Source organism: Hyla sarda, chromosome 1 (genome assembly GCF_029499605.1).
Source record: "Hyla sarda isolate aHylSar1 chromosome 1, aHylSar1.hap1, whole genome shotgun sequence".
NCBI classification, from domain to species: domain Eukaryota; kingdom Metazoa; phylum Chordata; class Amphibia; order Anura; family Hylidae; genus Hyla; species Hyla sarda.
In genome coordinates this window covers 575,788,354-576,365,069 of record NC_079189.1, presented here as the reverse complement: position 1 = coordinate 576,365,069, position 576,716 = coordinate 575,788,354, and the positions used below count along the sequence as shown (strand labels likewise).

Below are 576,716 nucleotides of genomic sequence, written 5' to 3'. Positions count from 1 at the left end.
TCAGTGAATGGGAACATTGTTTACCTCCATAGGCTGATCATCCAGCCTACTCCGTGTGCATGTAATGCAGGGTTTTCTCATACACTTTAAGAGTATGTTCACACATGCATCATTCAAACCCAAAAAACTACCTACTTATATTTTTTTCCGAAAATGCAGTTTTTGTGGTGTCCGTTCCCCCCCCCCCCCCCCCCAAAAAAAAAAGGTGTGCGAAATAATAATAAAAAAATGTATTGCAAGTCATGTGATTCTTTCATCACGTCACTCAAGGATTTTGATTGAGGAATTGGGGGGAAGAAACACCAGAAAAATGCCAATATCTGTACACCATTTTTTTTTCCTCCCATAGAAATTTATGGGAGGTAAAAATGCCAAGATTACTTGAAAAAAATTTAAAAACTCCACTAGAGGGTGAAAAAATTTGAAGAATAAACCGCACCATATAAGTTTGGCGTATTATATTTAGGCACTGCGTTCTCTGTTGGGGCTATATAAATAAATATTATTAGATTTTCTTATTCAATCCCAGCTTACATCTAGCCACAGCGTTTTTTGGTCCCAAAAATGGCATGCAGCGGATATGGACTTTTTGGGGCATATGTTTTTTCTACAAAAAAAAGTCCTGACTTGCCTTTTGTTGACAAATTGTTAAAAACTAGGTCTGTGTCTGGGAAAGCTGGGTCCCACAATTTTAAATTGAGACAGTAAGATTGGTGCTATGGTTGTATCAATACATGATTAGGTAGATTTACCTTCCAGAAAATTTAGGATATAATACAAGAAGGAAAAAAAAATCCAAGTGTTTGTCTAATACTCGAAATTGTATTGCGGTGAGTCAGAGCAGCACATGACACGTTTCAAGCGCCCGCTCAGCTGTCAAGTGTCCCTGGAAGTGATTTTTCTTGTAAATATTGGCACCTGTGTTGGCGCCCTGGGCCTCTTCTCCGGAAGCTCGGTGATGGGAACAACCAGTGCAGGGAAAGGTTTCTGTTTGTACCACGTTCCGAGCTGCGTTCTAAATTGAGCAAGCGTATCATTACACGGAGGAGCGGGGAATGTGCTGCAGATGTAATGAGTCAGGACAGTATGTGCTGTTAACCATTGTGTCTGGAAATCTTCAGGAAGTCGACTTCTTGTCACTGGCAGATTTGTCCGTCTGCAAGAGATGACAGTCTGTATTTCTGCGAAACTGTGTGTGTCACTGACTGCTCACCACATGATATAGGTGTGTAATCCAGGATATCTACAGACTGGCACCAATCACCGCCATTGGGAATTATTGAGTACTTCCATGTCAGATTCTAGGCCATTTAGTTTTGCTGCAAAGGTTGGTCTTTTTTTGTTGGGTGACAAAAGGCTGGTCCTTTTAGCACGAGTATGGAAACCAGGCTTCTTAGCACCTCTGTCGAAGCCGGGAACTGTAGCAATTCTGCCAAGGCCAAGCCCTGTAGCGTTGCCACTCTTTAGGATTGCTGCAGAGCCCAGGCCTATTAGAATTTGGGCCGGGCCCTTTAGTGCTGCTGAGGGAAGGACCTGTAGAAATTCCGTCGAGGCCTAGCCCTGTAGCGTTGATGCCAAGGCCGGGCACTTCACTTTTATTAAGAGACAAGGAACGTGCTCTCTATCACCCTAAGTGCAAGAAAAAGTGCAAACGTGTCACCCAAAAATACGTGCACAAAGGATGAGGTCTATCGCTAAGCACTTCTGCAACAGGAGAGAGGCCCCCAACAAACCTACCCTTCACCTCTGGGCCAAAAAGCACCTGCAAGGATCCAGGTTCGATTCCCCTTTTCGCCGAAGCTACTAAGGGGCCCTCAAATGCACCTGGCTTCAACCTAGGCGTTAACCAAGGTATCAGCCGAGGAGCCGTAGACTGATGGTATCTTGACTGAAGCCAAGATGCCCAGGGGTTGCAGGAAGGTGAGGAACCGCATGGCCACACACACACCTCCCCTAGACCGCCAGGAGGGGCACCCAGAAGGGCTACCGCATCCTGACATCCTGACATCCTGTGTACAAACAAAACACGTAAAGTGGCACAGTGACGTACAAAAATAATAACTAAGTGGATGAGTGCAGTAATACTGCCCGGTCATCCGGCCGGATCTATAAACATTTCCCTGATCCTAGCCAGAAGGCCGGGATACCAAGGGTAAGTGCCAAAGGTGAAGAGTATATGGTGCAGTGCGTTCATTCAGTGAGCTTTAACACCCAGTGAGTTTCGGCACCTCAGGATCACCACTCCCCAAGGCACAAAAGTACCTTGACTCTACACCCCCCAACCTCATGGCGAGGCCCGGAGGAAGCAGGTCACATCAGGGCAGCCGTTGAGCTGGTTACGTGGCACCAGCCCCGGAACGCCCCGGTACACCTGCTCCTCCATGCAGCATCCATTCTACATCAATGGCAGAGACTGGATCCACTGATAAGAACAGATTATTATTTTTTTTTGTCTAAGAGACGAGGAACGTGCTCTCGAATCACCCAAAGTGTAAGAAAAAGTGCAAACGTGTTACACTAAAAAAAACTTGCACAAAGGAAGCAGTCTATCGCAAGCCCTTCTCTGATAGGAGATAGGCCCCCCAACAAATCTTACCCTTCACCTCCGGACCAAAAGGTACCCGCGAGGTTCCAGGTTCGATGTCCCTTTTCGCCAAAGCTGCTAAGGGACCACAAATGCTCCCAACATCACCCTTGGCGTTAGCCAAGGTATCTGCCCGCAGAGCCGATAATGGTCGGTACCCTGCCCATGCAGGAGTACCCGGGCTTTTTGCAGGGAGTTGAGGAACCTAATGACCACACACCTCCCCTAGACCGCTAGGAGGGACACCCAGAAGGGCTACCGCATCCAAACAATCCTGTTAACACACAACATGTAAAAAGTGACACAGTGACAAAAAATAAATTAAATAAGTGAATGTGTGCAGATATACTGCCCGGACATCCGTCCGGATCTATAAAAATTTCTCTGATCCTAGCCCGAAGACCGGGAATCAAGAGGTGAGTGCTACAAGGTGTAGCGATATGGTGCCAGTGCTCCCAGTGAGTTTCGGCACCTCTGGGTCACCACACTAAAGTACCTCGGCTCTAGACCCTCTCAGCCTCATTGCGAGACCTGGAGAAAACAGGTGACATCGGGGCAGCCGTCATGCTGATTCCTCAGAATCAGCCCCGGAACGCCCTGGTACACCTTCCTCCTACCATGCAGCACCCATCTCTACCAGCTCCACACTGGCATCACCTGCCACTGGCATGAAACTGATAAAAACAGATACTACACTTGATCTTAGCCAAAAGGCCGAGCACTTTAGTATTGCGGCTGAGGCTGGGCCATTTAACATTGCCTCCATGGCTGAGCCCACTAACGTTGCTGCCTAGGTCTGGCTTATGTTTAGGCACATTGTGGTGTAACCATGCTTGTTTGTAGTTTTACATAGGACTGCTGACTGTCCTCTCTAATCGCACATTTGCAACCACCTCCTATCTGGCAAACTGACGAAGCTGTAGGTGCAACAGTAGGTCATCAATTCCCATCCCCACATATATAAAGGAAGCAGAATCTTTCCTAGAAGATGGGTGTTCCTTTACCTCTTATTATAATGTACCCAGGACCTGGAAATTAGATAGTCGGCCCTGACATAGTCCTACCATGCTCATAGGGTTGCCACCTTTCTTGCCAAAAAATACCGGCCATGCTAATCTGCATAATTAATTATAGATGCGTGACATCACAGGATACACATGCTGGGGCGGATTTACAGAGCGTATTTCACTGCAGATCCGCCACTGAAGGACCTTTGTATGCTGCCTTTACATGTGCCTGCTCGGAGCGGCAATACGCCGCTACGTGCAGATACACTGAAGCGATGTGCGAGTCGCCGCTTGCGCGGCGACTCGCACATCGCTTCAGTGTATCTGCACGTAGCGGCGTATTGCCGCTCCGAGCAGGCACATGTAAAGGCAGCATACAGAGGTCCTTCAGTGGCGGATCTGCAGCGAAATACGCGCTGTAAATCCGCTCGTCTGAACGTACCCTAACTAGGGAACCTTGAGCTTTGTATTAGCTGTAATTTTAGGAACTATTGTTTTTGTCCAGAGGGGTAGCTTGTAGCTTTTGGGCCCCGATGCAAAATCTGCAACAGGGCAATGAGCAACATGAGCCAATTATATTACTGCTCTCTTATAGGGGCAGATGTGCTTTGGGGCCCCCTTAGGTGCGAGGGCCACAGTGTGAATGCTACCTCTATAGCTACGCTCCTGGTTATGACTGTTGGTCTTTTTGGGGGAGATTTATCAAAACCTGTCTAGAGGAAAAGTTGCTGAGTTTCCCATAGCAACCAATCAGCTCGCTTCTTTCATTTTTGAAAAGGCCACTGAAAAATGAAAGAAGTGATCTGATTGGTTGCTATGGGCAACTCAGCAACTTTTCCTCTGAACAGGTTTTGATAAATCTCCCCCTTTATGTTTATATTCAATCTATTGCTCTCTATTATTAGCCATTTCACTTTCCCTTAATAGGCGAGTGTGTTTCAGTGTATCACAATTTTCAAGTTCTCTGCTTGCAGTCAGTGTATGGGAACATTCTTGCGTTTATTTGGCGACTGAAACCCTGCTGATTCCGAATGCTTGTTACAGCTGAGCATTTGTTACAATTACACCCATTCTATACTATTTTCTGAAAACTAAATGGGGTGTCCCAGTACCGTATTGCATAACGTACCTAGTGTAGAGGTCCCCAAAGTCAGAGTAACTACATTCAGTTAGGGTTTCTCAGGGGGGATAGCCCCTAGTCGCCTCTCCTCAAGTCTATCTCTAATAAAAATATATGTATATATTTAATAATTATATATATTATATAGGAATGTATAGTACTTACCTTGTTCATCGTCGCAGGACCTTCGGTCCTTAGGAGGTCCTTGGGTCACGTGTTACCCAGGAATCTCTGTAATGGTGATTGACATCAGTATTGGACCAATTAGCACTAGTCCAGCCCCTGCCCATATAAGGGAGCTGCGTCCAATTATCGCTCTCTTTGGTTGCTGCTCTCGTGGATGCCGGACTAACAGGACGGTTCTGCGCAACTTTCAAAGACACGCTAGGCCTCAAAAACCTGCCGGCCTCAGCTGAACCAAAACCGTGAGTTCAAACCTAAATCCCCGCTAATTCTAGCGTGACTACTGGACTGCAACTAAATCCCCTAAATCCAGTGGAACAACGCACAGTACTAAAAGACTCTAAATGCTAAAGTCCCAACCTTTGTCAATCTCAAAGGAAAGCCGTTGTGATGCTTAAAGACTGTTATGTTATTGAAGCTTGCAGAAAACCTTCAGTAAAAGTGAATACTGTTTCAGAAAACGCTCTGGTTGTGGACAATCTATTCTTCTCTACCTCCCTATCGCTCTTGGGAAGGGTGGCGGTAGGACAAGCGTTACTGAGGAGCCCTCACCCTGGTGTCACGAATAGCAAGGGTTAACAAGCACCCTTTAATTACTGCACAGCTACAACCTCATACCCTACATCCCCCAGGCTATCACATAAATATCAAGCTGTGCCCGTTTGTATCTATTGAGTAACGCTCTTCTCTGAGGGCGGCACACATGGCATTAAGAGGTCTAGAGGATGTCTATTTCTTTTGACTGAATATCTGTACACGATACATGTAAAACATCCTGTATCTTGTATATTGCTTTTAGTACTTCCAGTACTTATCAGCTGTATGTTCCAGGGGAAGTTATGTAGTCTTTGCAGTCTGACATGGTGCTCTCTGCTGCCACCTCAGTCTATGTTACAAACTGTCTGGAGCATGAGATGTTTGCTATGGGGATTTGCTTCTGCTCTGGACAGTTCCTACAACGGACAGAGGTGGCAACAGAGAGCACAATGTCTGACTAAAGAACTACACAACTTCCTCCAGGGCATACAGCAGCTAAGTACTGGAAGGCTTGACATTTTTAAATAGAATAATTTACAAATTTGTATTACTTTCTAGTCCCAGTGGATTCAAAAGCATTTTTTTTTTAATTAAGTTCCCCTTTAAGTATAATTCCCACACTGTACTGCTCTCCAGAAGCCTAAAACCTGTAGAATTGTGAATGTGGATGAAGAAAACCCCCTAGAACCATATAAATCGTCCCGGCTTAACTTGCATTGAGCGGCGGCTTGTAAGCGATTAACAGAGATTTCCTCACAGTTGTACTCTGCTTAAGAGGGTTCTCAGAAATGCGCCTTAACAATAACTTCTCCACCTTGTTTTTTTTAGAAGGCCGGGTGACACCGAGAGGTGTGCGGAGAAGTGTCAGAATTTTCCAACTCTTCACTCTGGGAAACCCTGGGTGATAGGACCTGGGATCGCTCCCGGGAATATATTTTAATATATTCTGCAGATATCTTTATACTGTGATGCCAGAGGGAAGAGGGATAAAACCAGGTCCTGTCACCAGGAGGCCTAATGTTCGGAGCCGTCCTGGCAGAACAGACCAATGGGCGCTTCGGCCGGAGAATCTGTAATTAATCCAACTACGTGTTAAGTGAGGAACATAATAAGTTTTCATTCCAGAGTTACTGAAGCGCAGCATAAGTTTATTTATAAGCCTCCCTGGCTGGGCCGAAGACCTAGGTTTAATGGGGGGCAAAAGGGCTAATTATAAATATACTGCCTGGGTGGGCACCATCATGGGCAAGTAAACGCTAATTTAGGCTATGTTCACATTGCGGAATTTTCGCATGGATTTCCACATTAATTTGGCATCTTAATTCTGCATAGATTGTTAGCCAATACACTTCAATTGGATTCCGCAGTCCCATTCACACTGCAGAATTTTGGACTTTCCGCAGCTAAAATTCTGCATTCTGAACTCTACAAAAAAAAGGTTGTGTCTTTTATTTAATGTGGATTTCGGCTGTGGAATCCCAATGAAGTCAGTGGGGCTTGTATTTCTACTCAAAGAGCAGAATGTAACTTTTGCTTTAAATAAAGCCAACCTTTTAACTATACTGTGGAAACTATGGGGAATTCTGCACAAAGTCCACATAAATTCCGCAAATGCTGGACCAATGCAGAATTCAAGCCAAATGAATGCAGATGTGGAATTCAGGCAAACATGCGGAAATTCTGCCATGTGAACATAGCCTAAGAGGAATTCTATGGGAATATTCCATTTGGAAATGCTCCAGCAGAGTCCCATTGATTTCAATAGGATTCTGCTGCACTGTGCACCTGGTGGAATTTGACGAGGCACATGTTTCTGTCACCGAAATACAGATTCTAGGGTTCACAGAAAGAATATGTGATAGCCTGAGGGAGTAGGGTATATGGGGTGTAGCTGTGCAGTGACTAAAGGTTGTCTGATTAACCCTTGCTATTCGTGACGCCAGGGTGAGGGCTCTTCTGTAATGCTTGTCCTACCGCCATCCTTCCCAAGAGCGATAGGGAGGTATAGAATAATGGAATGTCCACAACCGGAGAGTTTGCTGACAACAGTTGGAACTTTTACTGAAGATTTATGCAACTTCACAACAGGAAAAGTCTCTACAAGTGCAAATTCTCTTGGAGATTGGGACCTTAAGCAATTTTAAGTCTTTAAACTGATATGCGCTGTTCCACTAGATTTAGGGGATTTAGTTGCGGTCCAGTAGTCACGCTAGATTTAGCGGGGATTAGTTTAGAACTCACAGGCCTAGCTTGTCTTTGAAAGTTGCGTAGATCCGTCCTGCTAGTCCGGCATCCACGAGAGCAGCAACCCAAGAGAGCGATAATTGGCTACAGCTCCCTTATATGGGCAGGGGCTAGACTAGAGCTGATTGGTCCAATACTGCTGTCAATCACCTTTACACAGAATTATGGGTAACATGTGACCCAAGGACCTCCAAAGGTCCTCTAACATACCATAGTGGATTTAACATAGTCACATGAACGAAGGTCCTGCGACGCTAGCAAGGTAAGCATACTATATATTATATGAGAGATACATTATTATTAAATATATACATATATTAACATTACAAAATTAGCATAGAGGAGAGGCGACTAGGGGCTGTCCCACCTGGGGTACCCTACCTGAGCGTAGTTACTCTGACTTTGGGGACCACCACACAAGGTACGGTATGCAATATGGTACCTGCACACCACAAAAAGACTTGTCTATTGTTTCAGCTGAATCTGCTCGAAAAAGCATTGCCGTCTGAGATGGCACATTTCCGAGCAGTCCTAGAGCCTGCCGGATCATTCTAATGTGAGGAATGTCCACCCATATTTTCCGGGCATACATTCCGCGCTGAATCAGCCGTGTGAACATAGCCTTAGGGTTTCCTCTTCCACATCCTAGCCTTATTACACTATTCCAGTGTTTCCCAACCAGTGTGACTGGCTTTCCAGGCATGCTGGTAGTTGTAGTGATGCAACAGCTGGAGCTACACTGGTTGGGAAACAGCTGCCACATGTAGTATTGTTTTGGCACAGTTAATGCCACATTTATATAGGCATTATATGGTAATATTATGGGGGCACCATGATTGTTAATATTTGTCTTGGCAATTACAATTGCATTACCGGTGTGGGCACTATGTTCGACGTACTTTTACTTGGCACTGAATGATAGCTATATTTAGGGACAGTTATTATGACAGCTCTACTTTTATTTATTTTCTAGGTTGGTACTATTATAGTGGGGGCACTGACATAGTTATTTCAGCTATGCCTACATGAGCCAGCAGAGTGCTGACAGGTAGAGAAGATGGCATGTTTCCTCGGCTCCATCATGCCAGTACCAGCTCTTTCAGTGTCATCACCGCCCGTAATTACTGTTTATGGCCGACAATTCGTGACTATAATCGATGTCTCCTCCTCTGTCCATGACGTTCGCGGTACGTGCAGCTTTTGAAGATTATGTACACATTGTGAGCTGGCACGATAGGTACATTGTGTGACATGCCAGCTAATACATGATCCATGCTGATTCTATGCCAGCTTTCGTTGTTTATCCCCCCCCCCCCCCCTCCTGTTAATATGAAGCCCCCTGGTGGTGAGATGAGGTAGTCAGCAGCAGAATTTTTCCACAGCGCTGTATATGTATAGAGTTAATTCGGGGGTCACTGACTACTATAAGCTCCTGTGATGATGGTGTTGATGGTGTTTCTTATATACCGTTTCTTACTGTTGTGACTTTAGCGTAGCATTCGGTTTTCTGTATAACACTTGACCTTTGGAAATGATTATGACCCTCAAATCAGAATAACGCAGCGTGGAACATATGCAAACCGTCCATTACTGCAGCTCAGAGTTAGTCCTAAGCGTCCATTGTGGTTCATAGATACTTCCACTAACTGTACTAGAAGCCCAGTGGGTGATTTTATTATATAAGGTGCATTCACACGTACAGTATCCTGCGCATATTTTGTGCACAGGATTTTATGCGCAAGATGTAAATTAAACGACTGAATTTAGCTTCAAATCCTGCACATAAAATCCTGCGCATTAAATATACGCAGGATACTGTACGTGTGAATACACCCTTAGGCATCATGTACAATTGTAGAGCACTCTTACATCCTAGCTTGCCAGAAAAGCATGCGCACATCATACCTAGCCAGAAGACCACCCTAACGTCATACCTAGCCAGAAGAGCATGCTCACATCATAGCTAGTCAGAAGAGCATGCTTACATTATAGCTTGCCAGAAGCGAGTGCTCACTTAATACCTAGCCAAAAGAACATGCTCACATCATACCTCGTCAAAAAAGCATGCTCACGTCATACCTAACCAGAAGAGCATGCTCACATCATACCTAGCCAGAAGAGCATGCTCACAGAGAAGAGCATGCTCACGTCATACCTAGCCAGAAGAGCATGCTCATGTCATACCTAGAGAGAAGAGCATGCTCACGTCATATGTAGCCAGAAGAGCATGCTCACGTCATACCTAGCCAGAAGAGCATGCTCATGTCATACCTAGAGAGAAGAGCATGCTCACGTCATATGTAGCCAGAAGAGCATGCTCACGTCATACCTAACCAGAAGAGCATGCTCACATCATACCTAGCCAGAAGAGCATGCTCACAGAGAAGAGCATGCTCACGTCATACCTAGCCAGAAGAGCATGCTCATGTCATACCTAGAGAGAAGAGCATGCTCACGTCATATGTAGCCAGAAGAGCATGCTCACGTCATACCTAGCCAGAAGAGCATGCTCACGTCATACCTAGCCAGAAGAGCATGCTCACGTCATACCTAGCCAGAAGAGCATGCTCACGTCCTACCTAGCCAGAAGAGCATGCTCCCGTCATACCTAGCCAGAAGAGCATGCTCACGTCATACCTAGCCAGAAGAACATGCTCACGTCATACCTAGCCAGAAGAGCATGCTCATGTCATACCTAGCCAGAAGAGCATGCCCACGTCATACCTAGCCAGAAGAGCATGCTCACGTCATACCTATCCAGAAGAGCATGCTCACGTCATACCTATCCAGAAGAGCATGCTCATGTCATACCTATCCAGAAGAGCATGCTCATGTCATACCTAGCCAGAAGAGCATGCTCACGTCATACCTAGCCAGAAGAGCATGCTCATATCATACCTAGCCAGCAGAGCATGCTCATGTCATACCTATCCAGAAGAGCATGCCCACGTTATACCTAGCCAGAAGAGCATGCTCACGTCATACCTAGCAAAAAAAAGAACCCTAATGTCATACCTAGCCAGAAAAGCCCTCTTGCATCATAGCCAGCCAGAAGAGCATGCTCACATCATAATGGCCAGAAGAGCATGCTAACGTCATACTGTAGCTAGCCAAAAGAGCATTCTGACTCTGCATTCTGAGCTAAAAAAAAAAGCATGTTGTATGAGGTTTTATAGCATTTTTGGAGAACCTGTGTATTAAGTTTTGTGGCTATGAAGTTAGTTAGGCTTTACGATCAGGGAGAGCCCACGATTTGCTTCTTGCCCATCTTCCATGTCAGCTGGCACAATAAGCAGGAGGCATCTGGCCAGGAATAACTTTGACTTGGGCTGACATCACGGACCAGCTGCACATCCTATAGCCTGTCTCTGGGAAATAAACAGGTCATCTCACATCCCCTGTGTGAGAGCAACACATCTCTCCTGTTAACTTTGGAGGTGAGGGGACAGCCCCCTTTAACCTTTCATCTTACAGTTCTTCCAGAACAAGTTACCTCTAAGTCTATATTTAGGGTGAGGGTACACACGAGTGCTCTATATCTATCATTACAATAGCTTAAGTGTAGCTTGTTGGAATTCTCGCCTGTAGATGCAGAATTTCCTTGCTTGAGTATCCAAGGTCTTTCTATGATAGGATCAAAGAAAAAACTCCCAATCTATGCAACACAAAAGGGGTACATTTCTCTGTTCCATTCTTCCTCATGGTGCCCTTCAGAATTTAGCTTAAAGGATTCTTCGAGTCTCAGCAGATAAATTTGGACATGGACATCACATCACATGACCAGGACTGATGTAACGAGCCGTGCACCTGTGTGTTCATCACATGACCAGGACTGATGTAATGAGCTGTACACCTGTGTCCATCACATGACCAGGACTGATGTAACGAGCCGTACACCTGTGTCCATCACATGACCAGGACTGATGTAACGAGCCGTACACCTGTGTTCATCACATGACCAGGACTTATGTAACAAGCCGTACACCTGTGTGTCCATCACATGACCAGGACTGATATAACGAGCCGTGCACCTGTGTGTCCATCACATGACCAGGACTAATGTAACGAGCCGTGCACCTGTGTTCATCACATGACCAGGACTGATGTAATGAGCAGTGCACCTGTGTGTTCATCACATGACCAGGACTGATGTAATGAGCCGTGCATCTGTGTATCCATCATATGACAGGACTGATATAACGAGCCATGCACCTGTGTCCATCACATGACCAGGACTGATGTAACGAGCCGTGCACCTGTGTGTCCATCACATGACCAGGACTGATGTAACGAGCCGTGCACCTGTGTGTCCATCACATGACCAGGACTGATGTAACGAGCCGTACATCTATGTCCATCACATGACCAGGACTGATATAACGACCCGTGCACCTGTGTGTCCATCACATGACCAGGACTGATGTAACGAGCCGTACATCTGTGTCCATCACATGACCAGGACTGATGTAACGAGCCGTGCACCTGAATACATCACCAGGACTGATGTAACGAGCCGTACACCTTTGTGTCCATCACATGACCAGGACTGATATAAAGAGCCGTACACCTGTGTCCATCACATGACCAGGACTGATATAAAGAGCCGTACACCTGTGTCCATCACATGACCAGGACTGATGTAACGAGCCGTACACCTGTGTCCATCACATGACCAGGACTGATATAAAGAGCCGTACACCTGTGTCCATCACATGACCAGGACTGATATAACGAGCCGTGCACCTGCAGTGGTGGTCCATATGAACCCTTTTATTTTCAAAGAGGACACAGAAATAAACGTTCAGCTCTATAAAGCGTGTAAAACTTATGAAACAAGGTATATACAGTTAAAGCAGCGAAGATATTAACTATTAGTGTAAGTGCTGGTTAGATGACTCATTGGCTTCAGCATGTGGCCTGCATACAGTCTTCATTGTTCTAAGGTCCAGAATATCATTGTAGACCTGTCAACCCTGCTGGCACTGCTGCATCCATACTGTGAGTAATACCATTGTGTCTTAAGTAGAGTCTATCCATTACGGCCTGCCGCGCTCCGCCGCTGTATGGAGCCTTCATTCGAGGATATTCTCTTCTACATCGCCTGTATTATGGTGGCTAAGGCTTTTATTTATTCACAGGGCTGTGTGATCTGTCAAGGATTAGAAGTGAGAGAATATATTCGTAATGCAAGGATGCAGGAGGAGGGGCTTATGGCAACATGTACCACCCCTGCTCAGCTGACAGCTATCTCAATAGGCTTAAAGGGGTTGTGCATATGTCCTCGGGGACTGCCCATGCTTGGAAGCCCCAAAGTTGAAAGATTCTATCAACTAGTTGTGGCTGCAGATAGCCAGCAGATTACTCTATAACTCTATGTGTATTCAAGGGAATCCAGAGGCGATTAGTGGCATTAATATATATCTATATATTTAATATGTGGTGTCCCAGTACCGGAATTCGTCCTGTCAGATAAACAAGTGCTTTCCCTAGGCCCTGCTGCTCATGTGATGCTTTAATATTTGTTATGGTCTTTTCCTTGTTTTGCATTGTACCTTTAAGAAATGTACAGTGTATTTGTGAAGAGGAAGGATACAGAGTACCCATGTGACCCTAATTGCCCAATGGGGGCCCCACCTAGCTAGGCCATATATAGTGTAGAGGGGAGGAGTAATTCAATCTAGCTCTAGGCTTCAGACTAGTGCCAAACTCAGTGCGAGCTGCAGTGTGGAGAAGAGACAGCAGGAGTGTGAGGTGATTCAAGGGAAGCCTAAAGTAAATCTTCAAGCAAGTGATCGCACCATTCTGCAAGTGTTCCTTGCCCAGGAAGAGCCGGGGAGTCTATGAGCCATACACTTATAGTTCATACCCTGGTGGTGTAGCAATAATTGGACACTATTAGAACCCTAGTCAGCGTGGGAGGCCTCAGCATTAACTCTGAAGTCCCAAGTAAAATACTACAAGTCACTGCAAGTCTACAGGGGTCACAAACATCGGTGTATTTATTATTACTTTTGTTTTAAATGTTTTTTTTTTTATGTATTTTGCGTGTCTAGCGGTGAGAGTGGACACACTTGTTTGTGATGTCCCCTGACCCCGGGACAGTCTGTTTCCCTGCTTTTCTTGTTTGTATTTAGAGCAGTGATATACATGTTATATGTGAGGTCCTGATGAAGAGGGGTTCTGCCCCCTTGAAACGCGTTGTCACTTGCGCTGTGGTGTTAAACTATTTTATTATTTTGGTGTCTGTTACTTCAGGTAATTGTAATTCCCATATCCATGGGTTGATGCTGTCAAAGCATCTTTTCCCTCCAGTGGACCTACTCTCCTTCTCAAAAAGGTTAGATTGTTCAGGGTCTCAGGGCTGAGATTCCCTATGATTGTAAGATATTGCTGGGTGAAGCACACAGCAGCACGCTTCACTCCCTGGCTCTGCGCTCAGTCTGTCTGATTACAGCTGACGGCTCCATTAGAAGTCTATAGAGACCGACTTCTGAGTGCTTAGCCGGGGAGCGAAGTGTGCTGCTGTGCGCTTCGCCTAGCTATATGTAACAATCACAGGGGGTCTCAGCGCTAAAACCCTGACCGATCTAATCTTTTGACACGTCAAAAGCTTATTTAATTGTTTCCCAATTAGGGTGCAGCTGTTGCAAAACTCCAGCTGTTGCAAAACTCCAACTCCCAACATGCCCAGACAGCCGTTGGCTGTCCGGGCATGCTGGGAGTTGTAGTTTTGCAACAACTAAAGGCACACAGGTTTAAAAACACTGGTTTATTTAAATAACATAACCCTTTGAGACATCAAAGACAACTCCAAAAAAATGTTGGTGTCGTTTGTTTCGCAACTCATTGGCCGTGAGCTTGGGGGGATTTTAGCAGCTCTGCTTTCTTGTAAATAGATATGTCGGACTGTGTAAGCAAATCGATTCTGCATTCTTTTTTTTACCCGAATAAAACTTGTTTCAGCTGTCCGCACCTATTATATGTAATGTATGTGTTGTAGGTTTATTGTCGCATTTTGTACTATATATTATTCATCATGTGCTTTAGTGTTACCCAACCTGCGGCTGTTGATAAACTACAATTGGGCCTGCTGGGAGTCGTAGTTCTGCAACATCTTGAGAGCTGTTGGTTTGGGATCTCTGATGTACAGTATGAAGGTCCAAGTGAACGTGGTAACACTGCAGTACCTTCAGCGCTGGTGAAGATTGGACATAATTTGGATGCTTCATGCACATTTTACTTTATGGTGCGCGAAACACATCCATAAAACCTCCCAAAAAAATAGTCTCCTCAGAAGTTTTCTGCAGCTGATTTTCTACCCATTGGAGTTGATAGGTAGCAAAATCAGCAGCAGAAAATATGCAGCAGATCCTGTAGGTGTGAACGTACACCAAAACAAAAATTTGCATAAAAGTAAAGCAATGAATAACCCTTAAAGTGTACCTGTCATATCCCACAAAAACCCTAACCCTCTATCACCTATATTTATTATAAAAAGAAATACCTCTTTTCATTAGCTCACAGTGTTAAAAACTCTCTCAGGAGAAGGGGGCGTGTCCCTCCATTGTGGTGGGAGGTGATTGGTGAGTGGTTGGAGGGGGCGTGTCCATCCCTTGTGGTGGTAGGTGATTGGTGTGTGATGGGAGGGGGTGTGTCCCTCCCTTGTGGTGGTGAGAGGTGATTGATGTATCTGCTCATGCAGCCTTGCCCATTTGTCCATGAGTCATCTCGTATCCATGACTCATGGACAAGCCTGATGCTGCCACAGGACTGGGTAGTTTCCCAGGAGGTATAGTGACCCCTAGTGGTGGGATTTTTCAGGAGCTGTTTTCTTTCTTAAATATTCAAACCATTTTTAAACAACCAGAAAACAAAAGCTCGTTCATTTTCATCAGTAACGACATATAAAATGTTTTTGGATCTAACAGTGTCCATTTAACAAATTTGAGGTTACATTTTGCTTGTAAAGATAACCACATTTTTTAACTTCAAAATACCTTGTGTGAACATAGGCTTATACTAAAATGATCATCTGTGACATGAGTGAAGTGGATCTTTGTAGAACAGGGTTTCCCATCCAGGTGGCCTCCAACTGTTGCAAAACTACAGCTCCCAGCATGCCCAGACAGCCAAATTGGAGATCAGTGGCTATCAGAGGTCACAGACCAATGTGATCTCTCAGGTGCCAGACATATAAGATCATTTTGTCCCTTTTAAAGCATTATGTTTTTCTGTGCTACTGTCATATCACAGAAAAACATAACGCTTCTATATATTGCTCACTAGGTCATGCAGATACTTTACATGTCTCTTTTTATGTTTCTAGCCTTTTATTTGGCTCAAAAATACCTCTTTTCTGCTGCTTTTTCTGCTACTCACTCATTCTGATATCCACTGCTCAGGAAGGGGTGTCTCTGAGGCAAGCACTGAGCCCGCCCTCACCATGCATTCACTTCCTCCCTGAGTCTGCTGTTCTGTACTGGATCTCTTTATCCAATCACTGCAGGCTGCTCTGTAACCCCTCCTCTCTGTTTTCATGCTGCAGTCTAATTGGCCAGGAGTGAGCACAGAGTAGCGCTAGTCCTGCCCTCACTTCCTGGACTTTGCCCCAGCTTGTGCTTTAGCTTGGACAAAGATGATGCTGCAGCCGGACAGAATGATGTTTTGGATGGCATGGGGACACTCTCTAAAAAAATAACATTTTCTGAGGAAAAATTAAAAAGGTTATTGCTTTGCCAAGATCTACAACATATAAAAAGTTTTTGATTCTGACAGTGTTCATTTAAAGTTTCCCTTCCTCTGACTTTTGCCGCAGCTAAGCCTTGTCTTATTTGTCTTTGCAGACGAGAGATGACTTCTTGGGTCAAGTTGACGTGCCTCTAAACCACTTACCGGTAAGAATAAGATGTCCAGCCTCTTTCACACCATCCTCCTCTAGACAGTCGGTGTATATGGGACTTTTACGACCACTTGTGTCTACTGCTTCATTTGCAGTAAACAGATCGTCATAGGCCTGCAAGCTTATGATTAGACCATCTTTGTTTGTAAAGAGAGCAGTTACAATAATACGTGTATGATAAAGGGTTGTCTAGTTTGGACAGTCCTTTTTTACTCAACAAGCCCATTCAAAGATACGCTAATAGTCGAGTGGTGTCCCAAAGGGTAATGTGAAGCTTTTGGGCTTAGACACACATTTCCCACATACTACTTATGGCTTCCTAAATCTGCCTACATTTCCTCTGGCTGAGGGTGTGGTGTATGATCATTGCACTTGGTCATCTGATTGATCTAAATAGGCTAAGGTCAGTTCTTATTTGCAGTTTTGATGCATTTTCTTAGAGAGTGCATTTTAATTATTTTTTTCAAATTTTGATTTGAGACGAAAGTGATTTGACTTATAATCACAATTGAAGTGTTTTATGCAGATTTGAAGTCTTTAGGGGTACTCTGTCCCTAGACCTCTTTTTCCCTATCCAAAAAATAGGGGATAAGATATATGATCGCGGGGGTCCCGCCGCTGGAGACCCTCACGATCTCCCTGCTACACCCAGTGTTTGTTTAGAGCGTCAACTGCAGCGCTGGACGCTTGTGACGTGACGGCCACATCCCGCTTGGGACATCACGGCCATGCCCCCTCAATGCAAGTCTATGAGAGGGGGCGTGGCGACTGCCACGCTCCCTCCCATAGACTTGCATTGAGGGGGCGTGGTCATGCCATCACAGCAGGGCATGACCGTGATGTTATGAGCCTCCGCCCCGCATCGCCAGTCATCCAGTACAGAACAAAGTTCACTCTGAGCTCCGGATGTCTGGGGTGCTGCAGATCAGACATCTTATCCCCAATCAGCTGACTCAGGATTAACCATTTCTTTTGACACTTTAAGTACAGTGATTTTCTGTGGGTCAGACTGGTGACCACATGACCCAGTTACAGTAATGAACCGTATAGTTGCAACTGTGCTTCCACCTTTTGACCAAGGCACAAAAGTGTCTAAAACACATAATAAATGTTGCACAGGTCATGTAAGCTAGCTTTTGTTTTGTTCTTTGCTTTTTGGGCAAATTGCACCAGAATTCTGGTCATAATGAGGGTGACGTGTGAGTAAACCCTTAGTGTGGATTGTTATCATTTGTAATAGAGCAGGGACCACCCATCTTTATTCACAGGTGTAACTAGAGTTAGGTGTAGGGGATTGAATCCCCCGGAATAGGCTGTCGAAAAAGTATGTGAACCCCGACCTCAGAGACATTTAGACGTGCGCTTATTATGCAGTTTATATTAGCTTTTGGCACATTTGGAAAATGACCAGAAATGTCTCAATTGTTCATGTAAAATTGAACTGTATCAAAAGGGTAATGACTTGCAACAATTTAACACTGATAATTGTGACTTTTCTGAGCACCTGCTAAATTTGGAAATCGATGCCGAAATCCATTGATGTGAGCATGATGTAATTATGAAGTGCACAGGAAGTCAGGAGACAAAGGACATATCACTTCTAGTGACAGAATTAACAAACCACCAGTCTGACACTGGTTGTCAGGCTGGTGGTCACATGACCAAGCTGCAGTAAAGAGCTGTATAGATGCAGCAGAGCTGGAATGAAACGGATGCACTACAGGTATACTGGAGTTTAGTGTGCATAATATGGCCCCAGAGTGCTTCTTTAATAAATGTGGGCCCTGATGTTTTATTCCACTATTAGTAAATTAATTAAATCTTTAATGCATTATATTTTATTATTGACTTCTCTGTATTGTCAAACAATTCCTGGTGTCCAGATTTATAGCAATACCATAGAAGTCATTCAATCCTTTTCAATAAATAATGTTTCGATGTTGTACAAAGTGAAATCCCCCCGGGCAAAAGTTAAAAATTAACCTTCTTGTTATCAGACAGAGGATCCCACAATGGAGAGGCCATATACATTCAAAGACTTTTTACTCAGACCAAGAAGGTGAGTGTTTCCCTAATGGACTTAGTGGGAATTATCAGCCGACCCTTCAGACTTGTTTGTTTACTCCTTTTTATTGAATTTTACAGCCACAAGTCTCGGGTGAAAGGTTTCCTGAGATTAAAGATGGCATATTTGCCAAAGAATGGAGCCCAAGAGGAGGAAACCAGTGAGCAAAGGGAAGAAGCCGAGGTAAAATAAGACTAATACATAGTGGGATCTTTTCATTCATGTCCAGTTCTCTAATAAGAGAGTCAATTCTATGCACAGTGTTGTCTACCTCTTATAAAATTCTAACTTTCTCATTGTTGGGGGTCCGATCATGAGGACTACTGTTAAGTGCTGTAAAAAAGGGGACGTGGCTCCTAATGGAATGGTCTCTCTAGGTTGGATCATTTACTCTATGCCCTCTACTGACAGTCTTTGTCTACATTGATACAGGCCAATGGCAGTAGAAGGGGAACAGTGCTCTTCTAGCCATAGATGAGTGATAGAATAGGGACCACCAATATCAAAGCCACAATGATGTGCTAGACACTGATAACACCCAATAGACCCCATTGACTTATTATAGGATCTGTTAGGTTCTGCTAAGGAGTCCATCTGCAGCGCCATTTTATCTGTTGAATCTGACAATCTGCATCAGATCTGATCAGGTACAGATGTGAACTGAGCCTTATATATTTGCAGCTAGTGGTTGACATATAATAGGCCATCAGTGTCAGATTGGTGGGGGTCTGATTCTCAGCACCCCCACTGATCAGTTGTTTTAAAAGGCCACACCTACTTTACTTGAATGGGACAAGGCTGCAATGCACTGGACAACCCCCTACTGATCTGATATTGGCGGCCTATCCTAAGGAAAGGTCAATAATACGGTTGTCTCAGAAAACATTAGGTAAAGGTCCCTCATTTGGGGCTTAATCAACTATCCAGAGCGGAGATCTCCAGAGTACCTTCTATGTCTACATCTTACGTAGACAGTCCACTGATGTCAATAGTTAACTGTAATACTTCATTTCTCCTGTAGTGGCACTGTAGGTGAATTGAACACTTGCAGATTACAGACGATCACTGGCGATCCAAGCAGTGGAATAACCTGTGATCATCTTATTTTTTGAGGCCTATCTAACATAGTGATTTTTCCATTCTTTCATACCAAGCTGTCGTATCAAGGTGCTGCTAGGCCCTGCAGATGATATTGGCTGCCATACAGTTTACGCAGAATAAATGTATAATTCCTAATGAGCCATTCAGTTTCCTGAACAGGTTGATCATTGGCTCTGAGTCAAACCACTTGATGACAATGGGCAATTGTTTATGGGTGTTTACTATTTCAGTAATGGCATTGGGACCTCCTAAAGGGGCAAGAACATATATGACAGGTTAGATTGGAGAGGTGAATGGGTCATTACCTGTAAAATTGACTTAGTTTTGGCTGGAATTTTCCCTTTTTAAATGAACTTTATCTTGTTCTTATTCTTTAGCATGCCTGGGATGTTGTAGACTCAAATGACAATACCTCTCCACACCAACAAGAAATGCCCGCTCCCCCAATGCCACCAGGATGGGAAGAGAAAGTGGATAATCTTGGGCGCACATATTATGTCAACCATAATAACAGGACCACACAATGGCATCGGCCAAGCCTAATGTACGTATCCCTTTTTCCCCCTAAAATTGTATGAAGTTCTTTTGAAAATATGCTTGGGTAGTGACCCAATGAATTAAATCCCTAGAAAATTATGTTAATCTCTGTATGATAAATGCTGAATTCCCCCATAACTCCATTCTACTTCAGAAACAACCAATATCATAGAATATTTTCTAGGATTTCTAGAAAAATCCACTGATGCTTCCTCTAGTTGAACTAAAGGAAGCCTCTGTAACAGGGAGAGTCAGTCTCTTGTTAGATAGAACATTTTGTGACCTCTGCAGTAGAGATGAGTGAAGTTAGTGATTCGATTCGTCACAAACCTCGCGGCTCGGCGGTTGCTGACTTTATCTTGCATAAATTAGTTCAGCTTTCAGGTGCTCCGGTGGGCTGGAGACTCTCTCCCAGGAGTGTATCGACCTTTTCCAGCCCACCGGAGCACCTGAAAGCTGAACTAATTTCTGCAGGCTAAAGTCAGCAACCGCCGAGCCGCGAGGTTCATGCACAATCAAATCACAGTAACTTCGCTCATCTCTACTCTGCCGTACTGAAATCTTGGATGTCTATCGCTGGCATCATTGGTGATCAGGTTTTAAGAGAATGGTTGTGACTTCCTTTCATTCAATAGAGCTCTCACAAACCCAGGCAGAAAATCACTTCCCTCTATCCAAGTTAGCTCTATAACATTTTAGTAATTACCCATAATGCCGCTCATTTTAAGCATCATCTAGGTTTTGTATTAACCATCTTTTCTTGCTCCTTACCAGAGATGTTACCTCTGAATCCGATAGTAACATCAGACACATACAGCAAGAGGCCCACAGAGTGTTCCGATCCAGGAGACATATCAGTGAAGACCTGGAGCCAGAACATGTAGACGGAACAGATGCACCTGAGGTAGGTTAAGGTTTGTCCTGGTTGGTTTCGTGTGGATCTTGGTTCCTAGCATGGAACCATCTGGCTTTAAATGTCATTTGGGAGGTCCAGCTGTGTAGGTAGCCCTGCTAGCAATGTTCCATGGGAAAAATGTGCAAATTCAGGTTCTTCCTGAAGAAAGAAAGCTAACCGCTATAGGTGGCTTCCATTTAAGTCAATGTCTGATCCATTTAAAGGAGATATGCGGTGGAAAAAAGTGTCTGATCGGAGAGGGTCTGACCGCTGGGACCCTTAGGATTTCGCATACAGGACACTGTGTCTCTGCTTCTCCCATATAGATAAATGGAGGGGTATGACACGCACATTAGAGGAGCAGAGCCTGAAAATAGGGGATAAGATTTTCTCTGCCGCATGCCTCCCTTAAGAACTTTCAAAAATGATTACAAATATTTCCCTAGAGTTTTCTTGCATTCTTCTTTTTTTGGTGGACAGTCCTGTAAATAAAAGCGAAAAAAAGGTTCAAGATTTATGCAAATTTCTAATAAAACTGTTAGCGTTTCTGCCATAGGACCAATGCCAATGTGTTCTCTGTACAGTGCTATAGAAAGCAAAAATGAAATGGAGCCCAAAATGGGTTTGCTGTCTCTGGTGATTACCCTGATCACCCTATCCCTGGTCCATCCCTTGTCCATCCCTTCAGGGAAGGGTTAAAAAACCAACCTAGAATCTTCTGTCTGAGATCACGGGTTAGAGAAGTGACCCTGCACCGAAATACTCCTCATCCAAACTCCGGTTTTGAGACTTGATGGTAGGGAGGTTGTCTGGTTAGGGCCCCATTGTAGTGGTTTACCCAGCCTGGCTATAGTGTCACTCCAATGGGGTCATTTTAAGCAGCTAAGTCTTTGGTCATGAAAGGTTGTTGGTTTTTTCGGTATATGAAAGGGTGTTTTCTTTTCCCAGTTGTTCTCTTATTTGTTCTGGCTCTAGACAGAAGGCCTGTTCTAAAACTGCTTGACACTGACACCTTGATGGATCTGTCAGTGGTCCTGTCATTCACCGTGGAGACTTTTTCTGTTTTGATCTGTACACTGGTGTATCAGGTACCAAGCTGGCACGTAGAAAATCCATTTAAAGAGTCCCACTCCTGGCTGATTCCTTGTTTACAGCTTGCAATATCACTTGGAGGTTATTGCAAAGCGGGGCTAAAGTCGCTGGCGCGCAGCTTGTTCATCTGCCCTGTCTCCTGAATACAAAACATCTCGCCCATCTGATAGACCGGGCTTATTACTTGCAACATACAAAGCGATAACAGCAATGACAATTAACAGCTGGCCTTGTTTTATGTCGTGCTGCGAAGTCCTATAAACAAATCATCAGAAGGACAGAATATCACTGTCCAAGGAATACCAAACATAGACTGGTATATATAAGATGGTTTAGGATCACATGGCCTCTTGGAGACCATGTGATCCTAAAGAAATAAAACTCTTGAGTAACTTTGGAAATACTTCACTTATCCCAAACAAAGTAATGTTTTCATGTCCATACACATATTTGGGTGGTACTTACTCTCATTAAAAAGATCCATGATTTATATTTCAAGCAATGCCTCATGGGACAAAATCCTCTGTGCAAATCCTCTGTTGCTAATATACAAATCTGGTCCTTTGCTCAATGGAGGTGGGAGTCGGCTCTCCGAGCTTTCCTGCCTCCGTCCCCTCTGCTGCCATATGTCTGCCCGTCTCTGGATATGCATATCCTCTCAGAGCGGTCAAGTTGGCATAGGCTTCCCCATCATTAGGACATTGGTGCTCTAAAGAGGATATGCATATTCAGAGATGGGCAGGCATATGGCAGTAGAGAGGATGGAGGCAAGGAAGCTCAGAGAGCCAAGAGCTCCTGCCTCCATTGCACAAAGGAGCATATTTACATATTAGCAATGGAGGCTCTAAGTCTACAATGGGACCATGGATCAGAGTGAGTAATACATAATTTCACTTAGGTTCACCTGCACTATAACCCTGTATAGTGTCTTTAGTGCAGGTAAACCAGCTGTCAGTTTCCCTTTTTAACTTGTGCCCCCCCAAAAATTAAATAAAAAAAAAATTCAAAAGGTACAAAAGATTAAAAATGTCCAATCACACACAAACTTCTGATGTACTGCATTAAATTACTATAAAACACTCACTAGAATGTACGCATTAGAATGTACAATATACCAAAAATAAAATAATTATCTTCACCAATTTTAGTTCTTTTCCGGCCCTGTCCACTTCTGTGCTAAAAAAAAAAATCTTTTGTACCTTATGTTGATCACCCATGTACAAAGACTGAGTCAAAAATTAAGGGAGGGCGATACATTTCTGTCTAAAATTGTGCCTAAGTGATAAAAGAGCAGAGCGAGTAATACATAGTACAGTGAAACCTCTCCCCTTATGCAGAACAGATTTCAGTCTACCATACATCATTCATAGTGATTCAGAATGTTGGAGGACCCCTTTTCAGTAATTACGGGTGGTCTTCACTGTATTTGTTTAGTTATCCAACATTTGCTGAGGATTATTGCTTTCGATCTCTGATTTGACTCCTTTCTAGATTTGGGTCATTGACACATGTCCCACCAATGGAAGGTGGTAAGACATTTATAGTAGGGCCACCTACTGGATGAAGTAATGGTGTCAGCTACATAAACAAATATCGCAGACTTTACTGTCATGAATTGTAAGGTCACAGACTAAATAGGAATGACAAGGAGACGTGCTCCAGACCTCTGCCTTAAATTCCAGTGTCATCTCTCTGTAACCTTGGAAAGATTAGTCAAGTAACTATGTCCCAGGCGCCTGAAATAGACTGTACGTTTTATTCTACAGGGACATTGTCCTTAGCTATCCTCTATAAGCTCCGAAAGATCTAGTAATGCTTCTGACTATCCATCATTGAAAGGCACAAACTCTAGATCATGATCTCCCAACCTGTGGCTTTCCAGTTTAAAATCTATTCTCTATCTATGGGATAACGGATAACTAGCTTATCTGTGGGGTCTGATTGCTGAGAACCCCCACCGATTACAATGACGCCACTAGTGAAAGGAGTGGCAGTGCACTTGCTTGGCCACTCCTCCAACATAGCCAACCTCTCTGCATTGTTTTTGTAGAGAATGAATGGAATATGCACGCGGCCGCTCCATTCACTCGAGGGGTCAACTGATCTCTGTTTTCATGATCTGGGCACCACCCCCCCCCCCCCCCCCCGATCAGCGCTAGTTATCCCCTATGCTTTGGTTATGCTCGTGATTGCCCTTTTAGCTAGTTGCTGGGAACAGCAATTTTCTTGTTTATGTGAAGTCAGGGAAGGGGGCATGTTATTTTCAGATTGGGGTTCCATGGAGATGATTCTGTAGCCTAGCCTTCATCTATACAGTGCATACAAAATCACATAGGATTAACCTCCTACAAAAAAGACCGAGTGGCAAGTGACTGGCTTTAAAGTCACCTCCAATTGGTGTGGTTTTCTACTGGACCTGTTGGGCCTATAAGGCTAGATTCACAGTGGAATCTCCAGCCTTAAAAATTACGGTCGGAGATTCAGAATCAGTAGGTGCTAGGAGCGTGCAGACTTTGCCGTCCCCATAGACTGTAATGTCTCAAGCATAGATTCTTCCTGAAGAATGACCGAGACCATTCTTTTGGTGGTGGAATATCCGCCACTATAATTCTGTAGTGTGGACTTTACAGCTGAATCCAATCGTCAGCAATAGGATTCTGCTGCACGGGAATTTCTGAGTGTAATTTCTAAGCGGAATTACACTGGTAAATTCCATAGTGTGAACCTACCCTTATTGTGTTATAGCCTTTATTTACATAAAGATTCTTTGGTCTCCTGTTGATGGTCCGGCACATTGATGGCTGTCATTGGAACCACTGGTGCTGCTTTTATTGACCATCAGAGATGCTTGAATGTTCAGGAAATCTCCTTCCAGTCCTCAAAAACGTGCATTAACTAGTCAGCCCTACACAATGGAAGTGCCCGTTTAGATTAAACCTATTTATTATACGGACTTGAGAGAAGCCGAGTTTATTTTAGGACAAGAGCTGCACTGTGGACTGTATTGTCATCTTTGTCCTTTTGTGGAGTAAATCACTATAATTTGCCTTGCAGAACTCTGATCAATATTTCCACTCTGTTATCCATAGAACTATTTCAGATGATTTCTGCACAAAATAAAAGCATCTCACCAACTATTGTGAGCCATTGACTCACATCTATTTTTACTTAGCAAATATTGAAAATGAAGCAAGTGGCTAATGTCCGTGTCTGATATTAAAGCTGGTTTGTTCCTTCTGCAGCCATGGGAGACCATTTCTGAAGAAATGAGCCTGAGCAGTGACACTCTGAACGCATCGCTGCCGCCACCTGCCTCTCCAGTCTCCCGGGCCAGCGCTTTGGAACTTTCTGAGGAGCTTAACCGGAGGCTACAGATTAATTCGGAGTCCAATGGGGAACAGTTCAGTTCACTTATTGTAAGTAGTAAGATTGCAGTTGGCACACATCTGCTGCGCCACCATGACATGCCCAGCCTGCAATTACAACTGTGTCAACAAATTACAAGTAATTAGGATTCTGAAACTTACAATCTACTGAGATCTTCACATCATCCCAGCAGAGCTTTAGCTTCTCCTGCTCCTCAGTCATCTGACCCTTTCCTATCTGTGATGTTTTGGCCTTTAAAAGGGTTGAAAAGATTAGAAAAACATCATTGCAGCGCCATACAACCTGTCCACTGAATTGGAGCAGTAGGGAGAAGCGCGCTTCAGTCCCTGGCTTGCAGCCATCTCCAGCCCCGGAGTCTATGGCCCATTCAGAGAAGGTGGACAGATATCGCCATAAGCCTGGGAAACAAGTGAAAAATTTTGATCGGTCAGGGCCTCGGTACTGAGGAGTAGGGAGAAGCACATTTAACTTCCTGGCTCGTAGCGATCTGCAGCCCCAGAGTCTATGGGGCCATCCAGAGAAGTTGGACAGATATCGACGCAAGCCTTGGAGACAAGTCAAAAATGTTGATCCGTCAGGGTCTTAGTACTGATCCGCAGAAGGAGTAGGGAGAAGCGCGCTTCACTCCCTTGCTTGTAGCCATCTGCAGCTCCATGGAGCCATCCAGGGAAGCTGGAGAGAGATCACCATAAGCCTGGGAGTGAAGTGCCCTACCGTACACTTCTCCTTGTCCGTTCTCCTGATTGGTGGATCAGCACTGAGACCCCCACTGATTAAAACTTTTGAAATGTCTCTGCACCTATTTTGTGCCAAAATCATGCCAAATCATGATCTCTGCGGCATAGATTTGCAGAAAGAAATGAGTATAAGTGATGTCACTTATTGGTAAACTTCTGCACGGAAACCATGTCAAATAGCCAGGATGCAAATTGGCCCTATTATGTCTTAAAGCAAACCAAATCCACACTACCCTAAAACCCATAGGGGGCCTCATATTTGTGATGTGGATGCTGAACTTTCAGCTTCTTTATCTACCACAGTGTTTCCCAGCCAAGGTGACATCAGCTCTTGCCAAACTACAACTCCCAGCATGCTGGGAGTCGTAGTTTTGCAACAACAGAAGGCACCCTGGTTGGGAAACACTGATCTGCCATGCGAACATGCCCTAAAACTATTATGTAAACCCAATCTTATGATCTCATTTTTGCTTAGTGCATTGTAGGAAAATCTGCTTTTACATGGAAACCATCAAAATGTAGGTTGGCTGCTGTTGGAGCTTTTAAAAAAATGAAAATTGTGAAATGTATTAATTAAATACATTTAACAAAAATTAAAATAATAATAAAAATGTTTTTATATATGTGTTTGTGTATATGTATGTGTATATATATGTGTGTGTATATATATATATATATATATATATATATGTATAAAAATACTGGGAAAGCAGCACAACACAAAAGCAAAATTGCAGAAAAATAAGAGGGTGCAAGCGACTAGTTGGGTCCGGTGTAAGACCCCAATCCAGGTACAGCAATACAAGATAGTTGCAGCACTCCAAGTGTAGAAAAATAAAAAGTGACTTTATCCACAAATACAGGTGCAACGTTTCATCTGCCCATGCAGAATGTTTGAATAAGGCTGCATGGGCAGCTGAAACGTTGCACCTGTATTTGTGAATAAAGCCACTTTTTTTTTTCTACACTTGGAGTGCTGCAACTATCTTGTATTGCTGTATATATAATTTTATTTTATTTTAGAAGGAAATTTTTTATTACTTTTTAGATTAAAAACCTTGTGGTAAAATTGAAGATTTTATTTTTTATTTACTTTTTTTTTCTCCAATGAGCTGTGCCAGAATTTAGTCCCAGGGATTATAAATACTAATCATAGACACCAAATTTTTTCTCTGCTTCAGCAAACAGCTTGGGAGAGACAAAAGGTAACATTTATTCGCAATACAACCTGGTGATCTTTCTTGAAAACACATTCTTCCTTAATTCAATAAGGAATAGTAGATAGGGCATTCATTGTGTCTGTTTTGGATGTTCTCATTAATTTTGACCATTTTCTAAACATTGAGAGAATTTCTGTAATCTGTTTTTCAGCAGAGGGAACCGTCCTCGAGACTGAGGTCTTGCAGTGTGACAGATGGCGTTGCGGAGCAGGCTCATTTAGCAATGGTAAATCGGAGTTCGCATCACTTATTTTCTGTTATTTTTTTTTCTTTCTTCTTCGTACTCTGATGAGCTTTTTCCTGTGTAAAGAAAGCAGATTTCTGAAAATTATTTGGCTTTGACATGGTGTTAAATTTTCAGTTTCCTCCTTGATGGTAGTTACGGTGATATCCTTGGTGGTTTGGAGTCTTTGTTTCTTCCATATCAATTTAATTACTGTACTTGATTTATCCAATCATATCAATTTTATTGCAGGGAATTTATAGTTCTGCCATTGAAAAGACCAAAAAACTGAACCAAAACTTAACCATTCCCGTAGTCTAGTTGATGTTTTTTTATAGGGTGCTGTATAGTCAATGGGGGGAGATGTCTCAAAACCTGTCTAGAGGCAAAGTTACCGAGTTGCTCATAGCAACCAATCAGATTGTTTCTTTCATTTTTGAAAGGGCCTTTAAAAAATGAAAGAAACGATCTGATTGGTTGCTATGGGCAACTGGTCAACATTTCCTCTGGACAGATTTTGATGAATTTCCCCCAATGTGTATACCTCGTACACTTAGTGGAATCTGTTTAGCTCATTTTATAAAGGGGTTAACTCAAGATGGGATTATTACCTTTTTACTGGATAGAGGATAAGGGCTCGTTTACACTGCTGTTGTGCTCTGCTAAAGGGAGCTCTGTCATGGTCAGTCCATCAGAAGGATGGGAGTTGAGTGGAGAAAAAAATACTGCATTTTTTTTCTCCACTCATCTCCTGTAAAATATTGGACACACGCCGGACCTCATTCATGTCAATGAGGTCCATCAGGACCCTGCAGTGTCAGTTGGGCTTCAACCAGTCATGGGTCGGAGCCCAATGGCCATCTGAGCTTAGCTTAAAGGGGTACTCCCCTGCTCAGCGTTTTGAACAAACTTTTCCGAACGCTGTAGTCAACGCCGGGAGCTCGTGACTTCATAACCCCGCCCCTAATTATTTCATGCCCCCCCCCCTCAATGCAAGTCTATGGGAGGGGGCGTGACGGCTGTCACGCCCCCTCCCATAGACTTGCATTGAGGGGGCACGGCTATGACATCATGAGCTCCCAGCTCCAGCATTCGGAACAGTTTGTTCCAAACGCTGAGCAGCGGAGTACCCCTTTAACTAGCTTATCAGTGATGGTCTGATCTCTGGATTCGTTATAACTTTCAATCTTGGGATAACGCCTTTCATAAATGATTTTTAGAGCTTAAATTGATTGTCCACATTAGGAAAAATTAAACAGTGTTAGTCTTCTGTGTACTGTATGTGCAAAGAAGACTTAAAGATCCTAACCTCCAGAACCCAACTTAGCCGCCTACAGGGACTGGTCACTCTTTATGGGTGGTTATATAAGTCCAACACCATGACAGATTCTCATCAAGGTTTTTATGGAAACAACATAATAATGTTTTGTTCTGTCGTTCCCTCTACTTGTTTCCCTTCTGTTGGTACGTTACACGTTTTACTCTAATAACATATAGGACTTATATAAGGATTATGGGGGGAATTTATTAAAACCTTTGCAGAGGAAAAATGTTGACCAGTTGTCCATAGCAACCAATCAGATCGCTTCTTTTGTTTTTGAAATGGCCTCTGAAAAATGAAAGAAGCAATCTGATTGGTTGCTATGGGTAACTGGTTAACGTTTCCTCTGCACAGGTTTTGCTCTCCCCCATTGTGTGAGCTAGGTGCGGCAAACTAGTTTGTAATTGAAGACTTATCTAATTGTCTTCTTAAAGATCAATATGTCTTACAACCGCAAAACTGGAAGATAAAAAATAATAATAAAAATAATAATTTGAAGTTGAAGAGTGAATTAAAGAGCGAATTACTCAATGGTTTAAAGCCCTTTGGATGATAGTCTTATAGATGAAGTGGACCTGAAGTGGGTATCTCCTCTTCTTTTATACCCTACTTTAAAACGGACACAGATAGCCCTGTAGCCAATGGGAAAAAATGACAGAAGCAGCAAGAGGAGAATATGTTGAACTCGTGAGAAGCGGTGACGAGTCGACTACATTATTAATAGCCTAACTGGAGATTGGACTTTCATGATGAAAGAAGGAAACAAAGAAAGTTGGGAGGTCACAGAAAAAACAACTCAGAATCAGAAATTTCCTAACCTGAGCATTGTTTAGCTTTATTCTTCTGTAAAACTCATTTCAAAGTGATGATCAACTTTTTGAAATGTGCCACGATTAACCCATTTGTGCTTTTGGCACACCAAAGACAAGACTCTTTTAAATGGCCTTTAATTTCCATGTCTGCTTTATTAGTTGCATTAGTTTTTTCCCTTTTTAATATTTAAAAGAGTTTGGGGTTGGAGGAAATAGAAAAAAACATACTCGCCCCCTATAACACCACATGGCCAAGCCCTGCTGCCAAGTGCTTCCTTTTCTAATTTCAATACATAGGAAATGCCCAATCACTGGCTGTAGCAATATGTTGAGAGGAGAGCAATGGTAATTTTATAAGTTGTTAAGGTAAATGTTTTGGAAAATTAGTTAAAATTTTTATCGAGATGGATGAAATTCATTCAGGGCTTGGGTTGGGAAGTTGACATGTTGACATCTGACCGATGCCTCATCATAACACTTGTATTTGAGAGCCAGTGTTGGGCAATTATGCTGTCACTAGTTGGTCATTAGTAATTCCTATCACTCACGTATCACTCTCTCAGATTTCCGCTCATCATACTTACAGTCTCCTACTCTTTCCAGGAACTCTCCCAGAAAAAAATAAAAATAAATTTGGCCCACGCTGGACACATGGCCCTTGTTGGTTGACGATTACATTAAGCATTAGAGACAATCTTGAAAATTTTACGTCTGTTAAGAAATCAACCCGATCAATGACAATCTTAAATTATTTACCTAATTATTTGTGTCAATCTAACCCCTCCTCCTTAACAATTCACCTTCTCGGCTAACTCTAACTCATTCCTCACATTGACCCTGGAGTTTTATTTAATGGTCACGTTATCATTCAACAGCCCAGCACCCCAACGGGAAGAATGCGGTCTTCAACTGTGACTGGTGGAGAGGAATCCACGGTAATGAATCTATGCTCTGTAGGGTTGGTGAAGAACAATGGTGACCAATGGCCAGATCATCAGTTGTAGGCTTGTTAGACCAAATGGGCTGAAATTCCATTATGCATATAATATTTCAGAACTAGCCATCACATTGATTTGTTGTTTACTTCTTGTCATTTTATTCAAGTGTACGTCTCTATTTTTGGTTTATATTTACCCGATGACAATGTTAAGTTGTTGACCTTAAAATGTATTCACAAGTCACTACTATTAGTTAATGCCAACAGTGTAAACTACCTTTTAACTTTGCTTTACCAAGGCATAACTATGTTCAGTTTGCAGTTTGTAGACCACCTATGTAGCCCACGTGTAAGGCACTACCATCAGAGACTCCGATTGAAGCCTCAAATGGCAGTTCTTTAAAACTGATGCAAAGAACAGGCTCTATGCCGTGCTATTTATCCCATGAAATGTTAGACATTGTGACGGAACACCTATAGACTCAATCGGTCAGTCATGTAACAGATTGTGCACTGACTTCATGCTTTCCATTGTAATGGAGTCCATGACAGCAGTGTAACATCTTTCCAATACGTTATCCTATTTTCACCGCCTATGTTTAGTTTTCTTAGTGAGATGGTAGATTCCAACTTGTATCTAACTTTTAAAAACAGATAAGATTGTACAGGTTCATAGAGCTGTTGTTCTTCTACTTGGGGCCCAAATTAATCCGGGTCCGACTTTTTTTTTTTTTTTTTTTGGGGTGGTGGTGGTGGTGGTGGGGGGGGGGGTGTCTGACAGCTGGAACCCAAACTACTTTGAGGGTCAATGGATGTGTATGTAGAAGTGCGATGTATGCACAGTCACCTGGATATTAGTGGATGTGATGGGAACATTTACAGGAAGAGCCCTCGTTTTGGTTCCTTATTGATTATACGGGGACCTTGTCTTTTGTATCTGGGGGTCAGAACTTTTAGAAATAGATTTAAAAGACTATTATTTGTTTTAGAGACGCCCCTATTAAATTTAGAATTCATGAAGCAAGCACTACTCTTATCTACAGGCTGCCTTCAAGCTCAGTGCCATGATACATGTCAATGGAACTGATGTGCAATACAATACAGACACAACCCGCGGACGGGTGTGGTGCTATTTTTTTGGTGATAGCATGTGTGTATTTCTAATTCTGGAGAACCTTAAACTTTCGCCCATCATGGCTGACATTTAAGTTCACCTTTTGAAAACCAAAGAAAATAAAAAAAAATGTTTATAAACTTGTTTTTGGTATTAGAGAGCAATTCCTGTCACTTCTGAGATTACCATCAACGATACAGTAATACAGTTTTATTCACTTGTTTTTATTCTAAGCCTCACTCCCATCATGTTTCAGTATGCAAAACAGATTTCATACTCTTTCTCCTGGGTGCAGGGAGAAATAAGATTGTGGCAATGCATTACTCCTGCACTGTGTCCCCTCTATTCTCAGGATCAATGACAGTCCCACCAAAATGTAGACTACCCTAATGATACTGCATCACTTCACAACAGTGTTTCCCAACCAGTGTGTCTCCAACTGTTGCAAAACCGCAAATCCCACCATCCCCAGACAGCCTTTGCTTGTCCAGGTATGCTGGGAGTTGTAGTTTTGCAATCGCAGGAGGCACACCAGTTGGGCAACACTGCTTTTACAAAAGGGGAAACCTCTTTAATTACTGTAATACTGCCCCCTAGTGAAGAGAATGTTAACCTAAACTACTACGGAATAATATCTATATCTGACTGGTTTTGCTCTTTAAGATTCAAATTGACAGGATTTAGGGAGAACAGGAATATTTTCTATAAATTGTTGTTGCGTTTTCCTAATGATCACAGTATGGTAATAATTTCTTGCATACAAACAGCCATCGGTGGCCTATGTACATACCACTCCGGGTTTACCGTCAGGCTGGGAAGAAAGGAAAGATGGTAAAGGACGCACATATTATGTCAATCATAACAATCGCACCACAACATGGACCCGTCCAATTGTGCAGGTATGAAGATCCATCCCAGGCAGATACATTAGCACTTTTCCCATCTGTGTTACCTTTAGTCCTGGTCTTATCAGGGATCAATGATATTGGGGATCGAAGGGATTTGGGATTTTGTTTGCTCTGCTTTGTGTGGTCCAATAAACTATCAACATCAGTGTCCATATTCTAATAGACCTTAAAGGGGTACTCCACCGAAAAACATTTTATCCCCTATCCAAAGGATAATCTCCGGGCCGGCAGCGGTGGCGTCTGGAACTCGGAGGACCCCCCCCCCCCCCTCCATTGATGTCTCTGGGAGGGGGCGTGGCGGCTAGTACGTAGCGGTTACGCCTCCTCCCATAGACAGAGTTCACTCCGTGCACGGATTACTGGGCTGCCGTGCCGGAGATCGTTATGCTGGGGGATAAGATGTTTTTCGGTGGAGTGCCCCTTTAAAAGACTATAATTGAATGAGGAAGGTTTGTCATAGGGCTACAGACAGAGATGTACTACACAAACAACATCAGCTATAGCTTAGGTCCCTAACTGGGACAGAAGGAGTTCCATTATACAATCTATATATTAAAATAATCCTAAATCTTGCAATTCCCATTTTGGCCACTAGGCCTAAAACTAAGCGGAAACTTCCTGTTCTGTACAGATAATTTCCCAGAAGTCTCCTCCTTATCAGCACAGAAAGCATTACAGTGAAAGGTGACACCAATATACTGAGGTACACACAATGGCAGTTGCTCGCACATCAGCCTACCCCTCCCTGTAGTTTGAAAGAGTCACAGAACATGCCCAGACACCTTTGCCATTCATGTCAATGGGATAGCTTTAGTCTAAGGTGGCCTATGACTGCTGTAAAGCATATTTCTAAATGCTGTTTAAAACTGTTCAGGCAAGATGGCTGCCCCCATAATAGTGTTCAAAAAATAAAATAAAAATCAGAAATTTTTTGCAACAGCTAGAGGCACACTGGTTAGGAAATAGTAAAATAGAGGGTTTTGACAGTTGGAGAAACCTTTATAAGTAGTGTTTCCTAAGATGGTGTTCTCAAAGTCCCCAAGGGGGTCTACACTAGGATGGACTTGGTGTTGGTTTGGATTATTCTTCCAGTCGAAGCTCATTCTTCTTTTATTGATGGTATTTAGGATTGCTGGACATTGCTAACTATGTTTTGCCTCTAAACTAGCACGCTGAAGACGGTGCGGTGGGATCCACCTCAAACAGTAGCAACCATCTGAGTGAACCTCAGATCAGGCGGCCTCGTAGTCTCAGTTCCCCCACAGTTACTTTATCTGCTCCACTAGAGGTGAGATTGTGCCTCATCTAATCTGGACCTTCTCCTCTTCTTCTTCGCTTATCAAGCCACCGCAGTCTTATTTTCATTGTCTAACTTCGGCAGCGGCTGACGGCCTCTCGGGCCTCTCTTCTTCTCGCTCTTCATGCTTTATAACGACAAATCTCTTCTCATCTGGTTTCTTTGGTTTCATTCATATGCACTGCGTAACTTTCCTTAAACTACTTCTTAATGCGTATTTTGTTTAAACATTTTGTGCTCTCATGTTTGTACCCTTATCTGTACACTTTTCTATGTACTGTATGTTGTGTTTGTTGGTTGGATTCTTGTATATGTGAATTGTCCTGTGTTGGGTTAAAGGAAAACTATTGTGCAGAAAAATGTATCCCCAATTCAAAGGATTAGGGATAAGTTTTAGATCGTGGCGGGTCCGACCGCTAGGACCCATCGAGTTCTCCTGCACCGCACCCCGGCAGTCCCCAGGAACAGCATGTGTGGACCCCCCCCCCCCGCACAAAGCTCACATGCACCCTCCATTTATCTCTATGGGAGAGCTGGAGATACACCGTTCGGGTATCTCCAGCTTTCGCATAGAGCTACATAAAGGGGGCGAGTTAGCCGTCGCTTTTCACGGGAGTCAACACGCCCTGATCATGGAGGAAGCAGGGGTGCTGTGCAGGGGATTGCGTGGGGTCCCTGCGTTCGGACCACTGCGATCCAAAGGATAGGGGATACATTTTTCTGCAATATAGTTCTCCTTTTAATATTACATTTTTACATTTCAATGTTAAGATTTGCAATGTTCTTTTAATTTATTGTTAAATTTATGTTTGTATATTGGTCTTCATTAATGGTATTTCTTAAGGACATACTACCAAATTCATGGGAATACACAGAGAAAAGTTACCTCCAAATAGTCACCTTCAAATTATGGCTTCCATCAGGAGTCAAGTCCTGGGAAAGAAGTGTGGGAACTCACCCAAGATTTCTCCCAACTCATGGGCTGGTCCTGCAGGAGTCCTGCTAAAGGGAACAGTGTTCCTACTTTGGAAAAAGAATAGGAACTCTGTTCCCATGCTTTCCTGCACAAAAAAAGATCTAGTTGGTACTCACCCAGTTGTGGTTAAAATCTTTGACTCTATTCAGTCCATCTTAAAAATGTCCCCGTAGAGAGTCTGTGGTCAGCACAAAGCTGAACCTTTTAGCCTCTCTGCCAGTTCATTCAGCGTTGTGCTAACTACCAGGAACATTGTAAAGATGGACTGAATAAAGATTTTAACCACAACTGGATGAGTGCCACCTTTTATCTTTTTCTACTGTATTGCGATTTTTGCATATTGTTTTGCTAAAAGGTGTGCACCTCCCTTTTGGTTTTCGTTGTACCTCTCTGCACCTGAGGGTTTACTAGATGGCTTTTGCAATAGTGTCTGCCCATACCTTTCTCTTAGCCTTACTGATGATGGTTGTTTCCACCATAACCCACCCTGGGATAGTGACACCTGGTACTTGGGTGCCTTAAAGTGGCCATACACATTTGCCGCACCCACTGATTTTGGTGGAACCAGAGGCCAATTTTATGTATAGTAAGTGTTTTCGGGTCAAAAAGGGATCAGACATGATGAATTTCTTCTCAAGGGAGATAAAGGGAAATAAGGTGTTACCAGCAGCTTATGAACACCCCCTCAAGGCCCCCAATCACATTGGTGGAAATTCGTGCAAACCCCCAACTTCTTTAGGACTTACCAACTGTGTAATGTGTACAGTGGCTTCCCAACACTCCCCCAACAGATGATATCAGGGGCGAGAAGGATCGGGGGTGAGCGTCATCCGACAGCTTTTTGAATGTGTATGGCCACCATTACAGAATTATATTGGGAAATCTTTTTATCTGTTGGCAACGTAGTGCTGATAGGAACAAGTATGGGGTCTACAGAAGCCCCTGAGACAGATAAGGTGTGAGGCCCATAGAAGCTTAAAATACAGCCTAAAAACCATTTGGTTGGATTCGTACGATCTGGGAGAGAATAGGTAAGTTCTTGAATCCCTGGTCCTTTCACTACATGTGATGGAAAAATGAGCCCTGTGCCAACAAAAATCGGATCACATAAAGGGCATAAGAAATGTGAAATCCATTAAAGGGGTACTCCGGTGAAAACCTTTTTTCTTTTAAATCAACTGGTGGCAGAAAGTTAAACATATTTGTAAATTACTTCTATAATTTTTTTTTAAATCCTTCCAGTACTTATTAAAGGAAATTCCTTTCTTTTTGAAACACTGATGACATCACGAGCACAGTGCTCTCTGCTAACATCTCTGTCCATTTTAGCAATCATGCATAGCAGATGTATGCTAAGGGCAGCATGGTGGCTCAGTGGTTAGCACTGCTGCCTTGCAGTGCTGGGGACTTGGGTTCAAATCCCACTAAGGACAACAATAAATAAAGTGTTATTATTATTATAATAACGTCAGCAGAGAGAACTGTGCTTGTGATGTCATCAGAGAGCATTCCAAAAAGAAAAGAATTTCCTCTGTAGTATTCAGCAGCTAATAAGTACAGGAAGGATTAAGATTTTTTAATAGAAGTAATTTTCAAATATGTTTAACTTTCTGCCACTATTTGATTTAAAAGAAAAAAGGTTTTCACCGGAGGACCCCTTTAACGACTTGTGTTGCAATATGCAGCAGCTTTAAGGTATCTCAAGTCTACCAAAGAATACTAAGAATATGCTTCTTAATCTTTGCTTGTCTGTGATTGACCCTACCATGTGTAATCCCCATGACAAGTCAGATGATGTCATTGGAGTCTGGTGGGGGGGGGTGCCCATTTAAACCCCCATCCTTCTGGGTGCAGTAGGTGTTGTTGGAGTCAGGATCTCTCACTCAAAACAATGGGATTACCTGCATGTTACAGTCACATTGCATTGAATGGAAGGTTCCTAGTCTGACTCCGTCCAATGACATCATCTGAGTGTGAACCTTTAACACGTATTATTGTATGTGGATATAATATGGAGGTACTGTTGAATATTGTAGCGTAATATTGTAGTTACTGATCTCGTACTGATTCTAAGTCAGAGAATCTGTTTCATGCTGTTCTCATGCAGTGCTGCATTCACAGTTGACTTTTTTCCCAGCAGCCCCTGCCTTTTAAGTGTCTATGGAGAGCATATGGCGCTCCCATAATGCTCTGCAGCAAACAGTATTCCCATTTTAGTAGGACCAGCTGATTATTTATTATAGAGTTTCACATCCGGTGTGCCTCCAGTTCTTGCAGAACTACAACTCCCAGCCAGAGGCTGTCCTGCCATGCTGGGAGTTGTAAGTTTTGCAACAGCTGGAGGCACACCACAACTTAAGAAAAAAGTGGTTCAAAAGCACATCTCCAGGTAAAAAAAAAAAAAAAAAAGTTTATTTTCTACTTTATTTAATTCAGCCATAAAATAGTAAATAAAATCCACACAACATAAAAACACTACACATCAGGCCTGACGTGTTTCGGTGTTACCACCTTATTCATTAAAAAATATTAAAACTGGTTGGGAACACTGATCTGTTGTGCCCAAAGAATTAGATTTCGGAGGGGGAAAAAAGGATCAGGCATGTTGGGAGTTGAATGTGCTCAGTCCTTTGTTCCCAGGAGTGTTATGGGGGTTATCCCCTGTGCACAGTATAAGACTAAACCAGCTAATTGTTGACAGGTCTGACCGCTGGGACCCTCATTGATCAAAAGAATTAAGGTCAAATGTCATCTCAATGAATCAAGGTCTTAGTTAATTTCTATCCATTGTTTGGAATTACCATAGAGAGTGAATGGAGCGGAGGCTTGGCATGCATTCTGTCATTCCATTCATTTAGGTGACCTTCGGACTTGTGATGGGTTTGGGGTCCCAGTGGTCGGACCCCCAACTCACACACCTATGATCACCTGGTTATGCTCTATTCTGTGGATAAGGGATAACTTTTAATCCTGAGACAACCCCTATATGCTACTAGAGGTATCCGGCAGAAGCATTTTCCCTTCTATCCCCTATAAAGACATGTAACATAACCCACGCTGAGCATGTGTTTATATGGGAGGGTTAAAGGGGTGCTCCGGGGGAAATCTTTTTTTTTTTTAAATGAACTGGTGCCAGAAAGTTAAACAAATTTGTTAATTACTTCTATTAAAAAATCTTAATCCTTTCAGTACTTTTTAGCAGCTGTTTGCTACAGAGGAAATTTTTTTTGGCTTGTCCACAGTGCTCTCTGCTGACACCTGATGCACTTATCAGGAACTGTTCAGAGCAGGAGAAAGTCATCCCCATAGCAAACCTATGCTACCCTGAACAGTTCCTGACACGGACAGAGGTGTCAGCAGAGAGCACTGTGCACAACACAAAAAAGAAATTCAAAAAGTAAAGAATTTTCTCTGTAGTATTCAGCAGCTAATAAGTACTGAAAGGATTAAGATTTTTTAATAGAAGTAACTTTCTGGCACCAGTTCATTTAAAAAAAAAAAAAAAAAAAAAAAAAAAGATTTCCACCGGAGTACCCCTTTAAACAAATAGATATTGAGCTATCTGAAGTGTACGTGTAACTTTCTAAGAAACATCAACGCAGTATTCTTTAAATTCGGCAGAATTGTGAATGCAGCTCTGCAGTATGATGCAAGTAGTGGCTCAAAATCAGTACACGATAAGTAATGTATTACGTTAGTTTAAGCATGAAGGTAGATTTAAATATAGAGCTGTGCTGTTTTACAAAGGTGACTGTATATACTGTGACTGTACAAATTGATGATAATAATAGCACTATCATTCGTAATAACACAGATTAAAAGCCGGCATGAGTAACACTTGGTTTGCAGCTAATAAATGTGTGGGAAATGTTACTGGTGCCGATTGCTGTAGGGTTTTTGTTAATTAATATATTGAAGTTTTTATGTTTTTTTTTTTTTTTTTTTTTGCATGGATGTCTTACGTTACTAATTGTCATTAATCCACGTTACGTCTGCATTGTGTTTGACCGTACAGGGTGCAAAAGACTTCCCAGTGCGCCGCGCAGTGAAGGATACACTATCCAACCCACAGTCTCCACAACCATCCCCTTATAATTCTCCTAAACCACAGCACAAAGGGGCGCAGAGCTTCTTACCGCCAGGTTGGGAGATGAGAATAGCACCAAATGGCAGGCCATTCTTTATTGACCATAATACCAAAACTACCACCTGGGTAAGCAACACTCTACTTTTATGTCAACTCTCCTGGGGAAAATTCTATGGTGATATGTGTTATAGTCATGGAGACTCTTTATATTGTGGCACATGCTCAGTGCAGTGGCCCGGAATATGTGGCAAAACTACAACTCCCAGTCGGGGGCATGCGGGGAGTTGTAATTTTGCAACATCTACAGGGCCACAGTTGAACTTTTAAGGAGCCAAGCTGCAATACCAGACACCACCTGTCGAAATATGTGGTGATGTTTCTGGAAGAAATCAGACCTGTTTTTTCTCATCTTGAACAACCTCTTTTGATGTGTATTCTACCACTGGGTACAAATCCACTTCATATACATGTGCTAGAAGATACAGCAATGGAATAAATTGTGCAACTGATTTAAAGGGATACTCCATCCCTGGACATCTTATCCCCCCGGCGATCTCCTGCCCGGCACTCCAGCGTTCTGAACATTTATGTAATCTACATTTTATAAAAAGCTTTTCCAAATGACATTGTCCATTTAAGGGTTATGGTCACAGTATGTAATTCCCACGGAATTCCGTGAGCGGAATGCCGCGAACGGAATTAGGCTCTGTGAACATAAACATCAGTGTGAATGGGTCTTCCACAAGACCCGTTCACACTGCGGAATTTCAGCGGCGGACAATTATTCCGCGCAAAGAAAGAACATTCTTTGCGCGGAAGTCCGCGAACACTGCATAGCCGTCAATGGTGACGGCGCAGTGCCGGGCGGTCCTACTGCCGAAGTATTACAACGGCGGCCGCCAGAATGGAATCTCCGCTCGCGGAATTCTACGAGCGAAGATTCCGTTCATTATACGTAGTGTCAACATACCCTAAGTGAATGGGACTGAACTGTATTACAACAAACAACCAGTGGCCTGGTGTGACGCTGTTTAAAGAAGCAGCCATGTCTTTTTTTTTTTTTCTTTAAAGGGGTTCTGCGGTGCTTAGACATCTTATCCCCTATCCAAAGGATAGGGGATAAGATGCCTGATCACGGGAGTCCCGCCGCTGGGGACCCCCGTGATCTTGCATGCGGCACCCCGTTTGTAATCAGTCCCCGGAGCGTGTTCGCTCCGGGACTGATTACCGGCGACCACAGGGCCGGCGGCGTATGACGTCACGCCTCTGCCCACGTGTGACGTCACGCTCCGCCCCTCAATGCAAGCCTATGGGAGGGGGCGTGACAGCTATCACGCCCCCTCCCATAGACTTGCATTGAGGGGGCGGGGTGTGACATGAGGAGGTGTGGCTATGACGTCACGAGCTCCCGGCGCCAGCTTTCGGAACAGTTTGTTCCAAACTCTGAGCAGCGGAGTACCCCTTTAAGTCTTGCCCAATCTCTAGCTATAGCAATAACTGTACAGATTCAACCTTCATGGTGGCATTATTACCACCCAACTTTTTTCCAGAGAGCGATAACCAACAAAGTTTTTAGAAGCCAGATAGAAAATGTTACTTTCTTATTTCTGCTTCTTTAGCTATTAGTTTATTCATTTATTTATTTATTTTGAAAAAATAATATTTGAAGTAAGAGCCTAATCTTCTGCGCAAGGAAATAAATGGCTTGTTCTGCATGGAGCGATGACCGTTCCGGTCTTTTTGTGAAATGGTTAATCCTTAAAGTAGAAATGCGCTTTGGCCATTGGAAGGATATGCTGCATAAGGAGTGAGATGGATTGAGCAGGAACATTAGTGCAGAATGTGGAGTAAATGGCTTCTCAATGACCGTAATCTACTGACCGGCCGCAGCATGACCATTACCCTCCTTCCCATCTAACCATAGTAATAGCTGTACAGGGCCTGACTCACCTGCTGAAGGGCCGTGTGCGTTTTTCAAGCATTTTGCAAAGTTTGAAATCCTTTTTGATACCTACATTACAATAAAGTGTGACACATGCCAGGTACTTCTTATTTTCAGCACATTTTGCAACAGAATTCTGCCGATTTTTGTTATCTCCTCCATTACGTTCTGATATAAATTGTGTTCCCCTATACCACATTTTTTATGAGTGAGTGACTCTACTTATCCTGTACTTGACTAAGGCCATGTTCACACGGCAGAAACATCTGCACCAACATCTGCTGCGGAAATCCTGATTCCGGCGTCCACAAAAACATTAAACTTGTTCCTAGCACCGACATGTTCTGCTGGCTGTGGAATGTCCCCACATAAATTTTCTGTGCTGACATTCCACCGTGGAAACAGACATCCCTACAGGTTTATATTAAATTATTTCCCAGAAAGAAAATTACCAGGGTGAACTGTGTGTATCCGGAGGTGGGGAGGTGGTTCAGAAATAAACAGCAAGTAAATAGAGCTCTGGAGTATAATACAGGGTATAACTCAGGATCAGTACAGGATAAGTAATGTAATGTATATACACAGTGATCTCACCAGCAGAATAGTGAGTACAGCTCTGGAGTATAATACAGGATATAACTCAGGATCAGTACAGGATAAGTAATGTAATGTATGTACACAGTGACCTCACCAGCAGAATAGTGAGTACAGCTCTGGAGTATAATACAGGATATAACTCAGGATCAGTACAGGATAAGTAATGTAATGTATGTACACAGTGACCATCCCAGCAGAATAGTGAGTACAGCTCTGGAGTATAATACTGGATATAACTCAGGATCAGTACAGGATAAGTAATGTATGTACACAGTGACCTCACCAGCAGAATAGTGAGTACAGCTCTGAAGTATAATTCAGGATATAACTCAGGATCAGTACAGGATAAGTAATGTAATGTATGTACACAGTGACCTCACCAGCAGAATAGTGAGTACAGCTCTGAAGTATAATTCAGGATATAACTCAGGATCAGTACAGGATAAGTAATGTAATGTATGTACACAGTGACCTCACCAGCAGAATAGTGAGTACAGCTCTGAAGTATAATTCAGGATATAACTCAGGATCAGTACAGGATAAGTAATGTAATGTATGTACACAGTGACCTCACCAGCAGAATAGTGAGTGCAGCTCTGGAGTATAATACAGGATATAACTCAGGATCAGTACAGGATAAGTAATGTAATGTATGTACACAGTGACCTCACCAGCAGAATAGTGAGTACAGCCCTGGAGTATAATACAGGATATAACTCAGGATCAGTACAGGATAAGTAATGTAATGTATGTACACAGTGACCTCACCAGCAGAATAGTGAGTACAGCTCTGGAGTATAATACAGGATATAACTCAGGATCAGTACAGGATAAGTAATGTAATATATGTACACAGTGACCTCACCAGCAGAATAGTGAGTACAGCTCTGGAGTATAATACAGGATATAACTCAGGATCAGTACAGGATAAGTAATGTAATGTGTGTACACAGTGACCCCACCAGCAGAATAGTGAGTACAGCTCTGGAGTATAATACAGGATATAACGCAGGATCAGTACAGGATAAGTAATGTAATGTATGTACACAATGACCTCACCAGCAGAATAGTGAGTACAGCTCTGGAGTATAATACAGGATATAACGCAGGATCAGTACAGGATAAGTAATGTAATGTATATACACAGTGACCTCACCAGCAGAATAGTGAGTACAGCTCTGGAGTATAATACAGGATATAACTCAGGATCAGTACAGGATAAGTAATGTAATGTATGTACACAGTGACCTCACCAGCAGAATAGTGAGTACAGCTCTGGAGTATAATACAGGATATAACTCAGGATCAGTACAGGATAAGTAATGTAATGTATGTACACAGTGACCTCACCAGCAGAATAGTGAGTGCAGCTCTGGAGTATAATACAGGATATAACTCAGGATCAGTACAGGATAAGTAATGTAATGTATGTACACAGTGACCTCGCCAGCAGAATAGTGAGTACAGCCCTGGAGTATAATACAGGATATAACTCAGGATCAGTACAGGATAAGTAATGTAATGTATGTACACAGTGACCTCACCAGCAGAATAGTGAGTACAGCTCTGGAGTATAATACAGGATATAACTCAGGATCAGTACAGGATAAGTAATGTAATATATGTACACAGTGACCTCACCAGCAGAATAGTGAGTACAGCTCTGGAGTATAATACAGGATATAACTCAGGATCAGTACAGGATAAGTAATGTAATGTGTGTACACAGTGACCTCACCAGCAGAATAGTGAGTACAGCTCTGGAGTATAATACAGGATATAACTCAGGATCAGTACAGGATAAGTAATGTAATGTGTGTACACAGTGACCTCACCAGCAGAATGGTGAGTACAGCTCTGGGGTATAATACAGGATATAACTCAGGATCAGTACAGGATAAGTAATGTAATGTATGTACACAGTGACCCCACCAGCAGAATAGTGAGTACAGCTCTGGAGTATAATACAGAATGTAACTCAGGATCAGTACAGGATAAGAAATGTAATGTATGTACACAGTGACCTCACCAGCAGAATAGTGAGTGCAGCTCTGGAGTATAATACAGGATATAACTCAGGATCAGTACAGGATAAGTAATGTAATGTATGTACACAGTGACCCCACCAGCAGAATAGTGAGTACAGCTCTGGAGTATAATACAGGATATAACTCAGGATCAGTACAGGATAAGAAATGTAATGTATGTACACAGTGACCTCACCAGCAGAATAGCGAGTGCAGCTCTGGAGTATAATACAGGATATAACTCAGGATCAGTACAGGATAAGTAATGTAATGTATGTACACAGTGACCCCACCAGCAGAATAGTGAGTGCAGCTCTGGAGTATAATACAGGATATAACTCTGGATCAGTACAGGATAAGTAATGTAATGTATGTACACAGTGACCTCACCAGCAGAATAGTGAGTACAGCTCTGGAGTATAATACAGAATGTAACTCAGGATCAGTACAGGATAAGTAATATATTTACACAGTTACCTCACCAGCAGAATATATCAAAGGGGTACTCCCGTGGAAAACTTCTTTGTTTCAAATCAACTCGTGCCAGAAAGTTAAACAGATGTGTAAATTAGTTCTACTAAAAAATCTTAATCCTTCCAGTACTTTTTAGGGGCTGTATACTACAGAGGAAATGCTTTTCTTTTTGGATTTCTCTTATGTCACGACCACGGTGCTCTCTGGTGACCTCTGATGTCCATTTTAGGAACTGTCCAAAGCAGTTTGCTATGGGGATTTTCTCCTGCTCTGGACAGTTCTTAAAATGGACAGCAGAGGTCAGCAGAGAGCACTGTGGTCGTGACAGAAGAGAAATCCAAACAGAAAAGCATTTCCTCTGTAGTATACAGCCCCTGAAAAGTACTGGAAGGATTAAGATTTTTTTAATAAAAGTCATTTACAAACCTGTAACTTTCTGGCACCAGTTGTTTAAAAAAAAAAAAAGTTTTCCACGGGAGTACCCCTTTAAGTAGTGAATATACATTGTAATGAATCTTTTGTGTTCAATGGTCATAACCTCTTGTTATGCAAATTCTATATAATATAAATTCTTAGTAGTTATTTATCATTGTGACAACTAAACCATTCCAGTGTGTCTATCTGTACAATAATATTAATTCCATTTATGTATCTGACAGGAGGATCCACGCTTGAAATTTCCTGTACATATGAGAACAAAAGCCTCTTTAAATCCCAATGACCTAGGACCTCTACCAGTGAGTATCTCATGGGCTAAAGACATCAGCAAATATCTCTGCTAGTTTACTAGAGTCCAGGCTGTTTAGCTCACAGAGCATTGTCTAGACTGGATGCAATTGTCTCCACTTCTCGGCTGAGAGCAGGACTAGCTATGTACAATGTATCAGTCTGGAGTCCAGGATGTTTAGCTCACAGAGCATTGTCTAGACAATTGTCTCCACTTCTCAACTGAGGACAGGACTAGCTATGTACAATGTATCAGCCTGGAGTCCAGGCTGTTTAGCTCACAGAGCATTGTCTAGACAATTGTCTCCACTTCTTAGCTGAGAGCAGTAATAGCTATGAACAATGTATCAGTCTGGAGTCCAGGATGTTTAGCTCACAGAGCATTGTCTAGACTGGATACAATTGTCTCCACCTCTCAGCTGAGAGCAGGACTAGCTATGGACAATGTATCAGTCCGGAGTCCAGGATGTTTAGCTCACAGAGCATTGTCTAGACTGGATACAATTGTAACCACTTCTCAGCTGAGAGCAGGACTAGCTATGTACAATGTATCAGTCTGGAGTCCAGGATGTTTAGCTCACAGAGCATTGTCCGGACTAGCTATGTACAGGTTTACTGCCTCTGAATTTAAACAAGAGTCTACAAACAATTCTCTAAGTATTTTAAGGCCTCCACAGGCATTATCACCCAACTTTCCGAGAGAACTGTGTGGCAAACGCTAACTAGTTATTATGATGTATTCATGCTTTATGGAAGTGATCTCCAATCCAGTTCTTTTGATCTCACTAATTCATTGCATTGTAATAACTCTTCTTTCTCTTTATTTTTCAGCCTGGCTGGGAGGAAAGGATACACTTAGATGGCAGAACGTTCTACATAGATCACAGTAAGTCATGTACTGGAATTGGTCTTGTATCAGGGCAATTTAAAGGAAACATAATATAAATATAGGAAAATATAGGAAACATAGTAAAATGGGAACTACCACATGTCATTACTGGGCACTGTTCTATCCTAAAAACAATATTTCCCTATTTATGGATGTAGCAGAGCTGAGTATCCTATAGACCAGTGGTCTTCAACCTGTGGACCTCCAGATGTTGCAAAACTACAACTCCCAGCATGCCCGGACAGCCGTTGGCTGTCCGGGCATGCTGGGAGTTGTAGTTTTGCAACATCTGGAGGTCCGCAGGTTGGAAACCACTGCTAAAGACCTTGGGGCCCCTTTTCTTTCTACAGTCACCATTATGATTTAAGATGTCGTAATAGGCTTACTTGCAGTTTTGTGTGGCACAAACTGAGCTCTGCTATGTCAAACGAACTGAATTGTGGAGCATCAGTCAAATAATTGAGCTCTGCTGCAATTGACAAACTTGGCTCTGCTGCATATAACTGAGAGAGCCACCTATAAGAAGTGGAGGTTTGCAGCATCTGACAAACTCATCCTTACCTTATATTAATCTAACAAGAGAGGTAAAGGCGCTCCATAGGGTAAATGACACTTGAAATAGGGTACGGTAAAAAGGCATGAAAGCCGCTCACCCTGGGTGGTTGTGTACTGTCATACACCACAATGATTGGCACATGATAATGGGTCGGGATCACCATCTGCAGCCCTCCCGCTTGGATATAACTTGTGTAGGATAGGCTTCTATGAAAACAGCAGGTTCAATGCGGCGCTGATGGGACCCAAGTACACACGGTAGGAACAGGTAAAAACAACTTTAAAGGGGTATTCCATGGGGAATGGGGAGAGCACTCAAGGGGCTATATCACCTTATACTGCAGGCAGCAGAGTCCTCGGTGACCTTTCGTCAAAGTCTCCTGCGGGGTGTACGTACACAAGTGTAAAGCATCAAATCTGGAACAACCAAAGAACACATAGGTGCACTCACCGCAAAGCAGAGACTGACTGGTCTGGAAGTCAGATAACGGGATACCGGATCACGGCGTGGGCGCTGGTGATGTGTGGCGCTCGGAGGCTATGCCAGCAGTTTCGCACGTAAGTGCGTGCTTCTTCCGGCCTCTGAGGCGGGAAGAAGCACGCACTTATGTGCGAAACTGCCGGCGCCCATGCCGTGAGCTGGTGTCCTTTTATCTGACTTCCAGACCTGTCAGCCTCTGCTTTGCGGTGAGTGCACCTATGTGTTCTTTGGTTGTTCCAGATTTGAAAATTAATTTTATATAAAAAATTGTAATCTTTCCAGTACTTATCAGCTTCTGAAGTTGAGTTGTTCTTTTCTGTCTGACAACAGTGCTTTCTGCTGACACCTCTGTCTGTCACAGGAACTGTCCAGAGTAGCAGGAAATCCCCATAGCAAACCTCTCATGCTCTGGACAGTTCCTGAGACAAACAGACAGGTGTCTGCAGAGAGCACTGTTGTCAGACAGGAAAGAATGACTCAACTTCAGCAGCTGATAGGTACTGGAAGGATTAAGATTTTTTTTTTTTTTTATAAAAGTAATTTACAAATCTGTATAAATTTCTGGAGCCAGTTCCACTGGAATACCCCTGAAGGGTAGTTCACGCGTGCCATATTTTGCTGAGTAAGTGCTGCTGCATATTTTCTTTCCCATTGAACTTCAATGGCAAAGAAAATGCGCAGCTAAATACGGCACGTGGGAACGTGCCCTTAAAGTTATTTTTACCTGTTCCTGCCGTGTGTACTTGGGTCCCGTCAGCGCCGCGTTGAACCTGCGGTTTTCATTGAAGCCTATCTTACTTCCAAGTTACCTTTATATTTGGCTGGGTTCATCTTCATCATTGGAGCAGAACAGCTCTGTGACCTCTATAATAACAGTAGGGTTTATAATGGCATTTACCGCACTTTTAAAGTATAGGCTGGAAATAAGGTCATTACACCGCCATCTGGTGACCATGAGCAGTACTGCAGTTTCCTGTAGTTTTGTCTTTTTTTTTTTATTCCTACCGCCAGCAATCTCCCTGTACAAATGTCAGGATATGAAAGCTATGTGATCTTACTCTTTATTCAGGAAGTCAAGTGTTGAGGTGTGGAGACAATGGTAACGCACATTTAGTGCCCTCTTACGGTACTGTACTTTCCTACATACCATGCTATGCTTGCATATGACCTTCCCTGAAATTTTTCAGTTTGAGTTTGCAGAGGATTAACAACTTTTGTGATTTTTTTTTTTTTACATTTTATTTACAGATTTATATTGACTTATTTTGTCTGTTTGCTTTGACCCACACCAGAGATATGGGAAAATGAGTCAACCAGTGAGTTATTATCACAAGGCCAATGCTTATGATGAATCGGGCGCGCAGGGTCGACACATAACGAAGGGGTGCCGGTCATGTTTTTCCCAAAATTGGATGGGAAAAGCATAAGAATACTTCTTATCATCTGTAAAAAAGACTATACATACATACATACTATACAGTGGGATTCTTAACAGGTCACCAGTGAATAATGCCTTTTTCTTTACTGTACATCCTGGGGGTGAACATTTGCTTCTCATGTTCTTTTGCACATGTATGGGAATTTTAAGTATCAGAAGACTCTCTTCTAGGGAGCCATGCCAGCCATTTGGGCATGATTGGGACAGACTTGTAGCATATGGATAGAAGCCAAAATGGTCCTTTTCAGTGACCGCAATTAAATATCTTGAAAACAGCGATAAAATGAACCTTCTTTTCAAATACAGATATAAAGTTCTCTGAGTTAAAGGGGTACCCTGGAAAAAAAAAATTCCAAATCAACTGGTGACAGAAGTTATACAGATTTTGCAAATATTTTCCATCTAATATTCTCAAGCCTTCATGTATGTATCGGCTGCTGTATGCCCTGGTGGAAGTCATGTAGTTTTTTCCAGTCAGACATGGTGCTCTCTGCTGCCACCTCTGTCCATGTCAGTAACTGTCCGGAGCAGGAGAGGTTTGCTGAGGGGATTTGCTCCTACTCTGGACAGTTCCTGACATGGAAAGAGGTGGCAGCAGAGAGCTCATTGTTGGACTGGAAAGACTACATGCCTTCCTCCAGGGCATACAGCAGCTGATAAGTACTGGAAGGATTAAGATTTTTTAATTCAAGTAATTTACATATCTGTAGGACTTTCTGTTACCAATTAATTTTTCTCTGGAGTATGCATTTAATAATGGGTTGTACCTTGTATGGGACCTCCTTTAAATAGCCAGAGTCGATAGCTGATGTTAACAAAATCTCCCTAACTTTCTCCCCACATGTCCATACATTACTAAGACAGGCCATTGACATAAATATGAATGATGTAATACTTCATTCCACCTGTGGGGGCACTGCAGAGGAATTAAACACTTACATTAATGTTGTTCATAATTGGAGGTACCCTCTAGAGCAGTCATTTAGCTTAGAGACATTAAACTCTGTTTGAAATAATACCTTATTCCCCTCTAAAAAATGCCTCATCTCCTACTCTGTATTAAGCTTTAATTTTTGGCAGGTATAATATTGCTGCATGGCCGGTGTGATAAAACCAGTGTCCTGACTTTATTTTCGGATTGTGGCATGATTGATTTATCTCTACACATTAATACACTTTTTAGGTGGTTTTCCTTATCCACTTTGGTCTGATGGTCTCCGTGTATGCACTGTTTTAACAAATGTAATTGTCTGTTAATTTGTTTGAAGGTATAGTTCGCCCCCTTGTGGGCGGTACTGATAATGCAGACCAGAAGCGTATTTTATGGCTCTTCTGATGAACTGCAGAATCTGTACCAGGGTTTCCCAACCATTATATGCCATGTGACCATATTGCTACCAGGGACGTGCCACATCATTGGGAGCCAAATATTATTATGTTGTTATTAGTTCCCTTTGACTTGTAAATATACATTCATCACTGCTTTTTTTTAATTCAATTTCCCGATATGATGTCCATTGATTGTTCTCCCTCAGACTTAGAACAAGGCAGTAAGGAACTTCAGCCTTGTTCTCTCTAAGCTAGGTGATCCACAACAGTATCAAATAAACATCGCTGTATAGCACCCAAATCATACATTATAAAGTAGCCAGGTACATAGTGTAACATTGCACCCAGATATTATACAAAGGCCAGATCATTTTTCTATATATAAATTCCTGGTGAGTGAGTAAAGGCATCTGTCACCTCAAATGATACTGTGGCACTTAAACCGCTTGGCCCTGCCTCCTGGACACTTGTGCATCTCGGAAATGGGTAGATTTTACAAGTCATCATTTCATCCGATACTGCGCACCAGTATTCTGGCAGGATCCCTGGAGGTCTGGATAGGCAGTGGGTGTATAGTAACTTCTCTGGACTCTAGAACAGAGAATAGGTTAGTCAGCATTCCTGATGGTCTAGGGCAGTAAAGAGGCTACTGCCAGGTTCACTGGTGGTCTAGGTAAGTCATGCAGTGTATAGTAACATTCCTAGAGTCTAGAGTAGGCAATGATGGTCTAAGGTAGGTAATGTGTCAAGTAACATCCTTTGACTCTAGAACATAGGAACAAGTTTAAAGTCAACGTCTCTGGTGGTATACGGACAAGAAAGTGTTGTCAGCATTCCTGGTGGTCTAGGTTAGGCAATGTGTCGAGTAAGATCCCTGGGCCCAAGAGCAAGAAATAATTTACCTGGTGCCCTAGTGCAGTAAAGAGGTTACTGGCAGGATCCCTGGTGGTCTAGTGTAGGCAAAGGGTGTATAGTAACTGCACTGGACTTTAGAGCAGAGATTGGGTTAATGTCGGGATCCCTGATGGTCTGGCTATGAAGGGGTCAGTGCCATCATCCCTGTTGGTTTAGGGAAGTTAAGAGGTTACTGCCATGTCCCCTGGTGGTCTAAGGTAGTCATGTGGTGTATAGTAACATCCCTAGAGTCTAGAGCAGAGAAGGAGTAAGTGTTGACATTCCTGTTTGACTAGGGAAGTAAAGACATTACTGCAATAGTCCCTGATGGTGTATGTAAGTGAAGAGGATACTGGCAGTATCCCTGGTGGTCTAGGCTAGTAATGCAGTCTGTAGTGAAATCCTTAGAATCTAGATCAGAGAATGAATTGATGTCGGCATTCTTGGTGGTCTAGGGCAGTGAAGAGGTTACATTAAGGATTTCTGATGGTCTAGGACAGTGGTTCTCAACCTGGGGTACAAGTACCCCCAGGGGTACTTAGCAGTTCTCCAGGGAGAAAAAATCAGTAATGGCAGCCACAGCCACTGGTTACTGGTGGGCAGTAACTACCATCAGCTTTGTTGCTCCACTGCCCCTGCAGACAGGGGACCTACTGCTATGAGCCATAACAATAGGTCCCCAGACCAGAGGAGCAGTGGAGCAACAAAGTGGGACAGTATGGTGGCCAACAACTATATTTGGGGGCAGTTTGGGGGCCTACAGCTATATTTGGGGGCACAGAGGGTGCCTAACAACTTTATGGGGACACTAAGTGGGTGAAATTACTGTGTGTGACAATAAACATGGGGGGTTTGTAAATAGGTGGGTATTTTACTTCAGAAAATGTTTGTTTGGCTGGTTCTGTGGAGAAGGCTTGTATGGGAGAAATCTTAATGGCGGTCTAGGCCAGATAGAGAAGAAAAGAAAAGTAAACAACTCCGGTTAGAGACAACGTCACCTGTTAATCGGGGAACTGGGGAGATAGGGAGAGGAACAGGGGGCCTGTTATAGAGGAAAGTAAAGCATATGAATTATACTATAATCTTTACAACATGTCTCTAATATGGGGGTACAATTTTTTGGGAATTGGTTGTCAAGGAGTACTCAGGCAAAAAAGGTTGAGAACCTCTGGTCTAGGGTAGGCAATGGGCGTATAGTACCCTGGACTTTAGAGCAAAGACTGGGTAAATGTCAGCATACCTGAGGGTTTGTGGCTATGAAGGGGTTAGTGTCAGTATTCCTGGTGGTCTAGGGCAAAGAAGAGGTAACTTCCAGAATTCCTAGTAGTCTACAGCAGAGAATGGGCCTACCTGAGTGTCCAGTGGGCTAAACGCTTCTCCAGGCTTCAGCTCTACCTCCATAACGGGAAGCTGAACACTTATTTTGCTTCCTGTTTCCTACCTGCAGCGATCACTGAGGTCAGTGCTGGGCAGAGATAGGACTGTGCAGCTATAACTAAACTTTAGGGTTAAATATATTTCAATACACAAAATAGGGGGACGGTACATGTGATTATTATATTATGAAATTGTAGAGGTTAATATGCTTATGATCCAGCTGTGTCACATGGTTGTTGATGTAGCAAAGTTGGGTGACATCGTTGATTTTTACCTAATTTTTGGTTTGCTCAGATTTGTACTAAAAAAAATTGTTCTAAAGGAAATGGCATGATGTGATGTCTCTGCAAAGGTTCTAATAGAAACTCTGTGCATTCCTTTTCAGATAACAAAATAACACAGTGGGAAGACCCCCGGCTACAGAATCCGGCAATCACTGGGCCGGTGAGTTATAAAGAAGGAAAGAATGACTTTTTAGAGAAGTGGTCTCCAAACTGTGGTCCTCCAGCTGTTGCAAAACTAAAACTCCCAGCATGCCCGGAGAGCCAATGGCTGTTCGGGCATGCTGGAAGTTGTAGTTTTGCAACAGCTGTGGGGCCACAATTTGGAGACCACTGGCTTAAACAATAGTTTAATCAATCAACAGAAACAGCAATACTAATGTTTTCCATGTATACAATGAAAATATATGCTACACAGGAAAGTGAAAACAATCTAAAATAATAATACTAATACATTAAGTAAGAAAGATATAATACAAATATATCATCAGAATTGTGAGTACAGCTCTGGAGTATAATACAGGATATAACTCAGGATCTGTAATGTAATGTATTGTGATGACTCGCTCTTGCAGACAGGTGCGGTTGCAGTATAGAGGCACGGAAACAGGATTTTCAAATCAAAGTTCAGTGTTTTATTCACACTTGGCACACAGCAAACAGTCTTAAAGGGGTATTCCGGGTAAAAACATTGTATCCCCTATCCAAAGGCCCCAGTCCCGGAAACCGGAAGGTTTCCGAAACTGGAGATTTGGCACACGCATTGAATGCGGGTGCTGCAGGGAGATCACAGGGGTCTCAGCAGCGGGCACCCCGCGATCAGACATCTTATCCCCTATCCTTTGGACAGGGGATAAAATGTTTTTGCCCGGAATACCCCTTTAAATACCGAACAAAGGAAAAAGTAACATAAAGTCCACCTGCGTTCCTTAGGTGTTTGTCCACACCTGAGTTCATGCCATGCGGCATCAAGCAAGTCTTTTCCAGGCCTGCAGGCAGTCTGCTCACCAGCTTCCAAACTCTCATGAAAGAACTCCACAAACAGCTCTCTCTGGCAGTGTGAACTGCAACTAGCAAATCCCCCTCAGCTTGTGAGGCAACCTAGCTTTAAGGCCAGAAAAAGACGGCCTGGATTGTGGGGAATGGCCCCCACCCTACACTTGACCATTCCCAGTAAAAGCCATCCCAAATTGGCCTTCCAGCCATACTACGGCCAGTGTCAGACTGCATCGCAGCACAGACACTGAATAAATACCGGCTCTTACTTCTCCAAGGCCAGGAGCCTTGGTGACACATATCGCCCATCAACCACCATGCCTTTCACCTTCTCACAGTATGTACACAGTGACCCAACCAGCAGAATAGTGAGTACAGCTCTGGGGTATAATACAGGATATAACTCAGGATCAGTACAGGATAAGTAATGTAATGTATGTACACAGTGACCCAACCAGCAGAATAGTGAGTACAGCTCTGTAGTATAATACAGGATATAACTCAGGATCAGTACAGGATAAGTAATGTAATGTATGTACACAGTGACCCAACCAGCAGAATAGTGAGTACAGCTCTGGAGTATAATACAGGATATAACTCAGGATCACTACAGGATAAGTAATGTATGTATATGAAGAAAGAAAGGTACACTGGCACCAGAGCCTCTGGGGTTGAGCAAGTCTTAGGACATGAGTGCATAGGAAAATCGCACACCTGGTTGTATCCTGGCTGAATGGCTAGTGTGTCAATTTGACTGGGGGGTGCTCACAAAAAGGTGCAACAGTTCATAGAATAATCTTCTGAAAGATATGGAAAAAATTGGAGCACTCACCCCGAATGCCGTCTTGCAAAATTCTTTAATTCCATCACAGGGGAATCGTGACACAATGAAGAGCAGGGTAGACTGGTGCGGACAGGAGACTAGGGAGCACCAACAGGTGTGGGAGCAACAAATGTTTCACGCTCTAAAGCGCTTCCTCTGGCTCCAACCTCGTCTAGCCTCCTGTCCGCACCCGTCTACCTTGCTCTTCATTGTGTCATGATTCCCGTGTGGTGGAATAAAGAATTTTGCAAGATGACAATCGGGGTGAGTGCTCCAATTTTTTCCATGTCTTTCAGAAGATTAATGTAATGTATGTACACAGTGACCTCACCAGCAGAATAGTGAGTACAGCTCTGGTGTATAATACAGGATATAACTCAGGATCAGTACAGGATAAGTAATGTAATGTATGTACACAGTGACCTCACCAGCAGAATAGTGAGTACAGCTCTGGTGTATAATACAGGATATAACTCAGGATCAGTACAGGATAAGTAATGTAATGTATGTACACAGTGACCCCACCAGCAGAATAGTGAGTGCAGCTCTGGTGTATAATACAGGATATAACTCAGGATCAGTACAGGATAAGTAATATATGTACACAGTGACCTCACCAGCAGAATAGTGAGTGCAGCTCTGGAATATAATACAGGATATAATCAGGATCAGTACAGGATAAGTAATGTAATGTATGTACACAGTGACCTCACCAGCAGAATAGTGAGTACAGCTCTGGGGTATAATACAGGATATAACTCCGGATCAGTACAGGATAAGTAATGTAATGTATGTACACAGCGACCCCACCAGCAGAATAGTGAGTGCAGCTCTGGAATATAATACAGGATATAATCAGGATCAGTACAGGATAAGTAATGTAATGTATGTACACAGTGACCCCACCAGCAGAATAGTGAGTACAGCTCTGGGGTATAATACAGGATATAACTCAGGATCAGTACAGGATAAGTAATGTAATGTATGTACACAGCGACCCCACCAGCAGAATAGTGAGTACAGCTTTGGTGTATAATACGGATGTCAGGGTCAGGACAAGATAAGTAATGTAATGTATTTTGGGCTAAGTAGTCAATTGTGCCATCCTACTCAGTGATTGACAGCTCTCTATATAAACAGAAAGCTGTCAATCACTGAGTAGGACCGCCCGATGGCCCGGCTTAATGAGTGCTGTAGTTGTGTATCCGTGGCACTGTAATAGAGATGCATGAAGGGCACATGCTGACCCTCGCTCCATGCACTAGGGGCACCGTGGAGGGTCCCATTGGTCGGACCCCCATGATCAGAAACTTATTCCCTATCCTTTGGATAGGGAATACATCTTCCTAAACCAGTGTACCCTTTAAGAAAGAGCTCTGATAATATGTGATACACAGACATTCACAGTCAGTATGTCATTGGCACTATTGCATTAGATGCCAAAAAGCCCATGATTATTATTATTATTATTCCTGTTGGATTAGTACTTGTAGCTATAATCCTGTGACTGGCAGCCCGGGTCTATTCGTGTTCTGTAATAGGGAATGGAGAGATCCGGCTGGTCAGTCCAGTGTTACCTGGGAAACTGAGAAGTCTTCAGCACGTCTCCAGGCTTGCAGTTGCTAGGTATATAATATATACGCATTAAGGTTACTATGTGGGGGCAGCAGTATGATCTGGTATTTCCTTCTGTATGATCCACAAGCTTGTTTTTTTTATTATATATAATTTTGTTGAATCTCTAGGCATTAAATATGCCTGCATTACATATAATGTATCTAATTATTTATTATAAAGCACATATAGATATGATGACATTTACATATACAATTATTCTACATAGTAAGTTAAGTCACCATGAACATATATTTATATGCTTTATTTATCCTGTACTGATCCATAGTTACATCCGGCATTATACTCCAGAGCTGTACTCACTATTCTGCTGGTGAGGTCATTGTGTACATACATTACATTACTTATCCTGTACTGATCCATAGTTACATCCGGCATTATACTCCAGAGCTGTACTCACTATTCTGCTGGTGAGGTCATTGTGTACATACATTACATTACTTATCCTGTACTGATCCATAGTTACATCCGGCATTATACTCCAGAGCTGTACTCACTATTCTGCTGGTGAGGTCACTGTGTACATACATTACATTACTTATCCTGTACTGATCCTGAGTTATATCCTGTATTATACTCCAGAGCTGCACTCACTATTCTGCTGGTGAGGTCACTGTGTACATACATTACATTACTTATCCTGTACTGATTCTGAGTTATATTCTGTATTATACTCCAGAGCTGTAATCACTATTCTGCTGGTGAGGTCACTGGGTACATACATTACATTACTGATCCTGTACTGATCCTGAGTTATATTCTGTATTATACACCAGAGCTGTACTCACTATTCTGCTGGTGAGGTCACTGTGTACATACATTACATTACTTATCCTGTACTGATCCTGGGTTATATCCTGTATTATACTCCAGAGCTGTACTCACTATTCTGCTGGTGAGGTCACTGGGTACATACATTACATTACTTATCCTGTACTGATCCTGAGTTATATCCTGTATTATACTCCAGAGCTGTACTCACTATTCTGCTGGTGGGGTCACTGTGTACATACATTACATTACTTATCCTGTACTGCTCATGAATTACATCCTGTATTATACTCCAGGGCTGTACTCACTATTCTGCTGGTGAGGTCACTGTGTACATACATTACATTACTTATCCTGTACTGATCCTGAGTTATATCCTGTTTTATACTCCAGAGCTGTACTCACTATTCTGTTGGTGAGGTCACTGTGTACATACATTACATTACTTATCCTGTACTGATCCTAAGTTATATCCTGTATTATACTCCAGAGCTGCACTCACTATTCTGCTGGTGAGGTGACTGTGTACATACATTGCATTACTTATCCTGTACTGATCCTGAGTTATATCTTGTATTATATTCCAGAACTGTACTCACTATTCTGCTGGTGTGATCACTGGGGGAGATTTATCAAAACCTGTGTAGAGGAAGAGTAGTGCAGTTGTCCATAGCAACCAATCAGATTGCTTCTTTCATTTTTAAAGAGGACTGTGAAAAAAGAAAGAAGTAATCTGATTGGTTGCTATGGGCAACTGCACCACTCTTCCTCTACACAGGTTTTGATCAATCTCCCCCACTGTGTACATACATTATATTACTGATCCTGAGTTATATCCTGTATTATACTCCAGAGCTGTACTCATTATTCTGCTGGTGGGGTCACTGTGTACATGCATTACATTACCTATCATTTAATGATCCTGAGTTATATTCTGTATTATACTCCAGAGCTGTACTCACTATTCTGCTGGTGGGGTCACTGTGTACATACATTACATTACCTATCATTTAATGATCCTGAGTTATATTCTGTATTATACTCCAGAGCTGTACTCACTATTCTGCTGGTGGGGTCACTGTGTACATACATTACTTATCCTGTACTGATCCTGAGTTATATCCTGTATTATACTTCAGTGCTGTACTCACTATTCTGCTGGTGAGGTCACTGTGTACATACATTACATTACTTATCCTGTACTGATCCTGAGTTATATCCTGTATTATACTCCCGAGCTGTACTCACTATTCTGCTGGTGAGGTCACTGTGTACATACATTACATTACTTATCCTGTACTGATCCTGAGTTATATCCTGTATTGTACTCCAGAGCTGTACTCACTATTCTGCTGGTGAGGTCACTGTGTACATACATTACATTACTTATCCTGTACTGATCCTGAGTTATATCCTGTATTATACTCCAGAGCTGCACTCACTATTCTGCTGGTGAGGTCACTGTGTACATACATTACATTACTTATCCTGTACTGACCATGAGTTACATCCTGCATTATTCTCCAGAGCTGCGCTCAATCTCATAACCATTATGCAAGGTGATGAGACAATCTGGTCTTCCCAATAACAGGTGTATTTGTTGCTTCTGTCACTTCATTTTAGTTTAGTCATATGTCTGAAAACATACTTGCTGACTTCTAGTGACAACATGAAGAATCCTTAATGCGGCTCTGGGCTACAATTTCTGATGTATCTCAAAATCAAAAAATCTCTGGACAACCACTATGGAAGACGATTCAGATCTTATATTAGAAACATATGAATTCATTTTACTGTTATTTACTTTGTCATCGATTCCTGTTTTTGGAAAACCATGAAAAACCTTGACCTGTTTTGTGTCTGTTCTATTGTCTTCCAGGCCGTCCCCTACTCCAGAGAATTTAAGCAGAAATACGACTACTTCAGGAAGAAATTGAAGAAACCTGTAAGTGTCTCAGCAGCTTTATATTGTCTGTGTGCTAAATAATTCCTGCCGCAGATCACCCTGTAGGCCATTTATCAATGCCATGGGGATAACATCATGTGAGAGGCTAGTATAGTAAATATGGCTAGTATAATAGAGCACCATAGCCAGAATGATGGAGCACCATGGCTAATATGATGGGGCACCCTGCTCAGTATTATTTGGCCAGAATAATGGGGCAACAGCAAGTGCTCAATGTACCTGCAACGCCACCCCAGGGGAAATGAAGAATCAATGGCCTGTACATATAGTGTGTGGGTGTTTTGGGTACTTAAAGGGGTACTCTAGTGAAAAATTTTTTTTTAAATCAACTGGTGTCAGAACATTAAACAGATTTGTAAGTTACTTCTATTTAAGGGGTACTCCGATGAAAGTTAAAGCGATTTATAAATTACTTTTATGTAAAAATCTTAATCCTTCCGGTACTTATCAGGTGCTATATGCTCCACAGGAAGTTCTTTTCTTTTTGAATTTATTTTCGGTCTGACCACAGTGCTCTCTGCTGACACCTCTGTCTCTCACAGGAACTGTCAAGAGCAGGAGCAAATCCCCATAGCAAACCTATCCTGCTCTTGTCAGTTCCTGAGACAGACAGAGGTGTCAGCAGAGAGAAAATAAATTTAAAAAGAAAAGAGCTTCCTGTGGAGCATATAGCACCTGATAAGTACCGGAAGGATTAAGATTTTTACATAAAAGTAATTTACAAATCACTTTAACTTTCATCAGAGTACCCCTTTAAGTGATAGCCTCATTTGCTATACATTATAGATAAAAGGCCTGAATAATAAAAAATAAATAAAACAATGGGTTTTGCTAAAAGACAACTGATTGAAATTAAACCAGTCTTATGTAAAACATCCATTACTAGTCTGTGTGTCCTATACCTGTAGTTTCCAGTTGAAGTTGTAATTTTAATACCATTTGAAAGTCCCAGACACAGCCCAATACCATTATATCCTATATCAACATTTTTGTACCTACTACCTTTGACATGCTGCATGTAGTAGCTTTGCAACAACTGTAGAGCCACAGCCCTGCTAGGAAAGCATTAGTGATAGAGATAAATTGTTTTTCATCTGGAAAGCCATTTGTTCGCTATATCTACAGAGCCAAGGAGCTTTTATTTATTTCTGATAATTATGGAGCGCTGATAGGCAACGTTGATTGTTGTCTCCACAAAACAATTACTGTAATAGTTTTGACAATTTGCAATTATGAATAAAGTAAAAAATTATCATGATAACGATTTACTTCTCTTTCCTGGATATTGTCTGCAGAATAGTGGCGACATTGCAAATTATTAAGAAAAAAAAAAAAAAACAGTTTTCAATCCTTTTTTTAAATTTATTTAGTGATGCAGCGTATTCGATTCATAGCATAATCAATAGGCAGAGCTTCCAGATAATTGTAACATTATAGAGAAGGTTAGATTTTCTGGGTTTTTAAAGGGGTAGTCCACAATTTTGACATACTATTTATTAAATTTTTTGGCCACAGAAAGATTTGCCCACTTTCCTCTAGGGGGCACTTTTGGGGTGGGGCTATTATTTTCCAGCATTAACTTACCTAATAAAATTGAAGAGAAAAATGCACATCGTATCCTCCAGATATAAGTAGTAAGACAATGTTCTCACATCTCCATAGACACTGGGTTGTTGATAATTATTACTAATACTAATTTATAATTATTATTTTTAATTTATTTTTATTTTTTTAGATTTTTTATTTTTTTGACAGGCCCTAGCCATTTATATTTGTAGCTGTGGGGGGATATAAATAGACAGGTGTCAAATAACTCAGTTGTGATTGTGTCTTAGTGCAAATAGAGCAGTGGGGGGAGGCTCCTGCTGCAGCCAGCTGTCTTTTACAGCCAGATTCAAAGAGAGTAAGGAGAAGGGGGGCATGGCTGATCTCCTGGGACATAAACAGAAGATTTCCTTTTAAAGATTTCTCTTTTGTATTAGCAATACACAACAGGGATTTGGGGATGTCCACCTATATGCCTGTATCCCATACCTTTGTTACCCCTTTGCACTCAGTAGGCCAATCCTGAGCCTCTGCTATCTGGTGGCTTGGGTACATATCTGCAGCAGTGCACCCACCCAACGGAGCACCCGGGTTATTAATGTAGGGTATTCTGTCATTTAATAAGACTGGCACAAAGCTGAGACTTGCTTTGTATGGCATAAAGGGAAAACAACCGTGCATAACATAACAAAACAGTTAAAGGGGTTATCCAGGAAAAAAACTTTTCATATATCAACTGGCTCCAGAAAGTTAAACAGATTTGTAAGTTACTTCTATTAAAAAATATTAATCCTTTCAGTACTTATGAGCTGCTGAACTTGAGTTGTTCTTTTCTGTCTAAGTGCTCTCTGATGACACGTGTCTCGGGAAACACCCAGTTTAGAAGCAAATCCCCATAGCAAACCTCTTCTACTCTGTGCAGTTCCCAAGACAAGCAGAGATGTCAGCAGAGAGCACTATTGCCACACAGAAAACAAAAACTTAACTTCAGCAGCTGATAATTATTGAAAGGATTAAGATTTTTTAATAGAAGTAATTTACAAATCTGTTTAACTTTCTGGAGCCAGTTGAGATATAAATATAATATATATATATATATAAGAAGTTTTTTCCTGGAATACACCTTTAAGTATAGTATAGAATAAAATCAGACAGATTCAATGTGTATATAGGTCTCACCTACTCACCGTAATTTATGCCCTAATGACTGTTGGGTACCTTCAGTTTGTGCACATTGAATAGACGGGGCCTATACACAGTGTTATTTGGAGTAGGCAGAAACTCTCAAAATGTCCGCAAACCTATCTCAATGTCTTTTTATTGGTACTGTTACTTTAAGGCAGTGTTTCCCAATCAGAGTGCCTCCAGCTGTTGCAAAACTACAACTCCCAACATGCCCGGACAGCCTTTGGCTGTCCGGGCATTCTGGGAGTTGTAGCTTTGCAACAGCTGGAGGCACACTGGTTGGGAAACAATGCTTTTAAGATTTTGCTTGCTAACCATGAATGGAGCACCTCCTCTGGATTGCATGTGGGATTGTCTTTAAGTAAATATACTTGATGAGCATCGCTTAACATTACTGTCCCATTTCAGGCGGATATACCCAACAGGTTTGAGATGAAGCTTCATAGAAACAACATTTTTGAAGAATCCTACAGAAGAATAATGTCTGTGAAGAGGCCTGATGTCCTGAAGGCGAGACTATGGATAGAGTTTGAATCTGAGAAAGGCCTGGATTATGGCGGGGTGGCCCGAGAGTGGTTTTTCCTGTTATCCAAAGAAATGTTTAATCCGTATTATGGGCTTTTTGAATACTCTGCTACGTAAGTCACTTGTATAACATGTTCGGGATTGGGGTATGCACATTGGCTATCCATTCTTTACATAATACACCCGTAAATTTCCTATTGGGTCCATAGTTGACACCTAACTCAGAAGAATCATCCCCATTCCTTACAATTATTAGAGGTTCCTGTGTATGCCTTGTGCATACTTGTTATAGCTGATGTGGCAGGCACAAGTTTGGCTCCATACTGGTTTTCGATTTCTTCTGATATACTAACTAATGCTGCGTACATTGCCTCTGGCATTGCAAAAAGAGGGAGTAAAAAAGCGCATCATGAAATGCAATGTGAGAACACATCCTTAAGAGAGATGTAGATCTTCTATACAGTGGGGCAAAAAAGTATTTAGTCAGCCACCAATTGTGAAAGTTCTCACAACTTTAAAAGATGAGAGAGGCCTGAAATTTTCATCATAGATATACCTCAACTATGAGAGACATAATGAGAACAAAAAATCCATAAAATCACATTGTCTTATTAATTTATTTGCAAATTATGGTGAAAAATAAGTATTTGGTCTCCTACAAACAAGCAAGATTTCTGGCTCTCACAGACCTGTAACTTCTTCTTTAACAGTCTTCTCTGTCATACATCTTACCTGTATTAATGGCACCTGTTTGAACTTGTTATCAGTATTAAAGACACCTATACACAACCTCAAACACTCACACTCCAAACTCCACTATGGCCCAGACCAAAGAGCTGTCAAAGGACACCAGAAACAAAATTGTAGACCTGCACCAGGCTGGGAAGACTGAATCTGCAATAGGAAAGCAGCTTGGTGTGAAGAAATCAACTGTGGGAGCAATTATTAGAAAATGGAAGACACACAAGACCACTGATAATCTCCCTCAAAATGATCACAAGAACGGTGAGCAAAAATCCCAAAACCACACGGGGGGACCTAGTGAATGACCTGCAGAGAGCTGGGACCAAAGTAACAAAGGCTACCATCAGTAACACACTACGCCACCAGGGACTCAAATCATGCAGTGCCAGACGTGTCCCCTGCTTAAGCCAGTACATGTCCGGGCCCGTCTGAAGTTTGCTGGAGAGCATTTTGATGATCCAGAAGAGTATTGGGAGAATGTCATATGGTCAGATGAAACCAAAGTAGAACTTTTTGGTAGAAAACTCAACTTGTTGGGGTTTGGAGGAGAAAAAATGCAGAGTTGCATCCAATGAACACCATACCTACTGTGAAGCATGGGGGTGGAAACATCATGCTTTGGGGCTGTTTTTCTGCTAGGGACCAGGACGACTGATCTGTGTAAAAGAAAGAATGAATGGGTGGCCTAGCCAGTCTCCAGATCTCAACCCCATAGAAAACCTTTGGAGGGAGTTGAAAGTCTGTGTTGCCCAGTGACAGCCCCAAAACATCACTGCTCTAGAGGAGATCTGCATGGAGGAATGGGCCAAAATACCAGCAACAGTGTGTGAAAACCTTGTGAAGACTTACAGAAAACGTATTACCTCTTTCATTGCCAACAAAGGGTATATAACAAATATTGAGATGAACTTTTGTTATCGACCAAATACATTAATTTCCACCATAATTTGCAAATAAATTTTAAAAAAATCAGACTGGATTTTTTTTCTCATTATGTCTCTCATAGTTGAGGTATATCTATGATGAAAATTACAGGCCTCTCTCATCTTTTTAAGTAGGAGAACTAGCACAATTGGTGGCTGACTAAATACTTTTTTGCCCCACTGTATCCTGATCCCATAGAGATAGCAGCAGCAGTATAAAGAAAGAGCTGGTTGAGGAGAGAAGGGGTCTGTGAGCTACCAAGAGGGATCTGATAGGTGATGATGTCAACCTGTAGTTCGCTTAGAAATCAGCTGACCCAGGACTGAGAACTTCCTCTGACACATTGTCATTTATTGTGGGTCAGACTGGCGATCACATGACCCAGTTACAGTAGTGAAACGCATAAATGCAGCTGTGCTTAAATGAAATGAGTGGTGCTGTAAGACTGGTGATGGTGAGTGTTCTTTATATGGGCCTAAAACAACCACCCAGAGTACTACTTTAAATGGGCATATTATGGTCACTATTGTGTTACTTCACTGAACTGGCACTGCTGTGTCTGTCTTATGAGCTGGTGCCCAAAGCTGTTCACAGTGTTCCTTGTGGGGTCTAACAAGTGATTGTAAGGTGGGAGAATGATGTTCTCTTTTACGTCTTTAATGCATTCAGTGACTTTATTTGCCTTTGCCGCAGCTGCCTGACGCTGGTAGCAATAGTTCGGTTTACTATAGACCATCATTTTCCAACCTGTAACTGAAGGCTGCAGGGCATGATGGGAGTTGTAGTTTTGCAATAGCTGGAGACCGCTGATTAGGAGGAGAACACTGCTGTACACTAATATGCGTTTTTCCAAATTTAACTCAGTGTTTTCCAATTTGGTATTTTCCCTTCTTCAGTGCAGAACCTTACATTTATTGGCGTTAAATCTAATCTCTCTGCCCACGCCTCCAGCTTGTTCTGATACATCAGCGATGTGGATGCGCGCGGTTACTCATTGTTTGTACGTCTCTCTACAGGGACAATTACACCCTTCAGATAAACCCCAACTCCGGTCTCTGTAATGAAGATCATCTATCGTATTTCACATTTATCGGGCGGATTGCCGGCCTTGCAGTGTTCCATGGAAAACTATTAGATGGTGAGTGATGTGCGGTATAATTACATTGCGCCTTTCTGCACGATAGCGTTTTATCTTTAAAACATCCTGGTAACTGTCCAGACGGCAGGTGCAGAACATAGTTATTGTGGGGGGGCAGGATATGAGGTTGGCCCATGAGGACGGCATATGAGGTCAGGTTATGTGGACAACAGCGTCATTGTTTTGTTGCTTTTCCTATCCCACAAGGTTCTGGTAGAAGGAGTGGGCACCACTGGGTACTCCGTATTAACAAATACATACAGTGCGTATATATATATATATATATATATATATATATATATATATATATACATATATACAGTGGTCCCTCAAGTTACAATATTAATTGGTTCTTGGACGACCATTATAAGTTGAAACCATTGTATGTTGAGACCAGAACTCTATGGAAACCTGGTAATTGGTTCTAAAGGCACCAAAATGTCATCCAAAATAGGAAAAAGTGAGGATTATACAAAAATAAGTAGATAACTAATATAGATAATTAAGTCCTTATATATAAAAGTAATAAAGATCTGCTGGGAGATGTAAATCACTGTCTATGTCAGTGTTTCCCAAGCAGGGAGCCTCCAGCTGTTGCAAAACTACAACTCCCAGCATGCCCGGACAGCCAAAGGCTGTCCGGGCATGCTGGGAGTTGTAGTTTTGCAAAAGCTGGGGCCACCCTGCTTGGGAAACACTGGTCTATGTAGAAGACAGGAGCGTCTTCAGGGTCCTGTACAGTACACACAGTGTCCCAAAAAAGTCGCCCTCACCTGGTGTCCAAAAGAGCAGCTATCCCTGATACAGGTAAAGTGTACAGAACATGTAATACCAGACACCAGTCAGTGCATACACTTCAGTAATACAGGTGTTTTACCAGTGAATGCCCATTTTGATTGGTCGGTTCTTCAAGCCATTGACACGTTTCACAGATCTGGACTGTCCGTACATTGTATGTTGAGTTTGGTTTCAACTTACGATGGTCCAGAAAAGACCATTGTTTGTTGAAACTATTGTATGTTGAGGCCATTGTAAGTTGAGGGATCAATGTATATTCATTTATTTAATTTAATTTTTTAATTTTTGTTAAAGGGGTACTCCACTGGCCAGCATTCGGAACTTAATGTTCTGAGTGCGGTTTTACACGCTGCGGGGGTTGGCCATGCCCCCTCATCACCTCAGTCACACACCCTCAATGCAAGTCTATGGGAAGGGGCGTGACGGTTGCCCCTTCCCATGGACTTGCATAGAGGTGTCGTGACCGTGATGTCACAAGGGGGCGTGGCCTCCCCCCGCAGCCGTCCTCATGGTCCGACCTCATATCCTGCCCCCTGCAATAACTCTTTTCTGCACCTGACGCCTGGACAGTTATCAGGATATTTTAAAGTCCCGGGCAATCTCTGCAGCCCGAAAGTAATGCGATCAGGAGATGTACCAGAAGTCCCATAGATTTGAATTGGACTTCAGAGAAAACCCCATCACCCATATATAGATATACATACATACACATGTTAAGTTTTATATATATATAGAGAGAGATTTATACCGTATATTAATAAATTGTATTCTTATATCCTGTATCATAACTATTGATTTTTGCTTACCCTCAGGTTTCTTTATTCGACCATTCTACAAGATGATGTTGGGAAAACAGATAACATTAAAAGATATGGAATCTGTGGTATGTTACAAAAGGCCTTCATTTTTACAGGATGCTTTTTTATATGGAATCCCTAAAAAATACATTGTGGCATGTTCTAATGGATGCCATATATTGTTATACTCTTCTAGTGGTTTTGCTCTTATCAGTGTTTCCCAACCAGTGTGACTCCAGCTGTTGCAAAACTACAACTCCCAGCATGCTGAGAGTTGTAGTTTTGCAACAGCTGGAGACACGGTCTTTTAGAGTAGACTACGATACCACATAGAGACACTACTTAGAGGCTACCATTATATCTGTAGGAGCCTTCCTTGCCCTACATACAGGGTGGCCCCTTTAATAGTCCATTAATGTTTGACTGATCGGGGTGTAACTTCTGAGACCCCTGATGCTCATCAGTATGAAGGCCTATTGGAGTCCTACAAGGACCATGTCCTCTTCATTGTTTAGGCCAGGTTTCCATCTGAGTTGGAGGCTCCATCACAGATTTTGGCATTTTTTCTGGGGAAAAATTGTGCACATTTTCATAGTTCAGACAATTCCACATACACAGCAATGCCAGCTATGTTTGTTTTGTTTTTTGTTTTTTTTTATTGAAAAATGGGTGGTTTCAATTATTTTAAAGGGGTACTCTGGTGGAAAACCATTTATTTATTATTATTTTTTATTTTTATTTTTTATTATTATATCAACTGGCTCCAGAAACTTTAACAGATTTGTAAATTACTTCTATTAAAAAATCCTAATCCTTAAAGTGCTTATCAACTGTTGTATGCTGCAGAGGAAGTTGTGTAGTTCTTTTCAGTTTGACCACAGTGCTTTCTGCTGACACCCCTATCCATGTCAGGAACTGTCCAGAGCAGGATAGGTTTGCTATGGGGATTTACTCCTACTCTGGACAGTTCCTGACATGGACAGAGGTGTCAGCAGAGAGCACTGTGGTCAGACTGGAAAGAACTACACAACTTCCCCTGTAGTATACAGCAGCTGATAAGTACTGGAAGGATTAAGATTTTTTTATAGAAGTAATTTACAAATCTGTTTAACTTTCTGGAGCCAGTTGATATATATATATATCTATATATATATCTATATATATATATATATAATATAAAAAGTTTTTTTCCTGGAATACCCCTTTAATTAGTCCCCTGATAAGGGACTAAAATAAGTAATCATTAGATTGCTTATACTGAACAATTCTATGCAATTGCATTCCATTGCTCAGTGTGATCATTGCTCTGCTAATAGTTTGCCTGAGGCAGACTCTATTAGATGATCACACTGGAGCCAGCACAAAAGTATTTGGCTGGGGGACTGTCTGGCATAGAAACCGATCAGACCCCCCCACATGGAAGTTGGAAAGCTATTGTTCACAGCACTTAAAGTAGTCGTCCAGTGGTGACCCAGTGGTGAACAACTTATCCCCTATCCTAAGGATAGGGGATAAGTTTGAGATGGGGGGGTCCGACCGCTGGGGCCCCTGCGATCTCTCTGTACGGGGGCCAGGTTCTCCGGCCAGATAGCGGGTGCCGACCTCCACACAAAGCGGCGGCCGACACGCCCCCTCAATACATCTCTATGGCAGAGCTGAAGCGCTGCCTTCGGCAATCTCCGGCTCTGCCATAGATATGTACTGAGGGGGCGTGTCGGCCGCTGCTTCGTGCGGAGGTCGACACCCGCTATCTGGCCGGAGAGCCTGGCCCCCGTACAGAGAGATCGCAGGGGGCCCCAGCGGTCGGACCCCCCCATCTCAAACTTATCCCCTATCCTTAGGATAGGGGATAAGTTTTTCACCACTGGACTACCCCTTTAAGGGGTTAATAGCAGGCATCGGTGTGATCCGCCATTGACTATGAAAGAGGAGGTTGAGAACAGCATCCCAAGGAATAAGAAATACTGGGAGGGGAGAACTATAACATGTATATTTAATAATGTCCCATTAACATCTATTAATGTTAACTATAGAATATATCATCTAAAAAGAATTTACACATCAAAGCAATTAAATAGGATGGGAATAAGATCTAACGCCCATTGGCTTAGGTGCAGAGAAGAGGATATGCTGATAAATGAAGATGACCTTCACTACAAACGTATTGGATAGAGCAGTGATTCCGGACCAGTGTACCTCCAGCTGTTGCAAATCTACAACTCCCAGCATGGAAGGCTGTCTGGGCATGCTGGGAGTTGTAGTTTTGCAACAGCTGGAGGCAAACTGTTTGGGAAACACAGGAATAGAGGTATTTAACCCCTATAGGACGTAACTGTACGCATTGGCCACCGGGTACTTGGCACACTAGGGTGTACATTGAGCTGCACAAGGTATATCAGCGGTCACCCTAATACCTGCCATTAACCCTTTAGATGCCTCGATCAATTTTGATCGCAGTCACGGATCATGTAGTTGTGGGGTTTCGTTGCGCTCATTGGACCACCCGCAGCATGATTGTGGGGGTCTGATGAGTGAAAATGACAGCCAGAGGTGGTCTTAGCTCTTTCATGCCGCTCTTCTGGAATCCTCTTGTATGGAGCTGTACAAGAGGATCGCCGAACAGTAATGCATTGAACAGTAACAGCAATCAAGTTATTTCTATTAATAGTCCCCTTTGGAGAGATAAAAAAATGTAGGATGGATCATTTTAAAAATGTGGTGTTTTCATATTTTTTTAATTTTTATTTTTTTATTTAAATAAATGAACAAACATATTTGGTATGGCCACATGTAGAAATGTGTTACCTATTAAAATATAATGTAAAATGATCCCGAACAGAGAACAGTTTAAACATATCACAATATCAAAGTCACACATCACATCCTAGAGGAAAAAAAAAAAAAATGGTCAAAAGGGCATATATATACTCAAAAGTGTTACCAATATAACCTACGGTGCAAAACGTGACCCCTCATACAGCCGGAATGATGTGTTGAGGTCGGATTTAGTGAAATATGTTTTTTTCTTTTGTAGGATAGTGAATATTACAATTCTCTAAAATGGATCTTAGAAAATGACCCCACTGAGCTGGATCTCAGGTTCTGTATAGATGAAGAAAACTTTGGTCAGGTACGTAAATGTGTACGGGGAGAAGAGAGAGCGAGATAGATATGAGATAGATATAAGATAGATAGATAGATATGAGAGAGATAGATAGATAGATATGAGATAGATATAAGATAGATAGATAGATATGAGAGAGATAGATAGATAGATATGAGATAGATATAAGATAGATAGATAGATATGAGAGAGATAGATAGATAGATATGAGATAGATAGATATGAGATAGATAGATATGAGATAGATAGATATGAGATAGATAGATAGATAGATATGAGATAGATAGATAGATATGAGATAGATAGATATGAGAGAGATAGATAGATATGAGAGAGATAGATAGATAGATATGAGATAGATAGATAGATATGAGAGAGATAGATAGATAGATATGAGATAGATAGATAGATATGAGATAGATAGATAGATAGATAGATATGAGATAGATAGATAGATAGATATGAGATAGATAGATAGATATGAGATAGATAGATAGATATGAGATAGATATGAGATAGATAGATAGATATGAGATAGATATGAGATAGATAGATAGATATGAGATAGATAGATAGATATGAGATAGATAGATAGATAGATAGATAGATATGAGATAGATATGAGATAGATAGATAGATATGAGATAGATAGATATGAGATAGATAGATAGATAGATATGAGATAGATAGATATGAGATAGATATGAGAAAGATATAAGATAGATAGATAGATATGAGATAAATATGAGATAGATCGATATGAGATAGATATGAGATAGATATGAGATAAATATAAGATAGATAGATTGATATGAGATAGATAGATATGAGATAGATATGAGATATGAGATATATAGATATGAGATAAATAGATATAAGATAGATAGATATGAGATAGATATGAGATAGATAAATTAATAGATAAGAGATAAATATTGCATAAATAGATACATGATAGATAAATAGCTAGAGGAAGATGAGATCTATTGATGGATGACTAGATTGGACCAGAATATGTAGAATATTGTATAGTTTTCTGGCCTGCCGTCTCTGTGTTACAATGCTGACTGCATATCGCACAATTTCTTATAGTTTATTGAGCTCGCACCATATGCCAACACTTTCTGTTTTGTCCATTTGTTATCCCTGCTGTGCAGACTGATGCGATCACAAGTGTCGTCCCATTATTATTAGGGAATGAAGCTGTTCTACTGCTGGAGACAAGATAGACAGGCTTATAGAAAGGAGCAGAGAGATAGTGTGTTTTATAGTAGGTGCTACAGTATATGGGGTACAGAGGAGGCAGCCAGTCTGGGCCCTGTTGTCAGAGGAGGGGCCCGAAGGGTCTTCTGCCTCATAAGAAGAGACCATTATTATAAATGAAACATACATGACATGGACAGTAGGAACAATCTATAAAGTTGTACCCCACGCATATAGCTTATAGGGCATCATTTATTTGTAGTGTGGAGCCGCTTTAAATAGCTAGAACATGGGTACAATAATAAACAAATCCTGCCAGACAAGTCCCATAAAGTGGTCAGGATTGGTGTATAAACAGAGGGATCCTCTCTGCTGACATTCAGGCACTAATCTATTATTATTATTTTATTGCTGTGCACCTTTCTTATATATGTAAATGTAGGGAGATGGAATGATCGGCATCATATACTATAGTAATATTTTTGTCTTTTTTACTTTATTTTTAGACTTATCAGGTTGACTTAAAGCCAAACGGGTCAGAGATGGTTTTGACAAATGACAACAAGAGGGAGTATATTGAGTAAGTGATGTAACCTCCAATAACTTAACACAACACTAGATACACACCATATAGATATGTATCATATATACTGTGCATACAGCAAGTCTCTTATCACAGACTGTGTAGATGCAGAAGATCGTCCCAGAGCTCAATAGAAACTATTACAGTAGCAAAACATCTGTATTAAAATGTCACATTTATTGGACATACCTATTACTTATCCTCTATCCACAGTATAGAGGATAAGTAGCCGATTGCGGGGAGTCCGACCTCTGGGGCACCCGCGATCACCAGGACGGTACCCGGCGCTCAGTAAGAGCTGCAGCCGGTACATGCTCCATTCATTTCTACTGAAGATATGAATGGACCCGAGTCTTCTCGGCACTCCTATAGAAATGAACAGAGAGCGGGCCTTCTACTGGTAGATGATACGCGCTCGTCTGAGAGTGATGGCTTCCCTGCCCTGTGATCACGCTTTGGGGTCAGTTATCGGTCAGCTACTTATCCTTTATCCTGTGGATAAAGAATAAGTACATTTTCGGTGGAGTACTCATTTAAGAATAAGAAATAATTCTCCAAAACACTTGTCCTAATAGCACATGAAGAAAATAAAAGAAAATTCAAACAGGTATATATAAAATAAATAATGTATGATAAACTAAGAGTGTAAGGCTGAGAAAATATGGCTGATACCCCCCTAGCAACTGCCCAAGTGTAATTCCAAGCAATTCCTGCTGTGAAACCATTAAATATATGTCCCAAATGCCCTGACACATTTCCCCCTTGTTCGATTAGCACTATTATCTGGTTTCATCGGGGGACCAGTGTAACAGGATTATGCTGGTATTTTAGCCCATTCCTCCATGCAGATCTCCTCTAGAGCAGTGATGTTTAGGGGCTGTCGCTGGGCATCATGGACTTTCAACTCCCTTCAAAGGTTTTCTATGGGATTGAGATCTGGAGACTGGCTAGGCCACTTCAGTACCTTGAAATGCTTCTTACTAAGCCAATCCTTTGTTGCCCGGGCAGTATGTTTGAGATCATTGTCATGCTGAAAGACAAAGCCACGTTTTATCTTCAATGCCCTTGCTGATGGAAGGAGGTTTTCACTTAAAATCTAACGATACATTGCCCCATTTATTCTTTCCTTTACATGGATCAGTTGTCCTGGTCCCTTGGCATAAAAACAGCCCCAAAGCATGAAGTTTCCACCCCCATGCTTCATAGTAGGTATGGTGTTCTTTGGATGTAACTCAGCATTCTTTCTTCTACAAACACGACGAGTTGGGCTTTTACCAAAAAGTCCTACTTTGGTTTCATCTGACCATATAACATTCTCCCAGTACTCTTCTGGATCATCCAAGTGCTCTCTAGCAAACTTCAGACGGGCCCTGACATGTACTGGCTTAAGCAGTGGGAAACGTCTGGCACTGCATGATTTGAGTCCCTGGTGGAGTAGTGTGTTACTGATTATAGCCTTTGATACTTTGGTCCCAGCTCTCTGCAGGTCATTCACTAGGTCCCCCCGTGTGGTTCTGGGATTTTTGCTCACCGTTCTTGTGATCATTTTGACACCACAGGGTGAGATCTTGCGTGGAGCCCCAGCTCGAGGGAGATTATCAGTGGTCTTGTATGTCTTCCATTTCCTAATAATTGCTCCCACCGTTGATTTCTTCACACCAAGCTGCTTGCCAATTGCAGATGCAGTCTTCCCAGCCTGGTGCAGGTCTACAATTTTGTTTCTGGTGTCTGTCGACAGTTCTTGTGTGTGTGTGTGTGTGTGTGTATTTTTTTTCTTCATTTGCTTTTGCCTGTAGCATATGTAAAGGAGGATTCTTTTCTATCCCTAGAGTACATATAGTATCACATCATGTATATTTTCATCATATACTGTAACTGTTCATATAGTATTCACACATTATATACTGTTTATAAATATACCATCATATACATGTACTGTACAGAGCATAAACCCCGTATACATGTCATGCAGAGAACATTCACATCATATACAGAACATGCACGTAATACAACTTTTGGTGAAGGTAGCAGCCAGGTATCTTATATGCAAGTCTTTCTTTTTCATGTTATAGCAATTTTTTCGAAAGAGCGTATGGTAGGCGGCCAGCACTGTATCCTCCAATCCGGTTTGGACTGGACCACCGGAGTTATTACCACAGACTCATGACTTAGATCTCTAAGCAGTAAAAAAATAAATAAACTAAAGCAGAGTTCCCCTTTTAAGTGATATTTTAATCCATATGAAATGTACGTCAAGTTTTCATGGACCACGTAGGTGGAGTTTACGGTAGTAGCTAAGAATGTTACCATTATGTATTCACGCGCTGTAGGTGTCTTTTTCAGCCATTTTAAGCTGATTGCTCCTCGGCTGTGACATTTTCTGAGCTGAATCATCCGCATATAAAAATAAAATACACTCGATTCATCTCCATTTCCAATCTAAGGACAGATGGTGTAGTAATTGGTTATAGACCTGGTTAATGTGTCGCAGATGTCGTAGGCGCATATGTAGCAGCGATGGACAAAATCTATATAGAAAAGTGAATATTATTTTTGTATTGATGATTTTACGTTTTTGTTTTTTTCTTTCCAGCCTTGTAATCCAGTGGAGATTTGTGAATAGGGTACAGAAACAGATGAACGCCTTTTTAGAAGTAGGTTCCCATTGTCTTTTCTATGTCATGTATATTTCTCTGTGTATTTTTATGAACTATATAGTAAATCTCCACTTTTTATTCTTATGTTGTTTTTTGTGCTGTTTAACTTCTTACAGAGCTGCAAATCTCCTGCATAGGTATAAACTAAAAAGAAAACATTCTGGCCAATATGGTCTACCTACTATAAAGCAGGGGTTCTCAATCGGTGGTACGCGTACCCCTAGGGGGTTCGCCACCGGTTGCGCAGGGGTACGCCGATGCGCTGACAAATACCGTCCATGCATTGGCTAGTATTTTTCAGCGCAGAGCAGGGAATGGCCGCGGCAGCTCTCTGTAAAGTACCGCGTCCGCAGCTCCATCCGCGGCTACTTTACGGGAGCTGCATGGTTGTGACGTCCCCTGACATTGGGCGGAGGTGCCGCACAGCGCAGGAGGACGTCACCCATCAGTGCGGCCTGCCGAACGGGACGCGATGTTTACCCGTACAGGCCAGGTAATGTAAAAAAAGAAGTAAGAACTGAGAGTATGGGACGGAGTGATGTTATTGTATGTATTTTATGTATGTGTATATTAACATGGGGGGGGGGGGTAGAATTATGGCACAAGGGCATTAAGATGGAGGGGGAGGGATAATGGCAAAAGGGGATCAAAGGGAGGAGGGAATAAAGGCACAAGGGCATTAAGATGAAGGGGGGGGGGTGATGATTAACCCCCCCCCCCCTCCATTTTAATCACCTTGTGCCGTTATTCCCCCCTCCCTCTGATCCCCTTTTGCCACTATCAGATAATGGCAAAATGGGATCAGAGGGACGGGGGAATAACTGCACAAGGGGATTGAGTATCGTATTGGTATGAAGGTAAGCACACGCCATTATGAAAATAAGTAATTTTATGACTTATTTTGTCCGCGGGTACTCCTTGCGCATAAGTTCCGGACGAATTTACGCGCGAGGGGTACCCGCGGACATACTTTCACCCTTTGGGGGTACAGTTGCGAAAAAGGTTGAGAACCACTGCTATAAAGGCAGGGGACCCAGCACTAAACGGCTTATTTTGCTTGCGGTGACCTAGGGGAGGTCATTGTGATAGATACCACCCCTACTGAGTTTTACACTGGCTGTAAACTCCATGTGCAGAGAGCTCCCCCTAGTGGTGTCAGTGGGCAACTAGAATTACATACATTAAAAAAGAAAGAAAAAAAAAACAGATCTCCCATATGTACATCTTTCATGAAATGCCATATCTAAGAATTTTATACTTAAAGGGGTACTCTGCCCCAGCATTCAGAACATTTTTTTCCAAACACTTGGAGCAGGCGGCGGGGTCGAGACATCATGGCCACGCCCCCTCGTGATGTCCCGCCATGTCCCCTTTAAATGCAAGCCTATGGGAGGGAGTGTGGTGGTCACCATGACCCCTACCGTAAACTTTCATTGATATACAGATCGTGGTGTGACGGCGTGATTAGGAAAGTAGGGATCAGGCTCAGGAGCCGAGTCTGCTCCATAAATGGTGGGTGCCGACTGTTATCTGCAGCTGACACCCAGCGTGAGTGGCCCTGATCAGAGATAAATATGCTGCCCATTTAGCTCCTTAGATGCCACAGTCAATTGCAACCACTGCATCTAGGTGCATAGTCAGAGAAGGGGGAGAGGGAGACCTCCATCACCCAGCTAGGTCTTTTATGATCACAGGCTGCTCTTGTGTTGATCTAGTTGCCAGTTGCCAAGCAAAGTACTCTTGTAATAGAAGTTGGTAAAGTGATGGTACTCTGCAATGCATTAGTATTGCAGTGTACTGCAAGAAATCACAAAGTCAAGTCCTCTAGGGGAATTAAAAGTATAAGTAGGGAAAAAAAATATATAGAGAGAGAGATATATACCTAAGAAATATATAAAAAATTAATAAAACAAATAAAAAATAACAGCAATAGCGCCCATTCATGTTTGAAAACCCTAAATTTCCTTTTAAGTTATGTTATAATTATTCTTTGTGCTTCCAGGGATTTACTGAACTCATTCCTATTGATTTGATAAAGATTTTTGATGAAAATGAACTCGAGGTATGTATATATTTTGCTGCTCTCTGATGCTCTCAACATTACTGGTTCTTAGACTTCTCAGTTACTCATTCTTTAAAGCCATGGTCTCCAAACTGTGAACCTCCAGCTGTTGCAAAACTACAACTCCCAGCATGCCCGGACAGCCAACGGCGGTCCGGGCATGCTGGGCGTTGTAGTTTTGCAGCGGCTGGAGGTTCACAGTTTGGAGACCACCACTTTAAAGAATACCTATGATTTTTGTTGGGTGTCAAGGTGCTGAGACCAACCCCAACTGAAGCTCATGCCCCAGCACCCAGACTCAGGGACGTAGTTATAGGGGGTGCAGAGGTAGCAGTTGTACAAGGGCCCCAAAGCACATCTGCCCCATAAGAGAAGAGTATTATAATTGGCACATGGGGCCCTGTTGCAGATTGTGCATAGGGGCCCAGAAGCTTCAAGTTACTCCACTGCCCAGACCCTCACACCGATCTAAACTTCTGACATGCGACTACATTTTTAGATGTCCTTTAATGAAATTCTAACTAGCTGCCTCCTAATCTGTTTCATAAGGTTTTTGTTTGTTTTTTCCCCCTTCTTCTGGATCAACACAGTAGAATTATATTTTGAACTTGATGGACTCTAGACTTTTTTTTCCAACCATATCAACTATGTATCTAGGAGCTAAAGGCGTCTATACACATTGGGGGAGATTTATCAAAACCTGTCCAGAGAAAAAGGTTACTCAGTTGCCCATAGCAACCAATCAGATTGTTTCTTTCATTTTTTAGAGGCCTTGTTAAAAATGAAAGAAGTGATCTGATTGGTTGCTATGGGCAACTGGGCAACTTTTCCTCTGGACAGGTTTTGATAAATCTCCCCCATTAAGTTAACCAGAGGGTTATGGGACCACCCTTCATGTAACCATTGTGGGTCCCAGCGGCTAGACTCCCACCCGTCAGACACTTATCTATCCTGTAGTGTCCTTCTGTGTATGGGAGGTTTAAGGGGCACATCGGCCCATCCAAGTGTTAGGTGCCACACACGTGATACAACTTTTTGTAGGACGCTGTAATATTCAAGATATGGCATTGATGTGCTTTATGTGTTGTAGCTCCTGATGTGCGGCTTGGGAGATGTGGATGTAAATGACTGGAGACAGCACACACTGTACAAAAATGGCTATTGCCCGAACCACCCGGTAATCCAGTGGTATTGGAAGGTAAGGTCCCCTCTATAGTTGATGGTAAATTTGGTAGACAAGGCAAATACTGTATATTCCTGGTAGATTATATCCGTACTAGAAAGAGATTTAGTGGAATATTCCCATCCAAGATATTTGGGGCAAATCCTTAAAATGTGTCATCCATTCCTGATAGTTTTGAGTGCCAGAACTGCCCCCCCCCCCAGTGCCATCCGGCCCAGTAAGGTGAATGGAGATAACACATTTGTCTGTTGTAATTATTATTTATTTTTTCAGTAATTTACTTTAAAGTGGTTGTCCAGCCATAAATAACTTGTCTCTTATCCAAAGGATAGGGTATAAGTGTCGGGCCCTCCGCGTTCTCCAGAACTGGGCCCCAACTCTCTTAAATGTATGGATTGGTAGACGGTAGAGCACAGGAGATACCCAAGTACAGCATTCAGGTATCTCCGGTGTTTACATAAACAGCGCATGGAGCGGTGGGTGGCGTGTCTACCATTCTATACAATCGACAGAGTTGGGACACCATAATGGAGATCGCAGGGGGTCCCAGTGGTCAGTCCCCCCATGGTTCAGGCAACCCCTTTAAACAATATGTTCCCCTCTAAACACGGAGGATTGTTACTGGAAACAGTCAACAAGCTTGTCATTGTTGCTCCCCCTAACAACTTAGCTGAGCTCCTATAATGTAGAGAAAGAGTTAATTGTTTCTACATAAGATTGTTGGCTTAAAGGAGTAGTGCAATGAAATATAACTTATTCCTTATCCAAAGGTTTGTTGATAAGTTATAGATCGGGGGTGGTCCAACTGCTGGGCCCCCCTGCGATCTCCTAAATGGTGCACCGACAGTCTGCCAGAAGCGGCCGTTCCGACCCCCATCTCTATGGGATACATGGAGGTTGTGTGTCTGCCTCCGCTCCATGTGGGGGTCGGCACGCCCCCTCCCAGCAGACTGCCGGTGCCCCACTCAGGAGATTGCGGTGGGTCCCAGTGTACGGACCCCCTGCGATCTATAACTTATCCCTTATCCTTTAGATAGGGGATAAATTATATTTCACTACAGAACTCCTTTTAATAGTGCACTGAAAAAGCAGGGAATCCTGGAAGATTTCAGCTCTGAAACCTTTAGAATTGTTAAAGGGGTCATCCAGGAAAAAACTTTTTTTTCTATATATCAACTGGCTCCAGAAAGGTAAACAGATTTGTAAATTACTTCTATTAAAAAATCTTAATCCTTTCAGTACTTCTGAGCTGCTGAAGTTGAGTTGTCCTTTCTGTCTAAGTGCTCTCTGATGACACATGTCTCGGGAACTGTCCAGTTTAGAAGCAAATCCCCACAGCAAACCTTTTCTACTCTGTGCAGTTCCCGAGACAAGCAGAGATGTCAGCAGAGAGCACTGTTACCAGACAGAAAACAACAACTCAACTTGAATTATTGAAAGGATTAAGATTTTTTAATAGAAGTAATTTACAAATCTAAGGCAAAAGGACAAAGCAACTCGGCACTGCTGTGGCTGTACTACGGACTGTGCGGTGGGGGAGGGATCACAGGTAAACTGCAAAATGAACTCGAGTGGTGCTCAGACTGAGAAGACAGTTCAACGAAACTTGATAGAAGAATAAATGAATAGTCGGCAGAATTTACAAATCTGTTTCACTTTCTGGAGCCAGTTGATATATAAAAAATATATAATTTAGCTTTGCAGTATTCATTTAGTTTATGCAAATACGGTACATTACATCACTTAGGCACCACCCCTGCACTAGGTATAACAAAGACTGCTATGGCTTCCTTCCTATGGAGTTTGCTTATTCTCTTGTATCATTGTCTACTCTCTCTTCTTCAGGCCGTGCTGCTGATGGACGCCGAGAAACGTATTCGACTGTTGCAGTTCGTGACTGGGACTTCTCGAGTGCCTATGAATGGATTTGCTGAACTCTATGGTTAGTGCATATAAAACACAAATCCTGAGACTGTGTTCACAAGCAAAATGAGACTTACATTTTCTTTCTTTCTCTTTTGCTTTTTGGAGCATTATTATGCACCTTTTTTATTGCTTTTTGGAGCATTATTATGCACCTTTTTTTATTGCTTTTTGGAGCATTATTATGCACCTTTTTTATTGCTTTTTGGAGCATTATTATGCACCTTTTTTATTGCTTTTTGGAGCATTATGTACATTCTTTGTTGAATTTTTTCAAGCATTATTCACGTTTTTGTTTATCCGTTTTTGACAGCGTTTCTTTGGCTTTTTTTTTTTGCGTGTTATGCAAATCAGGTCTTTGCACTTTTCTAGTATTTTTATGCATTTAAAGGAGTACTCCGGTGAAGTAAAACTTCGATCTCCCACAATCTCCTGCATGGCACCCGACAGTCCCCAGGAAGAGGGTGTGTCGACCCCCACGCGAAGCGGAGGCTGACCCGCCCCCCACTCGAAGCGGAGGCTGACCCGCCCCCTCCATGTATCTCTATGGGAGAGCCAGAGATACCTGAATGCTGTATGCACCCCCTTCTTAAGCACTGGCAGGGGGGGGGGGGGGGCGTGCAGGAGATCGCGGGGGGTCCCAGCGGTCGGACCACCCGCCATCTAAAATATATCCCCTATGCTTTGGAAAGAGGATAAGTTTTACTGCACTGGATTACACCTTTTAGTACAAAAACAAGCCACTACTGGTAAAGAAATACATAAATACATTACTCCCTCTCTAGTTGACTTAACAAGACCATGTACAGCAGTGGTCACTTAATTGTGAACATCCAGCTGTTGCAAAACTACAACTCCCAGCACGCCCGGACAGCCGTTGGCTGTCCGGGCATGCTAGGAGTTGTAGTTTTGCAACAGCTGGAGGTCCACAGTTTGGAGACCACTGATGTAAGCAATACCACACTTCACCTGCAGTGGTCACTGATAATTGATTTTGGCTTTATTGATGACATTCTATTAGCGCTTTATTACGACCGTCTCACGCTGGATTTCATTTTAGCGTTTTTTGTGTGACAAACGTGTCGCTGGACTGAAATGACATCTGATGTACGTTATCGTGTTGTAGATGACGATCGGCCTAACGCTTGTATTGTGCTCTTACTTTACTATAGGTTCAAATGGTCCTCAGCTGTTTACAATAGAGCAGTGGGGAAGCCCAGATAAACTGCCCAGAGCTCACACATGGTAAGTTATATGCATGGACGTCATATATGGGAAGATAGGACCCTCTACTGTAAATGATACGATTATGACAAGTCACCGAGGGGTTCTGTGACCATGTAAAGGTACGGGACCCTAAGGATGAGTCCAAAATACGGGACCCTAAGGATGAGTCCAAAATACGGGACCCTATGGATGAGTCCAAAATACGGGACCCTATGGATGAGTCCAAAATACGGGACCCTAAGGATGAGTCCAAAATACGGGACCCTAGGGATGAGTCCAAAATACGGGACCCTAGGGATGAGTCCAAAATACGGGACCCTAGGGATGAGTCCAAAATACGGGACCCTAGGATGAGTCCAAAATGTTCAATGGGACTAAATCCATAGCTTAGAGATGGAAAATCTGCAGCAAAAATTTACATTTAATTTTATTGTGGTAGAATCCGCAGTGTCAACATGTTTTTAGGATTACAGATGTGCCCACAAAAAGATTTTCTTCAAGTTATAGGAGTACTGTGGCCAAAATCTACTTATAACTTAAGGTAGCTGATCACGGAGGTTCTGACTGCTGGGGGCCCCAGCGACCTCCTAAAGGGGACCCGGTGCCCGCTCAGTCAGGAGCGCATCATCTACCTCTAGACGGCACACGCTCCATTGAAATGAATGCGTGTGTTCCGTTTAGAGGTAGAGGACACTGGCTCCTGACTGAGCGGGACGGGGTCCCTTTCAGGAGATGCGGGGGGCCCCGATGGTCGGACCCCCCTTGATCAGCTACTTATCTATCCCCTATCCTGTGGATAGGGGAGAAGTTAATTTTGGCCACAGTACTCCTTTAATTAAAGGGCTACTCTCGAGTAAAAAAAATAAAATAAAATAAAATAAATAAAAAAAGGTTATAAATCAACTGTTGGCAGAAAGTTATACAGATTTGTAAATTACTTCTATCTAAAATTCTCAAGCCTTCTAGTACAACAGCTGCTGTATGCTCCACAGGAAGTCCTGTTTTCTTTAGTCAGACACAGTGCTCTCTGCTGACACCTCAGTCCATATCAGGAACTGTCCAGAGCAGGAGAGGTTTTCTCTGAGTATTTGCTCTTGCTCTGGACAGTTCCTGACACGGACAAAGGTGTCAGCAGAGAGCACTGTGGTCAGACTAGAAAGAACTACACCACTTCCTCTGGAGCATACAGCAGCTGATAAGTACTGGAAGGATTAAGATTTTTATATAGAATTAATTTACAAATCTGTATAACTTTCTGGCACCAGTGGATTTAGAATTTTTTTTTTTATTCCTCTGGAGAATACTTTAAGGATTACAATTTCCAAGTATACAGATTCAATACTTTATCACAACATTCTAGCAAAACCCTCAACAATATGCGTTGTGCATCACAACCACTGGGTGGCCACCTACATGCACGTATAGCATAAACAGCTCCCAACAGAGTATCACAAAATCATGTTTTTTGATAATCGAGTCATTTTGTGATGTGCATTTGTGCTATAAGGAAAGGTAAGGAATCTCAGAAGCTGAAAACATGTCCAGTAGTCTGAAGTGCGGGACTGGTTAATAGATCGGGCTGTAATATACTGTAACAAGCCCTGCAGCTGTGCCTGAAAGACATGGTCAGGGCAGGTTTTCATTCATCTGGGTGTAAACAGAGAAGAGATCTTTAAAAAATTGTGTGGAGTGTTAAAGGAGTTCTGTAGTGAAATATAACGTATCCCCTATCCAAAGGATAGAGAGGCTACGTTATAGATCGCAGGGGGTCTGACCGCTGGGGCCCCAGCAGTCTGCTGGAAGGAGGCATCCCATAGAGATACATGAAGGGGGCGTGTCAGCTGCGGCTTCCTGCGGGGGGGGGGTTTCAAAACAGCCGCTTCCGGCATACTGCCGGGGCCCCGTTCAGGAGATCGTGGGGGGTCCCAGCAGTTGGACACCCCCCCAATCTATAACTTATTTCCTATCCTTTGGATAAGAGATAAGTTATATTTCACTGCACTACTCCTTTAAGGAAGCTTTACGTAAACAAGAAACTCACAGCACCACCTACAGGTTGTGAATGCAAATAACACCCCATAAAGGAAACTGCAATTGTAATTCTTTCTGATACATTAAAGGGGTTATCCAGGGATAGAAAAACAGAGATAATTTCAGAGCTTATTTTAAAAAACCTCTCCCTGTCTGTCTCCAGGTTGGGTGCGGTTCTGCAGCTCAGTTCCAATGAAGTTAATGGAACCAAGTTGTAAACCCACACACAACCTGGGGACAGACGTGGAGCTGTTTTTTTAAAATAAATTAGCTGTGTCGAATCTCTGATATGGGATAAATTACTAGATTTTATAAGGAAAGGAAATTGTAGTTTTGCTCATGAAATGTTATTTGTATTTACAACCCATAGGTGGTGCTGTGGGGTTGTAGGGAAGATTGCACCAAGAACCCCTCATCAGTGACCTCTACAGGTCACAAGTAATAACTTCACCATGTGATCAAATAAGAAGAGACGACGTTCAGCTTGAGAACCCAATTCTATTAGAAATGGGAAACGCTGAACTAACTAGATTAAAAAATAAATAAAAAATGGTTGTTTCCTTTATGGTGTGTCATTTACATTTGCAACCTGTAGGTGGGGCTGTAGGGAAGATAAAACTCTACATGAGTGACCTCTACAGGTCACAAGTAATTGGAAGAGACCCAATTTCTATTTTGCACAAGTAATGGGCTCCTCTTTCAATACCTCACAGCTGCCTAGATTTAACCGTCCAGGCTTGCTAAATTACAACTCCCAGTGTTGTCGTTTTGCAACAGCTGGAGACACACTGGTTGGAAAACAATGATCTAACTAGCCAAAAAAAAAAATATTGTTTCCTTTACGGGGTGTTATTTGCATCTACAACCTGTAGGTGCTGCTGTGGGGTTGTAGGGAAGATTACAGCAGAAACCCTACATGAGTGACACCTACAGGTCACAAGTAATCACTACACCACCTCATCAAGAAGTAGATGCGTCCAGCTTGTGTATCCAATTTCACACCGAGCTGCCCCTAAATTATCACGGCGTAGTCATTCTTGACGTTGTCTTCCATTAAACCCAACTAATCGACTTCTTTTTTGCAATGTTTTACAGCTTTAACCGTCTCGACTTACCTCCATACGACACCTTTGAAGATTTACGGGAAAAGCTACTCTTGGCGGTGGAGAACGCTCAGGGATTCGAAGGGGTCGACTAGCAAGGGGATTTCCTTGCCCTTTTTTTTTCTTCTTCTTCTTCTTCTTCCTCGCCCGATCGAATTGCATCTTTCGCTTGGAAAACAGATGAAATGGACAATTGGCGGTGATGAACCAGAGACACTTGCAGAGAAAATGTAAGAAAAAAAAAAATCTCTTATAGAAGATACAGAAAGAGAAGGACAAAAGGCGGCGCCGGTTTGTGCCATTGATACGTTGTGTCAGTTTACGTAGCGACGTTTCGCTGTTGCTACAATTTCTACTGTTGCCTGCAGTTGTCAATGGGAAATAGCAATGTTTTTTTTTTTTTTTGCTGGTAAGATGGTACAATTTTAACACGGACGTGGGGTTTCCGGGGCGTCACTGTGCCAATTGTGAACAGATTTTCTGGTCTTTGAAAAAAACAAAACAGGAAAAGAATAAACCCGAGGCTCCTGACGCTGGTTCTGCAGTGCAGCTTCCTCAGTGCAGGCGTCTTGTCCTCACTCACCATAGACTGCGGATGGTACTTCTCCGATCTCTACGGCAAATCACGCACTGTTCGTTGTATACTTAAAAATTACATTTCAGGAGGACTTTCTCTTATTTATGTGGTGCCAGCCCTTTAAAAAAAAAAAATTGGTATTTTACAAAAAAAAAAAAAACTTTCTAATGACAATGAATGGAACGAATCACTTTGGAAGGTATAGTATTACTACCGTGTTTACTTTTTAAAAATGATTGAGACCTATTTTCAAATTTTACTTCACTCTGATTAAAGCTGTATACTCCAAAAAAAAAAAAAAAAAAACTCTTCCCAGAATGCTTCAGTTCTCTTTCCTATGGGATGCTTTTGTTTCCTTTTTTTTTTTTTTACTCCTGCCCCCCAATGAGTTGACTTTGTTGTATTTTGACACCATTGTTGATAGAAACATCTTATATCTGTGTTTCCCAACCAGTTTGTGACTCCAGCTGTTGCTAAACTACAACTCCCAGCATGCCCGGACAGCCAACGGCCAGGCATGCTGGGAATTGTAGTTTTGCAGCTGGAGGCACACTGGTTGGGAAACACGGTCTTATAATATAATCCAGAAATTCAGCGGGGGGAAACATCTGGCGCGGAAATTCAAATATCGGACACCGCCGAATGAATGAACATGTTAATTCTTTTCTGCAGAATCCACTCGGAAATGCATTTGTGCATTTCCGAGCCATTCTAGCCAGCGGAACATTCCGTCCAGAAATGTTATTACAATTTCACCCTGTGATTGGGGCCTAAGGGTTGCTAGTATAATCAGTCTCAACTCCTTTTTTTCACCAGTTGCGGACAAAAATATGTGAAATATATATATATATATATATATATATATATATATATATATAAAATAACATACACATCAGGAATTTTACCTTTTACACTGTGTGTACTTAAAGGGGTACTCCAGTGGAAAACATTTTTTTTTTTTAATCAACTGGTGCCAGAAAGTTAAACAGATTTGTAAATGACTTCTATTAAAAAATCTTTACCCTTCCAGTACTTTTTAGCAGCTGTATGCTACAGAGGAAATTCTTTTCTTTTTGAATTTCATGTTTTGTCTTGTCCACAGTGCTCTCTGCTGACACCTGATGCCCGTATCAGGAACTGTCCAGAGCAGGAGAAAATCCCCATAGCAAACCTATGCTGCTCTGGACAGTTCCTGGCACGGACAGAGGTGTCAGCAGAGACAAAAAAAAGAAATTCCTCTAGCATACAGCTGCTAAAAAGTACTGGAAGGGTAAAGATTTTTTAATAGAAGTCATTTACAAATCTGTTTAACTTTCTGGCACCAGTTGATATAAAAAAAAAATGTTTATCACCGGAGTACCCCTTTAAATAAGGGAAAAATTATTGCAACCTTTTTTTTATTAATTTTTTTTAAGTCTCAAAAAATAACAACAAAAAAAACAACAAAACTATGCCATTTATAATACTGTATCCTCCTATATGGCTTTTGGGCCCCACTGGGTTCTGTGAGACCTCCGAAACCCGCAGGATTTTGTAATGCAGCCGTGTTTGGGTTATAATTTAAGGTCAGTGCCAGTATACATGATGCAGTGTATTGCGGATGAACCACAAAGTAAAGTCCAATGGTTGACCATGGAGTATTACTTTGTCAGTGTTTCCCAACCAGCGTGCCTTCAGCTGTTGCAAAACTACAACTCCCAGCATGCCCGGACAGCCGTTGGCTGTCCGGGCATGCTGGGAGTTGTAGTTTTGCAACAGCTGAAGGCATACTGGTTGGGAAACACTGCTTTAAGGGATCATCCATCCTTAAACACGATATTGTACTAACATTCTGTACGGATTATCTTTTGATTATATCTCTTATAGAGGTCTGAGCTCCATTTTTCTGATACGAAGCTCCAGATCCCCTGCCCAGACTTACAATTTAAATATCACATCTATTCACAGCCACCACTAGGGGGAGCTCTACTGCATAACTTGTCATAGAGTTCTAATCTATGAACTGTTATGCAGTCAGCTTCCTCTAGAGGTGCTCTTCTAACTTGGAGCTAAAATGGAGCTGTGACCGAAAGATACGAGGGGCGGTCGAAAAGTTTCCGCCATTTTTTTTTTTTAAACTCTATTTAAAAAACAAATTCTATATCACACCTAAATATCTGCGGAGGAGGGTACCTGAACGGAGCTATATAGGTATAGCCGTACATAGCCCTATAGGGGCCAATACCCAGAGCCATCCTGGTGTGATGACACTGAAAATGTGAATGTTTAGAATTTTAATTTTTTTTTATACTTTTTGGGCTGGTGGATATCAGTGTCTTATAACTGAGGCGTATGAGCCCCTCCCTCAATAAAAGGGGCATTCTAGTAGGAACCGCACCTGATCATTGCCAAGCTTTTTACACTGGAAGACACTTTACATGCATTTCATTTTTTAATTTCTTCTCTCGCTCGATCCTTAAAAGGGTACTCCGATGGAAATATTTTTTTTTTTTAATCAACAGATGCCAGCAAGTTAAAAAGATTTGCATATTACAGAGCAGGAGAAAATCCCCATAGCAAACCTATGCTGCTCTGGACAGTTCCTGACACGGACAGAGGTGTCAGCAGAGAGCACTGTGGACAAGACAAAAAAGAAATTCAAAAAGAAAAGAATTTCCTCTTTAGCATACAGCTGCTAAAAAGTACTGGAAGGGTAAAAAATGTTTAATAGAAGTAATTTACAAATCTGTTTAAGTTTCTGACATCAGTTCATTTAAAAAAAAAAAATTTAGTTTCCCACCGGAGTACCCCTTTAAAGGTTCTTGCTAAATAACCCCCCAAAAAATTGATTCATTCCCATATGGGCTTGTCCACTGTTCAACCTCATTGCCATTGCTGTTTTAGTATCATTCATGTGAGAGCCAGGGCCTACTAGAAGACCCTCTAGTCCAGCGTTTCCCAACCAGCGTGCCTCCAGCTGTTGCAAAACTACAACTCCCAGCATGCCCGGACAGCCAAAGGCTGTCCGGGCATGCTGGGAGTTGTAGTTTTGCAACAGCTGGAGGTACGCTGGTTGGGAAACACTGCTCTAGTCGTGTAGTTGGCAAGTCCAATACTGCCTGCAATGGAAGTTTTTTGTGGCCGCCTTGGCAACTTGCACCAGATCATGTGCCCAAACACTACAAAGCAAATATTGGCAAAACTGAATGTTGCCCCACAATTCTTACATCAGTGGTGTCAGTAAAGTCCACTCCAGAAGTCGGATGGTTGACCCTAATCTTAAAGGGGTATTCCAGGAAAAAACTTTTATTTATATATATATATATATATATATATATATATATATATATATATATATCAACTGGCTTCAGAAAGTTAAACAGATTTGTAAATTACTTCTATTAAAAATATTAATCCTTTCAGTACTTATGAGCTGTTGAAGTTGAGTTGTTCTTTTCTGTCTAAGTGCTCTCTGAGGACACGTGTCTCGGGAACTGTCCAGAGTAGAAGCAAATCCCCATAGCAAACCTCTTCTACTCTGTGCAGTTCCCGAGACAAGCAGAGATGTCAGCAGAGACCACTGTTGCCAGACAGAAAAGAACAACTCAACTTCAGGAGCTGATAATTATTGGAAGGATTAAGATTTTTTAATAGAAGTAATTTACAAATCTGTTTAACTTTCTGGAGCCAGTTGATATGTAAAAAAAAAGTTTTTCCCTGGAATACACCTTTAAGACAACCTCCAGTTTGTGTGTGTTAGGGGCACTATGGGACGACTGACTGACATCCCCTGTAGGAGCTGGTATAGTGGCCATAAAGATTGTCACCCAGTATTTGTGTCATTCTAACATCCATACATGATTCTCAGCCTCTGAAAGTAATGAAGTTCTCATTTAAGAATGGAAGCAGATATCCTAAGGGTAGGGTCACACGAAGCGCATCTGCAGGGTATTTAATGCTGCGGATGTGCTGATGGCAATCATGAGCTTCCTGCTGAGGCCGTATGACCCTACCCTTAGGATATCTCGTAGTGGCGGATTTTCCGCTATAGAGACAGTGCCTGCTCATAGCAGATGCAAAGTGTGAAATCCGCTGCTACGAGCCGACACACAGGGCTACCGGGCCGCAGCAGGGAGCTCCCTCTTGTGACTGCAGTTGGCGCATCCACAGCGTGAAACACATGGCAGATGCAATCCCTAAAGAAGCATTTCATACGGCGGGTCTATTCACACTGCGGAATTTCCGAATGCGGAATTCTGCCTCAAACTAAAGCCCATAGACTTCTATGGGATTCCGCACTCCCATTCAACCGTTGGGATTTCAGATGGTTTAATGGGAGTGCGGAATCCCATAGAAGTCTATGGGCTTTAGTTGGAGGCAGAATTCCGCAAGCGGAAATTCCGCAATGTGAATAGACTTTTCAATCTGCACCCTTGGTTATCATTCAGATTTTCCACCTGCTCAAAATGCAAATGACATTGGGAAAAATGATCACATGACCTGTACATACAAAGATAATAATAAAGTATATAATTGATTTCTTCTTGACGTGTTTCACCGGCATTTTTCATTCGTCGTAGTTATTTTGCACTATTTTTGCCGCAATATCACAAAAACTGTAATAAAAAAAAAAATGTTAGTTACTTTTCTGCCAGATGCAAAAAAAACATTACATTTGGTTGGTTGGGCCGGTTTGCTGTAGATTTCTATATCTGAGCTCCATTAATATACAGAGTAAGGATATGTTCACACAGGGGTAGATAGAAAATCTGTAGCATATTCACCCTGTGTGAACATACCCTAAGTTGGGAGTCACACAAGCGATTGTCCAGCGAGTGCCTGACTGCAGGTCTTCAGGGCCTGCGGGGGTGGAGCTTGACAAAATTATGCCTGCCGTAGGTAAAACATAGTAGGAGTTTTAGGCTGGTTTCACACTAGGATAATACAAATGTCAAGGCCTGACCAGGTCTGTTGACAGCCAAGACTTACAGGCGTAACATGGATGCAAAAATGCATCTGTGTTACTCGAATGTAAAACCAGCCTAATCTGGAGTTCTCCTTAAATGAAATCTGTCAGCTCTATATCATGCTCAGAGCTAAAGTGTCAAAGAAATCGTGCTAAGCTGCCGCATGCATGCCTCCTCTCTCCACCACCCCTTTCTGCTTTGCATGGTTGACGTTCAGAGCTCAGTGCTGGAAGACAAGCAGAGAGGGATGGGGGAAGAGAGAAGGCATACATGCTGCACCTCAGCGACGCCTTCTTGACACTTGATCTCTGAGCATGATATAGAGCTGACAGATTCTAGCTCCCACAGTTAGGACATATGCCAATCCACAGTGTATGTAGCGCTGTACTCAGCTATAGAGGATAAATGTACTGACAGTGCTCATGTGTGACCACTTGCTCTATATTAATGGGAGATTTGTGTCCCTGTTTTCCAGATCACAGGGAGTCCCAGCAGTCGGACCCCCTGCAATTATACACTTATCCCCTAGACTTCTTTCACAGCATATGAGATGTTCTTAATCATGGGGTGACCCCTTTAAAATTAAGTTCCATACATGATGCTTACCTCCCCAAGTAGTCCCCTAAAAGCTGTTCACACCTTTTTGGTGAATTATTTAGGTATAATTTGGTGAACCGTCAAGAGAACCACCTTTTCCATTCACACTATGGAGGCAGCCATCTTTGTGGCCTAATGTCATATTAATAATCGTATAGTACAAATGAATATAAATAAAATGTAGGCTTCATTGTTATACATATGGACTTTTAGCTCAAGTTCAGTGTTGTCCAAGACTAAAAAAACATGGCTGCTTTCTTACACAAACAGCGCCACACCTGCCCTATAGGTTGTTTCTGGTATTGCTGCGCTACATCTGTCGATTGATTGTAACCTCTGTTTGAAGGAAATGGGACTGAGCTGCAGTACCACACACAACCTCGGGACAGGTGTGGTGCTGTTTTTATAGGAAAGCAGCCATGTCTTTCTAATCCTGGACACTGTAATGACTTTACCAATACTATGTATCTTGGTGTCAAAGAATCGGGGCAAAAATGTGTGCAATCTACATCTAAACACTGAATACGATATCTCTTATATGTACGGTTTTACATTTTAATGAGAAAAGTCTGTGCAATTTATATATATATATATAGTTTTACGAATATCATGAATTCTATGGGTTACCATTGGGTAACACTATCTCCACCTCCCTTGTGGTATTTTTGTATCTTTTTGTACATTATAAACCCTAAACATATATAATTGCTTATCAAATGTATCCATAAGGGGATTGTTTTATACATAATAAAAAGGGCGATGATGAATACAAAGTGGCAGGAGGGCGTCTTTCTACAGTAATATCTATGGTCACTAGAGATGAGTGAACTTACAGTAAATTTGATTTGTCGCGAACTTCTCGGCTCGGCAGTTGATGACTTTTCCTGCATAAATTAGTTCAGCCTTCAGGTGCTCCGGTGGGCTGAAAAAGGTGGATACAGTCCTAGGAAAGAGTCTCCTAGGACTGTATCCACCTTTTCCAGCCCAGAGGAGCACCGGAAAGCTGAACTAATTTATGCAGGAAAAGACATCAACTGCCGAGCCGAGAAATTCGCGACGAATCGAATTTACTATAAGTTTGCTCATCTCTAATGGTCACCTTCATCCATTGGGTTTGCTTCATGTGAATCGTTCTGCTCTCTTTTTCTATTCTGAATCTCGTCCTTACATCTTGTATTTTCTCTAAACCTTATAAAGGGAATGTATTTGCCAAAAAAAAATATAATATTTTTTAGTAAGTCTCAGCCTTCTCCTTCCAAATGTATAGGATATAAAACATTCCAAATACTGTACAAGACGATGCCTTTAATAGATCTGAGACGTCTCTCCAATTCTCTACTGTTTCGTATGTATTTATTATAAGAAGGGGGTTAAAAAATAAAATTAAAAAAATCTCCTGGCGGGCGCGACTTATGTATCCGACGGCCGCTCTATACCTTATGGACTGTATAGCATATATAATGTATGGCTTATGTATACTGCTTGTTTAACAGCTATAATAGCTTTATATATGGATTTGAGTAACTGAGGATGATGACTCGCCGCTTCCCTCATGGAAGGCGAAATACGTTGGAAAAAAAATAAAAATAAAAAATGAAGATGTTGTAATGAAATCATGCCAATTGCTGAATATTTAATAAAATAATTCTGATATAAGATTCCCGGTGTATGTGTGTGTATAAATATGGAGCCACTTTACCTATTAGTTTTTGGATTGTGGTTAGACCGGCGTTCTGACCATTGAGTTCAGAACATTGGGTTCGGGCTGCCGTGGTCGTGATATCATGTGACGTCCCCTCCATTCATGTCTATGGGAGGAGGTGTGACCCATAGACATGAATGGAGGGGGTGTGGTGTGACGTCACGACCACGGCCGCCCGAACCCAATTTTCATAACACCGGGGTGCCGGCATGGAGATATAGGTGGGCCCCAGCAGCTGGACCCTCACGATCAGACATCTTATCCTTTGGATAGGGGATAAGATGTTTAGGGGAAGAGAATTTTAGCATTTTACACACAGTTATTCAGTAAAATTCTGTTGGCGTTACGCGCGGGACATTTACTAAGAGGGGCTGCTCATTGAAATCTACACCGGAACAGAGCTAGCATAGATTTCACCTACAATTTACCTTAGTCCACTTCAATAAATTTTGCATATCACAAGGCCACGCCCCCTGGACGCTTATCCCTGTCCACTTGCTTAAAAGTGGCGAGAGCAACGTAAATCATCAAAAAGTCTAACATTTTCCATTCCACCCCCCCCCCCCCCCCAATGTCTTTTGTTGCATTCCAGTAAGAATTGCTGATTTTTGGTCACTTCATTAACCAGAAAAAAAAGAGTAAAAAGTGATTTAAAAAGTCCCATCAAACCCAAAATAATCCCGATAAAAACTACAGATCACAGCCCCACAATGAGCCTATACAGCCCTATATATGGGGGGAAAAAATTGCTGCCAGAATAGAACAATTTTAAGCATACTTATTTTTTTTATCAAAATTTTTTTTTAATGTAAAATAAAAGAAAAACGATATAATCTCGATATCATTGTAATCTAGTTCAGTGTTTTCCAACCAGTGTGCCTCCAGCTGTTGCAAAACTACAACTCCCAGCATTCCCGGACAGCCGTTGGCTGTCCGGGCATGCTGGGAATTGTAGTTTTGCAACAGCTGGAGGCACACTGGTTGGAAAACACTGATCTAGTTGACCCACATAAAAAAGACTTCATGTCAGGTTTACTGTTCAGTGCCTTACGTGAAGCGAAACCCCACAAAAGTCGTAAAATTTAGGTTTTCTTTTAATTTCTCCACGTTTTCTCAGCGTTTTATTGAAACTGGTGATGTCATAACAAAGTTAAATTTGGTGTTCAAAAAACAAACCTCATATGGGTCTGTGGATGGAAAAATACACGTTGTGTCTCTAAAAAGGTGAAACATTTAAATTGGTCTGGTCATTAAAGGGGTTGTTCAGTATTAGAAAAATGCTTTATTTTTTTTTTTTTTTAAACAGCACCACTCCTGCCCACAGGTTGTGTCTGGTATTGCAGCCCAGCCTAAGCTGCAATACCAGACACAACCTGTGGACAGAAGTGGTGCTGTTTTTGCAAAAAATAAAATAAAATTTAAAAATAAGTGTTTTTCTAATACTGAACAACCCATTTAAGGTCAAAACAGGCTGCGGCATTAGGGGCTTAATTAATATGTAGAACAAAAAGTTATGTCCAAAAATGAACAACCCCTTTAAAGAGATCTGAGATCTGAAAACCTGCAGCCTTATCTTGTCGTCCCATTTACAGGCATGAATGTCATGGCAGAGGACCCTGACCCACCTGGTCTGCCCTTTCATTGTTTCAACTTCAGACTGTATTAAGCAATACCGGGTCCGGAGTCTGACCATTTTATGTGGAAATCCAGAAAGCCTGACTAATGGATCCTGATAGCGATGGGGGTGGGGGTCGGGGGCACAGAATGATTTCCATGTCGTTCTTTCATGAAGAAGCTTCTAACCTGTGATGGTCACAAAACCTGTCCAGAGGAAAAGTTGCTGAGTTGCCCATAGAAACCAATCAGATCGCTTCTTTCATTTTGCAGAGGCCTTGTTAAAAATAAAAGCAGCGATCTGATTGGTTGCTATGGACAACGTTTCCTCTACACGTTTCCTCTCCCCCAGAGAGAACAAAGATTGGGGTCAGGTATCATGCATTTTCCTTCCAATATATAGGAACAATAATGAAAATGGAGCAGATTGGAGTGATAATGGTCATTTTGAGTAAAGTTAAAGGGGTACTCCAGTGGAAAACTTTTTTTTTTTTTAAAGTCAACTGTTGCCAGAAAGTTAAACAGATTTGTAAATTACTTCTATTAAAAAATCTTAATCCTTCCAGTACTTATTAGCTGCTGAATACTACAGAGGAAATTATTTTCTTTTTGGAACAGAGCTCTCTGCTTAATCACGAGCACAGTGCTCTCTGCTGACATTTCTGTCCATTTTAAGAACTGTCCAGAGTTGGAGAAAATCCCCTTAGAAAACATATGCTGTTCTGGACAGTTCCTAAAATGGACAGAGATGTCAGCAGAGAGCACTGTGCTCGTGATTAAAGGAGTAGTCTCAGTGACTCAGTGGTTTACAACTTATCCCCTATCTTAAGGGGTACGGAGCCCCGACAGCCCGCGGGAAGGGGGCGTGTCGACCTCCGCACAAAGCCGAGATAGCAGGTGTCGACCCCCGCACGAGGCGGCGGCCGACACGCCCCCTCAATACAACTCTATGGCAGAGTCGAAGCACTGCCTTCGGCAATCTCCGGCTCTGCCATTGAGATGTATTGAGGGGGCGTGTCGGCCGCCGCCTCGTGCGGGGGTCGACACCTGCTATCTCGGCGGAGAGCCGGGGCCCCGTACAGAGAGGTCGCGGGGGGCCCCAGCGGTCGAACCCCCCGCGATCTCAAACTTATCCCCTATCCTTAGGATAGGGGATAAGTTTTTCACCACTGGACTACCCCTTTAATCAGAGAGCTCTGTGTTCCAAAAAGAAGAAAATTTCCTCTGTAGTATTCAGCAGCTAATAAGTACGCGAAGGATTAAGATTTTTTTATAGAAGTAATTTACAAACCTGTTTAACTTTCTGGCAACAGTTGATTAAAAAAAAAAAGTTTACTACCGGATTACTCCTTTAACAGAGGGTGTTTGCTCTTCTCTCTGGCCCTGAGTATTTAAAGTAGTACTCCGCCCCTAGACATCTTATCTACTATCCAAAGGACAGGGGATAAGATGTCTGATCGCGGGGGTTCCCGCAGCTGGGATCCTCGCGATCTCTGTGCAGCACGCTGTTCGTGTAGAATGCTGGGTGCGGGCGGCGGGGGTCATGATGTCACGGCCACGCCCCCTCAATGCAAGTCTATGGGACGGGGCGTGGCTTGCATTCAGGGGGTGTGGCCGTGACGTCACAACGCCCGCTCCAAGTGTTCGGAACAAAATGTTCTTAACACTCCAAGTGTTCGGAATAAAATGTTCCAAACACTGGGGCAGCGGAGTACTCCTTTAAAGTTTTGTCAGATCTTTTAAGGTGTTTTTGTATTATTTGGGTGTTCTTGTCTGATTGGGTGCATTTCCCATTGGGGCAGCGACACACGGCTGGACCGCCAAAGAAACAGATCTAGAGCACTCGTAATACCTGTTACTAAAAGATAAGATTTTTATTCTAACAAAAGGCCATTGTTGTTACCTTCCCCTAAATTCCATCGGGACTCCGTTTCTCGCAGTAGGGCTATGGGCACATAAACCTTTTTTGGGCTGAATTTAATAACAAAACACATCTGAAACTTAAAAATGTATTCCAACTAACCCGCCACCATACGGCTGGAATCGGCACGTAACAACCCAAAATGAATTATTAATATGAGTGTGTCCAAAGAGCCTTTTACCAGTATAATAGAGTTCAATAGTAAAAATAAAAAATAAAAATGCAGTGTTCAGGAATATAAAATAGATTTTCTGGGCTCTTTTATGTCCCCAAAACAGCCGGAATCATTGGGTGCACCCAAAGCCTTAGGCTATGTTCACACAGTGTAAACTTTAGTGGCGTGTTTTATTTTACACATGCCTTTTTGTAAAAAAAAAAAATTACTAAAAAAATTGCCACTAAATGTTACTTAGCCTCAAAATTAAATAAAAGATCAAATCTAGTCAAATATTGCCACTCATCTCAGCTATGGCCTGCCAAGAGAACAGGTAAGGAAGGACACATCGGAATATGGGGAAAACTAAATGGTCACTTTAATTTAGTTATTTTCCTAGACTTAATCAGTGTATTTTGTGTTTTTTTTTTAGTTTTATTTTTTAGTTTTTTTTTTACTATTCCTAAACATTATATGGTCTTTGATCAGGGAAGGCTCCATTCACACTGCGGTTGGAGCGTACGGCTGCCGGATCCGGCTGGGGGAGAAAAAAGCCTTGCGCTCCCGTACCCCAGACGGACCGGCACCAAACTCCATTGACTTTAATGAGCCAACCGGAGTCAAACAGTGACTCCGGTCGGCTCATTTTTTCCCCCGTATCCGGTATTGTGACCAGACCTAAAACCATAGTTTACTGCGGTTTTAGGTCCGGTCACAAAACCAGATACAGGCCAGAAATGAGCCGACTGGAGTCACTGTTTGACTCCGGTTGGCTCATTAAAGTCAACAGAGTTTGGCGCCAGTCCGGCTGGGGTACGGGAGCACAAGGCTTTCCTCTCCCCCAGCCGGATCTGGCAGCCGTACGCTCCAACCGCAGTGTGAATGCAGCCTTACTTGACTCTGCTCTGATTATCTGTGTACTTGCCTTGGCCTGACCCCAACCCTGCCTCTTACATTAACCCATACCTGGACCTGATGCCAACTGCCTGTAACCAACTTGGATGCCTTGTATTCTCTCTGACCTGGTACCTGCAACTCAACCATCTATTGGTGACTCTACAACCTGGATATTCAATTATTAAAGACAACATTCCCACCTCAGGTTAGTCAGTGTTTTTGGGAATTGCTTATTTCTTGTTGCCAGGATTTTTCTGCATTAGGGGACAACTCTACCTCCGTTAAGATTTGACCAACCATTCGTAAGTCTTTTTTGTTCAACTCTGGAGATGTCATTTAAATACAGACCGTCTTCTGGTTGCAAACCGCTCTCCCGGTATGCTGTTGGGCAAGGCTGAAGGGCAGTGACAGGGTTTATTTTGGCTTCCCAGATTTTCTATGGCGGAAAACCTTAATGAAAAAGAAAACAAGAGACCAGAAGGCAGCACCTCGTGTATTACCTTTGGTAATGCGAGGACCCTGGCGGGAGTCAAAAGATGCAGAGTCAGCAGTCAAGAGTCAAGATGGCCTCTCACCTGGTAAAGGTAAAGTATGCGCCTATCACCCCTGTGCAGGGGTACAAAATATCATGGAGAAAGCTGCTTAGTACTGGAGGTCACAGGAAAGGGGTCGTCCATCCTGGGAGAATCAGTGAAGATAGGAAGAAAACAACCTCTTGTTCAGGCGCTGCTTAATCCGGTAAAGAAAATCCCAAATACTTGGATATTTTTCAAGCGTTTATTAAAATAATAAAATTACAGTTTAAAATGACAGATCTGGACAGTTCTGAATACTTTGCAAGATCTGTAGGTCTGAATATACCCCTGGGGGTCTTAGGGCCTAGTTTCGAGAGCTAAGCCCAGGCTCCTCCTATAGACAAACAGGATTTGCTCTCTGAGAGGAAATGGAACTGAGCAAAGGTCCACATGGCGGAATGTCTGCCTAGAAAATTCTGCAGGCGTCGGCACAACAAGCCAGCGCTCGTTAACGTGCTTTCTCCACAGACCGCAATGCATTTCCAAGCGGATTCCACAGAAAGGATTGGCATGTCAATTCTTTCTGTGGAGGCCAGAATCAAAATTTTTGTGGCAGATGTTTCCGCCGCGTGCAGGGTGCAGCAGAATCCCCTTGAAAACAATGGGACTCTGCTACAACGGAATTTCTGAGCGGACTTTTTCATTCCACTTTTCATTATGCTCTTATGCCTATGTGCTGGTGTATGAGAATAGCACACTTGCTCGTGGTCAAAAAGTCATACATTAAAGGGGTCCTCCGGTGGAATTTTTTTTTTTTATATCAACTGGTTGCTTGGTACTCTTTAACAGTGCAGGTATGTGACCAAAAACGCTAAAAAATTGGTGTACCACACCCGAGAACCAGTAGACAACAGAAATATGACGCAGGACGACAATGAAGGCTGATTGTAAAGTTGAGAGCAGGGAGGGGACAGAGAGGCCTGTGCAGCTGTAACTTGTCCGCCTCACAGTACAGTTCATGAGCAATCTTCCTAATCTCAGAGATTCTGCCCATAGTACGCAAGGGAAGCTCCACTACAAGGATTTGTTATGGCTCTGTTACTCCTTCTATTGGTATTCAGCAGACGTGGCCACAGTGCTTGCATCATGAAATGATTGGAATCTGCCGGAAACCTCAAGTGTTTTATATCGATCTTATAAAAGCTGTTTCCATCCTGAACGAGAGCTCATCAATCAGACCCCTATGGAGGAAGCTCGGTGACCATCGGATCACCATAAATATAAGTCCACAGAATCGAATGGAGATAAAACACAATCTATCTTATTCCAGATCTGGTCAACTTTCTCCATGATAAGGCACTTACCTAGGGATGACTTGTGAGAATGGAATAATCGAACCTGGTGGATGTATCAACTCTTAAAGGGGTACTCCGGTGAAAACCTTTTTTCTTTTAAGTCAACTGGTGGCAGAAAGTTAAACATATTTGTAAATTACTTCTATTAAAAAATCTTAATCCTTCCTGTACTTATTAGCTGCTGAATACTAGAGGAAATTATTTTCTTTTTGGAATTCTCTCTGATGACATCACGTGCACAGTGCTCTTTGCTGACGTCATTATAATAATAATAATAATAACTCTTTATTTATTGTTGTCCTTAGTGGGATTTGAACCCAAGGCCCCAGCACTGCAAGGCAGCAGTGCTAACCACTGAACCACCATGCTGCCCTTAGCATACATCTGCTATGCACCTGCTATGCACCTGCTATGCACCTGCTATGCACCTGCTATGCATGGTTGCTAAAATGGACAGAGATGTCAGCAGAGAGCACTGTGCTCGTGATGTCATCAGTGTTCCAAAAAGAAAGGAATTTCCTCTGTTGCTTTCAGCAGCTAATAAGTACTGGACGGATTAAGATTTTTTAATAGAAGTCATTTACAAATATGTTTAACTTTCTGGCACCAGTTGATTTAAAAGAAAAAAGGTTTTCACCGGAGTACCCCTTTAAAGATGATAGGTGCTATACTGTCCATACACAGTAGATGTCCTGCATTGCCATGAAGTGGTCAGAATCACTGCCAATCTATTCTATATGCAGCCTCTAGGGGGCCGACTCCTGTATAATCCCAAGGGTTAAATGGGTACTCATTTTTTTTTTAGGTCTTTTTAAGTCAACTGGCTACAGAAAGTTAAACAGATTTGTAAATGACTTCTATTAAGAAATTTGTATCCTTTCAGTACTTATTACCAGCTGTATACTACAGAGGAAATTCCTTTATTTTTGGATTGACCACAGTGCTCTCTGCTGACACCTCTGTCCGTGTCAGGAACTGTCCAGAGCAGCATAGGTTTGCTATCGTGATTTTCTCCTGTTCTTGACAGTTCCTGACACGGACAGAGGTGTCAGCAGAGAGCACAGTGGTCAGACAGAAAAGAAATTGAAAAAGAAAAGAATTTCCACTGTAGCATACAGCTGCTAATAAGTACTGGAAGGATTAAGATGTTTTAATAGAAGTAATTTACAAATCTGTTTAACTTTCTGACACCAGTTGATTTAAAAAAAAATTAGTTTCCCACCGGAGTACCCCTTTAAGACCAGTCCTGATATGATTCACTAGAATGCTATTTGCAGTATTTTTTTTGGTTCCAGCTATTTATTACAAGATATTCATTACAACAGGGCAGTTTGCATTTGGTATCTGTCCCGTTCGCTATCGCGGTTAGATTATCAGGAGGACATGGCCTAAAAGGGAAAACTGTCTCTAAACAGAAGATAGAACTTTACTCTGTGTACAATGTTAATCAGTAGCCGGCAGACAGATCAATACAGTGCTCCCTCAAGTTACAATATGAATTGATTCTGGGACGACCATTGTATGTTGAAATCATTGTATGTTGAGACCCTAACTCTATGGAAACCTGGTAATTGGTTCTGAAGCCACCAAAATGTCATCCAAAAATAGGAAAAAGTGCGGATTAAACAAAAAACAGTAAATAACTAACACAGATAAAGCAAATCCTTATGTATAAAAGTAAGAAAGATCTGCTGGGAGCTGTAATCACGGTCTATTTCAGTGTTTCCCAAAGAGGGTGTCTCCAGCTGTTGCAAAACTACAACTCCCAGCATGCCCGGACAGCCTTCGGCTGTCCGGGCATGCTGGGAGTTGTAGTTTTGCAACCGCTGGAGGCACCCTCTATGGGAAACACTGGTCTATGTAGAGGACAGAAGCTTCTTCAAGGTCCTGTACAGTACATGCAATGTCCTGAAAAAAAGTAAAATGGAGCCGCCCTTACCTGGTGTCCAAAGGAGCAGGAACCCTGGCACAGGTAAAGAGTACAGAACATGTAATACCTCCCTGTACTGTAGAGGGCGCTACCAGACACCAGTCAGTGCATGTACTTCAATAATACAGGTAAAGAGTACAGAACATGTAATACCTTCCTGTACTGTAGGGGGCACTACCAGACACCAGTCAGTGCATGTACTTCAATAATACAGGTAAAGAGTACAGAACATGTAATACCTCCCTGTACTGTAGGGGGCGCTACCAGACACCAGTCAGTGCATGTACTTCAATAATACAGGTAAAGAGTACAGAACATGTAATACCTCCCTGTAATGTAGGGGGCGCTACCAGACACCAGTCAGTGCATGTACTTCAATAATACAGGTAAAGAGTACAGAACATGTAATACCTCCCTGTACTGTAGGGGGCGCTACCATGTACTTCAATAATACAGGTAAAGAGTACAGAACATGTAATACCTCCCTGTACTGTAGGGGGCGCTACCAGACACCAGTCAGTGCATGTACTTCAATAATACAGGTAAAGAGTACAGAACATGTAATACCTCCCTGTACTGTAGGGGGCACTACCAGACATCAGTCAGTGCATGTACTTCAATAATACAGGTAAAGAGTACAGAACATGTAATACCTCCCTGTACTGTAGGGGGCGCTACCAGACATCTGTCAGTGCATGCACTTCAATAATACAGGTAAAGAGTACAGAACATGTAATACCTCCCTGTACTGTAGGGGGCACTACCAGAGACAAGTCAGTGCATGTACTTCAATAATACAGGTAAAGAGTACAGAACCTGTAATACCTCCCTGTACTGTAGGGGGCGCTACCAGACACCAGTCAGTGCATACACTTTAGGAATACAGGGGTTTTACCAGTGAAATGTACATTCTGATTGGTCGGTTCTTCCAGCCCTTTCGCAGATTCCATAGCATTGTTTGTTGAGTCTGGTTTCAAGTTACAATGGTCCAGAAAAGACCATTGTATGTTGAAACTATTGTAAGTTGAGGGATCACTGTACCTGGACAAGATCAGGAGCCTCTGCTTAACTACTGCTACCCCCAGTCTATAGGAAGACCACGTGTCTGGGTATAAAGAGGATTTCCTTCTAAAAGCAAAGAAAAAATCCAAGGGGGAATTTAGACTTATTTTTTTTGCTATGATTTGGCACAAAAAAGTTGCATTTGCATTGTGTGCCATTTATTTTTATTTTTTTGCGCCTTTTTGCCGCACAGCAGATTACTGAGAAATCACTGTAGACAGTCAAATCGGTCTGTGCAGATGTAGTGGTCAGGAATTCATCATTGCAACTTCTCCAAAACACCCCAAATCTACACCAGACCAGACCTGGCCTACAAAACTGCCTTAAAATACCATGTTTCAAAAAGTCACACATTTTACAGCAACGGTAAGAAACTTACACAGGCATGTACTGAAGTAAAAAAAATGACAGTGAGGACTAGAGATGAGCGAACTTACAGTAAATTCTATTCGTCACGAACTTCTCGGCTCGGCAGTTGATGACTTATCCTGCATAAATTAGTTCAGCTTTCAGGTGCTCCGGTGGGCTGGAAAAGGTGGATACAGTCCTAGGAAAGAGTCTCCTAGGACTGTATCCACCTTTTCCAGCCCATCATATCACCGGAAAGCTGAACTAATTTATGCAGGAAAAGACATCAACTGCCGAGCTAAGAAGTTCGTGACAAATCGAATTTACTGTAAATTCGCTCATCTCTAGTGAGGACATGCTGGGAGTTGTAGTTTGCAAACACCTGGGGGAGATTTATCAAAACCTGTGCAGAGGAAAACTTGCTCAGTTGCCCATAGCAACCAATCAGATCGCTTCTTTCATTTTTCACAGGCCTTCATAAAAATGAAAGCAGCAAGCTGATTGGTTGCTATGGGCAACTGGGCAAGTTTTCCTCTGCACAGGTTTTGATAAATCTCCCCCCTGGAGAATCATAGGTTGGAGATCGCTGCCCTAACATGTCTCTCTATATGGTACGTAACTACAACTCCCAGCACGCCCAGAGTTTTAATAAATGTGAATAAGCCCCTCGCCCCAAAAATAAGTTACAATATTTTTCACCGTATAAGATGCACTTTTTGTTCCCCAAAACTGGGGGGGAAGTTGGTGCGTCTTATACGGCGAATATACACCTGTCGCGGCGGTCCCTGCGGCCATCAACGGCCAGGACCCGCGGCTAATACAGGACCTCACCGATCGCGGCGATCAAAGCTGACCGCCGCGTCTGAAGCGAAAGTGCGGTGAACGGCGTAAAAAAAAAAATACTTATATCCCAAATTGTAGATTTTTGGCCACATCACAATATGGAGCATAAACACATTGACAAAAGTGCATCAGAAGCAAAAAATAAAAGAACAAAACAGGTGAGTATAAAGCCATATACAATACTGACCACAGGGGCACACAACCTCAACGTACGTTTCACTTATGCCTAGCTTCATCAGGGTGCTTTGTCAGGATGTACATTATGGGCTGTCAAATTTTACATGCAATACAAGCGTAAGTACCACATAAGGGGTTCAAAGGAAATCTGTTTCCAAGCTCTCCTAGTACTGTTATATACTGTTATATATATAACATTTTCTTCTTAGACTTATATGTTCCAGCACAACTTCTGAACAGCAGAAGATACTTGGATTTAAAGGGGTACTTTGATGGAAAACATTTTTTTTAAATCAACTGGTGCCAGAAAGTTAAACAGATTTGTAAATGACTTCTATTAAAAAATCTTAATCCTTCCAATTCTTTTTAGCAGCTGTATTCTACAGAGGAAATTCTTTTCTTTTTGAATTTCTTTTTTTTGTCTTGTCCACAGGGCTCTCTGCTGACACCTGATGCCCATCTCAGGAACTGTCCAGAGCAGGAGAAAATCTTCATAGCAAACCTATGCTACTCTGGACAGTTCCTGACACGGACAGTGTCAGCAGAGAGCACTGTGGACAAGACAAAAAAGAAATTCAAAAAGCAAAGAATTTCCTCTGTACCATACAGCTGCTAATAAGTACTGGAAGGATAAAGATTTTTTAATAGAAGTAATTTACAAATCTGTTTAACTTTCTGGCACCAGTTCATTTAAAAAAAAAAAAAAAGTTTGCCACCGGAGTACCCCTTTAACTTTGTACACATGTTACTTTCATGTTAACTAAAAATACAGCACAGTTTAGGGATAGCCCGATACCGACACTCGTCATGAGAATAAAACAGCAAGCCAATGCAAATCTATGGGACTTCTGCTACATCTCCTAATCACACTACTCTTTATATGTAAATATTTCCAGGGAGTTTCAAACATCAAACGTCATGGTAAAGTATCATTTAACTGTCCATGCAGGTGAAGAATGGTTGGTGCAGGTCACAAAGACAGGACGGGACAGCCTTTTTTTTTTAATGTTATATATGTATATATATATATTTATATTTATATATATCTCCCGCCGTTCAGAAGTTGTGCTGGAACATATTAAAAAAAAGAAATGTATATATATATATATATATATGTATATTTATTTTATATATATATATATATATATATATATATATATATATATATATGTATATATATATAAATAAAATTTATATATATATATATAAATAAAATAAATGTATTTATTTATATGTATATATATATATATATATATATATATATATCATTCTTTTTATTTTATATGTTCCAGCATAACTTCAAAACTTCTTAAAGACGGGAGTTATTTGGATTAAATTTGGTAAACATTACTTTTATGTCAACTAAAAATACAACACAGTTTAGGGATATCCCGATACCGACACCCTTCGCGAAAGTAAAACCGTAAGCCAATGCAAATCTATGGGACTTTGATTGAGTTTTAAACATCCTGCCGTCAGACAAACGTCATGGTAAAGTATCATTCAACTGTCCGGCAGACAGGTGAAGAATAGCTAGTGTAGAGGCTGAGAGAAGAGTAAGGGAAAAGAAAGGACATCAGTGCGGGAGCATGGAGAGGGCATGGTAGTATTGAAGTGCAGGTAGGACAAGCAGTCTGTCACTGCTGGGGCTTCAGGAGATTTGGAAAGCAGGGTGGCAGGCAGTATGTGTTGGAAACATAGTTGTTTGAACATATCTGGGAAGAATGGATAGAATTTTTTATTTATTTTTTAATTGCCAAAAAACTGATATTTTTCTTTAATGCTACCATAGAAGGAGCTTTAAAAGTTGGTAACTTATCAGGAGGATCATGGCTGAAACCATCATCCTTCTCATAACCTAGAACCAGATCTCACTGCTCTCGGTCTTCCTCTACCACAGGGGTCTTTAAAATTGCCGACCTCCAGATGTTGCAAAACTACAACTCCCAGCATGCCCGGACAGCCGTTGGCTGTCCGGGCATGCTGGGAGTTGTAGTTTTACAACATCTGGAGGATGACAGTTTGGAGACCACTGCTCTACAAGAAACTTTTTGAAGATACTGACAAACTAAGCTCTGCTACATCTGGCAAAGCTCTCTGCATCTTTCCAAATGAATGCATTTTGTTTTAGCTTTTTTTTGGGAAAGTTTTGCACAACCTGTTATCTGGGCCGGGGTAAGGTGCACCCCACAGGGCTATGATGTCCCGTTATCTGTTCTCTTTGCTACATTTGTTTATTTAAGAAAGCACGGCTAAAGAACATTAGGTTATAGTTTGCTGAACTCGCGGCCATTATCCCGACTCAAAGCATTCGGGATGCAGCTTTGACCTTCGCTTCATTATGGAGGTCCAAGAATAAAACAAATGGCGCAAGACTTTCTTTTTTTATCAGTTAAAATAAAGTATCAGCAGGATTGCACAGGGCACGTGGTCATGACACGTCTCCTTATCCCCGGGCCAATGATTCTACCTCTGATATCGGGACAGGGATTTTTAAATGGTCCTTTAATTAATTAATTAATAAATAAAATAAATAAATTAAATAATTAATTAAGTAAATAATTAAATAAATAATTAATTAATTAGATTATATGGTAAAATTAAGGGTCCTTGTCTAAAGCTCACCCTATGACCTCACTCACGCGATGCACTTTCCGAGTGAAATGCGGCGGAAAAATTTGTTTGCAGCACAGTCCCATTGTTTTCAATAGGAGTCTGCTGCACCGTGCAGATGTTTCCGCCGCAGAAATTCCGATTCCTAGAAAGTCCCCTGAAAGAATGAACATGAACAGCGGAATATAGTGCCGTCTATGGTGACAGTGCATTTCCGTACGGTCCTAGCGGTGGCGGAACATACAAACTGGGGGAATGTCCATCCGCGTTTTCTGGGCGGAAATTACGCTATTGCCTATGCCTTTAAGAAATCCCCTTAAAAACACGCGATTATTCAGCCAACAGACTTTTCTCTTATCCTCGCCATAATACACATGCATGCTCGGTTCAGCTGAGCATGCGTGTGATCTAATAAGGGAGTACGAGGTCCATTTTAGGACATCGGCAGTCGTCAACCGTAATTCCGTCAGGTGAAACAGCATCCTGCCTCCTCCGTCAGTCGTCAGCCGCAACTCCGTCCCACATCAGGCGAAACAGCATCCCGCCTCCTCCCTGGGACCAATCTCTGTCAGTCTACCTCCGACCAATCGCTGTCAGTCGCCAGTCGCAACTCCGTCAGGCGAAACAGCATCCCGCCTCCCTCGGGCCAATCCTCCGTCAGTCGTCAGCCATAACTCCCTCCTCCCTTATCCGAAACTCCCTCGTCCAAAACGCCGTCATCCCTCAGACGCAACTTCCTGCCGCATAGCAGAGTCGATGCTGCACAGCAAGTATAGCAGAGTCGAAACTGTGAAACGTCCACGTATACTACAGACACTACATGTGCTACAGAGTCTGTATAGCAGAGCCGACACTGAATAACATGTACGGCAGAACCCATATAGCAGAGAGCCGACACTGAATAGCGTGTTCAGCAGAACCGTATAGCAGAGAGACGACACTGACTCGGCTCTGCTACACGGCAGGAAGGTTTTTTTGTCCGAGGGATGACAGAGTTTCGGATGAGGGAGTTTTGGATGATGGAGGAGGGAGGAGGTAGTTGCGGCTGACCCCTGACGGAGATTGGTCTGAGGGAGGAGGAGGGACGCTGTTTTGCCTGGCGCGGGACGGAGTTACGGCTGACGACTGACGATGTCCTAAAATGGACACGGTAAGGGAGAGAGGACTAAAGAATCAGCACAACCCCATACACATTAGATCAGTGTTTCCCAACCATGGTGTCTTTAGCTGTTGTAAAACTACAATTCCCAGCATGCCGGGGCAGCCAAAGGCTGTCTGGGCATGCTGGGAGTTGTAGTTTTGCGACAGCTGGAGGCACCCTGGTTGGGAAACACTTCTCTCCTATGAGCATTTTTAGTTTGATTTAGTAAAACCACTTAGGGAATCCAGGTTTTAAACTGCCACCAGGAGTGTTTGGCAGGGATTTACTCCTCTAACCCCTTTAAAAACACATGCACACTCATCTCAGCTGGGTGTGCAAGTATAAGGGCAGGGGGTTGTTTCGGGAAGCATCAGCTGTTGGCCGAATGAGTATTGTGTATGGCCATCTTATGTTTGCCTATAAAGCTTATGACAGAATTTGTCTTTGGTCCGATTCAGATGAATCTTGTATTCAATTCAAAAAGTTTCCCAACTGCCCTAAAAAGTTGTACATGACACTCTGAGGTCTCCTAGGACTGTATCCAACTGTATCCAAGCTTTTATACACCAAGACTTATGAAAATCTGTGTAGAGGAAGAGTGGTGCAGTTGCCCATAGCAACCAATCGGATTGCTTCTTTCATTTTCAAAGAGACCTGTGAAAAATGAAAGAAGCAATCGGATTGGTTGCTTAGGGCAACTGCACCACTCTTCCTCTACACAGGTTTTCATAAATCTCGCCCAGAGTCCCTCACCCTAACCTAACCCTTCTATTGAGTGATTTGCCCGGATTCCCAAAAGTTTCAGATACAAAGAATCTTTTGGAAAAGTTCTGAATTTCATTGGATTTATTGTAAACTGGCTGAGTATCTGGCTTTGCCTGTTCTTACGTTAAAAGTGTGAGGGGGTGGAAAAGCCTGGCATACAGCATGCCACCAAACTTTCCCATTCTCCTGAAGCCCCAGCAGTGATAGGCCATGTTCTTACGGCTGATAATGTGTGGAATGTGAATTTTGTGACATTTGAATGTTCCGGCGGGCGCTAGGACTGCTTGGAAATGCGCAGTCTCACAGGCAGCAAATAATTTCTGAGTGGAATCCATAGTAAGAATAGATTTTTGTGGCAGAAATATCTGCTGCGGACACTCCGCCATGTGCACAGTGCAGCAGAATCCAATTGAATTCGATGGGACTCTGCTGCAGCGGAATTTCCCGCAGAATTCTGCTTGAAAATTCCACCATGTGAACATAGTCCTCCCTGCACTCCTCACTGCAGCAGTGCTGCCGTTCACTCTTCCTTCCCCTGTACTGATATCTTAGCCTGGAAGAAATCTTCTCTCCCCCCGAATGCCTCGTCTCCTCTTCCTGCCCCCACACCAACTATTCTCTGCACCTGTCTGCCGGACAGTTAAATCATACTTTACCATGACGTGAGTCAGGATGTTTAAAACTCCCTGGCAATCTCGCTAGCCCGAGAGTAACATGATCAGGAGATGTACCTGAATTCCTAAAGACTTGCATGGGACTTCCTGTACATCTCCTCATCAGGTGACTCTCAGGCTGTGGAGATTGCCCAGGAGTTTTAAACATCTTGCCGCCAGACCAATGTAATGGTAAAGTATGATTTCACTGTCCAGGCTTTGCAGTTTTACGTTTGGACTGTGGAGATTGTCGGTATCTAAACATCACTAATCTCTATACTATACTTTTATGTGACATATAAGGATGTAAAAGGGTTATGTGGTGTTTAACTTTTAAAAATAAATTTTGTCCAGTTGTCGGCAATTAAACAAAAAACATTGATACATGTGGATGAGGGGGTGCAGCTTTTTTTCAGGGAAGTCAGGGGACATTCACATTTAGTTTATCCCGACAGCTTAATACATATCAGGGGACAACGTGCAGGATATCTTGTGGTCCCTGAGCCATCAGGACCCCCAGGACTGGATGTTCAGCCTGCACAGCACTTCATGTTCTCTCCCTGCATAGTTCCTTTCCTGGGAATTGCGTGTAATATCTGTGATCGTACGGCGCCCCCATGGAGTAATCACCATTAATACTTCCTTAAACAAATTAATTAATAGATGAGATTAAATTAGAGTCATGATTTAATTTAATTAATTAGAAATAAAATCTTATCAAAAGAAATATTGGAAACTAAAAATAGACTTAGGAAAACATATATAGGTCACTAGGCGACCCACTTTGTAATGGCCTTGGACCTGTCACTAACACACTGTGATATGTAGCAGAGCTGTGGCTGTCATTGGTTCCAGGTCATAGTAATATAAGAATGTGTCATCTGTGGCTTTACATAGAACTTACAGGTAAAACTATCGAGTTGTTTTCAGAGATTTAACGTGATGCACAAACAATATGGACCCACAGAGTTACACAACTAATTCCACTCTGCTACATCTGTATATTTAATCAGTCAGGATATATTTAATCAGGGTTTTTAGCTGGGTTTTGTCTCAAATGTAGTGTACCATATATTAATAGTATTAGGTTGGACCCCCTTTTGCCTTCATTCTTCATACTTTCTACAAGTAGAAAATGTTGCTCCATACAGACATGATGACATCACACAGTTCCTCCATATGGACATGATGACATCACACAGTTCCTCCATATGGACATGATGACACCACACAGTTCCTCCATATGGACATAATGACATCACACAGTTCCTCCATATGGACATGATGACATCACACAGTTCCTCCATATGGACATAATGACATCACACAGTTCCTCCATATGGACATGATGATATCACACAGTTCCTCCATATGGGCATGATGACATCACACAGTTCCTCCATATGGACATGATGATATCACACAGTTCCTCCATATGGACATGATGACATCACACAGTTCCTCCATCTTGATATGATGACATCACGCAGTTCCTCCATATGGACATGATGACATTGCACAGTTCCTCCATATGGACATGATGACATCACACAGTTCCTCCATATGGACATGATGACATCACACAGTTCCTCCATATGGACATGATGACATCACACAGTTCCTCCATATGGACATGATGACATCCCACAGTTCCTGCATATGGACATGATGACATCCCACAGTTCCTCCATATGGACATGATGACATCACACAGTTCCTCCATATGGACATGATGACATCACACAGTTCCTCCATATAGACATGATGACATCACACAGTTCCTCCATATGGACATTATGACATCACACAGTTCCTCCATATGGACATGATGACATCACACAGTTCCTTCATATGGACATGATGACATCACACAGTTCCTCCATATAGACATGATGACATCACACAGTTCCTCCATATGGACATTATGACATCACACAGTTCCTCCATATGGACATGATGACATCACACAGTTCCTCCATATGGACATGATGACATTACACAGTTCCCCCATATGGACATGATGACATCACACAGTTCCTCCATATGGACATGATGACATCACACAGTTCCTCCATATGGACATGATGACATCACACAGTTCCCCCATATGGACATGATGACATCACACAGTTCCTCCATATAGACATGATGACATCACACAGTTCCTCCATATAGACATGATGACATCACACAGTTCCTCCATATAGACATGATGACATCACACAGTTCCTCCATATGGACATGATGACATCACACAGTTCCCCCATATGGGCATGATGACATCACACAGTTCCTCCATATGGACATGATGACATCACACAGTTCCCCCATATGGACATGATGACATCACACAGTTCCTCCATATGGACATGATGACACCACACAGTTCCTCCATATGGACATGATGACATCAAACAGTTCCTCCATATGGACATGATGACATCACACAGTTCCTCCATATGGACATGATGACATCACACAGTTCCTCCATATGGACATGATGACATCACACAGTTCCTCCATATAGTCATGATGACATCACACAGTTGCTGCAGATTTGTCGGCTGCACATCAATGATGAGAATCTCCGGTTCCACCACATCCCAGCGGTGATCTATTGGATGAGATCTGGTGACTGTGGAGGCCATTGGAGGTGTCAGGCTATTCAAAACCAGTGCAGTTTAGGCCTGACAGATACTCCAGGAATCCAAAGAAATTAGGTAAAATTAGGTGCATAATTCATTAAACTAGGTAAAAAGAGTATAAGGCCATGTTCCCACAGCAGAAATTCCTCACTAAATTTCCTCTAATTCTCTATGCAAAACCCATTGCACACAAATAATTTGAAGCAGATTCCAAGCAGAATTTCCCCACCAAAAATAAATTTAAAAAATAAACTTATGCCATTAAGAAAAAAAAATGGGCTAATGATAACTAACTAACAACTCAAATAAAAAAAGCCAGGCTTTCGGAGTGCCATGTAACAATAAAAAAAGATGGCTCAAAGCAGGCCATATCCTTACAGTGTCATCTCAGGACACATTTTACATGGCAAAGATATATGTGAAAAGTTTTCATCTTTGGGGCTCTGGGTGCCAAAACCACATCCGAGCATTAGAACAAGCAGGGACACCCCCACCTATTATTAGAACCAGTGTAGAGACCCCCACCTATTGTTAGAAACAGTGCGGAGACCACCACCGATTATTAGAACCAGTGCGGAGACCACCACCGATTATTAGAACCAGTGCGGAGACCACCACCGATTATTAGAACCAGTACGGAGACCACCACTGATTATTAGAACCAGTGCGGAGTCCACCACCTATTGTAAGAACCAGTGTGGAGACCACCACCGATTATTAGAACCAGTGCAGAGACCACCACCGATTATTAGAACCAGTGCGGAGACCACCACCTATTGTTAGAACCAGTGTGGAGACCACCACCAATTATTAGAACCAGTGCGGAGACCACCACTGATTATTAAAACCAGTGTGGAGACCCCCACCTATTTTTAGAACCAGTGCGGAGACCACCACCGATTATTAGAACCAGTGTGGAGACCCCCACCTATTATTAGAACCAGTGCAGAGACCCCCACCGATTATTAGAACCAGTGCAGAGACCCCCACCGATTATTAGAACCAGTGCGGAGACCACCACCTATTGTAAGAACCAGTGTGGAGTCCACCACCTATTATTAGAACCAGTGCAGAGACCCCCACCGATTATTAGAACCAGTGCGGAGACCACCACCTATTGTAAGAACCAGTGTGGAGTCCACCACCTATTATTAGAACCAGTGCGGAGACCACCACCGATTATTAGAACCAATGCGGAGACCACCACCATTTATTAGAACCAGTGTGGAAACTACCACCGATTATTAGAACCAGTGCGGAGACCACCACCGATTATTAGAACCAGTGCAGAGACCCCACGTATTGTTAGAACCAGTGCGGAGACCACCACCGATTATTAGAACCAGTGCGGAGACCACCACCTATTGTTAGAACCAGTGTGGAGACCACCACCAATTATTAGAACCAGTGCGGAGACCACCACTGATTATTAAAACCAGTGTGGAGACCCCCACCTATTTTTAGAACCAGTGCGGAGACCACCACCGATTATTAGAACCAGTGCGGAGACCCCCACCTATTATTAGAACCAGTGCAGAGACCACCACCGATTATTAGAACAAGTGCGGAGACCCCCACCTATTATTAGAACCAGTGCGGAGACCCCCACCTATTGTTAGAACCAGTGCGGAGACCACCACGGAAACATGTGGCTTCTCCCTGCTGTTGTGCGCTCACTGAAGCCAGACTCCACAGACTTTCTATGTCATAACTGCTGCAGAATCTGTTGTCACTATACAAATAAATATTATAAATATTATAAATATATAAATACATATTTTTATAATTATTATGTCATAGAGATGTGTCAAAAGTTTTCTGAAATAGAAGCTTTACTTTGAGACATTAAAATAATCGGCTATAAACGTACATACAGAAGTAATGTCGCAAGAAATATAGCTATAAAATAAGAATAGAAATAAAATACAATAATTGGTACAAAAATAGCCACAACCGCACTGCAGATTTAGGAAAAAAAAAAAGGAAAGAAAAAACCACCCAAGAGAATTAAGGCTAAAAAAAAAAAGATAAAATAAAAAACTCTTATTTGAGCAGTGGTTGCTCAGTCCAGGAGAATCCAGGTCTGTTAATCAATGTTGTGATGTGACTTATCACAAGGATCAGGATTGTTTACTTTGAGTTCAGCTTTGCATAAAGGGAGACTGAGCATTTCCTGTACTACGACAATTGTAGCCAGAGGGGCGACATTAGCAGCAGGGGCACCGCGCGACATCTACATCATATGGAGCAAGGTAAGAGAGATCCCTCCAACCAGTAAATTACAAATAAGCTCAATAGAAAATAATGTCATTTAATTATAATTTTTCCGTTTTTTTTAAAATATTTTTCTATCTCACAATTAAATCGCACACCAACAAAAAAGAGACAAAGTGTAAAAGTAGACAAACCTATATGAGATGGGAACAGATTATAAATAGAAAAGAGACATTTTTTTACATTTTATTTAGAGTGTATATAACATTTAAATAAAAATAAAAAATGTTTTAGTTGATTAACCGCTTATTGAGCCACCATTTTTTTGCCATTTAGCCATTTCGCATTTTTTTTTTGTGATTTAATTATTTTTATTATTATAATTTTTTTCTATTTAATTAATATTTTTTTTATTATTAGTATTATTTAATAAATGTATTATTTTTATTTTATTCATTTTATTTAATTATTTTATTTATTCCTTGCCTTCCATGAGTCACAACATTTTTATTCTATCATCGATATAACTGTACGGGTGCTTTTTTTTTTTAAATATAATTTATTATTTACCCTTAATGCCGCAGTTTCTAGTATTTTTGGGGTTTCATTTGTACAGTATTCACTTTGCAGCATACGGTAAATGACATGTTTTCTTTATTCTGATGGGTGGATGGGATCACAACAATGCCACATTTACATCGTTTTTATGTTTTACTACTTTAGAACGCTATTTTTTTTTTTTTTTTTATGCAGAACATTTCTTTTAGACTTTCTTTGCATGAGGTCTTTTGCAAAATGAGTAGATGTTTTTATTGGTACAATTTCTGGGTAGAGTACAACCTTATACATTTTTGCCATTTTTTTGGGAGGGGCGATGACCAAAAATACAACAGTTCTGGCATTTTCTTTTTCCAGTGTTAAAGTGTGGGATTAATAAGGATAATTTATAGTTCGGGTCGGTGTGAATGTAATAACAAATAAATCGTACACCAATATAAAAGAGACGAAATGTAAGAGTAGACAAACCTATATGTGAGACAGACATGCTGGGCCAGATAGGAACAGACCGTAAATAGAAAAGAGATTTTTATTTTATTTTATTTAGAGTTTATATAACATTTAAATTAAACATTTTTATTTTAGCAACCGCTTATTGATCCACCATTTTTTTTTAATGAATGTATTATTTTATTTAATTCATTTCATTTATTTCATTTTCATTAGGTTATATAAATATTGTTACAATATAAAAAGGGCTTGATAAAGCAAAGGGTACTACAATGGCAGATCTAGGGACCATTGCTAGGCCACTGGTTGCTATAGCAACTAAACAACACCCCATGGGGGGGGCATGAAATATTGGAGGGAGCCCGCCTTCCTCTGTCTAACCAGCTAGATTGGTGGTCTCCAAACTGCTCCAGATGTTACAAAACTACAACTCTCAGCATGTCCAGACAGCTGTTGCTGAATGGGGCCCTGTTGTTTCATTTAGTGTTCCGGCTGTCAGGAACCGGCTGAGGCCTGCATCTATCATGTCTCTTAGGGTGCGTTCACATTACTATTGTGGCTTCTAAGTCACAGATGCCAACATATCCGTGCACAGACAGGCACAGAACCCATTTACTCCAATGGCCAGAACTTAGTCAATAGCTGACTATGTTTGGGCCATCATAGTAAATGTGGCCAGGGACGTAGCTTTAGGGGGTGCAGAGGTAGCAGTTGCACTGAGGCCCTGGTGCCTAGGGGGCCCAAAAAGCACATCTGCCCCATAAGAGCCCAATATTATAAATGGCACATGGGGCCCTGTTGCAGATTTTGCATCGGGGCCCAGAAGCTACAAGTTACTCCTTGCACTGGGACCCTTTATTTTCTTATACATACAGTTTTAACTTGAACCCTTAAAGTGTACCTGTCGTTAAGAAAAACTTTTAATGCAGAAAATACCATTATATGTATATTTGTAATATACATTGGTTAAAACATTTGCATATTTTTGTCCCTGCAGCTATTGCCTGTGTCTCTGTGAGGAGACCAAATACAGGAAGTGAGGGCGGGACAAGCAGGGCTCTGTACACTGAGGACAAGCAGGGCTTTGTACACTGAGGACAAGCGGGGCTCTGTACACTGAGGACAAGCAGGGCTCTGTACACTGAGGACAAACAGGGCTCTGTACACTGAGGACAAGCAGGGCTCTGTACACAGAGGACAAGCAGGGCTCTGTACACTGAGGACAAGCGGGGCTCTGTACACTGAGGACAAGCGGGGCTCTGTACACTGAGGACAAGCGGGGCTCTGTACACTGAGGACAAGTGGGGTTCTGTACACTGAGGACAAGCGGGGCTCTGTACACTGAGGACAAGCGGGGCTCTGTACACTGAGGACAAGTGGGGCTCTGTACACTGAGGACAAGTGGGGCTCTGTACACTGAACACAAGCGGGGCTCTGTACACTGAGGACAAGCAGGGCTCTGTACACTGAGGACAAGCATGGCTCTGTGCACTGAGGACAAGCAGGGCTCTGTACACTGAGGACAAGCGGGGCTCTGTACACTGAGGACAAGCGGGGCTCTGTACACTGAGGACAAGCGGGGCTCTGTACACTGAGGACAAGTGGGGCTCTGTACACTGAGGACAAGCAGGGCTCTGTACACTGAGGACAAGCAGGGCTCTGTTTACTGAGGACAGGCAGGGCTCTGTGCAGCGAGGCTCTGTGACATGCTCCTGGCTCACACATCAGGATGATTGACAAGCCAGGAGCCTACACAGAGCCCTGCTTGTCCCACCCTCACTTCCTGTATTTGGACTCCTCATAGTGACACAGGCAATAGTGGCAGGAACAGCATTTTTTCGCCCAAAAAAATACACATTTTTTAATCAGTATATATTATAAACATACATATTATAGTATTATCTACAATATTTTTAAAGATTTTGTTAAAGGAAAACTGTCAGCCTGTTCACTAACACTAAACGCAGTACACTGGGTTATAGTGTGGGTGAACAGGAGTCCAACAAGGGGAGTGAGAAGTTTAGGTGATTGAGAAGTATAGGTGATTGAGAAGTTTAGGTGATTGAGAAGTATAGGTGATTGAGAAGTTTAGGTGATTGAGAAGTATAGGTGATTGAGAAGTTTAGGTGATTGAGAAGTATAGGTGATTGAGAAGTTTAGGTGATTGAGAAGTATAGGTGATTGAGAAGTATAGGTGATTGAGAAGTTTAGGTGATTGAGAAGTTAAGGTGATTGAGAAGTTTAGGTCATTAAGAAGTATAGGTGATTGAGAAGTTAAGGTGATTGAGAAGTATAGGTGATTGAGAAGTTAAGGTGATTGAGAAGTATAGGTGATTGAGAAGTTTAGGTGATTGAGAAGTATAGGTGATTGAGAAGTATAGGTGATTGAGAAGTTTAGGTGATTGAGAAGTTAAGGTGATTGAGAAGTATAGGTCATTAAGAAGTATAGGTGATTGAGAAGTATAGGTGATTGAGAAGTATAGGTGATTGAGAAGTTTAGGTGATTGAGAAGTTAAGGTGATTGAGAAGTATAGGTCATTAAGAAGTATAGGTGATTGAGAAGTATAGGTGATTGAGAAGTTTAGGTGATTGAGAAGTTTAGGTGATTGAGAAGTTTAGGTGATTGAGAAGTATAGGTGATTGAGAAGTTTAGGTGATTGAGAAGTTTAGGTGATTGAGAAGTTTAGGTCATTAAGAAATATAGGTGATTGAGAAGTATAGGTCATTAAGAAATATAGGTGATTGAGAAGTATAGGTCATTAAGAAGTATAGGTGATTGAGAAGTTTAGGTGATTGAGAAGTTTAGGTGATTGAGAAGTATAGGTGATTGAGAAGTTTAGGTGATTGAGAAGTATAGGTGATTGAGAAGTATAGGTGATTGAGAAGTTTAGGTGATTGAGAAGTATAGGTGATTGAGAAGTATAGGTTATTGAGAAGTTTAGGTGATTGAGAAGTTAAGGTGATTGAGAAGTATAGGTCATTAAGAAGTATAGGTGATTGAGAAGTTTAGGTGATTGAGAAGTTTAGGTGATTGAGAAGTTTAGGTGATTGAGAAGTTTAGGTGATTGAGAAGTTTAGGTGATTGAGAAGTTTAGGTGATTGAGAAGTATAGGTGATTGAGAAGTTTAGGTGATTGAGAAGTTAAGGTGATTGAGAAGTATAGGTCATTAAGAAGTATAGGTGATTGAGAAGTTTAGGTGATTGAGAAGTTTAGGTGATTGAGAAGTATAGGTTATTGAGAAGTTTAGGTGATTGAGAAGTTAAGGTGATTGAGAAGTATAGGTCATTAAGAAGTATAGGTGATTGAGAAGTTTAGGTGATTGAGAAGTTTAGGTGATTGAGAAGTTTAGGTGATTGAGAAGTTTAGGTGATTGAGAAGTATAGGTGATTGAGAAGTTTAGGTGATTGAGAAGTTTAGGTGATTGAGAAGTTTAGGTGATTGAGAAGTATAGGTGATTGAGAAGTTTAGGTGATTGAGAAGTTTAGGTGATTGAGAAGTTTAGGTGATTGAGAAGTATAGGTGATTGAGAAGTTTAGGTGATTGAGAAGTTTAGGTGATTGAGAAGTTTAGGTCATTAAGAAATATAGGTGATTGAGAAGTTTAGGTGATTGAGAAGTTTAGGTGATTGAGAAGTTTAGGTGATTGAGAAAACAAATACTCACTTCAGTCAAGGGTAAAGATGTAATCTGCACCGGGGTGGGACGTAGTGCACCTGAGTCTCCACAGCTTCTCTGTATAACACAGTCCAATAAGAATTGCACTCGTACAACAGAATTCGTGTTCTTAATAAATCACTTTTACTTCATCCTTACGTCTTCATACAAAAACGTAAAATACGGGAACAGTGTAAAAGAAGACATCATATTCACCCCAGTGCTCGTCGCTGATAAGGTCTGCGGCATAAGATCAGGTTCTTTCGTTACTGCCGGAGCTCCATGCTGATGCTTCCATATTAGCCGTTCCCCTTGCTTTCTTTACGGACAGCGAATGGAAGCTCACCCACAGGTGAGTGTGATAGGTGACGTTTCAGGATCTCTCCCTTTCTCAAGCCTAACGTGAGTGAACCCACCACCACTACTTATGGACCATAGTCTCGCGAGATTTCATATCTATGAATTAAAATCACATATAAAACAATCAAATATGATGGTAGATGGCATTACCAAACATTCATACATCAGAACAGCATACATCATAGAAATACATTAACATTGCAATTTTCATTAATGCCATTCGGGGACATTGCGTTCAGTTTAGTAATCCAGTAAACCTCCCTCCTTAATAATTTCATCTTTATTTCTTCACTCCTTGATCCACATACCTCCTCCAGCACCATCCATTTCAGATCACATATTTGGTGGTGGTTTTCTACAAAATGTCTTGCAACACTCAGTGTTGTGAAGAAATAAAGATGAAATTATTAAGGAGGGAGGTTTACTGGATTACTAAACTGAACGCAATGTCCCCGAATGGCATTAATGAAAATTGCAATGTTAATGTATTTCTATGATGTATGCTGTTCTGATGTATGAATGTTTGGTAATGCCATCTACCATCATATTTGATTGTTTTATATGTGATTTTAATTCAAAGATATGAAATCTCGCGAGACTATAATCCATAAGTAGTGGTGGTGGGTTCACTCACGTTAGGCTTGAGAAAGGGAGAGATCCTGAAACGTCACCTATCACACTCACCTGTGGGTGAGCTTCCATTCGCTGTCCGTAAAGAAAGCAAGGGGAACGGCTAATATGGAAGCATCAGCATGGAGCTCCGGCAGTAACGAAAGAACCTGATCTTATGCCGCAGACCTTATCAGCGACGAGCACTGGGGTGAATATGATGTCTTCTTTTACACTGTTCCCGTATTTTACGTTTTTGTATGAAGACGTACGGATGAAGTAAAAGTGATTTATAAAGAACACGAATTCTGTTGTATGAGTGCAATTCTTATTGGACTAGGTGATTGAGAAGTATAGGTGATTGAGAAGTTTAGATGATTGAGAAGTTTAGGTGATTGAGAAGTTTAGGTGATTGAGAAGTTTAGATGATTGAGAAGTTTAGGTGATTGAGAAGTTTAGGTGATTGAGAAGTTTAGGTGATTGAGAAGTTTAGGTGATTGAGACAACTCTACAGGTCTGCCCCACATAACTCATAACATACCCCACCTACACTTCCCCCTACAAGTCAATGAATACATTTCGCAGTGTATATATCATGTGCATTCTGATATCAATGTGGAAGTGCTAACATGCGACTGGAGCCTCAGCCATGCAAAACATGAAGACAACAATAATAATATACAAGTTAGAAAATAATCTTCATAAACATTGAATCAGTTTGTATATACTGCAAATAACAATACTTACCTTCTATTACTCCAGAGTTGTACTCACTATTCTGCTGGTGGGGTCACTGTGTACATACATTACATTACTTATCCTGTACTGATCCTGAGTTATATCCTGTATTATACTCCAGAGCTGTACTCACTATTCTGCTGGTGAGGTCACTGTGTACATACATTACATTACTTATCCTGTACTGATCCTGAGTTATATCCTGTATTATACTCCAGAGCTGTACTCACTATTCTGCTGGTGAGGTCACTGTGTACATACATTACATTACTTATCCTGTACTGATCCTGAGTTATATCCTGTATTATACTCTAGAGCTGCACTCATAGTGTTGCTGGTGAGGTCACTGTGTACATACATTACATTACTTATCCTGTACTGATCCTGAGTTATATCCTGTATTATACCCCAGAGCTGTACTCACTATTCTGCTGGTGGAGTCACTGTGTACATACATTACATTACTTATCCTGTACTGATCCTGAGTTATATCCTGTATTATACTCCAGAGCTGTACTCACTATTCTGCTGGTGAGGTCACTGTGTACATACATTACATTACTTATCCTGTACTGATCCTGAGTTATATCCTGTATTATACACCAAAGCTGTACTCACTATTCTGTTGGTGAGATCACTGTGTACATACATTACATTACTTATCCTGTACTGATCCTGAGTTATATCCTGTATTATACACCAGAGCTGTACTCACTATTCTGTTGGTGAGATCACTGTGTACATACATTACATTACTTATCCTGTACTGATCCTGAGTTATATCCTGTATTATACTTCAGAGCTGCACTCATAGTGTTGCTGGTATGCTGATATAAATAGTATTAGATCTGAATGTAATCTGTTTCTGGGATGGGTGGGTGACAACCAATATAGATGCAGATTCCCCATAAATACTGTAGATATAACAGTAAAACATGAAATAGATTAGGATGATTTAGACAATCCCATAATGTATTTAGTCCAGGTGCTATAAGATCTTTTATGCAATTTTTTTTTCAACACAATATTAGCAAATAAACAAAACATTTCTTATCAATCTATAAGCGGAGAACAGAGGTTTACGATGAGAATAGTGCGGACTGCGGCGCCTGCAATCGTCTCGGCTTGTGGGTCATGTTTTGCTCAGCGAAGGATTTTTTATTTTGCTAAAGCTAAACTTAATGAAAGCAATAAAACAGAGTATCGCTCCCGCACGGCATCAACTTCCTAGGGAGACGTTGCACACTGAGAAGTTAATGATACAATTAAAGGGGTACTCCGATGGAAAACAAATATTTTCAAATCAACTGGTGCCAGAAAGTTCTGCAAATTTGTAAATTACTTCTATATTAAAATATTAATCCTTCTAGTACTTAGCAGCTGCTGTATGCTCCACAGGAAGTTGAGTAGTTATTTCCAGTCTGACCTCAGTGACCTCTGCTGACATCTCTGTCCCTGTCAAGAACTGTCTGGAGCAGGAGAGGTTCGTTATGGAAATTGGCTTCTACTCTGGACAGTTCTTGACTCGGACAGAGGTGTCAGCAGAGAGCACTGTGGTCAGACTGGAAAGATCTACACAACTTTCTTTGGAGCATACAGCAGCTGATAAGTGCTGGAAGGATTAGGATTTTTATATAGAAGTAATTAACAAATCTGTATAAGTGGCACCAGTTGATTTGACAACTTTTATTTTTTTCACTGGAGTACCCTTTAAATATACCTCAGTTTTACTGGGCAACATACAGTGTTCATTGCTGTAAGTAATATTATCCATTTAATTTTGGAATTAGCCTATCACTGATGAAACCAAATATAGAAAATGTGTAGTTGTCTGAAGTGCAGGGGTAGATCCATGGAGCAGTGTTCCCCAACCAGTGTGCCCCCAGCTGTTTCAAAACTACAACTCCCAACATGCCCAGACAGCCAAAGGATAGTCCGCACATCCTGTGAGTTGTAGTTCTGCAACAGCTGGAGCCTCACTGGTTGAGAAACAGTGCCATAAAGTGATCTGCACATCTGGTGTTTGACTTCCCCTGATGAAGCTGGTCAACAGCGATACTTACGTCGGGGCTCTTAAATTGGCATTGTACCTGACATTTACCAGATGCTGGTTTGCATAGTTGCCTAATTTTTCTTGTTTGTAAATTTTGGTGGTGACACATGGGCAATCCGGCCTTGCATCAGGGATTAAGATTATAGTGAGATGTATGATTAACGTCATCCCCTCTTCCTTCTTGCAGGATGTGACAGTGAGTCGGAGGAGATTGCTGTGCGCCCACCTGATACCTACGCTCTGATCTGCACCTGGAGCTGTGGAGTGTGACAATGGTGTTTGTGTCAAAGCTATCAAACGCCATTATCACACTAATTAGCTACTGTGACGACACCTCAGCGACGTCCTGCAGAACCTCCCTGAACCATTGGCCTGCGATACCAACCAAAAAGGGGGGGGGGGGGCGTAAAATTCCAAGGAACAGATGAGAAAGAAGTGATAATGTCAAGGGCTCCCCAATGCATGGAGTCTGTAAGTCAAGTTAGGCCATTTAGCACTCCGCGGGCTTCTGGGTAAAAAAACATGCAAATTAGCTCACCACACCACCTTCACAGGTAGTGTGTCCTGCAAAACAGCTCAGTTAAGAAGTCTCAGAACTGATTGGGAATTATGCCAAGCCAGAACTCTCTCCAGAAGGAAAGAGAACCCATCTGCAGACAGCTGTTTAGGGGTGTTTGCCCCTCATCAGAACAGTGCAGGGTGATCTGGCTTGGCTGTGGTAATAGGCCTGTGGCCTTAAACGGGGTCAGTACTTTCCTCAGGGAGAGGACACCTCTTCAGGTGTAATGGCCATTTAGCACTCCGCGGGCTTCTGGGTAAAAAAACATATATATATGGCTTTATGTCTCACACTATGGTTATACATGTGAAAGTAAGTTCAATGAGACAGGCGTACACCGGCAACTCCACCACTAGTAATCCCCGCGATATCGCTGGATAGATAATCAACAGACTCCTGGCACCTCCCCTGGTTCCGGTTGTGCACAGTGCTCCAAAAGTAAGAATACGATAAATGCACGAAAAGAAGAGACAGTAGCCAGCACTCACCATCCGGGGGTCCTTTATTGCTTGAAGCGGTGCTTATACATGCAGACAGCGGGCAGGTATGGGGAGGACGGGGGTATCAGGACAGCACTGTTTCGCGCTTCCTTGCGCTTCCCCGAGCTGATACTCTGGCGTGGACGCACGCACTGAACTTAAGGGCGTGGAACACGTCATCAAAGTTGTCATGGGAACATGTAAACAAAGGATCGTAACATAAAACATAAGGATCAAAGGCATACAATAAGGTAATATAGACATTATAAACCGTGTCATAGGTAGTCGGTTCAGTTAAATCACTATAATTAGATGTTATGTCAAAAACAGAAGCAATTCATTGACATCGTTCAGACCGAGACTGCCAGTTGTGTCTAGGTGAACAATACATTTTGCTTCTTTCTGTAGAAGCCGGTTGCTTCGATCACCTCCGTATCTTGGTGGGTCTATTCTTTCTCAAGCAGCAAATTTTAAACATGATGGATCATTATTATGTACGTTTTGTATATGAGCGATTAATTTAGGGACACCATGGCCCGTTTTTATTGACCGAAAGTGTTCGCGTATCCGAACAAACAGTGGTCTAATGGTATGCCACTGTAGGCCACTGGATATGCGAAATTGCTACATGATGATGTGTTTCCCTCTTTATGCACTGAAGCTGGCACGTTCCCTGAGTATTTCCAGTATTTCCAGCAAGATGGTGACCACCACATTATGGGTGTCAGGTCCGAGCATTCCTAGATGAACAGTTTCCTGGAAAGTGGATTGGTCATCGTGGGCCAGTTGAATGGCCCCCAAGGTCTCCTGATCTGACCCCCTTAGACTTTTACCTTTGGGGTCATCTGAAGGCAATTGTCTATGCTATGAAGATACGAGATGGGCAGCACCTGAAACTACGGATACTGGAAGCCTGTGCTAGCATTTCTCCTGCGGTGTATATAGTAGTATATAGCAGTGTATACGGATACTGGAAGCCTGTGCTAGCATTTCTCCTGCGGTGTTGCTATCAGTGTGTGAAGAGTGGGAGAAGAGAGTTGCATTGACAATCCAACGCAATGGGCAGCACATTGAACCCATTTTATAAGTGGTCATAAACTTGTAAATAACTCTTAAAAGAATAAAGTTATGTTAAAACCAAGCACATCATTGTTTTTCTTGTGAAATTCCCAATAAGTTTGATGTGTCACATGACCCTCTTCCTATTGGAAAAACAAAAGTTGGATTCAAAATGGCCGACTTCAAAATGGCCGCCATGGTCACCACCCATCTTGAAAAGTTTCCCCCCTCACATATACTAATGTGCCACAAACAGGAAGTTAATATCACCAACCATTCCCATTTTATTAAGGTGTATACATATAAATGGCCAACCCTGTAGTTTTGGGGGACCTGCAGAGCCATAGTCTGGTTCAAGGAATGCTGGGAGTTGCAGTTACTAACTACAACACCCAGCATACCCTGATACATTCTTTGGCTCTGCAGCTGCCCCAACTATCCTGCATGTTAAATGTTCATTTTATGTTTTTACATTTGGTGAAGCAAATGGCATGACTTTCACCCACTTACCATGCAGAGTGCAGGCCTAGATGAAGAGCACCAGAGCGGCACGATCTCAGCCGCACTCCTCTTCATGATTTCATGATGTATCAGCGTGGACCGGGCGCGTGGCCGGGGGTGTGCAGGCAGCAGAGGCAGGCAACCCCCTGAGACTCGAGCCCTCGGGCTCTGCCCGAGTTCCCGACGTATCAGTCCTCGTCTGGATTGGATGGATTGAAAAGTCAATCGGAAAGATCAGATCCCTTCTTTCACTTTGCAGAGGCCTTGTTAAAAATGAAAGAAGCGATCTAATTGGTTGCTATGGGCAACTCAGCATCTTTTCCTCTGCACGGGTTTTGATAAATCTTCCTCTATGTCTCCTCTCAGGAAATGTTTCCTCCTTGTAGCAAACCTAATTGTCGAGACATTTTACAGTAGAAACTCTTCAGTGCAGCGAGGATCCGCACCCTGACAGCAAAAACAACAAATATTCCCCCAGAACATGACCTTAATACCCCGCAGGTGACGGCTGTGCAGATCAGGGGGCGCAGAGCTGACACCAACCATATCTACACATTACTAATATATATATACTCGCTGGCATTAGATCGGGCCCATGTGACAGCCGGGGCAGGGGGTCAATTCATAAATTCTGCATTTGACTTTTGAAAGGCTTCTGAGATCTGAGAAAATTGGACATATACTTATTGGTTGCCAGGGGTACTGAATACCGAAAAGGTTTTCTTTGTTATATAACAAGAATTCAGTACAATTGACCCCCCCTCTCCGTGCACTCTTTCATTTTGATGGCTCACATACCTGACTTATATATATATTGCATTGGATCCCCATTGCATTGTTTGTATTATGGATTCATGAGATGGTACTAACCGTGTGTCGTTTGAAGATATACATGCCAGTTTTTTTTACAACTAACAGGGATTTTTACAAATACCTTCAGATTCGCCACGCATTACAATCCCTTAATCAGCCTTTAAAGCGTTCCCGTCAGAACCAACAAAAATTGTTTTTTTTAACATATCACTCAGCACCTAATCCTGACCATGTGCATCTAATTTTTATGTGTCTAGCACCTTAATTTATTTTCTTATTACACTTTTAATTTAGCTCACTAGTCTGAATTCCTCTCAAAGGGAGGGGGCGTGGCCTCACTGTGCAGGTCTCCGCCCCCTCCCTCAGTATGCTGTCTGCTCACATCTCCCCTAGCATTAGCAAAACTACAACTCCCAGCTTGTCCTCACTGACAGTAGCGGGACACAAGCTGACAATTGAAGGATTTTCACTCCAGCTGTGAGCCCTGTGCTCACAGCTGTCAATCAAGGAAGTGTGTCCATGACATAGGTGATGACGCATGGACACAGCAGGACTAGTATGTGTCCAAGCAGGCAGGGGGGCAGTGTTTTGACTGGCTTTTTCAGTATGAAATACTGAAAATGTTCTAATAAAAGCAATTGCAAAACATTGGTTTTGCATACTTTATAACATATCAAAAGTTTTTGTATCTGACAGTGCCCATTTAAATCAAACTAACTCTGAACTAATCAACTTGTTATCCCAATCAACACAAATGAAAAAAGGTATAACCTGGCGTTACGTCTTTCTTATTGATTCTAGAGCTCAAGTCCCTGATTTTCATAAAAATAAATGGGAGCTCGACCTCATTTTACGGACTACCAATGGAAAATGGCTCATTCTATCTTGCCCAAATTATTGAGATGTATTAATCATTTGGAAACTTCCAAAAAGCTATTGTATCACTGGTACCTTACCCAAGTCTGTCTAGCCCAATTTACCCAATTATCCGAAAATTGCTGGAGATGTACAAATCCAGGTTCTTTTTTACATATATATGGTGGGAATGCCCTCTGATTCTCTATTTTGGAGAAAATTTGGTAAATTCCTCTCCCAATTATGTGAGTTCCCAATCATACTTGACCCATCAGCCCTTTTAAATATCAACATAGATCGACACTCATACTTTCACAAAACTATTATAATACACGCACTCATTGTAGCCAGGTATAGCATCGGGAAAAAATGGTGTTCAACCTTAATACCCTCTATTAAAGACATAAAACAAGGCATTAATTCCAATTGCTGGTACGAATTTAAAATATTTTCGACATTGAATACTGTAACAGAATTTCTTTCCAGATGGGACATGTGATTTAAGGGATACTCCACTGGCCAGCGTTCGGAACATTTAGTTCCGAACGCTGTGTGCGCGCTGCAGGGGTCGACCACGCCCCCCCAGTGACATCATGCAACACCCCCTCAATGCAAGTCTATAGGAGGAGGCGTGGCAGCCGCCACACCCCCTCCTATAGACTTGTATTGAGGAGGGCGTGGTGTGACATCACTAGGGGGCATGGTCAACCCCGAAGCCCGCACACAGCATTCGGAACTAAATGTTCCGAACGCTGGCCAGTGGAGTATCCCTTTTAATTGTCCCCATAATACTGTCCAACTTTAATTCTTCTTATGACTTCACGTTCCCCCTTTAATTGTCCAATTGTCCTTTCTATATGTCACATTTCTGTTTGAACGCCCCTGCTTCTTCACTTTTTTTAATGAAACTTTAGAGCGAGTGCCGATATTTGCTGTTTGCTTGTTTATTTGTTTTAAATTTTACAAGTAATATTTTTGATTTACCAATATTGTGGGCAATTTTGATGTATACTTTTCTACAACTTGCTTTATGTAAGCTTTTAATCTAGTGTATCTACTGCCCTTTGAAACATTGTAAAGTGTTTACCTTTTTTGAAAAATTTATAAAAACTTTATGTTAAAAAAAATTCAGTACAGAGCTGTCAGGAAGTTTCTAACATCAAGGGCCCAAGCCCATTTGGTTCTGTGCCTAGTGTTTTCTATATGGTTAGGATTGCTTCCAGTTCTGGCCCATTTTCTATGAAGAACCTGACGACCATGGTGGCAACTAATTTGGGGGTTTTCTACCTTCAACATGGATCATCATTTTATTCTTTTATTTATTTATATGATCCATAATTAAGGACTGTTTAATGTTTTCATATATCTTTATAAGGGTTAGAGCTTATTTTTTTTTCTGGCACAAAGCACCAAGAGTATTCCCATTAAGACATATTGTATCCCCGGAATTCACTTACAGTAGGAGTTCACTCTATACCGAGTTATTACTGATTTCAGTACTTAATAGTAAATTTAATATTGGTTATAATTGCTTACTATTATCCGAAAATTGCAAAATTGCTATTCTAGTAACCCAGAGGGGCCACAACCTGTTATGCACTCACAAGCGGATCCCTCCAAGGAACAGCAAAGGAATCAAACCGGCGCTCACAAACTTCAGATGCAAAATGTTCTTTATTTCCAGGCATAACCAGTTTCGCTGGATAACCAGCTTCATCAGGCATCTCCATCAGGATGCCTGATGAAGCTGGTTATCCAGCGAAACGCGTTGCATGCCGGGAAATAAAGAACATTTTGCATCTGAAGTTTGTGAGCGCCGGTTTCATTCCTGTGCTGTTCCTTGGAGGGATCCGCTTGTGAGTGATTTATCTGTGTTGCCAGGAACGGCTGCCTAACTTCACCCGTCGAGGGTTGACTTCAAGCCTACACCATAGTTGTACTTGGTCGTAGTACAACTCACTTCGGTGAGCAGTTTTGCTTCTTTACATAATATTGCTTTTTAACGTTATCACACTAGGAGCGCTTTCCTTCTTGTCTATTGTTGCTGTTTAAACAACCTGTTATGGTCAGATTAGAACAAGGGCAACCACAGGGCTTTGCAACACTGACTCAAGGGGGCCACACAACTAATCGTGCAAATCCCCCCTTCCCACTTTGCAGCGTCTCTTAGGTTAGATAGTGGTGTACCACTGTTGTAAGGGCCAAACAAGAGTCCAGTGGAAGTAGAAGAGCACTTGTATTGCTTCCTATTGCTTATGACGTGCATACTGTACACTGAGGTATAAAGCTGTGCAATTGTTAATTTTCTCTGTGTTTTAACCTCTGGTGAATCCTAAGTAATGTGTATAAGAAGCAGGTCACATGATCTACACTTCCTCCACAGGCTTCTATATTCTTTTGGAGAGGTGCAGGCCATTTAGTTAATTGGGTGAAGTGGCTGCGACAATGTCCCAAGGCCTGTCCCAAAGCCCTGAAAAGTGCTAGATGTGCTACAGGGCTCCTTTAAATCTTGTCCCCAAAGTCTCTTGTGTTCATATTTGTGATAGCGTGGGGGAGTAGGGTATGGGGAGTGTAGCTGTGTCCTGCAAGGCACATTTCTTAAACGTTTCAGAAAGTCAGTGAAGACAAAAAAACTTTAAGACAAGATAAGTGTCACAGTTCAGACAAAACTCTTGCGATGTCGTCCTGCACCTCGCCTAGAGCCTCTACTCCTCTCAGGATCACGAGCAGGCAAAGAGTTAATGTGGCTCTCCCACACCACATTAGTAAGGGTAGAGTGTGACACTGTAGGATTGAGCTTAACAGTTGGTGCTGGTTGATTCGGCCCCACCTCCTCGTCAGGAGTGGGCCGCAGCACTTTTGTTGGTACCTGGTGGGCAGGTCAAACCTCCGCGTTGCGAGTAAGCCTAGGTACATTGGGTGGTACCCACTGGGTAGGCCAAACCTCCTTAATAGGAGTAGGCCTGGGTACTTTGCTGAAGGTAGAAGGAAGTGGCTGCTGCTGTAGGCTGGCTCAGGGCTGGTGGACCACATCTACCACAGTAGTGCACCTAAATTTCTGTATTGCATTATTCTAATTGTTACACATCCACACCGTTTATCTGGTGTAGGATTCTATTGTGGCACTTGTAGTCCACTGCAGGCAACCTCCATTGTATGCATTTTTATGATGGGGATCGCCCCTAGCAACGGACTACAAGGGCAGGATCTGCTCCCCCAGTATAAATGCACAACTGCATTTGGGGTTGAGCACCTCCAGCCATTTGAGACCACGTTTTTTGTTGTTGTTTAAAAATGTATACTTGGAGGTGTGTAAACTCCATATATTAATGCGCCTTGAACATTTTCCAGGCAGCATTAAGGTTGCACCTGTGAGGCCATGCACCTATATCAGCCAACTTGGGTGGGGCTTGTAGCCTGTCTCTCCCTCCTCCCATTGTATGTGTGCTCAGTCACGCTGGAGGGAACTGGGAGCAGGCTGCATGTCGGCCTAATGCTGCTGTAATTGCCCACTGGCCCCTGGTTTTTGCTTATTACGCACAGGTAGGTTTAGTGTTAGGTCCCGTGCCATCTGAGAAACCTTGGCGTTGGTGTGCGGGCTCTGGTGTGTCCTTCATATAAGGATATACTGGGGAATGTCTCAATTTTAACATCAGTGTTGAGGGATAGCCAATGTCATTGTTTACATCTACCACAGTAGTGCACCTAAATTTCTTTATTGCATCAGGGCTGGTGGAGGAAGAAAAGGCAGCCTCTGATGGTGTACTTACAGAGGATTCCTCCGTCGGGATCTCAGCCCACGAACCCCATGTCCGGTGGTGAGGAGACAATCCCACCGGTGAAGGAGCTCCAGAGGTCCCAGCGACTTCCCCTGGGGGGGTATCCAGCCAGTCGTCATCATTGGGCAGTGGGGGAAGATTGCAGGCTCCCTCTTCATCCAATGACAACTGCTGCAGACGATCAGCAAGATCGTGGAACAGTTGGGCTGCGACCGCCGCAACTTTCCTTTGTTCTGGTGCCATCTTGGTGCGCACGCTACGTGGAACGCTGCTCTCCGCCATGTCTGTACTTTCCGTCCCTCTCTTGTGCAGACTGAAGAGGTCGCTGTGCAGGGCTCTTTTTATATTGGGCTTCTCCAAAATTGCTGCCCCGGCCGGAAGGACGTCAGCCCCGGGGAGTAGGGTATGGGGAGTGTAGCTGTGTGGTGATTAAAGGGTGCTTGTTAAACCCTTGCTATTCGTGACACCAGGGTGAGGGCTCCTCAGTAATGCTTGTCCTACCACCACCCTTCCCAAGAGCGATAGGGAGGTAGATAATAATGGAATATTCACAACCGGAAAGTTTTCTGAAACAGGTGTAACTTTTACTGAAGATTTAATGCGAGCTTCATAACGGAACAGTTTCTATACATGCAAGCTTTCTTTGGAGTTTGACAAAGGTTGGGACTTTAGTAATTTAGAGTCTTTAAGGTAGTATGCGCTGTTCCACTGGATTTACGGGATTTAGTTGTGGTCCAGTAGTCATGCTAGCTTTAGCAGGGATCAGTTCAGAACTCACGGTTTTAGTTCCGCTGAGGCCGGTAGGTTTTTAGGCCTAGCGTGTCTTTGCAGGTTGCGCAGATCCGTCCTGCTAATCCGGCATCCACGAGAGCAGCAACCCAAGAGAGCGATAATTTGCTACAACTCCCTTATATGGGCAGGGGCTGGACTAGTGCTAATTGGTCCAATACTTCTGTCAATCACCATTACAAAGGATTATGGGTAACACGTGATCCAAGGACCTCCAAAGATCCTCCAACATACCAGAGAGGATTTAACATGGTCACATGACTGAAGGTCCCGCGGCGCCAAACAAGGTAAGTACTACATTATATTAAATATACATTATTACTGAATATAGACATATATAAACATTGTAGAATTAGAGTAGAGAAGAGGTGACTAGGGGCTGTCCCACCTGGGGGACCCTACCTGAGCGTAGTTACTCTGACTCCGGCGACCACCACACTAGGTACGGTATGCAATACGGTACCGGGACACCACATATTCATATCTCTTCGCTTCAGGATGGAGGATGCTTTCTTGGGAGGAGTTACTGTACTCCAAGTGGTCTTGGACACTCAATTCTATCTAATAGAAGGTTGGAGATTAGGTGCTCCTCACCATTCCTTACTCCAAACTAGACCCCTCTAGACTAAACAGGATTTCCACTCTCTGGGCAGAGGGAGAGGCTGAGCTAGAGTAGGCACTGCCCACTAACTGGAATGTTCCTCAACGAAGTGCAATGTATTAATGTAAGTGAATGGGCCCCCTCAGTAGGTTGGTCGAATTTCCATCTAGAGTGTCCACAGGAACAGGAAGTCCATTACACCAGCCAGGAAGTTGGGGTAATAAAGACAACAGATCAGACAGTTTGCATTAAAACAGAAGGAAAGCATGAAAGACCCCAGAAAGGTAGTAAAATACCTTTATTTACCAATAAATGATCATTTATTAGACAGCTAAAAATAGGTTTTATCGTTGGACAACCCCTTTAACAGTTTTATTGTTGGTTATTTGATGTTATAACCATAGTGCCAATACCTTTTAGTTTACCCTTTTATTGTTTATATATCACTACAAGACAGATATACAGTACATGGTCTGCACTGCATCCACAATGTCCCAAGCATGGACCCAAACAGGTGTTCAATTTGGATTCACTGATGCTAGGCTTTATCGAAAGTATTCAGGAGTTGGGGGTGATCAGCCGTATAAAGCACAAAGCGCTGCATACCAATGTAAAAAGAAACGAATGAATAGTTACACTCACCACAATTTCTGGTGCAAAACCATCTTCTTTATTAGAAGTCTTAAAAATAAGAGATGATACACAGTGAGCATGCATCTCGGATGAAAACCCAGCTTTCTGACACTGGGCTGTACAGTGCGACCCAAAATCCATTGGTAATCCTCAGATTTCATGATGCCTTGCACACATTCAAGGCACTCAGTGCCAGAGGCAGCAAATCAACCCCAAAATATAATTGAACCTCCACCATATTTCACTGTAGGTACTGTGTTCTTTTCTTTGTAGGCCTCATTCCATTTTCGGTAAACAGTAGAATGATGTGCTTCACCAAAAAGCTCTATCTTGGTCTCATCTGTCCACAAGACGTTTTCCCAGAAGGATTTCGGCTTGCTCAAGTTCATTTTGTCAAAATGTAGTCTTGCTTTTTCATGTCTCTGTGTCAGCAGTGGGGTCCTCCTGGGCCTGGGTCTCCTGCCATAGCATTTCATTTAATTTAAATGTTGACGGATAGTTCGCGCTGACATTGGTGCTCCCTGAGGCTGCAGGACAGCTTGAATATCTTTGGAACTGTCACGATGCCGGCTGGCAGGTAGTGGATCCTCTGTGCCAGAGAGGGATTGGCGTGGACCGTGCTAGTGGATCGGTTCTAAGTCACTACTGGTTTTCACCAGAGCCCGCCGCAAAGCGGGATGGTCTTGCTGCGGCGGTAGTGACCAGGTCGTATCCACTAGCAACGGCTCAACCTCTCTGGCTGCTGAAGATAGGCGCGGTACAAGGGAGTAGACAGAAGCAAGGTCGGACGTAGCAGAAGGTCGGGGCAGGCAGCAAGGATCGTAGTCAGGGGCAACGGCAGGAGGTCTGGAACACAGGCTAGGAACACACAAGGAAACGCTTTCACTGGCACGATGGCAACAAGATCCGGCGAGGGAGTGCAGGGGAAGTGAGGTGATATAGGGAAGTGCACAGGTGATAACACTAATTGGAACCACTGCGCCAATCAGCGGCGCAGTGGCCCTTTAAATCGCAAAGACCCGGCGCGCGCGCGCCCTAGGGAGCGGGGCCGCGCGCGCCGGGACAGGACTGACGGAGAGCGAGTCAGGTACGGGAGCCGGGGTGCGCATCGCGAGCGGGCGCTACCCGCATCGCGAATCGCATCCCGGCTGGAGGCGGTATCGCAGCGCCCCGGGTCAGTGGATCTGACCGGAGCGCTGCAGTGAGGAGAGTGTAGCGAGCGCTCCGGGGAGGAGCGGGGACCCGGAGCGCTCGGCGTAACAGTACCCCCCCCCTTGGGTCTCCCCCTCTTCTTAGAGCCTGAGAACCTGAGGAGCAGACTTTTGTCTAGGATATTGTCCTCAGGTTCCCAGGACCTCTCTTCAGGACCACAACCCTCCCAATCCACTAAAAAAAAGGTTTTCCCTCTGACCTTTTTTGATGCCAAAATCTCTTTGACGGAGAAGATGTCCGAGGAGCCGAAAACAGGAGTGGGAGGAACAGATTTGGGAGAGAAACGGTTAATGATAAGTGGTTTAAGAAGAGAAACGTGAAAGGCATTAGGAATACGAAGAGAAGGAGGAAGAAGAAGTTTGTAAGAGACAGGATTAATCTGGCACAAAATTTTGAAAGGACCAAGATAGCGTGGTCCCAACTTATAGCTAGGGACACGGAAGCGGACATATTTAGCGGAGAGCCATACCTTGTCTCCAGGGGAAAAAATGGGAGGAGCTCTTCTTTTCTTATCCGCGAATTTCTTCATGCGTGAAGAAGCCTGTAAGAGAGAATTTTGGGTCTCTCTCCATATGATGGAAAGATCACGAGAAATTTCATCCACAGCGGGCAGACCAGAGGGCAAGGGGGTAGGGAGGGGGGGAAGAGGGTGACGGCCGTACACCACGAAAAATGGGGATTTGGAGGAAGATTCAGAGACTCTGAAATTATACGAGAATTCGGCCCAAGGTAGAAGATCTGCCCAGTCATCCTGGCGGGAGGAAACAAAATGTCGTAAATAATCACCCAAGACCTGGTTAATTCTTTCTACTTGTCCATTGGATTGAGGATGATATGCAGAAGAAAAATTCAATTTAATCTTGAGTTGTTTACAGAGAGCCCTCCAGAATTTAGACACGAATTGGACGCCTCTATCCGAGACGATCTGCGTAGGCAACCCGTGAAGACGAAAAATGTGTACAAAAAATTGTTTAGCCAACTGAGGCGCTGAAGGAAGACCAGGAAGAGGGATGAAATGTGCCATTTTGGAGAATCGATCAACGACCACCCAAATAACAGTGTTGCCACGGGATGGGGGTAAGTCAGTAATAAAATCCATACCAATCAGAGACCAAGGCTGTTCGGGGACAGGCAGAGGATGAAGAAAACCAGCGGGCTTCTGGCGAGGAGTCTTATCCCGGGCACAGATAGTGCAGGCTCGCACAAAGTCCACAACATCTGTCTCTAGAGTCGGCCACCAATAGAAGCGAGAGATGAGTTGCACCGATTTCTTGATGCCCGCATGGCCTGCGAGATGGGAGGAGTGACCCCATTTGAGGATTCCGAGGCGTTGGCGTGGAGAAACAAAAGTCTTTCCTGGAGGAGTTTGCCTGATGGAGGCTGGAGAAGTGGAAATCAGGCAGTCAGGAGGAATGATGTGTTGAGGAGAGAGTTCAACTTCAGAAGCATCTGAGGAACGAGAGAGAGCATCGGCCCTAATGTTCTTATCGGCAGGCCGAAAGTGAATTTCAAAATTAAATCGGGCAAAGAACAGAGACCACCTGGCCTGGCGAGGATTCAGCCGTTGGGCAGACTGGAGGTAGGAGAGGTTCTTGTGATCGGTGTAAATAATAACTGGAAATCTTGATCCCTCCAGCAGATGCCTCCATTCCTCAAGTGCTAATTTAATGGCTAGAAGCTCTCGATCCCCGATGGAGTAGTTCCTCTCCGCCGGAGAGAAGGTCCTAGAAAAAAAACCACAAGTAACAGCATGCCCGGAAGAATTTTTTTGTAGAAGGACAGCTCCAGCTCCCACTGAGGAGGCATCAACCTCCAATAGGAAGGGTTTAGATGGGTCAGGTCTGGAGAGCACGGGAGCCGAAGAAAAGGCAGACTTGAGCCGTTTAAAGGCGTCTTCCGCTTGAGGAGGCCAAGACTTGGGATCGGCATTTTTTTTGGTTAAAGCCACAATAGGAGCCACAACGGTAGAAAAATGTGGAATAAATTGCCTGTAATAATTGGCGAACCCCAAAAAACGTTGGATGGCACGGAGTCCGGAGGGGCGTGGCCAATCTAAGACGGCAGAGAGTTTGTCTGGATCCATTTGTAGTCCCTGGCCAGAGACCAAGTATCCTAGGAAAGGAAGAGATTGGCATTCAAACAGACATTTCTCTATTTTGGCATAGAGTTGATTGTCACGAAGTCTCTGAAGAACCATACGGACATGCTGGCGGTGTTCTTCTAGATTGGCAGAAAAAATCAGGATATCGTCCAGATATACAACAACACAGGAGTATAGGAGATCACGAAAAATTTCATTAACAAAGTCTTGGAAGACGGCAGGGGCGTTGCACAGGCCAAAGGGCATGACCAGATACTCAAAGTGTCCATCTCTGGTGTTAAATGCCGTTTTCCATTCATCCCCCTCTCTGATGCGGATGAGATTATAAGCACCTCTTAAGTCCAGTTTGGTAAAAATGTGGGCACCTTGGAGGCGATCAAAGAGTTCAGAGATGAGGGGTAGGGGGTAGCGGTTCTTAACCGTGATTTTATTAAGACCGCGGTAGTCAATGCAAGGACGTAGAGAGCCATCTTTTTTGGACACAAAGAAAAATCCGGCTCCGGCAGGAGAGGAGGATTTACGGATAAAGCCCTTTTTTAAATTTTCCTGGACGTATTCAGACATGGCAAGAGTCTCTGGGACGGACAGAGGATAGATTCTGCCCCGGGGTGGAGTAGTGCCCGGGAGGAGGTCAATAGGACAATCATAAGGCCTGTGAGGAGGTAGAGTCTCAGCTTGTTTTTTGCAAAAAACATCCGCAAAGTCTATATAGGCCTTAGGGAGACCGGTTACAGGAGGAACCACAGAGTCACGGCAAGGGTTACTGGGAACCGGTTTTAGGCAGTCCTTGGAACAAGAGGGCCCCCAACTCTTGATCTCCCCAGTGGACCAATCCAGGGTTGGGGAATGAAGTTGAAGCCAGGGAAGTCCAAGGAGAATTTCAGAAGTGCAATTGGGGAGGACCAAAAGTTCAATCCTCTCGTGATGAGATCCGATGCACATTAGAAGGGGCTCCGTACGGAAACGTATGGTACAGTCCAATCTTTCATTGTTTACACAATTGATGTAGAGGGGTCTGGCGAGACTGGTCACCGGGATGTTGAACTTGTTGACGAGAGAGGCCAAAATAAAATTTCCTGCAGATCCGGAGTCCAAGAAGGCCACAGTAGAGAAGGAGAAGGCAGAGGCAGATATCCGCACAGGCACAGTAAGACGTGGAGAAGCAGAGTAGACATCAAGGACTGTCTCACCTTTGTGCGGAGTCAGCGTACGTCTTTCCAGGCGGGGAGGACGGATAGGACAATCCTTCAGGAAGTGTTCGGTACTAGCACAGTACAGGCAGAGATTCTCCATGCGGCGTCGTGTCCTCTCTTGAGGTGTCAGGCGAGACCGGTCGACCTGCATAGCCTCCACGGCGGAAGGCACAGGAACAGATTGCAGGGGACCAGAGGAGAGAGGAGCCGGGGAGAAGAAACGCCTCGTGCGAACAGAGTCCATATCCTGGCGGAGCTCCTGACGCCTTTCGGAAAAACGCATGTCAATGCGAGTGGCTAGGTGAATGAGTTCATGTAGATTAGCAGGGATTTCTCGTGCGGCCAGAACATCTTTAATGTTGCTGGATAGGCCTTTTTTAAAGGTCGCGCAGAGTGCCTCATTATTCCAGGATAATTCTGAAGCAAGAGTACGGAATTGTACGGCATACTCGCCAACGGAAGAATTACCCTGGACCAGGTTCAACAGGGCAGTCTCAGCAGAAGAGGCTCGGGCAGGTTCCTCAAAGACACTTCGAATTTCCGAGAAGAAGGAGTGTACAGAGGCAGTGACGGGGTCATTGCGGTCCCAGAGCGGTGTGGCCCAAGACAGGGCTTTTCCAGACAGAAGGCTGACTACGAAAGCCACCTTAGACCTTTCAGTGGGAAACTGGTCCGACATCATCTCCAAGTGCAATGAACATTGGGAAAGAAAGCCACGGCAAAACTTAGAGTCCCCATCAAACTTATCCGGCAAGGATAGTCGTAGTCCAGAAGCGGCCACTTGCTGCGGAGGAGGTGCAGGAGCTGGCGGAGGAGATGATTGCTGAAGCTGTGGTAGTAACTGCTGTAGCATAACGGTCAGTTGAGACAGCTGTTGGCCTTGTTGCGCTATCTGTTGTGACTGCTGGGCGACCACCGTGGTGAGGTCAGCGACAACTGGCAGAGGAACTTCAGCGGGATCCATGGCCGGATCTACTGTCACGATGCCGGCTGGCAGGTAGTGGATCCTCTGTGCCAGAGAGGGATTGGCGTGGACCGTGCTAGTGGATCGGTTCTAAGTCACTACTGGTTTTCACCAGAGCCCGCCGCAAAGCGGGATGGTCTTGCTGCGGCGGTAGTGACCAGGTCGTATCCACTAGCAACGGCTCAACCTCTCTGGCTGCTGAAGATAGGCGCGGTACAAGGGAGTAGACAGAAGCAAGGTCGGACGTAGCAGAAGGTCGGGGCAGGCAGCAAGGATCGTAGTCAGGGGCAACGGCAGGAGGTCTGGAACACAGGCTAGGAACACACAAGGAAACGCTTTCACTGGCACGATGGCAACAAGATCCGGCGAGGGAGTGCAGGGGAAGTGAGGTGATATAGGGAAGTGCACAGGTGATAACACTAATTGGAACCACTGCGCCAATCAGCGGCGCAGTGGCCCTTTAAATCGCAAAGACCCGGCGCGCGCGCGCCCTAGGGAGCGGGGCCGCGCGCGCCGGGACAGGACTGACGGAGAGCGAGTCAGGTACGGGAGCCGGGGTGCGCATCGCGAGCGGGCGCTACCCGCATCGCGAATCGCATCCCGGCTGGAGGCGGTATCGCAGCGCCCCGGGTCAGTGGATCTGACCGGAGCGCTGCAGTGAGGAGAGTGTAGCGAGCGCTCCGGGGAGGAGCGGGGACCCGGAGCGCTCGGCGTAACAGGAACTTGTTTGGGGCTGCTTATCCACAATCCGGACTATCCTGCATTGACACCTTTCATACGTTTTTCTCTTCCGTCCATGCCCAAGGATATTAGCTACAGTGCCATGGGTTGCAAACTTCTTGATAATGTTGTGCACTGTGGACAAAGGCAAATCTAGATCTCTGGAGATGGACTTGTAACCTTGAGCTTTTTGATAATTTTTCACAATTTTGGTTTTCAAGTCCTCAGACAGTTCTCTTCTCCTCTTTCTGTTGTCAATGCTTAGTGTAGCACACACAGACACACAATGCAAAGACTAAGTGATCTTCTCTCCTTTTTATCTACTTTCAGGTGGGATTTTTATATTGCCCACACCTGTAACTTGCCCCAGGTGAGATTAAAGGAGCATCACATGCTTGAAACAATCTTATTTTTCCACAATTTTGAAAGGGTGCCAATAATTTTGTCCAGCCCATTTTTGGAGTTTGGTGTGACATTATGTCCAATTTGCCTTTTTTCCTCCCTTTTTTGGGTTAGTTCCAATACTCACAAAGGGAATAAACGTGTATAACAAAACATGTGTTACTGCAATCCTTTTCTGTGAGAAATACGCCCATAACTATATATATTCCTGAAAACGGGTGTGCAAAGGGCGAGTGGTACTTCCCACATAGAAATGCCCACAGTCGCTAATCAACCCATACATTACGAAATTTGTGCAGCAACATATAAAATCTTTGGTATTAATTTCTACACCTCCTGTGAATATATTTTCCCTATATACATTTGAGGACACCATTTACAGTTTCAACATCTATGTTTGCCTTTTGGGGCTATACTACTTAAAGTGGTACTCAGCCCCTAGATATCCAAAGGATAGGGGATAAGATTCCTGTTGGGGGGGGGGCCGTCGTTGGGGACCCCCGCAATCTCGGCTGCCACACCCCAGACATCCGGTGCAGGGAGTAAACTTCCTTACAGTAAAAATCTAAATAAGGTTGAGCTGTAATAACTCGCACAACCTGTAGACAGCAGTGGTGCTGTGCAGCCGTACTTTTCTTATCATTGACCGTATCATTTATTTCATTACATTGTTTAATGTTTTTGTAAAGATCATTGTGTTTTTTTTTTCCAGATAAATTACATCTTTTTAAAATGATTTGAATGTGAAGGTATTGAGGCTGGGGGGACCAGGTAATGAGATCCGCCTAGCGGCTCCTACAGCTGAATAGCTATTCATACCTTAGCTGAAGATATTAACAAAATGGACTCTGGAGCAACAATACCCTGCGTGGAATGGATTTCTGTACAATGAGAAATTGCTTAAAATATCAGTATTAATGGATTTCAGTCACATTCAGCTGAAATGGTCTTTTATATTCACAGAGAAATTATTTTATTCGTAAACCTTCAGTTATGAATTGAGCGCGGCAATTGTGTATATAAAAGTCTTCAGTATAAGCGACCTATTGTATTTATATGGGTTGTTGCCTCTCTTAATCCCATGAGATAAACATACACAGGGCTTTCCTTCATGATTGGTCTCAGGGATCTAACAAGTAACTGGTAGCTCCTTCCTTTATTTCTCCCTTCTTTCTTCTGTGGTGACACGAGGATGCAAGGAATTCTTATCACTTAGTGTCGCCAGGGCACCGTTAGCCTATACATGGTCCGAGGTGGAGACAGCTTCTCCTGGGCCATACACGCGGGGGGGGGGGGGGGGGGGGTAAGAAACACACTGACATTGGGTTACGGATAACTGTCTTTACTGAGCAGGTGCAGATAGTACAACAGTACACAGTACAAAGCAGAGTAGAAGGGATGCAGTGTAACCCTTGGGAGTCCTGTTGCCTTGTTGGGACTTATGGTGCTTATCGCCCACTTGAAATATATAGACTTGAGACATGAGACTTGAAGATTTCTCACGCTGACTAAAGTTATGACAAGGTCCATATAAAAACACCGCCAGGGATTGACTCACCACTGTATGGGGAACACTTGCAGAATGGCGGGGCTGACTTGAGAAGATAGGTTCTTTAAGCTTCCCTGAGGATTCTCCACACACGTCTTCCACCTCCTTTCCACACTGTACTCAGCACTGAACAAGAGCTAGGCTCTCCTCCGCACCACACGGGTGAACAAACCCGGAGACCTGCCACTGCAGGTCCGGTAGGAATGACACAGCGATCCTGGTGACACGTCCACCCTCCCACATACTGAGCACTGGTGAGCGCCCCCATATATGTTGAAGTCGCTTCAGAGTTGTGCTGACAGCAGTATGGAATGGGGAGGTTTTTTGCTAATTACATGCATATATCTATAATTGTGGTGTCCCGGTACCTTGTTGCATACCGTACCTAGTGTAGGGTTCCTCAGGTGGGACAGCCCTTAGTCGCCTCTCCTCAAGTCTAATTCTCTATTGTTAATACATGTATATATATGTAATAATACTATATATTTTATAATAACGCATAGTAATTACCTTGGTTAGCGTCGCAGGACCTTTGGTCATGTGACCATGTTAATAACCTCTATGGTATGTTGGAGGACCTTTGGAGGTCCCTGGGTCACATGTTACCCACAAGCCTTTGTAATGGTGATTGACATCAGCCCCTGCCCATATAAGGGAGCTGTTGCCAATTATCGCTCTCTTGGGTTGCTGCTCTCGTGGATGCCGGACTAGCAGGACGGATCTGCGCAACTTTCAAAGACACGCTAGGCCTGAAAACCTACCAGCCTCAGCAGAACCAAAACCGTGAGTTCTAATCTAAACCCCGCTAATGCTAGCATGACTACTGGACCTCAACTAAATCCCCTAAATCCAGTGGAACAGTGCACAATTCCTAAAGACTCTAAATGCTAAAGTCCCAACCTTTGTCAATCTCCAAAAGAAGCAGTTGTATGCATAGAGACTGTTCTGTTATTGAAGCTTGCAGAAAATTTTCAGTAAAAGTTAATACTGTTTCAGGAAACTTTCCGGTTGTGGACAATCTATTATTATCTACCTCCCTATCGCTCTTGGAAAGGGTGGCGGTAGGACAAGCATTACTGAGGAGCCCTCACCCTGGCATCACGAATAGCAAGGGTTAACAAGTACCCTTTAGTTACCGCACAGCTATACTCCCCATACCCTACATCCCCCAGGCTATCACATAATTTTCTCTGAATGCGGCAAAATATATATATATATGCCTCTTTTTCAGATAAGCTATACTTTAGTATATAGCACATTTGCACATATCCTTGTTGCATATTCCCCTTGTGTTGGTTGTACATTACAGTGATCCCCTGAGGACATCCCCTGTGGCTATAATAGCATAGGAGGACAGAAACGTACGTTGGGACTAAAATAATTATTTCTTTGGGTGAACATCACCTTGCTTCATAGGGTATATATGGAATATGATTTGTGTAGCACAAGACATACATGTGCAGTGTCATGTGATTATATGAGATTACTCTGCATGATTGAGATTTGTCATAGCATCTGGCCATAAGTGTACATGATGCAACAGGAAATGATATACAGATTCGCATGATTCTATGCAAAATTTTTATTGTGCACCTACTATCCTTTTCTGGGACACAATTCCAATTTGGGTGTTGTTTTAATGTATAAAAATACGAATTTTGTTTTAGGCACTTCCCCCTTTCCTTTTTGATTCTCCTCCAACTGGGGCAGCTCCTCCCCCTCCCCCCTACACTATGTACATGAGAATTTAGAGGTTCCCATTGGGAAGACAAGGTCGTTTGGTTACCACTGCAACTCCTGCTTAACCTCTTAAGGACGCAGGGCGTCCCGGCATATCGCCCAGGGGGGTCATTAAGCCGTTCAGCAGGCATCCCGGCATATCGCCCAGGGGGGTCATTAAGCCCCCCCATGTCGGCGATCGCCGCAGATCGCTGGACAATTCAGTCCAGCGATCTGCGGCGATTCCGGGTCAATCGGGTCTCCAGTGACCCGGAATTACTGGCTGTTCGGGGCCGTCTCTGACGGCCCCGAACAGCCAGAGCCTGCAGGGGTGAGGTGGCACTGGTGCCACCTCACGATAGCCCTGATTCGTCGGCCGACCAATCAGGGCGCCTGCTGCGGGTGTCACTCCCGCACCCGCTCCGCCCCTCTTCCGGAGGGCGTAAGCGGGTGCGGGAAGACGACCCCGGGTGCTGGGGACCCCGATCCCCGGCGTCCATGTTGGGATCGGGGCCCCAGGAGCGACGGCGGCGAGGGACAGTCCTGCGATGGAGCAGCAGCAGGAGGTGAGTTACAGCCTCCTGCTGTTGCTTAGCAACAGCTCCCAGCATGCAAAAAGGGCATGCTGGGAGCTGTAGTTATGCAACTGCAGGAAGCAGACCACCACAACTCCCAGCATTCCCTTATGGGCATGCTGGGACTTATGGTTTTGCAACAGCTGGAGGCACATTTTTTCTATGGAAAAGTGTACCTTCAGCTGTTGTATAACTACAACTCCCAGCTTGCACAAACAGCTAAAGTGCATGCTGGGAGTTGTAGTGGTGCATCTGCTGGTTGCATAACTACAACTCCCAGCATGCCCGTTGGCTGTCGGTGACTGCTGAGAGTTGTAGTTTTGCAACAGCTGAAGGCACACTGGTTGTGAAACCCATTGCCTCCAGCTGTTGCAAACTACAACTCCCAACAGTCACCTTACACCATGCACCGTACATGTTGGGAGTTGTAGTTTTGAAACAGCTAGAGGCACACTGGTTTTGAAACACTGAGTAAGGTCACAAACTCAGTGATACATAACCAGTGTGCCTACAGCTGTTGCAAAACTAAAACTCTCAGCATGTACAGTCTGTCAGCGCATGCTGGGAGTTGTAGTTTTGCAACAGCTGGATGTCCCCCCCAATGTGAATGTACAGGGTACACTCACATGGGCGGAGGTTTACAGTAAGTATCAGGCTGCAAGTTTGAGCTGCGGCAAATTTTCTGCAACAGCTCAAACTTCCAGCGAGAAACTACTGTGAACCCCCGCCCGTGTGACTGTACCCTAAAAACACTACACTACACTACCAAAAAATAAAATAAAAAGTAAAAAACACTACATATACACACACCCCTACACAGCCCCCCTCCCCTCCCCAATAAAAATGAAAAACGTCTGGTACGCCACGGTTTCCAAAACGGAGCCTCCAGCTGTTGCAAAACAACAACTCCCAGTATTGTCGGACAGCCGTTGACTGTCCAGGCATGCTGGGAGTTTTACAACAGCTGGAGGCACCCTGTTTGGGAATCACTGGTGTAGAATTCCCCTATGTCCACCCCTATGCAATCCCTAATTTAGGCCTCAAATGCGCATGGCGCTCTCACTTTGGAGCCCTGTCGTATTTCAAGGCAACAGTTTATTGTCACATATGGGGTATTTCCGTACTCGGGAGAAATTGTGTTACAAATTTTGGGGGGTATTTTCTGCTTTTACCCTTTTTAAAAATGTAAAATTTTTGGGAAAAGAAGCATTTTAGGTAAAAAAAATTTATTTTTTTATTTTAAATATGCAATAGTCGTGAAACGCCTGTGGGGTATTAAGGTTCACTTAACCCCTTGTTACATTCCCCGAGGGGTCTAGTTTCCAAAATGGTATGCCATGTGTTTTTTTTTTGCTGTCCTGGCACAATAGGGGCTTCCTAAATGCGGCATGCCCCCAGAGCAAAATTTACTTCAAAAAAGCCAAATGTGACTCCTTCTCTTCTGAGACCTGTAGTGCTCCAGCAGAGCACTTTTCACCCCCAAATTGGGTGTTTTCTGAATCGGGAGAAATTGGGCTTCAAATTTTGGGGGGTATTTTCTGCTATTACGCTTTACAAAAATGTAAAATTTTAGGGAAACCAAGCATTTTAGGTAAAAATTTTTTTTTTTTTACATATGCAAAAGTCTTGAATCATCTGTGGGGTATTAAGGTTCACATTACCCCTTGTTACGTTCCCCGAGGGGTCTAGTTTCCAAAATGGTATGCCATGTGTTTTTTTTTTGCTGATCTGGCACCATAGGGGCTTCCTAAAGGTGACATGCCCCCAAAAACCATTTGACGCTCCTTCCCTTCTGAGCCCTCTACTGCGCCCGCCGAACAATTAACATAGACATATGAGGTATGTCCTTACTCGAGAGAAATTGGGTTTCAAATACAAGTAAAAATTTTCTCCTTTTTACCCCTTGCAAAAATTCAAAAATTGGGTCTACAAGAACATGCGAGTGTAAAAAATGAAGATTGTGAATTTTCTCCTTCACTTTGCTGCTATTCCTGTGAAACTCCTAAAGGGTTAAAACGCTTACTGAATGTCATTTTGAATACTTTGGGGGGTGCAGTTTTTATAATGGGGTCATTTATGGGGTATTTCTAATATGAGGACCCTTCAAATCCACTTCAAACCTGAACTGGTCCCTGAAAAAAAGCGAGTTTCAAAATTTTGTGAAAAATTGAAAAATTGCTGCGGAACTTTGAAGCCCTCTGGTGTCTTCCAAAAGTAAAAACTCATCAATTTTATGATGCAAACATAAAGTAGACATATTGTATATGTGAATAAAAAAAATTATTTGGAATATCCATTTTCCTTACAAGCAGAGAGCTTCAAAGTTAGAAAAATGCAAAATTTTCAAATTTTTCATCAAATTTTGGGATTTTTCACCAAGAAAGGATGCAAGTTACCAAAATTTTTTACCACTAAGTTAAAGTAGAATATGTCACGAAAAAACAATCTCGGAATCAGAATGATAACTAAAAGCATTCCAGAGTTATTAATGTTTAAAGTGACAGTGGTCAGATTTGCAAAAAATGGCCGAGTCCTTAAGGTGAAAAAGGGCTCAGTCCTTAAGGGGTTAAAGGCACAGTACATAAATAACATAAAGAACACAACAAATACAGTGAGTATAATAAAGTGCATGAAAATGTTAAACAATGCAACAGTTGGCCCAACACAGGAGCAGAAGGTCGGCCAAGGAGATCCGCAGCCCACAGGACAGCTGGGAAACCACACTTCCTCTATTCGGCCTCTATCCATCCTCCCTCCTTTTATCCCTTTCTTCCCTCCCTCCCTCCTTCCTCTTTACTCCCTTTCTTCCTCAATCCCTCCCTTCTTTCATTCATTCCTTCCTTTGTCTTGTCTCCCTTGTTCCTTCCTTTCTCCCTCTATCCCTCCTTTTATTCCTTTCTCCATCAATTCTTTCCTCCCTTCCTCCTGCCTTCCTTCCGCTATCCTGTCTCTATCCATCCTCCCTCCTTTCAACCCTTTCTTCCTTTGTTTCTTTCTGCCCCTCTTCTTCCTTCCTCCATCCCTCTCTTTCATCATCTCTCCTGTCTTCCTCTCTACCGCCTCCTTTCTTCCTCTATCCCTCCCTCCTTGCATTCCTTCCTCTTTCCTGCCTCCTTCCTTCCTCTTTCTTGCCTCCCTCCTTCCTTTCATTTCTTGCTTCCTGCCTCCCTTCTTTCTTCCTTCCTTTCCCTCTCCTGCCTTCCTCCATCCTCTCTATTTCTTCCTCCCTCCCTTCCTGCCTCCTCTCCTTTTTGCCACCACCCGAATGGCTCTCTGTTCTAGAGACAGAGGTGAGAACCCGTTGTAGAATCTGGCAGGGGATTTAAGAGAGACATTAGAGTCTGCACAGAGGAGAAGAGATCACACAGGGGATATCTCAGGCCTTCTTCATGCTGAACGTTTTTCACACTGATTCTGTGGAATGTACTTTCAATTATCTTTAATGGAATTTTGCACTGTGGTTCACACTGTAATGAAATTCATGTCTCAATAAAAAGCCACAATTGGCTTTGATATGAAGCCTGTGCAGATCCAGTGTCAGGTAACCCGGGCACCATATAATCCCATTGAATGAGGCTCATCTATGTCATTCTGCAAAATTCTAACATGCAAATTCTCACTAGAGTGCATGAGAGCTGAGGAATTGATGCAAAAACTATATTAAAAAGTTACAGAATATTTGCAAAAAATCTCTTGATGACAACACAGTAGATAGATTAGTTGTGCAAAGTGAAAAACTCTGCTCTGCGATACCTGTAAGGGGTTATTTTTTTTTAACCTTCTTCTACACTTAATTGCTTCCTCTGATCCTTTCTCTATAAAGCCGGTGTCCTATTAAGTCCCAGTGGTTTTCAACCCAAGACCAGGCAGCACATGTCACTTGGCTTCAGAACTCTTGTCACATTTCCCAGGCTGTGGTTTCCCCTTCATCGGAGCTCAGAAAATCCATCTAATCTCATTACACATGTCTCAGTCTATTAGGTGTTGGAGGAAATTGAATTTCTGTCCACAATCCTAGCGGTTGGCTTCCTATTCCTAAAGTATATTGCTTACAACTGAATGATAATTAAGCTCGAGAAAAACTCATTTCTATCGGCTCCACATGGTCTCCATGTAGTGGGCGCCATAATATAGTCATCACTGGACTGATTTCTGTCATGTATTGACATTCTATATACATTTTGGGCAGTGGTCTCTTAGGCCTCCTCCAGATGTTGCAGAACTACAATTCCCAGCATGCCCGGACAGCCGACAGCTGTCTCAAAACAGCCTCTGAGATAAACTGTGAGACAAATGTACACCACAAAACCAGGGTAATTCCAATGATAACTTCCACCCACTGTGTGTTCTGTACAGGACCCTGAAGAAGCCCCTGTCCTCTACATAGACAGTGATTACATCTCCCAGCAGATCTGTCTTACTCTTATATATAAGGATTTGCTTTATCTATATTAGTTATCTACTTAGTTTTCTTTAATCCTCACTTTTTCCTATTTGTTGATGACATTTTGGGGCTTCAGAACCAATGACCAGATTTCCATAGAGTTTTGCTCTACATACAATGGGCGTCCTGGAACCTATTAATATTATAACTTGAGGGGCCACTGTATAAGCTACAATATGGTTTCTTACCAGGTCCTGATGTCCTCCTGAGTGTCCTGTAAAGTGTAAAAATGATGCTCAGGAGGACATCTAGACCTAATAAGAAACCTCATCTTACCCTATATAATGTAGTATAACCGAAAACAAGGGCTTAAAGGGGTTGTGCGCTGCCCTGCAGTTCGGAGCTCCGCTCACAGCGTCCGGAAGTTTATTACTCCGAACACTGTGTGTGGGCTTCCGTGTTTGCAGCCGCCGGGCGTGACGTCACGCCCGGCCCCATCGGGCAGACTGGATATGAAAGCGTCACATGATTGGTCCCGTTTTGGCGCAGTGTTCCCGTCCACCACTCACTGCCCCACTTCCAGCACCTGGACCGCGATTTCTGTCTGTCCACACTGCTCTCTGCTGACACCTCTGTCCATGTCAGGAACTGTTCAGAGCAGGAACAATTTTCCAATGAAAACCTCTCCTGCTCTGGACAGTTCCTGACATGAACTGAGGTGTCAGCAGAGAGCACCGTGGACAAACAGAAATGAAATTCAAAAAGAAAAGAACTTCCTCTGTATTATATAGCAGCTGATAAGTACTGGAAGGATTAAGATTTTTTATCAGAAGTAATTTACTAATCTGTTTAACTTTCTGGCACCAGTTAATCAAAAAAATATATATATATACGTTTTCCACCGAAGTAACCCCTTAAGGACGCAGCCCTTTTTCACCTTAAGGACTGAGCACTTTTTCACAATTCTGACCACCTTTCACTTTACAAATTAATAACGCAAAAACGCTTTTACCGAATATTCTGATTCTGAGATAGTTTTTTCTGACATATTCTACTTTATTTTGGTGAAAATTTAGAAAATTTTTCTAACTTTGAAGCTCTCTACTTGTAAGGAAAATGGATATTCCAAATATTTTTTTTTTATTCACAAATACAATAAGTCTACTTTATGTTGGCATCATAAAATGGACATATTTTAGCTTTTTGAAAAAATTAGAGGGCATAAAAGTAGAGCAGCAATTTTAAAAAATGTCATGAAAATTGCAAAATCTGAAGGGACAGATGTTACAGAACTACAACTCCCAGCATGCCTGGGCATTCTAGGCATGCTGAGAATTGTAGTTTGGCAACATCTGGAGGGCTACCGTTTGTTCACCACTGTAACAGTGGTCTCCAAACTGTGACCCTCCAGATGTTGCAAAACTACAACTCCCAGCATGCCCAGACAGCCTTTGGCTGTCTGGGCATGCTGAGAGTTGCAGTTTGGCCTTCCTAGTGGTTGCCTCAGTAAAGATCTCTTTAATTTCACTTTCAAACTTCTGGGGGATCCTTTTCATGTTTAAAAGGTACAACCCCACCCTCAGATCCCGACCTGGGCAGTCCCTGAGCGCCAGAGGCTTCTGGAAGTGGGTCAACAGAACCCGTTTGTCAAGGAACTGCCTTGACTGGGTCCTGATCTCCCACACTCCCAGACCCCACCGACGTATCGCCTTCAGAGTCGGGGTAGCGTAAGCCGGAAGATATCCATGGGGCGTACAGAGGTCCTTCACTTGCCCTCCTGTCTCCCATTCCTGGAAGAAAGGCCGAAACCATTCTCTACAGGAGAGTACCCACGGAGGAGCCCTCTCTTTCCAGAGGTTTGCGATGTTAGCTTTCAAGAAGGTGTTGGTTAAGAACACCACAGGGTTTACCATAGATAAACCTCCTAGTCTCCTCGTGTGGTACGTAACCTCCCTCTTGACTAGGTTCATCCTGTTCCCCCATAACAGTTGGAAAAACAGGCTGTAGACCCTAGTGTAGTAAGCCTCTGGCAAGATACATACGCTGCCCAGATAGATAAACAAGGGGAGCAGGTACGATTTGATCAGGTGTACCCTTTCCCTGAGGGTCATAGACCAACCCTTCCACTGGTTCACCTTCTGAGCGGCATCCTGGAGCTTACCATCCCAGTTTTTGGTGGGATAATCATCCTGGCCGAATATGATGCCCAACACTTTTGCTGACTCTTGGGGCCCTGGAAGGGTGTCCGGGAGATCAAACGTGGGATCTCCCCCTCCCAGCCAGAGACTCTCACACTTATCCCGGTTGATCTTAGACCCGGATGCCTCCGAGTAGCGGTCCACTTCCGACATCATCACATCGACCTCCTCTCGCAAGGACACGAAAATGGTGACATCGTCAGCGTATGCCACCACTTTCTGGGTGACATCCAGCTCCGCCAGACTCATCCCGACTCCCGCCAACGGCCCACAATCTACCCTCCGGACGAAGGGATCGATTGCGAACACGTATAAAAGCGGGCTCAAAGGACAACCTTGACGGACTCCGGACCCCACCTCAAAAGAGCGGCCAGACCAACCGTTCACCAGTGGGAAACTCTCTGCCCCTGCATACAAGATCTTAAGCCATTTAACAAAAGTACTCGGTAAGCCATATCTCAGGAGGACGGACCAGAGGTACTCGTGGTTCACCCGATCAAACGCTTTGGCCTGATCCAGGGACAGCAAGTACCCCTTCCAGAAACCCGCACTACTCCGCTCCACTGCCTCCCTGACACTAAGGACTGCACTTAAGGTGCTTCGGCCTGGAACAGAGCAGTGCTGAGCTCCCGAAAGGAGCCGGGGTGCAAACTTCACCAGTCGATTAAACAGTATCTTGGCCAGAAGCTTCCTGTCCGTATTGAGAAGAGCTATGGGCCTCCAATTCTCAATACGGCTGGGATCTTTACCCTTTGAGAGAAGAATCAGGGCCGACCTCCTCATTGACTTCGGCAGAGTGCCCGAGGAGAGACACTCATTGAATACCTCAGTCAAGAGGGGAGCTAAAGACTCCTTAAAGGTCCTGTACCACTCGGATGTTAAGCCATCCGGATCTGGTGACTTCTTAGGGGCGAGCCCCTCGATCGCCAGACTCACTTCCTCTTCCCTGATTTCTTCTGCCAAAACATCAAGAGAGGGGTCTACCCCTGGCTCAGGAATGGTTTCAGCCAGGAAATCCGACATCTTGTCTCGATCTAGATCCTTCCTCCCCAAGAGGTGCGAGTAGAAGGATCTGACGACCTCCAAGATCCCTGATCTGGACCGATTCAGAGATCCTGTACTATCAATCAGTCCTGAAATGACTTTACTACTCACTGACATCTTACAGTTTATGTAAGGGTCGGGCGAGCGGTACTTCCCGAAATCCCTCTCAAAAACCAAAGATGCGTGCCTATCGTACTGACACCCCATCAGCAAGGATTTCACTCTGGAGATATCCTCACGGCTACCTCCAGTCGAGACAAGAAGCTCGAGTTTCCTCCTCAGACCCTGATACAGGCGATACCTGTTCAGGGACCTGAGGCTCGAGAGCTGGCGGAAGAACCCCGCAACCTGCTTCTTGAATATCTCCCACCACTCTGACTTACTACTACATAGGCCCAGTAAAGGTACCTGACTCTGAAGAAAATCCTCAAAGGACTGTCTTATCTCCGCTTCCTCCAGGAGGGACGAATTCAGCTTCCAATAACCTTTTCCCATCCGGGGGGTCTCTGAAACATTCAGGGAAAACAAAATCATACAGTGGTCGGAGAACTCCACCTCAACCACGGACACTGTGGAAGAGACGGCTTCCTCCTTTAAATGAAACCTATCTATCCAAGACCTGCGACTACCTTGATGATAGGTGAAACCTGTGTGGCCTGAGGGGCTCCGGATGTGGGCGTCCTCTAGGCGAGCTTCTCTAGCTATGCTAATCAGTGCCACACTATCGCAAGTCAGCGGACCATTGGAGCCTCTCCTATCTTGGGACCTCGTGACATTATTGAAGTCCCCTCCAAAGATCACTTGCCGACTCGTAAAAAGAAAGGGCTTAATCCTCATAAAGAGATCTTTACGGCCCCATTTAGTTTGCGGGGCGTAGATGTTAATGACCCGGAGCTCTTGTCCCTTCATGAAGATATCTAAGATCAGGCACCTCCCCATTTCTAACTCAATAACTCGTCTGCATTGAACAGGAGCGTTAAAAAGGACGCCACCCCACTATACGGCTCAGCCGCAAGAGACCAGTGAGAGGGACCGCGCCTCCACTCTCTCCTGGCTTTTACCAGGGAAGATAGATCTGACAACTTGGTCTCTTGTAAAAAGAAAATGTCGGCTTCAACACGGCCGAGAAAATCAAAGGCTGCGAATCTAGCCGTATCTGATTTTATGCTGACACAGTTAATGGATGCCAACGTCAGTGGGGTGAGTGCCGCCATCCTGGGTGATTGAGTTAGATGGCCTCACCCCTTAAACCTTCTTCCTCTCCTTCCCTCCACCCCCATCTGAAGACCCTTTGCCTCTTTTTAAACTCAGGGATATATCCATCCCAGGATCTTTACCTCCAGCATCTGATGTTACCTCTCCCCCTGAGGAAACTGCCCCAGAGGAAGGAGGCTCGGCACCTCCTGGAGGTCGCACTGCCTCAGGACCCTCGAGAAGAGGAGGGGAGATGATATCCCCAAGGGCCTCATATAGATTTGAAAGGACGATCAGAGAGTCAGAGACTGAGTTGTTCCAAGCACTCTTCCTCCCCTGACTATCCTCTTCCTCCTTCACAGGGGTCCGCATGGTTTTATAGCGGTCTTCATTCTTTAATTTTTCTTTAAACATGCCTGCTCCCTCTATAATCAGCATTCGGGCTCTCACCACCTCCTGCTCCTCTGCCTTCAGCTCACACACCCTGGCAGCAAACTTAGCCCTCATGGCCTTGGCAGAGTTATCTGTTTGGTAGCGAGCAAACTTCAGGTCTTCCCTTATGATTTTCAGCTTTTTCCCAGCTGCTCATATTCTACAAGATTTGCCTGCATGGGGGAACCAAAAGTAGCTAGCGACTCCCTGGGACCCTTCACCCCCCCATTGCTGGGGTTCCATAATATCAGACACAGTCCCCGAAGACATAATCATAAGCTTCTTCCCGGACGCCTTGGGGTTTCCAGCGACGGATGGGGGAGTGGGCTCCACATTACTGCGGAGCTTGCTGGATCTTCTCACCCTGTCCTGGGAATCGGCCGTAGCTCTCTCACTCCCACCCCCCGCCGGCCTAGTTCGAGGGGGGGAAGTCTGGGGCTCCATAGCAGGAGGCTCTCCCAAGGTAGCTGCCACCCTCCTGGGGAAAAGGCTGTAGGAAACACTGCTTCAATCCTCTCTCTCTGGAAAACTCTGGAAGTCAGACACACCCAACAGCTGCTGTGTTCCACAGGAAGTGCTCTCTGCTGACACCTCTGTCTGTGTCAGGAACTGTCCAGAGTAGAAGCAAATCTCTATAGCAAACCTCTACTGCTCTGGACAGTTCCTGACACAGACAGAGGTGGCTGAAAAGAGCTGAAGCAATCTGACTGGTTACTATGGGCAACTGGTCAACTTTTCCTCCTCTGCACAGGTTTTAAAATCTCCCCCAAATTGTGTGAAACGTATCTTTGGCCAAGCAATCAGATTATAAATTTTTTGTCATTAAAAAAGAAAAAATGAAAGCAAAATTTACAATGGTACATACATAAATGCTGGTGTAACTTAACCGAAAGAACCCAGCTATGAATGCCATAACAACCTTAACTTCAGAAGCTCATAAGTACTGAAAGGATTAAGATTTTTTTAATAGAAGTAATTTACAAATCTGTTTAACTTTCTGGAGCCAGTTGATATATATATAAAAAAAAAGTTTTTTCCTGGATAACCCCTTTAATGAAAATAAATAAATAAATAAACCAAACTTTTCCATAGTGTGAATAACGCAAAGTTCACATTACCGAATGAGGTCACAAAATGAAAATAACAGAACGAAACTAAACTAAACTAATAAAAATGTTCCTGTTGTGCGCATGCCTACTAAGTATAAAGCGGCCTATATTTCCAATAGACGCCTTTATTAGGGAAATGTAAGACACATGTTACTGTCACCCTTCCAATAGGATTCATAACTGGTCATCAAGCTGCACGTCCACAAACCTTCCGACTGGTGATTTATCGTTCCGCAGCTGTTGTTGACTTTTGACGGCTATTTTGTTCCTCTGTAAAAATAACCTGCTCAGTGTATTCTTGGATCCCGCTGCTCAGTGTATTCTTTGTTGCAGGTGTACAGAGTGCGGCCGGAAGATCATTTACACTGGAAAACATGACTCCGATTTTGTTAAAGAAAATGCTCTTGAAAACCTGGGAAGAACGTAGCTGTCCAAATATTGGGCCAAAGAACCCATAACAGGATAGGATGTATCAGATTTTCCTGCAAACCTGTTGGACAGCAATTTAATTAAAATGGCTTTTATACAAACACTTCCTACAGGTGGCGCCACTGTAAGAATATAAAATCTAAAGGGGTACTCCACTGGAAAACATTTTTTATTTTAAATCAACTGGTGCCAGAAAGTTCAACAGATTTGTAAATTACTTCTATTAAAAACCTTAATCCTTCCAGTACTTATCAGCTGCTATTATGATCCACAGGAAGTTCTTTTCTTTTTGAATTTCCTTTCTGCCTGACCACAGTGCTCTCTGCTGACACCTCTGTCCGTTTTAGGAACTGTCCAGAGCAGAATAGGTTTTCTATGGGAATTAGCTCATACTCTGTACAGTTCCTGACATGGTCAGAGGTGTCAGCAGGGAGCACTGTGGTCAGACAGAAAGGAAATTCAAAAAGAAAGGAACTTCCTGTGGATCATACAGTTGCTGATAAGTACTGGAAGGATTACATTTTTTTTTTTTAACAGAAGTCATTTACAAATCTGTTTAACTTTCTGTCACCAGTTGATAAAAAAAAAAAAAAAAAATGTTTTCCAGTGGAGTACCCCTTTAAGAGTCTATATTCTGTCTTAAAGGGGTACTCCAGTGGAAAACTTTTTATATTTAAATGAACTGGTGCCAGAACGTTAAACAGATTTGTAAATTACTTCTATTAAAAAAATCTTCTTAGCAGCTGTATGCTACAGAGGAAATTCTTTACTTTTTGAATTTCTTTTTTGTCTTGTCCACAGTGCTCTCTGCTGACACCGCTGTCCGTGTCAGGAACTGTCCAGAGTACCATAGTTTTGCTATGGGGATTTTCTCCTGCTCTGGACAGTTCCTGATACGGGCATCAGGTGTCAGCAGAGTTGTCCGGCTCACTCACTGGTATAGTGGTGCAGTGGCGTCTGACCTCACTTCCGGACACGTGGACGATTAAATATGCATGGCGCAACTGGTGACAGTAGTGATGCGTAACAATTGATAATGTTCACTAGAGGGCAACCATGCTGGAGTAGAGATTTAGGGGTGTTTGCCTAGCAAGAATATAATCATGCATTAGAATTATACAACTTCTTTCTGCCATATAAGCGGAAAGTTAGAGGCGCTCAGTAGGTATCCTGGGGCATCTTGTACAGTAATCCAAACCTCAGCAGACAAAATAATCAGGAGGTATGTTTCAGAGCACTACAACCATATGAAAATGTGAAATGGTTGTATGAAAGTGGTAACTAGACTTGTGCACTAGAAACATTTTCGTTTAATTTCGTTTCGTTTTTTCGTTTTGGAAAAAAAATTCGGTTCGGCAATATTTTCGGTTTAGATTTTTCGGATACATTCGGTATTCGGGTATTCGTGTTGTTTTTTTCGGATACATTCGGTATTCGGTACATTCGGTAAATCTTTTTAGTCTTTTTTTGGACTTTAGCGATCCTAATAAATAATGGAGATACCTTTTTTATTAAAATTTCGTAGGGTATCATAAAAAAATCATAATAAAAAAGATACAGTGGTGATGGAAAAAATTGTATCTAATGAAATGTATGATTTTTATTATGAAATGTTTATTCATTTTTAAACAGGGATCAATTTATGTGAGCGGGTAAAGCACAAAAAATGGAGCCGACAATAATAAAAATGTAGTGTGTGCGTGTTTTTCACTTTTTTTTTTAAACATTTTTTAGGTAGTACTACTACTCCCAGCATGGAACACACTCTTCCATGATGGGAGTAGTAGTTACCTGTACTAATTGACGGATCGCAGGGGTCCCTTGCGATCCTCTTGTATAATGTACAGATGCGGCGGCTGCTCTTCTATGGTCCCCTGCACTCACGTATATATACACATATTCATATTTCCCGCAGAGCTGTGATTGGCCAGATGGTTCCAGCCAATCACAGCTCTCTGTGAGAAATAGGAATATGTGTATATATACGGCCGTGCAGGGGACCATAGGAGAGCGGCCGCCGCATTCATACATTATACTGGAGGATCGTGTCAGGAGTGATACCCGCAGTGATCTTTCCTTTACTACAAGTACTACCACTCCCAACATGGAGTACACTCTGCTCCATGCTGGGAGCTGTAGTACCTGCATTAATAGACAGATCGCAGCGGGTGTCAGAAGTTACACTCGCTGCCATATGTCTATTAATGCAGGTACTACAGCTCCCAGCATGGAGCAGAGTGTGCTCCATGTTGGGAGTATTAGTACCTGCAGTAAGGGACAGATCCCAGGGATGTCACTCCTCCTGACACCCCCTGCCATCGTCCTTATGTGAATGTCGGGATCAGCTGTTCTCAGGGCTACAGAGCAAGGAGAACAGCTGACGCTGAGCGGTAGGTATACATCGTATATCTACTGCCCAGCAAGAACTTACAGTGAGCCTGCAATGTGTATATACAGTATACACATTGCTGGCTCACTTAACCCCTTGCTGAGCTGTGCGCTATGCGCAAGCCCAGCAAGGAAAGAGTTAACTTACACTGCTGGACAGTGTAGGTTAACCCTTTGGGCGGTATACACTTTATACAGCTATCTATAGATAGCTGTATACAGTGTATACAGAAGACAAAGTCCAGCTTACTTCCCTCGAGTCCCGGACCGGGTTCGTGTAGCTCCGCCCCCTAGTGATGACGTCATTAGGGGGCGGAGCTACAGAAGGGAACAAGACTAGTTAATCTGAAGCTCTGTTCACATTGTCCGTTTTGTATAATGTGAACAGACCCTTCTGGCAGTGTCTACCCAGACAGGGAGACTCCAGCTGTTGCTAAACTACAACTCCCAGCATGCCCAGACAGCCAAAGGCTGTCTGGGCATGCTGGAAGTTGTAGTCTTGCACCAATTGGTGGCTCCCTGTTTGGGTACACATTGCATCATGGGTGCTCTCCCCAGCGGACAGCGCCAAAAATGTCATAACCAATTTTTTGTGTTTTTTTTCTTCTCTTTTCAGATCCGTGTATGCAGAAGATTACTGCGGATTCGATGGATTACGGCGGATTATTTATTTTTTCCTTTAATAAAATGGTTAACGAGGGCTGTGGGGGAGTGTTTTTTTAAATAAAATAATTTTTCCAATGTGTTGTGTTTTTTTTTATTTTTATTGAATTTTCAGGGTTAGTAGCGGAAGCTGTCTTATTGACGGAATCCATTACTAGGCCAGGGCTTAGTGCTAGCCCCAAAAACAGCTAGCGCTAACCCCCAATTATTACCCCGGTACCCACCGCCACAGGGGTGACGGGAAGAGCCGGTACCAACAGGCCCGGAGCGTCAAAAATGGCGCTCCTGGACCTAGGCGGTAACAGGCTGGCGTTATTTAGGCTGGGGAGGGCCAGTAACAATGGTCCTCACCCACCCTGGTAACGTCAGGCTGTTGCTGTTTGGTTGGTATTGTGCTGAGAATGAAAATACGGGGAACCCTATGCGTTTTTTTTTTTATTTAAATAAAAAAAAAAACGCATAGGGTTCCCCGTATTTTCATTCTCAGCACAATACCAACCAAACAGCAACAGCCTGACGTTACCAGGGTGGGAGAGGACCATTGTTACTGGCCCTCCCCAGCCTAAATAACGCCAGCCTGTTACCGCCTAGGTCCAGGAGCGCCATTTTTGACGCTCCGGGCCTGTTGGTACCGGCTCTTCCCGTCACCCCTGTGGCGGTGGGTACCGGGGTAATAATTGGGGGTTAGCGCTAGCTGTTTTTGGGGCTAGCACTAAGCCCTGGCCTAGTAATGGATTCCGTCAATAAGACAGCTTCCGCTACTAACCCTGAAAATTCAATAAAAATAAAAAAAAACACAACACATTGGAAAAATTATTTTATTTAAAAAAACACTCCCCCACAGCCCTCGTTAACCATTTTATTAAAGGGAAAAATAAATAATCCGCCGTAATCCATCGAATCCGCAGTAATCCTCTGCATACACGGATCTGAAACGAGAAGAAAAAAACACCAAAAATTGGTTATGACATTTTTGGCGCTGTCCGCTGGGGAGAGCACCCATGATGCAATGTCTACCCAAACAGGGAGCCACCAATTGGTGCAAAACTACAACTCCCAGCATGCCAAGACAGCCTTTGGCTGTCTGGGCATGCTGGGAGTTGTAGTTTAGCAACAGCTGGAGTCTCCCTGTCTGGGTAGACACTGCCAGAAGGGTCTGTTCACATTATACAAAACGTACAATGTGAACAGAGCTTCAGATTAACTAGTCTTGTTCCCTTTTGTAGCTCCGCCCCCTAATGACGTCATCACTAGGGGGCGGAGCTACACGAACCCGGCCCGGGACTCAGGGAAGTAAGCTGGACTTCCTCTTCTGTATACACTGTATACAGCTATCTATAGATAGCTGTATATTGTGTATACCGCCCAAAGGGTTAACTTACACTGTCCAGCAGTGTAAGTTAACTCTTCCCTTGCTGGGCTTGCGCATAGCGCACAGCTCAGCAAGGGGTTAAGTGAGCCAGCAATGTGTATACTGTATATACACATTGCAGGCTCACTGTAAGTTCTTGCTGGGCAGTAGATATACGATGTATACCTACGGCTCAGCGTCAGCTGTTCTCCTTGCTCTGTAGCCCTGAGAACAGCTGATCCCGACATTCACATCAGGAGGATCGCAGGGGGTGTCAGGAGGAGTGACATCCCTGGCATCTGTCCCTTACTGCAGGTACTAATACTCCCAACATGGAGCACACTCTGCTCCATGCTGGGAGCTGTAGTACCTGCATTAATAGACATATGGCAGCGAGTGTAACTTCTGACACCCGCTGCGATCTGTCTATTAATACAGGTACTACAGCTCCCAGCATGGAGCAGAGTGTACTCCTTGTTGGGAGTGGTAGTACTTGTAGTAAAGGAAAGATCACCGCGGGTATCACTCCTGACACCCGCTGCGATCCTCCAGTATAATGTATGAATGCGGCGGCCGCTCTCCTATGGACCCCTGCACGGCCGTATATATACACATATTCCTATTTCTCAAAGAGAGCTGTGATTGGCTGGAACCATCTGGCCAATCACAGCTCTGCGGGAAATATGAATATGTGTACATATACGTGAGTGCAGGGGACCATAGAAGAGCAGCCGCCGCATCTGTACATTATACAAGAGGATCGCAAGGGACCCCTGCGATCCGTCAATTAGTACAGGTAACTACTACTCCCATCATGGAAGAGTGTGTTCCATGCTGGGAGTAGTAGTACTACCTAAAAAATAAAAAAAAAAAAACAAAAGTGAAAAACACGCACACACTACATTTTTGCTATTGTCGGCTACATTTTTAGTGCTTTACCCGCTCACATAAATTGATACCTGTTTAAAAATGAATAAACATTTCATAATAAAAATCATACATTTCATTAGATACAATTTTTTCCATCACCACTGTATCTTTTTTATTATGATTTTTTTATGATACCCTACGAAATTTTAATAAAAAAGGTATCTCCATAACTTTTTAGGATCGCTAAAGTCCAAAAAAGAATAAAAAGATTTACCGAATGTACCCGAATACCGAATGTATCCGAAAAATCAAACTATCTGTATCCTTTTTATTAACTTTGTTATCAGAATTAATTCTTCACGTCGTTTATGGATAACGAATGCATTCGTTATTTACAGGTCGGGAAATAACGAATGTATTCGTTACTTTGCTATTCGTATTATCGTGGCTATTCGGGAATGTTCAAAATATGTTTTCGTGCATTCGGATGGGTCCGAATGCACGAAAACGGTAAAATTCGTTAATTTAGACATTCGTGCCGAACCGAATTGCACATGTCTAGTGGTAACGGTGGAGATGTCCAATATGGGGGAGCCCTAGTAGGAATAATGGAGGGGCAATTGCAGGGCCCTAGGGAACCTAATTTAGCACTTAAAAGTTATATCTTAGGCACTTTCCGAGCGTATTATTTTGTTTATTAATTTGATAGCTCATCTTATCCCATATCCAAAGAATCTCCCGCAGCACACAGCATTCTAAACAAACGCTGGGTTCAGGCGGCAGTGGTCGTGACACCCCAGCCATGCCCCCTCGTGATGTCATGCCACGCCCCCTCCATTCATGTCTATGGGAGGGGGCATGTCAGTTGACATGCCCCCTCCCATAGACATGAATGGATGAATGGAGGGGGCATGGAGTGATGTTATGAGGGGGCATGGCCATGATGTCGCAATCAAGGCCTCCGAGCGTTCGGAACAAAATGTTCAGAATGCTGAAGCACCAGAGTACCCCTTTAAAGGGTCCTCTGTTTGGTCAACCCCTACTTGTTAACAGCAAGCTGATCAAAAAGTCTTCCTCTTTTGGGATGGGATTAGCTGTGATCTGTCAGGATATCTGGCAGTAAGTGTTCATTATCTCTGCAGCGCCACCACAGGGAAAATGAAGCATTACACAATGTCCATTCGAATCAATGAGTGGTCTGGGTAACACAGGCCAGAATGGGTCATCCAGAGCAAGAGACGCTCTCTTTGTAACCACTCTCCACTCTGGCTAATAGATGAGGGTCCTGAACAGTTGACCTTCCTCTATTAACCCAGAATAGAAAACCTGAGGTAATTTCTTCCAAAAACTGTGCCGTCCCTGTCCTCAGGTTGTGTGTGGTATTGCAGCTCTTTCCATAGAAGTGAATGGAGACAAGTGGAGATTATATAGATTTTATCAGTGCTCTTGTAGCTATCTTAGGGTGGTTTCACACCACGTTTTGTACTTACGGTTCCCGTATACGGCTGGGAGGAGGGAGGGCGGGGATTATTTGCGGCGCCCACACTCAGCCGTATAGGGGAACCGTATTTAATGCATGTCTATGAGCCGACTGGAGTGAACCGCAGCCTCCGGTCGGCTGCGTTTTCAGCCGTATGCAGTTTCCCGACCGCAGGCAAAAACGTGGTCGACCGCGTTTTTGCCTACGGTCGGGAAACTGCATACGGCCGAAAACGCAGCCGACCGGAGGCTGCGGTTCACTCCGATTGGCTCATAGACATGCATTAAATGCGGTTCCCCTATACAGCTGAGTGCGGGCGCCGCAATTAAACCCCGCCCCCCTCCTCCCAGCCGTATACGGGAACCGTAAGTACAAAACCTGATGTGAAACCACCCTTACTCCCGGCCAAATCTGTATACAGAATTTATATACCAAAGTATACCAAAGTAAATCAAACAGAGCCATGTCGGTTTCAAATGCTTCTCTGCCTTTATTCAGTCCTACACTTGGTTATATTACATCTGTAATTAGCATAACTTCTAACCCACCTACCATGCCTTTCCTGGGCTTCTTTGTTGAAAAGGCTTCACACGATGGGAGGGGTGATACCGGAAGGAGCAGATGGCTGGGTGTAGAATATATCACATTGTGTATCCAGGTACTATAAACACATTCGAATTTAAACAGTAGAAATGTAGTTACCTCAATTTAATGGGACTGTGTTTCAGTAGACCTCTATGTCACTGGTCACCACCCCTTTAAGTCTGGCTTTTTGTTCTCCCTTCGGTATAGTCATTCCTCAACAACTTTTGAGCATCCAGTGTCTCACTGGATTTCTGCATTACTTTACAACAAGAGACATACAAGACACATGTAACATGTAACAATACAGACATACAACACACAGGGCCCACATTCTCACCAAAAACAAAATGTAAAAAAATAAAAAATATACAGAGCTCTTTCAAAAATTGGGAAAAATCACCTTCAATGTGCATTATTTATAATCAATAAACCATTAGCTGATTTTAAATGCTTAAGGTAATATTCATTAATTAAATAGTGATCACTTTTTAATTTACTTTGTTTTATTTTATTCTCCTTGGCCACACTTCTCTCGTTAATCCTATAATATAATCAGACAATTAATTGCATTTCCTTATAAATTCCATTTTTTTAATTTATTTATTTTTTTCATCCATCTTGCACTCCTGCAAAAACAAACTTATTAAGAAATTAATAAAATATCATCAAATAGGTTAATGTACATACACAGCTTCACCAGAAACCATTCACTGGTCATACTCCATGTATTCCTAATTCATCATACATGCTTCACTAGACTAGTTAAAATGGCTGCTGGGGAGTGGAGGTGGGAACTAATTGGGTGAGCTAAAATGGCTGCTGGGGGAGGAACTTCACTTCTGGGGGTGGTAACATGGCTGCCCCCCATACGGAGTAAGCATGTGGCAGAGACTAGCTGCCTCATGGCTATCTCCAGAAAGAGAGAGAGAGCATGGGATGAAGAAAGGTTAAAATCTTAACAATGTCTGGGGTTGTGATTTTAGGCTGTCACTCCATAAGGGATTCTTAGATCCATAATGATAGCATTATACAGACAGTCCTATTTTCACACTCCCTCCCCCCCCCCCCCAATCAATCTCCATTTTCCATTTATGGCATCCCCCCACCCTAATACAAAGGCTCTCTTCATTGAATATATGATAATTCTCACTATCCTATCACCAGTTTATAAAAACATGTATGTCTGTACATCAGTGTTGATTTCATTACCTAAATATTTTCATCATACTTTCAGTCAACAACTTCTGCCTATCTATATCCATTCAGATGACTACAATATAACTAAGTCAAATCACAATGGTTCTCAAGAATCACACTGTTGTATATAACTGTATATTACCCTGCTATATGTATAAACCTTTTTATCCCATCAACCATCAATATATTTCAATCTTGCAACTGCCTTAATATCTATAATTCATCAATTCCATTCTGAACTCACCACATGTTTTCCATCAAAACCTCTTTTTTTTATTATATATATATATATATATATATATATATATTGTATACATATACAACTCTGTGCAATTCCCTTCCCCCACTTCCTGTCAGCAATTCTATCAGTGAGGTCAGGTTATATCTGCAAACTCCATAGCCCCCTCTGTCTCATAGCCCACAAGCTGGTGGGCCTCCAGCTGTTGCCAACTAAAACCCCTCTTAACCCCTGTACTTTAAGGAGATATCTTTAAAACACTGATACATTAGATCTAGTATTAGAAGGGAAGTTCCCCCCCCCCTCTTCGTCTGAATTAGCTAATTTAACAATAATCCATGGACACATTAAAAACGAACCATAACACATATACAATCAGTTATAGTGGGACAAGTTCCCAAGGATATCTTATTTTTGGGGAGTCCCTGGAAATATGTTATTTTAAGACACACTGTCCTAGATGACAGTCTACCCCAAAAGTCGATCCCCCCAAGGGACATAGGCCCGTTTAATTGGCATCCTGCACCAAAACTCCACTGATACCCTCTCTTCGGATCATCAGCTCACTCCAAACAACTCAATCCTCCAAGGCGACCAAGGAAAGAGTCCCGGGAAACATACTCCAAACAATGCAATTCTCCCAGGCGACTCAATCAACTACTCCCCAACAGGAGCCTGCTTATTTACTCCCTCACACTTCATACACACTCGGGCAGTAGATTTTTATAACTTTTATAACAGGTACATGGGTAATTGGTTCTGGGCGAGAATTTTACCTGTCTGTCTCTGGTAGGTCCCGAGCAAGTCGACTAAAGCAGCAAGACAAAACAAAGGGGAGACATGGGTACTTTAGGCTGGGTACTAGAATGTCCTACCGTATGCCTGGAGTTGATCAAATTCCGTCTGTGTCCGCCTTTGTTCAATCCGTCTGCTCTGGGTATTGCTACTTACACATGAGGCCTAAACCCAGGCCCCATGTTGGGCGCCACCTGATATAGATTTTATCAGTGCTCTTGAAGCTATCTTACTCCTGGCCAAATCCGTATACAGAATTTATATACCGAAGTATACCAAAGTAAATCAAACAGAGCCATGTCGGTTTCAAATGCTTCTCTGCCTTTATTCAGTCCTTCACTTGGTTATATTACCTCTGTAATTAGCATAAGTTCCCACCCCCCTACTATGCCTTTCCTGGGCTTCTTTGTCCAAAAGGCTTCACACGATGGGAGGGGTGAGACCAGAAGGAGCAGATGGGTGGTCAGCAGATTCCTCTACACGAAGGTGGGGGCGAGGAGGGAGAGAGCAGATGGGGGAGGAGTGGACAAGTAACAGAGAAGTATGGAGTCTTCATCCTAAATGGGCATTTTACATATACAGTATATAAAATTTATATATACACACATATACATCTATCACAGAAATACCACACACAACCTAAGGACAAGGATGGTGCTGTTTTAACAAGAAATGAGCTTTGTTTTTTTATTCCTAGATAACCCCTAGATAACAATTTTCTGCTTTTAGCCAAGACAATGCATTTAACATAAGATATTCCTCTGCTGAGACCCCCAGGAATCATTAGGCTGGGTTCTCAACTGCATCAAAGTCTCCATCTCAAGTCTCCGGACTAACAATCTTTCAGGTCGGGCAGATTCCTGATGGGATGCTCAGTATTGTGACTGAGTGGGCCACCCAAATGCATATTAATTCCTGTATGTTATTTTGCACACTGCTGACCCCTTCAGCTACCTGACCACACATACCACACTAGAACACGGACACAAACAGAGACCGACAGACCCCATTGACTTTTTTTGGGTCCATTGGGCTTTCCGCTTGTTTTCCTCCTTTTGCAGGATTCTAACAAGACAAAAAAAATTGCATGCAGAATTTTTTTTGTCATGTTATTAAAATGGATTCTGCAACAGAGGCTCCCGTAGCAGATGCAAACATAGCCTTACCTTGTAGCTAGCACTTAAAGGGGTTATCAAGGAATCGAAAAATAGGGATAATTTCTTTCAAAGACCACTCCCTCTCTGTCTCCAGGTTGGGTGTGGTTCTGTAGCTCAGTTCCATTGAAGTGAATGGAGCCAAGTTGTAATACCCCACCCAACCTGGAGACAGACAAGGAGCGGTCTTTTTAGGCCTGTTTTTTTTTTAATTCCTGGATAACCCACGCCCTCTCCCATAGACTTGCATTGAGCAGGCGTGGTGTGCTGTCACGACCCCCGCAGCTTGCACCCAACATTCGAAACAAAATATTCAGAACGCTGGGGAAGTGGAGTACCCCTTTAACATTTGCTACCTGATTTAACTGTTGCAAAACTACATCCCTCATCAGGGTATTATAGGGTGGTCACAAGGGTTGAGGTGGTCACAAGGCTTTCCATGCTACACAGACTTCATTCCATATCAAGCATTAGATCCACACCCTGAATAAACATTTTTATGAGCAATGTAATCCAGCAATTCTATGTACACTGCTCAAAAAAATAAAGAGAACACTAAGAGAACACATCCTAGATCTGAATGAATGAACTAATCGTATGAAATACTTTCGTCTTTACATAGTTGAATGTGCTGACAACAAAATCACACAAAAATTATCAATGGAAATCAAATTTATCAACCCATGGAGGTCTGGATATGAAGTCACACTCAAAATCAAAGTGGAAAACCACCCTACAGGCTGATCCAACTTTGATGTAAGGTCCTTAAAACAAGCCAAAATGAGACTCAGTAGTGTGTGTGGCCTCCACGTGCCCGGATGACCTCCCTACAAAGCCTGGGCATGCTCCTGATGAGGTGGCGGATGGTCTCCTGAGGGATGTCCTCCCAGACCTAAACTAAAGCATCTGCCAACCCCTGGACAGTCTGTGGTGCAACGTGGTGTTGGTGGATGGAGCGAGACATGATGTCCCAGATGTGCTCAATCGGATTCAGGTCTGGGGAATGGGTGGGCCAGTCCATAGCATCAATGCCTTCCTCTTGCAGGAACTGCTGACACACTCCATCCACATGAGGTCTAGCATTTTCTTGCATTAGGAGGAACCCAGGGCCAACCGCACCAGCATATGGTCTCACGAGGGGTCTGAGGAGCTCATCTCTGTACCTAATTGCAGTCAGGCTTCCTCTGGCAAGCACATTGAGGGCTGTGCGGCCCCCCAAAGAAATGCCACCCCACACCATTACTGACCCACCGCCAAACTGGTAATTCTGGAGGATGTTGCAGGCAGCATAACGTTCTCACGGCGTCTCCAGACTCTGTCACGTCTGTCACATGTGCTCAGTGTGAACCTGCTTTCATCTGTGAAGAGCACAGGGTGCCAGTGGCGAATTTGCCAATCTTGGTATTCTCTGGCAAATGCCAAACGTCCTGCACGGTGTTGAGCTGTAAGAACAACTCCCACCTGTGGACGTCAGGCCCACATACCATCCTGTTTCTGACCTTTTGAGTGGACACATGCACATTTGTGGCCTGCTGGAGGTAATTTTGCAGGACTTTGTCAGTGCTTCTCCTGCTCCTCCTTGCACAAAGGCAGAGATAGCGGTCCTGCTGCTGGGTTGTTGCCCTCCTACAGCCTCCTCCACGTCTCCTGATGTACTGGCCAGTCTCCTGGTAGCGCCTCCATGCTCTGAACACTACGCTGACAGACACAGCAAACCTTCTTGCCACAGCTCACATTCATGTGCCATCCTGGATGAGCTGCACTACCTGAACCACTTATGTGGGTTGTAGACTCCGTCTCATGCTACCACTAGAGTGAAAGCGCTGCCAGCATTCAAAAGTGACCAAAACATCAGCCAGGAAGCATAGTAACTGAGAAGTGGTCTGTGGTCACATCATGCAGAACCACTTCTTTATTGGGGTGTCTTGCTAATTGACTATAATTTCCACTTGTTGTCTGTTCCATTTGCACAACAGCAAGTGAAATTGATTGCCAATCAGTGTTGCTTCCTGAGTGGACAGTGTGATTTCACAGAAGTGTAATTGACTTGGAGTTACAGTGTGTTGTTTAAGTGTTCCCTTTATTTTTTTGAGCAGTGTACACAACATTCACTAACATGGGAGATGCATCAGGACATACAATTTACACAGGAGACTACATTACAACAGAACACAGGACATGGCATTGTGTGGTAAATATCACAATATTCTAATAACGGCTAAAAATATACATTTTATAAAAGCATTATTACCTCTTATTTATTAATCATAATAATAATAATAATAACTTAGCATGTTACATTGAGTAATACGGAGCTTTATGACTGCTGCACCAGGTCTGGTGGTGCTTTAATATCGCAAAACAGGTATAAGAAAGCTCTAATACTGCAACAACAATAATAAGAGAGCTCTTATACTGCAGCAATATGTACAAGACAGCTCAAATACTGCAACAACAGGTATAAGAGAGCTCAAATACTGCAACGACAGGTATAAGAGAGCTCAAATACTGCAACGACAGGTATAAGAGAGCTCTAATGTACTGCAACAACAGGTATAAGAGAGCTTTAATACTGCAACAACAGGAATAATAGAGCTCTAATATACTGCAGCAACAGGGATAAGAGAGCTCTAATACTGCAACAACAGGTATAATAGAGCTCTAATATACTGCAACAACAGGTATAAGACAGCTCAAATACTGCAACGACAGGTATAAGAGAGCTTTAATACTGCAACAACAGGCATAATAGAGCTCTAATATACTGCAACAACAGGTATAAGAGAGCTCTAATACTGCAACAACAGGTATAATAGAGCTCTAATATACTGCAACAACAGGTATAAGAGAGCTCTAATGTACTGCAACAACAGGCATAAGAGAGCTTTAATACTGCAACAACAGGCATAATAGAGCTCTAATATACTGCAACAACAGGCATAAGAGAGCTTTAATACTGCAACAACAGGCATAATAGAGCTCTAATATACTGCAACAACAGGTATAAGAGAGCTCTAATACTGCAACAACAGGTATAACTGAGCTCTAATATACTGCAACAACAGGTATAAGAGAGCTCTAATACTGCAACAACAGGTATAATAGAGCTCTAATATACTGCAACAACAGGTATAAGACAGCTCAAATACTGCAACGACAGGTATAAGAGAGCTCAAATACTGCAACGACAGGTATAAGAGAGCTCAAATACTGCAACAACAGGTATAAGAGAGCTTTAATACTGCAACAACAGGAATAATAGAGCTCTAATATACTGCAGCAACAGGGATAAGAGAGCTCTAATACTGCAACAACAGGTATAATAGAGCTCTAATATACTGCAACAACAGGTATAAGACAGCTCAAATACTGCAACGACAGGTATAATAGAGCTCTAATACACTGCAACAACAGGTATAAGAGAGCTCTAATACTGCAACAACATGTATGAGAGAGCTCTAATACTGCAACAACGTGTATAAGAGAGCTCTAATACTGCAACAACAGGTAGAAGAGAGCTCTAATACTGCAACAACAGGTATATATATGAGAACTCTAATACTGCAACAATGTGTATAAGAGAGCTCTACTACCGCAACAGGTATGAGAGCTCTAATACTGCAACAACAGGTATGTATAAGAGAGCTCTAATACTGCAACAAGGTGTATAAAAGAGCTCAAATTCTGCAACAGGTATGAGAGCTCTAATACTACAACAACATGTATAAGAGAGATCTAATATTGCAACAATGTGAATAAACAAGCTCTAATTCCGCAACCACAGGTATAAGAGAGTTCTAATACTGCAACAACAGGTATGAAAGATCCCTTATACTGCAACAATGTTTATAAGAGAGCTCTAATACTGCAACAACAGGTATGAGAGCTCTAATACTGCAGCATCGTGTATAAGAGGGCTCTATTATTGCTGTAACTCATCGTATTCATAGCTTTCCTCCACATCACCCTACAAACGTATCTTAACTTGAAAATAATATGGAATTTGCAGTCACCAGCTCAATCCTCACAGCTATACATCAGATTCTGAACACTACTCACCATACAGTCACTAGCCTAAGGCAGCAATGTCTACCGGGCAGACATGCTCCTATCTTCATATTCTCTATATAACATAAATGAGTGCAGGATACTTCTTCTAATAGTTTAGCAGACAGCACTACATCCATGCAGTTACTGTATAAGTGATTTATAAGTGTCCTCTCCACTTCTTCAGTGTCCTGCAGGAAATGGAAAGTCACATAGCACAGGACAGTTCTAATGGACCGCCATGTCCGGTGGCAGGTAGTGCTATGTTTTCTTTGGTTTTGTGCTTTGGCGATTTTTACGCGAGCTGGACGGGGCAGGCTGGGCTTTCTCTTTGACGGGATTTGGCTTCTTCTGCTTCGAAGTGTTAGGTCTTAAGGATTGTAAACCGAGGATTTCACAAAACTTGTTGCACTGGTGCAAGGCCTTGAATTGATCGATGAATGATACAGAACAGTTTCCTTTAAATCCTTTGTATCTGAAACACATAGAAACAAGACGGTGACGAAAAAGGTCAAAGAAATGGTCAAGAAACATTCTGATTATAAGTAACATAAGACCCTAGTGCTGTATTCCCCAGCCTGTGAGTCTCAAGCTGTTGAAAAACTACAACTCCAATCATGCCTCAACAGCCAGTAGCTCTCAGGGCATTATGGGTGTTATAGTTTGGCATCAGCTTGGAAGCCAATGGGGAACATTCCCTGGTGCGAAGTCATTGGCTCCACATGGGGTTCCTTTGAAGGCCATTATTGTGTCAGAGCCTGTGTTCATCAGAAGACTAGTCCAAACTTGACTATACCTTTAAGAATAATGGAACCTGTCCATTTTATTAGCCATGTTCCATTTTATGACTTACTAGGAGAGTACCGGGCATTGCCCAGTTTTCCTGCCTAAACCTTGTGGGAGCGGAAAACGACAATGATGCTCTCCTCATATCCCAACCTCATTTCTGACCTCATATCCCAACCTCATTTCTCAACCTCATATTCCAACCTCAGATTTTATCCTCATAGCATGACCTCATATCCCGACCTCATATGTCATCCTCATATACTGTCCTCATATGTCGCACTCATATACTGTCCTCATATGTCATCCTCATATACTGTCCTCATATATCGTCCTCATATACTGTCCTCATGTCGTCCTCATATGTTGTCCTCATATGCTGTCCTCATATGTCGTCCTCATATACTGTCCTCATATATCGTCCTCATATACTGTCCTCATGTCGTCCTCATATACTGTCCTCATATACTGTCCTCATATGTCATCCTCATATACTGTCCTCATATATCGTCCTCATATACTGTCCTCATGTCGTCCTCATATGTTGTCCTCATATTCTGTCCTCATATGTCGTCCTCATATACTGTCCTCATATATCGTCCTCATATACTGTCCTCATGTCGTCCTCATATACTGTCCTCATATACTGTCCTCATATGTCGTCCTCATATACTGTCCTCATATACTGTCCTCATATGTCTTCCTCATATACTGTCCTCATATACTGTCCTCATATGTCGTCCTCATATACTGTCCTCATATGTCGTCCTCATATACTGTCCTCATATACTGTCCTCATATACTGCCCTCATATGTTGTCCTCATATACTGCCCTCATATGTCGTCCTCATATACTGCCCTCATATGTCGTCCTCATATACTGTCCTCATATACTGTCCTCATATACTGTCCTCATATACTGTCCTCATATACTGTCCTCATATGTTATCCTCATACACTGTCCTCATATACTGTCCTCATATGTCGTCCACATATACTGTCCTCATATGTCATCCTCATATACTGTCCTCATATGTTTTCCTCATATACTGTCCTCATATGTCGACCTCATATACTGTCCTCATATGTCGTCCTCATATACTGTCCTCATATGTCGTCCTCATATACTGTCCTCATATGTCGTCCTCATATACTGTCTTCATATACTGTACTCATATGTCATCCTCATATACTGTCCTCATATGTCGTCCTCATATACTGTCCTCATATGTCGTCCTCATATACTGTCCTCATATGTCGTCCTCATATACTGTCCTCATATGTTGTCCTCATATACTGTCCTCATATGTCGTCCTCATATACTGTCCTCATATACTGTCCTCATATACTGCCCTCATATGTTGTCCTCATATACTGTCCTCATATACTGTCCTCATATGTCATCCTCATATACTGTCCTCATATGTCGTCCTCATATACTGTCCTCATATACTGTCCTCATATGTCATCCTCATATACTGTCCTCATATGTTGTCCTCATATACTGTCCTCATGTCGTCCTCCTATGTCGTCCTCATATACTGTCCTCATATACTGTCCTCATATGTCGTCCTCCTATACTGTCCTCATATGTCATCCTCATATACTGTCCTCATTTACTGTCCTCATATGTCGTCCTCATATACTGTCCTCATATGTCTTCCTCATATACTGTCCTCATATATTGTCCTCATATGTCCTCCTCATATACTGTCCTCATATGTCGTCCTCATATATTGTCCTCATATACTGTCCTCATATGTCGTCCACATATACTGTCCTCATATACTGACCTCATATACTGTCCTCATATGTCGTCCTCGTATACTGTCCTCATATACTATCCTCATATGTCGTCCTCATATACTATCCTCATATGTCGTCCTCATATATTTTCCTCATATGTCCTCATCATATACTGTCCTCATATGTCGTCCTCATACACTGTCCTCATATACTGTTCTCATATGTCGTACTCATATACTGTACTCATATACTGTCCTCATATACTGTACTCATATACTGTCCTCATATGTCGTCCTCATATACTGTCCTCATATGTCGTCCTCATATACTGTCCTCATATACTGTCCTCATATGTCGTCCTCATATACTGTCCTCATATGTCGTCCTCATATACTGTCCTCATATACTGTTCTCATATACTCTTATCCCATCTTCATATTCTGAAGATAACAGTAATGAATGAAAATGTGTTCCCCTCGATTAAAGGTGCTGGTCCAACTGGTTAGGATATGTATACTTTATTGCAACGTGTTTCGATCCCAAAATGGGATCTTCATCAGGCCTGATGAAGATCCCAGTTTGGGATCGAAATGCGTTGCAATAAAGTATACATATCCTGACCAGTGGGACCAGCGCCTTTAATCGAGTGGAACACTTTTTCATTCATTACTGTTATGCATTCATACCGGACCGACTGACGTCGTCTACGGGAGTTCCCCTTGGCGGCTATCCTGCAAATTTGTCTCCACAAGCTACTGTAGGTGTTGTGCACTCAGCGCAACACCTAATGGTTGCCTCTCCATCATAACGGTCTTCACTAGGAGCGCACTCTGTGTATCTTTTTCTCCCTATCTCCTAACATAGTCTGAAGAGGGAATAGGGTAACGCCCTCTCCCATATACATGAATGGAGGGGGCGTTGCATGATGTCACGAACACGGAAGCCCTGAGCTTCTGTGTTCAGAATGCCGCTGTGCCAGCCCAGAGATCGCAGGGGGTAAGGGAATAAGATGCCTAGGGGCAGTGTTCCCCTTTAAGGCCTGGGGGGTAAGGGAAGAAGATGCCTAGGGGCAGTGTTCCCCTTTAAGGCCTCTAATGGCAGCTTATCTGGGGCCAGCATTGTAGTGTAAGTGTTTATGTAAAAAGCATTTTAATTGCTCAACAAATGGATCATGAAAGCTTCAGCTATAAAGCCTGTGGACAGATGACATGGTATTTTAGTGGTTGTGAATTCATTATCAGCCGCGTTCATTAAGCAGTCACCATAGGAGACTGGAACACTCAGGTTTTCACAGCTATGACTCACAGTCGGCTCATTACTAAAAATCGATAATTTAAGAATATTTTTTATCCATTACCAGGAATGTTAACATTAAAGGGGCACTCCAGGGAAGTTAACTTATCCTCAATCTACAGGAAATTGTCTAATAGCCGGGGGTCCGACCACTGGGACCCCCCACAATCTCCTGTACGGAGTCTAAAAACTCACTTATCCTCACAGAGCAGCATCCCATACCTTCTGAGACGAGCAGGAGTGACAGCCCACTCGTGTGGATAGGGGATAAGTTGACTTCCTCAGAGTACCCCTTTAACTCCTTTATTTACCTAGAACACCAGGGTTGCTGACATTAACCTCTTTTATGCCCTAGACCACCAGGATACTGACATAAGCCTGTTCACTTCCCTGGACCCCTAGGGATGCTTACAATAATATCTTCCCTGACTTAGACCTCCAAAGATACTTCCACTAACGTCTTCATTGCCTTAGACCACCAGGAATGCTGACATTTACCACTTGACTACCCTAGACCACAAGGGATGCTGACATTAACCGCTTTACTACCCTAGACCACCAGGGATGCTGACATTAACTGATTTACTAGACCAAGGCCTCTACATTGTCCTAGACCACTTAGGATGCTGACATTAACCATTTTATTCCTCTAGACCACCTGGGAAGCTTCCACTAACATCTTTATTGCCTTAGATCACCAATAATGTTGACATTAACCACTTTACTACCATAGACCACCTGGGATGCTAACATCAACTGCTTTATTGCCATAGACCTCCAAGGATGCTGACATTAACTGCTCTACTACCCTAGACCACCAGGGATGCCGACATTAACTGATTTACTAGACCGAGGCCTCTTCACTGTCCTAGACCACTGTGGATGCTGACATTAACAGCTTATAATAATAATATGTTTTCTCCATTATGGGTTGTGAAGATTTGTAGAAATTTTCTCCCATAAATGAACAGTGAGGAGAGTCACGATTTCCAGATTTAGAATAATACATTTCGGATTGTGGAAGTGCATATAACATCCTGACAGGGGAGGATGAGAACATAATGAAAGCGCCGTGACTGATGTCTCAATGAAGACGTGACAGCTTTAGCAATGACTTGAAGATGAGAACGCTCCTTACTGCAGAAGTGGTAATTATGAAGAATATGAAGATGTTCTCCAGGATGGGGATGACCTCTCTCCACCTTACTCTTTCTGGGGATGTAGATTACCTGTGTCTTCTTTGCCTATAGCAGATGGTTCTCTGCCTACCCCCAGAAAATGACATCGTCCGGTGCCCAGTCTATTGCAGTGTTACATATGCAGACATATACCAGCTGCTCTGCTTCTTGCCCTCCTCTAAAGGTTGCCAAGACATTATTCTTGCCATATAATGAAGCAGAAGGAGCCTGTCATTTTGCATGATTAGGGTTTCCCAACCGGTGTGTCTCCAGCTGTTGCAATACTACAACCCCCAGCATGCCCGGACAGCCTTTGGCTGTCCAGGCCTGCTAGGAGTTGTAGTTTCGCAACAGCTGGAGGCCCACTAGTTGGGAATCTAGAGTGAGAAATGACTCTTGATACTAAGGATCGACCAATATCGATTTTTTAGGGCCGATACCGATAATCTGTGGAGGTTATTCCGGTATAAATTATCGGCTATTTATCCATCCCCCCCCCCCCCCCGCGACACCGCTGCAGATCATTGATTTAAAGCGGGCGCTTTAAATCAATGAATTGCAGCGGCTATTGCGGTGCCATAGGCCGCCGCCGCCACCCACTTCTCTCCCCCTGCCTGTCCGGGGGTCCTCCTGATTCCTATCACCGCCACTGCACCCCCCCCCCCACCACCGCACCCTGTCGCACCCCCCACCGCACCGCATCGCACCCTCCACCGCCCCGGCCCCATTGCCTCCCACATCCCCGGTTTTATAATTAACTGTTCCCGGGGCCTGGGGTCCACTCTACATCTGGCTCCGGTGGCGTCCTCCTGAGCTGTCACTGTGCGCACTGACGGTGACGTCGTGTCGCGGTGCGTTGGGGGCGGTGCGAGGGGCGGGGCATTATCGGATTATCGGCAAGGTAATTGCCGATAACGCCCAAAATCGTGAATATCGGTCGATCCCTACTTGATACAATGGGGGGAGATTTATCAAAACCTGTCCAGAGAAAAAGTTGTTGAGTTGCCTATAGCAACCAATCAGATCACTTCTTTCATTTTTCACAGGCCTTTTCAAAAATGAAAGAAGCGATCTAATTGGTTGCTATGGGCAACTTTTCCTCTGGACAGGTTTTGATAAATCTCCCCCCATATTTCTAATCCATATAACACTGCATAGTAGGAAAATCTATATATTAGGGAATTGTATAAAGACATATTATATTATTATAGGAGAAAAACAGCTCCAATTGCCTTTTTAGGGTATGTTCACACAAGCAGGATCTACTGCAAGATTCCAGCTGAAAATCTGCAGCAGACCCCATTGAAGTTAATGTAATCTGCTGTGGAAAACCTACCCCTGCTTAAAGGAGTTCTGTATAAGAAGAGGCTTACACTACCTGCATATGTATACATTAAAGGGGTACTCTGGTGGAAATGTTTTTTTTTTTTAATCAACTGATGCCAGAAAGTTAAACAGATTTAAATTAATTCTATTAAAAATTATTACTCCTTCCAGTACTTATTAGCGGCTGTATACTGCAGAGGAAATTCTTTTCTTTTTGGATTTCTTTTCTGTCACAACCACAGTGTTCTCTGTTCCATTTTAGGAACTGTCCAGAGCAGCATAGGTTTGCTATGGGGATTTGCTCTGGCTCTGGACAGTTCCTGAAATGGACAGAGGGGTCAGCAGAGAGCACTGTGGTCAGACAGAAAAGAAATCCAAAAAGAAAAGAATTTCCTCTATAGTATAAAGCCGATAAGTGCAGGAAGGATTAAGATTTTTTAATAGAAGTAATTTACAAATCTTTTTAACTTTTTGGCATCAGTTGATTAAAAAAAAAAAAAAATGTCCACCAGAGTACCCCTTTAACCCCTTAAGGACCAAGGGCGTACAGGTACGCCTTTGCTCCCTGGTACTTAAGGACCAAGTACGTACCTGTACGCCCGTGGGAATTTCGGTCCCCGCCGCGCGCCGGGCGGGGATCGCGCCGGGGTGACTGCTGATATCTATCAGCAGACACCCCGCGCAAATGCCCAGGGGGGTCATTAGACCCCCCCATGTCGGCGATCGGCGCAAATCGCAAGTGAATTCACACTTGCGATTTGCGCCGATTCCGGGTCATACGGGTCTATGGTGACCCGGTGACCCGGAATAGAAGGGGGATCGCGGGTGTCCTAGACACCCACGATCCCCCTGTAGCGATAGGAGTGAGGTGGCAGAGTTGCCACCCCTCCTATCTCTGCTATTGGTGGTCTAGACGCGACCACCAATAGCAGATCGGGGGCGGAGGGGTTTACTTTCGGTTTCCCCGTCCTGCCCTCCCACAATAGGCGGGGCAGGACGGGGAAACCGACAGGGACCGGCGCCGAAGATCCACTTACCCATCGGCAATGGCAGCTGCGACGATCAGCGGCGGCAGCGGGCGACGATCGGCGGAAGAAGAGGACCGCGACGCAGCTCCCTGGATCCAACGGAAGCCGGTGAGTTACTTAGCAACATCTGGAGGGCTACAGTCTGAGACCACTATAGTGGTCTCTAAACTGTAACCCTCCAGATGTTGCAAAACTACAACTCCCAGCATGCCCAGAGAGCTGTTTAGGCTTGCTGGGAGTTGCAGTTTTGCAACAGCTGGAGGTCTACAGTTTGAGACCACTGCAAAGTGATCTCTATACTGTGCACCTCCAGATCTTGCAAAACTACAACTCCCAGCATGCCCAGACAGCAGTTTGCTGTCTGGGCATGCTGGGAGTTGTAGTTTTGCAACATCTGGAGGTCCACAGTTTGGAGACCACTATGCAGTGGTCTCTAAACTATAGCTCTACAGATGTTGCAAAACTGCAACTCCCAGCAAGCCTAAACAGCTCTCTGGGCATGCTGGGAGTTGTAGTTGCGATCCCTCCAGCTGTTGCATAACTACATCTCCCAGCATGCCTTTCGGCGATCAGTACATGCTGGGAGTTGAAGTTTTGCAACAGCTGGAGAAACACTGGTTGGAAAATACTGAGTTAGGTAACAGAACCTAACTGAAGGTTTTCCAACCAGTGTGCCTCCAGCTGTTGCAAAAGTACAACTCCCAGCATGCACGGTCTGTCAGTACATGCTGGGAGTTGTAGTTTTGAAACAGCTGGAGGTTTGCCCCCCCATGTGAACGTACAGGGTACATTCACACTGGCGGGTTTACAGTAAGTTTTCTGCTTCAAGTTTGGGCTGTGGCAAATTTTTCACCGCAGCGCAAACTCCTAGCGGTAAATTCACTGTAAACCCGCCAGTGTGAATGTACCCTAAAAACACTACACTTACACATAATAAAGAGTAAAACACAACATATACACCCCCTTACACTGTCCCCCTAATAAAAAACAAAAAACGTATTGTACGGCAGTGTTTCCAAAACAGAGCCTCCAGCTGTTGCAAAACAACAACTCCCAGCATTTCCGGACAGCCACTGACTGTCCAGGCATGCTGGGAGTTTAGCAACAGCTGGAGGCACCCTGTTTGGGAATCACTGGCGTAGAATACCCCTATGTCCACCCCTGTGCAATCCCTAATTTAGTCCTCAAATGCGCATGGCGCTCTCTCACTTCGGAGCCCTGTCGTATTTCAAGGAAACAGTTTAGTGCCACATATGGGATATTTCCGTACTCGGGAGAAATTGCGTTACTAATTTTGGGGGCTTTTTTTTCCCTTTTACCCCTTATGAAAAAGAAAAGTTGGGTCTACACGAGCCTGTTAGTGTAAAAAAAAATTTTTTTTTACATTAACATGCTGGCGTTGTCCTTTACTTTTTATTTTCACGGGAGGTAAAAGGAAAAAAAGATCCCCAAAATTTGTAACGCAATTTCTCCTGAGTACGGAGATACCCCATATGTGGGCGTAAAATGCTCTGCGGACGCACAACAAGGCTCAGGAGTGAGAGAGCACCATGTACATTTGAGGCCTAAATTGGTGATTTGCACAGGGGTGGCTGATTTTACAGCGGTTCTGACATAAGCGCAAAACAATAAATACAGACATGTGACCCCATTTTGGAAACGACACCCCTCACGGAACGTAACAAGGGGTATAGTGAGCCTGAACACCCCACAGGTGTTTGACAAATTTTCATTAAAGTTGGATGGGAAAATGAAAAAAAAATTTTTCACTAAAATGCTGGTGTCACCCTAAATTTTTCATTTTCACAAGGGAAAATAAAAAAAAAGCCCTCCAAAATTTGTAACCCAATTTCTTCTGAGTAAGAGCATACACCATATGTGGATGTAAAGTGCTCTATGGGTGCACTACAATGCTCAGAAGAGAGGGAGCGCCATTGGGATTTTGAAGATAAAATTTGTCCGGAATTGAAGGCCACTTGTGTTTACAAAGCCCCCATGGTACCAGAACAATGGACCCCCCCATATGTGACCCCATTTTGGAAACTACACCCCTCATGTAATGTAATAAGTGAGCATTTACGCCCCACAGGTGTCTGACAGATTTTTGGAACAGTGATCCGTGAAAATAAAAAATGTAATTTTCCATTTGCACAGCCCACTGTCCCAAAGATCTGTCAAACGCCAGTGGGGTGTAAATGCTCACTGCACCACTTATTAAATTCTGTGAGGGGTGTAGTTTCCAAAATGGGGTCACATGTGGGGGGGGGGTCCACTGTTCTGGCACCACGGGGGGCTTTGTAAATGCACATGGCCCCTGACTACCATTCCAAACGAATTCTCTTTCCAAAAGCTCAATGGTGCTCCTCCTCTTCTGAGCATTGTAGTTCGCCCGTAGTGCACTTCAGGTCCACTTATGGGGTACCTCCATACTCAGAAGAGATGGGGTTACAAATTTTGGGGGGTGTTTTCTGCTATTAACCCTTGCAAAAATGTGAAATTTGGGGGGAAACACACATCTTAGTGAAAAAAAAATATATATTTTTTTACATATGCAAAAGTCGTGAAACCCGTGTGGGGTATTAAGGCTCACTTTATTCCTTGTTACGCTCCTCAAGGGGTCTAGTTTCCAAAATGGTATGCCATGTGTTTTTTTTTTGCTGTTCTGGCACCATAGGGGTTTCCTAAATGCGACATGCCCCCCGAGCAAAATTTGCTCTCAAAAAGTCAAATATCACTCCTTCTCTTCGGAGCATTGTAGTTCGCCCGTAATGCACTTCATGCCAACTTATGGGGTGCCTCCATACTCAGAAGAGATGGGGTTACAAATTTTGGGGGGTATTTTCTGCTATTAACCCTTGCAAAAATGCGAAATTTGGGGGGAAACACATATTTTAGTGACATTTTTTTAAATTTTTTTTACATATGCAAAAGTCGTGAAACACCTGTGGGGTATTAAGGCTCACTTTATTCCTTGTTACATTCCCCAAGGGGTCTAGTTTCCAAAATGGTATGCCATGTGGGTTATTTTTGCTGTTCTGGCACCATAGGGGCTTCCTAAATGCAACATGCCCCCCAAAAACCATTTCTGAAAAACGTATTCTCCAAAATCCCCTTGTCGCTCCTTCGCTTCTGAGCCCTCTACTGCGCCCGCCGAACACTTTACATAGACATATGAGGTATGTGCTTACTCGAGAGAAATTGGGCTACAAATACAAGTATACATTTTCTCCTTTTACCCCTTGTAAAAATTAAAAAATTGGGTTTACAAGAACATGCGAGTGTAAAAAATAAAGATTGTGAATTTTCTCCTTCACTTTGCTGCTATTCCTGTGAAACACCTAAAGGGTTAAAACACTTACTGATTGTAATTTTGAATACTTTGGGGCGTGTAGTTTTTATAATGGGGTCATTTGTGGGGTATTTCTAATGGGAAGACCCTTTAAATCCACTTCAAACCTGAACTGGTCTCTGAAAAAAAGCGAGGTTCAAAATTTTGTGAAAAATTGGAAAAGTGCTGCTGAACTTTGAAGCCCTCTGGTGTCTTCCAAAAGTAAAAACACGTCAATTTTATGATGCAAACATAAAGTAGATGTCACGGTGCCGGCTGGCAGGAGGTGGATCCTCTGTGCCAGAGAGGGATTGGCGTGGACCGTGCTAGTGGACCGGTTCTAAGTCACTACTGGTGTTCACCAGAGCCCGCCGCAAAGCGGGATGGTCTTGCTGCGGCGGTAGTGACCAGGTCGTATCCACTAGCAACGGCTCAACCTCTCTGACTGCTGAAGATAGGCACGGTACAAGGGAGTAGACAGAAGCAAGGTCGGACGTAGCAGAAGGTCGGGGCAGGCAGCAAGGATCGTAGTCAATAAGGTAATAGCAGGAGGTCAAGTACACAGTATGGACAAACACAGTAACGCTTTCACTAGGCTCTAAGGCAACAAGATCCGGCAGGGGAGTGCAGGGGCAGAGATCAGATATAGTCTGGGAGCAGGTGGAAGCCAATTAAGCTAATTGGGCCAGGCACCAATCATTGGTGCGCTGGCCCTTTAAGTCTCAGGGAGCTGGTGCGCGCGCGCCCTAGAGAGCGGAGCCGCGCGCGCCAGCACATGACAGCAGGGGACGGGAACGGGTAAGTGACCTGGGATGCGATTCGCGAGCGGGCGCGTCCCGCTGTGCGAATCGCATCCCCGACGGCCATGACAGTGCAGCGCTCCCGGTCAGCGGGACCGACCGGGGCGCTGCGGATAGAGAGACGCCGTAAGCGCTCCGGGGAGGAGTGGGGACCCGGAGCGCTAGGCGTAACAGTACCCCCCCCCCCTTAGGTCTCCCCTTCTCTTTGTCCGGTAACTGCCTCCCCTGGGATGAGGACACAGGGAAAGAATGGAGGGATTCCTCAACGGCAGGCAGTACAGCAGGAGTGGGAATGGGGAGGGAGGGCAGAGGGCGAGGCCTGGCACGGGGCAGTGTGACACCAGGACGGGGGCCATGAGGAGGCACCGAGGCTTGCCTGACTGGACTGGGAGGGGGGGAGAGGCACTTCTTATGGCAGGCAGAGTCCATAAAGACCTTAGGGAGACCGGATACAGGGGGAACCACAGGGTCACGGCAGGGAGTACTGGGAACCGGTTTAAGGCAGTCCTTGAAACAATAGGTACCCCAGCTCTTGATCTCCCCTGTGGACCAATCCAGGGTTGGGGAATGGTGTTGAAGCCAGGGTAGTCCAAGGAGAATTTCGGAAGTGCAATTGGAGAGGACCAAAAACTCAATTTTTTCGTGATGAGGTCCGATGCACATTAGGAGGGGCTCCGTGCGGTAACGCACGGTGCAATCCAACCTGACTCCGTTGACCGCGGAAATGTAGAGTGGCTTGACGAGACGGGTCACCGGGATGCGGAATTTATTCACCAAGGACTCCCGAATAAAATTCCCAGAGGCACCAGAGTCCAGGCAGGCCACGGCTGAGAGGGAGGAGTTGGCTGAAGGCGAAATCCGCACGGGCACCGTGAGACGTGGAGAAGCCGACTTTGAATCAAGAGACGCCACACCCACGAGAGCTGGGTGCGAGCGTGCGTTTCCCAGACGTGGAGGACGGATAGGGCAATCCACCAAGAAATGTTCGGTACTGGCACAGTACAGACAAAGATTTTCTTCCCTACGGCGATTCCTCTCCTCCTGGGTCAGGCGAGACCGATCCACTTGCATGGCCTCCTCGGCGGGAGGCCTAGGCGTAGATTGCAACGGAGACTGTGGGAGAGGTGCCCAGAGATCTAAGTCTTTTTCCTGGCGGAGCTCTTGATGTCTCTCAGAAAAACGCATGTCAATGCGAGTGGCTAGATGAATGAGTTCATGCAGGTTAGCAGGAATTTCTCGTGCGGCCAGAACATCTTTAATGTTGCTGGATAGGCCTTTTTTAAAGGTCGCGCAGAGGGCCTCATTATTCCAGGATAGTTCAGAAGCAAGAGTACGGAATTGTATGGCGTACTCGCCAACGGAAGAATTACCCTGGACCAGGTTCAGCAGGGCAGTCTCAGCAGAAGAGGCTCGGGCAGGTTCCTCAAAGACACTTCGAATTTCCTAGAAGAAGGAGTGTACAGAGGCAGTGACGGGGTCATCGCGGTCCCAGAGCGGTGTGGCCCATGACAGGGCTTTTCCAGACAGAAGGCTGACTACGAAAGCCACCTTAGACCTTTCAGTAGGAAACTGGTCCGACATCATCTCCAAGTGCAGGGAACATTGCGAAAGAAAGCCACGGCAAAACTTAGAGTCCCCATCAAATTTGTCCGGCAGGGACAAGCGGAGGCTAGGAGTGGCCACTCGCTGCGGAAGGGGTGCAGGAGCTGGCGGAGGAGATGGTTGCTGCTGTAGCAGAGGCAGAAGTTGCGACTGAAGTTGCTGCACCATGGTGGACACTTCCGACAGCTGGTGGGTTAGATGGGCGATCTGTCGGGATTGCTGGGCGACCACCGTGGTGAGATCAGAGATAGAAGGCAGGGGAACCTCAGCGGGATCCATGGCCGGATCTACTGTCACGGTGCCGGCTGGCAGGAGGTGGATCCTCTGTGCCAGAGAAGGATTGGCGTGGACCGTGCTAGTGGACCGGTTCTAAGTCACTACTGGTGTTCACCAGAGCCCGCCGCAAAGCGGGATGGTCTTGCTGCGGCGGTAGTGACCAGGTCGTATCCACTAGCAACGGCTCAACCTCTCTGACTGCTGAAGATAGGCACAGTACAAGGGAGTAGACAGAAGCAAGGTCGGACGTAGCAGAAGGTCGGGGCAGGCAGCAAGGATCGTAGTCAATAAGGTAATAGCAGGAGGTCAAGTACACAGTATGGACAAACACAGTAACGCTTTCACTAGGCTCTAAGGCAACAAGATCCGGCAGGGGAGTGCAGGGGCAGAGATCAGATATAGTCTGGGAGCAGGTGGAAGCCAATTAAGCTAATTGGGCCAGGCACCAATCATTGGTGCGCTGGCCCTTTAAGTCTCAGGGAGCTGGCGCGCGCGCGCCCTAGAGAGCGGAGCCGCGCGCGCCAGCACATGACAGCAGGGGACGGGAACGGGTAAGTGACCTGGGATGCGATTCGCGAGCGGGCGCGTCCCGCTGTGCGAATCGCATCCCCGACGGCCATGACAGTGCAGCGCTCCCGGTCAGCGGGACCGACCGGGGCGCTGCGGAGAGAGAGACGCCGTAAGCGCTCCGGGGAGGAGCGGGGACCCGGAGCGCTAGGCGTAACAGTAGACATATTGGAAATGTGAATAAAATAAAAAAAAATTTTGACTATCCATTTTCCTTACAAGCAGAGAGCTTCAAAGTTAGAAAAATGCAAAATTTTCAAATTTTTCATCAAATTTTGGGATTTTTCACCAAGAAAGGATGCAAGTTACCACAAAATTTTACCACTATGTTAAAGTAGAATATGTCACAAAAAAACAATCTCGGAATCAGATTGATAACTAAAAGCATTCCAGAGTTATTAATGTTTAAAGTGACAGTGGTCAGATGTGCAAAAAACGCTCTGGTCCTAAGGTGTAAAATGGCCTGGTCCTTAAGGGGTTAAGGGTATTTTTTACACTACGAAATCTCTGTCCGGAGATATTCCGATTCGGAAATTCCGTAGACCCTGTGCCATAGAATCACATTGCACAGGGCCTCTTGCTGGAGGTGCACACAGTGCCTGAAGCAGGGAGAAAAGGGGAAAGCAGCCTCATTGAGGCATTTATAAGCCGAACTGGTAATGAAGATATGTATTAAAAAAAATTACTATCGGCCATAGATTTTTATGGGCAGCTGTAATTTTATCTCAAAGAGAGCTGGAAACAACAGGACAGAAATGAGCTTGTTTCAGATTGGAGAAAAAGGGGGGGGGGAGGGAAGAAGCTCAATAACAGAAGAAAGAAGCATTTTGTCTGATAAGATATATTACAGTATCTTAAAGGGGTATTCAGGTATCTTTTTTTTATTTGCCTATGCTACAGGGGCTGTAAAATAAGTGTAGTTCATAATATAGTGTCTGTGTTTGATGGTGGTCTCGTAGCTCTTCTGTTTATTTTTAACAGCATACAAAATGAGTGTCTTCTCAGGTTTTCCCAGGTAGCAGTTTGGGCCGAGACATTACTTCACTAGTCAAGTGTTTAGAGGGAGCAAGTCTGCTTTAATGGGTGGAGCATCCGCTGGGTGGGAAGGAGATCATTCTGCAAGGAATTGTAGTTTTGCAATAGCTGGAGGCACCCTTGTTAGAAAACACTGGTCTATAGCATTGAAGGGAGCACAGAAGTGTTTTAATGGGTGGCTGATGTGTGGGAGGGAGAAAAATGACCTCACACTTACAAACAAGGAATCATGTGACTGTAGTTGCAGGGAGGGAACTCAAACAGGAAATAGCCAGTTGCATTATAGTAATCTCACAACATGGCCATTTAGCCCCAAGACAAGCGCAGATCCTTCCTAAGCATGTCCATTACCGCCTGCCAGGTACGTACTAAAATCACCTTATGGTGGATAACCCCTTTAATGGGGTCTGATAGGTTTCTGTCTGTTATCCATCATTTTACTAGATTATTATGTGACAAAAAAAAACAAAAAACTGCATGCAGCATTTTTCTTGTCCCATTTTTTTTTAGCAGGATCTGAGACGGAGGTTCAGAAAGGAGCCTTCAATGAAGATGAACCTAGCCCAAGTGTGTTGAAACGACCCTGCCTATTGATGGTGTTACTTAAAGTAGCTAAAGAAACCTTGATAAAATAGGAAAACACTTGCATTGGTAAATCAAAAATAAAATATAAGAGACATAATAAAAATATGTCCTGTAAAGTTCACTTCTTATGCACCATCTTTGTGCACTTCTCTATTTAACCAGTAGGTGTCCGTAAAGAAAAAGCTAGCTATAAATAATTTTATTCTAGAGTAGTGGTCTCCAAACTGTAGCCCTCCTGGGGTTGCAAAACTACAACTCCCAGCATGCTCGGACAGAAAAGGGCATGCTGGGAGTTGTAGTTTTACAATATCTGTAGGGACTTCAGTTTGGAGACCACTCTTCTAGCCATAGAAGTACACACTGTGGCTCATGGAACAACCTTACTTCACTGATGCCACCATACCGCACAGCAGAGCTGTCGTCACTGTGTAACCCTTACATAAAATCATCTTGTCATGAAATTCTCACGTTTCTGCTGGCTACATTCCTGTGCATTTTCATAAATGATCCAGGTACACGCCTTGCGGAACAGAATGATTACCAATGATTACTCACCCCTTGCCCATGGTTGCTATGCCAACATCTGTAAGCTTCATTCCGACACCTGTGGGGTAGGGGAAAAAAGGTACTTTATTTGACCAGATACCAACTGCATGTCATCTACACAAACCCTGAACTGTGTATCAGTCTACTGCCATGAGGGGGCGAGCTTCCTGGAGGGAGAAGTTACCATTAATGTATTATAAGCATAAGCAGAGATGTACCTGAAGCCTCATATCCCGTCCTCATATTCTGTCCTCATATCTCAACTTCATGTCTCATCCTCATATCCTGTCCTCATATCCCATCCTCATATCCCAACCTCATATCCCGTCCTCATATCCTGACCTCATATCCTGTCCTCACATTCCAACCTCTTATCCTGTCCTCATATTCCAACCTCATATCCTGTCCTCATATTCCAACCTCATATCCTGTCCTCATATCCCGACCTCATATCTCAACTTTATGTCTCATCCTCATATCCTGTCCTCATATCCCATCCTCATATCCCGACCTCATATCCCATCCTCATATCCTGACCTCATATCCCGTCCTCATATTCTGTCCTCATATCTCAACTTCATGTCTCATCCTCATATTCTGTCCTCATACCCCATTCTCGTATCCCATCCTCATATCCTGTCCTCATATCCCCATCCTCACATCCTGTCCCCATATTCCAACCTCATATCCCATCCTCATATTCCAACCTCATATCCTGTCCTTACATTCCAACCTCATATCCCGAACTCACATCCCGTCCTCAAAATCGATCCATATCCCATCCTCATATTCTGTCCTCATATCCTAACCACATATCCCATCCTCATATTCTGTCCTCATATCTCAACTTCATGTCTCATCCTCATATTCTGTTCTCATACCCCATTCTCGTATCCCAACCTCATATCCTGTCCTCATATCCCACCCTCATATCCTGTCCTCATATTCCAACCTCTTATCCTGTCCTCATATTCCAACCTCTTATCCTGTCCTCATATCCCGAACTCACATCCCGTCCTCAAAATCGGTCCATATCCCATCCTCATATTCTGTCCTCATATCCTGACCACATATCCCATCTTCATATTCTGTCCTCATATCCTGACCACATATCCCATCCTCATATTCTGTCCTCATACCCTGACCACATATCCCATCCTCATATTCTGTCCTCATATCCTGACCACATATCCCATCCTCATATTCTGTCCTCATACCCTGACCACATATCCCATCCTCATATTCTGTCCTCATACCCTGACCACATATCCCATCCTCATATTCTGTCCTCATATCCTGACCACATATCCCATCCTCATATTCTGTCCTCATACCCTGACCACATATCCATCCTCATATTCTGTCCTCATACCCTGACCACATATCCCATCCTCATATTCTGTCCTCATATCCTGACCACATATCCCATCCTCATATTCTGTCCTCATATCCTGACCACATATCCCATCCTCATATTCTGTCCTCATATCCTAACCACATATCCCATCCTCATATTCTGTCCTCATATCCTGACCAGATATCCCATCCTCATATTCTGTCCTCATACCCTGACCACATATCCCATCCTCATATTCTGTCCTCATACCCTGACCACATATCCCATCCTCATATTCTGTCCTCATATCCTGACCACATATCCCATCCTCATATTCTGTCCTCATACCCTGACCACATATCCCATCCTCATATTCTGTCCTCATACCCTGACCACATATCCCATCCTCATATTCTGTCCTCATATCCTGACCACATATCCCATCCTCATATTCTGTCCTCATATCCTGACCACATATCCCATCCTCATATTCTGTCCTCATACCCTGACCACATATCCCATCCTCATATTCTGTCCTCATACCCTGACCACATATCCCATCCTCATATTCTGTCCTCATACCCTGACCACATATCCCATCCTCATATTCTGTCCTCATATCCTGACCACATATCCCATCCTCATATTCTGTCCTCATATCCTGACCACATATCCCATCCTCATATTCTGTCCTCATATCCTAACCACATATCCCATCCTCATATTCTGTCCTCATATCCTGACCAGATATCCCATCCTCATATTCTGTCCTCATATCCTAATCACATATCCCATCCTCATATTCTGTCCTCATACCCTGACCTCATATCCCTCCTTACATCTCATCCTCGCATGTCGACCTCACATCCCGTCCTTATAATCTGACCTAATATCCTAAACTCATATCCTGTCCTCATATGATAATATTGAGCTTTTTATACATATAATCTCTCATGCCGTATGGAAGTGATGCTGGAACATAAATAAATACATATAGTATGGTCCAGATGTATCAAACTGTGTGAGAGAGAAAGTGGAGAGATTTTCCCATAACAACCAATCACAGCTCAGCTAACAAGCTCTGGTAAAGTGAAAGCTGAGCTGTGATTGGTTGCTGTAGGGAAAATTTCTCTCACACAGTTTGATAAATCTGGGATATATATATATATATATATATATATATATACAGTAGATAAGAGTAAAGTATTTCAGAATGTATCAACATCTATGCTGTGGAGCCTTCTTTCTTTCTTTCGGTACATACACGGCAAGTACATGGGCACAAGTGGGACACTGATCCCATATTATATATACTAGCTGAGTACCCGGCGTTGCCCGTTTTTCTTTCCTAATCCTTGTTGTGGAGGAAAATCAACAAAGGAGGAAGCTTTTGACTTCATATCCCGTCCTCATATATTGTTGTCATATCCCAACCCCATATCCCGTCCTCGTATCCCGACCTCCTATCCTGTCCTCTTATTTCTACCTCCTATCGTAACCTCCTATCCCGTCCTCCTATCTCAACCTCCTATCCCGTCCTCCTATCTCAACCTCCTATCCCGTCCTCCTATCCCGACCTACAATCCCAACCTACAATCCCGACCTCCTATCCCATACACCTATCTCGACCTCCTATTTCGACCTCCTTTCCTGTCCTCCTTTCCCGACCTCCTATCCCCACCTCCTATCCCGACCTCCTATCCTGACCTCATATCCTGACCTCATATCCTGACCTCATATCCCGACCTCCTATCCCGACCTCCTATCCCGACCTCATATCTCGACCTCCTATCCCGACCCGTAATATGTGTACCAGGTATTATTGAAATATCTCCAGCCGTACGGAAGTTATATGGGAACATACATTTCCCATTGATTTGCTCGGGACTTTAAACAAAAACCCTGACCCTCACAAATGGGGGGTAGTTAAGGGTTAAATTAATTATCCTATACTTTAAGTGGACATATAAGTAACATGTGACCAAGTATTATCGAAATATCTCCAACCGTTTGGAAGTTTTGCAGTATAATTCCCATAGACTTGTATGGGACTTTAAACAAAAACCCCGCCCCTGGCAAATGGGGGTGAGTAAGGGTTAAATTACCTATCCTATGTTTATTGTTGACATATAAGTAACATGTGTGCCAAGTTTCATGTTAATATCTTCAGCCATTTGGACGTGATGCTGGAACATAAACACATACACATACATACATACATACACACACACACACACACATACATACACACACACACACACATATACACACACATTGGGTTTTATATATATATATATATATATATATATATATATATATATATATATAGACTATCCTATGACATCTTGTACTGATATTCTGTCAGTCGGTGATGCCCATCTACATAGGGATGAGGTTCATGATCCCTCCACCTGGCAGAAGACCCAAACATTCTGTTATTTATCAAATGAATTCTACTAGTCACATTTAATAGCAGACAGATGGCTGAATGGTTACGATGTGTCTGGTGCCAGTGGTTTCTTTCGGCTGGTATCACAATGTTCCCCTGCTGTGAATATTCTCTACTCACATCCTCTCCCCTGGCTGCCAGATCACTCGCTGCAATGAATTAAAAAAAACAGTGCATGCAGATTACAAGAAATAACCAGAAAAACGTCTCCGTAGGGGGTAGATGTCAATGACTTCGCTCAGTAGAAATGGCGTGTATTTCTTAAAGAGGAGTTCTACCTAAAATCATCTGAGACACTTAAAGAAGCACTCTGGGTTTGCTGGTGTTTGTCCATATCATGCACACTCACCATATCTAGTCCTACAACATCATTTGTTTTATTCTAGTACAGCTACATCTATGTTTCATTACTTTGGGTTATTTGATCATCAATCTAACTAAAAAAAATAAAAAAAATTAAAAATAAAAGCTGTACTTAAAGGGTACTCCGCTGCTCCAGCGTTCGGAACGTGGGGCGGTCAACGGGGATCGTGACATGGGGCGGTTAACGGGGATCCTGACATCATGGTTACGCGCCTCAGGATGTCATGCCACGCACCCTCAATGCAAGTCTATGAGAGGGGGCGTGACTGCCGTCTCGCCCCTCCCATAGACTTGCATTGAGAGGGCGTGGCATGACATCCTGAGGCGCGTAACCATGATGTCACGATCCCCGTTGCCCGCTCCAAGAATTCTAAATAAATGCCAGATGCTGCACAGAGATTGCGGAGGTCCCAGCGGCAGGACTCCCGCGATCAGACATCTTATCCCCTATCCTTTGGATAGAGGATAAAATGTCTAGTAGCAGAGTACCCCTTTAATGTGAGTGACAGGATGTCAGACCTGGTTTCTGACTTCCTGTGGACTACAAGATGACACCATCACCTACCAGATCCCTCCAACTAGCTTCCAGACCCCTCCCCACCCAGATCTGTATACTGCTGCCATCTCTATGGGATCTCGAGACAAAGCAGTTATACACCTGCCCTGAGGCTGCATTCACACATTGAGTTTCTTGCTGCTTTTCTTTCTTTTGCTGTGATTTTCCCCAATTAATGGCCAAAATTGAGATATTGTACCACAATTGTGCAAAATATGGTTAAAAATGTGTAATTGTTATCATGCTTTTACAAAATCGCTGCAAAAACAGCTAAAATGCAGTGGAAATTTGTGAAAAATGCACAGTAAACATGTCAACACAGCCTAAATACTTCAACTCTTCATAAAACACCTCAATAGTGATTAGAGGCCACATTTCTCTAAAAAAAATCTATTAATGCAAAGCTAAATGCATGAAAATTGCACAGTGTGAACAGACACCAATTCACTTATGAGTCTAATGACTTGTGTAGCCTCCAGCACTAGCAGCCTGAGGAGATGACCAGCTGGAGTGATTAAACACCTGACTCATGGGATTCATAGGAAATATGGGCTGCATTACAGAACCCACATCATTGTGCATTTGTAAACCAAAATGGAGCCTATCCCATTCAGCTAGCCACTTCAGTAAAAAAAGGTAAGCACAAGATATACACAAGAAGCGCTATTTTATTCAGAATGCATCTTTAAAGGGTGGAAAACGTTTTTTTTTTATGAATTGGTGCCAGAAAGTTAAACAGATTTGTCAATTAATGAACACAGCGACGAAAAGTCAGTTTACCAGTCCGCCGTACAGCAAAAGAATCCTCCAAGGCAGATAGAAGAAAATGGTAGATGCCAGTGAGTAGAAAACTTCACCTTTATTTTGTCATATTATAAGCATTGACATGAAGAATCTTCAATTGACAACATGGATAAAATCTTTGGAAGAAGCGCCCAGCATGACGCGTTTCAGGTCGTGTGACCTTTCATCAGATGCATCTGATGAAAGGTCACATGACCTGAAACGCGTCATGCTGGGCGCTTCTTCCAAAGATTTTATCCATGTTGTCTATTGAAGATTCTCCACGTCAATGCTTTTAATATTACAAAATAAAGATGAAGTTTTCTACTCACTGGCATCTACCATTTTCTTCTATCAGATTTGTAAATTACTTCTAAAAATCTTTATCCTTCCAGTACCTATTGGCAGCTGTATGCTACAGAGGAAATTCTTTGCTTTTTTAATTTCTTTTTTGTCTTGTCCACATTGCTCTCTGCTGACACCTCTGTCCGTGTGAGGAACTGTCCAGAGCAGCCTAGGTTTACTATGAGGATTTCCTCCTGCTTTGGGCAGTTCCTAATACGAGCATCATGTGTCAGCAGAGAGCATTGTGGACAAGACAAAAAGGAAATTCAAAAAGAAAAGAATTTCCTCTGTAGCATATAGCTGCTAAAAAGTACTGGAAAGAATAAAGATTTTTTTTTATAGAAGTAATTTACAAATCTGTTTAACTTTCTGGCACCAGTTCATTTAAAACATTTTTTCCACCGGAGTACCCCTTTAAGTCTTTTAAAACCTAAATTTTACTGATTCACCAAATGGACAGATCTGTGCTCACCTGAGCCCATAGACATTTCTAGTGGGGGGGGGGGGGGGGGGGGGGGGCATGCACTGTAGAACGCAATGCACAATTGATTAGATAAAAGTGCATTTTTGCACATATAAATATTTAAATGTTGCAGCTTTCATACTGTCCACTAGTTGTCAGCACAGTAGATATTCAGTGAAAGTATCTTGTTTTACGGCCTACAGTAAAACTAAATGTTATTATCTCTAGATTATAATTTAGTGACGAGAATACAAAAATAACGCAGAAAATGTGAACAAGGTGATCGCGCCATCTCACCTTGCATGTCTGTGACAAGCAGGTTCCCGTTGGTCCTCTCGTATACCCAGTGCTGAAAGGTGCAGCACTTCTGCCCGGCTTCGGAATCTTTCCTCAACACGTTGATCTCTTTCCCGTCTTTGATGGAATACTTCACAAAGTCTCCTATCAGCTCCTCCTCCACCGTGGCATAGGGGATATTATTGGCGGGGCGATGAATGAGGAAAATAGGGATTATTCTGAAGAAAAAAAACAAAACACTTGCACTTAGTCAAGACCAAAATAAGGATCAATAATGAACAATGTTTCCCAACCAGTGGGCCTTCAGCTGTTGCAAAACTACAACTCCCAGCATGCTCGGTTAGCCATTGGCTGGGACTCGCTTAAAAACATGCATCTTGGCGAACCAAAACCTCCCAGATGATACCTGACCCATAAAGTGAATTACTCAGGTAAGGCACCTTGACTGGTATTATATAGGTGAAAAACTTTTTTTTTTTTTTTTTTTTAATCAACTGGTGCCAGAAAGTTAAACAGATTTGGAAATTACTTCTATTAAAAAATCTTAATCCTTCCTGAATACTACATTGGAAATTATTTTCCGTTTGAAACACAGAGCTCTCTGCTGACATCATGAGCACAGTGCTCTCTGCTGACATCTCTGTCCATTTTAGGAACTGTCCAGAGTAATAGGAAATCCCCATAGCAAACATATGCTGTTCTGGACAGTTCCCAAAATGGACAGAGGTGTCAGCAGAGAGCACTGTGCTCATGATGTCAGCAGAGAGCTCTGTGTTTCAAAAAGAAAATAATTTCCGCTGTAGTATTCAGCAGCTAATAAGTACAGGAAGGATTAAGATTTTTTAATAGAAGTAATTTACAAATCTGTTTAACTTTCTGGCACCAGTTGATTTAAAAAAAAAAAAAAGGTTTTCACCGGAGTACCCCTTTAGACACTCATCCCCACACAGCTGCGGCGCTGTGTGGCTAATGTGCGCATTGTTGATCTCACTGAGTTCGACGACACGCCCCCTCAATACAGTTTTATGGGAGAGGCGGAGATGCAGCGTTTGTGGATCCCCGCCTCTCCCATAAAACTGTATTGAGGGGGCGTGTCGTCGAACTCAGTGAGATCAACGATGCGCACATTAGCCACACAGCTCCGCAGCAATGCCGGATCCCTGTACAGGAGATCACGGGTGGGGGGTCGCAGTGGTCGGACCCTCCGCGATCAGACACCTATTCCCTATCCTGCGGATAGGGGATGAGTGTCTAAAGGGGTACTCCGGTGAAAACCTTTTTTTTTTTTTTTTAAATCAACTGGTGCCAGAAAGTTAAACAGATTTGTAAATTACTTCTATTAAAAAATCTTAATCCTTCCTGTACTTATTAGCTGCTGAATACTACAGCGGAAATTCTTTTCTTTTTGAAACACAAAAGAGATACATAGAGGGGGCGTGTTGGGCGGGGCACTGTATAAAAGATCACAGGGGGGGGGGGGGGGTGAGGTCCCAGCGATCAGAACCCCAGCGATCATACACTTATAGGGGATATGTGTCTAACACTGCAGATCTCCTTTAAGCACTGTTATTTTCTGTGGGTCAGACCAGTAATCACATAACCCAGTTACAGTAATAAAACACATAGATGCAGCTGAGCTGGAATAAAACAGATGGCACTGTAGGACTAGTGATTGTTAGTGTGCACGATAACGGCAAAAAAAAAAAGCAAAAAGCGGGAGTACTTCTTTAAAGGCATACTTCGGGATAGAAAAACATATCCCCTCCCATGTCAGAGGAGTGCGACCGCTGGGACCTTACGCGATCTCCTGGCACTCTTTCTAAATCGAGTATCGCCCCGCACAAAGTAATGGTAGACACGCCACCATCGTGCAGCTCTATGGGAGAGCCGGAGATTCCGGGGGGTGAAAGGATGGGGCCCAATGGCCGGACTCCCATTGATCTGACACCTAGGATAGGGGATATGTTTTTCTATCTCCTTTAAAAATTATTTACATAAAATAAAGTGCATTTTTTCTATTCATCAGACCCTGGATGGATATCTATTGTTTTTGCTGCTTTTGTATGATAATAAAAAGGCATATGATTATATTTATGATTGTATTTTTTCATTAAATGAGATACATAACAATCATACGCTGTGCGGCTTATCCTCTGTAGGGATCCGAGGATCCACAGCTCCGGTATGACAACTGTGACATCTGCAGGATGCAATAAGGTACTGCCCTCCGGGATAACACAAAAGTGGAGATGGAAGGAAAAGGTGCATTGTCTAAACCAGCGTTCACCAACCAATGTGCCCCCAGCTGTTGCAAAACTACATCTCCCAGCATGTCCGGACAGCCAACGGCTGTCCGGGCATGCTGGGAGTTGTAGTTTTGCAACAGCTGGACGCTACCTTCTGAGAAAACGCTGGTTGGGGGTCTTCTGGTTGACTCTTATTGCTCATAGCATTTGATGGTGTTTGAAAAAAAAAATTTGTTGAATTTTATGCTTTTATGGCATTACATCAGTATCAGTACATAATAAAAAGAAATCTGGTCCTTAGAAGGTCTAAAAGTTAGGTGAACAACAACAAAATCCAGAAGATTCCACTTTATCATTGTTTCTTTAAAGGGTACCTCTCATCAAAAAAACTTTTGATATTTTATAGATTAATGTATGCAGAATAACTTCACAATGTTATTAAATTAAAAAATATGCTTCTTTCTATTTAATTTTCCACTTTGAAGAAATGACCACTAGGGGTCTCCCTACCAGTGCTGGCAGCAAGCATTTCAGACTCATGCTGGAGTCCTAAACACTACGAGCTGCCAGTCTGCTTTGTTCACAAAGGAGAACATTCAGAGCTGCCAGCCTGCTTTGTTCACAGCCTGTTTGGCTGTGAACAAAGCAGGCTGGCAGCTCTGAGTGTTTAGGACTCCAGCATGAGTCAGAAATGCTTGCTGACAGGACTGATCGGGAAAAATACAATAGAAAGAAGCATATTTTTCATTAACATGCTATTGGAAAGTTATTCAACATTCATTAATCTAAAATATATCAAAAGTTTATTTGATGAGAGGTACCCTTTAATGGATAAGCGCCCCTGTGTGTGTACATGAGAAGCAGTAGCCATTATATAACTAGTGTTGCTCGCGAATATTCGCAATACGAATTTTATTCGCGCATATCGCATATTCGCGAATTTGCGAATATTCGCGAATATAGCGCTATATATTCGTAATTACGAATATTCGTTTTTTTTTTTTTCTTTTTCACAGTACACATCACAGTGATCATCCCTCTCTGCTTCCAGCTTGTGAGGTGTAAAGAAGGCTCTAATACTACTGTGTGAGACTGGCGTGCAAATTTTTGCTTATGCTGATTTTGTTTATGCTAATTTTCGCATATGTTAATTTTCACATACGGGAAAATAAATCGAGAATATTATGAATATGCGAATATTCACGAATATATGACGAATATTCGTCCATATATTCGCGAATATTCGCGAATTCGAATATGGCCTATGCCGCTCAACACTATATATAACCTGTATTTGGCATTTTAAGCAGATTTCTGCTCTGCAGGCTTCCCTAAAATTTACAGTTCTCCCACAGCTGGTGGGCAGAGCTCCCTCCTCCACAGACTTGTACTGCTTGACTTGCCGACACTGGACAAAGATGAGAAGAAGATTATAAAGGGGTTATCCAGGAAAAAACTTTTTTTTATATATATCAACTGGCTCCAGACAGTTAAACAGATTTGTAAATTACTTCTATTAAAAAATCTTAATCCTTTCACTACTTGTGAGCCGCTGAAGTTGAGTTGTTATTTTCTGTCTAAGTGCTCTCTGATGACACGTGTCTCGGGAACAGCCCAGTTTAGAAGCAAATCCCCATAGCAAACCTCTTCTACTCTGTGCAGTTTCCGAGACAAGCAGAGATGTCAGCAGAGAGCACTGTTTCCAGACAGAAATCTAAACTTCAGCAGCTGATAATTATTGAAAGGATTAAGATTTTTTTATAGAAATAATTTATAAATCTGTTTAACTTTCTGGAGCCAGTTGATGTAAAAAAAAAAAGTTTTTTCTGGAATACCCCTTTAACCCCTTAACGACGCAGGACGTATATTTACGTCCTCCGCCGGCTCCCGCAATATGCCGCGGGGTCACGCGGTGCCCCCGCATCATATCGGGTCGGTCCCGGTGGCTATCAACGGCCGGACCGGCGGCTAATACAGGACATCATCGATCGCGGTGATGCCCTGTATTAACCCTTCAGACGCGGCGGTCAAAGAATAAAACAGTGTAAATAAAAAATAAAATAAACATATGTGGTATCGCCACGTGTGTAAATGTCCGAACTATAAAAAGATATCATTAATTAAACCGCACGGTCAATGGCGTACGCGCAAAAAAATTCCAAAGTCCAAAAAACGTCTTTTTGGTCACTTTTTATACCATTAAAAAATGAATAAAAAGTGATCAAAAAGTCCAATCAAAACAATCGTACTGATAAAAACTTGAGATCACGGCGCAAAAAATGAGCCCTCATACCGCCCTGTACGTGGAAAAATAAAAAAGTTATAGGGGTCAGAAGAGGACATTTTTAAACGTATAAATTTTCCTGCATGTAGTTATGATTTTTTCCAGAAGTACGACAATGTCCAACCTATATAAGTAGGGATCATTATAATAATCCCTCTTTTCCTTAGATCAGTGTTAGAAATCCTCTCAGGGGAAGGGGGCGTGTCCTCCCTTGTGGTGGTGGGAGGTGATTGGTGTGTGGTCAGAGGGGGCGTGTCCCTCCCTTGTGGTGGTGGGAGGTGATTGGTGTGTGGTGGGAGGGGGCTTGTCCCTCCCTTGTGGTGGTGGGAGGTGATTGGTGTGTGGTGGAGGGGGTGTGTCCCTCCCTTGTGGTGGTGGGAGGTGATTGGTGTGTGGTGGAGGGGGCGTGTCCCTCCCTTGTTGTGGTGAAAGGGGATTGGTGCGTCTGTTCAAGCAGCCTTGTCCATGAGTCATCTATTGTCCATGACTCATGGACAAGCCTGATGCTGCTGCAGGACTGGTAAGTGTCACAGTAGGTATGGGGACCCATAGTGGTGGCATTTTCAGGTGCCATTTTCTTTATTACAGTTTAAAAAAAACAACCATATTACAAAAGGTAATTATCAACAGTAACAACATATAAAACGTTTTTGGATCTGACATTTATTGCCCCTAAGCATACAGCCAGGACAACACAGGAGCGACTTAGGGACAACTCTATGAATGTCCTGGAGTGGCCCAGCCAGAACCCTGAACCCAATGAAACATCTCATGAGAGACCTGAAAAAGGCTTCCACCGATGGTCCTCATCCAACTGGACAATGGGGCCCCCATGATCACATGGTAAATATACACAAAAAAATATGGTGGTTACAATGTGCTCCATGTTACACATTATGACATATTACATAATTGTCTCTTTGAATACAGACAACTCCAGTCATTTTCTGTTTCTTTTTTCAGATATATAAAATTCTCCATGTGTCAGTGAACAGATTCCCCAGATATAGAAGGATTTCATGGCCCCCGTCCTCCAGATCACTCACTGAAATGTCAGAAATGCGTTCCGACGCTTCGCTGCAATTTCAAGTAGCTTCATGTGTCTGACAGACGGGCGCAGCTGCATATCCCACAGGCCAGTCACACACAGACTGAGTTTCAACCAACCTTTTCACATCTGACATCTAAGAACAGCAAATCTTTCGTGATCCCTTGGCAAAAAAACACAAAAAACAAAACAACTCCTTCTACTACAGACAGTCCGGAAAAACAGGGAATGAAAACAGGGCTACTGTATATAAAGACTGCAATATTAAATGGGCTCTGTCAAATCCTTTTCAATGTGTTGTTACTGATGAAAATTAAGGACCTTTTGTACCTACTGGGACACTATCCAGTCCTGCAGCAGCATCAGCTTGTCCATGGAGTCATGGACAAGAGATAACTCATGAACAAGGCTACATGAGCAGACATACTAATCACCTCCCACCACCACAAGGGAGGGACACGCCCCCTCCCACCACACACCAATCACCTCTCACCACCACAAGGAGGGATACTCCCCCTCCCACCACACACCAATCACCTCCCACCACCATAAAGAGGGACACGCCCCCTCCCACCACACACCAATCACCTCCCACCACCACAAGGAGGGATACTCCCCCTTCCAGCACACACCAATCACCTCCCATCACCACAAGGGAGGGATACGCCCCCTCCCACCACACACCAATCACCTCTCACCACCACAAGGAGGGATACTCCCCCTCCCACCACACACCAATCACCTCCCACCACCATAAAGAGGGACACACCCCCTCCCACCACACACCAATCACCTCCCACCACCATAAAGAGGGACATGCCCCCTCCTATCACACACCAATCACCTCTCACCACCACAAGGGAGGGACACGCCCCCTCCTATCACACACCAATCAGCTCTCACCACAAGGGGGAGACACGCCCACTCCCACCACACACCAATCACCTGCCACCACCACAAGGAGGGACACCCCCTTCCCCTAATAGAATTTCTAACTCTGTGAGCTAATGAAAAGAGGGATTTTTATAATAAATATAGGTGATAGAGACAAAAAAGTTTGATGTACATGGTCAGGATTAGGTAACTGATTAACAAATTTTTTTTTCGTGGAATCTGACAGGTAAACTTTAAAGGAGCCTTCAGCAAAATAGTCCTTCAGATTCCCTAGTGCATTGTTTCCAAACCAGGGTGCTTCCACTGCCTTTATTACAAGCTACAGGGATGTGAAATTCCTATCGCCCGATGCCAGGCAGGTGAATTTTCAGTCCCTTAGCCCTGCTTTGGTAGGGCCGGACCTGAAAGCCCCCGACAAGCACGGCGGCGCTCAGAGGAGTGTATGGAGCGGGGTTCCGGACTTGTGCCTGCTCCATACTCTGCAGCACCCAGCTGTGAGCCGTCGCTAATAGCCAATATGCGGCTGTAGAGGGCTTACCTCTGTTCCCTGGTGTCTGTGGCTCTGTCATTGATAAAGCCTGGCTGGACTAGGCTCTATCAATTGATCACAGAGCTCACAGATCAATGTCGTTCTATGGACCTCCATTGATCTGCATGAGGAATCTAATGATTCCTCCCAAAAGTCCCCTAAGGGACTAATAAAGTGTAAAAAATAAAAAAAAATGTAATGTTTTAATGAAATTTTAAGACACACATTAACCCTTTCAATCTTAAAAGTTCAAATCACCCCCTTTTCCTATATAAAACCATGTAAACATAATGAAAATAAACATATTTGGTATCGCTGTGTGCATACCTATACGAACTATTAAAATATAACATCATGTATCCCGTACGGTAAATAACGTGAATAAAAAGCGAATAAGGGTCTATTCACACGTACAGTATTCTGCGCAGATTTGATGCACAGGATTTCAAGTCATTCAGTTTACATTGAAATCTGCAGCAGAAAATCCTGTGCATCAAATCTGCACAGAATACTGTGCGTGTGAATAGACCCTAAAAAGTCAGATCAATACCAAAATGGTACCGATACAAAAAACGGAGAGCGTAGAAAAGAAAACCACTAAATTTGCTAAATTTTCTGTTACTATTTCAATTTCACTTCACCGATATTTTTGTTTTTGTTTCGGAGCATATGTTATGGAAATATTAAAAGGCATTATTATAGTAGGTAGTTATGCCTATTATAGGGCGAGGAGGAAAAACGATAGTGTAAAAGCGAAAATTGGCCCGGACAAGTGGATCTACGTGGACAAGTAGTTTTTTTTAATAAATTTCCACACATAGCTGCTATCCTGTGACCTGCTAAGAATTTCTATTCTACCCTAATCTCAGCCCTCGAGGAACGAGGGATGCTTAAAGGGGTTGTCCAGGAAAAAACTTTTTTTTATATATCAACTGGCTCCAGAAAGTTAAACAGATTTGTAAATTACTTTGATTAAATTTTTTTAATCCTTTCAATAATTATCAGCTGTTGAAGTTGAGTTGTTGTTTTCTGTCTGGCAACAGTGCTCTCTGCTGACATCTCTGCTTGTCTCGGGAACTGCACAGAGTAGAAGAGGTTTGCTATGGGGATTTGCTTCTAAACTGAATGGTTCCCTTGACATGTGTCATCATAGAGTTCTCAGACAGAAAAGAACAACTCCACTTCAGAAGCTCATAAGTACTGAAAGGATTAAGATTTTTTTTAATAGAAGTAATTTAGAAATCTGTTTAACTTTCTGGAGCCAGTTGATATATAATAAAACATTTTTTTCCTGGATAACCCCTTTAAAAAATAAATAAAAAACTCACGTTTAAGACATAGCTGTGGCACCAGCCTGTTCACAGGTACCGTACACCACAAAATGTAATTCTGCTAGTTGTGACACAGGGACACTACAAGGTCGGAAAAACATTGCTGATGGTAATTCCTATAACTGGAAGCTGTAGCCAATTCCTGCAGAGCTATGACCGATATCATAAAGGGGTATTGGTCTATACAACTACTGCTGCGAATCAAGTAGTGTACAGCAGTGGTTATTATTGTCTGTTGGGCTTTGGATCTTTACAGAGTAAACAGCATCTTTGCATTTGGGGCACTGGAGTTTATATACCGTATATACTCGAGTATAAGCTGAGTTTTTCAGCATGATTTTTCGTGCTGAAAACGCCCCCCTCGGCTTATACTTGAGTGAACTCTTCGCCTGTCAATCCCTTCTCAGTGGTCTTCAACCTGTGGACCTCCAGATGTTGCAAAACTACAACTCCCAGCATGCCCGGACAGCCATGCTGGGAGTTGTAGTTTTGAAACCTCTGGAAGTCCGCAGGTTGAAGACCACTGCGGCCTTCGTCATCATCCAGACACCCCCTTTAGTTTTCGACTCGCCTCCCCTCGGTGGGAAGGAAGGGTGAGCTGTTCCGGGCCATCTATGCTGCAGGGACCGTCCGGTGAAGAGGGTTAGTCGTTCCGTGCTGTCCATTTTCACCGGGGGGGGGGGCCCTCTTCTCCGCGCTCCAGACTATTGACGTTGCCTTGACGATGACGCACAAGGATGCGCATGAAGTTCCCTGTGCGCCGTCGTCAAGGCAACATCACTAGTCCGGGGCCGGGCCTGAAACGCGGAGAAGAGGGCCCCCCGGCGAAAATGGACAGCCCGGAACGACTAACCCTCCCCACCGGACGGTCCCTGCAGCATAGATGGCCCGGACCTGCTCACCCTTCCTTCCCATCGAGGGGAGGTGAGTCGAAAACTAAATGGGGTGTCTGAATGATCCCCCCCCTTCATCATCACCGCCTGTCAATCCCTTCATCAGTGGTTTTCAACCTGCGGACCTCCAGAGGTTTCGAAACTACAACTCCCAGCATGCCCGGACAGCCGCTGGCTGTCTGGGCATGCTGGGAGTTGTAGTTTTGCAGCATCTGGAGGTCCACAGGTTGAAGACCACTGATGAAGGGATTGACAGGCGGTGATGATGCAGGGGGGGGGATGATGACGGGGGTCTGGATGATGACATGGGGGGATGATGTATTTCCCACCCTAGGCTTATAGTCGAGTCAATAACTTTTCCTGGGTTTTTGGGGTGAAATTAGGGGCCTCGGCTTATATTCGGGTCGGCTTATACTCGAGTATATACGGTAATTAAAAAAATTTGAATGTAGAAAATGTGGCTGGGACATGAGAAAACAACATGAGAAAAGTGTTGTGATTTCATGAACTATATTCCAAGTGTCTGTTCAGGTAAACTAACTCTAAACAATAAAAGGTAATTACATATTTTTATGCAAATTAAAGTTCTGACACATTTAATTGCTTTTTATGTGAATATTCAGCCTAGATCAAATGCTTTAGAACAGTGAAAATTCGAAGGAAAAAACATGCAAATAAGAATTTGCCCCTGGTGTGTTGAGTTATTTATAAAACTGGTAAGTATTTCATTTGCACAAAATTACTCTGTCTTATGCAGAAGCAAAGCAGAAAAGCTCATATTAATAACAAAGCTTCTAAGAAACATAAAATATTCCAATGCTTGAAGAGCCAACTGAGAACATTGGGAAATATTGAGCATTGCTTGAGGAGCAACAGCAATAAAGTAATTGATACTTTTCAGCTGCTATACCATGCCTAGCCACACGGTTTGCTGTGGGGATAGAGATGCATATGTGGTGTCCCAGTAAAGAATATGGCCCTGTCAGGTAAATGCTGCCTCAGGTGATTCACTAAATGTCTGTTCTGGATCTCACTGCTCACTGCTGTATTGTTTTGCATTCTGTTTTACTGTATCATCATCTTTCATTATGTATGTGTTATGTTGACCTTAATAAATTTTAACATGCCTTTATGGTGGTGCAATGCAACCACCGCCAGTACACTTTACACCAGTGGTCACCACACCTATAAGCATCATCACAGATCCCCAATCACTTTTATTCATCTAGTATTGGTAGTACTTACTGCATAAATACACATTATCTGTGCTGCTATCCAAAATAAACACATCAAAGAGCATGTTGGACAGCCTGATATTAACTAGGGACCATCAAAATTGGGGTTAGGGTCCTTGGTGCCTAGAATGATGGACTAAGATCACAGACATTACAATGTATCTTTACAAGTCATAGCAGCCTAAACAGGTTCCTATTGACTTCTCTAGTCTATATTTGTGGTTAATCCCAATAGAACATGCAAAAATAAGCAAGATAACCCAATGGGGGACTACAATGTCACAGCCCCTAATTCAAGCAACCAGTGAAAGCAGCCTTCACCCTCCTGAGAGACAGAGACCATGTGATTTTTGCCCTGCACTGATTAGTCATGCATCCTCTAGTGCTTAGAGCTGGAAGGTATGTGCAGCCTCAGTCAATCACACACTGAATCTCTCTCCTCATGGAGCAGGAGGTGGGGACTGATCACAGAGAGAGAGAGAGAAAGAGATGTGTGAGAGCAGAGCTGCAATGGCTGCCGGGAAATGTAGTATTTATGCTGAAGGTGGCGGAAATGATGGCAAAGAATATGAAGCAGCCAGAGAGGACGACAGGGGCAACAAGAGCCATGCATATCAGTCAGGTGCTTATTTTTAATATGTACTTCTCTGGAGTACCCCTTTAACTGGATGGTGTTCTTGCCATTCACCATTACAGAGGATATTGAGGGGACCCCCTCATTCTTCAAACTAAAGATGTCCAGAGACAAATGCCATTCTAGAGGAATGTGCAGAATTGCACATGTCAGCTCTTCATTTGGAAGCCACTAGGCCTTATTGTTATTTTGGTACTGGGCAGCGCTCGGGAAAACTCAGTACATAGCCAAGCACGCTGTCATTATAGTCAGGATTAGGGTATCACTTACTCTGGAACTTTCCCAAACGCCTCCAGCTGTTCAGCTTCTGCTGCGTAAATCTTGGCATATTCGCGGGCGGTATTTTGTACATAACATTCCTGTAAAGTAGCATATGGCAATTAATAAATGATTATAAATATATAGATTCATCTATAAGACGCTAATGGGGGGAGCACAATCTACACACAGTACACATCAGGGGCATATGAAATTATTGAAAAGGGAATTTTCTATGTTTTGAAAGTGTTAAAAATTTTGGCCAAATTTTGGTGCCCCATTGCCATTAATAATAGGCAATCTAAGCTTAGCCTTAGAAATATAACCTAGCTACACACATGTAAAGATATTAGACCAGTGTTTCCCAACAAGGGTGCCTCCAGCTGTTGTAAAACTACAACTTCCAGCATGCACGGACAGTCTTAGGCTGGGGAGAGCTAAAACCTCGCGCTCCCGTATGCCTTTCCATGCGCTCCCATATGTAATTCATTTCAATAAGCCGGCCAGAGTGAAACGTTCGGTCGGCTCATTTTTGTGTGGTATGCGCTTTTAAAACTGGACCTAAAACCGTGATTGACCACAGTTTTAGGTCTGGGGAAAAAGTGCATACGGTGCAAAAATGAGCCGACCGGACCAAACGTTTCACTCCGGCCGGCTCATTGAAATGAATTACATATGGGAGCGCATGGAAAGGCATACGGGAGCGCGAGGTTTTAGCTCCCCCCTGCTGTATGTGCTCCAGTATGGGAGAAAACGTGATCCAGCCCTTAGCCAGAATTGGGACTTTCACATTAAACAGTGTGTAGAAATTTCTTAGGGGTTCTATCCTCTGTGTCTGCGTTAAAACATCCAGGGCTGGTGCAAGGATTTTTGCCGCCCTAGGCAAAAACTCAATTTGACAATTTTCAATATCATGAAATACACAGGTATTATTAACTTATGCAGATTTATTGGTTATGAGTAATAAACAAAATGAGTATATAATCACAAAGGTTATACATATATGTATCATAAATCAATATGACACATATATAGAACATTATTTAAATGTTATTTAATATATAACATAGTAACATAGTTCATAAGGTTGAAAAAAGATCAGAGTCCATCACGTTCAACCTACCGTATATACTCGAGTATAAGCCGAGTTTTTCAGCACGATTTTTCGTGCTGAAAACACCCCCCTCGGCTTATACTCGAGTGAACTCCCCCACCCGCAGTGGTCTTCAACCTGCGGACCTCCAGAGGTTTCAAAACTACAACTCCCAGCAAGCCCGGGCAGCCATCGGCTGTCCGGGCTTGCTGGGAGTTGTAGTTTTGAAACCTCCGGAGGTCCGCAGGTTGAAGACCACTGCGGCCTTCAACATCATCCAGCCCCCTCTCACCCCCTTTAGTTCTGAGTACTCACCTCCGCTCGGCGCTGGTCCGGTCCTGCAGGGCTGTCCGGTAAGGAGGTGGTCCGGTGAGGAGATGGTCCGGGCTGCTATCTTCCCCGGGGAGGCCTCTTCTAAGCGCTTCGGGCCCGGCCTCAGAATAGTCACGTTGCCTTGACAACGACGCAGATACGTCGTTGTCAAGGCAACGGCTCTATTCCGGGCCGGAAGCGCGGAGAAGAGGCGCCCCCGGTGAAGATAGCAGCCCGGACCACCTCCTCACCGGACCACCTCCTTACCGGACAGCCCTGCAGGACCGGACCAGCGCCGAGCGGAGGTGAGTACTCAGAACTAAAGGGGGTGAGAGGGGGCTGGATGATGTTGAAGGCCGCAGTGGTCTTCAACCTGCGGACCTCCGGAGGTTTCAAAACTACAACTCCCAGCAAGCCCGGACAGCCGATGGCTGCCCGGGCTTGCTGGGAGTTGTAGTTTTGAAACCTCTGGAGGTCTGCATGTTGAAGGCCGCAGTGGTCTTCAACCTGCGGACCTCCGGAGGTTTCAAAACTACAACTCCCAGCAAGCCCGGACAGCCGATGGCTGCCCGGGCTTGCTGGGAGTTGTAGTTTTGAAACCTCTGGAGGTCCGCAGGTTGAAGACCACTGAGGGCGAATGATGAGAAGAGGATGATGAAGGGGGGGGGGTGTGGGGATGATGAAGGGGGGTGGGGATGATGAAGGGGGGGGTGTGGGATGATTACAAGGGGATGATGAAGGGGGGATGTGTGGGATGATAAGGGGATGTGTGGGATGATGACAAGGGGATGATGAAGGGGGGATGTGTGGGATGATGACAAGGGGATGATGAAGGGGGGATGTGTGGGATAAGGGGATGTGTGGGATGATGACAAGGGGATGATGAAGGGGGGATGTGTGGGATAAGGGGATGTGTGGGATGATGACAAGGGGATGATGAAGGGGGGATGTGTGGGATGATGACAAGGGGATGATGAAGGGGGGATGTGTGGGATGATGACAAGGGGATGATGAAGGGGGGATGTGTGGGATAAGGGGATGTGTGGGATGATGACAAGGGGATGATGAAGGGGGGATGTGTGGGATGATGACAAGGGGATGATGAAGGGGGGATGTGTGGGATGATGACAAGGGGATGATGAAGGGGGGATGTGTGGGATAAGGGGATGTGTGGGATGATGACAAGGGGATGATGAAGGGGGGATGTGTGGGATAAGGGGATGTGTGGGATGATGACAAGGGGATGATGAAGGGGGGATGTGTGGGATGATGACAAGGGGATGATGAAGGGGGGATGTGTGGGATGATAAGGGGATGTGTGGGATGATGACAAGGGGATGATGAAGGGGGGATGTGTGGGATGATAAGGGGATGTGTGGGATGATGACAAGGGGATGATGAAGGGGGGATGTGTGGGATGATGAGAAGGGGATGATGAGGATGTTAATGACGGGTCTGGATGATGACAGGGGGGATGAGGTATTTCCCACCCTAGGCTTATACTCGAGTCAATAACTTTTCCTGGGATTTTGGGTTGAAATTAGGGGTCTCGGCTTATACTCGGGTCGGCTTATACTCGAGTATATACGGTATATCCCTAATGAGTCCCTATTGAGTTGATCCAGGGGAAGGCAAAAAACCCTCATACTAGAGGTAAAAATTACTTCCTGACTCCAAATATGGCATCAGAATAAATCCCTGGATCAATGTTCTGTCTCTATAAATCTAATATACATAACCAGCGATGTTCTTACTCTCCAAAAATGCATCCAGACCTCTTTTGAACTCTTTACAGAGTTCACCATGACCACCTCCTCCAGGAGAGAATTCCACAGTCTCACTGCTCTAACAGTAAAGAACCCCTGTCTGTGCTGGTGTAGAAACCTTCTTTGCTATAGACGTAGCGGATGCCCCCTTGTTATAGATACAGCCCTGGGTATAAATAGATTATGGAGAGATCTCTGTACTGTCCCCTGATATATTTATACATAGTTATTAGGTCGCCCCTAATTCTTCTTTTTTTTTTAAACTAAATAACCCTAATTCTGATAATCTTTCTGGGTACTGTATTCCTCCCATTCCCCATATTACTCTGGTTGCCCATCTTTGAACCCTCTCCAGCTCCACTATATCTTTCTTGTACACTGGTGCCCAGTACTGTACACAGTATTCTGTGTGTGGTCTGACTAGTGATTTGTACAGTGGTAGAATTATTTCCTTGTCGTTGGCATCTATGCCCCTATTGATGCACCCCATGATTTTATTTGCCTTGGCAGCAGCTGCCCGACACTGGTCACTACAGCTAAATTTACTGTTAAATAAGACTCCCAAGTCCTTTTCCATGTCAGTCATCCTAAGTGTTCTCCCATTTAATATATAACCCCGTCCCGGATTTTTTTCCCCCATGTACATTACCTTATCTGCCACTTCTCAGCCCAACCTCCAACCTATCCAAATCCATTTGTAACAGTGCACTGTCCTCTATAGTGTTTACCGCTTTACAGAGTTAGCATCATCTGCAAAGATTGCTACTTTACTATTCAACCCCTCTATAAGGTCATTAATAATTATATTAAATAGAACAGGACCCAAGACGGACCCCTGTGGTACCCCACTAGTAACAGTCACCCAATCAGAATAAGTACCATTAATAACCACCCTCTGTTTCCTATCACTGAGTCAGTTACTTACCCACTTACACACATTCTCCCCCAGCCCCATCCTTCTCATTTTATGCACCAATCTTTTATGTGGAATCGTATCAAATGCTTTGGAAAAATCCAGATATACGACATCCAGCGATTGCCCCTGGTCCAGTCTGGAGCTCACCTCCACATAAAAGCTGATCAGGTTAGTTTGACAGGACCGATCCCTCATAAAGCCATGCTGATATGGTGTCATACATTTATTTTTATCAAGATACTCCAAAATAGCATCTCTTAGAAAATCCTCAAACAATTTACATACAAAGGAGGTTAAACTAACAGGTCTGTAATTTCTGGGGTCACCTTTTGTCCCCTTTTTAAATATTCGCAGCACATTTGCCATGCGCCAGTCCTGGGGAACAGTCCCTGTTTCTGTAGAATCCCTGAATATTAAAGCACAATGACTACATATTTGAAGCATGTAAAATAATAAATGTATAGAACATATATAGAAGCACACTAAGCTTATGCAGATAGTAGCTATATAGAGGCCACAGAATTACAGTAGCTACAAGTGACGGTGTTGTACACACATCAGTCACCACACGGTCAGCAAATCAAATCTATGGCATCACTCCCCTAGAGAATATTATACCAAGATGAATACAGAACGGACATCCCCCCTACTCTTTAGATATAGGAAATGCAAGTGACGCAATCGTCAACACTATTGGGGGATATAAGTGACACAAACGTTAACACTAGTCTATCTGCCTAACCACACACAACGGAACAACTTTTTAGATATAGCATAATATATATATATATATATATATATATATATATATATATATATACACACAGTATATCTAACGGTACTAAATTTGGCAGGAGCTGCAGGAACTCCGTGGATATATTTTTATTTATGACAAAAAATGTAGTGAAGGATGAGCAACTATGCTAAATCTGCACTAATGTTGATGCATTGATATGCATAGGCCACGTCCCCTTTCTCTGCAGAAGAAAGTTGGATGATCTATATACTAAACCTACTACAATCTGGAAATGGAGATTTTTTTTCTTTTAAATCAATTGGTGGCAGAAAGTTAAACATATTTGTAAATTACTTCTATAAAAAAATCTTAATCTTTCCAGTACTTATTAGCTGCTGAATGCTACAGAGGAAATTCCTTTCTTTTTGGAACACTGATGACATCACGAGCACAGTGCTCTCTGCTGACATCTCTGTCCTTTTTAGCAACGATGCATGGTGGCTCAGTGGTTAGCACTGCTGCCTTGCAGTACTGGGGTTTTGGGTTCAAATCCCACTAAGGACAACAATAAATAAAGCGTTATTATTATTGTAATAAAGTCAGCAGATAGATCTGTGCTCGTGATGTCATCAGAGAGCATTCCAAAAAGAAAATAATTTCCTCTGTTGTATTCAGCAGCTAATAAGTACAGGGAGGATTAAGATTTTTTAATAGAAGTAATTTACAAATATGTTTAGCTTTCTGCCACCAGTTGATTTAAAAGAAAAAAGGTTTTCACCGAAGTACCCCTTTAATATATCTATTCGCTATCTCAATTGTCACAATGACATCCACGTCTTAACTCTGATTCTTACCATCTAAGAAGTTAACTTGTTGTTACCAGTTGCGTGTAACAAAGTAGCTATTGTATATAGGAACAAAGAAAAGAGGAAAAAACATAATACCTAACTATAATGTTATCAGGTATATTTCCATGACACACAGCAGCACCTGGGACAGTCTCTCAGGGCCTTCATCTTGGCATGTACCCCCCCCCCCCCCCCCATGGGGTGGGTGGAGATGTCTTACTACCTCATGACATCTTCTGGTGTCCTCTGTTCCCATCAACCGCCATTACTTCCTGTCCCCAGGTGCTTTTATGATCTCTTGCTGTCAATCATGTAGACCCCGTGGTACGAACTTCTTAACCAATGGGTATAAATGACATCCCCAGGACAGTGGAAGATCCCCCCGTGACAGCACTGTGCAAATTCCCCTGCAGATGGCGCTATGCAGTACCCATCTACAGGAAAATTACCAGTGACCACACAGATATAATTGAGACATGGAACCTCTACCGGTATGTCAGCAAGTGTCATATATTTTGGCTTTGTTAGATGATAGCGGCCACCTGGTCTCATTTGCCATGAGATTGATTTGGAGCTTTCTCATTATCGGCCTTTTGTTATTGTAGAAATGGGAATATGCTGGAATTGATGTCAGCATATTCCAGGTTACACAATTTAATGTTTTTTTTTATTAAAGTGATCTCTGAATGAGCAGTTTACACCCCCAAATTGTGACTGAATGAAACCACCATACTATAACTGAACAATACCGCCATATTGTGACTGAATAAAACCACCATACTATAACAGAACAATACCGCCAAATTGTGACTGAATAAAACCACCATACTATAACAGAACAATACCGCCAAATTGTGACTGAATAAAACCACCATGCTATAACAGAAAAATACAGCCATATTGTGACTGAATAAAACCACCATACTATAACAGAAGAATACCGCCATATTGTGACTGAATAAAACCACCATACTATAACAGAACAATACCCCCAAATTGTGACTGAATAAAACACCATACTATAACAGAACAATACCGCCATGTTGTGACTGAATAACATCGCCATACCGTAAAAGGACAACACCGCCTACCATGACTGAGTTACAATGCCACACAGGAACAGAACAATACCGCCCTACGGTGACTAAATTACAACGCCAGAACAGAACAATGTACAGAGAATTGTCGGTGCTGCATAGCAGGAGTGCTGCTCCCTCATTAACAGTAGGGGGGGGGGGGGGGCCCAGAGGAGGGGGTTGGCGCTGTGCTAGTGTATAGTGGAAGGGCTGTGCCATCGTTAACAGAAGGGGGTCAGGGGTGGGTAAGGGGGTGCATGCCCCTGGATATGTGGATAGTTATTAGATCAGTGTTTCCCAACCAAGGTACCTCCAGATGTTGCAAACCTACCACTCCCAGCATGACTGTCAGGGCATGCTGGGAGTTGTAGTTTTGCAACACCTGGAGGTACCCTGGTTGGGAAACACTGTATTAGATGGATGGATAGATAGATAGATAAATAGATAGATATGAGATAGATATGAGGTAGATAGATATGAGATAGATAGATATGAGATAGATAGATAGATAAATAGATAGATGTGAGATAGATATGAGGTAGATAGATATGAGAGAGATAGATAGATAGATAAATAGATAGATATGAGATAGATATGAGGTAGATACATATGAGAGAGATAGATAGATAAATAGATATGAGATAGATAGATAAATAGATAGATATGAGATAGATATGAGGTAGATAGATATGAGAGAGATAGATAGATATGAGATAGATAGATATGAAGAAGGCTTTCTTGCGCACGTTGTGTGAGATGAGCGCTGCCGGGCGAGACCTGAGTGAGGACCAGAGAGCTTCCTTGAAGGGGACGGAGTTGCGCCCCCATCAAGAAGGAGCTCTAGGCACCAACCTGCCTTGCCTATGCCTGGCGCCGGCCCTGAAAACATCCACTTTCAATATCTTACTATGGGGGCTAACAAAGTGTGAGGGGGATTAGCCATGGCACATTGTGGCTACAGAAAGCATCACTCTCTTTAAATAACTTGTTCTGCCCATGTGTGGGTACTTGCTGCTGGGATTCCTGGGGCATCAGAAGTGGGACACCTGCTGGCAGGCCTGGTGCAAGGAATTTGGGGCGAAGGCAAATTTTGCTGCCCATTGGCTCCACCCTTTGACACACCCTACCTTACTACTGGGGTGACACACTGTAACAAACCTCCTCCTCATGTAATCACCTTACTACTGGGGTGACACACTGTAACAAACCTCCTCATGTAATCACCTTACTACTGGGGTGACACACTGTAACAAACCTCCTCATCATGTAATCTCCTTACTACTGGGGTGACACACTGAAACAAACCCCCTCTTAATGGATTAACCTTCCTACTGGGGTGACACACTGTAACAAACCTCCTCCTCATGTTATCTCCTTACTACTGGGGTGACACACTGTAACAAACCTCCTCCTCATGTAATCACCATACTACTAAGGTGACATACTGTAACAAACCTCCTCCTCATGTAATCTCCTTACTACTGGGGTGACACACTGTAACAAACCTCCTCCTCATGTAATCTCCTTACTACTAGGGTGACACACTGTAACAAACCTCCCCCTCATGTAATATCTTTACTACTGGAGTAACACACTGTAACAAACCTCCTCCTCATGTAATCTCCTTACTACTGGGGTGACACACTGTAACAAACCTCCTCCTCATGTAATCTCCTTACTACTGGGGTGGCACACTGTAACAAACCTCCTCCTCATGTAATCTCCTTACTACTGGGGTGACACACTGTAACAAACCTCCTCCTCATGAAATGTCTTTACTACTGGAGTGACACACTGTAACAAACCTCCTCCTCATGTAATGTCTTTACTACTGGGGTGACATACTGTAACAAACCCCTCCTCATGTAATCTCCTTACTACTGGGGTGACACACTGTAACAAACCCCCTCCTCATGTAATCTCCTTACTACTGGGGTGACACACTGTAACAAACACCCTCCTCATGTAATCTCCTTAGAGATGATCAGAATTTTTTCCTCCCTGCTCCAGTACATCATTTATATGGCAACCTGTGCCGATAGTGTAGGGCACCACAGAAAGTACATACAGGAGCAGGGACTCCAGTTAAAAGGTTTCCCTGCTTCTGTCCATTAACCAATAATGCCTTCACTGTATGCCTTACTGCTCAGTTAACTACCAGGTATAAAGGGATAAAATGAATGTCAACTGTCAAGGTATAGCTTCCAGGGGCTGAGTGGGGCTAAAAACCAGCCTTGAAAAATTATCATACCAGCCCCACAGCATTGCGTCATTGTGGCAGCCGACAGCTGCAGGGAAGGGACAGGGAAGCCCGGCATTTGTTTTGCCAGGCCTCCATAAGAGAACTATGTTGTGGCTGTGCCCTGAAGTTAAAGGGCGCAGCCGCAACATACATGACAGAAATGTGGTATTAAAGGAGTACTCCAGGATGGGAAAATTGTCCTTCATACTGCCAGCAGTAAAAGAAAATAAAGAGGTACATACCTCCCTTTGCTCCCCCGGTGCCTCCGGTAACCTGCTCCGGCCTCCGCCGCGATCCTCTTCCTGGTTGCCGGGGGTCGGTGAGTCATACTGAACTCAGCCAATCACTGGCCACAGCGAAGTCCCGCCTCAGCCGGCGATATGCTGAGTGGCAGTGTGAAGTTATCGGCCCCAGCAGCAGGGACTTCCAAGGTGGGACTTCGCTGTGGCCAGTGATTGGCTGAGTGCGGTATGACTCACTGACTACCGGCAACCAGGAAGAGGATCGCGGTGGAGGCCAGAGCGGGTTACCGGAGGAGCAACGGAAGGTATGTACCTCTTTATTTTTTTACTGCGAGCAGTATGAAGGACAATTTTCCCATCCTTTCCCATTTTCCCATAGTATTTCTTTAATGCTATGTAAAATCCACTTGGGGAAGACAGTAAGAAAATAAAAACCCTCTCTTCTTTGCTCTTGCGCTGCCACCAGAATCATGCAACTCAGTTCCTGGTGTCCAGAGCTTCTGGATTAGGTGAGGTTACACAGCTGCTCATTCAATTGGTCTCACAGGTCTCCCCTCTCCAGCCCCCCACATCACAGGTCTCTTCTCTCCAGCCCCCCACATCACAGGTCTCCCCTCTCCAGGCCCCCACATCACAGGTCTCCCCTCTCCAGCCCCCCACATCACAGGTCTCCCCTCTCCAGCCCCCACATCACAGGTCTCCCCTCTCCACCCCCCCCCCCCACATCACAGGTCTCCCCTCTCCAGCCCCCCACATCACAGGTCTCCCCTCTCAAGCCCCCCACATCACAGGTCTCCCCTCTCTAGCCCCCCACATCACAGATCTCCCCTCTCCAGCCCCCCACATCACAGGTCTCCTCTCTCCAGCCCCCCACATCACAGGTCTCCCCTCTCCAGGCCCCCACATCACAGGTCTCCCCTCTCCAGCCCCCCACATCACAGGTCTCCCCTCTCCAGCCCCCCACATCACAGGTCTCCCCTCTCCAGCCCCGCACATCACAGGTCTCCTCTCTCCAGCCCCCCACATCACAGGTCTCCCCTCTCCAGGCCCCCACATCACAGGTCTCCCCTCTCCAGCCCCCCACATCACAGGTCTCCCCTCTCCAGCCCCCCACATCACAGGTCTCCCCTCTCCCGCCCCCCACATCACAGGTCTCCCCTTTCCAGCCCCCCACATCACAGGTCTCCCCTTTCCAGCCCCCCACATCCCAGGTCTCCTCTCTCCAGGCCCCCACATCACAGGTCTCCCCTCTCCAGCCCCCCACATACCAGATCTCCCCTCTCCAGCCCCCCACATCACAGGTCTCCCCTCTCCAGCCCCCCACATAACATGTCTCCCCTCTCCAGCCCCCCACATCACAGGTCTCCCCTCTCCAGCCCCCCACATCACAGGTCTCCCCTCTCCGGCCCCCCCCATCACAGGTCTCCCACACACACACACCACATAACAGGTCTCCCCTCTCCAGCCCCCCCCCACATCACAAGTCTCCCCTCTCCAGCCCCCCACATCACAGGTCTCCACTCTCCAGCCCCCCACATCACAGGTCTCCCCTCTCCAGCCCCCCACATCACAGGTCTCCCCTCTCCAGCCCCCCACATCACAGGTCTCCCCTCTCCAGCCCCCCACAAGACAGGTCTCCTCTCTCCCGCCCCTCACATCACAGGTCTCTCCTCTCCAGCCCCCCACATCACAGGTCTCCCCTCTCTAGCCCCCCACATCACAGGTCTCCCCTCTCTAGCCCCCCACAAGACAGGTCTCCTCTCTCCCGCCCCTCACATCACAGGTCTCTCCTCTCCAGCCCCCCACATCACAGGTCTCCCCTCTCCAGCCCCCCACATTACAGGTCTCCTCTCTCCAGCCCCCCACATCACAGGTCTCCCCTCTCCAGCCCCCCCCCCCACATCACAGGTCTCCCCTCTCCCGCCCCCCACATAACAGGTGTCCCCTCTCCAGCCCCCCACATCACAGGTCTCCCCTCTCCAGCTCCCCCCCACATCACAGGTCTCCCCTCTCCTGCCCCCCACATCACAGGTCTCCCCTCTCCCGCCCCCCCACATAACAGGTCTCCCACACACACACATCACATAACAGGACTCTCACCCCTTCCCCTTACATAGCAATAACATTAGGTTTCCCTCTCCTCTCACCCAGTATAGTAGATCTTCCCCTGAGCAGCTGCAGTCACTGTATGCCGACAGGAGGAGGGGCCAGGAGCAGAGAGAAAGCAGAGAGTAGAGGCCGAAGTGAGTGTCCTGTGTGTACAGCTCCCAGTACAGACCCTGTAGCCCCCCGACCTCCGCTCACTGTATCAGCCTGTCAGTCTCAGGTCCTGTGTGTGATGCTGAAGTTGTGGTGTACACAGGTCCTGGCACTCCTGACAGACTGATATAGTGACTTGTCGGCAGCCCCTGCTCCAGACATTGCCGGCCCACAGAGCGGCCGGCCGGGAATTTTCCCGGCATCTTGGTAGGCCAGCTTTGACATATAACAGAGATCTATAACATATATGTTACCTGCACAGCAAGCTTGTAATTCTTTTGCACCAGTTCGTCGTTGTTTTTTGCCCCATACGCAATGGCGTTGTGCACTTTGAGTACACACAAATGTCCAGGGTTAAAAACAGGGAACAGTCCACACATGACTTTGCTCCGAAAGGCTTTACGGTGGACTCCTTCTCCAAAGTGCAATTCATCTGTAGCTATCCGCCCATGAAGATTTCCTCCAAAGTACATGTCAGTGATGAAATCTTCTCGGAAGAAGAGCTGGTTAAACTCAATTTCTTCTCCGCCTAGAAAATTATCAATGATTGACAATATTAAGACATTTCTGGAAATATCAGGAATATGCCATATATTGTTCCTTGTGGGTCATTCTCATAACATCAAATTTGCACTGTCTAGTATGTACTTGCCTAGAGGTGTAACCTGAACCTCCTCATACCCAATGCAAAATTAATCAAAGGGACCAACAACTATCATAACTGTCCTATTTATAGTACTAGGCCCCTATGTTTTGGGGCTACAGTCATGGCGGTAAATGTTGGCACCCCTGAAATTCTTCTAGAAAATGAAGTATTTCTCACAGAAAAGGATTGCAGTAACACATGTTTTGCTATACACATGTTTATTCCCTTTGTGAGAATTGGAACTAAATCAAAAAAGGGAGGAAAAAAGCAAATTGGACATAAAGTCACACCAAACTCCAAAAATGGGCTGGACAAAATTATTGGCACCCTTTCAAAATTGTGGAAAAATAAGATTGTTTCAAGCATGTGATGCTCCTTTATACTCACCTGGGGCAAGTAACAGGTGTGGGCAATATGGAAATCACACCTGAAAGCAGATAAAAAGGAGAGAAGTTCACTTAGTCTTTGCATTGTGTGTCTGTGTGTGCCAGACTAAGCATGGACAACAGAAAGAGGAGAAGAGAACTGTCTGAGGACTTGAGAACCAAAATTGTGGAAAAATATCAACAATCTCAAGGTTACAAGTCCATCTCCAGAGATCTAGATTTGCCTTCGTCCACAGAGCGCAACATTATCAAGAAGTTTGCAACCCATGGCACTGTAGCTAATCTCCCTGGGAATAGATGGAATAGAAAAATTGATGAAAGGTGTCAACGCAGGATAGTCTGGTGGAAAAGCATCCCCAAACAAGTTCCAAAGATATTTAAGCTGTCCTGCAGGTTCAGGGAGCATCACTGTCAGCGCAAACTATCCGTCTACATTTAAATGAAATGAAACGCTATGGGAGGACCCAGGAGGACCCCACTGCTGACACAGACATAAAAAAGGACCACTACATTTTGCTAAAATGAACTTGAGTAAGCCAAAATCCTACAGAAAAACGTCTTGTGGACAGATGAGACGAAGATAGAGCTTTTTGGTAAAGCACATCATTCTACTGTTTACCGAAAACGGAACGAGGCCTACAAAAAAAAGAACACAGTACCTACAGTGAAATATGGTGGAGGTTCAATGATGTTTTAGGGTTGTTTTGCTGCCTCTGGCACTGGGTGCCTTGAATGTGTGCAAGGCATCATGAAATCTGAGGATTACCAACAAAATTTGGGACGCACTGTACAGCCCAGTGTCAGAAAGCTGGGTTTGCATCCAAGATTTTGGGTCTTCCAGCAGGACAATGACCCCAAACATACCTCAAAAAGCACCCAGAAATAGATGGCAACAAAGCGCTGGAGAGTTCTGAAGTGGCCAGAAATGAGTCCAGATCTAAATCCCATGGAACACCAGTGGAGAGATCTTAAAATTGTTGTTGGGAAAAGGCGCCCTTCCAATAAGAGAGACCTGGAGCAGTTTGCAAAGGAAGAGTGGTCCAACATTCCGGCTGAGAGGTGTAAGAAGCCTATTGATCGTTATAGGAAGCGACTGATTTCAGTTATTTATTCCAAAGGGTGTGCAACCAAATATTAAGTTATGGGTGCCAATAATTTTGTTCAGCCCATTTTTGAAGTTTGGTGTGACATTATGTGAAATTTGCTTTTTTGTCCTGCCTTTTTTTTTGTTTTAGTTTCAATACACACAAAGGGAATAAATATGTGTATAGCAAAATGTGTTACTGCAAACCTTTTCTGTGAGAAATTCTTCATTTTCTAGAAAAATGTCAGGGGTGCCAACATTTATGGCCATGACTGTATGTGTATGTACAACCACTGCATCCTTCTTAGCTATCTTAGCTATCCCCCCATACTTGCTCCTACTCTCCAAAGTTCCTTTAGACTATATGAATTTGTACTCTTTGTACTCTTCTTTTTGTTTTTTCTTACTACAGCATATGTATATTAAACAGTACCAATATAAACAAGCATCCCATAAGGTGATGTCGATGGAAAATGAAACCGATAGTTTTGGCTTTTAAAAAACGTGAATGAGTAAAAAGGCTGTGGCCAAAAATTGCTACATTGGGAAGGTGTTATTTATTTATTATTATCTTTTTGTATCACTAAATGAGAACTGTTTATATTGTTTATACAATATATAATGTTTATATTATTTATTGATTCCAAACACAGTCCCATAGACACAGGGGGCGCTGATTTTGGAGAAAAAAACAACCAAACCCTCCGGACAACTCTTTTAATGTCATCATGGAATCTTAAAGTCACTAAATGTGATGACATTTCCATCATGCGTTATTTATAATTGTCCGGTCATTGCTGCCGATTCCATTAAATGCCCAAATGGCGAATGACTAATTTTTGGAAAATGAAATGGAGTAGACACTTGAGGTGTCAGAGGAGTACACTCTGTCCGCTCCTGAAGACATGTGCTGAGGGATGTCTATATTTAGTCGTCTTTTTACTGCGGAGACAGGATGATGAAAGCTAATAATGTATCTGGACGGCTCCATCACACTTGTCTTATGGAGAAATTATATTCCTGGATAGGTGATCGGATTTGTCTGGCAGAGATATTCATCTGTCACCTTGTAAAATGTCCTTTCCTACTTCTCTCCGAGCATTTACTCTTATCATTATTGGACTCGGCACTTTCTGACGGCTGACAGACACGCTGTGTCATATTCCAGTAAATCATGCACGCTCTGAATTAGAGCTGGATCATCAGATTTCTGCATTGTTTGGATCTTTCCGAAATACTATACCAAGTGGTCACAAATCCCGACCACCGTGACTCGGTCCAGTGCCATCAAATCGCTTCCATTTCTCACCACTGATCCAACGCTAGGGATTCATAGTTTTATAGCATCATGGAAAAACGCATGAGTATTTTTTTAAAGCCGAATTTCCACTACTTTTCTGGCGTTAAAGGGCTTGTCATGTCAAATTCTTTATTAATGGCCAAAAGTAAAAAGGAATAGTCCACCGAGAATGTCATACAATAAACATGTAAAATACCATGCTGTAATGTCGTGAACCAAGAAGAACCTATAGAATATCTATAGAATCTGTAAGTCATAGGAGGCATGTTATTACTGTTCCACAATCACTTCTGGTTTTTTTTTCCAAACAGTTATAACAAAGTGAGGATGTGAAAGAATAGAGAGATAAAGGGGAAAAAGAGAAAGAAACTAAGGAGAATAAAATAAAAGAGACATCAACCAGGGTGGTCTACAAGAAGAGCTCTATAGGCTACAGTCCATACTGCGTATAATGTGTCCAGAGACTCATGGATGGAGGATGCGAGATCCTTCATGTATGTCAGGTCACTTATATTGGTAAGCTATAATGAAATTGGAGCAGCGTCCATCTTTTTCCAGGATAGCGGAATGCACGACAAGGCAGACATGACCATAAAACGTAAAATGTATTTTTCACATACCTTAGTGGATTTCTTGCAGTGCTAGAGGAGGAAAAATTCCAGGCCCAAATCCATTGTCAGACCTGTGACCACTCTGATCACCTGCTTCACTTGGACAGGACCAAAATGTATGAAGGAGAGTACCTTATGTCCGCAACCTGAGGAAACGGTGCATGTAGCTGTGCAGGTATTCTGTACCAGAACGAAAGGAGTTTGTAATAAGCTTCCGTGTACTAAGAGCAAATGGAGGATTTATGGGCTAGAATAAGAATTCCCATCCTTTGTGAAGGTGAGAGGTTGAGGTCTGCCTTCCCTTTCAGCAAAAAAGGTGGTGGAGGTAGATGCTGGGAGGTTTGAAGCATCGACTAGATCATGGACAAGGTGTGATGTATCTGGCCAGGGCACATAAAGAACTCTTCTAAATTCACAAGGTGAGAGAGTAGAGATCCCAAAGGTTGTGGTTTGGAGATGGAACATAAGTTGTCAGCCAATGGATGGATCCCCCATCCCTAAATCTGTTTACGTAAGTCCAGGAGCAGAATACTTGGTCCTTTACACCAGGAGGGAAAGAAGGGTTCACCAAAAACTGTGATTAGAGAAGACTTAAAGGGGTCCTCTGGTAGAAATCTTTTATTTTTTTTTTATTTTTTTTATTAACTGGTGACAGAAAGTCAAACAGTTTTGTTAATGAGTACTATACAAAAAGAATTTTTGAGGCTCAAGGTCTTTGGATAAGGAACACACTTGTTGGTTAAAATATATGAAATATTTATTAATTACTTAATTACTATCAACTGATAGTCCGGGATCACAGGGCCCTTGTAAATCCACGGAATCAGAATATTCATAAAAAATATAAAATCATAAAATTCATATGTATATTCATAAAATAAAATTATAAATATACATCTATAGATGTATGAGACCACTGAAAAGGGTAGCAGCTATTTCAAATCGGCACTAAGGATAGTATTTGTATATAGATAATGTCCATCAAAGTGCCAGTGCAGTCCTGAAAAAATATATAACAAAGTCTATCACATTTATGAATGTCCTTTCAAGACAGTAAAGTGGCAGTTGAATAATATTCAGGTGTCTGTGGCTCCAGACTTAGATGTCGCTCTGTATGTTATATAGAGCAATCCTAGGATGCTGTATTCCACAGCGGTAAATTCAAACTATGCGCATAGTGTTTGGAAAAGGTTTAGCTCACCGGTCCTGATGCGATTCTCGGGAGGTAACTTTACCGTTCCTTGCTTGTACTCAGCGATGTCAGGCAGCCGTCTGTCCCCGCTCTCTGGCCTGAGAGCGCACCGCTGGAGTCTCTGCCGACTCCTATTCGCGCGATGTTAGCAGATGGTGGGCGATAGATACAGGGGCTGCTGCTGCGCTTGCAAGGCAGGTAATCCAGGTGGCGTCCTCGTGTAGAGAGCGCGCGCTCCCGGTCTCTGACCGCGCGCTCAGAATTGTCCGTGTGATAGCCGGTAATAGCTCTGGACTGCAAATGATGATAGTGGTCTCATACGTCTCTTAGGGGGGGTCGCCGGACACGTTTCAGCACCCACTAGGTGCTTTCTTCAGCGGCTTAGACTTCTATTAAAAATCTTAAACCTTCCAGTACTTATCAGCTGCTGTATTTAGTTGTTCTTTTCTGTCTGTCCACAGTGCTCTCTGCTGACACCTCTGTAGATGTCAGGAACTGTCCAGAGCAGGATAGGTTTGCTATGGGGAGTTGCTCATACTCTGGACAGTTCCTGACATGGACAGAGTTGTCAGCAGAGAGCACTGTGGTCAGACAGAAAAGAGCAACTCAATTTCCTCTGAAGCATACAGCAGCTGATAAGTACTGGAAGGATTAAGATTTTTTTTTATAGAAGTAATTTACAAATCTATTTAACTTTCTGGAGCCAGTTGATATACATTTTTTTTCCCACCGTAGTACCCCTTTAACCAGTAAGAAAAAGAAGTGAACCGATGTTGTGGAGCAGTGGAGAAGTTTGCAGCTCAGAGTCAAATAAGAGCGAAGAGATTTCAGCTGTGGATGGATCGGCCATGGAAGGCAGGATGGGGGGGGGGGGGTACTCAAATGCAACTCAGGGCTTTAGGGTGTCATGACGGCATCTGTCGATCACTCAGGTCACATGACATGCGTAGAAAGATCTGGGAAACCTTTTCCATAGATCCTTTTGATCTGTAAAGGAGGGCCTTTAATATCCAAACAGGTTTCTGACTCCAGGAAAAGTGATTCTCACCAAAGACCAATGACAAACCATTTAAAAAAATGTTGGCCTAGTCAGGTGCTGTTCTAGCAATCATCTGTAATATGAAATCCCCACAGATCACCAGGAAAGTTGCAGTCAGTCATACATTTTCTATGCAGCGGCCACTACAGGGGAAGTGTGGTATTACACCAAAAAACAAGTCTGTAAAGGACAGAAAGGCAGTCTATTATGTAGCAGATAGACTCACTTTAGAATCTGTCTCCTCATTCTCATCTGAACAACTAGACGCTGACTGATCAAAACTTTTGACATGTCCGATGTTTTTTTTTTTTTAAATGATGGTAAGGCTTTGAGGACATGTTCATCTAAAGTTACGCAGCTACGGAGCTATCATTTAGTCACAAGGTCACCCAGGCTTTTTAGAAATTCATTGTAGCCCCCTTCTTTGCAGTACCTCATGCTAGATTAGATTAGGGTTTTCTTGGTGGGGTAGAAGGTTAGGTTCCCCCAAAGGTATAGGCCACTACATCAATCATAAATATATCTACACAGACATTATGATAGTCCAAATTTACCTTCCGAATCCTGGTTGTGTGCCAGATGGTCCAACACTGTAAAGACAAAATAAAGATTTGTCAGTAGATAATTGTCTATAGTGCAGTGGTCTCCAAACTGTGGACCTCAAGATGTTGCAAAACTACAACTCCCAGCATGCCGACAGCCTACGGCTGTCGGCATGCTGGGAGTTGTAGTTCTGCAATATTTGGAGGTCCACAGTTTGGAGACCACTGTCATAGAGTATAAAAGGGTAGACAAAATAAGGATTTGTCAGTGACTAGATATTGTCTATAGTGCAGTGGTCTCTAAACCGTGGATGTCTAGATGTTGAAAAACTACAATTCCCAGCATGCCCAGACAGCCGTAGGCTGTCGGCATGCTGGGAGTAATGGTTTTGCAATATATGGAGGTCCACAGTTTGGAGACCACTGTCATAGAGTATAAAAGGGTAGACAAAATAAGGATTAGTCCGTGACTAGATATTGCCTATAGTGCAGTGGTCTCCAAATTATGGACCTCCAGATGTTGCAAAACTACAACTCCCAGCATGCCCAGACAGCCATAGGAGAGTTGTAGTTTTGCAACATCTGGAGGTCCACAGTTTGGAGATCACTGTTATAGAGTATATAAGGGTAGATGTTTGGATGTATTGCACTAGTGTTCCCCGACTTGGAGGTCTCCAGCTGTTGTAAAACTACAACCCCTTCAGTGGACAATTACCTTCTGCCGTCAAGTGGAATTCAGTGGCCACTTTTCCGTGTATGTTCTTCAGGGTGCAGCTGTATTGTCCTTGGTCTTTCTTACTGGTCTGCACTATAGCGAGAGATACCGGAGAATCATCTTTAGAACTGGAATGAGAGAAAATATTCTGTAATACACAAAATAGTGCCATGCTGTGCCGAAATATTACCGACATTAAACTGCTATATAGTATCCAATAGTATAGCATGTAATAGTGACAAACATGGAGCGTTTAACAGTACCATACTAGCTAAAATAATCCCCAATACTGTCATATAATGGGGGAGATTTATCATAAACCTGTCCAGAGGAGAAGTTGCTGAGTTGCCCATAGCAACCAATCAGATCGGTGCTTTCATTTTTCAGAGGCCTTGTTAAAAATGAAAGAAGCGATCTGATTGGTTGCTATGGGCAACTCAGCAACTTGTCCTCTGGGCAGGTTTTGATAAATCTCCCCCATAGGGCCTACATAGTAGTGTGAGACGGTGAACATAAAATGGTACCATACGATGCCCGAATGATAATACCGCAAAAGTGTTATACTTAAAATAGTGTCATACAATGCTGAAATAATGCCACCATAATATTGCCATATATATATATATATATATATATATATATATATATATATATAGTATCATAATATTGCCATAGTACCTACATATAGTACATACATTGCTATATATAGTACCTGCAAAATAGTGTGGTATAACAGTATCACTTATGCTTAAACATTGTCAGATAGCACTTACATATTAGTGAGACATAGTGCACAACACATAATAGTGACCTACTGTACAATGATACAAGAAAAATGCCATAATACATCATATAGTACAGGGAGTTGAAGTTTTGCAACATCTGGAGGACCACAGTTTGAGACCACTGATATACTGGTTGGTTATATTGAGGACAGTCGGGCTGTCTGCTCAGTCCTATTGCCTTTATTACTACTATTCCCCTCGAGTGACTTCTTGCCGCACATAACACATGGGATGATGTGAGGAGATGGAGTCCTATGAATCGGATGTCACTGGGCAGAGGCAGATGGTTCACCCATCTTCTGACCCCCCTATAGGGTTTCATTAGCATCCTACTTATCTGTCAATCACATGTGGTTAAATAAGTTCTAATAAGCCCCTCCCACTCCAGGGCTGATGGCAAACGCGTGTGCTCGCTTTTATAACGTGAGAGGATGTGGCCTTCGACAGTCATTGCTGCCACTTAGAGTCCAGGCTATTTCTTTCTACTGTGAGTCCAGCAGAGCATGACTAGTCAGGCAGTTCACCCTGGTGTCCATAATAGCCCTTCAGTCACTGCCTATTTTTACTCCTGGAGGTCCTACATAGACAGCAAGTTGCATTTAAAGAAGAATATTTAATATACACCCTAAAACCCAACACTACTACAGAATTGCATACACCTCCATCTATGCCTTGGCCTGCAGCGGAACAGTAGTTAAAAAGTTAAAATCTATCAGTAGTGCTAAAAAATTTTTTTTTATGGTATCCCATTGTGGCAGCGCAGTGTGAACACAGGCTGCCTGGGCAGCAGGGGAAACACCTGTGACATGGCTGAGACCGGGGGTTCCACAGATGGTCATGCTTACTGTGGACATGGCACAAGGGCTTCACCAGGTAACTCCACTCTTTAGGTTGGCACAGTGAAGAGGGTTTGCACAAGTGACGTCATAGGCGATAATTTCCCCAGGGCACACCCCATTAAGTGTCCGGTCGGATGGTCAGGTGCCCTTGATGTTAGTGGTGCATAAGCACAGTGCAGCAATCCTACAAATGGCTGGAACAAGGGGGAAGTCCTTTAGAAAGTGTGGTAACTGCCTTGGGGTGTTGTGTAGGTGGGGTGTTGTTGTGTTGGTATATAAGGGGTTAATTTAACCCTTGTCACTCGTGACGCCAGGGTGAGGGGTTAATACGCTGAGGAAAATCTTCGGCCTATCGCCACCCTTCCCAGAAACGATAGGTGCGTGGATAAATGACTGAATGTCCACAGCAAAGATGAACTTGAACTTGCGTGAAACTTTACTGAGGTATTTGCGGTACATCCAATACCTGCAACAGTCTTATTAACAAAGTCTCTATTCAGCACGGCAGTGATTGACAGATGCTGAGGACCATTGAGTTATTCAAAAATTATTAGAATTAGGATTGATGCAGAGATCCGTCTGGATTTAGGGGAATATTTAGGTCCAGTGATCTTGCGGAGTTAACCGGGATTGAAGTAACTCACAGTTTTTGAGAGATGGCCGTTGCCGCAAGGCTTAGGCCTAGTCACTGTTGATGACAGCTGCGCAGATCCGTCCTCATCAGCAGCGCAGGAACAAGAGAGAGATTAATGGCCGCCGCTCTCTTATATGGGCAGGGGCAGGGCCGTTTTGGTTTGGTCCAATGTCAGCTGTCACTCACCGTTACAATGCATGGCGGGTGATCACCTGACTACCTCCAAAGGTGCTTAACTAGAAAACCATAGAGTTCTGTATCGCATCATGTGACCCGCAGGTCCTGCGACACTACAACAAGGTAAGTACACATTATATACATATTTATACTTAGAATTTGAATAATTTTAACTACTAAAGGGGTGACTAGGGGCTAACTATAGATGAGGACCCCACAGGTACCTAGGGACTCTGACTTTGGGGACCTCACCACAGGTAACGGATGCAATCCGGTACCGGGACACCACAAACCCCCTTACTTAAAACAAGTCCACCCCGACGCCTGTCCCCTAAGGCAAAGGGACTAGGTGCGGGTCAGAACAGGATTGCTAACTAGACAGAATCTATATCCTGATTCTTGGACAATTATGAAGCTATCTGGACAATTATGAAGCTATCTAGACCTTTAGTTTCTAGCTTCTAAGACATTTGAATTAAGCTTACTATACATTTTAAGCTTACTAAACAATTAGGCAGCTATCTGACATTTAGTGGTTAGCTCCTAAGACATTTTGTTTTAACTCTCTTACACATGTTATGAGGCAAACTAGACATTAGTACAGCTCTCTATATCCTGGAGTCTCAAGCTGACTAAACATTTTTTTTTTTATCTCACACATTTTTTTCGCCAACAATGAGATACCTGTTAGTACATACATGCTACTTACCCCTAGAGCACTTCAAAATAACCTCCCTAGGTTTCTTTTAGAATTACGTGTTTAATTCTATACTCGCAAGAGCACCTACTGGCCAGGTAGAGCATCTCACACATGCAATACAGAGAAGAGAAATATGAGTGTACCTAACAGTAGCAGGAATTGGGTATCAGTAGGCTACAATTCCTAAGTGTTTCTTGAAATGTGAGATACATTCTGTTTTTGTGTATGTACTGAAGTAGACTGAAATAGTACATTTAAGTGAGTAGTCTAGAGTACTAGGTGTGCAAGTATTATCTTAAGGGTATGTTAACCTGTTATTTTTGTTGAGACAGGTGCTAGCGATTTGTGACAGCAGTAATACTACTCTTGGAGGAGCCAGGAGTGTCACCCATTAAGCTACTACTAAAAAACCTTTTAGCATGTTTATACCTTTGTATGTACATGTGTACAAGAGTTATTTACATTTCTGTTTTTGGTGTACACGTGCATATAGCGGACAATTTTCTGTGTACAACCTTTACTTACTTTTTATGAAGCTATATATTTTTTTCTTGTGTATAAGAACCATATACATTTCTAAGATACATTTATTAACACTCCAACAAGGTTCAGGCGCATACACCTGATAAGTGCACATTTTAGCAAGAAAGTCCCATAAATATAGGGTTATATACATAGAACGGACGTATAACGATCTGCAGTCCACCTACACTAGGAGTCTATGGGAAACACGGCTTTACCACAATCAGCCGGGCACAAAACTTATGAATCTCCTACTGGCTAGGAGTCTCTTGACCTAATGGCCAAGCACAAAGCTTGATGGTTACGTTGCTGAACTTGAAACTGGAACAATCTTAGCACAGTCCTGCTAGGCACATGTCTTGAACTTTTCTGTTACTGAAAAACAAAAGTGGTTAACAAGAGAAACAACAGGACATTACTTTAGAGTCTCTTTAGAGGATGTTCTTCCTCACTCTTCTTGTGCCTCTCTGGGTTCCCCTATACCTCCCAACATCAGGGGCCGGTAGGGAATTAACATAGCTCTGCCACACCACACTGGTGAGGGTGGAGCGGTTAATGGTGGGATTCAAAGAGGCTATAGGCTTACTAGCCGATATGTAAGTGGGGCGATAGGGCTTGAGCACCATCTCCAAATTAGGAGTGGGGCAAAACACTTTCATCGGTACCCTGGAAGCAGGCAAACTTTCCATGTCAGAAGAGGGCCTTGGTACATACGTTGGTACCTGTGCAGGAGGCAAACTCTCATTGCTCCGAGAGGGCCTAGGTACGTGCGTTGGTACCTCTGGAACAGACAAACTCTCATTGCTTCAAGAGGGTCTAGGTATGGTATTTGGTGCCCGCAATTTAGGCTTACTTTCTTGATCTTGAGCAGGACTTGGCACTTTACTGTACACAGAAGATGATTGATGCTGTAGAGGCTCCTCCTCCTTGAGTACGTTGGTGGAGGTATCAGGAGCAGACCATTTCGACCTCAGGTTGAAGGGATCCGATTCCCAATCTGTAGACGGAAAGTATTTGAAGGGAAGCTGTGTTGGGGCTGTTGGCCTTGTGACCGCTGCAGCCCATTCTCCACGCAGGCTCTGGACGGGGGTGTACTCCACAATTTCACCCACCTTCAAGGAGTAGAACTTTTTATGAAGATATGGCCTCTGTACTGCTCGCCGGTTTACGAGGATGGTTTGCCCTGTGTGGCAATCTAGGAGTGTCCCATAACCTCTGACCTTGTCGAACTTGGCCACAGTTGCTCTTCGTCGTTCTAGAGGCTCCTCCCCTTCTCGGGGATGGTCCCATTTGCGGATGAATAAAGCTTCCATTTCTTTTGTATTCTCCTGGTAGCAAATTCTTTCTTTAGGAGGCAAATGCACATGCTTAGGGGCATACAGTTCTCTGTGTCGGGCCTTTAATCTGTCCATCAGTTCAGCCAGCTCGGCTTCTTGATGGGCCCTTTCCCTTTGTGGGGCTGTAATTGGTGGGAGTGGCTTCCCAGGTATAGGTTGTAGAACCGCGTGCATATACTGGAGGAGGAAGAAAAGTCCGCCTCTGGCGGGGTACTCACTGCAGACTCCTCCGATGGGATCTCAGCCCACGAGCCCCAAGTTCTGTGGTGAGGGGACAGTCTCACCGGCGATGCACCTCCAGGTGTCCCTGCGCTCTCCGCTGGAGGTGTCTCTGGCCAATCGTCATCATCATCAGGCAGTGGGGGAAGATTGCAGGCCCCCTCTTCGTCTAATGACAACCGCTGCAGACGGTCAGCAAGCTCTTGGAAAAGTCGGGCTGCGACTGCCACAACTTTCTGCTTCACCTCGTGAAACGCTGCTCTCCGCCATGTCTGTACTCTTCGGCTTCCTGTGCAGACTGAAGAGGTCGCTGTGCGTGGCGTCTTTTATAGTGGGCTTCCCCAAAATGGCGTCCGGCAGGAAGGACGTCATTGGTGCAGCCCCGACTTCCTGTCCTCCCAGAACAACAACTCCTGTGTCTCCAAGTTCCCTTTTGGCTGTGACACAGCAACTTGGTAGCCACGCCCAGGGGCAGGTCGTGGCGCAGCGCGGGCCTTTTTCGCGCGCTTCTCTGGAAGCAGGTTGACTCCTCCCTTTCTGACTGGACCAGAGGATCGTAGCATGAATTTGTTTCGCAGTTTACACATTCTTGCTGCGCTTGAATTTTCGCCTCCCCCCCCTTACTTTTTGCGTGGCCCCCTTGCAAGTTGCACCACACGCACCACTCTTGTACACTGTAATGCGGTCTGCGACACATAAATAAAGTCCGTTACTTTCTGGGGGGGAGTACACTTTCACTAGTGGCAACAGCGGTAGGCACACACCCGAATCCTGTTCGTGCAACGCCAAAAAGGCTTTGTGGTAACTGCCTTGGTGTGTTGTGTAGGTGGGGTGTTGTTGTGTTGGTATATAAGGGGTTAATTTAACCCTTGTCACTCCTGATGCCAGGGTGAGGGTTAATACGCTGAGGAAAATCTTCGGCCTATCGCCACCCTTCCCAGAAACGATAGGTGCGTGGATAAATGACTGAATGTCCACAGCAAAGATGAACTTTAACTTGCGTGAAACTTTACTGAGGTATTTGCGGTACATCCAATAGCAGCAACAGTCTCATTAACAAAGTCTCTATTCAGCACGGCAGTGATTGACAGATGCTGAGGACCATTGAGTTATCCAGAAATTATTAGAATTAGGATTGATGCAGAGATCCGTCCGGATTTAGGGGAATATTTAGGTCCGGTGATCTTGAGTTAACAGGGATTGAAGTAACTCACAGTTTTTGAGAGATGGCCGTTGCCGCAAGGCTTAGGCCTAGTCACTGCTGATGACAGCTGCGCAGATCCGTCCTCATCAGGAGCGCAGGAACAAGAGAGAGATTAATGGCCGCCGCTCCCTTATATGGGCAGGGGTAGGGCCGTTTTGGATTGGTCCAATGTCAGTTGTCACTCACCGTTACAATGCATGGTGGGTGATCACCTGACTACCTCCAAAGGTGCTTAACTAGAAAACCATAGAGTTCTGTATCGCATCATGTGACCCGCAGGTCCTGCGACACTACAACAAGGTAAGTACACATTATATACATATTTACACTTAGAATTTGAATAATTTTAACTACTAAAGGAGTGACTAGGGGCTAACTATAGATGAGGACCCCACAGGTACCTAGGGACTCTGACTTTGGGGACCTCACCACAAGTAAACGGATGCAATCCGGTACCGGGACACCATAAAAGTAAGGTAGGATAGTAGGGTCCCGGCAACTCTATGCCCCACTCTAACCCTTGGCAAAGCACTAGTCCCATGTTCTCTTCCTTGAGTGGCAAATCTGTGGTGTCCTAGCACCAATGTCCTGTGGCTTCAGATTGCTTTGGGAAGACCCACTGGAAGACTTTTGATTATATTGATTATGTTTTGCACTCTATTGAGAAATTAATTTTATAATTATTTTATTGTTGTTATTTAGTTGTATGTTAAATGCGTTACTGTACCCTTAAGAGAGGAGCTGTGTAAACCCCATGTGACCCTGCCTGCCAATGGGAACCCCTAGGTTCTGCTCATATAGTGTAGTGGGGGGGGGGGGGGGAGTTGCCCCAGTGTAAGCTGAGCCACAGTGTGGTAAAGGTGTAAGGTTTGTTGTGGGCTCTAAGGGAAGGCTTGCTCAAATCTACTTTATCTGGTCATACGGTGAAAGTTCATGCCCTGGCAGAGAAAGCTACAAGACCTTGACAGAACCCTACCTACCAGGAATAATCTACCCGTCGTTCAAGTCCGTATCAATTCATTTGGTGAAAGCCCCACAAATCCCAGCAAGGCAACTGGGCTCCCAAGAAGTGTCATTGCATCCTATCAACTAGCACCATACTGTCCGTGTAATACCATCTACATCCTGCTCAGTAAAGACAGTTATCCGTAACCTGACGTCAGTGTGTTCCTCTACTCCCCGTGACTGGCCCAGGAGAATCTGTCTCCAACATCAAACCGTGTATAGGATAACGGTGCCCTGGCATCACCAAGTGATAAGGTATTTCCTAACACCCTGTGGCTATCACATATCCACACTGGTTAAGTCCCAGTGGATTACCAGTACATATGTAACACTCACTGAATTGTAAAGCCTACTGCGAGGTGCAGGTCCTCTGAAAAAAGGTAGCCAGGGTCTTAGGATAGCTATGGGTCAAAATTTTCAAATTGTCCACAGTCTTTCTCTGTCTCTCTATAATTTCTTAATCTTCACCTCAGGAATCATACTAAAATAACTTCACCAGCCCCAATCGATTGAAAGCTCTGAGGCCTAACTCTGGGAAAAGGGAAGTTGGACTCTTCCGTCTCTTTCTCACTCTAAGGCTGGGTTCACATCATGTTTTTCCCAATACAGGACTGCATACGGCAGGGGGGAGCTAAAACTGGGCGCTCCCGTATCCCTGCTGTATGCCGCCCTTATGAAATGTACTTCAATGAGCCGACCGGAGTGAACCGGTCGGCTCATTTTTGCCCATATGTGGTTTTCTACCGGACCTAAAACCTTAGTCAACCACGGTTTTAGGTCGGGTAGAAAACCCAGTATGCGGTCTCGCATTGGTAAAAACGTGATGTGAACCCAGCCTAAGCTAGACTCCTTACAACAAAGGGAATCTCTCCTCAAGGGGGGGGGGGGGGGGGGGGGGAGGGGCGAGAGAGGAAGGGTTCTGGTTTAGAGCAGAACCCTTCCTCTGACTAGAATGTTCCAAATGTCAAATGTCAAATCTTATGTGAAGTATATAAGGGCTTCTCACTCACATAAGAAGTGTGAAAAGTTATAAAAACAGTAAAACAACATATATATGTATTTATATTTGTAAAAAGAGGGCACCAATGTCTGACAACCAATCCTCATGTCCTGGGACACTGCATGATGCCTTAGACAAACACCCATTCATTTAAATAATATCAAGTTTTTTCACTTGCATCTTCCCTAGTGATATCAATAAAAAGAGGTAATACATTGGGACAACCGATTTAATAGCCAGTTTTACCGCAAGACGCTTTGAGTCTTTGTTGCCATTTATATCCCATAAGACAATGTTCTCTATCTATTCCATGGTTCTCCAACTGTTTCAAAGAAACAAGAATAAGAAGATACAGAAGACAATGTGGGGTTCTTCGCTTTGGACTATCCCTTGTTAGAAATGTCCCCTTTCGTTTTCTCTGCAGCACCACCACAGGGGAAATAAAGCATTACACAGTGTCCACAGGACTGGTCCTCCAAAGCCAAAGACGCTCTTTGTAGGCGCTCTCCATTCCAGCCATAAGATGAGGAGCCTGACCAGAAGACCTACTATTAATTCTCAATACTGTAATATGTAGTAGGAAAAGGGATAACCCCTTTAATATTTGGATAAAAAATTTTTGCAACCTTTTAAGATACCGTATATTTACATTCCTCAACATTTCCAAGTTTCCACTTACTGTGAATAAAGGCGATTATCAGAGCATTATGGAGAGAGATGTGCTCCAAGGTGTAAGAAAACCATATAAATACTGTAGGTCTGAGGCAACAAAAATGGGTCCTACAGCAGGTAATACCAAAAGCTTACATATCCAAAGTACAAAGGAATAGTTCATCTACAATTGCCTACAAGAAATGTCGGGAGGTGTCATTGTGGACAAAAGTTGCGCTTCCAAGTAATAGGGAAGTTGCCTTTTATACTATCCATGTAATATACCAGACTTGTTCTTTATTTGTACTTTATGGGGACAGGCCAACTTTATGTTAAATGTATCTGTTATTAAAATTAGGGACCCGCCGCACCGCACCCCCCACCACACTGCCCTCATTGCCTCCCCCATCCCCGGTTTTATAATTACCTGTTCCCGGAGCCCACGCTAATTCTTGCTCCTGCTGCGTCCTGCGTTACGCTGTGCGCAATGACGAGTGACGTGACGTGTGCGACGTGACGTCACCGTCAGTGCGCTCAGTGACAGTTCAGGAGGACGCCACCGGAGCCAGATGTGGAGTGGACCTCGGGAACAGGTAATTATAAAACCGGGGATGAGGGAGGCAATGGGGCCAGTGCGGTGCGGGGGGTCGGTTGCGGTGCGGGGGGTCGGTTGCGGTGCGGCGGGTCGGTCGCGGGTGCAGTGCGGCGCGGCGGGGCGAGCGGTGGCGGTGATAGGTCTCAGGCCCCCTGGACAGGCAGGGGGAGAGAAGCGGGTGGCCTATGGCCCCGCAAAAGGCACTGCAGTGCATTGATTTAAAGCGCCCGCTTTAAATCAATGATCTGCAGCGGTGTCACGGGGGGATAAATAGCCGATAACTTATACCGGAATATCGGTATAAGTTATCGGCTATCGGCCCTAACCTCCACCGATTATCGGTATCGGCCCTAAAAAAACGATATTGGTCGATCTCTAATTAAAATATTCTAAGCATACAAAGCTGATATCTCTTCTAGAAAGAATGTGTCTGCAGCCTAGGAGTGGCAAAATTTGGCCTTAGAAAAGGGGCGGAGGTTGGCTTTAGTACTGTATATACCACCCATATGAAAATAACCTCCCCCCCCCTACATGTTTACATTGACAGACTATAATTGGAAGGAACGCTGAGGAACGCTGGCATGACCAGCTGGCAGCACGTTGGATTCCCACGGCTGTACCTATTTTCTCTCCCTGTGTATACATCAGTCAGGTGACTGATGGCACGGAATAAACAGGTGTCCACATAAGGACTGTATACAATGCCCCACATTTACTATTCCCATCCCAACAATTTAGTATTGGCCTTTGCATCAAAATGTATTTATCACATTTTTATTTTATATTTACTGTATTTATTTATTTTTTATTTATTTTACACTATTTCAATTTTACTTTTTATTTATTTTTTTACATAATTTTTTTTAGTTCTATAGCATAGCATTAATCAGTGTTATCGGCACTCCGCTTCTCCAACCTGCTAAAGCAGAGTGATGAGCGAAGGGCACAGATAAGGAACCTCCGGCTGTAATCTCGGCTGATCAGGACTTCTCTAAACTACAACAATAGTAAATCTGGGCCAATGCCTGCAAAATGCTTAGCTTCAAACTCCCCCGAAGCAGCGCCATTCCTGTTAGTGGTGGTGTCTGATATTGCAGTTTTTTTTACAAAATCATAAAAAAAAAAACACCAAATTGGCCACATGGTGTTTTTTTGGGGGGGAAAAAAGTGCAGCATCCCGATTAGAGCTGGAGTTGAATAGGGAAATATGAAACCAAACCCACTTGGTATGTTTTTTGTTAAGCTTTTTATTTTTCACAGAGGAAAAAAACGCCAAGAAAAACACAAAACAAAATGCCTCAAAAAATGGTTTATATTGCATATAAAAATGTAATGGAATGTAGAGGTAGTAGTTTGTCTATGCAAAAGTATGAGAAAACTGTCCTAGATATCAATAGCAAAAAGACCCCTCGTCCACCAAACCACATGAAAATGTATGCAATCGGTAAGTCACTATACAAAGTGTTGTGTAATATGGTGATGTCGGCAGTTTTTTATAGGACTGCATGTACATTGACTGCATTATCTAAGCAGCACAAGACCTGGGCCCTCACAGACATGAGGCTGATGATGAGCGGACAGGTTTCCCTATGTATAGCTTATGACAGGGGGTCTCAGAAATGCTACCCCCACTGTGAAGAGGTGGCTCATGTTCAGATGCAGCTGTCAATACTCATTCACTGTCCATACACAGGTCTACAGGGGACATATTGTCACCTCAGAGATAGTGATGAGAAGTCCTGTAAAATTCCACATTAGATCACCATGTAGCATTATAGCTGGGTGACAACAAATATGGCTACTGTCATACACCAATAAGACAGCTGTAACATTGTTTAGGTCTCTCTAATCCTCCAGAACAGCTCTTACCTGTCAAGGTCTTAAAGGGGTACTCCGCCTCTAGACATCTTATCTCCTATCCAAAGCATAGTGGATAAGATGTCTAATCGTGAGGGTCCAGCCGCTGGGGACCCCCTCGATCTCCCTGTTGCACCCGACATAGTATAGAGCGTTGGGTGCAGCCCCAGAGGCTGGTGATGTCATGGCCACGCCCCCTCAATGCAAGTCTATGGGAGGGGGCTCGACAGACGTCACACCCTCCCCCATAGACTTGCATTAATGGGGCAAGGCTGTGACGTCACGAGCAGGGCGTGGCATCACCAGCCTCTGTCTCACATCACCAGTCAGCCGGGACACGGAGCGAAGTTCGATCCGTGCAACGGATGTCAGGGGTGCTGCAGTCAAGATCATGGGGGTCCCCAGCGGCGTGACTCCCACGATCAGACATCTTATCCCCTATACTTTGGATAGGGGATAAGATGTCTAGGGGCAGAGTACCCCTTTAACTTCACAAGACCTATGATGTCTCCTATGGTATCTGTACCAAGGCATCAATCAGCAGAAGATCCTGTAAGTTGTGAGGTGTGGCCTCCATACATTGGTCTTGTTTTTCCAGGACATCCCAGAGATGATCGATTGGATTGTGATCTGGGGAATCTGGAGGCCGACTCGCCGCCTAAATCTTTAGAAGAACATAGCCAAACACAACTACCCCCGCCATCAAGTCTTCATCCCATAGTGCATCCTTGTGTCATCTCTTTCTAGATAAATAACGCACATGCCCCCGACCGTCCGCATGATGTAAAACATGACTGATCAGACCAGACCGCCTTCTTTCATTGCTCCTTGGTCTAGTTCCTCAGTTGTGTCCAGACGTGTCATGTGTCCTGCGTAGGGTTGCCACCTTACTTGCCCAAAAATACCTGCCATTCTTAATTTGCATAACTAACTATACATGTTATGCGTGACATCCCATTAATCCCCCCCCCTCTTATCCCCCTGTGCCATAATCACTCCAGATGATTCCCCCATGCCATACTCTTTTATTCATTTCAATTAACCCCCCCCCCTCTGAACCCCTTATCATAACCATTCCAATTGACTTATCCTTCCCTACTACTGATCCCCCTGTGCCATAATCATTTGATTTCATTTGATGCCCGCAGTGGCAGAGGGCTCTTTCCTAAAAAAAAATACAGTCTTTTGCATATTTTTTCTACAAAATTACCGGCAGGGGCATTAAAATATCGTCTGTGCTGGTAAAATACTGGTTGGGTGGCAACCCTAGTCCTGCAGTATCTGCACCAAAGGCATCAGTAGAAGATGGAAGGTGCAGCCTCAATACATCCATGGTCTTGTTTCTCAAGGTCATCCGACAGATCATTGATTGGATTGTGATCTGGGTAATCTGGAGGCCGAATCCCCATCTTCATCTCCAGCAGGACATTGTCCATCATACTGCCTTCACCGTCATGTCTTCTTCCCACAGAGCATCCTGATGCCATCTCTTTTCCAGATAAGTGATGCAGATGCCCCCGACCGTCCACATGATGGAAAATGTCATTGATCAGACCAGCCCACCTTCTATTATTGCTTCTATCGATGCTCGTGTGCCCATTGTAGATACTTTCAATGGTGGACAGGGGTCAGCATGGGCACTATGTGGTCTGCAGCCCCATACAGAGCAAGCTGTGATGCCCTCTGTGATCTGACATCTTTCTATCATAACCTACAGGAACTTTCTACCAATTTGCTCTACAGCAGCTCTTCTGTGGGATCGGAACAGGCGAGCTAGCCTTAACCCCACACATCAATTAAGCGCCCATGACCCTGTCCTTAGTCACTGGTTGTCCTTTTGGTAGATCCTAACCACTACATTTCAGGAACACCCCAAAAGATCGGTTGTTCTAGAGATGTTTTGACCTAGTCGTCTACACATCACATTTCAGCCCTTACCAAAGCCCCCAGATCCCTACACTTGCCCATGTTTCCTACCACCAACCATTCACTTGCTGCCTAATATATCCCCCGACAGGTGTCACTGTCACCTGTCAGTGGTTTTAATGCTATGGCTGATCCCTTGACCTCGAACAGTGAGTTCACAAGTTGTTTTAAGGCAGTTTTTTCCAAACAGTGTGCCCCCAGCTGTTGCAAAACTACCACTCCCAGCATGCTTCGGCTGTCTCGGCATGCTGGGAGTTGCAGTTTTGCTACAGCTGGAGACACACTGTGTGGAAAGTACGGCTCTAGAGAAACTGTGTTACCAGACATAAAGCTGACCACCATAACTAGTAATTCACTGCATAACATTTTTTTCACTATGATTATTATTAATAATAATAATTTTTATTTATTTATTTAGTTATATAGTGCCCTTGATTCCAGGGCACTTTACATATGAAAAGGGTAAAAGCATAAAATATTTCACTTATCCTCTGTATACTGTCGGTATCTCTTACCTCCTGTGTATCCTCGCTAGTAGCTTGGAATCCTTAATCCATGTAATGGTGGAATCAGCGTGAATTTCTCCGAAATGACAGAATAATTTTAAGTTTCCGGAGCAGTCGGGAAAAAGTTCGGCCTGGATGCCATGTAGCAACTGAGGAGCTGCGGGTAGAATCAATGGACAAATTGTTATCTCTTAGACATCTACATTTACCAACATAAGCTCACAGCAGCAGGGGCATTTTTATACACTGCTCAAAAAAATATAGGGAACACTTAAACAACACAATGTAACTCCAAGTCAATCACACTTCTGTGAAATCACACTGTCCAGTCAGGAAGCTGATGTTTTGGCTACTTTTGAATGCTGGAAGTGCTTTCACTCTAGTGGTAGCATGAGACAGAGTCTACAACCCACACAAGTGGCTCAGGTAGTGCAGCTCATCCAGGATGGCACATTAATGCGAGCTGTGGCAAGAAGTATCCTGTGTCTGTCAGCGTAGTATCCAGAGCATGGAGGCGCTACCAGGAGACAGGCCAGTACATTAGGAGTAGAGATGAGCGAACTTACAGTAAATTCGATTCGTCACGAACTTCTCGGCTCGGCAGTTGATAACTTATCCTGCATAAATTAGTTCAGCCTTCAGGTGCTCCCGTGGGCTGGAAAAGGTGGATACAGTCCTAGGAGACTCTTTCCTAGGACTGTATCCACCTTTTCCAGCCCACCGGAGCACCTGAAAACTGAACTAATTTATGCAGGATAAGTCATCAACTGCCGAGCCGAGAAGTTCGTGACGAATCGAATTTACTGTGAGTTCGCTCATCTCTAATCAGGAGACATGGAGGAGGCCGTAGGAGGGCAACAACCCTGCAGCAGGACCACTGTCTCCACCTTTGTGCAAGGAGGAGAAGGAGGAGCACTGACAGAGCCCTGCAAAATGACCTCCAGCAGGTCACAAATGTGCATGGGTCCACTCAAACGGTCAGAAACAGACTCCATGAGGGTGGTATGAGGGCCTGACGACCACAAGTGGGTTGTGCTTACAGCCCAACATCATGCCGGACGTTTGGCATTTGCCAGAGAACACCAAGATTGGCAAATTCTCCACTGGTGCCCTGTGCTCTTCCCAGATGAAAGCAGGTTCACACTGAGCACATGTAACAGATGTCTGGAGACACCATGGAGAACGTTCTGCTGCCTGCAACATCCTCCAGCATGACCAGTTTGGCGGTGGGTCAGTAATGGTGTGGGGTGGCATTTCTTTGGGGGGCCGCACAGCCCTCCATGTGCTTGCTAGAGGTAGCCTGACTGCAATTAGGTACCAAGATAAGATCCTCAGACCCCTTGTGAGACCATATGCTGGTGCGGTTGGCCCTGGGTTCCTCCTTATGCAAGACAATGCTAGACCTCATGTGGCTGGAGTGTGTCAGCAGTTCCTGCAAGAGGACGGCATTGATGCTATGGACTGGCCTACCTGTTCCCCAGACCTGAATCCGATTGAGCACATCTGGGACATCATGTCTTGCTCCATCCACCAATGCCACGTTGCACCACAGACTGTTCAGGAGTTGGCTGATGCTTTAGTCCAGGTCTGGGAGGACATACCTCAGGAGACCATCCACCACCTCATCAGGAGCATGCCCAGGCATTATAGGGAGGTCATATGGGCACGTGGAGGCCACACACACTACTGAGCCACATTTTGATTGTTTTAAGGACATTACATAACGTTGGATCAGCCTGTAGTGTGGTTTTCCCCTGTGATTTTGAGTGTGACTCCATATCCAGACCTCCATGGGTTGATACATTTGATGTCCATTGATAATTTTTGTGTGATTTTGTTCTCAGCACATTCAACTATGTAAAGACGAAAGTATTTCATACGACTAGTTCATTCATTCAGATCTAGGATGTGTTATCTTAGTGTTCCCTTTACAAAGGGGCAATATTATAGTAGTTTTATTCTTGTACATAGGAAGCAGTATTATAGTAGTTATGTTCTTGTACATAGAAGACAGTATTATAGTAGTTAAATTCTTGTACATAGGAGACAGTAATATAGTAGTTATATTCTTGTAAATAGGAGACAGTATTATAGTAGTACTATTCTTGTACAAAGGAGCAGTATTATACTAGTTATATTCTTGTACATAGGAGACAGTATTATAGTAGTTATATTCTTGTACATAGTGGCAGTATTGTACTAGATATATTCTTGTACATATGAGGCAGTATTATAGTAGATGTATTCTTGTACATAGGGCAGAATTATAGTAGTTATATTCTTGTACATAGGAGGCAGTGTTATAGTAGTTTTATTCTTGTACATATGAGGCAGTATTATAGTAGTTATATTCTTGTACATAGGGGGCAGTATTATAGTAGTTATATTCTTGTATATAGGAGCAGTATTATAGTAGTTATATTCTTGTACATAGGGAGCAGTATTGCAGTAGTTATATTCTTGTATATAGGAGCAGTATTATAGTAGTTATATTCTTGTACATAGGAGGCAGTATTATTGTAGTTATATTCTTGTATATAGGAGACAGTATTATAGTAGTTATATTCTTGTATATAGGAGCAGTATTATAGTAGTTATATTCTTGTACATAGGAGCAGTATTATAGTAGTTATATTCTTGTACATAGGAGGCAGAATTATAGTAGTTATATTCTTGTATATAGGAGCAGTATTATAGTAGTTATATTCTTGTACATAGGAGGCAGTATTATAGTAGTTATATTCTTGTATATAGGATGCAGTATTATAGTAGTTATAGTCTTGTATGTTGGTGCAGTATTATAGTAGTTATATTCTTGTACATAGGAGGCAGTATTATAGTAGTTATATTCTTGTATATAGGAGCAGTATTATAGTAGTTATATTCTTGTACATAGGAACGGTATTATAGTAATTATATTCTTGTACGTAAGAGGCAGTATTGTAGTAGTTCTATTCTTGTATATAGGCACAATATTATATTATTTTAGCAGGCCAATAGCTGTCTTTGAAATTGGACCTGGTCTGTATACGGTAGGAGTAGTGTCTGTGTACATGGATGTAATATCTTTTAGTATCTGACCAAGCATTTCTAAGTCAGCCCTTTACCAGCAGCAGACGTACACTTGGCTGGTTTATAATAAGTTCAGAAGCACAGTACGAATCTTCATTTGTTATTCACTGATTCCTGCCAGTGCCAGATGGGACCGTGAAGTCAGGCCTGGCACAAAGTGAAGAGCATCACAATATCATGAAATACAGTCTGTTCTGTTAGTCTAAATACCTATGTATCTCATATTGTTGATACAGCGTGGTCAGTGGTTAAAGGGGGTATTCCAGTAAAAAACTTTTTTTTTTCCATATCAACTGGCTCCAGAAGGTGAGTATAGTCTTTTTTTTTTTTTTCTGGTAAAATAAAAAGGAATTGGGCAAATGATCATTTGTGTTCACTTCTTCAGAATGGGCCATTAATATTACGGTAGATTGGTGGGGGTCTGACTCCTGGCTCCACCTTCAATGTGCTTAAATGACCTGTTTGAAGGGGCTGCAGTGCTGGGGCGAGCACAGCCTCCTTAATGGTTACTGCTGCTCAGCTATAGCGCAATTCCTTGTACCACCACTACCAAGCACTGTAGTTAGGCGATGCAAGGACGAGCACATGTAAACATTGCAGGGCAATGGCGCATGTCTGAGCACTAAGGCCTTCTCAAATTGTTGTTAGCCGGAGTTGACAGTAGTCAAACTCAAAAAATCCAATATTGATGACCTATTCTAAGGGTAGGCCTCTAAGTTTTAAATCCTGGATAGCCCCTTTAAAGTGGTATTCCGCTTTTAGATCAACTGGCTCCAGAAAGTTAAACGGATTTGTAAATTACTTCTATTAAAAAATCTTAATGCTTCCAGTACTTATCAGCTGCTGAAGTTGAGTTGTTCTTTTATGTCTGACAACAGTGTTCTCTGCTGACACCTCTGTCTGTCTCAGGAACTTTCCAGTTACACATCTCTCTGTATGATCTTCGCCCCCCCCCCCCCCCTTACAAGTTACTAGTGTTGCTCGCGAATATTCGCGATGCAAATTTTATACGCGAATATCGCATATTCGTTTTTTTATTTTTTGTTTTTCACAGTACACATGACAGTGATCACCCCTCTCTGCTTCCAGCTTGTGTGGTGTAAAGAAGGCTCTAATACTACTGTGTGAGAGCTTATGCTAATTTTCGCATATGCTAATTTTCGCATATGCGAAAATAAAACGCGAATATTGCAAATTTAGCGAATATATGACGAATATTCGTCCATATATTCACAAAATATCGCGAATTCGAATATGGCCTTTGCCGCTCAACAAGTTACCCATACCAGGCTGAACTTGTCCCACAGCCCAATCAAACTCCCCAGATCCAATTATTCACAGGCTGGCAATGTACTCCACTGGCAACTCCCATCAACCCTAATAAATGGCCACTCCCTATCTAGTCGAAGGACCATAGAAGTGGTCACCAGCCGTCTGCTCCTTGATAATCTGGCTCTGCTTGTCCAAACATTACTACTGCTCTTAGTTAGTAACCAGCCCTTTATCACAGGTGACCCTTCTGTTTGGCTTCACATCAGTCTTCAGGCCTCCTGTCCTCCTGCATGTCTTGCCTACGAGCAAGCCAGTGGTTTAGTGAATAAGAATCCCGGGCCTACTATACACACAAGCCAATGGCACTATCTTTGCTACTCTCAAGGCCGTGTTCTCACATTCTTAGCTTGGCAGTAGGACTTATAATGACTTGGCTGAACCCATCCCCTTCAGAGTGACAGCACAGTGCAGCAGTGCCACAAAGCATGTCTACTTGCCAGTATTAGGTTGCCTTAGTGACTGTGCCCATACCTGCATCCTTTCTGGCGGTTGGCTGCCAAGGAGATTTTTATTCCTGTTGCCAATGACCACAACATATGAATTCATTGTTAGTTGTGGCCTACTATTTCATTGCCAGGCATGTGCCAGGCTGACTGAAGAAAAGGACAAACCCGTAACCACGCTGTGACTAGATGTCTGCACGCAGCAGCAGAAAGCACTCATCTGATGACATGATTTTTCCATCTGGTCAGCAGAATAAGACAACTTATATTCCTCTTAAATACACGATGCAGTCTTTCTAGGCAGCATTAAGGTTAACCTGTGAGGCCAGCAACACATTAGCCAACTCGGGTGAGGCTTATAGCCCTCCTCCCTCCTCCCATTGTATGTGTGTTCAGCCACACTGGAGGTAACTGGGAGCAGGCTGTGAGTCGGACCTAATGCTGCTGTATTTGCCCACTGGCCCGTGGTATTGACCATACTGCCATGGTAGGTTTAGTGTTAGGTCCCGTGCCACTTGAGAAACCTTGACGTTGGTGTGTGGGCTCAGGTATGTCCTTCATTTAAGGATATACTGGCTAATGTCCCAATTTTAACATCAGTTTGAGGGTTAGCCATTTACATCTACCACAGTAGTGCACCTAAATTTATGTATTATGATGCAGTCTGGCATGAATCCATGGCTCGTGTTGTCAATTGCCGCTTGTTATCATGTCTTATAGTGACTAGAGCCTCATGCACACAGTATAGCAGTGATACCAAGTGCCATTATGATCTCCATTAATGCCAAAACGTAAAGAAAATCTGCCAGTTCACAGAGTTATAGTGCGGGTAAACCAAATAAAAATTAGTTTAACTTACCTTGATCCATGGTCCAGTTCTGGAGATAGACCTGTTATTAGCCGACATTACTAATATGTTTATCGCCGGCTTTGTGCAATGGAGGCGGAACCCAGCATGGAGGCATTGGTGGAGCAAAATTGTGTACTTTGTTAATATATATGAGGCATGTGGCATTGGGATAGATATTGGTTGACTAGTTGCATGGTGGCCCAGTGTTAAAGGTGTTTTCCATTCTACAACTGTTGATGCTCTGTCCTCAGGATAGGTCATCAATCTTAGATCTGTAGGATGCTGACATATGGCACTTCACTGAAAAATGTTGATGTTTTCCCCCAAAATTTTTCTCCTAATTTTTACAATTGTTCAATACAGACTGAGCCAACAAGTAGTAGAAACAGATAGGTTTCATGATCTTCTATACATGCTTTCCAATGGAAAGTGACAATAAGGATGTATGTAGACCCCTGGAGAACCTTCTGTAGTACTGCCCGTCTTTGTAGGAGTCTTGTTTCATAACATGTCATAAAGCTGTCACTGCCTTATAGAGACCGTGGACCTGCGGATCAGGTGGTCCTCACTAACTTACTGTCATGGCACGCCATAGGATGGAAACTGCTATGTCTGGCAAAATGTAAATGTTCCATCTTGTCTCTACTGGAAATTTACTCCAATGGTCTTTGCGAAGCATTCAGAAATTCAAATAAAAACTGCAGCAGTTCCAGAATCTTGAATGCTGTAGATGCCACTAGGGCTTTATTTCTTAACCAAAAGAGGCAGAGTGGTAATGTTTATTGCTAGTAATGATGAATAGACAAAAGCAAATTAGGACCTATCAAGGTCCTTCACAGGTTGGTTCACTGTGGTGCAAGTCCACAAAGAGATTATTGTAAGCAGAAGGGTCCTTGCTAAGCTTTTTCTCCACTTCTGATTAGCCGACAAATGACTGGACTGAAGACAGTTTTGGGAGAAAACCTTACGGAACTCTTCATGGTGCTGAGATCACTGTGACCCAACCCAACCCAGTGTAGAAGATTCTAGCAACTGGAACTGGACTTGGACTCTCTAGTGCAGAGAGGGTTCAGTTATCTTTCTTGCAGCAAGCTTTAACTGCAGTCATTTAGTATCTGGACTAAGCTTCTCTAGCAGGTCCTAAAAGCTTAGATTTTGACTAAATGGTCTACCCAGCTGAAGCAAAGATGTGAGACTTCCTCGCACTTCTCTAGCTATAGCCGGTCTAAACGTTTTTTTGTTCAAGTCCTCTGGGGAGATGGTTTAGACTTGGGAACTTCTCCCTCAGCTGCCCTATGAGTTTATGCATAGAAACTGAACAAGGTTGATCATGTGACCAATGTTCCATTCATCCTTTACAAATGTAGTACACAATGAAAGTGTTAACCCTTACACATCCACAATTCTTCAGTGTATGCAGTGACACACTTCCTCATTTACTATTGGAGTTCTGTATAAGTAATGTAGAATTAAAGGAGTAGTGCAGTAAAACAACAATAGGGGATAAGTTATAGATCGTAGGGGGTCTGACTGCTGGGACCCCCTGCGATCTCCTGAATGGGGCCCCGGCAGTCTGTCGGAAACAGTCGTTCTGGCACCCACAGGAGTCTGCAGCTGACACGCCCCCTCCATGTATCTCTAAGGGATATATGGAGGGGGCATGTTGGCCGTCAATCCGTGCAGGGGTCGGCATACCCTCTTCCAGCAGACTGCCGGGGCCATGTTTAGTCTTTCAGTTTTTTTTATTGTGTTTAAAAAAAAAAGAAAAAAATTATGTTTTCCAGGCTTCTGCTGTGCATTTGACTTCCCTGGTTCCCTTATGATGACGTATTATGCATATGTGACTGCTTCAGCCAATTAAGTACTTAAGGGGAATAATAACATGTATTTATAAAACCCCAACATATTCCACAGAACTTTTCATGTACAGGCAATAATCAGACAAGAGCTTCAAGTCAACATGTATCCACATGTCATTGGTGGAGCCAAAATTTTAGGAACCAGCCAGGAGACCAGGGAAGCCTCAGCATTGGAGGGGCAGAAGGTGAGTGCAGTCATTTTTTTTTCTCCATTTTCTGGCAAAACATGAACTGGGTTGAAATTGCAGAAGATCATTTGTGTTCACTTCTTTGGGATGGACCATTAATTTTAGATCGGTGGGGTCTGACTCCTAGCTCTCCGTCAAACAGCTGTTTAAAGGGGCTAAAGCACTGGAGAGAGAACCACAGCCCCTTCAATGTTTACTGCTGCTTATCTTTGCATGGCTGTACTATTAAAGGAGTAGTCTCATGCTGGAAAACTTACCTCCTATCCGCAGGAGAGGTGATAAGTGTTAGATCGTTGGGGCCCCAACTTTCCCTGCACCCCAGCACAAATCGGAGGCCCCTACACCCCCTCCATATATCTCTATGGGAGAGCCGAAGATAGCAGAATGACTTTCCCATACAGATACTGTACATGGAGGATGGGTGGAGGCACCCACTTCGGGCGGGAGTTGTGATGTGCCGCTCCAGGGGAGAGCCAGGGCCCAGTACAAGAGATCGCGGGGGCCCCAGAAGTCAGACCCTCCACGATCTAAAACGTATCCCCTATCATGAGGATAGGGGATACGTTTTCTGGCGTGAGATATCTCCTTTAATGGTGGAAGTGCAAGCTATACTGCAATTCCTTGTACCCCCCTTACCAAATAGTAAGGTGATGCAAGGATTAGCACATGTAAACATTGCAGGGCTATTGCGCATGTCTGAAACTACCAACATTATAACCCCAAGGGGTCAGAAAAACCTCTATATAGAAATGTGCTTGAATAAAATATAACTTTTAATGCAAATTAAACAAAAGGTGAGAAAAACACTATCCCAGTTGCATCTATAGTATCCAATTCTGAAATAACACTCAGGCAACCAAGGTCCACACACTGGTCAGACCGTTGTTACTCGGCCCTAGTGTGCTTATATACGCACAGCCCTAGTGTGTTTACATACACACACACTGCGTGAAAATGGTTATGATCACTGCTCAATTACTGCCACAGTGGATATTTTTTTTCTTTTTTTTCTTTTTTTTTCTTTATTTTAATAATAAAAAATTTACAAAAGTACAATTCAGATATAACAACATCGCCAATCAAAAAAAGACAAAAGACAAAAAGGCCAGATAGCCATACTTATACTTGTTTACATCTGAGAAGTATACCTAATCATTATTAACACCCTCTCTGCTGACATCATGACCACAATGCTCTCTGCTGACATCTCTGTCCATTTTAAGAACTGTCCAGTGTAGGAGAAAATCCCCTTAAAAAAACATATCATGCTCTGGACAGTTCCTAAAATGGACAGAGATGTCCGCAGAGAGCCCTGTGGTCATAATGTCAGCAGAAGCTCTGCGTTCCAAAAAGAAAATAATTTCCTCTGTAGTATTCAGCAGCTAATAATTACTGGAAGGATTACGATTTTTTAATAGAAGTAATTTGCAAATCTGGCACCAGTTGATTAAGAAAAAAAAAACAAAAAAAACGTTTTCCACCGGAGTACCCCTTTAAGGTCAGGAGGGGTGTTAGGAGTAGTTAAGGGAATATAATCTGAGTTAGTCTAGAAAATATGGTAATCTTTACAGTACTCTTCTTCCCAGGGAACTTTATGGTCAGAAAATAAAGGGATGGGGGTATTGACCTAAGGATTATGGCAAGCAAAAGAAAAGAAACGAAAGATCTTTCTCTCCTGGGGCAAAATGAGACACCATAATAAGAAATCCCCTTAGATCTTTGCTATTGGGCCTCCTTTCTTCTATGTACACCACTTTTTTTTTTTTTAATAATTTATTGTATTCTCAATCCATATATGATTTTCCATAATTACACACTGATAAACATAATCATCTAACATATCAATTTTCATAGTTAGATTCCTACCTAGCTATTTGTAACAGGCTTGCTAAAAAAAAAAAAAAAAAAAAAAGGGAGGACCCCCCCCCCCCCCCATACACTGGAGCTGGTTGGCCCATTTATCCTGCATTCCTATAACTTGAATCTAATTTGTATAGGCAGCTTTAGTCTCAAATGGCCGCATCCAGATGAAGTTTCAGTGTCTGTAAAAAACTTCTCTCTCTGAAGTTCTGGATGAGCAGTAGAAAGCTTCAGAGGCTACAAGGACAGAGTTTCATATTACCTTTTGGTTGGAGATCTGAAAATAGTATCGGTACATACATGTATACACGTGGTAAAGGTTTTGCTACCCCCTCGTACATACAAGACACAGCAATAATCGATGGGAAGACTTATATATATCTTGTGTTATTTGCTACAGTAAAGGGGTTATATGAGATCAAAAACTGGCAGGGCCAGTTCACACTACGGAAATTCTGGATATAAGAGTTGTCGCGTAGACTATAGTGCAGTCTCTGGCTTTTTAGGGTGGATATCGCCCATAGAATGAACAAGTCCGAATCAAACTCATTGGAAGTTCTCCTGTGGAACTTCCGACACATGAACAGAGCAGCGGACCTCCCATTGAGATCAATGGGAGGCAGCTGCAAGTGGATTTTGCTTGACATTTCCACGAATCTCCATAGTGTGAACAGGGCCTCACTTTTCAATATGATCTCACAATGTGTGCCCCTGTAGTGACCCATCGGAGACATGTGGGGACACTGAATTGACCAGGAACAAATTGGCGTATGGTCGGCATAGGGCACATTGACAATGCTGCAATATAAATAATACCTAATGTCCACATTGTAGGGGCTGTATTTACAAAAGGAAAATTATCTGGTAAATGTTTCTTTGTTCCCTGTAGGACCTGACCATTATTATGGTACTACCTATACATGTCTCACAAGAAGCTTCTGCCCATGTGGATAAAAAATAAAGTAGATTATTGTGATATTACTATGTACACCTTATTCTATGATTTCTTACAGAATGTATACATTCAGTAAACCTAGATACATCATGAGTCAAAAGTCAGTAAAAACTCATATATATCTGAATATCAGCAATGTCAAACTTGTGGCTCTTTCGCTTTTAAAAAACTGCAATTCCCAGCATGCTCAGGAGTTGTTGTTTCAGCAACAGCTGGAGAGCCGCAGGTCGGAGATCATGGCTGTACATGAGGGATTCTTATGGTGGGGTCTACTGGATGTGAACTGCCAAGAACATTATACAATCACTCACATTATGTAAGCAGGTCTATAGAAACAGCTATGAAAAGTACATGAACCCTATATGTTGGCCCCTACAGTACTGTATCACTTTATGTGCCACCATATAATGGCTCTAAAGCAAATACTAATGTGAGATGACCTCCATAACACGTCATACAATGGAGTATGCTAATTCCTGCCAAAAAGCCTCTTTGCAACACCTTAGAAACCAATACAAAGAGATATGGTGTGAACCCACAGGGTTTACACTATTGTAATACAGATCCATGCAGTACGGTTTGTAATTCGGCATTGTGCATAAATCCACTGATCCATCGTTGTATGGAACCATACAACACAGTCTCTAATACGGCTGTGCCCATGAACCCATAAATCAATCGTAATATTCATCCATATAAAACCATCTTTAACAAGGCTGTGTGCATGATCCCACAGATCCATCATATTATAGATCTATATAAGACAAATGGTAATATTGCCATGTGCATGAGCCTAATAATCCATCATATTATGGATATCAGAAGCACAGGTCCATCGTTATTTCGGCAATACGGAAATACGGCTAAATGTATGAACCCATAGACACATTGGGGGAGATTTCCTAATCTAGTCTATTCTGGGTATGCTTATAGACCAGCGTATGTGGTAGTCTCCTGTCTATTGTGCTCCTAATTTATCAAAGGTCTCACAGCCCTTGATAAATTCTGTGCTCAGACTTCAGGGTCTACAGCTTAAACTGCATTTAGACCTGCTCCAACATGGGCTGACATTTCAGTGTATTTTGGGCAGATGCGACTTGTCGCACAAAAGTCGCACTTGATAAATTCAGCACCAATGCATTTTCTAATGCATTTCCGTCTAAAATAGACTTGCATGCATTATGTTCTAAAAATCCTCTACAGCAAAAGTCGCAGAAAAGTCGCACATATTTAGACTGCGACTTTCTGTGCGACAAATTTAGACATGAAAAACCAGTCTAAATCCTTTGATAAATCTCCCCCATTGTTTATGGATACATACAACACTTCATTTAATAGGACAGTGTGCAGGAACCCATAGATTTATTGTATTATGGATCCATACAACACAATCTCTAATACAGTTCTTTCCTTGACCACATATACACGCACAATGTGTTAGTATATAGAGTGTAACTTTTCTCACCTTTTATGCTGTCTTTGACTACAGTCGCCTCTGTTGTGCTGTTTTCCCTTTTGAGCCTCTTCTCCTCATCAGGTGTGAAGACCTCATTGGTATCCAATGTCTCTGGTTCTTTGTTCACATCCTTGTTCTGTTCTTTTCCACTAGATTTAAACTTTTTCTTCACCATTTTGTTTTCAGTGCTCTTTCCGCAGAGGGTTTTAAAGCCCATATAATGTGTAGTGCAGCTGGGTCCTGTACTCGTCTGGGCTAGGGTGCTCGTGTGAGTTTGGCCAGGCCCACTACCACCTCCTCCTCCTCTGACTGCCCTAATTGTATGAGGGTCTCGGCACACTTGTGACAGTTCATTGGAATTTGGAATGTAATCCTTGTCATGCAGTGAATGTGCTTTTTCTATTTTGGTTATATTATTATTCATGTTGGCTGTTTCCTTCATGAGACTTTCAGTCTTCTCAAGGCATCCAACCAAGGATCCTTTGCCAACATCTCCTCGGTAATTTTCCATATGAAATTTATGACTAATTTTATGATCCCCTTTATTTGTGTTATGCAGGGAGGAATATTGGTTGGCTGCTTTGATGACATTAGTTGTCTCCTTGACTTGTTGACCCGACGCTCTTTGATCTCCAATAGATCCACAAGCTCCTTTGATGTCTTCTTCAATCGCACTATTATCGAGAACAATATCACTCGAATCAAATGATGATTCGTGACAAGGATGAAGTCTTAGGATGGGGTCCACTACATGAGCGCTGCCGACAAACTGTAGGATTTCACATTCTTGTGCATCCTTATACGCCTTATTGTCAACACTGTCATGTTTTTTTCTGCCAACATTACAGTTATGTACAAATTGTGATTCGATATCCATATTTTCATCCTCATCTTGTGATACGTCATTGATAATATGCGCACCGATGATAACTGCTGGAGACCCAATATCCTCAAAGAGTGATCCATTATCGACAATTTGCACTTCTAAAAGTACAGTTTTTGGAACAATATCCACAAATTGTGATTCATCATCCGCATTTTGTGATCTGAAATCCATAATTTCTGATTCAATTGCCTCAAGTGGTGATCCACCATCTGGAATTTGTAATCCTTTATCTAGAATTTGTGATTCATTCTCCACCATTAGTGATACATTCTCAGAAATTTGTAATTCATTTTGTGATACATTATCCGACATTTGTGATTCATTTTCCACACCTTGCGATTCATAATTCACAATTTGTGATTCATTCTCCAGAATCTGCAAATCATTTGTCAAAGCTTGTGATTCATTGTCCAAAATGAGTGATTCATCCTCCAGAATGTGTGATTCATTGTTCAGACTTTCCAATTCTTTCCCCCCATTTTGTAATTCATTCTGCACAGTTTGTGCTTCGTTGTCTAAAATTTGTGACTGATCTTCCACACCTTGTGATTCGCAACCCACGATTTGTGATTCATTTTCCACAGTCTGCGATTCACTTGTCACAGTTTGGTATTTATTGTCCAAAATTATTAATCCATTTCCCACAATGTGTGATTCATCCTCCACAATTTGTGAATGATTGTTCAAAAGTTGCAATTCATTGCTCCAATTTAGTAATTCGTTCTGTGCAATTTCTGATTCCCTGTCTAAAATTTGAGATAGATTTTCAGCAAATTGTGATTTATTGTCCAAGATGTCTTTATCATTTTCCACAATTTCAGGTTCACAATTAAAGAATTCTGATTCATTTCTCTCAAGTGGTGATTCGTTTTCCACAATTTGTGATTCATTTTCTGCAATTTTTGATTCATTGTCCTCTGTTTGTGATTCATTTTCTGCACTTTGTGATTCATTGTCCTCTGTTTGTGATTCATTTTCTGTACTTTGTGATTCATTGTCCTCTGTTTGTGATTCATTTTCTGTACTTTGTGATTCATTGTCCTCTGTTTGTGATTCATTTTCTGTACTTTGTGATTCATTTTCTGCACTTTGCGGTTCATTGTCCTCCGTTTTTGATCCATTGTTTATAATTACATGTTTGCTATCCTTAATCTCTGAAATGGTGTCTGTTACGTCAAGTCCATCATTCTCAATTTGCAAATGATAATCCACAATTTCATTTTCCACACAGTATTCTACAGATATAGGCTCTTCAGTTGCACCATTATCTTTACTGAAGTCTCCAATATACTCGTTCCTATCTTCATAGTCTGAAAGGCATAGTTTGCTCTCTTCATTGTTTGGGATTTCTTCATCTAGTTGGCCACAACTTTCAGGCTGTTGGATGTTTTCTTTCAAAAATTCTATTAGCTAAAAGGTAAAAAAATAAAAAATAAATATGTATTATCACATACTCTGATTTTCACATAGTTGAATGCACTTATTTGTATGGAATCCATGATTGCATTTGCTGGCATTCCCCTATAGGGCCACGTTCACATGCCAACTATAGACGTTATTTTCAGCGGTAAAAAATTGGCCGAATTTTATGCAATAACAGCTGAGAAAAATTGTCAGTTTTTTAAAATTTTTTGTTAGCTTTTTGCATAAAAATAAATTAACCAATTAATTTAATGGCCTTTGAAGTAACATCAAATATTTTACTCTATGTGTGCACTAATTTTCTATAGACTACAATAGAACACATTATTAGGCCATGTTGACACAATTCATTTTTGAAGAGTTTTTATTGTTCAAAAAAAATAACTTTTTTTTATTTTTACCTTTTTATTTTTTAGCATTGGATCCTATTAAACTTAATTGTAAAACAAGCATAATTGCACACACATTAATTTTACAGCTATAATTAGTTGAAAAGCTCTTTTATTACAGATGGAATAAAAATACTGTATTTATTTTTTTCATTGGTATTTACAGCCATAAAAAAAGCCACGATTTTTTTTTCAGTCTTTTAAATTTAAAAAAATTTTTTTAGGACAATCAGCCAAATGTTTTAGGGCTGAAAATACCATCCTTTCACATTGGTGACTATTACTTCACAATGGAAATGGCCCATTTAACCCCTTAAGGACATCCGGATTTTTTATTTTTGCACTTCCATTTTTCCTCCTCGCCTTCAAATAGCCATAAGTTTTTCTCCTACAGACCAATATGAGGGCTTGTTTTTTTGCTCCACCAATTTTACTTTGTCCTCAAATAGAAAAGTGCAAAATCCAGCTCCCCAAAAAATTTGATTAAAAGTCCAAAAAATGTATTAATCATAATTAAAAATGAAAAGCATAGCAGAAACGCTGACATGTTTCGAACCAATATGGTTCTTAGTCATGGGCAAGAACTATATGCTATGCTTTTAATCACCTATTTTGGATTTCATTTCATTTTTAATTATGATTAATACATTTTTGGACTTTTAATAAAAAAATTTGGGGAGCTGGATTTTGCACTTTTCTATTTGAGGACGTGTTGACACCAAGTATGCGGCTTGGATACCTGCTCCGTGCTTCCAGGAACACTTGAAGTTCTTCCAAATCAAGGATATCTACAGGTGGTGAGCTGGTTATTTCCATATTGACTTATTCTAATTTTACTTTGTACTGACATTACTCATTTTACCACAAAATCTATGGTGAAACAACCGAAAACATTTGCCCTGATTTACTATTGTAAATCCAACATGTTTTGTCGGGCTGTCCGCCACATTCTAACGCATTGTGCCAGAAATTCTGTGTGCGCCAGAATTTGTGCCAGAATTGAAAAAACCCGACTAACTCTCCATTTTACTGAGAAAACCTGAAAAGGGGCGTGGTCATCAGGGAAAGTGGGCATGGCCACTGGAAAGTGGGCGGGTCCCCGGCATTTTCACAAAAAACAACAACATATTTACTAAGGTTTCCACAGAAAATGTAGTGGTTTTCAGCTAAGGAAAACCTGTCAGATCAGAACATGTGTAAAAAAAAAAAAAAAAAAAGCTTAGTAAATACTGTGGGAAATAATTGTAGGGAATTAAAACTCACAAAGAAAACTCTACTCCACTCTTAGTAAATCAGGAGCATTATGTGTGGGGAAAAAAGTAAAAAAAAACAACAACACTATTTTTCAGATTTTGGGGGATTCTGTTTCTACGCAGTACAGATTATATGTTATCTTAATTCTGTAGGTCTGTATAATTAAAATGATGCCCAATTTATATAGTTTTTCATTTTATTTTATTACTTATGAAAATTTGTATGCTTAAAATTGTCCTCTTCTGACCCCTATTACACTTGTATTGTTCAGCATATGGGCAGTGGCGTTGCGACCCGGGTGCGGGGGGTGCGGCCCGCACCGGGTGACACCAACCTAATGGGGTGACACCAAGACGCTCCGCAGCACCCACACCCCCTCCCCAGCTACACTGACACCCCCCTATGTGCCCGACCGGCCTCCCATCCGTCAGCACACACCCCCTGTGCTGTGTGTGCGGTGCGCCCGTCCGTTAGCAAACCCCCCCCCCTTTCAGTGCGCCCGTCCATCAGCAACCCCCCCCCCCTTTCAGTGCGCCCGTCCGTCATCACGCCCCCCCCTCACCTTCAACAGTACTGTGCCCGGCCTCCGCTCCCACGTCTGCGCCGGCCTGACGTCACACCGCATGGCCGCGCAGGGGGACGTCAGTTACGTCACTCGCATTGCGCCCGGTGAGAAGGAGCGCTGCGCTGGATGGGTGAGTGTGTGTGTCTGTCTCTATCTATGTTTGTGTGTGTGACTGTGTGTTTGTGTGACTGTGTGTGTGTGTGTGTGACTCTGTGTGTGACTCTGTGTGTGTGTGTGACTCTGTGTGTGTGTGACTCTGTGTGTGTGTGTGACTCTGTGTGTGTGTGACTCTGTGTGTGTGTGTGACTGTGTCTGTGACTCTGTGTGTGTGTGTGACTCTGTGTGTGACTCTGTGTGTGTGTGTGACTGTGTGTGTTTGTGTGACTCTCTGAGTGTGTGTGTGACTCTGTATTTGTGTGACTCTGTGTGTGACTGTGTGTTTGTGTGACTCTGTGTGTGTGACTCTATGTGTGTGTGACTGTGTGACTCTGTGTGTCTGTCTGTGAGTGTGTGTCTCTCTGACTGTGTGTGTTTGTGTGTGTGTCTCTCTGTGTTGTATGTGTATTCTTTTTTTTGTGTGTGTGCATGTGTGTGTGTGTGTGTGTGGAGACTTTGACGCATTGTGGGGAACCTGCAAGGGAACCTGCGGCCTAATGTGGGGAGTCTATGCTACCTAATGTGGGGAGTCTATGCTACCTAATGTGGGGAGTCTATGCTACCTAATGTGCGGAGTATATGCTACCTAATGTGCGGAGTCTATGATACCTAATGTGCGGAGTCTATGCTACCTAATGTGGGGAGTCTATGCTAGCTAATGTTGGGAATCTGTGCTACCGAATGTGGGGAAACTGCTACCTAATGTGGGGAATCTGTGCTACCTAATATGGGGAAATTGCTACCTAATGTGGGGTAACTGCTACTTACCTAATGTGGGGAAACTGGTACCAAATGTGGGGAATCTATGCTGCCTAATGTGGGGAAAAGATGCTACCTAATGTGGGGAAACTGCTACCTACCTAATGTGGGGGAACTGCTGCCTACCTAATGCTCCCCCCCCCCCCTGGCAGTAGCACCCTCATCATCCGCCAACTACCCCCCCCCCCCCCAGCAGCACCTCCATCAGCAGATCCTGATGGTGGATAATGGCGGTGCTCCTGCCAGGAGGATGATCCTGCCGATGGATGATGGGGGTGATACTGCCAGGGGGGATGGCCAGTAGCACCCTCATCATCCTTCAGCAACACCCCCCCCCCAGTAGTAGCACCCGATCATCCACTAGCAACACCACCAATACCCCCCTCCCGTGGTAATAGCATCAGCTAACGGATGTTGAGGGGTGTTACTGCGGTTGTGGTATTATATTCAGATGGTGCACTGTATGGCAACGTTATATTCAGAGGGCGCAGTTTGTGGTAGTATTATATTCAGAGGGCGCAGTTTGTGGTAGTGTTATATTCAGAGGGCACAGTGGGTGGTAGTATTCAGAGGGCGCAGTTTGTGGTAGTATTATTAGAGATGAGCGAACTTACAGTAAATTTGATTCGTCACGAACTTGTCGGCTCAGCAGTTGATGACTTATCCTGCGTAAATTAGTTCAGCCTTCAGGTGCTCCGGTGGGCTGGAAAAGGTGGATACATTCATAGGAAAGATTCTCCTAGGACAATATCCACCTTTTCCAGCCCACGGGAGCACCTGAAAGCTGAACTAATTTATGCAGGAAAAGCCATCAACTGCCGAGCCGAGAAGTTTGTGAAGAGTTGAATTTACTGTAGTTTGCTCATCTCTAAGTATTATATTCAGAGGGCGCAGTGGATGGTAGTAATATATTCAGAGTGTACAGTATGTGTTGGTATTATATTCAGAGGGTACAGTATGTGATAGTATTATATTCAGGGGTACAGTAAGTGGCATATTTATATTCAGAGGGTACAGTATATGGTAGTATTATATTCAGAGGGTACAGTATGTGATAGTATTATATTCAGGGGTACAGTATGTGGCAGATTTATATTCAGAGGGTACAGTATGTGTTGGTATTATATTCAGAATGTACAGTGTGTGGTAGTATTATATTCAGTGGGTATGGTGTATGGAAGGTTTATAATCAAAGAGTATAGTGTATAGTAGTATTATATTTAGAGGATACTGTGTCTGGCAGGTTTATAATAATAATTGTTTTCATATAGAGGATGAGAATGCGCTGACATAGTGAGGAGACGTCTGGGCGTCACATTCTACAGACAGAAGTTTTAGCTGGACCAGGCGGTATGTACCATCTGAATTAGATAAGGGAAGACTATAAAGAAGACGTCACCTGTAATCACTGATATCATTGTGTATTCTCCTCACTATAGAGAAGACGTCACCTGTAATCACTGATATCATTGTGTATTCTCCTCACTATAGAGAAGACGTCACCTGTAATCACTGATATCATTGTGTATTCTCCTCACTATAGAGAAGACGTCACCTGTAGTCACTGATATCATTGTACATTCTCCTCACTATGTCCTATCAGAGCTGTAGTCGCTTGTCAGTTCTACAGTTATGGTCAGTGAAATTACAACTCCCAGCATAACCTCACCACTGCATAAAGGGATACTCTACTGGAAAACATTTTTTTTAATCAACTGGTGCTACAAAGTTAAACAGATTTGTAAATTACTTCTATTTAAAAATCTTAATCCTTCCAGTACTTATTAGCTGCTGTATAAGCGATTCACAGGAAGTTATTTTCTTTTTTAATTTCTTTTCTGTCTGACCACAGTGCTCTGTGCTGACACCTCTGTCCATGTCAAGAACTGTCCATAGTAGGAGCAAATCCCCATAGCAAACCTATCCTGCTCTGGACAGTTCCTGGCATGGACAGAGGTGTCAGCAAATAGCACTGTGGTCAGATTGGAAAGAACTACGCAACTTCCTGTGGAGCATACACCAGCTTATAAGTACTGTAAGTATTAAGATTTTAAATAGAAGTAATTTAAAAATCTGTTTAACTTTCTGGCACCAGTTGATATAAAAGTAAATGTTTTCCAGTGGAGTACCCCTTTAAGTAATTCTGGGAGCTGTATATTTAAATGGTGAAAACTTCTTTAACACTTTCCCATTCTGTGGCAACTGGTATATCTGATTATTATACTGGAATTTCTCACAATGCGCTACAACAGTGGTGTCTGTCTCAACAGGCTAAAAACTTACTGGGGGGAGGTATGGGGGTGACACCATTTTCTACCGCACCGGGTGACACCAACCCTAGCAACGCCACTGCATATGGGGCTGGATGAGGGCATTATTTTTTGCGCCGTGATTTGTAGTTTTTACCAGTTTTATTTTTGCTTTTATGGGACCTTTTGATAACTTTTTTAGCAATTTTTTTCTGGTGTATGAAGTGCCACAAATCAGCAATTTTGGACTTTGGTATGTTTTTATGTTTATGCCATTGACCGTGCGGTTTCATTAACATTATCTTTGAATAATTTGGACTTTTACACACGCAGCAATTATGTGGTTGGTGGTTGGGTTGGGAGGTGGGGGGTTCATTTAAACTTTAATTAGGAAAGAGGCTTATTTACATTTTTTTTTACATTTTATTCACTACTAGCACTAGAGTACTTGGTGTTGCTCAGGCTTCCTACCTAAACCTTGTCCTCATATATCGTCCTCATATCCCAACTTCATATCCTGACTTTATATCTTGCCCTCATATCAACTTTAATTGCAGTGTCTTAAAGGAGTACTCTGGCGAAAATGTAAGTGTGGTGTCCCAGTACCGGAGTACGTCCTGTCAGATAAACATTGATTCAGGTGCCTGCGATAAGCCCTACTTCTCAGGTGATGCTTAAATATTTGTTATAGTCTTTGTCTGTTAATTTATATAGTGTTGCACTATATAAGAAGTGCAAAGGATATCTGTTAGGAGGCAGGATGCAGAGTACCCATGTGACCCTGATTGCCCAATGGGAGGCCCCCTAGCTAGGCAATAAATAGAGGGGGCAGGAGTTATTCAGTTGAGTTCTGAGTTAATTCAGCATTCAATGGAGAGTTCAGAGTGCAGAGCTTAGTGTGAGCTGCAGTGTGGAGAAGAGACTTCAGGAATGTAAGGTAAGGTGATTCAAGAAAAGCCTAAAGTAAATCTTCAAACAAACAAGCCACTGCACCATTCTGCAAGTGTTCACTGCCCATGAGGAGTGGAAAATTCCTAACTGTGAGCACAATACCTGGTCAACGGGCCCCACAGTGATAGTTCATACCCGGGTGGCGTAGTATTTATTGGACACTATCAGAACCCAAGTCAGCGGGGGAGGCCTCAGCATTTAGTCTAAAGTCCCAAGCCTGCAACAACTAGAGTCAAGTTGGTGTACAATACTACAAGTCACAGCATGTCCACAGGGCTCCTAAGGGTTACTCTGCATCTTGTCTGCTCTAATCTGTGCTGCAAGGATTGTAACATCTACTCCTGCCTCAGTAAAGACAGTTATCTGTAACCTGGCATCGGTGTTTGTATTATCCCGCGCCTGGCCCAGTAGAAACTATCCTATACTTGGACCGTGTAGGTTAATGGTGCCCTGGCATTACGAAAATATCCAAGCACCCTGCACACAGTACACCCATAATTGGGTGCCACATAAGTAGCTGATCTCCAGGACGTGACCCCGGTCGGATAAGTAAGTTTTTGCCAGAGATCTCCTTTTAGGGCAAATGTTGGACAGCAGCCTGTTTGAAGATGTCCGGCATTAGCTGTGGGTCCTAGATAGCAACCAGGACCCAGTGGATAAGAAGCGTGCTCAGCTTCTGAGCACACTTTATACAATGGAAGCAGGACAAGGGTACACATTTACAGCCAATGTCCTGAAGGAGTTTATGCGACACTGACTGATGGATCAACCCCACTAACCTGAATTTACAAGTGGTAAGTATGGGCTATCCTGAGTAAAAAGATGTGTTTCTTACCCCAATCCTTTCAGCCATTACCGAGATATAGCACAATCTTGCAATATGCAAATGAACTCCTAACTGCACTGGAGGCGGGTCTGAGGACTATCTGCCCCTCTGAAACCATCCCCTGGGTTCCATTTGCGCTGCCCCATTCATTAATATTCATCTTCTCTTGCTTAATGAATGGGGGGATGCAAACGGGACCCATGGGATGGCATCAGAGGTGCAGTTATTCTTTAGCAAAAATCCCTAATTTAGACCAAAACTAAACACATAGAAAAGTTTATTCAATTATGAAAGATCCTATTAAAACTTTTACCCAAATCTATTCATTACCACAATGCAATTCATCTCTCTCAGAGATTCTCATCAGTTTTAGTTGAGCGGAGACGTTCGGTTTTATTACATTTGCCTGTCACTCCCTGAGGCTTGAAATTACTTCTTTTGCATTTTGTATTGAATTATTGTTTAAAAAGTAGAATTTTTTTAAAAACTGTTTTAACAGGCAACTGTAGTAACAATAGTAACAATAGAACACCACCTGTAAATGCTTTAAAGTGTTACTGTCATTAAAAACAACTTTTGACATGTTGATCAGACATTGCTGCGATCGTGAGCTATAAGCTGGGGAATTGGCGGGCATTGCGCTCTGTTCCCCGGCTAGCTGGGAGACCCGTTTCTCTACATAGATGTCTAGGTAGAGAAATGGACGGATCTCTCGTCCGGCAGGGGAGAGCCCAGTATCATCTAGTTTTCTGGCCAATAATTCACGATCGCAGCGGGTCTCAGGAATGAGACCTGATGCGATCAACAACTTTTGACATGTCTGATCGACATGTCAAACGTTGAGTTTTTATGACAGTAACACTATTACTTCCTGCTTCATGAATGGAGTGCTAGAACTATTTGGAAGATTAACAGTGTAATAGGTAAGAGGGTGCAGGGGTTACGCTAAAACAATATACAATAGTGAAGACATGTCTGCCAATTCTCAGGAACACATTCTGTGCCTGCTAATGAACTGCAGACAGGACACCAAGGTATGTTCACACTACAGAATCTCGATGCGGAAACTCACCATGGAATTCCGATAGGAGATTATATTGTGCAAATCTAACATTGGTGTGAATGCAAGTATCAAAAAGCCAATATTCCAGCCGTAGAGTCCAGATAAAACTTCAAACTTTATTGTAGCATAAAATACATATAGCCAGCAGCTAAAGGTATTGCGGGCACCGGAACTGACGCATTTCATTCAAGTGGACCTTAGTCATTGATCTATGACTAAGGTGCACGTGACCAAAACTCGTCAGATCCAATGCTCACGATACCTCTAGCTGCTAAATATATATATGGATTTTATGCTACAATAAAGTTTAAAGTTTTATCTGGTCTCTACCGCTGGAATATTGGCTTTTTGCTACTAGTGTTCGTTTGGCTCTACTCAGAGCTGTCTGTGCCGGACGGTGCACATGGATTGAGAGGTGAGAGCTGGCTGTGGTGTGCTGTTGTGCATTTTTTGGATTTGTAGTATTGGTGTGAATAGGTCTTCTGTTGACCTATTCACACTGCGGAATTGCAGTGAAGAAGAAATTCCGCAGCGGAAATTTACATGTTCATTCTTTCAGCTAAATTATATGTGGACTGCAATGCTGTCAGTGATGACAGTGAAGGTCTGCGCGGTTCTGCTGATAAATTTCCGCGCGGGGGGAGCATTGGTGGATAGGGGAGGGTTCTACAGTCCACATCTACCACTTCTCTAGGTCCTGTCATAGCTTCTAAGGGTATCGGAAAGCAAGGAATGAATCGCACTCACCACGTTGGATGTCCCAGGTAGGAAAATCTTTTATTCCATGAAATATGGTGCAGTAGTTCCAGGAGACATAAATTTGTGGAGCGGGGAGTGAGAGTTTGCGAAACTAGTTGCCACCTGTGGTGTGCCCCTGCGTCTGAGAGCAGCTGATCTCACTCCCCGCGAATTTATGTCTCCTGGAACTACTGCACCATATTTCATGGAATAAAAGATTTTCCTACCTGGGACATCCAACGTGGTGAGTGCGATTCATTCCTTGCTTTCCGTTATCCTATATGTTTGGATTACATTACCACTATTGAAGCCGCACCACTCACCGGGTCCAGTTCAGCAGTTTGTTACTATAAGAGGCAGCTGATAGTATTTCATTGCACGGACTGATATATATTTTGCCGCACTAGCAGTGCCTGACGGCTTTTCTTTTCTCTTTGACATTGTGCTTCTAAGGGTATGTACATACATGTTGTGAATTCTGTATATAATGGAAACTGTGAAACTGTGTGGCATCTTTTGTCATTGACACTAATATAGCCTTAGAATAGGTCATGGAACCTCAGCCTTTGACCTAAAACTAATGAGGAGTCACTTGCTACACAAGTAGGAATTGATGCTTAGTACAAGAAGATGACTGCACATGGAGTACAGGTATAGAGCGGTGCAATATAAATAGTAAAGGTATAGAGCAGTGCAATATAAATAGTAAAGGTATAGAGAAGTGCAAAATAAATAGTAAAGGTATAGAGCAGTGCAATATAAATAGTAAAGGTATAGAGCAGTGCAATATAAATAGTAAAGGTATAGAGCAGTGCAATATAAATAGTAAAGGTATAGAGCAGTGCAATACACATAGTAAAGGTATAGAGCGGTGCAATATAAATAGTAAAGGTATAGAGCAGTGCAAAATAAATAGTAAAGGTATAGAGCAGTGCAATATAAATAGTAAAGGTATAGAGCAGTGCAATATAAATAGTAAAGGTATAGAGCAGTGCAATACACATAGTAAAGGTATAGAGCAGTGCAATACACATAGTAAAGGTATAGAGCAGTGCAATACATATAGTAAAGGTATAGAGCAGTGCAATACACATAGTAAAGGTATAGAGCAGTGCAATATAAATAGTAAAGGTATAGAGCAGTGCAATATAAATAGTAAAGGTATAGAGCAGTGCAATATAAATAGTAAAGGTATAGAGCAGTGCAATATAAATAGTAAAGGTATAGAGCAGTGCAATATAAATAGTAAAGGTATAGAGCAGTGCAATATAAATAGTAAAGGTATAGAGCAGTGCAATACACATAGTAAAGGTATAGAGCAGTGCAATACACATAGTAAAGGTATAGAGCAGTGCAATACATATAGTAAAGGTATAGAGCAGTGCAATATAAATAGTAAAGGTATAGAGCAGTGCAATACACATAGTAAAGGTATAGAGCAGTGCAATACACATAGTAAAGGTATAGAGCAGTGCAATACACATAGTAAAGGTATAGAGCAGTGCAATACATATAGTAAAGGTATAGAGCAGTGCAATATAAATAGTAAAGGTATAGAGCAGTGCAATATAAATAGTAAAGACACAGTATATGTAATACAGGTAGAGGGCAGTATAGTGCATGTATCACACATACAGACCAGTATAGTATATGTTTACATTTAGAAAACAGTACAATTGTACAGAAAGTACATGTGTAGTATAGTATAATATAAAATAGTAAAGGTAAATATTTGTACAGCACATATAGAAAGCAGAACAGTACAAGTAGCACAGGTACAAAGCAATACAGTACAGGTAGTATAGGTAAACAGAAATAAAGTTTATATAGCACAAGTAGACAGCAGTACAACACATGTAGTATGGGCAGACAACAGTATAATACACGATGTATATGTAGACAGCAGTACAGTAAATGCAGTACAGGCAGAGAGCTGTGCAGTAAATGTAGTTCAGGTTGACAACAATACTGTACACATAGTACAGGTTCACAGCAGTCAGGTAGAGAGCTGTGCAGTGCTAGCAGTACACATAGACAACAGTACTGTACAAGTGTGGTGTCCCGGTGCAAAACTTGCTTGTCCACCTGCCCTGTCAGGTGGATGTCACTTTACTGTGTCTGGTCCAGCCCACTGCTCAGGTTTACATGTAGGATGGGTAGACAGCAGTACAGGACATGTAGGATGGGTAGACAGAAGTACATGTCATGCAGTATGGGTATACAGCAGTACATGACATGCAGTATGGGTATACAGCAGTACATGACATGCAGTATGGGTGTACAGCAGTACAGGACATGCAGTATGGGTATACAGCAGTACATGACATGCAGTATGGGTATACAGCAGTACAGGACATGCAGTATGGGTGTACAGCAGTACAGGACATGCAGTATGGGTATACAGCAGTACATGACATGCAGTATGGGTATACAGCAGTACATGACATGCAGTATGGGTATACAGCAGTACATGACATGCAGTATGGGTATACAGCAGTAAAGGACATGTAGGATGGGTAGACAGAAGTACATGACATGTAGGATGAGTATACAGTAGTACAGGACATGTAGGATGGGCATACAGCAGCACAGGACATGTAGGATGGGTAGACAGAAGTACATGACATGTAGGATGAGTATACAGTAGTACAGGACATGTAGGATGGGTATACAGCAGTACAGGACATGTAGGATGGGTATACAGCAGTACAGGACATGTAGGATGGGTAGACAGTTGTACACTATTAGCTTCATGTACTGCTTGATACTAATGTATATAGCCCAGGATTACCATGTGAGCAACCATTATCAGTTGCTGTGTTCATCCATTTAATGTATTTTCATGATTTTATTGTTTTTGTGTATTAAATAAAAATAATGTTTTTATACAATTACTATAGTTCCATATAAAACATTTTTGTGTGTTTGCTCGTTTCAACGGGACAAACTTCATTTGGTTATTATTAGGTTACTTAATGTGTGTGACATATACACATTCCCTATACAGTGTGACACTTTGACTATTGCAAAATAGGTTGATTGATAAGTAGAAAGCAGCACAATACATGTAGTACAGTACATATACAGGATTGGCCATTCATATGGATACACCTTAATAAAATGGGAATGGTTGGTGATATTAACTTCCTGTTTGTGGCACATTAGTATATGTGAGGGGGGAAACTTTTTAACATGGGTGGTGACCATGGCGGCCATTTTGAAGTCGGCCATTTTGAATCCAACTTTTGTTTTTTCAATAGGAAGAGGGTCATGTGACACATCAAACTTATTGGGGATTTCACAAGAAAAACAATGATGTGCTTGGTTTTAACGTAACTTTATTCTTTCATAAGTTATTTTCAAGTTTCTGACCACTTATAAAATGTGTTGAATGTGCTGCCCATTGTGTTGGATTGTCAATGCAACCCTCTTCTCCCACTCTTCACACACTGATAGCAACACCGCAGGAGAAATGCTAGCACAGGCTTCCAGTATCCGTATACATCGCTATATACTACTATATACACCGCAGGAGAAATGCTAGCACAGCCTTCCAGTATCCGTAGTTTTGGTTTTGGTCACGTGTTCACCCACAATGCAATGTAACGGTGAGTGACAGTTGTTGTGGACCAATCCAAAACGGCCAGCCCCTGCCCATATAAGGGAGCCGCGGCCATTACTCGCTCTCTTGTTCCTGCGCTGCCAAGCAAGCAGCATCATAGCTCTTGGGTTGCTGTTTCTGGATGAGATAGGACCTCCGCAGGTTACAAGACAATTTACTAGGCCAAAGCCTTGCAGCCTAGGACTATAACAAAGCGGTTATACTAAGCAATTCCCTGCTACTCTCCGCAAGATCACTGGACCTAAATGCACCCTTAAATCCAGCGGATCTATGCTACAAAATCTCTGAGAAGCTAAATTGAGCTTATCTGATCCCAACCAACTGTCAATCGCTGCTCAGCTATATCTATAGAGACTTTGTTATATGGACTGTTACTATTGCTGCATGTACAGAAATTCTTCAGTAAAAGTTCCTGCAAGTTTTCAGTTAACAGTGGTTGTGGACAATCCTTTATTCTACATTCACCTATTGCTCTTGGGAAGGGTGGCGATAGGCCTATCAGGATTACAGTATTTAACCCTCACCCTGGTGTCACAAGTGACAAGGGTTAACAGCGCCCTTTATAATACCGAACAGTAACACCCTAACTACCCTACATCCCACAAGGCTTTATCCCCTAAGACCACCACAGCCTCATGCACTTAAAGGGCAACTATTACTTTTAAAAGGATATTCTGGTATCATAAACAACCCAAGTTATATAACTAACTAATATAATGATGTAAAAAATTGTAATGGCTTCTGCATGATTCACCCCTGTCACGATGCCGGCTGGCAAGAGGTGGATCCTCTGTGCCAGAGAGGGATTGGCGTGGACCGTGCTAGTGGACCGGTTCTAAGATACTACTGGTGTTCACCAGAGCCCGCCGCAAAGCGGGATGGTCTTACTGCGGCGGTAGTAACCAGGTCGTATCCACTAGCAACGGCTCAACCTCTCTGACTGCTGAAGATAGGCGCGGTACAAGGGAGTAGACAAAAGCAAGGTCGGACGTAGCAGAAGGTCGGGGCAGGCAGCAAGGATCGTAGTCAGGGGCAACGGCAGGAGGTCTGGAACACAGGCTAGGAATACACAAGGGAACGCTTTCACTAGGCACAAGGGCAACAAGATCCGGCGAGGGAGTACAGGGGAAGTGAGGTATACATAGGGAGTGCACAGGTGAAGACACTAATTGGAACCACTGCGCCAATCAGTGGCGCAGTGGCCCTTTAAATCGCAGAGACCCGGCGCGCGCGCGCCCTAGGGAGCGGGGCCGCGCGCGCCGGGACAGGACCGAGGGAGAGCGAGTCAGGTACGGAAGCCGGGGTGCGCATCGCGAGCGGGCGCCACCCGCATCGCGAATCGCATCCCGGCTGGAGGCGGTATCGCAGCGCACCCGGTCAGTGGATCTGACCGGGGCGCTGCCGTAGCGAGGATGTTGCGAGCGCTCCGGGGAGGAGCGGGGACCCGGAGCGCTCGGCGTAACAGTACCCCCCCCCTTGGGTCTCCCCCTCTTCTTAGAGCCTGCAACAGTGTTGCCACGGGATGGGGGTAAGTCTGTAATAAAGTCCATACCAATCAGAGACCAAGGCTGTTCGGGGACAGGCAGAGGATGAAGGAGACCAGCAGGCTTCTGGCGAGGAGTCTTATCCCGGGCACAGACAGTGCAGGCCCGCACAAAATCAACAACATCCGTCTCCAGAGTCGGCCACCAATAGAAACGAGAGATGAGTTGCAAGGATTTCTTGATGCCTGCATGGCCTGCGAGATGGGAGGAGTGACCCCATTTGAGGATTCCGAGGCGTTGGCGTGGAGAGACAAAGGTCTTCCCTGGAGGAGTTTGCCTGATGGAGGCTGGAGAAGTGGAGATCAGGCAGTCAGGAGGAATGATGTGTTGCGGAGAGAGCTCTACTTCCGAGGCATCCGAGGAACGAGAGAGAGCATCGGCCCTAATGTTCTTGTCGGCAGGGCGAAAGTGAATTTCAAAATTAAAACGGGCAAAGAACAGAGACCACCTGGCCTGGCGAGGATTCAGCCGTTGGGCAGACTGGAGATAGGAGAGATTCTTGTGATTGGTGTAAATGATAACTGGAAATTTTGATCCCTCCAGCAGATGCCTCCATTCCTCAAGTGCTAATTTAATGGCCAGTAGCTCTCGATCCCCGATGGAGTAGTTCCTCTCCGCCGGAGAGAAGGTCCTAGAAAAAAAACACAAGTAACAGCATGCCCGGAAGAGTTTTTTTGTAGAAGGACCGCTCCAGCTCCCACTGAGGAGGCATCAACCTCCAATAGGAAGGGTTTAGATGGGTCAGGTCTGGAGAGCACGGGAGCAGAAGAAAAGGCAGACTTGAGCCGTTTAAAAGCGTCTTCCGCTTGAGGAGGCCAGGACTTAGGATTGGCATTCTTCTTGGTTAAAGCCACGATAGGAGCCACAATGGTGGAAAAATGTGGAATAAATTGTCTGTAATAATTGGCGAACCCCAAAAAACGTTGGATAGCACGAAGTCCAGAGGGGCGTGGCCAATCTAAGACGGCAGAGAGTTTGTCTGGATCCATTTGTAGTCCCTGGCCAGAGACCAAGTATCCTAGGAAAGGAAGAGATTGACATTCAAACAGACATTTCTCCATTTTGGCATAAAGTTGATTGTCACAAAGTCTCTGAAGAACCATGCGGACATGCTGGCGGTGTTCTTCTAGGTTGGCAGAAAAAATCAGAATATCGTCCAGATACACAACAACACAGGAATATAAGAGATCACGAAAAATTTCATTAACAAAGTCTTGGAAGACGGCAGGGGCGTTGCACAGGCCAAAGGGCATGACCAGATACTCAAAGTGTCCATCTCTAGTGTTAAATGCCGTTTTCCATTCATCCCCCTCCCTGATGCGGATGAGATTATAAGCACCTCTTAAGTCTAGTTTGGTAAAGATGTGGGCACCTTGGAGGCGATCAAAGAGTTCAGAGATAAGAGGTAGGGGGTAGCGGTTCTTTACCGTGATTTTATTAAGTCCGCGGTAGTCAATGCAAGGACGTAGGGAGCCATCTTTTTTGGACACAAAGAAAAATCCAGCTCCGGCAGGAGAGGAGGATTTGCGGATAAAGCCCTTTTTTAAATTTTCCTGGATGTACTCAGACATGGCAAGAGTCTCTGGGGCGGACAGAGGATAAATTCTGCCCCGGGGTGGAGTAGTGCCCGGGAGGAGGTCAATAGGACAGTCATAAGGCCTGTGAGGAGGTAGAGTCTCAGCTTGTTTTTTGCAAAATACGTCAGCATAGTCCATATAGGCCTTAGGGAGGCCGGTTACAGGGGGAACCACAGGGTCACGGCAGGGAGTACTGGGAACCGGTTTAAGGCAGTCTTTGAAACAAGAGGTACCCCAGCTCTTGATCTCCCCTGTGGACCAATCAAGGGTAGGGGAATGGCGTTGAAGCCATGGTAGTCCAAGGAGAATTTCGAAAGTGCAATTGGGGAGGACCACAAACTCAATTTTTTCGTGATGAGGTCCGATGCACATTAGGAGGGGTTCCGTGCGGTAACGCACGGCACAGTCCAATCTTTCATTGTTAACGCAATTGATGTAGAGGGGTCTGGCGAGACTGGTCACTGGGATGTTGAACCTGTTGATGAGAGAGGCCAAAATAAAGTTTCCTGCAGATCCGGAATCCAAGAAGGCCTTAGTGGAGAAGAAGAAGGTAGAGGCTGATATCCGCACAGGCACAGTAAGACGTGGAGAAGCAGAGTTGACATCCAGGACTGTTTCACCTTTGTGCGGAGTCAGCGTACGTCTTTCCAGGCGGGGAGGACGGATAGGACAATCCTTCAGGAAGTGTTCGGTACCGGCACAGTACAGGCAGAGATTCTCCATGCGGCGTCGTGTCCTCTCTTGAGGTGTCAGGCGAGACCGGTCAACTTGCATAGCCTCCACGGCGGGAGGCACAGGAACGGATTGCAGAGGACCAGAGGAGAGAGGAGCCGGGGAGAAAAAACGCCTCGTGCGAACAAAGTCCATATCCTGGCGGAGCTCCTGACGCCTTTCGGAAAAACGCATGTCAATGCGAGTGGCTAGATGAATGAGTTCATGTAGGTTAGCAGGAATTTCTCGTGCGGCCAGAACATCTTTAATGTTGCTGGATAGGCCTTTTTTAAAGGTCGCGCAGAGGGCCTCATCATTCCAGGATAATTCGGAAGCAAGAGTACGGAATTGTATGGCGTACTCGCCAACGGAAGAATTACCCTGGACCAGGTTCAGCAGGGCAGTCTCAGCAGAAGAGGCTCGGGCAGGTTCCTCAAAGACACTTCGAATTTCCGAGAAGAAGGAGTGTACGGAGGCAGTGACGGGGTCATTGCGGTCCCAGAGCGGTGTGGCCCATGACAGAGCTTTTCCAGACAGAAGGCTGACTACGAAAGCCACCTTAGACCTTTCAGTAGGAAACTGGTCCGACATCATCTCCAAGTGCAGGGAACATTGTGAAAGAAAGCCACGGCAAAACTTAGAGTCCCCATCAAATTTATCCGGCAAGGATAGTCGTAGGCTGGAAGCGGCCACTCGCTGCGGAGGAGGTGCAGGAGCTGGCGGAGGAGATGATTGCTGAAGCTGTGGTAGTAGCTGCTGTAGCATCTCGGTCAGTTGAGACAGCTGATGGCCTTGTTGCGCTATCTGTTGTGACTGCTGGGCGACCACCGTGGTGAGGTCGGCGACAACCGGCAAAGGGACTTCAGCGGGATCCATGGCCGGATCTACTGTCACGATGCCGGCTGGCAAGAGGTGGATCCTCTGTGCCAGAGAGGGATTGGCGTGGACCGTGCTAGTGGACCGGTTCTAAGATACTACTGGTGTTCACCAGAGCCCGCCGCAAAGCAGGATGGTCTTACTGCGGCGGTAGTAACCAGGTCGTATCCACTAGCAACGGCTCAACCTCTCTGACTGCTGAAGATAGGCGCGGTACAAGGGAGTAGACAAAAGCAAGGTCGGACGTAGCAGAAGGTCGGGGCAGGCAGCAAGGATCGTAGTCAGGGGCAACGGCAGGAGGTCTGGAACACAGGCTAGGAATACACAAGGGAACGCTTTCACTAGGCACAAGGGCAACAAGATCCGGCGAGGGAGTGCAGGGGAAGTGAGGTATACATAGGGAGTGCACAGGTGAAGACACTAATTGGAACCACTGCGCCAATCAGTGGCGCAGTGGCCCTTTAAATCGCAGAGACCCGGCGCGCGCGCGCCCTAGGGAGCGGGGCCGCGCGCGCCGGGACAGGACCGAGGGAGAGCGAGTCAGGTACGGAAGCCGGGGTGCGCATCGCGAGCGGGCGCCACCCGCATCGCGAATCGCATCCCGGCTGGAGGCGGTATCGCAGCGCACCCGGTCAGTGGATCTGACCGGGGCGCTGCCGTAGCGAGGATGTTGCGAGCGCTCCGGGGAGGAGCGGGGACCCGGAGCGCTCGGCGTAACAACCCCTGACAGGAAGTTGTATAGTCCTCTCATTGTTGGTGTGGAGTTTTCTGTCCCGCTCCCTGACAATGCATCATCCTCTACTGTCTAAGGAGGTGTGGAGGAATTTTGTCTCTGAGCTATGGCCATGCCTCCTTAGTGATGTCACCACCTCTGACCAGCCCTTAAAGTTTCTGCACTTAAACAAACAAATTCAGTTGCAGATTTGCTGCAGATCAGTGGCAGTAAATTTGCAGCAGATCCTCAGTTTGTTAACATAGCCTAAAATAATCTGTAGCTACTCTGGACAGGGAACTGGCAGGAGTGCTGTGGGAATGGAGTAGGCAGGGTGGGAGGAGCGTGATGAAGAGCTGAGGGGAAGCAATGTGTGGTGTCTGAAAGCAAAACACCTTTATTGCCTGAGCTCTGTTTGGGTGGTTTTTACCCCCTAAGGTGCCTGTCTTTGATCCTAATCTGAATTTTAATGTGTTTTCAAGTAAATGTCTTTATTTGTGTTTTCCAGAATTTATCACTACTGTGCCCTGAACTGCTCTGTAAGAGTTAATTGTTTTCCTCTGTAAATAACTAGTGAGTAGCCACAGCAACAGTCCTCAGCCTGGCCTCCATCCTAGTCCCCTGGGACAGGGAGGGGTCAAGGTAATTTGTAAGCAGTATGTCCTGGGCCAGCAGTGAGGAAACATCTCCCACAGTGTCTCCTGCTTTCATCCCTGGTGGGAGTAGTCCGCAAGCCTTGTCCACCTGTCACCTGTCCAGAGCCTGTTAAAGTGCTTCCTCATGGATCTTGTTACCAGGGTGAGAACATTGTCAAAGCTGCGCTTTAGGACAAGAGCCCTCTAGATAAGGGTGTGGGCAATCTTCAGGGTCACATTCATCCATGTGATGGACTTGTAGTGTCCCAGCACCAAAGGCTGTCCTGTGGGCTGCGGATCTCCTCAGGCATGCCTGCTGCTCTTGTGTTGGACCTACTGTTATACTGTGTATTACGTTCAAGTACTTTATTATATTCACTGCGTTTACTGTATTTCATGTTATTTTTGTACTTAACCCCTTAACAACGCAGGACGTAAATATACGTCCTGGTGAGGTGGTACTTAACGCACCAGGACATACATTTACGTCCTAAGCATAACCGCGAGCAACAGAGCGATGCCCGGATCATGTGTGGCAGGTCCTGGCTGCTGATCGCAGCCAGGGACTCGCCCGTAATGGCAGACATCCGTGATCCCGCGGATGTCCGCCATTAACCCTCTCAGATGCCGTGACCAATACAGATCACGGCATCTGCAGCATCGCGGTCACTAAAATGGATGATCGGATCGCCCGCAGCGCTGCCGCAGCGATCCGATCATCCAGCACGGCAGACGGAGGTCCCCTCATCTGGCTCCGCTGCCTTCCCGGCGTTTTCTGCTCTGATTTGCCTTCCCGCAGACCAGAGCAGAAGATGACCGATAATGCTAATCAGTGCTGTGTCCTATACATAGCACTGAACAGTATTAGCAATAGAGTGATTGCTATAAATAGTCCCCTATGGGGACTATTAAAGTGTCAAAATAAAAGTAAAAAAAATAAAGTGAAAAAAATTTGAAAACCCCCCTCCCCCAATAAAAACGTAAATTGTCCCATTTTCCCTATTTCACCCCCAAAAAGTGTTAAAAAATATTTTACATACATATTTGGTATCGCCGCGTGCATAAATATGTGAACTATTAAAATAAAATGTTAATGATACCGTACGTTGAACGTCGTGAACGTAAAAATAAGATGCTTTTTTATAACATTTAATGCCCCAAAAAATGTATAAAAAATGGATTAAAAGTTCTATATAAGCAAATATGGTAGCAATAAAAAGTACAGATCACGGCGCAAAAATGAGCCCTCATACTGCCGCCTTTACGGAAAAATGAAAAATTTATAGGTATTCAAAATAGGGGGATTTTAAACGTACTAATTTTGTTAAAAAGTTTGCGATTCTTTTTTAAGCGCAACAGTAATAGAAAAGTATGTTATCATGGATATCATTTTAATCGTATTGACCCAAAGAATAAAGAAAACATGTCATTTTTACCATAAATTGTACGGTGTCAAAACAAAACCTTCCAGATTAGCAAAATTGTGGTTTTCTTTTTAATTTCACCACACAAATAGTATTTTTTGTTGAGCCATACATTTTATGGTAAAGAGAGTGAGGGCATTACAACGGACAGCTGGTCGCACAAAAAATAAGCCCTCATACTAGTCTGTGGATGAAATTATAAAAGAGTTATGATTTTTTGAAGGCGAGGAGGAAAAAACGAAAACGTAAAAATTTAATTGTCTGCATCCTTAAGGCCCAAATGGGCTGCATCCTTAATGGGTTAAGATAGAGATGCAGTGTTAATCAGGTGACCATGTCTGCCCAATGGGAACCCCTATATTCTCCAGTATATAGTGTAGTGGGGAGGAGTTGCTCAAGTTCAGCTTAGAGCTATGTGCTGAGAACAGTGTGGGAAGGAGGAGGAAGTCGTGTGTGGTGAATACTGAGGGAAGCCTGAGAATATCTCTGAATCAAGTCAGCCCCGCCATTCTGCAAGTGTTCCCCCGTACAGCGGCGAGTCAATTCCCGGCAGTGATAGTAATTGGACCTTGTCAGAACCCTAGTCAGAGTGGGAAATCTTACAGTCTCAAGTCTATAATCTATGTATTCCAAGTGGGTTAAAAGCACCATAAGTCCCAATTTGGTAGCCCTTGGGGGGTGTATGGTAGTGGTGGTATGGTATGGGTATATAAGGGTTTAATGTTAACCCTAGAAGAGTTTGTGACGACAGGCTGAGGGCTGGTATGCTGAATTAGTGTTCCGGCCTATCTCCGCCCTTCCCAGTAATGATAGGTGCATAAAATAACGGAAGGTCCACAAGGAGATTTGAACTTGAATAACGTTTACTGAAGTGCTTGCAATATTCACGGCACAGTCACAGTCTCATACAAACAGTCCTTTGGTTACTTAGCGACTGGCAGTAGTTGCGGACCTTGAGCTAGACAATAAGTCTCTTAATTTAGGAAGAGATTTGCAGATTCATCTGGATTTAGGGGAGGTATTAGGTCCGGAGATGCTGCAGAGTGTTTGGGAGGTGATACACTCAATAATTATAATTGTTCAGCCGTTGCCGCAAGGCTCGGGCCTAACTCACTGCGATTACTGCTGTACAGGTCTTACTTGCTTGACATCTCACGAGGTAAGAGAGAGAAAAATGGCCGCCGCTCCCTTATATGGGCAGGGGGCGTGGCGAATCTGATTGGTCCGAACGTTTGCCATTCACCTTACATGGTGTGATGGGATTGCTTACGTCACAGGCTCTATATACATTATAAAACCAAAACGAGGCTAGAGATACCAAAGTGAGGCCTGGAACGCATCCAGAGCAAGGCTTGGAACGCATCACATGACCTGAAGGCCCTGTGACACCATGGAAACAAGTAATTAACCACTTATCTACATTTATACTATACTATTTACATTAACCTATGCATAAATTACTGATTATACATTAGAATAGAGGCGACTAGGAGTAGACTAGATTACAGGGATCCCTGCATCCTAGGGACTCTGGCTATGGGGACCCACTAAGAAATAAGTACCATATGAAATGCGGTACTGGGACACCACACCAACAAGGCATCAGGGCTCCCAAGAGTTACACTGTATCCCTTCTACTCTGCTCCGTACTGTTTGTAATACCATCTGCACCTGCTCAATAAAAGGCAGTTATCCATAACCAGGTGTTGGTGTGTTTCTTTGCTTCCCATGTCTGTCCCAGGAGAACCTGTCTCCACCTTGGAACGTGTATAGGCTAACGGTACCCTGGCTTTGCAAAGTGATAAGAATTCCTTGCACCGCCGTGTCACCCCAGACTCACATCTGGGGCCCCTCTGGCTCCGTAAGCGGCATCCACGCTTTGTCCAATGAAACATAGATGAGAGGGACTTTCTGGTTTCCACCAACTGTCCCTGTGCAGACCCTGATGGTATGCCCGACTAAAGAAACCCCGTCAGTAAAGTACTCAATTTGAAGCTGTTATCCAGTGAAGCCCTCTGCAGTCTAGTAACCCCCAAGTGAAGCGAAAGGGCCAAACTAGGTCTCACAGAGGTTCCGCATATTCAAAGTTATCCAGAGTTCCGGAAGCCTCTAACCTATAGCAACACAAAAGGGGAAACTAGCACCTAAAGTCAAGTGTCTAAGTCAGTCAGCACAAGTCAAGATAGTCAAGTGTCACCAGCCAGTGTAAAGTCAAGCAAGGTCTGAAGTACTACAATTCCAAGAATCTCCAATAAACTGCGACTGTGACTTCTCACTAAGTTCCATTGCGCCAGTTTAACCTTGTCTCCTGTGCCTGGACTGTCACCTCTGTATAGTGAAACACTTTAAAAGTGAAGCGATTATTCAAAATTCCTGCATTTAAAGATTTATTTTCTGGCGCTTGGACACCCATGACGGCTTCAATTGGAGTTGTGGAAGTGAACTTTGTCTATAGGACTACTACACCCAACATCACCCCACTCCTGACATCCACCACAAACTGACCATTAGCCAGCCGAGTATCCTTAAAGGGGTTCTCTGCCAGAAAATATGTTATCCCCTATCCAAAGGAAATGGGATAAGATGTCTTATCGCGGGGGTCCTGCTGCTGGGGAACCCAGCAACCTCTGCACCCCAGTCAGCTGGTGCACGGAGCGAACTCCGCTCCGTGCTGTATGACAGGCGACTGGCTATGTACTAGCCGTCTTGCCCCTCCCATAGACATGAATGGAGGGGGCGTGGCGTGACACCAACACGGAAATCGCGGGGGTCCCCAGCAGCAGGACCCCCGTGATCAGACATCTTATCCCCTATCCACAAAGCCACAAAAGGGGAAGGGCCAAATGCTAATTATACTTGTGTGTATTAGTATGTGTCTGTATGTCTACCATTTATGTTAGTACCTGTCTGTGTCTTAGACCCCAGAAGGGGTTAGTCCTGTCAAGCGGTCAAGTCCTGGGGAAAAAAAAGGCTGGTCCTGCAGGACTCCTGCTAATGGGAACAGTGGGGGAACCTGTTGCCCAGTTGCCCCTAGCAACCAATCAGATTGCTTCTTTCATTTTTAACAAGGCCTCTGCAAAATAAAAGAAGCAATCTGATTGGTTGCTATGGGCAACTGGGCAACTTTTCCTTTGCACAGGATTTGATAATTCTCCCCCTTTGTTCCTGCTGTGGAAAAAGTGCAGGAACTCCATTACTATGCGTTCCTGCATGACTTAGTCCTTGCCCTATCCAAACTTGTGGCCCTTTGACCACTTGGTATACTTCTAGAAGGATCATTTGTTTAAGGGTATGTTTACATATTGATAACATGCAGTGGGAAATTTTCAGCTGCATGTTTCGCCCGGGCGGATTACCTGCAGACTTTCCGCTGCCTATATACTGTGGAAAATCTGCATTGGATTTTGCTACTATTGACTTCCATAGGTTAGAAGGTAAATCTGCAAATCTGACTCCATTGTGGATTTTCTGCTGACCCATTGAAGTCAATGGTAGCAAAATCTGATGCGGATTTCCCACAGCAGATCCACAAGTAATCCGCCCATGTGAATGTACCCTTAGTTAGGCTGTAAAAAAAAAAACTGGGCGTCAGTAGGGAAATATAAAACAACAACTTGCCATTTTCTCCCACAACAAGTGGCAGTTTTTCAAAATATATATATATTTTTAAATGATTTTCCTTACATAAACTTCTATAAGGGAAAAGAACAGAAATGATGAAGCAAGCACATGACTTGTAATGAGAAAAATACGACAAAAACCGCCGCCTCCGTGATGGCCAGAAAAAAGCCAAACAAAAGTTTTGTGCATTCGTAGAATTGTAGCCTTTTAAAGATATCAAGAAGTCCTGACTTGTCTTTAAGAAGATGATTCATGAGCTCAGTCCTCGGGACACATCTGACGCCTGCACCCGCTGGATATCACATGACACTTCACTGCGTAAATCAGACACGTTTATTAATGGTGTTTCCCTTCCCATCAAAACATCGTCTTGACATCGTCCACAGTTGTGAGAGGAAAAAAACTATCCGTGACCTTCCAAGAGGATAGTCGTTTCCTTACTTTAGATACAAGAGATGGTGGAAACATGTCAAGGAGACCTGTCAGGATTTTTGGTTTAGACATTTTGATATTGTGGCTCTCCCCCATAGATATTGATTGTGGGGGCTCAGGGGGTCTTTACAGGGGAAGCCATTTCTATATATGCCAAAAAGTGCATTTCAAAAACTGCACTGCACATGTATGTGTGGTGTCCCAGCACCAATGGCTGTCCTGTGGCTTCGGACTGCTTCAGCACAAGGTGTTGGGTCTGCCAAAGGACTTATTGTTCTGTCAATTATGTTGGCACTTTGTTGAGAAGTAATATATTTTTCTAAATAATTCTATTGTTGTTATCTGTATATATGTTATTCATGTGTTACTGTACCCTTAAGAGAGGAGCTGACCCTGCCTGCCAGTGGGAACCCCAAAATGCCATTATAGTGTAGTAAGGGGAGGGGTGGATCTCCATTTGTTCCTGAGCCACAGTGAGGTAAAGGTGTAAGGTGTGTTGTGTGTTGAGGGAAGGTCTAGCTGAAATCTACTTTATCCGGTCGTTCTGCAAGGATCACCAGTACGGTGGAAGTTCATGCCTTGTCGGAGAAGGCTATCATACCTTGACAGAACCTTACCTACCAGGATTCATCTACCCATCTTACAAGTCAGTATTTATCTGTTTGGTGAAAGCACCACAAGTCCCAGCAAGGCAACCAGGCTCCCAAGGGGTTAAGCTGCATCCTCTCATCCAAAACCAACTGTCCGTGTAATACCATCTGCACCCAGTTCAGTAAAGACAGTTATCCGTAACCTGATGTCAGTGTGCTCATTTACTCCCCGTGTCTGGCCCAGGAGAAGCTGTCTCCAAGCTCGGACCGTGTATAGGATAATGGTGCCATGGCGTCACAAAGTGATACATAGCTCCTACAAGACAAAAATGTCTTTAAGCAGTACTGAGAGGAAGTTGTGTGATGTTTTATTGGGTTTTTTCTTAGTAATGGGCATCTGTGGTTGGCATTGAGGACTCCATGGTTATAAGGCACTGTGTGTGAGTTCTGTGTTGAACATGTTAGGGTAGGTTCCCATCTGTACCACACACACACACGTATGTGCTATATCACAAACATAGGTACCAAAACAAGACCAATTTGGCTCAATCTTGCATACGTTTTAAACATAGTATTTTTCGCTAACACGTAAAACTTTGTAAGGGTACATATAAAAGTGTTTTGTGCATCCGTAAGGAGTATTTCAAAACCGCCTGCTGCTGTATCCCTGCCAGATATGTGCCATACCCCATTCAATCCACTGAGCCAAACGTAGTCTTCAAGTGACTTTGGTCAGGTAATTTACTGACTGTACCCAGCTTTTAACTTGGACTGAAAACTGCAGCAGACCCCCGTTTTCTGTCCGTGTCAAAAGCTGGGTACATTTGGAAATGGCTCCGACCGAATTCATGAGCCGACTCTGTTCGGCTCGGTGGATTTAATGGGGTATGGCACATATCTGGCAGGGATACAGCAGCAGGCGGTTTTGAAATTCTTTCATTGGATCAAGCTGCCGAATGAACAAAACGGGTAGCGCATGCACTTTATAAATGGTAAAATCAGCTTTAAAAAAAAAACGTATATGTTCAGGGTGCCTTTCACACTACCGTTGTCACATTACGTCGGAGCTGCCGGGGAGAATAGCAGGAGAAAAAATACTGCTTGCTCCGTCTTATTCTCCCACTATGCCCGCTGAAAAACAGTGGCGCCCAACAGAACCCATTGACTATAATGGGGTCCGTCGATCCCGCTGTTGCCCGTAGCGCCCCATCAAAATGACGGCCGTCAAATAAAAAAAAAAGTCATTTTTTTCTCTGCTCAAATCCTGTGGAACAACGGACACCTGACAGAAACCCAACAGACCCCACTGAAAGTCAATGAAGCCCTGACCTGTTCAGGGTCCCTTTTGCTCAAAAAAAATTAATACCGGAAGGCATCCCGAACAGGACGGAGCACAATGCTTATGTGATTTTTGCCTAGGTTGTATACAATTTTTTTGAGGTAGAGAGAAGTGGTGTGTGCAGAACTTTTCTATATCACAAAAAAACTCTATTCTAGGCAATAGGATCACGAGCATTGGCCATGCAGCTAATTTCTAGATTGGTGTTTTTAGGTCCACAGACACCTTACATATTCAACAGTATTCATACTTAGGTATACTTAGTTGAATACTATTACTTTGGGCCATAAAGGATCATTATTTCTTTGTGGGGGAAAGGAAAGGGTATTTTTTACTATACAGGGGTACAAAGGGGGTGACTTTTACTGTGGGATTTCGATGGGCTCACCTGTCCATAGCTGAGACAGAGTGGGGAAAGCAAAGAGAACTAGAGAACCTAGCCTCTTCCATGCTGACAGGGTATCCACTGTCCACTTCAAGTCACAAGAGAGCTTTCAGGACAAAGACACAGTCGAAGGGCTTGATAGCACACAAAGAAAACTGGGGGCCACTTGCTTCGAGGTCCTGGTCTGGTTAGCATTACAGATTCTGGGGATAACCATCTGGATGCGCCAGCTGAATCGCATCCCTATTAATTCAACAGCATTCATATGGGATCCTGTGCAAAGTCTAAAAAGTACCTCAGCTGTTTACATCTGAAGTTTTACAAGTAAAATTGCATTGTACCTTCTCCTCATCTTCCTTTGCCTGGTTAACTGCCTGCGCCGTAACACCAAGGACATCCCGACCACCATCACCAGCACACAGTATACAGGGACGCTCCCCGAGGGATTTTACCACTATACCAACACGTGCAGCCCTCCATTGACAAAACTGCTAACACCTAGGGCTGGGGTTACACTGGGGACTGTCACACCACCTGCAGCAATGCTGACATAGTAGAAGCATTAATAGTCCCAGCAACACCCCCATGAGTCGCCACACAACCTAAATGTACCATTAAATAAAACAAATCAGCTCTGTCCTGTCTTATATAACTAGACAATAGTAACACCATGGAGGTTTCCTTTGTCTCCCTATATAAGGAGGCACAGACAAATTAGGCAAACAATAAAAAAAAATGTAAAAAAAATGTGTTGCATATCCAGCTACATTTTACAAAGAGGAATCAGTGGTGGTCGGCACTTCTGCATATGGATGAGTTGCAGTGCAACAGTGCACGTGGATCAAAACATAGTAAAAAAGAAGGTCCCAGCACTCACCAATCTTCAAGCAAATAGTGTTTTCTATAGCATATCCTTAAAGGGGTTATCCAGGAAAAAACTTTTTTTATATATCAACTGAATCCAGAAAATTAAATCAGATTTGTAAATTACTTCTATTAAAAAAATCTTAATCATTTCAGTACTTATCAGCTGCTAAAGTTGAGTTGTTCTTTTCTGTCGAAGTGCTCTCTGATGACACCTGTCTCGGCACCTGTTCAGAGTAGAAGCAAATGCCGATAGCAAACCTCTTCTACTCTGTGCAGTTCCCGAGACAAGCAGAGATGTCAGCAGAGAGCACTTTTGCCAGACAGAAAAGAACAACTCAACTTCAGAAGCTGATAACTATTGGAAGGATTATGATTTTTTAATAGAAGTAATTTATAAATCGGTTTAACTTTCTGGAGCCAGTTGATGGAATACCCCTTTAAAAATACCCCTTTAAAGAACAGGATGCGTTTCGGCATCAAGCCTTCCTCTGCTGTCTATCTGATCGCTCGCAGAGGAAGGCTTGATGCCGAAACACGTCCTATTCTTTAAGGATATGAAATGAAAACCCCTATTTGCTTATAGATTCGTGAGTGCTGGGACCTTATTTTTTACTACATTTTACAAAGAGAGCTTAAAGGGGTACTCCGGTGGAAAAGTTTTATTTTTTTAATTAACTGGTGCCAGAAAGTTAAACAGATTTGTAAATTACTTCTATTAAAAAATCTTAATCCTTTCAGTACTTTTTAGCAGCTGTTTGCTACAGAGGAAAATCTTTATTTTTTTTGTGTTGTGCTCTCTGCTGACACCTCATGCCCGTATCAGGAACTGTCCAGAGCAGGAGAAAATCCCATTGCAAACCTATGCTGCTCTGGACAGTTCCTGACACGGACAGAGGTGTCAGCAGAGACCACTGTGGACAACACAAAAAAGAAATTCAAAAAGTAAAGAATTTCCTCTGTAGCATACAGCTGCTAAAAAGTACTAAAAGGATTAAGAGTTTTTAATTGAAGTAATATATAAATCTGTTTAACTTTCTGGCACCAGTTCATTTAAAAAAAAAACTACTAGTCTGACTACTAGGATCTCCACCAATCACAAGAGCTGGGTCCCATACCCCCAAAGTCTCGGAATGAAAAGTTTGTTACTTTCGATTGATTGTCTATGGGAGCTTCCGAAGATAGACAATAAATGGAGCAGCAGTGCGCACAGATGACCACCGCTAAAATCTGAACGAGCATTATTTAAAGAAGGTTGTGTAATTATATTTAGAATATAGGAAGTCATATAATCTGGACATTATGGGGGGTCATCAACATTTAGGTTGGATATATGAGCTGTGTGTGCATTGTACATGGACTATGTATGAACTGTATGTGGACTGTATGTACTATATGTAGACTGGGTAATGCCTATACATGGACTGTGTGTGCATTGTATGTGGTGTGTGTACGCACTGTATGTATGTGCGTGCATTGTATGTTAACTGTGCAAACTCTGTGACTGCATGCGGATTGCTTGTGAACTGTGTATTTATTGCATGTTGACTGTATTTATACTACATGTGCACTATACTCTATATGGACTGAGTAGGCATTATATGTGGATTGCGTATACCATTGTATGTGGACTGTGTACACACTGTATAGGGCTTGTTTATTTATGTTGACACTATGCATACTGTATGTGGATTGCATATTTATTTATTTGGACTATGTGCACACTGTATGTGACCTTTATATTTGTGGTGTCCCGGTACCGTAATGTATACCGTACCTTGTATGGTGGTCCCCAAAGTCAGAGTTACTTCGTTCCAGTAGCATCCTTCTGGTGGGATAGCCCCTAGTCGCCTCTTTCATATGCAATTCTATGATGTTTATATGTATAAATAATTGTATATTTAATTAGTTATATAGTGTCGCAGGACCTTAGGTCACATCACTCATGTTAATTCTAGTAAGGTGTGTTAAAGGACCTTTGGAGGTCTCATGTGTGGTCACATGGTTAAACCATAATCCTTTGTAAAGTGAATGACAGATGGTATGGACCATTGAGCTTAAGGCCAGCCCCTGCCCATATAAGGGAGCTGCCAGCCAATCCTCGCTCTCACAATCAGAGAGAGAGGAGTTCTGTGTTACTTACAAAGACAAGCTTAGGCCTGAAGCCTGCCAGCCTCTGCCTGAATCTAATCGTGAGTTACAATATCAATCCCCGCTAAATCTAGTGTGACTGCTGGACCTAAACCCAATCCCCTAAATCCGGAGGAACAGCACTTATTCCTTTTCTAAGCTCAGAACTCACGAGGTCCCAACCAACTGTCAAACTTCAAATAGACTTTGTTACATGGACTGTTCTTGTTTAATCCTGCATAAAAGCTGCAGTAAAGGTTCCAACAGTTTTATGAGAACCTCCGGTTGTGGACAATCATTTATTATACCTCCCTATCGTTCTTGGGACGGGCAGCGACAGGACAAGCATATACAGAGGAGCCCTCAATCTGGCGTCACGAGTGATAAGGGTTAAACAAGCACCCTTTAGTTACCACATAGCTACACCCCATATACCCTACAACCCAAGGCTACCACATATTTTTTTGTGTAGACTCTTTGCGCACTTTATGTGGACTTTATATTTATTTATGGAGACTCTGTGCACACTGTATGTGAACTTTATATTTATTTATGGAGACTCTGTTCGCACTGTATGTGGATTGTACTGTATATTTATTTATGTAGACTCTGTGCGCACTGTATGTGAACTTTATATTTATTTATGTAGACTCTGTGCGCATTGTATGTGGACTTTATATTTATTTATATAGACTACGTGCACACTGTATGTAAACTTTATATTTATTTATATATACTACGTGCCCACTGTATGTAAACTTTATATTTATTTATATATACTACGTGCACACTGTATGTAAACTTTATATTTATTTATATATACTACGTGCACACTGTATGTAAACTTTATATTTATTCATGTAGACTACGTGCACACTCTATGTGGACTTTATATTTATTTATATAGACTACGTGCACACTGTATGTAAACTTTATATTTATTTATGTAGAATTCGTGCACACTGTATGTGGACTTTATATTTATTTATGTAGAATACGTGCACACTGTATGTGGATTGTACTGTATATTTATTTATGTGGACTACGTGCACACTGTATGTGGACTTTATATTTATTTACCTAGACTACGTGCACACTGTATGTGGACTTTATATTTATGTGGACTACGTGCACACTGTATGTGGACTTTATATTTATTTACCTAGACTACGTGCACACTGTATGTGGACTTTATATTTATTTACCAAGACTACGTGCACACTGTATGTGAATTATATATTTATACATGTAGAGTAAATGCAAACTGTATGTGGACTGTGTATTAATTCTATGTGGACTGTGTGTGCATTTTATGTGGATTACGTGCTGGCAGCATGTAAGGAACAGCCAAACTTGTTGTCAGAAACTCATGTCATACCAAGATGGTTAAATATATATGCCCCATAAAATGAGTCCAGGCATAGATCACATTTGTTGATCCAGCAGCTGTAGGGCCCCCAGTCTATCCCGCTATTATCTGCTGTTTTCTATAATTAGGAATACTCAATGTTTACCCCCAGCCCTTTATCAAATCCCTGAACAGCAGTAGCTGCCACTCACTTTACTGTCTAAATGGTATCATGGGAATCCCGAGAGTGTAGAAGAGCAGACACATTAACATAAATAAATACAGATGTAGATGTTCTGACTTCATCACAACTGACTACTCGGTATTTTTCTCACAAAACAGCCCATACAACTGAGGGACAGATTTAGCTTTACTATTTAAAATTATTCAACCCGCATCTTCTCGTTCCCAGAGTATTACCTGAGAATGGTTCTCTCCACCTTCTGTAACCATGTCTTCTATAACCAGGAGAGAACTTTCTGCTGGGTCACTTGATGGCTTTTCCTCGGTTAGGTCTTGTTCTTGAAGATTGTCATCTACAGAACATACCTTAGGTATGTCATTCTTAGATTGTTGCTCAATTTCCCAGTCTTCTATAGGTTCTGAAGTCCCTAGACCTTCTGTATAAATCTGGTCCAATTCCCTGTTTTCTTTGGAGAAGTCATCTATTTCAGGATCCTCTGCTGACTCCTCTTCGGTCATGGTGTTGAGACCTTTGACTGAATCGTCTAATACATTAAGATATAGTTCCATGTAAGGGTTGCTAGTTCTCTTTTTAATACATGCTGAAACATCCCCTCTGAGACTATTCTCCATGTTTTCCTCATCATTTCCAGCTCTTTCGTCCTGGATATCGGATAGTGGAAGTTTACATCTTTCTTTCCTTTTCAAACTAGAAGTATTGTCCTCTCGATGTCCGCCTGTAATCACCATCTCTGGTTGGAAAGCTTTTAGATTGTCTCTGGGGAAGTCTCCTTTTACATCTAGTCTTGGTGGCTCTGAGTGACTGACACAGAAGCCAGTGAAGGCATCCATAGATAAATTGTTATTTGATCCTTCATTCGCATAAGTCACACCACTCGGCAGTCTATCACACTCATTTAGGCAATCCTGGCTTACTTTTGTCTCAACATCCTGGTCACTTTCCAGTAAAAAGACAGGCTCACTGCCTAGAAGAACATGCTGCCAAATTCCATTCTCATAATCCGTCATGACATCAGAGCATTCCAAATAGTTGAGACAATCATCAAAAGAGTCTTCCCCTATAGTCCGATGGTCATCCAACTTTGGCTCGGGGGCTCTGCAACAATATTTAGAACCATGCCATATGCAGTAGAGATGATCAATGGTACTTGTGTGGCACCTAACCCTATCCGAAGGCTTGACATGTACTTCCGAGTTACCATTTTGTTCCACATTTGTTTGTTGGTTAATGATTAAAACTTTACAATTTTTTAACTCAGATTTGGAATGTTCTGAAACTAAATCCTCTTCCTCCAGAATCAATAAACTTTCTTCAGCACCCATAGTGTTCTCATAGAGGTCGTTCCCTACAAGATAAGATTTTGTGTCATCTGAGGTCCAGTCACTTGATATCTGTACAATCATCTTGTACAATTGCTAGTCCGCCTACTGTCATGAAGGGATCTTTTATGATATTTTTTTGTCTTATTAACACATGGTCTTTTTACAAAAAGATACTTCTTCATGTGTTTTGGAATTAAGTTTTGGAATCCAGTTTAGTACCTTAAACTAGTCAAATTTGAATGGCAAACATTTCACGTTCTGGTCTTCATACTTTGCGTGTTTACCTAGAATAAAACCAAAGTAGAGTAAGGCAGAGGAATTGAGTGTGTTCTAGATGTTAGGCCCAGGGGTAGGTAATGGCAAATGTAAGCTCTAGGGGCAGGTATCTACATTTTTTTCCCAGGCATGGGGCGAAAAATAATGACTTGGGTCTAAAGGTCTCCATACACATTAGAGAAGGTTAAGACAACCAACTATCTAATGCCCCCCCCCCAATAGATGATGTTGAGGAAGGGAAGGTTCAGGTATGGTGGATTTCAACATCCAATCCTTCTGTTCTCCTAGAGATAAGCCAAAACTAGAAGTCTCAGAAAACACATACATGTTCAGTGGAATCAGGAATAGATCATATAGCCAACAGCTATTAAAGGTGTACAGGCACCTTTACCAAAGGATTGGTATTACTGGGTGGGATTAATGTAACTTAATGACGGTGTTGTGTTTCTATTTCAATACCATTTGGTTCTGTGGTTATGAAGGAAGTCGTCCTCTTAAAGCAGTCCTTTTTTTTTTCTTTAGCTGAAGATGATTGCCTTGTACCCACAATGATCAAATGTAACCTATGGGGGGACCTTGCAGCTTTACTGGGTGCCCATTGACATTAATGGGTTGTCCTTGTTAGAAGTGGACATGAAGAGTGTCAGAGACACTTCTGATCGAGGAATATTTTGTAGAGCGGTAGACAGTTACTGCTGTTCAGGCACAGCCTATGGAGTGTGCGACCTGTACACCAGTGAAAGGGGTGCATAGCTGGCCTCTCCCCTGCAGGCCCGGCATCACTCAACGCATTTAACCGTAAGCATGTCCTCATAATGTGTTTACAAATAAATGTGGTGGCTTGACAGAGCAAAGAGACATTGGCTTTTTTGCTCTGTCTATCACCCTTGTGGTGATTTCCTACAGGGGATACTACATGCAGGGGGGAATCTACCTAAGGAGGGTGCTACCTGCAGGGGGAGTTTACCGAAAGAAATGGCCCACATTCTGGGGGAATACTACCCACAGGGAGACCTACCTATTGGGAATATACTACCTACATAAGCATACTACCCACAAGGGGCCCTACCTACTAGAAGGATACTACCTACAGCGAGAACCTACCTACAGGGGGGACTCACCAACTTGTGGGGACCTATTTAATGGGGGAAAATACCTAATTGGGAAATCTGTCTATCATACCTGCTTCTAACCAAGGGTCTGCATCATGGTAGTGATAGCGGTAATGGTGGGATGGCATTATTAAGGTATTATGTAGTGGTATCATTGGTAATATCTTTCTGTGTTTGGGGTGTTTTGTTCAGTAGTAATATTGAGGTAATATTTCATTACTGCATAGTGGTTGTAAGACTCACGGCAGTAGGCTGTAGCACTCAAGGTAGTAGTGGATCTGCTGGACCTGTGTGTTAGATGATGTGGGCCTTGCCAGGGAGCAGAGTCTCGACTCGACCACATAGGTGAGGAGATTCGAAACACAGGAGGGATACGGCAACTCGTAGTCTGGAAAGCAGAAGGTCAGGGCAGGCGGCACAGGTGCAAAGTCAGAAACATAGCAGGAGGTCAATAGGCAGGCGGCCCAGGAGCAAGGTCGGATGACGGAACAATGGGGTCTGGAAGGCAAGACTACAAATGCTTTCACTAAGCCACTAAGGCAAACAAAGAACCTGCCAGGGTTAGTGGGAGGTGCTGATACTTATAGGATAGGTTCAGGTGTGGATCATAATAACGGGCGCACTGGCCCTTTAATCCCTTGGGGACTGAGCTAATTTTGACCCTAAGGACCGGAGCATTTTTTGCACATCTGACCACTGTCACTTTAAGCATTAATAACTCTGGGATGCTTGTACTTATGAATTTGATTCAGAGATTGTTTTTTCAAGACATATTCTACTTTATGTTAGTGGTAAATTTCCGTAGATACTTGCATCATTTCTTGGTGAAAAATTCAAAAATTTCATGAAAAATTTAAAATGTTTGCATTTTTATAAATTTGAAGCTCTCTGCTTGTAAGGAAAATAGACACACCAAATAAATTATATATTGATTCACATATACAATATGTCTACTTTATGTTGGCATCATAAAGTTGACATGTTTTTTCTTTTTGAAGACATTAGAGGCCTTCAAAGTTCAGCAGCAATTTTCCAATTTTTCACGTAAATTTCAAAATCTGAATTTTTCAGGGACCAGTTCAGTTTTGAAGTGAATTTGAGTGTCTTTTTGTTAGAAATACCCCATAATGGACCCCATTATGAAAAATGCACCCCTCAACATATTCAAAATGATATTCAGAAAGTTTGTTTAACCCTTTAGGTGTTTCACAGGAATAGCAGCAAAGTGGAGGCAAAAATCCAAAATCTAAATTTTTTTTACACTAACCTGTTCTTGTAGACCCATATTTTTTTTTAAAGGAGTAAAAGGAGAAAAATCCCCCCAAAAATTGTAACCCAATTTCTCTCGAGTAAGGAAATACCTCATATGTGGATGTAAAGTGCTTTGTGGGTGCACTAGAGGGCTCAGAAGAGAAGGAGCGACAATGGGATTTTGGAGAGCGAATTTTGCTGAAATGGTTTTTGGGGGGCATGTCAAATTTAGGAAGCCTCTATGGTGCCAGAACAGCGAAAAACACCCCACCTGGTATACTATTTGGGAAACTACACCCCTCAAGGAACATAACAAATGGTACAGTGAGCCTTAACACCCCACAGGTGTTTGACAAATTTTCAATAAAGTTGGACGTGAAAATGAAACATTTTATTTTTTTCACTAAAATGCTTATGTTACCCCAAATTTTTCATTTTCACAAGGGCTAATCGGTGAAAATGTCCCCCAAAATTTGAAACACCATTTCTCTCAATTAAGGAAATATATCATATGTGGATGTTAAGTGATCTGCAGGTGCACTCAGAAGGGAAGGAGCGACATTGGGCTTTTGGAAAGTGAATTTTGCGGAAATGGTTTTTGGGGGGCATGTCTCATTTAGGAAGCCCCCATGGTGCCAGAACAGTGAAAAATGCCCCAAATGGCATACTATTTGGGAAACTAAACCCCTCAAGGAACGTAACAAGGGGTGCAGTGAGCATTTACACCCCACTGGCGTTTGACAGAGTCACCTGTGTGGTGTTAATGCTCACTATACCCCTTATTACGTTCCGTGAGGGGTGTAGTTTTCAAAATGGGGTCACATGTGGGTATTGAATTTTTTTGCGTTTATGTCAGAACTGCTGTAACCAGCAGCCACCCCTGTGCAAATCACCAGTTTAGGCCTCAAATGTACATAGTGCGCTCTCACTCCTGAGGCTTGTTGTGCGCCCGCAGAGCATTTTACGTCCACATATGGGGTATTTCCGTACTTGGGGGATAATGTGTTACAATAATTTTTTTTTCCTTTTAATTTCTTATGAAAATGAAAAGTAAGGGGCAACACCAGCATGTTAGTGTAAAAAATTAAAACATTTCACACTAACATGTTGGTGTAGACCCCAACTTTTCCTTTTCATAAGGGGTAAAAGGAGAAAAAGCCACCAAAAATTTGTAGCGTGATTTCTCCCGAGTACGGAGATACCCCATATTTGGCCCTAAACTGTTGTCTTGAAATATGACAGGGCTCTGAAGTGAGAGAGCACCATTTGAGGCCTAAATTAGGGATTTTCATAGGGGTGTCCCCGGATGCAAGCGTTCCACTTGCCTCCTCCACCAAAAATACTGTACGCCAGTTTTCCCCAAACAAGGTGCCTCCAGCTGTTGCAAAACTCCCAACATGCCTGGACAGTCAGTGGCCGTTCGGCAATACTGGGAGTTGTTATTTTGCAACAGCTGGAGGCTCCGTTTTGGAAGAACTGACGTACAAGACGTTTTTAATTTTAACTGGGTTGGGGGGGGGGGGCAACAGTGTAAGGATGTAGTGTATATGTAGTGCTTTAATCTTTATTTAGGGTAAGTGTAGTGTAGTTTAGTGTTTTTAGGGTACATTCACACGGGCGGAGGTTTACAGTGAGTTTCCCGCTGAAGCAAAACTACAACTTCCAGCATGCACTGACTGACGTGCATGCTGGGAGTTGTAGTTATGCAACAGCTGCCGCAATGTTTCCGCACCACTGTCTGTTTCCTAACTCGGTGTTTCCCAACCCATCTGAAGGGCAAGATGTTGCTGAACTACAACTCCCAGCATGCCTGGGCAGTCTCGGCAGGCTTTGAATAGACATCTTGAGCGCTATAGTTTGGACACATCTGTCTAGTGGTCTCCAAACTGTGCCCTTCCAGATGTTGCAAAACTACAACTCCCAGCATGCCTGGACTGCCTGGGCATGCTGAAAGTTGTAGTTTTGCAACATCTGGAAGGACACAGTTTGGAGACCACTGCACAGTGGTCTCCAAACTGTGGCCCTCCAGATGCTGCAAAACTGTCTGGACATGCTGGGAGTTGTAGTTTGAGACTCCTAGATACAGCAGTGAAGATCACCGCAACATGCCTGCCGCCCGCCTCCTGTCAGCTCCTGCCACCTCCCGGTGTCCCTGCGCTGCTGAGGTAACATGCTGCCGGTCCCTGAGGTAACTGCCGCCGGTCCCCATCGCACCATCGCCGCCATCTTTCCCCGCTCTGCCCCGACATTCAGGGGCGGGCAGAGCGGGGGAAATGAACGTTCACCCCCAGCCCCTGCCCTGCGATTCGCCGATTGGCCAGATCGGCCAATCGCAGGGGATAGGAGGAGGTGGCACTCTGACAGCTCCGATCATCCCTATTTTCCGAGCTATGGGGTCATCAGAGACCCGATCAGCCCAGAATAGCCACGAATCGCCGATCTGAATTGGGGGGGGGGGGGGGGTCTCAGGCCCCCCCAGGCTTTTGCATGGGATGCCTGCTGAATGATGTCAGCAGGCATCCCGTTCTGTTCCCCGTCCGGCTAGCGGCGGGGATCAAAATTCCCACGGGTGTGCAGGTACGCCCTTGGTCCTTAAGTACCAGGACGCAAGGACATATCCATACGCCCGTGGTCCCCAACAGGTTAAATCTTAAAGGGGTATTCCAGGCCAAAACTTTTTTTATATATCAACTGGCTCTGGAAAGTTAAACAGATTTGTAAATTACTTCTATTAAAAAATCTTAATCCTTCTAATAGTTATTAGCTTCTGAAGTTGAGTTGCTGTTTTCTGTCTAACTGCTTTCTGTGCAGCTCCTATGGGGATATTTTCCCATCATGCACAGCTCCCGGGACGTGACATCATCATTGAACAGTTAGACAGAAAACTTCAGAAGCTAATAACTATTGGAAGGATTAAGATTTTTTAATAGAAGTAATTTACAAATCTGTTTAACTCTCCGGATCCAGTTGAAATATATAAAAAAAGTTTTTGCCTGGAATACCCCTTTAAAGTTCCGGCGTGCGCGCCCGCCCTAGGAGGCAGGGGCACACGTACAGGGGCTGCGAGAGGACCGGAGGAACAACAGAGAGCGGAGGTGAGTGACGGGCTGGGATTCGCATGCAGGCGCATCCCGCGATGCGGATCCCGGCCCCGCCGGCTGAGGAGGAGATAGGAGGAAAGCGCTCACGGCCAGTGTGTCCAGCCGGAGCGCTGAACGTTGCAGTGGTAATATTTACTTCTGGTGTATAGCCAACAATTTTTTATGTTACCAGACATGGCCCACGGACTGTTTCTGGATTAAAAATGATAACTTTTTCCAATTTCATTCAATCCCTTTAAGCCTAGTAAATGTCCCTGTCGGTGGCCAACAAGCCTTTAATATCTTAGATCATGTAAAAGAAAATCCCCAAATTCTGACCTTTATATATATATATATATAAGTGCAAAACAATGAGCATAGATGAGGCTGGGATTTGTCTGGACTCTGCAGTGCCATGTCAGCATATTTTATGATATTTATTCCAACATAAATCAGTCACTGGGGTATTATAAGCTATTGGGCACGTAGCTACTGTGCACATTGGTAACCTTTTTCAGCCAGTAACATAACACTACAATTCTTCATCAAAACACCAGCAAAGTCAAATGAGTCATTAACCCCTTAACTGCCTCCTGACATGTATATGGGCCGGTTAAACAATGCTGTGTAATAGTGGATGCATGGAGAATCGCAAGTCCACCGATCCAGTCCCCTCATGAGCATTGCGTACACAAGCCGCAATGAGGCTGTGTGGTGTCCCGGTACCGAATTACATACGTTACCTTGTGGTGAGGTCCCCAAAGTCAGAGTCCCTACGAACAGTGGGGGTCCTCTTCCGTAGTTAACTCCTCGTCACCCCTCAGTTAGCTATAATTAATGTAAATATAAGTGTAAAGCTGTATAATATTCTCACCTTGTTAGCGTCGCAGGACCTGCGGGTCATGTGACCGGGTTGCAGAACTCTATGGTTTTTGCTAAAGGACCTTTGGTGGTTTTGGACATGTGATCACCCACAATCCATTGTAACGGTGAGTGACAGCTGATTGGACCAATCCAAAATGGCCAGCCCCTGCCCATATAAGGGAGCTGCGCCATCTTGATGGCTCTCTTGTTCTTGCGCAGCTAAGCAAGCAGCATCATCGCCCTTGGGTTGCTGATTCTAGACGAGGTAGGACCTCCGCACCTTACACGACAAATTACTAGGCCTAAGCCTGCGCTAGAGACGGATAGTTCATACAATTCCCCGCTACCTCCGCAAGATCTCCGGACCTAATCAAACCCCTAAATCCGGCGGATCTATGCAAACTTTCCGGTCCTAAGCATCTGTCAATCACTGCGGTGCTGTTTCAATAGACTTTGTTATCTGGAGTGATACCGTTATTGCAAATACAGAAAATCTTCAGTAAAGATTCCGTAAGTTTTAAGTTCAGCACTGCTGTGGACAATCTATTCATTTCACACTCTCCTATCGCTCTTGGGAAGGGTGGCGATAGGCCCAGCATCAATACAGAGTTTTAACCGCGCAGTTTATAATACTGAACAGCAACACCCCAACTACTCTACACCCCCACAAGGCTTTATTCCCCAAGTTTACTACAAAGCCTTTTTGGCGTCTGACGAACAGGATTCGGGTGTGTGCCTTCTGCTGTTGCCACTAGTGAAACTGTACTCCCCTCAATATAACGGACTTTATTCATGTGCTGTAAACTGCATTATTGTGTACGAGAGCGGTGCATGTGGTGCACGTTACAAGGGGGCCACGCGAAAAGTAAGGGGGAGGCGAAAATGTATGCGCAGCAAGAATGTGTAAAGTGCGAAATGAATACATGCTACGATCCTCTGGTCTGGTCAGCACAGAAAGAGTTAACCTGTTACCAGAGAAGCGCGCGAAAAAGGCCTGCGCTGCGCCCCGCCCCTGGGCATGGCTATCAAGTGGCTGTATTGAAGCCGAAAGGGAACTTGGAAACAGAGGAGTCGTTTCTGGGAGGACAGGAAGTCGGGGCTGCACCGATGACGTCGTTCCTGCCGGCCGCCATTTTGGGGAAGCCCAATATAAAAGACAACATGCACCGCGACCTCCAGTCTGCACAAGGAGCCGGAGAGTACAGACATGGAGGAGAGCAGCGTTCCACGTGGTGAGAACAGCAAAATGGCGCCAGAACAGCGGAAAGTTGTGGCAGTCGCAGCCCAACTATTCCAAGAAATTGACGACCGTCTGCAGCGGTTGTCGCTGAACGAAGAGGAGGCCTGCAATCTTCCCCCACTGCCCGATGACAACGATGACCGGCCGGACACAACTCCAGCGGAGAGCGCAGGGACACCTGGAGGTGCATCATCGGTGAGATTGTCCCCTCACCACAGAACTTGGGGCTCATGGGCCGAAATCCCATCGGAGGAGTCTGCAGTGAGTATACCGCCAGAGGCGGCCTTTTCTTCCTCCTCCAGTCCTGAAGCTGAAATACCCCTATCCAGATTGCCAAGTGCACGACCTTGCTCACCAGATTTGCCCCAGTGGATTTTTGGGGATGAGCCGGGACTCATCGAGTATATGCACGCTATTCTACAACCTATACCTGGGAAGCCACTCCCACCAATTCCAACCGCACAAAGAAAAAGGGCCCTTCAGGAAGCCGAGCTGGCTGAGTTGATGGACAAATTAAAGGCCCGACACAGAGAACTGTACGCCCCAAAGCATGTGCATTTGCCTCCTGAGGAAAGAATTCGTAATCAGGAGAATACTAAAGAAATGGAAGCACTCTACATCCGCAAGTGGGATCACCCCAGAGAAGGGGAGGAGCCTCTAGAAAAACGAAGAGCAACTGTGGCCAAGTTTGACAAGGTCAGAGGTTATGGGTCACTCCTAGATTGCCACACAGGGCAAACCATCCTTGTAAACCGGCGAGCAGTACAGAGGCCATATCTTCACAAAAAGTTCTACTCTCTGGAGGTGGGTGAAATAGTGGAGTACACCCCCGTCCAGAGCCTGCGCGGAGAGTGGGCTGCTGCGGTCACCAGACCAACAGCCCCAACACAGCTTCCCTTCAAATACTTTCCGTCTACAGATTGGGAATCGGATCCCTTCAACCTGAGGCCGAAATGGTCTGCTCCTGATGCCTCCACCACTGTACTCAAGGAGGAGGAGCCTCTACAGCATCAGTCATCTTCTTCATGCAGCCAAGTGCCAAGACCTGCTCAAGACCAAGAAAGTAGGCCCAAATTGCGGGCACCAAAGACCGTACCTAGACCCTCTCAGAGCAATGAGAGTTTGTCTGTTCCAGAGGTACCAACGTATGTACCTAGGCCCTCTCGGAGAGTTTGCCTCCTGCACGGGTACCGACTTATGTACCAAGGCCCTCTTCCGACGTGGAGAGTTTGCCTGCTTCCAGGGTACCGACGAAAGTGCTTTGGTCCACTCCTGATATGGAGATGAGTCTAAAACTTTACGCACCAACCTTGATCCCGACCAGTAAACCTCTGGTCGCTTTGAATCCTACTGTTGCCCATTCTACTCTCACCAATGTGGTGTGGGAGAGTTACGTTAACTCCTCGCCTGCTCCAGATGTTGGGTATAGAGGTATAGAGGTATAGAGGAACCACAAGAGGCACAAAAAGAGTTCGGAGGAATATTTTCTGAAGGACTGTAAAGTAATGTCTATTGTTGTCGTCTGAGCTTTTTTCAGTAACCAAGTTCAAGAAATTGTGCCTAGCAGGACTATGCTAAGATTGTTCCAGTTTCAAGTTCAGCAACGTAACCACTAAGCTTTGTGCCTGACCATCAGGTCAAGAGACTCCTAGCCAGTAGGAGATTTGTAAGTTTTGTGCCCGGTTGATTTATGGCAGACGTGAAACATGGACTGCTAGTGTAGGTGGACTGCAGATACTTACACGTCAGTTTGTGTATATACCTCTATATTTATTAGACTTTCTTGCTAAAAATTTCACTTATCAGGTGTATGCGCCTGAACCTTGTTGGAGTGTTAATAAATATGTAAGTCTGTGTAATAAAAATGTATATGGTTCTTGTACACTGAAAATATAGCTTTGTATCTGTGTACATAAAAAGTAAGTAAAGGTTGTACATGGAAACTTAACCGCTAGATGCACGTGTACACTAAAAACAACAACCGCAAATAATTCTTGTATACATGTACATACAAATGTATAACAATACTAACAAGGTGTTTTAGTAGTTGCTAAATAGGTGACTCTCCCAGCTCCTCCGAGAGTAGCATTTCAGTCGTCAATCGCTAGCACCTGTCTCAACAAAAATAACAGGGTAAACTACCCTTAAGATATCTAGATTCACAGTCAGTGCCTGCACACATAGTACCTCAAGTAGCTTAAATGTACTACTTTTATCTTTTCAGTATACTAAATAGCTCACTTAAATGTACTACCTCAATCTTCTTCAGTACATACACAAAAACAAAAATAAGTCTCACACTCAAGAAACACTTTAGGAATTGTAGCCTATTGATATCCAATTCCTGCCACTGTTAGGTACACTCATATTTCTCTTCTCTTTATTACGTGTGAGATGCTCTACCTAGCCAGTAGATGCTCTTGCAAGCTTAAAATGAAACACGTATTTCTAAAGGTAACCTAGGTAGGTTATACTGTTGTGTTCTAGGGGTAAGTAGCGTGTAGCCGATAGACCCTAGTAGCTAACCTTATTGGTAGAGAGCCTCAGGCAAGCCAATATACCCTTTTTGTTGACTCATCGTGGCAAAACAAAAATAGATGTGATGAGATTCCAAAAATGTTTTAGTCAGCTTGAAACTAAAGGTATAGAGAGCTGTACTAATGTCTAGTTAGCCTCATAAATGTATAGAGAGCTATAAAAATGTCTAAGGAGCTAGAAACTAAAGGTTAGACAGCTTCATCGATGTCTAATAAGCTTCAGAATGTATAGTAAGCTTTAAAGTGTTTAGATAGCTTCAAAATGTCTAGATAGCTTCATGACTGTCTAGTCAAAATGCTAGTCAGAGTATCAAGAGGATTTAAAAGTGTCTAATGTTTACTCAGATTTTTGCCAGGATGTGTATTTTAGTTAGCAATCCTGTCCTGGTCCCTCTGCCTTAGGGGACAGGCGTCGGGGTCGACTTGTTTTAATAAGGGGGTTTGTGGTGTCCCGGTACCATATTACATACTTTACCTTGTGGTGAGGTCCCCAAAGTCAGAGTCCCTACGAACAGTGGGGGTCCTCTTCCGTAGTTAACCCCTCATCACCCCTCAGTTAGCTATAATTAATGTAAATATAAGTGTAAAGATGTATATTTAATATTTTTACCTTGTTAGCGTCGCAGGACCTGCGGGTCATGTGACCGGGTTGCAGGACTCTATGGTTTTTGCTAAAGGACCTTTGGTGGTTTTGGACATGTGATCACCCACAATCCATTGTAACGGTGAGTGACAGCTGATTGGACCAATCCAAAACGGCCAGCCCCTGCCCATATAAGGGAGCTGCGCCATCTTGATCGCTCTCTTGTTCCTGCGCTGCAAAGCAAGCAGCATCATCGCTCTTGGGTTGCTGATTCTAGACGAGGTAGGACCTCCGCAGCTTACAAGACAAATTACTAGGCCTAAGCCTTGCGGCCTAAGCCTGCGCTAGAGACGGATAGTTCATACAATTCCCCGCTACCTCCGCCAGATCTCTGGACCTAATCAAACCCCTAAATTCGGCAGATCTATGCAAATACAATCCTCTAAAGCTAAAGAGAACTTTCCGGTCCTAAGCATCTGTCAATCACTGCTGTGCTGTTTAAATATACTCTGTTATCTGGACTGTTACCGTTATTGCAAATACAGAAAATCTTCAGTAAACATTCCGTAAGTTTTAAGTTCAGTACTGCTGTGGACAAATTTATTTCACACTCACCTATCACTCTTGGGAAGGGTGGCGATAGGCCCAACATCAATACAGAGTTTTAACCCTCACCCTGGTGTCACGAGTGACAAGGGTTAACAGCGCCCTTTATAATACTGAACAGCAACACCCCAACTACTCTACACCCCCACAAGGCTTTATTCCCCAAGTTTACCACAGCTGCATCTATTGGTCGCAGCAGGGGTGAATTTATAATACCATGGGACCCGGTATGGCCCTGCCCCCACACAAAATGGCGCAAATGCATTTTGAGCAGGTAACCGATACTCAGTGTACAGAGTCTTCAAATATATTAGTGCTATTTTGTGGACCATTGGACTGTATGCCTACAATTTAAATAGAATTATATATAAAACTTTTGGAAATGTTACTAGGATTGAGCCTTTACATTTCCTACATAATTGTTGTGGCCCAGCACAGCATTTCCAGCTGCTACCCAGCAGAATAGTTACATGGCTCAAAAATCATACAAGGTTTGCTGGGTGCAAAAGATGTTTGGTCGTGCAAAGTATATTCTCTACCCACAAGTCAAAGCATACACTGTTTTTTACAGCATGCAGAGGGTTAATGGTTTCTGTTCCTTACATTGCATTGTACAGCTGAATACAGATTTAGTCACATGAGAATCACAATCAATGAATGCAGGAGCCTGTCTCAAGTCCACCTTCCTCTCCTGGGGAATGAGGTGGAGCTAACATTACTCTATTTAGTACAAAGCTTGGCCTAGCCAAGTGAACATGTACTTCACCTCAACTCAGGACCCAAGTATAGTGAGCCTAGGAACTACTAATGTTAGGCATACCTCCTACATATTGGTCATATTTTCACTAGTCACATTGTTACTAGTCATTGTCAAAGTCATTCCTCAGCCTAGCCCAAGTCCCACTCCGAGAATAGCCTGCACTTCTGCATTTCTTTAAGAGGTTAGCAAGGATAAAGCTGCACAAGGGCCTTCCTGTCATTTCACAGGTTACTACATTGCCTCCGGTTGGAATAGTGCCATCCTGTCTAACATGTCTAGGAGGACTTAACCTGGCTACGCTTCTCCAAGTGTCGTGTCACAGATCGCCACAATAGGAAGTGGAGTGAAGTTCTTTGGCTTCTATCACATTGCCGTTGCGCCCCGTTGAGAAAGGCCGTCAAACTCTCTTTTTTTTTTTTATTTGACGTCCGTCATTTTGACGGGGCGTAATGGGCAACACGAGGTCCCGCTGTTGGACATCGGGCACCGCTGTTTTTCAATGGGAGAAAAAGATGGTGCAAGCAGTATTTTTTCCCCTGCTATTCTCCCCGGCAGCCCCAACGGCCGTCACACTACTGTGTGACAACGGTAGTGTGAAAGGGGCCTTAGTTTGCATTTCTGCATTTGCCATGGTCATCTCCAGTGATTTGGACATTAAGCTAGTGCATCAGAGAACTGTAACACCAATCTACATCTGCATAGTCACATGTGTGGTCTCCCGGTACCGTATTGCATTCAGTACCTAGTGTAGAGGTCCCCAAAGTCAGAGTAACTACATTCAGGTAGGGTTCCTCAGGTGGGACAGCCCCTAGTCACCTCTCCTTAAGTATAACTTTAATATTAATGAATGTATATATTTAATAATTATAACTATATTTGATAGAAATGTATAGTACTTACCTTGTTCAGCGTCGCAGGACCTTCGGTCATGTGACCATGCTAGTAACCTCTATGGTATGTTGCATGACCTTAGGAGGTCCTTGGGTCACGTGTTAACCACAAATCTCTGTAATGGTGATTGACATCCGTTTGGACCAATTAGCGTTAGTCCAGCCCCTGCCCATATAAGGGAGCTGCGTCCAATTATCGCTCTCTTGGGTTGCTGCTCTTGTGGATGCCGGACTAACAGGACGTGTGCTACGCAACTTTCAAAGACACGCTAGGCCTCAAAACCTACGGCCTCAGCAGAACCAAAAATCATGAGTTTTACTCTAATTCCTGCTAATGCTAGCGTGACTACTGGACCGCAACTAATTCCCCTAAATCCAGTGGAACAGTGCAATAGACTAAAAGACTCTTAAAGCTAAAGTCCCGACCATTGTCAAACTCCAAAGGAAGCTGTTGTTAGGATAAGAGACTGTTGTGTTAAAGAAGTGAACAGAAAATCTTCAGTAAAGTTAACGCTGTTTACAGAAGCTTTCCGGTTGTGGACAATCCATTATTGTTATCTACGTCAAACCTATTATCATCCCCCTCCCTATCGTTCCTGGGAAGGGTGGCGGTAGGAAAAGCTTTATTGAGGAGCCCCCACCCTGGCGTCACGAATAGCAAGGGTTAACAAGCACCCTTTAATACCCGCACAGCTACACTCCCCATACCTACACCCCTTAGGCTATCACACATGCATGTGCCAAAACACAATAGATATATTCCTGAAAAATTATCTGTGAAAGCAGCTTCATTTATAGGGGTACTCTGCCCCTGGCATCTTATCCCCTATCCAAAGGATAGGGGATAAGATGTCAGATCGCCGGGGTCCTGCTGCTGGGGACCCCGGGGATCGCCGCTGCGGCACCCCGCTATCATTACAGCACAGAGCGAGTTCGCTCTGTGCGTAATGACGGGCGATACAGGGGCCGGAGCAGCGTGACGTCATGGCTCCGCCCCTCATGACATCACGGCCTGTCCCCTTAATGCAAGTCTATCCTGCAGTGGTGTCACCCCATGCTCCTCTGGAAGCAGATGAAATACAGTGAATGGCAGATCTGGCTGTTAGTTTCTTGCTCCACTATTCACTGTCCCATTGGCTGCAGGCTCTTCACCTCTGCAGTCTATGAGCATTTACTATGCTCCCCCAACAGTCCGGCACAATGATATGTAAAACTAAAATAAAAGCAAAGAGCGCTACATAGTGTGAATCAATCTAAACCATCAGGCAGTCGCTCGGGAATTATGTGTGCCCCCTTATGTATAAATAAAAGGGCATTATTCACACAAACATATGTAACGATGCTGGATGTGGATCCACTGACCTGAGTGGCTGATAACACGGTCCGTATTGGGGAGCAGTCTTCACCAGAGCCCGCTGCAAGGCAGGATGGATTTGCTGCGGCAGGCGACACCCAGGTCGCTACCCCTGATACTACTCGACCACACAGGTAGCTGGGCGAGGCGAAGTACAGTAGGATGAGGCAGAGCCATAGTTGGACTTAGCAAAAGGTCAAGGCAGACGGCAAAGGTGGGTAGTCAAATAACGTAGCGGAAGGGTCAGAACACAGGCAAGGCCAACAGACAGGATGGAACGCTTAATCTCAGGCAAATGGCACTGAAGATCTGGCAGGGAAGAGTGGGAGGTGCGGGGACTTATAGAATAGTGTCAGGTGTTTCACATAATTATGGGCGTACTGGCCCTTCAAATTTCAGCTGAGAGGCAGAAGAAGCAGCAGAGGAGCATGGTAAGTGACCGGCTGGGATTCCCATGATGCGAATCCCAGCCCCGCTGGCAGCAGGGGAGAGGGAGACAGTGCACTCACGGCCAGGGGAAGTGTCCGGAGCTCAAGGTGTAACAACATACACACACATCTTTTATATATATATATATATATATATATATATATATATATATATACACATGTTATTTTGGAGGCAGTCAGGACATGCCTTAGGGATGGTACACAGAACTCCGAGAGAGCTTTAGTGGCATTTAAATCAACATTCTTCAAGTATTTTAGGCATGCTGCATAGAATACTTAGCAACATGTGTGGTGTCGGATGAGGGTAATGTGTAATTAACCGTTTCGTGACGCCAGGGCATGGTTGACCTATACACCTCCCGAGGTAGACCAGCTCCTCCTGTGCGAGGCACAGGGAAAAAAATCACTCCGACGAAAGGTTACAGATAACTGGTGTGATTTACTGAGGTTGGAAAGATGATACAATACGTAACAGCTCAGATTAGCATGAAGGAGATGCAGGGTGAACTTTAGGAAGCTTATCGGCTTGCTGGGACTTATAGTTGATTGTGCTGTATATGACTGACTTGACTCGTATGCAGCCCATGCTAGACTTTAGTTACTTGGACTTAAAGGGGTATTCCAGGAAAAAACTCTTTTTTTTTTTTTTTCATATCAACTGGGTCCAGAAAGTTAAACAGATTTGTAAATTACTTCTATTAAAAAATCTCAATCCTTTCAATAATTATCAGCTGCTGAAGTTGAGTTGTTGTTTTCTGTCTGGCAACAGTGCTCTCTGCTGACATCTCTGCTTGTCTCGGGAACTGCACAGAGTAGAATAGGTTTGCTATGGGGATTTGCTTCTAAACTGGGTGGTTCCCGAGACAGGTGTCATCAGAGAGCACTTACACAGAAAAGTACGACTCAACTTCAGAAGCTCATAGGTACTGAAAGGATGAAGATTTTTTAATAGAAGTAATTTACAAATCTGTTTAACTTTCTGGAGCCAGTTGATATATAAAAAAAAAAAGTTTTTTCCTGGATAACCCCTTTAACTAGCTTGCTGGACTTGACTTGTATTAAATTCCCCAGACTTAGTGCTTACCACAAGGCTTTGACTATCACCTGGGTAGTGGGGTTAACAGGTAGTAGATGTGTGGTTGCTGGACTAGGCTTCAGGTCTCCTTCAGAATCACCTCACAGACAGACTGCACACTTCACCAAATTGTACCTCAGTAAGAGAGCAAGAGACTAAGAGAGAGAACTGAACTCTGACCTCACTATATATGGGATGAATTTAGAGAGCTCCCACTGGCCGGATAAGTCACCTGGTTAACCTCTGCATACTCCCCTAACAACAAAGTTCATAGCAACAGGATTCTTAAAGTAACAAGTGCATAGAAAATGCTCATAAATTAACCATTATATTACATGGCATTATATTGTGAATTGAGTCCTGAGGAAAGTGGGCCCAAGACAGACATTGAAGGAACATCTGCCACACAGGATGGGCAGGAGTACAGAAGAATACTTTATTCTGTACTGGGTCACCACACTTGCGTAGTAAAGTCATGTAAACCTTCAATGCCGCCGCAAACATCTTGTAGTTAGTGTCTTGCTTGGAGGTGACACCATTTTCTACTGCACCAGGTGACACTAACCCTAGCAACACCACTGTTTAGTATATAAGGGACAAATAATACAGTCACACCGTGACCACATAATACCATCACATAGTGACTAATTAATACCTCCATACTGTTATGAAATAAAAAACAGTATTACCAATGCCAATAAAACCACTATAGAGGGGAAAATCTATAACGGCACACCAGAAACACACATTACTATCATACAGTGACTTATATACCATACCGTTACTAGTAACAGTAAAATGGTCTTCTTTGTCCACAGCAGCCAATAACAATTCAGCTTTCATTTATGGTTGCTATGGGTAACAAAGACTGTTTTACTGTTAGGCAGATTAGATAAATTAGGCCCTTTATACACAGACCAGTATTTCCCCCCCCCCCCCTATACTGTCTCCATATTGTGGTGATCCGAGCTCCACACAGACTCTGCAAACTGTATAAGGGATTACAGTGCAGTTACGTCCAGTGACTCACAAATGACATCCTCTCTGATCTTACCCTACCCGCCATAATGACTTCTTCCAGCCATGACTTGTCTTTTCAGAATCTGCCGGACAAAGATCTAAGGATAGGGGATAAGTTAACTTTGTCTGGAGTTCTCCTTTAACCCTTTGCCGCAGAATTGCGAGTTTATACTGCGCTGCGGCATGGGAGGGTTATGAAGCGAGCTCAGGAGGTGAGCTCGCATCATACCCGCGCAGTCCCGGCTGCTATCAGCAGCCAGGACCCGTGGCTAATGCCAGACATCACCGTTCCGGCACACATCCGGCATTAACTCTTTAGACGCGGCGATCAAATTTGATCGCCGCATCTAAAAGTGAAGGTAAGAGCATCCCGGCTGCTCAGTCGGGGTGATCGGGACATTGCGATAAAATCGCGATGTCCCAATCAGCTAGGACGCAGCAGGAGGGTGATTTACCTGCCTCCTGAACGTCCGAATGGCGATTTATTGCTGCAAGCCTGAAATCCAGGCTTGAGCAATCAACCGCCGATAACACTGATCAATGCAAAGCTATGGCTTTGCAGTGATCTGTGTAAAAGATCAGTGTGTGCAATGTTATAGCCCCCTATGGGAGCTATAACAATGCAAAAAAAAGTGAACAAAAAAGTTAATAAAGATCATTTAACCCCTTCCCTAATAAATGTTTGAATCACCCCCCTTTTCCCATAAAAAAAAACAGTGTAAATAAAAATAAACATATGTGGTATCGCCGCGTGCGTAAATGTCCAAGCTATAAAAATATATCATTAATTAAACTGCACGGTCAATGACGTATGCGCAAAAAAATTCCAAATTCCAAAATAGCGTATTTTTGGTCACTTTTTATAACATAAAAAAATGAATAAAAAATTATCAAAAAGTCTGATCAAAACAAAAATGGTACTGATAAAAACTTTAGCTTACGGCACAAAAAATTAGCCCTAATACTGCCCTGTAAACGTAATCATTTTAATCATATGGACCTACAGAATAAAGATAAGGTGTCATTTTTAATGGAAAATGTACTGTGTAGAAACAGAAGCCCCCAAAATTTACAAAATTGTTTTTTTCTTCCATTTTGTCTCACAATGATTTTTTTTTTTGTTTGGCCATAGATTTTTGGATAAAATGACTGATGTCATTAAAAAGTTGTACTGGTGGTGCAAAAAATAAGCCATCATATGGATTTTTAGGTGCAAAATTGAAAGGGTTATGATTTTTAAAAGGTAAGGAGGAAAAAATGAAAGTAAAAAAATTGAAAAACGCTCCGTCAAAGAAAAACATTATGAAAAACCAGGTGTTTTGTAGCAAAACCCTGTGGGGGACAGTCAAAATGTGGTAAAAAGTGGCGCAAAAGTCACACTACATTTTCAAAATATTTAACATTAAAAAAAGCTTACACAATGCAAAAGTGGGCGTGGTGTAGGAATTAGTCTTGTAGCCCATCCTCATAGTTTGTCCTCATATTTTGTCCTTATATCCCCTCCTCAGATGGGGCTGAGTTGTGATGAAGATTTTGGAAGCCGAAAACAGAAGGGAGCGTGGCTTTGTGGGAGTGGGCGTGATTTGCAAGCCAGACCGAATCACAATAAGGGTAGAAAATAAAAGGGGTGTAGCTTAAATTTTGGTTGTGGCTCTGCAAGTTGAAGCATGGAATGCGGGGAGGTGTGGCTTGCAAGCTGGACTGACGCATTCACCAGGAGATGCAGAGCGGAGCTTGTGGAGTAAGGTACCAGAAGTCCCACATACTTGCATGGGACTTGAAACAAAAACCTAACTCTTCACATAAAGGGGTAGGTTAGGGTTAAATTAACTATCCTATATTTTTATTTGACATTAAAGTAACACGTGACCAATTATTATTGAAATATCTCCAGCTGTTTGGCAGTTATGCAGTAACATATTTCCCATAGACTTGTATAGGACTTTAAACAAAAACCCCGACCCTCGCAAATGGGGGTAAGTAAGGGTTAATTTATCTATCCTATGTATGTTGTTGACATATAAGTAACATGTGCCAAGTTTCATGTTAATATCTTTAGCTGGTTGGAAGTGATGCTGGAACATACACACACACATACATACACGCATTAAGGTAAATTTATCAAGCTCTTTAGACAGCTTTATTTGTCACAATTTGTCGCAGGAAAAGTCACAAGCTGGTCCCGTACGACTTTTCTTGCAACATTTCATTTAGACTGTTTAATTTTTCTGACCATGAAGTAATCTGATGTAGATGTGGTCACAAATTTACCATGTGCGAAAAGTCACAAAAAAGCCGCAAGGACTAGATTTAGAAGAAGTCACAGGGCAATTCAACCCTGCTCTATATAACTTTATGCGACAATTGTATTAAAGGGGTACTCCGGTGGAATTATTATTATTTTTTTAAATCAACTGGTGCCAGAAAGTTAAACAGATTTGTAAATTACTTTAAAAAACTATTAAAAAATATTTACCCTTTCAGTACTTTTTAGCAGCTGTATACTACAGAGGAAGTTCTTTTCTTTTTGAATTTCTTTTTTGTGTTGTCCACAGTGCTCTCAACAGTATCTGGAACTGTCCAGAGCAGGAGAAAATCCCCATAGCAAACCTATGCTGCTCTGGACTATCCCTGATACGGGCATTAAGAGTCAGCAGAGAGCACTGTGGACAAGACAAAAAAGAAATTAAAAAAGAAAAGAACTTCCTCTGTAGCATACAGCTGCTTAAAAGTACCGGAAGGGTAAAGATTTTTTAATAGAAGTAATTTACAAATCTGTTTAACTATCTGGCACCAGTTGATTAAAAAAAAAAATGTTTTCCACCAGAGTAACCCTTTAAGGTCCGTACGACTTATAACATAATTGTCACACGGCCCGCCACTGCTCTTCGACATTTAACCAGAGCAGTTTAACGGGCATTTATTAAAGTCTGTGCGCCAATTGATCAATTTGGCACACGGTCGCCACTTTCCCGGCAACTTTTCTCATTTAAACCGAACTAAAAGCAAGTTCAGTTTTGATAAATGCCCCTCATAGAGTTTTATATATAGATTACAGGACATTTTTAAAAGCTTGTATATGAAATGTTAACACTACATTTGGGATAGTGAGAAAATATACAAAATAAATGAGATTTTCTCCGTCCATGGATGACTGCGGTGCTGCAGCAGAAATAGCGGGAGCTCCCAGCGGTCAGACATCTCATTCCCTATCCTTTGGATAGGGGATAAGATGTCTAGGGGAGGAGAACCCCGTTAAGCCTAAAATACCAAGTCATAGCAAGTCTAAATGGCTCCCAAGGGTTACACTGCATCTCCTCAACTCTAATCTGCGCTGTGAGGATTGTAACATCCACTCCTGCCTTAGAAAAGACAGTTATCCGTTATCCACCGGCAACGGCTCAACCTCGCTGACTGCTGAGAAGGCGTGGGACAGAAGGACTAGGCAGAGGCAAGGTCAGACGTAGCAGAAGGTCGGGGCAGGCGGCAAAGTTCGTAGTCAATAGCAACGGCAAGAGGTCAGGAACACTGGAAATGGCAAACACAGTGATAGCTTTCTCAAGGCACAATGGCAACAAGATCCGGCAAGGAAGTGCAGGGGAAGTGAAGTTATATGGACAGGGGGCAGGTGGAAGCTAATTAGACTGATTGGGCCAGGCACCAATCATTGGTGCACTGGCCCTTTAAATCTTAAAGAGCCGGCACGCGCGCGCCCTAGGGAGCGCGGCCGCGCGCCGGGACAGCACAAACGGGGAACTAGTCTGGTAAGCGGGCCGGGATGCGAATCGCGGATCGCATTACGGCTAGGGACATTATCGCAGCGCTCCCGGTCAGCGGGTCTGACCGGGGCGCTGCGAACAGGAGAACGCTGCGAGCGCTTCGGGGAGGAGCGGGAACCCGGAGCGCTCGGCGTAACAGTACCCCCCCTTGGGTCTCCCCCTCTTTTTGGAACCTGAAAACCTGTGAATTAGGTCCTTGTCGAGGATGTTATCCTCGGAAACCCATGACCTCTCCTCAGGGCTGCAATTTTCCCAATCTACAAGAATTTTTTTTTTTTACCTCGGAGCGTCTTAGACGCGAGAATTTCTTTAACCGAGAAGACATCTGAGGACCCGGAGACAGGAGTAGGAGCAACAACCTTGGGAGAAATGCGGTTAAGGATAAGCGGTTTAAGGAGAGAGACATGAAAAGCGTTAGGAATACGGAGAGAAGGGGGAAGAAGGAGTTCGTAGGAAATAAGATTGATTTGGCACTTGATTTTAAAGGGTCCAAGATAACGTGGTCCCAGTTTAAAACTGGGGACAAGGAAGCGGATATACTTGGAGTTCTTCTTTTTTTGTCGGCATGCTTCTTCATCCGGGATGAGGCCTGTATGAGGGATTTTTGAGTCTCTTTCCAGATGGTGGAGAAGTCCCGGGAAACCTCATCAACAGCGGGCAAACCAGAAGGCGTGGGAGTGGGAAGGGGGGGAAGAGGGTGAAGCTTGGCACGGGGCAGAGTGTTACCAGGACGGGGGCTATGAGGAGGAGACATAGCATAGTCCTGATAGGCCTTGGGGAGACCAAGTAAAGGAGGAGACACTGAGGTTTGACTGACGGGACTGGGAGCAGACGTGAGGCATTTTTTGTGGCAGGAAGCACCCCAGCTCTTGATCTCCCCGGTGGTCCAGTCAAGGGTAGGAGAGTGGCGTTGGAGCCATGGCAGACCGAGGAGGACTTCAGAGGTGCAGTTGGGCAAAACAAAAAGTTCAATTTTTTCGAGATGCAGACCAATGCTCATGAGCAGGGGTTCTGTGCGGTAACGCACAGTGCAGTCCAATATTACTCCGTTGATCGAGGAAATGTAGAGCGGCTTGGCGAGACGGGTCACAGGGATGTTAAACTTATTAACAAAAGAGGCCAAAATAAAATTTCTCACAGAACCAGAGTCCAAGAAGGCCACAGCTGAGAAGAAGGAGTTGGCAGAAGGAGAAATCCGTACGGGCACAGTGAGACGTGGAGAAGCAGACTTCAGACCAAGAGACGCCACTCCCACGTGAGCTGGGTGCGTGCGTGCGTTTCCCAGACGTGAAGGACGAATAGGGCAATCCACCAAGAAATGTTCGGTACTAGCGCAGTACAGACATAAATTTTTATCTCTGCGGCGAGTCCTCTCTTCATGGGTCAAGCGAGACCGATCCACTTGCATAGCCTCCTCGGCGGGAGGCACATGGGTAGATTGTAAAGGATACTGTGAGAGAGGTGCCCAGAGCGGTGTGGTCCATGATAGGGCCTTCCCAGACAGGAGACGATGGCAGAGTCTAGAGTCCCCATCAAATTTGCCCGGCAGGGACAAGTGGAGGTTAGGAGCGGCCGGTCGCTGCGGAGGAGATGCAGGAGCCGGCGGAGGAGATGGTTGTTGCTGTAGCAGCTGCTGTAGCTGTGACTGAAGTTGCTGTAGCATGGTGGTCAAGTGCGACAGCTGGTGACCTTGTTGGGCGATCAGTCGGGATTGCTGGGCGACCACTGTGAATATATCAGCGAGACTTGGCAGCGGCATCTCAGCGGGATCCATGGCCGGATCTACTGTTAGGATTCGGCTAGCTGGATGTGGATCCTCTGTGTCAGAGAGGGATTGGCTTGGACCGTGCCGGCGGACCGGTTCTAAGTTGCTACTGGTTTTCACCAGAGCCCGCCGCAAAGCGGGATGGTCTTGCTGCGGCGGTAGCAACCAGGTCGTATCCACCGGCAACGGCTCAACCTCACTTACTGCTGAGAAGGCGTGGGACAGAAGGACTAGGCAGAGGCAAGGTCAGACGTAGCAGAAGGTCGGGGCAGGCGGCAAGGTTCGTAGTCAATAGCAATGGCAAGAGGTCAGGAACACTGGAAATGGCAAACACAGTGATAGCTTTCTCAAGGCACAATGGCAACAAGATCCGGCAAGGAAGTGCAGGGGAAGTGAGGTTATATGGACAGGGGGCAGGTGGAAGCTAATCAGACTGATTGGGCCAGGCACCAATCATTGGTGCACTGGCCCTTTAAATCTTAAAGAGCCGACGCGCGCGCGCCCTAGGGAGCGGGGCCGCGCGCGCCGGGACAGCACAAACGGGGAACGAGTCTGGTAAGCGGGCCGGGATGCGAATCGCGAGCGGGCGCGTCCCGCATCGCGGATGGCATTACGGCTAGGGACATTATCGCAGCACTCCCGGTCAGCGGGTCTGACCGGGGCGCTGCGAACAGGAGAACGCTGCGAGTGCTCCGGGGAGGAGCCAGAACCCGGAGCGCTCGGCGTAACATCCGTAACCTGGCATTGGTGTATTTACTATCCCGCGGCTGGCCCAATAGAAGCTGTCCTATCTCCAAACCATGTAGGTTAACGTTGCCCAAGCATCACGATCATACCCCGCACACAGTACCCCCAAATTGGGTGCCACAATGTATTGAATTTTAAATTTGACATTGTAAAATATTACAATATACAATTTTAAACCATATTTATTTTTGAATGGACTATACCATTTGGTGTGGCTTACTTTGGACTGTTTGCCATTGCTGCTTTGCAGTATTATCACAGTTTAACATGTGAAAATCATGATGAAAACATGGTAGTAACACATAGGTAATGCAACTGTATAAAAAATTTTATGCCAAAAAAAAAAAGGGAACATTTTTCATTTACCTCCTCAAAAAGTATATCTTCTTTGGCACGTGAAAAAGTTTTTTTTTACTTTTTCAACTTTTTCTAGAAGGTGTGCTCTCACTCACCTGATTATTGAATTCAGTATCTGTTTTAGAACGTTCTACTGTGGACTTTTTTTTGGCATTTGCCTAGTTTTTTTTTGTATTTGCAGTTTGTGTAGATGGTCACCGAAGTTGATTCAGCAATTTTTTTCCGTTGGTTACTGCTTGATTTTGCATAAATTTTCAAGCATTGCTGCCATATGAGCAGGAATGCTCATATATTACCTCCTTGAGGCTATGTTCTGGCATTTTATTAGCAGTACTGTTGCGGTATGTTATGTCTCTACCACTATTTTCCAAAATCCCTGGAAAAATTGCACAATTTTACAGGAATATGCAAATTACAGTAAAACGTACCCTTTTTTTAACCATGATTTTACGTTAAAAAAAACGCTAAAAAAAGGTGCAAAAATGCAAGCGGCACCATGACAGTACCACTAGAAAAGTGCCAGGAACACAGCCTGAGCCATGTTTGAACCATAAACCTACATGAATTCTTTGAAGATTGCAATAATAATATCTCACAATTAGAGATGAGCGAACTTACATTAAATTCGATTTGTCACGAACTTCTCGGCTCGGCAGTTGATGACTTATCCTGCATAAATTAGTTCAGCCTTCAGGTGCTCCGGAGGGCTGGAAAAGGTGGATACATTCCTAGGAAAGAGTCTCCTAGGACTGTATCCACCTTTTCCAGCCCACCGGAGCACCTGATAGCTGAACTAATTTATGCAGGAAAAGTCATCAACTGCCGAGCCGAGAAGTTCGTGACGAATCGAATTTACTGTAAGTTCGCTCATCTCTACTCACAATCACATGTCCTATGATTCTACATATGTTATCTAGGTGCAAAATGGTAAAAAGTGGAACAAAACAGAAACCTCAGATATTTTCAAAGCTGTGAAAATGTGGTGAGGGGAATATAGTCTGCGTCATAACCGGCATGTACCCGCTGCTATTAGCAATATAATAGTAATAGTAATGAAGGACATCGGAGATTACTACACTGTCCATCATTTAAATGGTTAAATGTTATGATTAATAGCGATCACGGCATTTAAACATTAAATGTTGGCAATCCCTGGTGCCTAGTGGTCCCATGGACCCCCTCAATGTAACTGTGTTGTGCCGATGGGTTATTGGGGAAGCCTGGGGCCATATCTATCACTCTGTGTTTTCCCTGAATCGGCGATTGCTAAAGCCTGCTTTAGGCAGAATTTAACGATCAAGTGCTGAAAGCATAGATCAATGTAATGCAATACCATTACTTTGACTTATGTAAGCCATCCACTGATTGCTTATAATAGTATTAATGTGTAAAAAAAAAAAATAGTTGTAAAATGTTTTCAAAACTATTAAAAATACCGCCCTAATTAAAATTTTAATGACCCAGTTTTTCAAATAACACTGGAAAAAAAAAAAACTATTTGGTATGATGAGTGCATTATTGTCCGAACTATTAATTATTACATTCCTGATCCTGCACGTCAACGGCAGAATATGCAAAAAAAAAAATGTCAAAATTGATGATTTTGAGTCACATCACACTCCTAAAATTTTTTTTATAAAAAGTGATCAAAAAGACAGAACTACACAAAAGTACAGTTACAAACTACAGCTCATGGGGCAAAAAAATAAACCCTAACACAGTTTCATAGGTAGAAAAATAAAAAAGTTATAAGGGTCAGAAAGGGGCAATGAACAGTTTTGAGTTTTTTTTTCCAATTTTTTTTTTAACCATAAAATGAAACATAAATTATCTAAGCTTTGCATTGCTGGAATTTTGCTGACCGCTAGAATAAAGTCAGGATGTCAGTTTTACTGTATTGTAAAATACGAAAAAATTAGTGACCCGCAAAATTGCGCAATTCTACATATAATTTTTTTCTGGCTTTGTAATACATGATATGATCGAATAAAGGGCGCCAGTGAAAAATACAACTTGTCCCGCAAAAAAATATAAATAAATAAATAAATAAAATACAATACAATACAAGCCCTAATACAACTTAAAAAAAAGTGACGGGTCTTAGAGGGTGAGGAGGAAGAAAACGTAAGCCAGAAATCAAAATTTGAGGCGTTGTGAAGGGGTTAAAGAAAAGTCTTCGGAAGTATGTATTTGTGTTTCTTGTATGACTAATTTCTATGTACTGGTTCATATATAACATAACCATCAACAGTAAACTACAAAAAAAAATAATAATAATAACAAGCCTTAGTGAATCAGAACATAACTGAATGGAGTTACAGACGACGCTATAGTTTCTACGAAGACGACCCCCTTGCAGAAAGTGAAATTTTTATCCTGTGGTCACAAAGAGTTAATGATATTTTATCTTATTTTCTATCCAGATATAGAAGCATTCATGCAGCAGAATAAGATATTACATATAGAAGGAAATCCATCTTTAAGGGGCACTCTACACAGGTGAGCCCAATTGTTATTACAGTAAGAAAACACTTGGCTCCTTAAGGATTTCTGGCTTATGTCTTACCTTATAACTGAGAAGAACTTGATAAAAACCTTGTGATGCCTCCATGTACCTTTAATGTCGCCCCTTGATCTATTTATACCCGTTTGCCAAGTAAATGTAATTGATCTTGGTAGCAGGCGCGCTCTCGCGGTGTAAGCTTACACGCCGTACATCATTTTAACATTAGGAGGATTTTACTATGATAAGTAATAAATATCTTGGAGCTCGGCCACAAATAACATAAATATTTCTACTGCTGGGCACGAAGTTGGCATAAAGTCGCCCAATAACTTGAGTGCGTTATGATAGATTATTATTTTTTCCAATAGAAAAGTTTTACTAAAGTTTTCATAAACAATACATAGCAGGGGTCCTCTCCAGGTAGGGGAACGTCCCCAACCAACCAGTCATGTCAGAGTATTCGGAGTTGCAGTGTTTAAAGAGAACAAAATAAATCATCAAATCAAAAAACAGCGGCACTGACAATACATAACAACACTAGCGGGAGTATGCAGAGCAATGATGCTATGGGGGTGGATGCTGAGGAGGGAATCAGGAAGGAGGGTGATGGTAGATTCTTATATTACTTTGTGCAACGTCGCTTTCCGGCCCCCAACTTCACTTAGAAAGGGAATACGTTTTATTTTCCCTATGTACCCCTTGAATCAGACCAGATCTGGTTAAAGGGGTATTCCGGCTTTATACATCTTATCCCCTATCCAATGGATAGGGAATTAGATGTATGATCGCAGGGATCCCGCCATCACGCCCCCTCCTATAGACAATAATGAAAGGGGTTTGACGTCATGAGGGGGTGTGGCCGTTATGTCACGTCTTGGTCTCGGAGGCAGCACAGAATGCCAGGGGCTGCACCGAGATTGTGAAACCCCTGCGATCATAAATCTTATCCCCTATCCTTTGGATAGGGGATAAGATGTATAAAGCCAGAATTTCCCTTTAACCTGTTGGGGACGAAAGGCGTATTTCAAGGAAACAGTTTAGGGCCACATATGGGGTATTTCCGTACTCGGGGGCTTTTTCTCCTTTTACCCCTTATGAAAAGGAAAAGTTGGGGGCTACACCAGCATGTTAGTGTAAAAAAATAAAAATGTTTACACTAACATACTGGTGTTGCCCCATACTTTTTATTTTTACAAGCAGTAAAAGGAAAAAAAGACCCCGAAAATTTGTAACGCAATTTCTCCTGAGTACGGAAATACCCCATATGTGGGCGTAAAATGTTCTGCGGACGCACAACAATGCTCAGGAGTGAGAGCGCACCATGTGCATTTGGGCCTAAATTGGTGATTTGCACAGGGGTGTGTTACGTCGAGCGCTCCGGGTCCCCGCTCCTCCCCGGAGCGCTCGCTTCACTCTCCCCGCGGCAGCGCTCCGGTCACGTCCTCTGACCCGGGGCGCTGCGATTCCGCTGCCAGCCGGGATGCGATTCGCGATGCGGGTAGCGCCCGCTCGCGATGCGCACCCCGGCTCCCCTACCTGACTCGCTCTCCGTCTGTTCTGTCCCGGCGCGCGCGGCCCCGCTCCCTAGGGCGCGCGCGCGCCGGGTCTCTGCGATTTAAAGGGCCACTGCGCCGCTGATTGGCGCAGTGGTTCCAATTAGTGTGTTCACCTGTGCACTTCCCTATATCACCTCACTTCCCCTGCACTCCCTTGCCGGATCTTGTTGCCTTAGTGCCAGTGAAAGCGTTCCTTGTGTGTTCCTTGCCTGTGTTTCCAGACCTTCTGCCGTTGCCCCTGACTACGATCCTTGCTGCCTGCCCCGACCTTCTGCTACGTCCGACCTTGCTTTTGCCTACTCCCTTGTACCGCGTCTATCTTCAGCAGCCAGAGAGGTGAGCCGTTGCTAGTGGATACGACCTGGTCACTACCGCCGCAGCAAGACCATCCCGCTTTGCGGCGGGCTCTGGTGAAAACCAGTAGTGGCTTAGAACCGGTCCACTAGCACGGTCCACGCCAATCCCTCTCTGGCACAGAGGATCCACTACCTGCCAGCCGGCATCGTGACAGTAGATCCGGCCATGGATCCCGCTGAAGTTCCTCTGCCAGTTGTCGCTGACCTCACCACGGTGGTCGCCCAGCAGTCACAACAGATAGCGCAACAAGGCCAACAGCTGTCTCAACTGACCGTTATGCTACAACAGTTACTACCACAGCTTCAGCAGTCATCTCCTCCGCCAGCTCCTGCACCTCCTCCGCAGCGAGTGGCCGCTCCTGGGATACGCTTATCCTTGCCGGATAAATTTGATGGGGACTCTAAGTTTTGCCGTGGCTTTCTTTCCCAATGTTCCCTGCATCTGGAGATGATGTCGGACCTGTTTCCCACTGAAAGGTCTAAGGTGGCTTTCGTAGTCAGCCTTCTGTCCGGAAAAGCCCTGTCATGGGCCACACCGCTCTGGGACCGCAATGACCCCGTCACTGCCTCTATACACTCCTTCTTCTCGGAAATCCGAAGTGTCTTTGAGGAACCTGCCCGAGCCTCTTCTGCTGAGACTGCCCTGTTGAACCTGGTCCAGGGTAATTCTTCCGTTGGCGAGTATGCCGTACAATTCCGTACTCTTGCTTCAGAATTGTCCTGGAATAATGAGGCCCTCTGCGCGACCTTCAAAAAAGGCCTATCCAGCAACATTAAAGATGTTCTGGCCGCACGAGAAATTCCTGCTAATCTACATGAACTTATTCACCTAGCCACTCGCATTGACATGCGTTTTTCCGAAAGGCGTCAGGAACTCCGCCAAGATATGGACTCTGTTCGCACGAGGCGTTTCTTCTCCTCGGCTCCTCTCTCCTCTGGTCCCCTGCAATCTGTTCCTGTGCCTCCCGCCGTGGAGGCTATGCAGGTCGACCGGTCTCGCCTGACACCTCAAGAGAGGACACGACGCCGTATGGAGAACCTCTGCCTGTACTGTGCTAGTACCGAACACTTCCTGAGAGATTGTCCTATCCGTCCTCCCCGCCTGGAAAGACGTACGCTGACTCCGCACAAAGGTGAGACAGTCCTTGATGTCTACTCTGCTTCTCCACGTCTTACTGTGCCTGTGCGGATGTCTGCCTCTGCCTTCTCCTTCTCTACAGTGGCCTTCTTGGACTCTGGATCTGCAGGAAATTTTATTTTGGCCTCCCTCGTCAACAGGTTCAACATCCCGGTGACCAGTCTCGCCAGACCCCTCTACATCAATTGTGTAAATAATGAAAGATTGGACTGTACCATACGTTTCCGCACGGAGCCCCTTCTTATGAGCATCGGATCTCATCATGAGAGGATTGAACTTTTGGTCCTCCCCAATTGCACCTCGGAAATTCTCCTTGGACTTCCCTGGCTTCAACTTCATTCCCCTACCCTGGATTGGTCCACTGGGGAGATCAAGAGTTGGGGGTCCTCTTGTTCCAAGAACTGTCTAAAACCGGTTCCCAGTAACCCTTGCCGTAACTCTGTGGTTCCTCCAGTAACCGGTCTCCCTAAGGCCTATATGGACTTCGCGGATGTTTTCTGCAAAAAACAAGCTGAGACTCTACCTCCTCACAGGCCTTATGATTGCCCTATCGACCTCCTCCCGGGCACTACTACACCCCGGGGCAGAATTTATCCTCTCTCTGCCCCAGAGACTCTTGCCATGTCCGAATACGTCCAGGAGAATCTAAAAAAGGGCTTTATCCGTAAATCCTCCTCTCCTGCCGGAGCCGGATTTTTCTTTGTGTCCAAAAAAGATGGCTCCCTACGTCCTTGCATTGACTACCGCGGTCTTAATAAAATCACGGTTAAGAACCGCTACCCCTTACCCCTCATCTCTGAACTCTTTGATCGCCTCCAAGGTGCCCACATCTTCACTAAATTGGACTTAAGAGGCGCCTATAACCTCATCCGCATCAGAGAGGGGGACGAGTGGAAAACGGCATTTAACACCAGAGATGGACACTTTGAGTATCTGGTCATGCCCTTTGGACTGTGCAACGCCCCTGCCGTCTTCCAAGACTTTGTCAATGAAATTTTTCGTGATCTGTTATACTCCTGTGTTGTTGTATATCTGGACGATATCCTAATTTTTTCTGCCAATCTAGAAGAACACCGCCAGCATGTCCGTATGGTTCTTCAGAGACTTCGTGACAACCAACTCTATGCCAAAATTGAGAAATGTCTGTTTGAATGCCAATCTCTTCCTTTTCTAGGATATTTGGTCTCTGGCCAGGGACTACAGATGGATCCAGACAAACTCTCTGCCGTCTTAGATTGGCCATGCCCCTCCGGACTCCGTGCTATCCAACGCTTTTTGGGGTTCGCCAATTATTACAGGCAATTTATTCCACATTTTTCTACCATTGTGGCTCCTATCGTGGCTTTAACCAAAAAAAATGCTGATCCCAAGTCCTGGCCTCCTCAAGCAGAAGACGCCTTTAAACGACTCAAGTCTGCCTTTTCTTCGGCTCCCGTCCTCTCCAGACCTGACCCTTCCAAACCCTTCCTATTGGAGGTTGATGCCTCCTCAGTGGGAGCTGGAGCTGTTCTTCTACAAAAAAATTCTTCCGGGCATGCTGTCACTTGTGGTTTTTTCTCTAGGACCTTCTCTCCAGCGGAGAGGAACTACTCCATCGGGGATCGAGAGCTTCTAGCCATTAAATTAGCACTTGAGGAATGGAGGCATCTGCTGGAGGGATCAAGTTCTCCTGTTATTATCTACACCGACCACAAGAACCTCTCCTACCTCCAGTCTGCCCAACGGCTGAATCCTCGCCAGGCCCGGTGGTCTCTGTTCTTTGCCCGATTTAATTTTGAGATTCACTTTCGTCCTGCCGATAAGAACATTAGGGCCGATGCTCTCTCTCGTTCCTCGGATGCCTCAGAAGTTGAACTCTCTCCGCAACACATCATTCCACCTGACTGCCTGATCTCCACTTCTCCTGCCTCCATCAGGCAGACTCCTCCAGGAAAGACCTTTGTTTCTCCTCGCCAACGCCTCGGAATCCTCAAATGGGGTCACTCCTCCCATCTCGCAGGTCATGCGGGTATCAAGAAATCTGTGCAACTCATCTCCCGCTTCTATTGGTGGCCGACTCTGGAGACGGATGTTGTGGACTTTGTGCGAGCCTGCACTATCTGTGCCCGGGATAAGACTCCTCGCCAGAAGCCCGCTGGTTTTCTTCATCCTCTGCCTGTCCCCGAACAGCCTTGGTCTCTGATTGGTATGGATTTTATTACTGATTTACCCCCTTCCCGTGGCAACACTGTTATTTGGGTGGTCGTTGATCGATTCTCCAAAATGGCACATTTCATCCCTCTTCCTGGTCTTCCTTCTGCGCCTCAGTTGGCTAAACAATTTTTTGTACACATTTTTCGTCTTCACGGGTTGCCTACGCAGATTGTCTCGGATAGAGGCATCCAATTCGTGTCTAAATTCTGGAGGGCTCTCTGTAAACAACTCAAGATTAAATTAAATTTTTCTTCTGCATATCATCCCCAGTCCAATGGACAAGTAGAAAGGATTAACCAGATCTTGGGTGATTATTTGCGACATTTTGTTTCCTCCCGCCAGGATGACTGGGCAGATCTCCTCCCATGGGCCGAATTCTCGTATAACTTCAGGGTCTCTGAGTCTTCCTCCAAATCCCCATTTTTCGTGGTGTACGGCCGTCACCCTCTTCCCCCCCTCCCTACTCCCTTGCCCTCTGGTCTGCCCGCTGTGGATGAAATTTCTCGTGACCTTTCCATCATATGGAGAGAGACCCAAAATTCTCTCTTACAGGCTTCATCCCGCATGAAGAAGTTCGCGGATAAGAAAAGAAGAGCTCCCCCCGTTTTTTCCCCTGGAGACAAGGTATGGCTCTCCGCTAAATATGTCCGCTTCCGTGTCCCTAGCTACAAGTTGGGACCACGCTATCTTGGTCCTTTCAAAATTTTGTGTCAAATTAATCCTGTCTCTTATAAACTTCTTCTTCCTCCCTCTCTTCGTATCCCTAATGCCTTTCACGTCTCTCTTCTCAAACCACTCATCCTCAACCGTTTTTCTCCCAAATCTGTTCCTCCCACTCCTGTTTCCGGCTCCTCGGACATCTTCTCGGTCAAAGAAATTTTAGCTGCCAAAAAGGTCAGAGGGAAAAATTTTTTTTTAGTGGACTGGGAGGGTTGTGGTCCTGAAGAGAGATCCTGGGAACCTGAGGACAACATCCTAGACAAAAGTCTGCTCCTCAGGTTCTCAGGCTCTAAGAAGAGGGGGAGACCCAAGGGGGGGGGGTACTGTTACGTCGAGCGCTCCGGGTCCCCGCTCCTCCCCGGAGCGCTCGCTTCACTCTCCCCGCGGCAGCGCTCCGGTCACGTCCTCTGACCCGGGGCGCTGCGATTCCGCTGCCAGCCGGGATGCGATTCGCGATGCGGGTAGCGCCCGCTCGCGATGCGCACCCCGGCTCCCCTACCTGACTCGCTCTCCGTCTGTTCTGTCCCGGCGCGCGCGGCCCCGCTCCCTAGGGCGCGCGCGCGCCGGGTCTCTGCGATTTAAAGGGCCACTGCGCCGCTGATTGGCGCAGTGGTTCCAATTAGTGTGTTCACCTGTGCACTTCCCTATATCACCTCACTTCCCCTGCACTCCCTTGCCGGATCTTGTTGCCTTAGTGCCAGTGAAAGCGTTCCTTGTGTGTTCCTTGCCTGTGTTTCCAGACCTTCTGCCGTTGCCCCTGACTACGATCCTTGCTGCCTGCCCCGACCTTCTGCTACGTCCGACCTTGCTTTTGCCTACTCCCTTGTACCGCGCCTATCTTCAGCAGCCAGAGAGGTGAGCCGTTGCTAGTGGATACGACCTGGTCACTACCGCCGCAGCAAGACCATCCCGCTTTGCGGCGGGCTCTGGTGAAAACCAGTAGTGGCTTAGAACCGGTCCACTAGCACGGTCCACGCCAATCCCTCTCTGGCACAGAGGATCCACTACCTGCCAGCCGGCATCGTGACAGGGTGGCTGATTTTACAGCGGTTCTGACATAAACGCAAAAACATAAATACCCACATGTGACCCCATTTTGGAAACTACACCCCTCACAGAACGTAACAAGGGGTATAGTGAGCCTTAACACCCCACAGGTGTTTGACGAATTTTCATTAAACTTGGATAGGAAAATGTAAAAACAAAAGTTTTCACTAAAATGCTGGTGTTACCCTAAATTTTCATTTTCACAAGGGAAAATAGGAAAAAAGCCCCCCAAAATGTGCAGCCCCATTTCTTCTGAGTAAGGACATACCCCATATGTGGATGTAAAGCCCTCTGCGGGCAAACTACAATGCTCAGAAGAGAAGGAGCGCCATTGGGATTTTGAAGAGAAAATGTGTCCGGAATTGAAGGCCACATGTGTTTACAAAGCCCCCATAGTGCCAGAACAATGGACCCCCCACATGTGACCCCATTTTGGAAACTGCACCCTCACGTAATGTATTAAGGGGTACAGTGAGCATTTACGCCCCACAGGTGTCAGACAGATTTTTGGAACAGTGGTCCGTGAAAATGAAAATTTTTATTTTTCATTTGCACAGCCCACTGTTCCAAAGATCTGTTAAACGCCAGTGGGATGTAAATACTCACTGCACCCCTTATTAAATTCTGTGAGGGGTGTAGTTTCCAAAATGGGGTCACATGTGGGGGGGTCCACTGTTCTGGCACCACGGGGGCTCAAATTCCAAAAGCTCAATGGCGCTCCTCCTCTTCTGAGCATTGTAGTGCGACATTGCGCCAGCAGAGCACTTGCCATCCACACATGAGGTATTTCCATATTCAGAAGAGATGGGGTTACAAATTTTGGGGGGCATTTTCTCCCATTACCTTTTGTAAAAATTGTAAATTTGGGGAAAAAACTGCACTTTAGTGAAATTTTTTTTCTCATTTACACATCCGATTTTAACGAAAAGTCGTCAAAGACCTGTGAGGTGTTAAGGCTCACTTGACCCCTTGTTACGTGCCTTGAGGGGTGCAGTTTCCAAAATAGTATGTCATGTGGGGTTTTCTGCTGTTCTGGCGCCATAGGGGCTTTCTAAATGTGACATGCCCCCAAAAACAATTTCTGCAAAATTCACTTTCCAAAATCCCATTGTTGCTCCTTCCCTTCTGAGCCCTCTACTGCGCCCGCCGAACACTTGACATGCCCATATGAGGTATTTCCTTAATCGAGAGAAATTAGGTTACAAATTTTGGGGGTCTTTTTCTCCTATTACCACTTGTAAAAATTCAAAAACTGGGTCTACAAGAACATACGAGTGTGAAAAATGAAGATTTTGAATTTTCTCCTCCACTTTGCTGCTATTCCTGTGAAACACCTAAAGAGTTAACAAACTTACTGAATGTAATTTTGGATACTTTGAGGGGTGCAGTTTTTATAATTGGGTCATTTAGGGGGTATTTCTAATTTGAAGGCCCTTCAAATCCACTTCAAAACAGAACTGGTCCCTGAAAAATTCCGATTTTGAATATTTTGTGAAAAATTGGAAAATTGCTGCTGAACTTTGAAGCCCTCTGATGTCTTCCAAAAGTAAAAACATGTCAACTTTATGATGGAAACATAAAGTAGACATATTGTATATGTGAATCAATATATAATTTATTTGGAGTGTCTATTTTCCTTACAAGCAGAGAGCTTCAAAATTAGAAAAATGCTAAATTTTCAAATTTTTCATCACATTTTTGAATTTTTCACCAGGAAATGATGCAACTATCGACGAAAATGTACCACTACCATAAAGTAGAATATGTCACGAAAAAAAAAATCTTGGAATCAAATTTATAAGTAAAATCATCCCAGAGTTATTAATGCTTAAAGAGACAGTGGTCAGATTTGCAAAAAATTCTTCCGTCCTTAGGGTCATAATGGGCTCCGTCCCCAAGGGGTTAAATAACCGGATATGGTCAGAAAATAAGCCAACTGGAGACACTTCCAGACCCTTGGGCAGTTCATTAAAATCAATGGGGTACAACAGGAGTTGTTTTTCTTCTGTCGTATCCAGCTGTCGAATCCACATCCTCTAAAGCTTGGTCAGGTTGGATGGATACCATCGGTGGAAACAGAGGCGTAGTGGTTACAGGGCCCCATATTCCAATTATAATACTGGTCTCTTATAGGGAAGATGTGCTTTGGGCCCCCCTAGGCACCAGGGCCCTCGTGCGACTGCTACTTCTGCTACCTCTATAGCTACGCCCCTGGGTGGAAGCCATTTTCACGTCTCTCCAGAGATGTTCCATTGGGTTCAGGCTCTGGCTGGGCCACTCAAGGACATTCACAGAGTTAGAGTCATTGGGAGGGAATTTATTATTGTCTTTAGACAGTTGGTGCAGCTTCTTAGACTTCTTTTTGAGACTTTTTGGTTTACACTTTTTTTTTAAGAATGTACAGACCAACTGTTAGGGTTATTTTTTTTTTCCCAGTGGTAAAGAATTTATCAACTGAGAATAAAAAATTAAAATGTTAAATGTTGAGTATTAATGTAAAAATTTGTTGATAATATACACCAAAACGTCTAAAAATACAACAGCCCAGACTTAGCTTAGCTTTCTGGTGTATGTGTAGAGTAAAATTTGAGAAAATGTGACCTGCACAAAATTCTATCAAATGCCCTGCCACCATTTAATAAATTTGGTGCTCCTACACGTTACCAGCACACAAAAAAGGTGTACACCTACAATGAAGAAAGCCCCGACTGTACTGTTGGGAGGTGAACTTCGGCCCAGTCTGAGGTCCAGAGCACTCTGGATCAGTTTTTCATTAACAATATCTCCATTACTCCATTCAACTTTCCACGTGCTGTAAATCAGGTCAGTCTAGCTTTAAGTTTCTCTTCACTGTTTACAGAGAGCTGCAACCAGCTCTGGATCTTGTCAACTTGCTAGCAGATTTCTCTCAGCTGCTGCAGCACTCTTGGGACCAGATTCTTACTGGATGTTTTTTCTGTCCCCTCTCTCTCTCTCTCTCTCTCTCTGCTGAACATCAAGAATCCAAGATAGCCATGTGCACATGCACAGGCTCCTCCTAGCTTAAGTCACTGCTCAGTTAATTTGCATGTACAGCCTGCTATCTACTGGACACTTATGTAACTGCAGGGTAAGAACACAACAGTAATCCCAGGGAGTTGCATGCTCCCCCTTGAAAAATACTTGTCTTTCACTAGCAAGTCCTAGCCTTGAGGCTTTCAAAAATAGAACAGCATACAGCATATATAACATCCTAGCTAGCTAACTGATCCAAGACAGAGATTAACATTGATTAACATTTAACATGTCAGCTAACACATGTAGGAAGGTAGTAATTTTAGATGCTGCTTGTGTTAGTGGGGCATAACAGGGCTCTTCTATATTAGCATAACAAAAATTCCAATTTATGAATGGATAATTTTTCTCTGCACCCATAAGACTTCTACTCATGTAAGCCACCAGTCTTAATCCTTCTACATAACTTTGGTGCAGTATGCCCCCTAGGCCTTCCATACTGGCATCCACATGGAGGCCATAGGGTTTTTCCAGGGTCTGAACATGCACATACAGGAGGTTCTGTAATTCTCTTCTTCAATGCTAAGAAGGCTTCTTCAAATCCTCCATTTCAAAGACTCCATTTCTCTCCAAAGAAATGTTTAGGACATGGTGCAGCTCAACAGGTCATGTAACTCTCAACCAATCTTGACCAGTTTAACACCATTTCAATCTTAGCAGGGTCAGTGGCTATATCTTTTGCAGAGACAATGTGCCCCAAATATGTAATGGAGTTCTGGGAAAATCGACATTTGTCTCTTGACAGCTTCAGGCCCTCTTCTTGAAGCCGATCCAACACCTTCAGCAATCTCTGTTCATGCTCTTTTGTCGTCTTCCCGAACACAATGAGGAAATCTATATACACCAGGGACTCTTAGGGATTTATTTTCTCCACAAGCCTCTGAAAAGTAGCCAGAGTTCACGTGACTCCTTTTGGTAAACTGGTAGAATCCCCAGGGATAGATAGAGGCAGTCTTCTCCTGATCCTCCTTCTTCATGAGTACCTGATAATACCCATTCCTCAGGTCAAGCACGCTAAACCAGTGGCAGTGTTTAGCAAATCCTGTGGCAAATCCTCTGTCTGTCTGTCTGTATGTGTACTGATCTGACATAGTCCTCTTGTTCAGGATGCAATAGTCTACACATAGCAAGACCGCACCATTTTTTTCCTCACTACTACGATGGGTGAGGCATAGGGACTTCTACACTTCTTTGATGATGCCAGCTCTGCTGACTTATATCCACTGGCTTATGTCCACCTTCCACATCTCGAAGAGGTATTCTTCTGGATCTTTCTCTGAAAGGGGCAGGAGCAGATATCTTATAGCATTGGCGGCTCTCTTAGAACACCTGACGTCTATTTCTTCTCTGGAGAAAACACCCTCTCGGTAGCTAGTCGAGAATGAAGGCTGCCCACTGCTGTGGTAAAGGAGAATCTTCCAAGATTAAAGCCATCAGTACTTCAACGTGATCCTTCTATTCTGCACTCACAGACATAATGGACATAACTTGGTCTAGGGGAATCATATCACACCAATCTTCTGATGACGATCAATTTGAACTTCTGTGAGTTTAAGGTTCTGTATCATCACATGAATACTTTTCTGACCGGCAGGCACTTAATAAAGCATTGTCCGGTTCCCCCCAAAATTTCACTGTGCATGGAGGCTATGGCTCATAGAGTTTTGGCTTCACAAATACAGATTTTTTCCCTGAATAGTGGTATGACTCTCTTTTCGTTTCTAGGGCAAGTCAATGTATAGGGCCCAGGAGGATAACATCGGGGCCACATGGAAAGTGCCCCCGCCTTCATAGGATTTATTAGTTAGAGTTATGAGGTGATTAAAAGTATGTAAGGGTTAAAGGTGGGCTGTACTCACGGTGGTGTTGAGTTGTTGTTACAGGGCCGGCAGTTACTGGGCAGAATGGAGACCGAATGTGATTGGTGGCTGTATGAAAGGCGGGAAAGAAGGAGATACTGTATATACACAGGGGGAGACACTGCAGGGGAGCCCCGGGGACATATAGGGACTCAACTTGACGGGACTGTAGGACCAAATCCCGTACTGGGTCACCGCAGATCCTCTATACTACACCACACAGGACAGATCCTCTATACTACACCACACAGGAGAGATCCTCTATACTACACCACACAGGAGAGATCCTCTATACTACACCACACAGGACACATCCTCTATACTACACCACACAGGACACATCCTCTATACTACACCACACAGGACACATCCTCTATACTACACCACACAGGAGAGATCCTCTATACTACACCACACAGGAGAGATCCTCTATACTACACCACACAGGACACATCCTCTATACTACACCACACAGGACAGATCCTCTATACTACACCACACAGGAGAGATCCTCTATACTACACCACACAGAAGAGATCCTCTATACTACACCACACAGGACACATCCTCTATACTACACCACACAGGAGAGATCCTCTATACTACACCACACAGGACACATCCTCTATACTACACCACACAGGAGAGATCCTCTATACTACACCATACAGGACAGATCCTCTATACTACACCACACAGGACAGATCCTCTATACTACACCACACAAGAGAGAACCTCTGTACTACACCACACAGGAGAGATCCTCTATACTACACCACACAGGACACATCCTCTTTACTACACCACACAGGACAGCTAATAGATTCTCTATATGGTTGGATCTTTATTTGGATTTTGGATCACTGCACACTGGTTGGTGTATGATCTGTCAATAAAAGGTACAGTCTGATTGGTGGTGAGCTGGGTTAATTTTCTCTGGTTCAGTATAACTCTGCTATTAGTTATTTACAGTAGCGTAACTATGGGGGGGGTGCAGAGGTAGGGGTCACACCGGGGCCCTGAGGCCTAAGGGGGCCCAAAAGCACCTCTGCCCCATAAGAAAACACCAGTATTATAAACGGCGCACAGTAAACATGGGGCCCTATGACAGATTTTGCTTTAGGGCCCTGAAGTTAAAAGTTACGCTTCTGGTTATTTATTCACCTGTCATCTGTTAATGCGCGTTCGTTGTATAAAATTGCTTTTACCACAGTTGTTCAGAGCGATGAAGCTAATACTCAGTCTATATGAAACCGGAGAGGGACATCTGAAGATGTTTGTGTAATGCTGAACGTATACATTGTAATATAATCTCAATGAAATATTTATCAACATTGCATGGATGCTTTCAACACATAGCGCAATAATACGGTATGTCCTTGTGTACTGAGCTCCCCAGACTGGGCAATAAAGAGGTGATTTTGACACAGACTGGTAAAGGTCAATGAATATATTTTCATATGGATTTCTTAATTAAGTTTTCTAAATACTAAACATGGAGATAAAGGCCTGAAATTGAGATGAGCCGGTTTACTTGCAGAAAATTAAGCTGTTATACACCACATGATGTAAGGTATGTTTACACAGAGCTGTGCTTTGTCCACTGCGTATTGAAGCATGGAAAATCCACAGCATTTTACAGTAGCAGTAAAGTGAATGGGATCTCTAGAAAACCTAAAAAATTCCACAGAAAACCAATGTGGAAATTGACCTACGGTATAGATCTTAAATCCGCAACGTGCTATCACAGATTTTCCCTATTGACTTTAATGGGGAAGTCAAAAAATCTACAATAAAACCACAGTTGTCACAGTTTTTTTTTTTTACAAACACTGCAAGTTGTGAACACAGCCTAAAGGGAGTGCTCTTAATCTCAGCGTGTTACCTGTATAATAGACACCTGCCCACAGAATCAATAAGATTCCAAACTTTCTACCATGGCCAAGACCAAAGAGCTGTTCAAGGATGTCAGGGACAAGATTGTAGAGATACACAAGGCTAGAATGGGCCACAAGACCATCACCCAGCAGCTTAGGGGGAAATTTACATCAGCTGGTGCCATTATTCTCAAATAGAAGAAAATATCTGTCCATCTCCATCTAAATAATCTCACCAACTGTTGTAAACTGCTTAGCAAGCTGCTTGACGATGGTTTTGTAGCCCATTCCAGCCTTGTGTATCTCTACAATCTTGTCCCTGACATCCTTGGACAGCACTTTGGTCTTGGCCATGGTGGAGAGTTTAGAATCTGATTGGTTCTGTGGACAGGTGTCTTTTATACAAGTAACAAGCTGAGATTAGGATTGTTCCCTTTAAGAGAGTGCTCCTAATCTCAGCTTGTTACCTGTATAAAAAAAACACATAGGAGCCAAAAATCTTGCTGATAGGGGATCAAATCTGTCTCTTATTGTTCAAATAAACCTACCATTAAAATGATAGACCGATCATTTCTTTGTCAATGGGCAAATAAATAAAAATACTTCTTTTTCCTTCATTGTATATGAGTCTGCTCAGTTCCTCTTGCTCTATAACCAGATGTTGGTAGAACAGACATTTCCAATGTAACAGGTTCCCTTTAAATCTACAGTATATCATTCTAAATGTACAATGCAATTTTTAAAGAGTGAAGGGTCAAGTATACAGAATACAGCTAGAGAAAAAAAGGAACAAGTCAGATAGCACAATATTAGTCCAACATTGTATGATTATACCCAGAGGTAATGCAGTGGACTCTTAGGGCTCTAGTTGTGTTTCTTGCCTCTGCACTCTCCATTGGACACACAACTTTTCCTCTCCTGACTTACTTCTCCCCCAACTCCAGGTTGCAGATTTATACAAAAGTAGGAGATAGAGAAAACCTTATCCCAGTGCACTTCAATAAAATAAATGATGATGCCTGCTCCTGTGATGTCTGCTCCTGCGACTCCTGCGATTCCTGCTCCTGTGATGTCTGCTCCTGTGATGCCTGCTCCTGTGATGCCTGCTCCTGTGATGCCTGCTCCTGTGATGCCTGCTCCTGTGATGCCTGCTCCTGTGATGCCTTCTCCTGTGATGCCTTCTCCTGTGATGCCTTCTCCTGTGATGCCTTCTCCTCTGATGCCTTCTCCTGTGATGCCTGCTCCTCTGATGCCTTCTCCTCTGATGCCTTCTCCTGTGATGTCTGCTCCTGTGATGCTATGATGCCTGCTCCTGTGATGTCTGCTCCTGTGATGCTGTAAACTTCCAGAGTATTCACAGTCACTGATACACAACTTAGGTAGTGCAGCTAATGAGTAAGGTGAATGATGAGTCTAGTCATTGTCCCTTGAATTAATGCTGCTTTCACAGATATAATTTAGAAACAAATCAGCTTTAGTGCTTCTTGCACATGTAGGTGAATATTTCTCATGTGATGACTCTCTGATGAACTTAATGTTCATGAAACAGAAACTAACTGTACGAGGATCTCACGGGGGGGGGGGGGGGGTGTATTGTTCATTGTGGTGTAACAAATGCATAAATGCAGACTGTAGAACTCCACTTTTGTGTCAAACTGCAACTTCTCAAAGTGTATCCAGAAAGATTTAGAAAACCCAGTGACTCACTACATTCCGCCATGCATACAGAGATAAGAATAATGGAAGACATGGAGGCACAGTTTATAATAGGTTGTGAATTTGACATATTTCATAATACTCTCATGGCCGGGTGGAATTGGGGGCCCCCATCATAATTAAGTGCTCCATGCTGTAGGCTGCCCTATTTGGCATGACGGCCCACTGAAGTCTCTTCTTCTTCCCTAGGTCTGCTGATGCACAGTGACATCATTCGGGCACTGGAGTGCAGAGGAAGAGAGTGGCCTCTTGTGGCTGCAGGAAGCATTAGGGCTGGGCGGTATGGCCAAATATGTGTATTGCGGTATTTTTTTAACTTATGGCGGTTCCACTGTATATAACGGTATCGCCCCCCCTCCCCCAAAATTAATTATTAGCCCAGCGCTGCACTGTCCCCATCGGGGTACTATTCACGTCACCCGCAAACGCTGCTCTCCTCATCCTCCTGTTTGTTGCGGCCGCCGACGCTGACACACTCTATACTGTGCGGTATCCCTATGCTGTATCCCTATGCCCAGGCTGCAAAAGGGTAAACAAAATAAAACTAACGCATGTTCCGATGTTGGCCTTACGCTGGGGACGCGAAAGTCGGCAGCCGTCAGCCTATCACCGGCCGCAGCGATGTTCCGCCTCGGCCTATGATAGGCTGAGCCCACTGTCATGTAAGAAGCTGATGGCTCTCCGCCGTTCCATTCCCTGGGAAGCAGGTCAGGACCAACGGGGGAGTTAAAGTTTATTTTGTTTACCTTTTGCAGCCCAGGCATAGGGATACAGTATAGAGCAGTGGTTTGCAATCTGCGGATCTCCAAATGTTGCAAAACTACAACTCCCTGCATGCCCGGACAGCCAGCGGCTGTCCGGGCATGCTGGGAGTTGTAGTTTTGCAACATCTGGAGGTTGAAGACCACTGGTATAGAGTGTCAGCGCCGGCAGCTGCAACAAACAGGAGGACCAGGAGGGCAGTGCTTGCGGGTGACATATGTGAGTAGCAGCGCTGGGCTGATAATTAATTGGGGGGGGGGGGGGCAGAACAGTGCTCGCGGGTCACATATGATTAGTTCCCCCATGGGGACAGCGCAGTGCTGAGCTGATAATTCACAGGTCGCACACCCGCTCAGTCAATCACTTGCCAAGCTGGGTTACCACTATGGCCAGCTAATGAGCAGGTACTTCCTGCATATAACAACAAAAGCAGGAAGCACAGCTCAGCCATGACTGACACCATAAGACAGACATGGAAGTTCAATTTGGGGCATGTGAATGTGAAGGGTTTTTTCTTTTTTGTTTTTAAGCCCAGCATAGCCGCATATGTTACATTTTTCCAGAAACCCCCTTTAAGATCTAGAATCCATTTTTACATTCTGAATAAAGTGGTACCTGGTCCAGGTTTAATTCCCATCTTTATCCATTCTGGCCTGAAGGTCGATAGAAGAGCAAACACATAAGTCACACTGGATGTCACAGGGATTTGATATGAAAGAAATATTGAAGCTGGACATAGTACTCAGAGCTGCAATCCAATATGATGCTACTCTCGGCCAAGTAAAGGACTGCAAAGAACACCAGACACTGAGGCTATGTGAAATTTCAGTGTGGACATTCCATGGCAATGCATTTCTGAGTGGAATCCCCAAAAATTTTGAACAGGTTCACTGTTTTTGCGGATGCCAGAATCAAGATTTCCGCGGCAGATGTTGCTGCTGCGGAAATACTGCCGTGTGAACAGAGCGGCAAAATCTTATTGAAATCAATAGGACTCTGCTGCTGCAGAATGTTCGTGCGGAATATTCACGCGGAATTCCGCACGGACATTCTGTCGTGTGAACATATCTTTAAAGGTGTTATGAGTAGCGCCGCTGCCAGTCATGCTTGCTGTGAGCGTACTCACAGCCTGTCTCCTTGTACAGCTGCAGGGACAGGCAGCGCCGCGGCCAGCATGTCCGGCTGCGGTAGCACTCTGTAAGCCGGCAGTTACGTACCTCACCGCGCTCCTGGCTCATCTGCTTCCTCTGACTGCCAGCGTGCGCGTACCCGTTTCCTAGGGAGCACGCACTGGCACTCTGACCCTATAAAGTGTCCGCACTTCCTCTTGACCCCTGCCGGATCTTTGTGCCTTGTAGCCATTGATAAAGCGTATCTTGCAGTGACCTGTCTATACCGTGTACCAGTACTGTTTTTCTATGTTTCCTGACCACGCTCCTTGCCACCAGCCCTGACCTTCGGGCCAGTCCCTAACTCTGAAATTCCTTATTAAATTGTATCACGCCTCTCCTCGGCCGCCACTGTGGGTTAGTTGTACCAGGGGTAGCCACCTTGAAGTTCGTCTGCCGCAGCAAGTCCATCCCGCTTTGCAGCGGGCTCTGGTGAAAGCCAGCAGCTCCTTAGACTCCTCTCCCTGGTGGGGCTTTCTCTAGCGGTACAGCGGATCCACTACTCACTCCAAGACAAAAGGTATAGAATCAAGGCAGAAATACGCCTGCTATTTGCTGAATGTTTAATCGAGCTTTAGCTATGATCTCACTTACATAAAAAGCTGAATAAAATTTTAATTATATTGGGGTCCCTCAAGAAAAAATATAAGGCAGAATACCTATCAAGTGAATGAAGGGGCTGAATGCAGCTCAAGCCTAGTAAACAAGGAAGGTAATGCAGTTCTTGCCCAATGCCATGACTCTTTAGTCAGTGGATCGTCAGGGGGGCCAAGAGCCAGACCTGTATGTCTGACATTGATGTTCTGTCAATATTATAGTCAGAGATACAACCGTTATACTGACCAATGACCAGTTTCGTCCAACAATATCCCTATGAACAGAGTAGATCGACCTCACACCTATTGTGGACCTATTATTTTTTTTGAACTTGATCATTTGGTACTGTAATGGGCCAAGCCAACTCTGTGTGTCAAATGACAACTGATTCTGCAATTCCACATATGACCACCTGGTGGCTGTAGAGTCCTTTCACTGGTGACACTAGAGTAAATGACTAGATGTTCTTCCTGGAGTGTTTTGCATACTTCATTGTTTGCCCCAGCACAGTAGCCTGGTCCATGTGTGCGACCATGCCTGATATCACAGATCAGCCCCACTCGAGCTGCAGTGCAGATATGATAAATATCAAAGTGGCCACAATGCTTCAGGAAGATTTATGAAAAAGATGTCCGATTGGCACCTTAGTACTCCATCCTTTATAAATGGAGACTATCCTGTAAGCCAGACCCTCACTGATCCCACATTTATTGCCTATCCAGATAACTCATAAATGACACCCTGATGGTCAAAAGGGTTAAAACTTTTTCATCCATTCTCATTCTGGTCAGTTCAGTAATGGTAACATATGTGACCTGGAGCTCTTACTGTGTATTCAGTGGGGGGTGGGGGGATATTCAAAGAATTTAGAACCACTTTTCTTACTTTAGCTGCGCCACATTTGCTTAAAATGTGGCGCACACTATTAGCGCCACATATTCAGATATTTAGCACCTGATTTAGCACTCTGTTAGCCATTTAAAAAAAGGGGGTGTGGTTAGGGCTTGGTTAGGCTTTTTGTGCTTTTAGCACTATATTTTCAAAGGTTTAGCACCACTTTCAGGTGCACAAAGTGTCGTAGCTAATACCAAGTATACTTGGTGTTAAATAATTAGCTTTTTGTGCAATTTGCCCCAAATTTTCAAAAGCCCAAACACACTTCTGAAAATGAGGCGCAGTTAACACTCTTTCCGGTGCAAAATAAAGAGCCCTAATAACACAAGTCTTTGAATATCCCCCCAATGTCTTTAATTGAGATCAAATAGAAGGGGACTGCTATGGGGGTAACTTATACCCCACTCAATGCCAACCTGTTCCTGGACCGTTAACAGCCAGTGAGAGTTGTTTAGAACAGAAAAACAAGCCAAATGGAACTTCTGCATCATAACATGACTTTGGTATAATCTGATTTACAACAATGTAGTTTTGTGGGAAAGTTCAAAATGTTGTGGGTGGTGTGGGGGAGGGGCGTTTATTGTAGATACTGAAGGCTGGGTTCTATAAGGGCAATAAACTATTAATGTATAATAGAAATAATACAGTTTTTTTACTAGTTCGATCAGAAATAACCATCAAATATCAGTCATGGTTTGCACTGTATATAGTTCTATATATCGTTTTCATTATAAACATATAGGCCTTTTTGATGGACATCGACAGACCACCTGTTCTTTAGGTCATGTTAACACAGCGGAATTTCCGAGAGGTATCAAGCGGAAAAATTCCACTTGGAAATTGCAATGCAGCAGAGTTCCATTCCATTCACCGAATTTCCATGGAGGAAACATCTGCCACAGAAATCCCAAATTTAGACCCCAGACCAAAAGAATGTACACGTTCATCCTCTCTGCAGAGTCTACTGGCACATTTCCGAGGGGTCCTAACTCCGAAATGTTCTGCCGAATCCTTCTGTTTGCGGAATGTCTGCCGGAGATTTTCCTGCCTGGACATTCAGTGAAAAATTCTGCTTTTTGAACATAGCCTTATAGTGACAGACCAAAAATGTCTGAATTCTGGTGAGGGTACAGCTATGGGGGAGTTAAAAGGGTACTCCACCCCTAGGCAAAGCTAGGGGATAAGATGTTTGATTGCGGGGGTCCCAGCAGCACCTGTTGTTCTGAATGAACACCGGGTTCTGGCAGCATGGTCGTGATGTCACTTCATGCCCTCTCGTGACATCACGTCACGCCCCCTCCATGCATGTCGATGGGAGGGGCACGCCCCCTCCCATAGACATGCATGTAGGGGGCATGGCGTGACGTCACGATCACGGATGCCCGCATCCAGCATTTTGAACATAATATTTAGAACCCTGGGGCAGCAGAGTACCCCTTTAACTTCCCTGCGGTGGGGATAAGTAGATGAGTGTATAAGCTAGATAGGATATGTTTTGTTATCCCCTATCCGCTTAGAGCTCCTTTAAGTAGGTAACGTTGCTGAAAATTCTGTATGTTTCAATGTAGCTTCAAACCTTTACGGAAAACATAACAAAGAAAAAAGAGGAAACAAAAACATGTCGCTCATTTTCACAGAGGTTATGTAAGTTGTTCGCCAAGTTTCACTTTCTTCTTCTGTCACCATGACAGTGTATAAATGCCACTTCCCCTGAAGATGGCGCAGGCGAGCTCTATGCATAAGACATGCAAGCAGGAAGGAGAGACAAGGAAATACACCACCTGAGCATTGCTGGGCTGCGGAGCGGAGATGTCGTCGGACTCGCAGCAGCAGTTTTATTCCCTGAATATAAATTCTCTACAGGAGCCTGTCCTTCAGAAAGTGTGCGAACTGCTGGACCAGACCAGCGACAGGGGATGGAGGAAGCTGGCCGCCATCATCGCCAAGAACAGTCGCTTCAGACTAAGGTAAAAAAAAAAACTGACAGGTCTTCCCTGAGAAATGCGGGAATGTTCCTTTTTTTTTTTTTGTCTTGTTCAATTGTTTCGTGTTCCCCGTAGCCGATGCGGTTTCACCGTAAACTGTCGACTCTTGCACCAAAAAATACGGATCCCTGCTTCCGACCGGCAATACTCAGCTCAGTTTCTTGACTGGTTTACTAGAGCTTACCGGCCCAGGAATGCAAATTCTTGTCACGGCAATGGGGCCCCAGTTGCCCGAGGGGTTTTTCTTGTTTTTTTTTTTCCCTGTCACTGAAGCTTTAAGCATTGTACGAGGAAAACTTTTTTTTTTTTATATAATATTTTCAAAAATTTTCAAAAATTGCGCTTGTGGTCAGTGAATGGAAATGTTGTTTACGCTGAGAAGCTGAAAAACCTAGGGCAGTGGTCTCCAAACTGTGGACCTCCAGCTGTTGCAAAACTACACCTCCCAGCATGCTGGGAGTTGTAGTTTTGCAGCAGCTGGTGGTCCACGGTTTGGAGAGCTTTTCCATGTTCCCAGTGGAGGTTGCCATGTTGGGACGCTCAGTCTCAAACCTGCTGCTCGCCAGCTGTTTCAAAACTAAAACTCCCAGCAAGCCCTGAAATCTAAAGGCTGTCAGGGCATAATGGGAGTTGTAGATGTGCAACAGCAGCAAAACTCCCTATTTAGAGCAGAGTTTCCAAACCTGTGGCTCTCCAGCTGTTTCAAAACTACCACTCCAATCAAGCCCTGAAAGCTGTCAGAGCATAATGGGGGTTGTAGTTTTGCAACTGCCGTCTTTTTTTCTGCGTTTTTTTTGTACCTGAATTTTTTTTTTTTAAAGAGTCCTGATATTTTGTACCCCCCCTAAAGACGATTTCATGGACAACCCTATTAAATAGTTCAAGTATATCCTGTTCCCCAACCTCTGGATCCCCAACTACAACTCCCATTTTGCCCTGAAAGCCTGCATCTGCTCAGGCATGAAGGGAGCTGTAGTTTTGCAACAGCTGGAGAACTCCATGTTGGCACTTAGAGCGCTCACAGGTATAATAATGCATATGTTGTAAAGCTTTTAAATTATATTGATTTACTGGTAAGTAGGCGTCTATTGGTTTACAGCAGGGTTTCTCAACCAGTGTGTCTCCAGCTGTTGCAAAACTACAACTCCCAGCATGCCCAACGGCTGTCTGGGCATGCTGGGAGTTGTAGTTTTACAGCAACTGGAGGCACGCTGGTTGGGAAACACTGATGTACATATACAGTAAAAGAATGTATGCTTTTACATGAGAACGTCACCTGCTTCCAGATTATCAGACTTTCTGGATTATCTGGTGCCATAGTAAAGCATTATATACTGGATAATAAATGTAAATTGGCACCCAGAAACCAATAACCAATAACCTTACTCTATAAGAAGTGATGATAGGAGGAGTGTTCTGCCTGTAAATAATTCATCATGGTGACCCTATGGTTACGTTCACCTGCTTTTTTCCTATCCATTTCCTTCATTGGGGGAATTTCACAGCATGACAGATTGGATGCCTGACACTAGATAAGCCCGGTGATACTTTTTACAATTTATCTAGTGCAGTGTTTCCCAACCAGGGTGCTTCCAGCAGTTGCAAAACTACAACTCTCAGCATGCCCAGACAGCCAAAGGCTGTCTGGGCATGCTGGGAGTTGTAGTTTTACAACAGTTGGAGGGACACTGGTTGGGATACTCTGCCCTAAGGCCTCATACGCAGGAAAAGTTTATCTAGGGCAGTGTTTCCCAACCAGTGTGCCTCCAGCTGTTGCAAAACAGTATAGCTGAAGGCACACTAGTTAGCAGAGTATCACAACCAGTGTGCCTCCAGCTGTTGCAAACTACAACTCCCAACATTCCTCACAAACTTTCACTGTCCGGGCATGCTGGGAGTTGTACTTTTGCAACAGCTGGAGACACACTAGTTGGGATACTCTGCCATCTACTGTGCCTTCAGCTATACTGTTTTGCAACAGCTGGAGGCACACTGGTTGGGATACTCTGCCCTAAGGCCTCCTACACAGGAAAAGTTTATCTAGGACAGTGTTTCCCAACCAGTGTTCCTCCAGCTGTTGCAAAACAGTATAGCTGAAGGCACACTAGTTGGCAGTGTATCACAACCAGTGTGTCTCCAGCTGTTGCAAAACTACAACTCCCAGCATTCCTCCCAGCCTTTGGCTGTCCAGGCATGCTGGGAGTTGTACTTTTGCAACAGCTGGAGACACACTAGTTGGGATACTCTGCCCTAAGGCCTCATACACAGTAAAAGCCATAAAATTGGTTCTGTAGACCTTGAAGTCCCTGTCAATGCATATGGCGCAGCCGCAACAGCCATGAGTTTTGTACTTGTCACACTATTTTAAAAGGTACCTATCATCAAATTTTTTTTTTATATAGTGTAGATCAATTTCACAGAATATATAGTTCGTCTATCGACCAAAAATATATCACAGAATAATAGACTTATTAAAATATAACTTTTATTACATGCCCATAAAACAAGGGGGGTACCATAAATCATAATGCAAACTCACAAATTGTGTGGATGAGCCCCTCAGTAGCTCTTCTGATACGTCTGATAAAGCACATAACACAGTCCGTATCAGTCCACACCAAAGAGAATATAGATAATGCCACAAGATAAATCAAATTACCAAATATTAGAATATAGTAAGATATACACCAATATGTATCTATTATACCCTAGCCCCAGGTGGCTCAGGAGGGACAACTGGTGGGCCGGGACCTGGAGCCTATCACTCCCTGCAGCTAATACTGCTCTAGGCTCTAATCCTAGGCGGAATTATCATCCTAATAAGGACGGTCCCGCACCGGAACCTATCTGTCACTAACTGTGCTCACCCTACTGTACACTAGCTTACTTACTAGGAATGATACTGACTGACAAGCCGGGCCAATCCCTACAGCTAGGTGTTCCTAGGAAAGTAGGAGCTGTCTCAATCCAGTGTACCAGAGGTCTACATAACTTCCAGTACCATAAGCAAGGAGTATGTACTGCTAGATATAAAAAAATACACTTGCTTTCTGTCACAACTGCAGGGGGTATGTACTGTGTGATGACTCGCTCTTGCAGACAGGTGCGGTTGCAGTATAGAGGCACGGAAACAGTACTTTTCAAATCAAATTTCAGTGTTTTATTCACACTTGGCACACAGCAAACAGTTTTTAAATGCAGAACTAAGGAGAACGTAACAAAAGTCCACCTGTATTCCTTAGGTGTTTGTTCACACCTGAGTCCATGCCATACGGCATCAAGCAAGTCTTTTCCAGGCCTCCAGGCAGTCTGCTCACCAACTTCCAACCTTAGAGCAAAGTATAGATAATGATTGGATCTGGACAAAAACACGTGCAAAAAATCATACATACTGAGATGTTAGAAATATACTTAGATATTAAAGATATATGTATATCTAGATATTATATTTCTTGCACAGAAAAATTCAACAGGGTCAGTTGTCTGTTACGTCAGTGATACACTAGATACCACATCTGGTTGTGGAATATAAGATAATGGTAACAGGATCTGGACAGACACACGTGCAAGAAATATATATATACTGAGATATTAGAAATATACTTAGATGTTAAAGATATATATATATATATATATATATATATATATATATGGTAGCTCTTGGGGGGTGTTGGTAGTGGGGGTATTGTTTCGGTAGATGAGGGGTTAATGTTAACCCTATAGTTTGTGACGCCAGGCTGAGGGCTTGTATGCTGAGGTAATTCTCCGGCCTATCGCTGCCCTTCCCAGTAACGATAGGTGCATGTAATAAAATGACTGAAGATCCGCAAAATAGTTGAACTTTAACTTGAAGAACTTTACTTAGATGATTGCGGTACATCCAATGAACAATAACAGTCTCGGCAAACAGTCTCTATAAATCTCAATGACTGACAATTGTTGCAGACCTTGAAATAAATTAAAGTCTCTGAATTTAGGGTAATTATTGCAGATCCGTCCGGATTTAGGGGATAGAAGAGGTCCGGTGATCCTGCAGAGTGCTTCGGGATTGATACACTCACGATTCCAGATATATCAGCCGTTGCCGCAAGGCTCAGGCCTAACTCACTGCGATAGACAGCTGCGCGGATCCTACTCGTTTGACAGCCCGGGAACAAGAGAGAGAACAATGGCCGCCGCTCCCTTATATGGGCAGGGGCGGGGCGAATCTGATTGGTCCGAACATCCGTCATTCACTGTTACACAGTGTGATGGGATCAACTACGTCACAAGGACCTCCAAAGGTCCTAAAGCAGAAATACCATAGAGTTCACCTAACCACCTGACCCACAGGTCCTGCTACGCTATAGACAGGTAATTAACTATTTATAGGGCATTTATATAATATTTACATGCTTCCTAAGTAAGCTATTGGTGCAATAACTATCTGGATGAGAGGTGACTAGGGGTGAACTAGACAATGGGGACCCCAACGTCCTAGGGACTCTGGCTAAGGGGACCCACACACGCAGGTACCGGATAGAATACGGTACCGGGACACCACATATATATATATATATATATCTCAAGATATTATGCTTCTGGCACCAGACAGAAAAAAACAGCAAGATACGTTGTCTGCCAACAAATAGATGCAGCCAGGCACCACTGAGCGAACTATCGTAGGATAAAGCTGTTGGGTATAAGTAGTGGGGTGTAAGTCCTTAGCAGACCAGGAAGGAAGGGGGTGCTTCACGTATAGATGTATATAGATACACATGCATTAACTTAGAGAAGGAAAAACGGAGCACACAGCGGGAAATCCTGCTGCCACCATTTATTCAAAGTTCATGTAGAACATACATACGACATCTTCCCCACAATACGAGCAGAGGTGAGAGACAGGAGCGTGCACCTGGACGACAGCCACTGTTTCACGCCATTCAGGGCCTGATGAAACGCCGAATGGCGTGAAACAGTGGCTGTTGCCCATGTGCACGTTCCTGCCTCTCACCTCTGCTCATATTGTGGGGAAGATGTCGTATGTATGTTCTACATGAACTTTGAATAAATCGTGGCAACAGGATTTCCAGCTGTGTGCTCCGTTTTTCCTTCTCTACGTTGTTGCAAGATAAGTTGTTTGCTCCACCATGTCCGCAAAAAACAAATGTCGCCATCAGCATATGAATTTTTAGACATACAAGCTCCAAACTACTAGTCCAGAATGTTAAGCTGACGATATGCACTTTAACACATATTAAAGCCACAGACAGCACAATAGCAAAGCTGCAGACAAAATAATGCAGACCACTTAAATGTAAAATATGTTCTGTAAGTATGCACAGAGAGATATAAACAAATGCCATGCATGTACAGGCAACCATGAACACAATGTAAACAGGATATACATGCATACATATATCACTGCCGAAAGCCTTACTCCATAAGGACACTATGCAAAAGGATTATGATACTGCGCATTGTACCCACGTACATCCAGATCCATAAGGCAGTAAAGGGTATATAGAATTAAAGGCGTATACTTATACAATCTGATGTCCAATATATCATATAGCCTCTCAACGTGTTTCTTCCATCACGAGTCATCAGGGGAGAGATAAGATATGATAGATGTTTAGGCTCAAACCCTTGGCGTTCCCCTGTGTAGAGATCCCATCTCGAGTGGCACCTTATTAGCTGCAGGGAGTAATAAAAATCCCAAAATGTCATGAAAATTTTGAAAATTTAGCATTTTTCTAACTTTGAAGCTCTCTGCTTGTAAGGAAAATGAATATTCCCAATAAATTTTATTTTTATTCACAAATACAATATGTCCACTTTATGTTGGCATCATAAAATGGACATATTTTTGCTTTTTGAAAAAATTAGAGGGCTTCAAAGTAAAGCAGCAATTTTCAAAAATGTCATGAAAATTGCTAAATCTGAAGGGACAGATGTTACAGAACTACAACTCCCAGCATGCCTGGGCAGTCTAGGCATGCTGAGAGTTGTAGTTTGGAAACATCTGGAGGGCTACCGTTTGGGCACCACTGTAACAGTGGTCTCCAAACTGTGACCCTCCAGATGTTGCAAAACTACAACTCCCAGCATGCCCAGACAGCCTTTGGCTGCCTGGGCATGCTGGGAGTTGCAGTTTGGCCTTCCTAGTGGTTGCCACAGTAAAGATCACTTTACTTTCACTTCCAATTCCCCCCTCCCCCACAGTAGTTTCCCTACCTGACCCAGGATCCAGCAGTCTCCAGCAACGATCAGGGTCTCCAGGCATCTTCTCCTGCAGGTACCGACCTCCATCTTCTTCCCACGATCCCCTCGACATCCAGGGGTGGCCAGAATGGGGGGTTGCCATTGCAACCCACTGTCCTGCTCTGCCATTGGTGAGAATCAATTCTAGGCAGCATTGCGACTTCACTCCTACCCTTCAGGATGATCTGGGCTGTCACTGACAGGTCAGATCATCACAATTTTCCGGGTGATCGGGTCACCAGAGACCCGATCAGCCCGGAATAGGAGAAAATCGCATGTCTGAATTGACATGCGATTTTCTGCGATCGCCGACATGGGGGGGTCCCAGGACCCCCCTCTGCATTTGCACGGCATGCCTGCTGAAGGATTTCAGCAGGAATGCCATTCCGATCTCTGCCAGGCACGCGGCAGAGACCGGAGAAACACCAGGACGTTCTGGAACGTCCTTGGTCCTTAAAGCCCAGGGTGCGGGGACGTCCCAGAACATCCTTGGTCCTTAAGAGGTTAAAGGGGTACTCCGGTGGAAAACGTTTTTTTTTTTTTAATCAACTGGTGCCAGAAAGTTAAACAGATTCGTAAATTACTTCTATTAAAAAAAATCTTAATCCTTCCAGTACTTATTAGCTGCTAAATACTACCGAAGAAATTCTTTTCTTTTTGGAACACAGAGCTCTCTGCTGACATCACAAGCACAGTGCTCTCTGCTGAGATCTCTCTCCATTTTAGGAACTGTCCAGAGTAGGAGAAAATCCCCATAGAAAACATATGCCGCACTGGACAGTTCCTAAAATGGACAGAGATGTCAGCAGAGAGCACTGTGCTCGTGATGTTAGCAGAGAGTACTGTGTTCCAAAAAGAAAAGAATTTCCTCTGAAATATTCAGCAGCTAATAAGTATTGGAAGGATTAAGATTTTTTTTATAGAAGTAATTTATAAATCTGAGGGATATGTGCAGCTTACAATTATATATTCCCCGAGGTAAGATGGACAAGCAGCTATACCCAAGCTGCAATATACAAAAATGTAAAAAATTTTTTTTTTTTTGTCCAGACCTCCAGGAGAATAAATACTATAATCCAATACAATAATAAAAGATTGTGCTTCAATTATGATTAACTATAATAATTTTTATTATAAAATTCTGATTGATATATATATATATATATATATATATATATATATATATATATATATATATACATATATATATTTATATATAAATGATTGTAGTTTCCCCCACAGAGGGCCCTTGTGGAGGGGATAAACAATATATATCTTAATTATTTTATTGTGAGATATATATTGTTATATATATATATATATATATATATATATATATAATCAGGATTTTATAATAAAACTTATTATAGTTAATCATAATTGAAGCACGATCTTTTATTATTGTATTGGATTATAGTATTTATTCTCCTGGAGGTCTGGACAAAAAAAAAACTTTTTTTAAATTTATAAATCTGTTTAACTTTCTGGCACCAGTTGATTTAAAAAAATAAAAATAAAAAAAATAAGTTTTCCACCGGAGTACCCCTTTAATAAATATCTTTCTAATTGGTTTGTATAAAAAAAAATTGCATCCTTTTATTGTTTTTTTTTTCTATGAAAAAAATGACGACTAGGGGTCTCACTAGCAAGCCTATGTATTGATATCGGACTCATGCCAGCCTGGCGGCATGAGTCCAAAATCACAGACTGTAGGCCGGCCTCAGGCGAGCTCAGCGCAGCTCCCTGCCTGTCAATGAGACAGGCGGGAATGAGCGGTGTGCTCATTCATCAGCAGGGCGCGCTCCTGACTCGGCCGGCCGTGTCCTCAGGCTCTGCCCCCTGACAAGGAGAGCCTGCGCGCATTGGCCCACAAGTGACAGCTCAAGGATCGGGTTTGCCTTGCGAGCCCTGGCAAGCATCAGATGAAGTTGTGCCAGCCGGGACATGCCCACTTCCTCCCCTTGCACAGGGCATCCTACTGAGCTACCAAAGATATCAATAAAAAGGTATTGTTAGGGGGTTTTGAACAGAAAAAAGGACAGGGATAGATTTAGTTAGAGTTAGGGACAGATGGGGATGGGGAATTAGGGAGAGTTAGGATGATGATAGGTACTCTTTAATGAAGAAATAAACTCTTGCTGATTTTACTTTCTATATTATTACAATGTCTAGGCCCCCAGCAGTACAACAGAGCTGTCATTAAAGGGGTTATCCACCATAAGGTGCTTTTAGTACGTACCTGGTAGACAGTAATGGACATGCTTAGGAACGATCTGCGCTTGTCTTGGGGATAAATAGCTATGTTGTGAGATTACCATAACACTGTGGCTAGCTTTTTGTGAACTAGTATTTCCTGTTTGACTTTTCTCTTTTTGACTACAACTCCCACAATTCCATTTTCCTCCCTCCCACACATCCATTGAACCATAAATGAGCTGCAGACCTGTGGTTTTCAATCAGGCTACCTCCAGCTGTTGCATTAGTTGCAGATTGATCCCTCCACCACTTGAAGCAGACAGGCTCCCTGTCATCAGCTGACTAGTGAGTCAGGTCTCGGCCGCATTGCAAGCTGGGAAAAATCTTAGACAACAGTCATTTTGTATGCTGGTAAAAATAAATAGTGGGGTGAAAATCACAGAAGAATGGTGAGAAAACCGTCACACACACACACACACACACACACACACACACACAGGTACAGATACTATATTATGAACTACACTAACTTTACAGCCCCTGTAGCATAGTCAAATAAAAAAAAATCCTGGAATACCCCTTTAACTTTCAGCCCTTTAATAATATTGAGATGACTCTGCTCATTCTGTTCCAATCTGTACATCTAAGCTGGCCAAGCAAGCTATAGAGAACAAAGAAAGAATCTAGCATTGGTGTAAATGGGTCCGTTCATCAACTTACACGATGACATTTCAGCAGTGCAAAACTCCGCTGCAGAAATTCTCTAGCCAAAAGAAATTTAAAATGTTAAATAGCGCTGAAAGATTTTGGTGGCCGCCGCTCGCACCGAATCTCTCCTGCCAGAGATTCTGTAAAGTGAACATACCCTATGGCTGGCATCATATCACCATTTGCCAACACTTTTCTTCCTGTCAAAATGAACACCAACGTGTATAGTAACGTACAGACATGTAACCGATTCAACGGCCTGAACATACACAACCTACATGAGTAGAACTGCACTAATCCACAAATGAATAAGCCACAAAAATAAGGTAAGCATACACAAAATCGTAATAAACACCTACAAAATCTTACTAAAAATGTTAATACAGTCATCATATTGCCAAAAATATTATATATTTTACTGGAAATTAAATTCATAACAAAAAGTACCCCCCCCCCTCCCAAAAAAATTATTTTTATTAGATTTTTCAGTGGACATATGTGAGACAATTTCTCGTTTAAAAAGTGTACAAAAAAGGTTTGACATTTTCTCCATCAGCCCAATAACAGAAGATAAAATAAAGAAAGGAAACATACATAGTATATTAAACACTATATTAACGAGAAATGAACCTAGTACTTAATATAAGTTCTGTACATAAGGACACAAAAAGAAATAAAGCGGATAATACTGATGATAAACCAGTAGAATGATAATTATAAGGATAGGAGCATCTTATATTAGGAATGGGTTCTAGGACATAGATGATCCAGTATCCACCAGACTGTACATTTTTTATAGTTGGATAGTATTATGTGGGCTATGTAACCAAACATCCCATCTAGAGACAAATTCATATTCTTTGTCCAATGCGGAAGCCTACAATTAAAGTTGACTCCTGATATAGTGGCCCTCATTTACTAAGAAAATCGGGTTGTAAGTCTATGTTGCTTTCTTACCCGATTGCTTTTTTCCCCTGGTATTTATTATTATGTCGAATCCTGTTTGTCACATGTGGGTTTTGTAGGTTTTGGTTTCCAATTCCTCTGAGTTGTCGGGAAAAAATCGACAACAATTCAACAAATTCGGGTTGGAAACCTTAATAAATACGTGGGAAAGCTCAGAAATGTCGGGTAACGCCCCTTTTTTGGGTTTGGGAGAATCCACATCGGGTCCGTCGGGAAAAAATGTTGCATCGTGTCGCAGACTGGCGCACGATGTCTGCGACATGGCGCAGACAAAGATGCGACAAAATAACCCGACAAAAGAGGTCGGGTTTAGAATAGTAAATGAGGGCCTATATCTGTAATGGATGGTATGTGAGTCGAGCCCCACCGTTTAACGATGTGGAATCGGGCAACTATAAAGATATGTAAAATAATAGCTTTGTGGAAATGGGAATATATATTAATATCAATACAGTGGCCCCTCAACATACGATGGTAATATGTTCCAAACGTACCATTGTTTGTTGAAACCATCGCATGTTGAGGGATCCGTGCAATGTAAAGTATAGGACAGTGGTCTACAACCTGCGGACCTCCAGATGTTGCAAAACTACAACACCCAGCATGCCCGGACAGCCGTTGGCTGTCCGGGCATGCTGGGTGTTGTAGTTTTGCAACATCTGGAGGTCTGCAGGTTGTAGACCACTGTTAGACGAAGTTATACTCACCTGTCCCCACCGCTCCGGACTGTCACCGCTCGTCACCGCTGTCCGGGATGTCGCCGTCCATTGCTGTCGCTGCGTCCCCGGGGTGTCCCCGACGCTCCGGTAGGGCCTCTGCTTCCCCGGCATCCACGCTCTCCGTCGTCGCCATCATGTCACTACGCACGCCGCTCCTATTGGATGACGGGACGGCGTGCGCAGCAACGTGATGACATCGATGGAGAGCGCCGACGATGCAGAGGATCCCAAAGAGGACGCTCCGGAGCCCCGAGGACAGGTGAGTGACCATCACCGGAGCTCACGGGGCCCCGTAAACGTCTATCCGGTGGCAGCTGAAGCAGTCTGCGCTGCCGGATAGCCGTTTATGCGATGGCCCCGACATACAAAAGCATCGTACGTTGATGCTGCCTTCAACAAGCGATGGCCTCTGAGAGACCATAGCATGTTGAAATTATCGTATGTCGGGGCCATCGTAGGTCGAGGGGTCACTGTATTAAGGAGAGCTAAAGCTGTATCTAGTATAACAGGGACATATTTTATAATACTATAAAATATGAAGAGATGTAAACATATAGGGGGAGATTTATCAAAACCTGTCCAGAGGAAAAGTTGACCAGTTGCCCATAGCAACCAATCAGATTGTGTCTTCCATTTTAAAAAATCTGATTGGTTGCTATGGGCAACTAGGCAACTTTTCCTCTACACAGGTTGTGTTGGTGCTTGGTTCTAAAGTGCTGCAAACCACTCTTTAAGGTCCAATTTAAAATACACGTGGTAGCCCTTGGGGGGGTGTATGGTAGGGATGGTATGGTGTTGGTATATGAGGGGTTAATATTAACCCTGTCACTCTTGACGCCAGGGTGAGGGCTGGTATGCTGAATCTATGTTCCGGCCTATCGCCGCCCTTCCCAGAAGCGATAGGTCAATGAAATGACTGAAGGTCCACAAGCAGATTTAACTTGAACTTGAATAACTTTACTGCAGTGCTTGCAATATCCAATGCGTAGTAACAGTCTCATATAACAGTTCTTAGGTTGCTTAGCGACTGGCAGAAGTTGCGGACCTTGCATGAAACTTGTAGTCTCTGAATTTAGGGAGTGATGTGCAGATCCGTCCGGATTTAGGGGAAATATTGGGTCCGGTGATACTGCAGAGTGCTTAGGGGATGACACACTCTATAATTTAGATCAGTCAGCCGTTGCCGCAAGGCCTAACTCACTGCGATTACTGGGATATAGGTCTTCTCTTATCAAGAGCCAGGAGAAAGAGAGCGAGGAGATGGCCGCCGCTCCCTTATATGGGCAGGGGGCATGGCGATTCTGATTGGTCCGAACGTCTGCCATTCACCAGTACATGGTGTGATGGGATTACTGATGTAAGAGGGCCTCCAAAGGTCCTTAAGCTAAAACCATAGAGTTCACCCTGTCACATGACCCGCAGGTCCTGCAACGCTAATAGAAACAGGTAATTAACCCTTTATATACAGAAATAATACTATATACATTATTCTATGGACAAATTAGAAATCTATACACTATAATAGAGGCGACTAGGGGCGAACTGACTAACAGAGATTACTAAGTCCTAGGGACTCTGGCTACGGGGACCCATAGATAAATAAGTACCGTATGAAATGCGGTACCGGGACACCACATACACATACATTGAAAAATGAACTACTTGTAGTCACTAGCTGACTATGTGCAGGCCATTAAATCACTGAGGCCTGTGCCTATATGTAACATACACGGCAGCACCACATTTTGACACGATAAAAACATATACAAGACAAGTGTTGGCTGATGTGAACCCAGCCTAAAAGGGCCTGCTCTGAGGAATAAGTTGTGTTATTGTATGTTACGATTTTCAGGTACATGGATGTTAATGGTTAACTTTACAAGATTTCGATTGATGGGGCACAGAGCAATTCCTTTGTATTCCGGCTTATTATTGCCTGTTAGGTGTGAAGTAACTTAACCACCTACCAGGGGTGTGGAAATGTTTATAAAAAACTACTTGTCCACGGGACTAAAATGGAGTAAAATCTACTTGTCCCTCATGATGATCCACTTGTCCGGGCAAATTTTTGCTTTTATGCTCTTTTTTTTCCCCCCCTCCTATAATAGCCATAACTACTTACTATAATGATACCTTTTTAATTTTTCAATAACATATTCTCCGAACCAAAAAATATATATTAGGTGAAGTGAAATTGAAATAGTAAAAGTACCGTATTTTTCGCCCTATAGGACGCACCAGCGTATAAGACGCACCCAATTTATAGGTGCAAAATCAAAAAAAATAAAGATTTTAAACCCAATTGTGGTCTTCAACTTGCGGACCTCCAGATGTTGCAAAACTACAACTCCCAGCATGCCCGGACAGCCGTTGGCTGTCCGGGCATGCTGGGAGTTGTAGTTTTGCAACATCTGGAGGTCCGCAGATTGAAGATCACTGCATAGGAGATAATACTCATGTGTCCTTGCCGCTCTGGACCCGTCACCACTGCCCTGGATGTCGCTCCATCGCTGTCGCCGTGTCCCCGTCACTCCGGAACGTCTCTGCTGCCGGCCGGGTATCCTCGCTCTCCGTCGCCGCCATCACGTCGTTACGCACGCCGACGCACGTACGCGACGACGTGATGACGAGGAAGGAAAGCGCCGGCCATACAGGGGATCCCTGAACGGAGAAGACACCAAGGAGGCAGGTAAGGTCCCTGCCGGTGTCCCGTAAGCACTAACCCGGCTATTCAGTCGGGCTGTTCGGGACCGCTGCGGTGAAATCGCGGCAGTCCCGAACAGCCCGACTGAACAGCCGGGTTAGTGTCACTTTCCCTTCACACGCGGCGGTCAGCTTTGATTGCCGCGTCTGAAGGGTTAATACAGGGCATCACCGCGATCGGTGATGTCCTGTATTAGCCGCGGGTCCCTCCCGTTGATGGCCGCAGGGACCGCCGCGATAGGGGTGTATTCGCCGTATAAGACGAACCGATTTTTCCCCCCCAGTTTTGGGGAAGAAAAAGTGCGTCTTATACAGCGAAAAATACGGTAATTTTGCAGATTTCGTGGTTTTCTTTTCTGCGCCATTTACCTTGTGGTTGAGGTAACATGTTATTTTGATACTTTAGGCCGCCTGATTACAGCAATACCAGATTTGTATAGTTTACGTCATGTTTTACAAATTTAAAAAAAAATTCTGAACTTTTAGAATTTTTTTAATTGCCATTTTTTGACCCCTGTAGCTTTATTTTTTTTCCACATACCAGGCTGTATGAGGGCTCATTTTTTGTGCCATAATCGGTACCATTTTGGTATTGATCTGACTTTTTAATCGCTTTTTAACTTTTATGGGATATCATAAAAATTGCAATTCTGTGGTTTGGTATTTTTTTTACATTTACCGTACGGGATACATAATGTTATATTTTAATAGGTCATACAATTACGCACGAAGCAATAACAAATATGTTTATTTTTATTATGTTTGCATGTTTTTATATAGGAAAAGGGGGTGATTTGAACTTTTAACATGGAAGGGTTAATGTGTGTTTTTTTAAACTTTTATTAAAACTTTTTTTTTACACTTTATTAGACTTATAGGAGGAATCATTAGATTCCTCATACAGATGAATAGATTCTATTGAACCCAATTGATCTGTGTGCTCTGTGATCCATTGATAGAGCCTGGTCCAGCCAGGATCTATCAATGACAGAGCCGGGACAGGAGGGAACAGAGGTAAGCCCTCCGGCTACCTCTATAGTGGATTGTCCCCTCGCAATCGCGCTGCGGGGGGGGGGGGGGGGGGGCGATCCACCCCACTAGCCCACCAGGGAGCATTCACATGTCCCTTTAGACGCCGCTGTCAGCTTTGACAGCGGCGATCTAAAGGGTTAATAGCCAGCCGGGGGCTGCAGAGTATGGAGTGGGCAGGAGTCCGGAGCCCGCTCCATACATACTGCTGAAAACAGCCGGGGGCCGCAGAGTATGAAGCGGGCAGGAGTGCGGAGCCCGCTCCATACACCCCTCTGAGCGACGCATGCTGGCTATTAGCGGCGGTGTGAAACTTTCGCCCCATGCAGACCGCTCCTCCCCTCAGCTCTCCGAAGCTAGAGCTGGGGGGAGCGAAGGCAGAGGACGCAGGTCTGCACGGGGAGCAAGAAGCCACGTCGCCTCATCTCCCCCTCGCACGTCTAAGAAGGCAGAGCAGGGGAGAGACAGCTTCTCATCTCCCCTGCTCTGCTTCGGAGGACACAAGTTTCCACAGCTGGGGGCTGCAGAGTATGGAGCGGGCACGAGTCGGGAGCCCGCTCCATACAGTCAGCAGAGCGCCGCTGCGCTTGTCAGGTCCGGCCCTGCCCGGCACCGGAAACTGCATGTCCCGGGCGTCGGGCGATAGGAATTCCACATCCCAGACCTACTATACTGGTGTCTCAAGTGACAGAAGAGCCTTCGGGCCCCATTAGACAACAAGGCTGGGTACAATGGCTATTTCTGCACCCCCTATTTCTATACATCTGCAGTCTCTAGGGTCGCCACCTGGCCGGTATTTTACCGACACAGCTGGTATTTTGACCACCCTGCCGGTATTTTTATATTATAAATACCGGCCGGTATTTATCCAACCAATCCTCCAACTCCCACAATGTTGCCAAATTTTCCCACCAAGAGCACCTCCAGCTGTTGCAAAACCTCCGCTTGCGGAAATTCAGAAGTGTGAATGGGAGTGCGGAATCCCATAGAAGTCGATGGGCTTTAATTTGAGTCGGAATTCTGCAAGCGGAAATTCTGCCGTGTGAATAGACCCTTAGAGAATAGTCAGATGAAGCCCCTCAGTTTTGGTTAGACCAGGTGTCTCCCCCGACACTTCCCTGGAAGCAGAATGATTGGCATTTAAAATATCAACACCTGTTTCTTTTGTTTTCCCTAGAGATGACCAGCTGGTAGATGTTTCCCACAGCGGCTTCCTCTTCTCGTCAAAAACACATGCACGCTCGGCTGAGCCAAGTGTGCAAGAGTATGGGGAAGAAATGCCGTTTAAGGGTACGTCCCACACAGGGCATATGTAGTGTATTTAAAGGGGTGCCAGAAAGTTGAACAGATTTGTAAATTACTTCTATTAAAAAATCTTAATCCCTCCAGTACTTATTAGCTGCTGAATACTACAGAGGAAATGGTTTTCTTTTTGGAACACAGAGCTCTCTGCTGACATGACCACAGTGCTCTCTGCTGACATTGCTGTCTATTTTAGGATCTGTCCAGAGCAGCATATGTTTGCTATGGGGATTTTCTCCTACTCTGGACAGTTCTTAAAATGGACAGAGATGTCAGCAGAGAGCACTGTGTTCCAAAAAGAAAATAATTTCCTCTGTAGTATACAGACCCTAAAAAGTACTGGAAAGATTAAGATTTTTAAATAGAAGTAATTTACAAATCTGGTTAACTTTCTGGCACCAGTTGATTTAAAAAAAAAAAAAAAGTTTTCCACAGGAGTACCCCTTTAATGCTGCGCAAAATCTAATGCGCAGCTGGAAATATGCTGCGTATTCTACGGTGAGCATACACACAGGGCTTTCCCTCCGCAGCCCTTTGTGCAGTGAAGTTTGGAGACGGGTCACAGTCATGCCAGTCATGCCAGTGCCCGACCCACCTCCAAACCTTAGTATGCACACAAGGCTGCGGCGGGGAAGCCCTGAGTGTATACTCGTCGGAGAATATGCAGTGTATTTCCAGCTGTGCAGCGTGAACTATGTGGGACCGTACCCTAAGCCAGTACTTTTTAAACCAGTGTGCGTCTAGCAGTAGCAAAACTACAACACCCAGCATGCCCGGATATGCAAGGGCTGGAGGCAGACTGCTTAGGAAACACTGAAGGTGTATGGGCCGCCCAAGGGGTGATGCTAATCTGTTTGTTTCACAAGATTTATGAATGGAGCAAATACAATGTAGCAAAACCGATTCCGCAAAGTAAACACAGCTACTTCACTTTCTACGAAGACGTAAATTGTGACACGATGGTGTTGAAAGTGAAATGACACCTTAAATTACCAAATGAAGAACAGTTTCTGGGCAAGACGCTCCAGAGAAGATTATAAATATCCTGCTGCCATCTTCCTTGCTGCAGATACAGATCAGGTCATTTCCTTCCTCTTTTTGTTATGAAGCACGTGTAAATCTACATCCCTAAATGCTAAAAAACCTGCTAAATAGTGAGCGATATGTGTGAACGAGTCCCGACTAGAGGCGGAAGCTGCAGTCTTCCTTCATTTAGCACTCGGGTTATTGTTCTCTGTTATCAGCCTGGGCCCAGTGAGTAACACGTCTGTATGTGATCACAGATACACTGCAGTCATTGTTGTTTTTTAGAGTCTATTGTTCTCTCTTATTGGCCTGGTGCTAGGGCATAACTATTCTTCACATTGAATGAGCAAACAGAACACGGAACTGCAATAATGCGAACAGGGATTAAGCAATTTGTCCATGAGCAGCAAACAATGGTTGGATAGCAGCATCATATCCAACAGGGTTATGGGAATTCGGTTTTACCTAAGGTTGAGATGTTCCCCCAATTCTCCATCTACTTACTATATCACATATTTTTACACAGAATTTTGAGGGTTAATGGCTAATAGCTCTGGCGGTAGAGAGACCCTTCAGACCCTTGGGTGCATTAAAGGAGTAGTCCAGTATAGTAAACTTCAGATTGTTAGGGGGGCAGTCTGAACTCGGAGACCCCCCACGATCCCTCCATGCATCTCTATGGGATAGCCAGAGATACACGAGTACAGGACTTTGGCTCTCCCATAGAGATTCATAGTGGGCACGTGTAGACCCCGCTCCATGCACGAGGAGAAGAGGAGAACCGGTGCACCGTGCATAGGGGATAAGTGTCAGATCATTTACATTATGAGACCATCCAGGTCACATGACACAGAGCAGGGAGAGAACACACAATTCTCCCAGCTTGTTCTACTGATCGGTCAGGGTCTCAGCACCCAGATCCTGACCGATAATAACTTTCCATATACTGTATCTCTATGACTTATCAAAAGTTTTTTTTATGATGGCTGATACAATGTAACAACTAATGTTCCTAAAGGGTTTTCTAATATTGTTTAGGAGCTAATGTGAAGATTTTGTTTTTAATTTTTTTGTCATAAGAAATTATTCAGCACAGAATTGTAGACTCATAGATGAGGTGTTCCATGATGGACATTCTGTTTCATGGTTGCATTGTGGTCTACCAGACTATCAATAAGGGGCATCTATATGAGTTTGGGGTTCTCTTAGATATCCCCACCCTCCAGCAGGGTGACAGGATGATAATTTGTCAGTCATTAGTTGCCATACTACAAAAATCTCAGTTCTGTATAATGGTTGATCATTTACCTCTTTTAAGGGGGTTATCCAGGAAATATATATATATATATATATATATATCATCTGGCTCCAGAAAGTTAAACAGATTTGTAAATTACTTCTATTAGAAAATGTTAATCCTTATGAGCTGCTGTAGTTGAGTTGTTCTTTTCTGTCTAAATCCTCTCTGATGACACGTGTCTCGGGAACTGTCCAGAGAAGAAGCAAATCCCCATAGCAAACCTCTTCTACTCTGTGCAGTTCCCGAGACAAGCAGAGATGTCAGCAGAGAGCACTGTTGCCAGACAGAAAATAACTCAACTTCAGCAGCTGATAATTATTGAAAGGGTTAAGATTTTTTAATAGAAGTAATTTACAAGTCTGTTTAACTTTCTGGAGCCAAAAAAAGGGGTTAAAGGGGTTTTCCTGTCCAGAAAAAGGTTTTCCTTGGAATACCCCTTTAACTTCTTAAAAGGGCACCTAAAGTACAACTTCCATTTTCTTTCCTGTTAGTCTATTTTCTTAGGATTTTTTTGAGAATTACTCAAATAGGGGATTCCCTCTGGAATAGCTGTGCTGTAGTCCTTAAGACACAATAGCACACAGTAATGTGGGAGACTATATACACAATATTAAACATTTTCAGCGGTTTCTCTCTGGTAAGACTATGCACATGACATCTCCAACAGCAATATAGTTTAATTTGTATATTTTCATAGGGTTTCTGCCTTTAGAGGAAGACTTTGTGAATTTAGGAATATGCAGTTACAGTACAACAGGGGGCCATTGCATAGAACCTAGATAGTGCTTAGTAGTGATGAGCGGCATAGGCCATATTCGAATTCGTGATATTTCGCAAATATATGGATGAATATTCGTCCTATATTCGCAAATTTTGCATATTCATTCACTTTTTTTTCATGCGAAATTCGGAATGAAATTCGCAAAATGCGCATGCGCGATTATATCTTTCAACTAACTACTTTCCTATTAGTTGCTAGGGATGTTGCTAACCTCTGACAACTGTATTTGCATCCTTCTCATTGGCCCACAAGCTAAAAGAAGGGAGGGATCAGTGTCCTCTGGAAGTGCCGATATTCGCAAATTTGCGCCTTCTTTGGATCACAAGCTGGAAGCAGGGAGGGATGATCACTTTTTATTTACATAGTACACATCAATGTGATGTATACTGAGAAAAAAAAAAACGAATATTCATCATAACAAATATATTTCGCTATATTCTAAATATTCGCGAAATCGGGAAGTGCCAATATTTGCGATAAAAATTTGCTATTCAAATTCGCGCTCAACACTAGTGCTTAGTTATATTCGTAATATGGTAGTCACTGTGTAAAATTATGCAGGCATCAATAGTACTGTCTCTCTGTGTAAACAGATAGCACCGCCTTTTTGTTCTTGGCATGTAAATTATGTAGGAACAGATAGAACTGCTTTTCTATTTTATCTTGTAAACAATAAAGGTATAGATTGTATTGTCTCCTTGCCTTGTAAATTATGTAGGTACAGATAGTACTGCCTCCCTGTCTTTTCTTGTAAATTATTTAGGCACAGAAAGTACTGCTTTTTTTTTAAATCTCATCTTGTAAATGATGAAGGTACAGCCTCTATGTCTTGCCTCCATGTCTTGCAGTTGGCACTGCCTCCTAGTCTCACATTGTAAATGTTGTAGGCCAGGCCTTGGACATATATTATTCAGCTCCAGAAACAAGCTTGAAACAAGCTTCAAAGGCTGGGTCCACAATGCAATCAGTGGGCTTGGTCTTACATGTCGGTCACTTTAGGCTTTATCCTCTATTACTCAGAATAAAAGGGGTAGGCTGGGAAAGGGAAAGAGGCAACAATAACTAAGAGATAGATTGGCTGCAGGAAATTGTGAATGTGGGTAGAATTGTAGGTTAAATATGGCAGACAAAGGGAGGTAGGTGGTTGGTCTGGGTGACCTGGACAATGGAATTTCTTCAGCTCTGAGGTGTCATGACCGACTGGGGGGACAGGGAGAGTGAGCCCTAAGCTGTCCCTAATAACCACTCTCCCTGCATACTTGCCCATCCACCCTAAACGGCAGATGGACAACCACGGTGCCGGTCCCTACCTGACCTAAAGTGCCGTGGGAGTAAAAACAAATAATACACATAGTCGGTCACAGGCCAGAAACATGACGGGAAAACTACCAAACAAGAAGACAGAATAGAAACAGGCAAACGGGGCAGGATGCAGTGTACTAACAAACAGTTCATAAACCATAATCCAGATAAATGGCAGACATGATTAAATGAACAAGACTAGGTATGGAACAAGTGTACAGCAGAATCCAGGAAATGCATGGGGATGAACAGAAGACCTGAATGCTAAACACCAAACTGATCAGAAACATAGAACACTGCTCCCACTAGGACACAGAACAGAAACAAACTGGACACCCCACTTCACAAAAGGAGTAGACAGCAAAATAACTCCAAACAGACTTCTAGCCAGGGGGCACACTCCACTGTGTGATCAGAATACTGGCCTAGAAGGAAACAGAAATATAATACATGGAACACTTACATAAATGGATACTAGTTCAGAGGACGCAGATCAGTGAGTAAACACAGAGGACACTATATACCAATGGTAAAGCACAGAGAAAACACTAGATCAGTGATCATGAACTCTATGATCAGTGCATGTACAATAAACTCTAAAGATTAGCAATAAATTAACTCTATAAAAACGGATACATGAAAATCAAACTCCTCAACGTGAAGGAACACAGGTCAGGATTCTCACAGTTTGAACACAGACTAAGAAACAAGGCTAAAACAGAACGGACATACAATAATCCTAAAAACTGACAAATGTAGCACAGACTAAAATCTATAATAAACAGGACTATTAACCATGGTTAAAAACTCAAAAATATTACAATATAAATACAAGGTGCGTGATTAAGCAGACATAGTCAGAATTGCACAAATCGCCATCAACCAGACTGAAGCAGAGCTTGGGTTTAAATAGCCACACCTGAGTTGCAATTGGCTCAGAGAATTAACTATTCCCCAGGATGGAGAATAGCAAACTGCTCAGACAAAAACTAGAGACTGAACAGGGCCTAAGAAAGAAAACCACAAAAATACAAAAATGGACATTACATGAGGTAGGTACAGATAGCACTATCTATACTATATATAATATGTGGGCACAGATAGTACTGCATCCCTGTCTTTCCCGTTAAATTATGTAGGCACAGATAGTACTGCATCCCCATATTTTTACCTGTAAATTATGTAGGCACTCATAGTACTGAATCCTGTCTTTCTCTGTGTGATTTGGCACAGATGGTACTTCATCCCTGTCTTTCCTGTTAAATGATGGATGCACAGATAGTACTGCATCCCCATATTTTCCTGTAAATTAAGTAGTCAAGATAATACTGCATCCTGTCTTTCCTTTTAAGTGATTTGGCACAAATGGCATTGCATCCGTCTTTCCCTGTACGGTACAGATAGCACCATCTTTTCCTGTAAATGATGTAGGCACAGATAGTACTGCATCCCTGTCTTTACATGTAAATGATGTAGGCACAGATGGTACTGCCATCTCTTCCTTGAAATCATGTTTAAACAGATACCACATCCCCTTTTCTCTGTTACCTACATAGACCACACAGTTGTTAGACCCCCTAAATGGTAAAAAGACAATCTGAAGCAATGTTATTCCTTCTCATTCATCTACCCAGCACAAAGCAGTACAGTCAGGAGGAGGCACGTGGGAGCTCTGGTAATGCACTATTTTTATTGTGCCCTATCTATATATTCACATACCACAAATAGACAGGACAAATAACAAAAGGTCCCATTAATCTTTTCCTCTGATACCAGACCTATCATGACGTCCTCTGACTAACAAACGAGTGCCAAAAATCACAATCAAAATGCAGTTCTTTGTAGCATTGGCGCCACACACCATACCTATACAGCACAGGAAGGGAAGAAACTGGCACCATAAATGTATGGCAAAAGCCATATCTTCCATGGTAGGACATCTGGTGGTCAGAGATAACTGATCTTGGATATTTAACTCCATAAATTATTTAACTAAAGAAAGCCTATATGAGAGAAGAAAAAACAAGAGACCGGGAGGGTCGCCTCGTGTTATACCGTCTAATATTGATGAAAGGGGAGAAGAAGATGTGGGGTGTGTAAACCCCTTAGGTAGTAGCTGCTCAACTTAGATCAAGTATAAAACTGACATATCAACCCACATGTGGGGTTATGAAGAAAGCTGGAACCGCTGCTAGGCCTGAGGTTTCAGGTGCGGTGAGAACCGTCTCAGTGATCTGATCTGAAGAGGGGGTGGCTCCCCCAAAACGCGTAATCCCTTTCCAGCAGTGGTTTTATTGTTTTTATTATGATACAATAAACCTTCCAGCTTTTACAATATATCAAAGATGTCTATCCCTTTTTACTGACTGCCATGAACATAGGTGTAAGGTATAAAAAGGTAGCAGTTGTATCCAGGCCCTCGTTTGCAATAGTCCTTCAACCCCAGAAAAAGACTCCAATATTATTATAATTACCACATGGTACAACCGAGGCCCCTGATCTTCAAGTTACGACTTCTGCTGGGTCACAGCACCTATGTTGGAGACATAGGGGGAATTCATCAAGACTGGTGTAGATGAACGTCTTTTTACCCCATTAATTCATGTATAGGAGACTGTGTTCCTGCACCAAATTTATAACATGGTACAGGGCAAGTAATAGATCCGGTGCTGATCACATTTCTTACTTCAGTGCTCCACTTTGTATGGTGATTCCTCTGCGACTTTTTATTCCGTGCAACAAAATGTGCGACTTTTAAATAATGTTGTCAACAGTCAGCTTTGTGAGCCAAGTCAGGGCTGGTAAAGATTTGCGCCTAATTAAGCGCAGTTGCGACCAAAGATGCAACAAACTGAAAAGTTGCACATGATAAATTCCTGACCACTGCAGGATATCACCTGAAATCATCCCTTGGTATGTTCTTTTTAAAAAAACATCTAGAGCAAAAGTCGCAATGAAAAGTCTCAAAACTGTGAGACAAATGTACACCACAAAACCTGCCTAAAACCGAATTCACCCCTCATAATGCTTGTAATACAAAGAATAGTTAAAGGGGTATTCCAGGCAAAAACTTTTTTTATATATATCAACTGGCTCCGGAAAGTTAAACAGATTTGTAAATGACTTCTATTAAAAAATCTTAATCCTTCCAATAGTTATTAGCTTCTGAAGTTGAGTTGCTGTTTTTTGTCTATCTGCTTTCTGATGACTCACGTCCCGGGAGCTGTCCAGTTCCTATGGGGATATTCTCCCATCATGCACAGCTCCGTGACGTGACATCATCATTGAGCAGTTAGACAGAAAACTTCAGAAGCTAATAACTATTGTAAGGATTAAGATTTTTTAATAGAAGTAATTTACAAATCTGTTTAACTTTCCAGAGCCAGTTGATATATAAAAAAAAGTTTTTGCCTGGAATACCCCTTTAAATCCAGTTTTTAACAACTTGTGAGAAGGTCTAATTCTAGAGTTCATATTGGGGGAGATTTATCAAAATCTGTGCAGAGGAAAAGTTGCTGAGTTGCCCATAGCAACCAATCAGATTGCTTCTTTCATTTTGCAGAGGCCTTGTTAGAAATGAAAGAAGCGATCTGATTGGTTGCTATGGGCAACTGGGCAACTTTTCCTCTGGACAGGTTTTGATACATCTTCCCCATTATGATTGGAGAATATCAGTTTACACTTATTGGCACCTTCATGCAATTTTGAAGTAAAAGTTTTAGGGTGCATTCCCACCTAGAGTATTTTGCTGCGTATTTGCTGCTGCGTATTTTATTTCCCAATGAAGTCAAAGGGTTAGAAAATACGCAGCAGCAAATACGCAGCAAATAGGCCAGGTGGGAACGTACCCTTATGGAGGCTTAAAACTAAGGAGACCACCATGTTGACTAATTCATGTTCTAAGGGGTATTTCCATCTTAAAGAAAGTTATACAGATTTGTAAATTACTTCTATTTGAACATCTTAACAGCTTGACAGTACTTAACAGCTGCTATATGCTTAAAAGGGTACACCAGTGGAAAACAATTTTTTTCATGCCAACTGGATCCAAAAAAGTTAAAAAAAAAAGATTGGTAAATTACTTCTATTAAAAAAAAAAATCTTAATCCTTCCAGTACTTATTAGCTGTTGTATACTACAGAGGAAGTTGAGTTGTTCTTTTCTGTCTGACCACAGTGCTCTCTGCTGACACCTCTGTCCATATCAGGAGCTGTCCAGAGCTGGAGAGGTTTGCCATAGGGATTTGCTCCTGCTCTGGACAGTTCATGACATGAACAGAGGTGTCAGCAGAGAGCACTGTGGTCAGACAGAAAAGAAATTCAAAAATAAAAGAACTTTCTCTAGAACATACAGATATAAGTACTGGAAGGGTTAAGATTTTTTAAAAAGAAGTCATTTACAAATCTGTTTATCTTTCTGGCACCAGATGATATGAAAAAAATGTTTTCCACCGGAGTACCCCTTTAAAAAGAAGTTGTGTATTTCTTACCAGTCTGACCACAGTGTTCTCTGCTGACACCTCTGTCCATGTCAGGAACTGTCCAGAGCAAGAGAGATTCCTTATAGGGATTTTCTCCAGTTCTGGACAGTTCCTGACACAAACAGAGGTGTCTTGGATAAAAAAAAAAAAAAAAAAAAAGGGTCTTGAAGACTCATATATACATTCTTGGACCCAACATGGCCTCTCATTCTTCTAAAATATCAGTTTGGAGATATGACAATATACAAGATTAGTGGTCTCCTAAACTGTGGACCTCCAGCTGTTGCAAAACTACAACTCCCAGCATGCCTGGACACCCATTGGCTGTCCAGGCATGCTGAGAGTTGCAGTTTTGCAACATCTGGAGGTCCACAGTTTGGAGACCGCTGTTCTAGATGGTGACAAGAGCCAACAGATTTCTACCAATTTTTGTATCATAAAACCCTAATAAAATTTAGAAATTGTGTAGGAATTCTAGAGATCCCATCTAAAACTGAAGGGCAAAATTCCCTCTGAAGATGAAACATTGATGGGGAAGCCCCTTTTATACACCTTTGCATTTCCATTAATGGTTCGAACCTGGAAACTGATGATTCAGCTGCTTCACAACCCATCAGTGAAAGTTAGAAAAGTTGGTGTAAAGTTTTCCTCTCTGTAGCTTTTGATATGATCAAACCATATGAGCAGCAGTTTTGTTATAGAGATCTGAAATACTGTCAGCATTGGAAGTCATGATGAGATATATGTTAGTTATGTATGATAAGTTATGCACTTAACCCATGGTAATAACCTCGCTATTTTTTTTTTTTTACTTCTCTGCTCTACTTAAAGTGTATCTGTCATTGGCAAAAAACGTTTTATATACTGTAGAAAATACCATTATATGTATATTTGTAATATACATTGGTTACAAAATTTGAATATTTTTGGATGAAAAAATGGTGTCCCTGCAGCTCTGGTCTGAGTGTTTCTGTGAGGAGACCAGATACAGGAAGTGTGAGCAGGACAAGCAGGGCGTGGTCAATCATCCTGGTAGCTTGTCACAGAGCCTCATTGCACAGAGCTCTGCTTGTCCTCAGTGTACAGAACCCTGCTTGTCCTCAGTGTACAGAGCCCTGCTTGTCCCCAGTGTACATAGCCCTGCTTCTTCACAGTGTACAGAGCCCTGCTTGTCCTCAGTATACAGAGCCCTGCTTGTCCTCAGTGTACAGAGCCCTGCTTGTCCACAGTATACAGAGCCCTGCTTGTCCTCAGTGTAGAGAGCCCTGCTTGTCCTCATTGCACAGAGCTCTGCTTGGCCTCAGTGTACAGAGCCCTGCTTGTCCCCAGTGTACATAGCCCTGCTTCTTCACAGTGTACAGAGCCCTGCTTGTCCTCAGTGAACACAGCCCTGCTTGTCCTCAGTATACAGAGCCCTGCTTGTCCTCAGTGTACAGAGCCCTGCTTGTCCACAGTATACAGAGCCCTGCTTGTCCTCAGTGCACAGAGCCCTGCTTGTCCTCAGTGCACAGAGCCCTGCTTGTCCTCAGTGCACAGAGCCCTGCTTGTCCTCAGTGTACAGAGCCCTGCTTGACCTCAGTGTACAGAGCCCTGCTTCTTCACAATGTACAGAGCCCTGCTTGTCCTCAGTGTACAGAGCCCTGCTTGTCCTCAGTGTACAGAGCCCTGCTTGTCCTCAGTGTACAGAGCCCTGCTTGTCCTCAGTGTACAGAGCCCTGCTTGTCCTCAGTGCACAGAGCCCTGCTTGTCCTCAGTGTACAGAGCCCTGCTTGACCTCAGTGTACAGAGCCCTGCCTGTCCTCAGTGTACAGAGCCCTGCTTCTTCACAATGTACAGAGCCCTGCTTGTCCTCAGTGTACAGAGCCCTGCTTGTCCTCAGTGTACAGAGCCCTGCTTGTCCTCAGTGTACAGAGCCCTGCTTGTCCTCAGTATACAGAGCCCTGCTTGTCCTCAGTGTAGAGAGCCCTGCTTGCCCACAGTATACAGAGCCCTGCTTGTCCTCAGTGTACAGAGCCCTGCCTGTCCTCAGTGTGCAGAGCCCTGCTTCTTCACAGTGTACAGAGCCCTGCTTTTTCACAGTGTACAGAGCCCTGCTTGTCCTCGGTGTACAGAGCCCTGCTTGTCCTCGGTGTACAGAGCCCTGCTTGTCCTCGGTGTACAGAGCCCTGCTTGCCCTCAGTATACAGAGCCCTGCTTGTCCTCAGTGTACAGAGCCCTGCTTGTCCACAGTATACAGAGCCCTGCTTGACCACAGTATACAGAGCCCTGCTTGTCCTCGGTGTACAGAGCCCTGCTTGTCCTCAGTGCACAGAGCCCTGCTTGTCCTCAGTGTACAGAGCCCTGCCTGTCCTCAGTGTACAGAGCCCTGCCTGTCCTCAGTGTACAGAGCCCTGCTTCTTCACAGTGTACACTGTCCTCAGTGTACAGAGCCCTGCTTGTCCTCGGTGTACAGAGCCCTGCTTTTTCACAGTGTACAGAGCCCTGCTTGTCCTCGGTGTACAGAGCCTGGCTTGTCCTCGGTGTACAGAGCCTGGCTTGTCCTCAGTGTACAGAGCCCTGCTTGTCCTCAGTGTACAGAGCCCTGCTTGTCCTCGGTGTACAGAGCCCTGCTTGTCCTCGGTGTACAGAGCTCTGCTCCTTCACACTGTACAGAGCCCTGCTTGTCCTCAGTGTACAGAGCTCTGCTTCTTCACAGTGTACAGAGCCCTGCTTGTCCTCAGTGTACAGAGCTCTGCTTCTTCACAGTGTACAGAGCTCTCCTTGTCCGCCCCCACTTCCTGTAGTTGGACTCCTCACAGAGACACATTCACATTCTTTAACCAAGGTATATTACATATTTATACCTATAATGTTATTATCTACACTATATAAAACGTTTTTGCTCATAACAAAGCAAACAAACACAAAATCTTAATGCCAAGTAGCAGCTGCTAAAGTAAATAAAAGTTTAGGTTGTGTAAATAGGATTAAAAATGCATATATATTTTGTGATTTATTTGTAATATTTAGGGATGGGATAATGTTTTTGCTCACTGAGGGCTATAGTTGAATTTTTGGCCCCATCCATTAAACTTGAGAAGGCTTAAACTTGACTGACATTTGTTTTTTCTTATCCTATGATATTCTGTAGCTGTGGTTGACCTATGAAAATAGGATCACCCAACATCATAAATACTGAATTCATTATATACATTTTGTCCACAGTTCCATGGAAGTTCATCAGTGTTCCCTTAAAGTCATGGAGCCAGAAGGAAGTCCTGCCCGCAGTCTGCTGAGGCTGATGGGCGATCAGGGATGTACAACAAAGGAATTGGCAGATTTTTTACAAAGCCTTGGCCAATCGAATGCTATCCAGATCCTAAGTCCCCCAGGTGAGAGGATGAAACCCAATTTTCTTATATTTTATTGTCTCTGTGGTTCTTTCAATAATATACAAATTCAGTATATCAAAGGGGTACTCCGGTGCTCCAGTCTTATGAACATTTTGTTCAGAACGCTCGGAGCCGTAGGCCGTTATCGTGATGTTACGGCCACACCCCCTCGTGACATCACGCCCCCTCCACTCATGTGACATGAATGGGGGGCATGGCGTGACGTCACATGGGGCGGGCGTAGCTGTTAAGTCACGATCATTGCCCCTTGAACTTGACGTTCTAAGTGCTGCAGGAGATTGCAGGAGGCCCCAGCAGCAGGACACCCACGGTCAGACATCTTATCCCCTATCCAAAGGTTAGGGGATACGATTTCTAGCAGCAGAGTACACCTTTATAAATAGCAGTGCAGGGGGGAAGGGGTTAGGGAATTCCCATCAGGGCCCCTATTTTTGCCAGGTAAATAAGTGCATTGTAAATAATGTAATAAAATGCATCACTTTTTAGTGCATATAGGCAATGTTAGACTGGGGTTCCTTTGATCCTTTCGAGGAAATGATACAGAGAGCCCCCCTTTATCTATACAGAACACAATTTGATCAGTGTCCTTGGGATGCATCTTGCTTAAGGCAACATCAGAATTCAAAGGGAATAATTGTAGGGGAATTATGAGTTAATAGTAACCGATTCCATTTCAGGACCATTGTTTTCTATACTGAGTGTCTCTTTTTCATCTTCTGGAAGACCCAGCACATCCATCCATTACATGAACAGCACACTTATTTAAATCAAATATGCGTAATGCTTCATTTCCCCTGTGGTGGTGCTGTAGAGAAATTGAACACTGAATTCTTCATAGATTACAGATGATCGCCAAGGATCCCAGTAGAGGGACAACCTGTGATCAGTTTAGGGAAGGGATTGTAAAAAGCAATGTGAATTCAAATAGAGAAAACAGACACGGTCGCACATTTACAACACGCACAATGATCTAATGCTTTTCAGCAACATTTATTAAACTAACAGGTCATTAGTGTACTTTATGATCATGAAGTGCAAGCCCGCTAGCCACGTCACGGCCTCCTGTGAGTAGCAGGTCCCAAACGTCCCTAGCATAAAATGGCACAGCACTGAGCGGCGACAACCACCGCAGTGACAACAGGGGGAACGACCCACTGGCAGAGCAGCCCCAATGCCACTCAAACCAGTCCCAGGGACGCGCCTCCCCAGAGACTTGATGCCGCGGCAGCAATGGTTGCTGCACAGCACCAAACCAGTATGAACAAGGTGTAAAAGCTCACTTACCATGTGCTCTCAGTCAAAAAAGGAAGTAAAAAGCAAACAACCCCTTTAACCCTTTAATAATCTAGAACCGAATGCTAGGTTTCCTCTTGGTTTTTTTTATACCTGAAAAAAACACCAGAAAAACTGCCACTGCCAGTGCGTTTTTACCTTTGTGTGGAAATTGCATTTTTATGCCCCTTTGCCAGTTTCCATGTGGGTGTTTTTTTTTTTTTTTTTTTTTTTACGAATTAACCAGAAAAATAACTAAAATAAAAGATACAGTTGGGATTGGAAAAATTGTAGGGAACTAATTTTATATTTTGTAAAACAATATATACCGGTATGTATATATATATATATATATATATATTTAAATATTTTAATTTTTTTCAGCAGGGAACTATTTATGTGAGCGGGCAGGGACTGAAAAATGCACCCGACAATATTAAAAATGGCTAAGGGGCCCATGTTATTTTTAAATTAAAATTTATACTTCTATTTTTTAGTTTACTTTTTTATTAATAATGTATTCCCTTACGTCCTAACCAGTAGCACAGATGGGGTATTCCACCCCCCGCGAACTGGTTAGGACAGATGGAAGTTTTATTGAACCTAATTAAACAATCAGTGAAGACACACCCAAAACACCCTGTATAAGTAAGAGGGTCACCCTCTGTCCCATTGTGTTATTTTCTGTCCTCCCGGACAGTGGGACAGATGGTGACCCCCTTACTCCTGTTATATGAGTAGGGGGGGGGGGGGGGGGTTCTTTCTTACTTGCAAAGTTGGGCATGTTTTGCGCCCATCTGCTTCTGTACTCCCGCAGCTGCGACTCCAACCGCGGCCCCGGCCGGAAGTGCGTCAGCGGCGTCTGACGTCACTTCCTGTTTCTCTCTTCTCTCCCCGGGGAGCCTCTCTTTTCTCGAGCGGGGAGCCTCTTTCTATAACCCTCTAACTTAGGGTTCCTTTTTTTCCTGTTTTAAGCAAAATTTCTTTATCTCTCCTGTAACTCCGCCTTGTGGGCGGAGTCTTGTTTTGGCGCCAGCTAGGGGGATATTTAAACTCCCTCTAGGCTGTCATTCAGCCTCCTAGAGCGCAGAGCTGTTGGTACTTCCACAGTCCTGTCTTTTTGAGTTTAGTAGTGCATCCTTGCGGATACTACTGTTTCCCTATCTCTATCACTTACTTGGTCTCTTGCTGAGAACTTTGGGTATTTTAAATTATATTTTAGCTAGCCGCAATTTTTTTCTTGCCGCTACATTATCTAATCCTCCTCTCATATTTATCTAGATATGTCGACCGAGGGCTCAGGGGATCGTGAAGGCTTGGCAAAAAGATCCGCCAAGCGCAAGCACCTTTCTTGCCATGACTGCAATATTCCCCTTGAGGATAATTATGAATTTTCCAGGTGCCCTCCTTGTAGGGCTAAGTCTCTACCTTCCCACCAGACTGAGCCTACAGTCCAAGATATGTATGTGTGGGTCTCCTCTAACATGTTGGCCATGCAAGCCTCTATTGAGGAGCTGAAACGCATTGTCTCTCAGAAACGCGCCAGACCTTCTTCACCTCCCAGAATGGAGACGTCTGTGGATCAAGAGAGAGAAGATTCCAAGTCCTCCTCTTCGGATGAGGAGGTCGCTGCCTCCTATTTCTTTCCGCTGGAAAAGACCCAGCGTCTTCTGAGATCCATCCGGTCGGGGGACCAGGATGTTGATCCCGGGGAAGCCTCTACCTCCGCCTCTAAGGGACCTAGGGTCTTTAAAGCGGATGATACCCTTCTGTCCATACTTAGAACGGTATGGAAAAAAACAGAAAAGGGTCCGGTCTTAACCAAAAGATTTAAGACCATGTTTCCTATACAGGAATCTCAGCTTTCCTCCTGGGGCCCGGTCCCTAAGGTTGATATGGCAGTTGCCAAACTGTCCAAGAGGACAGTAGTCCCTGCTGAGGATGGGTCTTCCTTGCAGGATCCAATGGATCGAAAGGCTGACTGTGCCATGAGGCGCTCCTACTCCACTGCTTCTGCGTCTGCATCAGTGGCGATAGCTTGCTCAGAGGTAGCAAACTTTTTAAAGACCCGCCTTTCTAACATCCAGTCGCATTTGGACCAGGGGGTTCCTAGGGATGAAATTCTTTCATCCTTCAAGACGACCAATCTGGCCGTTGATTTTTTGTGCAATGCTTCCACCCAGCATCTTAAGTTGGCCTCCAAGTCTATGGCCCTGGCATCCACTGGACGACGTCCTCTGTGGTTAAAACCTCGACAAGGTCGACAACTCTTCCAAGAACACCTTATGTGCTATGCCTTACGAACCCGGCATTCTTTTCGGAGCTGAGTTGGAGCGCATTATGGAGGGACTTTCTGACAAGAAAGGCAAGTCCCTTCCTTATTCCTCCTTTCGTGGACGGGGGCGGCGTTCTGGGGGCGGATCAGCCCCCCAGCCTAAGCCTCAGAGAGACTGGGGTAATCAACGCCGGGGCGGAAAACGCTCCCGTGGCCCCAAAGACAACAGAAAGCTCTGACTGCGGGCTTCTACGAAGCTCTGGGTTCCTTGCCGAGGTGACCTTTCCAGTTTCCCATCCTGCCCCCCAGATTCCAGTTGGTGGTCGTCTTCACCATTTTTTAAGCGCCTGGTCCCTCCACATTCAAGACCTGAGATTAATCTCGGATGGTTATTCGATAGACCTCGAATCAATTCCCCCATCCAATTATGTGGAAACAAGAGTTCTTTCACCAATCAAACAGGGGGCGCTAGAAACTTACATTCTGGAATACATCCAGAAGAATGCCTTAGAGGAAGTCCCTCTTGCAGAGCGGGGGTCAGGAATTTATTCTCCAGTCTTCCTAGTTCCGAAGGTAACAGGAGACTGGCGGATGATTATAGATCTGAGATATCTCAATCAGTACGTAAAGCACAAATGCTTTTGTATGGAAACTATTCAATCTGTGGTCAACCTCATCTCGCCAGGGGATTACCTGGCTACTCTGGATCTAAAGGATGCTTACCTTCATATTCCTATTCATCCGGTATCCAGAAAGTATCTAAGGATCGCAGTTCAGGTAGGGGGAGTTCTAAAACACCTCCAGTTTGTAGCCCTCCCGTTTGGAATTTCTTCGGCCCCACACACATTTACCAAAGTGGTGGTAGTGGTAGTTGCCGCTCTAAGGCTCCAGGGGCTCAGCATTGTTCCCTACCTAGACGATTGGCTCCTCAGAGCTCCTTCTTCTGCGATCCTGTCCCAACATCTGCAACTAGCAGTATCCTTCCTTCACCAGTTAGGGTGGATAGTCAATTGGGCCAAATCCAATTTCCTCCCAACGACCTCAGTGAGGTTCCTCGGCTTCATAGTCGACTCAATCTCCATGACACTTTACCTCTCTCCCGAGAGGAAATCTTGGGTTCAAGAATCGGCCCTTTTTCTCTCTGTACCCCGGAGAGTATCCATTCGTACTCTCATGCAGATGTTGGGACTTATGTTCGCTACCGTGGATGCGGTTCCTTGGGCTCTTTGGCATCTACGCCCTCTTCAATCAGAGGTGCTCGCCACATGGAATCTCAGGCCCTCGGGCCTAAACAAGTGCCACTCCCTGTCTTATAGAGTCCGATCCTCTCTCAGATGGTGGTCTCACCTCAAGGACGGCAAGTCAATGATCCAACCCTCTTGGATCATACTTACCACCGACGCGTCCCTTGTAGGTTGGGGAGCGCATCTCTTGGATCTGACAGTGCGGGGATCTTGGTCTCCACAGGAGAGAGGGTTAACCTCCAATCTCCTCGAGATTCGAGCCATCAGATTAGCACTCCTCCATTTTGTTTCTCTTCTTCAAGGGAAAGCAGTAAAGATCCAATCCGACAGCATAACGGCTGTATTGTACATCAACAAGCAGGGAGGCACTCGATCACAAAGCCTCCTCAGAGAGGTGGGTCTGATCTTGGATTGGGCAGAGAGGAACCTAACCCATCTGTCGGCAGTTTACATTCGGGGATCTCTCAATGTGATCGCCGACCGCCTGAGCAGAGGACTTTCAACTGGAGAATGGTCTCTCCATCCAGAAATATTCAAACAAATAACACTCAGGTGGGGTATGCCGGAAATAGATCTTATGGCAACAAGGTTCAACACCAAAGTGGTGAGATTTTGCTCCCTGTACAGGGAAGACAACCCAGTAGCAATCGATGCTCTCTCAATCCCATGGAGGTTCAGGCTGACCTACATCTTCCCTCCAATTTCCTTGATCCCAAGGGTATTGATGAAAATCAGGCAGTACCAAGCCTCTGTCATAGCCATAATTCCATTTTGGCCCAAGAGAGCTTGGTTTACCCAACTCTTGCAAATGAGTCGGGGACAATTCTGGAGGCTTCCCCCAGAGCAAGCACTAGTGTTGGGGGACACTCACAGCTGCTCAAATCTTCAAATGTTCAACCTGACAGCCTGGAGGTTGACCAGTCCCTTCCACATCTAGAAGGGCTTTCTAGTGCGGCCTTGAATACCCTCTCGCATTCCAGAGCGGAGTTCACTAACAGAGCCTATAAAAGAATTTGGACAACTTTTCAGTCTTGGTGCTCCAAGAAACAACTTCCTGGACAGAATCCAGCTGTTGCCACAATCCTCAACTTTCTCCAGGAGGGATTAGACAAGAATCTATCTCCTTCCACACTCAGAGTTCAGGTATCAGCCATCTCTGCCTTTCTCAATAAACCATTGTCTCAAGACCCACTAGTCAAAACATTCTTGAGGGGATCCTCAAGGTTAAAACCTACAATTATACAACCTGTCCCAGCATGGGACTTATCGGTGGTGCTCAAGGGGTTGGCATCTCCCCCCTTTGAGCCCTTGGAGGAGGTGGACATGAAATTTGTTACCATTAAAATAACTTTTTTTACTGGCAATCACATCAGCCAAGAGGATTGGGGAACTTCAAGCGCTCTCGGCACTTGAACCATATACTAAATTTTTGCCAGATCGAGTGTTACTCAGATTTATGCCATCCTTTATACCTAAAGTTCCATCATTCCAAAATATTAATCAAGTTATATCCCTGCCAGTATTTTCTCCTCCTCCATCCTCCAATGAAGATAGGGCTCTTCATTGCCTAGATATTTCGAGATGCCTCCAGATCTATATAAGAAGATCTTTGGAGTTTAGGAAGGATGAAAATCTGCTAATTCTCTTTTCAGGACCCAAGAGAGGTCTTAAAGCTTCAAAGCCCTCCATCAGTAGATGGGTAAAAGATGCCATTCGTATTTCCATGGTATCCCAAGGTAAGGAGCCTCCTGAGTTTGTAAAAGCTCATTCCACCAGGTCTGTATCTACCTCCTTTGCGGAAAGGAGTCTTGTTCCCTTGGAACATATATGCAAAGCTCTCCACATTTATCACCCACTACAGACTTGACAGTAGATTGGCCGATTTCTCCTCTTTTGGACGGACAGTATTATCTGCCGTCAGGCATGAGAGCCCTCCCTCATAGGGTTTCTGCTTGCCATTTCCCCATCTGTGCTACTGGTTAGTACGTAAGGGAATCGTTAATTTCTAACGATAATTTGTTTTCGCTTAGTCCTAACAATAGCACAACTTTCCCTCCCTAATTAGGTAATTTTTTTCTATTCTTTGCTTTTAGTTCTTCTTGTTACTACACAATGGGACAGAGGGTGACCCTCTTACTTATACAGGGTGTTGTGGGTGTGTCTTCACTGATTGTTTAATTAGGTTCAATAAAACTTCCATCTGTCCTAACCAGTTCGTGGGGGGTGGAATACCCCATCTGTGCTACTGTTAGGACTAAGGGAAAACAAATTATCGTTAGAAATTAACGATTTAATAATATATATAAAGCCTTTTATTAATTTAATGTAAAATCAGTGTACTGTGTAATATGTTTTTTAAACTATATGTCACAACATTATGTTTTTCTCCATGTTGGGAGCAGTAGTACATGCAGTAAGGGACAGATCTCTCCGGTTCTCACTCTTTCTTAAGACCCGTTAGGATCAGCACTTATATTCCTGAGATGCAGGCGGCACTGCATCGCTCCGCATCTCTGCTCTGTACTCCGGACGGCCAGTGATGTGAATAGATCTTCACATCAATGATTCATATTTGCCGCTCAGAGCAGTGATTGGCCAGCACCATCTGACTTCTTTGGGAGGAAAGCGCCAAGATTTTCCCGTAAAAACAACATGCACCATTTCTCAAAAACTGCCAGGGAGCCCAAAATTGCAAAAAAATTCATTCTTCATAGACTTGCAGCTAACATCCTGTGACCTAGCTCCAGGTAGTGAGGCCACAGCCTGGATTGCAGTCTGGAGCTGACATCACCTCCTGGTCCTTGGCGCCCACGGTCCTGACATTGCGGGAGCCACCTCGGTCAGGCCAGAAGCTCTGTTCTCCAACCTCCCTGCAGTGAGGCTCTGCCTCATAAATTAACCCTTCAGGTGCTGGCTCTCTCTCACTTATGGGAAATACTGTATATAATGTGAGGGGTGGACTCACTTATGGGAGATACTGTATATAATGTGAGGGGTTGACTCACTTATGGGATGTACTGTATATAATGTGAGGGGTGGACTCACTTATGGGAGATATTGTATATATAATGTGAGGGGTGGACTCACTTATGGGATATCCTGTATATAAAGTGAGGGGTGGACTCACTTATGGGAGATACTGTATATATAATGTGAGGGGTGGACTCACTTATGGGAGATACTGTATATAATGTAAGGGGTGGACTCACTTATGGGAGATACTGTATATATAATGTGAGGGGTGGACTCACTTATGGGAGATACTGTATATAATGTAAGGGGTGGACTCACTTATGGGAGATACTGTATATATAATGTGAGGGGTGGACTCACTTATGGGAGATACTGTATATAATGTGAGGGGTGGACTCACTTATGGGAGATACAGTATATATAATGTGAGGGGTGGACTCACTTATGGGAGATACAGTATATATAATGTGAGGGGTGGAGTCACTTATGGGATATACTGTATATATAATGTGAGGGGTGGACTCACTTATGGGAGATACTGTATATATAATGTGAGGGGTGGACTCACTTATGGGAGATACTGTATATATAATGTGAGGGGTGGAGTCACTTATGGGAGATACTGTATATAATGTGAGGGGTGGACTCACTTATGGGAGATACTGTATATATAATGTGAGGGGTGGACTCACTTATGGGAGATACTGTATATAATGTGAGGGGTGGACTCACTTATGGGAGATACTGTATATATAATGTGAGGGGTGGACTCACTTATGGGAGATACTGTATATAATGTGAGGAGTGGACTCACTTATGGGAGATACTGTATATATAATGTGAGGGGTGGACTCACTTATGGGTTATACTGTATATATAATGTGAGGGGTGGACTCACTTATGGGAGATACTGTATATATAATGTGAGGGGTGGACTCACTTATGGGATATACTGTATATATAATGTGAGGGGTGGACTCACTTATGGGAGATACTGTATATAATGTGAGGGGTGGACTCACTTATGGCATATACTGTATATACTGTGAGGGGTGGACTCACTTATGGGAGATACTGTATATAATGTGAGGGGTGGACTCACTTATGGCATATACTGTATATGTAATGTGAGGGGTGGACTCACTTATGGGAGATACTGTATATAATGTGAGGGGTGGACTCACTTATGGGAGATACTGTATATAATGTGAGGGGTGGACTCACTTATGGGAGATACTGTATATAATGTGAGGGGTGGAGTCACTTATGGGAGATACTGTATATATAATGTGAGGTGTGGAGTCACTTATGGGAGATACTGTATATATAATGTGAGGGGTGGACTCACTTATGGGAGATACTGTATATATAATGTGAGGGGTGGACTCACTTATGGGAGATACTGTATATATAATGTGAGGGGTGGAGTCACTTATGGGAGATACTGTATATATAATGTGAGGTGTGGAGTCACTTATGGGAGATACTGTATATATAATGTGAGGGGTGGACTCACTTATGGGAGATACTGTATATATAATGTGAGGGGTGGACTCACTTATGGGAGATACTGTATATATAATGTGAGGGGTGGACTCTCTTATGGGAGATACTGTATATATAATGTGAGGGGTGGACTCACTTATGGGAGATACTGTATATATAATGTGAGGGGTGGACTCACTTATGGGATATACTGTATATATAATGTGAGGGGTGGACTCACTTATGGGAGATACTGTGTATATAATGTGAGGGGTGGACTCACTTATGGGAGATACTGTATATAATGTGAGGGGTGGACTCACTTATGGGAGATACTGTATATATAATGTGAGGGGTGGAGTCACTTATGGGAGATACTGTATATAATGTGAGGGGTGGACTCACTTATGGGAGATACTGTATATAATGTGAGGGGTGGACTCACTTATGGGAGATACTGTATATAATGTGAGGGGTGGACTCACTTATGGGAGATACTATATATAATGTGAGGGGTGGACTCACTTATGGGAGATACTGTATATATAATGTGAGGTGTGGAGTCACTTATGGGAGATACTGTATATATAATGTGAGGGGTGGACTCACTTATGGGAGATACTGTATATATAATGTGAGGGGTGGAGTCACTTATGGGAGATACTGTATATATAATGTGAGGTGTGGAGTCACTTATGGGAGATACTGTATATATAATGTGAGGGGTGGAGTCACTTATGGGAGATACTGTATATATAATGTGAGGGGTGGACTCACTTATGGGAGATACTGTATATATAATGTGAGGGGTGGACTCACTTATGGGATATACTGTATATATAATGTGAGGGGTGGACTCACTTATGGGAGATACTGTGTATATAATGTGAGGGGTGGACTCACTTATGGGAGATACTGTATATAATGTGAGGGGTGGACTCACTTATGGGAGATACTGTATATATAATGTGAGGGGTGGAGTCACTTATGGGAGATACTGTATATAATGTGAGGGGTGGACTCACTTATGGGAGATACTGTATATAATGTGAGGGGTGGACTCACTTATGGGAGATACTGTATATAATGTGAGGGGTGGACTCACTTATGGGAGATACTATATATAATGTGAGGGGTGGACTCACTTATGGGAGATACTGTATATATAATGTGAGGTGTGGAGTCACTTATGGGAGATACTGTATATATAATGTGAGGGGTGGACTCACTTATGGGAGATACTGTATATATAATGTGAGGGGTGGACTCACTTATGGAAGATACTGTATATATAATGTGAGGGGTGGACTCACTTATGGAAGATACTGTATATATAATGTGAGGGGTGGAGTCACTTATGGGAGATACTGTATATATAATGTGAGGGGTGGACTCACTTATGGGATATACTGTATATATAATGTGAGGGGTGGACTCACTTATGGGAGATACTGTGTATATAATGTGAGGGGTGGACTCACTTATGGGAGATACTGTATATATAATGTGAGGGGTGGACTCACTTATGGGAGATACTGTATATATAATGTGAGGGGTGGACTCACTTATGGGAGATACTGTATATATAATGTGAGGGGTGGACTCACTTATGGAAGATACTGTATATATAATGTGAGGGGTGGAGTCACTTATGGGAGATACTGTATATATAATGTGAGGTGTGGACTCACTTATGGGAGATACTGTATATATAATGTGAGGGGTGGAGTCACTTATGGGAGATACTGTATATAATGTGAGGGGTGGACTCACTTATGGGAGATACTGTATATAATGTGAGGGGTGGACTCACTTATGGGAGATACTGTATATAATGTGAGGGGTGGACTCACTTATGGGAGATACTATATATAATGTGAGGGGTGGACTCACTTATGGGATATACTGTATATATATATAATGTGAGGGGTGGACTCACTTATGGGAGATACTGTATATATAATGTGAGGTGTGGAGTCACTTATGGGAGATACTGTATATATAATGTGAGGGGTGGACTCACTTATGGAAGATACTGTATATATAATGTGAGGGGTGGACTCACTTATGGAAGATACTGTATATATAATGTGAGGGGTGGAGTCACTTATGGGAGATACTGTATATATAATGTGAGGGGTGGACTCACTTATGGGATATACTGTATATATAATGTGAGGGGTGGACTCACTTATGGGAGATACTGTGTATATAATGTGAGGGGTGGACTCACTTATGGGAGATACTGTATATATAATGTGAGGGGTGGACTCACTTATGGGAGATACTGTATATATAATGTGAGGGGTGGACTCACTTATGGGAGATACTGTATATATAATGTGAGGGGTGGACTCACTTATGGAAGATACTGTATATATAATGTGAGGGGTGGAGTCACTTATGGGAGATACTGTATATATAATGTGAGGGGTGGACTCACTTATGGGATATACTGTATATATAATGTGAGGGGTGGACTCACTTATGGGAGATACTGTGTATATAATGTGAGGGGTGGACTCACTTATGGGAGATACTGTATATAATGTGAGGGGTGGACTCACTTATGGGAGATACTGTATATAATGTGAGGGGTGGGCTCACTTATGGGAGATACTGTGTATATAATGTGAGGGGTGGAGTCACTTATGGGAGATACTGTATATATAATGTGAGGGTTGGACTCACTTATGGGAGATACTATATATAATGTGAGGGGTGGACTCACTTATGGGAGATACTTTATATATAATGTGAGGGGTGGAGTCACTTATGGGATATACTGTATATATAATGTGAGGGGTGGACTCACTTATGGGAGATACTGTGTATATAATGTGAGGGGTGGACTCACTTATGGGAGATACTGTATATAATGTGAGGGGTGGACTCACTTATGGGAGATACTGTATATAATGTGAGGGGTGGGCTCACTTATGGGAGATACTGTATATATAATGTGAGGGGTGGACTCACTTATGGGATATACTGTGTATAATGTGAGGGGTGGACTCACTTATGTGATATACTGTATATATAATGTGAGGGGTGGAGTCACTTATGGGAGATACTGTATATATAATGTGAGGGTTGGACTCACTTATGGGAGATACTATATATAATGTGAGGGGTGGACTCACTTATGGGAGATACTTTATATATAATGTGAGGGGTGGAGTCACTTATGGGAGATACTGTATATATAATGTGAGGGGTGGACTCACTTATGGGAGATACTGTATATATAATGTGAGGGGTGGACTCACTTATGGGATATACTGTATATGTAATGTGAGGGGTGGAGTCACTTATGGGAGATACTGTATATATAATGTGAGGGGTGGAGTCACTTATGGGATATACTGTATATATAATGTGAGGGGTGGACTCACTTATGGGATATACTGTATATATAATGTGAGGGGTGGACTCACTTATGGGAGATACTGTATATATAATGTGAGGGGTGGACTCACTTATGGGAGATACTGTATATGTAATGTGAGGGGTGGACTCACTTATGGGAGATACTGTATATATAATGTGAGGGGTGGACTCACTTATGGGAGATACTGTATATATAATGTGAGGGGTGGACTCACTTATGGGAGATACTGTATATAATGTGAGGGGTGGACTCACTTATGGGATATACTGTATATGTAATGTGAGGGGTGGAGTCACTTATGGGAGATACTGTATATATAATGTGAGGGGTGGAGTCACTTATGGGATATACTGTATATATAATGTGAGGGGTGGACTCACTTATGGGATATACTGTATATATAATGTGAGGGGTGGACTCACTTATGGGAGATACTGTATATATAATGTGAGGGGTGGACTCACTTATGGGAGATACTGTATATATAATGTGAGGGGTGGAGTCACTTATGGGAGATACTGTATATAATGTGAGGGGTGGACTCACTTATGGGAGATACTGTATATATAATGTGAGGGGTGGACTCACTTATGGGAGATACTGTATATATAATGTGAGGGGTGGAGTCACTTATGGGATATACTGTATATATAATGTGAGAGGTGGACTCACTTATGGGATATACTGTATATGTAATGTGAGGGGTGGACTCACTTATGGGAGATACTGTATATATAATGTGAGGGGTGGACTCACTTATGGGAGATACTGTATATATAATGTGAGGGGTGGAGTCACTTATGGGATATACTGTATATATAATGTGAGAGGTGGACTCACTTATGGGAGATACTGTATATATAATGTGAGGGGTGGAGTCACTTATGGGATATACTGTATATAATGTGAGGGGTGGACTCACTTATGGGAGATACTGTATATAATGTGAGGAGTGGACTCACTTATGGGATATACTGTATATATAATGTGAGGGGTGGACTCACTTATGGGAGATACTGTATATATAATGTGAGGGGTGGAGTCACTTATGGGATATAATGTATATATAATGTGAGGGGTGGACTCACTTATGGGATATACTGTATATATAATGTGAGAGGTGGACTCACTTATGGGAGATACTGTATATATAATGTGAGGGGTGGACTCACTTATGGGATATACTGTATATATAATGTGAGGGGTGGAGTCACTTATGGGATATACTGTATATGTAATGTGAGGGGTGGACTCACTTATGGGAGATACTGTATATAATGTGAGGAGTGGACTCACTTATGGGATATACTGTATATATAATGTGAGGGGTGGACTCACTTATGGGAGATACTGTATATATAATGTGAGGGGTGGAGTCACCTATGGGATATAATGTATATATAATGTGAGGGGTGGACTCACTTATGGGATATACTGTATATATAATGTGAGAGGTGGACTCACTTATGGGATATACTGTATATAATGTGAGGGGTGGACTCACTTATGGGATATACTGTATATATAATGTGAGGGGTGGACTCACTTATGGGAGATACTGTATATATAATGTGAGAGGTGGAGTCACTTATGGGAGATACTGTATATATAATGTGAGGGATGGACTCACTTATGGGAGATACTGTATATATATAATGTGAGGGGTGGACTCACTTATGGGAGATACTGTATATATAATGTGAGGGGTGGACTCACTTATGGGATATACTGTATATATAATGTGAGAGGTGGACTCACTTATGGGAGATACTGTATATAATGTGAGGGGTGGACTCACTTATGGGATATACTGTATATATAATGTGAGGGGTGGAGTCACTTATGGGAGATACTGTATATATAATGTGAGGTGTGGAGTCACTTATGGGAGATACTGTATATATAATGTGAGGGGTGGACTCACTTATGGGAGATACTGTATATATAATGTGAGGGGTGGAGTCACTTATGGGAGATACTGTATATATAATGTGAGGGGTGGACTCACTTATGGGAGATACTGTATATATAATATGAGGGGTGGACTCAATTATGGGAGATACTGTATATATAATGTGAGGAGTGGACTCACCTATGGGAGATACTGTATATATAATGTGAGGGGTGGACTCACTTATGGGAGATACTGTATATATAATGTGAGGGGTGAAGTCACTTATGGGAGATACTGTATATATAATGTGAGGGGTGGACTCACTTATGGGAGATACTATATATAATGTGAGGGGTGGACTCACTTATGGGAGATACTGTATATATAATGTGAGGGGTGGACTCACTTATGGGAGATACTGTATATATAATGTGAGGGGTGGAGTCACTTATGGGAGATACTGTATATATAATGTGAGGGGTGGACTCACTTATGGGAGATACTGTATATATAATGTGAGGGGTGGACTCACTTATGGGATATACTGTATATAATGTGTGGGGTGGACTCACTTATGGGAGATACTGTATATATAATGTGAGGGGTGGACTCACTTATGGGAGATACTGTATATATAATGTGAGGGGTGGAGTCACTTATAAGAGATACTGTATATATAATGTGAGGGGTGGACTCACTTATGGGAGATACTGTATATATAATGTGAGGGGTGGACTCACTTATGGGAGATACTATATATAATGTGAGGGGTGGACTCACTTATGGGAGATACTATATATATAATGTGAGGAGTGGACTCACTTATGGGATATACTGTATATATAATGTGAGGGGTGGACTCACTTATGGGAGATACTGTATATATAATGTGAGGGGTGGAGTCACTTATGGGAGATACTGTATATATAATGTGAGGGGTGGACTCACTTATGGGAGATACTATATATAATGTGAGGGGTGGACTCACTTATGGGAGATACTGTATATATAATGTGAGGGGTGGACTCACTTATGGGAGATACTGTATATATAATGTGAGGGGTGGACTCACTTATGGGAGATACTGTATATATAATGTGAGGGGTGGACTCACTTATGGGAGATACTATATATAATGTGAGGGGTGGACTCACTTATGGGAGATACTGTATATATAATGTGAGGGGTGGACTCACTTATGGGAGATACTATATATAATGTGAGGGGTGGACTTACTTATGGGAGATACTGTATATATAATGTGAGGGGTGGACTCACTTATGGGATATACTGTATATATAATGTGAGGGGTGGACTCACTTATGGGAGATACTGTATATATAATGTGAGGAGTGGAGTCACTTATGGGATATACTGTATATGTAATGTGAGGGGTGGACTCACTTATGGGAGATACTGTATATATAATGTGAGGGGTGGAGTCACTTATGGGATATACTGTATATAATGTGAGGGGTGGACTCACTTATGGGAGATACTGTTTATATAATGTGAGGAGTGGAGTCACTTATGGGATATACTGTATATGTAATGTGAGGGGTGGACTCACTTATGGGAGATACTGTATATATAATGTGAGGGGTGGAGTCACTTATGGGATATACTGTATATAATGTGAGGGGTGGACTCACTTATGGGAGATACTGTATATATAATGTGAGGGGTGGACTCACTTATGGGAGATACTGTATATATAATGTGAGGGGTGGACTCACTTATGGGAGATACTGTATATGTAATGTGAGGGGTGGAGTCACTTATGGTAGATACTGTATATAATGTGAGGGGTGGACTCACTTATGGGAGATACTGTATATAATGTGAGGGGTGGACTCACTTATGGGAGATACTGTATATATAATGTGAGGGGTGGAGTCACTTATGGGATATACTGTATATAATGTGAGGGATGGACTCACTTATGGGATGTACTGTATATATAATGTGGGGGATGGACTCACTTATGAGATGTACTGTATATATAATGTGGGGGATGGACTCACTTATGAGATGTACTGTATATATAATGTGGGGGATGGACTCACTTATGAGATGTACTGTATATATAATGTGAGGGGTGGGCTCACTTATGGGAGATACTATATATATAATGTGAGGGGTGGGCTCACTTATGGGAGATACTATATATATAATGTGAGGGGTGGACTCACTTATGGGAGATACTGTATATATAATGTGAGGGGTGGACTCACTTATGGGAGATACTGTATATATAATGTGAGGGGTGGAGTCACTTATGGGAGATACTGTATATATAATGTGAGGGGTGGAGTCACTTATGGGATATACTGTATATAATGTGAGGGGTGGACTCACTTATGGGAGATACTATATATATAATGTGAGGGGTGGGCTCACTTATGGGAGATACTATATATATAATGTGAGGGGTGGGCTCACTTATGGGAGATACTATATATATAATGTGAGGGGTGGACTCACTTATGGGAGATACTGTATATATAATGTGAGGGGTGGACTCACTTATGGGATGTACTGTATATATAATGTGAGGGGTGGACTCACTTATGGGAGATACTGTATATAATGTGGGGGATGGGCTCACTTATGGGATGTACTGTATATATAATGTGAGGGGTGGAGTCACTTATGGGATGTACTGTATATATAATGTGAGGGGTGGAGTCACTTATGGGATGTACTGTATATAATGTGGGGGATGGGCTCACTTATGGGATGTACTGTATATAATGTGGGGGATGGGCTCACTTATGGGAGATACTGTATATAATGTGGGGGATGGGCTCACTTATGTGATATACTGTATGTTGCCTAGTGCCCGGTCTGCCAGTACTGCCTCCAGTAATGTGCTCTATGTATTCGGAAGCTTGTGTGATGACGCTGTATCTAAGAAATCTTCATTATTATTTTATTCTTCTAGGGGTGAAAGTTGTCGTACACCCAGAGTCCATGGCGGTTCGGTCTGGACAAATGATCAAATTGTGCTGCGTTCCCACGGAACATCCTGTTGTTATGTACCAGTGGTTCAAGATGAACAAGGAGGTGGGTTCTGTTCTTTCTCTATATGTGACTTGTACAGATTATGATGAGAACTTTACTCTAAAATAGCGCAGAACTGTCTTTTCTATCGTATTATGTGTCTCATATTGTTTGTTGGAAAGACGGACATTGGGTTTAGAGAATACAATTCTAACTGCAGCTAATATATACGCTCTGTTAGCGCTATGTGGGACCGTACCCTTAAAGTTTTATTTGGTCGGGGTCTTAGTGTTATTGTCACTTATAAGATTTTAAAATGATTGCTCAGGGACTGAGTGTTCTAGACGCCTAAAAAAAAAAACATTTTAAAGTTTTGATTGGTTGGGATCTGAGTGTTCTTGTCATTTAACCCCTTAACGACGTAGGACGCATCATATCGCGTCGGTCCCGGCGCTCATCAACGGCCGGGACCCGCGGCTAATACCACACATCAACGATCGTGGCGATGTGTGGTATTAACCCTTTAGCTTTGACCGCCGCTTCTAAAGCGAAAGTGACCCGGCTGCTCAGTCCGGCTGTTCGGGACCGCCGCGGTGAAATCGCGGTGTCCCGAACAGCTGACCGGACACCGGGAGGGCCCTTACTTGCCTCCTCAGTGTCCGATCGGCGAATGACTGCTCCGTGCCTGAGATCCAGGCAGGAGCAGTCAAGCGCCGATAACACTGATCACAGGCGTGTTAATACACGCCTGTGATCTGTGTAGAAGATCAGTGTGTGCAGTGTTATAGGTCCCTATGGGACCTATAACACTGCAAAAAAAATGTTAAAAAAAAGTGTTAATAAAGGTCATTTAACCCCTTCCCTAATAAAAGTTTGAATCACCCCCCTTTTCCCATAAAAAAAATAAAACAGTGTTAAAAAAATAAAAATAAACATATGTGGTATCGCCGCGTGCGTAAATGTCCGAACTATAAAAATATATAATTAATTAAACCACACGGTCAATGGCGTACGCGCAAAAAAATTCCAAAGTCCAAAAAAGCGGATTTTGGTCACTTTTTATACCATTAAAAAATGAATAAAAAGTGATCAAAAAGTCCGATCAAAACAAAAATCATACCGATAAAAACTTCAGATCACGGCGCAAAAAATTAGTCCTCATACCGCCCTGTACGTGGAAAAATAAAAAAGTTATAGGGGTCAGAAGATGACATTTTTAAACGTATAAATTTTCCTGCATGTAGTTATGATTTTTTCCAGAAGTGCGACAAAATCAAACCCATATAAGTAGGGTATCATTTTAACCGTATGGACCTACAGAATAATGATAAGGTGTAATTTTTACCGAAATATGCACTGCGTAGAAACGGAAGCTCCCAAAATTTACAAAATGGCATTTTTTCTTCGATTTTGTCGCACAATGATTTTTTTTTCCATTTCGCCGTGCATTTTTGGGTAAAATGATTAATGTCACTGCAAAGGAGAATTGGTGATGCAATAAATAAGCCATAATATGGAGTTTTAGGTGGAAAGTTGAAAGGGTTATGATTTTTAAAAGGTAAGGAGGAAAAAACGAAAGTGCAAAAACGGAAAAACCCTGAGTCCTTAAAGGGTTAAAAAAAAACTTTTGAATGTTTTGATTTGTCGGTGTCTGAGTGTTCTTGTCATTTAAAAGACTTTTCAAAGTTTTGATTGGTCAGGGACTGAGTGTTCTAGTCCCTTAAAAAAAAACATTGAAAGTTTTGATTGGTTGAGATTAGTGTTTCTGTCACTTAAAGGGGTACTCCACCGGAAAACATGTTTTTTTTTTTTTTTTTTTATCAACTGGTGCAGGAAGTTAAACAGATTTGTAAATTACTGCTGATAAAAAAATCTTAATCCTTACAGTACTTATTAGCTGCTGTTATGATCCACAGATCCAAGTTCTATTCTTTTTGAATTTCCTTTCTGCCTGACCACAGTGCTCTCTGCTGACACCTCTGTCCATTTTAGGAACTGTCCAGAGTAGGAGAAAATCCCCATAGAATACCTCTCCTGCTCTGGACAGTTCCTAAAATGGACAGAGGTGTCAGCAGAGAGCACTGTGGTCAGCCAGAAAGGAAATTCAAAAAGAATAGAACTTCCTGTGGATCATAAGAGCTGCTGATAAGTACTGGAAGGATTAAGATTTTTTAATAGAAGTAATTTACAAATCTGTTTAACTTTCTCTCACCGGTTGATTTAAAAAATGTTTTCCCAGTGGAGTACCCCTTTAAAGAAGTACTGCAGCCATAGACACTTATCCCCTATCCGCAGGTCCCCCGCAATCTCCCATACAGGGACCTGGCATTAACGTTCTATGCCTGGCAAATCCCCGTTTCGTCGACCTCACTGAAATCGATGACACGCCACCTCCATACAGCTCTATTGGAGAGGCGGGGATGGACGAACGCTGCATCTCCGCTTCTCTCATAGAGATTCATGGAGGGCGCCATCTGCACGGGAGAGCAGTGGCAGAGCTTGGGCACCGTACAGGAGATCACGGGGGGGGCCCCAGCGTCCGTACACCCACTCGATCAGACACTTTTAAAGTTTTGATTGGTCAGGGTCCAAGTGTTCCTGTCAATTTAAAAAAATATATTTTAATAGTTTGTATTGGTCGCGGTTTGAGAGTTCCTGTCAATTAAAAGACCATTTTGAAAGTTTTGATTAGTGGGGGGTCTGAGAGTTCCTGTGAATTAAAAGACCCCGACCAATCAAAACTTTGAAAGGTTTTCTGATTGTTCAGACCCCCAACTGATTGCAGGGAGAAGCACATGACGGAACGCTTCTCTCCCCGCTTTCCTGTCTTGCTGAAGGTGGTCCTAAAGATTTCTATAGAATAGATTTCAATAGGAGAGAGAGCGCTCATAGTGAATGCTTCTAGCTACTGGTTCTAGTGATTGGTAGGGGTCTTAACACCCAGACCCCGACCAATCAAAACTTTTCACCTGTCTTTAGGAGCGTGCGAGTGTGCCTCAATCTGTTGCAAAACTACAACTCCCAGCATACCCGGACAGCCAACGGCTGTCCGGGCATGCTGGGAGTTGTAGTTTTGCAACAGCGGAAGGCACACTGGTTAGGAAACACGGTCCTAAAGACATGTCAAAAGTTTTTTTACATAGTGAACTGGTTTTCAACATTGCACATTCACTTCAATCTATTTTCTGGTCCTGTCACTTTATATACACAGAACATCACATATGATGCTGATATATGTATAAGAACATGGCGTGATGACTTTATGATCTTACTTTATAATTTTAAACTGCAGGTCCCATATGGTAATTCCTCCGAGCTGGTATTTAATCCGGTGCATGTGGATGACGCTGGCTTCTACATCTGCCGAGTCAATGACTCTCACACATGTGATTTCAGTAGATGGGCCAAACTGGAAGTTATTGAAAGCAACTTGGCATGTCATGGTAAGTTATCCAAGGTGTGTTCTGAAGTCAAACACGCCTTGTCATGTTTTTAGTATTATAGCAGTTATATTCTTGTACATAGGGGGCAGTATTATAGTAGTTATATTCTTGTACATAGGGGGCAGTATTATAGCAGTTATATTCTTGTATATAGGGGCAGTATTATAGTAGTTATATTCTTGTACAAAGGAGCAGTATTATAGTAGTTATATTCTTGTATATAGGAGCAGTATTATTGTAGCTATATTCTTGTATATAGGAGCAGTATTATAGTAATTATATTCTTGTATATAGGAGACATTATTATAGTAGTTATATACTTGTACATAGGAGCAGTATTATAGTAGTTATATTCTTGTACATAGGGGGCAGTATTATAGCAGTTATATTCTTGTATATAGGGGCAGTATTATAGTAGTTATATTCTTGTATATAGGAGCAGTATTATAGTAGTTATATTCTTGTACATAGGAGGCAGTATTGTAGTAGTTATATTCTTGTATATAGGGAGCAGTACAATAGTAGTTATATTCTTGTATATAGGAGCAGTATTATTGTAGCTATATTCTTGTACATAGGAGGCAGTATTATAGTAGTTATATTCTTGTATATAGGAGCAGTATTATAGTAATTATATTCTTGTATATAGGAGACATTATTATAGTAGTTATATACTTGTACATAGGAGCAGTATTATAGTAGTTATTTTCTTGTATATAGGAGCAGTATTATAGTAGTTATATTCTTGTATAAAGGAGCAGTATTATAGTAGTTATATTCTTATATATAGGAGCAGTATTATAGTAGTTATATTCTTGTACATAGGGGCAGTATTATAGTAGTTATATTCTTGTACATAGGAGGCAGTATTATAGTAGTTATATTCTTGTATATAGTAGCAGTATTATAGTAGTTATATTCTTGTACATAGGAGGCAATTTTTATTGTGAAAACAAACATAAAAATACAAAAAAGAATATATTCTTACAATACAAAACAAAAATAACAAGCATTGTACACACAATGACTACTCAACTAGAGTGTATATATAGAGTCATAATAAACTTAAAAAGTCCACATTTGCTGGGAAAGAAAAAAAAAAAAACAGAAAAAAAAACAACATCATCATATCATCTGTGTTAAACCAAAGAGACATTCCTCCATAATTTCCCATTATTTTGGTTCCTCCGTATCTCTAATGACTTTACCCACTGGAGCTCGGACATGATCTGTCTTACTGCTGTGTTGTGATGGAATGGCTCATTGTGTATGGACACTCTAGTTCTCATGTGCCAATGGTAATATTTAATTACAGTAATTATTATGTACATAGTCTCTCTGTCTACAGTCCTGTTACTGGATGGTACAGCATATATGATGTCAGGATACGTCAGGTTCTGCAGTAATGGGATGTTCAGCTTACTGGACACTTCTTCCCATATCCTCCTCCCGGCCCTGCAGTCAGATATGAAATGCTTCATAGTCTCCTCCTGCTGACAACCCAGAGGACAGTTCCTATCTGAGACACTTAGATATTTTAGATTACCCCTGACAAAGAGCCTCCCATGGAGTGACAGCCAAGCTATGTCAAATAACTTTGCGGGAAGTCGTTTCCCATTGAGGAACCTAAGACTTTCTTGTAAAGTGCTGGTCACACAATCCCTCAAGGCAAGCGGAGAACAGAAGAAAGCCCTACAGATCCTCACATATAGGTCCTTCCTTGGCTTACTCTCTATATAAGACTTCTCAATGCGCCATCTCTTCAGACATCTAAGCCCGTATTCCAGGTACGGGGGGAGGTAGTCACGCGTCCATCTCCCCCTCTTGAGACTGCCGCCTCGCACCCAAGACTCTGCAAAAGGCAATATCCAGTCCCTGATACTATTCGCCCACAGGGAGCTGTTGTTTGAGTCCAGGCAACCAAAATTTACTTTTAGAAACATGGAGTCAAAGAACACCCTTGGATTCAGCATATCCAACCCACCCTCTCTCCTCTGTAGGTAGGTGACCCCTCTTTTTATCAGGTTCAACCTGTTCCCCCAGAACATTTGGAAGAACAGGCTAAAGAGCCGAGCGGAGAAATATTCTGGCAAAGGAAACACAACAGAGACATACAAGAAGACGGGGACCAGGTAAGTCTTCAACATTTTAACCCTTTCTCTATAGGTCAGCCTCCAGTTCTTCCATCGCTGAACCTTTGCATTTCCGGCTTCCAACTTCTCTTCCCAATTTAGTTTGGCGTTATCGTCCCTCCCGAATTTGACCCCTAAGATTTTAATATAGGAGGAGGCTCTCACAAATTGGGGCAGATCAAAATCTGGATCAGTATCTGATACCCAGAGAGCTTGACTCTTCTCAAGGTTGACCAGAGACCCTGAGGCCTCCGAGTAACTTCTGATGGCCGCAGACAACATCTCCACCTCACGAGGCTCAGATATCGCTACGGTCACATCATCCGCATAGGCAACAACACTCAGGGGCAGGCAGTGGGGGACCGGCACCCCCTGAAAACCACACTCCTGCAGTGACCTCAGAAACGGGTCTAAGGCGAATACATACAGCAGCGGACTCAGTGGGCAACCTTGTCTCACCCCCGCCTTAACCCTGAAGGTGTCACCCTGCCAACCATTGATCAGAGGAAAGCTCTCAGCCTCACAATACAAAGTCTTCAGCCAATCGATGAATTGTCCCGGAATACCGTACTTTGACAAAGTGGCCCATAGATACTCATGATCTACTCTGTCAAAGGCTTTAGCCTGGTCAAGACTCACAACATATCTCCCACACCTCAGGGCTTTACATCTCTCAAACATCTCCCTTATGGAGATCACTGCCCCAGAGATGTTCCGCCCTTTTACTGTGCCATACTGACAGCCTGCCAACAGTGCCGGGGACAGACAAACTAACCTAGAAAACAGGATCTTTGCCAGAATCTTCCTGTCGACATTCAAGAGGGCAATCGGCCTCCAGTTCTTGATGTCACTCGGCTCTTTACCTTTAGACAGCAGAATCAGCGAGGACACTCTCATGGATGGAGGCATCAGGTGACTTTCTAGACAATTTGTGTAAACATCCACGAGAATTGGGGCCAAGAGGTCTCTGAATGTCTTATAGAATTCTGCTGTTATCCCATCTGGACCTGGTGCCTTCTTCACATGTAACTTATCAATGGCCTCTTTGACCTCCGCCACCGTCAATTCTGCTGTCAAAGGAGAAAAGTCCAAATCATTAGTATCAGGGAGCAGAGTTGCCTCCAAGAATTGGGTCATCTTGTCTCCATCCAAAACCTTCCTCTGAAACAAGTCAGCATAATACGATCTCACCACCCCCAGGATACCCTCCCGAGATTCCTGCAAAACACCCTGGGGGTCAGTGAGACCGGTGACAGATTTATTTGCCACCCGCTCCCGGCAATTCTCAAAGGGATCAGGAGACCCTAAGGACCCATAATCCCGTTCAAGAACCAGGGAGGTATACCTGCTGTACTGATACTGTCTTATCTCAGATTTCAGCCGGTCTATCCTTTGTTGGTCCCCACCCGCCGAATATAGTGACTCCAATTCTTTGCGCAGCTTGAGATACTGGCCATACTTACTCTTCCCCTTTATAACTGACAGTCTCTTTAAGAGGGTTCTGATCTCATCCTTGACATCCTCCCACCAGGCGGCCATATCATCATAGAAGTCCACCCTTTCTAGCTGACTCTGTATAAGAGAGTGAACCTGTCTCTGCACAGAAGGATCCTCTAATAGGCTGGAATTCAGTCTCCACAACCCTCTACCTGTCTCAGGACACTGTGTGACACCCAAACAGAAATATAAGGCCAGATGGTCAGAATAAGGGACGATCTTCTCATCCTTCTCACCAATGGTCTCTGTAGGACTAACCAGAGCTAAATCTATACGACTACTTCTTCCACCACAAAAATAGGTAAACTTTGCCTTCCGACCACCCTGCACAAACACATCTGACAACCCGGCCTGTAGAATGATGCTGTTTAGGACCTTGGAGTCTCGGGTTAGAGGTCTATTAGATGTTCTGTCACTAGATGTTCTGGAGGCATTAAAATCTCCAGCCAAGATGACAGGGACAGATGTAAAGAGATATGGCTTCACTTCATTATAAAGGTTAACCCTTTCAGTCACTGTCTGTGAACCATAGATATTAATGAGTCGGAGCCTTCTACCCCGAATAGTAACTTCTAGCATTAGGCACCTTCCCATCAATACCTCTGTCAGCCTATGTACAGTTACATCATTGGTGGTAAACAGGATAGAGACCCCGGCACTTGGTTCCACAGCCAGTGACCAAAAGGATGGACCAGACCGCCATTCACGCTCTGCTTCACGTAACAGTCCTTGAGTATTTAAACGTGTCTCCTGTAAGAAGAAGACATCGGCATCGATAGACTTTAGATGGTCATAAACCGCGTGTCTGGTCCTCCTCACTCTGACACTGTTCACATTACTGGAGAACACTTTAAGGGTAAAGTCGGCCATCATAACAAAGGAAAGAAGAAAGTGCAGAGATGTCACCCCCATCATCACAGATCTGAGTCCGAGCCCTCCTGCTGACCACCTGTTTCCATGTCCGATTCGGACAGATGTTTATCTCGTGGGGGTCTCCTTTTTGTGGGGGGATCACCCTCTTGGTCTTCATTAAATTCCTCTATCACTCTCTTTAGCTCCCTCTCCATCTCTTCCTCAACGTCTGACTCTGATAGGACACTGTACCTATTTGTGATGGACATGACACCTGACTCGGGGTCTACTTTCTTTTTGGAGGGTTTTTGGACAGTGGTCCATCCCTCCTCAGGCTTACGACTGGTTTTATCTTTTTTCCGTCTCTTCTGCGGATTTATTGATGCTGGGGCAGAAGAAGACATGGCCACAACCTGCTCAGTGACCTCCCTGTTCCCTTCAGTGGCTCTTGGCTGGGACTGGTCGGGCACTGTGTCACCCATATTGTCACCACTAGTGTCACCAATATTGTCACCAATATTGTCACCCATATTGTCACCCATATTGTCACCGCTAGTGTCACCCATGTTATGCTGAGGCTCGGGCTGTGTCACTGCTGACCCTGACACCAATGTCTCCCCCTCCAGGTCCTCTGCCCCCTCCAGCAGGTCCTCATCAGGGAAGTCCTTACAGATATTATGCCAGGCGTCAGGACAGTCCCTGTGGGAGTGACCGGTCTTACCACAGAGGTTGCAGCGGATGTTCTGGCAGGTGGCGCTGACATGGCCGATCTCCCCACATAAATTACACTTCACCAGGGTGCACACACTCGCGATATGACCGGTCTTTCCACACTTGAAGCATTTTCTGGGCTGACCTGCATAGAAACAAACCCCTTTCTCCCGGCCAATAAAGAAAAAATTGGGCAGATGTTGGGTAATGTTATTAATCTGCCGTAACTTTACCAGGACCTTCCACCCGCCCGTCCATATGCCGTCCTCATCCCTGGTCTTAGTCAGGTCTGACATTAGGTCACAGTGTCTCTTTAACCATACGACAATATCCTGGGGGGGGACAGACTCGTTCCAGAATATAATGGTGACATTCGCTGTGTCCGGTCTGGAGATGGGGACAAAGCTGAACTTATTCCAGCCATCAGCATCTCTCACCCGGGTGACATGGGCCCAGAAGCGGTCTAGGTCAGACATGAGTTTGAAGCTGACGTCATAGCCCTGCCTGTCAGGAAGGTTTATCACTGCCAGGATGTTAGATGGCTGGAAGCCCATTTGGTGGCACAGAAGTTCACGGACCACAAACCTCCTGTCAGGCAGCTCCTCCTTGGCCCCTCTATGTCTGAACCTGACCACGTTCCTCCTCTTGAAAGCCTGACCTGTGTAATTTACATTGGACATGAATGGTGATCCACGACTCCAGGCATTACCAGAGGAGGCGCCACTACTTCTACCCTCCTGCTGTACTTGGGGGCGCTGTGGTGGCTGCTGACCAGCTTTACTATGGGGGTCTGACACTTGTGTGACTAAAGGGGGAAAGTGTTGTGCATCAGACTGTACAGCCCCCTCCCCACCATCAACCTCTATACTCTGGGGGTCACAAGCCTCTGGAGGCTGAACTAATGGTGGACCTGACCCCAGAGATGACCCCAGATCCCACACAGACTGTGAAGCGCTCCCCTCTGCAGACACATTATCAGATAAATCACATACAGTCATATCAGTGCAGTCACTGGCAGTATGATCCTGCACTACAGAGCCCAGCAAGCCCTGCAGAGCCATGTCCTGTGAACTCTCTGCTGCACTGCTGCCTTCAGGTAAGAGTCCACAGTCCTGCTGCTCTCTACTGCCCCCAGGGGCTTGTGGTGACTGCACTACTGTTACAGAGTTACCTTCAGGTATGTGTCCATAGTCCTGCTTCACCGTGCTGACTGCTGGGACTTGTGGTACCTCTGGAGGAGTCTCTGCAGGTCTCTGATGTTGCTGGACACTTTCTCCCGCTTGCCTGTACAAATTTCCTTTCTCAAAAGGGAAGCTGGCTGGTCTGAGGAGTGGTCTTGCACAGGACTGCTGGATGTCCTCTTGTCTTGTACAGGACTGCTGGGTGTCCCCTGGTGAGGCTGAAGAATTGGGTTCAGCAGTAGATGACTTTGGCGCTGGTCTTTCCTTATATCCCTCAAATCTTTGCTGATTCCTGAAGGTTTCAGCGACTGGTCCCATCTGGTCCAATACGTCCTCCATGTCCTGCACAGTGTCAGCGAGCTGCACAGCGAGGGAGCTCAGCTTCTTGTCATGTACAGCCTGGTTATTGGGGTTTGCTGCCTTTAGCTTGTAAATACAGTCTATTTGTTTCTGCAGCTGTAACTTTGTCTTTTTTAAAGTCTCAAGTCTCTTTACCAGAGCTGGGATCTGCTTGGCCAAACACAGTTCAGGCGCCCGCTGAGTATTGGGGGGCCGTGCTGGTGGGCTACTCACAGGACTCTGCTTCTGAGGTGGGATCTGTCTCGATGCGGCTGTGGTCACTGCTGCAGGGTCACAATCTCCAGACTGGGGACTGGGCCCCTGTTTTTTTCCAGTGACCGCACTTGTGGCCCCCTGAAGCCTTCCTGGTGTACTCCCTCTGGTCTCATCTGGCGTGTTGGTGACTTTTGCGCTGCTCCCGCTCCCGTATCTTGTGCGGTCAGAACGTATCAGGACAGGCTGCTGCAGATTCTCCTGCATGGTCTGCTTCTCCAGGGATGTTCTCCTCTGTCTGACTGCAGGAGGGGTGGATTGCACACCTGCAGCCATTACCTTACTTGATGAAGTTTCTTTCTTCACTTCCACAACTTTCTTCTCATCTGTGCTTCTTGCTGCACTGAGACTACTGACATTCTGGACATTTCCATCTTCCAAATCAACTTTTGGATGTTCATTCAGGGTTTGAGGTGTCTGGGGATTAATTCCCAGAATAGGCCTTGAAGCCTGGGCCTTGCTTGGGGAGCTTCCCCACCCAGGGTGGCCCCTCCCTGGGCTTTCTCCAGACATCAGGAGAGCTACACAGACACAACCTCTCAGCTAGGAGGCAGTATTATAGTAGTTATATTCTTGTATATAGTAGCAGTATTATAGTAGTTATATTCTTGTATATAGGAGCAGTATTATAGTAATTATATTCTTGTATATAGGAGACATTATTATAGTAGTTATATACTTGTACATAGGAGCAGTATTATAGTAGTTATATTCTTGTATATAGGAGCAGTATTATAGTAGTTATATTCTTGTATATAGGAGCAGTATTATAGTAGTTATATTCTTATATATAGGAGCAGTATTATAGTAGTTATATTCTTGTACATAGGGGCAGTATTATAGTAGTTATATTCTTGTACATAGGAGGCAGTATTATAGTAGTTATATTCTTGTACATAGGAGGCAGTATAATAGTGGTTATATTCTTGTATATAGGAGGCAGTATTATAGTAGTTATATTCTTGTATATAGGAGGCAGTATTATAGTAGTTATATTCTTGTATATAGGAGCAGTATTATAGTAGTTATATTCTTGTATATAGGAGCAGTATTATAGTAGTTATATTCTTGTATATAGGAGGCAGTATTATAGTAGTTATATTCTTGTACATAGGAGCAGTATTATAGTAGTTATATTCTTGTACATAGGAGGCAGTATTGTAGTAGTTATATTCTTGTATATAGGGAGCAGTATAATAGTAGTTATATTCTTGTATATAGGAGCAGTATTATTGTAGCTATATTCTTGTATATAGGAGCAGTATTATAGTAGTTATATTCTTGTATATAGGAGGCAGTACTATAGTAGTTATATTCTTGTATATAGGAGCAGTATTATAGTAGTTATATTCTTGTATATAGGAGGCAGTATTATAGTAGTTATATTCTTGTACATAGGAGCAGTATTATAGTAGTTATATTCATGTACATAGGAGGCAGTATTGTAGTAGTTATATTCTTGTATATAGGGAGCAGTATAATAGTAGTTATATTCTTGTATATGGGAGCAGTATTATTGTAGCTATATTCTTGTATATAGGAGCAGTATTATAGTAGTTATATTCTTGTATATAGGAGACAGTATTATAGTAGTTATATACTTGTACATAGGAGCAGTATTATAGTAGTTATATTCTTGTATATAGGAGCAGAATTATAGTATTAATATTCTTGTACATAGGAGCAGTATTATAGTAGTTATATTCTTGTACATAGGAGCAGTATTATAGTAGTTATATTCTTATATATAGGAGCAGTATTATAGTAGTTATATTCTTGTACATAGGAGCAGTATTATAGTAGTTATATTCTTGTATATAGGAGCAGTATTATAGTAGTTATATTCTTGTACATAGGAGCAGTATTATAGTAGTTATATTCTTGTATATAGGAGCAGTATTATAGTAGTTATATTCTTGTACATAGGAGCAGTATTATATTAGTTATATTCTTGTATATAGGAGACAGTATTATAGTAGTTATATACTTGTACATAGGAGCAGTATTATAGTAGTTATATTCTTGTATATAGAAGCAGTATTATAGTAGTTATATTCTTGTGTATATATAGGAGGCAGTATTATAATCTTGTACACAGGGGCAGTATTATAGTAGTTATATTCTTGTATATAGGAACAGTATTATAATCTTGTACACAGGGGCAGTATTATAGTAGTTATATTCTTGTATATAGGAGCACTATTATAATCTTGTACACAGGGGCAGTATTATAGTAGTTGTTATACTTAGTGGACCCCCCCTCCAATACAGGAAAAGTATATGTCACACGCTCATGGTTGTAATCCATTAGACATCTGCATTGCCCTTTAGGGCCTCTATAAACAGGAGAGAACCTGCATCTTCACCAGTGTAAAGCCAGCTGTGTAGACATGAGCTGCCCGGACATGAGTAGAATGAAGCAATATACAGCGCACTATGAAGGTGTTATGTGATGAATGAAGGTGACTATGTGATGAATGACAAAACTTTTCCTCCTTTCCTAGGAATCTCGATGTTACCAGACAACAGACTCCAGATATGTAACCAACCTCAATCCCAAACACTGGAGGCGGGGGCCAAGCTGGTGCTGGAGTGTGCAGCCATAGGGAAACCCTTGCCATGTTATCAGTGGTATAGGAATGGCGTGGCACTGGTGGATGCGACACACAGAGTATATATGGTATATGTACTTGTTAAATTATATTCCTCATACTGTGTATAGATTTCCCCTTTAAGGCGAATCAGTCAGCTCTACGTGGTACCTCATATGGAGTAGACAGATTGTCTTTGAAGTAATATAAAAATTGGATGATGGCCTTACTGGTTGTCCGCTTGGTTTCTTTAGACTCCTACAGGAAAATACATCTCCGATATGGACAACTATCATTCAAGCTGTGTATTTCCAGATCTTAAAGGGGTACTCCGCCCCTAGACATCTTATCCCCTATTCAAAGGATAGGGGATAAGATGTTAGATCGCCGCGGTCCCGCTGCTGGGGAGCGCGGCGGCACCCCGCTATCATTACTGCACAGAGCGAGTTCTCTCTGCACATAATGACGGGCGATACAGGGGCTGGAGCAACATTACGTCATGGCCCGCCCCCTCAATACAAGTCTATGGGAGGGGGCGTGGCGGTCGTCACGCACCCTGCAATAGACTTCCATTGAGGGAACGGGCCATGATGTCACGAGGGGCGGAGTACCCCATTAAGTAGAAAGTAGAGCCCTGTGGGCACTCATGGACTTTAGTTATGTACTTAGGACCCTCTAATTACATAAATTATAGGTTAGAGTATAAAAGGGGTACGCCACCCCTAGAAATCTTAACCCCTATGGCTGGAGTCCCGCTGCTAGGGACCCCTGCAATCTCGAGTGCGGCACCCCAGAAATCCGGTGCACAAAGCAAACTTCGCTCCATGGCGGATGACTGGCAATGCATGGCGGAGGCTCGTGGCGTCACAGTCACATCCCGCTTGTGACGTCACTGCCACGCCCCCTCAATGCAAGCATAGACTGGAGTTGCTGGGATTACTTCTGGAGCTCTTGGAGCTGGCACATAAAACAGAGCCAATAGGGACAAGCCAGGAGCACTGTGGTCAGACTGAAAAGAACTACACAACTTCCTCTGTAGTATACAGCAGCTGTTAAGTACTGGAAGGATTAAGATTGTTAAATAGAAGTAATTTACAAATCTGTTTAACATTTTGGCACCAGTTGATTTTAAAACATTTGTTTTTCACCAGAGTACCCCTTTAATTTTGTTTAAGGTCATTGGCGATCAGCTGATCACCACAGTGGTATCAACCTGAAAATAGGTGACATTTGTTCAGTTCCTGTACATTACAAATGATGACATTTTTCAACCGTATCTAAAAACTATGTAGCATATTTGTAGTACAGTCTTTTGCAGAATATATATTTTTCTCTCCTCACGTATATCTCTTGCTTTTCTTATGAACTCATTTTATTCCTCTTCCTTAAAGGGGTTATCCAGGAAAAAACTTTTTTTTTTAAATATCAACTGGCTCTAGAAAGTTAGACAGATTTGTAAATTACTTCTATTAAAAAATCTTAATCCTTTCAGTACTTATGAGCTTCTGAAGTTTAGGTTGCTCTTTTCTGTCTAAGTAATCTCTGATGACACGTGTCTCGGGAACCGCCCAGTTTAGAAGAGGTTTGCTATGGGAATTTGCTTCTAAACTGGGCGTTTCCCGAGACACGTGTCATCAGAGATTACTTAGACAGAAAAGAACAACCTTAACTTCAGAAGCTCATAAGTACTGAAAGGATTAAGATTTTTTAATAGAAGTAATTTACAAATCTGTTTAACTTTCTGGAGCCAGTTGATATATATAAAAAAGTTTTTTCCTGGAATACCCCTTTAAGGACCCTTATTTTATTACATCGAGCCTGGTATTACAGCACAGTTCCATTCTTCCAGAAATGGCACCACTTTTTTTTTTAAAGGTCAGGTCTGGTACTGCAGGCCAGCTAAATATTTTTCTAAAAAAATTAATAAATAAATAAATAAGTACCACTTTTGGCAAGTCGGATATGGGTTGCATTGACGCCCAGCTCTATTTAGGTGAATGCAGCTTGTGGATAAGAAAGGTGCAAGGTTTCTGAAAGCTGCAATACCAAACATGGACTATGGAGAAAGAGTGGTGCAGTTTCTGGAAGGAGGTTTTTATTCCTTTTTTTTTTTTTATTTATTTATTTTTTTAAAGAAATGAGAGATTACATTTAGCTATAAGTTCTTTATTTGTCTGGTTTTGCAGTTTCCTCCAGTGACCACTTCCATGTTCTTGTGGTACCGGAACGCTACACAAATCTGTGTGTCTTATTCTTATGAATCTCTAAGGCCTAGGTGCCTGACCTGCAGCCTTCCAGCTGTTGCAAAACTACAACTCCCAGCATGCCCGGACAGCCGTTGGCTGTCCAGGTATGCTGGGAGTTGTACTTTTACAACAGCTGGAGGGCCCACAAGTTGGACACTTAGGGGTCCTCTGTAATCCTAAATCCAATAATTTGCTTTATTTCCAGATTCCCGCTGTTTCGGTTGAAGATCAAGGCTTTTTCTATTGCCGAGTGTCTAACGGCATCGAGACTGTGGACAGCAAGGAGGTGGAGGTTGTTGTTGGTAAGTCTTCAAGGACGAGTCTCAATAGTCCAAAATTACTAAATTATGGCTGCTGTTCACTAACCCTATAAGGCTGCATTCACACCACGTTTTGTACATACGGCGGGGGGAGGGGCAAACCGGGCACTCCCGTACCCCGGCCGGATCAGCCCGTGACTCCATTTACTTTAATGACCCGACCGGAGTCAAATGGTGACTCCGGTCGGCTCAGTTTTGACCCGTATGCGGTTTCCTGACCGGACCTAAAACCGTAGTGTACTACAGTTTTAGGTCCGGTCCAAAACCGCATACGGGTCAAAACTGAGCCGACCGAAGTCACCGTTTGACTCCGGTCGGGTCATTAAAGCAAATGGAGTGACGGGCTGATCTGGCCGGGGTACGGAAGCGCCCGGTTTGCCCCTCCCCCCGCCGCATCCGGCACCCGTATATATATATATATATAGGGTAGATACTGCATGTATTAACTGGGCATACAATTACAATATTACTATATTGTCAATTTAGCAATGCTTTTAGTTGTGACTTTGCACTTGAAATTCTTCATATCTTTCTGTCTAGTCACCTCCAGAGCTGTATTTAAAATTCTTTTAGTCGCTCGGTTTTTCTTCTAGTCGCAGTTTTTTTTCCCCACCAACTGGCTGTGCGGGGAATGGCAGCCAGGCCCCAATTAAAGGGGTACTCAGGTGGAAAAAACTATTTTATTTTTTTTTAAATAAATGTGCCAGAAAGTTAAACAGATTTGTAAATTACTTCTGTTTAAAAACCTTAATCCTTCCAGTACTTATTAACTGCTGAATACTACAGAGGAAATTATTTTCTTTTTGTAACACAGAGCTCTCTACTGACATCACGACCACAGTGCTCTCTGCTGATATCTCTGTCCATTTTAAGAACTGTCTAGAGTAGAAGAAAATCCCCATAGAAAACATATGCTGCTCTGGACAGTTCCTAAAATGGACAGAGATGTCAGCAGAGAGCACTGTGGTTATGATGTCAGCAGAGAACACTATGTTCCAAAAAGAAATGAATTTCCTCTGTAGTATTCAGCAGCTAATAAGTACTGAAAGGATTACGATTTTTTAAATAAAACTGTTTCACTTTCTATCACTAGTTGATTTAAAAAAAATAAAAAAAATAAATAAAAAGTTTTCCACCGGTGTACCCCTTTACTCCTGTGGAAAACTATGTTTTTAAAAATAAATTTAATAGAAAGTTGAACAGATTTGTAAATTACTTCTGTTTAAAAATCTTAATCCTTCCAGTAGTTATCAGCTGCTGTATACTACAGAGGAAGATCTTTTCTTTTTAAATTTCTTTTCTGTCTGACCACAGTACTCTCTGCTGACACCTCTGTCCATGTCCGGAACTGTCCAGCAAATCCCTATAACAAACCTCTCCTTCTCTGGACAGTTCCTGACATGGGCAAGATGTGGCAGCAGAGAGCACTGTGGTAAGACAGAAAATACATTTAAAAAGAAAAGAACTTCCTCTGTAGCATACAGCAACTGATATGTACTGGAGGGATAAAGATTTTTAAATAGAAGTAATTTACAAATCTGTATAACTTTCTACCACCAGTTGATAAAAAAATAAAAAAAAATTCCCACCAGAGTACCCCTTTAAGGGCTCAGACCTAGATGTAGTTTACTAACCAAAATATAGCCCAGTAAGGTATTGCTTTGTGGTAGCCCTTGGGGGGTGTATGGTAGTGGTGGTATGGTATCAGTATATGAGGGGTTAATGTTAACCCTATAGTTCGTGACGCCAGGCTGAGGGCTGTTATGCTGAGGCAATGTTCCGGCCTATCGCCGCCCTTCCCAGTAACGATAGGTGCATGAAATGACTGAAGGTCCACAAGAAGATTTAACTTGAACTTGAACAGCTTTACTTAAGTGCTTGCAGTATCCAAGGCACAGTAACAGTCTCATATAAACAGTCTTTAGCTTGCTTAGTGACTGACAGTTGTTGCGGACCTTGATATTTAAACATTCTCTAAATTTAGGGTAGATATTTGCAGATCCGTCCGGATTTAGGGGCATTATTAGGTCCGGTGATGCTGCAGAGTGTCTGGGAATTGATACACTCTATATTTAGAATTGTTCAGCCGTTGTAATGGGATTGCTTATGTCACGGGGCCTCCAAAGGTCCTTAAGCTTAATACCATAGAGTTCACCTAGTCACATGACCCGCAGGTCCTGCAACGTTATGGTACAGGTAATTAACCATTTATTTACAGCTATATCATTATATTTACATTAACTTTATATAGACCACTGGTCTATTAGTAGAAATAGAGGCGACAATGGGTTAAACTAAATGAGAGGGATCCCTACGTCCTAGGCATTCTGGCTATGGGGACCCACACATACATAGGTACCGTATAGGATGCGGTACCGGGACACCACAAACCCCCTTACTAAAGATAAGTCGGCCTCGACGTCTGTCCCCTGAGACAGAGGGACTAGGACTAGTACAGGATGCTATAGAACAGGGTGATCTGTACTTCTTAAGTAGACTAAACACATTTACATTCTTTTGATACCTTTCCTAGTATCTGGATTAGGCAATTAGAAACCTATCTAGACATTTTGATGCTATTTAGACATTTAGTGCTATCTAGACATTTAATGCTATCTAGACATTTAAAGAAGCTATCTATACTTTAGTTTCTAGCTTCCTATACAACTTTATCAAACTTATGATACATTTTGAAGCTTACTGGACAATTAGGCAGCTATCTGACATGTAGTTGCTAGCTCCTAAGACACTTTATTAGCTCTCTATACATTTTGATGAGGCTAAACTGAACATTAGCACATACTTCTATACATAAGGCTAATTAGACATTAGTACAGCTCTCTATGCAGTTAGCTTCAAGCTGACTAGACATTTGTATTATCTCACACATTCTATTTGCCAACAATAAGTTACCTGTTAGTTAGTACACAAAAGGTATACTGGCTAGCCGGAAGCTTGGTCACAGTAAGGGTGGCTGCTAGGGTCTATCTACTACACGCTACTTACCCCTAGAGCGCTTTCAAAACAACCTTCTAGGTTATTCTTAGAATTACGTGTTTATTTTCTGTATTAGCAAGAGAACCTACTGGCCAGGCAGAGCATCTCACACACGCAATGAAAGGAGAAAAGAAGAAGTGTACCTAACAGTGGCAGGAATTGGGTATCAATATGCTAAAATTCCTAAGTGTTTTCTTAAGTGAGATATTTATTTTGATTTGGTGTATGTACTAGAGAAATGTTGAGGTAGTACATTAAGTTAGTAATCTAGGGTACTGAAAAGTGATTGGCAGAGCATTGAAATGGGTTATCAAAGGTACCATGTGTGCAGATACTAAATGTGAGTCCTGGTACCTGATGGGTAGTTTGCCCTGTGTAATCCTTTGAGACCGCCGCAACACCACCTCCGAGTCATCAGGAGTTCCTTCACTTGAGGATTCTTCAAGAACTTCAGTCCCCGAGGGACCAGCTAGAGGGCTGGAAACGGAAGCAACATCTTTGATTGAACTGAGGGATTCTCTTAAGACAGATGGAGTAGTGGCCTCAATATCTGGAGTAATTATAAAAAATTGAGCACTCCTGGGCGCTGGTCTCCGGTAAGGCAGTAGGACACGTTTCCAGGTCCAAAATGTATTTTATTGCACTAAAAACAACATGTTTCTGGTCTGAAAAGGACCCTTCCTCAGGTAAGCACCTTACCTGAGGAAGGGTCCTTTTCGGATCAGTAACATGTTTTTAGTGCAATAAAATACATTTTGGACCTGGAAACGTGTCCTACTGCCTTACCGGAGACCAGCGCCCAGGAGAGCTCAATTTTTTTATATTTTATTTGTTCCTTTACCGGATCAGCGAAGCTACACCCGGACGAGCTGAGGCTGCAGGCTCCAATTACTATATTGATGTCATCTCAGGTGTTGTGCTCTTAGCGCAACATCTTCTGGTAAGTGAGTTTTCGCCTACCTTTTGCCAACCATTTCATACACACTTCACCAGGGGCACATATCGCTCTTTTCTCTTTTTTCTTTGGTCAATATCTGGAGTAGTCACTGGAGCAGGACTGATGTTGGGTGTAGCGACCAATGGTGGTTGACATGGGGCAACTGCTACTGGCAACTGACTGGTTGGTGCGACCAGTGTCGGCTGACTGGATGGAGCCGGGAACGGTATGCCCCAATACATGGTGGGCGGCTGAGATGGGAACAAAGGAACGTCCATAGTGGGATGAATTCCCTCTCCCGGCACATATTCTCTCACTGGTCTAGGTGGAGGTGGAGTAGAAGTAGCAGGAGGATCAGAAGGAGTAGACAAAGATGGGCCAAGCATATCTTCTTTCCAGCAAACTTTTATCTTATTCCGGTGAACCACCTGTGGCTCGAACCCGTCTTTTTGTATCTCGTGCACGTCCATTTCAGGATAAGGAACCACAGTGATGGTGTATGGTTACGTCTCCCACAGGGAGTCCAATTTATGGGTTCTAAGAAATTTTCTGAGCCACACTTTATCTCCAAGCTGCAAGGGCTGAGCCGAAGCATGTCGATTATAGTCTTTCTGCTGGCGTTCATGAACTTCACCCATTTTCTTCTCAACGATGTCCTTGGCTTCCTCAATTCTTCATCAATGCTCTGACACCCAACCTTGGGAAGCCTGAGGAGAATTGTTGAAAGGTGCCTGTTGCCTGAAGGTTCGATCCTTTGGCAATTGGCCATGTCGGCCCATCATCAAGAAAGAGGGCATATACCCCGTAGAGCAGTGAACAGTGTTGTTGTGGATTTCCAGGAGTTCCGGCAGCAGCTGAGACCACTCTTCGTGCTTTGAGACAGAGGCTGCTCTGAGCATCTGGATGAACACTTGATTGATCCTCTCACAGAGTCCATTCCCTTGGGGATGGTAGGCTGTTGTCCGGAGCTTCTTGCAATCATACAACCAACAAAGTTCCTGGAGCAACTGGGCTTCAAAGGCGGTTCCCCGGTCTGTGAGGACTGATTCGGGACACCCCAACGGTTGGATCCAATGCCGATAGAAGAGTTGAGCAGCAGTTTTGGCGGTAAGATCCTTGACGGGGACCACGACCACCCACTTGGAATAATGATCCACCATTGTTAGAGCATGACAATAGCCAGATCGAGTGGGGGCCAGCTTCACATGGTCCAAGGCAACAATTTGATTCGGTCTTTCTGTACAGATGGGATGCAAAGGGGCTCTTGCGTCCCTCCGGGGGTTCTTTATCACGTTGCACACGGAGCACTCGGCACACCATTTCACGATGTCTCCCCGCATCCCAATCCAGTAAAATCTTCTTCTGACGGTGATCTCCGTCTTATGGACCCCGAAGTGTCCGGATTGATCATGATAGGCATTTAGAACCATGGCTGCATCCCTCCTGGGAACCACAATCTGGTGTATTCGGTCTCCTGAGACTGGGTCCAGGGAATTTCGGTAGACCAACCCCTTATGCAGGAACAGGCGATTTCTCTGCCGCCACAGCCGCTTCAATTCAAAGTCTCCATGGGCCTTGCGCACCCGAGTAGGCACCTTCTTGTGGAGGCAATAGTCGAGGAGGTCCCTGATAACTCTGCTCTCATCCTGAAGTGTCTTCCAGGTGGACAGATCTTGAGAGACTTTGGGAGATTCAGGTCCGTCACCCGCCTGGGCAGTTAGAGCATTCTGGCTCACGAACCTTCGGTAGAAGGGAGGCATTTCCACATCTTCCCACACATCTTCAGTAGGGGGTGCTTCTCCCGGGGCCATGCGAGAAAGTACATCCGCATTAACATTGGTTTTTCCGCTGCGGTACTTGATGTTAAAATCATAGTTGGCCAACCGAGAGACCCAACGCTGTTCAAGAGCTCCCAACTTAGCAGTGTTCAAATGGGCCAAGGGGTTGTTATCAGTGTAGACCGTGAAGGGAGTAGCAGCCAGATAGTCTTTAAACTTCTCAGTAATAGCCCAAACCAGGGCCAGGAGTTCCAGCTTGAAGGAGCTATAGTTAGCATCATTCTTCTCAGCACCTCGAAGATGCCGGCTGGCATAAGCAATCACCCTCTCCTTGCCATCTTGCACTTGAGATAAGACCGCCCTTAGACCTTCAAAGCTAACGTCTGTGTATAAACGGAACGGCAGGCTGTAGTCAGCATACGCAAATATGGGGGGTTCCGTGAGGAGATACTTCAGGGCTCGAAAGGCATCTTCTTGTTCTTCGGCCCACTGGATGGGAAGCCTCCCATTATAATTATCCCGGGCAGTCCCTCTCAGTAATTCGGTCAAGGGTCCAGCAATTTGAGAAAAATGAGGGATGAGGTGATATCCAGCAAACCCCAGGAAACTTCGGACGTCTCGCACCGTCCTGGGTGTAGGCCACTCTTTCACAGCACTCACTTTGTCTGGATCAGGCTGGACTCCTTGAGCACTGACGACATGTCCTAAGTAATGCACTTGTGGCTTTAACAAGTGGCATTTGGAAGGTTTAACCTTGAGTCCATGTCGGATAAGAACTTGGAAAACTTCTTTCAGGTGATCCAGGTGTTCCTGATATGTTCGAGAGTAGACTATGATGTCATCTAGATACAACAAAACACTCTGGAAGTTAAGGTGCCCCAAGCATCGCTCCATTAGGCGTTGGAAAGTAGCTGGTGCATTGCACAGTCCAAAGGGCATACTTTTGAACTCGAAGAGACCCATGGGGGTCACAAATGCAGTCTTCTCTCTGTCCTCTTCTGCCATTGGCACCTGCCAGTAGCCGCTCGTCAGATCCAGTGTGGAAAAGTAAGCGGCAGACCCCAACGCAGTCAAGGATTCTTCGATGCGTGGGAGAGGGTAGGCATCCTTATGAGTTATGTTGTTCAATTTCCGGTAATCCACGCAAAAGCGGATGGTGCCATCTTTTTTCTTCACCAGGACCAAAGGTGCAGCCCAGGGACTCTGGCTTTCCTGGATGACATCGGCCTCTTTCATCTCCACGAGCATTTTCTTTATGGTCTGATACATCCCAGGAGCCACAGGGCGATGTCTCTCTTTAATGGGTGGATTGTCTCCGGTGAGAATCCTATGTTTGATCATGGTGGTCCTGCCAAAGTCTGTGGGGAACTTGCTGAAAGCTTCTTGATGTTTCTTAGCCACCTGGATGACTCCTTCCACCCCTCAAGTTGCTGTCCAACTACCCAAGTACACCCCAGTGGCTACTTTACACCATCTAGACGTCCGAGATGTAGTCTCGAAGTCACAGGTGGTCCTCGTTGGACCACCTGTGACTTCGAGACTACATCTCGGACGTCTAGATGGTGTAAAGTAGCCACTGGGGTGTACTTGGGTAGTTGGACAGCAACTTGAGAGAGATTGATAAGGGGTATTCTGGTGGAAAACACTTTTTTTTTTTTTTTTTTTAAATCAACTCGTGCCAAAAAGTTAAACAGATTTGTAAATGACTTCTATTTAAAAATCTTAATCCTTCCAGTACTTATCAGCTGCTGTATGCTACAGAGAAAGTTGTGTAGTTCTTTCTAGTCTAACCACAGTGCTCTCTGCTGACGCTCTTTTGATTATAAATATATAAAAACTTAACAAAACAGAAAAACAGGCTTAACTAGCATTAACAAAACACAACACAACAAAACCTGCCTAACTGGCCAGCCCAACTTAACTAAACTAACTAAACACATAACATTATACCTACATATAAATTATCAAAAATACTATCACACACACATACCCACACATTCTTTACATAAATATAAAAATAGCTTTACTTAGCTTTAACTAAAAAAACAACCAGACTTGGTAAAACTCAACCACACATTACATTCACAACTAACCCACCCCAAAACCCCCACCACCACCACCACCCCCCCCCCTTTTTTTTTTTTATATATGTTTTTTTATATATATATTTTTTTTATTTTTATTTTTTATTTTTTTACTAAAATTAAATTTTCCCTCACATATATACACATATATACATATATATATACATACATATATATATATATATATATATATATATATATATACATATACATACATACACATACATACCCTTTTTTTAATCTACACTACCATAATACAACCAATATTAAATTAAAGTAATATAAAAATGCTAACTAAATCTGATCCGACTGCCTATCCCCATCCCCTCAAATAAGATAACCAATCCATACTATATAATAATATATACAATACGAATATAAAAACACAAATACATAACCTAAATGCAAATACATACATAAACTATATACACCAACAAACCAAAATATACACCTACAAAACACATGACATCCTACACTAGACTAACCCATTACCCACACAACCACCCACATTGACATGGGTCAGAGTCCATAGTCCATGGATATCGAGTCCAGTCCACAACTGACCCATGCCAGTCCCTCCAAACATCCACCAACCCACCAATTCCCCCACCCAACCTAATCTATACCCAAAACCAACTATACAAATACAACTTCATAACATAACATATACAAAACAATACAACCCAACTTAGGCCCAAGTTCGGTCGCCTGTAAGCCCTTTACGCAATCCATATTCTGAAAACAAAACAAAAAGACTAGGGTGTACATGCATAGCCCACCACCAGGAAGAAGGATGGCAATCCTGATGTTACTTTATAAACTCTCTCCACTAACTTTTCCCTACGACTCACCCTACTGTTATCCCTTCAACAAACTGACCCTGCACTCACCCTCTCTCTGTCCCTACATTGCTATCCCTAACCAGAAAAAGGGGTACTCTACCCAAGAGGTCTAGTACCTAGGGCACATCAAATGAAAAACCTCTCCACAGGAGAGAAGCCCTGCTGGTACCAAGACTGCCATACTCCAAAGACCTGATCTTCCCGAGGTCACCGGTGATGTTCCTACAGACCTCCACCTCGGAGAGGACTTTCCGCTGTGTAGATACTAGACACCGTGCGTTCCACGTGTAGTACCTAACTACTAAGCTGACTACAAATAAAGTGCCCCGGTCTCGGCCACCCAGGTTCCTGAATGCCCCATAAGCCCACTCCGGATAGGTAAGGCCGGCAAGCTGACTCCAGCCAATGGAAGCACCCACCCGGTTGTAGACCCCTATATTAAAGGGACAATGAAGCAGGAAGTGGTCCATGCTTTCCAGCATGTCCTCGCACTCTTCTCTGGGACATCCCCGGTCATCAGAGCTCCTACACTTCAAATTGTCCCTCACATATAACTTCCCCTGAAAGCAGTGCCAGGCCAAGTCCCAAAACTTCTGGGGGATCCTTTTCATGTTTAAAAGGTACAACCCCACCCTCAGATCCCGACCTGGGCAGTCCCTGAGCGCCAGAGGCTTCTGGAAGTGGGTCAACAGAACCCGTTTGTCAAGGAACTGCCTTGACTGGGTCCTGATCTCCCACACTCCCAGACCCCACCGACGTATCGCCTTCAGAGTCGGGGTAGCATAAGCCGGAAGATATCCGTGTGGCGTACGGAGGTCCTTCACTTGCCCTCCTGTCTCCCATTCCTGGAAGAAAGGCCGAAACCATTCCCTGCAGGAGATTACCCACGGAGGAGCCCTCTCTGACCAGAGGTTTGAGATGTTAGCTTTCAAGAAGGTGTTTGTTAAGAACACCACAGGATTTACCATAGATAAACCCCCTAGTCTCCTCGTGCGGTACGTAACCTCCCTCTTGACTAGGTTCATCCTGTTCCCCCATAACAGTTGGAAAAACAGGCTGTAGATCCTAGTGTAGTAAGCCTCTGGTAAGATACATACGCTGCCCAGATAGATAAACAAGGGGAGCAGGTACGATTTGATCAGGTGTACCCTTTCCCTGAGGGTCATAGACCAACCCTTCCATTGGTCCACCTTCTGAGCGGCATCCTGGAGCTTACCATCCCAGTTTTTGGTGGGATAATCATCCTGGCCGAAAGTGATGCCCAAAACTTTTGCTGACTCTTGGGGCCCTGGAAGGGTGTCCGGGAGATCAAACGTGGGATCTCCCCCTCCCAGCCAGAGACTCTCACACTTATCCCGGTTGATCTTAGACCCGGATGCCTCAGAGTAGCGGTCCACTTCTGACATCACCACATCGACCTCCTCTCTCGAGGACACGAAAATGGTGACATCATCAGCGTATGCCACCACTCTCTGGGCGACATCCAGCTCCGCCAGACTCATCCCGACTCCCGCCAACGGCCCACAATCTACCCTCCGGACGAAGGGATCGATCGCAAACACGTATAAAAGCGGGCTCAAAGGACAACCCTGACGGACTCCGGACCCCACCTCAAAAGAGCGGCCAGACCAACCGTTCACAAGCGGGAAACTCTCTGCCCCTGCATACAAGATCTTAAGCCAATTAACAAAAGTACTTGGTAAGCCATATCTCAGTAGGACGGACCAGAGGTAGTCATGGTTCACCCGATCAAATGCTTTGGCCTGATCCAAGGACAGCATGTACCCCTTCCAGAGACCCGCACTACTCCGCTCCACTGCCTCCCTGACACTGAGGACAGCACTTAAGGTGCCTCGGCCTGGAACAGAGCAGTGCTGGGCCCCCGAAAGGAGCCGGGGTGCAAACTTCACCAGCCGATTAAACAGTATCTTGGCCAGAAGCTTCCTGTCCGTATTGAGAAGAGCTATGGGCCTCCAATTCTCAATCCGGCTAGGATCTTTACCCTTTGACAGGAGAATCAGGGCTGACCTCCTCATTGACTTCGGCAGAGTGCCCGAGGAGAGACACTCATTGAATACCTCAGTCAAGAGGGGAGCTAAAGACTCCTTAAAGGTCCTGTACCACTCGGATGTTAAGCCATCCGGACCTGGCGACTTCATAGGGGCAAGCCCCTCGATCGCCAGTCTCACTTCCTCTTCCCTGATTTCTTCTGCCAAAACATCAAGAGAGGGGTCTACCCCTGGCTCAGGAAAGGTTTCAGCCAGGAAAACCGACATCCCGTCTCGATCTAGATCCTTCCTTCCCAAGAGGTGCGAGTAGAAGGATCTGACGACCTCCAAGATCCCCGATCTGGACCGATTCAGAGATCCTGTACTATCGATCAGTCCTGAAATGACTTTACTGCTCACTGACATCTTACAGTTTCTGTAAGGGTCGGGCGAGCGGTACTTCCCGAAATCCCTCTCAAAAACCAAAGATGCGTGCCTATCGTACTGACACCTCATCAGCAAGGATTTCACTCTGGAGATATCCTCTCGGCTACCTCCAGTCGAGACAAGAAGCTCGAGTTTCCTCCTCAGACCCTGATACAAGCGATACCTGTTCAGGGACCTGAGGCTCGAGAGCTGGCGGAAGAACCCCGCAACCCGCTTCTTGAATATCTCCCACCACTCCAGCTTATTACTACAAAGATCCAGTAAAGGTACCTGACTCTGAAGAAAATCCTCAAAGGACTGTCTTACCTCCGCTTCCACCAGGAGGGACGAATTCAGCTTCCAATAACCTTTACCCATCCGGGGGGTCTCTGAAACATTCAGGGAAAACAAAATCATACAGTGATCGGAGAACTCCACCTCAACCACGGACACTGCGGAAGAGACAGCTTCCTCCTTTAAATAAAACCTGTCTATTCTAGACCTGCGGCTACCTTGATGATAGGTGAAACCCGCGTGGCCCGAGGGGCTCCGGATGTGGGCGTCCTCTAGGCGAGCTTCTCTAGTTATGCTAATTAGTGCCACACTATCGCAAGTCAGTGGACCATTGGAGCCTCTCCTATCCTGGGACCTCGTGACATTATTGAAGTCCCCTCCAAAGATCACCTGCCGACTCGTAAAAAGAAAGGGCTTAATCCTCATAAAGAGATCTTTACGGCCCCGCTTAGTTTGCGGGGCGTAGATGTTAATGAGCCGGAGCTCTTGTCCCTTCATGAAGACATCAATGATCAGGCACCTCCCCATTTCTAGCTCAATAACCCGTCTGCATTCAACAGGAGCGGAAAAAAAGACCGCCACCCCACTATACGGCTCAGCCGCAAGAGACCAGTGGGAGGGACCGCGCCTCCACTCTCTCCTGGCTTTTGCCAGAGAGGCAAGATCTGACAACCTGGTCTCTTGTAAAAAGAAAATGTCGGCTTCAACACGGCCGAGAAAATCAAAGGCTGCAAATCTAGCCGTATCTGACTTTATACTGGCACAGTTAATAGATGCCAGCGTCAGTGGGGTGAGTGCCGCCATCATGGGTGATTGAGTTAGATGGCCTCACCCCTTAAACCTTCTTCCTCTCCTTCCCTCCACCCCCATCGGAATCAGAGGAAGACCCTTTACTTCTTTTTAAACTCTGGGACATATCCATCCCAGGATCTTTACCTCCGGCACCTGGTGCTACCTCTCCCCCTGAGGAAACTACCCCAGAGGAAGGAGGCTCGGTACCTCCTGGAGGCCGCACTGCCTCCTGACCCTCGAGAAGAGGAGGGGAGATGGTATCCCCGAGGGCCTCATATCGATTCGAAAGGACGATCAGAGGGTCAGAGACTGAGTTGTTCCTTCTATGGTCTGAGGCTACAATTGAAGAGGAGGACGGCGCCACCTTACTCTTACACTTCTTCCTCCTCTTCTTTTTCTGGCCACCATTTACTGTCTGCCCCTCCTCCTCCTCCTCATCCACAGTTTCGGATTCAGAGGTATGACTGGAGGAAGGAGCATCTTGACCTTCTTCCCTACGCAGTCTCCCTATCTCCTCGTCCAGTTTGGCCTCACCCAAAGCCTCAGAGTTATTCTGACCTCCTTCTGAGCCAGTGTCTGGAGTGGGACCCCGAGCTACCCCTGGCACCTGGGCATTCTCAAGGGCCCTCTCCAACCTGCGCTTCTCCTCTCGCCTCCGCATAGAGGGGGTCTTATGTTTTTCCTTCACTGGCTTTGGTGCCCCCTCTCCTCCACTGGTCCCCTCCCCCGCTGGGGCAACTGTTAGGCTTTCCCCAGACGGGGCGGTCACAGCATTAGAGAACGAGCGCGGACACCGGCTGAACGGGTGACCTAAGTCACCACACAAGTTACACCGAATCTGCCCACAGGTGGCCGCCAGGTGACCCACCCCACAGCAGAGGGCGCATATCTGCTGAGTGCAGTTGGCACTAAAGTGGTTTGGGTCACCACACCTGTGACACAGCTTCGGCTGCCCCTGGTAGAAGATCTGAATTCCGTCGCGTCCCAGGAAGGCGGCCGAAGGAATGTGGGTGACAGTGTTCCCGGAACGCCTGAGACGGACGGAAAACGTCCAGGCCCCAGACCATATATTGTGCTCATCAAAGTTTTTCCGGGGGATGTCCGTCACCTCCCCGTACCTGCCCAGCCAGGTCATAATGTCATAACAAGAAAGTGACTCGTTACGGGTCAAAACGGTCACTTTCTTTACCATACTCTGGCGAGATACCGCTTTTACAGCGAAATCTCGCCATCCGGGCTCGTTTTTCACCAGCTCATAATTAGACCAGAAGAGATCTAGTCCCTCCGGCCTAACAAAGCTGACGTCAAACTCAGAGGAGCCGAAAGGGTGGATCAGGGCAAAGATGTCCCTAGCCCTGAAACCCATCTGGAAGAGAAGCTCCACCACTTTGCCCCTTTGGGGGCACGCATCTTCGCCTTTCCAGACCAGACGGGCCACATTCCTGCGACCTACCTCCTGCCCGGGTGTCTGGAGGGACCATACAGTCTCCCCATTTCTCTGTCGGAATGCTCCCAGACCATGTCTCTCCACCCAGAAAGATAGGTCCATCTCCTTTCCCTCTACCTGGAGCGTCCTTTCTCCTCTCTTTAGTGCCTCCAGGAGGCGCCGTTGCAACTGACCGTCACCAGATACAGGAGGTAAAGATCCCACTGAACCCCCGGCCGCCACGCTGGCATAACTCCTGGCGACCGAGGGGGCAGCCGGACCAGACCCTGTCCCTACGGCCCCACCTAAACCACCTGCACTGCCACAAACGTCACTATTATACACACCACTACTACTCCTCTCATTCACTCCACTATCACTCCTCCCATCTGCACCACTCCCACTCATTCCACTACCACCCCGCCCATTCACTCCACTACCACTCCTCCCATCCGCACCACCACCACCACTCCTCCCATTCAATCCACCACCACCACTCACTCCACTACCACTCCTCCCATCTGCATCACTGCCACCCCGCCCATTCACTCCACTACCACTCCTCCCATCTGCACCACTACCACTCCTCCCATCCGCACCACCACCACCACTCCTCCCATTCAATCCACCACCACCACTCACTCCACTACCACTCCTCCCATCTGCATCACTGCCACCCCGCCCATTCACTCCACTACCACTCCTCCCATCTGCACCACTACCACTCCTCCTATTCACTCCATTACCACTCCTCACATTCACTCCACCATCACTCCCACATACACTCCTTTCATCCACAGCACTACTACTCCCATCATTCACACACCTTGTAGTGACATTGCTTTTGGTTTTATTAGCAGTGTTTTTGGGATCAGCCGCTGCTTCACCCACTACCTCTGGGCTGGCCAGGACATGCTTTAGCTGGATCTCTGTCGGCGATGCTGATTCCTCCTCCATGTGGGATGTCACCGCAGACATCACATCCCGAGGCCGAGGCTGCCCCTCCAAGCGCACCTCTGCCCCTCCACCTGCCACTGACTTGCAGGGACCCTCCTCCCTCACAGGGGAAATCCCTACAGCGTCCATGCCACACACTGCGCCTGACTGCACGGGATCAGCAGCGGGTCCCGGTGCCTGGACACTCCCCCCCCTCTCAGGGGAGTGCCCTGCAGAGCTGATAACAATGCCAGGGACACCCACCATTAACCCATCCTGCTCTTCCCTACCAGCAGGATGCGTGACTGTAGCACCCACGGCCATGTTGGATGCAGCACTGTACCCCCCGTGCTGGTCCCGTTCCACAGCAGAAACTGGATCTGGCAGGGTGGGGGGCCCAGCAGTCTGAACCAACTTCTCAGGTGGCCCAGACTGCTGGATAGGGGAGAAAACAAACATGACTTGCTCCTCAGCCTTTTTCTTCCTCCTGTTCTTTTTCTTCCTTTTATTCTCCTCAGGGCCCAGGTCCTGGCCAAAACTGAAATTTTCCAGACGGGTGGGTGACTCCTGCATCACTATGGCCCGCAGGAGCCCCCCACCGACTGGGCCGCTGTCACCACCATCACTACTGTCGCTTTCCTCTGAGGTGGTTGGTAAGGCGACTTGAGCAGGGTTAATATATTCTGCACTTGGGGTGACAGAGGTCTTAGGGGTACACGGGGTATCACACACATCCCCCTCACTCTCATCACCCTCACTGCCGCCATCTCCCTCACCACCTTCCTCCATCTTCTCCTCTGTATCACACAGGTGTTCTTCCTCCCCCTGGCTATCCTCTTCCTCCTTCACAGGGGTCCGCATGATTTTATAGCGGTCCTCGTTTTTTAATTTTTCTTTAAACATACCCGCTCCCTCTATGATCTGCATTCGGGCTCTCACCACCTCCTGCTCCTCTGCCTTCAGCTCGCACACTCTAGCAGCAAACTTAGCCCTCATAGCCTTGGCAGAGTTATCTGTCTGGTAGCGGGCAAACTTCAGATCCTCCCTTAACACTTTCAGCTTCTTTCCCAGCTGTTCGTATTCCACCAGCTTTGCCTGCATGCGGGATCCAAACGTGGCAAGCGACTCCCTGGGTCCCTTCACCCCCCATTGCTGGGGTTCCGTAACATTAGAAACAGTCCCTGAAGACACAACAGTTATCTTCCTACCGTATGCCTTGCGGTTTCCAGCGATGGACGGGGGAGTGGGCTCCACATTACTGCGGAGCCTGCTGGATCTTCTGACCCCGTCCTTGGAATCGGCCGTAACTCTCTCACTCCCACCCCCCGCCGGCCTAGTACGGGAGGTGGAAGGCCGTGGGTCCATAGCAGGAGGCTCTTCCCAGGAGTCTGCCACCCTCCTGGGGAAAAGGTTGCTGGAAAAAACTCCTTCTCTCCTCTCTCTCTGGACAACTCTGGAAGTGAGACACACCCAACAGCTGCTGTGTTCCACAGGAAGTGCTCTCTGCTGACACCTCTGTCCATGTCAGGAACTGTCCAGAGTACAAGCAAATCCCCATAGAAAACCTATCCTGCTATTGACAGTTTCTGAGAGGGACAGAGGTGTCAGCAGAGAGCACTGTGGTCAGACTGGAAAGAACTACATAACTTCCCCTGTAATATACAGCAGCTGATAAGTACTGGAAGGATAACCATTTTTAAATCTGTTTAACTTTTTGGCACCAGTTGATTTAAAAAAAAAAAAAAAAAAAAATGTTTTCCACTGGAGTACCCGGTGAGGAACTGAAACACAAGTATATAAGTAAGATGCATAAAGTGTCCATATAGAATGAGAAACAAACTTTAATTACTTAGAACTAGAAATCCCATAAAAAATGCCAAGTTCTTATATTGTGGTGGAAACTGTCAGCATGATAGAGCAATTGGTGATAGGAACTTTACAGAGCTCCTGCTGATCCAGGAAGGAGTGAAGAGATTGTAGAGTGATGCTTCACTCTTTGTGCAACAACAGAACTGTTTTCCAAATAGTATGTCTCAAGTTGTTGCAAAATTTCAACTCCCAGCTTGGCCAGACAGCCATAGGCTGTCTGGGCATGCTGGGAGTTGTAGTTTTGCAACAGCTAACAGCCACAGTGTTTGGAAAACACTGCTTTAAAGGCACCAATATCTTAAAGGAGAACTCCAGACCATAAAAATTGTCCCCCATACTGCTGGTGTGAGGTGGTTTTTTGCGCCCCCGTAGATCCATGCGTCCGCTCCTCCCCCAGCTCTCCGAACATTTCCGAAGCTAGAACTGGGGGAGGGCAGAAAAAGGGCAAGGAGAAAGTTCACGCCCCCTCCCTCATCTCCCTGAGCTCGGCTGCTGAACGCAGATCTCTACGGCCACGCCCCCTCCCTGAGGACATAGATCTCCACGGCAGGTCCCCTCCCTCATGACATAGAGCAGTGCTCCCAATGAGCTCTATGTATAAAGGGGGACATACTGTACGGGCTGAATGTCCCCCTTTACACATAGAGCTCAGTATGTCTCCCTTTAGCTTGTGCAGTCTTTAGCTCGTACATTATGTCCTCCTTTGTCCCCCTTTAGCCTGTAGCCCGTGCAATATGTCCCCCTTTGAGGGGACCTGCCGTGGAGATCTGCTGGGGGAGATGAGGGAGGGGATCTGCCGTGGAGATCTATGTCCTCGGGGAGGGGGCGTGCCGTAGAGATCTGCGTCCAGCAGCCGAGCTCAGGGAGGGGAGATGAGGGAGGGGGCGTAAACTTTCTCCTTCCCCTTGCTCTGCCCTCCCCCAGTTCTAGCTTCGGAAATGTTCGGAGAGCTGGGGGAGGTGCGGACGCATGGATCTACGGGGGCGCAAAAAACCACCTCACACCGGCAGTAAAAAATAAAGATGTACATACCTTCCTCCGCTCCCCCGGGGCGTCCGGTAACCGGCTCCAGTCTCCGCCGCAATCCACTTCCTGGTTGCCGGTGGTCGGATGAATCAGCCAATCACCAGCCGCAGGCAGCACAGTCCGACTCGGCCGGCGATAGGCTGAGCGGCAGTGTGACGTTTTTGGCCCCGGCCGCAGGTGCCGGTGTAGTGAAGAATTTTGTGTCCTGAAGCGTTTTCACACTGCCGCTTAGCCTATAGCAGTTGGACTCCGCTGCGGCTGGTGATTGGCTGATTCATCCGGCAACCAGGAAGTGGATTGCGGCGGAGACCAGAGCCGGTTACCGGAGGCCCTGGGGGAGCGGAGGAAGGTATGTACATCTTTATTTTTTTATTGCCGGCACTATGGGGGACAGTTTTTATGGTCTGGAGTTCTCCTTTAAGGTGGTGGGTTTTCATGGTGGGGGTTCTAGTTGTCTAGGCTGGATTGTCTCCATTTCTCAGCTGGGAGCAGGACTAGCTATGTACAATGTATCAGTCTGGAATCCAGGCTGTTTAGCTCACAGAGCATTGTCTAGACTGGATACAATTGTCTCCACTTCTCAGCTGAGAGCAGGACTAGCTATGTACAATATCAGTCTGGAGTCCAGGCTGTTTAGCTCACAGAGCATTGTCTAGACTCGATACAATTGTCTCCACTTCTCAGCTGAGATCAGGACTAGCTATGCACAATGTATCAGTCTGGAGTCCAGGATGTTTAGCTCACAGGGTATTGTCTAGACTGGATACAATTGTCTCCACTTCTCAGCTGAGATCAGGACTAGCTATGCACAATGTATCAGTCTGGAGTCCAGGCTGTTTAGCTCACAGAGCATTGTCTAGACTGGATACAATTGTCTCCACTTCTCAGCTGAGATCAGGACTAGCTATGCACAATGTATCAGTCTGGAGTCCAGGATGTTTAGCTCACAGAGCATTGTCCAGACTGGATACAATTGTCTCCACTTCTCAGCTGAGAGCAGGACTAGCTATGTACAATGTATCAGTCTGGAGTCCAGGATGTTTAGCTCACAGAGCATTGTTTAGACTGGATACAACTATATCTACTTCCCAGCTAAGAGTAGGACTAGCTATGTTGAGGTATACTCCCTCTTAATGTAGATAAGAGTTCTTATTCACTGATATTATCAAAATTTTCTAAACATTGAAGAACAGTATGTTGGAAAGTTGTAGAATTTTTCAATTTTAACATTTTTTTTAAAGGGGTACTCCCGTGGAAAACTTTTTTTATTTTTTTTAAATCAACTGGTGCCAGAAAGTTAAACAGATTTGTACATGACATCTATTAAAAAAAATCTTAATCCTTCCAGTACTTTATAGGGGCTGTATACTACAGAGGAAATGGTTTTCTTTTTGGATTTCTCTTCTGTCATGACCACAGTGCTCTCTGCTGACCTCTCTGTCCATTTTAGGAACTGACCAGAGCAGCATATGTTTGCTATGGGGATTTTCTCCTGCTCTGAACAAATCCTAAAATGGACAGAGGTGTCAGCAGAGAGCACTGTGGTCATGACAGAAGAGAAATCCAAAAAGAAAACCATTTCCTCTGTAGTATACAGCCCCTAAAATGTACTGAAAGGATTAAGATTTTTTAATAGAAGTAATTTACAAATCTGTTTAACTTTCTGGCACCATTTTATTAAAAAAAAAAAAAAAATTCCACGGGAGTACCCCTTTAACAGTCCAAAATGAACATGTCCAGTTTATATCAAGTGCAGTTTGAATGTTGCAGAATGTTGATGTGATATACAAACTGCACCCAGAAGGAAAATTTCATTATACAATTCAGAAATAATATTCATAAATATTAAATGTTCTTTTTTTCTTAAAATAAAAGGAATTGCGAAGCTTTGGACAAATGTCGCAGTGGAGTGCACAGAAGGTAGGGGATGATTCCTGCATGTTCTGGCTTTAGAACATATATATTGCATGAAAAAAACTAAAATCATACAAGTTGTTCCCCTTCCCTCGGTGATGGGGAGTGGTCTGTCTGGTGGTGGTATTTTCTGTTCATGTGACATGATGTAAAATAGAAGGGGGAGCATTGAAGATGAGAAGAACTCTACAAAACTGTAGGAAGTCAGACACAGTGAAGACACAAGGTCCAGGGGTTTCGATGTCAGTGCTACAACCTTTATTAATAATGGCATCATGAACCAAGGGGAGTGAAGGGGTGGGCATTTTGGGAGTACCCGACAGGTGTTCGGCAGGGCTTAAACTCCCACTCTTGGCTTTAAAATGTTGGTAGCTATGTAGCTGATGCATCAATGATAACCACTGTGAGATTCAGATACAGGACTGTATGTAGAGCCCATGATGCTTTAGGCACTTTGAGTGCTGACACCTATCCCCCCCCTCAACCCCCACTTATTTTAGACAGGCTCCAAATACCGAGTGCCGATCTTGGTGATCAACACTCATTTGTTGTTCTCTTGTGGCTCTTTAAATTCATCCTTTTTGCCCAAATCTTGCACAGCCAGACACTAAATAGTAATTTACTACACTGCTCAAAAAAATTAAGGGAACACTAAGATAACACATCCCAGATCTGAATGAATGAACTAATCGTACGAAATACTTTCATCTTTACATAGTTGAATGTGCTGACAACAAAATCACACAAAAATTATCAATGATAATCAAATTAATCAACCCATGGAGGTCTGGATATGGAGTCACACTCAAAATCAAAGTGGAAAACCACACTACAGGATGATCCAACTTTATGCAATGTCCTTAAAACAAGTCAAAATGAGGCTCAGTAGGGTGTGTGGCCTCCACGTGCCCGTATGACCTCCCTACAAAGCCTGGGCATGCTCCTGATGAGGTAGCGGATGGTCTCCTGAGGGATGTCCTCCCAAACCTGGACTAAAGCATTTGCCAACTCCTGGACATTGGTGGATGGAGCGAAACATGATGTCCCAGATGTGCTCAATCGGATTCAGGTCTGGGGTACGGGTGGGCCAGTCCATAGCATCAATGCCTTTTTCTTGCAGGAACTGCTGACACACTCCAGCCACATGATGTCTAGAATTGTCTTGCATTAGGACCAACCGCACCAGCATATGGTCTCACAAGGGGTCTGAGGATTTCATCTCACTACCTAATGGCAGTCAAGCTACCTCTGGCAAGCACATGGAGGGCTGTGCGGCCCCCCAAAGAAATGCCACCCCACTCCATTACTGATCCACCGCCAAATCGGTCATGCTGGAGGATGTTGCAGGCAGCAGAACGTTCTCCACGGCGTCTCAAGACTCTGTTACATCTGTCACATGTGCTCAGTGTGAACCTGCTTTCATCTGTGAAGAGCACAGGGCACCAGTGGCAAATTTGCCAATCTTGGTGTTCTCTGGCAAATGCTAAATGTCCTGCATGATGTTGGGCTGTAAGCATAACCCCCACCTATGGATGTCGGGCCCTCATACCACCCTCATGGAGTCTGTTTCTGACCGTTTGACTGGACACATGCACATTTGTGGCCTGCTGGAGGTCATTTTGCAGGGCTCTGGCAGTGCTCATCCTGCTCCTCCTTGCACAAAGGCGGAGGTAGTGGTCCTGCTTCTGGGTTGTTGCTCTCCTATGGCCTCCTCCACATCTACTGATATACTGGCCTGTCTCCTGGTAGCGCCTCTATGCTCTGGACACTACGCTGACAGACACAGCAAACCATCTTGCCACAGCTCGCATTGATGTGCCATCCTGTATGAGCTGCACTACCTGAGCCACTTGTGTGGGTTGTAGACTCCGTCTCATGCTAACACTAGAGTGAAAGCACCGCCAGCATTCAAAAATGACCAAAACATCAGCCAGGAAGCATAGGAACTGAGAAATGGTCTGCGGTCACCACCTGCAGAACCATTCCTTTATTGGGGGTGACTTGCTAATTGCTTATAATTTCCACCTGTTGTCTGTTCCATTTGCACAACAGCATGTGAAATTGATTGTCAATCAGTGTTGCTTCCTGAGTGGACAGTGTGATTTCAGATGTGTGATTGACTTGGAGTTACATTGTGTTGTTAAAGTGTTCCCTTAATTTTTTTGAGCAGTGTATATAAATCACTGCTTATTGTACCCCCTTACCCACTGGGCTGAGTGCAGCCCAGCAAGCAGAGGGTTAAATGGTGATGCACAGCATACTCACTTAAAGTGCTGTGGTCTAGGGCAATTGATCCCTTATCCAAAGGATAGGGGATAAGTATCTGATCAAGGGGACCGACCACTGGGACCCCCCGCGATCTCCTGCCCGGAACCCAGCTCTCCTCATGCACGGAGTGGTGGTCAACAAGCCCCCTCCATGCATGGAAGCCAGACAGGGCCCATTAACATACCACTGAAGTACGCACCACCTGTCCATCCATCCGATCCCCCTCCAGAAAGTGCCTTACCTCTTTAATGGGTGACAGGGCTCCAGTCCTTGCCTAGGAACAGCCACAGTCTTGTGGGGTGACATCTTCCCAGCACCAGTGGACAGTGGGTGGCAGCTTCTGTGACTGTAGGAGCAGAAAGCAGAAACGGTACATGCCTGCATACCCAATGGGCAACACATGTAGGACAGTGTGAAAAAAACTCATAGGCGCCACCCTAGTGGCAAATATAGCTCTGGGTATATACAGAATTTTTTTTCCAGGGGATTCATATAATGATGGGTGTGCTTGCATCCTGACACAATACAAAACCAGGGTCCGGGGTCATGGAATAGAGAAAAAGGTCTTATTTGGCTGCACCCTAGTATTAGCCATATTTATATACTGTTTGCATAGATATCAAACACATACAAGAATGCTCGTGCATTTTCAGTGTCAAGATACAGCTATGCGGCAAGCAACAAGCTGAAGGTGCGGGGAGCGAGAGCCGTAGCTCACAGGTGCAGGGGGCGTACCACAGAGCGACTAGTTTCGCGTCAACAACGTCGTTGTTGAAACTAGTCGTTCTGTGGTACGCCCCCTGCACCTGTGAGCTCCGGCTCTCGCTCCCCGCACCTTCAGCTTGTTGCTTGCCGCATAGCTGTATCTTGACACTGAAAATGAAGTACTTTGTGGCAAATTTCATATACGGGTGAGTGCAGCTTTATTTCTACTTGCTTCTTCTCATGTAATGCCATACAGTACCTGTATAAAGATAACCATACTCACATTGTACATATTTTGGCCTTATCAAAACCTCTGCAGAGAAAGAGTGGAGCAGCTGCCAATAGCAACTATTCAGATTGCTTCTTTCAATCTGATTTGTTATTATGGGCAACAGCACCACACTTTCTCTGCACAGGTTTTGATAAATCTCCTCAAAGAGTATCAAGTAAGTGCCATAGTAACCCCATAGTGCCATACTCTGCCTACATAGAGCCTTATAGGGAGCCATAGTGCCATCCTCAGTGAGCATAGGAAAACTTGTGCAGAGGAAAAGTTGACCAGTTGTCCATAGCAACCAATCAGATCGCTTCTTTCATTTTTCAGAGGCCTTGGTAAGAATGTAAGAAGCAATCTGATTGGTTGCTATGGGCAACTGGTCAACTTTTCCTCTTCACAGGTTTTGATAAATATCCTTAATAGTGCCATACTCTGCCCACGAGAAGCATCATAGTAAGCCATTGTGTCATCCTCTGCCACATAGAGCCTTTACAGTGAGCAATAGTTCTATACTTTGGCCACTTCAGGGTACGTTCACATGGGCGGATTTCTTTGCAGGTTTTCTGCTGCGTATTTGAAAGGGGACTCTTCCCGGCTGTCCGCAACAGATTTTCTGCGGCAGAATTTACGCTGCGGAAAATCCGCCGCAATCCCCATTGAAGTCAGTAGGGACTGTGGTGTATTTTCCGCAGCATACATTTTACGCGGAAAATCTATTGCGGACAGCCGAGAAGAGCCCGCCCACTTTCAAATACGCAGCAGAAAACCCGCAAAAAAATCTGCCTGTGTGAACGTACCCTTAAGCCTTATAGTGAACGCATAGTGCCATACTGTGCCCCTGTAGTGTCATACAGTAAGTCATAGTGCCACACTCCACCCACATACTGCATTATAGTGAACACACAGCACCATATTGATGCATTCAAGGAGTACTCCAGCGTTTTAACACTTATCCCCTGTCCACAGGATAGGGGATAATTGTCTGATCACAGGAGGACCGACCGCAGGGACCCACACGATCTCCTGTACAGCACCCACCTCTCCTCGTGTACGGGGTGGGGGTCGACGAGGCCCCGTTCATGCATCTCTATGGTAGCATCGGATCTTCAACCCTGCTCCATGCCCGCAAAGAGCCGGGGTACGCCTTTTGCTTAATGGAGTACCCCTTTAAGCAAACTGAAGAACAAATGAAAAATTGCTAGAAATAATAAAGAAGACATTAGTCCTATATTTGTGTTGCCCTGTTATGGATATGCCTGATTTGCATATATGGTAATTATGGTCCAGAATGGTGCAAAGATGAATTCCCTGTCCATCTTGGTAATTTTCTCTCTGTCAATAGCCATAGGGAGGTGATGGGTTTTGTTGCATGGTGACATTTGCTCTTTGTACATGTATTTAATCCTTGACATATTGGAAATCGATTTTTCCTAATCAGGTCCTGGATTTCAGATTCTTATTACACATCTTTGGCAACAGCGCCACCCTAAGACCGGAAGTGTAACAACAAAAAATGTTATATTATTTTATTAAGGATCGTTTCCTTCTATGAAAAACAAATCCAAGCCAAAAATAAGACTCTCTATCTTCCTTTGCAAATAAAATCCTATTTAGCCTTGCCTTATACAGCAGTGCTTCCCAACCAGGGTTCCTCCAGCTGTTGTAAAACTAAAACTCCCAGCATGCCTGGACCGACAAACAACAGCTGGAGACACATTATTTGGGAAACACTGTAAGGATTCATCTTCATGCAGCGTAAAATGTGTGGAATGTCCGCCTGGTAAACACTGGCGGACATTTTGCACATTTGAAAGTCTGGCGGGCACTAGGGCTGCTTGGAAATGCGTCATCTCATAGACGGCAATGCATTTTGAAGTGAAATCTGCAGAAAGAATAAAGATGTCTATCCTGTCTGCGGACATCAGAATCAGGATTTCCCCTGCAGAAGATCCACGGCAATTCCACCATGTGAACAGTGCAGCAGAATACGTTTAAAATTAATGGGACTCTGCTGGAGCGGAATGTGCGTGCCGAATATTCCGGTGGACTTTCTGCCATGTGAACATACCCCAAGGGTAGGGTCACACATGCCGTATTTTGCTGCATATTTTCTGCAGCTGATTTTGCTGCCCATTGACTTCAATGGATAGGAAAATACACAGCAGCAAATATGCAGAAAAATGTGACATGCTTGTACAGTGTCTGGGAAAGCTGGGTGACAACGGATAAGTCCACAACTCCCATGGCACTTGCGTTGGTTAGCTATCACAATATTGCTCCAGATATCTTCTGTTATGTTGTTAACCATGTGATCACCATTCCCCTAGAGGTTGTCATCCGGTTTTTCAAGAGTCTTAAAAATGTGCCTGTGTAAGCATAAGTGCCATCAGGAATCTGGAAAAGCTGTTTACACTCTCTAATTACATGCAGAGCTGCATTTGGTATTCTGTTAGTATCCTCCAATCACATTCAGCGCTGCTGTCAAAATGCTGTTTGTATCCTCTAATCACATCAAGAACTGCATTCAGAATACCGTTAGTGTCCTCTAACCACATGCAGAATGCTGTTAGTATCCTCCAATCACCTCCAGAGCTGCAGTCAGAATGCCGTTAGTATCCTCTAATCACATGTAGAATGCTGTTAGTATCCTCCAATCACCTCCAGAGCTGCATTCAGTATCCTCCAATCACATGCAGAATGCTGTTAGTATCCTCCAATCACCTCCAGAGCTGCATTCAGTATCTTTAATCACATGCAGAATGCTGTTAGTATCCTCTAATCACCTCCAGAGCTGCATTCAGTATCCTCCAATCACATGCAGAATGCTGTTAGTATCCTCCAATCACCTCCAGAGCTGCAGTCAGAATGCCGTTAGTATCCTCTAATCACATGTAGAATGCTGTTAGTATCCTCCAATCACCTCCAGAGCTGCATTCAGTATCCTCCAATCACATGCAAAATGCTGTTAGTATCCTCCAATCACCTCCAGAGCTGCATTCAGTATCTCCAATCACATGCAGAATGCTGTTAGTATCCTCTAATCACCTCCAGAGCTGCATTCAGTATCCTCCAATCACATGCAGAATGCTGTTAGTATCCTCCAATCACCTCCAGAGCTGCATTCAGAATGCTGTTAGTATCCTCCAATCACCTCCACAGCTGCATTCAGTATCCCAAATCACATGCAGAATGCTGTTAGTATCCTCCAATCACCTCCAGAGCTGCATTCAGTATCCTCCAATCACATGCAGAATGCTGTTAATATCCTCTAATCACCTCCAGAGCTGCATTCATAATGCTGTTAGTATCCTCCAATCACCTCCAGAGCTGCATTCAGTATCCTCCAATCACATGCAGAATGCTGTTAGTATCCTCTAATCACCTCCAGAGCTGCATTTAGTATCCTCCAATCACATGCAGAATGCTGTTAGTATCCTCCAATCACCTCCAGAGCTGCATTTAGTATCCTCCAATCACCTCCAGAGCTGCATTCAGTATCCCCAATCACATGCAGAACGCTGTTAGTATCCTCCAATCACCTCCAGAGCTGCATTCAGTATCCCCAATCACATGCAGAATGCTGTTAGTATCCTCCAATCACCTCCAGAGCTGCATTTATAATGCTGTTAGTGTCCTCCAATCACCTCCAGAGCTGCATTTAGTATCCTCCAATCACCTCCAGAGCTGCATTCAGTATCCCCAATCACATGCAGAATGCTTTTAGTATCCTCCAATCACCTCCAGAGCTGCATTCAGTATCTCCAATCACATGGAGAATGCTGTTAGTATCCTCCAGTCACCTCCAGAGCTGCATTCACTATCCTCCAATCACATGCATAATGCTGTTAGTATCCTCCAATCACCTCCAGAGCTGCATTCAGTATCTCCAATCACATGCAGAATGCTGTTAGTATCCTCCAATCACCTCCAGAGCTGCATTCAGAATGCTGTTAGTATCGTCCAATCACCTCCAGAGCTGCATTTAGTATCCTCCAATCACCTCCAGAGCTGCATTCAGTATCTCCAATCACACGCAGAATGCTGTTAGTATCCTCCAATCACCTCCAGAGCTGCATTCAGTATCTCCAATCACACGCAGAATGCTGTTAGTATCCTCCAATCACCTCCAGAGCTGCATTCAGTATCCTCCAATCACATACAGAATTCTGTTAGTATCCTCCAATCACCTCCAGAGCTGCATTCAGAATGCTGTTAGTACCCTCCAATCATATGCAGAATGCTGTTAGTATCCTCTAATCGACTGTTTCCCAACCATGGCACCTCCAGCTGTTGCAAAACTACAACTCCCAGCATGCCCGGACAGCCTTTGGCTGTCCGGGCATGCTGGGAGTTGTAGTTTCGCAACAGCTGGATGTGCCCTGGTTGGAAAACGCTGCTCTAATCACATCCAGAGCTGAATTCAGAATGCTATTCGTTTCTTCTATATGTCCTTTGTTAGTTCAATGTCTATATACAGCAGTGTTCCCTATCCTGTGGCTCTCCAGCTGTTGCAAAACGACAACGCCCGTCATGCTCTGACAGCCTGCGTCTAATGGGAGTTGTAGTTTTGTAACAGTTCGGGAACCATGGTATATAAAGCGCATCTTTTGATTGTTGTATGCTGGGAAACCACAATTGCTGCAATGCACTGCAATAGAATATTATTATTGATTTTATTATTTTTATTTTTTTTATTTCATAATATTTCTTATTATTATGTTTTGGGCTTTTTATAACAATACATTCATCACTTTATTTTAGATGAATTGAGCGGCATAATCGACAAAGGTAGGTTGCGGTTTGTGCTCTTTGGAATCTTTAATGTGTTTGATTTTAGTTTAATTTATCTATATTTAATAATTTTTTTTTGTTTATTTCCAATTTTTTAAGTTTCACCAGAGGCAGCTATATTGGAGATACGGTAATGTCTGTATAGGCCAGTGTTTCCCAACCAGTGTGTCTCCAGCTGTTGCAAAACTACAACCCCCAGCATACCTGGGTGGCAAAAGGCTGTTCGGGCATGTTGGGTGTTGTAGTTTTGCAACAGCCGGAGGTGCAATGATCAAGAATAGAGATGAGCGAATTTACAGTAAATTTGATTCGTCACGAACTTCTCGGCTCGGTAGTTGATGACTTATCCTGCATAAATTAGTTCAGCTTTCCGGTGCTCCCGAGGGCTGGAAAAGGTGGATACAGTCCTAGGAGACTCTTTCCTAGGAATGTATCCACCTTTTCCAGCCCACCGGAGCACCTGAAGGCTGAACTAATCTATGCAGGAAAAGTAATCAACTGCCGAGCCGAGAAGTTCGTGACGAATCGAATTTACTGTAAATTCGCTCATCTCTAATCAAGAACACTGGTCTATACAGAAAAGCAGGGTGTGTGCTTTATGGCAGCTGCAAAGAATAGGAGAGAGGAAGGCCATTATTACAGCCAGAGATCAGGGAGCTGAATATAGATCCTTATCTATCTGTATTTCTTTATTGATTCATGTTGCTTTTATAGCATCAACATATTCACATTGGTCTCTGACCCCAGTGGGGCTCAAAATCTTATTTTTTAGCTGCCTTAAAGGGGTATTCCAGGAAAAAAACTTTTTGATATATATCAACTGGCTCCAGAAAGTTAAACAGATTTGTAAATTACTTCTATTAAAAAATCTTAATCCTTTCAGTACTTATGAGCTTCTGAAGTTAAGGTTGTTCTTTTCTGTCTAAGTGCTCTCTGATGACACCTGTCTCGGGAAACGCCCAGTTTAGAAGAGGTTTGCTATGGGGATTTGCTTCTAAACTGGGCGTTTCCCGAGACAGGTGTCATCAGAGAGGATTTAGACAGAAAAGAACAACCTTAACTTCAGAAGCTCATAAGTACAGAAAGAATTAAGATTTTTTAATAGAAGTAATTTACAAATCTGTTTAACTTTCTGGAGCCAGTTGATATATAAAAAAATATAAAAAGTTTTTTCCTGGAATACCCCTTTAAGGTAGGGCCAGCCCTGGAAGGGACACCTACAGTTACCAAGCTACACTTCCAACAGTATAGCAGAGCTTTATGTAAAGGGGTACTCCATATTTTTTTTTTCTAAATTCATTGGTGCCAGAAAGTTATACAGATTTGTAAATTACTATTATTTAAAAATCTTAATCCTTCCAGTACTTATAAGCTGCTGAATGCTCCACAGGAAGTTGTGTAGATCTTTCCAGCCTGACCACAGTGCTCTCTGCTGACACCACTGTCTCTCGCATGACTAAGGGGGCCCGCCCCTGAAACGCCGTCGCGTCCGAGGTGTTGAGCAGATGGAAGATCTGAGCTCTGTGTCTGGTATCAAGCTTTTCTCCACTTTGTAAAAGTATATCTATGTCTATCGAAGTATGAAAAATAAATACCTGACGTTTTGGAAACGATCTACTGAACCGTGAGTCACTACCCTGTTGGGTCTGTTAACTGGACTGAGTAATTTAATACTGTCTCACCCATTGTGTACATGGTAATTTGATCTTAACCTGTTCAGGACCCATGACGTATGCATACGCCATCACACCCTGGGTCTTAAGGACCCATGACGTATGCATACGTCATGTCTTTTCCTGGTCTCCGCCGCTCACCCGGCGGAGATCGGAAGCGGATCCCTGCTGAAATCCTTCAGCAGGGATCCAGGGCAAACGCCGAGGGGGGCCATGTATGCCCCCCATGTCGGCGATCGACGCAAATCGCAAGGGAAATCGCCCTTGCGATCTGCGGCGATACCGGGCTGATCGGGTCTCTGGGACCCGACCGCCCGGTAATTTTGCATGATCCCCGCTGTCACAGACAGCCAGGACCATGCTAAAGAATAGGAGCGAGGTGGCAAGCCTGCCACCTCCTCCTATACCCTGCGATCTGTCGGTAAGTTAATCGCAGGAGGGGGGGCGGTTACTTCCTCCCGTCCTGCCCGGCCCCTGAAAGTCCGGAGAGGACGGGAGGAAGACCGGAGGACGCGGCGGGGGACGGGGGAGTGCTGGGGACCGGCCCCGGTACTTACCTCGTCCCTGAAGACCCGGATCCCGGCGGGGAAGATGGCGGCGGCGGCGACAGGTGAGTAGTTCTTCAGCCGCGGTCGGGCCCTTTACAGCAATGCACGTCGCCGTAAAGCGACATGCAGTGCTGTATTGGGACCCTATATACTACAACTCCCAGCATGCCCAGACAGCCCTTGGCGTCTGGGCATGCTGGGAGTTGCAGTTTTGCAACATCTGGAGGACTACAGTTTGGAGACCACTGTGCCCTTCCAGATGTTGCAAAACTACACATCCTCAGCATGCCCTTACTGTCCAGGCATGCTGGGAGTTGTAGTGCTGTAACATCTGGCCCTTCAGATGTTGCAGAACTACAACTCCCAGCATGCCTGGACAGTTTTGGCATACTGGGAGTTGTAGTTTTGCAACATCTGGAAGGGCACAGATTGGGAACCACTGTATTAGTGGTCTGCAAACTGTAGTCCTCCAGATGTTGCAAACTACAACTCCAAGCATGCTGGGAGTTGTAGTTCGGCAACATCTGGCTCTAAAGATGTTGCCGAACTACTACTCCCAGCATGCCTGAGAATGTTTGGGAGTTGTGGTTTTGCAACAACTGGAGGCACACTGGTTGGGAAACATTGTCTGTTTCCTAACTCAGTGTTTCCCAACCCGTGTGCCTCCAGCTGTTGCAAAACTATAACTACCAGCATGCACTGATAGACTGTGCATGCTGGGAGTTGTAGTTTTGCAACAGCTGGAGGTCCCCCCCTGTGAATGTACAGGGTACTTTCACATGGGCAGGGGCTTACAGTGAGTATCAGGCTGCAAGTTTGCGATGCAGCAAATTTTGCGCGGCAGCTCAAACTCGCAGCGGGAAAATCGCTGTAACCCCCCCGCCCATGTGACTGTACCCTAAAAACACTACACTACACTACACTAACACAAAATAAAATAAAAAGTAAAAAACACTACATATACACATACCCCTACACAGCCCCCCTCCCCTCCCCAATAAAAATGAAAAACGTCTGGTACGCCACTGTTTTCAAAATGGAGCCTCCAGCTGTTGCAAAACAACAACTCCCAGTATTGCTGGACAGCCGTTGACTGTCCAAGCATGCTGGGAGTTTTGCAACAGCTGGAGGCACCCTGTTTGGGAATCACTGGCGTAGAATACCCCTAAGTCCACCCCAATGCAAATCCCTAATTCAGGCCTCAAATGCACATGGCACTCTCACTTCGGAGCCCTGTCGTATTTCAAGGCAACAGTTTAGGGTCACATACGGGGTATCGCCGTACTCGGGAGAAATTGCCTTACAAATTTTGGGGGGCTTATTCTCCTTTCACCCCTTATGAAAAGGTGAAATTGGGGTCTACACCAGCATGTTAGTGTAAAAAAAAAAATTTTTTTACACTAACATGCTGGTGTTGCCCTATACTTTTCATTTTGACAAGAGGTAAAAGGGAAAAAAGCCCCCCACAATTTGTAATGCAACTTCTCCCGACTACGGAGATACCCCATATGTGGGCGCAAAGTGCTCTGGGGGCGCACAACAAGGCTCAGAAGGGAGAGTGCACCATGTACATTTGAGGTGATTTGCACAGGGGTGGCTGATTGTTACAGCGGTTTTGACAAACGCAAAAAAAAAAAAAACCCATATGTGACCCCATTTCGGAAACTACACCCCTCACGGAATGTAATGAGAGGTGCAGTGAGAATTTACACCCCACTGGTGTCTGACAGATCTTTGGAACAGTGGGCTGCGCAAATTAAAAATTTTGTACAGCCCACTGTTCCAAAGATCTGACAGACACCAGTGGGGGGGGGGGTAAATGCTCATTGTACCCCTTGTTACGTTCCTCAAGGGGTCTAGTTTCCAAAATGGTATGCCATGTGGGGGTTATTTTGCTGTCCTGGCACCATTTAGGCTTCCTAAATGCGACATGCCCCCGAGCAAAATTTGCTCTCAAAAAGCCAAATATGACTCCTTCTCTTCTGAGCATTGTAGTTTGCCCATAGTGCACTTCATGTCAACTTATGGGGTACCTCCATACTCAGAAGAGATGGGGTTACAAATTTTGGGGGCTATTTTCTGCTATTAACCCTTGCAAAAATGTGAAATTTGGGGGGAAGCACACATTTTATTGAAATTTTTTTAATTTTTTTTTACATATGCAAAAGTCGTGAAACCTGTGGGGTATTACCTGTGGGGTATTAAGGCTCACTTTATTCCTTGTTACGTTCCTCAAGGGGTCTAGTTTCCAAAATGGTATGCCATGTGGGTATTTTTTGCTGTTCTGGCACCATAGGGGCTTCCTATATGGGACATGCCCCCCAAAAACCATTTCAGAAAAACGTACGCTCCAAAATCCCCTTGTCGCTCCTTCCCTTCTGAGCCCTCTACTGCGCCCGCTGAACACTTTACATAGACATATGAGGTATGTGCTTAGTCGAGAGAAATTGGGCTACAAATAGAAGTATACATTTTCTCCTTTTACCCCTTGTAAAAATTCAAAAATTGGGTCTACAAGAACATGCGAGTGTAAAAAATGGAAATTGTGAATTTTCTCCTTCACTTTGCTGCTATTCCTGTGAAACACCTAAAGGGTTAAAATGCTGACTGAATGTCATTTTGAATATTTTGGGGGGTGCAGTTTTTATAATGGGGTCATTTGTGGGGTATTTCTAAGATGAAGACCCTTCAAATCCACTTCAAACCTGAACTGGTCCCTGAAAAATTGTGATTTTGGAAATTTTGTGAAAAATTGGAAAATTGCTGCTGAACTTTGAAGCCCTCTGGTGTCTTCCAAAAGTAAAAACTCGTCAATTTTATGATGCAAACATAAAGTAGACATATTGTATATGTGAATAAAATAAAATAATATTTGGAATATCCATTTTTATTACAAGCAGAGAGCTTCAAAGTTAGAAAAATGCTAAATTTTCAAATTTTTCATCAAAGTTTGGGATTTTTCACCAAGAAAGGATGCAAGTTACCAAAAATTTTTACCACTAAGTTAAAGTAGAATATGTCACGATAAAACAATCTCGGAATCAGAATGATAACTTAAAGCATTCCAGAGTTATTAATGTTTAAAGTGACAGTGGTCAGATGTGCAAAAAATGGCCGGGTCCTAAGGTGTAAAATGGCTGGGTCCTTAAGGGGTTAAAGGGGTACTCCGGTGAAAACCTTTTTTCTTTTAAATCAACTGGTGGCAGAAAGTTAAACATATTTGTAAATTATTTCTATTAAAAAATCTTAATCCTTCCTGTACTTATTAGCTGCTGAATACTACAGAGGAAATTATTTTCTTTTTGGAATGCTCTCTGATGACATCACGAGCACAGTGCTCTCTGCTGATGTTATTATAATAATAATAATGCTTTATTTATTGTTGTCCTTAGTGGGATTTGAACCCAAGTCCCCAGCACTGCAAGGCAGCAGTGCTAACTACGGAGCCACCATGCTGCCCTTAGCATACATCTGCTATGCATGGTTGCTAAAATGGACAGAGATGTCAGCAGAGAGCACTGTGTTTGTGATGTCATCAGTGTTCCAAAAAGAAAGGAATTTCCTCTGTAGCATTCAGCAGCTAATAAGTATTGGAAGGATTAAGATTTTTTAATAGAAGTAATTTACAAATATGTTTAACTTTCTGCCACCAGTTGATTTAAAAGAAAAAAGGTTTTCACCGGAGTACCCCTGTAAGGGAGGTGTTGAGCTCCCATGTTGGACTTTTGGATCTAATTGATCAGACTTGCAGACATTTCAAGTGTGTGTATTGACACCACTGTCTGTCAGGAAATGTCCAGAGCATGAGTAAATCCCCATAGGGATCTATCCTGCTCTATACAGTTCTTAACAGGGACAGAGGAAGCAGCAGAGAGCACTGTGGTCAGACTGGAAAGAACTACACAACTTCCTCTGGAGCATACAGCAGCTGATAAGTGTTGGAAGGATTAAGATTTTTAAATGGATGTAACTTTCTGGCATTAGATGATTTGCCGCACATCTGCAGTAAAAATATGTGTGTGAACGCACCCTTAGGTGGATCCACAGCGTATTTGACGCCTCAGATGTGCCTGGTCGGAGTGGCAATATGTCGCTACAAGCAAGGGGGGCGGCTGCGATGTGTGCGAGTACATTGTGCATTGTGTGGCGACTCGCACACATCGCAGCCGCCCCCCCTGCTCCCTGAGCTAAGCAGAGAGCGGCCGCGATGTGTGAGTATACTGCGCATGCGCACTGCGACTCGCGCATCGCAGTGTCTGCTTGTAGCGGTGTATTGCTACTGCGAGAAGGTACATCTAAAGGCACTCTGTAGGGTCCTTCGGTGGCGGATCCGCATAATTAAATACGCTGTGGATCCGCTTGTCTGAACGCACCCTAATACTATCTTTTACTCTGAAACTTAGCAAGGAGGGGAGAAGAGGGGGGAGAGGTGCCAAGGAAACATCTATCTATCTATCTATCTATCTATCTATCTCATATCTATCTATCTATCTATCTATCTCATATCTATCTATCTATCTATCTATCTCATATCTATCTATCTATCTATCTATCTATCTCATATCTATCTATCTCATATCTATCTATCTATCTCATATCTATCTATCTATCTATCTATCTCATATCTATCTATCTATCTATCTATCTATCTCATATCTATCTATCTATCTATCTATCTATCTCATATCTATCTATCTCATATCTATCTATCTATCTCATATCTATCTATCTATCTATCTATCTCATATCTATCTATCTATCTCATATCTATCTATCTATCTCATATCTATCTCATATCTATCTATCTCATATCTATCTATCTATCTATCTATCTATCTCTCTATCTCATATCTATCTATCTCATATCTATCTATCTATCTCATATCTATCTATCTCATATCTATCTATCTATCTATCTCATATCTATCTCATATCTATCTCATATCTATCTCATATCTATCTATCTATCTCATATCTATCTATCTCATATCTATCTATCTATCTAGAAAATTCATAAAAAGCAGCACATCCAGAATAGTGAAATGGGTGCAAGTCTGTTGAACCTCGGTGCTCGCTTGAAAATGGCGGTGAGAGATCGCCGAAACGTTGTTTTTTACATCATGGAATAAATTCACGATTTTTTGGATTATACCATCGTGGTGTGCTGCCTTTATCCATTTCATATCTATCTATCTATCTATCTATCTATCTATCTCATATCTATCTATCTCATATCTATCTATCTCTCTCATATCTATCTCATATCTATCTATCTCATATTTATCTATCTATCTCATATCTATCTATCTCCTATCTATCTCATATCTATCTATCTATCTCATATCTATCTATCTCATATCTATCTATCTCTCTCATATCTATCTATCTCATATCTATCTATCTCATATTTATCTATCTATCTCATATCTATCTATCTATCTATCTCATATCTATCTATCTATCTCATATCTATCTATCTCATATTTATCTATCTATCTCATATCTATCTATCTATCTATCTATCTGTCATGTATCATAACCCCAATTTGATACCTTTTCTTTTGTATTGCAGAGACCTCCAATGAACCTCTCTTTGGTAAGGACTATGATATCATGAATATTTCCTGTATGCCATCCTCCCTGTTGTACCCGTCTCCCGGTTGGCGCAGCCTGTGTCGTATTATTGCAGTAGAACCGGGAAGTATTATTCATGCAGATTTAGCGAGATGATTTAATATCTCCATTGACTGGAGATAAGATAATAGCCGTCTATACTGTGACTCCATACACTGTATATTGTGGACAGGACTCTATGTCTACACAATCCTTTCCTGGTGGATTTCCTCTATTGGTTACACCATGTCTGACTGCACATTTAATAGATCTAGGGAGCCATTCTCTGTGTTGATGGGGGAGATTTATCAAACCTGTGTAAATTAAAAGTTGCCCATAGCAACCAATCAGATCGCTTCTTTCATTTTGCAGAGGCCTTGTTAAAAATGAAAGAAGCGATCTGATTGGTTGCTATGGGCAACTGGGAAACTTTTTCTTTGCACAGGTTTTGATAAATCTCCCCCGATGTGTACAGATTGTTTAAGGCTCATTTTGTGTCACATTTGCATAAACTCCGCCCCCACTGATCAAAAACTTGTAGAAAACAAAAACATATTGTAGACCATAATAGCAAATCTGCCCCATCATTGGAGCAGGAGATACATTGTTGCACAATAATGCAGCTTTGTTATTTAGGGTAATGTTAGGCTGTTATTTTACAGGAAGCATGTGTGATGTTTAATTGTACAAGGGATCCCATGTAGCATGTATGATGTGGCATTATACCTAGGATTACGGGCAATATGTATGATGTTGCTTTGTACCTAGGATTACGGGCAGTATGTATGATGTGGCATTATACCTGGGATTACAGGCAGTATGTATGATGTGGCATTATACCTGGGATTACAGGCAGTATGTATGATGTGGTATTATACCTGGGATTACAGGCAGTATGTATGATGTGGTATTATACCTGGGATTACGGGCAGTATGTATGATGTTGCTTTGTACCTAGGATTACGGGCAGTATGTGTGATGTGGCATTATACCTGGGATTACAGGCAGTATGTATGATGTGGTATTATACCTGGGATTACGGGCAGTATGTATGATGTTGCTTTGTACCTAGGATTACGGGCAGTATGTGTGATGTGGCATTATACCTGGGATTACAGGCAGTATGTATGATGTTGCATTATACCTGGGATTACAGGCAGTATGTATGATGTGGTATTATACCTGGGATTACAGGCAGTATGTATGATGTTGCATTATACCTGGGATTACAGGCAGTATGTATGATGTGGTATTATACCTGGGATTACGGGCAGTATGTATGATGTTGCTTTGTACCTAGGATTACGGGCAGTATGTTTGATGTGGCATTATACCTGGGATTACAGGCAGTATGTATGATGTTGCATTATACCTGGGATTACAGGCAGTATGTATGATGTGGTATTATACCTGGGATTACAGGCAGTATGTATGATGTGGTATTATACCTGGGATTACGGGCAGTATGTATGATGTTGCTTTGTACCTAGGATTACGGGCAGTATGTATGATGTGGCATTATACCTGGGATTACAGGCAGTATGTATGATGTTGCATTATACCTGGGATTACAGGCAGTATGTATGATGTGGCATTATACCTGGGATTACGGGCAGTATGTATGATGTTGCTTTATACCTGGGATTACAGGCAGTATGTATGATGTTGCTTTGTACCTAGGATTACGGGCAGTATGTATGATGTGGCATTATACCTGGGATTACAGGCAGTATGTATGATGTGGCATTATACCTGGGATTACAGGCAGTATGTATGATGTTGCTTTATACCTGGGATTACAGGCAGTATGTATGATGCTGCATTATACCTGGGATTACAGGCAGTATGTATGATGTTGCATTATACCTGGTATTACAGGCAGTATGTATGATGTTGCATTATACCTGGGATTACAGGCAGTATGTATGATGTGACATTATACCTGGGATTACGGGCAGTATGTATGATGTGGCATTGTACCTGGGATTACAGGCAGTATGTATGATGTGGCATTATACCTGGGATTACGGGCAGTATGTATGATGTTGCATTGTACCTGGGATTACAGGCAGAATGTATGATGTTGCTTTGTACCAGGAATTACTGGCAGTATGTATGATGTTGCATTATACCTGGGATTACAGACAGTATGTATGATGTTGCATTATACCTGGGATTACAGGCAGTATGTATGATGTGGCATTATACCTGGGATTACAGGCAGTATGTATGATGTGGCATTATACCTGGGATTACAGGCAGTATGTATGATGTTGCATTATACCTGGGATTACCGGCAGTATGTATGATGTGGCATTATACCTGGGATTACAGGCAGTATGTATGATGTTGCATTATACCTGGGATTATGGACAGTATGTATGATGTTACATTATACCTGGGATTACAGGCAATATGTATGATGTTGCATTATACCTGGGATTACAGGCAGTATGTATGATGTTGCATTATACCTGGGATTACAGGCAGTATGTATGATGTTGAATTATACCTGGGATTACAGACAGTATGTATGATGTGGCATTATACCTAGGATTACGGGCAGTATGTATGATGTGGCATTATACCTGGGATTACAGGCAGTATGTATGATGTTGCATTATAACTGGGATTACAGGCAGTATGTATGATGTTGCATTATACCTGGGATTACAGGCAGTATGTATGATGTGGCATTATACCTGGGATTACGGGCAGTATGTATGATGTTGCATTATACCTGGGATTACAGGCAGTATGTATGATGTGGCATTATACCTAGGATTACAGGCAGTATGTATGATGTTGCATTATACCTGGGATTACAGGCAGAATGTATGATGTTGCATTATACCTGGGATTACAGGCAGTATGTATGATGTTGCATTATAACTGGGATTACGGGCAGTATGTATGATGTTGCATTATACCTGGGATTACAGGCAGTATGTATGATGTTGCTTTGTACCTGGGATTACAGACAGTATGTATGATGTTGCTTTATACCTGAGATTACAGGCAGTATGTATGATGTGGCATTATACCTGGGATTACAGACAGTATGTATGATGTTGCTTTATACCTGAGATTACAGGCAGTATGTATGATGTGGCATTATACCTGGGATTACGGGCAGTATGTATGATGTTGCATTGTACCTGGGATTACAGGCAGTATGTATGATGTTGCTTTGTACCAGGAATTACAGGCAGTATGTATGATGTTGCATTATACCTGGGATTACAGACAGTATGTATGATGTTGCATTATACCTGGGATTACAGGCAGTATGTATGATGTGGCATTATACCTGGGATTACAGGCAGTATGTATGATGTGGCATTATACCTGGGATTACAGGCAGTATGTATGATGTTGCATTATACCTGGGATTACCGGCAGTATGTATGATGTGGCATTATACCTGGGATTACAGGCAGTATGTATGATGTTGCATTATACCTGGGATTATGGACAGTATGTATGATGTTACATTATACCTGGGATTACAGGCAGTATGTATGATGTTGCATTATACCTGGGATTACAGGCAGTATGTATGATGTTGAATTATACCTGGGATTACAGACAGTATGTATGATGTTGCATTATATCTGGTATTACAGGCAGTATGTATGATGTTGCATTATACCTGTGATTACAGGCAGTATGTATGATGCTGCATTATACCTGGGATTACAGACAGTATGTATGATGTTGCTTTGTACCTGGGATTACAGGCAGTATGTATGATGTTGCATTATAACTGGGATTACAGACAGTATGTATGATGTTGCATTATACCTGGGATTACAGGCAGTATGTATGATGTTGCATTATACCTGGGATTACAGGCAGTATGTATGATGCTGCATTATACCTGGGATTACAGACAGTATGTATGATGTTGCTTTGTACCTGGGATTACAGGCAGTATGTATGATGTTGCATTATAACTGGGATTACAGACAGTATGTATGATGTTGCATTATACCTGGGATTACAGGCAGTATGTATGATGTTGCATTATACCTGGGATTACAGGCAGTATGTATGATGTTGCATTGTACCTGGGGTTACAGACAGTATGTATGATGTTGCATTATACCTGGGATTACAGGCAGTATGTATGATGTTGCTTTGTACCTGGGATTACAGGCAGTATGTATGATGTGGCATTATACCTGGGATTACAGGCAGTATGTATGATGTTGCATTATACCTGAGATTACAGGCAGTATGTATGATGTTGCATTATACCTGGGATTACAGGAAGTATGTATGATGTTGCATTATACCTGGGATTACAGGCAGTATGTATGATGTTGCATAATACCTGGGATTACAGGCAGTTTGCATGATGTTGCATTATACCTGGGATTACAGGCAGTATGCATGATGTTGCATTGCACCCAGTGTGAATACAGGTTACACGTGTGATGTTGCATCATATCCATAATTACTTAGATTAGTGTTTCCCAACCAGGGTGCCTCCAGCTGTTGCAAAACTACCATAGGCTGTTCAGGCATGCTGGGAGTTATAGTTTTGCAACAGATGCAGGCACCCTAGTTGGGAAACACTGTGCATCCTAGGACTATATTGATGTTGCATTGGGAATACTGCTGAGGCACTGTATCCAGGATTACATAGATGTTGCACTGTACACAGGATTATATTAATGTTGCACCATAGCTAGGATTCTATTGATGGTGCATTGTATCTGGCATTACATACAATAGCTGTGATGTTGCACTGTGTTTGGGGTGACATGCAGCACGTGTGATGTTGCGCTGTGTTTGGGGTGACATGCAGCACGTGTGATGTTGCAGTGTGTTTGGGGTGACATGCAGCACGTGTGATGTTGCGCTGTGTTTGGGGTGACATGCAGCACATGGGATGTTGCGCTGTGTTTGGGGTGACATGCAGCACATGGGATGTTGCGCTGTGTTTGGGGTGACATGCAGCACGTGTGATGTTGCAGTGTGTTTGGGGTGACATGCAGCACGTGTGATGTTGCAGTGTGTTTGGGGTGACATGCAGCACTTGTGATGTTGCAGTGTGTTTGGGGTGGCATGCAGCACGTGTGATGTTGCAGTGTGTTTGGGGTGACATGCAGCACGTGGGATGTTGCACTGTGTTTGGGGTGACATGCAGCACGTGGGATGTTGCGCTGTGTTTGGGGTGACATGCAGCACATGGGATGTTGCGCTGTGTTTGGGGTGACATGCAGCACGTGTGATGTTGCAGTGTGTTTGGGGTGACATGCAGCACGTGTGATGTTGCACTGTGTTTGGGGTGACATGCAGCACGTGTGATGTTGCACTGTGTTTGGGGTGACATGCAGCACGTGGGATGTTGCGCTGTGTTTGGGGTGACATGCAGCACATGGGATGTTGCGCTGTGTTTGGGGTGACATGCAGCACGTGTGATGTTGCAGTGTGTTTGGGGTGACATGCAGCACGTGGGATGTTGCGCTGTGTTTGGGGTGACATGCAGCACGTGGGATGTTGCGCTGTGTTTGGGGTGACATGCAGCACGTGGGATGTTGCTGTGTGTTTGGGGGACATGCAGCACGTGGGATGTTGCGCTGTGTTTTGGGTGACATGCAACACGTGGGATGTTGCGCTGTGTTTGGGGGACATGCAGCATGTGTGATGTTGCGCTGTGTTTGGGGGGACATGCAGCACGTGTGATGTTGCAGTGTGTTTGGGGTGACATGCAGCACGTGGGATGTTGCGCTGTGTTTGAGGTGACATGCAGCACGTGGGATGTTGCTGTGTGTTTGGGGGACATGCAGCACGTGGGATGTTGCGCTGTGTTTTGGGTGACATGCAACACGTGGGATGTTGCGCTGTGTTTGGGGGACATGCAGCACGTGTGATGTTGCGCTGTGTTTGGGGGGACATGCAGCACGTGGGATGTTGCGCTGTGTTTGGGGGACATGCAGCACGTGTGATGTTGCAGTGTGTTTGGGGTGACATGCAGCACGTGTGATGTTGCGCTGTGTTTGGAGTGACATGCAGCACGTGTGATGTTGCAGTGTGTTTGGGGTGACATGCAGCACGTGTGATGTTGCGCTGTGTTTGGAGTGACATGCAGCACGTGTGATGTTGCAGTGTGTTTGGGGTGACATGCAGCACGTGTGATGTTGCGCTGTGTTTGGAGTGACATGCAGCACGTGTGATGTTGCAGTGTGTTTGGGGTGACATGCAGCACGTGTGATGTTGCGCTGTGTTTGGAGTGACATGCAGCACGTGTGATGTTGCAGTGTGTTTGGGGTGACATGCAGCACGTGTGATGTTGCGCTGTGTTTGGAGTGACATGCAGCACGTGTGATGTTGCAGTGTGTTTGGGGTGACATGCAGCACATGGGATGTTGCACTGTATTGGAGACCTCGTGGCTTATTGACCCAATCTGATTGTGTCTCTTTCCAGCGACGGACAAAGTAGCATTGCTGATCGGGAACATGTCTTACAAGAACCACAGCCAGCTAAAAGCCCCAATGGTGGATGTGTATGAACTCACAAACCTGCTGCGTCAGCTCGACTTCAAGGTAGTGTCCCTGCTGGATCTCACCGAGGTGGAAATGAGGAACACGGTGAATGAATTCTTACTATTACTGGACAAAGGCGTTTATGGTAAAAGTCACAAAATCCTAGTGTTGCCCTATCTCTATCTATCTCATATTCTATATCTACTGTATGTATCTATCTATCTCATATTCTATATCTACTGTATCTATCTATCTATCTATCTATCTCATATTCTATATCTACTGTATGTATCTATCTATCTCATATTCTATATCTACTGTATCTATCTCATATCTATCTATCTCATATTCTATATCTACTGTATGTATCTATCTATCTATCTATCTCATATTCTATATCTACTGTATCTATCTCATATCTATCTATCTCTCATATTCTATATCTACTGTATCTATCTCATATCTATCTATCTCATATTCTATATCTACTGTATCTATCTATCTCATATCTATCTATCTCATATTCTATATCTACTGTATCTATCTCATATCTATCTCATATCTATCTATATATCTCATATCTATCATCTATCTATCTCATATCTATCTATCTCATATCTATCTATCTATCTATCTATCTCATATCTATCTATCTCATATTCTATATCTACTGTATGTATCTCATATCTATCTCATATCTATCTATCTATCTATCTATCTATCTATCTATCTCATATCTATCATCTATCTATCTCATATCTATCTATCTCATATCCATCTATCTATCTATATATCTATCTATCTATCTATCTATCAATCTATATATCTATCTCGTATCTATCTATCAATCATCTATCTATCTCATATTCTATATCTATCTATCTGTGGTGAGGGTGTGATGAGGGCAGATGTTATTACCCTAGGGGCAGATGGCATTAACCCCTTGTGTTCGTGACGCCTGGGTATGGTTTTACCTCTACACCACCCGAAGGTATGGGCAATGGATCCTGGGCTAGGCACGGGGCAAATAATGACTCTGACACCAAGTTACAAAACAACAGCAGCTTTACTGAGGCAGAAAGATGGAATATCTTTACAGCTCAGTTAGGCCCAAGGAGATGACCAGTGACTTTAGAGACTTGTGGGCTCGCTGGGACTTGTAGTGGACTTGGATTAATTGTTGAAGACCCACGCTGACTTTATACAGACTGATCTTGACTGACTTGACTAGGACTGACTAGACAGACTTCACCCAGTATATAGCTTACCAGGTTTTGAGGTTCACCTGTGGGGCACTTGGTTAGTGGATGTGTGGCTGCGTGGTAGACCTTGGGTCTCCTCAGGACACCAGACACTCTCTCAGGAATTGACTTCACTGTATCTCAGCTTAGCTTAGACTGACTAGCTAGCTCCTCCTAGGGTTTATATGGGGGAGACTCCTGATGGGTCCTAAAGGTCACCCTATAAGTCACGTGATCACTGGTACCTTCCTTTGTTACAACACTTAGTAACAATATTTAAAGGCACATATAGATAAACACAACAGTATAAACACATTATAATAGATAACACAAGGTATAATTAACCATTTACATTACATAGATTAAAGAGGGACTCAGGGCACACCGCATTAGAGTCCACCTGACAGGACAGCAAGAGTACACGGGTGCAACTCCTGTACTGGGTCACCACACATCTATCTCATATCTATCTATCTATGTTACACTCTGCGCTCTGGCCGCAAGCTCCCGCCGTGAGCGCGGTGCCACTGTGTCCCCCTGTGTCTGCCGGCGGGGCTGGGCTTCGCATTGCGGGACGCGCCCGCATGCGAATCCCAGCTTGTCACTCACCACGCTCCGCTGCCGCCTCCTCCTCCTCTGTGTCTCAGCTCCGGTGTGCGTTCCTGTCTCCTAGGACGCACAGGGGCGCCGGAGCTCTGAAATTTAAAGGGCCAGTGCGCCCATAATTAGTTGTTGCACTTGACACTACATTATAAAGTCCCTGCACCTCCCACACTTGCAGTTGGCCCAGCAGGCATAGCAGTTGAGCCACTTATCCGCATGATGCAGCAGTTGCTAACTGCTCAGCAGCAACAGCCACAACCACAGCCTCCTCCTGTTCCAGTGCTGCCTCCCGCTGCTGCAGTTTCCTCCGGAACGAAACTCCGCTTGTCTCTTCCTGAGGGGGATACCAAGTCCTGTTGTGGTATCGTGACGCAGTGCTACATGCACCTTGAACTCATGGCGGAACAGTTCCCTACGGAACGAGTAAAGGTGGCCTTCGTCATCAGTCTCTTAACTGGAAGGGCTTTGGCCTGGGCAACTCCGCTTTGGGACTGCAGTGATGCTCTCACAACCAATCTCCAGGCTTTCCTGAAGGAATTTCAAGGTGTCTTTGAGGAACCAGCCCAAGCCTCCTCAGTAGAGACTGCATTGCATAGTCTTTCGCAGGGCAACTCCTCTGTGGGCGAGTATGCCATTCAGTTTTGTACCCTGGCATCGGAGTTATCATGGAACAATGAAGCTATTTGCGCCACCTTCAAGAGAGGACTATCTAGTCATATCAAGGACGCCCTTGCTGCCCGGGAGTTGCCATCTAACTTGAATGAACTTATACACTTGGCATCCCGGATTGATATTCGTTTCTCTGAGCGACGTGAGGAACTTCGCCAAGAAAGGGAATCTGCACAACTTCGGCACTTTCCTCGTCTGGCACCTGTCTTCCAGCAACCACCGCAATCTTCTACGTTGCCTCCTGCAGTGGAGGCTATGCAGGTGGATCGGTCTTGCCTGACCCTGCAGGAAAGAATTCGCAGACGAACTGAGAATCTATGCCTTTACTGTGCCAGTGCGGATCATTTCCTAAAAGATTGTCCTCTACGTCCACAGCAACAGGGAAATGCTCGCACCTATGGTTTGTGGGAGAGGCCTCCCTAGGTGTGAATACCACCTCTCTACGCTTAAATTTGACGGTCCAGCTTTTTCATTACTCCAATGAGATTCTCTGTTCTTGCCTTCTTGGACTCAGGTTCCGCAGGAAATTTTATTGATGCCTCCCTAGTACACAGGTATCATCTTCCTGTATCTTGCTTGTTAAAGCCCTTGTACATCTCTACGGTCAATGGAGAAAGACTGGACTGTACTGTGCTATACCGCACTGAACGGTTGTCTAGGCAGGTCGGAGCGTTGCATAAGAAGAACTTGACTTTTCATGTACTCCCTCATTGTACTTCTCTCCTGCTTGGCCTCCATGCCCTGCAGTTGGATTGGAAAATTGGTGAAGTTCTTTGTTGGAGACCGCATTGCATCAACCACTGTATTCAAATACGTTTGGCTAGGTTGGAATCATCTTCTTGTCCTCTGTACGTTTGCCTTTGTTCCTTCAGGACTTTGCTGATGTCTTCAGTGAAAAACAAGCTGAAGTCCTACCACCACATCGTCCCTATGACTGTCCTATTGATTTACTGTCCGGCACCACACCTCCCCAGGGCAGAATCTACCCTTTGTCGGTCCCTGAAACTCAGGCTATGACTAATTACATCCAGGAGAATCTTCAGAAGGGATTTATCAGGAAGTCCTCTTCCCCTGCTTGAGCCGGATTCTTCTTCGTGGAAAAGAAAGACGGGTCTTTGCAACCTTGCATCGAATACCGAGGCTTGAATAAAATTACAATAAAGAACTGCTACCAACTAGCACATGTCACTGAGCCGGCTACATGTGGATGAACCAGCAATGCCAGTTAATTACCGCTGTCATATCGCCTTCTTGTTTAATTACAATGATCCATAACCTTTACCTAAATCACCAGCTGCCGGCATTGGACACTCATTTCTAGATAATTCTAGACGCCGCTTTACAGGAATATTACCTGGTAGATTTATCTCAGCTGCTAGTGCCAAAGTGATACTGCAAACTGTTATTAATCTGACTTATTATCAGGATAGATACTGATAATATAAAATTATCTATCTATATCATCTATTTTTTTTATATCAACCAATCAATTCTTCTTCTATCTATCTATCTATATCTATCTAGAAAAAAGGGATTTCTCAATAGCACTGAATTATTTGATCGTCTGTGGGGTGCCAGGATCTTCTCTAAACTAGACCTTTGTGGGGCCTATAATTTGATTCGTATACGAGAAGGGGACAAGTAAAAGACTGTTTTCAATACTCGTGAAGGACATTTAGAGTATCTAGTGATGCCATTCGTACTGCTCCAGCAGTCTACCAGGAGTTTGTCAATGACATTTTTTGTGACCTCCTATACTCCTGTCTATTTGGATGACGTTCTCATCTACTCGCCCAATCTCCACACTCATCATTCTCACCTCCGCCAAGTTTTACAGCGCCTCCAAGACAACCATCTTCATGCAAAACTTGAAAAGTGTACTTTTGAAAAGACCAGCCTTCCATTTCTGGGGTATATTGTTACCAGTCAAGGTCTACAAATGGATCCTAACAAGTTGTTTGCTGTACTGGATTGGCCTCGACCTTCTGGCTTGAAAGCGATTCAGCGCTTCCTCGGCTTTGCCAATTATTATCGGCAATTTATTCCACACTAATCCACCTTGGTTGCCCCCATTGTCTCTCTTACCAAGAAAACTACTAATCCGAAGGTCTGGACTCCTTAGGCTGAAGAAGCGGTCAAACAGTTAAAATCCGCCTTCGCTGATGCTCCTGTTTGTCAAGACCAGATCCAGGCAAGCCATTTATTTTGGAAGTGAATGCTTCTTCAGTTGGTGCAGGTGCAGTTTTGACACAAAAATCATCCAAACTGTAACAGGAAGAACTGTAACCTGCGGTTTCTTCTCTAAGACTTTCTCTCCTGCGGAGAGAAATTATACAATTGGAGATCGTGAGCTCTTGGCTATTAAGTTGGCCTTGGAAGAATGGCGTCATCTCTTGGAAGGCTCTGTACATCCGCTTACTATTTATACTGACCACAAGAACTTGCTTTATCTACAGACTGCCCATCGTCTCAACCCTTGACAGGCTTGCTGGTCTCTGTTCTATTCCAGATTTGACTTTTTTATTCACTTCTGTCCAGCAGAGAAGAATCTTCGGGCTGACATACAAGACCAAGAATCTCACCCTCAACATATTGTTCCTCCCGATCGTCTCATTTCCGCAGCACCAGCAAGTCTTCAGCACCTGCCTCCTGGGAAGACCTGCATTACTCCCCGCCTAAGACTCAGTCTTGAAATGGGGTCATTCCTCTCTGTTGGTCATGCCGGTATTCGTAAGTCCTTGCAACTCATCTCCCGACAGTATTGGTGGCCAACTCTAAAACAAGATGTCATTGACTTTGTTCGTTCCTGTTCAGTCTGTGCCCGGGACAAGACCCCTCGTGCAAAGCCTGCTTGTCTACTACATCCTTTGCCAGTTCCTGAGCTGCCCTGGACCGACATAGCAATGGACTTTATTACTGACCTTCCTTCTTTTAGCGGCAATACGATCATCTGGGTTGTTGTGGACCAATTTTCTAAAATGGCTCATTTTGTGCCCTTGCCAGGTTTACCATCTGCACCACAGCTTGCCAAGCTTTTCCTTGGTCATATCTTCCATCTCCATGGACTGCCTACTCATATTGTCTCCGACCGGGGAGTCCAGTTCGTCTCCAAGTTCTGGAGGGCCCTCTGCTCTCGTCTCCAAGTTAAATTGGACTTCTCCTCAGCTTACCACCCTTAATTCAATGGTCAAGTAGAAAGGGTGAACCAGGTCCTGGGGGACTATCTTCGCCATTTTATCTCTGCTCGCCAAGATGACTGGACCGATTTACTAACCTGGGTTCGAATTTTCTTACAACCATAGGGATTCTGAATCCACTGGGACTTCACCCTTCTTTGTGGTCTATGTTCTTCATACTCGTCCTCCTCTTCCCTTGTCTTCTTCTTCCGGAGTTCCTATGGCTGACGAACTGGTGCGGAATTTTGCCTCCATCTGGCAGAAGACTCTTCACTCCCTTCTTCATGCCATGAGCCGTATGAAGTCGCAAGCGGACAGGAAAAGACGCCCTCCTCCCGAGTTCTCTCATGGGGACAAAGTGAGGTTATCCTCCAAATATATCTGCTTTAAGGTACCCTCTTATAAACTGGGTCCACGCTTTTGGGGTCCCTATAAAGTCAAAAAATGACTTCATCCCATGGCTTAGTCCCTCCATCTGTCCTACTCTCTCCGGATCCTGAATTCCTTCCATGTCTCCCTCTTGAAGCCTGTCATCCACAATAATTTTTCTCAAAAGGACATCTCGCCTTCCTCCTGATGTTTTTGCTGATAAGGAAACTTATCAGCTACCTCTGATGTTTTTGCTGATAAGGAAATCTTAGACTCAAGCTGGTGAGAGAAAAACGCTTCTTTCTTGTGGATTGGGAAGGATTTGGTCCAGAGGAGAGGTCTTGGGAACCACAGGACAATATCTTGGACCAGGACCTTCTCAAAAATTTTCTGAACCACAAGAGGAGGGGAAGACCAAACGGGAGGGGGGTACTGTTACACTCTGCACTCCGGCTGTGAGCACGGTGTCCCTGTGTCCCCGTCTGCCAGTGGGGCTGGAATTCGCATCGCGGGACACGCCCGCTTGCGAATCCCAGCCCGTCACTCACCACGCTCTGCTGCCGCCTCCTCCTCTGTGTCTTAGCTCCGGCGCGCACGTCCCCGTCTCCTAGGGCAAGAGCCGGTGCTCTGAAATTTAAAGGGCCCGTGCGCCCATAATTAGTTGTTGCACCTGACACTACATTATAAAGGCCCTGCACCTCCCACACTTCCCTGCCAGATCTTCAGTGCCCCTAGCCTAAGATTAAGCATTCTGCATTCCATATTGCCTGTTTGCCTTATCCGTGTATCCAGACCTTCCCGCTACGTTATTTGACTTTGCACCTTTGTCGCCTGCCTTGACCTTCTGCTACGTTTGACTACGCTACTGCCTTATCCTTCGGCACCTTGCCTTGCCCAGCTACCTGTGTGGTCGAGCCGTGTCGGGGGTAGCGACCTGGGTGTCACCTGTTGCTGCAAGCCCATCCTGCCTTGCGGCGGGCTCTGGTGAAGACCAGCGGCACCTTAGACACTGCTCCCAGATACGGTCCAAGTCATCAGCCACACAGGTTAGAGGATCCACATCCAGCTCCGTAACTATCTATCTATCTTATGTCTATCTGCTTATATATTACCATGCACGGCCATTCAGACCCATCATATACACCACGTCACTCATTGCCACGCTTACTTCCTGTGGTTTTGTTTTGCAAGATACTGTAGACAGATAAATTATTTTGCTTCCCTCTTTTCTGGGGTTGTACAAAGATTGTTCTGTTTTTGCCATTTCTTTTTTTTTTTGCTTATTGATTTGTGTCATGTATTTGCATGCACTGCCGCTCGCTTTACTAAGTAAGCAAGTTATCTTACTCCCTCATACTATGAAACTATCTAAAATCTGTGGGAGGTCTGGAACAATACCGACATGACGCAGTCACTAGGGCGTGACTCATTTTTTAGGAGATAACCAGTTCCTTATTGTTAGCCAGTTCTGCTCATATTCCATGGTATCTTTAAGATAAGGTGGCCAAACTTACCAACCATGAAAGGGAAGGCATGAATTATTTTCGAAAAACCGTTATAATAAATTCCAGGTTTACATTGGAACCCCCTTCTTTTAGGCATGTTATTGATTTAAATGGCTATTGTGTAACTCTTCATTTCCCCTGTGGAGGCACTGCAGGGACATTAACTAGTTGCATTAAAAGCTACCTGAGTGGTCAAAACTAGAGATGTGTCAAAAGTTTTGATTGGTCGGTGTACAGACCCCAAATGATCGCTATAACTAGCACAGATAGCACGCCGCTGAGTGCCGCTTCTCCTTGCTCTCTTTGCACGCAACCACAGTCGGTCCTCTAGACGTACATAATGAAAACTTCTTCTAGCTTGTTCTATTGATTGATAGGGGTCAATAAAAAGTTTGACATGTCCCTAGGACAGTGTTTCCCAACCAGTGTGCCTCCAGCTGTTGCAAAACTACAACTCTCAGCATGCCCAGACAGCCAACTGGAGTTGCAGTTTTGCAACCGCTGTAGGCACGTGGGTTGGGATACACTGCAGTAGAATTGTCTTTCTCTTCTTACATGTATTTATCATTTATCTTTTATTTTTACTTTCTTGTAACCTAAGTTTCCTGTTTTTGTAATTTTTTTCTTTTATCTGCTGAGCGGTGTAGATTTCAGGAAACGCAAGGCTCCTTTAAGAAAGGCAGACTGCTGCCCAACACAAGTGCCATTTGCCCGTTTGATGGTTGCTCTCTGGGTCTTTTATATGGGGCAATAATAATCGTTGTGTAAAATAATTGCCCCAGGTAAATGACCTTTGAGGGAGTACTCCGTCCCTAAGACATCTTATCCCCTATCCAAAGGATCACATGTAGTTACCTGGTTATACAGGTTAATAGTGTGGATGACTCTCATTAAAACACTCTTTACCTGAAGAAAATCTGTTCAGTGATTTTTGAGAAATCTTCAGCGTTGCTAATATGCTAATTATCATCTGTGCGCGATGGAGGAGGGATCTGCGGGTTCTAGTAATCCTTCCTCCATCCCCTGTGACTAGCTATCCCCTCCTGTTTGACTTGCAGGATTGCTGTACTACGCTGGTCATGGTTATGAAAACTTTGGAAACAGCTTTATGGTTCCTATTGATGCACCGAAGCCTTACGGATCTTCAAACTGCTTATGTGTTCAAAGAATCCTAAAACTAATGCAAGAAAAAGAGACTGGACTCAATGTATTTCTACTGGACATGTGCCGCAAAAGGTAAGTCAATATTTCCCCTGTTGTGTCCATCATCCCAAAATGTACCGTACAACCAATACATCTGTAAAGCACTGGAGGAAAACAATTGGCACAATGTCTGTGCAAATATGACCCGCCATACTCTCTGGGCCTTGTATGTGCCCTGATTCTGGTTGAATGGGTAGCCTTGTCAATGGTTGGAGAAGAGATATATGTACAGTGGTCCCTCAAGTTCAATATGATTTGGTTCCAGAACGACCATTGTATGTTGAAACCATTGCATGAAGAGCCCATAACTCTATGGAAACCTGGTAATTGGTTCTGAAGCCCAAAATGTCATCCAAAAATAGGAAAAATTAGTATTAAAGAAAAATAAGTAGATAACTAATACAGATAAAGCAAGTCCTTACATATAAAAGTAATGGTGGGGCTGTATACAAAAATACAAAAACAGAGCTTCCTATTGGGCAGTATGTTTGCACTAGGTGGAAGAAATAGGTGGATATGAATGATGATCTCACCTTGCAAGGTTGTGTTGGCACACAGCAACCTTGTGGACGTCTGGTAGATATGATCCCTTTGGATATTGTTTGCGGTGCAGCCGTCCGGGTTGCTCGAGATGTGTGGCAGCACACTCGATAAGCTGGTTTGCGGGGTCTGGAAAAAATGATTTTGCCATGCATGCCATAATCATTGATAAAGAGGTGCAAGACCTCGAAATGCGTCTGATACGGCAATAAAGAACACTTTTAAATAACTGAGACTCACCACATCTTTATTCCATCTACGGTTGGCGCCGAACATCCCGGGAACCTTTTTTCCAAACATATAAAAGTAAGAAAGATCTGCTGGGAGCTGTAAATCACTGTCTATGTAGAGGACAGGAGCTTCTTCAGGGTCCTGTACAGAACACACAGTGTCCCAAAAAAAGTAACATAAAGCAGCTAACCCTGGCACAGGTAAAGAGTAGTACAGAACTTGTAGTACCCCCTGTACTGTAGGGGGCACTACCAGATACCAGCCAGTGCATGCACTTCTGTAGTACAGGTGTTTTACCAGAGTGTTCTTTTAGCCATTGACGCGTTTCACAGATCTAGACTGTCTGTAGCATTGTATGTGCAGTCTGGTTATGTTACAATACTCCAGAAAAGACAGGAAATATTGTAACCTGAAGCCATTGTAATTTGAGGAACCACTGTATAGGTATTTGAGTGTAAAGCCGTCCATACACTGGCTGACCATCTCATATGTATGGGGGTGGTATGATTCTTATCATCAGTGTCTGATCGTTGTGGGTCCAACCAATGGCACCCCCACTGTATCCTGTAGATAGGTGATGAGTGCTGTTGGTGCAAAAACCTCACACCACTTTCATGCTGCCTGAACCACGAGTCATAAGGGCAGTCCCAGGTAGCTTTTGCCTGCCTCATTGGCCTGGATAGATCCCTCACCAAACAGGAAGAGATCTATCAATCAAAACTGGGGCAGGGAGAAGCCGAAAGGGACGGCCCCGATGACTAGGGATTCAGGCAGCATGAAAGTAATGACAGGTTCCCTCTAGATGTACTTTGGATATTTTACGTCCTTCGTCATAATATCTTTTATTACAGGAACCAGTATGATGATACCATCTTAATACCAGATAACCTGAAGGTGACAGCGAACATTGTCTTTGGATACGCCACGTAAGTTCTTCTCGCTTGTCCTGAATGTCACATGCAGCTAGGTATCAATATATTTACTATTTTAATACTTTATCCTTTGCACTGTGCATAGCAAAGTTAAGGGTGAGCCCCACCACCCACCAGGATCTCTGTCAAGTGTTTTCTATTAAATTTGATTTCCACTATAAGATAATAAACAATAATAATTCTGGCTATACATCTAGTATTGGGAGCCACAACATCCAGTGAGCTGCCTTAGTGGTGGTAACTAACATAACAGTCATATCAAGCAGGGAAAAAACTGCGCTAAAATCATCATATTCAGCTGGCTGTTTTCTAATGTGTATTGGGACCTTTAGCTGCTCATAATAAGTATTGATCTTGGCCACCAAGTCTTCTGTTTCTTTGTGGAGTTTTATTGTAGCATTCCCATACAATCCCATGCCTATACCTAGCAATACCTAGTGTGAACTGATCAGAAGTCTACCTAATTGGCCCCTAGGGTTCTGTTCACACTAAAGGAAGCAGGTTGGTGATACGATCTGATTGGCCAGGGAATGAATTGCATGAATTTGAGTCTAGTTAATGAGGATTTCATCTAGGTGCCAGGGGGCAGAGGCATTTGAAATACAACATTCCGATCTAGCAAATGGCATTTTTATGAAGTTTCTCAAGAAACGATTATTAGAAGATAAGAAGATCACCGTTCTGTTGGATGAAGTGGGAGAAGGTGAGAACGTGATTCATTCAGAGGTCACACTCAGACCTCTATAGTTGTGCAGGAGTTTTAACATGTGTACTGCAGTTACAATACCCCTATGGGTATGGTGATCTTAAAGGAAAACGGTCCCCCCGTTCACCCACACTAAACCCAATACACCGGGTTATAGCGCGGGTGAACAGGAGACCGATGCAGGCTCTCTGACTAATATACATACCTGCAGTCTTTTCTCAATTGCTTGCTGGAGACAGGCCCGCCGGCTGGATTTGAATATTCATGGTCACTGGTCATGTAAGCGCTCAGTAGGCACAAGCACTCACGGGACCAGCGACCATGAATATTCAAATCCAGCCGGCGGGCCTGTCTCCAGTGCGCAATTCAGAGAAGACAGAAGAGGACCGTAAGAGGGACCAGACTGCAGGTATGTATATTAGTCAGAGACCCTGCACCGGTGTTCTGTTCACCTGCACTATAACCCGGTGTATTAGGTTTAGTGTGGGTGAATGGGTCACCGTTTTCCTTTAAAGCGGTATTATAGGGTTTTCTTCTTCAGCCTTCCTGCCTATGATGCCAAGTTATAATACTGTGTAATATGCTTCTATTACCTCCGTGCACTGCTTTGTCCCACACCCGGAAGTGCTGTAGGGCAAATCTTTTTATGTTACTGTTGCCTCTGATCTTTCCCAGCATTCCATGCGATCAGAGACAATATGACAAAAGTCACATGGTCTTCAGGTCATGGCTATGCTGCAGTGGGTGAGAAGATAGCGTTATTTCAGTAAATCCCCCCCACCCTACTATTCTGCCACCTACTGCAGCATAGCTACACCCCCTGGAGACCAGCCTCACAAGTCTCCCCCTCAACATATGATGTTAGCAGAGAGAAAGATCCTTTTGTTCTCTGAGAGGGGAGTCTGGCAGCGGCTTATCTCTAATCAGAATACTGGAGCACTCTACTGATTCATGTTTACAAGGGGGGATAGGGAGAAATAATTTTGGTTGAAAAAATGTTTGGCCAACAGCTCCCTTATGTGGCTAAACCTACCCCATTTCCCCCAAGCTAACCACTGCACAAGGAAATATAACACTATCCATTTACTATTCATTCCATCTATTGTTTGTTTTTTATAGATATGGGGCGCTGTCTGCTTACCAAAGGAATGCAGGCTCTAGAAATCCGCAGCAGCCTGTCCGCCAGGAGGGCGCTTACTGATCCCATACAGCACAAGGCATGTTCTCCAGAGTCCTTGGCAAGAAATCTGCAGTGGGAGAAGGCAAATGGTGAGATCTGTGAAACATATTTATGTATCAAGAACGAAAATGTTATACAGTATGAATACTTGCCCGGACTTCTAGAAGTCCCCTGAAATAGGAAACATCTCTTTGGCTACCAGAAAAGCAAACAAATACACTCCTCAACACTGAAATTGGGACACCAAGAAGGACAAACCATAAGGTTATTGTCACGATGCCGGCTGGCAGGTAGTGGATCCTCTGTGCCAGAGAGGGATTGGCGTGGACCGTGCTAGTGGATCGGTTCTAAGTCACTACTGGTTTTCACCAGAGCCCGCCGCAAAGCGGGATGGTCTTGCTGCGGCGGTAGTGACCATGTCGTATCCACTAGCAACGGCTCAACCTCTCTGACTGCTGAAGATAGGCGCGGTACAAGGGAGTAGACAGAAGCAAGGTCGGACGTAGCAGAAGGTCGGGGCAGGCAGCAAGGATCGTAGTCGGGGGCAACGGCAGGAGGTCTGGAACACAGGCTAGGAACACACAAGGAAACGCTTTCACTGGCACAATGGCAACAAGATCCGGCGAGGGAGTGAAGGTGAACACACTAATTGGAACCACTGCGCCAATCAGCGGCGCAGTGGCCCTTTAAATCGCAGAGACCCGGCGCGCGCGCGCCCTAGGGAGCGGGGCCGCGCGCGCCGGGACAGGACAGACGGAGAGCGAGTCAGGTACGGGAGCCGGGATGCGCATCGCGAGCGGGCGCTACCCGCATCGCGAATCGCATCCCGGCTGGAGACGGTATCGCAGCGCACCGGGTCAGTGGAGCTGCCCGGAGCGCTGCGGTAGCGAGAGAGAAGCGAGCGCTCCGGGGAGGAGCGGGGACCCGGAGCGCTCGGCGTAACAGTACCCCCCCCCTTGGGTCTCCCCCTCTTCTTAGAGCCTGAGAACCTGAGGAGCAGACTTTTGTCTAGGATGTTGTCCTCAGGTTCCCAGGATCTCTCTTCAGGTCCACAGCCCTCCCAATCCACCAAAAAGAACCTTTTTCCTCTGACCGTCTTGGAGGCCAGTATCTCTTTCACTGAGAAGACGTCAGAAGAACCGGAGACAGGAGTGGGAGAAACTAATTTGGGAGAGAAACGGTTGATGATGAGTGGTTTAAGAAGAGAGACATGAAAGGCATTAGGAATACGGAGAGAAGGAGGAAGAAGAAGTTTGTAAGAGACAGGATTAATTTGGCACAAGACTTTGAAAGGACCAAGATAGCGTGGACCCAGTTTGTAACTGGGGACACGAAAGCGGACATATTTAGCGGAGAGCCATACCTTGTCTCCGGGAGCAAAAATGGGAGGAGCTCTTCTTTTCTTATCGGCAAACTTTTTCATGCGAGATGAAGCCTGTAAAAGAGAATCTTGGGTCTCTTTCCATATGGTGGAAAGATCACGAGTCACTTCATCTACAGCGGGCAAACCAGAGGGCAAGGGAGTAGGGAGGGGGGGAAGAGGGTGACGGCCGTACACCACGAAAAATGGGGATTTGGAGGAAGATTTAGAGACTCTAAAGTTATACGAGAATTCGGCCCATGGTAGAAGATCTGCCCAATCATCCTGGCGGGAGGAAACAAAATGTCGTAAATAATCACCCAAGACCTGGTTAATTCTTTCTACTTGTCCATTGGATTGAGGATGATATGCAGAAGAAAAGTTTAATTTAATCTTGAGTTGTTTACAGAGAGCCCTCCAGAATTTTGACACGAATTGGACGCCTCTATCCGAGACTATCTGTGTGGGCAACCCGTGAAGACGAAAAATGTGTACAAAAAATTGTTTAGCCAACTGAGGCGCTGAAGGAAGACCAGGAAGAGGGATGAAATGTGCCATCTTGGAGAATCGATCAACGACCACCCAAACAACAGTGTTGCCACGGGATGGGGGTAGGTCTGTAATAAAATCCATACCAATCAGAGACCAAGGCTGTTCGGGGACAGGCAGAGGATGAAGAAAACCAGCGGGCTTCTGGCGAGGAGTCTTATCCCGGGCACAGACAGTGCAGGCTCGCACAAAGTCCACGACATCCGTCTCCAGAGTCGGCCACCAATAGAAGCGAGAGATGAGTTGCACAGATTTCTTGATGCCTGCATGACCTGCGAGATGGGAGGAGTGACCCCATTTGAGGATTCCGAGGCGTTGGCGTGGAGAGACGAAGGTCTTTCCTGGAGGAGTTTGCCTGATGGAGGCTGGAGAAGTGGAAATCAGGCAGTCAGGAGGAATGATGTGTTGCGGAGAGAGTTCAACTTCCGAGGCATCCGAGGAACGAGAGAGAGCATCGGCCCTAATGTTCTTATCGGCAGGCCGAAAGTGAATTTCAAAATTAAATCGGGCAAAGAACAGAGACCACCTGGCCTGGCGAGGATTCAGCCGTTGGGCAGACTGGAGATAGGAGAGGTTCTTGTGATCGGTGTAAATAATAACTGGAAATCTTGATCCCTCCAGCAGATGCCTCCATTCCTCAAGTGCTAATTGAATGGCTAGAAGCTCTCGATCCCCGATGGAGTAGTTCCTCTCCGCCGGAGAGAAGGTCCTAGAAAAAAAACCACAAGTAACAGCATGCCCGGAAGAATTTTTTTGTAGAAGGACCGCTCCAGCTCCTACAGAGGAGGCATCAACCTCCAATAGGAAGGGTTTAGATGGGTCAGGTCTGGAGAGCACGGGAGCCGAAGAAAAGGCAGACTTGAGCCGTTTAAAGGCGTCTTCCGCTTGAGGAGGCCAAGACTTGGGATTGGCATTTTTTTTGGTTAAAGCCACGATAGGGGCCACAACGGTAGAAAAATGTGGAATAAATTGCCTGTAATAATTGGCGAACCCCAAAAAACGTTGGATAGCACGGAGTCCGGAGGGGCGTGGCCAATCTAAGACGGCAGAGAGTTTGTCTGGATCCATTTGTAGTCCCTGGCCAGAGACCAAGTATCCTAGGAAAGGAAGAGATTGGCATTCAAACAGACATTTCTCTATCTTGGCATAAAGTTGATTGTCACGAAGTCTCTGAAGAACCATACGGACATGCTGGCGGTGTTCTTCTAGATTGGCAGAAAAAATCAGGATATCGTCCAGATATACAACAACACAGGAGTATAAGAGATCACGAAAAATTTCATTAACAAAGTCTTGGAAGACGGCAGGGGCGTTGCACAGGCCAAAGGGCATGACCAGATACTCAAAGTGTCCATCTCTAGTGTTAAATGCCGTTTTCCATTCATCCCCCTCTCTGATGCGGATGAGATTATAAGCACCTCTTAAGTCCAGTTTGGTAAAGATGTGGGCACCTTGGAGGCGATCAAAGAGTTCAGAGATGAGGGGTAGGGGGTAGCGGTTCTTTACCGTGACTTTATTAAGACCGCGGTAGTCAATGCAAGGACGTAGAGAGCCATCTTTTTTGGACACAAAGAAAAATCCGGCTCCGGCAGGAGAGGAGGATTTACGGATAAAGCCCTTTTTTAAATTTTCCTGGATGTACTCCGACATAGCAAGAGTCTCTGGGGCGGACAGAGGATAGATTCTGCCCCGGGGTGGAGTAGTGCCCGGGAGGAGGTCAATAGGACAATCATAAGGCCTGTGAGGAGGTAGAGTCTCAGCTTGTTTTTTGCAAAAAACATCCGCAAAGTCCATATAGGCCTTAGGGAGACCGGTTACAGGGGGAACCACAGAGTCACGGCAAGGGGTACTGGGAACCGGTTTTAGGCAGTCCTTGAAACAAGAGGGCCCCCAACTCTTGATCTCCCCAGTGGACCAATCCAGGGTTGGAGAATGGAGTTGAAGCCAGGGTAGTCCAAGGAGGATTTCGGAAGTGCAATTGGGGAGGACCAAAAATTCAATCTTCTCGTGATGAGGTCCGATGCACATTAGAAGGGGCTCCGTGCGGAAACGTATGGTACAGTCCAATCTTTCATTGTTTACACAATTGATGTAGAGGGGTCTGGCGAGACTGGTCACTGGGATGTTGAACCTGTTGACGAGAGAGGCCAAAATAAAATTTCCTGCAGATCCGGAATCCAAGAAGGCCATAGTAGAGAAGGAGAAGGCAGAGGCAGATATCCGCACAGGCACAGTAAGACGTGGAGAAGCAGAGTAGACATCAAGAACTGTCTCACTTTTGTGCGGAGTCAGCGTGCGTCTTTCCAGGCGGGGAGGACGGATAGGACAATCCTTCAGGAAGTGTTCGGTACTGGCACAGTACAGGCAGAGATTCTCCATGCGGCGTCGTGTCCTCTCTTGAGGTGTCAGGCGAGACCGGTCGACCTGCATAGCCTCCACGGCGGGAGGCACAGGAACGGATTGCAGGGGACCAGAGGAGAGAGGAGCCGGGGAGAAAAAACGCCTTGTGCGAACAAAGTCCATATCCTGGCGGAGCTCCTGACGCCTTTCGGAAAAACGCATGTCAATGCGAGTGGCAAGATGGATGAGTTCATGTAGGTTAGCAGGGATTTCTCGTGCGGCCAGAACATCTTTAATGTTGCTGGATAGGCCTTTGTTAAAGGTCGCGCAGAGGGCCTCATTATTCCAGGATAATTCTGAAGCAAGAGTACGGAATTGTACGGCGTACTCGCCAACGGAAGAATTACCCTGGACCAGGTTCAACAGGGCAGTCTCAGCAGAAGAGGCTCGGGCAGGTTCCTCAAAGACACTTCGAATTTCCGAGAAGAAGGAGTGTATAGAGGCAGTGACGGGGTCATTGCGGTCCCAGAGCGGTGTGGCCCATGACAGAGCTTTTCCAGACAGAAGGCTGACTACGAAAGCCACCTTAGACCTTTCAGTAGGAAACTGGTCCGACATCATCTCCAAGTGCAGGGAACATTGGGAAAGAAAGCCACGGCAGAATTTAGAGTCCCCATCAAATTTATCCGGCAAGGATAGTCGTAGACCAGAAGCGGCCACTCGCTGCGGAGGAGGTGCAGGAGCTGGCGGAGGAGATGATTGCTGAAGCTGTGGTAGTAGCTGCTGTAGCATCACGGTCAGTTGAGACAGCTGTTGGCCTTGTTGCGCTATCTGTTGTGACTGCTGGGCGACCACCGTGGTGAGGTCGGCGACAACTGGCAGAGGAACTTCAGCGGGATCCATGGCCGGATCTACTGTCACGATGCCGGCTGGCAGGTAGTGGATCCTCTGTGCCAGAGAGGGATTGGCGTGGACCGTGCTAGTGGATCGGTTCTAAGTCACTACTGGTTTTCACCAGAGCCCGCCGCAAAGCGGGATGGTCTTGCTGCGGCGGTAGTGACCAGGTCGTATCCACTAGCAACGGCTCAACCTCTCTGACTGCTGAAGATAGGCGCGGTACAAGGGAGTAGACAGAAGCAAGGTCGGACGTAGCAGAAGGTCGGGGCAGGCAGCAAGGATCGTAGTCGGGGGCAACGGCAGGAGGTCTGGAACACAGGCTAGGAACACACAAGGAAACGCTTTCACTGGCACAATGGCAACAAGATCCGGCGAGGGAGTGAAGGTGAACACACTAATTGGAACCACTGCGCCAATCAGCGGCGCAGTGGCCCTTTAAATCGCAGAGACCCGGCGCGCGCGCGCCCTAGGGAGCGGGGCCGCGCGCGCCGGGACAGGACAGACGGAGAGCGAGTCAGGTACGGGAGCCGGGATGCGCATCGCGAGCGGGCGCTACCCGCATCGCGAATCGCATCCCGGCTGGAGACGGTATCGCAGCGCACCGGGTCAGTGGAGCTGCCCGGAGCGCTGCGGTAGCGAGAGAGAAGCGAGCGCTCCGGGGAGGAGCGGGGACCCGGAGCGCTCGGCGTAACAGTTATGCAATGGAAAGGAAGTAGCAAAGGAAGTAGCAGATGTCACTAAGATCTCAGCACTCAGTAATAAGAAATGAAACGGAGCACTCACCTTTTACAAGCTGCAGCCTGACTTGCGAGGGTACAGTCACAAGGACATGAGCGGCTTCAGGATGGCACAGACGGGTGGTAGATATTCTGAGGCAGGGGAGGTTAGAGGACTCTGGGCGACAGTGTTTCGCACCGAGCTGGTGCTTTCTCAAGCCCTTGGGCGTCCTCTAACCTACCCTGCCTAGGAACATCCACCACCCGTCTGTGCCATCCTGAAGCCGATCGTGTCATTGTGACTGTACCCTTGCAAGTCTGTGCCCTGGCTGTGGCTTTTGGGTTTCTCTTGCCAATGCTTCTTCTTTTTGGATTATAAGATCTCAGCACTGTTCAACCTTGTGTGTACCAGTGGTTATATAACCTAGAAAGAACTGGAATGACAGCAAAAGGTATACAGATGAGAACCTCTGCATGGACCGATCGTCGGATTAGAAGGATTGCACGTAGTGATACATTCTTTATTGGGAGTAAATTAGACATCACATACACTGTCTACACAAACCATAAGAAGGTGCGTGCACGACCTTATGCTACGAGCCAAATGTCCAGCTACAAATGCTCAATTAAAGGGCTACTTCGGTGGAAAAAAAAAATTCTAATCAACCGGTTCCAGAAAGTTATACAGATTGGCAAGTTACTTCTATTAAAAAATCTTAATCCTTCCAGTACTTATCAGCTGCTGTATTCTACAGAGGAAGTTGTGTAGTTCTTTCCAGTCTGACCACAGTGCTCTCTGCTGACACCTCTGTCCATGTCAGGAACTGTCCAGAGTAGGAGCAAATTCACATAGCAAACCTCTCCTGCTCTGTGTCAGCAGAGAGCACTATAGTTAGTACGGTCGAAAAAAGACATATGTCCATCAAGTTCAACCAGGGAATTAAGGGGTAGGGGTGTGGCACGATATTGGGGAAGGGATGGGATTTTATATTTCTTCATAAGCATTAATGTTATTTTGTTCCATGAATGTATCTAATCCTGTTTTAAAGCTGTTAATTGTTCCTGCTGTGACCAGTTCCTGAGGTAGACCGTTCCATAAATTCACAGTCCTCACGGTAAAGAAGGCGTGTCGCCCCTTGAGACTAAACTTTTTCTTCTCCAGACGGAGGGAGTGCCCCCTCGTCCTTTGGGGGGGGTTTAACCTGGAACAGTTTTTCTCCATATTTTTTGTATGGGCCATTAATATACTTATATACGTTTATCATATCCCCCCTTAAACGTCTCTTCTCAAGACTAAACAATTGTAACTCCTTTAATCGCTCCTCATAGCTAAGATGTCCCATGCCCCATATTAGTTTAGTCGCGCGTCTCTGTACCCTTTCCAACTCCACAGTGTCCCTTTTATGGACAGGTGCCCAAAACTGAACAGCATATTCCAGGTGAGGCCGTACCAATGCTTTATAAAGGGGGAGTATTATGTCTCTGTCCCTTTAGTCCATGCCTCTTTTTATACATGACAATATCCTGCCGGCTTTGGAAGCAGCAGCCTGACATTGCATGCTATTCTGTAGTCTGTGATCTACAAGTACACCCAGATCCTTCTCTACCAGTGACTCTGACAGTTTAATCCCCCCTAAGACATACGATGCACTATGATCGTATGATGCACTATGAACTATGACAGACAGCACTATGGTCAGACAGAGAAGAACAACTCAACTTTCTCTGTAGTATACAGCAGCTGATATTTACTGGAAGGATTAAGATGTTTTAATAGAAGTAATTTACAAATATGTTTAACTTTCTGGAACCAGTTGATTTGAAAACATTTTTTTTCCACGGGAGTACCCTTTTAACCTCATGCCTGAATTCCACTTTTGTCTTGGACACAATTAAAGCTAGAGATTGGAGACCACGTGGGCAACCTATGAAGAGGCCATCACAAAGGAATACCCCACTGATCCTACTACTTGGATTATGGTGTGGGTGGTATAATGTGCAGTGTCTGGACCCCTTTAGTCTTCATTCCAAAAACACTAATAGCTCAGCGTTACAGTGATTTAGTTGTGAATCCAGTGGTATGTCCATCTCTTTGAAGAGAGAGAGAGAGAGAGAGAGAGAGAGAGAGAGAGAGAGAGAGAGAGAGAGAGAGAGAGAGAACAAGAGAAACCTATAGGCTGTGTAACAATCTAGAAAAAAAGGATAATAAGTACATAATAAGGTCAAAGCAAGTTAAAATACTGCTTTTAAAAGGTATCCATTTCATTTAAACTTCATGATATGTTTCCATCCACAGAGCTCAAAGAGAGCATGTGCATTGAATTTGCCTGTGGTGTAAAGATCAAGTTGGGTTTCGCTGCAGAATTCTCCAATGTAATGATCATCTATTCCCAAATTATAAGCAGCCCCCCGGACATCTGTCACTGTACTGCCAACGTCACAGACTTCCCATTGGTGAGTACCTGCACTTATCTTTGTGTTCCTTCTGTATGTCCAGTGTGATGAATGACATCTACCATTACGTAGATAGATAGTACTTCTTGAGCAAATTGTGCACAAATTTGTAAAGGGAACCGATATTGAAAGAGCTTTATTGACCATTCAGCCATTACAAGTCATACAATTAATTACAATCACACAAAGCATGACCGTACAATACACAGCACAGGTTCCCTAAGCAATACACCGCACATCATGCTACTCTAACACTCCGCTCAATCCTGTTATAGAAAAGCACCAAGAAACAAAATAACCAAACAATACAATCTGTGTTGGGGGGAAGGGCATGGGTCTATGGGGCGGTGCATGGGGCTATGGGGTGGGATTAGGGTTTGTCGGGCAATGGGAGACCTTAAACTTCCATGTGACATTTATAGTAGCAGAGGAGAGAGCCCTGGAACGAAAAGCATTGGAGTGGAGGGGCAAATGACAGGGGGAGACTGGTGGCCTGTAAGGGGTTAAGGTCACCAAGGGGTCAGTGGTCCGGGCAAGAGGGGGAGGGGTTAAGGGGGGGTATAAAGAGGGGTGGCCAAGGTCAGTTGGCAGGTGGCCACAGGAGAAGTCCCGCTCACCCTCCCTAGGTGTCTGGTGTTATTATCACAGCAGAGGTAGCAGGATAGGGACTTCGAGGCTCGTATGGTTATTGTGGCAGCTGGAAAGGTGATTTGAGTTGGGCTGGGACAGTACCCAGCCTGTTGGATAATTCCCTGCAGGCATGGGGGCCCCAGGGAGCGTTGTGGGTCTCCAAACATTGGTGCCACCAGGTCCGGTGATGCACGGCTGGGGTAAACAGGAGGCTCCCTTTTAATTGGTGGTGCCTTCAAGTCCTTATCCTGGCAGGTATAAGTTAAATTGTTTGCGTTTGGTTTGTTGTATGGTGTTCATATGGGAGGGGGTTAATTTTGGTTAAAACAATGTTTTAAATTGTTATGTAAATAAAAATTGGTCTGCTGTGGCCCTTGTACCCAACAACATGTTTTGTCTTTTCTTGTAACATGGGAAAGTATTGTTAGGGTTAAAGGGTTACTCCGCTCCCCGGCGTCCAGAACTCAATGTTCCGAACGCTGGGTGCGGGCTTCCATTTCACGTCCACCCCCTCGTGACGTCACGCCCCACCCTGTAACGTCACATCCCGCTCCCTCAATGCAAGTCTATGTGAGGCGGTGTGACGGCCGTCGCGCCCCCTTCCCATAGACTTTCATTGAGGGGGCGTTGAGTGATGTCACGGGGCGGGGCGTGATTCCACAAGGGGGCCGGTGTGAACACGGAAGCCCGCACCCAACATTCGGAACATTAAGTTCTGGACACTGGGGAGTGGAGTTACCCTTTAGGGGCCAGCAATTAGGATATCCCCTAGTCATGCCTTTGCCTTCCTTTATGCACTAGGCCCCGGATACACCTGCATTCTATATGCCTCTTTTAGCTACACCCCTGCTGAGGTGCATATGCTAATTGTATCAGTATAAATTACATTGCTAGAAGTTTGACCCCCACCCCATAAACACGTTGTTAGAATTTAGGGGGAGATTTATCAAAGCCAGTGTAAAAGAAAAGTTGACCAGTTGCCCATAGCAACCAATCACCTCGCTTCTTTCATTTTAAAAAGGGCCTCTGATTGGCTGCTATGGCCAACTGGGCAATTTTTCCTCTACACAGGTTTTGATAAATCTCCCCCTCAGAGTCTTTAAAAAAAAAAACATATTTTTTTATTTAAATTTCCTTTTAAACAGGATTTATACGTTGACCCTAAAGAAACAAATAAAGACACCCCAGAAGAAACGGGAAGCTTTTTGGTTTCTAAGGACCTTCCAAAGCATTGCTTATACACCCGTCTAAGCTCCCTGCAAAAGCTAAAGGTAGGTATGCAAATGATACTGCCATCCACCTAATCTATGCAAAACTGCAGGGCTCTGGGCAGCTTCTGTAAACCAAGTAAATAGAAACAAGAAAAAAGAAAGGCTTGTAAATACTTTAAAGGGGTACTCCGGTGGAAACCTTTTTTTTTTTTTTTTAAGTCAACTGGTGCCAGAAAGTTTACCAGATTTGTAAATTACTTTTATTAAAAAATCTTAATCCTTCCAGTACTTATTAGCTACTGAATACTACAGAGGAAATTATTTTCTTTTTTGGAACACAGAGCTCTCTGCTGACATCATGACCACAGTGCTCTCTGCTGACATCTCTGTCCATTTTAAGAACTGTCAAGAGTAGGAGAAAATCCCCATAGCAAACATATGCTGCTCTGGACAGTTCCTAAAATGGACAGAGATGTCAGCAGAGAGCACTGTGCTCGTGGTGTCAGCAGAGAGCTCTGTGTTCCAAAAAGAAAATAATTTCCTCTGTAGTATTCAGCAGCTAATAAGTACTGGAAGGATTAAGATTTTTTAATAGAACTAATTTACAAATCTGTTTAACTTTCTGGCACCAGTTGATTTAACCCCTTAAGGACTCAGCGTTTTTCCGTTTTTGCATTTTCATTTTTTCCTCATCACCTTCTAAAAATCATAACGCTTTCAATTTTGCACATAAAATTCCATATTATGGCTTATTTTTTGCGCCACCAATTCTACTTTGCAGTGACATTAGTCATTTTACCAAAAAATCCACAGTGAAACGGAAAAAAATTAATTGTGCGACACAATTGAAGAAAAAATGTCATTTTGCAAATTTTGGGGGCTTCCGTTTCTACACAGTAAATTTTTCGGTAAAAATGACACATTCTCATTATTCTGTAGGTCCATACAATTAAAATGATACCCTACTTATATAGGTTGGATATTGTCGTACTTCTGTAAAAAAATCATAACTACATGAAGGAAAATGTATACGTTAAGAATTCTCATCTTCTGACCCCTATAACTTTTTTATTTTTCTGCGTACAGGCCGGTATGTTAATTTTTTGCGCCGTGTTCTGAAGTTTTTATCAGTACCATTTTTGTATTGATCGGACTTTTTGATCGCTTTTTATTCATTTTTTTCTTGATATAAAAAGTGACCAAAAATACGCTATTTTGGACTTTGGAATTTTTTGGCGCGTACGCCATTGACCATGTGGTTTAATTAATGATATATTTTTATAGTTCGGACATTTCGGACATTTTTATAGTTCGGACATGTTTATTTTTATTTACACAGTTTTTTTTTTTTTTTATGGGAAAAGGTGGGTGATTCACACTTTTATTAGGGAAGGGGTTAAATGACCTTTATTAACTTTTTTTTTTTTCACTTTTGTTTGCAATGTTATAGCTCCCATAGGGACCTATAACACTGCACACACTGATCTCTTACACTGATTCCTGCAAAGCCATAGCTTTGCATGCATCAGCGTAATAGGGCTTGGTGTAGCTCAGGCTTGGAGCAATCATACGCCGATCGGACCCAACAGAGCAAGGTAAGGGGGCCTCCGCTCGTGTCCTAGCTGATCGGGACATCGTGATTTTATCGCGATAGTCCCGATCAGCCCGACTGAGCTGCCGGGAAGCTTTTACTTTCGGTTTAGACGCGGCGATCAACTTTGATTGCCGCGTCTGAAGGGATAATAGCGCACTGCACAACAATCTGTGCTGCACACTATTAGCCCAGGGTCCCGGCTATCATAAGCCGCCATGATCCGGTATGACTGTTTTCCACCGGTGTACCCCTAGTAACTAGCCCACTGAGGGAAACCAGCTGCGAGTTATGCTACCATTCATTTGAATGGGTCCGTGGACAGTCCGTAAGTCTGACACTATTGCGGACTGTCTGTGGACCCATTTAAATCAATTGTAGCATGACTCGCAGCAGGATTCCTGCAGTGGGAAACCCACTGCTAGTTACTAGCGTGTGAACGCACCCTAATTGGGTTCCTAACTTTGTACAGCGTCTGCTTGTAAGAAGAGTCCCTTGACAATAAGTTGATGACAAAGCATCCCCTTGCTGTAATCCAGTGTTTACCAACCAGGGTTCCTCCAGCTGTTGCAAAACTACAACTCCCAGCATGCTCAGAAAGCCAAAGGCTGTCCGAGCATGCTGGGAGTTGTAGTTTTGCAACAGCTGGAGGCACCCTGGTTAGGAAACACTGCTGTAATCTGTAGATGATCTGGTAGTAAGTATTTAAAGGGGTATTCCAGGAAAAAACTATTTTTTTTATATCAACTGGCTCCAGAAAGTTAAAGGGGTATTCCAGGCAAAACCTTTTTTTATATATATCAACTGGCTCCGGAAAGCTAAACAGATTTGTAAATTACTTCTATTAAAAAATCTTAATCCTTCCATTAGTTATTAGCTTCTGAAGTTTTCTGTCTAACTGCTCAATGATGATGTCACGTCCCAGGAGCTGTGCATGATGGGAGAATATCCCCATAGGAACTGCACAGCTCCCGGGACGTGAGTCATCAGAGAGCAGTTAGACAGAAAACAATAACTCAGCTTCAGAAGCTAATAACTATTGGAAGGATTAAGATTTTTTAATAGAAGTAATTTACAAATCTGTTTAACTTTCCGGAGCCAGTTGATATATATATATATATATATATATATATATATATATATATAAATGAAGTTTTGGCCTGGAATACCCCTTTAAACAGATTTGAAAATTACTTCTAATCAAAATCTTAATCCTTTCAATAATTATCAGCTGCTGAAGTTGAGCTGTTGTTCTCTGTCTGGCAACAGTGCTCTCTGCTGACATCTCTGCTTGTCTCGGGAACTGCACAGAGGAGAAGAGGTTTGCTATGGGGATTTGCTTCTGGGCGGTTCCCTAGACATGTGTCATCAGAGAGCACTTAGACAGAAAAGAACAACTCAACTTCAGCAGCTCATAAGTACTGAAAGGATTAAGATTTTTTTATAGAAGTAATTTAATTTTTTTTTTTATTGTAGCTGCTAAAGTTCAACCCTAGATGGCTCTCTGATATGCCATCAAATTAATTTGGAAACTAAATATAGACTAAGGGGGTGTGAGCGCTTCTAGGTGAGTATGAATGAATGGATTTATATTACCATTAGTATCTATATTGATATAGAGACAATACAGCTGTTTTTACCTTGTAGTTGTATATTCTGATGAGGATGTAAAAGCCTGTATTAGACGGCTGATTGAGTTCTGATTGTTCTATATAGTTGTATCCACTCGTGTAGGTAATGGCTGAATGTGGATAATGGGCGATATTTTATACCTTGTATCCTCTGTATGGGTACCGGCTTTGTTACGATGTTCCAGACCTGCTTTTTAAAATCCATAAAAACGATAAACAACCCCCGGGAAGACCAATAATATCGGGTATAAATTGCCTAACAGCTAACTTATCAAAATACGTGGATAATTTTCTGCAAAAAAGTGTTATAAACCTACCAGCATATTTAAAGGACACAAACCACATATTACAACTATTGGAAGATATACAATGGGAGCAGGATTATATCCTAGGAACCTTAGACGTGACATCCCTCTACACTATAATAAACCACGAAAAAGGAAGGACTGCTGCTGAATATTTTTTAGGTGAATACACGGATCTGTCTCCAGAACATATCAAGTTCATAGGAGAAAGCATTATGTTTTTACCTACAACAATGGGGTACGGCGATGGGTACGAAATTCGCACCAAGTTATTCGAATCTGTATATGGGACATTGGGAAAAAGAAGTTCTTTTTAAGGAAGAAACCCTCGCTCCAGGTCTTTTAATATGGAAACGTTTTATAGATGATATTGTTTTTATTTGGAAGGGCTCAGAAGAAACCCTTCAGTCTTTTATCAATGATCTGAATAAAAATGAATTTTATTAAAATTTTACTACGGTTTTTAGCAAAACTGAAATACATTTTTTAGATGTAACAATTTTTATAAAGGAAGGAAAACTCTGCACCAAATCTTACTCAAAACCGACTGATAGTAATAGTTTTATTAACATGGACAGCTGCCATTTGCACACCTGGTTAAGTAATATACCTAGGAGCCAGTTTGTTAGGATCAGAAGAAATTGAATGGAGCCACAGGACTATGAGGAGGAAGCAAGGAAACTACAAACAAAATTTGAAAGAATGGGGTACGACAAAAAATCCTTTGGAAAAACAGCTAAGGAAGTATCCCTGATTGAGAGAAAGGAATTGCTAAAGGAAAAGGAAAAAAGAGTGGAAACCATAGATGATACACAAAAGGAAATAAAAATCCCCCTCATCACTACATATAACATTCAGAGCTTCCTATTCAAGAAAATAATCAATAAACACTGGGACATCTTACGGAGCGATAAAACTATAGGAAATAAAATACCACCATCCCCATCATTCATTTTCAGGAAGTCATCAAATTTGGGAAATAAAGTGGCTCCTACAGTGATAAACCCAAAAGACGCATGCATGCCTTTTTTCCATAAACCCGGTTTTTACCCTTGCAAAGGATGCAAAGGATGTACCATTACAAAAGAAAGAAATGCAACCACAGAAATAAAAAATGGAAATGGAGAAATAATAAAAGTAAGATCACATATCACCTGCAAAAATAAAGGAATTGTATACTGTATAAAGTGCCCCTGCTCCAAGCTTTATGTCGGACACACAAAGAGAATGCTAAAAGAAAGGATAAGGGAGCATATCTACAATATAGACCGTACATTTAAAGGGGTAATCCAGAGGTGAAAAACGTATCCCCTATCCTAAGGATAGGGGATAAGTTTGAGATTGCGGGGGGTCCGACCGCTGGGACCCCCTGCGATCTCTCTGTATGGGGGCCAGGCTCTCCGGCCAGATAGCGAGTGTCGACCTCCGCACGAAGAGGCGGCCAACACGCCCCCTCAATACATCTCTATGGCAGAGCCGGAGATTGCCGAAGGCAGCGCTTCGGCTCTGCCATAGAGTTGTATTGAGGGGGCGTGTCGGCCGCCGCTTCGTGCGGAGGTCGACACGCCCCCTTCCCGCGGGCTATCAGGGCTCCGTACAGGAGATCGCAGGGGGCCCCAGCGGTCGGCCCCCCCGCGATCTGCAACATTTCTCCTATCCTTAGGATAGGGGATAAGTTGTTCACCACTGGACTACCCCTTTAAAGGTCATCCTTTATCCAAGCATTATCTGGAACACCATGAAAACACATTCAAGGGATCAAGTTTCTGTGGACCAGAACAGATACATAAACACTGGCGAGGAGGAGATTACATCGCACAATTATCGTGGTCAGAAAGCAAATGGATCTTTGATCTGGACAGTATGACCCCACAGGAGCTCAATACTGAATTTGAACTATTTGCATTTCTTCAATAAATATTTACATGTTTCCTATACAACATTCAGGCAAACCAGATTATTCCATCATTATGACTAAAAATCCGACAATTGAATCTATCATAAAAAAAACTGAACTTATACGGACGTTACACTAAAACAATAACGGACATTTCATTATTTACGTCCGTACAACTAATCACCAATTACCTTGTTGGAATTAGCAATCACCTTGATGCGGACCTGATGGGATATGGGGATAAATGGAGACCGGAAATCAATGGCCAATGTCTTTGAGAAAGGAAGTCGTCACTCCCGAAACGCGTCAGACCCTCTGACACTCGCAGATACCTGGAGAGACGTCACCTACATTGCCGAAAGGCCTCATCCCGTTTTTTTTCCCTATCCCACACCCGCGCACGCTGGTAGTAGACGCCGCCGGCCGGGGCATCTCCCAGCGCTAGTCCTTCTTTAGAAGCAGGTCTGGAACATCGTAACAAAGCCGGTACCCATACAGAGGATACAAGGTATAAAATATCGCCCATTATCAACATTAAGCCATTACCTACATGAGTGGATACAACTATATAGAACAATCAGGACTCAATCAGTTGTCTAATACAGGCTTTTACATCCTCATTGCTCTAGGTTTGTACTATTCCAGAGAAAGGCAGCATATTGATGCTGTAAGTCCGGTAAATCCGCACCACTATTGTGTTTTCATAGGAAGAGAATAGAGTGTGAAATTTTAATTCATACATACACAGCAACTAAGTAAAGAAACCACGGCTGGTCCGCTATAACATAACACTACCAGCAAAATAGAACCAGATCATGTAAAATGACTTTTATTAACACTTATGCAAAAAATACATACAATAAAAATAAGAAGAGAATAAAATAAGGCACTACAACAGCAGTCACAGAAGATGGGAGCAGGCAAGTTGTGTAGCCCTACATGGAGTACAGGGAATAACTGGTGTACCATAGAAAGTACAAATGTAAACATGGAAGAGGTCACTGGATATTATTGAAAAATGTCTATAAACATATGTGTAACAAATAATGTAACAGTGACACATCAAAGAATGTCCTAAATGGGAAAAGGTACAATAAACAGAGAGTAGCCAAGGGAGAAATGAGTGAGACACCATAAAGTCCTCCTGCCATGCCGCCACACACCTACCTCGTCCTACCCCAACGTACGTTTCACCTGTGCTTCGTCAGACGCTCCCTGACGAAGCACAGGCGAAACGTACGTTGGGGTAGGAGGAGGTAGGTGTGTGGCTGAAAGGCAGGAGGACTTTATGGTGTCTCATTCATTTCTCACTTGGTGACTCTCAGTTTATTGTACTCTTTCCCATTTAGGACATTCTTTGATGTGTCACTGTTACATTATTTGTTACACATATGTTTATAGACATTTTTCAATAATATCCAGTGACCTCTTCCATGTTAACATTTGTACTTTCTATGGTACACCAGTTATTCCCTGTACTCCATGTAGGGCTACACCACTTGCCTGCTCCCATCTTCTGTGACTGCTATTGTAGTGCCTTATTTTATCCTCTTTTTATTATTTTTTATTGTATGTATTTTTTGCATATGTGTTAATAAAAGTCATTTTACATGATGTGGCTCTAATGTGAAATTTTAGCTGGTTTAGTATGCAACCTTATTATGTTATTATTTATTGTTTTTTTTATTTTTACTCTTCAGGAAAACTTGACCTTTACAGTATGCTTGACCTACACGTATAAAGGCGTTGAAGAAATGGTGGATGAAAGTCAAAAAATTAACCTGGGAAAGCCTCTGATTGCAAAATTAAACATTCATTCTGGACTCCGAAGTCCCTGCACACAGACAGGTCTTATACCTCAAAGCCCCTGCACACAACCCATTCATATACCTCATAATCCTAGTGCACAGCCCAGTCATACTCTGCATAGTCCTAACGCACAGCCCAGTCATACTCTTCATAGTCCTAACGCACAGCCCAGTCATACTCTTCATAGTCCTAACACACAGCCCAGTCATACTCTTCATAGTCCTAGTGCACAGCCCAGTCATACTCTTCATAGTCCTAGTGCAGAGCCCAGTCATACTCTTCATAGTCCTATTGCACAGCCCAGTCATACTCTTCATAGTCCTAGTGCACAGCCCAGTCATACTCTTCATAATCCTAGCGCACAGCCCAGTCATACTCTTCATAGTCCTAGCGAACAGCCGAGTCATACTCTTCATAGTCCAAGTGCACAGCCTAGTCTTATGCATCACAGTCCCAGCCTACACTCCAGTCATCAGCTTCACAGTCCGTGCCTACAGTCCAGTCACCACCAGCTTCACAGTCCCTACCGCAGTCCAGAGACTGCGGCAGCCTCATCATCAGTCCCTAGACCCTCAAGTCTATTTACAAACCCCCAATACCCGCAGTCATCATTTCAAGACTATCAACAAAACATAAGAAGCAGCATGCAACCTGACAATTGGCATCAATACTATTCGGGATATCCATCTAGCAGTGGAAGGAGGCACTTCCCAGAACACAGATCACTATATAGCAATGTGTCAAGACATAGCAATGTACCAGAGGAGAGCACAGAGGACTTTGGATATTATTAATAATAAATATAACAGCTTTATAAATTTATAGATTTTTGTAGGTAACTTAAATTCACCGTATTGGTATAGTGTTGTTACTATCAGTATTCATGATTTTAGTTTATTTTTTAACATTGGGTCAGCTTTTACCTTGTTAAAGGTTATGACCACATTTGCAACCATTTTTTATACACTTCAATGTATCTAGAATAACAATGGAACAACTTTGTAAATAGTATTGATTAGAAATAATGATGACATCACACAGTTCCTCCATATGGACATGATGACATCACACAGTTCCTCCATATGGACATGATGACATCACACAGTTCTTCCATACGGACATGATGACATCACACAGTTCCTCCATATGGACATGATGACATCACACAGTTCCTCCATATGGACATGATGACATCACACAGTTCCTCCATATGGACATGATGACATCACACAGTTCCTCCATATGGACATGATGACATCACACAGTTCCTCCATATGGACATGATGACACCACACAGTTCCTCCATATGGACATGATGGCATCACACAGTTCCTCTATATGGACATGATGACACCACACAGTTCCTCCATATGGACATGATGACATCACACAGTTCCTCCATATGGACATGATGGCATCACACAGTTCCTCCATGTGGACATGATGACATCACACAGTTCCTCTATATGGACATGATGACACCACACAGTTCCTCCATATGGACATGATGACATCACACAGTTCCTCCATATGGACATGATGTCATCACACAGTTCCTCCATATGGACATGATGACATCACACAGTTCCTCCATATGGACATGATGACATCACACAGTTCCTCCATATGGACATGACGACATCACACAGTTCCTCCATATGGACATGATGACACCACACAGTTCCTCCATATGGACATGATGACATCACACAGTTCCTCTATATGGACATGATGACATCACACAGTTCCCCCATATGGACATGATGACATCACACAGTTCCTCCATATGGACAAGATGACATCACACAGTTCCCCCATATGGACATGATGACATCACACAGTTCCTCCGTATGGACATGATGACATCACACAGTTCCTCCGTATGGACATGATGACATCACACAGTTCCTCCATATGGACATGATGACATCACACAGTTCCACCATATGGACATGATGACATCACACAGTTCCTCCATATGGACATGATGACATCACACAGTTCCTTGGCTAGTGAGTGTATATTACCATTACTGTCTACACCTACTATGCACACCAATGCTTTTCCATGGTTACAGGTTACAAACAAGTCCTTTGTGGTCTGATTTTGTAACCATGTTTAATTCTCTTTCATGTGACCCCTCATTTTGCTGACAAAGCACATACATCTGCATAGGAGCTGTATACAGCAAACAACTGAATATTTTACATCAGTACTATTTGCTAAATTGCTTGATATAAAGGCATTGGAGAAATATTAAGACTGGATGCAAGGTCCATGGCTGGATTGTTATTATGACCCTCATCATCTGTGATATTTGTGTATCCCATCGTGACATTATGTAGCAAGAATTCAATTAGTATTAACTAAAAGGGAGAGAAAGTTAAAGGAGAACTCCAGACCATAAAAATTGTCCCCCATACTGCTGGCAGTAAAAAAAATAAAGATGTACATACCTTCCTCCGCTCCCCCGGGGCCTCCGGTAACCGGCTCCGGTCTCCGCCGCAATCCACTTCCTGGTTGCCGGTGGTCGGATGAATCAGCCAATCACCAGCCGCAGCGCAGTCTGACTTAGCCGGCGATAGGCTGAGCGGCAGCGAGACGTTTTCGGCCCCGGCCGCAGGTGCCGGTGTAGTGAAGAATTTTGTTTCCTGAAGCGTTTTCACACTGCCGCTCAGCCTATCGCCGGCTGAGTTGGACTGCGCTGCGGCTGGTGATTGGCTGATTCATCCGACCACCGGCAACCAGGAAGTGGATTGCAGCGGAGACCGGAGATGGTTACCGGAGGCCCCGGGGGAGCGGAGGAAGGTATGTACATCTTTATTTTTTTTACTGCCGGCACTATGGGGTAGAATTTTTATGGTCTGGAGTTCTCCTTTAAATGGGCACCGTCAGATATAAAAACTTTTGATATTTTGTAAAGCATGCAAAACAAATAGGTTTTGCAATTGCTTTCATTAGAAAATGTTCAGTATTTCATACTGAAAAAGCCAGTCAAACACGTGACTCCACCCCCCCCCCCCCTCCCTTGACTGCTTGGACACATACTAGTCCTGCTGTGTCCATGCATCATCACCTATGTCATGGACACACTTCCTTGATTGACAGCTGTGAGCGCAGGGCTCAGAGCTGGAGGAAAAATCCTCCCACTGTCAGCTTGTGTCTCGCTACTGTCAGTGAGGACAAGCTGGGAGTTGTAGTTTTGCTAATGCTAGGGGAGATGTGAGCAGACAGATTACTGAGGGAGGGGCGGAGACCTGCACAGTGAGGCCACGCCCCCTCCCTTTGAGAGAAATTCAGACTAGTGAGCTAAATTAAAGTGTAATAAAAAAAATAAATAAAGGTGCTAAACACATAAAAATTAGATACACATGGTCAGGATTAGGTACTCAGTGATATATTTAAAAAAAATTTTTTGGACCTGACGGGTACGCTTTTATTTTGTGCCAAAATTCCGGCAGGCAAAAAAAAATGTTAATATTTTTTCATATTATATCAGTCAATTTCTGATTTCCGTTCGGTGCAAAAAATATTTTCAGACAGTATATGCTACTCCCTGCACTTATTCATGTCAGAGAGGGGAGAACTTTTCACAGCTTCAGAAAAAGAGGACTTATTGACATGTCCCTGAATGTCTGGCTATAGTTCCACTATTCAGTGGTGCTTAGGATCCTTCTGGGACTTCCCGCTGTGCTAGAGGAAGAAAGAGCTTCTTCAGTAGATGTCTAGATTTACTTCACATTTCATAACAATAAAAAATGCTGGTAAAACAAAAAATCAAACCTAATGTTATTACCGTGTTTCCCCGAAAATACACCCTAGCCCGAAAATAAGTCCCAGCTGGATTATCGGGGTGGGCTGCAATATAAGCCCTACCCCGAAAATAAGACCTAGACCAGTGGTCTCCAACCTGTGGACCTCCAGATGTTGCAAATATTTGCAACATCTGGAGGTCCGCAGGTTGAAGACCACTGACCTAGACAATGCCCGGGCTGCAAATATTAAAAAACAAACTTTAACTTACCTTCGTCCTCCGTTCCCCCGTTGCTAAGGAACTGGCCTCACTGTCCTCTGATGTTCTCGCTGCGGTCCTGGGGATGGGAACGTCACAGAGCCTTCAGCCTATCACCGGCCGCAGCGATGTCCCACCTTTGCCGATGATAGGCTGAGCCCACTGTGATGTAAGAAGCAGGCCGGCTTCTTACACGGCTCAGCCTATCTTCGGCAGAGGCGGGACATCGCTGCGGCCGGTGATAGGCTGAAGGCTCTGTGACGTCACAACACCAGGAAGCAGCAAGAACAGCAGAGGGACCATAAGGCCGGTTCCTTAGCAACGGGGGAACGGAGGACGAAGGTAAGTTAAAGTTTGTTTTTTAATATTTGCAGCCCGGGCACAGAAATACAAAGTACAGCGCAGCGGCTGATAATTATTTGGCAGGAGGGAGAGAAGCTGCGCTCGCGGGTGACATACGATTAGTCCCCCGATGTGGGGTGCAGCGCTGGGCTGATAAACCGGAGGGGGGGCATTGGGGGGCTGAGCTGCGCCCATCACATGATGATAATAGGGGGGTGTAAATACCATTAAATACCATGGAACCGCCATGTTTTTCAATGTTCATACCGTACCGTAAATAAATAAGCCCTACCCTGAAAATAAGCCCTAGTGTGTTTTTTGTGACTAAAATTAATATAAGACCCGTTCTTATTTTCAGAGAAACACGGTACATACTGTACATACAGGGTGTGAGATGAGGTGTATGGGGCAGGTGTTGTAGCCCAGGGGCAGGTGGTGTTAACCCCTTAGTGTTTGTGACGCCAGAGCATGATTTTAACCGAGAACCACCCGAACGGTAGCACCGCTAGTCCTAGTTAGGCAGGGCAGATAAGAGTCCAAGGCCAGGTCAGGGTTAACGGTAGCTTTACTGAGGTAGACAGATGTACAGTCTTTACAGCTAGGCCAGGATCCCAGAGAGGTGACCAGTAACACAGGGGACCTCGCAGCTTGCTGGGACTTGCAGTGATTTGGATAGACTTTAGCACAGCCACGCTGACTATAATAGATTTGACTTGACTGAAGATAGTGACAGCAGACAGAGATGATTGACTTACTGACTTGTGGCGGTAATTTAGGCTTGAGGCCTCCAGATGCGCTGGACACCGGCTCTGAGACGTCTGGACTGGACTTGACCTCAGGATCGAAGAGCAGTGAATGATCCAAGAGAGAGACAGCAGCTCCTTCCTTCCTTATAAAGGGGGGCTGTGTAAGGAGCCCATAGGCTGGATGTGGGTCATCTGGTCACCTAGTGCTCTCTGGATAACAAAACATGAGGCTTTAACATATGACAACCATTATCATGTGACTAATAACCATGTGACCATATCAAAGGTCCTTTACACATAATATACAGTTATACAGATTATAGGGGTACAGTGCAGATGGGCCCTAGGGACATGCAGGGACTTAAGCTGATAGGACTGTGAGATACATATCCCGTACCGCGACATCACACATACATATAAATATAGAATGGCCAAAAATACAAAGAGAATATATTTTGAAGAGAATTAAAGGGGTACTGCAGTGTAAAAAATGTAGCCCCTATCCAAAGAATAGAGGATAAGTGACAAATCATTGGGGTCTGACTGCTGGAAACCCCCCTGCGATCGGCACGCAACATCCATTAATCTCTATGGGAGAGCCAGAGATACACAAGCACAGCAGTCAGGTATCTCTAGCTCTCCCATAGAGATAAATGGACCGGGCGTGCCGAGGAGAACCAGAGTGTCATGCTGGAGACCCCTGCGATAAGACACTTATCCCCTATCTTTTGGATAGGGGATACATTTTCCCACACTGGTACCCCTTTAATAGATATGTTTAATATAATATAGATATATATTTAATTTTTTTTTTTTTAACGCATCATGTATAGTTTAGGAATACTGTAAAATATAGGAATGTCACCCACAGGAACCATTATAGAAGCGATTCTCCATTTTGCCAGTGATGGTTAGTAATGTACACTAAACTAGCTGTTTACCGTAAGTAACAATGTGCCAAGTGTGGTTGTCCCCTCATTATAGTTTTACATTGGCATTATGTAATTGTGTTGTTAGAATTTCTTCATGTAAATTTATGACTTTAATATTATAAATAATTTGTGACAAAACTGCCACTTGTTGTATTTTTATTTTATGTGTACCTGCCTTGTAAGCGCATACACACCATTACAGTGACCCCTCGACCTACGATGGCCATCGCATAAACGGCTATCCGGCAGCGCTGACTGCTTCAGCTGCCACCGGATAGCCGTTTACGGTGCCCCGTGAGCTCCGGTGATGTCTCTTACCTGTCCTCGGGGCTCCGGCGCGTCCTCTTCAGGATCCCCTGTATCGCCGGTGCTCTCCATCGTCGTCATCACGTCGCTGCGCACACCGTCCCGTCATCCAATAGGAGCGGCGTGCGTAGCGACGTGATGGCGGCGATGGAGAGCGAGGATGCCGGGGAAGAAGAGGCCTTGCCGGAGCGTCGGGGACAGGTGAGTACAACTTCCTCTAACAGTGGTCTACAACCTGCGGACCTCCAGATGTTGCAAAACTACAACACCCAGCATGCCCGGACAGCTTTTGGCTGTCCGGGCATGCTGGGTGTTGTAGTTTTGCAACATCTTGAGGTCCGCAGGTTGTAGACCACTGTCCTATACTTTACATTGCACAGATCCCTCAACATACGATGGTTTCAACAAACGATGGTCCATTTGGAACGCATTACCATCGTATGTTGAGGGACCACTGTACTTTATAACATACTTTCATAGGGGTGAGAACTGCTTTTTTTTTAACTTATAGATACATGAAATAATTATGGCAAGAAACACTGGATGGGGGTCTCAGTATGAACTGTCAATACAGTGACCCCCGGACCTACGATGGCCCCGACATATGATGAAATCGACATACGATGGCCTCTCAGAGGCCATCGCATGTTGATGTCAGCATCGACATACGATGCTTTTTTATGTCGGGGCCATCGCATTAAGTGCTATCCGACAGCGCCAAATGCTTAAGCTGCTGCCGGATAGCAGCTTAATGTTCCCCTTGTGGTGCGGTAAGTATTACTTACCCCTCCATGATGCTCCGGGGTGCCCTCCGGGTCCAGCGCTGGTCTTCCGGTGTCTTCTCGGCCCTTTCCGATGACGTCAATACGCTGCTGACCACGCCATCCAATAGGAATGGCGTACGCAGCGGCGTAATGACGTCGCTACGCAGGCCCAGTAAGGCCTTGCAGAAGACAGAAGAGGACCGGAGAAGACAGAAGAGGACCGGAGAAGACAGCGGAGGACCGGAGAAGACCAGGAGAGCCCAGCGGAGAACCGGGGTCACCATCGGGAGCGGCGGGGACACCATCTCGAGCGGCGGGGACAGGTGAGTACAGCTTCCTATACTTTACATTGAGGGACCACTGTATCTGTATGTAGTAAGCCTCCCCTAGTAGTAGCCGCAGTCAAACACTATAGTACCATGAATAGAAATAGTTTGGTGCCAAGCCCAATCTCATAGCAGTCGCACAGCGGGTGAAATAGGCATTGAATTTGTCACCATTTTTCTCACTAAATATATTTCCAAAGGGGCAATTGTTGTGCAGCAAACTATACACAAGCTTCACCATGCTTTTTTTTCAGTAATGGAGTCTTGTGTGGTGAGCGTGCATACAGGTCATGGCGGCGGAGTGCATCACTTACTGTTTTCTTTCAGACAGCAGTACCTGCTAACTCCAGGTCTTTTTGAAGCCATCAGTTGTGACTAAACCAGCTGGTATTAATTTGCACTGACAAGTAGTGTTGGGCGTGAATATTTGCATTTTAAATTTTTATGGCGAATACCGCAAATTCGTGAATATTGCGAATATATTCGCTATATATTCGAAATTAGGAATATTCACTTTTTTCCGCATATGCGCATATTCCTTCTTTTAACTTGTGGGCCAATTAGAATGATGCAAATACACTTGTCAGAGGTTATCAACAACATCCCTAGCAACCAATAGTAAAGTTGCCCACCCCCTCATTGTTTTTCTTCCTCGAATACGCGAATATGCGAATATAACGAATACGCGAAATTTGCAAATATAGGACGAATATTCGTCTATATATTCGCAAAATATCGCAAATTCGAATATGGCCAATGCCGTTCATCACTAGTGACAAGAGGCTGGATTGCTTTTTACTCTTGGCTTTCCATGTCTTTTTGCACCTCCCATTCTTCATTTGTTCAATACACCATATGGACTAGGGATGTAAGAAAAAATCGATTCTCGCGATAATCGCGATTTTTCATTTGCCGATACAGAATCGATTCAAAATATTTTTGAATCGATTCTTTTAGGGATGTGGAATTTTTAATAAAACGCACTTTTCTTACCTGCCAACGAGCCCGCGGAGCTCCGGTACAGGTGTTGGGTCCCCGGGCTGTATTCTTCTTACTTCCTGTTAGTCCGGCACGTCACATGGAGCTTCAGCCTATCACCAGCCGCAGCGATGTCCCGCCTCCGCTGGTGATAGGCTGAAGCTCCATGTGACGTGCCGGACTAACAGGAAGTAAGAAGAATACAGCCCGGGGACCGAACACCTGTACCGGAGCTCCGGGGGCTCGTTGGCAGGTAAGATAAAGTGCGTTTTATTTTATTTTGCAGCACCGGAGTACTAGATCGCCGCTGTCAAAGCTGACAGCGGCGTCTATTGGGATCTATGAATGCTCCCAGGTGGGCGATATATCGCGATGTATCGTCACCTAGACGGTATCGCGATATATCGCGATATATCGAATCGCCACACTGGTATCGCGATTCGAATCGAATCGCCAAATTCTTGGCGATTCACACCCCTAATATGGACATGATGACATCACACAGTTTCTCCATATGGACATGATGACATCACACAGTTCCTCCATACGGACATGATGACATCACACAGTTCCTTCATATGGACATGATGACATCATACAGTTCATCCATATGGACATGATGACATCACACAGTTCCTCTATAAGAACATGATGACATCACACAATTCCTCCATATGGACATGATGACATCACACAGTTCCTCCATATGGACAAGATGACATCACACAGTTCTTCCATATGGACATGATGACATCACACAGTTCCTCCATATAGACATGATGACATCACACAGTTCCTCTATATGGACATAATGACATCACACAATTCCTCCATATGGACATGATGACATCACACAGTTCCTCCATATGGACATGATGACATCACACAGTTCCTCCATATAGACATGATGACATCACACAGTTCCTCCATATGGACATGATGACATCACACAGTTCCTCCATATGGACAAGATGACATCACACAGTTCCTCCATATGGACATGATGACATCACACAGTTCCTCCATATAGACATGATGACATCACACAGTTCCTCCATACGGACATGATGACATCACACAGTTCCTCCATACGGACATGATGACATCACACAGTTCCTCCATATGGACATGATGACATCACACAGTTCCTCCATATGGACATGATGACATCACACAGTTCATCCATATGGACATGATGACATCTCACAGTTCCTCCATATGGACATGATGACATCATACAGTTCCTCCATATGGACATGATGACATCACACAGTTCCTCCATATGGACATGATGACATCACACAGTTGCTATACATTTGTCAGCTGCACATCCATGATGAGAATCTCCGGTTCCACCACATCCCAGCGGTGATCTATAGAATGAGATCTGGTGACTGTGGAGGCCATTGGAGTCCAGTGACCTCATGGTCCTGTATGAGATGATGTCATGTGACATGGGGCATTATCCTTCTGGAAGTATCATCAGAAGATGGGTCCACTGTGGTCATAAAGGGATGGACATGGTCAGTAACAATACTCTGTGGCGTTTACACCATGATCAATTGGTACAAAGGGACCCAAAGTGTGCCAAGAAAATGTCCCCCACACCATTACACCACCAGCCGGGACCACTGATACAAGGCAGAATGGATCCATACTTTCATATTGTTTACGCCAAATTCTGACCCTCCTATTGGATTGTCACAGCTGGAATTGAGACTCATCAGACCAGACAATGTTCTTCCAGTCTTCTATTATCTAGTTTTGGTGCCTGTGTGAATTGTAGCCTCAGTTTCCTGTTCTTAGCTGACAGGTCTGGCAACCAATGTGGTCTTCTGCTGCTGTAGCCCATCTGCTTCAAGGTTGGATGTGATGTACATTCAGAGATGGTATTCTGTATACCTTGGTTTTAAGTGGATAGTTCAGTTACTGTTGCTTTTCTGTCATCTCAAACCCGTCTTTCAATTCTTCTTTGACCTCTGACACCAACAAGCCATTTTTACCAACACAACTGCCGCTCACTGGATATTTTCTCCTTTTTCACCATTCTCTCTAAACCCTTGAGATGGTTGTGTGTGAAAATCCAATCCCAGTAGATCAGCAGTTTTGTAAATACTCAGACCAGCCCGTCTGGCACCAACAACCATGTCACGTTCAAAGACACTTAAATCCTTTTTCTTCTCCATCCCCAGCTTGGTTTGGAGTTCAGCAAGTTGTCTTGACCACATCTACCTGCCTAAATGATATTTAAGTAAACAAACAATTGAACAGGTGTACCTAATAAAGTGGTCAATGAGCGTATGTCGAGTTATCAAAGGCCAAATCCCCCCTCCAGGAGCCCCACTCACTCGTGTATAAAGCAGCAGGTGACTTTCTGGAGTACAGGGAATGATCCATCACCTTGATTTCTACAGAACCTCAGATCCTTAGAGTAGGTTTACACAAGTTTCCCTATAGATGTGTGCTCATAGTTGATGACGGGTGTTATGAACTGGTTTTCTCTGTGTCACCACTGGCATAGATAACAGATCACCGACGTGTTTTGCAGGTTTTTTTTGCATCCTCCCAGGTGGTAAAATTCTTAAATTCTTAAAAAATTCCATTCCTAAAAATAAGCTCTTACGAGAACCTAGACACAAACCCACTCATTTCTGGTAACTAGAAGCGCTGGTTATACAGCACTGCTCAGTCATGAGTGGCCTAGATTCATCATGAGAGTTCACATTGACCTACTAGGACTGTATTTACCATTAGGCACCAATGGGCCTGTTCCTAGGGTGGCAATGCTGGGGGGGGGAGCACTTCAGTGAGTAAGAGAAATGATAAATACTATTGATGTAGCTGCTGTCGCCATGATGAGGCCCCTTTGTTGAATCCACATGGGTCAGAACAGCTGTGAATTTATCTGAATGAAAAAATTCTCACCCCAATGGGGCGTATACAGTCCGAGTGCCTAGAGCAGCCCTGCAACCTACACGGGAGTTATACAATTCACACACAGGGCACTAAGGGTCTATTCACATGGCGGGATTCCGCCTCAAATGAAAGCCCAATACACTTCTATGGGATTTGACGCATACTGTGACACACATATACACAAACATATTGTAGGACAGAATTGGCAGTCAGGGATCACTATATTTCTGCAAGATTCCTCCCTTATGTTTATGAGACTCAAGGAAGTTGACATCTCATCCAAGAAAAGCTGGTTGAGATGAGAGAACCACAGGAATAGGTTAAAATCTCTAGAAGAATATAACTGCTTAGGGACTTTGGGTAAAGTCTGTTTACAAGCGTGCCTTTCTATGGAATGACAGGTAGGTTGGTAGTGGGGTCTTTCATTCACTAACTGGCCAGTCTAGGTTTCAGTTTGGCTCACATCAGCACAGATGCAGAAAGGTGTATCGCAGTATGCACTGAGAGACTGTAAGGACACGGGAGCTCTGCTGGTAATTCAGATCCTAAAGCTAGCAGCCTCAAAGGGACAAAGTCTTGTGTGAATAACACAATAAATGTCTAATGTTTCTGGTCGGTTGACTGGTAGCAAGTCATCTGTATAGTTAAAGGGGTATTCCAGGCCAAAACTTTTTTTTATATATCAACTGGCTCCGGAAAGTTAAACAGATTTGTAAATTACTTCTATTAAAAAATCTTAATCCCTCCAATAGTTATTAGCTTCTGAAGTTGAGTTGTTGTTTTCTTTCTAACTGCTCTCTGATGACTCACATCCCGGGAGCTGTGCAGTTCCTATGGGGATATTCTCCCATCATGCACAGCTCCTGGGACGTGACATCATCATTGAGCAGTTAGACAGAAAACTTCAGAAGCTGATAACTATTGGAAGGATTAAGATTTTTTTAATAGAAGTAATTTACAAATCTGTTTAACTTTCCGGAGCCAGTTGAAATATATAAAAAAAAGTTTTTGCCTGGAATACCCCTTTAAAGTATACTGTGTCAGTGAGTGCTACCTACACGGCACAAGTTGTAAGTAATTTAATTTAGAGACTGTAACCCCGGTTATTCAGTGCCCAATTATAGATGAATATCCCGTGCATCTATTAAGGATATCTATAATAATACGGCCATAGGGAGATCCAATTGTGGATCACTGTATATCCCACATCTCCCTATTGCTGGTCGCCTATTAATATGATGAGCACTCCTACACACCATTTTGGGTTTCACGTTTTCCTATCTGGTGATATTTTAAAACAAGAATTAATAAATAATAATAATATTTAGCGACACCCCTATGTTCTTTCATATAATCTTTCTAATTAGTCTGTGGGGTTCTCATCCTAGGTGGGTATAGACCAAGCACTAAACGATTACACATATATTGTCAGTGAGCGCTTTGACAAGCAGGATTTATTTTGTATATAGGCTCCATTTTGTTATGGGCTGAAAAATAACGACAGAAAAATCCCTGTTTGAAATATACATCTGTGTCACTGTCTCTGACTGCTGTTTTGCTGTTAAAGGGGTATTCCAGGAAAAAAAACTTTTTTTATATATATATATCAACTGGCTCCAGAAAGTTAAACAGATTTGTAAATTACTTCTATAAAAAAATCTTAATCCTTTCAGTACGTATGAGCTTCTGAAGGTTGTTCTTTTCTGTCTAAGTGCTCTCTGATGACACGTGTCTCGGGAACCGCCCAGTTTAGAAGCAAATTCCCATAGCAAACCTCTTCTAAACTGGGCGGTTCCCGAGACACGCGTCATCAGAGAGCACTTAGACAGAAAAGAACAACCTAAACTTCAGAAGCTCATAAGTACTGAAAGGATTAAGATTTTTTTTATAGAAGTAATTTACAAATCTGTTTAACTTTCTGGAGCCATTTTACATATAAAAAAAGTTTTTTCCTGGATAACCCCTTTAATTGCCTGGTTCTACCGTGCTAATTTCCAACATTATATACATACTGTGACACAACACTCACACATGCACATATGCTTACAAACATACATACACAGTGACACTCACACACATACAAATGTTGACTAACATACAGTGGATCCTTTTAAAATGGCAGGCCAAGAAAAAATATGTGTCGTGTCCACTCTTCCTTGCAAACGCTCTCCAAATTTGTCAGATTGTGTGCCCATCTCCTGGGCACAGTTATTTTTATATCCCCCCAGGGCTGGTGGAAGGATTTTTGGCACCGTAGGCAAAAGCTAATTTTGCCACCCCCTTGAATCCGCCCATTGGTTCCGCCCTTTGAAATGCCCTTCCTTAATACTGGGGTGACACACTGCAACAAACCTCCTGCTCATGAAATCTTCGTACTAGTGGGGTAACACTGAGGTGCAGAATTCTTAACACAGAACAGGACAGTAGTGGCTGTGCAGGAATCATGTGACCTTCACATGATTCAGCCCCGCTTCCTCCACAGCATCAACAAAGGTCCTTCAACCACCATCTCTCCTGTCTGACCGTGGGGGTCCCGCCGCTGGGGACCCCCACAATCTTGCATTCAGCACCCACCTTGGGGAGCTGCTGCACGCCACACTGCCAGCTCAGAATCTGCCGTGTGATGACCATGGGGCCGGAGTATCGTGAGGTCACGAATCCGCCCCCGTGTGACATCACGCCCATTCCCATAGACTTGCATAGCGGAGGCGTGACGTTCAAAGGGGGGCGGAGTCATGACGTCCCGATACTCCAGCCCCATGGTCATCACACGGCAGATTCTGAGCTGCTAGATGGCGTGCAGCTCCCTGAGGAGGGTGCTGAATGCAATATTGCGGGAGTCCCCAGTGGCAGGACCCCCGCGGTCAGACATCTTATCCCCTATCCATGGATAGGGGATAAGATGTTTTAGGGCCCGAGTACCCCTTTAAGGTCTCTGAGTCACTGGTCACCTTTGTGGGCTCTGGCTGAACTGTATAGACTATACCATCTGTCTACCCACAGTAAAGCTACCATAGTCCGTCACTTGGCGTCAGAGTCATTATTGCCCCCGTGCTTAGACCAGGATCTAGCGGTATACCTTCGGGTGGTATCGACGATAAACCATGCCCTGGCGTCATGCATACAAGGGGTTAATGCCATCTGCCCCTAGGGTAACACAATCTGCCCTCATCTCACCCTGTTACCACAATTATGTAACTGGTCAGATAATTGTGACATCATCAAAGGTCTTTCACCTTCACCATCTAGTCAGCTGGTTGGGGGAGGAGGCTGAAGGAGGGGTAAGGATAATCCTAGGGTTGGACCTGCTGGACTCGAGCCCTGTATAATCGTGGAGGAGCATGCAGTGGTGGTTCTCTGCTAGCTCCTCTATCTGGTTAAGCATGTCCAGAGTAGAAGCAAATTTCCACAGAAAACCTCTCCTGCTCTGAACAGTTCCTGACACGAACAGAGGTGTCAGCAGAGAGCACTGTGGTCAGACAGAAAAGAACTACACACCTTTCTCTGGAGCATACAGCAGCTGATAAGTGCTGGAAGGATTAAGATTTTTATGTAGAAATAATTTACAAATCTGTTTAACTTACTGGCACAAGTTGATTTGAAAACATTTGCTTTCCCCTGGAGTACCCCTTTAAGTTGTCATCTACAGCTTTCTAATGGAAGCCTAAAAGTTTTGGGCCAAAATTGCCTTGAATTTGGAACTGTTCATAATTGTCCAAATGCATGATGCAGCCCTCACGTTGCCTCACTTCGGTCTTCTTTGGGTGGTGTGCAGGGTTGTTTTTGCACCTAACATACCATTTGGAATTATGACCAACTCCACGTCTGTTCCCCAAGTTCTGTGTGTGTTATTACAATTTGGTTCCATTTACTTCAATGGAACTGAGCTGTAGAACCAAACCCAACCTGGAGACAGATGGGGAACAGTGTTTGAAAGAAGTTAGCTCTGTTTTTCTATTCCTGGATAACCCCTTTAATGTTTGTTTTTGCAAACTTCAGCCAGGCTTGGATGTTTTTTTGTTTGTAAGAAAATGCTTCTGCCTTGCCACCCTACCCCATAGCCCATTCATATGAAGAATATGGGAGATTGTTGTCACATGTAGTGCACAGACAGTACTTGCCAGAAATGTCTCCTAGTCTTTTAATCAATTGTGAAGGGACATCCAGATCTTGGTAATGTCTTTGTTGTGCCATATATTCTACACTTGACCTCTGTCCCCACTGTGTTCCATCTGATGCTTTGGAAATTCTTTTGTACCCTTCTCCTGACATATGTCCTGATATATTTCAACAATAAGATCCTTCTGATGCTTTTGAAGCTTTCTGAAGACCAAAATCATACTAAAACAGCTGAACTTTATTTATGATTATACAGAGTGGCTTTAAATGATGGGTGGCGTGTAATGACTGTATGTAAGGCACCCACGTAAAGTTCTTCTATAGTTATATCGCTCATTCTGAACTGTGTGCAGGGTTAAAAGAAGATCACAAGAAAACGCAGGACAGGAGAGGCAGGCAAATTTCACCCAGTCCAACGAGGAGTAGAAATGATTGGTTGCCAGTAATCTTACATCATTTATGGCATCCAGAAAGAAGTCTAGAGCATATTTAGTGGCAACAGCATAATACACAGGTTTTGGCAGATGTGCAGTTGTGTCATGGATCACAGGCGAGCAGTCACAGGATAAAGTATAGTGTTCTCTGGAGAAGCCTCGGTAGTGACTAGGGGGAGTATTTTTCCTATTCTAGGATGCAGTGCTCCTCAGTTCTACACAACGTGCAAGGCTACTACAGACAGAACACAACATGCATGGATACTTCAGACAGAACACACACAACATGCACGGATACTTCAGACATAACACAAGATGCACGGATACTACAGACAGAACACAAGATGCACGGATACTACAGACAGAACACAACATGCATGGATACTTCAGACAGAACACAACATGCATGGATACTTCAGACAGAACACAACATACACAGATACTTCAGACAGAACACAACATGCACGGATACTGCAGACAGAACACAACATGCACGGATACTGCAGACAGAACACAACATGTACGGATACTTCAGACAGAACACACACAACATGCACGGATACTTCAGACAGAACACAACATGCATGGATACTTCAGACAGAACACAACATACACAGATACTTCAGACAGAACACAACATGCACGGATACTTCAGACGTAACACAATATGCACGGCTACTACAGACAGAACACAACATGCATGGATACTTCAGACGTAACACAATATGCATGGATACTGCAGACAGAACACAACATGCACGGATACTTCAGACAGAACACAACATGCACGGATACTTCAGACAGAACACAACATGCACGGATACTACAGACAGAACACAACATGCACGGATACTGCAGACAGAACACAACATGCACGGATACTTCAGACAGAACACAACATGTACGGATACTTCAGACAGAACACAACATGCACGGATACTTCAGACAGAACACAACATGAACGGATACTTCAGACAGAACACAACATGCACGGATACTTCAGACAGAACACACACAACATGCACGGATACTTCAGACAGAACACACACAACATGCACGGATACTTCAGACAGAACACAACATGCACGGATACTTCAGACAGAACACAACATGAACGGATACTTCAGACAGAACACAACATGCACGGATACTGCAGACAGAACACAACATGCACGGATACTGCAGACAGAACACAACATGCACGGATACTTCAGACAGAACACAACATGTACGGATACTTCAGACAGAACACACACAACATGCACGGATACTGCAGACATAACACAAGATGCACGGATACTGCAGACAGAACACAACATACACGGATACTTCAGACAGAACACAACATGCACGGATACTTCAGACGTAACACAATATGCACGGCTACTACAGACAGAACACAACATGCATGGATACTTCAGACGTAACACAATATGCATGGATACTGCAGACAGAACACAACATGCACGGATACTTCAGACAGAACACAACATGAACGGATACTTCAGACAGAACACAACATGCACGGATACTTAAGACAGAACACAACATGAACGGATACTGCAGACAGAACACAACATGCACGGATACTGCAGACAGAACACAACATGCATGGATACTGCAGACAGAACACAACATGCACGGATACTACAGACAGAACACAACATGCATGGATACTGCAGACAGAACACAACATGCACGGATACTGCAGACAGAACACAACATGCATGGATACTTCAGACAGAACACAACATGTACGGATACTTCAGACAGAACACAACATGCACGGATACTTCAGACAGAACACAACATGAACGGATACTTCAGACAGAACACAACATGCACGGATACTGCAGACAGAACACAACATGCACGGATACTTCAGACAGAACACAACATGCACGGATACTTCAGACAGAACACAACATGCACGGATACTTCAGACATAACACAACATGCACGGATACTTCAGACATAACACAACATGCACGGATACTGCAGACAGAACACAACATGCACGGATACTGCAGACAGAACACAACATGCACGGATACTTCAGACAGAACACAACATGCACGGATACTTCAGACAAAACACAACATGCACGGATACTTAAGACAGAACACAACATGCATGGATACTTCAGACAGAACACAACATGCACGGATACTGCAGACAGAACACACACAACATGCACAGATACTGCAGACAGAACACACACAACATGCACGGATACTGCAGACAGAACACAACATGCATGGATACTGCAGACAGAACACACACAACATGCACGGATACTGCAGACAGAACACACACAACATGCACGGATACTTCAGACGTAACACAACATGCATGGATACTGCAGACAGAACACAACATGCACGGATACTTCAGATAGAACACAACATGCACGGATACTGCAGACAGAACAAAACATGCACGGATACTGCAGACAGAACACAACATGCATGGATACTGCAGACAGAACACAACATGCATGGCTACTACAGACAGAACACAACATGCACGGATACTTCAGACAGAACACAACATGCACGGATACTGCAGACAGAACACAACATGCATGGCTACTACAGACATAACACAACATGCACGGATACTGCAGACAGAACAAAACATGCACGGATACTGCAGACAGAACACAACATGCATGGATACTGCAGACAGAACACAACATGCACGGATACTGCAGACAGAACACAACATGTATGGATACTTCAGACAGAACACAACATGTACGGATACTTCAGACAGAACACAAGATGCACGGATACTTCAGACAGAACACAAAATGCACGGATACTGCAGACAGAACACAACATGCATGGCTACTACAGACATAACACAACATGCACGGATACTGCAGACAGAACAAAACATGCACGGATACTGCAGACAGAACACAACATGCATGGATACTGCAGACAGAACACAACATGCACGGATACTGCAGACAGAACACAACATGCATGGATACTGCAGACAGAACACAACATGCACGGATACTTCAGATAGAACACAACATGCACGGATACTGCAGACAGAACACAACATGCATGGCTACTACAGACATAACACAACATGCACGGATACTGCAGACAGAACAAAACATGCACGGATACTTCAGACATAACACAACAGGCACGGATACTTCAGACATAACACAACAGGCACGGATATTTCAGACAGAACACAACATGCATGGATACTGCAGACAGAACACAACATGCATGGCTACTACAGACAGAACACAACATGCACGGATACTTCAGACAGAACACAACATGCACGGATACTGCAGACAGAACACAACATGCACGGATACTACAGACAGAACACAACATGCACGGATACTGCAGACAGAACACAACATGCATGGCTACTACAGACATAACACAACATGCACGGATACTGCAGACAGAACAAAACATGCACGGATACTGCAGACAGAACACAACATGCATGGATACTGCAGACAGAACACAACATGCACGGCTGCTACAGACAGAACACAACATGCACGGATACTGCAGACAGAACACAACATGCACGGCTACTACAGACAGAACACAACATGCATGGCTACTACAGACAGAACACAACATGCACGGCTACTACAGACAGAACACAACATGCATGGCTACTACAGACAGAACACAACATGCACGGATACTACAGACAGAACACAACATGCACGGATACTTCAGACAGAACACAACATGCACGGATACTGCAGACAGAACACAACATGCACGGATACTTCAGACAGAACACAACATGCACGGATACTTCAGACAGAACACAACATGCACGGATACTGCAGACAGAACACAACATGCACGGATACTACAGACAGAACACAACATGCACGGATACTGCAGACAGAACACAACATGCATGGCTACTACAGACATAACACAACATGCACGGATACTGCAGACAGAACAAAACATGCACGGATACTGCAGACAGAACACAACATGCATGGATACTGCAGACAGAACACAACATGCACGGCTACTACAGACAGAACACAACATGCACGGATACTGCAGACAGAACACAACATGCACGGCTACTACAGACAGAACACAACATGCATGGCTACTACAGACAGAACACAACATGCACGGCTACTACAGACAGAACACAACATGCATGGCTACTACAGACAGAACACAACATGCACGGATACTACAGACAGAACACAACATGCACGGATACTTCAGACAGAACACAACATGCACGGATACTGCAGACAGAACACAACATGCACGGATACTTCAGACAGAACACAACATGCACGGATACTTCAGACAGAACACAAGGCTTCACAGGTTAGTATGGATCCAGAATAACAAGAATCACAAGCGATTTTATTTTTTTGCAGAACATCTGACCCCTGACAGCGCAGGCAGCCGAGTATTTAATTATAGAAAGAGACATCGAATCCTAATTTATTTCCGTCATTAGGCTTAATGCAGCAGATTTGCTTTCAGAGATTTGTTCTGCACAGCGTATCTCTGCCTCAGTCAGGGGCCCTGCAATTACGGTGTTTAATCATGCAGCCAATATACGGCCGTCCCCCAGAATGACTTTTATGTATTCTGCACAGAAGTGTTTATACGAGACCTCTAGCCTACAGGAAAGATCTATCTAATGAGCACTGATATTGTAGATACAGATGTAGCAGAGCTGAGTTTATCATGTAGCATAGTAAATTACATAGTTATCCAGCATTCTGGTGTATTTTGGAAAAGCGTAACTGTATCATATTGTCTCCTGTCAGCGGATAGACAGATTGGATTTTTTCGGTCCAATCCTTAGTGTCACCATTCATGTGTGCTACTGTCCCTAGTTGTCCTTCTTTGGAGCATTTTTGGTAGGTAACAACCACTTTCTAGCAGGACTAGCCCCACAAGACCGGCCAATCATCTAGCCATCACAATTTAGGCCTTGTAACGTCTGCTCAGATCCATCTGCATTGTCCCACTGGGGATCTCTACAGGAATTATGGGTAAGTATTGTATATCATATGCAATTGTTAACTAGTGATGAGCGGCAGGGGCCATATTCGAATTCGCGATATTTCGCGAATATATGGACAAATATTCGTCCAATGTTCACGAAATTCGCATATTCGCTATGTTCGTTCTCTTTTTTTTTATGTGAAAATTTGTAATGAAATTCGCATTGTGCGAATGCGCGATTATATCTGTCACCTAAAAGAAGGGAGGGATCAGTGTCCTCTGACTGGAAGTGCCGATCTTCGCGAATATTTTCATATTCGCATATATCCGCAAAGAAAGAAATTAATATTTGTCATACCGAATATATATCACTATATTCTAAATATTCGCGAAATCGCAAAATGCCGATATTCGTGGTACAAATTAGCATTTCGAATATTTGCGCTCAACACTATTGTTAACCCACACACACACTTCCAAAGAGAGAACTTTGCTGAAGGGAAGGAGGAACTCACCCTAGTCCAACTGTTACGCCAAGCGCTCCGGGTCCCTGCTCCTCCCCGGAGCGCTCGCGGCGTTCTCCTCTCTGCAGCGCCCGGTCAGACCCGCTGACCGGGAGCGCTGCACTGACACTGACGACGGGGATGCGATTCGCATAGCGGGACGCGCCCGCTCGCGAATCGCATCCCAAGCCACTTACCCGTCCTGGCCCCAGCTGTCATGTTCTGGAGCGCGCGGCTCCGCTCTCTAGGGCGCGCGCGCGCCAGCTCTCTGAGATTTAAAGGGCCAGTGCACCAATGATTGGTGCCTGGCCCAATCAGTCTAATTAGCTTCCACCTGCTCCCTGTCCATATAACCTCACTTCCCCTTCACTTCCTTGCCGGATATTGTTGCCTTGTGCCAGAGAAAGCGTTTAGTGTTGTCCAAAGCCTGTGTTCCAGATCTTCTGCTGTTGCCCCTGACTACGAACCTTGCTGCCTGCCCTGACCTTCTGCTACGTCCGACCTTGCTCTTGCCTTGTCCTTTTGTACCGCGCCTGTCTCAGCAGTCAGAGAGGTTGAGCCGTTACCGGTGGATACGACCTGGTTGCTACCGCCGCAGCAAGACCATCCCGCTTTGCGGCGGGCTCTGGCGAATACCAGTAGCAACTTAGAACCGGTCCACCGACACGGTCCACGCCAATCCCTCTCTGACACAGAGGATCCACCTCCAGCTTGCCGAATCCTAACACCAACCTCTCTGCTAAGAGGAAAAGAAAGTGCAGTCAGGGCCAGCCTTTCTACAGAGAAGAGTTAGAGCAATGTGTAGTCCAGGGCAGCAGGTGGTAAAAAGCCCTTAATCTGTGTGCAGGAGGATTGAAGTGAACTTTTAGCTTGTGGGGGGAAGTTAAAGGGGTACACTGGTGGAATTTTTTTTTTTTTTTTATCAACTGGTGCCAGATAGTTAAAAAGATTTGTAAATTACTTCTATCAAAAAATCTTACATAGTTACATAGTTAGTACGGTCGAAAAAAGACATATGTCCATCAAGTTCAACCAGGGAATTAAGGGGTAGGGGTGTGGCGCGATATTGGGGAAGGGATGGGATTTTATATTTCTTCATAAGCATTAATGTTATTTTGTTCCATAAATGTATCTAATCCTGTTTTAAAGCTGTTAATTGTTCCTACTGTGACCAGTTCCTGAGGTAGACCGTTCCATAAATTCACAGTCCTCACGGTAAAGAAGGCGTGTCGCCCCTTGAGACTAAACTTTTTCTTCTCCAGACGGAGGGAGTGTCCCCTCGTCCTTTGGGGGGGTTTAACCTGGAACAGTTTTTCTCCATATTTTTTGTATGGGCCATTAATATACTTATATACGTTTATCATATCCCCCCTTAAACGTCTCTTCTCAAGACTAAACAATTGTAACTCCTTTAATCGCTCCTCATAGCTAAGATGTTCCATGCCCCATATTAGTTTAGTCGCGCGTCTCTGCACCCTTTCCAACTCCGCAGTGTCCCTTTTATGGACAGGTGCCCAAAACTGAACAGCATATTCCAGGTGAGGCCGTACCAATGCTTTATAAAGGGGGAGTATTATGTCCCTGTCCCTTGAGTCCAGGCCTCTTTTTATACATGACAATATCCTGCCGGCTTTGGAAGCAGCAGCCTGACATTGCATGCTATTCTGTAGTCTGTGATCTACAAGTACACCCAGATCCTTCTCTACCAGTGACTCTGCCAGTTTAATCCCCCCTAAGACATACGATGCATGCAGGTTATTAGTACCCAGATGCATAACTTTACATTTATCCACATTGAACCTCATTTGCCAAGTGGATGCCCAGACACTTAGTCTATCCAAGTCATCCTGTAACTTATGCACATCCTCTATAGACTGTACCGTACTACAAAGCTTGGTGTCATCTGCAAAGATAGAAACAGAGCTGTTAATACCATCCTCTATATCATTGATAAATAAATTAAACAACAGCGGGCCCAGTACTGAACCTTGGGGTACACCACTAATTACCGGGGACCAATCAGAGTACGAATCATTGACCACCACTCTCTGGGTACGATCCATGAGCCAGTGTTCAATCCAGTTACAAACTAAAGTTTCCAAGCCCAAGGACCTTAACTTACCTGTCAGACGTCTGTGAGGGACAGTATCAAACGCTTTGGCAAAATCCAGAAACACTATATCCACAGCCATTCCTCTGTCAAGGCTTCTACTCACCTCTTCATAAAAGCAAATTAGATTGGTTTGACAACTTCTATCCTTAGTAAACCCATGCTGGCTATCACTTATAATACAATTATCCCCTATGTATTCCTGTATGTAATCCCTTATAAGTCCTTCAAACAATTTACCCACAATGCACGTTAAACTTACCGGTCTATAGTTTCCTGGGGAAGACCTAGAGCCCTTCTTGAAGATTGGCACCACATTCGCCTTGCGCCAGTCCCTTGGCACAATACCAGACACCATAGAATCTCTAAATATCATGAACAGGGGTACAGATATTACTGAACTTACCTCTCTAAGAACTCTTGGGTGTAGTCCATCCGGCCCTGGGGATTTGCTTACATTTATATCACTTAACTTACCTTGTACCATCTCTACATTAAGCCAGTTCAGTACATTACATGATGTGTTACCAGCACTGACCTGGCCAATGTCAGCTCCTTTTTCCCTAGTATATACAGAACTAAAGAACCCATTCAGTAGCTCCGCCTTCTCTTGATCGCCTGTGACAACCTCCCCATTATCATTATTAAGGGGTCCTACATGCTCTGTCCTTTTTTTTTTTGCATTTATATATCTAAAAAAATATTTAGGATTAGTTTTGCTTTCTTTGGCCACCTGTCTCTCATTTTGAATTTTTGCTGTTTTTATTACATTTTTACAGATTTTATTAAGCTCTTTGTACTGTTTAAATGTTATCGCTGACCCATCAGATTTGTATTTTTTGAAGGCAATTTTTTTGTTGTTTATTGCTCTTTTAACATCATGTGTGTTACGCCGAGCGCTCCGGGTCCCCGCTCCTCCCCGGAGCGCTCGCTTCACTCCCTCCGCTGCAGCGCTCCGGTCACGTCCTCTGACCCGGGGCGCTGCGATCCTGCTGCCAGCCGGGATGCGATTCGCGATGCGGGTAGCGCCCGCTCGCGATGCGCACCCCGGCTCCCCTACCTGACTCGCTCCCCGTCTGTTCTGTCCCGGCGCGCGCGGCCCCGCTCCCTAGGGCGCGCGCGCGCCGGGTCTCTGCGATTTAAAGGGCCACTGCGCCGCTGATTGGCGCAGTGGTTCCAATTAGTGTGTTCACCTGTGCACTTCCCTATATCACCTCACTTCCCCTGCACTCCCTTGCCGGATCTTGTTGCCTTAGTGCCAGTGAAAGCGTTCCTTGTGTGTTCCTTGCCAGTGTTTCCAGACCTTCTGCCGTTGCCCCTGACTACGATCCTTGCTGCCTGCCCCGACCTTCTGCTACGTCCGACCTTGCTTCTGCCTACTCCCTTGTACCGCGCCTATCTTCAGCAGCCAGAGAGGTGAGCCGTTGCTAGTGGATACGACCTGGTCACTACCGCCGCAGCAAGACCATCCCGCTTTGCGGCGGGCTCTGGTGAAAACCAGTAGTGGCTTAGAACCGGTCCACTAGCACGGTCCACGCCAATCCCTCTCTGGCACAGAGGGTCCACTACCTGCCAGCCGGCATCGTGACAGTAGATCCGGCCATGGATCCCGCTGAAGTTCCTCTGCCAGTTGTCGCTGACCTCACCACGGTGGTCGCCCAGCAGTCACAACAGATAGCGCAACAAGGCCAACAGCTGTCTCAACTGACCGTTATGCTACAACAGTTGCTACCACAGCTTCAGCAGTCATCTCCTCCGCCAGCTCCTGCACCTCCTCCGCAGCGAGTGGCCGCTCCTGGGATACGCTTATCCTTGCCGGATAAATTTGATGGGGACTCTAAGTTTTGCCGTGGCTTTCTTTCCCAATGTTCCCTGCATCTGGAGATGATGTCGGACCTGTTTCCCACTGAAAGGTCTAAGGTGGCTTTCGTAGTCAGTCTTCTGTCCGGAAAAGCCCTGTCATGGGCCACACCGCTCTGGGACCGCAATGACCCCGTCACTGCCTCTGTACACTCCTTCTTCTCGGAAATCCGAAGTGTCTTTGAGGAACCTGCCCGAGCCTCTTCTGCTGAGACTGCCCTGTTGAACCTGGTCCAGGGTAATTCTTCCGTTGGCGAGTATGCCGTACAATTCCGTACACTTGCTTCAGAATTGTCCTGGAATAATGAGGCCCTCTGCGCGACCTTCAAAAAAGGCCTATCCAGCAACATTAAAGATGTTCTGGCCGCACGAGAAATTCCTGCTAATCTACATGAACTTATTCACCTAGCCACTCGCATTGACATGCGTTTTTCTGAAAGGCGTCAGGAACTCCGCCAAGATATGGACTCTGTTCGCACGAGGCGTTTCGTCTCCTCGGCTCCTCTCTCCTCTGGTCCCCTGCAATCTGTTCCTGTGCCTCCCGCCGTGGAGGCTATGCAGGTCGACCGGTCTCGCCTGACACCTCAAGAGAGGACACGACGCCGTATGGAGAACCTCTGCCTGTACTGTGCTAGTACCGAACACTTCCTGAGGGATTGTCCTATCCGTCCTCCCCGCCTGGAAAGACGTACGCGGACTCCGCACAAAGGTGAGACAGTCCTTGATGTCTACTCTGCTTCTCCACGTCTTACTGTGCCTGTGCGGATGTCTGCCTCTGCCTTCTCCTTCTCTACAGTGGCCTTCTTGGACTCTGGATCTGCAGGAAATTTTATTTTGGCCTCTCTCGTCAACAGGTTCAACATCCCAGTGACCAGTCTCGCCAGACCCCTCTACATCAATTGTGTAAATAATGAAAGATTGGACTGTACCATACGTTTCCGCACGGAGCCCCTTCTTATGAGCATCGGATCTCATCATGAGAGGATTGAACTTTTGGTCCTTCCCAATTGCACCTCGGAGATTCTCCTTGGACTTCCCTGGCTTCAACTTCATTCCCCAACCCTGGATTGGTCCACTGGGGAGATCAAGAGTTGGGGGTCCTCTTGTTCCAAGAACTGTCTAAAACCGGTTCCCAGTAACCCTTGCCGTAACTCTGTGGTTCCTCCAGTAACCGGTCTCCCTAAGGCCTATATGGACTTCGCGGATGTTTTCTGCAAAAAACAAGCTGAGACTCTACCTCCTCACAGGCCTTATGATTGCCCTATCGACCTCCTCCCGGGTACTACTCCACCCCGGGGCAGAATTTATCCTCTCTCTGCCCCAGAGACTCTTGCCATGTCCGAATACGTCCAGGAGAATCTAAAAAAGGGCTTTATCCGTAAATCCTCCTCTCCTGCCGGAGCCGGATTTTTCTTTGTGTCCAAAAAAGATGGCTCCCTACGTCCTTGCATTGACTACCGCGGTCTTAATAAAATCACGGTTAAGAACCGCTACCCCTTACCCCTCATCTCTGAACTCTTTGATCGCCTCCAAGGTGCCCACATCTTCACTAAATTGGACTTAAGAGGCGCCTATAACCTCATCCGCATCAGAGAGGGGGACGAGTGGAAAACGGCATTTAACACCAGAGATGGACACTTTGAGTATCTGGTCATGCCCTTTGGACTGTGCAATGCCCCTGCCGTCTTCCAAGACTTTGTCAATGAAATTTTTCGTGATCTGTTATACTCCTGTGTTGTGGTATATCTGGACGATATCCTAATTTTTTCTGCCAATCTAGAAGAACACCGCCAACATGTCCGTATGGTTCTTCAGAGACTTCGTGACAACCAACTCTATGCCAAAATTGAGAAATGTCTGTTTGAATGCCAATCTCTTCCTTTTCTAGGATATTTGGTCTCTGGCCAGGGACTACAGATGGATCCAGACAAACTCTCTGCCGTCTTAAATTGGCCACGCCCCTCCGGACTCCGTGCTATCCAACGCTTTTTGGGGTTCGCCAATTATTACAGGCAATTTATTCCACATTTTTCTACCATTGTGGCTCCTATCGTGGCTTTAACCAAAAAAAATGCTGATCCCAAGTCCTGGCCTCCTCAAGCAGAAGACTCCTTTAAACGACTCAAGTCTGCCTTTTCTTCGGCTCCCGTGCTCTCCAGACCTGACCCTTCCAAACCCTTCCTATTGGAGGTTGATGCCTCCTCAGTGGGAGCTGGAGCTGTTCTTCTACAAAAAAATTCTTCCGGGCATGCTGTCACTTGTGGTTTTTTCTCTAGGACCTTCTCTCCAGCGGAGAGGAACTACTCCATCGGGGATCGAGAGCTTCTAGCCATTAAATTAGCACTTGAGGAATGGAGGCATCTGCTGGAGGGATCAAGATTTCCTGTTATTATCTACACCGACCACAAGAACCTCTCCTACCTCCAGTCGGCCCAACGGCTGAATCCTCGCCAGGCCCGGTGGTCTCTGTTCTTTGCCCGATTTAATTTTGAGATTCACTTTCGTCCTGCCGATAAGAACATTAGGGCCGATGCTCTCTCTCGTTCCTCGGATGCCTCAGAAGTTGATCTCCCTCCGCAACACATCATTCCACCTGACTGCCTGATCTCCACTTCTCCTGCCTCCATCAGGCAGACTCCTCCAGGAAAGACCTTTGTTTCTCCACGCCAACGCCTCGGAATCCTCAAATGGGGTCACTCCTCCCATCTCGCAGGTCATGCGGGCATCAAGAAATCTGTGCAACTCATCTCCCGCTTCTATTGGTGGCCGACTCTGGAGACGGATGTTGGGGACTTTGTGCGAGCCTGCACTATCTGTGCCCGGGATAAGACTCCTCGCCAGAAGCCCGCTGGTTTTCTTCATCCTCTGCCTGTCCCCGAACAGCCTTGGTCTCTGATTGGTATGGATTTTATTACTGATTTACCCCCTTCCCGTGGCAACACCGTTATTTGGGTGGTCGTTGATCGATTCTCCAAAATGGCACATTTCATCCCTCTTCCTGGTCTTCCTTCTGCGCCTCAGTTGGCTAAACAATTTTTTGTACACATTTTTCGTCTTCACGGGTTGCCTACGCAGATTGTCTCGGATAGAGGGGTCCAATTCGTGTCTAAATTCTGGAGAGCTCTCTGTAAACAACTCAAGATTAAATTAAATTTTTCCTCTGCATATCATCCCCAGTCCAATGGACAAGTAGAAAGAATTAACCAGATCCTGGGTGATTATTTGCGACATTTTGTTTCCTCCCGCCAGGATGACTGGGCAGATCTCCTTCCATGGGCCGAATTCTCGTATAACTTCAGGGTCTCTGAATCTTCCTCCAAATCCCCATTTTTCGTGGTGTACGGCCGTCACCCTCTTCCCCCCCTCCCTACCCCCTTGCCCTCTGGTCTGCCCGCTGTGGATGAAATTTCTCGTGACCTTTCCATTATATGGAGAGAGACCCAAAATTCTCTCTTACAGGCTTCTTCACGCATGAAGAGGTTCGCGGATAAGAAAAGAAGAGCTCCCCCCGTTTTTTCCCCTGGAGACAAGGTATGGCTCTCCGCTAAATATGTCCGCTTCCGTGTCCCTAGCTACAAGTTGGGACCACGCTATCTTGGTCCTTTCAAAATTTTGTGTCAAATTAATCCTGTCTCTTATAAACTTCTTCTTCCTCCTTCTCTTCGTATCCCTAATGCCTTTCACGTCTCTCTTCTCAAACCACTCATCCTCAACCGTTTTTCTCCCAAATCTGTTCCTCCCACTCCTGTTTCCGGCTCCTCGGACGTCTTCTCGGTCAAGGAGATTTTGGCTGCCAAAAAGGTCAGAGGGAAAAATTTTTTTTTAGTAGACTGGGAGGGTTGTGGTCCTGAAGAGAGATCCTGGGAACCTGAGGACAACATCCTTGACAAAAGTCTGCTCCTCAGGTTCTCAGGCTCCAAGAAGAGGGGGAGACCCAAGGGGGGGGGTACTGTTACGCCGAGCGCTCCGGGTCCCCGCTCCTCCCCGGAGCGCTCGCTTCACTCCCTCCGCTGCAGCGCTCCGGTCACGTCCTCTGACCCGGGGCGCTGCGATCCTGCTGCCAGCCGGGATGCGATTCGCGATGCGGGTAGCGCCCGCTCGCGATGCGCACCCCGGCTCCCCTACCTGACTCGCTCCCCGTCTGTTCTGTCCCGGCGCGCGCGGCCCCGCTCCCTAGGGCGCGCGCGCGCCGGGTCTCTGCGATTTAAAGGGCCACTGCGCCGCTGATTGGCGCAGTGGTTCCAATTAGTGTGTTCACCTGTGCACTTCCCTATATCACCTCACTTCCCCTGCACTCCCTTGCCGGATCTTGTTGCCTTAGTGCCAGTGAAAGCGTTCCTTGTGTGTTCCTTGCCAGTGTTTCCAGACCTTCTGCCGTTGCCCCTGACTACGATCCTTGCTGCCTGCCCCGACCTTCTGCTACGTCCGACCTTGCTTCTGCCTACTCCCTTGTACCGCGCCTATCTTCAGCAGCCAGAGAGGTGAGCCGTTGCTAGTGGATACGACCTGGTCACTACCGCCGCAGCAAGACCATCCCGCTTTGCGGCGGGCTCTGGTGAAAACCAGTAGTGGCTTAGAACCGGTCCACTAGCACGGTCCACGCCAATCCCTCTCTGGCACAGAGGGTCCACTACCTGCCAGCCGGCATCGTGACAATGTGTCAGCCATGTAGGATTTAATTTTAATCGTTTATATTTGTTCCCCTTTGGTATATATTTAGCTGTATAGTTATTTAGAGTTGATTTAAAGATGTCCCATTTACCTTCTGTATCAGTATTTGAGAACACTTCCCCCCAGTCTATGTCCTGTAGTGCAGCTCTCAGCCCAGGGAAGTTTGCCTTTTTAAAGTTATATGTTTTTGCCTTCCCCGCCTGTCTTTGTTTTCTACATTTTAAGTCAAAAGTAACTATATTGTGGTCGCTATTACCAAGGTTTTCCCGCACAGTTACATTACCAATCAGCTCTGCGTTGTTGGAAATGATCAGATCCAACAAGGCATCACTTCTTGTTGGGTCCTCCACAAACTGGCCCATAAAATTATCCTGCAATAAATTTAGGAATTGTCGCCCCTTTGTAGTTTTAGCCAACCCCGGACCCCAATCTATATCTGGATAGTTAAAATCTCCCATTATTACCACTGTACCTGCCCGGGTGGCCCTCTCTATTTGTTTATGAAGCCGAACATCTATCTCTTCAGTGATATTAGGGGGTCTGTAGATTACCCCAAATATTATTTTTTCAGTATTTCCCTCCTTTTGTAATTCTACCCACAGTGATTCCACCTCCTCAGAATCATCACACACTATGGCATCGTTCACACTGACTTTCATACCACTTCTTACATACAGACAGACTCCACCACCTTTTCTGTTCATTCTATCCTTGCGAAACAATGTAAACCCCTGCAGATTGACAGCCCAGTCATGCGAGGAGTCCAGCCATGTCTCAGTGACCCCAACTATATCAATATGTTCCTCCAGTATCAAGGCCTCAAGCTCCCCCATTTTATTTGCTAGGCTTCTGGCATTTGTGAACATACACTTTACATTTCCATCCTTTAAGTTATTGGGGTTAATGGGATTCAAGGGTGTAAGTTTTATTTTCCTATGAAGCCTATTCCTATTAACTATTCTAACCCCTCCCTCCGGTCCACCCCCAGGTACATTTATAATTCCCACCTCTCTATCTACACTATCTTCCCCCTCTTTGCTGTAGGTTCCCTCCCCCCAAGTCCCTAGTTTAAACACTCCTCCACCCTTCTAGCCATCTTCTCCCCAAGCAAAGCTGCACCCTCCCCATTGAGGTGCAGCCCGTCCCTACGGTAGATCCGGTAACCGACAGCGAAGTCAGCCCAGTTCTCCATGAACCCAACCTTCCTTCCTACACCAGCTTCTGAGCCACTTGTTTACCTCCCTGATCTCCCGCTGCCTCTCTGGTGTGGCTCGTGGTACTGGTAGTATTTCAGAAAATACTACCTTGGAGGTCCTTGCCTTAAGCTTGCGGCCTAAGTCCCTGAAATCATTTTTAAGGACACTCCACCTACCTCTTACTTTGTCATTGGTGCCAATATGTACCATGACTGCTGGGTCCTCTCCAGCCCCGCCCAGCAACCTGTCAACCCGATCCGCGATGTGCCGAACTCGTGCGCCAGGCAGACAACACACTGTTCGTCGATCCCGGTCTTTGTGACAGATTGCCCTGTCTGTCCCCCTAATAATTGAGTCCCCCACCACTAGTACCTGTCTGGCCTGCCCTGTACTCCTCCCTCCCTCCTTACTGGAGCAGACACCCCCCTGGCGGTCAGAGGCGGTATCCTGCTGCAGTTCTGCTAGCTCTGTAATGGCATCCCCCTCATCTGCCAAGCGGGCAAACTTGTTGGGGTGTGCCAGTTCAGGACTAGCCTCCCTGACACTTTTTCCCCTACCCCTCTTTCTAACTGTAACCCAGCTAACTGCCTGACTGTCCTGCAACTCCGTCCCACTGTCCTCCCCCACCTCTATTCCCGAGAGTGCCTGCTCAGTGAGCACGAGACTCCTCTCCATGTTGTTAATGCTTCTCATTGTTGCCAGTCGCCCCTCTAGATCCAGGATCTGGGCTTCCAAACGGACAACTAGCACACATCTCGCACAACAATATGCACCCTCAAACTGTTGTTCAAGGATTGCATACATTGAACAGGATGTACATTGGACTGCATTTTCCAACATGGAGGCCATCTAGTTATGGGGATTTCACAAATGTATAGGAAAAAACAGACAGTCAAAATGACACTTAAAATTTTTTGTAGACCTTGTGGGTTCAGAAATTAACACTCACAGCGATCTCAACCTCCTGCTTTCAACCTCCTGTTTTTGTAACTCCTCTTTCACGCCCCCTCTTACACAGCAACACTCAGAAGAGCAAGCTCTCAATAAGAGTCCCAAGCTAAGATTTATACACCTGTGCCCAATCTACTCCTCCTCCCCCTAGAGGTGGAACAGAGAAAAAAAAAAAAAAAATGAAAAAGGGTGTTTAAACCCTAACAGTTATCCCACTTTGTGCAAAAGAGAAAAACTTACCCAAAATATGAATGTAGACTATAGGCAGTCGCACCCACTCCACAGATTCACTCCGCACAACAGATAATCACAGTTTTTGTAACTCCTCTTTCACGCCCCCTCTTACACAGCAACACTCAGAAGAGCAATCTTAATCTTTCCAGTACTTAGCAATTGCTGTATGCTCCAGAGGAAGTTCTTTTCTTTTTGAATTTCTTTCCTGTCTGACCACACTGCTCTCTGCTGACACCTCTGTCCATGTCAGGAACTGTGAAGAGCAGGAAAAATTCCCCATAGCAAACCTATCCTGCTCTGGGCAGTTCCCGACATTGACAGAGGTGTCAGCAGAGAGCACTGGGTCAGACAGAAAATAAATTCAAAAAGAAAAGAACTTCCTCTGTAGTATACAGCAGCTGATAAGTACTGGAAGAATTAAGATTTTTAAAGTAATTTACAAATCTGTTTGACTTTCTGGATTAGCCAATGTCACTGTATACATCTACCACAGTAGTGCACCTACATTTCTGTATTGTATTATTCTAATTGTTACACATCCACACCATTTATCTGGTGTAGGATTCTATTGTGGCACTTGTAGTCCGCTGCAGGCATCCTCCATTGTATGCATTTTTATGCTGGGGATCGCCCCTAGCAATGTACTACAAGGGCAGGATCTGCTCCCCCAGTATAGATGCACAATTGGGGCTAATGGGATTTTTTGAGTTAATGGGGCTTATTGTAGTTTTTTTTTTTTAAATCACCGGAGCCCACACACCAACGCCAAGGTTTCTCAGTTGGCACGGGACCTAACGCTAACCTACCTGTACGTAATAAGCAAAAACCAGGGGCCAGTGGGCAATTATAGCAGCACTAGGCCGACATGCAGCCTGCTCCCAGTTCCCTCCAGCGTGACTAAGCACACATACAATGGAAGGGGGGAGAGAGGCTACAAGCCCCACCCAAGTTGGCTGATGTAGGTGCATGGCCTCACAGGTGCAACCTTAATGCTGCCTGGAAAATGTTCAAGGCGCATTAACATATGGAGTTTACACACCTCCACGTATAAATTTACAAACAACAACAAAAAACGTGGTCTCAAATGGCTGGAGGTCGACCTAGTGCTGCTGTAATTGCCCACTGGCCCCTGGTTTTTGCTTATTACGCACAGGTAGGTTAGCGTTAGGTCCCGTGCCATCTGAGAAACCTTGGCGTTGGTGTGCGGGCTCTGGTGTGTCCTTAATATAAGGATACACTGGCGAATGTCTCAATTTTAACATCAGTGTTGAGGGATTAGCCAATGTCATTGTATACATCTACCACAGTAGTGCACCTACATTTCTGTATTGTATTCTAATTGTTACACATCCACATCGTTTACCTGGTGTAGGATTCTATTGTGGCACTTGTAGTCCGCTGCAGGCATCCTCCATTGTATGCATTTTTATGCTGGGGATCGCCCCTAGCAACGGACTACAAGGGCAGGATCTGCTCCCCCAGTATAGATGCACAACTGCATTTGGGGTTGAGCACCTCCAGCCATTTGAGACCAGGTTTTTGTTTTTTTTTTGTAAATTTTTACGTGGAGGTGTGTAAACTCCATATGTTAATGCGCCTTGAACATTTTCCAGGCAGCATTAGGGTTGCACCTGTGAGGCCATGCACCTATATCAGCCAACTTGGGTGGGGCTTGTAGCCTGTCTCTCCCTCCTCCCATTGTATGTGTGCTCAGTCACACTGGAGGGAACTGGGAGCAGGCTGCATGTCGGCCTAGTGCTGCTGTAATTGCCCACTGGCCCCTGGTTTTTGCTGATTACGCACAGGTAGGTTAGCGTTAGGTCCCGTGCCATCTGAGAAACCTTGGTGTTGGTGTGCGGGCTCTGGTGTGTCCTTAATATAAGGATACACTGGCGATTGTCTCAATTTTAACATCAGTGTTGAGGGATTAGCCAATGTCATTGTATACATCTACCACAGTGGATAATGTTATGGGCCAGTTCGTGGAGGACCCAACAAGAAGTGATGCCTTGTTGGATCTGATCATTTCCAACAACGCAGAGCTGATTGGTAATGTAACTGTGCGGGAAAACCTTGGTAATAGCGACCACAATATAGTTACTTTTGACTTAAAATGTAGAAAACAAAGACAGGCGGGGAAGGCAAAAACATATAACTTTCAAAAGGCAAACTTCCCTGGGCTGAGGGCTGCACTACAGGACATAGACTGGGGGGAGGTGTTCTCAAATACTGATACAGAAGGTAAATGGGACAACTCTAAATAACTATACAGCTAAATATATAACAAAGGGGAACAAATATAAACGATTAAAACTAAATCCTACATGGCTGACACATGATGTTAAAAGAGCAATAAACAACAAAAAAATAGCCTTCAAAAAATACAAATCTGATGGGTCAGCGATAACATTTAAACAGTACAAAGAGCTTAATAAAATCTGTAAAAATGTAATAAAAACAGCAAAAATTCTAAATAAGACACAGGTGGCCAAAGAAAGCAAAACTAATCCTAAATATTTTTTTTAGATATATAAATACAAAAAAAATAAGGACAGAGCATGTAGAACCCCTTAATAATGATAATGGGGAGGTTGTCACGGGCGATCAAGAGAAGGCGGAGCTACTGAATGGGTTCTTTAGTTCTGTATATACTATGGAAGAAGGAGCTGACATTGGCCAGGTCAGTGCTGGTAACACATCATATAATGTATTGAACTGGCTTAATGTAGAGATGGTACAAGGTAAGTTAAGTAAAGTAAATGTAAGCAAATCTCCAGGGCCGGATGGACTACACCCAAGAGTTCTTAGAGAGGTAAGTTCAGTAATGTCTGTACCCTTGTTCATGATATTTAGAGAGTTTCTGGTGTCTGGTATTGTGCCAAGGGACTTGATGCCCATTTCTCTCCTGAAGACGTTGCTGCTGCAACGAAACATGTAGAGGGGACATATCTAGTTTTTATCAAAACCTCCTGTGTGTTTCATTAACCAGTGATACTGCAGATCACTGGCTGTGACTAATCACTAGGACAGCAATCAGCTCATAGTTTACAAATTATACACACAAGGAGGTCATATTTTAATCCAATTGATCACCACATTACTATTATTTATTGTTATCTTAATAAAAGTTTTAGGGGGTGGGATTAAGAAGGGTATTAGTGACCCAGGGTTTGTCCCTGGGTCAATGGTATTGTGCCAAGGGACTGGCGCAAGGCGCATGTGGTACCAATCTTCAAAAAGGGCTCTAGGTCTTCCCCAGGAAACTATAGACCGGTAAGTCTAACGTGCATTGTGGGTAAATTGTTTGAAGGACTTATAAGGGATTACATACAGGAATACATAGGGGATAATTGTATTATAAGTGATAGCCAGCATGGGTTTACTAAGGATAGAAGTTGTCAAACCAATCTAATTTGCCTTTATGAAGAGGTGAGTAGAAGCCTTGACAGAAGAATGGCTGTGGATATAGTGTTTCTGGATTTTGCCAAAGTATTCGATACTGTCCTTCACAGACGTCTGACAGGTAAGTTAAGGTCTTTGGGCTTGGAAACTTTAGTTTGTAACTGGATTGAACACTGGCTCATGGATCGTACCCAGAGAGTGGTGGTCAATGATTCTTACTCTGATTGGTCCCCGGTTATTAGTGGTGTACCCCAAGGTTCTGTACTGGGCCCGCTGTTGTTTAATTTATTTATCAATGATATAGAGGATGGTATTAACAGCTCTGTTTCTATCTTTGCAGATGACACCAAGCTTTGTAGCACGGTACAGTCTATAGAGGATGTGTATAGGTTACAAGATGACTTGGATAGACTAAGTGTCTGGGCATCCACTTGGCAAATGAGGATAAATGTAAAGTTATGTATCTGGGTACTAATAACCTGCATGCGTCGTATGTCTTAGGGGGGATTAAACTGGCAGAGTCACTGGTAGAGAAGGATCTGGGTGTACTTGTAGATCACAGACTACAGAATAGCATGCAATGTCAGGCTGCTGCTTCCAAAGCCGGCAGGATATTGTCATGTATCAAAAGAGGCATGGACTCAAGGGACAGGGACATAATACTCCCCCTTTATAAAGCATTGGTACGGCCTCACCTGGAATATGCTGTTCAGTTTTGGTCGCCTGCCCATAAAAGGGACACTGCGGAGTTGGAAAGGGTGCAGAGACGCGCGACTAAACTAATATGGGGCATGGAACATCTTAGCTATGAGGAGCGATTAAAGGAGTTACAATTGTTTAGTCTTGAGAAGAGATGTTTAAGGGGGGATATGATAAACGTATATAAGTATATTAATGGCCCATACAAAAAATATGGAGAAAAACTGTTCCAGGTTAAACCCCCCCAAAGGACGAGGGGGCACTCCCTCCGTCTGGAGAAGAAAAGGTTTAGTCTAAAGGGGCGACACAAGTTCTTTACCGTGAGGACTGTGAATTTATGGAACGATCTACCTCAGGAACTGGTCACAGCAGGAACAATTAACAGCTTTAAAACAGGGTTAGATACATTCCTGGAACAAAATAACATTAATGCTTATGCAGAATTATAAAACTACATCCCTTCCCCTTATCCCCTTACACCCTTCAATTCCCTGGTTGGACTTGATGGACGAATGTCTTTTTTCAACCATACTAACTATGTAACTATGTAACTATGTAACTTAATCAACAAATTAAAATTGTTTTCCACCGTAGTACCCCTTTAACCCCTTATGGACCAAGCTCATTTTCACCTTAAGGACCAGAGCATTTTTTGCACATCTGACCACTGTCACTTTAACTCCTTGGGGACAGAGCCCATTATAACCCTAAGGACGGGAGCATTTTTTAAAATTCTGATTATACATTGATTCACAAATACAATATGTCTACTTTATATTTTCATCATAAAGTTGACATGTTTTTACTTTTAGAAGAATCAGAGGGCTTAAAAGTTCAGAAGCAATTTTCCAATTTTTCACAAAATTTTCAAAATCAGAATTTTTCAGGGACCAGTTCAGTTTTGAAGTGGATTTGAAGGGCCTTCCTATTAGAAATACCACATAAATGACCCCATTATAAAAACTGCACCCCTCAACGTATCCAAAATGACATTCAGTAAGTTTGTTAACCCTTTAGGTGTTTCACAGGAATAGCAGCAAAGTGAAGGAGAAAATTCTAAATCTTCATTTTTTACACTCGCATGTTCTTGTAGACCCAGTTTTTTAATTTTTACAAGGGGTAATAGGAGAAAAAGCCCCCCAAAATTTGTAGCCCAATTTCTCTCGAGTAAGGGAATACCTCAAATGTGTATGTCAAGTGTTCAGCGGGAACAACAATGGGATTTTGGAGAGTGAGTTTTGCTGAAATGGTTTTTGGGGGCATGTTGCATTTAGGAAGCCCCTATGGTGCCAGAACAGCAAAAAAAAAACACATGGCATACTATTTTGGAAACTACACCCCTCAAGGCACGTAACAAGTGGTCCGGTGAGCCTTAACACCCCACAGGTGTTTGACGACTTTTCGTTAAAATTTTTCACTAAAGTGCAGGTTTTTTCCCCAAATTTACAATTTCTACGAAGGGTAATGGGAGAAAAATCCCCCCAAAATTTGTAACGCAATTTCTCCCGAGTACGGAGATACCCCATATGTGGCCCTAAACTGTTGCCTTGAAATACGACAGGGCTCTGAAGTGAGAGAGCGCCATGCGCATTTGAGGCCTGAATAAGGAATTTGCAGTAGGGGTGGACCCGGTTACAAGGATGGGGCTTGTCTCCACCAAAAAACTACAGCAGTGTTTCCCAAACAGGGTGCCTCCAGCTGCTGCAAGACTTCCAGCCTGTCAGGACAGTCTATCGCTGTCCGGCAACACTGGTAGTTGTGGTTTTGCCACAGCTGGAGGCGCCGTTTAGGAAACACTGCCGTATGAGACTTTTTCATTTTTATTGGGGGGGGGGGGGGGGGGCAACGTGTAAGGGGGTGTATGTGTAGTGCTTTACTTTTTATTATTTGTTAGTGTAGTGTTTTTAGGGTACATTCACACAGGCAGGGGTTCACAGTAAGTTTCCTTGAAGGAAACCCACTGTAAACCCGCCCGTGTGAATGTACCCTGTACATTCACATGGGAGGGGGGGGGGGGGGTGAGGGGCGCTCCAAGGGTGAGGTACCACTGAGTTCGAAAACAGACTCTAGCTCAGTGATTCCAACCCATGCGCCTCCAGCTGTTACAAGACTACAACTCCCAGCATGTACGGTCTGTCAGTGCACTCTGGGAGTTGTGGTTTTGCAACAGCTGGAGGCACACGGGTTGGAATCACTGAGTTAGGAAACAGACTCTAGCTCAGTGTTTCCCAACCAGTGTGCCTACAGCTGTTGCAAAACTACAATTCCCAGCACGGCCAGACAGTCAGGGATGCTGGGCGTGTAGTTCTGCAATATCTGTCCCTTCAGATGTTGCAGAACTACAACTCCCAGCATGCCTGGACAGTCTGGGCATGCTAGGAGTTGTAGTTATGCAACAACTGGGGAAGAACAGTGGCCTCCTAACTGTAGCCCTCCAGATGTTGCAAAACATACAACTCCAAGCATGCCCAGACTGTCCAGGCATGCTAGGAGTTGTAGTTCTGCAACATCTGAAAGGCCAGATATTGCAGAACTACACGCCCAGCATCCCTGACTGTCTGGGCATGCTGGGAGTTGTAGTTTTGCAATATCTGGAGGGCTACAGTTTGGAGACCACCATATAGTGGTCTCCAAACTGTGCCACTTCAGATGTTGCAAAACTACAACTCCCAGCATGCCCAGACAGTCAGTGCATGCTGGGAGTTGTAGTTTTGCAACATCTAGAGGACCACAGTTTAGAGACCACTACACAGTGGTCTCCAAACTGTGACCCTCCAGATGTTGCAAAACTACAACTCCCAGCATGCCCAGACAGCCTTTGGCTGTGTTGGCATGCTGGGAGTCGTAGTTTTGCAGCTTTTAGAAGGCCACAGTGAAGATCACTGTCAAATGTTCGGCTGGAGCAGTAGAGAGCTCAGAAGGGAAGGAGCGACAATGGGATTTTGGGGAGTGAATTTTGCTGAAATGGTTTTTGGGGAGCATGTCACATTTAGGAAGCCCCTATGGTGCCAGAATAGCAGAAAAACCCCCACATGGCATATCATTTTGGAGTTTTTTCCCAAATTTACCATTTTTACAAAGGGTAATGGGAGAAAATGCCCCCCAAAATTTGTAACCCATACCCCATGTTAGGACGTAAATTGCTCTGTGGGCAAACTACAATGCTCAAAAGAGAAGGAGTCACATTTGGCTTTTGGGAAGCAAATTTTGCTGAAATGGTTTTTGGGGGGCATGTCCCATTTAGGAAGCCCCTATGGTGCCAGAACAGCAACCCACATGGCATACTATTTTGGAAACTACACTCATCAAGGAACGTAACAAGGGGTCCAGTGAGAATTAAAACCTCACAGGTGTTTGACAACTTTTTGTTAAAGTAGGATGTGTAAATGACAAAAAAAAAAAAAGTTTTCACAAAAATGCAGTTTTTCCCCAAATGTAACATTTTTTTTACAGGGGTAATAGGAGAAAATGACCCCCAAAATTTGTAACCCCATTTCTTCTGAGTATGGAAATACCCCATGTGTGAACGTCAAGTGCTCTGCTGGCACACTACAATGCCAAGAAGAGAAGGAGCTTTTGAAGAGAGAATTTGTTTGGAATGGAAGTCAGGGGCCATGTTGCTTTTACATCCCTCCCTCCCCCCCCCCCCCCCGTGTTGCCAAAACAGTGGACCCCCCATATGTGACCCCATTTTGGAAACTACACCCCTCATGTAATGTAATAAGGGGTACAGTGAGCATTTACACCCCACTGGCGTTTGACAGATCTTTTGAACAGTGGGCTGTGCAAATGAAAAATTACACCTGTGGGGCGTAAATGCTCACTGTACCCCTTTTTACATTACATGAGAGGTGTAATTTCCAAAATGGGGTCACATGTGGGGAGGGGGTCCATTGTTCTGGCACTATGGCGGCTTTGTAAACACACATGGCTCTCAATTCCGGACAAATTTTCTCTTCAAAATCCTAATGGCGCTCCCTCTCTTCTGAGCATTGTAGTTTGCCCGCAGAGCACTTTACATCCACATATGGGATATGTTCTTACTCAGAAGAAATGGGGTTACAAATTTTGGGCGGCTGTTTTCCTATTTTCCCTTGTGAAAATTACAAATTTTGGGTAACACAAATATTTTAGTGAAATGTTTTTTTTTTTTCATTTTCCCATCCAACTTTAATGAAAATTTATCAAACACCTGTGGGGTGTTAAGGCTCCCTGTACCCCTTGTTATGTTCCGTGAGGGGTGTAGTTTCCAAAATGGCGTCACATGTTGGTATTTATTTTTTTTGCGTTTGTCAGAACCGCTGTAATATCAGCCACCCCTGTGCAAATCACCAATTTAGGCCTCAAATGTACATAGTGCGCTCTCACTCCTGAGCCTTGTTGTGCATCCGCAGATCACTTTACACCGACATATGGGGTATTTCTGTGCTTTTACCGCTTGTGAAAATAAAAAGTATGGGGCAACACCAGCATGTTAGTGTAAATCTTTTTATTTTTTTACACTAACAGGCTGGTATAGACCCCAACTTTTCCTTTTCATAAGGGGTAAAAGGAGAAAAAGCCCCCCAAAATTTGTAGTGCAATTGCTCCCGAGTACGGAAATACCCCATATGTGGCCCTAAACTGTTTCCTTGAAATACGACAGGGCTCCAAAGCGAGTGAGCGCCATGTGCATTTGAGGACTAAATTAGGGATTACATAGGGGTGGACATAGGGGTATTCTACGCCAGGGATTCCCAAACAGGGTGCCTCCAGCTGTTGCTAAACTCCCAGCATGTCTGGACAGTCAATGGCTGGCCTGAAATGCTGGGAGTTGTTGTTTTGCAACAGCTAGAGGCTCCGTTTTGGAAACACTGCCGTACGATACGTTTTTCTTTTTTTGGGCGGGCGGGGACAGTGTAAGGGCGTGTATATGTAGTGTTTTACCCTTTATTATTTGTTAGTGTAGTGTTTTTAGGGTACATTCACACTGGCGTGTTACGGTGAGTTTCCTGCTAGGAGCTTGCGCTGCGGTGAAAAATTTGCCACAGCTCAAACTTGAAGCAGGAAACTCACTGTAAACCCGCCCGTGTGGATGTACCCTGTACAGTCACATGGGGGGCAAACCTCCAGCTGTTTCAAAACTACAACTCCCAGCATACACTGACAGACCGTGCATGCTGGGAGTTGTACTTTTGCAACAGCTGGAAGCACACTGGTTGGAAAACCATCAGTTAGGTTCTGTTGCCTAACTCAATATTTTCCAACCAGTGTGCCTCCAGCTGTTGCAAAACTACAACTCCCAGCATGTACTGATCGCCGAAGGGCATGCTGGGAGATGTAGTCATGCAACAGCTGGAGGTACGCAACTACAACTCCCAGCATGCCGAGACAGCTGTTTGCTGTTTGGACATGCTGGGCTTTGCAGTTTTGCAACATCTGGAAGGCCACAGTTTGGAGATAACTGTGCAGTGGGATAGATATTAGCAGTCACCCCCGTCCGGTCCCCACAGCGGGTACCGTAATTCACACGGGCGTACAGGTACGTCCTTGGTCCTTAAGTACCAGGGAGTGAAGGCATACCTGTACGCCCTTGTTCCTTATGTGGTTAAAGAGCAAATGTGTCTGAAAAAACAAAGCAGAGCTTCTCATGGGATTGTAGTCTGGATATGGAGATTGCGCTCATCCATACAATGAAAGGATAGGGGCAATTTTTCTCACCTTTTGTGGTTGTGTGCCAGACACAACCACCGGTAATAGGGTAAAAATTTCTGTGCAGCCACCCGGGTTTCGGCAGTCAGGGGTCCTCAGCCGAACGTAGAGACATCAAGTGAAGAGATAAAAAATTCCACGGGTTTTTGGCGCAAACTGTCTCAAGTAATCACAGTGGGAGGAGAAAGAAGCAACCAAGGTGAAAAATCTCTTCACAAATCTGTGCCGGATAAGTAAAACCAGGAACCAAATTACAGCAGCATTACGTCCAACTTGCAGACTGTTCCCCGGTTACCTCCAGTGTGGCTGAGCACACATACAATGGGAGGGGGGAGACAGGCCAAAGGTTTCCATTGATGAAGAATGGCCCCACTATCTTTGTACCCCATATACCACACCATACCATCTATTTTTGTGTTCCAACAATCTTGGAGGGATCTATCCAATGTGGGTTAGTGTCAGACCAATAGCGGTGGTTTTGTTGGTTAACTTCACCATTCACATAAAAGTTTGCCTCATCACTGAACAAAATCTTTTGCGTAAACTGAGGGTCCTGTTCCAATTTTTGTTTTGCCCATTCTGCAGCACCTGAAATTACGGATACTGGAAGCCTGTGCTAGCATTTCTCCTGCGGTGTATATAGTAGTATATAGCAGTGTATACGGATACTGGAAGCCTGTGCTAGCATTTCTCCTGCGGTGTTGCTATCAGTGTGTGAAGAGTGGGAGAAGAGGGTTGCATTGACAATCCAACACAATGGGCAGCACATTGAACACATTTTATAAGTGGTCAGAAACTTGTAAATAACTCATGAAAGAATAAAGTTATGTTAAAACCAAGCACATCATTGTTTTTCTTGTGCAATAAGTTTGATGCTGACCCTCTTCCTATTGAAAAAACAAAAGTTGGATTTAAAATGGCCGACTTCAAAATGGCCGCCATGGTCACCACCCATCTTGAAAAGTTTCCCCCCTCACATATCCTAATGTGCCACATACAGGAAGTTAATATCACCAACCATTCCCATTTTATTAAGGTGTATCCATATAAATGGCCCACCCTGTATATCCCAGAGGTCCCTTAACCTTGTTACCTCCTTTCGCTTGGCAGACTGATCCTGAGCCTCCGCTTTCTGAGAACTGGGGTACATATGCACGGCAGTGTCTCCATCCAAATGGGAATCCAGGGTATGGAGGCAGGGTCCTGTTGGAAACATTTCTGAGAGATTAATAAAGCTGATACAAAGCCAACTTGAAACTAGCTTTGTATTGCATAAAGGAAAATAAACATTCATAACATAATAAACAGTATGTTATAGAATAGCACAAAATCAGACAACTGCAATATGTATATAGGTCTCTCTCACCTATCCACAAGCAACACCTTCACCCTTGTGGCTGTTGGGTACCTTCATTTGGTACACATTGAATAGATGGGGTCCATACAAAGTCCTGCTTCAAAGTGTTACTTGGAATAATTAACCCCTTAAGGACTCAGCCCATTTGGACCTTAAGGACTCAGACAATTTTATTTTTACGTTTTCATTTTTTCCTCCTCCCCTTCAAAAAATCATAACTCTTTTATATTTTCCTCCACAGACTAGTATGAGGGCTTGTTTTTTGCATGACCAGTTGTCCGTTGTAATGCCATCACTCACTTTATCATAAAATGTATGGCGAAACCAAAAAAATACTATTTGTGTGGGGAAATTAAAAAGGAAACCGCAATTTTGCAAATTTTGGAAGGTTTTGTTTTCACGCCGTACAATTTATGGTAAAAATTACGTGTTTTTTATTCTCTGGGTCAATACGATTAAAATGATACCCATGATTATACACTTTTCTATTACTGTTGCGCTTAAAAAAAATCGAAAACTTTTTAACCAAATTAGTACGTCTAAAATCCCCCTATTTTGAAGCCCTATAACTTTTCATTTTTCCGTATAAGCGGTGGTATGAGGGCTAATTTTTTGCGCCGTGATCTGTACTTTTAATTAATACCATATTTGCTTATACAAAACTTTTATTACATTTTTTATAACATTTTTTTGGAATAAAATGTTATAAAAAAGAAGCTATTTTGGATTTTTTTTTTTACGTTTTATTTTACATTTTATTTTAATAGTTCGGATATTTACGCACGCGGTGATACCAAATATGTATATAAAATAATTGTTTTACACTTTTTGGGGGTATAATAGGGAAAATGGGACAATTTACATTTTTTTTCACATTTTTTTTACTTTATTTTTTTACTTATTTTTTTTTACTTTATTTTTTTACTTTTATTTTTACACTTTAATAGTCCCCATAGGGGACTATTTAAAGCAATCACTCGATTGCTAATCCTGTTCAGTGCTATGTATAGGACATACCACTGATCAGGGTTATTGGTGATCTTCTGCTCTGGTCTGCGGGAAGGCAGATCAGAGCAGAAGACTCCCGGAAGGTAGCGGAGCCAGGTGAGGGGACCTCCGTCTGCCATGCAGGATGATCAGATCGCCGCGGCAGCGTTGCGGGCGATCCGATCATCCTGTTAAGTGACTGCGATGCTGCAGATGCCGTGATCGGTATTGATCACGGCATCTGAGGGGTTAACGGTGGGTCCCTGGCTGCGATGCACAGCCTGGACCTGCCGCGCATGATGCTGGCATCGCTCCGATGCCCGCGGTTATGCTCAGGACGTAAATGTACATCCTGGTGCGTTAAGTACCACATCACCAGGACATACATTTACGTCCTGCGTCGTTAAGGGGTTAAAGGGGTACTCCCGTGAAAAACTTTTTTTTTTTTAAATCAACTGGTGCCAGAAAGTTAAATAGATTTGTAAATCACTTCTATTAAAAATCTTAATCCTTCCAGTACTTTTTAGGGGCTGTATACTAAAGACAAATCCAAAAAAGAAATTAATTTCCTCTGATGTCATGACCACAGTGCTCTCTGCTGACCTCTGCTGTCCATTTTAGGAACTGTCCAGAGCAGCATATGTTTGCTATGGGGATTTTCTCCTGCTCTGGACAGTTCCTAAAATGGACAGCAGAGGTCAGCAGAGAGCACTGTGGTCATGACATCAGAGGAAATGCATTTATTTTTTGGATTTCTCGTTAGCATACAGCCCCTAAAATTACTGGAAGGATTAAGATTCTTTAATAGAAGTGATTTACAAATCTGTTTAACTTTCTGGCACCAGTTGATTTAAAAAAAAAAGTTTTTCACGGGAGTACCCTTTTAACCCCTTAACAACGCAGGACGTAAATGTACGTCCTGGTGACGTGGTACTTAACGTACCAGGACGTACATCTACGTCCTGAGCATAACCGAGGGCATCGGAGCGATGCCGGCATTATGCGCAGCAGGTCCCGGCTGTGCATCGCAGCCAGGGACCCACCGGTAATGGCGGACAAAAAAAAAGTTTTTCACGGGAGTACCCCTTTAAGCCCAAAAATGTCCACAAACAGATCTTTTATCAGTATATGAATTCAGGGTGTGGGACAGGGAAGAAGAGCTTCAGGCTTACCCTAACACAGGCTGTAATCAGATCAGTCCAGTTCTCTTTACTGTTCACAGAAAGCTTTCCTGTAAATAAGGCGGCATTCACACTTCGTTTTTACATTACGGGATCCGGCTGGGGGAGGGGCAAACCGGGCTCTCCCGTACCCCAGCCGGACCAGCACTGAAATCCATTTACTTTAATGAGCCAACTGGAGTCAAACGGTGACTCCAGTCAGCTCATTTTTGACCCATATGCGGTTTCCTGACCGGCCTAAAACCGTAGTATACCACGATTTTAGGTCCGGTCACAAAACCGGATAGGGGTCAAAAATGAGCTGACTCCAGTCGGCTCATTAAAGTAAATGGATTCCAGCGCTGGTTTTTACATTACGGGTGCCTGATCCGGCTGGGGGAGGGGCAAACCGGGCTCTCCTGTACCCCAGCCGGATCAGGCACCCGTAATATAAAAATGAAGTGTGAATGCAGCCTAAACCTGGATCTCTCCAACTTGCTAGCCAATTCCTATTAGCCGCTGCAGCACTCTTGGGGCAGACCCTGATAACCTCCTTCCTCTGCATCTACTTCCTAGCTCCGCTGGAACTGAAAAATCCCAGATGGCTACAAGCACATGTCCACAAAACTCCTTGTCACAGCGAGCGCTCCGGTCCCCGCCTCCGGACCGGAGCGCCCGCTTCCTCGTCCCCTCTCCTCGGGATCCCGGTGCACGGGATTCCTTGTGTCAGGGACGCGGCTACCGTGGCGGCTGGTCCCCGCTCACGCGCCGCGACCTGGTCTGCCTTACCTGGCACCTCATTCCCTGCGCCGACAGTCTCTGCTTTCCGGCGCGCGCAGCTCCGCTCTCTAAGGCGCTCGCGCGCTGTCTTCAGTAAATTTAAAGGGCCAGCGCACCATTGATTGATGCGCTGGCTAATGACCTCTACTCCTTCCCTATAAAAGTTACCTGTCCCTTCCTGCCCTTGCCGGATCTTTGTGCCTTGTGCCTCTGAGAAAGCGTTCCCTATAGCCTTGTACTGCCTTGCCTGCTTGCCGAACCCGTTGCTACTGTTTACTCGCCTGTGAACCCTTGCCGCCTGCCCTGACCTCTGCTACGTCCGACTACGCCTTTGCCTGCTCCCTGTGTACCACGCCATATCAGCTGCCAGAGAGGTCGAGTCACTACTGGGGGACATGACCTGGTAGTTACCGCCGCAGCAAGTCCCTCCCGCCTTGCGGCGGGCTCTGGTGAAGACCAGTAACTGCTTAGAACCGATCCCCCAGTGCGACCCGCGTCATTGCCTCTCTGGTCCAGAGGATCCACTACCCGTCCTGTCGGTTCGTGTAAGATCCGGCCATGGATCCTGCTGATGTTCCCCTGCCAAGCCTAGCGGAACTCACCTCCATTGTGGCCAAGCAAGGTCAACAGCTGGCTCAGCTGACAGCTATGATACAGCAGCTTCTGCCTACTCAGCAACAGCCAGTCCCTCCGTCTGCACCTGCTGCATCACCTCCTCCTGCAGTAGCCACCGGTTCCAGAGTCCGTTTGTCCCTGCCAGACAAATATGACGGAGATCCGAAGCAGTGCAGTGGGTTCCTGTCACAGTGCTCCCTCCACCTCGAGTTACTGTCCGACCAGTTCCCGTCTGAGCGAGCCAAGGTAGCCTTTATCCTCAGTTTGCTGTCCGGGAAGGCCCTGGCCTGGGCAACACCGCTATGGGACCGCGCTGATCCAGCCACCTCTTCCGCCCAGAACTTCTGCCAGGAGTTCCGGAATGTTTTCGAGGAACCTGCCTGCGTTTCCTCAGCAGAGATTGCTTTGTTGAACTTGACCCAAGGAAGTTCTACCGTGGGTGACTACGCCATTCAGTTCCGCACCCTGGCTTCTGAACTGAATTGGAACAATGAAGCCCTTTGTGCCACCTTCAAGAAGGGACTTAACAGCGAGATAAAGGATGTTCTGGCTGCACGTGAGCTACCTTTCACCCTTAGTGACCTCATTTTGCTGGCCACTAGGATAGACAAGCGTTTCACCGAGACACAAGAGGAACTTCTCCTGGAGAAGGGAAAAGCTTGTCCAAGACGCTACCCTCGTCTGGCTCCTGTTTTTTTGCATCCACCTCAATCCGTTACTGGGACTCCCGCAGTGGAGGCCATGCAGGTGGATCGGTCTCGCCTGACTCCGCAAGAACGAAGCCGTCGCAGAGACGAGAACCTGTGTCTGTACTGTGCCAGTACCGAGCACTTCCTTAGACATTGTCCTCTCCGACCACCGCGTTCGGGAAACGCTCGCACCTAGTAAACGTGGGAGAGGCGTTGCTAGGTGTGGACTCTTCCTCTCCACGCCTCATCATACCCGTGCAGTTGTCCCTCTCTTCCAAGTCCTCTTTCTCTGCTGCCGCCTTCTTGGATTCCGGTTCAGCTGGCAACTTCATCCACGCCTCCTTGGTAGACAAGTACCGTATTCTAATAGTCCATCTACCCAAGCCGTTCTTCATCTCTACTGTTAACGGTGAGAGACTCTCTGCCACTGTGCAGTACGGTACCCTGCCCCTGCAGATGGACATTGGGATATTTCATACAGAGACTCTGGAGTTCTTTGTCCTTCCTTTCTGCTCTTCCGAACTTCTCCTGGGCCTGCCCAGGCTTCAACATCACTGCCCTGTCCTGAATTGGTCCACCGGGGAGATCTTGCGTTGGGGTCCCTCCTGTTCTGACCGGTGTTTCAAGTTTGCTCTTATCAAGCAGGGCCCGCAAGTTTCTCCGCCTCCTGGTCTGCCCAAGCCATACCATTCCTTTGCGCATGTCTTCTGCAAGAAACAAGCCGAGGTCTTTCCTCCTCACAGACCCTATGATTGTCCGATAGACCTCATACCTGGTTCTACTCCACCCCGGGGCAGAATTTATCATTACTCACCTCCTGAGACTCTTGCCATGTCCAAGTATATTCAAGAGAACCTACAGAGAGGATTCATAAGAAAGTCTTCTTCTCCTGCTGGGGCAGGTTTCTTCTTCGTGACTAAAAAGGACGGTTCCCTCCGCCCCTGCATTGACTACAGAGGACTTAATAAAATTACCATCAAGAACTGTTACCCTCTGCCTCTAATCCCTGAACTTTTCAATCGTCTCCGAGGGGCAAAGGTCTTTACCAAATTGGACCTTCGTGGGGCCTATAATTTGATCCATATCCATGAGGTAGACGAGTGGAAGACAGCCTTTAACATTAGGGACGGTCATTTCGAGTACCTGGTGATGCCCTTCGGCCTGCCATCTTCCAGGAATTTGTTAACAACGTTTTCAGGGACTTATTGTACACATGCGTGGTCGTATACTTGGATGACATCCTCGTCTTTTCCCCCGATTTGGACCAACACCGTGCTCATGTGCGACAAGTTCTCACCCGTCTTAGGAGAAACCGCCTATATGCCAGGATTGAAAAATGTCTTTTTGAATGGTCCTCCCTGCCCTTCTTGGGGTACATTATCTCAACCCAAGGACTTCAAATGGATCCAGCCAAACTCTCGGCGGTTCTAGATTGGCCTCGCCCCTCTGGACTCCGAGCCATACAAAGATTTCTGGGTTTTGCTAATTACTACAGACAATTCATCCCTCACTATTCCACTCTGGTGGAACCTATCATGGCCTCAACTAGAAAGGGCGGTAACCCTAAATCCTGGCCTTCCCAAGCTGAAGAGGCCTTCCAGTCCCTGAAAGCCGCCTTTGCCTCAGCACCTGTTCTCTCTAGACCAGATTCCACAAAGCCCTTCTCTCTCGAAGTGGATGCCTCCTCGGTTGGTGCCGGAGCTGTACTCACCCAGAAGTCTTCCAGGGGCAAGACTGTCACTTGTGGCTTCTTTTCGAAGTCCTCTCCTGCAGAAAGAAATTATTCCATTGGGGACAGAGAACTGCTGGCTACTAAATTAGCACTGGAGGAATGGAGACACCCACTTGAGGGCACCACACATCCTGTGAATATCTTCACGGACCACAAGAAGCTGGCTTACCTTCAGTCTGCTCAAAGACTAAATCCCCGTCAGGCTCGTTGGTCTCTGTTCTTCGCCTGCTTCAATTTTGAGATTAATTTCTGTCCAGCTTGTAAGAACATTAGGGCAGATTCTCTGTCTCGCTCCTCTGATGTGGTGGGCGACGAATAAACACCTCAATATATTATCCCACCAGAACGCCTTATTGCCGTCGCTCCCGTGGACCTGCGCCTTCTTCCTCCAGGCAAAACCTACGTACCTCCACGTCAGCGGTTGCAAATTCTCAAGTGGGGCCACGCTTCTCCTTTTGCCGGTCATCCTGGGGAGCAAAATATCTCCAACTAATCTCCCAGAGGTACTGGTGGCCTTCTCTGCAGAAAGATGTCTCGGACTTCGTCCAAGCCTGCATGATTTTCACCCGAGATAAATCACCTCGCCAGAAGCCAGCGGGACTCCTCTTACCTCTATCTGTTCCGGAAGTTCCCTGGTCTCACATCGCTATGGCCTTTGTTACAGATCCTCCCTCCTCCCATGGCAAGTCTGTTATTTGGGTTGTGGTAGATCGTTTCTCCAAGATGGCTCACTTTGTGCCCTTGCCCAGCCTTCCCTCTGTGCCCATGCTGGCCAAGCAATTCTTCCAACATATTGTCTCGGATCGGGGAGTACAATTTGTCTCCAAATTCTGGAGGGCTCTATGTGGTCAGCTCGGGATCAAATTGGACTTTTCTTCTTCTTATCATCCCCAGTCTAACGGCCAAGTAGAACGGATGAACCAAATTTTGGGTGACTATCTGCGCCACTTCGTATCCTCTCGCCATGATGATTGGGCAGATCTACTTCCCTGGGCAGAGTTCTCCTACAACTACAAACAATCCTCTGCCTCCAACAAGTCCCCTTTCTTTGTAGTTTTTGGCCGTCACCCTCTTCCACCTCTGCCGCAGTATCCCACTCCTTCTTCCGTACCTGCCCTTGATACTCTTGTACAAGACTTTTCCTCCATCTGGCGAGAGACTCATGCTGCCCTCCTCAAGGCTTCCACCCGTATGAAACTTCAAGCAGACAAGAGACGCAGAGCTCCTCCGGAATTCCGCACGGGTGACAAAGTATGGCTCTCCTCAAAGTACATCCGATTTAGGGTCCCGAGTTACAAACTGGGTCCTCGTTACTTGGGGCCCTATAAAATCAAGAGTCGTATCAATCAAGTCTCTTATCAACTTCATCTTCCCCCCTCCCTCCGAATCCATAACTCTTTCCATGTCTCCCTTCTTAAACCTGCTGTCTTTAACCGCTTTTCTCCCAAGCTTTTTTCTTCCACCTCGGTCGCCGGCACCCCTGATATTTTCTTGGTCAAGGAGATCTTGGCGACCAAGTTCTCTCGGGGGCAAAGATTTTTTTTTGGTTGATTGGGAGGGCTGCGGCCCTGAGGAGAGGTCTTGGGAGCCTGAGGGGAATATCTTGGACCGCAGCCTCATCCTTAGTTTTCTAGGTACCAAAAAGAGGGGGAGACCTAAGGGGGGGTACTGTCACAGCGAGCGCTCTGGTCCCCACCTCCGGACCGGAGCGCCCGCTTCCTCATCCCCTCTCCTCGGGATCCCGGTGCTTCTCGCTCAGACGTGCTGACCGGGAGCATGGGATTCCTTGTGTCAGGGACGCGGCTGCCGTGGCGGCTGGTCCCCACTCACGCGCCGCGTCCCGGTCTGCCTTACCTGGCGCCTCGTTCCCTGCGCCGACAGTCTCTGCTTTCCAGCGCGCGCGGCCCCACTCTCTAGGGTGCGCGCGCGCGCCGCCTTCAGTACATTTAAAGGGCCAGCGCACCATTGATTGGTGTGCTGGCTAATGACCTCTGCTCCTTCCCTATAAAAGTTACCTGCCCCTTCCTGCTCTTGCCGGATCTTTGTGCCTTGTGCCTCTGAGAAAGCGTTCCCTATAGCCTTGTACTGCCTTGCCCGTTTGCCGAACCCGTTGCTACCGTCTACTCGCCTGTGAACCCTTGCCACCTGCCTTGACCTCTGCTAAGTCCGACTACGCCTTTGCCTGCACCCTGTGTACCACGCCATATCAGCTGCCAGAGAGGTCGAGTCGCTACTTGTGGTAGTTACCGCCGCAGCAAGTCCATCCCGCCTTGCGGAGGGCTCTGGTGACGACCAGTAACTGCTTGAAACCGATCCCCCAGTACGGCCCGCGTCATCGCCTCTCTGGTCCAGAGGATCCACTACCCGTCCTGCCGGTTCGTGACACTCCTCCTTCCTTAGCTTTAGTCACTGCTCAGTTCATTTGTTTGTGCACTTTGCCATCTACTGGACACTTCATATAATTGCAGAATAATGCTTACAGTAATCACATGAGGTGACATTAATATCTTAAAATATTTTGTAAACAAATAATTCAAGTGTCTGACTTTCCGTATGGTGTATTTTTATTATTATTTATTTTATTGTTGTTCTATACTATTATACCATACTAGTTTATTATGCAAGGAATTAAAGGGAACAATAATCCCAGGGGGTTATATTAATATCTTAAAATATTTTCCCAACAAATAATTAAAGTTTCTGACATTTCATATGGCGTATTTCATTTTATTATTATTATTTTTTTTATTATTATTATTCTATACAATTATAATGAACTAATGGAGATTTATTGATTTATTGATATGTAATAATTGCATTTGTCTGGTAAAACTACATAAAAAGATGTGACATTTGGATGAATGGGATGTCTGTAAACATGTCTCTGTATATTCTGCGGCATTTCTATCAATATTCCCATTTTACAGGGTATTTCCTCCTAGGAGCATTATTTCTAGGGAGAGTTTAAAGGGGTAGAAGAGGTTTGCTATGGGGATTTGCTTCTAAACTGGGCGGTTCCCGAGACACGCGTCATCAGAGAGCACTTAGACAGAAAAGAACAATTCAAATTCAGCAGCTCATAAGTACTGAAAGGATTAAGATTTCTTAATAGAAGTAATTTACAAGCCTGTTGATATATAAAAAAAAGTTTTTTTCCTGGATAACCCCTTTAAGTGCACACAGTAATACAGAACTATAAGGACTATTGCTATACTATGTAGTGGGGCTACCAGTCACACTGCAGTCCCTTCTACCTTGAGCTGTTAGGCTAGTGTTTCCCAACCAGGGTGGCTTCAGCTGTTGAAAAACTACAAGTTCCAGCATGCCCAGACAGCCAAAGGGCGTCCAGTCATGCTGGGAGTTGTAGTTTTGCAACAGCTAGAGGCACCCTGGTTGGGAAACAATATTTAAAGCTGTGTAAAAAATAAGGGTATATCACAGTTGTTTCCTTTTATGGCAGCATTATGTTAAGTTCTGGCATTTCCCATATCTAATGGACTTGATTAGGAAAAGTTACAGAACAGATTGTACGGGTCACAGTCTCACAGGTTATCTAATACCGGGGAATCCCTTTCATTTTTACCCTTTGTATTTCCTTATGATATCATTCGCTCGGGTTCCACCCACAACTCTTGTCTGACCTACGAATAGCAATTATGTTTTATGGCAGGTTATAATAGACTCAGTGGGGGAAGGGAGGACTGGGACAGCCAAGAGACAGAATAATGTTTAATAGTTCCTGTTATATGGGATAAAAATGAAATAATTGGGGAGATAAATGAAATAAGGGATGAGACCACATATCGCCAACTACCCCAAAATCCTACATTAGCATTTAGTCGTGAACTAGATAGCATTTTGACAAGAGCATATAATGGGAGCATATTAATAAACAAGTACTGGATGGATTAAAAGTACAACATCCAAAAAGAGCCACCTTATATTTTTTGCTAAAGGTGCATAGAGATCTTGAATGTCCACCGGGACGTCCAATAGTCTCAGATGTGGGGAATTTATTTGGACCAGTATGCCTGTTTATTAAGCATTACTTAAAACCGTGTGCCATCACATGTTCAAGATTCCACGGACATCCTGGTCTCTTTGGAAGGGATGAGATTGGAAAAGGATATGATTTTAATTACCAGTGATGTGGAATCATTGTATACTTCCATTCAGAATGAGCATGGCCTATAGGCGTGTAGGTTCTTTTGAGGAATAGTAATCTCGACCATGTGATGGCAGAGTTGATTTTGGAGTTATTAGAGTTCATCCTGAGGCACAATTATTTTGTGTTTCGGGACAGATTGTATTTTCAGATAAAGGGCGTGGCTATGGGGGTGGCCTGTGCCCCCTCATATGCCAACTTGTTCATGGTGTATTGGGAAAGATCAGCAATACATGAGGAGGATCAGATGTTGGAGGGACAGGTGATAATGTGGAGACGATTCATCGATGATATCCTATGTATATGGCAGGGTACCGAGGAATCTCTCCGCTCATTCTTTGGAACGGTTACAGAGCAATGATATGAATGTCAGACTGACCAATAAATTAAACCGGGAGGAAATCAAATTTTTGGATTTGAAAATCATGGTTAATGAAGATGGGATGATCAGTACTAACATTCATAGAAAGGAGACATCAGTGAACTCCTATCTCAAGGCTGAATCCTCACACCCTCCCCATGTATTAAAGCTATTCCAAAGGGACAGTTCATATGGGCTAGGAGAGTGTGCTCTGATCAAGATATTTTTGAGAGACAGGCGAAAGACATTGAACAAAGGTTTTTGAGTAGAGGTTATGATCGGGATCTGATCACAGGCACTAGAAGAGAGGTAAGTGGGGTCAATAGACAAACATTATTGGTTAAGAACAAGAAAGATCAAAAAAGTGATGATGTGGTGAGATTTATATCTCGGTACAACAAACAATTGGGGACAATGAAGAATATCTTTAAAAAATATTGGCCCATATTGCGTACAGACAAAAAACTAGGTGAGTTGTTACCTGAAACTCCATCGCTTACACCCAAAAGATCCTCCAACCTCAGGGACCTATTAGTGACCAGTCACTACATTCCTCCTAAGAATCCAACTTTTCTCAATACCAGAGGACCGAAATGGGGGAATGTCAGTTGTGGGGATTATGCGGCCTGTACCTTTATGGAATGTTCCAATGAAAGTGAGGGTACTGATGGACATAAATTCAAAATTGTTCATTTTGCAAATTTTAGAACCTCGAATGTGGTCTATTATGCACAACGTCCTTCCCGGAAAGTCTATATTGGTATGACCGCGAGAGAATTGAGGGTAAGGATATTGGAGCATATTACAACAGTAACCGATATGATCTAGAGAAATTGAGATGGAAACCACTTGCTAGGCACTTTCATGATTACCACCAAAACAATTGGAGATTGTTAAAATTTAAAGGTATTGATAGGGTTTACTGTGATAAGAGAGGTGGTGACACGACTCGAATGTTGCAACAGAAGGGGAAGAAATGGATTGTTAGATTAGATACGGTAAACCCTAAGGGACTAAATGAAAACCTGAGCTTCAGTTCATTTTTATAGACTGTTATATTATTTTATTATGTTTTTAATTTTAATTCTGTCTTTCTAGATGATACCCTAGAGGTAGCTCACCTTGTTCTTGAGTGGATTTTGGATGTGGACTCCTAGGATGGAAAACAAACAGAGTAAAATGAAAATCAAGAGTAAAGAATGAACAAAAGATTGAATGATTGTGGTTCATATATAATTGTATAATTGTAGTACAGCCTATGTAAATCACAGCCATGATATCATGGTTTAAATATAGGAATAATAGTTTGTATTAGTAGGGAGACACCAGCTGGCCATCTGGGGAACAAGAATTCTAAGAACTGAATACAGATTTGCAAACCTTTTTATGCATAGGGTAGCACCTAGATGCACATGCGCTTGGATCAGGTGCGCACGTGCCAATACTCTGGGCGGAACTCCGATACCTATGTGCCACATATGGGGGAAAGCTGTCATGGTCACATGACTGCGGAAACCCAGTGGCGTTGCGTGATCGGGGTTTCCGGTTCCGGCGATCGGCTCGTGCACTCCTGATGAAGTGGGGAGACCCACGAAACGACGTCCGTTGAGGGTGCACGGGGTCCCCGGATGGCCACTGGGAATATGCCTGCTATAGGTAATGCATGATCTTACTATGTGATGGCATTACCCTGTATATTATTCTAAGTTTGTGGTCATTACCTTATTATTTATGGAGGATTGGTAATCATTGTGCATATTCCATACCATTGTGTTAAATGTGGCATGGGAACCTGTGCTATTTTGGGATACATGTTTTTTAGGGATTAGGGGTTGTCTGTCCGGTTTTGTAACCTTTTGTATTACTATTATGGAACTTTAATAAAGCTGAATTTTGCATGATACATTGCGTCATTTTCGAGGTGACAATTGTAGGTTATATAAAGAGACAGAATAATTTTTAATAGTTCCTGTTATATGGGATAAAATTGAAATAATGGGGGAGATTTATCAAAATGTGGAGTGATTTTCCCACAGAAACCAATCACAGCTCAGCTTTCACTTTACCAGAGCTTGTTAGCTGAGCTGTGATTGGTTGCTGTGGGAAAATCCCTCCACTTTTCCTCTCACGCAGTTTGATAAATCTCCTCTGAATAGCCATATTCTGAACATAGTCGGGTTCAGAATATGGCTATATTTGGAAGTCTTATAGAGAATGAAGGGAACAGTGGTCAAGTATTTGCACAGCCACTCCTTTCACCTAAAGGAGATGTGACCTCCATTATCCTAACGGTTGAATTCCTACCAGTCAGCTGTGGATTACCCCTTTATTTAAGAATTATGTCACCTTGCATTCCATTAACCCCTTGGCAGCATTCGTGCATCCCCGCTTCTCTCATAGAGTTGTATAGAGGGGGCGTGTCATCGGCCTCAGTGAGGTCAACGACACGCTCATTAGCCGTTCAGAGCAGTGGCAATGCCAGGTCCCCATAGGGGAGATCGTGGGGGGGTCATAGAAGTCAGACCCCCCCCCCCCCCCCACGATCAGACACTATCCTGCAGATAGAGGATAAGTGTCTAAGACTGCAGTGCTCCTTTAAGCCCTCAAAGCACTCATCTGACTGATCAATGTTATGCAATAGCATAGCATTGATCAGTATAAGCAATGTAGTGATTGCTTATAAAGGAATGGTAGAAATCTGGACTAAAAAGAACAGTGACCTGCACAGGGTTATATGAACTAGCGAAACTGGAAGAGATACACAAAGTCAGTAGATCTGCGAAGCATTCCTTCCTCAGTCCAGACAGAAATGCCTCTTAGCTGGGGTCATGTTTAGTTATTTAGTGTACAACAAAAGAAAGCCACTCCCACACTTACAATACAGTCAAGCACAGCGAGTTAGAATGTGATCATTCTACCGATTGCAGAATGAAAAAGTTCATAAAGATCATTTAACCCTTTCCCTAATAAAAGTTTGAATCACCCTACTTTTCCCATAAAAAAAAAACTTGGTCACATTTTATTCCATAACAAAAGGAATAAAAAGTGATCAAAAAGTCTGATCAAAACAAAAATGGTACCGATAAAAACGTCAGATCACGGTGCAAAAAATGAGCCCTCATACCGCCCCGGTCATGGAAAAATAAAAAAGTTATTGGGGTCAGAAAAGGACAATTTTAAACGTATACATTTTCCTGCATGTAGTTATGATTTTTTTCAGAAGTACGACAAAATCAAACCTATATACGTAGGGTATCATATTAACCGTATGGACCTACAGAATAAATATAAGGTGTCATTTTTACCAAAATTCACAAAATGGCGTTTTTTCAGTTTCGCTGTAGATTTTTGGGTAAAATGACTGATGTCATTACCAAGTAGAATTGGTGGCACAAACAATAAGCCATCATATGCATTTTTAGGTGCAAAATTTAAAGGGTCATGATTTTTAAAAGGTAAGGAAGAAAAAACAAATGTGCAAAAACAGAAAAACACTCTGTCCTTAAGGGGTTAAGCAAACACAATAACACCCATAAGAAATATATATTATCATTTTTTTTTCTACTTCCGTACAGGAATTACGTACTTCTGTACAGGAATTTTATACTTCTGTACAGTAAAACCATTTACATTATTGACATTTTATGTAACCATACATTTTATTTGCTTGGCAGCACAAAGGTTACATGATAGCAGCACAACACTTGAGATATTCAGGTTACATTTACCTGCTGTTGGGGTTCAAAATTCTGTGCACAAAAATATATTACCATTAGAACATGTACATTAACGGTCATGTAAGGCTCTACAGTCCACCTACATTATGGAGTCCTGAATGAAAACACGGCTAGGCCGGGCACAAACTTACTAGGATTCCCTCAGGCAAGGAGTCTCTCGGCCAGGGGCCGGGCACAAACTTATGAAGGTGATTATGTTGCAAACAGGAGAACTTGTTGGCATAGTCCTGCCAGGCACTTTATCTGTAACTTGTTGCAGAACTGTAGAAAACCTGTAACAACAAGATGGTACTAGAGTACCACACAGTTAGTGATGAGCATAACACTTTAGAAAAAGGATTTTCCTGACTCCCAACCTTGCCTATCAGCGTGCTTCCTACTTTGTGACATATAGCGGGGAGCACGAGGTTGGGATTCCCTCACGGAATTTACGGTAGTGTCCCAAGAAACATTTGTGAGCCGAGACTGTGCCACTGATGGGTTCACGCTCACAACAACATTAATGGCAGCGGCTGAGGCCACTGGGACTACAGTTGGTGCCGTCTGGTTCGGCCTCACCTCCATGGGTGGAGTAGGCCTCGGCACATCAGTTGGTGCCTGATGATTAGGCCACACCTCCGACTCTGGAGTAGGCCTTGGCACATATGTTGGTGCCCGTTGATCAGGCCTCACCTGGGCACATTGTCTGTTACAGATGATGCTGGACTGGACCTTGACATGAACTTGTACACTTCCTCTTTACAGGCTGTCTCTGGAAACCTCATCGGCCTAATTCCGTGGGGATCTGCATCCCAGTCGTCCGACGGGAAGTATGTGATGGGTATCTGTGTTGGATTTTTGGGCCTAGTTATGACTGCCACCCATTCATCCTGCAGACTCTTGACTGAGGTGTACTCCACAATCTCCCCTCGCTCTAGGGAGTGATATTATCTGGGCAGGTAGTCCCTCTGAACGGCCCTTCTATTGACTAATATGGTCCCTCCATGCCGGCAGTCCTGGAGGGTACCAAAGCCTCTGGCTTCATCAAATTTGACAACTGTTGCGCGTCGGCGCTCTAAGGGTGGCTCACCCTCTTGAGGATAGTCCAGCATACTAATGTATAGAGCTCTCAGCTTTTTAGTGTCTCTCTGTTGCTCTGCCTGAACTTCATAAGGGAGGCATTTAGGCCCATATCTTTCTCTATGCTGGGCCCTTAACTTTCAATGATGCCAGCAATTTCAGCCTTCCTGCGGGCCCTTTCTGCCTCAGCTGTGGGGACCAGTGGATGGGACTTCCCTGGCTGGGGAAGGACGTGATCCCGCATGTACTGTAGGAGCGCAGGCTCGTTGCCAAACACACACTGTGGAAGCGGGGGTGACCGCGGGCATGCGCTAGCAGGTGCAGACTGTGCTAGGGGTTCCCTGTCAGGGCTGGAGGAGGATGAAGGAGTAGAAAAAGAGGCTTCGGCCAGTGTACTTACATCCGACTCCTCACTTGCGATCTCTGCCCAGGATCCCCAGGATCTGTGGTGAGGGGAGTCTCACCGGCGATGCAGGTCCCGAAGTCTGCGGTGATTCTCCTCTCGGGGTGGCTGGCCACTCGTCGTCCTCTGGAAGCGGGGGCAGGTTGCAGACCTCCTCAGCTCCAAGGGACAACTGCTGCAAGCGGTCAGCAAGTTCTTGGAAAAGTTGCCCTGCGGCCGCGACAACTTTCCGCTTCTCTGGCACCATCTTGCTGCTTTCCTCACATGTTGCGGTGGGCTCCGCCATCTCTGTACACCTCGCTGCCATCTCCGGACTGCAGAGGCCTGGCTGCATGGCTTCTTTTATATGAGGTTTCAACAAAATGGCTGCCGGCTAGAAGGACATCATCGGTGCAGCTCTGACTTCCTGTCCCCCCGGCAAACACAAGCAAAAGATAACAGTTCCACTTCGGCATTGGAACAGCTACACGATGTCCACGCCCAGGGGTGGGACACAGACCAGCGTGGGACATTTTGCGCGCTTCTCAGGTTCTTCTTTAACCCTTTCAGGTATGGTCTGCAATGGAGTACGTAGCATGGCCACAATACAGTATTTTTCACCTCCCCCCTTACTTTTTTCTAGCACCCCGGCAAAGCACAATTTCAGCAACAATGTCCTGTACACTTTTGGGCGCAATTTCAATCGCTACTTGCGAAAATCCTGGACAGTATTCTATACACATTCTTGCATAGGGGGAGGACTATGGCACTTGCAATAATGATGTACACCCGTTTTTCTTTGTGGGTGGTCAGGGTAGCAAAGTTATTAAAGGCACAAACCCGTATCCTGTTCATAGGACGCCAAAAAGACTTGTGGTGTCTGGGGTGTTGCACTGATGTAGCAGGGTCCGGTGGTATTAACCCTGTGGGGCAAGGGGTTATTAACCCTTGATTTGTCATGACGCCAGGATGTGGTTGTTTTCTGTAGAAGGCCCTGCCGACAACCAACCTAAAAAACGGCAGAAAATAATGGAATGTCCACAGCAGGAATTATGAGATAACTGGAACTTTTACTTAAACTTCTTATAGAACAGACTTTACAATTATGCAGTTTCTCTAGAGGCAACCGGGATGAGATTTATGTAGGCCACTGTGCTACTAATTATATGATTGAGTTGAATAGTAGTCACTAGGAATTGTAGATTGGGCTTGGTAACTCACGTTTCAGTGGCTGCAGGTTCCTTAGGCTTTGGCCTAGTTGAGATGAATTTAGTATATCCTGCTGTAGTATACAGGATGAGAAGCAGGAACCAAGAGAGAGAATTTAGAGACTACAGCCCCTTATATACTAAGGGGCTGGACTAATCCCATTGGTTGTCAAGCCTGGAGGTCCTGTACCCAGGGAACACTGGGTACATCACATGACAGTATCACATGACCCAGGAAGGTCCTATACATTTTATAGATGTTTACAACCTATATATACACCGAACAGTATACAGACATATTATATGCATAGTTATGAAACAATGACTGATAAGCAAGGGGGGGGGAATCCCTGCAGGAGAGCCCTATGGACTGCAGGGACTCTTCCTGAGGGGACTTAAGGCAGGAACAGGACAAGGTCCTGTACCGGGACACCACAGTATCCCATGGGGGCTATAACGTTGCAAATAAAAAAGTGAAAAAAAAAGTTAATAAATACCATTTAACCCTTCCTCTAATAAAAGTCAGAATCTCAGAATCACCCCCCCCCCCCTTTTCTCATTTTAAAAATTAAATAAAAAATTCCAATTCGCCATAATTTAGAAAAATACCGTGATATACATTATTGATCATACCGCCCAGCACTAGGCTGTCCTATAGTTGCATTGCGAATATCTATATGTCACAAACAGCTATCTTATCTGCAGCTGTGAAAGCTCAGAATTCCAGGATTGCTGATTTTTGTTGTCACATCATATATCAGAAAAAATTTTACAAAAAGTGATCTAAAAATTTCATCTACATTAATATGGTCCTAATAGAAATTAAAGATACTGGCATCAAAAAATATGCCCTTAAACAGCCCGTAGACAGAAAAATAAAAAACATTATAGGGGTCAGAATTTCTTGTGGAAATTAATGTTTTAAAATCATCTGTTGCCAGAAAGTTAAACAGATTTGTAAATGACTTCTATTAAATATCTAAATCTTTCAAGTACTTATCAGCTACTTTATGCTACAGAGGAAGTTGTGTAGTTCTTTCCAGTCTGGTCACAGTGCTTCTCTGCTGACACCTCTGTCCATGTCAGGAACTGTCCAGAGCAGGAGAGGTTTGCTATGGGGATTTCTTTGTACTCTGGACAGTTCCTGACATGGACAGAGATGTCAGCAGAGAGCACTGTGGTTAGACTGGAAAGAACAATTCAACTTCCTGTGGAGCATACAGCAGTTGATAAGTACTGGAAGGATTAAGATTTTTAAATAGAAGTAATTTACAAATCTGTCTTACTTTCTGGCACCAGTTAATTTGAAAAAATTTGTTTATTTACGGGAGTACCCCTTTAAGCATATTTATTTTGAAAATATATATATATTTAGCAAAAAGTATTATTTTTTATATATTTATTTTGAAAAAAAAATGTAAATATGGGTATCATTGTTATCAGACTAACCAAGAGTAAGAAGATAAAATGTCAGTTTTACCATAAGTGAACTGTGTAAAAATTAGCCCCCCCCCCCCCCACCTCCCACAAAAAGAAAAAAATGGAAATTTGCATGGTATATTTTTACATTTTTTGGCACATTTAAAAGTGTTCTTTGGTTGTGCAAAAATATAAAAAAAATAAAAAGACATATAGGTCTGTGGTGGATGAAAAGATAATGGGGTTATGTCTTAGAAGACGAAGGAGAATACAAGAATGCAAAAATGAAATTGGTTGTGTCCGTTAGGGGTTAAATCACATAAAAGTTAAGTCCCTTTGTGCACATATAATGTGCACTAAGGCATTGTATATAAGAAGCACTGTTGCTTTAAGGGTGTTTACTTCCCTTCTTCCCTTTGCCAGGAATGTTTGCAGTAAGTCCCTTTGTATATGGTTAGCTGCTTCCTGGGAATTTCCACCCCTCCTCGCCATGCTGCTATCATATGTGCAGGGGCTTTTGTGTAGACCAGTGTTTCCCCAACTGGGCATGCTGGAAGTTATATTTTTGCAACAGCTGGAGGCACACTTGTTGGGAAACACTGGTGTAGACCTGTAGCTTCAGGAGCAATTGGCCCTAGTGGCGCACCCTGCTGGTGGAGTCAGGAGTTGTTGAAACAATTCCCGCTTTGGAAGAGTGCAAAAGTGTGTAATGGAGGCCGCACCTCACAACTTACAGGATATCTTGGCACTAGATACCACAGGACACCTTCACAGATCCATGGAGTCCAGACCTCAATGGGGTGGCATGAGGTGTTGAAGCCACCCCATATATAATGCTTCTATATAATGTTTCTATATGCTACTCATTAGGTCATGCAGATGCTTTACATGTCTTTTCTTTTGTATGTGTATAGCTTTTTTATTTGGCTCATAAATCCCTTCGTTCTGCTGCTCACTCATTCTGACATCCACTGCTCAGGAAGGGGCATGTCCGAGGAAATCACTGAGCCCGCACCTCACTCACAGTGCATTCACTTCCTCCCTGAGTCTGCTCGGCAGTGCTGGGTCTCTTCGTCCAATCAATGCATGCAGCACTGTAACCTCCTCCTCTCTGTTTCCATGCTGCAGTATGATAGGACAGGAGTGAGCGCAGAGAAGTGCTAGTCCCTCCCTTACTTCCTGGACTTTGTCTCTGCCTGTGCTGGGACAAAGATGATGCTCCAAGTGCCCAAGCCATGATTTCTATAAAAAGGAGATAACATTTTCTTATGAAGTATATTTGAAAGGTTAATGTTTTCATGTTGCACAACATATAAAACGTTTTTGAATCTGACCGTGCCCATTTAAAGGAGATCTCATAAAAAAATTTAAAAAAAACTTATCCCCACCTGCAGGATAGATAAGTTTTCGATCATGGGGGTCCAAGCGCTGGGGCCCACCGCAATCTCCTGCATGGAGTCCTGACTCTCCCCTTGAGCGGCGCGTCACGACCCCAGCCCAAAGCAGGGGCCGCCACACCCCCTCCATATGGCTATCTTTGGCTCTCCCATAGAGCTGTATGGAGGGGTTGTGGCGGCTCCCGCTTCGGGCTGGGGTCGTGACGTGCCTCTCTTGGGGAGAGCTGGTGCTCCATACACAGGCTTCATACCTAAGTATTATTCCATGAGATTACTCCTTTAATAGTATGTCTGAATCTAACCGGTTTAATGTAGTTATTCTGTAGAGGATTTGTCCTAAGGCAACCAACATTGGTTGCCTTATATATGACTGCCCTCTACTGGTCATTGGGAACATAGCAATTAGTGTAAAAATATGTTAAAGCAGAACTTTGGGATTTTTTTTTCAGTTTCCACCAATTTGATAACCGGCGGCCTTCTCTTCAAGCCAGGGGCCTTGTCATTTAGGCTGTCACCTCACACTTACCGAATGACACCGTGTTTACTGTGTGGACCAGAAGCGACTTTCACTGTTCATTTCTATGGGACGCTTAACGTTATTCACATAGATATAAGTAGTGAAAGTGCGATGTGCGGTCATGTGATCTAACACCTTGGACTGAAGAGATTCCTAGCTGGACAAGAAAGCCACCGTTAAGTGACATGGTGTAGCACATGACTTTCAGGAATTAAATAAAAATCCACAGAGTACCACTTTAGGGCTCTGTAAATAATAATTAAAATCCTGGACTTTTGCTTGGCCTTAAAGGGGTACTCCGCCCCTAGACATCTTATCTCCTATCCAAAGGATAGGGGATAAGATGTCTGATCGCGGGGATCCGGCCGCTGGGACCCCCCACTATCTCGGTGCTGGCACCCCGGCATCTTGAACATTTTGTATAGAATGCTGGGTTCGGGCAGTCATGGTCATGATGTCACTCCACTCTCCCTCCATTCATGTCTATGGGAGGGGCCGTGACAGCCCCTCCCATAGACATGAATGGAGGGGGCATGGTGTGATGTCACAAGGGGGCTTGGCATGATGTAATGTACAGAACGCCAGGGTGCCGGCACAGAGATCGGACCCCCACCATCAGACATCTTATACACTATCCTTTGGATAGGGGACAAGATGACTAGAGGCGGAGTACCCCTTTAAGGACTGGGTTGTCTCACCCATCTGTCTCTAGAACCTGTCACCTGCAATCAGACAGACTAACCACTGAGATGGAGAGTGAAGCTCACTTATCCCCCCTTTATCTAGACATTGGTGGGGGTCTTAGCACTAAGGCCCAACTGATCAAAATTTCTTTAAAGGGGTACTCCGGTGAAAACTTTTTTTCTTTTAAATCAACTGGTGGCAGAAAGTTAAACATATTTGTAAATTACTTCTATTAACAAATCTTAATCCTTCCAGTACTTATTAGCTGCTGAATGCTACAGAGGAAATTCCTTTATTTTTGGAACACTGATGACATCATGAGCACAGTGCTCTCTGCTGACATCTCTGCCCATTTTAGCAACCATGCATAGCAGATGTATGCTAAGGGCAGCATGGTGGCTCAGTGCTTAGCACTGCTGCCTTGCAGTGCTGGGGACTTGGGTTCAAATCCCACTAAGGACAATAATAAATAAAGTGTTATTATTATTAATAACGTCAGCAGAGAGAACTGTGCTCGTGATGTCATAAGAGAGCATTCCAAAAAGAAAAGAATTTCCTCTGTAGTATTCCGCAGCTAATAAGTACAGGAAGGATTACGTTTTTTTAATAGAAGTAATTTACAAATATGTTTAACTTTCTGCCACCAGTTGATTTAAAAGAAAAAAGGTTTTAACCGGAGTACCCCTTTAAAGAGGTTCTAAAGGGGTACTCCTGGATAGAGCTATTCTTTAAAATCCTGCCCAAAAAAACAACAAACAGGGCTTACATCCCGACTCTCCCCTGATGCCTCCAGTATCCTGCTCCGGTACAATCCTCTTTGTAATCGTCAGGGATCGATTGCATCTTTATCTGGAGTACTACAACTCCCAGCTGGCCCTATACAACATCTTCTGTGTACTGCTGGCCATATACTGTACAACATCTCTCTGTGACAGGCGTTCTGCATTTAACTCTTGCAGAGCATCATAGCTTCATATACTCAGAGTATTATATTACTGTTCAATTAATTATAGATATTATTCATATGCATTACCGTATATACTCGAGTATAAGCCGAGCTTTTCAGCAAGATTTTTCGTGCTGAAAACGTCCCCCTCGACTTATACTCAAGTGAAATCTCCGCCAGTCAATCCCTTCATCAGTGGTCTTCAACCTGCGGACCTCAAGATGTTGCAAAACTACAACTCCCAGCAAGCCCGGACAGCCATCGGCTGGTTTGATGACAGGTACTCTAAACACCTTATTTTGGAGCTTTCCTTAATTCCATCCCATTCCAGTTAGATTGAGTTGGAATACCAAGCACAGTTACTTTGCAAAGTACAGTATATGCACTGTCTAATTCAATGTTTTTAAACAGTGTCCCCAGCTGTTGCAATTCTACAACTTCCAGCATGCCTGGACAGCCGAAGGCTGTCCAGGCATGCTGGGAGTTGTAGTCTTGCAACAGCTTTAGACACATTTATTGCTTGGAAAACACTGGCCTAATGGCATGAAACTAGAATGTAATTCTGCAACTGTCAACCAGGGGGCAGTGTGTGAGCACTGTAATTCTATTTCCCAACATTTTGTGCACAGTTAGTAGTTATTATTTGGGCTGGATGTAAACATATAACCACCAAGCAGGGGCGGACACAGACAACAGAGGGCCCCTGTGCAAAGAATGTGCCTGGCCCCCCCCAAAAAAAGTAATATGCCATAAAATTGCACTGCAACTCACATTAATCTGCATTAGATAGGCAGTAGTTCCCCCACATTAGGTAGCATAGATTCCCCACATTAGGTAGCATAGTTTCCCCACATTATGTAGCATATATTCCCCACATTAGGTAGCATTGCATAGTTTCCCCACATTAGGTAACGTAGCATAATTTCCCCACATTAGGTAGCGTAGCATATATTCCCCACATTAGGTAGCGCAGCATATATTCCCCACATTAGGTAGCGTAGCATAGATTCCCTACATTAGGTAGCGTAGCCCCACATTAGGTAGCGTAGCATAGCATATATTCCCCACATTAGGTAGCATGGCATAGATTCCCCACATTAGGTAGCGTAGCACATATTCCCCACATTAGGTAGTGTAGCAAAGATTCCCCACATTAGGTAGCATAGCATATATTCCCCACATTAGGTAGCATAGATTCCCCACATTAGGTAGCATAGCATATATTCCCCACATTAGGTAGCATAGATTTCCCACATTAGGTAGCATAGCATATATTCCCCACATTAGGTAGCATAGATTCCCCACATAAGGTAGCGTAGCTTAACCCCAACAAACAAACACACACACACTCTCACTCACCCACACACTCTTACCTGGCCTGCACTACTTACATCTGCCCATGGGGACTTCCTGGCAGAGGTGCGCGCTATAAGTGACATCATCGCACGCTCTGCGCTGGACGTCAGCGTCCAGGTGCTTGCGATGACGTCACTCAATGCACGCACCTCAGCCAGGAAGTCCCCATGGGCAGATGTAAGTAGCAGTTTAGTGACTGGGCAAGACTGGTTTCCCTGTCATATGTGCACTGGCAGGGCTGCCATCAGAAATTTCGGGGCCCCTTACACAACTCAAGGCCTGAGACCCCCACCGATCACCTCGGTTGAAGTGGTTCTCCAGCTGTTGGAAAGCTAAAACTCCCATCATGTCTGGAGAGCATCAGGCAATGGGAGTTGTAGTTTTGTAACAGCTGAAGAGACACAGATTGGACACAGTTTTACCCATCATCACTGCAGAACTTACAAGTGACTACAGCTCTGATGGGACAGTCATGAGAACACACAATGATGTCAGTGACCTGAGTGACGTCTTCTTTTCTTCTTCATCTCGTCCAGAGACCAGGTCTTCCCCCAGCTCCATCTTCTCTGCAAAGTCTGACATTGGCTCCTCACTTTGTCAGCAGATCCTCATCCTCTGCATGAAGACAGTAATCATTATAACCTTGCCAGAAAGTGTAACCTAAATAAAATACTGCCCCACACTGTACCCTGAATATAATACTGCTATACACTGTACCCACTAAATATAATACTGCCACACACTGTACCCTGAATATAATCCTGCCACACACTGTACCCTGAATATAATACTGCCACACACTGTACCATGAATAGCATACTGCCATACACTGTACCCACTAAATATAATACTGCTATTCACTGTACCCACTAAATATAATACTGTCCCACACAGTACCCTAAATAAAATACTGTCACACACTATACCCTAAATAAAATACTGCCCCACACTGTACCCTAAATATAATATTGCCAGACACTGTAACCTGAATACAATACTGCTGTACACTGTACCCACTAAATATAATACTGCTATACACTGTATCCACTAAATATAATCCTGCTACACACTGTAACCTGAATATAATACTGCCACACACTGTACTCCGAATATAATACTGCCACACATTGTACCCACTAAATATAATACTGCCACACACTGTACCCTGAATATAATACTGCTATACACTGTACACTGAATATAATAATACTATACACTGTACCCTGAATATAATACTGCTACACACTGTGCCCACTAAATATAATCCTGCCACACACCGTACCCTGAATATAATAATGCTATACACTGTAACCTGAGTATAATACTGCTATACACTGTACCCACTAAATATAATCCTGCCACACACTGTACCCTGAATATAATACTGCTATACACTGTACCCACTAAATATAATCCTGCCACACACTATACCCACTAAATATAATACCTCTTATCCTCTGTGTCCTCATCATTCCTCATCACCCCCATAACCCCTGCCAAACCTCTCCTCAACACTACTATAACCACTCCCGCACCTCTCCTCATCACTACTATAACCCCCCCACACCTCTCCTCATCACTACTCTAACCCCCCCACACCTCTCCTCATCACTACTATAACCCCTGCACCTCTCCTCATCACTGCTATAACCCCCCATGCACCTCTCCTCATCACTACTATAAACCCCCGCACCTCTCCTCATCACTACTATAACCCCCCACACCTCTCCTCATCACTACTATAACCCCCCCGCACCTCTCCTCATCACTACTATAACCCCTGCACCTCTCCTCATCACTACTATAACCCCCCCGCACCTCTCCTCATCACTACTATAACTCCCCACACCTCTCCTCATCACTACTATAACCCCCCGCACCTCTCCTCATCACTACTATAACCCACCCGCACCTCTCCTCATCACTACTATAACCCCTGCACCTCTCCTCATCACTACTATAACCCCCCCGCACCTCTCCTCATCACTACTATAACCCCTGCACCTCTCCTCATCACTACTATAACCCCTGCACCTCTCCTCATCACTACTATAACCCCCCCCGCACCTCTCCTCATCACTACTATAACCCCCCCGCACCTCTCCTCATCACTACTATAACCCCCCCCCGCACCTCTCCTCATCACTACTATAACCCCCCCACATACCTCTCCTCATCACTACTATAACCCCCCCACACACCTCTCCTCATCACTACTATAACCCCCGCACCTCTCCTCATCACTACTATAACCCCCGCACCTCTCCTCATCACTATTATAATGCCCCCTGCATCTCTCACCACCCCCATAACACCCCCCTGCACCTCTCTTCACCCCCATAACACCCTCCTGCACCTCTTATCACCCCCATAACCCCCCCTGCACCTCTCATCACCCCATAACACCCCCCCTCTCATCACCCCCATAACACCCCCTGCATCTCTCATCACTCCCATAACACCCCCTGCATCTCTCATCACCCCCATAACCCCCCCTGCATCTCTCATCACCCCCATAACCCCCCTGCACCTCTCATCACCCCCATAACCTCCCCATGCACCTTTCATCCCCACATAACACCCCCTGCACCTCTCATCCCCCCCATAACACCCCCCTGCACCTCTCATTACCCCCATAACACCCCCCTGCACCTCTCATTACCCCCATAACCCCCTGCACCTCTCATCACCCCCATAACCTCCCCATGCACCTTTCATCCCCCCATAACACCCCCCTGCACCTCTCATCCCCCCATAACACCCCCTGCACCTCTCATTACCCCCATAACCCCCCCCTCTCATCACCCCTATAACACCCCAAGCACCAGTTCCCCTGCACCTCTCATCACCATTGTAGTCTGCAAACAACATAGCCCCGATCCAACCCCCCCCCCCCCCACACACACACACCCCGTTCACTCACCCTGCCGGGGTTCGGTGCAGCTGCTGCTCCTGTCAGAGTGTCACTGCATGGGGAGGATCCGTCGGGAGGCTGCTGGACTGGAGATCGCGCCGGGACAGGTCAGGTGACTGGAGTAGACGTGCGTGCCTGCGCGGGGCACGTCGACTCCCATCAGCCCCTGGCCTGTCCGGCCCTGCCGTACTTCTTAAGGGGCCTGCGCCCTAGAAAGAGCGGGCCTCATAGTCCTGCGGGCCCCCCAGACTATGAGGCCCGGTCATAGTTCTGACGGGTACCCAGCCAGGAGTCAGTGAGTGACAGTCGCAGTCACTCACTGACTAGCCGGAAAAAAAAAAGTACAGGGACGTCCGGGCCTCCCTGAAGCTCCGGGCCCCATACAAGTGTATGGGTTTACCCCCTGATGGCGGCCCTGTGCACTGGGTCCGATGGTAGGACCGGCCCAGCGTGTGAGGGCGGGCCCCCTCCCACGCTGGGCCCCTGTGCAGCTGAACCGGCTGCACAAGCGATATGTCCGCCCCTGCCACCAAGCACTATGTAAGAGTCACCCCCATTTATGGAGGTTATGGAATCCTCATGGGAAGGAAATACGCAAGGTGTGCTGTAACGGGATCATTGAGGCACTGTTATAGGGGCTTCTGATTGGCTGGATGTTCCCTGGATGGTTCAACATTTAGGGAAAAAAGGTCAAAAACTTCTTATAAGGGTACTCCACCCCTAGAGATCTTATCCTTTATCCAAAGTATAGGGGATAAGATGTCTGATCGGAGCTTCCGTGTTTGTGATGTCACGCCACGCCGTCTCTCTATCCATGTCTATGGGAGGGGGCGTGATGGCTAGTACATAGCCATGATGCCTCCTTCCATAGACATGAATGGAGGGGCGTGACGAGTGAGGTCGCTTGTTATCCGGCAGGGGGCGGTGTTCGCTCCGTGCATCGGAGCCCCACGATCAGACATCTTATCCCCTATCCTTAGTTTAGGGGTGAAGTACGCCTTTAACCGCATTAAATCAACAACTATTATAACAATAAATCAGGACATATATCTAAAAAGAAGATATACACATCCCTATCCAAAAAATAAGAATGCCAGTGCCCTACGCGCAGGACCTCCACCTCAGGGAGACCTGCCTTTGCTGCCTCTGTGGCAGCCCTGATATGGAATGAGTGTGTCCCATACTCCCGGGGAGGGTGACCCAAAAAGGTCAAGTCCATGCGAAAAACTCAATAAAACTGATGTTTGGTAAAGGGTGAAATGTCATTATGCACCAAATATTGCTCACATGGGGGGGTGCAGATTTATCAAAACCTGTCCAGAGGAAAAGTTGCTGAGTTGCCCATAGCAACCAATCAGATCACTTCTTTCCTTTTTAACAAGGATTGGTTGCTATGGACAACTCAGCATCTTTTCCTCTGGACATGTTTTGATAAATCTCCCCCATGAGGACCAAAGCAAACTGGGTAAATCATACCTTACACCCGTTGAGGCAGAATCCGCAAGCCTCGACCAAAACTATCCGTCTTACGGAGCCGAAAAGAAGACATTAATCCCTCTCCCCCTCCCCCCAGTTTAAAATGGGAAGGGGGGAACCAACCCACCGACCTGCAACGCAGCAAAAAAGGCTAAACTTAAACAAACCAAAAAAAAAACTGCCTTTAGATCCGGACAGGCAGTCCTGTTCACACAAAGATACTAAAGAAGAAAGCAGGGCGTATGAAATAGGGTGACGGCACTCCCACAGTGTGTGCTCCTTCTTTCAACCCTTAAAGGGGTACTCCATCCCTAGACATCTTATCCCCTATCCAAAGATCTCTGATTGCGAGGAGTCCGGTGCATTGCCGTAGAATGAGATTTGCCATAGAATGAGATGGTCCGCCTCCATCACATCCTATTGGCTCACTCTTGTCACGTGACATATTTAAACGTCACGCATCGATGCGCACAGTAGTGTCAGTTTGGCTATCACAGGAAGAGGATCTCCTCACCCTGTGATAGCTGAAGCTGTACGGAGCTCTCATAGCCTCTGTGGCCCGATAGAAGTTCACACATGTACGCAGCTCATACGGCTGGCTCATATACATTTACTGTTGATCCACAGCGCTATCGGGAGCCCGATGCCCGATGGCGCTGTCATCAGTGTGCGTCCCCGCGAGCGCCCCACGCCCGCAGCTCTACTCCCCGTAGCTCTACTCCCCGTCCCGTTAACGCTCAGGGAGCGGGGAACAGAAAGTAGAGCATCGGGCGCAGGTTAAGTTATTCGCGTAGTGCTGCGCATGCGCAGTACTACTTTACCTGCGCCCGATGCTCTACTCTCTGTTCCCCGCTCCCTGAGCGTTAATGGGACGGGGAGTAGAGCTGCAGGGGACGGGGAGTACAGCTGTGGGCGTGGGGCGCTCGCGGGGACGCACACTGATGACAGCGCCATTGGGCGTAGGAATCCCCATAGCTCTGTGGATCGCTCCCTGAGCGTTCACAGGGGACGGGGAGTAGAGCTGCATAGGACGGGGAGTAGAGCTGCGGGCGTGGGGTGCTCGCGGGGACGCACACTGATGACAGCGCCATCGGGCATAGGAATCCCGATAGCGCTGTGGATCAACAGTACATGTAATAATAGTGTAACTGTATATGAGGCAGCCGTATGAGCTGCGTACATGTGTGAACTTCTGTCGGGCCACAGAGGCCATGAGAGCTCCGTGCAGCTTCAGCTATCACAGGGAGAGGAGATCCTCTCCCTGTGATAGCCAAACTGACACTGCTGTGCGCATCGATGCGTGACGTTTAAATATGTCACGTGACAAGAGTGAGCCAATAGGATGTGATGGAGGCGGACCATCTCATTCTATGGCAAATCTCATTCTACGGCAATGCACCGGCAGCTGGGACCCCCGCGATCTCCGTGCAATTACCAGATGTTCTGAACATTATGTTCAGAACACTGGGTTCGGGTGGCTGTGATCGTGATGTCATGCCACGCCCCCTCCATTCATGTCTATGGGAGGGGGCATTCCCTTTGGATAGCGGATAAGGTGTCTAGGGGCGGAGTACCCTTATAAGAGCCTGGCAGAGTAGGCATGCAAAAAAGGTGCTATTTTACTGAAATTGCTCAAATCACTGTAAACATTTGTAAAGTGGAAAATACCAGTAGAAATAGACAAATTGCAGTAAATGTGCGAACACAGGCTGAAGGCGTCAGATCTTCACATCAGTTGCCTTCACATCTTCGGCCCTAAGCTGGTATCGCTTTGGAAGGGGCAGTTCTTATCAAATAATGGACTGATTTATACACATTTGCTTAATTAACTCAGCTTATAGGCTTGACTGTTATTATCTTTTGACAGTCGTGACCCACTCAACTGTGTCTTAGCATTATTTGATTTAACTCTACTACGGTACATTATCTGCGATTCTTGATATTTATATGATTTTCTCCTCCATTCCCTGATGAACCCTAGTCATTTGCTAAGGGAGAAACGCGTTGGAAAGGGAGCACGAGATGCTATACAAACCTGTTGTGTTGATGAATTCTTTGTAAAGGAATGTTCATATTACCCAACCCCTGTCCACACTTATTGACTAGTGAGGGCAAGGACATCAGACTAGGTAGGGCTCTTTATTGAGTAGGGGTTCACCTGTACCCTTTACCCCTTCCCTACCTTACCTGTGATTTGTGTCCCTTATTTGGTTGAAAGACACAATGTTGTACTGTTTTTGAAAATATTTATATGTCTCTATGTCTAAATTTATTTGTCATTTATTAAAGTTTAGTTTTTTATATATCTAGGCCTAATTAATGATTCTGATAGTGCAAGTAGATTATATATTTGTCATTTTAGGGCATTTACCATAATTTATATACGAGGGTACATATATTATCCCCTCGTTAGGTGAATTCTGTATTGATTAAATTGGGAATCAGGGCTTGGGACCCTGACCGTTTTCTACTTATCATACTTATTTATCATGGCTAATAGTCTTCTATCTGGTACAATAGATACAACCGCATGGCTGGTTGAGGCTAAGGAAGTATTTTCCGAAAAAGATCTGACACAGGTGAATCGTTCGATTCCCACAGTTAAGACAGTCTTTAAGGAACTGAACTATAGGTATAAAAATCAGATTAAATCATGGTGGGAGGTTCAATCTCTTGAATACTACCTCACCCACAAAATCGTCCCCAAAGGATTACGAATTGCGATAGTACCCGCATCTCGGTCCCGCACTCCCGCTCTTATGAGTAAATGGGAAAAGGAAGCTACAGATAGTTCCCTGCGCTTCATACAATTATTACTAGAAGAAGAAAGGAATACTCTTGAGCTAGTGTCAAAAAAACTACAAGATAGTATAGACACTGCATTGACTCTGAAGCAGGAACCAGATTTTGGCAAAAAAGAAACGGAACTTCAAAACGATATAGAGAAGTTTAAATGCTCATTAAAAGAGAGAAAACATAAACAGTTTATATGCGATTTGACTGAGTTTAGGGAAAATAAGGCATATTCTTTCCTTACCCAAGAACCGCAAAGAGCAACAGACACTGAGGTCTCCTCATCGGAAACAGATCTGTCTGACGGCGAAAGAGCGGGACAACAATGGAATCGCTCTCCGTATTCAACAAGGTACAGAGGGGCGTACCGTGGTGGTTACCACAAAAACAGAGGGAGGAAAACAAAACCAAGAGGTCCCCAATCAAGGAATCCAGGAACAGGACAGGAACCACTGAACGGAGGAACTCCCTCTTCATTTACAGCACCATCTACCTCATCATCATCTTTTTTGGAGCGGGACAAGCAGACGGGCCAACGGAACTAACAAGGTTAGATCATCAGATTATTAATCTATCCTCGAGGGCACTTACAGAAACGGAAAACAGATTGCTGAAACGAGGATTATCATTTGTACCTATCAATAAACCAGATCTTTTTTGTTGGATAAAGGATATCCACCTTTTCGGGCGTAAGCTAAAATGGAAAAAATTCTTCCATTTTGCAGACAAAAAAAGATGTCTTGAATTGGGCATTCAGATGGAAGATTTGGAGGGAGTAAGTGCTTTAACCTCCCTGCTGGAAGAATCACATCAGGAGGCGGGAATGGGACCATTTTCTAAGTGTTCCCTCAAAAGCACAAGACCGGCACCTCTTACAGACAGAGATAGCATCGACACATTTGTCGATGTTGTCTGTCACAATCTAGAGACCACACTACATGATTTCAAACTATCTACACACAATCTGACTTTGCAGGAAGCTGAGGCGTTGAGGAGTCTAGAAGGGGACGAATCAATTGTCATAAAACCCTCTGACAAAGGGGGTAACCTGGTATTGATGGATCATAAAAAATATGCAGATATGTGCCTTTACATCCTTTCTGATAGGACCACGTACCAGGTATTAGAGAAAGATCCTACCCCGGCTTTCCATCAAGAACTGATGAATATATTATTACAAGCCAAAAGAGAGTCTCTCATTGACATTAAAGAGTTGGATTTTCTACTTCCCAAAACCCCTCGGGTTTCTACATTTTATGGATTGCCCAAGGTACACAAGGGCTTGGACCCACTGAAATGCAGACCAATAGTATCGGGCATCGAGAATTTGACCCAAAATGTGGGCATCTATCTGGATGAAATATTACGCCCTTTTGTAATTAGTCTTCCATCGTATTTACGAGATACGATGGACCTGCTTCTGAAGGTTCAGGACATCACCTTAGAGAGAGATAGCTTCCTATGTTCAATCGATGTGGAAGCTTTATATAGCTCAATCCCCCATGATTTTGGAATTAAAGCGGTAGCCCACTTCTTGCGCAGTCGTAGCACACATTTTCATCCTCACAATCAATTTGTTTTGACCTTATTAGAATTCATTCTCACTCGGAATTATTTTACTTTTAATTCCCGTTTCTTCCACCAGCTCAGGGGCACGGCCATGGGCAGCCCAGTGGCGCCCACCTATGCCAATTTGCTCCTGGGCTGGTGGGAGGAAGTATTTGTTTTTGGGGAGAGTGGTTTTGAGTTCTTTCAACACATTTCTTTTTGGGGCCGCTACATCGACGATGTGGCGGTCATTTGGACAGGTACACAATTAGGTTTTGAAGAATTTGTTTCCACACTTAATCAGAATCCGATCGGACTCAAGTTTACATTTGAGATCCACAGAGACTCCTTGGTCTTCCTTGACGTCCTCCTCAAACGAGGGGAAACAAGCTTGGTGGAGACAACTATCTATCGGAAACCAACGGCGGGGAACAACCTTCTAAACTGGAAAAGCCATCATCCATATGCCCTTAAAAAAGGCATACCGAAAGGACAGTATTTACGAGTTAAAAGAAATTGTTCTTCACCTGCTAGTTTCCATTCGGAGGCTAATGAACTGCGCAAGAGGTTCAAACTTAGGGGTTACCCTGATAGGATCCTCAAACAGGCCTATGTTCAGACCAAAGATCTGGATAGGGTTACTTTATTACGATCAAAACCCAGAGATCAAGACCAAAATCCCCCTCCAATTCGTATAGTGGGGACTTTTGACGCGGCGGCACGGGAGGTCCGTAACGTCATTTCTAACCATTGGTCTATTTTAAAAACTGACCCAATAATTGGTCCACTGATTGAGGACCGCCCGATGATTACATACAGGAGGGGCAAGAATTTGGGGGACCATCTGGTACACAGCTTGTACACCCCCCCCAGACCCCCCGGTACGTGGCTGGACTGCAAGATCTGTGGTACCTACAAATGCGGTACATGCAAAGCGTGTAGGTATGTACGGGTATCTAAGACGTTCCAATGCTATAAGGACCAAAAAACATACAAATGTTACAATTATGCCAACTGCAAGACAACTCGAGTTATCTATTTAGCCAGCTGCCCCTGCCCCTTGGGCTATGTTGGAAAGACGAAGAGAGAACTAAGACGCCGAATTCTTAAACATATTAATGATATCAAACACAAGAAGGAGAAACCGGTGGCACTCCATATGAATCAAAAGCATTCGGCTGATCCCCTGAAGATTAGCTTCCAGGCTATAGAAGTACTCAAACATGATGTCAGGGGAGGTGACGTCGATAAGAGGCTATTGCAAGTAGAGGCCAGGTGGATCTACCGTCTTCGGACGGTAACTCCACATGGCCTAAATGAGCAGATATCGTTTTGCTCGTTTATATAACCCATGGGATTTTTTATTTCATTTTTATTTCATTTTTGGAGAAGGCCAATGCCTTGATTTGTTCAAATTTTCCTGTGTTATCATAGATCACTAACTTTGTCAGTGAATCTATGATGTTTGCTTGCCCACCAAGGAGTTTCCTTGTAGATGCCTTATGTAACCAGATTCTTGTCTACCTTTGGTAATAATCTATTCGACTTTAGCCTAATATAATTATCAGGTTCATCTTGAATTACCTGCATATATAATAATCTCTATTTTTTGGTAGTGGTACTAGCATGTATTTTTTGACCATCTAATTGACAGTTGAGTGAGCATGATTTATCATGTAGCTTTGGAGTTGAGTTCACATCACGATGCATTATATCTTTTGAGTTATTCATTAATTATTATTACTTGTTACTTTATAGCCCTCATCACTTTGCATTATACTTAAGTACCTTAACATATGTAATTACACTAAGGTTATATTGAGATGCGCCCTTATTAAGCCACCATTATTTTTAGCATCGCCTATATAGAAGTATTCTATCATCGGGCGCATGCGCATAAGTGTGGCTATCGCTTTAACCCCTTAAGGACCGGAGGTTTTTCCGTTTTTGCATTTTCGTTTTTTGCTCCTTGCCTTTAAAAAATCATAACTCTTTCAAATTTACACCTAAAAATCCATATGATGGCTTATTTTTTGCGCCACCAATTCTACTTTGTAATGACGTCAGTAATTTTGCCCAAAAATCTATGGTGAAGCGGGAAAAAAAATCATTGTGCGACAAAATTAAAAAAAAAACGCTGTTTTGTAACTTTTGGGGGCTTCCGTTTCTACGTAGTACATTTTTCGGTAAAAATGACACCTGATATGTATTCTGTAGGTCCATATGATTAAAATGATACCCTACTTATATAGGTTTGATTTTGTCGGACTTCTGGAAAAAATCATAACTACATGCAGGAAAATTAATACGTTTAAAATTGTCATCTTCTGACCCCTATAACTTTTTTATTTTTCCGTGTATGGGGCGGTATGAGGGCTCATTTTTTGCGCCGTGATCTGAAGTTTTTAACGGTACCATTTTTGCATTGATAGGACTTATTGATCGCTTTTTATTCATTTTTTCATGATATAAAAAGTTACCAAAAATGCACTATTTTGGACTTTGGAATTTTTTTGCGCGCACGCCATTGACCGTGCGGTTTAATTAACGATATATTTTTATAATTCGGACATTTCCGCACGCGGCGATACCATTTATGTTTATTTTTATTTTTATTTACACTGTGTTTTTTCTTTTATGGGAAAAGGGGGGTGATTCAAACTTTTAATAGGGAAGGGGTTAAATGATGTTTATTCACTTTTTTTTTGCACTTTTTTTTTGCAGTGTTATAGGTCCCATAGGGACCTATAACACTGCACACACTGATCTTTTACATTGATCACTGGTTTCTCATAAGAAACCAGTGATCGATGATTCTGCCGCATGACTGCTCATGCCTGGATCTCAGGCACTGAGCAGTCATTCGGCGATCGGACAGCGAGGAGGCAGGTAGGGGCCCTCCCGCTGTCCTGTCAGCTGTTCGGGATGCCGCGATTTCACCGCGGCTATCCCGAACAGCCCACTGAGCTAGCCGGCATGGTTTCGGTTTCACTTTAGACGCGGCGTTCAACTTTGAACGCCGCGTCTAAAGGGTTAATAGCGCGCGGCACAGCGATCAATGCCGCGCGCTATTAGCCACGGGTCCCGGCCGTTGTTAGAGGCCGGGCCCGACCCGCTATGACGCGGGGCCACGCCGTGGCCCCGCGTTATAGATCGGGAGTGGACACATGACGTTCCAGTACGTCATGTGTCCTTAAGGGGTTAATTATCAGATTGATAATATTGATAGTTAATTGGCCACTTGGACTTATTTGCGATGTCCCTTGTACATATACGATCACTGGGCGTAAAACTAATATGGCCCAATAATCAGTAACTATTACTTTTTGTTTGAAGGCCGGCGATATGCATTTGCGTTCCATCGGTGACCCGCATCAAAGTTTTACACTATCTCCCTTTAATACGCGGATGCGTTCCATTGGGCGGAAGTCCAGGAAATTACATCACTGGACGGAAGTCCACTAAACTATATCAGCAGCATGGATTGAGCATCGGCCGGGAATCGCTGACATATTAGTGCGTTCCACAGGCCGGAAACGCAGTGTTTAGTCTGTTACACACCTCCTCTGCATTTCCTGTCTGGACTGATATCAAAAGGGCGCGGGACTCAGGTTAGACATGCACATCTTGTGGGTCCATGCGTCTGAGCTTTCTGGGCGGGGTAAGTTGTCCACATTGGTGTCTCATATGATTTGACCGTTCTGTTGGCACTTTTACTTAGCCTGACTTTGATATCCTTGATTGTTAGGAAGGCCATTGAGTCGAATGAACAGGGACACATAGTCTTACCTTCTGACCACGGCTCCATCTATGGGACTTTACTATCAGGGTAAGACTCCTAGACCAGGCTTGCACGTTTAATTTGGCTTGTTGTACACACTGTTGGGAGCGATGTTGTTATTTGGCTCTTATTGTCCTTCACAGTAATTACTGTATGAGAAGGGACGTACTTTGGCTTGCATCAGGATGGGCCAGCACTGTGTAAACTGTAGGATTGTACCATCTTCCGACTGCGTGTCTAGGTCCTGAATTGAACCTGGTATGCTATCTTTTATTTTTTTCGCACATGTGTAGGGACTATGTCACACTGCTCTATATCTATATATTTTTTGATCAATGGTGGATCTTATCTCTACAGCTTTTGGGATCATCCATATCCTATTAATTTAGCTCTGTCTGAACTATACTGGGATCATCTCGCCTTTCTGTTGTTCCATTGTGAACTTAATACAGAGGTACTTGTCCTTTTTTCTTTTTTGTATATGCCTATATGTGAGAATCTTCAACAGTAACCTGATTGGTATATATATTTTTTTGTTTTTGTTACAGTTTTCTTCGGCCCTAAGCTGGTATCGCTTTGGAAGGGGCAGTTCTTATCAAATAATGGACTGATTTATACACATTTGCTTAATGAACTCAGCTTATAGGCTTGACTGTTATTATCTTTTGACAGTCGTGACCCACTCAACTGTGTCTTAGCATTATTTGATTTAACTCTACTACGGTACATTATCTGCGATTCTTGATATTTATATGATTTTCTCCTCCATTCCCTGATGAACCCTAGTCATTTGCTAAGGGAGAAACGCGTTGGAAAGGGAGCACGAGATGCTATACAAACCTGTTGTGTTGATGAATTCTTTGTAAAGGAATGTTCATATTACTCAACCCCTGTTCACACTTATTGACTAGTGAGGGCAAGGACATCAGACTAGGTAGGGCTCTTTATTGAGTAGGGGTTCACCTGTACCCTTTACCCCTTCCCTACCTTACCTGTGATTTGTGTCCCTTATTTGGTTGAAAGACACAATGTTGTACTGTTTTTGAAAATATTTATATGTCTCTATGTCTAAATTTATTTGTCATTTATTAAAGTTTAGTTTTTTATATATCTAGGCCTAATTAATGATTCTGATAGTGCAAGTAGATTATATATTTGTCATTTTAGGGCATTTACCATAATTTATATACGAGGGTACATATATTATCCCCTCGTTAGGTGAATTTAGCAATAATCCTCTGTATATTTAAATGCACTTTAAATTAGAAAATGCATAAAAATTGCATGTAGTGTGAACAGATACCAACCCACGTGGTTACCCAGTACAGAATATAGCATACTGCCCATCCTGTGTGGCAGATGTTTCCTTAAGCTGGGAGAAATCCCTAGAGCGCAAATCGGCAGTTCGCGATTCGTATGCCTGCAGGCAACGGACAACGCATATCTGTGGATGCGAAGGGAAAAACGGGTAAAAAAACCGAATGGATACCCGTCTTCGTCCTACGGACCACCGAGAACTTGACCCCCTGAGGCGAGAATTGCCGCCGAGAGATGTCCAATGCTCTCACGTCCGAGACACGCTTGATGGAAACCAAGCATAAAAGGACAGTCAATTTATACGAGAGCAGTCTCAAGGGAAGGACGTTATTGTCTTCCCACGAAGTAAACATGGTAAGCAACCTGGAGACATCCCAGGTCGCCTGGTACCTAGGCCGCGGGGGACGTATAAATTTAATGCCGCGCAAAAGCCTACAGACTAGCTAGAGTCCACTGGGCAATGATAAGCAGAAATAGCCGACCGGTACACATTGATGGAACTAAAAGATTTGCCAGACTCAAAAGAATCTGCCAAGTAGTTCACCACTATAGATACAGGCGCACATACGGGATCAACCTGCCGTCGATCACACCAACAAACCCAGAGTCTCCAGGCTGATCGATATGCCGATCTAGTCCCAGGGGCCCAGGCCAAGGTGAGGAGATCCCTAGCCGATCTTGAAAGGTCGCTATCCTCGTCTGGGACCCCGAAACCAACCACGCCAGGAGAGGTAGGTGACCCTCCACTACCATCGGGTGGAGCCCCTTGGACGGATTGGTGAGGAGCTGCGGGAAGTGTGGCAGCAGCCTGGGGTAATCCACGGCCATCCCCAGGAGGAGAGGGAACCATGGTTACGTCGGCCACCAGGGTGTGATCAGCACAACCGTCGCCCTCAAGTTCGCAGTATGTAGGAGAACCCGGGAGATCATCTGGAATGGGGGAAACGCATAATGTATTCCCTCCGGCCAAATTTGTCGAAGAGCGTCTACCGCAGACGCTTCCGGATCCGGCCTCCAGCTGAAAAATTGTGGTAGCTGGTGATTGAGGCGAGAAGCGAAGAGGTCCACGTGTAATGGACCCCAAAGCTGCCTCAGTTGAAGGGAAATGGAACGATCCAACCGCCAATCGCTGGAATCTAGGAGATAACGGGAATTCCAATCGGCTACTGAATTGGAAACCCCCGGGATATACTCCGCTATCGGAATAATGTTGCGGGCTAGGCAGAAATGCCAAAATTCCTTCACGAGATCCGCAAGGATTCTGGATTTGGTGCCCCCTAGGCGGTTGATGTACTGAACCGCCACCACATTGTCCATGCATAATAATACACAGCAATTGGACGTATGAGGTAGAAAGCTCCTGACGGCAAAGAATGCCGCTAGAAGCTCCAAGGCATTGATATGTAGGGAAGCTTCTGTGACGGACCACGTCCCTCCTGTGGAATCTGTGCCACAACAAGCTCCCCAGCCCTGACGACTCGCGTCCGACTCTATGATGATGTCTGGACTGGAGTTAAAAAATGGCTCTGCAGTTCCACTCGACGGCATGACGAAGCCACCAGTGTAACTCTTCAGTGGCCGCCTGACAGAGAGGTACTCCGTCCGCATATCTGAGACCTTGTCGCAGGTGCATGATCTTGAGTCTCTGCAGGGCTCTGTAGTGCAATGGGGCTGGAAAAATAGCCTGGATGGAGGCTGCCAAAAGACCCACTAGGCGCGCTAGGACCCGCAAGGATAAGCAACCTTTGCGCAGGACCGCCCTGATTTCTTTGCGGATCAGGGCTAGTTTTGATTTGGGAAGGCGGAGGACGGCTCGATTGGTGTCCACCAGAAAACCCAGAAACTCCATCTCCTGGGCCGGGATCAGAAACGACTTGTCTCGGTTGACTATAAATCCCAGGTCCTGCATTAGTGACAATGTCCACTCCATGTGAAGAGAGGCCAGTGTTTTGGAACGGGCCATGATAAGGAGGTCGTCCAGATAAATGATCAGACGTACCCCTCTGCTCCTCAACGACGCCACCACTGGTTTCATGAGTTTGGTGAAACACCATGGGGCGGACGATAGGCCGAACGGAAGGCAAGTAAACTGCCACATACGGTCTTTCCAGAGAAAACGGAGAAAAGGTTGGGACTCGGGATGGATAGGGACGGTGAGATAGGCGTCCTTCAAATCCACCTTCACAAGCCAATCTCCTGGCTGTAGGAGATCCCGGAGGAAATGAATTCCTTCCATTTTGAAATGTCGATAGGTGACATGTTGGTTGAGATCTCGAAGGTTGATCACTGTCCGGTAACCGCCCCCTTTTTTCTTTACTAAGAAAAGATTGCTCACAAAACCTGGGAAGGACCAGTCTACCTCTCAAATGGCGTGTTTGGCCAGGAGATCTCTTATCTCGTTGTCGATGAGAGCGACATTCTGGATTGAGAACCTGATAGGGGCTGGAATCATGCCCATGGTCGGCAAGGATTGGAGTTCTATGACGAACCCTGTTATCGTATTCAGGATCCACGCGTCTGCCGTAATCGCAGACCAGGCGTGGGTAAAATATCTCAGACGTCCCCCCATTGGAACAGGAGACTGTGGAATATAGAGAGTACTCACCGGTATGGGATCTGGATCTGGGGTATCCACGTCCACCACGTCCGCGCCAGGGTCTGCCAAGGGGTGGGAAAAATGGTGCCGGTTGAGCCACCGGCATGGTGTAGGAGGGAGGAGCCTGATGATATTGGAACTGAACAGATTGTCTGCTCTGTGGCCTGTAGGTTGAAGTACGGCCGGCAGATCGGCCTTTACCTCTTCCGGCCCTGGTTAAAATTTTATTGGTCCCTGCTTTTTTAAGGGACGTCTGGGCTTTATCTAAGCTAGTGAACAGCCCGACAAATTTGTTTATGTCCTTTATTAGACTATCGCCAAACAGCATCCCCTCCGCCGACGGACCAGGCTCGGTCTCGGCTAAATGAGATAATTGTGGGTGGAGGCGCATATGGATTGAGCGCCTCCTCTCAATCGAACAGGTAGTGTTGGCACTGCCCGCCAGGCAAATAGCCCTCTGGGCCCATCCGCGGAGTTGACGTAGATCAACAGGTTGATCCGTCGCGGCCGCCTGCTCAGAGAGGTTTAAAATCTTTGTGAGGGGACCAATCAAGTCCAGAACACGTTCTTGTATCGTCCGAAAGGAGCGTTCAATTCCCTTTTTGGGGAATTTGCCCGACTTCAGGAGATATTTAGAAAGGATCGGGTCCACTTCCGGTGTATTGACCACTTTATGTGGTATAAAGGGCCTGGGGCACTCTGCCCTTAATTTATTACGGCTCGTTCTGTCCAAAGACTTACGTGCCCAAAATTCCACGTATTGTGATACGTGAGGGAGTGGGGTCCAGTCACCAGACCGCGGGTGGGAGATCGCATCAGGGTGAAAGAACGGTTCACCTAGGGCGTCTAGGATGATTTCGTCCTGCGTAGCAGGGATTGCGTCTGTGTCAAACGCAGTGTCCCCAACATCCTCATCTATATTTACAGACTCATCACCGTCAGCTTCATCGGAATGAGCGGACGAATCCTCATCCGAGGAATCTACAAATGAGTTAGGTTTGGACCGTCGAGAGGACCTCTGCCTCTTCCCTTTTAACTCCCCGAGGCCCAGGGGTCGATTTGAGTCTGAGGGATGTTGGGGTTGGCAGGTCGGGGTAGGAGCTGCCTGAAACATATTATTATCTTCCCCTGTCGGGGAGTCGGATACCGCCAGAACATGCTTCCTTTTCTGGGAAGCTTTGCCTTTTTTGATCGGCGGTTCGCCACCCTGAGGTGGCGGGGCTGACATCATGGGGTGAGAGGCCTGAGACCCAGGAGGAACAATGGCAGAAGCTAGGGCTGCTTGCACTGATTTGTTAATTAGGTCTTGGATCTGGTCTGCAGTCATAAACTGTGCAGATTCCATAGTAAAAATTATCCCCTCTAGGGGGAGCAGATGTGGGCTCCTCAGCCATGATACAGATATCAGGGTAATAGAACTAAGGGTAATTAACAATAGTATGGCCAGGAAACAGAATAAATTATGTTTCAGGGAAAAAGCAGAGATTACACAGACCGTAGGTTACAGGCTCCGTCCTCCACACCGCTAGCGCTGTACTGGCGCTGCGCTGTGAGGAGAGATCAGGAGCCCTAGCTCTCAGGGACAAAGTCTCACGAGACTAGGTCTCTCAGGGCTCCGATTGGAGGGCTCAGGAGCGCCCTCTGGTGACGAGAATCAGGCATGCCCCCTCTCCAAGCGTCGGCCGTGAGGAGAGTGGAACGGCCCGCACCGCAGGACCCGCCCCCCCTTTGCCCGCCAAGAAAAAGGGGGGGGGGAGAAGAGAAAAGGGGGGAAAGAACCAGCGGAGTGTAAACGAATAGAAACTGGAACAACCGATATGAAGAATAGGGGAGAAATAGCTAGCAAGCTATAGAAGAAGATATACTAATAAAATTAAGAGCAATATGAGAATACTATATATTATATCAGCGTACTAGTAGCTACCTACGCTGAAAAGAGAAAATATACCAGTAATAAAACAAGCACTTATCTGTATGCTGCTATGAGCAGAAAGAAAGAGGAAGTTATATGTGGGGGCAGTCCTTATATAGGGGCTGCTGGATTAGGAGTGGCTATTGTGCCCCAAGGACTGCTGGGATATGTAGTTTTGAAGTTTTTTCTGTTCATTTACATTTAATTGAATAGTGAATATTCTGCTATGGGCATTAATAAAGAAAGATTAATACATAAGATATGAGCATCCTGTCTGATATATAACTGTGGGATATGGAATGTAACTATCAGTAGTTGTATCTGTTGAGTATACAATCAGTGGTGTGTGTAATGTGTAAAGGAAACGGATAGGTGGGGGGGTTATGTGTGGTAACAGTAATAGAGAGAGTGTGAGGATGGTCAGGAGAAAATAGTATATGTAGATGTTTAGATAACAGTATAAGTGTCAGTGAGAATGTATCTAATGTCCTGAATGTTACTATGTTCTTGTCTGGTGAAAAACTGGTAAATAATGTAGCTCAGTAATGTATCTGTATGACTGAATAATCAAAAGCTGTCCAAGGAGCTACATTGTTTACCAGTTTTTCACCAGACAAGAACATAGTAACATTTAGGACATTAGATACATTCTCACTGACACTTATACATCTACATATACTATTTTCTCCTGACCATCCTCACACTCTCTCTATTACTGTTACCACACATAACCCCCCCACCTATCCGTTTCCTTTACACATTACACACACCACTGATTGTATACTCAACAGATACAACTACTGATAGTTACATTCCATATCCCACAGTTACATTAAACATTCTACACATCACCTGTTCCACATGTAACTGATTCAGTTACTGATACAGTTACACTCCACATCCCACAGTTATACCACACACTATACACACAAATTGGTATATACTGTATAACATTCTATTCCACCAATACTATTTGTCTATATTAATCTATACCACTTTTCAGGTCTTAATACTATGTACTAATTCTCACACACTATACATAGATTAATTTCACCTACATAAACCAACCCACAGTCCTTGAGAACCTCGCCATTTCTCTACTTTCTATTTTTCTAAATATTTAAGGTGGGTTGAGGAGACCACCAGGTGAAAGTTCTCGGACCTCCACACAGATTGAGTACATCCACATATAATTTAGATTTGTAAATTACTTCTATTAAAAAATCTTAATCCTTTCAGTACTTATGAGCTTCTGAAGTTAAGGTTGTTCTTTTCTGACTAAGTGCTCTCTGATGACACGTGTCTCGGGAAACGCCCAGATTAGAAGAGGTTTGCTATGGGGATTTGCTTCTAAACTGGGCATTTCCCGAGACACGTGTCATCAGTGAGCACTTAGACAGAAAAGAACAACCTTAACTTCAGAAGCTCATAAGTACTGAAAGGATTAAAAAAATTTAATAGAAGTAATTTACAAATCTGTTTAACTTTCTGGAGCCAGTTGATATATAAAAAAAAGCTTATTCCTGGATAACCCCTTTAAGGTCTCTGAAATTACTGGTCACTTCCGTGGGCCTGGCTGAACTGTATAGACTTTTCCACCTGTCTAACCTCAGTAAAGCTTCCATTGTCCGTAACTTGGCATCAGAGTCATTATTGCCCCTGTGCTTAGCCCAGGATCCAGCAGTATACCTTTGGGTGGTATTAAGGCTAAACCATGCCCTGGCATCACGAATACAAGGGGTTAATGCCATCTGCCCCTAGGGTAATTCCATCTGCCCTGCATCACACCCGATACTACCATAACCCATGCACCCATGTGAATGTCAAGCCTTGTGGTAAGCACTGAAATCCCAGGGATTCAATTCAAGTCAGATAAGTCAGTCATACAAGTAACTAAAGTCAAGCGTGGGTTGCCAAACAGCAAGTCAGTCATATACAGCACAATCAACTAAAAGTCCTAGCAAGTTGATAAGCTTCCAAGGTTCACCCTGCACCTCTCTTTATACCAATCTGAGCTGTAACAGATTTTACCATATATCCTGCCTCAGTAAAGTCAGTTTTTCCGTAACCTTGCATCGGAGTACTTATTGCCCCGTGCCTGGCCCAGGAGAAGCTGTCTCAACCTCGGGTGGTGCATAGGTTAACCACGCCCTGGCATCACAAAAAGGTTAATTTGCACATTACCCTCACCTGACACCACAACTTTTGGTGTGCAGAAACAGGATACAGGTGTGTACCTTATGCAAGAAAAAAAAAACCCAGTCTGAACTGTGTCCATAGCGTGCGACAAATCATGCGACAATTACTGTGCCAGTTTTGTATGGGACTTTGTCTGTTAAAAGCATTTATGCAAAGAGGCACTAGTAAAAAAGAGGGGGAGAAGAAAAGTTTATTGCTGGCCATTGTGAAAGAACCAAGTCTGTGTCCTTCATGTGTAAAGTCCGTACAGAAGCCATGCTGCACCACACAGTCTGTACCGCCCCTGCAAGGGTTAATGGAGTCGTCGAAAAGAGCATAAAGAATGCGTTCCACCCCTGAGCATGGAAATTAAGATGCGGTGCCGAACCCGAGGTGGAACCTAAAGGGCCATCCCCCTGTTGCCTAGGGGGTGGCCGTAGAGGGTACACTGCTGACATGTTTCCGGACAGCGAACATCCTGCTGGAGACCACTATAAAGAGCAATGCGCAGACCGACGTCTTCAGACCACCGGAAGCAAGTGAGAGCAGCAAGATGGCTGAACAACGTGTATCCGAGAGCTCCAGAATTGGCCGCCACAAAAGTCATCCGAGCGCTGGCAGAATGTTTACTGTAGTTGCCTGTGGAGGAGCAATGCTTGCACGTTCTGCTCCTCGAAAGTGACGCCCAGAGGGACTCCACCGTCTTGCAGAGGTTGTCTCCACCCCACAGGACCTGGGGATCTTGGGCCGAGATCGCAACGGAGGAATCAAGCACGAATACCCCGGCAGAAGCCAGCTTCTCTAACCTGTCCATGCCCTCCAGCCCTGAGTCAGCACCCCAGGTCCCGAAACCAGCGCCACATCCAGAGTCACTCCCGTTGCCCCGGTGGGTGTTTGGTGATGGTCCGCGAGTAATCCAGTACATGCATGAGCATCTCCTGCCCCTGCCCGGAAAGGGAACCCCCCAATACCTGCAGTCTTGTCTGAAAGAGCTGAGCGTGAGGCCCGTATGGCCACCATAGTGGAGGAGCTGAGGGAGCAAATGAGGCAGGAGTACCATCCCAAAGAACTTCCTTATGAGGTATGACAAGCACAGCAACAGGACACCAAGCACAGAAAATGTATATATCAGGATGCTGGAACATCCCAGACCTGGAGATCCACCCCTAGTCCGGCAAAGAGCTAGGGTAGTCAAATTCAATAAAGTCAGTGGGTATGGCACCTTAATGGACTGCCACCACGGTGGCACTGTACTGGTTAAAAGTTGTGGTGTTAAATGGGACTACCTACCTTCCCAACTACATTCCCTGTAGAGTGGGGAGATCGTAGAATATACTCCCGTACAGAGCGCAATAGGGGAATGGGCAGCAGCTGTAACCTGTCCTAAGAATCCCACACAGAAGGGAGGATTGGAAAAAGAGCCACTGTTACCGGAGATGGTCGTCACCGCTCCCAAATATGCCGCCAGTCAAGGAGCAACCAAGTCTAATACAGATGTGCCTCGGCCTACTCCTGCTGTTGCGGAGGTTTGGCTGGCCCAACGGGCACCAACAGTCCCTACCCCAGAGGTGCAAGCTGCGTCCTTACAAATGGTGGTAACCATCAGCCCCACCATATACAATTCTCAGTTGTCCAGGGGGTCTTGGAACACCACAGTCAACCCCTTAGAGGGAGTCCAAGCAAGAAGGGATCTACACCAGCCTGTTAGTGTAAATTTTTTTTTTTTACACTAACAGGCTGGTGTAGATCCCAACTTTTCCTTTTCATACGAGGTAAAAGGAGAAAGATCCTCCCAAAAATTTGTAACGCAATTACTCCCGAGTACAGAAATACCCCATATACCCTAAACTGTTTCCTTGAAATACGACAGGGCTCCGAAGTGAGAAAGCGCCATGCGCATCTGAGGCCTAAATTAGGTATTTGCATAGATGTGGACTCGGATTGCAATTGCCTTCACTACCAAAAATATTCTACGCCAGTGATTCCCCTACAAGGTGCTTCCAGCTGTTGCTAAACTCCCAGCATGCCTGGACAGTCAGTGGATGTCCGGCAATGCTGAGAGTTGATATTTTGCAACAGCTGGATGCTCTGTTTTGGAAACACTGCCGTACAAGGAATTTTTCTTTTTTTTTTTTTGGGGGGGGGGGGGGGTGTATTTAACATGGCAACATGATAAGTTTGGTATGGGAGATGGTGGCTTGTGAGCCATTTGGTAGTGATTATTCTGCAGCGCTGGAGACTCAAACTTTTTTGCCCACTATGTTTGAAAGGATCAAGAATGTTTAAGGCTGGGTTCACACTACGTTTTGTCCCATACGGGAGCGCATACGGCAGGGGGGAGCTAAAAGCTCGCGCTCCCGTATGTCACCGTATGCGCTCCCGTATGTCATTCATTTCAATGAGCCGACCGGAGTGAAACGTTCGGTCCGGTCGGCTCATTTTTTCGCCGTATGCGCTTTTACAACCGGACCTAAAACTGTGGTCAACCACGGTTTTAGGTCCGGTTGTAAAAGCGCATACGGCGCAAAAATGAGCCGACCGGACCGAATGTTTCACTCCGGTCGGCTCATTGAAATGAATGACATACGGGAGCGCATACGGTGACATACGGGAGCGCGAGCTTTTAGCTCCCCCCTGCCGTATGCGCTCCCGTATGGGACAAAACGTAGTGTGAACCCAGCCTTACTTGGGTGAATTTCTATATGTTCTTATAGTACTGTGTGTGAAGTACAGTCTTGTTACAGTATTCACTTGGGATCCATTTGTTGTATTCTTCTCATTGTAAGCCGGGGCCACTGCGCATCCTGGACTGGGATCCCTTGTGGGGAGCACATTACTAGATAAGTATATGAAACTTTTTTGAGTATTTTCTGTGGTAAATGGGCCGTGAATAAGATGCATTCTATGGTGGACTAATATATTACTGCAGTGCGAGTTTTGACTTTTTACCACTATATTTTGTACGTAAAAAATGTTTTTTGTTTCCCTGTTAAAAGCAGATTTTTTTATGCTTACCGTAAAATCTCTTTCTCGGAGGATCCATAGGGGGACACAGACCATGGGTGTATGCTGCTGTCTCTAGGAGGCTTGACACTATGGCAACAAGAAAAGTCAGCTCCTCCCAGCAGGATATACCCGCCTCCAGGCCACTGAGCTAATCAGTTTTAGTCCCAGAGCAATAGGAGAAGAACGACAGGTCAAGAGAAAAACCACAAACTGTCCGAGCAACTAGAAGAAAAGGTAACTGAACACCCTTAGGACAGATAACTGAAATAGGAACATCAGAAAAAGCGTGGGAGCTGTGTCCCCCAATGGATCCTCCGAGAAAGAGATTTTACGGTAAGCATAAAAAATCTCCTTTTTTCTATCGGCTCCATTGGGGGACACAGACCATGGGACGTACCAAAGCCGTCCCTTGGGTGGGTAAGGAATTGTGGTAGCCCTTGGGGGGGTGTATGGTAGTGGTGGTATGGTATACGTATAGAAGGGGTTAATGTTAACCCTAGATTTCGGGATACCAGGCTGAGGGCTGGTATGCTGAATCAATGTTCCGGCCTATCGCCGCCCTTCCCAGTAACGATAGGTGCATATAATAACTGAAGGTCCACAAAGAGATTGAACTTGAACAACTTTTTACTGAAGTGCTTGCAAAATCCACGGCACAGTAACAGTCTCATACAAACAGTCCTTAGGTTACTTAGTGACTGACAGTTGTTACGGACCTTGAGTTAGTAATACAGTCTCTGAATTTAGGGAAAGATTTGCAGATCCGTCCGGATTTAGGGGAGTTATTAGGTCCGGTGATGCTGCAGAGTGTTTGGGAATTGATACACTCTATAATTAGATTGTTCAGCCGTCGACGCAAGGCTCAGGCCTAACTCACTGCGTTAGCTGCTGCGCAGATCCTTCTCTCATGACAGCCAATGAGGTAAGAGAGAGAAACATGGCCGCTGCTCCCTTATATGGGAAGGGGAGCGGGGCGAATATGATTGGTCCGAACATCTGCCATTCACCATTACATGGTGTAATGGGATTGCTTACGTCACAGGGCCTCCAAAGGTCCTTAAGCTCAATACCATAGAGTTCACCTAGTCACATGACCCGCAGGTCCTGCAACGCTATGGAAACAAGTAATTAACCATTTATTTACATATATTATTCTATTTACATTACCTTTGAATAACTTAGTGATTTATACACTAGAATAGAGGCGACTAGGGGTAGACTGGATGACAGGGATCCCTACATCCTAGGGACTCTGGCTATGGGGACCCATACATAAATAGGTACCGTATAGAATGCGGTACTGGGACACCACAAACCCCCTTACTAAAAATAAGTCGGCCTCGACGTCTGTCCCCGGAGACAGAGGGACTAGGACTAGAACAGGATGCTATAGAACAGGAGGATCTGTACTTTTGCTATACATCCTAAGTAGACGAAACACACTTTGATGCTATCTAGACAATTGAATGCTATCTAGACATTTGAATGCTATCTAGACAATTGAATGCTATCTAGACATTTGAAGAAGCTATCTATCCCTTAATTTCTAGCTTCCCATACAACTTTATTAAACTTATACATTTTGAAGCTTACTAGACAATTAAATAGCTACCTAAGACATTAGTACAGCTCTCTATACAGTTAGCTTCAAGCTGATTAGACATTTGTATTATCTCACACATTTTATTCGCCAAACAATAAGTTATCTGTTAGTTAGTACACGAAAGGTATACTGGCTAGCCGGAAGCTAGGTCACAGTAAGGGTGGCTGCTAGGGTCTATCGACTACACGCTACTTACCCCTAGAGCACTTCCAAAACAACCTATCCAGGTTATTCTTAGAATTACGTGTTTAATTCTGTATCAGCAAGAGCACCTACTGGCCAGGCAGAGCATCTCACACACGCAATGAAAGGAGAAAAGAAGTGTACCTAACAGTGGCAGGAATTGGGGTATCAATATGCTACAATTCCTTAAGTGTTTTCTTAAGTGAGAAATTTATCTGTTTTTGTGTATGTACTAGAAATTTTGAAGTAGTACATTAAGTGGGTAATCTAGGGTACTGAAAAGTGATCGGCAGAGCATTGAAGTGGGTTATTAAAGGTACTATGTGTGCAGGTACTAAATGTGAGTCCTGGTACATGATGGGTAATTTGCCCTGTGTAGTCCTTTGAGACCACCGCAACACCACCTCCGAGTCATCAGGAGTTCCTTCACTTGAGGACTCTTCAAGAACTTCAGTCCCCTAGGGAGCAGCTGGAGGGCTGGAAACAGGAGCAACTTCTTCGGTAGAACTGAGGGGTTCTCTTAAGACAGACGGAGTAGTGGCTTCAATGTCAGGAGTGGTCACTGGAGCAGGACTGAGGTTGGGTGTAGCGACCAATGGTGGTTGACATGGGGCAACAGCTACTGGCAACTGACTGGTTGGGGTGACCAGTGTCGGCTGACTGGATGGAGCTGGGAACGGTATGCCCCAATACATGGTAGGCTGCTGAGATGGGAACAAAGGAACGTCCATAGTGGGATGAATTCCTTCTCCCGGCACATACTCTCTCACAGGCCTTGTCGGAGGTGGAGTAGAAGTAGCAGGAGGATCAGGAGGAGTAGGAGGAGATGGGCCAAGCATATCTTCTTTCTGGCACACTTTTATCCTATTCCGGTGAACCACCTGTGGCTCGAACCCGTCTTTTTGTATCTCATACACGTCCGTTTCAGGGTAAGGGACTGCAGTGATGGTGTATGGCTCCGTTTCCCACAGGGAGTCCAATTTATGGGTTCTAGGAAATTTTCTGAGCCACACTTTATCCCCAAGCTGCAAGGGCTGAGCCGAAGCATGTCGATTATAGTCTTTCTGCTGGCGCTCATGAACTTCACCCATTTTCTTCTCAACAATGTCCTTGGCTTCCTCAATTCTTCGTCGATGCTCTGACACCCAACCTTGGGAAGCCTGAGGAGTATTGTTGAAAGGTGGCTGTAGGCCAAAGGTTCCCCGATCCGTGAGGACTGATTCGGGACACCCCAACGGTTGGATCCAATGCTGATAGAAGAGTAGTGCAGCACAGCAGTCTTGGCGGTAAGATCCTTTACGGGGACCACGACCACCCACTTGGAATAATGATCCACCATTGTTAGGGCATGACAATAGCCAGATCGAGTGGGAGCCAGTTTCACATGGTCCAAGGCAACAATTTGATTCGGTATTTCTGTACAGATTGGATGTAAAGGGGCTCTTGCGTCCCTCCGGGGGTTCTTTATCACGTTGCACACGGAGCACTCGGCACACCATTTCTCGATGTCTCCCCGCATCCCGATCCAGTAAAATCTCCTTCTGACAGTGATCTCTGTATTATGGACTCCGAAGTGTCCGGATTGGTCATGATAGGCATTTAGAACCATGGCTGCATCACTCCTGGGAACCACAATCTGGTGGATGCGGTCCCCTGAGACTGGGTCCAGGGAATTTTGGTAGACCAACCCCTTGGGTAGGAACAGGCGATTTCTCTGCCGCCACAGCCGCTTCAATACAAAGTCTCCGTGGGCCTTGCGCACCCGAGTACGTACCTTCTTGTGGAGGCAATAGTCGAGGAGGTCCCCGATAACTCTGCTCTCATCCTGAAGTGTCTTCCAGGTGGACAGGTCTTCAGTGACTTTGGGAGATTCAGGTCTGTCACCCGCCTGGGTAGTTAGAGCACTCTGGCTCACGAACCTTCGGTAAAAGGGAGGCATTTCTACATCTTCCCACACGTCTTCGGCAAGGGGTGCTTCTCCCGGGGCCATGCGAAAAAGTACATCCGCATTAACATTGTTTTTTCCGCTGCGGTACTTGATGTTAAAATCATAGTTAGCCTAGAGACTAGTGGTATGATGGTTACCATTCCCTGGACCCCTACTAATATTTCGCTACCGAGAGATGCCCCATTGGTTTCTAGGGACCTTATGGGGATACTGAAGCGTTTCCTACGACATACCCAACTGTTTGCCCCGAACGGACCACTGACGCCAGTGCTTGGTAATCCCGGCTTCCCTCCAGGGCAGGGGATCACCTCCTTCCTTGGGCTCTCTGATCCTCCCTCCCTGCCATTGCGGGTCTTTCTAGATGGTACTCTGCTACGCTCTTATGACGATATAGTGCAACCACACCTTCGCACCCCAGCAAGATATTTACAATACTTACAGTTGAGACACTACATAGAGACTGAGGGTAGGCAACTGAGTCTGAATAGGCCCCTACTACCTTTTGAACAGATGTGTATCTCCTCCACCCGACCATTGAGGGCGGTGTCAATCATATACGGTCTTCTCTTAGAAGAAAAAGCTCAGAGCTTACCAAACTACACACGGGCCTGGGAGGAGGAGCTACACACCTCTTTCGCACACGCGGACTGGACGTCAGCTTTCACTAGTTGCCATAAAATGTTGATTTCTTGCAAATCGCAGGAAACCAACTTCAAACTCCTCTCCCGCTGGTACAGGGTTCCTGTCGTACTTCACAAAATGTTCCCGACTACCTCTGACCTGTGTTGGAGATGCGGGTCCGGCAGGGGCTCGATGACTCACATATGGTGGTCTTGCCCGTCATTAACTGGGTTTTGGACGACGGTGGTTTCTCAAATTACTACCATCACGGGACTGGTATACCAGAATGACCCTAAAGTCCTTTTACTGTCCATTCTCCCCTCAACCAGGAGGACCCCCTCTAGAACACTGGCCAACTTCCTCCTATTAGCGGCTCGCACAGTGATACCTAGGAAGTGGAAAGACACACAGCCCCCGACCGTGACGGAATGGTATGCAGAGGTGTTGTTCCTCTACAGGATGGAGGAACTGATGGCTGACACAGCAGGTCGTAATGATAGATTTGGGATCATTTGGGGCCCTTGGTTGACCTTTCTGGAAACACCCATGTACAGGGACAGAGACGCCCTTTCCCACCACTTCCCGCCCCCTCCCACTCCCTCCCTCACATTATAGAACATAGCTCTTAAACTGTGGACATAATAAGGTTGTTTTCAAGATGGCCGTGGTCACCTTCGTGATGGGAGGCGGTGGATCCGCGGAGAGCAGCGACTGGAGAGTTGCAGACTGAAGAGGTTGGTTATTGATTTGGACCCATGTTGTACCCCTATTGTATCTCTCTTCCTGCCTGTTTCCCTTCCCCCCTCCCCCTTCCTCCTCACCGGTTCTGACATACCCTCCCCTGTCTCCCCGCTCGGGTAACGGATTACTTGACTGATTTTCTTTTCCCCGCTATGTTTCTTATACCCCCCCCCCCTCTTCCCCTGGTTATACAGAAGGCTTATTTATCCTAATTGCAGCATGCGGCATACAGGACGGAAATAGACACTGTGATACCTGGGGACCCGGGTTAATAGATTAGGATGTGCATTAGATTGCTTTCTGAGTTTTCTTGTGTTCAGGTCCAACTGTCTAATGTTCTTAAGATCGTTCTATGTTCAGGTTCCCATTCCTTATAGTCCTCATAACAGTGTCATTCTTTATGCTGAAGTCATGTCTCCACTTACTCATGCCTGACTGCTTGTTGTGTAACTCTTGTTATAATAAAAACTGTTAATATTTAAAAAAAAAAAAAAAATCATAGTTAGCCAACCGAGAGGCCCAACGCTGTTCAAGGGCTCCCAACTTAGCAGTGTTCAAATGGGCCAAGGGGTTGTTATCAGTGTAGACCGTGAAGGGAGTAGCAGCCAGATAGTCCTTAAACTTCTCAGTAATAGCCCAAACCAGGGCCAGGAGTTCCAGCTTGAAGGAGCTATAGTTAGCATCATTCTTCTCAGCACCTCGAAGATGCGGGCTGGCATAGGCAATCACCCTCTCCTTGCCATCTTGCACTTGAGACAAAACCGCCCCCAGACCTTCAAAGCTAGCGTCTGTGTATAACCGGAATGGCAGGCTGTAGTCAGGATATGCCAATATGGGGGGTTCCGTGAGGAGATACTTCAGGGCTCGAAAGGCATCTTCTTGTTCTTCAGCCCACTGGATGGGAAGCCTCCCATTATAATTATCCCGGGCAGTCCCTCTCAGTAATTCGGTCTAGGGTCCAGCAATTTGCGCAAAATGAGGGATGAAACGCCGGTAATATCCAGAAAACCCCAGGAAACTTCGGACGTCTCGCACCGTCCTGGGTGTAGGCCACTCTTTCACAGCACTCACTTTGTCTGGATCAGGCTGGACTCCTTGAGCACTGACGACATGTCCTAAGCAGTGCACTTGAGGCTTTAGCATGTGACATTGGGAAGGTTTAACCTTGAGTCCATGTCCAATAAGAACTTGGAAAACTTCTTTCAGGTGATCCAGGTGTTCCTGATATGTCCGAGAGTAGACTATGACGTCATCTAAATACAACAAAACACTCTGGAAGTTAAGGTGCCCTAAGCATCGCTTCATTAGGCGTTGGAAAGTAGCTGGTGCATTGCACAGTCCAAAGGGCATACTTTTGAACTCAAAGAGACCCATGGGGGTCACAAATGCGGTATTCTCTCTGTCCTCTTCTGCCATTGGCACCTGCCAGTAGCCGCTCGTCAGATCCAGTGTGGAAAAGTAGGCGGCAGACCCCAACGCAGTCAAGGATTCTTCAATGCGTGGGAGAGGATAGGCATCCTTATGAGTTATGTTGTTTAGTTTCCGGTAATCTACGCAAAAGCGGATGGTGCCATCTTTCTTTTTCACCAGGACCAAAGGTGCAGCCCACGGACTCTGGCTTTCTTGGATGACATCGGCCTCTTTCATCTCCACCAGCATTTTTTATGGTCTGATACATCCCAGGAGCCACAGGGCAATTTTTAATGGGTGGATTGTCTCCGGTGAGACTCCTATGTTTGATCATGGCGGTCCTGCCAAAGTCTGTGGGAAATTTGCTGAAAGCTTCTTGATGTTTCTTAGCCACCTGGATGACTCCTTCCACCTGTCCCTTGGGGGTATCTTCGTCTCCTATCTGTAGTTGGTTCCACCAAGGTTCTGCAGGGTTCTGATCAGGTCCAGGTTGAACCACCTGTGACTTCGAGACTACATCTCTAACGTCTAGATGGTGTAAAGTAGCCACTGGGGTGTACTTGGGTAGTTGGACAGCAACTTGAGAGAGATTGATAAGTCTCACGGGGACCTTCCCATTCCGTACGGTTACCAGGCTTCTAGCAGCTCGCACCAAGGGACAATCTTCCAGCAGAAGGGTCTCTAAGAACGCTTGGTAATCTTGATTTTTCACCCCGGGTCGGGCACGGCACCAAATAACTGTCTCTGTCTATGGCTGTAGACTAACGGCTCGGATATCTTGAGTCCTTACTCGACAGATTTCTCCATGATGATTTACGAACTTCTGTTCTGCTTGGAGGATTTTGAGGTGGTGCTGGGCAGCTCGCCAGCCTGGGGGTGACAAGTGAGTGAGAGATGCATGCAGTGCACAGACAATATCATCAAAACAGTGCCGCATAGTGTTCATGCCTAAAATGAAATCGGCTGCTCCCTCATCTCTAACATTTGTGACGATCACCCCTTGCCTTCCTAACACGTTTTCCCACCTGCACCGTGGGCTCCCAGTAACCATGTCTGGGTACTGGTTTCCCGTTCCCTGCAATTACTCTGAAGTCCGCTTCCTGAGGGTCAAACAACCTTTCTGGGCCTCAGTATTGTCACGATTCGGCTGGCAGGAGGTGGATCCTCTGTGCCAGAGAGGGATTGGCGTGGACCGTGCTAGTGGACCGGTTCTAAGTTACTACTGGTATTCACCAGAGCCCGCCGCAAAGCGGGATGGTCTTACAGCGGCGGTAGTAACCAGGTCGTATCCACTAGCAACGGCTCAACCTCTCTGACTGCTGAAGATAGGCGCGGTACAAGGGAGTAGACAAGAGCAAGGTCGGACGTAGCAGAAGGTCGGGGCTGGCAGCAAGGATCGTAGTCAGGGGCAACGGCAGGAGGTCTGGAACACAGGCTAGGAACACACAGGAAACGCTTTCACTGGCACAATGGCAACAAGATCCGGCAAGGGAGTGCAGGGGCAGTGAGCAGATATAGTCTGGGAGCAGGTGGAAGCCAATTAAGCTAATTGGGCCAGGCACCAATCATTGGTGCACTGGCCCTTTAAGTCTCAGAGAGCTGGCGCGCGCGCGCCCTAGAGAGCGGAGCCGCGCGCGCCAGCACATGACAGCAGGGGACCGGGATGGGTAAGTGACCTGGGATGCGACTCGCGAGCGGGCGCGTCCCGCTGTGCGAATCGCATCCCCGACGGCCATGACAGTGCAGCGCTCCCGGTCAGCGGGACTGACCGGGGTGCTGCAGGGAGAGAGACGCCGTGAGCGCTCCGGGGAGGAGCGGGGACCCGGAGCGCTAGGCGTAACAGTACCCCCCCCCTTAGGTCTCCCCTTTTCTTTGTCCGGTAACTGCCTCCCCTGGGATGAGGACACCGGGAAAGAATGGAGGGTTTCCTCAACGGCAGGCAGTACAGCAGGAGTGGGAATGGGGAGGGAGGGCAGAGGGCGAAGCCTGGCACGGGGCAGTGTGTCACCAGGACGGGGGCCATGAGGAGGCACTGAGGCTTGCCTGACGGGACTGGGAGGGGGGGAGAGGCACTTCCTATGGCAGGCAGAGTCCCAGTTCTTGATCTCCCCGGTGGTCCAATCAAGGGTGGGAGAATGAAGCCGGAGCCATGGCAGACCGAGGAGGACCTCAGAGGTACAGTTGGGGAGGACGAAGAGCTCAATCACTTCACGATGGGGTCCAATACACATCAGGAGGGGTTCTGTGCGGTAACGCACGGTGCAATCCAATCTGACTCCGTTGACTGCGGAAATGTAGAGCGGCTTGACGAGACGGGTCACCGGGATGCGGAATTTATTCACCAGGGAATCCAGAATAAAATTCCCAGAGGCACCAGAGTCCAAGCAGGCCACGGCTGAGAGGGAGGAGTTGGCTGAAGGAGAAATCCGCACGGGCACCGTGAGACGTGGAGAAGCAGACTTAGAACCAAGAGACGCCACACCCACGTGAGCTGGGTGCGTGCATGCGTTTCCCAGACGTGGAGGACGAATAGGGCAATCTACCAGGAAATGCTCGGTACTGGCACAGTACAGACAAAGATTTTCTTCCCTACGGCGATTCCTCTCTTCCTGGGTCAGGCGAGACCGATCCACTTGCATGGCCTCCTCGGCGGGAGGCCCAGGCGTAGGTTGCAACGGAGACTGTGGGAGAGGTGCCCAGAGATCTAAGTCTTTTTCCTGGCGGAGCTCTTGATGTCTCTCAGAAAAGCGCATGTCAATACGGGTGGCCAAATGGATAAGTTCTTGCAGGTTGGCAGGAATCTCTCGTGCGGCCAGCACATCCTTGATGCGACTGGATAGGCCTTTTTTAAAGGTCGCGCAGAGAGCCTCGTTATTCCATGATAATTCAGAAGCTAGAGTACGAAATTGGATGGCGTACTCGCCCACTGAAGAATTACCCTGGACCAGGTTCAGCAGGGCAGTCTCGGCAGAAGAAGCTCGGGCTGGTTCCTCGAAGACACTCCGGACTTCAGCGAAGAAGGACTGGACTGTGGCTGTGGCAGGATCATTGCGGTCCCAGAGCGGTGTGGCCCAAGACAAGGCCTTTCCTGAAAGAAGGCTCACTACGAACGCCACCTTAGACCGTTCTGTAGGAAACAAGTCCGACAACATCTCCATATGCAGGGAACACTGAGACAAAAATCCACGGCAGAGTCTAGAGTCCCCATCAAATTTGTCCGGCAGGGACAAGCGGAGGCTAGGAGCGGCCACTCGCTGCGGAGGAGGTGCAGGAGCTGGTGGAGGAGTTGGTTGCTGCTGTAGCAGAGGCAGAAGTTGCTGTAACGTGGCGGTCAACTGCGACAGCTGCTGTCCTTGTTGGGCAATTTGCTGCGATTGCTGAGCGACCACCGTGGTAAGGTCAGCGAGACTTGGCAGCAGCACCTCAGCGGGATCCATGGCCGGATCTACTGTCACGATTCGGCTGGCAGGAGGTGGATCCTCTGTGCCAGAGAGGGATTGGCGTGGACCGTGCTAGTGGACCGGTTCTAAGTTACTACTGGTATTCACCAGAGCCCGCCGCAAAGCGGGATGGTCTTGCAGCGGCGGTAGTAACCAGGTCGTATCCACTAGCAACGGCTCAACCTCTCTGACTGCTGAAGATAGGCGCGGTACAAGGGAGTAGACAAGAGCAAGGTCGGACGTAGCAGAAGGTCGGGGCTGGCAGCAAGGATCGTAGTCAGGGGCAACGGCAGGAGGTCTGGAACACAGGCTAGGAACACACAGGAAACGCTTTCACTGGCACAATGGCAACAAGATCCGGCAAGGGAGTGCAGGGGCAGTGAGCAGATATAGTCTGGGAGCAGGTGGAAGCCAATTAAGCTAATTGGGCCAGGCACCAATCATTGGTGCACTGGCCCTTTAAGTCTCAGAGAGCTGGCGCGCCCTAGAGAGCGGAGCCGCGCGCGCCAGCACATGACAGCAGGGGACCGGGACGGGTAAGTGACCTGGGATGCGACTCGCGAGCGGGCGCGTCCCGCTGTGCGAATCGCATCCCCGACGGCCATGACAGTGCAGCGCTCCCGGTCAGCGGGACTGACCGGGGCGCTGCAGGGAGAGACACGCCGTGAGCGCTCCGGGGAGGAGCGGGGACCCGGAGCGCTAGGCGTAACAAGTATTTATAGAAAACCCCCTGTGGGATAGTGGATACCTGAGACCCCGTATCTATCAGAGCTTGTAACCGGACACCTTTGATCATCAGCTGTACATACGGGCAAGCAGCTACATACATAGCCAGTCCTTTCTTGTCGCTGGTTGATTCTGGACCTTCAATCTCTACTCCTGGGGTGCGGTCCTCGTCCCCAGGGGACGCTCGTTTAAAGCCCAGCACTGGCTCTTCCAGTGTCCATTCTTGTTACAATAACTACAATCGGGTCTTTGGCTCCCAGGTGGTCTCACAGGAGGAACACTAGGTAGAGTGACAGGGCGAGAGTCAGCCTTCTAAGGTGGTGGTGTGGCAGATCTGGAAGGGTTTGACCGTACTGCCATCTCTTTAAAGGCTTTGGCTAACTGTTCAATGTCTTGTTTAATGTCTTGTAAGTCAGATGTCCAAGGACTAGGAGAAGTTGTTGGTGGGGCAGATTGAGAAGGGACAGGCAGTTGGGGGCGAAGGACCCTGAGAGTCTGTAGCAGGAACACTAGTTTCTGAGGTCCTGACTCTATTACATTCACCGCTAGTCTCTTAAAGGCCGGGAAGGCCATGTCGGGATTCTGCATGGCCAGCATCCTAAGTTGGGTCCTGTCCCATTTGTTTAGCGCCCCCTCTATAAAACAGTCCATCAGTACTCGATTGCCCTGATCGGGCGTGATGCCGTCCAACTTCTGTACCGCCTCTAATGTGCTCTGCAAAGCCACTGCATATGCTCGGAGAGTCTCACCTTGCTTCTGGCGTCGTTCATAGAGTCGGAGGCGTACCTCCAAGGGGGAGTGAGATTCAAACACTTGAGAAAGTCCTTCAAAAATCTGTCCCACTGTGGCCTTATCAGCCACTGGCCAGGTGCGAAGTTCTTCCAAGGTGGGTCCCTGGAGTTGTCCCAGAAGCAGTTGTACCTGTTGATGAGGGGGAAGTGCATAAAATGCAAAGAGGCTGTAGAATTTTTCTTTAAAGTCTCTTAATGTAAAAGGATCACCATTGTAGGTGGGAAGCACAGGATTCCCAGAGAAGACAGGTGCAGCAACTGGGGCTCCCAACACATAGGGAGAGACTGAAGGTGGACTGGTTGGGTCCTGCTCCGCCTGTGTTGGAGGTCTTGCTGGCATCACAGGCAGGGTGTGCCCTTGGGAGGTCGAGAGTGTTGGTGAAGGCGGCAACATTCTTCTAGCTGAGGGTGGACTGGGCCTCTGGAGCATAGCCCCCTTGCTGTTCAGGTGGGGACTGTGGGACAGCAGGTTTCAACATTTCGGTATTTGGTAGGCTGGCCCTTTAAATAGACCTTGGATTCCTAGGTCCCAGGGAAATACGCAATTGTTCTTTAATCTGGAACTTGAGAGCGTAGATTTCAAATTTGAGAGCGGTGACCTGAAACTCAACAGCCTTTAATTGAAATTTGAGTGCGTGGATCGGCAGCTGAAGCGACTTCAATTCGGTAATCTGATGTCTCAGAGTCCCGTACTGTTTTGGTTCTTCACAGCTTCGAGCCTGTTGGCGCACTCTGCGTCATTTCCCACACTGGGCTGCCTCTCTTTGTTGGTTTCTGGCCCTAGGCTCCGACAAAATGGCCGCCGCGGCACCGAGGGCTTCGGTGGGCAGGGTCTCTGGATCACGTGCGTTGGGATGTCCCGCGCTGACTTGTAGCTCCGCAGTACTGTTCGCCTCCCCCTTACTTTACATGCGCACTTCTTCCACACAGCACCATGCGCGCAACCCCTTACTCCGGAGTATAAGTCACAGTACATTAATAAAGTTCCCTTCTTGGGGGGAGTACACTTTCACTAGTGGCAATGGTGGGCACACACCCGAATCCTGTTCGTGCAATGCCAAAAAGGCTTTGTGGTAGCCCTTGGGGGGTGTATGGTAGTGGTGGTATGGTATAGGTATAGAAGGGGTTAATGTTAACCCCAGAGTTCGTGACGCCAGGCTGAGGGCTGGTATGCTGAATCAATGTTCCGGCCTATCGCCGCCCTTCCCAGTAACGATAGGTGCATAAAATAACTGAAGGTCCACAAAGAGATTGAACTTGAACTTGTCACCGCAAACACCTCCGGATGTAAGACCACTCGCCTCGGACGGCTAAGAACCGGCTGGGACAGACCACTTCCCAGTTGAGTATGTCCGGAATGAAGATCGCTGAGATGGCCGGAAAGCTGAGCCCCGCCCAGAAGGGAATTTCCCAACGAAGCAAGCAAAGATAGAATTGCCCTAGTCCTAACATGTTGATGACGAGGAGGACTTCTTGGGGGACCAAGGCCCAGACAGGCCGGTCCTTGAAAACACCTCCCCAGTCAGGGGGAAACGTAGCCACCATAGAAGGGACCGACAAGACTGCAAAGCGGAGGTACCACTGATGACCGGAATATTGAGATATGGAGGCAGGCATCCTTGATGTCCACCGAGGAAGAAAAACTCCCCTTGACCCATGGACGCCAGCACCGAACGGAGAGACTCCATTCAGAATGTGCTGGATGAGATGCTCGAGAACCAAGATTGGGCGAACAGAAATGCCTTTCTTGGGGACCACAAAGAGGTTGGAATGAAAACCTCGAAAAAGTCCCCCTGAAGGAACCTGGAAAATTACTCCCTGGATGAAAGGGAACTGGAACGTGTCCCGAACTGCCTTCGCTAGAGAGGGGGACCGGGGGGGGGGGGGGGGGGGGTCCGGGAAGGAAAAAGCAATCCCAAAGAAGGGAGGCAAATTCGATCCTGAATGTGCGTGGTCCAAGCATCCCGCCAGAGTAAGAGACGACCAACCACCCGTGACAAGTCGGCAGGTGGGGGCGACCCTTCAGGCCGAGGTAGGCCTACAGGTGCCGCAAAACGGCCGGAACGGTTAGCCGACCTCCAGGAGGGACGGGTTAGGAAAGAGGGAGCCCCCTGCCCGTGAAGGCGCCTGGCTGGACCCTTGTTGGTATCAAGGGTCCGCAGGACCGGAAGGAGAAGGACTTCCGACAAAGTGGTTCTGCGAGTCTTATCCAGAGGGAATAATGAGCTCTTCGTCCATTGCCTCACTTCCTGAAGGCGGTGACCGCTTTCCAGGCATTAAACCACATGGAGCAACGGAGGGCTACCAGGTAGCCAGTGGCAAAGGCAGCCCAGGCTGCGCATGGAAGCAGAACACAGAAAATCTCCACAGGATCCACAGTTGGAGAGGAGGTCCACCGAGCAATGAGGTCCTTGGCGAAGGGATACCGCGCCTGAGCCTTCTTCATTTCCTGAAACTTCTTGTCAGGGTGCATCCAGGCGGATTCCAGCAGGACGTCAAATTCAGCGTGACAGCTGAAAGTCCTGGGTGCCGGACGGGCACAAAGAAAGGAGACTTCTGGAGCCACGTCCGAAGTTCCTGGGTGCTTTAGATGGAAGGTGTCTTTTATCGCCAAAACCAATGAGTACATAACATCAGGCATATCCTTGTGGTCCTCAGAGTCGGAGGCCAAATCGGAAACCTCATCCACAAGTTCTCCAGGAGAATGGGAACGAGGTGAGGCAGCCCTGGAAGGGGTCGGGCATGATGAAAGGGAACTTCTGGAGCCAGGTCCGAAGTTCCTGGGTCCTCTAGATGGAAGGTGTCTCTTATGGCCGAAACCAATGAGTGCACCATGTATGACATATCCGTGCGGTCCTCTGAATCAGAGGCCGATCAGAAACTTCATCCACAAGTTATCCAGGTGAATGTGAACATGTGAGGCGGCCCTGGAAGAGGGAGAGACTGACCTGGTACGCGGGTCTGGAGAGCCAGAGCGGCGACCATGGGAGTGTCCACTAGGGGAGCGACGCATGCTACAACAGGGAGCAACGGAGCGATGCCTGTGAGGGGAGTGCCCGTGCCTGCCCAAAGACTCGGGGGATGAGTCAGATGAACACCCCTATGACGCTGCGAGAGCGGCAATATAGGGGGGGGGAGCGGGACCCTCCGGAGGGCCAGTGTAGGGAGGGCCTCTCCACGGCAGTTATCACATACCGGGAGACCTGAGCCAAGTCGGATATGGACTGGCAGAGGGAGGGAACTCAGTCTGGAGGGGTGGCCAAATCCACCGGGTCTGGAAGAACAACCGGGGTAGAATAGCAGGGGGGTCTGGGGGAGCAGTGGTGCAGGCCGAACAAGTGGTTCAGCAGAACCGGACATTTTTTAAGTTTCAACCTTTGTCCCTAAGGCAGCTGTGAGTAGCATTTTGCAATGCCCATGAGAACTGCGGCTGACATGAGAAAACCTCTGAACCAATAGCCAGAGGGGGCTTTGCTAAACACAAGGGCTCTGTGATTGGCCCTGCAACAAAAAATCCCTATGTGCGCACAGCGCTGATTGGGACTTAGTTCACGCCCTTATGCAGGCTTCGGCGGCTCTGGGTGGACGGAGTCAACGCGCACCGGGCTGCCTAAGTAAATACAGGCCGGACCTTAATGGCGCCTGCGCATATGCGCCTGCGGGGAAAGGGAGGGAGGGGGCGGGACATACTGTCGGCAGCCGCACTGCCGAAATGAAGAAAAGTAAAGCCCCGTCCTTAATGGCGCCCGCTCCGGGGCGAGGCTTACTGTCGGCAGCAGTGCTGCCGAAACTAAAGTAAGAACGGCCCAGAGCGCATATACGAACGCATATGCTCCTGCGGGGGAAGGGAGGGAGCGGGCGAGATACTGTCGGCAGCCGCACTGCCAAAATGAAAGTAAGAACGGGCGCCGAGCGCCCACAAGGAGAGATATGCACCGCGGCTGCATGAGGCATGAGGTAATACTGTGAAACACCACCACACATAATAAACTGTGAAACACCACACATACATCATACATGCCTGCTCAGCCCCAGTATAATAAAGAACCCCCCATAAAGAAAAGGAGGGAAATCCCTCCTGGCCAGCCCCAACAGTCCCCATGTAAAAGAGTGGACCGAAAATTGGGGGTCTCCAGATGTTGAAAATCCTCACCTAAAGAAAAAAAGGGGAAAATACTCACCTTAGTCAGAAAAACTTACCTCATGAAGTCTTACTAAGAAGTCTTCAGCCAGCTTTTTGTCATCTGCATCATGCTGGGCTACCATGTGCAAGCGAGGCGAGCAGGGAGGTAGGGGGACCCGGACCCATGAGGTACAACCCCAGGCGCTGATCGTTGGCGAGAGGGGGTTGACAGTACATGACGCCATGTCCATGCCCCCTCAATCGCAATGGGGAAACAGTGAGTCGCAGTTCCTGAGTCCCCACCTGAAAACAGACACATCCCTAAATCTAGGAAAATAATAAAACATAAGACCTGGTCTGGGGAGAACTCCAGACCATGTCTACCTCCTTAAGACACTAAGCTAAAACTGATTACCTCAGTGGCCTGGAGGCGGGTATATCCTGCTGGGAGGAGCCGACTTTTCTTGTTGCCATAGTGTCAAACCTCCTAGAGACAGCAGCATACACCCATGGTCTGTGTCCCCCAATGGAGCCGTAGAGAAATGCCTGATGGCTGCACTCTTTATACACTTTTATATAATGTACTAAAAGAAAAAAAACACAAAAACACAATTAGAGAACTGAAACAGATTAGAAAAAAAGGTTTCATTATCAAATCAGTAAAATAAGTATATATGCCCCCTCCATATATCTCCATGGGAGGGCTGGAGATACAGCGTTCATTTATCTCCAGCTCTCCCATAGATACATGGAGGGGGCATGTCGACCACAGCTTCGTGCCATGGCTGACAAACTGATTACAGAGAGCCAGGGCGCAGGGTGGGAGATTGAGGGGGGGGGGGGGTCCCAGCGGTCTGACACTTATCCCCTGCAGATAGGGGATATGTTTTTTGATACAGGACTATTTCTTAAAGGCCCTTCCTGGTAACCATTCCTGGTAAGTTTTATCCTGCAGTCCATGTACTAGTTTAGTGTCTTCTCTGAACTTTGTCTAATGTATCTATATCCTTCTGGCTGGAGATACGTGAGGTCTTACCAGTGCTCTGTACAGCGGCATGAGCACTTTCCTCTTTCTACTGCTAATACCTCTCCCTATACACCCATTAGCACTTCTCTCAATACTGCTAATACCTCTCCCTGTACACCCATTTAAACTTCCCCTTTTCTACTGATAATAAGTATCCCTAAACACCCATGAGCACTTCCCTCACTACTGTTAATACCTCTCCCTATATTCCCATGAGCACTTCCCTTACTACTGCTAATATCTCTCCCTATACACCCATGAGCACTTCCTTCACTACTGCTAATACATCTCCCTATACACCCTTGAGCACTTTCCTCTTTCTATTGCTAATACCTCTCCCTTTACACCCATTAGCACTTCCCTCTTTCTACTAATACCTCTCCCTATACACTCATGAGCACTTCCCTCTTTCTACTGCTAATACCTCACCCTATACACCCAAGCATTCTGCTAGCATTTCCTGCTGCTCTATGACATTGTCTGCCTACCTTTAAGTCTTCTGAAATAATGACCCCTAAATCCCTTTCCTCAGATATGGAGGTAAGGACTGTATCACATATTCTATATTCTGCCCTTGTGATTTTACGCCCCAGGTGCATTATCTTGCACTTATCCACAATATATGTCAGTGTCAGTTCTGACCATTCCTCTATTTTTACCTAAATCATTTGCCGTATCCCTTCAGGAACATCAACCCTTTCATACGGTCCCAGGCATGCCACCATACCATAAGAGCCACCATGAGGGCCATCTCTGACCACACCATATGAACCCCAGGCAATAGCCATACCAAGTTAACTAGGTTCCTTCTATATTTTTTATCATTCCTCCTATGTGAAAGTCAATGATTTTGGGAGTACCCAATAATCTAGAATTTCTCTGCTTCACACTATAGCCATTTCAGCATATATGCAGTTCCTCTTTGGAGAGGATCAGCTGTTCACCATTCTTCTACCTCCAAAAAATATTATTCAAGATGTAAACAGAGAGTACCTGCACTAAAGTGAACAAGACCAACAAATTAAAAAGACAAGGAAAGACTAAGGTATAAATCCCCATTCCAGCGCCTACACCTGTTCTAGCCCTATATTATACTTGTCAGCACTAAAAACCTCCAGCAGCCACTGTGTTGAACTCTCCATGATCCCAGACCTAGCTAGGAGGCTATGATATAAAGGAATGTGTCTCAGCATGTAAGACTAGTGCATTTTTTTTAAACATCAGAAATTGGTATAGTTGAAGGGACATCTGTCATTATTTAAGAATAGTGGGCCTGCATTGACCTGCACAGCACCGATGTTTGGACTTGTCTGAAAAACAGCTCCTCAGTTGTGGACAACACCAATGATACACTTTTCCCATGCCGACAAGTCTTGGCCATGAAAGCCCTGGGGAAAATTGGAGAAAACAGCTTATACTTAGATCAACACAGTGATGACAACCACTGCATCATACTCAAGAGTATTGACATGCCCTGATGAAGCGCTCCTTGCGAAACGTATGTTGGGGTAGGTGCACATGGGTTTTGACTCTGCTTATGGCTGGCAATAATACTCTGTGTTTTCTATTGCTTAGTTTGTTATGGGCCTGTACTTTCTCTGTTTCACTTTGTTTAATGTTTTTTGTTTATACTTTCATTTTGAGGTTTAATATTTAGTACTTCATTTTCTTACCTTTTCATCTGCTATGAGAACTATTGTTTAGTCTTTCCCGTTTGTGCCATCCAATGATGTACATGGTGTCATTATGTTTTCAATAAAGTATATTTTTGGATGTATTATAATCAAGAGTTAGGCCATTGTGATTAGTCCTTTCATATCCATAGACCTCTTTACATGCCTTAAGCCTTTCATTGCACACTGACCTCAAGAAAGTCAAGTCATCTACCCCTCTTTGAAAAACAGTGACCCAGGAAGTGATGCCAAAGCTGACGACCTTCCCAGTCTTCCCAGTAAACATCCACTAACATCCTGGGCCAAGAGAATAGCCAGATTTCCCAGGAGTGAGTAAAGTTCCTGCTGCGTTACCCTGCATAGCCCTATAAACCTTTGAACCCCCAGATATAAGTCAACCAACTTGTCATCAGGGACACAGCAGACCCCAGCTAAGGAATAAAGATGAGGTAAGTTGCCCTGCTCTTTGAAAGGCTATGTTCATACTACGGAATGTCCGCACGGAAAATCTCTGGATGCAGTTTGTGAACATTCCGCAAACTGCGGGCACTGACATAACATGCCGGTACTAGGACCGCACAGGAATATGATGTCTCATAGCTGGCAATGCATTCCGTGCAGTCAGGTTAATTCTTTCATGCTGGAAACATCTGGAGTTCAATGGAACTCTATTGCAGAGGATTTTTCTGTGCGGACATTCCAAGCGGAATTCCGCACAGAAATTCTGATGTGTGAACATGGCCTTACAGATGCATACCTAGTGCCCCTTGCGAGGTGCTGTATCAGTCGGTTGAACTTAAGAAAGGTCAAGTCTGACCAAGATGTCGCATTGATACAATTATGGCTGTTTTTGTGTATTTCCTGTCCAATGAAGATCAAGTGATCTCCTGATCTATTTATACTGACACAGGGCCGGCCCTATCATGAGACCCAGGGCCGGCCCTACCATGAGACTTTTTCAATGTGCTGCCCCTTTTTTTGTGGCAATTGGGTCCATGGTCGGGCCAACCATGCCACTGCGCCACCTGTTCTAAAGTGGCCAAGGCGGCACAGCCTGAGCTGCTTAATAGCACTTGCAAGAGCACACACATAGAGTCCCTGATGTCTAAGGTGGCCCAACTGGCCATAAGAGACCAATATTATAAATGGCACATTGGGCTGTGGTGACCCAGTACAGGAGGTATTACCCCGTTCTCCTGCTTTCCTGTCAGGCAGCCTCCTTCAGTGTCCCCAGGGCCCCCTGCACTTGTTTCCCCGTTGTAAATTTGTTTTACTATGTAAAGTGTTATAAAATTGAATGTTGCTTTTAGAATTATACCATGTGATATGTTATGTGATTGTTACCCAGGAGGTACCATAGACCAGATGATCCCACGAGTGACCTATGGGCTCCCTGCTAGTCTCCCCCATATAAGGGTACATTCACACCACGTTTTGTACATACGGGTGCCGGATCCGGGGGGGGAGGGGCAAACCGGGCACTCCTGTACCCCGGCCGTATCAGCCCATGACTCCTTTTACTTTAAAGGGTAGCTCCCACCATCCTATTTTTTTTTTTTTTTTTTGCTAGTACGTCCTGAACTTCCTGTGGATCATATTAACAGCTGATAAGTACTGGAATCATTAAGATTTTTTAATAGAAGTAATTTACAAATCTGCTTAACTTTCTGCCACCAGTTGATTTAAAAAAAATGTTGTCCAGTGGAGTACCCCCTTTAAGGGCTTTCTGGGACTTGTAGTAGGACTGGACAATTGAATGCAGACCATGCTGACTTGACAGATGACAAGGACTGACTTGACTCATAAAGCTGTGACTTTAACTTACATGACTTAATGGTGTCTGCAGGACTTGACTTTGAGGTCTCCAACACTCTGGACACACACACTAAGCGACTGCACTGGACCTCAGCTTAGCAGAAGTGCAGAGCTCAAAGAGAGAGAAGCTCCACCCAGGGCTTATATGGGGGAGACTATATATGCCGTTTGGGCTATGTAATGCCCCTGCTACGTTTCAGTGTTCAGTGTTTTCAAAGTGTCCTATTGTACCTGGACGATGTCATCGTGTATTCCAAGTCCTACCAGGAACACCTCAATCATCTGTCAGACGTCTTCCAAGTCCTGATCAAGCAAGGGCTGAAGATTAAGCTCTCAAAGTGTCACTTGCTTAAACCTCAGGTACACTACCTGGGTCATGTTGTCAGCGCCGAGGGAGTCCAGCCCAATCCTGAAAAGGTGGAAGTTGTCAAGAACTGGCCTACCCCATGCACGGTGAAAGATGTCAGGAACTTCCTGGGATTTGCCAGCTACTACCGCCGCTTCATTCCCCACTTCGCCCAGATTGCAGAACCCCTCACAGCTCTCTTACGGGGTACGGCGAAGGAGAACTACAATGGGAAACTACCTGTTGAATGGGCCAAAGAGCAAGAGACAGCATTACGAACTCTTAAATGTCTGCTGACAGAACCAACCATCCTGGCGTACCCAGACTACAGTCAGCCGTTCCGGTTATATACCGATGGCAGTTTCGAAGGTCTGGAAGATGTCCTGTCCCAAGTCCAGGAAGGGCAAGAGCGAGTAGTTGCCTATGCTAGTCGTAACCTGCAAGGGGCAGAGAAGAAAGATGCACACTACAGCTCATTCAAGTTAGAACTTCTTGCTCTGGTATGGGCCATGACCGAAAAGTTCAAAGATTACTTGGCTGCCACGCCATTTACTGTCTACATGGATAATAACCCATTGGCCCACCTGAACACTGCCAAGATGGGTGCCATCGAACAATGTTGGGCTTCAAGATTAGCCAATTAAATGTCAATGCCGATGTACTGTCTCGGATGACCCCTGGTGAAGAACCACCTGACGAAGACGAGTGGGAGGACATGGAGATGCCCCCCTTTTATCAACGGTTCATGAACCAGAATGTTGTGACCGCCCTGATGGACGGTGAACCCAGGTCCGAAAAGGTTAAGGAAGACCTGTACACCTGGAAGACTCTTTAAGATGAAAGTCGAGTCATGGGGCATATGTTGGACCACCACTGTCTACGTCGGGCCCAGTGGGATTATGAGCTGAAACATCTGTGGCGACAGAGGAAGCGACTGTTTGTGCACAAAGGGCTGTTGTGCCGAAATTCTTTGGATCCGGTCTCTCGTGATCCACTTCATCAGATTCTGGTTCCCCGAAGAGACGCGGCGATGGTCCTCAATGCATACCATGAAGTCGGGACACTTTGGAGTTCACAATTCCGAAGCTACTGTCAGGCGAAGATTCTATTGGATCGAAATGCGTAGTGAAGAAATGGTGCAGTGAATGTGCTGTCTGTAAGGTCAGCAAGAACGTGCGCAAGGACGCAAGAGCACCCCTCCATTCCATCCAGAGTGAAAGGCCTAACCAGTTGGTCACGCTAGACCATGTCAAGTTATCTCCTACCTGGTCCGGGCACACTTATGCTGTCACCATGGTGGATCACTACACTAAATGGGTTGTCGTTGTACCCGTCAAAGAACTTACAGCCAAGATAGCAGACCAGATGTTCTACTCCAATTGGGTGCAAACCCTTGGTTGTCCGGAGTCTGTCCTAAGGGACCGGGGAATGGCCTTTGTGGCCCAACTCTTCCAAGAGCTGCGTCAATTACATGGCTGCAAGAAACTCCGGAATACTACTTATCCCCCCCCCCCCCCCCCCAGGAGAACGGGCTCTGTGAGCACATTAACCAAGTCTTTATTCACATGTTGCGAGCTGCCTCTTTGTCAAGACAAGAAGAGTGGCCCCGACTGCTGCCCGAACTATTGGAGATCTATAATAACACAGTCCACTGTTCTACGGGGTACACCCCTTTCTACTTGATGATGGGGCGCCATGGACAGCTACCTAAAGACCGAACATTTGGGCTCCAAGCCCCTTTCAACAACTCTCCGCAAGCCTCCCTGGAGTGGGACTCTGACCACCAGAGGGGAATCCAAGAGGTCAAAGAAATTGTCAGCAAGAAGAGGGACCAGGCCCAGCAGAGACAACAGGAGGAATATAACCATCATGCTTCTGCCAAACCACTTCAGTTGGGCGATAAAGTCTGGCTGCAGCAGTTTCCAAGGACCCACAAGTTAGACTCTATCTGGGAGACAGAACTGTACAAGGTGACAGCCATACCCTATCCGGACTCTGATGTATACAAAGTACAAAAGTCTAAGCCACAAGTCGTTCACTGAAACCGAATCAAGTTGTGTCTGAAGATCTACCAGTGCTCCCAGCACTACCTCACCGCCATGACAAATTCCCACCAGGTACAAAGATTAACTCATAATTTAAAGTTATGTACCACACAGTCAGTTCACATATGGCAAAGTAGTCTACACGTATGCAAATAGTTAAGATAGTACTGTAACATTATTTTTCGTCCCAGTCCACAAGTTCTAAATATATAGTTATGTGTCTAATGTTTTCTCTCCTGTCCACGTGTACAGAGTACTCTACTGGCTAGAGGGTTCACCTGATATCTAGATAATGCACGTAGATCGACAGAATTGATAAATGTACAGGTAACACTGTTTTATAGTGTAACAACGTATATTGAGTTCTGGGGAGAAGAGTGGAGAACCGAGGGGCCAGCAGCCAAGGCATTGGGTAGATAGCCTCCGGCAGCCAAATCCATTAATCTATGTATATTGTTGTCTTGAGTGTCCTCAGAAAGCAGTTACAAAGTCAAATTAATCCCATACAGTCATGGCCATAAATGTTGGCACCCCTGAAATTTTTCTAGAAAATTAAATATTTCTCACAAAAAAAGATTGCAGTAACACATGTTTTGCTATACACGTTTATTCTCTTTGTGTGTATTGTAACTAAACCAAGAAAGGGAGGAAAAAAAGCAAATTGGACATAATGTCAAACCAGACACAAAAAATGGTTTGGACAAAATTATTGGCACCCTTAACTTAATATTTGGTTGCACAAATCAGTGGCTTCCTATAACCATCAATAAGCTTCTTACACCTCTCAGCCGGGATGTTGGACCACTCTTCCTTTGCAAACTGCTCCAGGTCTCTCTTATTGGAAGGTGACCTATGGGCTCCCTGCTAGTCTCCCCCAAATAAGCCCTGGGTGGAGCTAGCTTTGCTCTCTTTGAGCTCTGCTCTTCTGCTAAGCTAAGGTCCAGTGCAGTCATGCCTAGTGTGTGTGTCCAGAGTGTTGGAGAACTCAAAGTCAGTCCCTGTCATCTGTCAACTCATTGTGGTCTGCATTCAATTGTCCAGTCCTACTACAAGTCCCAACAAGCCCTTAAGGTCTCTGCCTCAACAGTCACCTCCTTGGGCCCTGGCTGAACTGTATAGACTTTACCAACTGTCTACCCTCAGTAAAGTTACCGTTGTCCGTAACCTGGTGTCGGAGTCTTTATTGCCCCCGTGCCTAGCCTAGGATCCCTCAGTATACCTTTGGGTGGTTATAGGCTAAACCACGCCCTGTCATCATGAATACATAGGGTTCATGCCATCTGCCCCTAGGGTAACAACATCTGCCCTGCACCACACAGCCTGCCATCACAGGGCCCTATTGCAGAATTTACATTGGGGCTCAGAAGCTACTAGTTAGGCCTCTGACATTGCTTCTACGGGGAAATATGCTTACATGAAGCCCAACGCTTCTGTATGAAATCAGAGTTTGTGTTTTTTTTTTTTTTTAAGTATTTATTTATAACTTTAATCATTTAGCAACACAATAAAAAAATACAACATACAGCCAGAGATAGACCCATCCCCACCACATAAAATAAAAACAGGAGCAAATGAGCAGCAGGACAACACACCTGACGTAAGCAGTCAAGGATATCTACCTCCGGCTGACACCAAAACACTTAACAGAAACGCAGACAACACACACACTGACACACATTCCCGGAGTATCTGCAACTTCCTTTCCCAAGAAAGAGACAACCTACCCAGGGGAACCAACTCGTTCCGGAGGGACAACCGACTGTCCTATAAGGAGCCAGGGCATCCAGATTTTATCAAATTTCTTGGGGCACTTGCGACTAATGTACAGCATCCTGTACAACGGAACATATTTGTTAACTAGGTTAAACCATCATGCAATAGGAGGAGGAGAAGTATTCTTCCAGACCATAATCAGAACTTTCCGAGTATCGAACTGAATAAGTAGGCGCCTATGGGAGCCCGAGGCTAAGTCATCAATAACACCCAACAGACAAACAACAGGGGAAAGCACATGAGGAAATTCCAAATGGTCCGCCAAGAACTGCACCTCCCTCCAGAAGGGTTCCACACAAGGACAACTCCACATAGCATACAGAAGAGAGCCCACATCCGCATGACACCGAAAACAAACATTTGAAGAAGAGATACCCATACAGAATAGCCCAACCGGAGTGTAATATGATCTAAGGATGAACCTAACCTGAATAAGCAGATCTCGAGCTCTAACCACTGTGGGGTAGTAGGTCTTAACAACTTCCTTCCACTGATCAACCGTCAATTCAGGAATATCATCTACCCATTTTGCAAAAGCCAGCTCAAACAGATCCAGACCCGTTGACTGCAATAATGTATTAGCCTGAGTCAAAGGTTTAGTGAGGTCAGCGGTACCCAGAAGCAACTCCACTTCAGAAAAGGCCGGGGTCACATGAAGGGAGCCAAACTGCGCCACCACCGCATGTCTCAACTGGAAGTACCTAAACTGGGCACTCCGAGGGAGATGGAAGCGGTCACACATTTCTTGGAACGAAGGGAAAGCAGGAAACTCCCCAAATTTGACACCGTGAGCGCTCCAGAACCTGGCAGCCTCCAACTCCTGCAGGTGCTCAAAATGAGGATTTCCCCACAGGGGTGCCCTGGGAGACATTACCGGTAATGGAAAGCATCTAGAAACCATCGACCACACCTTGGCCACAGTCCTAATAGGGGACAATAACCTAGAAGTCAGGGTATACCTGTACAGGGTATTAGTCAGTGTTTCATACGAACCCATGAGAGCTCCAGCCAGAGCAGTGGAAGCGTTCGCCAGATCCAAGTCCATCCACCAGGCAGCATACACCAGTTGAGATGCTAGAAAATAATTGTGCATATTAGGAGCAGCTAAGCCACCCCTCAGTTTGGGCGCCTGGAGCAGCGCCTAACCCAGTCTCGGATGTTTGTCCTGCTAATAAAAGGATCTCAAAACGCCACCACAGTTTGTGTTTTACGCCAAAAAATGCAATGTAACCGCACCATGAATAAGATATTACAGATTTATACACCTTAGAAGTCTTACAGAATAGTCATAGAACTGTATGCATGCTTGAAACCCTAGGTTAGAATTCATACATAAAACCATACAAAAATATTTTTTATTTATTTAGTATTTTCTTGTTTTTATTGCATTATGAAAAAATGTAGGGTGTATTGTCACGCTTCAAGTGCGTTACATCACTGCTCATTATAACACCTATGGGGTGAGACGAGAGTACATGAAATCTCAATGAGGCTAGGTTCATCTCCCTTTTTTTCACTTTTCGCAATAAGTATCTATTGGCATCCCACCGAGAACAGGATGCTGGCGCATACTGTGATGGGGGGCAGTGGCAATCATTTCAGTGTCCCGAACTGGCTGACCCTGTATACGCCAGTGTTTTCCAAACAGCGTGCCTCCAGCTGTTGCAAAACTACAACTCCCGGCATGCAAAGACAGCCAAAGGCTGTCCGGGCATGCTGAGAGTTGTAGATTTGCAACAGCTGGAGGTCTACAGTTTGGAAAATACTGGTATACGCTGTTTTAGTAGGGCTCGATAAAGTAGTCCGCTTCCTTCATTCTGGCAATGAATGGTACCTGCGCCACAGTATACGTCAGCATCACGTTCTCACTGGGTACCTGCAACGGGAGCATTGTGAACCTGGCCTTATGCAACTCACATAGGCCGATATTAGTAGAGATAAGGGTATGATCACATTGTGTTCCTGCCCCCATTAATCGCATCTATCGGTATCCCACCGAAAACCGGATGCCGATATATAGTGTTAATGGGAGCGACGGACCCCATTCACTTCTAAGGCCGAGCAGAGTCACCCCTAGTGACTCAGATCGGGACGTATGCGCTCTTTTGAGCAGAATCATAAAGGGGGCTGTTACGCTTTTGAAATAGCCCATACGTCTGAAAGGAGTCCTTAGGTGACTCCGTTTGGCCATAGAAGTGAATGGTTCCGCTGCTCCCGCTAACAGTCTAAACCGGCATCCTGTTTTCGGCGGACTGCTGAAGGGACAGATTATAGTGTGATCATACCCTCACTTCTATGGCTGAACGGAGTCACCCCTATCTATTTTAGG

At 44.4% G+C, this 576,716-nt stretch overlaps 4 protein-coding genes across 21 annotated transcripts in view; 3 read left to right on the top strand and 1 right to left on the bottom strand.

Annotated features, from left to right (window-relative positions):
* NEDD4L (NEDD4 like E3 ubiquitin protein ligase) overlaps positions 1–84,659 on the top strand; it is a 365,727-nt gene extending 281,068 nt beyond the window's left edge. For 8 of the 9 annotated variants that reach the window (XM_056544621.1, XM_056544679.1, XM_056544640.1 and 5 more), the window contains 26 exons: positions 16,519–16,569; positions 18,572–18,633; positions 18,720–18,822; positions 20,118–20,284; positions 21,052–21,181; positions 25,507–25,680; positions 27,760–27,834; positions 30,840–30,899; positions 32,783–32,914; positions 34,092–34,211; positions 39,212–39,409; positions 44,983–45,060; positions 45,881–45,935; positions 52,398–52,456; positions 58,398–58,463; positions 61,623–61,852; positions 64,424–64,545; positions 66,156–66,226; positions 69,175–69,270; positions 70,974–71,047; positions 73,644–73,704; positions 75,710–75,769; positions 76,860–76,967; positions 78,798–78,894; positions 80,048–80,120; positions 83,229–84,659. In XM_056544621.1, coding sequence (XP_056400596.1) covers positions 16,519–16,569; positions 18,572–18,633; positions 18,720–18,822; positions 20,118–20,284; positions 21,052–21,181; positions 25,507–25,680; positions 27,760–27,834; positions 30,840–30,899; positions 32,783–32,914; positions 34,092–34,211; positions 39,212–39,409; positions 44,983–45,060; positions 45,881–45,935; positions 52,398–52,456; positions 58,398–58,463; positions 61,623–61,852; positions 64,424–64,545; positions 66,156–66,226; positions 69,175–69,270; positions 70,974–71,047; positions 73,644–73,704; positions 75,710–75,769; positions 76,860–76,967; positions 78,798–78,894; positions 80,048–80,120; positions 83,229–83,331 — 2,625 coding nt within the window. In that variant the 3' untranslated portion in view covers positions 83,332–84,659. The remainder of the gene's footprint in view (positions 1–16,518; positions 16,570–18,571; positions 18,634–18,719; positions 18,823–20,117; positions 20,285–21,051; positions 21,182–25,506; positions 25,681–27,759; positions 27,835–30,839; positions 30,900–32,782; positions 32,915–34,091; positions 34,212–39,211; positions 39,410–44,982; positions 45,061–45,880; positions 45,936–52,397; positions 52,457–58,397; positions 58,464–61,622; positions 61,853–64,423; positions 64,546–66,155; positions 66,227–69,174; positions 69,271–70,973; positions 71,048–73,643; positions 73,705–75,709; positions 75,770–76,859; positions 76,968–78,797; positions 78,895–80,047; positions 80,121–83,228) is intronic. The other variant, XM_056544630.1, reaches the window with a different exon arrangement.
* Positions 84,660–161,493: 76,834 nt separating this feature from the next.
* Positions 161,494–442,559, bottom strand: ALPK2 (alpha kinase 2). 7 transcript variants are annotated; one of them, XR_008848519.1, is made up of 15 exons: positions 442,439–442,559; positions 439,669–439,800; positions 439,422–439,557; positions 410,262–410,366; positions 278,894–280,284; positions 245,415–247,701; positions 233,400–233,547; positions 219,434–219,561; positions 218,731–218,766; positions 212,173–212,447; positions 200,441–200,529; positions 189,077–189,294; positions 182,494–182,542; positions 166,401–166,863; positions 161,494–161,744 (listed from the first exon to the last, which is right to left on the bottom strand). XR_008848519.1 is itself a non-coding variant. In XM_056544329.1 (14 exons), the coding sequence occupies exons 5-14, from the start codon at positions 280,079–280,081 to the stop codon at positions 166,650–166,652; spliced, it is 4,632 nt and encodes a 1,543-aa protein (XP_056400304.1). In that variant the 5' UTR covers positions 280,082–280,284; positions 410,262–410,366; positions 439,422–439,557; positions 439,669–439,800; positions 442,439–442,559; the 3' UTR covers positions 161,494–166,649. The 7 variants fall into 7 exon arrangements, 6 of the variants coding, with proteins under 6 accessions (XP_056400304.1, XP_056400315.1, XP_056400324.1 ...); XM_056544329.1 differs by having other exon boundaries at positions 161,494–166,863; XM_056544340.1 differs by lacking the exons at positions 439,422–439,557; positions 439,669–439,800; positions 442,439–442,559 and adding an exon at positions 431,973–432,164 and having other exon boundaries at positions 161,494–166,863.
* On the top strand, positions 306,172–321,564 carry LOC130294556 (uncharacterized). Its single transcript, XM_056544548.1, has 2 exons — positions 306,172–306,244; positions 320,996–321,564. Exons 1-2 carry the CDS (start codon positions 306,183–306,185, stop codon positions 321,390–321,392), a joined length of 459 nt encoding a protein of 152 aa, XP_056400523.1. The 5' UTR covers positions 306,172–306,182; the 3' UTR covers positions 321,393–321,564.
* MALT1 (MALT1 paracaspase) lies at positions 326,881–461,082 on the top strand. Of its 4 annotated transcripts, none has more exons than XM_056544420.1 (17): positions 326,881–327,156; positions 355,134–355,300; positions 372,800–372,921; positions 376,151–376,301; positions 385,791–385,966; positions 388,329–388,425; positions 407,714–407,758; positions 415,764–415,790; positions 423,587–423,610; positions 430,064–430,267; positions 438,744–438,921; positions 440,511–440,585; positions 441,167–441,294; positions 442,417–442,566; positions 450,636–450,793; positions 452,569–452,694; positions 459,759–461,082. In XM_056544420.1, exons 1-17 carry the CDS (start codon positions 326,999–327,001, stop codon positions 460,659–460,661), a joined length of 2,889 nt encoding a protein of 962 aa, XP_056400395.1. In that variant the 5' UTR covers positions 326,881–326,998; the 3' UTR covers positions 460,662–461,082. The 4 variants fall into 4 exon arrangements, with proteins under 4 accessions (XP_056400395.1, XP_056400405.1, XP_056400413.1 ...); XM_056544438.1 differs by lacking the exon at positions 326,881–327,156 and adding an exon at positions 339,356–339,452; XM_056544446.1 differs by lacking the exon at positions 326,881–327,156 and adding an exon at positions 351,315–351,355.
* The last annotated feature ends 115,634 nt before the right edge of the window (positions 461,083–576,716 follow it).

Excerpts from the sequence above, each read along its gene's own strand:
- ALPK2 (XM_056544329.1), bottom strand. The coding sequence starts at position 280,081 with ATGATTGTACAGATATCAAGTGACTGGACCTCAGATGACACAAAATCT. Across the intron at positions 218,767-219,433 it reads ATTCCACTTGACGGCAGAAG|TGTTGGACCATCTGGCACAC; the intron begins GTAATTGTCCAC and ends TTGTCTTTACAG. Across the intron at positions 200,530-212,172 it reads ATTACAAGCTTGCTGTGCAG|GAATGTTATGTACAAAATAC; the intron begins GTAACATATATG and ends GCTACTTTACAG.
- MALT1 (XM_056544420.1), top strand. The coding sequence starts at position 326,999 with ATGTCGTCGGACTCGCAGCAGCAGTTTTATTCCCTGAATATAAATTCT. Across the intron at positions 438,922-440,510 it reads CTGGACATGTGCCGCAAAAG|GAACCAGTATGATGATACCA; the intron begins GTAAGTCAATAT and ends CTTTTATTACAG. Across the intron at positions 441,295-442,416 it reads GTTGGATGAAGTGGGAGAAG|ATATGGGGCGCTGTCTGCTT; the intron begins GTGAGAACGTGA and ends TGTTTTTTATAG.
- LOC130294556 (XM_056544548.1), top strand. The coding sequence starts at position 306,183 with ATGCAGCAGAATAAGATATTACATATAGAAGGAAATCCATCTTTAAGG. Across the intron at positions 306,245-320,995 it reads TTAAGGGGCACTCTACACAG|GTTGCAGATTTATACAAAAG; the intron begins GTGAGCCCAATT and ends CCCCAACTCCAG.